This window comes from Syngnathus acus, chromosome 19 (assembly GCF_901709675.1).
Source record: "Syngnathus acus chromosome 19, fSynAcu1.2, whole genome shotgun sequence".
Lineage (NCBI taxonomy): Eukaryota > Metazoa > Chordata > Actinopteri > Syngnathiformes > Syngnathidae > Syngnathus > Syngnathus acus.
The window spans coordinates 2957675-3514230 of NC_051103.1; the positions used below are offsets into that span (position 1 = coordinate 2957675).

General features: G+C 43.0%; 54 protein-coding genes, 9 long non-coding RNA genes, 1 other non-coding gene and 1 pseudogene across 125 annotated transcripts; 31 read left to right on the forward strand and 34 right to left on the reverse strand.

Moving 5' to 3' along the window:
* Nucleotides 1-390: 390 nt before the first annotated feature.
* On the reverse strand, nt 391-2648 carry LOC119138016. The gene is made up of 2 exons (XR_005101068.1): nt 1836-2648; nt 391-795 (listed from the first exon to the last, which is right to left on the reverse strand). It is a non-coding gene; the product is annotated as an uncharacterized LOC119138016 (long non-coding RNA).
* A 109-nt stretch (nt 2649-2757) lies between these two features.
* cpped1 (calcineurin-like phosphoesterase domain containing 1) lies at nt 2758-15260 on the reverse strand. The gene is made up of 6 exons (XM_037277685.1): nt 15078-15260; nt 14113-14331; nt 10250-10422; nt 9683-9808; nt 9404-9530; nt 2758-4606 (listed from the first exon to the last, which is right to left on the reverse strand). The coding sequence occupies exons 1-6, from the start codon at nt 15139-15141 to the stop codon at nt 4380-4382; spliced, it is 936 nt and encodes a 311-aa protein (XP_037133580.1). The 5' UTR covers nt 15142-15260; the 3' UTR covers nt 2758-4379.
* A 767-nt stretch (nt 15261-16027) lies between these two features.
* Nucleotides 16028-33116, forward strand: shisa9a (shisa family member 9a). The gene is made up of 4 exons (XM_037277688.1): nt 16028-16906; nt 17572-17678; nt 28510-28743; nt 31415-33116. The coding sequence occupies exons 1-4, from the start codon at nt 16398-16400 to the stop codon at nt 32389-32391; spliced, it is 1827 nt and encodes a 608-aa protein (XP_037133583.1). The 5' UTR covers nt 16028-16397; the 3' UTR covers nt 32392-33116.
* A 7093-nt stretch (nt 33117-40209) lies between these two features.
* snx29 (sorting nexin 29) lies at nt 40210-98065 on the reverse strand. 4 transcript variants are annotated; one of them, XR_005101056.1, is made up of 22 exons: nt 97654-98064; nt 96782-96846; nt 96458-96510; nt 96223-96347; nt 95350-95530; nt 95124-95194; nt 94200-94460; nt 93295-93700; nt 93102-93214; nt 92906-93002; nt 92706-92788; nt 90929-90992; nt 90466-90594; nt 84598-84683; nt 73260-73366; nt 69675-69791; nt 68263-68318; nt 67726-67807; nt 61864-62004; nt 56594-56733; nt 51884-51981; nt 40210-40303 (listed from the first exon to the last, which is right to left on the reverse strand). XR_005101056.1 is itself a non-coding variant. In XM_037277524.1 (21 exons), the coding sequence occupies exons 1-21, from the start codon at nt 97658-97660 to the stop codon at nt 51966-51968; spliced, it is 2400 nt and encodes a 799-aa protein (XP_037133419.1). In that variant the 5' UTR covers nt 97661-98064; the 3' UTR covers nt 51849-51965. The 4 variants fall into 4 exon arrangements, 2 of the variants coding, with proteins under 2 accessions (XP_037133419.1, XP_037133418.1); XM_037277524.1 differs by lacking the exon at nt 40210-40303 and having other exon boundaries at nt 51849-51981; XM_037277523.1 differs by lacking the exons at nt 40210-40303; nt 51884-51981 and adding an exon at nt 53010-53821 and having other exon boundaries at nt 97654-98062.
* On the forward strand, nt 49612-52402 carry LOC119137953. Its single transcript, XR_005101058.1, has 2 exons — nt 49612-50667; nt 51390-52402. It is a non-coding gene; the product is annotated as an uncharacterized LOC119137953 (long non-coding RNA).
* A 588-nt stretch (nt 98066-98653) lies between the features above and the next one.
* Nucleotides 98654-99793, reverse strand: LOC119137952 (transmembrane protein 238-like). The gene has a single exon (XM_037277525.1). It carries the CDS (start codon nt 99380-99382, stop codon nt 98891-98893), a length of 492 nt encoding a protein of 163 aa, XP_037133420.1. The 5' UTR covers nt 99383-99793; the 3' UTR covers nt 98654-98890.
* A 1909-nt stretch (nt 99794-101702) lies between these two features.
* Nucleotides 101703-103780, reverse strand: rsl1d1 (ribosomal L1 domain containing 1). The gene is made up of 9 exons (XM_037277571.1): nt 103690-103780; nt 103349-103488; nt 103008-103146; nt 102786-102934; nt 102606-102707; nt 102415-102508; nt 102203-102313; nt 101991-102128; nt 101703-101897 (listed from the first exon to the last, which is right to left on the reverse strand). Exons 1-9 carry the CDS (start codon nt 103723-103725, stop codon nt 101796-101798), a joined length of 1011 nt encoding a protein of 336 aa, XP_037133466.1. The 5' UTR covers nt 103726-103780; the 3' UTR covers nt 101703-101795.
* A 420-nt stretch (nt 103781-104200) lies between these two features.
* gspt1 (G1 to S phase transition 1) lies at nt 104201-108481 on the reverse strand. Of its 2 annotated transcripts, XM_037277572.1 has the most exons (14): nt 108131-108480; nt 107879-107923; nt 107262-107531; nt 107139-107172; nt 106924-107001; nt 106614-106794; nt 106378-106532; nt 106150-106290; nt 105968-106061; nt 105761-105841; nt 105511-105684; nt 105265-105354; nt 104944-105112; nt 104201-104853 (listed from the first exon to the last, which is right to left on the reverse strand). In XM_037277572.1, the coding sequence occupies exons 1-14, from the start codon at nt 108324-108326 to the stop codon at nt 104801-104803; spliced, it is 1761 nt and encodes a 586-aa protein (XP_037133467.1). In that variant the 5' UTR covers nt 108327-108480; the 3' UTR covers nt 104201-104800. The 2 variants fall into 2 exon arrangements, with proteins under 2 accessions (XP_037133467.1, XP_037133468.1); XM_037277573.1 differs by lacking the exon at nt 107879-107923 and having other exon boundaries at nt 108131-108481.
* Nucleotides 108482-108936: 455 nt separating this feature from the next.
* dmc1 (DNA meiotic recombinase 1) lies at nt 108937-111288 on the reverse strand. The gene is made up of 13 exons (XM_037277574.1): nt 110964-111288; nt 110735-110782; nt 110487-110633; nt 110317-110399; nt 110189-110241; nt 110070-110111; nt 109927-109999; nt 109762-109853; nt 109608-109681; nt 109430-109544; nt 109282-109342; nt 109095-109211; nt 108937-109023 (listed from the first exon to the last, which is right to left on the reverse strand). Exons 1-13 carry the CDS (start codon nt 111015-111017, stop codon nt 108954-108956), a joined length of 1029 nt encoding a protein of 342 aa, XP_037133469.1. The 5' UTR covers nt 111018-111288; the 3' UTR covers nt 108937-108953.
* Nucleotides 108974-109962, forward strand: LOC119137986. The gene is made up of 2 exons (XR_005101062.1): nt 108974-109313; nt 109398-109962. It is a non-coding gene; the product is annotated as an uncharacterized LOC119137986 (long non-coding RNA).
* Nucleotides 111289-111797: 509 nt separating the features above from the next.
* On the reverse strand, nt 111798-113552 carry tomm22 (translocase of outer mitochondrial membrane 22 homolog (yeast)). The gene is made up of 4 exons (XM_037278411.1): nt 113256-113552; nt 112744-112862; nt 112527-112644; nt 111798-112456 (listed from the first exon to the last, which is right to left on the reverse strand). The coding sequence occupies exons 1-4, from the start codon at nt 113343-113345 to the stop codon at nt 112382-112384; spliced, it is 402 nt and encodes a 133-aa protein (XP_037134306.1). The 5' UTR covers nt 113346-113552; the 3' UTR covers nt 111798-112381.
* A 916-nt stretch (nt 113553-114468) lies between these two features.
* On the forward strand, nt 114469-117783 carry maff (v-maf avian musculoaponeurotic fibrosarcoma oncogene homolog F). Its single transcript, XM_037278410.1, has 3 exons — nt 114469-114605; nt 116686-116783; nt 117007-117783. The coding sequence occupies exons 2-3, from the start codon at nt 116751-116753 to the stop codon at nt 117448-117450; spliced, it is 477 nt and encodes a 158-aa protein (XP_037134305.1). The 5' UTR covers nt 114469-114605; nt 116686-116750; the 3' UTR covers nt 117451-117783.
* Nucleotides 117784-120342: 2559 nt separating this feature from the next.
* tmem184ba (transmembrane protein 184ba) lies at nt 120343-125048 on the reverse strand. Of its 2 annotated transcripts, XM_037278407.1 has the most exons (10): nt 124747-125048; nt 124621-124661; nt 123339-123572; nt 123048-123213; nt 122064-122154; nt 121811-121978; nt 121565-121734; nt 121307-121501; nt 121108-121134; nt 120343-120928 (listed from the first exon to the last, which is right to left on the reverse strand). In XM_037278407.1, the coding sequence occupies exons 3-10, from the start codon at nt 123570-123572 to the stop codon at nt 120696-120698; spliced, it is 1284 nt and encodes a 427-aa protein (XP_037134302.1). In that variant the 5' UTR covers nt 124621-124661; nt 124747-125048; the 3' UTR covers nt 120343-120695. The 2 variants fall into 2 exon arrangements, with proteins under 2 accessions (XP_037134302.1, XP_037134303.1); XM_037278408.1 differs by lacking the exon at nt 121108-121134 and having other exon boundaries at nt 124747-125047.
* Nucleotides 125049-125521: 473 nt separating this feature from the next.
* Nucleotides 125522-131061, reverse strand: csnk1e (casein kinase 1, epsilon). Its single transcript, XM_037278409.1, is given in 12 exon segments — nt 125522-126401; nt 126768-126825; nt 126905-127050; nt 127115-127228; nt 127231-127312; nt 127390-127538; nt 127643-127813; nt 127889-128117; nt 129524-129672; nt 129746-129856; nt 129937-130036; nt 130696-131061. Coding segments are annotated over 10 exon segments (1260 nt in total). The 5' UTR covers nt 130013-130036; nt 130696-131061; the 3' UTR covers nt 125522-126401; nt 126768-126792.
* LOC119138400 lies at nt 127410-130156 on the forward strand. The gene is made up of 2 exons (XR_005101145.1): nt 127410-127521; nt 129519-130156. It is a non-coding gene; the product is annotated as an uncharacterized LOC119138400 (long non-coding RNA).
* A 417-nt stretch (nt 131062-131478) lies between the features above and the next one.
* On the reverse strand, nt 131479-144062 carry tnrc6b (trinucleotide repeat containing adaptor 6B). The gene is given in 27 exon segments (XM_037278421.1): nt 131479-133789; nt 133852-133995; nt 134128-134195; nt 134305-134508; nt 134592-134681; nt 134807-134950; nt 135262-135408; nt 135483-135650; nt 135739-135934; nt 136063-136167; nt 136241-136338; nt 136341-136418; nt 136573-136693; nt 137078-137284; nt 137377-137448; nt 137539-137735; nt 137820-138006; nt 138055-138333; nt 138419-139069; nt 139115-140682; nt 140924-141052; nt 141055-141132; nt 141135-141415; nt 141658-141677; nt 141984-142076; nt 143027-143059; nt 144054-144062. Coding segments are annotated over 27 exon segments (5913 nt in total). The 3' UTR covers nt 131479-133243.
* A 5528-nt stretch (nt 144063-149590) lies between these two features.
* cdc42ep1a (CDC42 effector protein (Rho GTPase binding) 1a) lies at nt 149591-158218 on the forward strand. The gene is made up of 3 exons (XM_037278442.1): nt 149591-149738; nt 154363-155225; nt 156745-158218. The coding sequence occupies exons 2-3, from the start codon at nt 154754-154756 to the stop codon at nt 157416-157418; spliced, it is 1146 nt and encodes a 381-aa protein (XP_037134337.1). The 5' UTR covers nt 149591-149738; nt 154363-154753; the 3' UTR covers nt 157419-158218.
* Nucleotides 158032-163596, reverse strand: sh3bp1 (SH3-domain binding protein 1). Its single transcript, XM_037278454.1, is given in 23 exon segments — nt 158032-158570; nt 158573-158773; nt 159122-159414; nt 159475-159602; nt 159680-159751; nt 159753-159777; nt 159848-159961; nt 160019-160099; nt 160361-160442; nt 160505-160616; nt 160687-160821; nt 160897-160958; nt 160961-160985; nt 161126-161190; nt 161254-161345; nt 161410-161427; nt 161429-161484; nt 161575-161686; nt 161841-161917; nt 161997-162086; nt 162088-162102; nt 162181-162223; nt 162810-163596. Coding segments are annotated over 23 exon segments (2019 nt in total). The 5' UTR covers nt 162860-163596; the 3' UTR covers nt 158032-158499.
* Nucleotides 163597-163992: 396 nt separating this feature from the next.
* pdap1a (pdgfa associated protein 1a) lies at nt 163993-167039 on the reverse strand. The gene is made up of 6 exons (XM_037278452.1): nt 166858-167039; nt 166281-166363; nt 166134-166205; nt 164906-165030; nt 164347-164498; nt 163993-164224 (listed from the first exon to the last, which is right to left on the reverse strand). The coding sequence occupies exons 1-6, from the start codon at nt 166868-166870 to the stop codon at nt 164196-164198; spliced, it is 474 nt and encodes a 157-aa protein (XP_037134347.1). The 5' UTR covers nt 166871-167039; the 3' UTR covers nt 163993-164195.
* A 326-nt stretch (nt 167040-167365) lies between these two features.
* cby1 (chibby homolog 1 (Drosophila)) lies at nt 167366-168814 on the reverse strand. 4 transcript variants are annotated; one of them, XM_037278447.1, is made up of 5 exons: nt 168694-168814; nt 168354-168452; nt 168155-168260; nt 167821-167933; nt 167366-167724 (listed from the first exon to the last, which is right to left on the reverse strand). In XM_037278447.1, the coding sequence occupies exons 1-5, from the start codon at nt 168790-168792 to the stop codon at nt 167656-167658; spliced, it is 486 nt and encodes a 161-aa protein (XP_037134342.1). In that variant the 5' UTR covers nt 168793-168814; the 3' UTR covers nt 167366-167655. The 4 variants fall into 4 exon arrangements, with proteins under 4 accessions (XP_037134342.1, XP_037134343.1, XP_037134344.1 ...); XM_037278448.1 differs by having other exon boundaries at nt 168609-168736; XM_037278449.1 differs by having other exon boundaries at nt 168614-168730.
* A 7-nt stretch (nt 168815-168821) lies between these two features.
* LOC119138431 (phospholipase B-like 1) lies at nt 168822-172863 on the forward strand. Its single transcript, XM_037278441.1, has 11 exons — nt 168822-169381; nt 169674-169896; nt 170005-170088; nt 170181-170322; nt 170390-170533; nt 170689-170827; nt 171198-171398; nt 171472-171612; nt 171687-171872; nt 172065-172171; nt 172272-172863. The coding sequence occupies exons 1-11, from the start codon at nt 169315-169317 to the stop codon at nt 172446-172448; spliced, it is 1611 nt and encodes a 536-aa protein (XP_037134336.1). The 5' UTR covers nt 168822-169314; the 3' UTR covers nt 172449-172863.
* trnar-ccu lies at nt 169126-169198 on the forward strand. Its single transcript has one exon. It is a non-coding gene; the product is annotated as a tRNA-Arg (tRNA).
* Nucleotides 172864-173330: 467 nt separating the features above from the next.
* On the forward strand, nt 173331-180063 carry kctd17 (potassium channel tetramerization domain containing 17). 4 transcript variants are annotated; one of them, XM_037278444.1, is made up of 7 exons: nt 173331-173737; nt 175361-175469; nt 175675-175766; nt 176224-176367; nt 177370-177495; nt 178250-178381; nt 178746-180063. In XM_037278444.1, the coding sequence occupies exons 1-6, from the start codon at nt 173408-173410 to the stop codon at nt 178337-178339; spliced, it is 891 nt and encodes a 296-aa protein (XP_037134339.1). In that variant the 5' UTR covers nt 173331-173407; the 3' UTR covers nt 178340-178381; nt 178746-180063. The 4 variants fall into 4 exon arrangements, with proteins under 4 accessions (XP_037134339.1, XP_037134338.1, XP_037134341.1 ...); XM_037278443.1 differs by having other exon boundaries at nt 173332-173737; nt 176221-176367; XM_037278446.1 differs by having other exon boundaries at nt 173332-173737; nt 176224-176319.
* A 15-nt stretch (nt 180064-180078) lies between these two features.
* si:ch73-139e5.4 (heat-stable enterotoxin receptor) lies at nt 180079-186971 on the reverse strand. Its single transcript, XM_037278439.1, has 27 exons — nt 186499-186971; nt 186282-186394; nt 185730-185797; nt 185427-185642; nt 185129-185250; nt 184960-185062; nt 184784-184898; nt 184582-184723; nt 184381-184463; nt 184205-184313; nt 184044-184125; nt 183872-183974; nt 183762-183815; nt 183616-183687; nt 183443-183547; nt 183276-183362; nt 182976-183108; nt 182768-182905; nt 182541-182617; nt 182238-182329; nt 182001-182159; nt 181723-181915; nt 181494-181668; nt 180864-180962; nt 180611-180705; nt 180471-180547; nt 180079-180405 (listed from the first exon to the last, which is right to left on the reverse strand). Exons 1-27 carry the CDS (start codon nt 186692-186694, stop codon nt 180216-180218), a joined length of 3198 nt encoding a protein of 1065 aa, XP_037134334.1. The 5' UTR covers nt 186695-186971; the 3' UTR covers nt 180079-180215.
* A 109-nt stretch (nt 186972-187080) lies between these two features.
* On the reverse strand, nt 187081-189970 carry csdc2a (cold shock domain containing C2, RNA binding a). Its single transcript, XM_037278451.1, has 4 exons — nt 189813-189970; nt 188542-188779; nt 188278-188400; nt 187081-188188 (listed from the first exon to the last, which is right to left on the reverse strand). The coding sequence occupies exons 2-4, from the start codon at nt 188730-188732 to the stop codon at nt 188026-188028; spliced, it is 477 nt and encodes a 158-aa protein (XP_037134346.1). The 5' UTR covers nt 188733-188779; nt 189813-189970; the 3' UTR covers nt 187081-188025.
* A 103-nt stretch (nt 189971-190073) lies between these two features.
* Nucleotides 190074-195625, reverse strand: aco2 (aconitase 2, mitochondrial). The gene is made up of 17 exons (XM_037277587.1): nt 195540-195625; nt 194705-194847; nt 194288-194546; nt 194117-194209; nt 193890-194048; nt 193654-193804; nt 193425-193529; nt 193227-193318; nt 192877-192982; nt 192633-192790; nt 192491-192564; nt 192306-192417; nt 191950-192228; nt 191674-191865; nt 191477-191609; nt 191281-191402; nt 190074-191073 (listed from the first exon to the last, which is right to left on the reverse strand). The coding sequence occupies exons 1-17, from the start codon at nt 195600-195602 to the stop codon at nt 190939-190941; spliced, it is 2376 nt and encodes a 791-aa protein (XP_037133482.1). The 5' UTR covers nt 195603-195625; the 3' UTR covers nt 190074-190938.
* A 382-nt stretch (nt 195626-196007) lies between these two features.
* On the forward strand, nt 196008-197134 carry phf5a (PHD finger protein 5A). Its single transcript, XM_037277547.1, has 4 exons — nt 196008-196145; nt 196426-196449; nt 196666-196832; nt 196918-197134. Exons 1-4 carry the CDS (start codon nt 196094-196096, stop codon nt 197005-197007), a joined length of 333 nt encoding a protein of 110 aa, XP_037133442.1. The 5' UTR covers nt 196008-196093; the 3' UTR covers nt 197008-197134.
* A 132-nt stretch (nt 197135-197266) lies between these two features.
* On the reverse strand, nt 197267-202610 carry tefa (TEF transcription factor, PAR bZIP family member a). Of its 3 annotated transcripts, none has more exons than XM_037277544.1 (5): nt 202365-202610; nt 199612-199953; nt 199333-199547; nt 198561-198772; nt 197267-198348 (listed from the first exon to the last, which is right to left on the reverse strand). In XM_037277544.1, the coding sequence occupies exons 1-5, from the start codon at nt 202441-202443 to the stop codon at nt 198327-198329; spliced, it is 870 nt and encodes a 289-aa protein (XP_037133439.1). In that variant the 5' UTR covers nt 202444-202610; the 3' UTR covers nt 197267-198326. The 3 variants fall into 3 exon arrangements, with proteins under 3 accessions (XP_037133439.1, XP_037133438.1, XP_037133441.1); XM_037277543.1 differs by lacking the exon at nt 202365-202610 and adding an exon at nt 200466-200769; XM_037277546.1 differs by having other exon boundaries at nt 197267-198772.
* A 2623-nt stretch (nt 202611-205233) lies between these two features.
* Nucleotides 205234-211733, reverse strand: zc3h7bb (zinc finger CCCH-type containing 7Bb). Of its 2 annotated transcripts, none has more exons than XM_037277672.1 (21): nt 211501-211733; nt 210732-210793; nt 210483-210519; nt 210150-210350; nt 209855-210013; nt 209601-209738; nt 209478-209520; nt 209165-209388; nt 208766-209048; nt 208545-208603; nt 208326-208425; nt 208077-208238; nt 207787-207992; nt 207618-207718; nt 207355-207536; nt 207168-207247; nt 206784-207058; nt 206601-206706; nt 206394-206502; nt 206059-206192; nt 205234-205960 (listed from the first exon to the last, which is right to left on the reverse strand). In XM_037277672.1, the coding sequence occupies exons 2-21, from the start codon at nt 210788-210790 to the stop codon at nt 205925-205927; spliced, it is 2694 nt and encodes an 897-aa protein (XP_037133567.1). In that variant the 5' UTR covers nt 210791-210793; nt 211501-211733; the 3' UTR covers nt 205234-205924. The 2 variants fall into 2 exon arrangements, with proteins under 2 accessions (XP_037133567.1, XP_037133566.1); XM_037277671.1 differs by having other exon boundaries at nt 209156-209388; nt 211501-211732.
* A 401-nt stretch (nt 211734-212134) lies between these two features.
* rangap1b (Ran GTPase activating protein 1b) lies at nt 212135-216106 on the forward strand. Of its 2 annotated transcripts, none has more exons than XM_037277681.1 (16): nt 212135-212247; nt 212553-212669; nt 212734-212861; nt 212965-213024; nt 213116-213295; nt 213380-213514; nt 213623-213781; nt 213850-213963; nt 214040-214139; nt 214237-214321; nt 214385-214559; nt 214702-214785; nt 214842-214944; nt 215008-215096; nt 215173-215294; nt 215366-216106. In XM_037277681.1, exons 2-16 carry the CDS (start codon nt 212558-212560, stop codon nt 215442-215444), a joined length of 1725 nt encoding a protein of 574 aa, XP_037133576.1. In that variant the 5' UTR covers nt 212135-212247; nt 212553-212557; the 3' UTR covers nt 215445-216106. The 2 variants fall into 2 exon arrangements, with proteins under 2 accessions (XP_037133576.1, XP_037133577.1); XM_037277682.1 differs by having other exon boundaries at nt 212180-212198.
* Nucleotides 216107-216223: 117 nt separating this feature from the next.
* On the forward strand, nt 216224-222028 carry chadlb (chondroadherin-like b). Of its 2 annotated transcripts, XM_037277679.1 has the most exons (13): nt 216224-216374; nt 216436-216463; nt 216594-216709; nt 218056-218232; nt 218328-218522; nt 218761-218916; nt 218998-219143; nt 219436-219717; nt 219790-220009; nt 220163-220436; nt 220593-221005; nt 221218-221384; nt 221492-222028. In XM_037277679.1, exons 4-13 carry the CDS (start codon nt 218056-218058, stop codon nt 221784-221786), a joined length of 2325 nt encoding a protein of 774 aa, XP_037133574.1. In that variant the 5' UTR covers nt 216224-216374; nt 216436-216463; nt 216594-216709; the 3' UTR covers nt 221787-222028. The 2 variants fall into 2 exon arrangements, with proteins under 2 accessions (XP_037133574.1, XP_037133575.1); XM_037277680.1 differs by lacking the exon at nt 216436-216463.
* A 2-nt stretch (nt 222029-222030) lies between these two features.
* l3mbtl2 (L3MBTL histone methyl-lysine binding protein 2) lies at nt 222031-229871 on the reverse strand. Of its 5 annotated transcripts, XM_037277676.1 has the most exons (19): nt 229803-229865; nt 229203-229254; nt 228468-228890; nt 228271-228388; nt 228062-228195; nt 227840-227909; nt 225466-225545; nt 225099-225216; nt 224864-224998; nt 224657-224742; nt 224289-224541; nt 224143-224204; nt 223919-224023; nt 223676-223820; nt 223292-223374; nt 222968-223202; nt 222800-222859; nt 222549-222728; nt 222031-222475 (listed from the first exon to the last, which is right to left on the reverse strand). In XM_037277676.1, the coding sequence occupies exons 3-19, from the start codon at nt 228879-228881 to the stop codon at nt 222405-222407; spliced, it is 2349 nt and encodes a 782-aa protein (XP_037133571.1). In that variant the 5' UTR covers nt 228882-228890; nt 229203-229254; nt 229803-229865; the 3' UTR covers nt 222031-222404. The 5 variants fall into 5 exon arrangements, with proteins under 5 accessions (XP_037133571.1, XP_037133572.1, XP_037133570.1 ...); XM_037277677.1 differs by lacking the exon at nt 229203-229254 and having other exon boundaries at nt 229803-229871; XM_037277675.1 differs by having other exon boundaries at nt 224143-224207; nt 224292-224541; nt 229203-229827.
* A 211-nt stretch (nt 229872-230082) lies between these two features.
* On the forward strand, nt 230083-230777 carry LOC119138014. The gene is made up of 2 exons (XR_005101067.1): nt 230083-230289; nt 230494-230777. It is a non-coding gene; the product is annotated as an uncharacterized LOC119138014 (long non-coding RNA).
* An 870-nt stretch (nt 230778-231647) lies between these two features.
* ep300a (E1A binding protein p300 a) lies at nt 231648-249215 on the forward strand. Of its 15 annotated transcripts, none has more exons than XM_037277655.1 (31): nt 231648-232182; nt 233734-234422; nt 235332-235502; nt 235786-236116; nt 236394-236513; nt 236664-236903; nt 237013-237118; nt 237232-237360; nt 237473-237590; nt 237667-237823; nt 237961-238035; nt 238123-238208; nt 238391-238543; nt 238728-239204; nt 239511-239913; nt 239991-240109; nt 240222-240285; nt 240408-240583; nt 240713-240801; nt 241464-241574; nt 241864-241920; nt 242001-242078; nt 242172-242239; nt 242313-242463; nt 242580-242726; nt 242865-242978; nt 243086-243251; nt 243363-243530; nt 243606-243767; nt 243871-244170; nt 244346-249215. In XM_037277655.1, the coding sequence occupies exons 1-31, from the start codon at nt 232089-232091 to the stop codon at nt 247361-247363; spliced, it is 8337 nt and encodes a 2778-aa protein (XP_037133550.1). In that variant the 5' UTR covers nt 231648-232088; the 3' UTR covers nt 247364-249215. The 15 variants fall into 15 exon arrangements, with proteins under 15 accessions (XP_037133550.1, XP_037133552.1, XP_037133551.1 ...); XM_037277657.1 differs by having other exon boundaries at nt 237667-237808; XM_037277656.1 differs by having other exon boundaries at nt 236394-236507.
* Nucleotides 249216-256487: 7272 nt separating this feature from the next.
* On the forward strand, nt 256488-259304 carry foxl3 (forkhead box L3). Its single transcript, XM_037277411.1, has 3 exons — nt 256488-256755; nt 257328-257496; nt 257572-259304. Exons 1-3 carry the CDS (start codon nt 256649-256651, stop codon nt 258013-258015), a joined length of 720 nt encoding a protein of 239 aa, XP_037133306.1. The 5' UTR covers nt 256488-256648; the 3' UTR covers nt 258016-259304.
* Nucleotides 259305-260787: 1483 nt separating this feature from the next.
* On the reverse strand, nt 260788-267610 carry tom1l2 (target of myb1 like 2 membrane trafficking protein). 9 transcript variants are annotated; one of them, XM_037277404.1, is made up of 16 exons: nt 267474-267610; nt 266989-267073; nt 266462-266540; nt 266146-266295; nt 265638-265772; nt 265417-265566; nt 265181-265297; nt 264964-265097; nt 264846-264897; nt 264295-264463; nt 264102-264228; nt 263972-263996; nt 263855-263914; nt 263357-263416; nt 262721-262757; nt 260788-262635 (listed from the first exon to the last, which is right to left on the reverse strand). In XM_037277404.1, exons 1-16 carry the CDS (start codon nt 267523-267525, stop codon nt 262487-262489), a joined length of 1581 nt encoding a protein of 526 aa, XP_037133299.1. In that variant the 5' UTR covers nt 267526-267610; the 3' UTR covers nt 260788-262486. The 9 variants fall into 9 exon arrangements, with proteins under 9 accessions (XP_037133299.1, XP_037133297.1, XP_037133294.1 ...); XM_037277402.1 differs by having other exon boundaries at nt 263855-263917; XM_037277399.1 differs by having other exon boundaries at nt 263855-263929.
* A 115-nt stretch (nt 267611-267725) lies between these two features.
* atpaf2 (ATP synthase mitochondrial F1 complex assembly factor 2) lies at nt 267726-270159 on the reverse strand. The gene is made up of 9 exons (XM_037277410.1): nt 269978-270159; nt 269711-269865; nt 269596-269640; nt 269367-269515; nt 269179-269276; nt 268947-269027; nt 268657-268769; nt 268398-268513; nt 267726-268306 (listed from the first exon to the last, which is right to left on the reverse strand). Exons 2-9 carry the CDS (start codon nt 269829-269831, stop codon nt 268169-268171), a joined length of 861 nt encoding a protein of 286 aa, XP_037133305.1. The 5' UTR covers nt 269832-269865; nt 269978-270159; the 3' UTR covers nt 267726-268168.
* Nucleotides 270160-270261: 102 nt separating this feature from the next.
* On the forward strand, nt 270262-273030 carry LOC119137864 (glucose-induced degradation protein 4 homolog). The gene is made up of 6 exons (XM_037277412.1): nt 270262-270644; nt 270979-271038; nt 271198-271305; nt 271378-271479; nt 271553-271683; nt 271761-273030. Exons 1-6 carry the CDS (start codon nt 270453-270455, stop codon nt 271822-271824), a joined length of 657 nt encoding a protein of 218 aa, XP_037133307.1. The 5' UTR covers nt 270262-270452; the 3' UTR covers nt 271825-273030.
* LOC119137865 lies at nt 271312-278419 on the reverse strand. Its single transcript, XR_005101001.1, has 2 exons — nt 278147-278419; nt 271312-271895 (listed from the first exon to the last, which is right to left on the reverse strand). It is a non-coding gene; the product is annotated as an uncharacterized LOC119137865 (long non-coding RNA).
* On the forward strand, nt 276726-280703 carry LOC119137860 (NADPH oxidase organizer 1-like). The gene is made up of 8 exons (XM_037277409.1): nt 276726-276873; nt 276956-277036; nt 277112-277184; nt 277289-277472; nt 277537-277733; nt 278178-278276; nt 278561-278678; nt 279613-280703. The coding sequence occupies exons 1-8, from the start codon at nt 276799-276801 to the stop codon at nt 280271-280273; spliced, it is 1488 nt and encodes a 495-aa protein (XP_037133304.1). The 5' UTR covers nt 276726-276798; the 3' UTR covers nt 280274-280703.
* Nucleotides 280704-282060: 1357 nt separating this feature from the next.
* Nucleotides 282061-321916, reverse strand: tex2l (testis expressed 2, like). The gene is made up of 17 exons (XM_037277540.1): nt 321722-321916; nt 304610-304639; nt 296179-296269; nt 293192-293336; nt 289452-289841; nt 287255-288539; nt 286977-287177; nt 286363-286672; nt 285902-286149; nt 285670-285819; nt 285502-285601; nt 284994-285126; nt 284559-284696; nt 284249-284458; nt 284032-284152; nt 283764-283966; nt 282061-283698 (listed from the first exon to the last, which is right to left on the reverse strand). Exons 6-16 carry the CDS (start codon nt 288518-288520, stop codon nt 283790-283792), a joined length of 3054 nt encoding a protein of 1017 aa, XP_037133435.1. The 5' UTR covers nt 288521-288539; nt 289452-289841; nt 293192-293336; nt 296179-296269; nt 304610-304639; nt 321722-321916; the 3' UTR covers nt 282061-283698; nt 283764-283789.
* On the forward strand, nt 290343-291730 carry neurl2 (neuralized E3 ubiquitin protein ligase 2). Its single transcript, XM_037277541.1, has 2 exons — nt 290343-291303; nt 291377-291730. Exons 1-2 carry the CDS (start codon nt 290541-290543, stop codon nt 291490-291492), a joined length of 879 nt encoding a protein of 292 aa, XP_037133436.1. The 5' UTR covers nt 290343-290540; the 3' UTR covers nt 291493-291730.
* Nucleotides 291809-294164, forward strand: msrb1b (methionine sulfoxide reductase B1b). The gene is made up of 4 exons (XM_037277542.1): nt 291809-291990; nt 292283-292425; nt 292489-292606; nt 292720-294164. Exons 1-4 carry the CDS (start codon nt 291936-291938, stop codon nt 292734-292736), a joined length of 333 nt encoding a protein of 110 aa, XP_037133437.1. The 5' UTR covers nt 291809-291935; the 3' UTR covers nt 292737-294164.
* Nucleotides 299372-313816, forward strand: LOC119137963 (annotated as a pseudogene).
* A 3208-nt stretch (nt 321917-325124) lies between the features above and the next one.
* Nucleotides 325125-328207, forward strand: meiob (meiosis specific with OB-fold). Its single transcript, XM_037278422.1, has 13 exons — nt 325125-325181; nt 325297-325354; nt 325748-325879; nt 325978-326050; nt 326110-326305; nt 326376-326476; nt 326563-326615; nt 326742-326837; nt 326945-327025; nt 327161-327305; nt 327375-327558; nt 327640-327726; nt 327796-328207. Exons 1-13 carry the CDS (start codon nt 325125-325127, stop codon nt 327907-327909), a joined length of 1377 nt encoding a protein of 458 aa, XP_037134317.1. The 3' UTR covers nt 327910-328207.
* A 95-nt stretch (nt 328208-328302) lies between these two features.
* mlst8 (MTOR associated protein, LST8 homolog (S. cerevisiae)) lies at nt 328303-330676 on the forward strand. Its single transcript, XM_037278018.1, has 9 exons — nt 328303-328408; nt 328629-328776; nt 328926-328977; nt 329049-329211; nt 329280-329355; nt 329427-329579; nt 329647-329771; nt 329865-330028; nt 330402-330676. Exons 2-9 carry the CDS (start codon nt 328648-328650, stop codon nt 330518-330520), a joined length of 981 nt encoding a protein of 326 aa, XP_037133913.1. The 5' UTR covers nt 328303-328408; nt 328629-328647; the 3' UTR covers nt 330521-330676.
* Nucleotides 330677-330782: 106 nt separating this feature from the next.
* bricd5 (BRICHOS domain containing 5) lies at nt 330783-332522 on the reverse strand. Its single transcript, XM_037278019.1, has 6 exons — nt 332414-332522; nt 332221-332352; nt 331995-332153; nt 331794-331901; nt 331176-331329; nt 330783-331036 (listed from the first exon to the last, which is right to left on the reverse strand). Exons 1-6 carry the CDS (start codon nt 332468-332470, stop codon nt 330942-330944), a joined length of 705 nt encoding a protein of 234 aa, XP_037133914.1. The 5' UTR covers nt 332471-332522; the 3' UTR covers nt 330783-330941.
* A 234-nt stretch (nt 332523-332756) lies between these two features.
* LOC119138780 (phosphoglycolate phosphatase) lies at nt 332757-334881 on the reverse strand. The gene is made up of 2 exons (XM_037279089.1): nt 334018-334881; nt 332757-333698 (listed from the first exon to the last, which is right to left on the reverse strand). Exons 1-2 carry the CDS (start codon nt 334610-334612, stop codon nt 333373-333375), a joined length of 921 nt encoding a protein of 306 aa, XP_037134984.1. The 5' UTR covers nt 334613-334881; the 3' UTR covers nt 332757-333372.
* A 238-nt stretch (nt 334882-335119) lies between these two features.
* On the reverse strand, nt 335120-337513 carry zdhhc4 (zinc finger DHHC-type palmitoyltransferase 4). The gene is made up of 6 exons (XM_037279084.1): nt 337024-337513; nt 336862-336935; nt 336600-336778; nt 336398-336523; nt 335826-336070; nt 335120-335725 (listed from the first exon to the last, which is right to left on the reverse strand). Exons 1-6 carry the CDS (start codon nt 337144-337146, stop codon nt 335426-335428), a joined length of 1047 nt encoding a protein of 348 aa, XP_037134979.1. The 5' UTR covers nt 337147-337513; the 3' UTR covers nt 335120-335425.
* A 957-nt stretch (nt 337514-338470) lies between these two features.
* On the forward strand, nt 338471-351266 carry grid2ipb (glutamate receptor, ionotropic, delta 2 (Grid2) interacting protein, b). 5 transcript variants are annotated; one of them, XM_037279069.1, is made up of 26 exons: nt 338471-338850; nt 339206-339459; nt 339521-339850; nt 339926-340080; nt 342675-342956; nt 343672-343757; nt 344512-344581; nt 345115-345267; nt 345329-345484; nt 345558-345709; nt 345779-345913; nt 346135-346220; nt 346348-346498; nt 346839-347131; nt 347214-347252; nt 347559-348263; nt 348333-348482; nt 348557-348644; nt 349054-349131; nt 349591-349787; nt 349853-350008; nt 350084-350170; nt 350233-350362; nt 350430-350548; nt 350620-350784; nt 350855-351266. In XM_037279069.1, the coding sequence occupies exons 1-26, from the start codon at nt 338775-338777 to the stop codon at nt 350924-350926; spliced, it is 4365 nt and encodes a 1454-aa protein (XP_037134964.1). In that variant the 5' UTR covers nt 338471-338774; the 3' UTR covers nt 350927-351266. The 5 variants fall into 5 exon arrangements, with proteins under 5 accessions (XP_037134964.1, XP_037134963.1, XP_037134967.1 ...); XM_037279068.1 differs by having other exon boundaries at nt 338473-338850; nt 349042-349131; XM_037279072.1 differs by lacking the exon at nt 347214-347252 and having other exon boundaries at nt 338473-338850.
* Nucleotides 351267-351979: 713 nt separating this feature from the next.
* Nucleotides 351980-364044, reverse strand: arhgap17a (Rho GTPase activating protein 17a). 6 transcript variants are annotated; one of them, XM_037279077.1, is made up of 21 exons: nt 363566-364043; nt 360587-360626; nt 358610-358714; nt 358491-358523; nt 358044-358120; nt 357852-357963; nt 357713-357789; nt 357516-357633; nt 357112-357180; nt 356946-357027; nt 356575-356702; nt 356215-356326; nt 356067-356148; nt 355889-355969; nt 355702-355815; nt 355533-355624; nt 355276-355423; nt 354782-355009; nt 354527-354651; nt 353953-354447; nt 351980-353487 (listed from the first exon to the last, which is right to left on the reverse strand). In XM_037279077.1, the coding sequence occupies exons 1-21, from the start codon at nt 363616-363618 to the stop codon at nt 353354-353356; spliced, it is 2505 nt and encodes an 834-aa protein (XP_037134972.1). In that variant the 5' UTR covers nt 363619-364043; the 3' UTR covers nt 351980-353353. The 6 variants fall into 6 exon arrangements, with proteins under 6 accessions (XP_037134972.1, XP_037134969.1, XP_037134968.1 ...); XM_037279074.1 differs by having other exon boundaries at nt 354782-355045; XM_037279073.1 differs by having other exon boundaries at nt 354782-355048.
* A 23-nt stretch (nt 364045-364067) lies between these two features.
* On the forward strand, nt 364068-366478 carry lcmt1 (leucine carboxyl methyltransferase 1). Of its 3 annotated transcripts, none has more exons than XM_037279087.1 (12): nt 364068-364185; nt 364411-364471; nt 364541-364632; nt 364704-364825; nt 364912-364988; nt 365061-365122; nt 365181-365283; nt 365369-365489; nt 365557-365658; nt 365728-365819; nt 365922-366019; nt 366086-366478. In XM_037279087.1, the coding sequence occupies exons 1-12, from the start codon at nt 364176-364178 to the stop codon at nt 366106-366108; spliced, it is 963 nt and encodes a 320-aa protein (XP_037134982.1). In that variant the 5' UTR covers nt 364068-364175; the 3' UTR covers nt 366109-366478. The 3 variants fall into 3 exon arrangements, with proteins under 3 accessions (XP_037134982.1, XP_037134981.1, XP_037134980.1); XM_037279086.1 differs by having other exon boundaries at nt 364082-364185; nt 364378-364471; nt 365731-365819; XM_037279085.1 differs by having other exon boundaries at nt 364084-364185; nt 364378-364471.
* A 707-nt stretch (nt 366479-367185) lies between these two features.
* Nucleotides 367186-368993, reverse strand: LOC119138781 (RNA-binding protein with serine-rich domain 1-A-like). Its single transcript, XM_037279090.1, has 7 exons — nt 368867-368993; nt 368415-368558; nt 368178-368321; nt 367970-368078; nt 367592-367745; nt 367386-367527; nt 367186-367314 (listed from the first exon to the last, which is right to left on the reverse strand). The coding sequence occupies exons 1-7, from the start codon at nt 368884-368886 to the stop codon at nt 367212-367214; spliced, it is 816 nt and encodes a 271-aa protein (XP_037134985.1). The 5' UTR covers nt 368887-368993; the 3' UTR covers nt 367186-367211.
* A 729-nt stretch (nt 368994-369722) lies between these two features.
* Nucleotides 369723-371538, forward strand: LOC119138776 (solute carrier family 2, facilitated glucose transporter member 11-like). 2 transcript variants are annotated; one of them, XM_037279080.1, is made up of 2 exons: nt 369723-369811; nt 369921-371538. In XM_037279080.1, exon 2 carries the CDS (start codon nt 369989-369991, stop codon nt 370952-370954), a length of 966 nt encoding a protein of 321 aa, XP_037134975.1. In that variant the 5' UTR covers nt 369723-369811; nt 369921-369988; the 3' UTR covers nt 370955-371538. The 2 variants fall into 2 exon arrangements, with proteins under 2 accessions (XP_037134975.1, XP_037134976.1); XM_037279081.1 differs by lacking the exon at nt 369723-369811 and having other exon boundaries at nt 369994-370112; nt 370214-371538.
* A 212-nt stretch (nt 371539-371750) lies between these two features.
* LOC119138777 (solute carrier family 2, facilitated glucose transporter member 11-like) lies at nt 371751-373547 on the forward strand. Its single transcript, XM_037279082.1, has one exon. It carries the CDS (start codon nt 371830-371832, stop codon nt 373330-373332), a length of 1503 nt encoding a protein of 500 aa, XP_037134977.1. The 5' UTR covers nt 371751-371829; the 3' UTR covers nt 373333-373547.
* A 4767-nt stretch (nt 373548-378314) lies between these two features.
* On the reverse strand, nt 378315-380583 carry LOC119138393. The gene is made up of 2 exons (XR_005101143.1): nt 380396-380583; nt 378315-380224 (listed from the first exon to the last, which is right to left on the reverse strand). It is a non-coding gene; the product is annotated as an uncharacterized LOC119138393 (long non-coding RNA).
* Nucleotides 380584-408435: 27852 nt separating this feature from the next.
* LOC119138042 (transcription factor Sox-9-A-like) lies at nt 408436-411827 on the reverse strand. Its single transcript, XM_037277736.1, has 3 exons — nt 411110-411827; nt 410780-411030; nt 408436-410361 (listed from the first exon to the last, which is right to left on the reverse strand). The coding sequence occupies exons 1-3, from the start codon at nt 411544-411546 to the stop codon at nt 409577-409579; spliced, it is 1473 nt and encodes a 490-aa protein (XP_037133631.1). The 5' UTR covers nt 411547-411827; the 3' UTR covers nt 408436-409576.
* A 72231-nt stretch (nt 411828-484058) lies between these two features.
* Nucleotides 484059-486183, reverse strand: LOC119137976. Its single transcript, XR_005101060.1, has 2 exons — nt 486085-486183; nt 484059-484476 (listed from the first exon to the last, which is right to left on the reverse strand). It is a non-coding gene; the product is annotated as an uncharacterized LOC119137976 (long non-coding RNA).
* A 13709-nt stretch (nt 486184-499892) lies between these two features.
* LOC119138190 (bone morphogenetic protein 2-like) lies at nt 499893-501963 on the forward strand. The gene is given in 5 exon segments (XM_037278014.1): nt 499893-500290; nt 500622-500761; nt 500926-501042; nt 501123-501351; nt 501354-501963. Coding segments are annotated over 5 exon segments (1200 nt in total). The 5' UTR covers nt 499893-500001; the 3' UTR covers nt 501779-501963.
* Nucleotides 501964-502007: 44 nt separating this feature from the next.
* On the reverse strand, nt 502008-509430 carry LOC119138052. Of its 2 annotated transcripts, none has more exons than XM_037277756.1 (2): nt 509186-509430; nt 502008-508333 (listed from the first exon to the last, which is right to left on the reverse strand). In XM_037277756.1, the coding sequence occupies exon 2, from the start codon at nt 508253-508255 to the stop codon at nt 502784-502786; it is 5472 nt and encodes a 1823-aa protein (XP_037133651.1). In that variant the 5' UTR covers nt 508256-508333; nt 509186-509430; the 3' UTR covers nt 502008-502783. The 2 variants fall into 2 exon arrangements, with proteins under 2 accessions (XP_037133651.1, XP_037133652.1); XM_037277757.1 differs by lacking the exon at nt 509186-509430 and adding an exon at nt 508525-508689.
* Nucleotides 509431-509797: 367 nt separating this feature from the next.
* vstm4b (V-set and transmembrane domain containing 4b) lies at nt 509798-520064 on the forward strand. Of its 6 annotated transcripts, none has more exons than XM_037277939.1 (12): nt 509798-510095; nt 510961-511057; nt 511647-511709; nt 511779-511881; nt 512044-513188; nt 513566-513973; nt 516732-516785; nt 516861-516968; nt 517055-517088; nt 517340-517464; nt 517875-517939; nt 518226-520064. In XM_037277939.1, exons 5-12 carry the CDS (start codon nt 513140-513142, stop codon nt 518349-518351), a joined length of 969 nt encoding a protein of 322 aa, XP_037133834.1. In that variant the 5' UTR covers nt 509798-510095; nt 510961-511057; nt 511647-511709; nt 511779-511881; nt 512044-513139; the 3' UTR covers nt 518352-520064. The 6 variants fall into 6 exon arrangements, with proteins under 6 accessions (XP_037133834.1, XP_037133833.1, XP_037133832.1 ...); XM_037277938.1 differs by having other exon boundaries at nt 510968-511057; XM_037277937.1 differs by having other exon boundaries at nt 510968-511709.
* Nucleotides 513984-515016, forward strand: LOC119138208. The gene is made up of 2 exons (XR_005101103.1): nt 513984-514223; nt 514360-515016. It is a non-coding gene; the product is annotated as an uncharacterized LOC119138208 (long non-coding RNA).
* A 7550-nt stretch (nt 520065-527614) lies between the features above and the next one.
* On the reverse strand, nt 527615-536871 carry polr3a (polymerase (RNA) III (DNA directed) polypeptide A). 2 transcript variants are annotated; one of them, XM_037277760.1, is made up of 32 exons: nt 536828-536871; nt 536179-536314; nt 535954-536091; nt 535535-535706; nt 535295-535449; nt 534962-535201; nt 534689-534851; nt 534415-534551; nt 534237-534340; nt 534025-534166; nt 533814-533954; nt 533663-533732; nt 533369-533496; nt 533097-533235; nt 532632-532796; nt 532373-532545; nt 532157-532268; nt 531818-531936; nt 531601-531738; nt 531358-531528; nt 530940-531053; nt 530670-530705; nt 530214-530300; nt 530056-530138; nt 529816-529986; nt 529615-529708; nt 529452-529544; nt 528971-529135; nt 528648-528812; nt 528388-528519; nt 528110-528242; nt 527615-527763 (listed from the first exon to the last, which is right to left on the reverse strand). In XM_037277760.1, the coding sequence occupies exons 1-32, from the start codon at nt 536869-536871 to the stop codon at nt 527615-527617; spliced, it is 4209 nt and encodes a 1402-aa protein (XP_037133655.1). The 2 variants fall into 2 exon arrangements, with proteins under 2 accessions (XP_037133655.1, XP_037133656.1); XM_037277761.1 differs by lacking the exon at nt 530670-530705.
* A 5349-nt stretch (nt 536872-542220) lies between these two features.
* tekt3 (tektin 3) lies at nt 542221-546390 on the forward strand. The gene is made up of 8 exons (XM_037277869.1): nt 542221-543249; nt 543308-543852; nt 544122-544205; nt 544269-544339; nt 544421-544564; nt 544629-544851; nt 545119-545273; nt 545329-546390. The coding sequence occupies exons 2-8, from the start codon at nt 543316-543318 to the stop codon at nt 545543-545545; spliced, it is 1431 nt and encodes a 476-aa protein (XP_037133764.1). The 5' UTR covers nt 542221-543249; nt 543308-543315; the 3' UTR covers nt 545546-546390.
* A 3482-nt stretch (nt 546391-549872) lies between these two features.
* Nucleotides 549873-555414, forward strand: pmp22b (peripheral myelin protein 22b). The gene is made up of 5 exons (XM_037278000.1): nt 549873-550017; nt 550305-550399; nt 550543-550636; nt 553578-553718; nt 553913-555414. The coding sequence occupies exons 2-5, from the start codon at nt 550322-550324 to the stop codon at nt 554071-554073; spliced, it is 474 nt and encodes a 157-aa protein (XP_037133895.1). The 5' UTR covers nt 549873-550017; nt 550305-550321; the 3' UTR covers nt 554074-555414.
* The last annotated feature ends 1142 nt before the right edge of the window (nt 555415-556556 follow it).

Genomic DNA, 556556 nt, shown 5'->3' on the forward strand with positions numbered 1-556556 from the left:
ATGCATTATGGGGATGCTCGATCAGTTTGTACTACAAGTGTGTGTGTGTGTTGAACAAAAACTGCACTGGGACTCGCACGCATCGTTTTAGTTTCGGTGTCTCAAGAGCATCATTGTCAATAATGAGCATCATCATGTGAACACATAAAGCAACACACGGTAATTTCTATCAATCAAACTGACTGCTAAACACATTTAGAATCAAAAGGAGGAGAAACCAACCTCAAGATGGCTCCTAAGGAGATTTTCATCTTGAGCAGAGACTTCCCGGAGAGTCCGCTTAGCTGGTAGGAAGAGGTGCTCATATTAGATTCAAATATTCACATTTCCCTGTTTAACATGAATTTTTAGCATACAGCACAAAATATGAAAGTAAAAAAGAAACATCAGTTTTGATTCACACTCAAGTTATTTACCGTCAGATTCAAAAAAAGGCTCGAGAAGGAAACATTCGAGGAATCTCTCGCTCTTGCTTTGACCCGTATCTCGCTCGATGGCGTACGAAAAAGAAGAGTTAAGGAGTGTGACGTAAGGTCATGACAACACAGCAACGGCACGCATAAGGAAGCTTTCACCAACACGTATGAATAAACACAAGCTCTTGCACACTAAAATACCGCAATACACACGTCTCCTTCTTAAAGCCAGATAGCTGTCAAATGCTTGATGCAGGAGGTCAAAGGCAAGGCAGGATTTCAAACACTCGAATTCCTTCATAATACCGCCTAATCCAAACACTAACAGAGCAGTTGGAAGTTCAATCTAATTGAGGATGGGATGAAAGCCAAGGATGTCCTGTGTGGGAACAGATATGTGGATTAATTAGCATTGTGATGCCAGCATATGTGTGTGTGTGTGTGTGTGTGTGTCGCACCTAGTTTGTGTTTGTGTACTTGGCAGTGTGCGTAAAAAGGGTAATTGTCTCTCTGCACTCGGCGTCTGCACCATCAGCGAACGTGTCATGAGAAGCATGTTTGATTGGATTTTTCCTCTTTAAATCGCTCGGCTTTTATTTTGGTGCTGGCTGGCTAATTACAAAAACAGATTAAAATGGAATTGTCAACATGTTACAGGCATGCAATGGTGGCCAAAAACACACAGAGGGATTTTTTTGGGAGACTCCCGTCCTGATCCTTACTTGAGAAGGAATATTATAATTATGACGAGTGAATTTCACCGCCGCTTAGCATCTGACACTTTAAGGTATCATTAGCTTGCATCTCCTGTGATAATGGTACATTCAGTTTATTGCTCGGCGTAATGGCCCCATTAGCGACTGGACGGCCGTCGAGAAGATGTGCCGAGCTAATGTTGACTGACGGAATATTCGCAATCAAGTGAAATATTTGCCAATAGCTTTTTCACTTGGCAGCCGCATCAAATCCCGGGACCAGTTGACCCCACCAAATCCCCGAATCATCAAAACATGCCACTTAAGTGTTAATCCCCCCCATCCAGCTGGCTGCTAGCCCCAGAGGGCAGGGCACAGAAATGGATGTGGACCGTCACCGGTTATCTGCTGCCCAGATGGCTCACTCTGTCACCAGGCTTGGTGCCACCAGGCTGATCATTTGGATGTACAACTTGCATTCATAACACCTGCATTTTTTTTTTTTTTGGAGTATTTTGTCTGGACTCCCAGTGCATCTGTTCGTATCCGACTTTGCATCTGTCTAGAAAAGTGACAAAATAACTGACTGTCACATTTATCACCATTTACTGAAGAGAATTGACACAGTGATGCTTTTGGAGCTATTGTGCATTTTGAAAAGGCCACAGACAAAGTGTCACGTGAATTCGAAAACCAGAACTGAAAGTGACAATGTTGTACGTACCTGAATAGTAAAGTGAGACATCTTTCTAAAGGCCAATAAACAGTGACAATCCTGTTTGGAAAAAAAAATACTCAGCATGGGTTAAAACAGTTTTTTTCTGAGCTGCAAGTGTAAGGCATGTACCGATGCACTGTCAATGGATTATTTATTGAACCATGAAAACATGGTACGATTATCCAGGAAGAAACGACTTTTCCAAAAACGTGTCTCATTCACTGAATTTCAGGGACAGGGAGTCTCCACGCTTTGCTTTCTCCACACATAGATATGAAGTTATAAATCCAATTGAGTATAATTGATTTTACAGTGCATTTGCATATAAATATATAAAATGATAATTTGCAGGTGCAATCACATTTAAATCAACATTTATTATAAAAATATCACCAATCAGGTCACAGCGGTCTTTCATTACAATTAGACGTTTCAATTGTGTGACACCCACTACGACACCGGGTGAAGCTATTAATGTGCTTGGCTAATAGGAAAGCATAAAAAAAAAAAAAAGTAAGGTTCATTCTCAGGCAGAAAAAAGGAGACAGACGGTCTTCCTCCCATCATGCTTATTGGCCATTCCTCCCCTTTTTCACCCACCCATCACCTGCTGACATTTTTGGAAGAGAAGAGACAGAAACTGTCAGTGTGAAATGAGGTCAGTGATAGCGATGCTGATGGAAAATCACCTATGAAACCAAGGAGACAGTGGATGGACCCATTTTCTGGCAGTTTCACCAAGACACACAGATGTGTGGCTAAAAGGTTACCGTGACAACAATCTCAGCACGTCTGGGTGATTGTGTGAGTCTTTGTGCGTGGAATAGAACTGAAACATTCGCACATTGGTTACGGCATATTCATATAGGTGGAATGCAACGCAGCAAGATGGCTTCAAGTGTTCCGAAACCTGCATTTGAGCCCAGGCTCTTTAAATTAGACTTTTAATAACATGATCACACTTAATGTTGTTTTGCCCAAACACTTCAAATAAAAGCCAAGAGATGAGTCTTGCGAGATACATGCAGAAAATCCTATCATAGGGATACAAAAACAACAGATCTGACTCTGTTTTCATTCTCAAGCCCTAAAAATAAGAAATTGCATTGTAATCCTCAACACAGAAAAACAAATTAACTCCGGAGGGATTATTTGCTCAGTGTGAGAAAAAGACATGAAAGATTAGTACAGATCAGTGCGACACAAATAAACTATTATAAATTCCTAACAGTGATTTCATAGGAAGAAAAAGTTTTTTTTGTGTAATAGATAAAATAATAATCATAAAAAAAAAAATTAAAGCTTACCAAATCGTTCCTGCTAGTTGCAGGAGCACAGTTCATCCATTAATGATAAATTCTTAACGTTAAAATCACAAGTTATCACAATAATGGGGGAAAAAAGCAACAATGGTTCATCATCATCATCATTATCATCTCAATGCTGCTCATAAGCCCTAAGGGACAGATCCATTTCTTTGGTAGTTCAGCCCAATCACATTTGTCGACATTAACGTGCTACTTCGAACTGCTCTCAATTCTACCAGACATCAAGAGCTATGCTGCAAACGTGTGTGACTCGTAGCTGCGCTTCACATTGCCAAAAAAAATTGTACAATGCCATGACACAAAAAGCACCAGTATTTAGCGCCACTTAATGACAATCCAATTTCTTGGTCTAATGTGGCACATTTTGTAGTCAGTGACTCCTCGATGGGGAATTCACAATATAGTGGAAGCTGAAATTTCAAATATCCCACCGGTTGTACCATTTGCAAAGAAAACAGGCCTTTAGAGTTGTATAAAAATGCAAGCACTACAACTGTCTCCAAGTGAGTTGGCAACATATTCACGTTTTGCATTTCAGAGAATGTCCCCTACTATGTAAGCTCTATTAATAGTTGTTCCCACAGAGCAAAGAGAATATTTGCCTCTGAATATTACATGAGATGTTGGTATGTGTTGCTGCTGTATGTATATTAGAGTTGCAATTGTTATCAGATTTGCTCATTTCATTCAATTGGAGTGGATACGATCAAAATGTAGATATCATTTAGCGTTTTAAAGTAGAAAAAATTATTTACAAGAATATGTCATGCCCCGACTAGTCTAAAAACGCCATTTTGAATAATTTTGTGATAGTGGACTATGAGTTAAACAAAAAAATTCACGTTTTTATCCATCTCAGTGGGCGGCCATTTTGCCACTTGCTGTCAACTGAAAATGACATCACAGTGGCCAGGTCACAACCAATCACGGCTCAGCTGTAGAAAATGGCAAGCCGTGATTGGTTGCCATTCTCAGGTAACATCTTCTTTAGTGGGTGAATCGTAATGGTAAAGTTAATTTTTATAATAGTGACTGTGAAATTATTATTAAAACATTTTATTCTAAATTCAGGCAAATCTAATATTGACCTGAATTTGAAATACGTTCGACTTGTAACGGAATAAAAATATGTTGATACTGTAAGACCTCGGGGCATAAAAAATGAATGTTTGCACATTTATTTGGAAAAAATAAAATTAGAATGAAACGCCTTGGTAGACCATCATGCCTGCAGGAGCTTCTTGAGGTCCTCGTCCATCCCTCCTGTTTGCAAGCGCTCCAGACTGTGGTATCGGTGGACCACGCGGTCGGCCGTCACTACCACCACCCTGACGCCGTGCGGGTCCTCGCCCAGTTGGCAGCCGATGGCGGAACTCACGACCATGTCGAGGCCGTCGTGGCAACCGCCTGCATTCCGGTGATAGTGGCCAGAGAAGACTGCCTTCACCCCTGCAGCGAAGTGCAAATGGGTATGATAAACCTTCTCTCTTTTTTAAATCATTTTCACATCCGCAGAGAACTATGACTAAGATAGGCTTCTATGATTTTTACAGAGCTATTTGATTCACACCATGTCCGACCTTGATGTCCTTCAGCCATCCCAAATGACAATGGAAAAAAAAAATATTAACACTTGAAAGCAAAAATGACCTAAATAAGCCAACATTGGGTGACACTGTGCAGAATAGTTGATTTAAAAGTATGCTTAAAACGACACCCTGCTGTTTATTTTTTTGGGGGGGTTAGTGATGTTTTCTCAAAAGCTCACAATTAAAAAAATCTCCTAAGACAAAGTAATGGTATGGACAAAAACGTGGGAGGAAAAGAAAGTTATAATGAAAGATCTCTCAGCTTTCCATTTAAATATTCTAACAAAGCAGGAACATGCATTAGGGAGTCGGGATTTTCAATTTATTTTCAATTACAAACTACATTCTCATCAGAGCGGCGCAGGTTGACTTTGCCCTGCGGCGGTGGCGCCGTGTCACTGTGGCGTAATCATTGGCCATGCGAAAATTCTTGTTTATCTGTATAATTCCGCTCCGGTGTTTTACAAGTATAAAGTCGTACATTTTAATTGAAATCAAGGTAGTGCAGTCATTTTCATTTCAATCATTGAGTGCTCTGAAATTTGCAGGGGGAAAAAAACTACATAGGCTGCTTTAATTCCCGGCAGAATTGAAAGCTTCACAACGGGTGGCCTTGGATTCTTTGCAATAGGTTTCCGTTGTTAATGACAGCTGCCCCCCCCCCCCCTTCTGGGAAAAAAATAACCTTAATTTGACAAAGATCAAATATAAAACAAGTGATTTCACTTCTCCCCGCCATAAGAAGGCATACATCACACTCTGTGTATTGTTATCAAAGCGCCTTGCGGTGCAGTTGGTGTGGGTGGCCCTCTGGGATTTCAAACCTTTAAACGCTCCAGTCGCTGCTGTAGTCAGCCAAGCTACATCAAGGATGAAAATTTCTCTCATTTACTGACGATGAACCATAAATGCTGTGAAATACGCGCTATAAGACATTTCTTGCTATGATGCGTGCGAGTATGGAATATTTGGTCTTGCTGAGTGGCTAGCTAGCTACCCGAATGGAAAAAATGCACACGCTGGGTTGATAATTCCTGGTGTTGTCTGGCTCTCTGTGGAAATCCTGTTTACCTGTAAGCCAGAAAATAGACCCGCTTTTTTTAATTTATTTTTTTATGATAAGGACTCCCAAATGGGAGGATTGGCCTTTGCTTTAACTTGTGAGGGTGGGGGGGAGTGATGGAGCGAGAGAGAGAGCTGTTTGTTCATTCAGAAAAAAAGAAAAAAAAGTCTAGAGTAAGCAGCTACAGTAATGAAAACATACAGAACGCAAAAGGGCGAGGGGAGGCATTACATGCAGTCAAATTGAATTCTCGGATGGGTGAGAAAAGTCACAATTTACGTTTGGAAAATTAAAATGTATTCCCCCCCCGACTGTTATGTATAGGGCTGATTGCAGCCGTGTATTACACAATTGCTGAGTCTGTTGAATAGTCAGAAAGGTTCTTTGCTGTATTGTCCCCCCGCTGACAATGACGACCAAATGGAAGGCGAGATTAAAGGCGTACAAAAATCTAATTACGTTTGATACCTCCATCCCTTTCTTCAAGGCGGCCATTTTAATTCATCACCCTATCATCTGCTGGTGACTGATTCGCCGGGATTTACTAATTGTCCATTTAGTTTGTCTCAACCAATCGACCCGAAGAAGCCATTTACCTTCAACGGCTCCTCCCCTATACAAAGTGTACGCTTCAATAGAGAACATTGTCATCAAAAGCACAGCGGAATGATTACAAATCTGAAATGGTGTCGGCAATTTGCATGACAGAGGGAAGCAAAATGATGTTGAGGCATCTCCCAGCTACAATCTCTCATAAATCAGTCACCACCAAGCATCCGTTTCCTACTGTATGCCCTCCGGTTACAAACAAACACCCACACGGACACACAAAAGGGGTTTGGAAATTAAAAAAAAAAAAGTATATTTTTGTGTCAGAGCAGACTCATCACATACCATTTTAAAATGATAAAGGAACAGCCTTTCTATTTATTATTATTACGGTCTAAAGGCTCACTGCTTCATCATCGCTAATCTTGATCGATGTCCGAGAAGCATGAGGACACAATAAATCCTCTCCTTGATACTCTCCGAGATACTCTTGAGTAAAAAAAAAAAAAAAAGCCTTGTTCAAGCTCATCATCAAGACGGTGGGGTTAAAGGCTTAGCTGTGACCTCTTATCAAATCCCTGCTGGGTGATAAATGTGCCTTCCCTTTTGAAAAGTGGAAGCATCCTCGCTGATAACGAGAAGAGAATAAGCGACAGAGAATCGGCAGAACAAGAACATGCCTTATCTTGCCCGCTAATTGGCTAACGTATGCACTGCTCTATAGCCACCGGTTAAATTGGGGAACCCCGATGACTTCCTCAGCTGTGCTATTGTTTTTTTCCCCGTCAATTTCCACTCCTATGGAGTACAAGAATATACTGTCAGTCTTTTTGTAAATAAATTCTCAGAGGCAAGGTGGCATAGGAATTTAATTACAGTCCTCCATCTACTCCACTGTATGGTGAGAGGAGAGGCTGAGAGCACAAGTGGGATTCCTGCTTCTCCAATTGCCTCTTGAATAGAAACACACCGGTGGGCCAGCCACGGGGTTTCCATATTCATCAAAGAGAAGTGCATCAAACTTACTCGACAAATATGACAGTAAACCTTGTGCTGGCAGCGACCAGAAAAACGCTGGCTCAAGTGTAACGGTAAAAGCCTAAGGGAGCCTTATTTACAACGACTACAGGTATGATAGCGATGAAGCAGCATGAAAGCACCTTCGGGAAAAATGGAAAACTACCTTTGAGGTCATTAAGTCAATTTGGGACAAACAATACTAAATATAAGGCTTGATTTAAAAAGTTGAAAAAGAAAACATTGACAGGACGGGCAAGAACAGGAAAAGCAAAATTTAATATCAAACAAATGAGTGTCACATCCCCAACCCACGGTAAGTGCTTGTGCAATTAAAAAAAGGGGACTGTGATGCTTTATTAGCCCAACGGGGGGTCATAACGCTGAAACACTGTATCATTAATATGAGCTGGAATGCAGGCAACAGTCCCGTGGTGTGAACTGCTCACTCCGACGAGCCAGACGAAGACTAATTGGTGTTGTGCCTTGGTCCGATATGCAGCTGTGGCGCCGAGATAAAATATAGATACTCGCAGACAAATTTATCAGGCATAGAAAAAATGCACCGCTGCACAACCATTTACGTAGTCACAAACCCATGCGACACAAATATCTATTTTTTTTGTAGTTTGACACATTTTACTCGAGAATGAAAAACACTTATTTATCTTTCTGTTAGCATAAACTAATTGCCATACATTATTTTTCAGATTTTTTTTTCCTGCTGGCCACTACAAGTACTGGAATTTATCTGTACTCGGCTATGCCTGGGGGGGGGGGGGAATGCAGTCATGCACGATCTGATGCTAGATTGTTCCGCACTGAACTTGAATCCTCCCGAGTGGCTAAAGGTGCGCTTGCTTGCGCGTACATGTGAGGTTAATGATGTTGCCCTTTAGTGCAATGACAGTACTAATCACCAGAGTACAAGAGCACATCTGGAGGCTTCAGATCATACGGTGCAGTGGTGTGAACAGACACATGGGAGGGACATGATGCGTGGATAATGCAACACAAGGAGGGGGGGGGGGGGGGGGGATGATGGGAGGTAAATTACCATTAATAGAAGACGCATAATTTTCCATAGCTGAAGCTCAAGCAAAGCACACAGACCATAAGAAAAAAAATGTATCTGCACCCAAGGACAGACATGAGCAAGATGTTGCATTGTTTTTAAAGTCAGCACTAGAAAGAATGTCATCAATATTTATCACCACATTTATTTATTTATTTATTTATTATTTAACATCTTTTTTTTTTTTTTTTTGCAAATAAAATTGAATGTTGCCCTTCAAATCATTAACCGCTGTTTGTTTGGAGGAGGAATCTTTAATGGCCATCAGACCAAAACATGGTTAAATACATGGAGGCATAATGGACGGTTAATTTGATTAAAACTCTCCTCCAACAGTCACCTTGATAAATGATTGAGAAGAAGGTGGGCCTGTCAATCTGTTGTATTAAATTGTCCTATGTATGTGTGCGTGCCAAGTAAAGACAGTTACAGACTCTTCTAAGTCCATAATAATGGAATTTGAAGAAGATTTTTAGGAAGTCATTATTTAAATCAATTGTGGCTGTACCGTACGCGCAAAATAATCCTCTCTTCTGGTTTTAGCGGCGTATGATTCCTCTGGGTTAAGAATCTTAAGTGGCAATGAAGAGGGCTGACAGAAAGCTAAGAAGCTACAAAGTATTAAGACAATCTATTTTAAACCACTATAGAGATCATTTTACATTATTCTATTTCCTGGATGAGACAGTGGTTTGAAATAAGACTTAGCTCCTTCATTTTGGCAGGCACCTGGTAGCCAAAGAACAAAACGATAAAATTATTTAAATTTACTCATTGTGAAATGGCGGGCTGGTCAATATGACCTCAAAAATCAAATTTGCAAACACTGACTCTGCTTTTGCATAGCAAAACTGTTCTGCCGCAAAAAGGCATACAGATTCACTGTGCAAAAAGTCAAACAGGAAAGATTTATTTAAAAAAAAATAAAAAAAATAAAATTAAACTTGTCCTACCAGCTCTCTTAAATTGGTCCATCAGCTTTTGTCTGACTTCCATCTGTAGGTTAAAGTAGTTGTCTTCCTCATCAGGATTCTTTATGTACAGAGGAATGTGCTGGAACACGATGATGTGTTTGGGTGCCTGAACGAGGACAAACTTGTGATCATTCTATTGTCAATTTATCCGTGTCAAATAATACAGCAAGGCTCAGCAATATTGAATTGAAAACTGCCACCCGAACGGCGAATTTCGGGCCTTGCGGGGTATCTTAAATAACGACGGGCGCGATTTACAGAGGAGGATGCGACTTTGCTCAGAAGCTCCTCCAGCCATTTTTCCTGAGCCTCCTTGAACTGAGGGCAGGCAGAAGCATCGTAGAACAACTGGGAGTTCAGAACCAGGAAGAGGACTCCACCCACCTGAGACAACAGAAACACCAAAATGCTTCAGTCACAAAGCAAAACAGCAAATTTCCATTTCAAGAGTGTGCTATCCTTTTTTTAGTTCCTTGATAAGCACTCATCCAATCCCCTTAAAAACATTAGTTCAACTCACTGGTTAGTAATGGACAAACACATTGATAAACATTTAAATGTCACGTCGATGACGTCAGCTCATCTGCATTTTGATAGCTCGATAGTCAGTGGAAGAGGTAAAAGTGCAGACAACTCATTACGTTCCCGTGCCGGCGCAATTAACAATTTCCACTGAGTGTCAAGTCAAAATGAAATCTTCATTAACATTTAATGGAACAAAAATGGCCGATTGTCATCTGAAAACGGCAACAGGTGACAACGTTTCGGAATGACTTTATTTACATACTTATATAAATATACTGCATTACGTTACGTAGTGCTTACCCAAAAGCTGAAATAATCATCGCCCCATGTACGGCAGTACTGCTCCACTGTTGTGGGGGTCGGCGTGTTTCCAAGGTCATGATTGCCACTGACAAACACGAGCGGGATCGAAGGGTCGGTCCCCTCCAATGCCGTCTTTAGGTCTCGTTCCTGAGCCTCTCTGAAAGTGGTTTCTGCAAAAAAAAGAAAACTTTCACCAAGGGTACAAGTAAGACTGCCACGGTAACCTTGGCAACCTGAGTTTGTAGCTCAGTGCATTTATCCAATCTATACTTATAAGACAGACAAGGCAATTTGTTTTGCACCAACTTAATGCACTCAACTGAAAGTAAACCTTGGAAGGAGATCTTGACTATTTTTTGTGAGCTCCCTACATTAGCCCATAAAATCCAATCTCTATGCATTAACTTGAAGATATACAAGGTTGGGGTAGAGGTCCGTAATGGCTTAGCTGAGCTGAGCGGCATGTGCAGTTTCAATTTTTAGCTTGTGTTAAATAAGACTCGGACAAGTTTTATAGCTTGCTTAACAAGGTGGATCAGTTCTTGTTTTTATGTTGCCATTTATTTACCGGGGGAAATAAGGAAGGAGTTGTAGACGAATTACAACACGCTATAAAATAAGGCCTGTTTTAAATACAGCATTAATATGCACCATCTGAGCTGAATGTGACAAGTCTGTGATTACACCAAAGTGACCACTTGTGATTGGATCTCATTTCCGTGCTCTGTGTAAAAAAAAAAAATATGAAGAGATTGCTCAGGGCAACGAGTGTATACATCTGCTAACGTTGTTTTGCTATGGTACGGTTATATTTACGTCAGTAGAGAAATTTTGAATAGACGTTAATGACAGGGCTGAACAGGTCCAAAGTGCTCAAATGTGGGCAATTTGCAGGAAATGGAAAAAAAAATGGAAGCACTGAAGGGTTTTTCAGTTGGAGAGCTGCAAGTGTGCACGATGGAGTTAGCTTGTGTTTCGTTCCACTGTGATCTATAATCATCGCCGGGCCAGATGGCACGTGTGGGGCTAAGGACGGAAATCGACATTTTCAAGCTGAGCTGGATGTGGATAAGAAAATGTAACATCTTTACGTTTCCGTTCTTATAGTCCGAAGAATACGGCAGCGGCTTTTATCAATGAAAGTGCGTCATTAACGAGTCAAGTGCTTTCCTGATTACAGCGCAACCTCAGTAGAAGGATTTATTTTCTTCTCTAATTCTGTTTTCAAAATATCCATTTGAGATGACCTGTCATGCAATTGATCTATTTCAGTCAAAAAAAAAAAAACATGATAAATGTTTGTCAACACAACATCAAAAGTCAACTAGCTGCTTTCATAAATTCAACCTTGAGCTGTCACGATCGTATGGTGTGAAAGCAAAGACATCTTTTTTTTTTTCCAGTGTGAGTTTTTGCAAGTGGTGTCAAATTGATGCGAGAACAGAGTGAGCCCGATCAAACTTGTGTGATATCAGCAGTAATGCAAAGGCTTGACTGGACTGTAAAGGATTCAGAGATCTAAGCCTTTAGGTGAAGCGTTTGATCTAAAAGTCGATCAACATTCCCATCTTCACCCTGGGTGCTTTGGAGACTCTCGGAGAGAAAAAAAAAAAAAAAAAAAAAAAAAAAAAAAAAAAAAAAATCAAATACGAAGAAACGAGCAGTCAGAATGAGTTTGGAAGACAAAAGTTGAGTTGGGGTGTCTGAAAAACAAAATGGAGGCATCCCCTTTTACTGAATTGTATTCTATTCTGTCTCAGTACTTTTGCAAAACATGACAATATATTAAATATTATTTTCCTTTAAGCGAGCTCTACACACATGCCTGCATCAACAAACTCACTCCCACTGTACCGTGAGGAAAAATCCCTTACGCCTCTCTAGAGACATTTTTGTAGCGCTCATTAGGAGCCTGTTATGTCCAGCATGTTTCTTTACTTTAATATTCCTAACATCTCAACCACAACAAAAAAAAAAAAAAAAGTCTCCAGTGAGTGAAAATAAAAAACTGGACAATTTTTATTACCCTTTTACCTTTAAGGCCAAGTATATTATACATTGGTGAGGAAACTGCTCGATCTACATGTCACAAAGATGCAGACAATTGGCCAGCAAACTCACTCGGTAGCAAAAATAACCTATCAATGTGGGACAACCATAACAAGAGCGCATATAAAAGGTTGATGTTGTTGATGTACCTCTATATGAACTCATTTCGCTAGCTCGGATGATGGCTGTGTAAACAAGTCCCATATACCGTTGCAGTGTTTAAAAGAGCCTCTTGGGGTTAATGTAGGTTTTTTTTTTTTTTTTTTTTACACGGGACTGCAAAACTGCATACAAATTGCGTCCTTTCGGGGGCTTGGTAATAGAACAAAAGCGTTATAGGCAAAAAAATGCTGCCTGGGGAGGAAGAAGAAGAAAAAAAAAACAACCTCAAAGTGTTGTCAAATGTTTTCAGCCCTTTGGATGCACTGAAAAGATGGATGAGAAGCAGGCAAGGGTATGTCAGTGCCATTAAATAAGAGATGTCAAAACAGGGAGATGAGATAGCAAACTGGCTGTCGAGTCGAGATTGAGGAAGGACGTCAAGAGAAAAATGTCAGATATAGGTGAGAATAGAAATACAGTTGCCAATTTGCTGTCACCAACAGGCAAGCAGCATTGACAGTGGCGCTATATTAAAAATGTGAATAACTCACTGAATTTTCAGATCACAACGGGGAAAAAAAAAATAATCGAGTAGTTGCCGAGCGAGCAAGAGACAGACGGATTCGCTTCCACTCACTTTCTGTGTCCACTGCTCAGGGCCAGACGGGCACCTTGTGCTAGCTTCCTCATTATCATGCAAACTATGTCAGTGGTGGATGGATGCCTTGCGGCCTTTTTGGTTTTGTTTTGTTTGCTGAACACACAGTTCATAAACATTTTTAACCATTTCTATGACGATCTATTTGGTGTTATTGGGTGGCGAAAAGAGAGAATAACGGTTGTGAGTGGATTGAAGTAGTTTTTGGTTTTGTTAGATAGGGACTTACTATATTACATATTATATTGGGGGGGAAAAAAAATGGAGAAAATGACTTTCTCCGATTAAAAAAAATTGTAAAAATTTACCGGAACCTTTACGATAGTTACGCTTACCCAGCGAAATGAAAAATGGGATGTTCATCGCAATACATAATGGTTGTCGCCAATAATGGATTTCTCCTTTAGTCTTGAACCAGACTGGAGACATGAATTGATGACTAATGTGCTGAGCACAAGATGTCTTCACTCTTATTAAAAAAAAATAAAAAATACACTACAATTGTCTGAGACTGCGATATTGAAAAATACGGCATGGATTTTTTTTTTTTTGGATTCCCAACGGTAATCAAAGCAACAAAAGCTCAGCAAAGCTGGCCCGATCAAAAGCCGAAATCGTTTTTCAGAATAGAAACTAAAGCTTCCAGAGAATAGCCAGGAGGCCTGTGCTTTTTCATAGATAAATATCAGCTGCTGTCACGAGGGAGGATGTTGTTTACAGACTGGCTGGAAAACAGAGCGGGCTCAGGCTCAAACCTTCCTTGGCATAGAATATCTTACATCACTGAACCACATCCCATCGCCTAAACGCACATCAGTTAATTTGATCAGAACAATGAAAGCACTGGAACCTTGAAATAACAAGAGTCCGTGTACTAATATTGTACATTTCGTACATATGTACAGTGTATTTTTTTAATCAGCCCCAGGAGGCTTAAACAAGCAAAACCATCTGTCCTACTTGTTATCATCAAATGCATAAAAGACGGCTACATTTGCATCTCATATTACCCATTGACCCTTTTTGTTTGATTTATATTACAATTATTTACCTGGCATGGCATGGACCAGATCTCCACACAGCACCATAAACCTCGGCCGAGGGCGTAACTGGTTCATAGCTTCCACCGTTTGTTTGGTGAGCTCAACTTCCTCTGCCCATTCGTCTCCTCCACTTTTAGAGTCGCCTTGCCGCCATGCCTTCATTAGGCCAAGTTGCGGGTCTGCAGCCTGGATGAAGTAGAACGGCCCCGTCCACCCATCCTCAATATCTGCAAAGTAGAAAAAGAAAAGGACAGTTTAAGAGCAAAATATATATATATAAATATTAAATAACTGCGACATCTCAAAGAAAATGACTGTGCCAAAAAACTATTTTCATTTCAAAACATTTAAAGCAAACGCTCCTTTTATAGAGCTGCATAGGGGAGCACAAATGAATCCTGCAAGACTTTTGTTGTTCCAGGCGCAATTTATAGTACAATAGCTCTCACTGTAGTCAGATATACGAACTATTTTCCCGACAAAGAGGAAGATTAAAAACACACACGTACACAACACGAGAAGGAAGCTAACACAAATCGTAGAATCTCCCAAATGGCAATGTCTGGACTCGAAATAAAACGGATCTTCAGATTGGAGCACAATATGAATTACAAATTTAGCAAAACCTTATGCCTGGTAGTTATACACAACTTTAGCTTGTTCTCTTTGACGCATTTAAAAACTTAAAATCCGAAACTAGTGCTAAGTTTCAGTTCCCTTTTCGAGTAATAGCTACGATTTTCAAAGTTACCTAAAGTAGATTTAAAAAGGACTGACCATCGAAAATTCGATTATATGTACTGTGCGTAATCGCCACTTAACTTGCGTTTAAACGACAAAAGCAACTGTGAATACAACTTAAAAACACGAGTTACGTAGTTGTTTTACACAAGCGGCGACCTCAACTTATTAAAGAGGGAGCTAAATCGTTAAGCAAGTTTCGTAACCAAAAGAGCTTGCGAAGCGCGAGTACCTTCACCGAGTCCATGGAAGGTTCTATGTTTTGCCCTGAGAAAGATATTTTCCGTCCCAGCCATTAAATTCACTGGTCGTAGAGTTGTTCAAAGCCGTTGTTATTTGCCGAGCCAGCCTCTCGTCACGGTGCAGCAGCCGCTGAAGCTAACCGGGGTGACAATCGGTGATCGATTACAATGCCTGTCTGTCTTCTGTTGTGTGGCGTTCACTGACAGCAAGATTTTAATTTTGTGATTTAGAGGTATTGGGCGTTTCAGCACCACGGACAGTGATTGTTTTATATCAGTAGATCCCATCTAAAGACTCGACCAATCCATTCATACACACATTTTATATACTGCTTATTCTGTTTTGGGTCACATGGAGGGCTGGGCCGACTCCATGTTTAAGTTATCAAACTGCCTGTTGCAGATTAAAATAGATAAAGCAGCAAGTCACTGATGCTGTCATGGTTCACTAGCCTGAATTTCGTGCAGGCAGCGTGAGTGCAGTTCCCACTCACTGAGAGTGTGAATGGTTGCTGTGTCTCAATTTAGGATCTGCACCCTTTACTGGCTTCATTTGCCGAGCTCATTGAGCTAATCAAAGTCTCTCCCAGTTCGACAAAACTCAAAAATTCCCTCAGATGTAGCTAACAGGTATGATTTGGGAATAATTTTCTGTTTGGGTTTTTTTTTTTTTAGACCAGTAGTAGGTGATAAGAAGTGCTAAAAGTCATTATGCCTGTGTGATTCGTTTGATTCTGTAAAGATTCAGCTCGACTCAATATTAAATGAATTTGTTGTATTCAGTCAGCTCACATGATTCCATAATGTTGGACCTCTGTTTGTAGCCTCCCTCTCTCTCTCTCTCTCTCTCTCTCTCTCTCTCTCTCTCTCTCTCTCTCTCTCTCTCTCTCTCTCTCTCTCTCTTCCTCTCCCTTCTGCTTGTTTTCCTCCTCCTCTCTTTAGCGCACCAGGCTCTCCCACCACATTTCTCACTGCGCTCTCAGTGCTGCAAGTGTCTGGTGCGTAAGAGCGCGCCGATGAATGCGTAAAGCGCAGTTCTCTTTGAGAGGGGAAATAATAATAATAATAATAATAATAATAATAATAATAATAATAATAATAATAAAAACTGCTTACTGATCAGACGCAGAGCCACGAGTGCTTCGAATCTCGAATGCTTTCAGATGATGTTAGTTAAGATGTTCATCAGCTCGGACGAAGGCGCATTGCTGTTTGGGTGTATGTTCCTGGACTTTTCAGCGTGGCATGACCGCCTCTCTTCTTCGAGTCTCGGCGTTTCAGCGTGAAGTTGAACGGTGGAGGAAGCTACCATGAGAGGCGACTCTTTTCTCCTCGGCTTCCTGCTCCTCAAAGTTACCGCTCTGGTGTGCAAGGCTGACGGGGAGCCGGGCTTGCTCCGGGGCTTCGTGATGATCGCCACCTCCAACGGCTCCAGGGAGGAGGAGAGCGTGTCCGAGACCCCGCACACCGAGGACAAATGCAGGGGCTACTACGACGTGATGGGCCAGTGGGACGCTCCGTTTATTTGCAAAACGGGCGATTATTTATACTGCTGCGGCACCTGTGGATTCCGCTTCTGCTGCTCCTTCAAAGTCTCTCGACTGGATCAGAGCACCTGTAAGAACTACGACACCCCACCGTGGATGAAGAACCAAACCTCGGATAAGAAAACGAACAAGCTGCACGACAGCACCAAAGACAAGACGAACTTGATTGTTTACATCATATGCGGAGTTGTGGCTATCATGGCGCTTGTGGGGATTTTCACCAAATTGGGGCTTGAAAAGGCTCACCGTCCGCAGAGAGAGAATATGTACCGGTAAGTGTCGAATGTTAATCGTTTCGTGTCGTAAAAAATAAATAAATATATCTAAATATATATAAACACGCCCCCCTCTCTTTTGTGCAAACTTGCTATTTTGTTTCCTCATCAAACCGATCGTGCGCAATGCGCACCTTTGCACGCAAAATAATCCAAAAACAACACGAATCGGATTCTGCTTTAGTTGAATACTATTTTGCCTCTCTCAGCTTCACGCATCCACTTGTACTGTGGATTACGCGAGCCACGCTCCTCTCAACGGGCGGGGGCGGTTTCTTTTCACCCGAGTGGAAGGCATCGCGCTCCATTTCTGCAAATGCTCTCATAGGAGCTTAACTGCAGCATGTGTAATGATCGGGGAAAACTGCGTCAATTAATATGAACTAAGTAGTTGTTATTGTCAATCTCGCATCGGCGATGTGTCCAATTGCATAGAAAGATTCTGCGTACTCGAGGCCCAGTGCAGTCCAGCTGAATAATCAAATTACATCCATAAACGCACGTGTTACTTCACTGTGGAAAAGAACACACAGTGGACTGAATAAGTGAAATGGAAATACAAATGCTCATTAATAACAAATCTTGAGCAGAAACCCAAACTGAGGTGTGGAAAAAGGATGCGACAGGCAGGTTCCTCATTTCTTTCTTCTGATGTGTTACAGGGTGGTGGCCAATGTGCTGCAAGGCGGATGTCCAGGTGAGCAGTACCGAGGAGAGGAGGCCCTAGGCTTGCATTCCAAGCACTATGCTTCCGGGGCTGCCAACCTTCGTAAGTTTCCGGTGGCTGTCATATGAGGCTTTGTTACCCCCGAATGTTCAGGATAGTTTTTGGATGGAGCAGATTCTGCATCAGCAGATTCTGCATCATGTCCACATGATGTAATTTGAAAAGTGAGTGTGTGTGTGGGTTGGAGAGGAAGGAACGTGAGATGGTGTGTCGGCTGGGAGTTATGCAGGAATCTCGTGGGCTACTACGCCAACCGACGCCTCATTGTGTTTAAGCATCCAAGATCAAACAAAAGAAATAAGAACACGGCTGTTAGTACGCAGCCGTCCGACCACTTCAAAGTACTTCCAAGTCATTAAAACAACAACCATTTTTGTTCATGTTTGCCTGACGACTTCCGTTTAGTCATGTGATTATTGTTCATTATGTCGATGGTTATGTTTCCTCGGAGCCTTTAATGTCATATGAGCTGGCAGCGAGAGAAAATAATCGGCATCACTACATTGAAGAGTGGAAAAATAAATACATAGGTTGCTATGATTTCATATTGTTGGCATGAAAAGACCAAAAAGCAGTTTGCGAGTGGGAATCTTTTTCTGTCCTCACAGTGGGAGAGATGAGATAGTGGGGTGACCTATCACCTGAGTGGACGCTGCTGTGAAATGGCCATTACTATTTGCAGTGTGGAAACTACACCAGCTCGTGGGTAATCACGTGGACCGTTATTAACCTCCTAGATCGGGAAAAGACCGATCCGTATACGAGACGGACAGGCAAGCGTGATTGGTTCCAGGCGTCAGAGGGGAAGTTGGCTTGGATAAGAATTCGATATGGATCTGCTGGCTATAGACATGTTATTCTTGTTTGAAATGATTTATCAGATGATGCATAGACTGAATGCAAAGAAGGGAAGAGGATAATAGATGGGTGGTAATTGCAATGGAAAGACAAGTGCGAAGGTTAAATGTGCTGCACCGAGTGGATTTGCTCCCATATAGCGCCGGGAAATCTATTCTTAGCGCATGTATTGATTAGAGTTTATGACATGATTACCGTATTACTGACATCGATGGATCTGGCAACTCGTTGCTGGGAGATCATTTCTTGTTCACAATAAGAGGGAGACACACAATATTAATGAATCGGGCAATGGCTAGAGGTATTTGTAATGTTGGGGACTCTTACAATGGCTGTTTTTTTTGGGGTTTTATATCCCCAGCTGGACCGACTGGCTGGCGGACTTTGTCTCAACAGTATCGGTTTGAATCCTCAAAGGCTCAAAATCCGGCAGCGCATCCCTTTCAGCGTCAAAGAGCTGAAGAGACAAAAAAAAAAGGGGAGGCTCGGAGAAAGAGCGGAAGTAGGAACGGGGAGAGGGAATGGCATAATGTGTGGAGTAAAAAAGATCTGAGTGGCAAACACCCACACTGGTGGCAGCAGCCATTTCCCAAGCTCTGAAGGCTTTCCTTTTGTAATTGAGGACGAGATGTACAGAAAGCCCCCTTGGGCAATTCAAACTTAATTCAGGATACATTTCAAATTTTTTGTCTTTGCACTGGAAAGAACAATCAGGTCTCATCTCAAAGTGAAATGTCAAGAGAGTGGAACCTCGAAAGGCAAACTCACCCCAGCTATGTCTAACCTCAATGCGTCCCAGTCGGATTTAATTAACAGGGTAATTGTAAATTAGCACCAAGGAATGATTTCCCGCACTTTAATCAATATTGACAGTGATGTATCTGACATTTCTCGCATTAGAGCTTGAGGTGAGCTTTAATAAGACAAAAGAGATCGCCAGCCGCGTGCACGCTGCGCGCTGTCTCCGCAACGCAATTCCCCCGTTTGCAGTCTTAATCATCTTCCCCCAGCAGTTATAATCTTTTCCTAAACATTCCGAGATGGGAAAGATAACATTTTAATAGGTAATTGCTTGTGAGAGTTCACAGATATGAGGAAAGGCCTTGTCGGCAAAATACTTCATCTGCCGTACTTTTTTTTTTTTTTTTTTTTTAGAATGCATAGCGCGGACTTGTCAAAAAGAAACTTGGCGTATTTCTATATATATAAAAAAAGGAGTGTGACCTTTGTGCCCCCCGCTGTCAGTGGAGCCTTCACAGTTTCACATCAGATTGCAGAGTGTCAGAGCGGAAGCGAGAGCCTCAGTTACAGATCCGACTCACAGGGCCAGGCTGAAAATACATCGGCGAGGGGAGAGACTGTGAAAGGGAACATGACTCTGCAGGACCGAGCGATCTGTCACGCGCCTGTGTGTGCCTCATTTGGACATATATGAGAAAGAAAAAAAAAAAGTCAACTGGACTTTAGATTGAACAGTATACAAAGCAGGCAGTAAATCATCCATGCCTCTTCTTTCCCTCCAGGGCCTCTTTCCTGGAACCCTCTCCCTGCCTAATTATCTCAATGTGAGGCCCCTCGGCATCCCCAAGACCCCATTAGACGGCTGTTTATGAGAATCGAGGTGCCTAAGCACAAAGGTGAATAGGAAACTAGCAAAACAGAGAAAGGAATTGCGATTTCGGCAAATGATGAGAAGTCTACTCCAGGAGTGGATTTAGTTTTCCTCTTAAAGGGCTTTTACGTGAAGACCGAGGCTTGCAGTCAACTAGCCCCCGAGGTCTCGTTGATTTAAGTGAACACCATCGGGTCAAACGGCACTGAACGCTAACATACGAGTTGTCGGTAAAAAAAAATCGGACGTTATCGACCTATACGACGGAAGCGTTTCTCATCATAAATATTAATTATTTCATTTCCTGTGAGCGAGTCGCATGGTATTTGACAGGTAATTATGTACGGGAGTGTGTTCATGTGTCCGACTATGCGCGCTAATGCGTTTAGCATTCGTATGCAAATGTTAGCCACGTGACCCGTGGTGCACTTCAGTCAAATCTTGAGTGCGGCAGGCTAAATTGCATCCATCTCCGCTTATCCGTTTCCTCATTTACATATATAGGACTATCTACTGTCAGGGAATGGGTTGAAAGCGCTCCCATCTGTATGTTGAAACAGGTGGTTATCACCACTGCGTTGTAATTAACTGCTACACTGACTCTTTTTAAAAAAAAAAATGTAATCATCTGATATAATAAGAGACCCGCAAATATTGTGACACTTTTCTGTCACCGTAAATCAAGCGCAAACCTAATGATTAAGCAAAACACGATGGCGGAAAAGCACAGCTCGGGTTTTTTATTTTATTTTTATTTGTCATGCTCGGATGTGTTTGCTCACTTGAATGCGGCGGCCATCTTTATTATTCAAAACCGCAACGTTCCTGTGAACAATAATAACCGCTGACTGTCGAACATGCCGTGTAGGCAAAGCTCAAATTGCATTGTTAGCCCACATGGGCTCTCTCTAGCATGTTGTTGTGTTAAATCCCCGTGTAATCTGCTTCTATTACAGCCTTTTTTTATAATACTGAGCATGTTCTAGAATGACAATAAAGTAGAAATCAAGTGTGGACACATATGTGCGTATTTTAAAATAGGTTTGATTTGGAAATATCACAAACATGAAGTTTGGATTAAGTGCGCCGCGGCGGTACTATGAAAAATAGCCCAACTGTGATATGACAATTCTGAGCAGTTTGCTCAAAAAAAGAAAATAGCCCGCTCGCATATAATTGGTTGTGTAATTTCACACTTTATGAGTGTACAGGCACACCAGAGGCCTCAACTATTTGTATGCGAACAATTAAAAAGTCAATTTTACATAATATGGCCCTATTAAATGTATGAAGCAACTCCCAATGTGATGCACAACAATTAAAATGGCAACAGAATTTATTTGAGACTGAGTAGTACTTTTTATATTTTCGCCATTGTGCCCGACAAAATTAGGACAATATTTTTCCACGTGTGCATATGGACACCAAAAAGCAGCAAGTCATGCACACATTTATTTCCTGGGCCTGAAGCCTTCGGGGCAGGCAGCAGATTTGCTTGGCTAGCTCCTCCATGCCACCAGCGATGTAAAACTCGGGACAGCTCACGCTGGGGGCGCATTTGTGAACCTTCTCCTTATCCGCATGTCGCGTTCATGGCGCCCCAGTCTTTTTGGAAAGGAGGCGCCACCCACCTCAATCTTGCCCACAGGCGTCAGTATGGCCTTGCCTGGAGGAGGAAGGACCCCATCCACCCCCCCCCCCCCCCTCCCCTCAAGCTTACCCTGCTGCTCTCTTGCATACATATGGACACCACAAACCATGCTGGGTGCTGGCCCGTGACGAGGTGACATGTGGCCGTTGGAAATGCGTCACGATGGCCCAAAAAAATGTAAATGGGCAGGTGTGATATGATGAAAATCAACCCATCAATATTAATACACTGTAAAAAATTCACCCAGCTCAGTGGAAGGAGCTGAATGTGAACATTTGCCGCACATGCGAGAGTAATCATGCTCAAAGATGAATGCTTCTGCCTGTCTCCTCTCATGTTATACCAACAACAAATTGGATCTTATTTGCCCGCGCCAGCTTTCTCGTCCGGCTGCATGTTTGTATTGATTTTAATCTTCGCCGCACTAAAACAAGCAGCCATTTCTTCTCGCCAATATATTCCGCAGTCTTTGTCACCCTGTCCTCTTTTTTTTTTTTTTTTTTTTCATGTTGTGTAAATTGTTCCAGCAGCTCTGTTCTGTCCCAAGATCAACAGTTAAAAGTTATAAATGATACATAATTCATTGCGCGTAGCATTGCCGGCAGCGCAACAGATTTGATTTATGTATGACTGCCTCCTCTGACCTGTAATCTTTATCTCCTGCTGCCTAAATTCAAATGCACCTCATGCCATTTCAGGTTGTTTCCAACGGGAAAAAACAACACGATTATCTTTTTGCGGCGAGGGAAAAGCACAGCTGCTGTTTGATAGTTTTGTCTGATCTAAAACTAGACGTGGAATTTGGTGAAGCGACATCATCATCATCACTTGCCGAATGGGCCGCAATGTTAAATTAGCGTCACGTTTGTGAGATTTGGGGTTTGAATCTGGGCTCTGATCTTCGCTGTAGTTCGCCACTGAATTAAAAATAAAGAAACAAAACGAGCTTTGAGCTAAGTAATAGAGGTAGCACGAGGGAGAGTGAAAGAAGCAGCGAGTAACAAAAGAGACTAAAGGGAGTAATGTGTGCCGAGTTTGTGTTTTTTAAAGGATACTTTTCTTCCCCCGGAAGGCAGCCGTTAGCAGTTATTACCTAAAAAGGTGTGGATTAAAATGAATCTCATAATTAACTACTTTGAATGTGGTTCATTTGGGAAGAAAAGCATTGGCGTGGAATTCTTAGTAGTTTTTTTTTAACTGTATCCATTGTTGTAAACTAAATTGATATTGCAAAAAAACTTACTATCATGCCCAGTGGCAATAAATGGTTGGTTGAAGGGGTTCCCCATATGGGATTTCCGAGTGACCCACTTCTTCTTACCCCCGTTACGTTGTTGCTTAGGAGCCACTTTGCCTGTCTGCCTCGCTGCACTGCAGCATTCATCAAGCAGAGGGGGGCATCACACTCCTTGTTGCCAGGACACCACTATTCCAGGATCCACCAAACTCCACGACACCTTGGCTGAGTTTTTGCATTATTATTACTTAAAGTAAATAAAACACAAACTAGAGTCGAATAGACAGCGCCACTTCTTTTTGTTGATCCTACCATAAATAAGGCCAGACAGCCTTCCTTAACCTCATTTTTTGCCCTCTTCATTTTAGCCTCAGCTCTCCAAGGGAGTCTAGATGCCCCATCAATACGCGGCGTATTTAGTTGACATGGCTAATAATAGAACGTCACCGAGGTAATGTTTGCGGCCGAGTGTGGAATTCACTACGGGGGCTAATCTGTATGTCTGAGTGAGGAGGAGGAGTCCCTCTGGGGTTCTGAGGTTTCCGAAATAATATGCCATTCTTCTAAAGTGTACATCATTCATGAGCTGGGAGAAGCGAAAGGTATCCAGTGAGATGATGTGGTGCAGTAAAGGCTTCCTTTTTACAGATGGACAAGAAGAGTGATGCAGGATGAACCAGAAGGAGAAACTTTTCTCGCTTCCCCAAACTGTAACTTGCAGTTTCGGGTTAATTAGCTTGATGCAATGCCATTTGAATGGCGGACAACAGTCGGCGGCTAAATTCCCTAATTAGCAGTGCACAATCCACTTGCCAGTGCTGCTGTTTTTTTTTTGTTTTGTTTTTCCCGGGTAACACTTGCCCCCTCGTCTTTGTCTTCGGAGGCTGGGAAAAGCTGCTCACAGATGTGTTCCAACATACACACACCTGCCAAGCATTGAGCAGGTGCAGCAGACTAAAAGTGTACTGACAAAAAACATCACTTGGGCAGAGCCAGAGGAGCAGATTATAAAATACTGCAGTGGGATGGCTGCAGGTAATTAAATACTATCAGCACTCTGCCTTCAGTCCATCTGCTTTGTTACTTCAGAGGCAGCTGGATTAAATATGAAGCTGGGACAAATATCTCACTTCAGTTTAGAGCAGAAATAAACCACTTGGCTATGGGGACGGGTTTTTCCAGGAATATCAAATGTGTTTTAATTCAATAACTATACAAAAATGAAAATATTTCTAGTACTGGGATTCAATTTGAATAGTATGACAGTCACTGTTAAATGGCAAGCATTTTGCCTTTGCAAAATGAAACAATAGGAAAAGGCTTGGAACGGGGAAATCGGGTCTGTGCCATCCATTCAAGAATTTGTGCCGAGATGGGTGCCACTGCAATGACTATGGGGGAAAAAGTGACCTTTATGGACAGTTTCACATTGGTTAAAAACAATTTATAAGCCTAAAGTTTGCTCAGCTAGCAGACATGCTAACTGCAGCAAAGTGCTAATAACGTAAACGCCAGTCAAGTGGAAAAAGCGCGTCCGCTAGTGGTAAGTGGGTCACGACTGCTGACATCTTGTCAGAGGTGTCAAGCTCCCTGTGGGGACACATCCTTATCACGGCCATCTTGCCGTGCCTTCCTCTCTACCTGCCACTCACTGTCTGTGTCGCTTTGTCTCGGGCGGGATGTCGTCGTCGGGGTTGACGGAGCGCCAAGCGCTCCCGCTGCTGACTCATAACGGGAAACCCGAACGGCCCCATTAGGGCGAAGGTACAAGTGAATGACGGCATGCTGCTGTGTTAGCATCCCGTCAATCACAAATATTTACTTACGACAGCACTTGTAGGGAAGAAGAATGGAGCCAAGGAAGAATGATGGCTCACTGTTTTTCTTCTTTTTTTTTGGTATTTTTATAACGCAGAGCAATATTTCAAGCTAATTACGTCGTCTTTGTGTGAATGAGACAGAAGATCGTTGAGGCACACAATAGGCCCGGATGATGTTATTGTGACTTTCTCTTTCATCATGGTGATGAATAAGAGCTCCTTGTGACAGTTGCGCTTTAGCGGAGCAGGTATTTTGCTGTCTTTGTCCCTTTTGGTGACTCTTTGAATGATAAACGCTGTCAACTCAGGAGATAGAGTGCAGCCTAGCTTGACTGAATATATGTTAGAAAAAGTGCAACTATAGCTGATGTCTTGGTTTTTTTTTTCCATTTGACACTAAAATACCATGCTGACGTTATGTCAATATAAAATAACCAATAAAAAATAATATAGATTCCCCCAAAAAATATTCCATAAAAAATGATAAAATAATAAATAATTATCATACACGGCCGGTTTATCGCTCGCCTGCCCTTTACGCGCGGGCTATTTCCGATCACTCGCGCAATGATAGATGCCACGAGTTTGATTCATTTTGCATTTAACATGAGTGTGAAATGAGTTGAAATGACACATTAGAACGTCGCTACAAATGGTTGCTCCCATCTGTTGTGTCTTAGGGAGATTAGTGTCTCGCAGGACGGCAAAGGTTTCTATCACAACATTTTTCATCTCGATTAGTGATTATTTTTTTTTCTCCCCTCTCTACACAGCTTTCAGCTTTCATAAATCTCAGGGAGTTTTCTTCCTGTTGATTCTGCTGCCGGGCTTAATAATGTCCTGCGAGACCCCAAGTCAATGCGTTGGATGCTGGCGAGATAATAGAAACAATCGAGGCGGCGCAATAGTAATCAATAGTATTTCAAAATGAGAATGCTACGACATCTGGGTGGATGCGCCCGAGGCCATTGTCCTTTGGAATGCTCAGGAAGGAACAATTAGGTGTTTAAAATCTCACCGAGCCATTTCCCATGACGGACTTTTCAATATTCCTTCTCTCTCATCTCAAGCCTATGTGTTTAATGGCAGACTCGAGGGGGATGACTAAAAAACCCTTTCAAGCATATTCCAATGTATCTCTCTTTTGCCTTTCCTTAAATGGGAGCACAGTTAATGAGAGAAGCCAAAGTGACAACGTGACATATGGAGGTGATAATGAGATGAGCGGTGTTTGGGAAAGAGTCGGCCGTATAGAAGGTGCAGAATCTGCCGTGTACAGTGTTGTCCAATGAATTTAAGAAGAGCAGCAGCTCTCGGGCGAAGCTGCATATCATGTATTATTCAGGGGCCCTGTATCCTCAAGTCTCAAGGCGTTGTTTCGAGGCACAAATGAAAACTTGCGCCAGTGATGGAGGATCAGTCTGTAAATTCAAATTATGGAGTGATTTGGCGACTAGAAAGTGGAATCAAAAGTGAGGTGCACAGATGATGACTTGTGTATTTTGCAGTCGGGCAGTTTGCGCCGTTGTGGGCGTGAACACAGCTAGCTTTGCGGCTCATAGAAGCACCTTTAAATTAAGAGTGTCAAAGGCATTCAATCTTTTTTTCTTTCCTCCAATAGCCATTAGCCACGGATGAAAATGTCTCATAGTGAGGCCTCTCTTTACACTTCTGTGATCCTAAACGTCCTCATGCTGCAGAGACGAGATAGGGACAAAAAAGGATGAGGACCACTGGAGCAACAAACAGAAAGATGCGACGCGTCTCGTGTAGCAAACAGATAAACAGACGGCGGGCGAAATAAAAAGCACTTGACTCTCCCGCCTCTCGCAGACTCTCACATAACCTGCTTACCGTTTTAAGTGTGACTAAAGACGCGTATGCGGAGACACAGAAGGGACCACACACTCGGCACCAGGGCGCACCCTGCAACCCGAAGTGAATGATTTGGTCTCACGTTCGAGAATAAAATGGGAAAGAAAAAAAAAATCAGGGTCGACAACCTGTTTACTCTCAGTGCCGCCTTCAATACACGCAACTGTACAAAAGGCACCGTTTAGGCAGTCATTTGTCAACATCTATTCATCCTCAAAATATTCTGCTCAGTTAGATGACTCGTGAAATTGTTTTCTCTCAAAACAAGATCAGGATTTCATTTTTTTTGTTTTTTTTTGTGGGTGATAATGGCTGACAAAATTTGACCTGAGAGGTAAATCTGCGAGGGGGGGGGGGGGGGGGACAAACTGACAACCCAACATAGGTTGCATAACAATGACTTTTCTCAGTACTCGCCTGTTGATATGTGGGCGCGGGTGACTGCACGACAATGCAAAACTACTACACGAGGAAAAAAAAAAAACCCAAAACAAAAAAAAAATATTGTTGCCATGACAAAAGAGTGGAGCCGAGAGATGAAGAGGCTCAAGTAATGACAGAGAAGCAGTTTTGCAGATGAAGAGGGTTGACGCATTTTACCCAGTGCAGAAAAAGGGAATAATAGATGAGTCAGCTGCTTGCTATTTTTCAGTGCAGAGTAAAAAAAATAAAATAAACGAAAGGATTACACCATACGGCCGGGAGCAATGGAGCCAAATATGAGACGGGAGCCCTCCAACATTTTTTGCTAGCAGTGTGTGACAATGCAACAAACTCCACTTTTACTTGTTTCTTATCGGCACGAAGAAAATAAGCGGCCATTTTCATTTGTGCTGCTGTGCAATTTCAATTTGTCCAGAACACATTAAAGGCAAAAGGTCATGGAACCAAAATAAGCATGAGGCTATGTGATCTCATGGTTCCAAATAAAATACTCGATTATTAGGCCGCTCGCTGTGACGCGCTGATTATTCATGCTAAGTACGTACGAGGCTATCCAGACTGCTATGAACTCTCTGACCTGCTTAATGTTGGCTTGTTCTGGACCTTATGCAAATCAGCCCCACTGCCACAAGGCACACATTTTCGTTTCAAAGCCAGCTTGCTTTACAAGACCAAAAGATGAGATCCGAATGTGTCTCATTTCTTCATCATGTTGGAGATGATTAATATAGCGCCACTCTTATTTTATGCTTCTTCTTGCCATCTAATTCCTCCGCCATTCGTGCACTTTAAATGGCTTTGTCGTGTTGCTTTTTCTTGCTTCTAAAATGATCAAGTGGCAACGTTAGGATGCTTTAACACAGTGTACTCATACGTTTGCCATCAGTAACAGCACTTTGCAATTATCTGTCAGGCTTGGACAGCGGAAGAAAACTGAAGTGAAAATTTCCCACATTACTTGTGACATTTGGCTGTTCTTTACACAATTTTCCATCCGTGCCTCACTACAAGAATGGCTTTGTGCACTTAATATTCGTACCAACTTGTTTTTTGGCAACAGCCAGTAGCGTTTTTGTGTTGCACGACTAAAATGTGGAGGAAGACTGATCAATTAATAGCATGCTTTGAGTTTTGAACAAAAATTGCACAATACTTTAAGAAGCATCAGCCTGGATTTGCCACCATCATGACGATAGAGTAGTGTGAGACGATTAAAGTGTAAAAAAAACATTGTAAAAGGGACCAAATTTAATTTATACTCTGCTGTAAATATTGTTTTACCACCCACAAAATGTGAGACAAACATGCTAAGCCCATTCCGTCAATTGATCGTATCGAGCTAACGCTAAGCTAATTATTGGATCTGTTTTTCACAGAGGGTGCTCAGATTAACAACAAGGTTGGACCCGGGTCAAACATGGTCCAACAGCACCCGTATCCTAGCCTCAGCCAGTTGGCTCATGTGTATGAACATCAGCAGCAGCAACAGCAGCAACAACAACAGCAGCAGCAACAACAACAACAGCAGCAACAACAACAGCAACAGCAGCTTCAACAGTTGCCGCAGCAAAACAAGGACTTCAACAAATATGCCTCCCTGAAGGCCGTGGGTGAGGCCAATCATCGTAACACCTTTCACGCCGTTCCTTTTCAAATAAAAAGATTTATTTTTGTATCAGTCAACATCCACTGCTGTAGTGTTACACCAGCGCAAGCTGTTGTTTGCTAGGAGAGAAGGGCATCACTGTCACACTGCCTGGCAATTGTTTTGATGACGGACCACAGATGTTTTCTTTTCAATACAAATTACCCGCGTGATCTTATTGTTTCATTCGGGAATCCCGTACGCTTCGGGACCTCGACGGTTCAGGGGACAATGTGAACAAGATGTAGCACGTTTGCGCGGAGATCTGACAGATGTTATTGATTGTGGCACCCAAGCTGACATGGCGTAAAACAGAAAGAGGCTGTTTATCAAACTGGGTGACAGCGTCACCACGTGCCACCAAATACACAGAGCACGTGTCACCACCTGATTTGTCTTTGTTTGAAAGCTTGTCAGACACGGAATATCGATCATAATTCTGCTGACATCACACTCACGATTAAAAACATGTTTTATAACAACGCTCGGCTTTCAAAACAACATCTGTTTTTTTGGGGCATACCTGCATATTAAATATACTGCATGGTAATTATTTAGTGAATTCAATCGGGACTGACTAAATGGGATTCATGCTGACAGCAAAGTTTGACAGATGCAAAACACAAGTCTTTATATCCTGTCACATTCTTATTTTAATCACGATTGGAAATAACGACGTCTTTCAATGCATTACGTGACATCGCTGCAATTTCCTCGCTCACCTTTCCCGACTACTCTTTAGCAGCCACCATATTGTCGTTATCGGCCGCATCGCATCCTCTCCCTCGATTCTTCTCTTCCTTAATCTTCTTTTGTCTCTCTATCTCTCCTTTTTTTCACCCACCCTCTCCAATCCACCGCTGAGCTCCCTTCAGTCCATCATGATCTCTATCACCGCTTGAAGAATCATCAGGCTGCTAATCTCCAGCCTTATCTCGGGTTCTACTCGGTAGCACGATCCCTGCCGACCATCACCTGGGTTACAATTACGTGAGGTTTCCGCTCGAGGAGTGGAATTCAAAGAGATTTCTGAGAATTCAATTCCACTCGGCAAACTCAATCTGTGTACGCCAGACGGAACCGGCAGAGTGAAAAGGGCGTCACATTATGTTCTTGGTTGAGCTAATCTTGAGCAAAACCAATGAGTCGTCTTTACCTCTCGCTATTGTCGATACATCATTGTCTAAGATCAACATGTTCCAAACCAGCCTCTTTTTTTTTTTTTAATTGCTTCTTATTGGAGAAAGTCTCCAGCAAGTACAAATCACCAATTATGTACTGTCAAATCCGAACATGTCTGCCTTAAAGCCCACCGAGCCGCCTTCTTTCTACTACTCATCATGCAAGATCTTTTTTTTTTTTCAAACATAATCCACTGAGCAAAATGAGTGCAATAAAAAAAAAAAGTAGACACTTTTGTTTATTCCAGATGCACTCAAAGTCTGCTTGGCACTAATGCAAACAGGATTAACAGAATTTTTTTTTTTTTAATCATATGTCCACTAATGTTTCCCGTGGGGCTAATTAGTGAAGTACAAGGATCGCCGTTCCATGGCTCAAGTCAGATATTCAAAAGGTTGGAGCTTAGAGGCTTCTTGATAGGATGACAATTAACACTACTTAATTAATGAGGAAAGCAATTCCGACAGATAACAAGACAAAATATTCCGTCAGCTTCCGTCCCGGCATTTCGAGGTTACAAACGGTGCACAATGAGTTAGCATAAGACGACGTTGACACGCAGCGATGACACAGTTTTTTTTTTCCTTTGTTTTTTTTCCACCCTCAATTCATATTGTTTGAGTCTCAGCACGACGCCGGTCTTTCATGCACAGACCCACAGCGACGTTTTCTGTTTCCTGTCACGTACACCCCTGGATGTGTGCACCGTTGCGCTGACTGCCGCCCAATTGATTCAACTGTCGACTGAGCAAGTTCGATCCCACCGCGGGCAGCCATTCGAGCAGCGTCTCAGCGGGTGACCCCCCCCCCCCCATCTTCCCGATTCTCACCCGCGAACCTCTCCGCTTGTCTCTCACCTGCTCTCACTGTGATAAAGTAGATTTATAGCTGCAATAGTAGCGGAAACTCGCTGAGTGTGTTAACTTTATCTCCAAGGGTACAGAGGCAACAAGGGCATAAGAGTAATGACTGGACTGTGAACACGGATAAGACAGAAAACATTTCATGCTGATAAGACACACCGGCTCAAGCCATGGAGACTGACAGAGGCGTGGAGCATTAAACCAAAGGCTGTAAACGGAACTTTATAATGCCAAGATAGACATAATCCTCATTTGGATCCGTACCAAACTTTACGCCATCTACCTAACCCACCTCGTGTATTTTCCTGATTGTTCTCAGCAAGATTCATGCATTATAGATATAGCGAGAAAAATGAAGACTAAAATGCTCTCTGCTATTGTTAACTAAAGAGAACTTCTGCAGCTGCAGCTTTTATTTGGAGATAAACTAAATGGCTGGAACAGCTACCTCATTGCCACACGACTCACTTCACAACTTCGTTCTGTCTCTAATGCAGTAGTAAAGTCAATACGGAATTACAGACAGACAGAGATGAAGTTACTTCTGAATTAAATTTCATCCATGATTGTTTTGTCTCCCTCTTCTGCCAGCTGCCAAATACAACGGTGATGTGTTCAATAAGCGCAGGATGATGGTGGAGCTCCCAACAAAAGGCGGTCTTCCGCTCCAACCCATGGGCAACTCCCGACCCCCCATGACCAACTTGTCAGCGATGACCACCAACCCGATCGCTTCGAACACCATGGCTTCCCACTCCATGAACCACATGACCTCCAAGACCCCTATGACGTCAATGACACCCATGACCGCGATGACGCCCATGACCTCCCTTGCCCCAATGACTTCTATGACTCCGATGACCTCATTGGGACCGCTGACCCCAGAGCCGGTGGCAACATATGTTACCGAGATGTCCAGAATCCCCTCCGTGTCAACCCTCCCGACAGACCGACGCGGCGCCGGAGTAACGTCGTTAAAGCCCAACGGCCAGAAATCCAAAAGCAACCACAGCCACGTCACCCACGGCTCCCACAGTGCCCTCACTCACCTTCACAGCCACAGTAGCAAGCCCACAGGACTGGGGACGACCTCCTTGGCACACATGGGGGGTACTATGCCCGGGGGCACATCCCTAGGAATATCCAGGGTTCCCGAGACCCCCGTGGGCTCCAGCTTTGCAACAATGGGTCGACCGTTGGCATACAGTCCTAATACCACAGGACTGGGGACGACCTCCTTGGCACACATGGGGGGTACTATGCCCGGGAGCACATCCCTAGGAATATCCAGGGTTCCCGAGACCCCCGTGGGCTCCAGCTTTGCAACAATGGGTCGACCGTTGGCGTACAGTTCTAATACCATCTCGTCCGGGCATACGATGGGTTTAAGGGGCTGGGATGGGACAGAGACGGTGGGCCGGAGGAAGAACTACGGCCACAAGAGGCCTCAGTGTACGGTGCTGGAACCAAACCAGCTCCATGGCAGCGGAGGCCACAGCCACAGCCAACACTTCCTCCCCACACAGCCCTACTTTGTGACCAACAGCAAGACAGAGGTGACTGTGTGAGCCACGATATGAAGGCAAACTGTAAAGTATGCATGTGAAATGGTGACAAGTAATTTCCCAACGGAGACACCGACACCAGAGTTGGCCAAACGGCGCAGGTCTGTTTGTTTGTGCGATGAAGCTAAAGCTTGTTGGTACTGGTCAAAGATTCCTCCACATTTGTGATGTGTGTGTGGCCTGCTCGGTCACTTTTTACATATCGCCGAGACCACTGCTCAAGGTTTAAGTTGGTAACTATCTTTCAAGTTGTATCTTACAAAGGAAAAGGAAACCTGCCGATACAGATACGAAAGGGAAGCAAGCCCTCGAAGCAATACAAGGGATCCGACTTTGAAAGCATTGCCGAGTCACACCGAGTATCACGACGTCTGTTAAACGAGCGTGGTTGAACTCAACCACATTCCACCAGAATCTCTTGATGGGTTCAGAACCGACATATGACAAGGGCTCTGGGCTTTGAACTGCATTCATAAGCAGGTTTTATATCGAGGCCAGTCAGAAGCCTCTTCATAAGCTTCACTACTGAAGGTCACCCTTCTCAATCAAAGCTCCAGCACAGATAATATTGGGCTGAGGAGTCGGATTGTTCCTGCTCAGCTCTCATCTGCATGCTGACAGCTGGCCCAGAGGTGGGGCAGAGAAGCAGGATCCGGATGCTGCTGCAGCATCTTTCTTCCATAATCACACTCAAGTGCACATCCAAGTATTCACATGTAAGATTGGGGCCAACACATAGCATATTGTAGAAATGTCACTCATCTGGCTTTTACAACTCATTTACTGTTTTGTTTGCTTATGTGAGCTGTGCATATTTGTTACATATTGAATTAAATCTCAAGTGGAACGAAATATGGAGTTTGTTGTAAGGTACATATGAGATTTAGGGAACTCTCTTTACACAGTTGCAGTCAAATATGCACAGTGGTCAGAACGGGGCCGTCATTAGACTAAAACTGGACATCATTGACATTTATCATATATACACACACATATATACACAAAATAAATGAAACAACAGCAACAACAAAATTTATTCCCAGATTTTCGATTCAGGACATTGTGGAAAAATAAGGTCACTGCTTGCTTTCGATGTTTATCACAACCAAATGAGCAAAGATCAAAATGTGGAAATATAAACCCACTTGCCAACTGCTATTGCTTCACCATGAAAGCTCATCCCGTTTTGTAGAAGCAGTCACCGGAATAATTGTGAAGCGGCTATAGAGGTGGAAGCAATTGGTGGTAAAAAAAAAAAAAATACAAATACGCATCCCTTGCCATGAGATTTTATGTTATATTAGAAAAAAAAAAAAGTAGGGGCAGCTGGAAGTGGTTGCACTCACGGCTCACGGTTGATGGGGTCATGGCCACAGATGACCAGCTTCAAGAGACAGTCATGTTGGAAATTCTTCATTCAGGCAGTCAGACAGACATAAAAAATCTATAATAATTGAAACAATTCCTTCTAGGAAGCTTGTTGACGTTTTGTTGGGAAATAGAGGGAAACGAAAGACCGGAAGCTTTGTCGTAATTAGCTTGGGTTGAATAACGCAATAAGTGATTAACTTCAGCGTTACAATACTGGTTACATTACAAATCAAGAACCAAAAAGAGTCATCAATAAGTTCCGTGTAGGTGTAAGGTCATGTCCTTAGTCCTCTTTCTATATCTCAAATCACGACATCCTCAATAATACTGAAACATAAAGTTGTCCAGTAAGGACTCCCGGATGATTTTTGACATGATTTTTTTTTTCTGCTGTTTCTTTTCTACGTGCCTTCTCTCTCTTATAAATCATCCTGTCTATTATTTGGCAGCTAAAAACACCACCTTACGAGCCTTGGTCAGTCATACTGTGGCAAGGAGTTGGTCAAGGAAAAATGAATGAAACAACATTCACGTGCAAAATGGAAGGAGGGGGGGTGGGGGGGTTGAGTGGTTGAAACACCTCACAATTCTTTCTTTGCACCTAAAACACACACATCGAAGCACACGGCGAAATAAACGACCTGACGTCTGCGCGCGTTTTGTGACATTATTGTAAAACACCGTACAGTACTTCATTATATTTACATGGTGCCGAAAAAGCGAAGTGTGGAGAGTCTCCGCTGTCAAGCGTGAGGTCAATAATTGGAGCCGAGAGAATCTCTAAGATGCACACTTCTTCATCTCGTGCCCTTTTCCTTGTCTTATAGCTACAAAGGCCAGGCCTTATTCAGAGAACAAAAAAACGGATCTCGCGGTCCTATTTTGTTCTTGGTTGAAGAGCTCTATTAAAATACACAATACACAATTCCCATTAGACATGTCACGCTGAAATTGAGCTTGATTGTTGTGAGAAGCGGGAGGAAAACACTCGGCAAAACATCCACTAGGGATATTCAATAAGTCGAGACTTGTGGCCAGAAGGGATTAGGAGCTCTCATTGTGATCTTTAATCACCAAAACGTGACAAGAGGCAACTTCACCGTGGCAACACAAGACTGTCAACCCTGGATAGGGTGGAAGCATTGAATAATTGATACTGCTGGAGGTGCAAAGTGAAAAGTTGTGAATCTGATATGACTGTTGACATACATATGGTGCATCGATGCAGCATCTTAAATCGTAGACACCAGTAAAAGAACAAACAAAAAATAAAACGGGCCACCCTAACCAAAAAAGTAGCAAAAGTCTCAAAATAAATGGTTAATATCATGAAAACAGTCTTATTTTTTTCTTGATAAATTTTGAATTTATTTTTGATCATTTTTATAATATTTTCTGGGGGGAATAAATCGGATTTTGGTAGTTGATTTATTCTCTCAAAATGACATTTTTATCATAAAAACAGACTGTTTTTTTTAAATAGTCACATTTTTCGCTTTAGTCCCATAATAATTTGTTTTTATTTTCGGGACTCAATACTCCTTCACAATTGAATATATTTGCAGCCTTAATTTCCTAGTGAATAGGATTTCACTTACTCAGCCACGCATATTTGCCATTTAAAAAAATACAGCAGTTTGATGAAGGAAAGTACCGATAAAATAGAAAGTCCATGTACGGTGGTGACTATTAAGGGCTCAAACAACTTTAGTTAACAAGTTTTTTTTTTAAACCGCATCCTGCTATTTGCTCAACCCACTCCTCCAACATGAAATGGGGAGGGGGGGGGTTCTTGTCAGCAATGTTTACAAGTTTGTATAGCCTCCGTCTGTACAGTATGCGCATTGTTTTCACTTTTGGCTTTCGCACATGGCAAAAAAAAAAAAAATGAAATGTACTGTTTTTGTTTTTGCTCGTTCATATGGACTGTCAGCAAACGATAACGACTATGTATACTTTCTGTGAGCTTAGCGGGAACAGAGCGAATGGTGACGAAAAAAAAACCTCACCAGTTATTGACACCTGCAATGTCCAGCGCCAAGGGATTTCCCATAACCGCAGCAGAATCGATAAGCTATTTGTGGGACGATTATTATCCACTAGCAAGCTAATCTTTTTGTAGAACAATTAACCGATTGGCTCATTTTTTGTGTCTTTGCCCTGGACTAAACACAAAGACATTCGATTTGATATTTTTTATGTCCGGACCAGTTTGTGGTATTTATGCATACGTGTACAATAAATACTTATGGTCCTGACACTGCATTTACATGTGAAGTATATGTAAAGCATATTTTCAATGGTAGAAGCCCATCTCCCACTATTGTTTGCACAGTAGCTTATAATATGCACCGTGATGCCCCGTTGTCCTTTTACTGACTTTGAACTCTGTGAAATAAAGTTATGAGGAAAAAAAAAATTATTTTGGTACTACTCGACTATTGTTAGAAAAAGACATAGCAGGTGTTTTGTCCCAAAATATGAGCATAGTGTTGCTAAGATGAACTTCTTTTGATTTCCTTTTTACAGGTGGAGGGTTCACAGGGATATTTTTAGTTGGTTTTGTTGTTGATTTGACATCTATTAATATCTTACTATTGTTCTATATACGACTTTCTTACGTGGCAATAAAAAGATGACTTCTGCAAAAATCATCTTTAATTGCCTCTTCTTCTTTTACTCCCATAGCGGCGCAGGCCTCCCTCTCTTAGGACAAGCATAACATTGAAAACTGCATTACAATATTTGAAGCGCGAGTTCTCTCGTGTTTTCTAAGCTAATCAAAAGCTATCAAGTTGAACTCTCTTTGAACCCCAACTGAGAACATCTCCGCCACACTCAATCACACCCACTGTTTTGGTTGTAAATTGTTTTAGTCTCTTACCTTGAAGTGAACCGTGCGAGGTATGCGAGTGAAAGAAAATAATCCAAACTATCTTTGAACTGTGCTCCAAAGGTCACTTCAGGGCCAAGAAAATCTTCAGTGGTCACATGCATTTAAAACACTCGGTGGAAACAAAGCTTTCTACTCTTTGTAGTGCTGTCTCTTCTACCTTCACAAAAAAAAAAAAGTGGATTGGCTCATCGAGTTTCATCATCTACAGAAGCATAAGCACCTCTCAACAGAATGTCAAGGTGAGATGAAACCTTCCTAGGTGCAGTGGGACTTCTGAAAGTGACTGACTAAAATTGTGGAGATCAACAGACCAAAACAACATTTGGTAGCAGCCATGCAAATTCGTGGAAGACAAGTTTGTTTTGGAAGGGACTGCTGGAAATATTCAAACGACGCTAGACTGGCTGCTTAAAGCCAACATTTGGGGGTCATGCAAGCCTTGGCATCATATGTTCAATCTCTGGCGCAAAGTGAACGGCAGGATGTCACACCCTCCCCTCTCAGTTAATCATTCCACTCCCTATTTGTAAAATAGAAAAAAACACGACTGCCGAGGAGTTTTACATCGCCACACATGAATTTTAAAATGAAGACGGCACTCGGCTTTTCAGAAAGCACATGATATTTTCATGGCCCAGGGACCCCCGAATCAGAATTGGCGCAAAAAATGAACCATTTCCTCAGTAGCTTCAGACTAGGAGGAGTCGGGCTCTTCTTCTCTGTGAAGCGAAAGTGATGTACAGCCTAGAGGGAAACCCTGACAGTGACGCGGGAACTCACTTTGTCGTCTTGTACCACTGTGTGTGTGTTTGAACCGCACATTCAGAACAGTCGCAATATCATTCCTCATCCTGTTTGGATGTATTCCGTCTTTTTATTTGCAAGTTCTACTGGTTTGCTACTCAGTTCCACATCATGCTTTTATTTGCCGTAATAATTTGTCTTGTGCCTCTTTTAGGCATTTCTCAAACAAACACACTCGGCAGCTTTCTGCCTTTTACCGAGAGCAAGCCGTGGATTTCAAATGTCACATGAGTCAAATGCAAAGTTGGAGGTGCTGGAATAAAAGTTCAGCGAGTCATCCTGTCAAAAGGATTGACTGGACCACATGTTCAATGCTGACTTATTCTGCTTTTTATTCCTCATTTTGCTTTCTAGCCTAGTGTCGATAGTGCGAAACGGGTAATAGTGACAAAACCGAGCTTTACTGCTCCCCGCTGAACGAGGGAGGCAAGCGTGTTGCCTTCAGGGGTCGAGAAGCCGCCTCGGGGCAAGAGTGAAGACGAAGATAATAAGACTGGAGCCCGCCGACGGATAAACATACAAACTACGGCTGAGATCCACCTGCATGCCAGATGGTTCATCAGCAGGTCTCCCTTTGGCCTCCTCCAAAAGGAAATGGATCACTGAAGGACAAACTAATGTGCTTACTGACCGTCATGTTGTGAAAAAGCTTCAAGAAAATGTCAGGAACAAAGTGACATTGACAAATATTCGCCTCCTGACCCAAATAATGTGGCCTTCATCATCTGTGATCAGTCAGCAGTCGGTCAACTGCTGCTGAGTAACAAGGCAAATCAGTGGGAAAGGTCACACCATGAAGAGAAAAGAATTTCCTGGTATTTATTATTATTTTTTTTTTTACTCAAGCAGATCAAAATCATCCGAAAGATATGAAAAAGGAACACAGTCTCTGCGGACTTGTGACTCTGAGCTGTTTTTTATCCCCCCCCCCCCCCCCCTCAAATTGCATCAGAGACTTTCAATTGGCTTGTGCAGAGTGAAAGAGCAGAAAAAAAAAAAAAAGAAAACAAATGACAAAAGCCTCTTTGATAACCACTTGCAGCCAAGCTTGAAACAAAGCAACGAAGCTTTGGATTTTAGTTCGACAACTACGGACCAATCAGCTTGGAGTGTTGACATCCTGTCTGTACTTAAGAGTGACATCCAGCTCAGCTAATGGATGGCCTTGACTACACAGCGGTCACCACAAGCAGCCTGGAGTGGACCGAAGGGCGGCGCACTTCCCAAAAAAAAAAAAAAAAAAAAAAAAAACGCCTGGAGGAAAGCCAACCGTTGCCACGGTGACAGCGCTGTGAAGAAAATCTCTTTGTATTGTTACCAAGGCAACTACTGTAGATAGCAGTGGCGAGGGAGGGGAGGATGGACGGATGAAGGAGAGGTGACTTGGTGAGGAGTGAGAAGGAATGTGAGAAGAGGAAAGAAAGATGAAGAAAAGGAGGGGGAAAAAAACAACAACGCGAGGAGCTGCATGCGGAATTGTATGAAACACAAAAGATTTGACTTTGGGCTTTGTTATTCTGTCTGTACAGTATCTGCCTTGTTTGGATGCTGGTTGACGGCGGAGAAGCATCTCCACTCATGAAAAATAAACATTCAGAGACTCCACTGCAGCAAATTCACACCAAAAAAATACACAAAAATATTGGGACACCTGGCCGTCACATCTACCGGAGCCTCAAGCGCAATCCGTTTGGTGACGAAACACTCCAAACCAAATCTGGAGTTTCCAAACATACACTGGAGTCGTTTTGATAACTTTTGAACTGCTTTGCTGTGGGGCTCCACAAATTCCCCGCTGTGTTTGAATTGACTATATAAATCTAGCAGAGGGAAGAATAACTGTTGAAGTGTTTCTGTCTCCAAATTAGCATATGTGTGCGCGAGATGAAAAACACAAAGTGGCTCCATCGCGCTTCAATCTACACCATAATAAATGTAATGAATAATGTAATAATTTTACTTTCATGCCAGGCCGGAGAACGGTGAGTTGACAGAGTGTCTTGACAAAGAGACGATGAATGGCTTTATTGCAGCAAGCTCGTGGTTACATTGGCTTATGTATGCAGATTTATGCGAGGCTCGCTTTTCCCCACTGCTCGTTACTCAAAGCCCTCAAATTGTACTCCTTGCACGCCGCTCAACTTATTTTCACGCGCGAGCGGCGAGAAGCTGAGAGATTGAAATTGAATCAAACCAGATTACCCAAACCCGCCCGCAGAACAATAATGGATCAGTACCTCGAGTCGATTCAAACTTAGACACAATCGGGGCCCGCTGGAGTGACGAGCGCGGCGGGAGAAAGCTGCGAGCGTCGCCTCGGCCCTAATTGATATTCCGGGCGAGGAGTTGGGATATTTAAATGTCAGTAAGCTCCATTAGCTCACTTGGGAGTCGGTAGAGATTAGGGGATAGGCGGACGAGGGGGATTTCACTCAAATGTAAATACAAACAAACACAAGTTTCATGAGAAATAGAAACGCAAGCTAACGTCTTTTTTTTTTTTTTATCTCTTCACGTATCGATCATATTATTAAGAAAGGCCGGTGGGCGGTCCGGTCCGTCGGTACCGACGAAGGGTCTCCGGCTGTCTGCTTAGGCTTCACTACAAAGCGGGATCACTGAGTCTAATCAATAGTTGAGGCAGTTACACGGAAAAGAACAGCTAACACCAAATTGGCTTCCTCTCGGGGCGCTCGTTATTTCAATCAACCAAGAAATCTCAGGTAGTACAGACACTTGATCACAAAATACCTTTTGAATGTCTTGATGGAAGGAATTCAAATTTGACGTTTTCAATGTTAGCCTCATTTGGCTCATAAATGGCGAGTCTCAAGTCAGGAACTTCTGCAAGTGAGAGAACCACATGTTAAATGAGTTTTCGTTAGGACACCGGCAACAAGGAAAGAAGGAATCCGACAATGCAAAGTGTGACTTTTCATTGTTGGAGACTTGCCAGTAGCCGGGGTAAAAGTGCAGTCAGTGCCAGTGATAATGAGAGGCCTCATTCTGCTCCCGCTGCGTCCATTTGCTCGCCCTTAATATAGAATCGGATAGTCGGTGCGATTGGAATTAGACGTTAAAGATTCGCAAAACGTCGTCGTCACGACAACTGCCGCGAGTCGTACTATGTAGTTGGGTCGTTGTAGTCCCTGCGAAGCAGTGGGGGAACGTAATAGGATTTAGCTAGTTTTTTTTTTTTCAATGTTCTACAGCAGCACTCAAACTAGCTGTGAATATTGTCGAGAAACTAAGACAGGCATTTGGAATATTATCAAAAGTCTAGCGCGGCGCTTCTCAACTGTTGTCACTCGGGGACACGCGGTGCATTTTGCTATTGTAAGTCGTGACCCACTTTTATGGAACACAAAAAAAGTTGAAGAAAAAAAACAGCTTTGCCAAACCAAGTGCCTCTAAAAATGTTTTTTTTTTGCAGTTACGAGTCAGATTGCGCTAGCCTTCCTTTTTATGACTACTATTGTAACTTTTTGAGCAGTAAATACAGGATTAACTTTAGTCGGCTTTTCTTCTGTTAGACAGAGACGACTCAACAATTCTCATTTGACGCTTCGGAACGACCGACGCCAATCTTTATGCTGTCTAGACGGCATCTGCCTTGACATTATCGTCACAGACAAGAACATGAGTGACTGTAAAAAAATAAAAAAATATTGCAAATTGAGAAGAACACAGAAAAGGACGTACAGAAGCAGAGGAGACAGACAGCATAACTTTTAATGAGTATGACTTTATCAGTTTTAATGAGGGGGGATATAAAAAAAATGGCTGACCTCACACACGTGCGCACTTTTGTTGTATTGTCCAATTATGAATTATATGTGTGTGTGTGACATTGGTTATATCCAATAATAAATTACACGGCGCAGACTCACGCTCGTACAAATTTGCAGTAAATGGCGAAAAAAGTCCAAATGGAAGGGAAAATGGATTCAGCCGCTGGATAGATAATTATGATTTTTATGGAGGAGAGCGGAGAATACAGCTCATCGATCAGCAATGAGTTTGTCTCGGAATGTGAAGATGCAAACTGCAGCAATGTGTGGATCGTTTCGGCTTCGGCGCACACACACACACCTGTCACTATGGCAACGCAAATAATTTTCAGTTAGCTAAAGCCATTTTAGATTGGAATGCTGTAATATACTAATAATGCAGATGGGGCTTTCTCTCGCTCTCTCTTTCCAACACACACACACAGGCGGAACTTCCAATTACATTAGTCATTCTCAATCGGTCTACTCATTTCAAAGCCCCACCCAACCCCGACCTACGTTTATGAGAAAAGTCTAATATTAAACCTGTTGCGGTAGTGAGGCAGCAGACTGATGTGTCTGTCTGCGTTGGGATTCTTATTGATCCCCGGGTCTCTGCCGCACTTGAGAGAGATGACTATTTACTACTGGGAGAGAGCCACCATTTTCCGAGTTGAAGAGATTAGCCACTATTTTGTGTCTCGGTCTGTAGTCGCGAGTCCAGCTAAGTACTACGCTCTATAGAATTCCCATCTCGATTATATATGCTCTTTATTATATAGACATAAAAACTATAAGCAAGCTGATTTTATGCTCTTTTTTTTTTTGTGCACGACTGTAAAGCAAGAAATATTCACAACCATTATTCAACTCAAATCGTCTGAATTCACTCCGAATAATTAAAGGGAATATTACAGACATACATATATTTATGCCGTGCTGGAGAAAATGATGTTTCTACATTGAGATGATCTTTTTTATATGGCAGAGTTATGGAATACAAATTGGATGATATTGCTTTGATTAATGGCAAAAAGCAGCAAATCTCATCTGCTGGGGGAAAAGCAGCAAAATCTGTCAGTGTCATTTTGTAATTATTTGGCAGTGGGAGAAAAAAAAAAAAGGAGAAAGCATTTGTTTTTTGTTGTCATGGGTCTGCTAAACCACCTACTGACAGACTTGTAGGGGATGTTGTCAATTCCTGCCAAGTGTGCGCGTGTGCTAATGCGGACTGGCAGACACGTACGAAATCAAGGATTATCGCGTTTCTTGAGCACAGACTCCGATGTAGCCTTTAATTAAAGGATGAATACGAGAAAAAAAACTGTAATGTTACTTTGTATTGAAAAATTCGAACAAATCAGTTGATGGCATCATTAACTCTAAGCGTTGCATAAATAGGTGAGGCAAATTAAAGGATATTGCGACATCATACGCTTCATTAAACGTTTATTTAGACGGGGTGCTGTGATGACAATTACTATATCATAATAATCACATAAAACAGCATGTCATCATTGTCACTTGATTACCATTTTTTTTTTTTTTTACAGTATATCCGGATAGAAACGTAGATTGAAAGGTTCTTTTACTTTTCAGCGGAAACCAAGCGAGACCGCTCACTACATAGTCCAAAGACACGGACCAGTGAGAAAGTGACAGCAGAAATCATAGCATATAAAGTCGGCAATATTTTAAAGTGCAGGGGTAGAAATGGAAGCACTGGCTTGTGGAAATTGGAATAAAAATATTTGGACTTTTCACTTGCTTGCATTCAAACTCAACAATGGCAGCCATCTTGTTAAATGCACTACCACTGTCGGATCATCGCCGTGGCGACGAGAGCCAACCGAACCAATCGGACTTTTCGGTATGCACACAACGCTGCATTTTTTTTTAAAACATTTTTGATCAGATCTAAGGTTACCGTGGCTTTTGTTCTTCCAACGAGGGGATATTCTTCACTGTCAAAGGCTAACAGAAGTTCTCCTTATCAGTCTCGAGCACCTTTTTTGATCGGCTAGATGTGACACATGAACGTTGCTTTGCAGGTCAAACGCACGGCCGGGATGATGCGGCGGGGACTTCAAAAGCGCCGGAGGAAATCACATTAACTTTCCGCCGGCATATTTTTTTTTCCCTCGCGCTCCTCCGAGAGGCGTCCCCTTGTGTGTTTCTGTGTGCACATTCATCGGCGCTCACATAATATTCCGTGCAAACCTTCATCAGGCTCTTCCCTTCCCTTCCCTTCCAGCGCAGTATCTATGTCACAGCACTTTGCACATTCTCTCCCTCGCCTCAGCGTACAAACACACACAGCCTCAGGTGGTGTAATTGATTGTGACAGGAAGTCCAGGGAGGGTGGTTGGCGGGTTATCGGGTTAACCTGTGAAGTGAAACCCACCTGACACTCGACTGTTGACTCCAACACGTAGAGCAGGCATGTAGCAAAGTCTGGAGGCTAAAAGATGTGGACTTATTATATTCAACTATTATATTCTCACATTTTTAAAATGGAGGACACCGTTTGTTTGGGTTCTATGGAGTCGAATTCGGAGCTGCCCGTCAAGCTGGCTCCATTGACAGCTCAGGGAATCAACAACGCACCCGTGACCAATCAGTCAACAACTCCCGTCGGGCCGGCGCTAAAGATCTATCTGCGAGTCGACGGCGACTGACACCGATGAGGCGCACGCATGATGAAATGCGGCGCAATCGCCGGAGCGTGCTGCGTCGCCGCGATTTGGCCACAGATATCCGCCATCGCTCTTCGCCACTTTGATCTAAAGGAGAATTTGTGCGTAACTACGTCTTGATGACGAGATCGAGAAAGAGATAACGTGCAAGGCGGAGGTGAAGTGGATGACGGAATAGATAAAGTGCCGATAACCGTCCGTTCAAATTTGATGTATCAAACAAACACAATCTGGTTTCTACAACTTGATCTCAATCAAAGTGCCCTCCAGAAAGCCGAGAAACTCGGTCTAGCGTGCAATTCATCCAGGACGCTCACATGGGAACTTGTTCTATATGCGGCCCGCCTGGATGCCAATCTGTGCATCATCGCTTTGATGTACAGTACATGCAAGGCGGCCCTCCCGCAGGACACCCATTGGCATTACTGCCGTTATTACACACGGAATTTATTTTCCCAGTACCTCAGAGGCAAAAAAGCGGGTGTGTACAGTACTTGCCTGAGGTTTGTGAAATAAGCACTACCACGACATTACCCAGCGAGCGTTCGCGGCAGTAATTCATTCACAGACATCTGGCAAGATGTGTTGGGAGAAGAAAAGCAGGAGACACAGACACCTGAACGTAGAATGCAAATGACTGCAGGGAATATACTTTTTGTGGGATTATTGCGAAGACAAGTGTAGCTAAGGAAGATGAACATGAGACAGGCTGCCGTGATGCAACACTATCCATGAGAAGAATAAGTTCTTGGAAGATGACTTGAAGACAGGCACTGGGGAAAAGGTTCAGTGAGGTTCTGAAGTGGGTCGGACGTGTCGTCTACAAATTTATAAACAACGGCAATTTAGGAGATTTTCTAAATGCATAATGGTGGTTTATGTTTTTCTCTTTGTGGTCTTTAAAAAACATAACTTGTACCCTAGAGATGTCGTCAGAATTATTTTCGCAGACATGACAAGGCCAAAAAAAAAAAAGTTCAAAGAGGTACTCCTCATGACTAGCAAATACTTTTTTGTTTTGCATAAAACTATTACAATTCTTGGAAAAACTGGCCTTCAGCAGACAACCACCAAGGCCAAACAATTCTAATATGCAAATGATCGCTTCTAAACTGAAGTGGAAGGGGGGAAAAAAATGTTAGCCTTTCTCCGGAACACTAACAAATATATGCCGATTAAGTCGTTCATGTATAATTCCCCTCTCAGTTTTGTGTTTCGATATTCGCGGTGGTTACTTGACTGTACTTTAACATCGTTGGCTGCTATGTTACTTACAAGGTCAAAGAATCTCACTCTCATTAGCAATTTGAATAATGCATGAAAGCTTACATGGCCAAGGAATCTGTTAAAGAAAGAAAAGATTAGTGGCCCTACAGTCTAACCCTGAGGTACACCAGAGATGAGGGGAAAAAAAAGCATCAATCAGACGGAAATTTTCATATATGACAGCTCCATATAAATTATAAGAGAAGGGAATGACTAATTCTGCGCATGTATATAAAATGGAATGAAGCAAATATCTAATTTGAGAAAACCCTCTAACAAGCTATCATGATCCCACTTTCAAACAAGACGTCACCACCCTGTGGATCTAAATTCATATTCTGCCTGGGTGATCCCCCCTGAGCTGTGGTCTAAAAAGGCCAGGAGGTATTTCCATATTTATCGTACAACGCCCGATGAATAAATCAGAGGCAGAGCAAACTTTTGGACACATTCCTTCATAAAAGTGCGCTTTGACGCAGATCATTAAGTACTCACATGTGCGGATGGGCGGCTTGAAATGTCACAAGTACTTTGTTGTCATTTGCTAAACGGATGAATTGATGATATAGTGAGTCCTCCATGCTCTTGCTTGTCAATGTCTTTAACTTTGTAGTGGCGCTCTTAATCACGCTACTCTCGCTGATTGAACCAGTGGACGAAGCCAATTAGGAGAAGTCACGAGGGGGTAATTAGGCAAGTGAATGCGCTGCATGGAGTTGAAATGGGCCAATGAAAGAGACGGGTCAGGAACGTGGCAACAACTCTGCTCTCATTTGTTAAAGCTGCATTATTTCAATATATGATCTCACAAAATGCTACTAGCTTGGTTTCCCTCTTCTTTTTGCATACACAATTCCGAAATGCAATCTCTCCAATCCCGTCTCGCGTCGCTAGAAGTGGCAGCGGGTTACATCAGCATAATGCCAAGCTGTGCTGATCCAGGCTCAAAAAAAAATGGCTGGGCCAACCGTTCTGCTCTATTTGGCACACCTGACGACGGCTCTTTCCAGGAAGCCTCTAAGCAAACTTGTAATTCTAGCTGTCTCCATCCTGCTTGTCCTTCTCTGAAATTCCACAACTTTCCAAGCCACCGAGCCCATTTGCCAGTGTCATTTATCTAATTGTCCCACTGCGTGACCAAATGGTGGTCTTGTCCACCTGGGTGCCAAAAGCCGGGCTCATCCAAAAGAGTTTCGCCCCACTGCACCGAATAAAATGTCAGAAAAGTTCCAGGACTGATGTCACCACGATACATATCTAATCTGGCTTTAAAAATAAATGTGACTACTCCAGCATGGCAGCTTGAAAGACCATTTTTGAGCCATCCTTGATGGATTCAACACTTTTCAGACAAGAGTCCTTGTCATGTTTCTCGTGCTGACATCAAAATTACAATTAGACACACATTACAGCCCATTACGACATTATCCGATTAAGTGCGACTAATTTCCTCCTCGAGCGCTGAATATATCTTGAATTTAATGATTAGAATTAGCAATACTTTCAAAGTTTAGTGCAATTGTCCATTGTGACGCTCTTTCCGATTGTTGTCTTTTTCATCAAGGGCGGCAGAGGAGAGGAGAAAAGTGGGAGGATATGGTGAGAGCGCTCACTCTGACAGGTGGACAAATGACAACAATTGCGACTAGGATCTTTGTGCACTTTGATCCATGACAGGAGGACCGATTCATCGACGTGCGGACAGATGTATCGTGAGTGGGTGACAAGTGAAAAATGACAAAGTGGGTGGAAGAGCAACAGAGGATTTGGTCAAGAAAATGAAGATGTTAAATAGAAGTGGGGAGAAATTTTGGAAGGATTTTCTCAAGGACACAAAGTTAAGCAACAAGTCTGTGACCATTGCAGGTTTTTCCTTTGTATAACAGAAGGGATACCATTTTTTTTTTTTTTCCCACACTCCCAGTTCTTGTTTCTATGGAAACTGGCCCCTCAAAGGGGGTTTGAAGGATGCAAAACAGGTGCTCTGAGTGTTTCTGGAGTTGCAGTGAAAAATACAAGCTTTTTTTTTTTTCTTTCAAAGTGACATAAAAAAAATCAGGAATATATTTGATTGATCTCTGGGGAAGCATCACTTTTTATTTTTATTCAAATATTTGTTTTTCAGCTTTTCACCTACTTCATTTTAGCATACAACACATTTTGAGTGGACAAAAGATTCGAAAATAGATGTGTAATCCATGACTAATTCGAACCAAATCCCTCTTTTTTTTTTGCATCCTGCCACATAAGCAGAAATGGAAAATTTTTCAGTTAAGAGTGAGTGATACCTTTTTTTCCCTTTCTTTCAGACGCCATTGTTTTATTTTAGACAGCCTCTGCCAACGCCTGCATCACCCACCCACCCACACACACAAAAACACACACACACACTAATCATACCCCACCCACACCACCATCTAACCCACACACACCAAAATCAGAAGTAGCCAACAATGCCCAATCCAACGATTGACTTGCAGCACATTTTCTCCGCTCTGGTAAGCAAACAAATTACCAAGGGAGATTGAACCCCTTTTGTTCAAACAAAACATTTCTTGGAAAACGGCAATTAGCAACTCAATTACAGATTGACTTTGTGGAATGCGTATCAGACCAGTTGCACTACTACATCAGGTTTGTTGTCCAATGAATCATCCCCGAAATGCACCATCGAGGTTTGGGTCACGTGAGCCTGCGAGGAAATTAAATTCCATTAATTAGGCCAGCAGATTTGCCCGCCTCCTAAGCCTCCCCTCATTCAGACAAATTCCCAATTAATAGCTGTGTTGACTGTGTTTGAATGGAATCTAATGCGGCCATACTCAAGAAGTAGGACAAGCAGTGAATTTCCCTTGTGGATGAAGAAACTATCTCTCTTTTAAAAAAAAAAAAAAAAAAATTCTTGCACCAACAAAAACTTAATAATTGGTCACCTTGAGTGGTGTCATTAAAAATGAAGAATTCTCTTGGCTGCAAGCACGATTCCAAACTGCACCTGCAAACCATCGTCTGCCCTGTCTTCTAATGCTTTGCATGAGACAAGCGGATGTAATGCATATAAATTGGCGCGGCGCACACAAACACACGCTGCTTGTGCTGTCCCTCTCCGACAACTGTTGGAATCAATCTGAGCCTCTCAGCTGGTCTAAAGCAATCAGTGTGATGGGATTCTACTTGCTTCTTGCTTTACATATTCAATCTGTCTCAATCTTCTGGAGATAAACACAGCTTCCCGAGGTCCTTGGCAGCGCCGTGCACTGTGGCTTCGCCGTAATGAGCCGTGGAGGGCTGAGAGAGCCGAGCGTACGAGCTCCATCGAGGGAGGAGGAGGAGGGGGCGGGGGGTCGAATTCCAGAGAATCGAACGGAATTTTTTTTAAATCAAACAAAGGTGAACTCCAAATTTTCGGACCACTCCGCTCGTCTCTCAGAAAACTACTCGATTTCTTCTTGACTATTATCTAAAAAAAAAAAAAAAGTTACTGCTCACACTCCACAATCCAACCATTCCACTCAGTCATAACCATAAAGTACTTTTAAATGCCACTTGTTTTTATGGTGCTTCTGTTCATGATTTCCCCTCCAAGCTTGAATTCTTGAGCTGTGTCAGGCTGATTGAAAAGCAAAGCAAAAGGCGGATAAAAAGAACGATGATGCTCAAGACTAGCTCAAATGCCCACCGCGGTGTCATCTCAAACAACAATACTGATAACTCACAGAAATTGTCACAATGGGAAAAACAACATTGCTACATCCTCATAATTGACGCAAATAAAAATTTCATGTGGAAATGCCACAAGTTCTTTGTTGTAGTAAAAACTCCACACTTTCATTTGACTGAATACAGAAGTCTGTAAAAAAAAAATGTGAGTCTCAAGCTCTGTCTGGAGGCCAGCTTGTCGTGAAAATAAGAGAGCAGCACTCTCTAATTTCCCACTGTGAAAGTCACAATATCCCCTGGGTGGACCTCCAACAAAATCTGTATCAAACAACTTCAGCACAGACCTTGCTCTCCTAACGCAAGCAATCCAAAAAAACTTAACTTCAGTAAACACTCCTCAACCCACACAACTCCGACAGCCTGCTGGAAAAACCAACAGAATCGCTAAATCATCGCTGGCACGGTAGACGGGGGCCCTCTCTGGCACCATCTTGACTTCATCCCTATCCACTAGCAAACATGACTCCAAAATTGATTCCAGCGCTATTACCAAAGACCGATGAATTTAATCACGAGTTGCCGATTAATCGATTAATTTCGACAGCTCTAATCGTTAGTATTCAGTGGATTTATTTTCCAGTTGTCACATACAGCAATCCTGCCGCCATTTTTCTACTAACTAACTCGGTCCCTGTTGAGATGTCTATTACCAAATTGTCTTTGGCCGCATGTGTCGGAGTAATCCCGAGCGTCGTGTTGCAGTACAGACGTCGCCGTTCCCGATGGGGCAACGGCTATCATCCAGATCACACAAACAGGAGCTAACCCCCGGCACCTCGGCTCATTTTTAATTGCTCCCGCTACATAACGCGCGTAACTCAACAGAGGCGTGGAAGCTGCCAGCATCATTAGTAACAAAATCACTTATTCCCTGTCGCTCACCCAGTCGCACTTCATTCCATCTTTTATTTTTTTCTTCTCTTCGCTGCAAACACACAACTCGAGTTGCTACAACAACGGGGAATCACAGCGGCTTCGGGGAAACAATCATTCGCAGACATGGCCTGAAGCAACCCGAGGGCGTGGAAAAATTTTTTTTTATACGACTTGAGTGCAAGTTCAGAGCGGTGTGTGTGTTTGTGACTCCACTAAAGATTTTGCTGTGATAGCACAGGTACGAAATGAAAAATCAATCATAAACAAATTTAACACCAGCTTACTTTTGTACCTTTGCTGATTTCATGAATAGAAAACTTATGATGGTCTGTCACCTCTAAAAATGAGCAGAATGAGGTGACTAAACAAGCAATCTCAGATTCGAAGAAATATGCGAGAATATCACTCAAAACAGTCGCTTGAAAATGGATTTCAACAAGGAGACGTCCAAATTGAAAAAGTGCGGACTAGGTGAAACATGGCGGGGCAACCTGAGACGGCGTGATGTCACACCTCTCAAATAGAAAGGTAATTAGCACCAACACACCACTCACGTTCGCACGTAACATTTGTCCACATGAAGAGACAATAAAATTCACACCCCTGCCTGGAACCGAAAGAATACAATTATAAAAAAGGTGTAGACGACTGATGCATAGCGAGGAGGGAAGCCTCGTGTCGGCGAGGAGGGAAGCTACATTTGGAAAAGGGTGCGATCATCAACAGCTTAGAGTCTTCCTAATCACGAAGATTGCACCTATGACTCAGTGCTTCTGTCACCTTCTCGCACGGCACAACGGATTTCAAAGTAGCGGTGGGTGGAGGCGGCTGTGCTCAACCTTAAAGTAACAATATGCTGTTTGACCTTATCGCACAGCAGGTATCGTACGTTTTTTTATCGTAGGTCAATTTGATTGAATTTCAAATTTTTCCTTTAGTTATTTTTAATTCGTGAATTGAAAGCAGCTCTGTCCAAACCGCAGTTCACTCCGGTATTAACCTCGCCTGATATCCAATGCCGGGGACATAAATTCTGCGGCACAAATACTCTATTCTTCTTTTGAGCCGACCTTGCATTTTTTTTTTTTTTTTTAGGGTGGCAGTCCATGCGTCATTGTCTTATTTCAACACAGTAAAAAGTGTAGAAGTGGCGACTAGGATAGATTTTTGTGCCTGGCCAGGTTGAGGTCAATGGCTTTGACTGGCAGATAAGATATGAGAGGCCATATTTCCTACTGGCATTGAATGCAACAGAGCCTTGAAATATGCAAGGCCAGATAGTTTTTCTGGGATTTAAGACTTTTTGGTCCAAGAAAAACATGTCAGGACTTAACACAGCAAAGCAGGGGGAGAACTTGATGACAATTTCCGCCGTTGTCTCTTGAATGACGGCAGCGGGAATCTTATTGACTTGTAATGGCCACTTGTGCTGTCCTTTGGGTGGTCCGTGTGTCGAGGCGACGTGACAGCAACCTTGTGTTTTGACCTGCCAATTACGTTCCAATCATTCACAACACACTTGCTCTTTTTTCTCCTCCTCTCGTCACCACCTATCATTTTTCTACCCTTCTATTTCTTTTATTCCCTTCTATTCTCACTCAGTTTTATATCAATTCTAGCTCGAGTGGAACCTCGTGATTTGAAGGGAATCGACTGTTTAAGAATGGACAGCCTGTTACTTATACAACTCTATTTGGCATATTTATTTCCTGCTCATCAGCGACGAGCGAGACACAAAAGCGAACCGGCTCTCCTGCTGCGGAATCTTTGAATGCTCCGCTGGGAAATTGATTGTTTCCGAGAATTTAGCCCGGCCCTTTCATCTTTTTTTTTCCCCCCAATTGACTCCAGATTGATTGCCGGCTCCTTCCTGTTGCTTCAAGTAAAGTTCACATCGTCTGTGGTTAAAAAGAGCAAAATGATGTGCGGACCACGCAAAGAATGTCCTTGCTGCGTTTATTGATAATTTTCCTGAGACAAAATGCAAATGTAGCTCTAGTAAAAATAATTCCTAAATATTATTTAAAATACCAAGTAAGGGTGTTGCTGCTATGGATACTCATGAGAGACAAACTTAGCAAATAAATCACACTTACTTTTTTTCCACTTGAAGGAATACTGGAAGTCATTTGTGATGGTATTTTACTTGCATCTCCGCTGAACAAATTGGGAATCGGCTTACAAAGTGTTGTCTCTGAAATAGACAATAATTGTGTTGTGTTATCTGAAGTTAATTCAGAAACTAAGCTGTTGTTTCCCATTTATCAAGTTGTTCTGTCTTTCATTTGACTTTGTTTCCTTATCGCTTCCCGCAGGTCAGCGACTAAAGTGCTCCCTGCGTGCATGTCATCACAAAACTATCACGGGCGCTCAAAGTAGCCCAAGGCGCGCTTTTGATCAAACCGCAAGTGTGATGAGAACACCTGCAGGTGCGCCTTGCACCACAGCAGGGAGGATCAAGTGCAATCTGAGATACAAAAAAATGCACAGGCGACAGGGGAAAATATACTTTTCAGAAAGGAAATGGGTCCAGCCATCCGTCGATTTTTGATAGCGCTTATCCCGTTTGGCACTGCAGGGAGTAACAACTACCCGACGGCTATTGGAACACATGGGGCGGGGGGGAGAATGGAACCCCTAAACATTCAATCGGCAAATGATGACATTCCAAGCACTTTAAAATCTTAAGTCGATCATGCTTGAAAGTCACATACATAGAAAGGAAGCACAAATAGTCTTGTGTACATCTCAATGACACGCTGGGATGCTGCAGAGATGTCATTTACAGAATCGGGACATTTATGCATAGAGTTGAAATTCAAAGCACTGACGCTGATACGGCTCGGACACGCGGAGAACCTCCAAATGGGTGAATGCACAAAGTGACATGTAGTACAGAAAACATTTGTTCGCACACAGCACAACTGTACGAGTACAGAATGAACATTAATCTTGTGCTGTGTTCCGATGCTGCAAGGCTGAATAATAAAAAGCCATAATGCCCTCTATGTCTTTCTATTGACTCCACATCTGAGGTGGCCATCTTACTTTTAACTTTAGTAAGCAATGTCCACCTCGAGGTGCAGTAGCCAAACATTGACCAGTGGGGGGCGTATGAAACAAAAACAACCATACTAAATGGTCTTGAGTTCTTTTAGCTCTTGACAAATAATATGGTCAAGTGTGGGGGTAAAAAAAGAAAAAAAAATACAATCAACATTATTTCCAATATGATTTGTCTTTATTGAGCAGCTAAGGTGTCTTGACCCTAAGCTTCAAGTTGCACACTATTATATGTACACACTTGTTGGGTCACGGGCACTCTCCTTGCACTCCTAATAAACAGCTCCGCTTCACTTCAAGTGTTTATGACATTCATTTGCAAATGCACCGCTGTGTTAAATCCTGCTAGGAAACATTAGCCCTAATCTTCAAATAGGGACTTTCTCTCGTGGCATTATAGAGGCCATTGTACTTGGGGAATGATTCTTGGCTCTGATGATGTGGAAAAGGTTACTTAGGGTGTCAGTGGTGTAGAACCCTAATTGTTGAAAATTCATTAAATATGGGAGGGAAAATCAGAAAGAACACATTACCTGGCGCTCCACACGAGATACCTGGACTGGTTGCCAGCCAATTGGGCAGAATGAATGGCCGAATATTAGGCCGATGTTCCGCCCGATTGTGAATCGTGATTAGCTGAAATCTAACGGGCATCATGACGAAGCACACTGATGCAGCTATCAACACAGCTGTAATTATACACGGTAGGCACTGTGACTACACACACTTTTACTACAAAAAATGAGCATAGTAAGAAATAAAAGCCTCATAGTGGCAGTCTTGAGGTGAGGTGAGGTAAGAGTGATTTGGTCCCTTAAAGTCTTCATGGACACATCTAGAAGTGCTAGAGGTCACCACTCTGGGGTTCGGGTCTGGTTTCCTGGTGGTGGCCGCGACCTAGTCTCGGGAAGCGGGATGACGTTTTGCAGCGGGGCGTCTTGGGGCCGCTGTCGTTGGTCTGGGGCGCATCCCTAAAATGCCACAAGACAAGAAGATTCAAATGAACATCTGCTGAGGTTTGTTATTCAAACAGACAACTGCTGGCCCGAATCGTCGCCCTTCTGCCAGAGCACTTCTTTTGTTTAATCTAGACTTTAGTCAAAACCATACCGAAAAAGCTGTTCTTAAGCAAAATCCCCATAAATAATTGGTCTATTTTCCATTTGAAATCCGATTCAACAACTTTTTAATTAAAAGACAATGTTGATATGATAGATGAGATAATGACGCAACTTTAGATGCTTGGCCAGGCGTGATAATGCTTGCTGATTGCAGCTGCTTATCAGTTTTTACATCAGATTAAATGGGAGTGAGTTTTTGAACAGCTTAACAAAGGAAGTATAACTGGCCAAAGCAATACGTTTCAACACCAATCCGATAATGAGTAGAACGTGCCATCTGAATTTCGTCCTTTCACTCTAGGGACGTTCCGATACTCCGTTTTCTCAGACCGATACCAGTATGAGTAAAAGTCTCGATACCAAGAACCGCCGATACTCAAGCACTTTGGATACAAAAAAAAGACTGTAAATCCTACTGTTAAATTATTTTCCTTCAGATTGCATGGAACTACTGGCAAAACTGGTATCGGACAAAATCGTGAGAATCGATACTGTGAAATAAGGCTGGTAACTGCATCGATATCTGGTATCGATGCCGATCCATATTTCATTGCCTGTTGGCTTTTTTCGAATCAAGGAAAACACCAGTTAAATCTGCAACTAGCTTGACAGTCAACGACATAACAGATATCTTAGCACTTCCACAAACCTCGCCGCAGTGATGATACCAGCGTCACCGTCGTCGCTGCTACGAGCGAACCTTCATCCCTAACTAGTATCAGATGATGATGAGGATGAAAGATGGCAATGAAAAAGCAGCACGGTGAATTAGCGACGCGTTAACAGCTCGAGCAGTCACCCTTCACCTGCCGCGCACGATGATGATGATTTGACCAAGGGACCACTGCGGATGGAAAAATGGCAGCGACAAAAAAACAGCACGTCCAGCACTCTTCAAAAATGGAAAGTCATTTTCAGTGAATTGCGAAGAAGCCTTTTGAATACCCATTTGCACAGGGAAAATATTTTCTCTGTGTTTTTAGATAAGGGAAGGATGCGACGTCATCATTCATGGGAATTCTCTATTCTTCCGATTTCTACTTTCCAGCTTGTTGCCGTTGCATTTCGACACCGTATTGACTTGAACAGTGAGCGGGAGAGCCAGCTTTGCCAGGCCTGGCTGAAATGTTATTCATTTGACTGCAGGGAAGCATAATTAGAGCAAGCAGGTACACACAAGCCGCAATCTAATTGATTGGCTCGACAGGAAGTGGTGGGCTCGAGCAAATAGTACATGCCGGATAAACTATTCCCTTTTCCTCTTTCTTGCACGTTCAAGCACACGCGCACAGCACACACAGTCACACTTGCCTAATCTGGCACAATGAAAGGTTACATCCTTATTCTGGAGTCAAACTGCCCCAAACTGCTCTTGACAGCAAAACAAAGGTCCTAAGCACTTTGTTTTCCCGTCGACAGCAAGTCAATAAGGCAGGAAACAAGCCAGCGAGTGCGGAGTCTTGTGTTCTGAATAAAACAAACACCTCACCATGGAGCTGCATTCAAATTATTAGGGAGTCCAAAGGCCAGACAAGTTGATGGAAACGTGGGACTGCAGCGTCAACATAAGAAATACATCAATTTACATGTTTTAAGTTAAATATGTGAATTAAAGTGCATCAAGAAATAAAATTCAAAAATTAAAGATGAATGGCGAATTAATGACATGAATGGACAAAAGTATTAGGAAACCTATGTATTTATTTATTTTTTTAAATATACACATGACCCATTCATTTTAAAAAATATAGAAAAGAACGTTATTTTTTTTTGTTTCACGTTCTATGATTTGACCACAAATGCATCAGGTATGTGTGCTACAAGCAAATGTGACGGTATTTCCTTTTGCACATGCTCTGTTTGCAATCAAAAAAACATTTCCCCTTGAGCTTGGAGATGTGAAAGAGATATAATTACAGAGCCTCTCGTTGGGAGAAGCTCCTGAGACTTCTGTGCTTTCACTGTTTAGCGGGGCCTCTGGGCCCATTTCCATTCTACTGGATAATAATAGTGTCAGGCATTTGGGTTAATCGCTACCTCTCATTTTAATTTTTTTTTTTTTACAATGGTATATTGCTTTTAATTAACAACCGACTGGTCTTTTTTTCCCCCTCCCTCACCTAGCCACAAATTAATAGAGGAAATTATGCAGAATGGTTTGAAAAGTTACAAATTCCAGAACTGAATTAGTTTGGTGTTCTGTCCAAAATGTCAATGTTTTCTTTTAATAACAGTGCCTTTGGGTAATTTCAAGAGTGACAAGTCTGCATGACTGTCAATGACTGTTGCTGCTGTAGCCATTAAGTGAGATGTCAACATTCCGGTCAGACGGCAGAGACAGGTCATTTCCCGCTGACTGATTGCAGTAAGTGCAAAATGTTGTGGAAAGCTGACAGGAAATGACTAGAACGTGTCATTTGGAGATGCTGCTGGTAGGGTTAGGTAGGTGGGTCACTGAGCAATCAGACATGTTTTGAGTGTGTGTCACAGAACATGTACTCTACTTTTGGTTAAGTGTAACTTTCTGGTTTATTGATTGCTACTATTGACCTCTGTTGTCGGTTCAATTTGAAAGTTGGAATCTAATTGGTTCATAGCATCTGTGCATGTGTGTCCACTTACAGACAAAAAGGCAGCAGTGACAGCAGGGTCTCCTTAGTGGGATGGGTGGTGAAGTCTGGCAGCGTCTGGATCACTTTGTTCATGACCATACGAAGGTAACACTGCAGCTGCTTCCGCCTCTCCTCCACAAACTTGGCGTCCTTTAAACACACACGGACGAGAAGCGGATCGTATGACGCGGGAAGATGCGTTTCGATCTGACAATCAAAATAGCTATCAGTGTGAATTCCTGCAAATATTTTTACAGTGTGTGAAGTTTTGACTTTCAAAAGACAAGCTGACATGAATGACAACAATAAAGAAATCATTGATGGTTATTTTGCCATTTGCTTGCCGGTGAACAAAGAAAATGAGCTCAAGCGCATTCAGAAGTCCTTCATGGTGTGAACCACTGCAGGCAGCGGCATGCAGCCACATGGCGCGAGCTAGCATGGCTAATGGTAGTCCAGCAAAGGCTCACAACAAAGCCTGGGCAACGGTCTGTTTTACTGGGACTAACAGCCCTCGCCAGTTGAATTGAAATGGAAACTACTGCTTTTTCTTTTGATCTCAAATCCAAATCCCAAGGACACTTCATTGGGCCGACTCAAAAGACGCTCTTCAAAGAACCGTTTGTTGTGCTGGTGATGTGGAACATCTACTGCTCCAATCCGAAAGGACCGAGAGACTTAATTAAACACGCAGGTATGCATCAAATTTAAATTGATCCTTCAACAATTGCAATGTGGTTTGACGGGTGAAAATACGAGAGGAACAGATTCAAAGTAACAACAAACTTGACGAGGTAAGCGGAGCTGCATCTTAGCTTGCCAATTAGCTTGAGCTAATAGCGTCGTTTGAGTATACTGTGGGTTGACTATCAACACAAATACGAGTGGCTCGTGCCAGGAGAAGAGACGGCAAGCGAGTCGTGCAAATCTGATGTGTCAGATTAGGCTTCGCGTGCCAGTGTGAGTTTCATGCTCTACCAACACATGAAGGGACACCCTGACTGCTTTCATGGATGTCAGAGGAGTAATAACCCTAATGGACATTGTGACACATTCATGAAGACGAAACGCGGTAGCGAAAAGGTGACGCCGCTCGCTCGGAAAGACGGCGAAGCAACTGTTGCAGGTACGACTTTGCATCACCCCTTGGCTCCTCCCATCCCGAATCGGTCCATCGTCACATCAAGTGGAGGTGCCAGTGGATATTAAACATGAAGGCGGAGCAGAGCTTAAAGAAAACATCTTAGGGCCTAATTCTGTCAACGTACGCCTGCACCACTTAACACACACAACTCCTGTATGAGCGAGGACAGCTTGACATGTATGTTGCTCTCAACCTTTTCCAAATATGGTTAGACACCTCCTCAACCTATGAACGTTTGCACTGGCACCTGCCTTTTTACACAGTCTGATTAAAACATTAGTATTGTTATAATTGGTATTAAGGACTCAAAGTGTGTTACGAAGACACTTCAGATTTTGACCTCCAAGCTAAAATAAATTGCCGGCATGTAATTAGATGGTTTGATATTTGCATTTGCAAGCATGATGTTGCTAATAAAGGGTCCGGCGAGTTCGTAAAAGCGCTAATGGAGAGTGGATGTTGTCATAAAAACATGCGGCGATATACGGGGGCCTGGAAATGGCCATGTGCACACAAGCACATGATGCTGGATGTCACTTCAGAGAGAGAAACGATAAGCTCAGATAAGCACAAGAGGGGAAGCTGTCAATGGGAGAGACGCTCCAACGTAGTCACATATGCTCACTGGATTTCCTGGCAGCTTTACACCATTCAAGTCTGGCACAGGGGAAGAAAAACACTCCTGATAGCAGTTCCGAAGAAGAACTTAATGTTGCCCGGCAACAAGACGTTTTAGGAGGAAAAAAGGCATCGCTGAGGAAATGAGTGGACTGTGATCAAGTCGGAAACTTTGCAGCAACAATGCTGGTAAAGAAAAAATATATATATATATTCTTTCTTTCTGGTCACTTCTTAAATCAGCATGAACGCGAGCGACGGTGATTTGGACCCGAGAAACGAAACGAGAGTGGGCAGCAGGGCTGAACATTCTGTTCTCTCCACGCCGCATGTAAACACTCTCCAACGCGCAGGTCTCGGCTATGCATAAAACATCACAAGCGATTCAGGAATACGGAAACCTTCACAATGTCATCATTTCAAAAGCGTGAAACATGTGTATTGCATAATAAATGAAGACAACATACTAAGATTGGTTAATAATTCACTTTGTAGTTTCTGATTAATTAATCAGGGCAGCCCTGGCACTAGTGCCGATTGCGCAAGAGGCTCATTCATTTTTCGGGACTCTTATATAATGTGATCAAACGGCAAACAATGGTGATTTTTATTTATAGACACACGCGGTACTTAAGCAATCATCTCTATTATCTTGTCAATAAGCAACCGTAATTGCAATCACCACTCTGCCTCAATATCCCACCAGGCGTACAGTTATCCCGTTTCAACGAGCTTTTCTGTGAAGATTTTATAATTGAATCATCAGTGAGGAGTTTGATTGACTGATCACTCCGGCACGCTTCTCCAAATGGGATTAAACCATAACAAACAGCAGAAAAATAAGGCCCAATATTAGTTTTTTTCAAAATATCTCTTATGTCCAACACCAAAACTGCCATTGTCTTAAATTGTGCATTTGAAGGAAAATTGACTTCATTGCACCTCTGAATGGCATTTGCTACTAATATAAGTCAGCGGGCCTACTTTCACAAAAGGTCCTTTTCTATTCACCGAGCAGCTATTCCTTCAACAACGCCAACATATGTTCTCCGATTTGGCTATTAGCAGGCATAATGGTGTGCTATTTGTTCAAATTACCATTATGGCTGTCCAGACCAAAAGCGGTGTTAGGAGCAAGCGTTACTGCAAAGATGAGCCAATTCTGGAAACTATTTGCCTAGTTAAGAAGTAGTCAAAGAAGTTTGAGAAGTGTCTGTGTGTGTGTGTGTGTGTGTGTGTGTGTGTGTGTGTGTGTGTGTGTGTGTGTGTGTGTGTGTGTGTGTGTGTGTGTGTGTGTGAGATACAGTTCACTCACACAGCTGGACAGTCTGACCTCAAGCACCAGGAGATTCATGGCCAGTGCGTTATTAAGCTCATTATCAGCGATAGAAACCCGCAAATGAGGTAAAAATGGCTTGATGGCGACAAATCGCGCAGGGGCCAGAGGTCAATTTGACCACCGACGAGAAAATTATACAATCCCGCAATTATACAGAAAAGTGCGCGACTTTAAATAATGTAACTGTGGTTTAAGTGAAGGCCATTTAGAAGGTCGGACCATAAAGCAGGCGTTTGGAGAAGGCGGCCCGAGGCGTCAACGGGATGTTTTACGCGGGGAGAACTTAAGCGAATCACGCCGATCAATACGACACTGTTTACAAAATGTAACTCTCAATATCACGCAGATCAGTCTTCTGAAAGCCGTTGCATTAGTTGCTAAGCTGAAAATATGATTTGCTTTGCCATACATATCGTGGCATTTTTATTGGTTCATTTCAAATTGCAGTAACATTGATCCGATGATGGCCGGAAACCCCAGTAGAGCAAAAGGAATCATTTGACATTACGTAACTGGGCCCGCATTAATTAAACCGGGCGAAGCTCCAAGTAGCAAAAGAGGATGATGACACATTCACAGGCATCTCCTCAAAAGCAGGCTAGACCGATTTTACACATCTGAACCGTGACTTCCTTCATGGCTCCTGGAGAACTTTAGCTCGGTAGCTCCGTGCTGTCAGTCACGTTGAGGGGCGCGGCATGATGAAACCGTGAGAACGCCGGGCGTGTAATTGAGTTAGCGAGGATGTGTGATTTTTACAGCTGCTTGAAGTGTGGATATTCAAAAGTGCAGATAAAAAGACTTGGGAGATTTTCGCTGGCCTGATGTTACATTTCTGAGTTTTTAGATGGACGAGACGGTAGGTAGGGAAGATTGTAACAAGATGGAGGAGGCACAGAGGGAGCAGCGTGGCACAAAATGAAGGATATAATAAGTGACTGAAAACACGTTTGTGTTTCAGTCTCCTGGGAAATAAACGACGATGAGGAGGTGGGACAAATAGTTGCTGTGGTGGGGGAGTGTATTTGTAAAGACATCGAAGCTTTTTTTTTTCTTTTCCAAAATGAGCTCAAATGCAAACTGAGTAGGTGAGGAAAAAAGGCCGATGGGGGGGGGGGCTGGCTTGTGAAATTTCAAAATAGAAAAGAAAAATCAAAGGCAAAAAAAAAAAAAAGGGGGAGAAGCGATTTACACAGCATGAAGAAGGGCGACAGGAGGAGAAAGAAAGGAAGGTCTACTCAGGGGGGCAATCACGGGGCCATTGAGGTAACCCGTGGGAAAAATATTAGGGGTCTGAATTCAAAATCATAGCCCTGTCTCAATTCTTTGAATATTTCCACCTGCTTGTCATTTGGAGCACTTGCGAAATCTCTCCAGAAGCATGCAGGCTTTGAGACGTGGCCTAAAAGCGATAAATCCGGGTCGGGGCTTTCTCTTGCCATGCTTGCTGATTTCCAAGGGATGTTGCAAACCAATAATTCACACAAACTGCCGGTGTAATGAGCTTTAGAGGGGCTTTCAAGGACATGATAGCGGCCACTATGTGGTCAACCATACGACACACAACAGGGCAGGCATGCTTATCTCGGTCGGTTTAGATTTCCAACCATGAAACTGCAGAGTACTTTGAAGGTAGCGAGCTTGACCGGCGCTTTCGGCCATGGCGGCTTCAAACCCAACCAAGCAAAGCATCCAGGTCAGAACCAAATTAAGGTTGGAGGAACCGGCTGCTGACGGTGGGGACGATGTGGACCTCGGGCTGTCACTGCCCGTGAAGAATGTGTGCATGTACAGTAAATACAGCAGAAGCAATGCACCAGTGACATTTTGGACACAGGCTGATCAAATTTAATGATCCCAACTTAAAACTGACACATAATCACTATAAATGTTGATTTGTGGGGGATATAAAAAAAAAGTCAAGCATGACGACACAAAATGTAGATCTAAAAATGTAAATCATCAATCCACTTCTAAATCAGAGCGCTCGATAGAGTGAATTTTATGTGGGTGTACCAAAACGAAAATGAGCTGCTTTCCAAAGTATATTAAAGTCATACATCACAATTGAGAGCTTGATATGTTAGGGAGGAGCTAAGGTTAGCCTGGGTTGTCACGGAGAGTCTCTGCTTACCTTCATGAACTTCAGAAAAAAAATTCAAGACAATCTTGAGCTCACCTTGTTCCCGATGGCTTTCTTTGGCGGGAAGTTGAACGTGTCCACTTGTGGAAATTGGGACCTCAGACGGTTGTGCAGCTCCCGAAACTCGGTGTAGCGTCTATATACATTCCACTCATTGTCCAGAATGCGGATGTAGACCTGAGGAATAGACAAATAAGATATGGATGGATAACGTGAGCTTTGCATTTGATAAGCTTGTCATTAAAGTTTCATATAGCCTCACCGAAATCAGAGAAAAAAAAAAAAAAGGTTTTTCCACATCATCTCGCTAACATAATGCCACGCAGAGATAGAGTCTGTCTTTAGACGTGACAGCTCTGCTACCATTTCCATGCACCATTAGCTGCTTTATTCACACTCACAAAAGAGAGGGGGAGCGGGGAGAGGAGACAAAATGAGCCTATTACAAAGAAAACGAGAAGGAGATGGGCTTCTGTTTTCATGGGGGTGAAAACCGGGAGTGAGAGATGAAATGGTTTTTTTTTTTAATTCCATTTCAAAACAGGAGCTGATACAAAAAAACGTTGTGGGCAGTAGTGCTGAAGCACCGATGGTGACAAGTTTGGGAAGGGGGGGGTGCTGAAATAAACCATGTGACCTCACAATTGAATTGTGTGACGCAACTTCAATGCTGATGTCACAAGCGTCCCTTTTTGACCCCGTTTTCCACGTCAATGATGTGCTCCGATGAGACACCTGAGGGATGACTGACTGTTAGCGTGTCACTCCTTAGCACCCCCTGATATTACAAGAGCTTCATCAAGCATGACGGGAGCACGCTTGAGAGTTTACATGCAATCAAACATGATGTTGGTTGCTTTTATAGCACTTTGCATTTATTAGTGTCATTCCACCATTATAACCAAGAAGCAACTCGTGTTGGCGGAATATTATTTTATTTTGCGCTGGAGGAGGATAGACCTTTCCAGGCTATTTATTTGCATCTGTATGTCTATTTTGGGGAAATCTCAGCTACATTCGATATAATTTGGATGGGTAAATGATTCAAAAAATTAGGTGGAAAATAAATCAAGTCTAAATAATAAATCAATTTTATTCTTTAAAAATGTTAGTTATTTTCCAATTTCAGGGACCACTTGCAATACCGCCACGGACCGCTAAAGGGCCGCGAACCACCAGTTACAATCCCTGCCATCATTAGATTAGGCTTGTTGTGATGGAGATTACATTTGAGCCATTGAAGGAACACTTTGACAATGGAAAAATGTCCAGAGGCTAAACTTTGCTAAACTATGAGGTGAGATGTAATGAACAACTTCAATAAGTAGAGCATCTGAAATTGAAATGTCTCAAAGCCATTTCACCCAGGAGACGTGTTTCTTATCTAACAAAGTGAATGACCTTTACATGGCTCGGGAGGAAAAAGGCTTCATTTCTTGTTTTGAGGCGACTGTTACTTTTCTCACTGGTGTTTTTGTCAGCGTGCGCATGACACTACAAAGCGGGAAATGCGAACATGACAAACCTGACATTTTGGACGGTCATTAAAAGGCATCGGCTGTGTTTTGTTAGCCACGGGAAATGTCTCGTTGTTGAATCATCGACGTCGTGAATGTGTCTAGGGAATGTTAAGATATCCCAAAAAGTTTGTTGAATGATTCGACAATTATCTATCGGTACAGTGGAGAAGTGTTGAGTACATCTGCCTCACAGCTCGGCAGTTCTGGGTTCAGATCCAACTTGAATATATCCTGCTTTTTTTGCCGCTCGAGGAAAAAAACTCCATTGTATAGTTACGACAGCAAAACATCAGAGCAAGATGCCGGGACAAACAAGCTGTTTCAAATGTGCCTGCTCTGTCACGTTTCCATAAATTAGAGCATTGTTTAATGCAGAGTGACTCTTATTTATCTCGCATTTTCCAAGTGGCTTCTCCAACATTCCCTACTGGGAATAGGAACGTCTAAACAGACAGCCTGTATTTTGCTTGCATTAGTAAAATGTGAAACACGGGAAGCAGCTGTGTTGTTGTTGTCAAGCTGCTGTTTTCCAATCCCATTAAAATGCAGCACCTGAAACCAAAAGAGTGCGGCGAGAGAATTTGTTGACTCTGACTGAACATTTATTGAAGGGATGCTTGTATAAAATATTCAAAAAAATGTTTTTTTCACGGTTTGATTGGTAGCGACTGGTCATTCCCTCTAAATTACAGCAAATAAATTGTTGAGATTGACTAAAAGCCTGGAGCTACCCCTAAAATTGGGAGGATCCACATTTTCTGCAATAGTACTGTATCAGTTTGATTTGTGTACACATTCAAAGTCATTCTTAGTTATTTTTGCCTTGCCAACAAAGGGGAAAAAAAAACAGAGCGAATCCAGGAAGGACTGAAGAGCGGCAAAAGAAATTCAACTGAAAGCAACGGGAGGCTAAGTGCAATTAAATCGAACTTGGTGAAAGACCGATATCTTTTCTTTCTCCTCACACTTCTCCTTTCATAAAAGAAAAGCCATCAATACACCAGGGCGACGTTTTCAAGTAGGAAGCTACCTTGGAAAATCCTCTCACGCCCCAGCAGGGGGCTTTTATCACAATTACCGCCATGATTCCCATCGCCTCCTCTTTTCCTCGCGACTGAGAGTCTTTGTCGGATAGCATCTCTTCCTTCTTTCCCGAGGACGAGCCACTAACAACACCCGAGGATTAGCCATCTTGAGGCAAGCAGCAGGCAAATGCCGGCTGCAATGTAAAGACGAGATGAATTGGACACAAAGACAGAGAGGAGTGAAGCTGACTGATGAGAAGATTAAACACGCGAGGTAAAGGCAGACAATTAAAGGCCCCGGACAGGAGGAGGAATGAAAAATTGACAGTAACAAGGCTAAGAGAGCTGATTGACAAATTACACTTCAGCTCAAGAGCTCATCGGCTAAAATCGCCGTCACCAGCCAAATTGGGAAAGGGGAAGACAGGCCAAATTCCCATCCCACCTCTCACATGTCACATACAGCTGCCAATGACACACCGACGGAGCGCTTTTTCAATGGCTGGCTCACCCGTGACGGGCTAAAGTGGGCGTCCCTCGTGTTCTTTTGTGGAGGGGTTCAAATCCAGGTGACGTATCGACATAAGTGGGGTGGTTGCGTGGTCAAATAATTTTATTTGGATCATAAAAAAATATTAATCATGTATTTTGCAACCATATTGAAAATCCTCCTGATCAATTTGAAGAACTTTTTTTTCCCAGACAGTACTCATCCCTAATGTCTGAACTAATTGCATCTTCCCTTGTAGGTCAGTAATGAGCTTACACAATATAGTGAGTCCGTGTGGTCGTAAAATTGAGTGCCTCCCCGCTTGCAAGGGCATGCGATGTAAATGAGACGGTGGATGTGATACCTAAGCGGCAAGACGAGCGATGATGTTTCATCTAAGATTGATGAATATGACACCAAGACGAGTGTAATTATTGTCATCAGCATTGTAAAACATTCATCATTAACACAACAGTGTCACTAACCCGCCATTATCACAACTGTAATTTATTTTTCTCAAGCGCTGGAAATGAACATTTAAAGCAGACTTATCATCACCAAGACAGAACTTTCTGGTTAATCACAAGGTCTCGGAGCCAGCATGCAAACGCAAGGGCTTACTGCCTCTGAAGTTAACCCCAATTTATCCATTAGCTGAAACGGAAATTAAAGGTGCTAGGACAGAGCCCACTTTGAATTTCTCCAGGGACTTCAGGACACGAGTGTCGCCGACGTACCGATGAGGATGTCTCAATTATTCATCGAGCGGCTTATTTATGCGGCTGTATATAAAAAGCTCAGAGAAGCAGCCAAGAAGCCGAAGACCGTTTGTTCATGCGACTGCCGTTAATTGGGTGCGTTCGGTCTTCCTCACTAAGGTGGACGATGCTGGATGATGCATGAAATTATAAATTGGCGAAAAATATCTTAGCTATGTTCGTATTCGCATGGCGATGAAATCAGTATTTGCCGGCGCTTCATTTTGAGTTTTGTGTTGAAAATCAATGAAAGGAGCGTCTAATCTGGGAAGATGTTAAAGAGGTGATATTCATGATTCATTGTTGGTGGTGGGAGAGTCTCACTCGCATCGCCTCCGAATTAATCATCCGCCGCGTCGCCGTCTTCCAAACATATCTGATCAATATGAATAGAGGAGGGGGGAAATTAACAAGAGAGAATAAAGGAAAGAAAAGACGAGTGGGGAGAGTGGTTGGGGTCAAAAGTAGGAGGGGGAAAATTGCAGATGGATGATGCCACGATTTGACTGTGCTAAAAGAAGAAAAATAAGCTAACATGACATAACTTCTTCCATTTTCAACCAATTGTGCAGTTTTCCTCAAATCCCTCTAAAACACACTAGCTAACACTCCCGTACAGCACAAATGACTCGTGTCAGGTGACGTTCATACAAATGACGTTTCCTAACCCTCCTCTCATTAAAGAGTCCACTGCTGGGATTCTGGAGGAGGGAGAACACTGCGGCCGCTATAATGTGCTCATGAGTTCAGGAGGGGTGAAGGAAGGAAAAATGGTCACTGATGATGGAGCGATTCCATCCCCCAAGCTTCACTGAGCTTGGTGGAAGTCATTTCAGAAAAGGTGGAGAGAAAAGTGACTGCAGGAAAGAAAAAAAAAAAAAAAGACGGAGAGAAAATAGAGTAGGAGCTTCAGCATAATGCTGCGCAAGCTGGTGGAGGGAGGGATGGAGACAGATGGGGGGATGATGAAGAAGAGGGGACTGAGGGGGGGAGGCGAGACTTTGAGGGAGGTAAAATGTGAGAAGTGGTGTTTAGATGAGGCTTTCCTCCTCTCAGCACATGGCTGTTAGTGAGCTTATTTTAAACCACAAGGTTGCTGTGACCTAACTTACGCCCATAACCACCTCCGTTTTTAAAGCCCATGGTCATGAAAAGCTGGGGGGAAAAAAAAAAAAAAAGACTTCATACTTAGAGGGGGGGTGGCCCCTGATGATGCTCTCCTGTCTTTTAAACATTCGTCCGGGCGTTCAATCATGACAACTAGCTCACCTTAACAACAATGACTCCAGTAACCTTGGCCATCCATTAGGCTGTCCAAGAACAAAAAGCCCTCTCCAGAGGGAGCCATTAGACCAATATAGCTCTGGGAAGGAAAGTTTCCAATGCGCCAGATGGGCTGAACTTTCTATTGGGCTCAAGAGCTGGACAACCGATAGCGGTGCAACACACGCACTGTTACATTATCTATACGCACCGGAAATTGAATATTGCGATTAATTGCCTAGTCAAGTTAGCCAAGTGAGTCGATTATGTATCAGCAAATGAATATTTGTTTGTATAAAAAATTATCTGAAGTAGCGATGGTATCTCCCAATGATACATTTTGTCTTGAAGTGACGATGGATATAATTTAAGTGTCAGACCTCGTTCTGCCCGAGATGTGAATTTACATCAATTATGTATAAACTGAGCCGAGCCGAGCTCGGTAGCAAGCCGTCCCTGATGTTCAGTTAGCGCTAAGGATGTGTCACCTGTCTCTTCCTGTCCTGAATGGTTTCACCTGACTAACATTACAGCTGTACCTCCTGGCAATGCCGAGCGTGCGTGCGTGCGTGTCAGAGAGTCAGCGTTCAAATTTAATACCTTGTGAATGTGAACGACAAGGTAAAAGTTGCATGAGAACTTGACAGATCCGAGCAGGAGCAGCAATTTAGTTTGTTGGACAACACTCCAAGTTACGCTCCCTGCACACTCTCCTTGAATATGTTCTATCAAGTTATTCTGAAGTCACTGGGTCAAAAAATTGTATTTGTAAACATACTTTGACAAGCAAATCTTTTTGTGCTGCCTTGGATGACTCTGCCGTGCATTTGCAAACAATTTACCTGATAGACGTGGTAGGCGTTAGCAGCTCTGCCCTGCAGGAACACGGAAGGGATCCACACGTTGATGAGAGCACGATGCGCCCTTAAGGGACATAAACAACGAGCGCTTTCACTGCTATGGCCGATTACGTCCGTTATCGTAGTCATGATCATCGCCGCCGACGCCGTGCCAATGCGCACATTACAGCTTAGAGCGGTGAAAGAAGCGCAAAGTGTTACGCGAGCGTGTATCAAAGCACGCTGAGAGAAGGAGGCGGAGGTGGGGGGTGTCATTTGGATATGAGGAGAGAGAAGAACATCTGGTCATCTTGGTGGGTGGTCAAAACGGATCAAGCGTGCCACACCATGAGACCAGAGAACTGTAGAATTTGTCATAGATGGTAAACAGAGTGATATTATTTTGATTTCCTCCAAATGATTTCATGACTATTCCAATTATTTGTCATTGTTATGAGCCTGCTCATTAAAACCACCTCCGCCCTCTCCTCTTTCATTCAAAGTCATTCCTGAAAACGGAAATAAGCGGACAATCCTTACGTTTCAAAATCGGAGAGGCTGGGATCGTCTGACGTCTGACTCAAATCGCCTGGGACCTAAGTGTTAGAGAGAGAAGAGAAGAAAAAAAAAATCACATAAATATGGATGAAGTGTTGCGGTAACTGTTTACCCAAGTAAACATCTGGAACGTTTTTGTATGTTGTGCATTGAGATGTTGTAATCCTGATGTGACATTGCCCGATGAGATTATGTGTTAGGCACACGTGTGTGAATCTATCAAGCCTCTGGTGATCTGCATCGGTCTACCCAGCGGTCCCTTGAGACAGCACATGAGCAGATCCAGATGTTGGCAATCGGAGTCGTTGTATGTGTAAAATGTAGGACATCTCTCCATCCAAGTCATCTAAAGCTGACTTAAGTGGCGGGGGGGGGGGCTCAGCATTGCTCACACCCTCCAAGGGCCACATGCATAGATTGTAAGGTCACAGGAGATATGTTAACGTGACCGTGGTTTGAACTCTTTGAAGCTTCTCAGCATGTCACTCCAAGGACACGAGTGCTAACACGCTTACGCATGTCCAGTAGCGTGCACATATATTGAGCAGTCCAGCAAGGGAAGCTGGTGAGTTCAAAGATGAGAGGTCTCACCTTTGTTTATCCAAGACTCTCCTTAGATGGTGACAGATTGTGTGTGTGTGTCAGGGTGCTCTATGTGTAAACCGATTTTAGTGTCGTGTGTTGTTTACGAAAACTATCCTGGGGGGGAAAAAAAGATACGTTGAGGATAAAATATTGACAGCTACCTTGTCTGATCAAAAGAGCATCGTTTTAAGATGTACGACAAACAAATACTTTTGGCACAGGACTAACACAGTACATGATAAGACTTTTAATTTAATTAGGCTACATGACCAAGCAGTTCCAATTCCCTCTGGGAATTGTTGAGCTATTATTCTGACAAATTAATTGCCTTTTGGGGAGGTAAACAAATTTTGTGTAAAAGGTTTGTATTGCCTGGAGAGTTTGTGAAGAAACGTGGGAGGAAGAACGAATGGTTTGGCTAATGGTGTGCTAATTGTGATCCAAAAAGGCCTTGAGCCTGTATGGCTGCTTAGAGCGGCGTAACAATTAATTGATGAATTGACAACCAATCAAAAATCAAACGAATCAATGATTATTTTTGATCACCAATGAATGGTTTGGGCCAACTAGTGTGAGGAAAATTAGTACATATTTTGAAAAACCGGGTTCATCAATGAATCGTTAATTGGCCGATTAATCGATTCTTAAAATAATCGATAGTTGCAGTTGGTTGGTCGTTGCACTCAGCCTGGTCAGGCAAAGCGTAATGGAATCCAACCTACCGGCTCATCTAAATCCCGGCGAGGAAGAGTCAAAAGCGGGACAGGAAGTGTGGGAGCAAAGAAAATGAGTGGTTGTTATTAACTCACCGGTCCTCTCAACTCAATAAGTTCCTGTCTCATCTGCCCGATGAGGTGGTCCTTGGCCATGAGGGTGCGATATAGGCGCTCATTAAACTCGATCAACTCGCCGTGCATCTCGGCCACCTGTAACACACACACAGACAGACGCAGAGTTGCACAACATATCATTAGTACAAAACCCGCGGCTGTATTAAAAAAAAGGGGGGGGTTATAAACTATAAAAGTTACAATCCTCAGTGGCGCACACACAGAAGGAGCAGTCCAGGTGGAGTCCAATTAAAATTGACAGCAGAAGAGATTTAGGGGAGCAGTTAAACTCCACCCTGTGGTGGAGGAATGGCGCCGCAGTTGTAGTCAAGTCAAGTGGCGAATGCAGATTTGGAGCCCTGGCAGTCACAATCCTGCCAGCCAGCTAATCAATTGTCTTCAGCTCTAACGAACCTTGACAGCGCTATCCTCCATTCCGTGCGCTCATGCTAATAGTAGCGACAAATGATGTGTATGCGTCGGATGCCCAATCTCCCTAACCTGGCCGGACAGGTCTTTGTCAGGTGAGTGACAGCTGTGGCACACACAGTGCCTTTACACGAGGCCCCTGCTGCCACGAGCGCTTCGGTGGGGCGACGTCACATGACTGGCGGGTGAGACAATGCTGTTATTGCGACATCCTCGGGCAGCACATTTGCTTTTTCACATACTATTTAAAAGAGCATGCTGTGAATTCTTTAGCGCACTGTTTCCTTTGTTGTGGCAAATATTTTGATGATTCAATAGAGCAAATGATCACAAATAATAAATACAATCCTAAGCAGCCGTAATTGAGGTTGGATTCGGCTGTTATCAACTCTGCCTCTGCTCAACCCAAATATAGATTTGACTCTTGAGTCAACCCTAACCAAGAAGACACTTAGAATCACTTTTTGACATCAAGTAATGAAATATGGAGGGGTGGCTATTAAAATCTATTTTAGGGGCAGCGCTATTTTTCTTCATATTCAATATGCAAATTGTAAAATGCTAATACTGAACCGGTCTGCTTTGGTGTCACCAAACTCATTGTTGTCGTACCAACCCAATTTCCAAAGAACAATAAGCTTGGTTTCAGTTCTCTTCTTAACTGCCTCCAGGCAAATATTTTTTTTTCTTTATACAGCATGAGGTGCACCTGCACAAATAAATAAGAACTTATTATTATTATCATATAGCTGTAGAAATGCAGGGTGATGGATCGGTAGAGGAAAGCCTTTTAATTAATACTCAAAATGTCTTTCATCATCACAACCACGATGAAAAAGACTTTTTTTCCCAAGGAGACTGCGTTTTGATTCGTGCATTCTTCTTTGTTTGTCGTAGTATGGCTGTTAACTGCAGCTCAGAAGTAATAAAGAGAATATCAATGCGTGCCGTGTCCTCGGGCTGCCGCTTAAATCTCTCCTCTGTCAAACACTACTCCAGCTCCTCGGGCAGTCTTATAAAATAAAAAATAAAAAATAGGTAGACGCTCTCTTCCATGCAGCTGGATTCGGAAATACTCCTTTTGAGTCAAAGAAACACTTGACAAACGCTGAAATAATGAAATATTGTCGGTCTGGTTTCACGATAAAGTCTTATAAATCAATTCTGTATGTAGAAGAAACACAAAAAAAAAAAAAAACAGTATTCTATACAGAAGAATATTTAAATATCCGGCGGCTGCAAATGACATTCAAAATTCTCAAGAGCAAAAAAAGAACATCAATCAAATCATCCTACATTCCTGTAATGTGGTTTTATGTAAAGAATAAGAATCCAGTTCACTTCAACTCATTACATCTTGGAGATGTCGCTTCCGACGGAACAGAGAAAGTGGCACAAGGACATGTACAAAGCCTAAAAAGTCAAACTTAAGTGAGAGTAAGAGGGCTGAGATTGGATTTGAAATTGGATGGCGAGAGGAGAAATAACCTCACTACATCATCAGCGGGTGAAATTAGTCATGACAAATGTACTTTGCGCTGCTGCTAACGTTGCCATCTTTACTTTTTATTGGTTGTGTAAGCAGAGGCACAATGGTATCGTCGATTATTTTGAAATGTGGGAGGAAGCTGGAGAACCGAGAGGAGGGAGAAAAAAAGAAACGAGACAACCTGAATATGACTATTGCCCAACGCATGTTGGATTCCATGCGTGACTCACTTGAGCACATCTGCTCCTCAACAGGAGGAAACATGGCTGAAGATGACGGAAGAAAGGGGGGGGGGGGGGAGGTGAGTAAGGACCGATATAAAACCGACAAGCTGTTCTGTCCACCATTCACTGGGAGTCAAAAACAAAAAGCCATTCCAATGCTGCCTTCTAATGGTGTCTGCAAATGTCACATAGGGAAGGCATAAGCTGATTTTTGCGGTCATTTGTCCATTGACGACAATGTTGGGAGCAAACATTTTCTAACTCTTGCTTGGCCTTTAAGTGCTCCACTCACTTGCATTACTGTACGTCATGTTCTCGCCACGTTTCCTCTGAAACGCAACATTCTGAGCCGGTGGCTCGTAATTGTTGTTCTTGTTCCAAATCTTTTTGGGATGGTTAATTAATGAGCTCGTGGATCAAAAGGGAGAATCCCTCCTCCCACTGACCTATATCACGCTTGCTCCTTTTTATTTACTACGAGGAGGCATGAGGCAGACGTAGATGTGACACGAAATTATATGGGCTGAAAATATGAATGCAGAGTCACAAAATGTGTCAAGTCAGATTGTTTTAAAGGAATATCAGGCAGACTTCTGCATATGCACACGTTGAACTACAACAGAATCCCATCACCAAACTTTACGTCATCAATTTATGGGCTGCTTGACCAAGGAAGCCGTAGAAGAGTTACAAAAAAAAAAAGTTTTCAAAGTCCTTTATTAGCTTGGTGATTGTTTTAACTGCGAATTTGCATCAGTTCATCCTATAATCCTTTCATTTATTTTCGTACGACTCGGAAAGTTCAAAAGAAAATCAATTCCAAAACACTGTGGATAACCCACTGGCTTTCCCCCCATCAGGGGAAAACGAGTTGCTTACAGAAATTTTAAATTGTATTATCGCCTTCAAAAGGGCTCTAAAAATATATGTAATAAAGCCAGAACAGCTCGAGCGGAAAATTAGATTTTTAAATTCATCAGGCACAATTAGGTGTTCAATTTCTCACTTAGACACTCTCGAGGGGTGAACCGGTGCCGTTCCAATTACAAGACGGCATTCCAATGTTCTATTTTTTCCCCCCACCACATAAAATCAAATAATAAATAAAATAAAAACAATTCTTTGCTTTCTGCACCACACGCCGCAATTTTTTCAGCATTGCATATCCAGAGAATTGGCTCAAAATGTACAAAGTCAACCTCAGTGTCACACAAATAGAGCAGAGGTCGGTCATAAACACAGCTGTGTTTCCCTAGTAAATGCAGGTAAACACAGTTGAATATTTATCTTGCTCTGGCAGCCCTCATTAGGAAACCAACAAACCCTCTCAATGTGACATTTTCTCAAAAATCAATAGTGTGGTCGCTCACAAATGGGACTCCAGTAAGTAGCCAGGGTTGTGCAACAAGATCAAACACTCACCTCTATGAGTTTACGTTCGTAGCTGGCTGCCAACTCTTCAATGTCGCCCATGCATTTACTCGGAGGGGCAGGGGCGAGCGCTTCGCTCGACGGCAATACCGACAGCGCTGCGAGAGACAGAAAAAGAATGACGCTGAAAATGTTTCCGCCGAGTGCTCCTCTCGGTTACTTTGTGACACTTGCAGCTGCTTTTTGATCAAGATTCAAGAGAAAAGTAGTCTGGATAATACACACGCTGGCAGGCTCTCAAGTGCCTTCCACTAAATTAATGTCATACCGGAGTAAAAGTCACACACAAAGGGTTCGACAAGGAAAACACACAAAGATGCTTAAGCACACAAATCCTCTTTTTCTTTGTTCGCACACGGTGCTGCAATGTAAGTCGGCAAGTCAAACACCGTTTTTTTTTTTTTTCCCCTTGCTGTCATTTCTATTAAGATGATAAATGTCCCCTTGATTCCATTGCGGCTGCTTTTCAGACTTTCCTCTCAGCTCATTGTTTCTTTGTAATACTGAAGCTCGCTCACAGGCTTAAGTCATCATGGCAGCGCCTAAAGCGTTGTTTCTAAGCTCATAAACATCAACTAATAGGGTTCCCTCTGTGGAAAGGGGGAGGAGAAAAAAAAAAAACAGCGCGACTTGGCAGAAATGGAGGCGCTGTGTCTTTGCAGCGGAGGACGCAGGCAACGGTTTGATTGGATTTTCAGCACCGCCGAAGAAAATTAACTTTGGAATTTCGACGTCAACACGCCCCGCTGACACAGACAGACACGGCGGAGCTTGAAGGGAGAGATGGGAAGACATGCTCTGAGAGCAGAAGAAAATTAGGGAACTTAAAACACAGTGATGGGAATTTAACATGTGGAAAGGCTTCAGAATGCGCATAGAAAGTTTTGCTGACATGTGAGGGGTCAAATATTAACCTCCTCGCCAGCATTTTGTTCACAAAAAGAGTGGCACAAAATCTAGAATTCAGAACATTTCATGAAATACTCCAAAAAAAAAACGGTGCGCTGCAGATGATGCCACTTAGGAGCTGTCACAATGTAACTAATGTGGACAAACAAGCAGGAAACGAGTGTTGTGTGAGGCGGAATAAAAAAACGGTGTGGATGCGCGTCGGGGTGGGTGAGGAGCAAAATCGGGGATGACACCACAGATGTTTCTGGCTGAAGAAAATTGGGCTGACAGCTGGTGTGTAATAACAAAACTAACTGAGCGTCATTCCCCGACAGCTGTGTTGTGCGCTAGGAAACGTTGGGCTGCCCATGAGCAATGTGTTGAATCGGGAGCACCAAGTGTGTGTGTGTGTGTGTGTGTGTGTGTGTGTGTGTGCGAGGGTGTTTCCCATTCGCAGACTTGCATCCTTGGACTGCTCACCTGAGCATTTCCATCCCATTGGTCCAACTTGAGTGTGATAATGAGCTATCCCAAATTGCTAACAATAAAAGCACGGAAAATAACTATCAATATAAACACTAACATCTGAATTCACTACTGCCCAATTCAGATAAGATAAAAAAAAACGATGAGGTTGAAAACTATTATTCCAATGGGCTTATTTTTAGACCGGCTGCAGGACAAAAGACTTGTGGAAGGAGCAAAGTAAATAAACAACATTAATCCTACCTTCGGGTCGTGTCTAAATCGGTTCAGGCAGATACATTTATTTGGGCTCTATTTTATTTACCTTTTCACATTTCAAGCAACTCTTGACTGATTATTGTTGACAAATATTGCAGTGCTGAGTAGAGGGAAGGCATCATGGCAAGTTTTTTTTTTTTTTTTACTGAGCAGACTTGTAGGTCAAGACATCGAGATTGCGTCAACTGTGACCAATACCGATGAGCTCTGACATTTCCCGTCTGCTGTGATCTGCTTTTTAATACGAGCCGGATGGAAAGCTTGTACTCAAATTCCTTGAAACTGACTGTAAATCTGATTCATCTTTATTCTTCCCTACGATTTTATGTGGCCAATCTCCTTTGTTTGTTTCTCATCTTATTTCCACCTTATCAATCATTCACTCCTGTTCTACTTAACTTGGCAGCACACTGCGCCGTAGTGCATCAGTGGTCCCTTGTTGCTAATCAAATATATGGGGAAGGCCAGCCACTCTCAGCTATACACAATTTTTTTTTTCGCACTGAAAGGTACATGCAAGACATGCTAAATTAATTTGGTTTTCATTATAAAATGACAGGACTGAATACAGGAAGAAAGGAACAAAACTATTTTTGACAAAGGAACGCTAGGATTGAAAAACACACACATGCAAGGGGCCCGTAGACAGCGTCGGGTTAATCACGCAGACGGGCCGTGCATTGTTGAAGGGCTGGCTAGGGAGCAGGCAGGCATCTGGCTGAGTTAATTAACTAGTGCTAATCAAAAGCAATCTTCTTTCATTTTCTAATCGCGTATCGTTTATTTCTCGCGTTCCCTTTCCTCAGATAACGGCGTTTTTTGTGGGTGTGTTGTGGAAGTTACATTCAGGTTGCCAAGAACACGTAAATGTTAAATTACTGTTAGCCGTGTTAACATATGGTGGTTCCCATTAAGGGATAAAATGCGGTAATTTTTGTGTAAACAAGATTAAATTTAGTCCTGTCGTCAAGCAGAAGCAGAGCTGCACTGTGTTGGGTTTGTTTGTGTCAGATAATTGCGATCAAAAGGAGGAAAAACCGGAAGCAATTGTGGTCCAAAATGTTGTGGAAAGTGGGGAAATCATTACTAAGTCATTACCCGGAGCCTAAATTTAATTTGCGGCACTCATATCGTTTTCCCGCTGGTACAAATTGGCAAATTATTGTGACATGAAAGCCGGGCTTTTCAAAATCGATACTCATTGTGACTTGGGAGAAGTTAAAATACGTGGAGTGTGGCGGTTCGGCAAAATTAATTCCTCCATAGGGGGATGACAAACAAATCTGAATTTGTTTTTCTCGGTTTTAAGAATATATTGTCTCCTCCTCTGAAATTATTATTATCGCAGAATATTAATAATATTGTATGTATGAATCCTAATCTGACTGGAGACCATAAAAGCTAGTCATATCTTGCTTTTTTTTTTTCTCACGACAATACAGTATATGCTTTGATTGTAATTACTCGCATTACCTTCAGGACCCCGTTTTCTCTGTTCTTTTCTTCTGTTCCCACACTCCAGCAGTGACCCACTTTCCTCACGGGGATGATTAAAGTTTCATTTTATCATCTGCTCTAATCTGAAGCTTTGCGCCTTTTATTTAAGCTTCACGCCTCCGAGCGTGACGGTGTCACACGGTTGCTTTTGATGGAAAAAGATAAGATGGGGAGGCTGCTCGCAGACCGGGCGGGGTGCGAGATCAATATTGGGATTATGCAGAGTGACGCGAGTTGCGAAATATTAGGTAGTGGCAAATGTGAAGGCGTGTGGGGAGCTTTACCAAATATTCACGTCATCTGAGAGAGAACAAAACTGATTAGAGCGTGTGTGTGTGTGTCAGAGGAGGGCTCCGATTACGAGTGGTCAGGTCGCACAGTTGCAGTGTGATGTCATTTCCTGTCGACAGGAAGTAGCAATACACTACAAGACAAAATGGCGACCAATGTGTGCAAGCAGGTGTTCATGTGCGAGCGATGGAAGCAAAAGCAAATAATTATTCCTTTGATCGAAATAAATTATTAGAGAGGGTGGGGGGGGGGGACTGTGACCCAAAAATGTCTCGGCCAGAAAACATGGCAGCTCAATCTGCTGCATCCTATTAAAAGAGTTATTAAGCATTCAGAGAAGGTGCACACACATGCCGACGGAATTTACATTTGGCGAATGTATGGCATGCAAAATGCATGTCTGCTTACTTAGTACAATACTTGCGTTCGTCGAAATAAGCACACGACGCTACAAGCGGGCCGAGCGGGCCTGCTAAGAAATTCAACCGTTCTTACATGAAGGTGACATGTTCGTGGTCAAGAGCTTGGCTTGGCTTAACCTAGCACTTAGCTTCTACTCGAGCCACAACAACCGATAGAAAGCATAAAAAAAATGGGCCGTGTCTCTCATTTGTTCGTAGCACTTATCCTTCAGCTCGGAATTAATGTGTTAATTATCCGCTGATCTGTTGGCGCAGCGTGGTGTATTTTTTAATGAGGAGTTGGAGTCCCTGGAGTATTTATTAACAACGAGTAGACAACATTTCTGTGAAGGTGTTTAAGTGAGAGTATGTTCACTTTAGTGTCCAGTGGTGGTTGTACGCATGCCTGAAGGGGGAGAAAAAAACTGGTAGTAGTGCGTTTAAAATAAGCATTAAGAATTGATGTTCCCATCTGGAGGACAAGGAACAGCAGGGGAGAAGAATTTTTCTTCTTCTTTCAAAAGTCCAGAAGAACAATTTCATTTAGTGCCAAATGAAATATTCTTTGTACCTAACGGTGAATTAAAAAAGAGAGAGGACAGAGCGATGAGGTGAGGGAGGAAATGGTGCTGCCGTGACCTATTAGCAAGTGTAATTTAGACATTTCCGATTTTAGATCAGAGGAGTGATGGATGGAATGAGATGAGATGGAGGACAGGGGGGAAAAAAAAATTGGACTGGCTGCCATGTCAATCGGTAAATAATTGATTATTTATTATTTAATTTTTTTTAGTCAGAAAAATGTTCTTTTTGATGACTTCATGAGAACTTCAAGTAGCCTCATCAAGTAACAATGAGACGAATTTGTCCACTTTTCATTCAAATGCACTCAATACACAGCAAGCGGCGCCCGCCCTGCAAATTCAACTTCCCGAGTTCCCAAACAAACATGACCAAGTGCATATGTTAGCTAATCAATAGGCAAAGTCATTATGCTCCACTCTGACATTAAGACAGCTAATCACATCCGCTTTCAATCAACACCACCTGCTCCTCGCCTGACGCACTTATAACAACAACAACAACGACTTGGAGGATGTTGTTTTTGCAAACGTTTCAACATCGCTGTGACTCGCACGCCAGACCCACTGAGTGCATCGGCGCTAATAAGTTCCGACATCAAAACTTGTCCAAGTTGATTAGGTGGCCTTTAATCATGCAAACTTATCTGCAAACATCCAAGTGTTTTTTTTTTTTTTAATATATTTCAAACGCCTAATCAACAGCTCGGCTCCCCTGCACTAAACATGAGGAGGATGCCTGCGAACTGTTGCGACATGACCCCCCCTGCAGTTGTTTTGACACACTGGAGTGCGTTAAGCAGATGCTCTCCATAAAACAAGAAGGGAATCAAATTAGCTGTCTTGTCACTAGCCAAAAAAAAAATAAAAAATGAACGGTTAGAGAAGCTTGAAGGGTTGTGAAAGAATACTCTAGAATGTAATCGACAATATTTTTTCTTTGTGTGGTCAAAGGTCTAATTAGCACATACAAGCTTCCTTATTTATAACCTCACGTCCGCTTTGCATTAGTGCGCTTTATTAATGCAAACACAGAGAAAGCGCGAGTGGAGATGCGAGACGAAAGGGACGACAAAGGTGGAACTAAGAGGAAGAGAATGTAAAGGGAATGGACTCCGTTCTAGTTTTAAATATTTCAGCCACGGATTGCTGTGTGGAAAAAGAAGAAAAAAAAAATACTTTTGATCCAAACTCCAAAAGGACTTTTATAAAACAAGCACTTTGTTGAGTTGGCCCGTGCACAGTAGGATTCACTTGGGGGGGGGGGGGGGGGGGTTACTCGCTAAGTGAATTCCCTTCAAGTGAGTGTTCATTATGCTGGGTGAAATGCATCTATCTGGAGCCAGAAAAAAAAAAAAATAAGATGCTGTGGGTGTTGCATGTGCAATAGAGTGAGCATGTGATAGATGCTCATTTGTAGGATTTGCTTTAATTAGTGTAAGAGCTTCTGGCTGGGAAACACAACAGTGAAGGTATTTGTTGAGGGTTCAGTCGATAATTGCTATTAATAAAGCAATCTTAATTAAAAGTATGCAGAGTTAAACTAGAATGGCACTCAAATCACAAATATATTTTTTTTTTAATCGACATTTAACATTTGATTTATGGGGGGGAGGAGTGCCCCCACAGCCTCCCCTCTAGCTCCGCCAGTGTCCGGTGTAAGACAATCTAATCCATTGCAGCGATTCAGAACTTTTAATGTGGCTGCAAAGGTGGTTTTACAGACAAGTCTCGCCTTTGTCCCAAAGCCAGAGGCATAAAAGGAATGAGCCGAGGTGCCGCAAAGACCTTATGAGAGCCCCCCCCCCCCCCCACTCTCTCTCCCTCGTTTCCGCAGCGCAGGTATTTGACCAGAACTAAAGAGCCCTCTGGAGTCAAGATGAGAAGCTTGTTAGAATAAGAAACTCTCGCAGCACGGCTCATTATCAGCTCCTTTTTGCGGCTCACTCGCTGTAAATCCCTTGCTGCTTTACTCTCGGCCTGTCAGGAGGTGACGTGTCAATACAACTCAAAGGTTTGACTCTAGAGAATGAATATCGGAGCCTATTTTACATGGTTTTTTTTTTTTTATTCCTGGGCTGCTCTAAGGAAACTATCACTTGGGATCTGAGATTCTAATTTGATCATAAAAAAATGACATCTTAAACAAAAAATATTCCCCCTTGTGAATTGATTCACCGAATTATTTACAAAGGACTGTTCGTTTTTTCAGCCGCTCTATAAAAAAAAAAATAATTGTATTTGCCCTACTAATCTAACTGCTGTGTCTAATAAAGGTCCAACCAGCGGTTCTATATGCAAATGAGTAATTAAGGAATCGTTAACGTCCACTCCCGGCTTAAAATAGGGGTGGAAATGAGGCATGTGCGCACGGGTACAATGTCACGATGACGCACAGATTCTTGCACAGGCTCAGCTGTGCACTCGTGAAAATCACTCGCTTTCATAAGAATATGATGCAACAGTAGATTCATCTTGGCTTTTTGCACTTTATATCAAAGCCGCAGTAGTGCATTGAAAAGAAGCATGAAGAAAAGACAGCGAGAAGAGCAGACGAAATATCTGCACTTTGCCACCAACTTAAAGCGCCAGCGCTGTAACCAAACACGTGTCCGAGCACGACAAAGGCCGGTCTGACAAACTCGGCCCGTGTCCCCGACATCCTCTACCTGGCAAACACGGGGAATGTTTAATGCTCCCTTCGCCGCCCCGCATGCTAAGAGGAGCGTTATCATCAGCGTGGGCACTCATGCAGGAAATGAACAGCATGCCTGGACCCTGACAAAGCACCGGCGGCACGTCCGACGCCGACTGGAAGGCCGGCGGGATGGCGAGCTGGGAGCAGATGCAATCACTCAGGAGATAAGGATGCAAGACAGACTAGGTGGAGAGATTGTAAAGGCATACTGTGGATGACGACTTATCCGGATTTGATAGCATCGTGTTCATCCACTTGAGTGTGCATGTAAAACTTGCATGGCAGCAATGTGGTGAGTTTAAGCCTGCGGTTACTTTGAGCGCCAGGTACAGTCATGGCCCGAAGGTGTGTGTACTTGTGCGAGTGTGTATTATTGGAAAAATCAAAAACAGCCAGAGGCAACGCAGAAGGTGAATCTCTCGCTATATACACACACACACAACAGGGCTTCCCTCAGCTTCACATCAAATTTCAAGCTCCCTTAACTGAATTTGTAATTCTAACCAATCCATTTCTCCGCATCAAAACAGAAGTGGAATGCCTCAGATATTAAGTGGAATATCTTCACCAAGGCCTAAACGTGACTGTCTCGAGTACACGACACACTCTCGCGGCAGTAAGGAGACCAAATGATCTCTCAGCCAGAAATTAATGAGAAGAGATGACAATTTAAGTTGCAGACTCGCCACTTGTGGACATCAAGAGACCTCTAGCAGAGAAGGATGATTAAAGCGTTCATTAAGAAGCCTCCGCCGAGGTGATGAGATGTGTCGCCCACCCCTGCGGTGCGACACGGAAAATACACACACGTAATAAACCTGGACACAAAATTGTTGACAACACAAAGTCACGTTATTAATAGCCGGCGGGGCTGCTTGGTTGATTGTCTTGGATGGAAATGAACATCCCTCACACCTTTGAGCTGGTAAACAAGACCAATCTGCTAGTGGACACAATTAAGCTCAAGTCACATGGAGGATGACTCATCATTTGCTCTTTTACACTCAGCCTACTGAGACTTAAAATAATTTTTCTTTTTAAAACGTAAAGCACTCGCACGTTAACAGTTTCACGCCGGCCAACTGTCTTCGGGGGGCCTCCGCTTGGTCTCAGCCTAGTCTGCAGAATCCAAATGAATCAACTAAGAACAATAGCCGATGCACTTTTGCCCTGAAAAGATGCATGCCTTGGCACATTGTTGGATAATGACTCCCTTCTCGCCACCGTGACCTGTTTTCCGACCGCCGAGCCCCTCCCGGAAGGCGTGCCGCCACCCCTGTTAAAAGTAATGAATAAACGCTTGCCCACACTGACAGTCTGGGAGAAAAAAAAAGGCCATTTCAAGGAATTAAGTTTTAATGAACATGCACACACACCTTCCCTGATCAATTTATATTCACAGATCCCCCTTGTGTAAAAATAACAACAGAATTTACACAAATACACAAGTGGCACGTTAAAACAGCAAGCCTGACCTCGCCCGGGACCGACAAGGGCAAAGCTAAACACGGTGAGGGACAATAAATGCAGAGCTGTGCGTGTAATGAATAAGTTACGCACGCCTATTAGGACAGGCAGCGGTGATAAATGCCTCTCATTCACTCATTAGGCCGTCAGCGGGCGCAAGAGAGACTAAAGGCCACGGAGTAACCTTATTTGCTTTTTAACAGCCATGTAATGCATTTCCTGATTGGAGATGAATAAGCCCCTGCCCGCCGCCCCTTTATTTACGCTCAAATTAAACACGGACGCGGCAAACAGGCAAAATAAAGAGTGGCCTCTGCGCGAAATTAAGAGTCAGCCGGACAAAGTATATTTAATTAAGTACGATTAAAAGAGTGAACTTTGGTTTCTTCAGGAACATAAAATAACGGGCCACGTGATAGACATAGGATTAAATAAACATCAATTGGGTCTCAACCTGAAAACGGAAAGGAGGGAATTAGCGGCCCTTGACCCCCTCATTGATCGCCTGCCGTTTCTCCCGAGAGCCGCGTCAGCACTGAACAAGTTAATATCGCTCGAACCCTGGCCTGGAGTTGGCACTCTAATCTTTTTAATCTACACCACAGCAGGCCAATTTAAACTAGGCTGCATGGCGCAATGGGCCATCTTCGACGGCAAAGGGCCACTTTCCCTCTGATGCAAAGACTATCTCCGCGGAGAATCGATCTCTTGGGTAAATCATTCATTCAAACAGCAAACGGTCAACCAGGAGGCCATTACAGCTCCTCTGGGAGAGAGCCAAAGCATTATTATCTGGAAGACAGCAGCGAGACGCTCGACATTCTCTGGGAAGAAAAAAATAGATTTGTTTTTCTTAACCAATCACAGCTCTCGAGTCTAATCTTGACTATGGAACATTGCGCCAATTGACTTCAGCGTTGAATTTCAAGGCAAAGCATCTTCACAATTTCGTACATTCTGTAACTTCAACCGTTCAACTTGCACGTCCACTCGGCTTTGACTAATGAGGCGTTCTAGGAATAGTTCACGACAGAAATACACACATCTTTTTGCATTACGCTACACGTGATGATCGTTGTGCTAATGCGGCATGTAAGGTACACAAATGTGTGCCCGGTGCATTCACGCGTGATCTCCGCTCCAATCTCGTACGACGTATTAATATAAGCATACGCTCAAAGACACTGTTCCCTTTTACAGAAGAAAATTAAAAAAAATGGGGAAAATCCTGCAACGGCATCCTGCAGGAAACAATTAATTATCAGTCCATCACAGCAGAGGTAAAAAGGAAGCCTCTTTAGCGGGATGCCAGCGGTGCTGAAGGCGCCTACCGAGCATTTGAGAGAACACGTCCGCGGCGCTATCATTAGAGAGAGGCTCTGATCACAGGGAAGCATGCCGACAGCACGTTAAAAAAAAAAAACAGCCATTTGTCTGTCAATTCACACCCCTCCCTCAATTTCTACCCCCCCCCCAACCTTATACTTGCTACTCTTAGAACCCTGCAGAACAGTGGTAGTCAACATCAAAAGCAGGCAAGAATAAGGCACATCATTAGCGGGCGAAGACAGAGGAAAGGGAGGATGAAATCATTTAGACGCCGCCGTGGAGAGGAAATTGCTACGCCTGTCGACGGCAAAGACGAAGAGAGAAAGGCCTGAGTCAAAATAAGAGGAAAGTACAAATGAAGCGCCGGATCACAAATGGCAACTCTGATTGGATGATAATCAGCCGCTCGGAGCTCCGATCAACACCTCTGTGATTTTTTTTTTCCCCCCCACAAGTGTGCACGGGCGACCAAGCCTTGTTTGAGACGGCAATTGACAGGAAGCAAAGATGAAACGCACAGGCCCTTGTTATGTTTTAAACATGACGCCAATAAGTGCAGACACAGCACGGAAGGTCCCGGACGGCTTAACAAGCAATGTTCGTCGCCGAAGCCCACCGCCCGTGTTTGACCTCCTGACTAAGACGTGAGAACGACGAGCGCAGACTATAATTGGTGGGCGGTGGTTTATTACAAAACAGAGGCAGACTTACCTTTAGGGTTACTGAAAATTAATTACAGGCCACCACAACCATTTAAAAAAAAAAAAAAGAAAAAAAGGCTAAAATTTACTTTGATCTAAAGCTATTATTGTTTCAGTCCGATGGAAATTCAGCGTGTTTTTCTAATTTTGTTATTTTTGCTGTGTTTTGCTTGTGATGTAATCACAGTTGTCCTTTTGTACAAAGTTATCTCAGTCGCAAATTCCGCCCAAAAATAATTACGCTCTGATGTGCTTGTTGTTTTAGTCCTCGTGAAATGTGTCCTTACCTTTCACTTTCTGCAGGACAAACAAAGCCCTCAGGCTGACACAGATAACAGCTCCCCTTTTTACCCCCCCAAAAATGCAATTATCCATTATTATGTCCCTGTCTAATCTGCCTAGTTCATTTTATTTGCTCTCAAACAGCGGCGGCTTATCTCACTCGTATTTACACAGAGCCCCGCTTCCGTCCCCAACGCATCTGCACCTGACCTGCCGTAGGCAAAGTTATTGGCCCCGCCCCCTTCGCAAAACATACACAAATAAATCTAGCGGCTCGCCGTGGTGGTATTTGCCAAAGCCTCACATCACTAAAAGTGAAATTAGACACTTGAGCCACTTGAGAAAAGGCACCGGAATTGATATGGCCTCGCCGATGGATTCATGACACTCCTGTTTGAGAGCAAAATATGGACGAGCAACCTCTGTGTGTGTACGTGTGTGTTTTACCGTCATTGCCCTGGCTCCCCTCTCGCTTCAGCATCTGCACCGCCCCCACATACTTCTTCAACTGGACCTTCAGGACCTCATTTTCCCTGCACAAATAGACACACACAGATATCACATAACCAATAACGGCTAATAATAAAAGAGGTTGTGGGCGCGGTATAGAGGTGATTTATACGTTTTACCCGGCTAATATTCTTACTGGGAATCCATTAGAGACTAGATCAGATTGGTTTCAGACTATATTTGTAACAGTGTGTGAAATGATGTGTAAGCTGGGGGGGAAATAGAAATAAACTCTTGGAATTAGAGAGACATGAATAGGAATCAAATATTCCAAATTAGGGCAAGAGATGTGATATCAAATGTTTTTGGGGAGGCACAAAATGAGCGAGGGACTCTCCTTAAGAGGTGTTGATATCGATCAAGGTTGGAGTGAGGCTTTCTGCTCTTGCCAGTTCAATTTAATTTAATTATATTCACAGGCAAATCGTCGGTCATTTAGAGAGATATCGGAAAATTTCATTTTACTGACAATGAATCTCTGATCTGATTTGAACATATATAAATGATTCAAATTAGTATTGAAATGTAAAGTAGCATTAGTATGTAGGAAAAAAAATAAATAAATCTTCAGAATTTGGATCCAATTGGTTGGTCCAAAGTTTTACAGCCTACTGAGATCATCGGCATAACCTTTGACTGATGATTTCATTAACAGAATTTATTATCCGCTGATTTGAGAATAATAACTGCAGGAGGAGATATCATGGAGGTAGCGGTGAGATCTGTCTAGAAGGATTTCCTATTAAAACCTGACATTTACTTTTATAACATGACAGCCTGTGTCAAAAATTTAATGGCACCCCACAATTTGAGATACTGCAAATTTATTCCTATCCATATTTTTTGTTGTTGTCTTGTTTGATCCAATAATCTTTTATTTACAGCAAATGTCTCCTTCCGTGAATAAATGATTATCTGAAGTAACAATACTAAAGCGTTTCTGTCTTGCCACGGTTGTATTTTTTGTTGGTTTGCGTGGCCCGATAATGAACTCGTTTTGTTGAATTATTGATCCTTCAAAGCGTGAAATGTTTTCTGCTGATGTAACACTGGCTTGTTGTGTGATTCAAGACGCAGCGTGAGCTGAAGTATGCACGTACATTGCAAATGTAGCTCCTAATAGAAAAGTGGCATTATTGGTGCTTAACTTTAAGGATCGGGTCTAATTATGATGATCATCTTTTAATTGGTAACATTTGGTGAACGGAAGCAAGCTAATAAAACAAGATGCTTTTTTTCCTTTCTTTGAAACGGTGATTAAAAAATGGATTTATAGAACTTAATATTTCTCTTTAAACTATGATACCTACAGTAATTGCCAAAGTTGAGTCAAACCCCTCGAGTACCGTAATTTTCGGACTATAAGTCGCGGTTTTTTTCATAGTTTGGGTGGGGGGGCGACTTATACTCAGGAGCGACTTATATATGTTTTTTTCCGCAAATTTTTACTTGATCATTAACACATCACTTACAAGTATAGTTGACCACTTCACATGTTATTTTTAGTATAGTTGATCACTTCACATGCTTTGATATCTTTATCTTGAACATATTCAAAACATGAAAAATAGAGAGAAAAAATCAAATAAAGTAATTAACACTTTAAAGCGCCATATCCTCTGGACATGTCCTCTGTCACCAGGATGACAAAGGACGCGAAATTTGATCGATGGATTTAATGATTTGGAGTGACACAAATGGTTTGATAATATTGTTGTTTATGTGATAGTTATTTAAAATATAGTTTATATATCGTTGTATGGGCCTGTGGAATAATTTGAACTGCGGCGCGGCACACGGCATTGTTGACAAAGGACGATCGATGGATTTAATGAATTGGAATGACACAGATGGTTTTATAAACGTGTTATTTATGTAATAGTTTTTTTTAAATAACTGAATGTTACATCAGGCCCGTTCTCAGCTCCTCGTTTGTGTTTGTCACGTTAGCATACCGTATTTTAGCCTGTTGTTGCTCGTTCATGTCTGTTCTTGGTGTTGGATTTTGTCGAATAAATTGCCCCCCAAAATGCGACTTATACTCCGGAGCGACTTATATATGTTTTCTTTCACATTTTTGGGCATTTTATGGCTGGTGCGACTTATACTCCGGAGCGACTTATAGTCCGAAAATTACGGTATTTTTTTTGCATCTCCCTCACTTTTTTTTTTTTTTTATTATTTCCATGCTTCTGAGTCACACCTTAATCCACAATAACACAGCGAATTGGCTGTTCTATGCTCTGCTTTTATTTGGAAGTAATAAAAGGGAGCTACCAAGACACTTTCCCTGAGATGCGTGTCACTGAAAAATGCCCCTGAGTGCAATTTACGCTCATTTCTCATTTCAAGAATGAACTAGCCAACGCCGTGTGCACAATTATTAGGCAGGTGACCATCTCATTATCTTTATCATAACCATCATAATGATTATCGGGGGGGGGGGGGGGGTTATCTGTGTTTAATTTAATTTTGGTCGCCTGCGTATTGCGTTTCAGGCTGCATGTGTGAGCGTGCCTGTTCAACCACCCCCTTCTCCCAATGACGAAGTACCTCTTCCCAAACCCACTCATCTGGCCACCTTCCCATCTTCTCGCTGCCTAAAGGCTACTTTTTTTTGTTTTTGGCCAACTGATGGTGTAAAAAAAAAAAAAGGGGAGGGGTATTTTGGTTTGGAGCACATTTAGCCCAATCAATGATTCTACCAAGAATTTTGAAAATTTGACTCGCTGTACTTGAAACTGGCAATGTTTTCAAATGTAATAACCCAAAATGAAAAATCATGCTTAAATCAATAACACCGTTTCAAATATCTCAGGAGCAGGTGATTTGTCCAAAAAAATGACTCACTACCCTTCTTGATGTTGTTTTAACACCAGCTCAATGTTTTCACAATGTTATCCTTGCTGACTACGCCAAAAAGTAAACACATCTTCCTTCTTAGTCATCAAAGCTGGTTATTGTGTGTAAAATGTCATCAAGCTCACTCACTTTGTTTCACAACATTGACAAGTGAGATGTCCAGGAGATAATTCATTTTGCCTATATTGAAAGAGTTCTATACTGACTGAGCAGATGTGTTGTAGTCATATAAACAAAGACGGGGTTTCTGAGTGTGGGTTGATATGTGTGAGCAAAGATCTTATATTTTTCTGTTCTATTTGGGTGCGTGACTGAGTAATACCTCACCTATATATCTAATCTCTTGGCTGTGAGTAACTTACAAAGTGAACAGCAGGAGAGGCTACAGTAAATCTGCTCAATTCTATTTATGGTAACTCACTTGCCTTCTGTCATCCGTAATACAGTGGAAGAGTCGTAAAGCTTTTAAATAATATTCTTTCAAGTCGACGTTATATAGAATTGGGGTCCCAGTGACAAATGTCGTTTGGTTGCTTTGCCTGGTTTGGATCCTACTAGAGGTTCACCACCATGGTAAGGTGACATGCATTTTAGATGTTTACAGGAGTGAAGGAATGGCTGCTAGTAGTTTATATTGCGATTGATTGACAGCCAAGCTTGATTTGTTATTCCCACCCACCGTTGGGTGATTTCTAGCTGCCCATTTTGTAATTAAGACTACCTACAGTCCTGGAGGAAAACGGCATCATCTGGCAACTCGTTATTTTTCATTGACTAAAGCCCAACAGACACATTTTAAGATTGGTTTGGTGGGCTCTTAAGGTGTGTTTTACGACAGTGCTGTAAAATAGCTCCAATTAGTAGTTCTTGAATAACTCCTACTTTGTCCTCCATTTTACTTGCTGTTCACAGAAGCAAAATGAAATGTAATTATTTAGTCTTGCAATTTTTAATGGAATGACTAAAATAAAGATTTTGGTCGCAAGCGCTACCAGTATAGCCTCATTCCCCGAGTGAAACTGACAGCTTCCAGCTTCCATTCAATGGCTAGCTGCTCCTTTGCTGGTATTTATAGCCGCTATTGATCGAGACGGATTTTAGCCGAGGAGGAAAGGCGGCACTTGAGATTTAGCCGCTGACGACAGAATCGGATTTGTGAGTCTGTGCCAGTTTTGAGATGCACATTGCATGTCAGAGTCACCTGCAGCGAGAGCGAGACGAGCCTGAGGCCATCTCTACCTCGCCTGCTATTTCCGCTCCATTAAGATGTTCCGTGCCGATGCGAAAATCATCGCATATTAAAAAGCTGACGCACTGCCCTCTCAAGATTGCTGAGCTAGGTTTTGCAGCGGGCTCAAACCTGGAAAGGATTTATTCCTTGAGGGGAGTGCCAAGTATATCTCAGGGGTCTGCAAAACATTTTTTCAATAAACCCCCCAAATTTTTTTTTTTTTCCACAAACTGCTGATGATGATTCTATACACACTCGGGGGGGGGGGTAGAAAATCTGGAGAATGAAATCTAGTATCTACTTTCACGTCTCAAATGTCTTTCATACAAAATCTGAGTAGCAGGCAAGTTCGACATCTGAGCTCCCCCATGTGGCAACGAATCAATGACCTCGCAATATAAGACAAAAAAAGACCAGCTTTTAAAATCAAAGACAACAGCGGGGAGCAGACGTGGATTGAAATCTACAAGTGTATAGGGAACAACACAGAGCTCCAAGCATCACAATGAAAAAGGAAACATTGGCGCCCCCGAGTCGCTTAACTGGAGTCACTCTGACACCGATCAATTGGCATTGACTTATAGGAGTCCACCGTGTGAAAACAGACATGCCGAGACTTTCTCTTTAGACAGCGCTAGGCCGACTAATGGGAAGCCTGAAGACTTGCAGCCTGGATGCAATTAATCGAACTAAATAGCCTTTTGTGCTTGCTTCTAAAAAATGTGTGTGTGACTTTAGATAAACTTTTTTTGCATGGAGAGTAATTGTGATTATGTGAACATCAATGATGCAGCTAAAGTATGAGCCCCAATGTGGCACAACAACAAGACCGATTAATCAATTCCGTAAAGTTCCAGTGGGCTATTACAGCGCACAGTGCTTGTTTATTGGAAAAACTACACATCACAAGCATCTGTAATGACTCGGTCTTTGGAGCTGGAGGCTCATGGCTTTTCGTCCCGCTGTGGACAAATGTCATGTTGTTGCGGACGGAGGTGCTCGTTTGCTTCCTGGCCGTTTAACTCATCCCTATTTTTTGTTACTCTGTTCATTTTTTAGAGAGCAAAGCAGTTGGGTCTGAATTATTTGCGCCCTTCGGTGGTTACGGCCGAGCAGTATTTATCAATAATGGTTCCGGCGCGACTACAGCAAAACCTCCAATCTAGGCTTGAGTTCTGTTTAAAAAAAAAAAAAAAATCGCGATGTAATGAGGCGTTAATCTTAAAAGCGTGGAAGAGGAAAAGGTCCATCGCTAGGTAGCTATGATCTTTGGCTCCTTTGGCTGATGTAACACTCAGCGTGTGATTCACTCGTTTTAAATCACAGGCCCAGTGTTTGAAATGCGTAGGAAAGGCCTTAAGGTGGTTCAAGTGGGTAGAGATTCGTGGAAGTAATGACATTAAAGCTTATTTGACTTCGACGAGGCAAATTCTTTACAATGAGGTAAGAATTTTAATATGACAGTTAGAAAACTTGCTTCAAGGTTCGTGCTGGGGTATTTCACATTTTAAAAAAGGATTTTATTGGAATGAGCATTAAATCAAATTTGCATTCATTTTAGACTAAATTGCTATTTCAAGACTAAGAAGCATCAAATATGTTTTTTTGGTTATAATAGAACGATATAGATTTTTTTTTTTTTTCTTTTAGGCGTTATTGTCACCCCCATTGGGTGATTTGTTGTCTTATTTAAGAACGCTCGTGTATGTTACCTGGCCAGAGCCTGGACCTTAGCCGCGTGTCTCTCTTCCAGCTCAGCCAGCCTTTTCTTCAACAGCTCAATCTCCTGCCTCAGACCCGCTGAATGCTCCATTTCCCCATCCAGCAGACTACGAAGAGACCTGCCAAATGCACCAAGTGGACCATCCATGTACAATTCGCACCGACTCATATGGTCCAACTGAACCTTTTCAAGTACACAATAATGAAAGAGAAATCTGCATCATTCATCACATCTGCAGTGAAAACACCAAAACTATAAACTGTTGGCACTTAGTGTAAATCTAATCAGTCTGTGGCAAAGTCAGCACGAAAATGCCTCAAGTCTGTGAAAAGAGCGGCGTATTAAATGGAAAGGTTATCCAACAGCTCTCACTATGCATGTGTACGTGAGCATCTACATCCCCGTTTGGCTTTGCAAGTGGCAGATAAGGAGGCCGTATATCCCCAACGTACCCATTTTGTTCCTCCAGCTCATCCTTCCTGTTCATCATGGCCACAATGGCCTGCCGCAGCTCCGCTGGAAAGACACCACACACACAAAATTCTGGACTCTGGCTCGCCTATGCACTCGCTTAATGCAGCAAGATGTCCGGAAATAACCATGAGACAAGAAATTAACTACCCGGTACTTTTTTTTTTTTTTCTTTGTATGCTACAAATTATATAGTTTGGTCTCATAACTAATGTAGGGTGTCCGCGTCGCCCCAGATACAAGTAGGTCTCCTTGCAGCCCTGGGCCTAAGTGCCGGGTTTGGCTCGGGGAGGCTGACGATGAGGAGGAGGTGTGTGGTGGTGAAGAGAAGAAGAAAAGGAAAAAAAATGGACGTGGGGAGCGTCTATACAGCTCGACATCAGTGAGCCAGAAATAAAAGTAACCTTTAGTACGACCACGTATTCACAGTGGGTGCCACAGACGAGCCATTGGGGACTTGTGTCGAGCCAGACTACCCTCGGTCTTCACAGAGGGGACTTAACACACGACATTGCCAGTTTCTAAGACGGCGAGGGATAGGAAATGAATGCTTCCGCTTGTCCATATAGGTAAACGCAGTTCTTTAAAACAAGGTGTGGATCAAACGGCACACTAATGCAATTAAATTTGATGCGAGACAAAAAAAAAGTGATTCAACTGAGATATTGTGTACACAGTCTTGTTCCTTTTTTTACGGACAACAAGTGGTCACATCGAAATGGGAGCAATCGCTAGTTTTTTTGGGGGGTTTTTTGTCCTGTGACAGTGTAATAAATTAAATTGGAGTGCAATTGCAGTTTACTTGGCAGTCTACCCCAGTGGTGGTTGGTGCCGCACCATTTTTAAACACATCACAAAAGTAAATGAACTCAGAATAGTTCTACTTCAATTAAACACTTTGACTTGGTCTCTTCAGCATTTACTAAGAGTAAAATTCCACCAAACAAGTGTGATGTGAATAATTTTTTTTCCTCCCAAACTTTCATTTCACTCCATTCATTGACATTGCTCTCAAGGATGTGTTGAAAGCCATTGGGCTCTGTCAATGGCCTATTCACTGGACCAGCAGTGCCACCAGGTGGACAAAACATCTTGGAAATATGAGAATCTTTTTCCTTTTTTTTTTGTAATGTATTTTTTAACATAAATGAATTGCAGTGAAGGGTAAATTTTAGAGAGATTGCATTTTCTGACCACATGTTTCTTTCTAATGTTTTATAACATTTGTTGTCGCATGATAACTAATGTAAGGGGAAACAAATGGAGATGTTTAAATTTGTTCCAGAAATCTCTTCTATGATAATGTTGCACAATGTTAATTCAAGAAAATAATCCAGACAACATATGGGAAACTATTGGAACTGTTCTATTGTTTCTGAATAATGTTTTTCTATTAAACTGAAAAGTTGGCATCAAAATCTGGAATATTCATTAAAATGACCGAAAAGAAACTTAAAGGTCATGAAAATCTATTTAGACTTACCATTTCAACAACGATGCCTCCACTTTATTAAAAAAATGTATCAGTGTCTTCAATACTGTCCAATTTTCTTGCTATTGGATCGATGCCAAATCTCAGTGTCGCAAAACAATACTGCTAACTAATAAATGGGCAAAATAACAAATCCAATACACTTGATATTTTTTGTAACACAAATCTTTGGCTTGAGAGCCTTGGAACAAACACGATCGGGAGGCTTGCTCACACGGCAGACGGGATGAGCGAGCGCTGACCGACAGAATGATAGAAATACTCACCAACTGTCATGGACTCTGGCAGAGCAGATGTTGGCAGTGTAGCACTGAGCGGAACCGACAGCGCCAGTGGACTGGACTCCGTACTGAAATACATCAATGCGTCAATATTGCGAATGCAGATGGCTAAAGTGGCTTATAATAAGTGTCGAGACTCCATCTTCGCACTAACACGTCGTACATACAGCAGAGCAGATGCTTACTTCAGTGGCGGCTGCGATTCGCGGCTATCGCAGTCTTCCACTGGACCCGATGACGCGCACTGAGCGGGAAAGGCCGCCGAGTCCTCCACGGAGTTGACTGAAATTAAAACAAGATGTCATTTTGTGCGGCCTGTGGAGTTGTGGCACAAATGTTCAATTTCATAACTAGCCATAAATAAGCACTTAGGTACAATACCTGGCTGTGGGGTGGTGGGACTGAGGGGGATGAGGATGTCCGAGCTGCTGCGGTCCATCAGTACCTGCACTGGGCTCCACGGGGACACGCTGGACAGACTTCCAACCACCATCCTAAAGAAACATTTGGAACTCAAGTCAAGCTGGGGGTGAGCTTTCTTGGCGTCCTATTCATCTCAAGTAATACAACTCACTGGTCATTGCTTCTCTGATCCTCCTGGATTTGAGCTCTGCCCTTGTATTTTTCCTCCTCATCCTCCTCGTCTTCATCTTCCTCCTCATTATCTATGCTCTTTCGGTCTGGCAAAGGAGGCGTAGGCAAGGGTGGCGTACGAGAGTGATGGGGCGAGCCCACCCAGGTCAGCGCAGCGATGTCATCCAGCCCGTTGTGAGAAGGTGACTCTTGGAACGACGGCTCCAGGAGATCGATGCCTTCCTCCACGCTGCTTTGAACGGGATCGGCCTGAACTTTGCTAATTCCGCCAATCTTGGGGAAATCGTTGTCGCCCTCCTCCTCATCCCCTGCCTCCAGATCGTCGTCAAAGGAAATGATGTTGGTGATTTTCTTTTTCCTCCGCCGCTCCTTCCTTAGCCCAGAATCTAGGTGGAAAAAGACAAAAGGGCCTCATTGAAGACATTTTTACAAACATTTGGGTCATTCCCAAACTTCTGGAACTTCTCAGTTTAAAAAAAAAACTGGACAAAAACACTTGCCGTTCCGAGCCTAAAATCTCTCCTGTGTATTCGCAAGAATTACGAACCGCCATTTTTCAACCACAGTTTAAATTTTAAACGCCGCTCATGCTGTTAAGTAGAACACATTAAGGGAAACGGTGTCAGCCAGGCCCAGTGGAATGGAATCGGGCAGACAGCTAAAAGAGGTCAAACACGAAGGTCTGGACGGTTGGACGCTTTATTGCGGACACCGCTACCCGCTGCAGCATTAGGATGGAGACGAGTGCAAATGAATATTTCCTGTCAGAAGACAAGTCACATGCCGCTAACCACATGTGGGCTAAATCCGTAATGACTAGGATTTAGTCAAGCAATATATCTTCCGGTTTTCTATTGGATAATGTAAACAGATTTGCAAACTTACCGGCAGAGGTGCTGCGCGGCAGGACAGGGAGAGGGTCCGAGGTTCCGTCCACTCTGGGGCTGAAGCCTGGCACCACAGAGGTGGCGGTGCTGATCTCTCGGAGGAGGCTGCTGACCCCCTGCGTGGACTCCTTCCACAGGCTGCCGATGCCCTGCGTGGACTCTTTGAGGAGGTGCGTCATGGTGGAGCCGCCGCCTTTTGTCGGCCCACCGTTCAGGTCGTTGTTGTCTATGTTGATGGCGAAGAGGATGGAGTTCAAACCTGCAGAAGGGAGGGGAGGAAAAAGCAAGTCATTACCGAATGTTCTTGCTAAAACGGCTGCGACTTTTCAACTTGCTCAAAAGCGCTTGCTCGGCACTTGGGAGTAAGCTAAAACAAAAGCCAGCATAAGATCAGTCCAACACATGAATATTTTAAAGTTTGTCCTCACTTGCATGCGATTTACTTATCAATAGTTCAAAGGGGAAGCACAAAATGAGCATTCATCTTCAGTACCCATAAAACAGTACAAACGGTTTGAACTAGTTCCGTTTTTAGTCACAGAACTTTAATACCACAATGCTGCAGTAATGTGATGGATCACAAAAAAAATCAATTTCACTAATCCTTAAAAATAAAAATACAAAGATTTTATTAGCACACTGTCATTTAATAGCAGTTACTTGTGCTGCAAAATGAACAACAGTCTAGCCGCCCATTATTTTTGAAAAGATGGGTTGGCTATCTGAAAAACTATATATTTTCCTCTAAAGATCTCATTCGATTTTGCAGAAGTACCTATTGTTGTGGTTTACAAGAGTAAAAGTCCCTACTCATGTCTGCTCTCGTTTCATTGACTTCCTGAATTCCACTTGCCAGAAAGTGTACTTAAGTGCCCCGAAGGCGGGAAACGTTAAATATGAAATATGACATTCCCAAACTCACCTGCAGCCATCGTAGGCAACATACTGGCTCTCTCTTCATCAAGTATGAAGGCCCAGTCTTCATAGTAAGTGCTAGAAAAAAAAGGTGGCAAATGGCTCAAATCAAAAGAGTGCATTAAAAAGGACGCACATAAATCTCCTATTTATTCCTGCACACTCGGAGAAACAAGTTTATGGAGTTTTCATCCCAAAAAAGAAATGCTCCCATAAAGCAACGGTGCACCAACCCGAGGCGCGGTCGGTCAGCGAGTAGTGTGTGCAGGTAGCGTTCCAATGAATGCTCATTAAGAGCACAGCGCATCCAGGCCCGACCCCGGCCCAGCTCGGTCGAGATTTGACGGAGGCTATAGAAGCGTTGTAGCTCGTGCCGGTTGAGATGCTCCTTCACGTAAAACCAGAAGGTGAACTCTGGAATGGAGGGGAAAAGACATTAGGACCCCACGAAGAGTCAAATTAATCAACAAATTGATTAAGTCAGAAAAATATATAATTTCCATTAACATACACTTCACTTAAGATGCGCCTTATGACATGTTTAAACATTCAGACAAGTGATTCCTAATGGCACAATGCAACTCATTTGCATATCATTAGCATACAACTCCAGAACACCGTGGAATTTACGTCTGTGATGGGTTTGGCTTCATTAGACAGCTGCAAAGCCTCAAGTTCAAACACAGGCGAACATTAGAAATGCTAATCATCACCAATGAGCTGGCAGCCATTACAGTGGAATTAACAGTAAGTGCATTCGTAAATATTCTGCAGTTTTACGCGGCCCTAATGGTGCCTTAAATGGCGAGCTTGGTTGACGACAAGCAAAAGAGGATTATTCATACTTCCTCATGAGAAAGCCACAAGGCTGAGCAGTGGAAAGTGGAAACAAAAGTACTCTACATAAATATAACCCACATGAAACTTCTGCCAAGGTGCCCAGACAGCTGCTTTCTTTAAAAAAAAAAATAAAATAAATAAAATAAAAATAAAAAAGAACATACTGAATGCAAATGATATTAACACGAAAGCAAATACCCCAAATTCGATATAGTTTTCATTTGTCTGCTCATCTTTTTAGTGTCGTTACACTTGCCCAACTCTACCTGCTTCAGCCTTGCTGCTGAAGCCTGCAGCCTGCTTGAGGGCGGCGGCGGTGAGGGCGAGACCTCGGCTCTTTCTCAAGCCGTGCTGCAGCACCGCCTCAAACTGGGCGCAAAGACAGATGACCCTGCAGCGGCAAGGAGAGGATGGTTTAGCGCGAATAAATACACTGGTGCCTTCAAACGCAATTTGATGGAAAGCTGTAAATAGTCATTTGGGGGGATGGCAAATACACACCTGCTGTCAGAGTCCGTTGCAATCTCTTTTCTGCCTCCAAAGCGGATTTGGCACTGGGACGAAAAGAGATGAATGATAAATGTAGCCCACATAATATTAGCCAACAGAGGATATACAAATGCAAAATGACTTTTTTTAATGGCTTGTGATTATTATGTCTCTACCCACTTAACCAAGTGTGAAATAAAACAATCTTTTGCTAGTGCCTATAACCATGTCTAAAACTTTTTTACAGATTTTGATTAGTTAGGTCATTTCTCTAAAAACAACAGCGCTGAACACAAATAAAATAAAACAGACTTTGGAAATGTGATGCGTACTAACCTGTTTGACAGCATCAAGTAACCTTTCCAAGAGGTTCTGTCGCTTGGCGTCACTTTGCACAGTGCCTACAAAAGGTGAACAAAGGCAAAATTGGATTTTGTGGCATTTGATTTTTTAATTTCTTAAAGGTCAAAATGAAATCAATTAATTGAGAAGTCAACCTCATTTATACAGCACTTTAAAACACCCACCACTGTATTCAAAGCAGCGTACATGGAGTAAAAATTTGTCATACAATGGTTAAAAGTTAAAGCAATACATTCATGACATAAAACCACTAAGACATTAATTAATACTAGTTACAATATTTGGTGGACAAAAAGTAATTGCAAAAATGCTGATACATGTCAGTGAAAAATTTATTAATTTTATCAGAATTTCATTAGACTTGTCAATCAACCAATGGAATAATCAATTGATAGGTACAGCCTCATTGAAAATACAGTCTTGGGCAGGCTGGTATTAAGCACATACTTTTTTTTTTTTTTCATCATTGGGGAGAAAATATGTATCATGTAATGCACCAAAACAATGTTTCATAAATACAAGAATAAAAAGGCTATCTTTTAAACTGTGTTATACTTTTAAAAAAGAAAACTGCAGTGTCATCTATGGGCCCATCATACATTGTTTAGAATTAATGAAGCAAGAAATAGCTCAGACATCATTTAATGATAATATATTTTCATTTCAGCAAGTTCATCTTCAAATTCCGTAGCGTTGGAATGCAGACATATTTCAAAATTTGACAAATTAAACGGTGTTTTGTAGTAGAAACTAGAATCATTTATACTAATTAGTAGTGCTGAAACACCCGTGTAAAATGACCAAACACGTTAAACACTGTTTTTAAAAACACGAGCTAAACTTACCGTTCATTATGACGACAAGACTTCAGGCGTAGTAACATCCAAGCTTGACGCTTCTCCGTCGGTATTATTCATTCCTTTTTGTGCCGTTTATCACCCACCGGCTTAGTTAGGGAGGGACCGGGCTCATGCTGTCTCCGTAGCCTAGCTTGACCCGCCCCACGGCGGATAGAAAAGCGATGCTCTGTCGGTAAGTGGAGAGGCCTTACCGGTGGTGAGTCGCCGGGCTTAAGTGACCTCCGCGGAATTGACATGCAAGCGTTGAGCGTGCCAAAGTTTGCTTGTCGAAAGCCCCAGTGAAATGTCGAAGTCACGAAGTAAAATTTTATTACATGATAATAACAGTAGCGAAAACCGGAAGCGGCTCTGTTAATGAGAGCCAATTCGTGTGTGGGTCACGTGATAAAACGCAGCTGTCATGTGGTCTCGCTTAAGTGATCATGGGAAATGTAGTTTTTCGCAGTCCTTGTGACGTAACAATTTTAACGGGGCGTTTGGATTAAATCAAAAATATTTCCTGAAAATTTTGATTTATTAGATTCTAAACTGCTTTTAGATGTTGATGTGTGTACGGCTGTTTGTGTCTATGTGCCCAGAAGATTTTAATACCACCAGAAAAGTTACATAAATATATTATACTTGAACATGATAAAAACCCATTATCTTTTTTTTTACATTTAAAATGGTTCATAATATCTCTGCCTGGTCTTTGCCTTGTTATCTTCTGGAGCACTTTGTTAAAGGGTCCAAGATGGGTATCTTATCAGCGAGATAAGACCATGTGAACTTATCTGGACCGTGTTGTATAATCATTACCCGCTTTTAACTGTAAATAAGTAATTCCTGGCCAGTCTCCTATGGTGCCATGAGGGAAATTATCTACAAATGCATCTTTGTTCATCTTTCTATGTCACAGACATGGCAAAACAACAAAATACTCTTCCAATGACTTTCAATAAATTGCACCGCTGGGTTAAAATATTGAACAGGCGAGACGTTTTCAGACGAGTGCATGACTTTGTTTGCAAATTGGTACAATCAGAAATCAAAGTAAATACAAATGAAAATTCAAGATCAAGACAAAATAACAGTGAAGCATAGTCTAAATAACAAGAAACCTCATTCAGCTTGACAAGGGTGCAAATCCAAAATTTGTAAGCTTTGTTTCTTCTTTCTATACATAACAGAGATAGCTCGAAATGGCTCAATGAAGGTTTGGATGCCAATGTCAAGGATTAGTTCATATTGACAGTGTCTCTCTCACAAGTTGTTTTGACGACGAGGCCATGTTGCTGTCATAGATCGTGAAAAGTGATGACTCTTCTGTGATCGGGGCTCTCTTTCCCGCCGGGGGTTGTCTGGTCGAACCGCCATTCTTTCTCAGAGAGTTCCGAATCCCGCTGGAAAGCTGGTTGGACACGCGCCTCACCACTCGGCTGAGTCCTTTATTCCTCGGTTTGATGAGCCCCACGTCGTCCTCCAGTTCCTCAGGCGGCACGTCGATGTTGCCCGAGTACCAGAAGACCCACCAGATGAGGCTGAGGAAGATGACGATGCCACCGGCGTAGATGAAAAGGTCGTGGATGGCCAGGCCCCCGAAGACCCCCACCATCATGATGAGCACGCCGAGGATGTCGTGAGCCACGGCGAACCAGAAGGAGCACTTACAACGGCCCACTCCTGTGTACCTTCTCTCCACCGCCGCTTCCATCTGCACGGAGGTCATCGACATGATCCTTGAGAAGATCAGAATCAATCCAGATGTGGATCCCCCGAGCAGCAATGTGTGCTGCGAGTCGCGTTGTAGCTCTCACAAATTCTGCAGTAACAACGGTCGAAGTTCAGTGTGCACATGTGGTTATCAACAAATCGCACCGGCCAGCTGACTTGAAGAAAAAAAAAATTGTTGAATCATCATAGTCGCGTCATGGTTCACTCGTCTGACTTCCAAGCAAGTGTGGGGCCGACACTCAAAAGAGGAAAGTCAAAACAAAGGTGTGTATACATTTCATGAAATGCATTGAGTTCAATCCTTGTGTTAATTTTACGAGGCAGATGTGCAAACCACTCATCCACCATGCCGCTTAAGATCTTGGAAAAGACATTATGAATCATTTCTATTGGTTGAATCTAACGGATGAGTTTTTTTTTTTTTTTTTTTTATCAATACATGCCATTATAGTCAAGCCACTTGGTAGTAACACCGACGCCTCTGCTTCTCTTTCAATATCGGCATCCAAACCAAGCCCACCACCACAAATATCAGTCCCACGGACACACAGCCAGAAGCAACAGGTCCCGCCTGGACCACCTTACAGAACTGCAACAAGAACAGAACCACTCCCGCGGCTGACATCAGAGACCCCATCACAATGGAGATGATAGACTTATGAAGGTAGGCCCAATCCGAGGAAGCCGGCGAGTCCAAATTCGGACACAATCTACCGGAGTCATCAAAAAACAGCATCTCATCATATCCTTCCATTGAGTCCACTACACAAATAAAAAAAGCTTCAAATTGAATCATAATCGGTCACTATCAGAATCATCCAGCCGCCTCCCGATAGAGAGCGATATCATCTGTCATGTGTTGCCCAGAAAGCTGTTGACACATTGTAATTCCAGATGGCCCCACACCACACCCACACCAAACAGCTCACCATGGATGAATGAACAAGACACACCCACTCCATGACAGATGATTGGTCACCTCGCTCCATCTTCATCATGTTTCGTTTTCTTTTTAATATTAATACCTGCAAGGTGTTAAAAGATGCAAAGCCATGACAAGCAGCAACTGCTCAAGCTTGAGACGAAGCCCACTGACAATAGAGGAGTCGCCCGCCACACACAACAGCTGCTATGTGTACACAGGTCAAATGACATCATTGGCTTGAAAGAGGTTCAGTCAGGCACTTGGGGGAGAACGTAAGAAAGGTGTCAAAAAGCATTATGAGCAATGTTGACATTAGTGCAGGGGTGTCCAAACTTTTTGCAAGGAGGGCCAGATTTAATAAAGTGAAGGGGCCCGGGGGGCAATAGTTTTTCCAGACATTTTTTAACTACAAAAATTTCATGCAAATACACTGTTATAAAACAAATTTCATTGTCACAATTGTCTTTATTTTTCAAATGACAAAATAACCAAATATAAGCCATTCAGGCAGATGTGAACAACTCTAAAAACACAAATTCTGCCTTTCATTCATATCTGAAGAGTCAGATAACATTGAACAAACTGTTTGAAATACCTTACATTTACATGAGTTTAAAATTATTTTTGCCTCATGAACATTTTAAACAGGAGTTATAAGTCATGCAAATTTGTCTGTTATTATTAAAATTTAAAACAAGTGAGTTTTGCTCTTGTCATTCACAATATCCTTCAAAAAGTAATAGTTTGTGTCATGTCTACAGGTTTATAACATCAACAGTATTAACATGGCCACTTCGTAATATTTAATATTAAGTAATATTTAATTTTTATTTAATTTTGTCTCACAGCCCCGCGTAAAGAATCGCTGTTGTGATGCCATTTCAGCTTGGAGCTGCTTCACTTTATCAGCGCGGTTACTCCCTGTTAGCTTGTCGTATGTGTCAGCATGTTTAGTCTACTAGTGTCTCTTTAGGTTGAAATCCTTAAACAAGGCAACCGTCTCTTTAGAAATTAGACAAACACAATTGCCTTGATTTTCAGCGATTTTCAGTATTGCAATTCCCATTTCTCTTGAAAGCGACGTTCCTCAATGTCAACTGTCCTCGTTTTCTTTGCAGTCGCCATGGCAGAAATGAGCGGCGAGTGGTGGTGCTGCCACCCTTTGGTAATAGGAGGAATTACAGGTTCAAGTTTCTTTTCTTTTTTTTATATTCAGTTTGACAGTGCAGGCGGTCCATAAATAATAATACATTATAAGACCGAAGCTGCGGGCCATATGAAATCTGATCGGGGGCCGGATTTGGCCCGCGGGCCGGACTTTGGACATACATGCCTGCATTAGTGCAAGATGGGCAAAAACAAGCAGTCAAGGGCCACGATTGATTTTTAGCACACATTTAGTAAGATCAAAAGTGTTTTATTCTGAGATGGGAAATCTTCAACATATTGACAATGTTAAAACATATTGCGCAGTCTAGAAAAAAAAAAATCATCTCATTTTAGATTTTCTTTTTGGTTTCATAGCCCTGCCAGTTTTCATTTTGAGCTGTTTGCTTGCATGTTTTTTATCAGCAGGTCTGATTTTCTTTTGCTGTAAAAAGACAAAATAAGAAAAAAAAAAAAAAATCAATGTGAGAAATCATTTTAGGACAATTGAAATTTTGTGGTTGTGTGAAACACTGACCTTCCGTTTAGGTTTTTTGTTCTCTGCCTCGATGGGGACCAGCTGGGGAATTTCTTCATCACCTTCCTCAACCTTCCTTTTCTTTGCCTCCTTTCCAGGGGTTTGTTTTGTGTCCTGAAGATTTCCTTCAGCAGCAGACTGATGAAACACAACATGCACACACCAGTTATTACACAACGTTCTGAAGTATTTGACCTTCAATCTATCCTCACCTCTGCCTCGGTAGCGTCGAGCTTCGGAAGCTGGCTCGGATTTGAATTGTAGATGGGCAGGGCCACGGATTTTTCACTCTTTAAGTGAATTATCTTCAGCACTGGTCCCTTCTACAACAGGCATTTAGACAAAATGAGTGCTGTGGTGGAAATCTCTCAACATAAAATAAAGATTTGTGAAACTATAAGGTGGTCACTGTTGCTATACTTACCATGCGTATTTTTTCCGCCATCGTTTGGACAGCCGCCTCGATGTTTTCCGTCAACTCATCGGCAGTCATGGCGGAGTGGCCAACACGTGCCATGCTGAAAAACACATTACAGACAATGTAGTGCAATTTTCCTTTCTGTTAATGAAATGCATGGTTATAGATTTTAAATTGGGTGAGCATTTTAAACCAACCAGCAGGGTCCGTTGTTGTTGACCTTGACAGTGGTGCCCATGAACATTTTCTGGATGTCTCTGGCCAGCTGTTTGCTCAGCAGGTTCACCGCAAGTGGCTCCCTGGATACAAGGAAAGATTGTCAGCTTAAAACTTTTGAAGATTGGGAAAATAATTCCTCAAATATTTTTAAAGCTGACCTTTTCTTCTCATAGAAGTGCTTCCCGAGATGGGACGGCAGACGGCGGCGAATGCGGCTGTCAGCGAAAAACATGTTGAAATTCCCCAGCAGGCGTAGTTTAGCCTCGAAAGGTTTGTACTCCGTCTTCAGGACTTTGTAGGGGATTATCTGATAAAGAATACTCATTAAATGTCAATCCAGATTTATCCATAAGGACTTTACGAAGTGAATATGATTATACCTCGGAGACATTTTTAACTCCCCTTTCTTCCAACAATTTCTTATAAAACCTCACGGTTTGATCTGTGGTCATTTTCGGCTCATCTCTGGTGAAGAGGCAGATATTCTCGGAGTCTGTGCGTGTGCTATGAGGCAATGGACTGATGAGAGGACAAAAGAGCGCTGTTAAATCTTCAAATAACATAAAATTAAGATTTCTTTTGCAATGCTAGCATTTTAGTAAGTAAATTACACTCACTGGACATTACAATAGGTACACCAAATAATGATGCAGTGCAGATCGAGAGCGTTTTTGCATCTTTGCACATTGTGTGGATAAAACACGCTGATGGGTCTACTTACATCCGAATGGTCTGCGCCTCCCCGGGGACCTTCCATAGGGTGAAGAGTACGTTGATTTTATGAAAGTCATCCGTGAAAAGCTTTTTTTTTGATGACTTGGTTTTGAGGAACGCCTGTAGAGCTTGCACGGCCTTTTTCACCTTTGGATAATAATCACTTGGTTAAATAACAACCACTCATATTCGAGGCCTGCATTGGTCAAGATTTCATTCGTCGGTTAGCTTCGCAGCTAACAAATACACGAAAGCCCAATATTATCACAAATCTGTACATACTTGTAAACGGAGCATCCAACCTAACAACCTAGTAATGGTAAAAAACGATTAGTTTCAAAGTTTTACCTGCGACCGGTCCAGTTCAACTACTTTGTCGCCCATGTTGCCTTCACGTGTGCCCACACACGCGCATGCGTACTGCGTAGTAGTTGACGTCAGAAAACTTTCAAAATGCTATTGAAAACTTTATTCGTACGACAAATATTGACAGATGTTCCTCGGTTTACGACAAAATTCCGACGACAAAGACGTAACGTGCATTTGTACGTAACGCGAATTATCATAAAACTAACTATGCTAACTATAATTTTAGCAAATATGTCCTTTACTTTCATCCTTTTCAATTAATTTTAATGTTTTATCTTCAAAAGTTTGGTTCACATGTCAGTATTATTGCCCAAGAAGGTTGAAATGTTTGAGAAATAAACCCTTTGTAAATGGCAAAATCACTCAAAAAAAAAAGTATAAAAATAATTAAATTACAATAGAAAATGATCATTGGTAAAATGTATGGTAACTATTAAAAGATAAAAGTTTGGAGTTTAAAATATATTTAAAAAAAAAAACACATTTCAACTCAAGCGTCATGATTATTTTATTTCTTTCATGTGGCTTTGTTATGCAACAGTTGCATGTTTGTTTATGTGAGCGTTTGTTCGTCCTTGGTTTATGATAGTGTGAGAAACTAAACAAACTGTTGGCATGGCAACACCTAGCAAATAAAATATCCAAAGGACTTACACACTCGTTCTTAAAAATTGGAAATTCATTCCTCAAATTAGAATTGATCGGTGTTGTTTTTCTTTGTAGGAAACAAAATCATTTTGTAGTTTTTTTTTTCCTCCTCAGACTCATTATCACTGCATCCATCCCGATAGTAAAAGCCAGCCGACAGCGCTTTCAGCTATGTACTGTAGCTACATTAGTGGCATAGCAGAGCTCTCAATATGAGAGCACTGGACACTGTCTCTCACTTTCAAATGTTCATCATAAAAACTGATCCAGTCTTGTTATTTTCTTTTGACGCAATTAATTCCCCTCTTTGCTCCTTTGTTGGACATTCTTCTCTTTAGCATAGTTTAGTGTGAAGAGAGGAGTCGCTGTTGTGGTTGTCCCTGGCAGCATTCCTCCTCTGGTGGCAAGCAGAACAATCACACAACTTGGGCCACTGTTGCATTTAGTCTTTTTCCGGCACCAACTTCAGCACTTTTCCGATGGCGATGGTTTTGCCTGGTTGGAGGGGGGAAAAAAAGGTCTCATAAATAATACTTTAAACATTTTTTTAAAAAAAGGCAAACTCATCAAGTGGAGTGTCCTTACCTTCATCACGGAGCGTGAATCGCCCCATTTGAGGAAAGTCCTTGAAAGTCTCCATGCAGATGATTCCCGCCGCCCGGAACCTGGCGATACAAACCTGGTCCTGCTTAACAAAGCGTGGCCGTGTTTTACTTTTCTCCCCACTCTTCTTGTCCACCATACAAATTAAGGCCTGTGATAGGGATGGAAGTAAAACCAAAATATTAAAAAAGTACCAATATTCTGCTGTTAGCTCAATAGAACAAATCTTACGGTGCTGGATAAAACCAAATTGCCAGAATATAAAACACGGGCTTCATTGAGGCAGCCTGTGCGGCAACTTACTGAGATTTGCACCTCTTCAATGCAAGTATGGAGGTGAAGGACTGCATTGTAACCAGGACAAATGATCGATTTGTGCTCAATGATGACGATCTGAAATGAAAGAGGACTCAAAACTTGCAAAAGGTTTGCCGGACCAACTCCTTCAAGATATATTCAAGGAGTTTAGTTACTAGTTTGTTCGTAACCTCAAAAGGTTGCGACCGTCGCAAATGGAGGACTCCTCGTCATTGTAATCAAATGAGTCACCTGAGCGTCAAAAGTGCGGCCGGTGTGGCAAAGGTTGTCGGGGCTGCACAAGATGAAACCGGGCAGGATCTCTTCTTCCTCGATGCCCTTGAGCCTCATCTTCAGGTTCTCCCCGGGACATGCGTCGTCAGTCTCTACTTCATCGCTGAGGAGGCTCAGTACTTCCACTATGTGCTGGAAATGGGGTTAGAATTAGACATAATGGACATAATATTCCTGAAGACTTGACAAGAACATGAATACATCTCACTCTGTTTGGCATCATGACCAACTGCTGGGCTTTGCAGATGGTTCCAGACTCCAGCTTCCCAAGAATCACAGTACCCATGTCCTAAAACACACACCATACTCTTACTTTCTTGCTGTTCCTTTGTGCTGATTGTTAATTTCCTACAGTAAGGTTGTCATCTTATTTGTAATATCTGAATCTTATCAAGTAAATTATTCATCTGCTCACCTTGTACTTATCTACAATGGGAAGTCTGACTGGACCGTTGATGGATCTGGTGAAGTTTGGCAAATTATCCAAATGGGGGATAAATGGCAAACCCCTGGTGGAGAGCAAACATCAAAGTGGTCTTTAAAACAAATTTCAGTGAGTCAAATGTCTGTAGCTATCATGCAAACAGTTCCACTTACGTGTACCAGGGACATTCGGTGACGGGTTCCTTGAGGTTGGCACCTGTGAGTCCGGAGCAAGGCATAAAGTAGATGTCCTTTTTGGGGTTGAAGCCAACCTTCTTTAAAAATGGCACCAGCTTTTCCTTACACTCTTCATACCTGCCAGCAGATAGGAATCATCTCAAGAGCCAGGCAGGCTAGCCGCTAGCCCACCTTCTGCATCAATCACAGCCACGCCGTGTTTACCTGTCTAGGCTCCAGTTGACAGTGGGGTCGTCCATCTTGTTGACCAGGACGATGAGATGCTTGACACCTGCCGTTTTAGCCAGCATGGCGTGCTCCCGGGTTTGTCCACCTTTTTCAAAGCCTGTCTCAAACTCGCCCTTTCTTGCCGAGATCACCTAACACAGCCCAGGGAGAAAGCAAAGTCCACATTTGCATCATGCAAATATAACTTCAATTAACATTTCAGTGTATCTCACCAGGACAGCCAGATCGGCTTGCGACGCCCCTCCGATCATGTTGGGGACGAAGCTTTTGTGTCCAGGAGCATCCAGGATGGTGAAATGTTTTTTCTCTGTCTCAAAATATGCCCTGCCCACCTCCACCGTCTTGCCTTTGTCTCGCTCCTCCTGATTTGTGTCCAGAGCCCACGACAAGTACCTGCAGCCACCATGAATAGTCAATGAAGACACATTCATGATGGTAATCTATTTGATAATTTTTTAGCTTTTTTTTAATCAAATTAGTAACTAAACATGATTATGCATTAGGAAAAAAATGCACCCTCACCATGTCTCTCTGTTTTTTTCTTTCGCTTCCCTTTCATATTTTTCCAAAGTTCGTTTTTCCACCATTCCAGTTAAATACCTGAGAAGAACAAGCACAAGATGCAATAAAAATGATGTAGGTAGTTTCACGTCCCTCAGACAGAATGCATCCTATGCGCATCAAGTGCAGATTTTCTGCACAATATGCAAGTTGACAACTTCACAATGTTTCCTCACATGATCTGTCCACCAATAGTTGATTTTCCAGCATCTAACAGCCAAATAAAAAAAAAAAAATTTATAGTTATAATATTAAACTGTCAATTTGAATCCAACTAACAGCAAGCTAACGTTACGCACCCACATGACCGATAAAGACAACATTCACATGTTCTTTCTTGGGGGCGTCCGGCGTGGAAGGCGCCACTTTCGGCACAGGCATCTCTTCCTCTTCCTCCTCCATGATCATCTCCTCATCCTCCTGGCTGTCACCATAGGGCTGACAGTCGCCCGTCGCCCCCGGACGTTCCTGTCCGCCGCCTCCCCCGCCTCCTCCCGGCTCATCGTTCTGCTCCCATGTCTCTTCGTCGGCTGCCATGTCTGCTTCTGAGCCGCCGTTCTCCACAGGAGCTGCGAACAAACAAAACCCACATTTGTGCGAACTTTTCGTTTTGATTTGAAATAAAACAAAATCCTCGGGTGTGCAATGGGAAGTCTATTTCTAACGTTGCATCATAACATTCACACAAGGCAGTGCTTGTGGTTCCCCAATACGAGCAATCCAAATAAGGCTCACTATATGAAACTTGAACAGAGCCCCATGGCATTCCGGAATAGTTTGATGTTTCCAACATTGCTGGGAGGAAGCAGCGCACCCTGGTGCTTGACTACACACCGCCCGTGTAAACGTCATGCGTTTTTGTAACCTGACGACAAGCACATTCCGTCTTTAGAGTTCATTCATTGTGGATGCATACCGACTGTCTGTGCCACCTCCATGCTGCCAACTTGATCAGGCGTGTCTTAAAGGAGAGAAAAATAAAACCATTTTCAATAATCATTTGTCGTCATCACATTATGTTGGCCACGTTAACTGTCATGAATGCTGACGACACGAAGTCGACGTGTTGCAAGCGTGCGACTGAAAGGCTAACTTTAGCTACGTTAGCAAGATAGTTAGCAAGTTAGGCTAAGTTCCAAAATGCTTTCTAGCTTTCGCGTAACCTTACCGTCGGATGGAGGAATTCCCGCGGGCGTGCTTTGAAGGAAGCTCGGCACGAACACCGGGGCGTTGAAGTTGGGAACAAACGGCTTGGCGTTGACGTTGAGTGCGGCGAAGGCGCACGGGAGAGCCGCCGAGGCGGCAGGGGCCTCGGCGTCTTCTTCCAGCTCCCACGAATCCGGTGCCGTGTCTCTCGGGTCCATCGCTCCTTTTACTAGAGCTGAGAAGCTAACCTGAACCGGTAGACCTGATGAATGTTTGTTGTTCTGCTAAAAAGTCGGTTCGTTGCGAGTAAATTTAAACACTTGACAGCGCTGTTGGTGAACTTCCCATTGCTATGTTGCTTTGACAAGCATATGAAGCGCGCAGCTGACCGGAGTAGCGTTTAGTCCTTGTAATTCGGGTAGACCACCGCTAGAGGTGACCACCGATCCCCTGCTGGCTGTGAACCTCGGCTTACGACGGGACTCGGCGTAGGTCGAGTCATATGAGATCACGTTGAACATCATCTCTAATTTATTTTGTCCAACCATTAACAAGGTGCCAAACTACTAACAATACAAATGGAATAAATACATTGGAACAAGACATAGAATTTTTAAATATTCCTAAAAAATACATTTAAATGACTAGAGTTGAACAGCTAACTGTGCTAATAAATATATCACTAGCGTTGAATAGCTAAGTGTGCTAATAAATATATCATTTTTCAAAGCAAAAACATTAAACTCCTTGGAATTCATGAAAATTGAATAAATAGAGTAGTAAAAAACTATAATGTGACTAAAAGGAAACAGCTAACTGTGCTAATAATGTATTATTTGTCTCTTTTACTCTTTAGCATCAGTGATACCTCCAGCTGTGATGGCGAAAGATGCCTCTTTCTCAGGCATATTTGGGCTGCAAAAACAATTCCAGAAAATTGAAAATGATTCATATGGAATAAGAACTGATTATAAAACAATGCATACCTGTCAAATATTTTGACAATTCTCATCTCAGCACGTCCCTTCCTCAAGCTCAACCTTGTGGTGGAAGCGTGGGCCAGGATGTGGCCGCCGATCGGCTTCTTCGGATCAGCTTGGAATCTAAATGGGGGGAATATAGGCAAATCTGCTTCGTCAAAGTTTCACGAAATGAGAATGTGTCTTTCCTTACGTCATCCCTGCGCCAGGATCAGCAGTCATTTGGTTGGTCACAAACACAGCAACATTGTACTCTAAGGAGGAAAATAGAAAATACCTTCATAATATGCATTATTTTATATTGTGTAGTTTTCTGGAAGCGACACTGTGTTGGTTCAGACCTTCAGAAATCTTCTGCAGCCTGGAGAGCATCAGGGCCAGTTTCTGCTGCCTCTCTGCCAACTCACCTCGACCCGAGAAGTCAACTCTGAACAGGGCCATGATGGAGTCAATAATCTAATGAAGACACATGTTATTAGAATATAAAAACAATCAACTATTGATCAAAGTTTTCATTACCAAAAGCTTGAAGATTCCTGCTTCCTCATGAAATTTAGCTGCCACAAAGTCCAATAGCTTCATCTGATGCTCACCTGAAGGAACAACCGAAAGTGACCTGGATGAGATGAAACACCTATGCCTCATGTAAAGCATTTGTGATGCATATTCTTACTGGTATAAGCCCGAGCATATAGAACATTGTCAAGGACTTCATTGTGGTCCAAATTAAACCTATCGGCAATGTCTCTCAGTCGATCTGGGCGACTGCAAAAGACATTAAGGGCAATAGAAACAAAAAAAGAAAGAAGAAAATTCTTATTCATTCCAGCGAGGATACAAAGTGTGCTCTGTGTCAATAAAGATGACTTTCCCACCCGAGTAGCCATTTTCTCCTGGCAGCTGAGCGGTGACTAGGACAAAAACAACACAGTATTAGTTATTGTTATAGCATTTGCGTTTTTTTGTTGTTGTTTTACGCACCGCAAAGTGTGTGGGAAAGCTGTGTTTTTCCTGTACGAAACTCTGCAAGATTTTAATAAAGTAGATATTAAAAAAAATGGACAAAATTATAAACATGAGCCTAAAAAATAATACCTCACCTCCAAAGGCTTCTGTGATAGCCATACTCTCCATTCCTCCACCCAACAATTTACTAGTAGAAAGCAAGATTGTGACCCATTTATAAACATATTTTCTTAGTAAAATGATGACTGAATATAATACAAACTCAAACTCCTGACTCCCGGTTGTGATGTGGAAAACGATCTTCCTCTTGACACTGTATTCAAAGGCAGTCTGGAAACCGTGATTCTACGAGGACAAGAATGATCTCAAAATTGATAACTGCTCGATCAAAATCACGCCCACAGTTTGCAAAACTCGCTTAGTGATTTTTACCAGCATTTTCCCAGCAGCTTCCTTAATTTTTTCCACTTTTGCTTCAGACAATCCCTTAATGTTGCACAAAGCCTTGCGTGTCATCATTTGAATTCCCTTGACGGTGCAGATGCCCACGGTTTTCAGTTTTTGGATATCTGCCATATTCTGTGGTGACAAATGGGAACAGGTTTGAGGGCATTGTTTCATATCTAAACTTTGGTTTGGTGAAGGAAATTAGAATTGTAGTTACTATTATATTTACTTACTATCCCATGTTGTTGTAGAAGGTCAATGTCTTGGAAAATGAGATCCTGCTTGAGGGAAGACAAAGTTTTCATTAGTTATGAGAAATTAATTAATGACATGACTTTTTTATATATACATATATATACAGTTGAACTCATATAGAGCGGGACAACGGTTCTGCTTAGCTTCACACATCCATCCATTTTCAGAACCGCTTGTAAAGGTTCGAAAAGTAAAATTGCATTTTACCTCATCCTGAAATGAAACACCGTCCTCGACATTTTGGTCCTCGGAGACTTTCATTGTGAATGCTGTGTTGTCAAAACCAAATCGAAATGGTCAGAAATGAATTTAGCCACTGTAGCACAATTAGCTTTAGCCGAGATAATATTACGAAATTAGCAAAAGACTCTACACAGTATTCCAAAGTTTAACAACGAACTAAGTCTAATGAGTAAATACTAAAATATTATTGATGTAAGCAGTATTTGTGACTTTTTTTCATCCTGTTATTGTAGGATTTGTTAGAAATGACTAAATATCGAAAGTTTAATAAGCACACCTCGCGGAGAGAAGTGATGATGTATTCAAGTGAAATGGGATTTTCACATACTAATAACTAGTTTTGCCACCAGACAGAATAAATGGTGAGTTCAAGTGCAGGTGCCGATTGATAGTTTCAATTAGGGAATAGGTGTAGTTTTTCATAATGTTAAATACACCACTGTATACAATTTTGGACAGCACAATTTCGATTATAATTTTGGTTTGGTATCTTTTTTCAGTATATTTTAGCTACCACTTGCATTCTTGACCAATTATTTTTAATTTGTTGCTTCTAATTGTAAATAAATACCTGTAGCCATTTTTTGCATTGTCGTGCTCTCAGCTACACAAGACTGCTTAGTAAAGCTATTTAGCATTAAAGCTGACATTTTTAACAACACATTGAAGTAAATCATTAGTAGTTTCAAAGGACTAAACATTCTTTTTTTCCTATATAAGGACCTTTCAATAATTTTCAAAATACAGTGCAATGTTGAACTGGGACAGAAAGGCAACACACAGAAAAGCTTCATTTATCTCACAGATGCTTCAGACATGTTTATTTCCTACAAACAAATATTGAATGTAATTATGGCATTTTTTGTGACGAGTGAATGTCAATAATGTCACACACACCAGTGTTTAAACTTAAAACATATCCTACAGGTGCAGAAACGTTTCAGAAAATGTTCAACATTTTAGAACACAAACAGCTGACTCACTACCTGTAACCTTTTCCTGTGTTATTTCTTCTTTTCATTCAGTGAAACCTCCTTTTCCTGCTTTCCCTCAAATGGCCAGGATGATATATTTATTCATACAACTATATAGATAAAAAAAAAAGATGGAAACCGGTAATCCTGAAAATCAGTCTCTGTGATTAAGGGGAGACAGTGAGACAGATGCCTTAAAACACATCACCTTACCACTGGATCAGACAAGGCATGAGTGGTGGAGTGACCTAAAAGTTGCATGACTGGTGTGAAGCTTAGGCCTCCTTTTGTTTGTCGTTACAGCAGTTCTTTGCATTTCTTCACAGTCTCTCTGTCTCCCCTTGCGGCCACCAGATTCCACCGTGTTTGTGGAAGAAGACTCCAGGTTATAATTGGTCCACACGTTCCTCAAATCTTTCCCGGGGCCGATGGCATCATGCCTGGCATCCCACCGGACATACCGGTGTTGGGTCCCAATAGGATCTGAGAGGAAATATGAAAATAATCCCATTTCTTGTCATGTTTAGATGTTATGTTGTTATAAGCAAATCACCTGTCTCTGCTGCTGTAGCTGCTGCTGTTCCAGCTGTAGCCGCTCTGTCTCAAACACGACAGGCAACACCAGGATCATAAAGGAAGTCGTTCCCACCCAGAGGGCCGAGCGAGAGAAACTTGAATAAGAAAATGGAAACCATCAGAAGGGTGGATATTGAACAACAATGCAAAAAAATGGGTCCGTTGTCGCTTGGTTTAACTAAACACAAGTGTACCTGTAAAACTTTTTGGCCAGTGAGACCGAACACTGTGCTGAGAACTCAGCAGCTGTACGAACTGTGTCTGGAAACATCTCTGTCAGGCCCCACAACCTCTCCACCAAGGTCTCATCAATCTAACAGAAGAGAAAAGCACATTTTAGCTCACCTAAATCTTATTTACAAGCAGTAAATAAGTATCTAATATAATATTAATAAAAAATAATGTCTAATGCACTTAGTCGTTAATTCGTAATACTTCAGTCATTGGTAAGAACATAAATGTGCCATTAAAGATTAGATATCCACTTTTATGGGGGGGTTTCCCGGTAGTGCTACGTGGTATTTTTGTAACGTAGAAATATTATGTATGTAATGACTGAATACATGTTGGAGATGGTAACTTAATCTGATATTCCTCAAGCATGGAGCTGATCATCTTTACAACAGTTCTAGCAAGAACAATTAAGCAAATGAATGAAACTTTATGTTTAGTAGATCAATTAAATAGATTTAAATTGAGAACTAACATCATCATCGTCGTCGTCGTCAATTTCATCCTCGGGGGGCCGGGTAGCCACCGGGCCCGCAGCCGGGGAAAGCTCTTCGATTCCGGGCATGGCTCCTCTTCAGTCCCGCTCGGAGAATGTCTCGTCAGTCAAGCAGCGGGCAGGACAACTCAGCTCGCCAGACGATATAACAATGTCGATTGCTAGATTGCCGTAGTTTTAACAACTGCCAAGTTGCTCAAAAGAAAACCTGCTAATGCTAAGAAGCGTGCATCTATGCAAGTCTGAGGTCACCGGCGGAACGCATGCGCGTGTGCACTTCCGTGTCGGGTGACGTCAGGTGACAAAGGTCATTTGATACTTCGCATAAATTGCACAGCGCCGTCTAGCGTCTGGTGTCTTACTGCAAACACTGACGTCTTGAATAAAATACACACGTCTCTTTTGTTTCCTTCAGTCAGGAACAAAACATCCATACACCAAACCATAAATGTTGAGTTCAATTATTTCAAAATGCTTGAAATAATTGCGCAATATCGTTATTGCTATAACTAAAGATGCTTTTTGACCAGCAGGGGGGGTGGTCGCTCCATTGTCCAATAGGTCCGTGCTTATGAACCTGGAACACACATACACCGAGAAATTCTTTTCATAAACATTTATTTTATTTTATTATTTCATAAACAGGGATACCGACAGTTTTCTCCACGTGTGTAGTTAGCAGTTGTGGAATTTTTATTTAAATTGGTTGGTTAGAAATATTTACAAATAATACAATTTAATGACATTTGAACTTGTTTTTCTTTTATAACCATATCTACGAATGACCTCTTAGCCTATCTGTCTGTTTGGAAAATCACAAACGTTTGCACAACCCTGCTTTAAAGCAGCACAACCAACACGTGACCTGACTAAAACGATAACCTGTAATATATTAACTTTACAAAGTTACTCAACATTTACTTAGACTCACAAACGTGCACAATGTTGAAAGCATGTTTGACTTTTTACATAAATCGCCAGTATTTTATGCCTGTTGTTTTTGAGGGACTCAGGGATTCCTTGTTTACATCCTCTCGGAGTACGCGGCGGGGGCGGGTGTAACTCCGCCTTCATTCTTTGCCCCTGACGTCATTGTCGCTTGTTTTTTTTTTTTTTTTTTTTATGAATGAAAGAATCCCACCTCAGAGAGCAGCGAAGTCATTCCGGGAAAAGGCGGACTGACATTTTGTCGCTTCGAGCCAGCGGTAAAATTGTCACAGATCGGAAACTACCAAGCTACCGAAGAGGTATTTGCGAATCGATAGGAACAACGACGCGACATCGGAAGAACCGTAACCATTTGGAATTTGCCTAATAAGCCAAGGACAAGTGAGTGGGCAGCTGTTTACTTTAATCCCTCGTAGCCGACACCGTTGATGCTAAAGATGCTAACAGCTCGAATTACTAGCATTTTCAAAACGGTGTGGCTGATGTATATTCCACGTTAATAACCATAGTAATATTGTTAATACATCGCGCTGTTTGAATAACACATTTTTGTCTTGGGTGTAACTACTCGTTTAAACATATTTAACAGCAGCACATTTTTACAGTCATGCTAAAATGGATGTCGAATGCAGCCGCTACGGCTGTTTACTACAGCGTTTATTTTACCCTAATCTGACCGTTTTATCTGCCATTTTGTGACAATCAAAACTATTATTTAGTCCTTTGCCATGATCCATAATAGACATTTTTGGCTTTTTTACAAGATTGTTGCTGTTGCGTGGCGACGTTGCGTTCACTTGTTGCTCTCGGGTTCGGTAAGCTTCCACGCAAAATCCAGCAGACCTTAGGTATTTTTAGCCGAGCATTTACGCGGATATCCTGGAGTCTTGTGACAAATATAGCAACGGGCTAGTTTTGCCTGGATTTTTGACTGGCGGTAGCCGGTTTAGCTTTTAGCGGTGCGATTGGTGTATTGCTGAATCATCATGACTTTACGAACGACGGTTTACAGCCTCCACCGGCTATTGGGACGCCAGTGCGGTTGCGGGCACTTCACGCCCCACGCTTTTCGGGAAATTCCACTAACTGTAGTCAAAATTACAGAGTGTTGTAATTTTCCTATTATAAACAGTAGTTGTTCCTCATGTTGTAAATCAACACGTGCTTTTGAGTTAGTTCACTAAGGAAGAAAATTGACTTAATCGTAATTGACTTATTTCTATCCCTAATTAGATTTTGCTTCCTGGAATGTGGTTTTAAATGGCACAGAACACCTAACATGTACTTCGGTTAAACACCCGATGAGCTCAGAGGTATTTATCGTAAAAAGAAAGTGAAAGTGTAATAACCCTTAAACAATTGTTTCGTGAGTTATGACTATCCATGTCTTCTAAATTTCAGAAGCATTTTGAGCAGTCCCAGGACTTTTCCGACACACCTTGGAGAACAAATGTGGTTGACGTACCTCGTCAAATGTTATGTTTTTCTGCCGCGTTGTAAACAAAGTATGTCAGCAGAAAGTGTGTCCTTATATAACAATTCAACAACATATTTATCTGATCCAAATCTTCACTTAGCGCTATCAAGGGGATCAAATAGCTATCTTACGCTAAAAAACAGAAGGGCAATATCAACCAGGAAGTGTGCGCTGACAGTTCTTTCACACGCAGCACACTTCCTTCTCAGCTAAACATGAGAACAAAAAAAAATCAACATTTTTACACGATGAAAGGAAGTATTGTTGCCATGCCGCCACGATGAGCTTGCAGGCTTTTTCTAGCCTAGCATAAAACCTCTCGTTAAAGTCATCGTGACAGTGACCTGACATACACAGCATGCCACCCACCCCAACTCATGCTAACAAGTGACCTTAAGAGGAATGTAGGAAGTCACACACACCGCCTCCATGGACTTAATGTTAGATATGACGATAACGTTTCTAAATAGAGCTGCTCAAAGACACCGCACGGTTAAACAAACACTTCTGCTAATGTAAGCATGAGAGTCATGTTACGCAAATGTCCGTATTTAGTTCAACTTATTTTATTTAAGTTAAAGTTAAATTGCCATTTTCTGCTGTAGTAAGCACCAAACAAAAACTGCGGGCGGTTGACAGGAGGAAGTGTTGCTTAGGACACCTGCTTTGAGCAAGAGCAAGGCCAAAAAGTCTTGGTAACTTCCCCTTAGCACACCAGCCAACAAACAAAGACGTCTGTCACTTTCACACACACAAAAAAAAAAAACTTCCTCTGATATTAAACCGCGGGATTAGACGAGAGCGCGTGTGTAGAGAGGGAGAGATGTGCGGCTTCTCCTTTTCTCTGCCTTGCATGACAGGCGGTCTTGTGAGCGGACGCAAATGTCAGGCTATAAATGAACTAAAATGGCGTGATGTCCTGACTCGCATGTGACCACTTACCTTTAAAAAAATAAAATTGCAATCCTCTTTGTCTCTTCTCAGAGTGTCTGAATCTGTGCTGACTGGTTCACGGGGCGGGGGGGGAAACTGAGGAGAGTGGTGGCATCATGACGACGGAGAGAAACAGCAAAGCCCTGAAGGTAACATGCACAAGCATAGATATGAATGAAAGGAAAAAAAAACATTTGACTCTTAAAATATTTTGTAATGTTCTGAAAATTTGCAATATAGTGACCATACAAAAATGTTTTTACGAATTTTACCGCTTGTAATTGCCTATAGGTGCCACATGAGGGCGCCAGAGCACTTGTTTTCTATCAGACAAGTTATTGATCATCTAATCCTCTTCCGTTATTCATTCAGGTGAAGCAGGAATGCGGCGAGAACGTTCCCTTCTTGTCCGACAGCGAGCTCATGTCGCTGTCTGTGCGGGAGCTCAACCTGCACCTGCGCGGGATGTCCCGCGAGGAGATCCAGAAACTGAAGCAGCGCCGACGCACCTTGAAGAACCGGGGCTACGCCGCCAGCTGCCGGGTCAAGCGAGTGTCACAGCGCGAAGCCCTTGAACAGCAGAAAATGGAGCTCCAGAGGGAGGTGGACCGACTGGGGGCCGAGAACGCCGGCATGAGGAAAGAGCTGGAAGGCCTGGGCGCTCGCCTGGCCGCGCTGCAGAGGTTCGCTAGAGGCCTCGAGGCCGGAGGGGGCAACCTGCTGGCCACTGCGCCGCGCCTTAACACTGCCTCCGTCATCACCATCGTCAAGAGTCCAGCGCAAGCTCCGCCTCAGAGGGGCCACGAGTCTTCCTAGGCTCTGTAAACTGACTGAGGGGGTGTGGCACACACGTATACACATATTGGAACACGAGAACTATATCGGTAGGATAATACTAAACATCAGTGCTACGCCCACACACGAGTCATTCATGTATGACGTCATCCAGGACCAGACGAGCCACTTCTCCGTCGAAGTGCTCGCTATTTAATAATGGCCAATGTTCATTTATATTAGGCGAGGTTGGATTGTACAGTACTGTGGAAAACTCTTATCAGGTCCCCACTAAAAACTCACCGATTTGCTGTCTTTGTTGCCATTTTGCTGCTGAAGTGAATTGAGGATCTTAATTTAGACAAAACTAGTCCTTTGCTGGAGCGGCTCGGTGGCGCACTGGGTAGCACGTCCGCCTCACAGTTAGGAGGGTGCGGGTTCAATTCCACCTCCGGCCCTCCCTGTGCGGAGTTTGCATGTTCTCCCCGGGCCCGCGTGGGTTTTCTCCGGGCACTCCGGTTTCCTCCCACATCCCAAAAACATGCTTGGTAGGCCGATTGAAGACTCCAGATTGTCCCCAGGTGTGAGTGCGAGTGCAAATGGTTGTTTGTCTCTGTGTGCCCTGCGATTGGCTGGCAACCGGTTCAGGGTGTCCCCCGCCTACTGCCCGATGACAGCTGGGATAGGCTCCAGCACGCCCGCGACCCCCGTGGGGACTAAGCGGTTCGGAAAATGGATGGATGGATAGTCCTTTGCTGCTATTTTGAAGTATATATAGGCAATTACAGTAAAACACAGGTAGTGTCAATTACTTGTGGATTTTTGCCATTTTAGCACTGTAAGGTCTGCATGTCTTCAAGTCAATCAGCAGCTAAAATATAATGTCATTGAATTTAAGTTGTCTAAGAAAAAAAATCCCCAAATTCCAATTTTGAAAATCCTTAGAATGTAGCTGTTGAAACAAGACTTTTCCACCGTACTGTACATTGGCAATCCAGCCTTGCTTACTGTTTTGTTTGATGCGGCCGAAAAAGCGAAGCTTCCTCTGCTTCTGCTTTTTGGAAACGCAAGCAAAAAAAAAGAAAACTTTACCGTTGAGCTTCCCCCGCAGGTTCTACAAACTTCTGCATTCCAGGTTCTGTTACCGTATATTTGTTTTTTTGGTTATCACTACCCTTCAATGGCACAACAGGGTCGTGGAAGGCCGTGATCTGTATTCAAAGCAGATTCGAATTATTGCGGGGGTGATATTCGGAACTCCTGGGAGCTAGAGGATGACTGATGTTCAGGGTTTGTACACCAACACAGTGCCTTCAGTACTTGTGGGAGGTATCAAACCAAACCTGCTGACCGTCCATCACACTTTTGTTTGTTTTTTTTGTCTCGGCTCAAATAGCACACAGCTTACCTGTCCTACAGTTCCTACTGTGCAGTAACGATTCCGGGACAAGTCCGCTCGACTCCCCAACGTCACGCGTTGGACATTTAGCTGAAAAACGCGCACATTCCTCTTTACGTGTTTCTTATTTGTAATGTTTGTACGTGCCGTCAAGACGCAAATGTTGAGTGACATTTATCAGAGATATATTCTATATTTTATTTGTATTTAAAAGTAGATATTTTGACAAGACAAGCTAACTGAGTGCTGTGATGTTATGTATGGGTTCAGTACTTCCATAGTTGAGGGAGGGGGGGGAGGTCGGGCGTATTTTCATGTCTAATTGTATTGTGTGACAACGATTCCTACTTCACAAAAATGTTTAATTATTAGCTACGTAGAAATATGCTCAAAGCCGACGGCCATATTGCTGTGTGATGATTCGTGCACGTGTTTTTTTTTTGTTGCCATATTTGTACTGGCTTGCCATAGTGGATTCTTGGAGGGATTTTTTTTTTTCTTTTATGTTATTCGTGTGGAGAAAGACTGAGAAGAAAGATAGAGGAAGAGAAGATGAGGGAAGAGGTCGAGAGATGGATGAATGACGGAAAAAGCAAGTGGTAAAGAAAAGACAAGGAAACGAAGGTGTGAAGCGTATTCACTTGAAAAACCATAATGTTAGTTCAAAACGTCGTGACACAAATTACACTTGTGTTGGAAAAATAATTCAGATATACAAAGCTTCTATTTAGCTATATGAATATGTGTGGTTTAAAGAAAAAAAGCATTTATCTATATTTCCAATGTCTCACCTCTTGTCAAATTGTGCTGGATGTTTTGTGATACTTGCAAAACAAAAATGGTCTTTGTATTTATTGTACTTTTTCTATTGTGAAAATTCAAGTACATCATCTATTTTATATATATTATAATAAATGTTGTACATATTGTACATAAAATGGTGTGCTTCTGTGGTTGCTGACTCAGTAGGAAAGGAAGAGGTTTTACGTGCAGGATGTGTTGAACGTATCAGATAAGCTTTGGGTTAGATCGAGGTTAGTTAAAGCCAGCTAAATATGAAAATATATTCTGGATTGTTCAATAAAAATATATTTATCTCAAGCCATGAATGGGAAATAGGCCATTTGGACAAAATGTTTTCTATTTTTAAATTTTGGTTATTTCTGGAACCATTACGTTTTGATTGCTGCTTCTGAAACTTGACCTTAAAAAAGAGAAAGAAAACCAATAGATTAAATCTTAGTCTTCTTGTATCTTCTTCAGTATCCATGTCAAAAGTGCTCAAACTTATTTACCCAGTCAGCGTTTAAAAATAGGTCAGCATGGCTTCTCGTAACGACAGGTAAGCAGAGAAGAAAAAATATCACATGATTCATGTGTGTGTGAAGGCCTGCTGGTTTGCATTTCCTGATGATAAAACGCTTGAGGAATGTCTCGACAGGTGTTTCGATGAATCGATACTTAAGAATGCGCATTCGAGCTGTCATAGGGCTCCCTCTAGTGTACACATGCGGAATTGGAGCTGGCAGGGGAAATTTGTAGTAACTTGTCAATTTATTGCAAACCGAATAAAACATTTTTTTAAGTCCTTCTCAGGTTGTCATGAAACGTATCAAATTTCACAAAAATCACAACATTATCAGAATAAACTTGAAGTTGCGCTATAAAAAAAATGAACAGTCTATCAAAGTCAGCAAATCTTTTGAGTAAAACTTGAAAACGACTTACTAATCAAGCAGGTGTTTTACACCAGACTAGCTTATAGCGTCCAGCACAAACGTGCCGTGTTTATACTTACATTCATGCTCTCATGAAATGGCAAACAAACATTCTCACATATGAGAGGCGGCCGACTGCTGCCGGGAGGATGAATCACATTTCCGCCTGTCTAGAATTCATCGTCCGAGCTCAGCAGGAAGGTTTTCTCGGTGTCCCCGTGGTTGCTAACGGCGCTGAGCGTGCGCGACACAGGCGGCGGCGGCACGCCCTGCTCCAGCGTGGACTGCTGGGTGTAATGCTGGTAAGCCGGCGAGAAGTTATGAATAGCGTCCTGGACCATGTCGCCCGGGTTCATCGTCTCCTTCAGGCTGCTGGAGATGCTCTTCATCGGGGCGCAGCTGCCTAGACGGCAGTGAGTTGCAAAACGGTTTAGCTAACAATCGGTTAGCTACAATCAAGGAAGGACGCTATACTACAATGTGGAAAAAATGACTCATGGAGGATTTGATAAGTGACTGTGGTGAGCAACAGACATCAATGGACAATGCAAGAAGAGTCGAAACGGTCAGCGTGGAACCTACCAAACTCTCCGTATGTAGGGAGGGGTCCTTCAAAAGGCAGCAAAGAAAAGGGAAGATGAAGGTTTGTGTAAGCACAGGACAGAATAGCAAGACTCTTGTCTTACAAATATGTAGGAAAAAGCCAGAAAGTCATAAAAGTGTCAAATAAAATCAAAGTGGATTTTAAAATGAATGCTCGCCATTGACGTGATCTTCTCACCTTGCGCGCTGATACTTTTGTCCTTGTAGACTTTGGAGGTGAAAGCGAAACGTAGGATCAGCGCGGCAAAAAACATCTCGATGCAAATGATGAAGTTCTGGTAACCGGCGGCGACGGTCCCTTTGCCGACGGACACCTCCACGGAGTCAATCTGGGGGATGGCGCCGCACCTCTCCATAATGGCCAGAAACACACCTGAGTAGAAATCAAAGCAACCTTCTATCAAATGTTTCATGAATTTGGTTCGAGGTGGCGCACCTTGCCAGAAGGAGAGGAAGATGACCGACTTGACGATGACGAACTTGAGCACGGGCCCGTATGGGCTGAGCAGGTTGCGGGTGGCGAAGTAAAAGAGGAAGAGGGCGTACAGAGACAAGCTGACCGAGACGTTGCAGATGATGGTGACGTAGAGGTACCCGCTGGCGGCGCTGTGGAGCGACAAAACACACACAAACGTCAAGGCCATTTTGAATTGACACCTGGGGGCGGTTTTTGTTGACTCACTTGAAGTCTCCATCTTTGTATTTGCCGTACGCCTGCAGGATGACGGTAATGGTGGCCATGAGCGGCTTGACGACGCAGAACTGCAGCGTGGCCTGCTTGCAGAAGCGCAGGAACCCGATGGAGTAGGCCCTTCCCTTCAGGCAGCACGTGCCGAACATGCAGCTGGACCTTGGTGGCGCCGGAACACATTGTAAATCGATTATCGCAATGATAAATCAATGCTTGTAAATAAAAAAAAAAGGGCGAGACGTACTCGATGAGTTTCCCTCGGATCTCGGCCATGATGGCGCTCTCTCCCCCGAGGTATTCGTAACACAGACTCAGGAAGTTGTATATCACAAACGCTTTAGGTGGGGGGGGGGCAAACAAACAGAGATATTTGTTATTTCTATTTCCTAGAAGAAGAAAAAAAAACATTGTTTGATGGTCACCAAATGTCTCCTGTGGGAAGTGGATTAAATCTCCTGTGTGCTTTCTCAGCATGTGGATGACGACAAGCAAAGCGGCTCATAAACACCAGCGTGCTAATCCTGTTTTGCCCCCCCCCTTCCCCCTAGGATCTTCCTTCTTTGTGCACCGTATAATCACGGCTGATGATTGTGTAATCAATGCAAAAGTGTGAAACTGTGACGTGCACTGGGTGTGTGGCGCATTTTATGGCTGAGCTGCACTCCCCGCCCGCCAGCATTTGGTGTTACATCATGCGTTAGCCGCTTCTCCCTCCATCGGTTTGCCTTTGAATGAGCCCTCCCCTGATCTGCTTTTGTGTCGCTCTGGCTTATTTACCACGCGTTCCCATCTCCCCGCGGATGCCCTCGTCAGCCCGGGGCCGGTTGCCACGGTGATACAGTAGGCGTGCATACAATGAGAACTTTGCAAGTTGGGTTGAGCGGGTAACTCATTATCTTGTGGCAGCTTGTCCAGTAGCAGAACCGTTTCGGAGTCTTGTTGCCATGCGACAGGCCAGTCGACCTTACTCGGGGAAAGCATTGGGTCAGGGCTCACTTGCTTGGTATTTTGAATAGAATGACACAAATATTGGACAAGGAGATAAAATATGAGGCTAGATAGGTTAGATCATAGATCTTTGTGAGCAAAGTAATCAATTAGCAATGGATGGGCAGATTGTAGCTCTCCAGTTTTGCAGCATGCTTTTCAACTCAACCGGAAAAGTCACATCATCGGCGACGCCTTTTGAAGTGTGTATTGTGGAAGTGAGCGTCAAGTTTGTTCTTACCCTCGTAGCAGTCCCTGATGGTGTCAAAGTAGACGTAGTACTGGTCGTTGGTGAAGAAGAGGAGGCTGAGCCAAGAGTCGATGCCGTAGATGGGGACGATGAAGAGGATCCGTACGATGTGCCGCTGCTCCCGGGGTGAGCTATAGAAACGCAGGTGCATGTAGATCTGGAAGAAAAAAAAAAGATAATACAGCTTTGAGATTAAATTCACAGACTTCAAAACATGTAGGCCTTAACGAGATTAATTATATTATTTATTTATTTATTTACAACATGCGGCTGCTTACTTACCTGGTGGCAGGTAAGGATGAGGGAAGTCCAGACGAAGATGCCGGACACGGCCTGGGCCATAGGGGTCATGAGGAATGTGGGCTGGTCCTGGCTTAGCAAGGGGGCTTCGGGGAGCCAGGAGATGTTGGGCCCTCCCGGCGGTGGCGTCGCCGGCGTCCCTGCCGCTTCAGCCAAAAGAGAGTCCACCCCCAACCTCTCTGATAAGGGCACATCTCGCCTCCACAGCCTCTGCATCTGAAAAAAAAAAAAAAGCTCAGGTTTTCAATTTGGACATAAAAGGGGACACACCTTTTCCACACTTAATCTTCAACCTGGTTTAAATATTACCGATTTATCATTGTGTAACGAGTTATCGTGTACAAAAAAAACCCCACAGGAACTCAAACAGAAGCATCAATGAGTGTCATGTGGACAAGAATGCGTGACTCATACAAACAATGGAACCCGTGTTTCAATATATACAGCGGAAATCATTTTCAGGAACCATCCAATCCTTACCTAACAACATACCTCAATTCTTGGTTGCTTGAGCTGTTGGTCAGAAGAACACGCAACCCCAATGCACTCTCCAAAACTGTTAAGCCTTTCATTCATGACACCATAAAGCATGATATGATTTGACTGGTTGAAATGACATCATTGTCTTAAAAGGAAGCCATATTTTCTCGTCTTATTTAACTGGCATGGTCCAAAGTTGCTTTTTTATAGGTTTCTACTCTGTATGATGAGTCTAAAAAGAGATCATGTAATCCTTTTTGCCCTCTGGCTTTTTATACAAAGAGCTTGCTGCTAATATAGTCAAACAAGATTATGAAATTCAATCAGATGGAATCTGGCAACCGACCACACATCATTAACACACAACGTGGACCTAACCAATTGAATTCGGCATTTTATTAAAATAGATGTTACGCTCACGTCTCTATGGAGGATTGAGCGATTTCTCTCTTGTTTGTGCACCGCGAGGTCATTTGTATTGGTTTGCAAGGGATCAGCAGATGTACACATAAAAGAGGTGAAGTGAAGGCATCAGCAACATTGAGGCGAGGAACAGCTGCGTGTTTCAATTAAAAAAAAGGCAAATAAATCACGCTGGAATAATAATTTATGTGTGTCATAAGGTCAGGAGTTTGCAACAGATGGAATGGGGGCACACGGGGGTGGGGAGGGGGATACAAAGGGGGGTTGTGTTTATCTCCAAATTAAACGTGTGGGACGACAGCTAATTCCCGAACAGGTTATTAAAATGTGAATGCTTTCAAACAATAAAACAAAGTCTCACCTTTGCTAATATTTACTCGTGACAACGTGGAGCTTTAAATCCTGCAATGCAAAAACAAATCAAATGTTTGATTATTAGTGACATGCGTAATCCGGGTGCACATATGCTTTTAAAGGCTACGCTTACCAAAACAAAATCATCCAATGCTTTGTGCCGACCAGAAATAGCACGTAAACGGCCTTAATTCCAGCTCAGAGCTGCACCGTCGCCCCCGAGGACATCCATGTTGTTGCGCCAACACCGACCGGTTAACCTCCACGTTTTTCTCACCTACTCTTTCTTCTTCATGTTTAACAACTTGAGCAATATCGTACGCGATCGTCCCCACTTTTGCACCAGTTAAAGTCCGTAGATTGCTCCGTAAGGGGAGACGTCAAACTTGTCGTTCCCCGTCGCCCTGTCTGTCTGAAAGACTTTGGATCGACTGTGGAAATCAGGCGGGCCCCGCCCATTGAGTGGGAGCGAAGCACGCAGCCAATCACGGCCCGGGTAATTTAATAACACGGAAGTAGGTGAGCTAGGCGTGGAAAAGTTTTTATTTAATATTTTTATTTATTTTTAACAATACATTATATATTGCAGAATACATACTTTGTACATACTAATAAACTAAAATAAGAACTAATAAATAATAAGATTTTTTTTTTACAGTGAGTTATTTTCTTGTATATTTACACCAAAGTTTCAATAAAACGTTTCGAGGAAAAAAAGCTAAATTCGGACAAAAACGCTGCATTTGCTAATAGAAAAAAAATACAATACTGAATAAGTGCATATATACTGTATTTGTATGTTTAAAATGCAGTGAGTAAATGTCATGCGAATATAAACTAAATAAATACTCAAATAATATTCAAATTTGTGAGACAGCGAGTGAAGAACGTGGAATATTGACTACAGGTCAGCCTGTATATATTTCTTTTATTGATTCTACAATTATATACAATTATCAGAGAAACAAATTTGAAGCACAATAAAGAAACACACATGACATCACCAGATCTAGACATCAGCCTTGATAATGAATTTAATTTTTGTTTGACATTATAGGGATAGCCATTTTCATCTTGTACATTTTGGCAATTGTCATTTACATTCTGCCCAAATAAAACATACTGTACACATTGTACAAGTTGCATTAAAAAAAACAGACATGTACATCAGCAAGATTGTTTTACTTACACATTGGAACAAGGAATCAGAATAACATTCATTCAATGAGGCTCCCCCCCCCCCTTCGTATTTTTAGTACCTCATAAGAGAGAAAACACATTCTCCTGTTATATATTTTGGACTCAGAGGCAAAGCCGTGTGATGAAACACAATGATAACATTTTCGACTATTTCGAAGAAAGGCCAAAATACACCGATGACATGTTTGACGGTCACGCCGGTTGTTCTATCTTCAGATGAAAGACATCAATATGCAGCTTATTTAACTCCTTAACATTAGCATTCAATTGTAGTTTATTCAACCACAGAAACCTGAAAGTTTGTGCAACTGGATATACCATGTGAGTTGAGCCTCTGAGTCTGACACGTGATAATTGGTTTTAACGTCACTTCCCAATTCAGACTGCACCCTATAAACAGTAAAAGTCTGATTGAAGTTTTTTTTTTTTTTTTTCTCCTGGCCGACTGGTTTCCATCATTGAAGCGTTACTTCCGCTCCTTCTGGTCACCAGAGTTGGCAGGCTGACCTTCCCGTTTGGACGCCAGTAACGCATCCTCTTTCCTGCTCCTCCAACTCAAAGCGAGGGGAAGTTGATTCCCACCACTTGCTGGATGATGATAGAGAAAACATGTTAAATGAGTGTACCGTATTTTCCGCACTATAAGGCGCACCTAAAAAGCTCCAATTTTCTCAAAAGCCGACAGTGCGCCTTATAATCAGGTGCGCCTTATATATGGACCGATATTGAGCCACTAGAGCAGGCGTGTCCAAAGTCCGGCCCGCGGGCCAAATGTATATATCTTATATATGGACAAAGTTTTAAAATGGGCCATTCATTGAAGGTGCGCCTTATAATCCGGTAACGCCTTATATATGGACAAAGTTTTAAAATGGGCCATTCATTGAAGGTGCGCCTTATAATCCGGTGCGCCTTATAGTGCGGTACATTTGATTTTATGATTTGTTTTCTTACCTGCTTCTGACCAGCAGGGAAGAATTCACTTTGCCAAATGTTCAAATGGCACACTGACCTGTACATGGAAGGGGGAATAAATCAAATAAGATAAAGAATATTTTTGGGGGGAATCTGACTTCCATGACTCGTCCTACCTGCGACGCAGTGATGCGTGATTGGTCGAGGCGTGTGGAGAGGTCACCGGCGGACACGTTGGCAGGTGCACCGCGATGCAGCCTCATGGCCACTTTGCGCTCTCGCTCCACCCGTTCCGCCCGGCCCACCTGAGGAGAGCGGTTACCTGTATGCAAACACCTACGATTAATTACAACAAAAAAGGACAACTTAGTGACGCTCGTCCTAACCCGACTGCTGGACGCCGCGTGTGACCGCTTTGGATTGGATGACGTCTTGTTCGTTTTTGGCTCGGTTGGCCGCCGTAGGTTTGGGTCCGGATGGCAAAGCTCGACCTCCGCTGACCTTTGGCCTTCTCCTGCATGGTCCTCTTCATCTTTTTCCTCCTTACGTTCTTTGTCTCCATCTTCCGCCGTCCTGCTGGCCCCCTGAAAAAAAAAACCGTCCAATTATCGTCCAACTAACTTTTCAACGTTAATATTCATCAGCACACTGTCCCACTCACAAACTTGAGCATGCTCCAGTCAAAGACGTAGTCATAAGAGAAGCCCTGTCTGTGGAAAAGGTTCCTGAAGAGCTGCCTCAGGTACGAATAGTCCGGCTTGTCGTCGAAGCACAGGGAGCGGCAAAGGTTCAAGTAGGTGGAAAACACAGCTGGAAGACAACGAAGCATTTTAATTTCAATTTTTCCAATGCATTTATAGTATTTAGCCTGCCACAGTGTTATTAGTATCAGTAGTGGTTTCTGCTATACTCACACGGGTAGCCCTTGCAGAGCACTTCGATAGGAGTGGACATTTTCTTCTCGCTGATGCGTTCATACTTCTGCCTCTTAGTAGCGGCCTTAAGCCCCTGCCAAGGCAGCGAGCCCAAGTTGAAGTACATGAGGACATAGCCCAGCGACTCCAGGTCGTCCCGCCTCGATTGCTCTGCGGAAGGCGGAAAAATAAAGTGTGTAACTTTGTGTGTATATTGCCGTCGTCCAGAAGTTCATGTTGTCTTACCAATGCCCACGTGGGTGTTGATGGAGGCGTAGCGGGCGGTGCCGGTGAGGTTTTTGTTCTCTCGGTAGGGAATGTGCTGGTGCGTTCGGGGGTCACGGTATTTCTTGGCCAGGCCAAAGTCGATGATGTAGACGAGGTTGCCCTTCTTGCCGAGCCCCATCAGGAAGTTGTCGGGCTTCACGTCTCTGTGGATGAAGTTCTTCAAGTGGATGTATTCGATCCTGCTGATCTAGTGGAGACATATGTGGCATGAGATTTTTCCACTTTGGTTTTATTTAGTTTTGTATTTTGAATTCAGTTAGTTGTAATTAGTTTTTAGAGCCTGTTAGGTTTTTTTTCACCCCAAATCCTATAATATATAATGACTATATACTAATAAATACTATATGATAAATATATTTGAAATAAAAGTATAATGTTAAATATATTATGTTATCATATTTTAGTCTAGTCTATTTAATTTATGTATCATTGTTATTGTTTCAGCATGTGCTATATAATAATATAATATAATATAATATAATATAATATAATATAATATAATATAATATAATATAATATAATATATATTGGCCATGCTGCAGGGCAAAAATACACATCCACGTAAAGCACTGCACTGGACTTTGGAACCATGTGAATTAACGATGAATTGACGTTTGCAATTGTACTGTCGCCCTCTCGCGGATTTGGTATGAAGTACATGCTTAAACCATTATAATAAATACACTTTGGAACCATGTGAATTAACGATGAATTGACGTTTGCAATTGTACTGTCGCCCTCTCGCGGATTTGGTATGAAGTACATGCTTAAACCATTATAATAAATACACTTTGGAACCATGTGAATTGACGTTTGCAATTGTACTGTCGCCCTCTCGCGGATTTGGTATGAAGTACATGCTTAAACCATTATAATAAATACACTTTGGAACCATGTGAATTAACGATGAATTGACGTTTGCAATTGTACTGTCGCCCTCTCGCGGATTTGGTATGAAGTACATGCTTAAACCATTATAAAAAATACAGACACGATATTATATTATATTATATTTTATTTTGATAAAATGTTAATTATATTAAATGTTATGTTATCATATTTTAGTCTAGTTTATTTTATTTATGTATCATTAGACAGTTTTATAATATTATTGTTTAAGCATGTGCTATAAAATAATACAATACAATATAATATAATATAATATAATATCGTGTCTGTGTATTTATTATAATGGTCTAGCATGTACTTCATACCAAATCCGCGAAAGGGCGACAGTACAATTGCAAACGTCAATTCATCGTTAATTCACATGGCTCCAAAGTGTATTTAGTATTATAATGGTTTAAGCATGTACTTCATACCAAATCCGCGAGAGGGCGACAGTACAATTGCAAACGTCAATTCATCGTTAATTCACATGGTTCCAAAGTCCAGGGCAGTGCTTTACGTGGATGTGTATTTTTGCCCTGCTGCATGGCCAATAAATATATTATATTATATTATATTATATTATATTATAGCACATGCTTAAACAATAATATTATAAAACATAGGAAATTATATATAATTGCTTTGGCACTCTCTCATATTTGTATTTATACAAAATTAATATTTAATATTTTTCAAGCTCACCATTTGATCAGCCAGCAGCAGGACGGTTTTCAAGCTGAACTTGCGGGAGCAGAAGTTGAACAGGTCCTCCAAACTGGGGCCCAGCAGCTCCATGACCATCACGTTGTAATCGCCCTCAGCTCCACACCACTTGATGGACGGGATACCCACTGTGGGGAATATTTAAGGATTATAATTTCAATATTACATAGTCAAAGCTTGACTGGCCTCTGTGAGCCTCACCTCCTCCCTGCATCATCTTGTAGAATTTACTCTCAATGTGAAGCTGCGGATGTTTGGTCTTTACGCATTCCAGCTTGATGGCCACTTCCTCTCCCGTGGTGAGGTTGGAACCTAAAGAGGAGCAACATGATCAAACTGAAATTCTAATATTGCATGTTTATTAGGAGGATGAGAAGAACAGGGAAACTCACCGAGGTAAATGTCTCCAAAGGAACCGCTCCCTATCTTCCTCCCGAGGCGGTACTTGTTTCCCACTCGCAACTCCATGGCTTTCTTAACTGCTCCAACTGACTGGAACACACAGTCGCTGTGATTCGTCACCAGTGATTAGACCTTAAAAGTCCAACCCTGAGGTTCAAGGCTCAAACATCACCTGTGCATTTCAAAATCTTTTATATTAGGTTCATGAAAGACAAGACATACTGGAGATGAGAATTTTTGATTGTTTTTTGCAGAAGCTTTCTCAAGTTATTTTGCTGGCTTCTAGGCATGAGGGACACACAGGTGGATACCCCTAATTATCAAAACGAGATTTCTTTCACACTCTGATAATCAATAACACATTTTTTTGTTCAGTCCAGTACCGAATGACCCGGTACTGGTCCATGGCCTGGTTGTGGGGGACCTATGCTATATTCAAAATGGATGGATGGATGCTAGATGCATGCATGGATGCAATATCACATGACCCAACATTGAAGCAATGTAAATCTATTTTTTTTAAGGTGAGGTTTAGATAATCGTTGCATTGGATCTTAATCCGCTATAAACACACACACACACACACACTGCTGCTGCACATTGGCTCAGCCTCCTCTTAACAAGGTGTTGCAGTAAAAACGCCGCAACATCAGCAAGACATGCAATTCCTGCAAAATTGGAACTAGTCCATAAAGGCTTATTTAGGACATGACACCTTGACATACAGAGTAGCACGTCGATGAGCTCACCGGTCGTCTGGGCCGATACTTCGGTCTCACTCGGGGGCCCTGGGTAGCGACATACACTCACGGCTCATCGTCCACGCAAGATTGCAAGATTCACCCGCTGTCACGATCTTGACGTGTGGGGAGGAAGAGAACGGAGAAGACACGAGTAACCCCCTTACTTTCCTCTTCCTCCGACTCGTCTTCCTCATACACACACCCTCCCACTTTACGCCAACAGCCTATGACGTCATCCGTTCGAGTATGAATGAAGGAGAAAGTGCACGTCAAATGTTTTATTTCGCTCTTAATGCACTTTGAAGATGTAGTGGACTGTAAACTACGAATGGGGACGTGTGTTTTATCATTTTTGTTTGTCCTCGGAGGTTGTGAAGGAGAACGTCACAAGTTAATAAAAAAATAAATAAATAAAGGTAAAACAGCACCACCGTGTGGACAGTATGGGAGGTGCTGCGAGGCCACTGAGTATGGGAAACAAAATAAAAAAAATAAAACAAAAACAGCAAAACTGGGGGGGGGGGGGACTGGTGTGTGTGGAGGGGGTGTCTTTGCAACTTCTAACATCAATCCTATTTTGTGAAAAGAAATTAGAATTTGTAAAAGAAAACCTAATACATTAAAAGCACTGGAATGTAGGCAGAGTGTACATGGCCAAAAATGTCAGCAATGATAGGATCAAATCAAAAAAGGTCTGAAGGGAAATTTTAGTTTCTTCATTCAGGCAAAACAATTATAATAAAAAAAAATATGTTAGCAAGAAAACTGCTTAATAAGGACAAAATCAACTACCTCATTTGAACCTTTATTATCTTGTTCTTTTCCACTTTAAATTAATTTCATCTCCTTTTTGTAACATCTGAATAAATGAAAACATCCTGAACAGGAGTGATAAAGACCGACTTAATTTAAATTGTCACATAACATCAAAACAAGAAAACAGTCAAACATAACAGCTACTATCTTTAACGTGTCTGTAAAACACTGTTTCCAGCTGAGCTTGGTATGGTAGGATTTGGGCATTTGAATAGAAATGCCTTCAGTTAGTTGCTTCGTCTTAAAAACAAATGCTCCTCAAATTGCAATAACCAAAAAAAAAAAAAAAAAAAAAAACACAAACATGAACAAAATGCTGCTAAAAAAAAAAAAAATTAAGAGACATATGCAATAGTGCCAATATTTTTGAACTTTTTAGCTATCACAATGTCTGGTGGTCACGCACGCACATACAAACACTCCGAAAAGCCAAGCTGTCAGATAAACATCTATTCACTTCCCTGACCGAAGCAGGTAAGCGTTCAAAAGCAAGTGCCTGCGTACACGCTTGGATGAATCTCTCCCGCACAAAAATAACATTCAACATTGTAGCAATAACACGCACGCACGCACGCTCACATAAACACTCCTGATACTTTCTTCATCCTCCATTCGGTCATACCGTCAACTCTCCTGTCATGCACACACACAAGGCAGGCAAGGAGGGCACCTTGAACAGCAAGTCAATAAGTGACCCAAGTCAGCATTAACATCAGGACAATATATAATAACAACCAACTTGATTTCTTTTGAGTAAGAAAGAAAAAAAAAAAAAATACAATAGCGAGGTCAGTGTTTCAATGGGGAACAAAGAGATCTCTACAAAGTTTCACGTTTCTCTTCAAACCGAGACGACTGATGTACATCCACGAGGAGATAAGAGTTTTGCTTGTCAAACCTAAGAGCAGTGTGTAACTGGTGTGTATGTGTGAGGGCAGGTGGGCCAAGGCCACTGCTGATGTAACATTACAAGTCATCCTGTAAGGTCAATGTCGAGTTGTGGAAGGATTTGTATTGGACGAGTCAACAACAAACCCCAGAGGCATATAGTGCAAGTTTGGCTAATTTTTAGGTTTTTTTTTTTCTTTTTTTTTCTTTTTTCTTCTTCTCAACCCTGGGCCCCATGTTGATGGCATTTCCACCAAGGTAGAGGTGTTGGTACAGAGTAAAAATGCTCCTCTACTTCTCTAAAAAGGTTGCCACTGGTCCAGTTGAAAGCGGTAGCGAAGCGAGGTCATCCCGCATTTGCCACAACACACTCCGGATTCCTTTTGTCACTTTCAAACTTCTGAACATGAGAACTTAAGAGAAGTACACCGGGTCTAAGAGGGCTCAGTCTGCAAGTCGTCGACATTAAATACAAAAAGACGAGGAGGGGGGTGGGGCTCGAGAAGGGGAGGCGGCGGGGAAGACGAGTGTGGCACACAAAGAACAGCGAGAGCTAAACGCGTTGACATGTGGGACTCGGCTGAGCCCGTCTACAGTACATGCCTGAGTGATCTGGTCGTGGAGTAAAAAGACAGAAATACCCAGCTCGGTCCGAGAGTCCCTCCGCTTCAAGTTTCACTGTGGTCTTCATTTAATATTGATGATTTCATGAGTGAAATAGCGAATGTATTGCATGTAGCCTGTGTGACGGGAGACCAGTGTAGCTTCAATTCACATCATGTGTGTGTGGAAATAAATAGAGCGGGAGGTTGTGACAATGACTTTTTTTCAATGTGTCAAGCAGGGCCCTTCAGATCGAGTCGGCGCCCCCGCCCAGAAGGTCCCCGGGCAGCAGCGAGGCCGGGCTGCCCATCTGATGACGATCTTCAAGTGCTGGCGAACCCCAGAGGCTACTACCGGGGTACCCGGCCCCGCTCATGCCACCCATACCCCCCCACAGACCTTGCCTTCCAGCCTCCACCCCCCCCGCCGCTGTTGCCGCTCCACTGGGAGAAGATGCCCAAGCCGGGCGCGGATGGGGCCGACTGGTCCGATGAGCTGCCGCTGCCTTCCAGGCTCTGCCACGTGGATTCGGAATGCCCAGCTGCCCCGGGTACGACCGTCCCTGCTGGAGACCCTCCTTGCTGCTTCCGCCTGTGCCATTTCCTCCTCCTCCTGCAGCGAGATCGCAGGTGGTCCCGCTACCGTTTGTCCCCACCGCCGAAGATGCCGCCGGGGCGGTGGCAGAGACGGCGCCTCCGCTCCCCGAGCCTCCAGCCTGGGAATGTGCAATGTATCGGGCCACGTCCTCCTCACTCATAAACTCTGCCAAGATGGTGGTGTGCCCAGAACGCACCTGTTGAAATCATAAACAGTCACGCACATGCAAGGCCGCAACCCACAAAACAATCTCCGGACATACATGTGGAGGGCACTCTGGGCTTTGGCTGCTTCCTGTTTGGAGCCATAGCGGATAAGTGCGCTACCCTGGGTCAGGCCGAGGTGAAAGGTCAGTAGGGGGCCGTGCTGCATGCAGATGGTTCGAAGCGTGGAGCCATCAATCTGCAGAAATAGAGATGCGCAGTTGGCAAAGGTCGAAATATGAATCCAAACTATCTGACAGCTTTTCTGAGCACTGATGGCAAACGAGCAACTCCAATGGCTTTCAACAGCTGCACATGCTTGTGAGCATACCTGCGGCGTGAGATTGCTGAGCACCAGCCAGCAACTTTCACGAGAGCTGCCGTCGCTCCAAGCTGAGCCTTGAGAGAGCAAAACACATTTGAATTAGCTTAACTAAACTGGGCCGCTTGGAACCGTTTCTTCATCAGAGATTTACAACACGACAAAAAAAAAAACTTTGGATCTTACCAGCGGTGCCTGAGCCACTGCTCCATGCCCTGCCAGCCAGTCGAGGAGCACCGCCTGACCATGGGGTAGGCGATATCTGCTTTTGACTGGCCAAGCCTGGAGGTGGGCGGGACAGCTGCGCCTGGCTGCTGCCGCGACTGGCTTTCCAGGACTTGTGCCCAATGGGCTCGGGGGGCCATCCAGTCTTATAGTCTGTGTACTTTGCTATTCAAAGGGAGGACAGAGAGGTGGCTGAAAGGATTGAAAGACCCTCTTGTCTGAGGCCGCGGGTGTGTATTTGTGCTTACCTGAGTTGTGTGCGTTGTTAAGGGCATCTGAGGCACTGTAGGGCCAGGCACCGGGTGAAGGCAGTAAGGTGTTGAGGGGAGGGATGGAATCTGCAGCAGAGAATAGCTGATGTTGGACTTGTGTTGAATTCCCTCATTTTGGCTCATTAAACATACAAATTAAACATACAAATTGGAATAGCAAAATAAAAAAACAGCAGATGTCCGGTACAAACCAGTATTGTCTTGTAACAACTGGTGCTCAGAGTCATTGAGGCCGGGAGAGACGGTGTTCCCCATCATGCTCCCCGGAGTCATGTCGGGGTCCGATTCGGGGTCGACCCGATCTATTCCTTTCCAGGGCACACCAGGTTGAAACTCTGAGAAAGAGGTAGACGGAAATACAGGTTCGTCACATATGAAATTACAAAACGAACGAATAAGCAACCCGATTTGGAAGGGGCGGTATTTGCGTTGTGTGAGCACTGACAGTCGAGAGAAAGAGAAAAAAAAAAGAGAGACCTTTAAAACCGCCTGATTGTGTCATGTAGTTGTCCTTGGGGTATTATGACCATGAAAACTAATTAATACACCTGGGAACTGTCATTCGTCATTTAAAAATTCATATAGCGTCAACTCCACATGTCAAGCAATTAGTGGCAAAAGGATTGCATAAAGCGTCAAAACTTACCGGGGGGCCAGCTGGCCGTAGTGGTGGGCTTGGCACTCATCTTGCCAGGGGTGCGATGCCAATTGGTGCTGCCTTGCGCGTCTCCAACAAGCATGTCGTACTGCGAGTAGGGCGAGCCCCCCGGCATCTTCATGGGGTTGACAGGACCTGCATGACAATTCATGTCAATACACAACAGAAGGCACACAAAAAAAAAGGTCCAAATAAAACTGGAGTCTTACCATTTTTGTGGAATGCATTTTCAGGTGAGGGTGTGTCTGGCGAGGAGTGCCCCTCCATCATCCATTTGAAACGAGATTGTTGAGCTCCCATGTCCTTCATGCCTCCGGGCCCCCCCACCACAGAGCCACCCAGGTCCATACCAGTGAGGTTCATACCAGAACTAAAGCCTGTAGGTAGAGACAATAAAGTGGCAAATATTTATGATATGCTGTAATAAAAAGTGGATAGAAGGCCCGAATAGCAAATTTGACTCACTCGAGTAGGGTCCAAGCGTTTTCTGATGGAGGTCAGCCACAGAACCTGCCAGGCCCTGGTGGGGCAAAGTGTCAGCCCCGTGTAATTTGGCACCACTTCCGCCATGGTGGGAGGGTGAGAGCTTGATGCTGCCACCTAAACTCCCGACTTGCTGCTGCTGCCGTTGCTGCTGGAGTACTGCCATGATCCTGGCCAACTGCCAAGGTGTACAAAACAAAAGAGAATAAGTCTGCAACCGCCTTGTCGGTCAAGTCAAGAAGAAAGCCAGAAAGCAGTTTTTTGTCAATAGCGTGCTAATCGTAGCTATAGAACGTTTGTGCGTACCTGTTGAGGGTCAGGTTGCTGCCGCACATTCGGCGGAAACTTTCTCTGGTTTTGCAGCAGCTGCTGTTGTGGCTGCTGTTGTTGCTGGAGGAGGAGCTGACAAGCCTAACGCAAATCATTACGGCCGATGAAAATACAGGGAGACCGTTGCGACGGCGGGCGCGGTGCTCGTTCTCACCAATTGAAACTGGATGTGCGGTGGGTAGATGCTGCTGAGCATGGCTATATGTTGGGGGGACAGCTGAGGAGGGAACACGCCGCCGCCGCCGACTCCTGCCACTCCTCCCACACCGCCAACACCCCCCACGCTCCCGCTGGGAGGGGGCATCGCTTCAGCATGGAGCCTGGCACCTGAGGAGGGGTTAGCGTTGTTTGAACGAGTGATTATGTAATACTATCTATTAGAAAAATAAAACTGCATATTTTGCGCAGACAAATGGCACAAACATCTGCTGCATGAAACCCTCATAAAATTAAAAATAAACGGCTACTTCAAGTAAGCGTACTGAGGTGACAGGAACTGATGAGGCACTTGTGCTCGTATCCCTGGGGACTGGTTCATGGGTGGAATATTGGGCTGGTGTCTGGGCTGAGACATCCCTCCACTACTGCCGAGGAGGCTATGACCACCCTGTGATCCGATATGGGGGAGAAAAAAAAAACATTAACGGAAAGGCCTTAAAATAAAATAAAACTTTTGAGGGTGTGTTGAAGTGAACACAGAAAGAGACTGGAGGACAGATACAAGAGGAGCAGGTTTCTTACTTGTCTAAAGGGGATAGTGTGATTGAAGAGGGAATGGGGCTTGTAGGCAGTGGGTGGTGAGAAGAAGAGAGCAAGGACCATCCTCCCCAAGGTACCCATCCTGATTGTTTCAAAAGCAAGGTCTGCCCAAGTGACAGCCCAGGGGAAACAAATTCGAGTGGCACAGGGGGGGGGGGGGGGAAAGAGTGAGACAAGGAGGGAATAAAGGCAAAGGAGGAGGAAAACAGATTCTTGTATCGTGAGGACGTACCTTGTCGTAAAAAGAAGCGGCATCCCCAGGTGCTGACTCTTTGGAATGGGCGAGCGATAAGCCTGCCGCCCCCTCCCTCCTCCCTCTTCCTTTCCTCATGTCTCCGTTGTAGTCCATCATTCCCATGGCTCTTTTGTCCATTTCCATCTTCTTCTCCTGGAGAGCGCCTGGAGCCAGGTCAATGTTCAGACCGCTCGGATCGTCATTCTGTCCGACGCATGAGGACATTACATTATCACCAAGGGCGGCCATCTCATAAATGGTCATCAAGGTACCACGGCGTGTTTGAAGTGCCTCACCAGAAGCCCCATATTAGAGAACTGTCTGTTGATTGGGCTCATCCAGGAATCCCCGCCAACCTTGAGCGGACCCTGAATAAGATTGCGTTACACTTTGTAAGCAGGAATCAAATGTGATGATGCAATACTGATGAGTGCAACAATTCCATGGAGGTAACCCACCTTGTTGCTAGGCTTCTTGACATTGTGGCTTCTGTCCCCAGCCGCCATTGCTACCCTGTCCCCAAGACGACCACTACCCTGGGAGCCGGTGCTGTTCCACATGCTCCCGCCCTCCTCCTCTTCCTCCCAGCTCGAATGACGCGAAGCTGTGACGGAGCCTTCTTTGTCCCCCCAGCTGTCTTGCATAGACTTGGAACCCTGTCGGAGCAGATCATCGGACGTCAATATTGTTGTCACGTTGCAGCAGGATCATGCAAGTTCAAGGCAACATATATGCGAACCAGATTTGATGGGATTGGGGGGAGGGTTTCCCCAGCCGTTTTGGCACCAGGTCATCAGGTTCCCCCCAGCCAGAAGGGGCATCTGTAGTTTTTTCCCCAAGCAGCCGTTGCCGTTGTCTACTGTGGGACTAGCTGGAGGTGTACCACCCCAACCTGAGGAACCTGCAGACACACATATACGGTTAGACTTGTGCAAACATAGCACAGTTTTTTTATTTAGTAGCTGGTGTCTTACCCATGGGAGAACCTTTCCTTGTCCATGACTAGTGTTGAAGTCCATGCTGCCTCCTCCGGGTCCCGTACCAGGTCTATTTAGCTGCTGTGTTGGAGGGTTGTTGAGCATGTGGCTGCTGGTGCTGACCAGCAGGGGTGCTGTTCTTATCCCCAGATTAACCGGTTTGTAGTTGTAATGGGTGGGGTCTCCCCATGCTGACGTTCCGTCATCGATCTCATTCTTCCTGCTTAAAGACTGCGGGGAAGGTTCCTCCCACCACTTGGTCAGATCCACTTCCACCTAATCCATGACTGGCAGGGATGGGCCCTGAGGTCCAGCCTGAGCTTTGGTTCTGGGCTTGAGTGATTGGTTTTCTCCCACCGGCCCCTTGCATAGCCCCTTGGTCCAATGCTTGCTGCAGCTGTGGCGTCTGATTGCGGGCTTGTGATTGTTGCTGCTGCAGTTGTGCCTGTAGGCCTGTGATAGAGCCTGACTGGCTGTTTGGCATCTGTTGCATTTTATTTCCTCCGCTCCAACTCTGATGGGGTTTGGACCCAGCGACGCCAACTGCGCCACTCCCTCCGCCCCTGTGCCCCCTGGACCCCAGGATCTCCGCGGAGCATCCTCGTCCCAGCTTCCCCACCACCCGCGCCTGAATCCCCCCCACCTGAGTTCCTTCCGCCATTCTTCGGCTCATTTTCCCATCCTGCGCGCCGCCGCTATTGATTGGACTCCTGTTCGCCCCAGTCCCGACCTGCCCCAACCTTGTGCCCTGAGCCCCAACCACCCCCTCGTCCTTCCCCACCCATTTCTTTCCACCCGACTGCTCCCCTCTCATCATTTCCTCCCCAGCCTGTACTCGCAAGGTTACCTTGTTGCCCCATAGCACTCCAAGCGCCACCATTTCCTCGATTGGTTCTCCATTCTTCGTTACCCCACCCTTTGGTCTCCTGATTATCCGCCGTCCCTCCTGCACCCCAGCCAGTAGGCTTCCCTTGCTGGTTTTGTCCCAGCGATCCTGACCCACCACCAGTACCTGCTGTGATGACTGGACCAGATTGCGAGACGCCAAGATTACTCATGTTTGGGCCAAAGGAGGTGGGCTCTCCCGGAATAAAGAGGCCCCACCGCTGCTACTGCTGCTGCTGCTGGTCTCCCAGGCCTCCCCGGAAGAGCCAGCAGAAGAAAGCAAGGGAGGGTGGACCCCTGGTCCATTTGAATCACCCATCGGGATTCTGGGTCCAGAAGAATACTGAGAAGAATTGCCGAGAGAAGCTGGGTGTTTGGAAGAGGTTGATGAGAGTGCGCTCTTATTGTATTCGGCTTGACCACCAAGATCCCAAGCTGTGTTTTGTCTGATCTGCGTTTGGCCCCAGCCTGTGTTTGACAGTACCCTTGGATCGAGATCAGGACGGCTGAGCAGGTTTTGTAAGGCAGCTTCAGTATCGGGTGGCGGACGCCGGGAACGACTGCCGTTGGGCTCCCTTTCACATCTGGAATTCCCACCGCTGGATAAAGACCCTCCCCGTGCTCCGTGTCCTCCCTCGCTCCATTCCCCCGTTTCCCCCTCTCCCTTCTGATTGTCCCAAGCTCTGTTCATTGCCGTTGAGGTGACGGGAGGATTGCCGGCTGTGCTGCATCCGCTACTGCTGCTGTTACTGCTGCAGGCTCCTCCCATCACTTCTCCAGGATTAACTCCAGCAGTGCTGGAGGAACTCCCACCCCAGTCCACACTAGACACCCCTTTTTCTACTCCAGATGTCCCCCACCCTCCCTGAGATACCCCAGTTTGACTATCATTTCCAGCGCTCCCCCAAGTATTAACCCCACGAGAGGGCCCCGGATAACCCCAACCCGAAGACCCGTTATCACCCTCAGCAGCTCTGTATGCCCCCGTGGCACCCTCTCTGCCCTCCCATCCATCAGTCCTTGAGGCACCCGTTTTGGAGTTGGATGCAGGGTAAGAGGGTTGGCCCCTCCACGAGGAAGAAGGATTGTGGTCTCCGTCGCCTCCGTTCCTCCCGCGGCTCCTTCGTCTCCTGCAATTTTTTGGTCCCGCTGATTCACTATCCCACTTGCCCTCTGCCATTTCTCGGTCTCTAGATTGCATTTGGTGAAGTTGGTGCTGATGAGTGCTTGATTGATTCACAGACAAAGCTTGGTGACCGCCTAGCACCCCGACTGCCCCCGCCTTTAGCCCTACGGAAGCAGAATGGTTGGCAGATAAGTCCCCTCCGGGGCCCTGGTGATGGAAGGACGCCGAAGGTCCTTCCCCGACAACGCCGGGCCCCTCCTGTTGCACCAGGGCAGGCCAGGCCGAAGGGTTGGCGTTTGGATTAAAGTTGGCACCCGGAATACCACTGCTCCCATCAGCGAGGCCACTGGCATCATGGCTTCCTGGCACAGCGGCGGCTTTGGAAACTGAGGAGGACTGCTGTAATAGAGGCCCAGCTGAAGCTACTGCATTCCCTCCTCCAAGATGGCCCTGGGCGGCAGCCGCCCCCCATGCCACACTACCGGACGACTGCATACATTCATTGGGCAAAGAGAACAAGGAAGTGGATGAGGATTGGTTGCCAGAGGCACTCGTGCTGTTCACAGGCATTCCGTTGTTGCTGCTGCTGCCGCCGCCGCCGCTCCCTCCTCCAGCTCAGCCACAGTGAAAGAAGCTCCTCCTCCATCACTTCCAGCGATGCTGGGCCACTCATCCAGGTCGTTCCATCTACAATCACCTTCTCCCTGCCCTGAGAGGAGGCCTGGCTGCCTAAGCTTGTGCCCCACATGGAATTTGCATAATTAGAAAGTAGTGGTAGAAGCAGCAACTGATGATGAGGGTTGAGGGCCAATGAGGTGGTAGCTGCACTAGAATCTGAAAGGATGAGAGACTTACTTGTAAATGGCAATTTCAGGCAGGCAGTCAACCAAACCGTGAGTAACTCATACCTGATGTTAGCAGCTATGTTTGCATTGGGGGGCTCCCCTCCTCCTCCCCCTCCCAGCAGCATGGAGGACAGTGGGCGGCTGACCCCTTTTCCAGTAGCACTTTATGGTCCTGCTGGCAGCGGAATCTCGGCGGCACTTCTTCTCGGCATATAGCGAGGGTTGCTGCTGAGGCGCCTGGGCCGCACCTCCGCTACTGATTCCGTTCCCTGGAACACTTGTGCTGCCCGTGGCAGAGGAAGAACTGGCGCTGGAGGCGGGCTGTCCGTTGGCCACAGCAAGGCGCTTGGCATTGTTACCACCCTGTGACTGGGCGGCAGCACTGCCAGGGCCTGAAGTGGCTGGGGATGGGGATGCAGAGGGGGTGGGTCCAGGGCTGGGAGAGGCAGAGCTGCTCTGAGTTGCAGGTGGATGGGCAGACGCCTGCTTGGTCAATCTAGCACTGAATGAACAGACAGACAGAGACGTGTGAGAGAAAATTCAACAGTTAATAATCAACAAGGTAAATCTTTAAATCAAGACAAGTTGATGATTAATTTGTATAAAAAGAAACATGCATATTTTCAAATGTAAAATAAAATACAAGATCAGAGTAAAAAATAATCTGATGACATGAGAGCATATGAGGTTTTAATTTCAAAGCAATTAAACGTTTCTGTTTTCTGACATTATTGTCCAGCTTACCTTTGTTCTTTTGCTCTGCACCTAAAATAAAAGGACAACAACAGATATATTAAATCTCTCCATGAAGTTGGAACTGGCGTCATAATTTAAAACCAAATTCATTCATTCACATTATGATGATGCACTTGTCAGCTTCAGTAACATAGACGACAATTTATAAAGTCAGTCACAGCATACAATGATTTATTTTTTTTTTTTTTATCTGGTTTTAAACTGTCTTATATTTAACAAGTATGCTAGACCGTATTGATTAGTTTAGCTCGCCCATAAGAAATGCGGGTGATTGTCATAAACATGATGAAAACTAAATAAAACACATTGAACATACCTTCTGAGAGGCTTCCCTTTCCTTTTTTCTTCTTTTTTTCCTTTTCTTGTCTTCCATGAACTACCGCTCCAGTCGTTGATACTCCTTTCTTCTGGGAAAATAAGCAGGTTATTTCAAAATACAGTCATCATTTGGTTAAACGGAATTGTGCGTGCATGCACACAAACAGATGCCAAAGAACGAACTGAATCTTCCGATGTGATTTGGTCTTCTTCGACGGGCATTAATATTCAGGAGCAGCTGACAACACCAAATAACGCCGTGGATGACAACGATAAAGAGGACACAATGTAGGGATTACAAAGCACAAACGACTGTCTGCAAAACCCCAATGGCCATTTCTAGCACAATGCTTGTGATTCATTCTATGTCCTGAATAGGCAGGAATACTATATGAATAGACACTGCACATATACCATACATACTACACAAGCCCAAATTGATTCTTGAAACGAATTGTACCAATCACTAGTATATACATAAAATATGCTGCTGCATTATGTGTTAACCTTCCAGTCATTGTGCCATGAGCAGTTTGCTAATAGCTACGTTTTCGTACGACCGGTTAAGAATAAGCTGGAGGAAAAATATTCAAGTGAAAGACTGATCCTCACAAACCACAATTTAAAGTGGATGAGTGATGTCTAAATGTGTTTACAGGTACAAGCAAGCCATAATATATGCTCTTCCGCTGGTGGCTAACAGGAGTGGGTGGAATTTAGATAGGTGCTCAAAACCGCAAGAAAACACATTTATCAGTTTTCACCCATCTAAGTAAACTAGCTGGTCTTTGTTGTGTAAATAAAGCAGCTATTTATTAAAATGCACTGTGCTATGAAGCAAATGTTGACCTCTGAATATGAAAACATAGAGCTAATGCTACACATTGACAGCTACAAGTAGCCCAGGCTAATAGCGTTAGCTTGAGCACAAAATGAGAGCTTACCAGACACAAAATCAAGACAACACAACGTTTAGTGAATTTGCATTTGCATGCAATAAAGAAAAGGAGAAACGATGAAGAAACATCGCAACACTCACCTCAGCAATCACATATGAAAAAAAGCTAGCGTGCTAACTAGCTAAAGTGCTTCAGTGCGTTTTTTCTTTTTAGCTTTCTGAGGCATTCGTCGAAGCTACAAGAACAGCGACGCCTGAGCGGATACGTCAAGTAATTGTACAATAATGAAAATATACTCGCAACGCGTCACAGGCTGGTAAAGAAGTACTGTGGTTGTTGCCGACTAAAGCAAAATATGCAGAAATGTTTCAATTTCAAAGCGCTGTGGAGTCAGTCGGTAGACGGGCGGCCATTTTGCTGCTCAGCATGAAGAGTCTCCAATGGCCAGCAGCCAGTAGCAGCTGCGTGGAAGCGCTCTGACTGGCTGCCTGTGATAGGGAGGGATGCATCAAAAAACTTTTTTGACCTTCATAAACTTCCAGACACTTGCTCAAACAAAGATCACATTTTTCCAAGTTGTAGGAGCCTGGAGAAGGAAAACTCGCAAGGTTCTTTCTGCAGGAGTGGTTGAGTATTGAGGGTGCAGATGCAGATGATGCACTCAGTAAAAGTACTCCAAATACTGAAAATGTGAATTAATTAAAAATGTTCATTATTTTTGTTATATATAAAGCGATTTGTTATAACTACAGCTGTTCTGAAATGCGCCTCTAAATACAGTTGTATTTAAAGTAAATTTGATCTGAGCAGTACAATTATGAAAATTAAATTCACCAGAAATAAGTGCGTAATTATTTTGAAATGTAACTTACATGGACTTTCTCCAGTAAATCTTCTGCTTTACGTCAAAAAATAAAATAAAGTTAATCAATTTGACATCAGTCGTATTGATCACACTTACCCACTAGAGGGAGACATTTTACAAAAATACGTACACTTGCAAATTCCATCGCCCACATTGAAATTTTAATAAATTAGCTGTTTACCATGTATAATTGCATCTCTTTATTCATTAAAGCCTCCCCACCATTTAAGGTAATGGTGAAATTGTGACTTGCTCCATGTTAAAGGTAATAAACATTTCTGAAATGGAAATTAGTTACTCACGTTCTGCATAGTTTGATAATGATTAGCAAATCTGCCTCACAGTTATGAGATTCTGGGTTCGAATCTCGGCTTCAACCTTCCCTTTTGGAGATCCTTACTCCCGCATTCCAAAATCCTCAACATGGACAATGATTCCTTTTACTAGTGGAGGGCGCTTGACTGATTGCTTGAGGTCTTGCATCAATAGTAAAACCCACTGACAGGTCCAGCTGTCGAATATTAACACCGGTGCAGCTGCCGACCCCTGGGAGGACTGTAATTGATTGTCGCACCTCCTCAGACTCACCGCCGTGTGCATAAATATGCATTTCCACACTGGGGAACACATCCCTTGACAGTGAAGCATTGCGAGCATGCAGATTGAGTTGTGAACACAGCAGGAAAATGACATTCAATGAAAAATATAGGCTAAAAGAAAAGTGTGATTCAGGGGCACGAGTCAGTAGAATGCATTACCGGTGCTCCCCTGTGACTCATAATGTTACACACCAGACATGCTCAGCCGTATCTCCTGCCGAGTTGAAACTTTTCCCACGGTTGTGTGGATTTTAAGTTAAACAATTATTCACCAGAAAATATGAGGAAATCCTGCAGTGATTTTTATCTCGAAAGGCCAGAAGACACCCGAGGAGTCGGTCGGGCATTTGGGTTTTCCTGATTTGCAATATTATTTATTATATTTTGTGTTTATTGACTCAGGTACAGTTGGCATCTTTCAAATCTACAATAAAACATTGAATTAAAAATGTTATCGTTCAGTATCACGAAAGTAAAATGGTGGCCTTGTTCAGTTAAGTCCACACTGTACGGCTTTCGGTGGGCTGTTAGCAGAGACAGGAAGTGAAGGTGACTGGCCCAAGAATGTGTCTGCTCCCCGGCTCCGCCCACAGGAAATGCCAATCCGGGCCCTTTCGGAGTCTGCAGCGATCAAAATACTCTTAGAGAAGACTGAATTTGGTTTATGACGGAGGACAGGATGGAAAGAGGGAGGAGGCTGCTCTCCTGTGCTCCGTTTAGATAAGGTGACATCTGATGGTCTTTAGAGGTGGTCTGGTGGTCCGTTAGGGTCATAGGCCGACGACTCCGGGCCACTGAAGACTAAACAGTGAGCCCGCATTCCTCAAGCTCAAATGAATCATTTTGCAGAGAAGGTATGCACAACAAAATGCAGTTGGGGAAATAAAAAATGAGCTTGCCCCGCTACCGTCTGAGGCTTTTTCTTCTCTTTGCCGGCATTATTACGCTACAAATATTTCCACCGTACCCTGAAACCACCGATGTGATTATATAACGCCGTAAGTATTTCCAGATAGCTTTTGGTTAGACCATGTAGGTTTATTTCCGAACTATGATGTAAACGACTTGTGAAAGCTAAGTTATGGCCTCTCACTGTTACGACAAGATTTATACCCACTGAGGGAATTGCAACTAAAAAAAAAAAATAGTGACGAAATCTTACTGTTGAATTAAGACAAGATGATGACTTGCACTAACTGACGTGCCAGATAACGTCGAAATCGGTGATGAATCGACTCCCCCGTTATTACATAACAGCGAGCAGAGTTGAGAAACCAAACAAGAAAATGCTGAGCCCAATTTTAACATTGTCTTCTACTTTTATTTCTCATGTGTGACAAAGCAGGTTAGTTTCGTGTTTGCATGGCCAGTCTGCTTTGGTCAGCGTGGCTCGAGACGAAATTATCCGTCCGGCCGCTCCATGGCCACAGTCTGACTCCCGCATCTGCCAGCAGCTTTCCGAGTGGATGCCACACACACTCCACCACACGATATGTACTCACGTGTTCTTACAAGCCTCAGCACTGACACACACACACACACACACAGCTGAAATACAGGGTGGAGTCCACTCTGCTTCCTCAGCAAATCCTTTTATTTCTACTCCTAAGCAACACGGCAGCATTTATATTTAAGAGATGACATTTTTATAATCCCACGGAAAGAAAATAGTGGGGTTATATATGTTATGCTAGAATGAGCATTTTTTTGGAGCACTCACAAAAAGCTGGGAAGCTACAAAGAGTCGGGGAAATAAATCAGTTCAGGGAGAGTCCGAAAAAAACAGATAAAAGATAAAAATAGTTCAAGCTGAGAAGATACTCAAGAGTTTTACAAAGCACAAACATTATAGATGAAGTCACCTGATATGAACCCTTTTTGGTTAACTATGAGGAAAATTATTTAAATAATTAAAAATTTGTTCACATCCCAAGATACAAATAGAAAAGGACCAAGGAAATCAAGGTTTTTATTTTCCACACCCCAACGTATCTCTTCAACATCTCCCGCTACCTCACGTCGTCGTTTTTCAACGTTCACATGCCTTACACACATTTCCAACTGGGATGCGATGGTGATTAGCTTCCTGGCAGGAATGCCCGCCCCGCTAAAACCGCGGCAATGGGTTCCTCTCGGAGGGCCCACCGGTGGGTAGGTGGGTGGAGGAGCCTAGGCCGCCTCTGTTTGTTTTGCACCGTGTCCTTATTTCCGTGAATTATGACCTGACAGGAAGAGTGGAGGCTGGATGGGACAATGGACTATTGTAAAGCCGCACTTTATGTGCTCGCAAGGCTTAAACAGGAAAGGGCGCCAAGACGGACACACGCACACACGCTACCATCCAGTTACTGTTGCTATGTCTGCACACTCATCAGGGACTCACACGCAATTCTAAACATTACAAAAGAATCTAAAATGTTCCCATTCACTTTCCTCATGTGCTTCATTTTGAGAACTATTCTGCAAATTCTGCGGCTCGCTGACCCGTTGACCAATAAGGCAAACTAAGGCATGCTGTTCCTGTGCCAGGAAAACAAGAATGTCTTCATCCATTATAAAAAAAAAATCAGCATTGAAAAATAGCCATAAAAGGGGTGGCAAGCACAAGTGAAATAACTGCGGGAATATGTTGTAGGTTGATTTATTACTCTTAAATCAACATATTAAAATGATGTCTGGAGACATTTGGTCTTTATTAAAATGATATTTGGCATGTAATCATAACGGAATGGAAAATGTGCTAACACTAGAAGATAGGATGTAGCAAACATCAATTTCTTTAAGAACCAAAAAAAAAATCTTCCACTATTTTAACTATGACGTCCACATCCAAAGCGTGTGACCTGGACCACGTTCAATTTAGGATCAAGGCCAAATGATTGATGATCCAAAGGAAAGATGGAAGCTATTTACAGACACAGAGCTATGTGGCAGAGCTGTGCTGTCAATTCCATTTTCTTTTCTCTCAGTGCGTTCAAAAATATTTTTCTATCAGCGTCAATAGTGCTACAAAAACATGCAATCAGGAGTTTTGAGTGAATGAAAACAAGGCAACCACTAAAATAGCACACTCAATAAAACATTGACTTGTGAATGTATGATTGAACACAAAAAAATCCTTGATTGAGGACAGAGGGCAAACAAGTACCTGTGTCCATTGCGGATTCCCTCGACGGACATTTGGTGCCAGACTCATGAAAAAAAGAAAAAAAAACCACAGTAGCCACTGTTATTCTTAGGGGTTCAAATTAGCACACTAAAAAGATATAGAGTTCTAATTTAAAGCCGTCTGGTTTGCGGGGAGCAAGCGTCAGGCGGCCATAATTCCATCTGGAATTTCAATAAAATAAAAAAATAATAAAATAAAACAGTATTAGTCCATTAAAACTTTTGCCGTTCAGCCTCACCATTTTATTTTCTTGCCTTAACCAAGTTTTAGTAAAATATTTGTTGCATGTAATCAACTTCTAAACTTCAAAAGGAACCCTGTGGAGAGACTTGCGGGTTTGACCTTTCGGGTTAAAAAAAGAAAATGTTTTTTTAATTCCAAATCCAGAAGTGTAGTTTCCAGTTTTCTGCCCAACATTACTCATTTGAGCCCATGTTAAAAACTTCAATTAGCCTGTCGTAGTTCCATTTCTTTTCGAAAATGCCAAAACCACAAAAAACACATCATTATGTTTTTCGTTTTTTTTTTGTAAGTGCACTAATTACGCCGGTTTATAACGCTATATAATGCTGCTGCACAATAGACTTTTTCCAAACCATTGGATATAATTTCAGAGCAGTGTTGTTTCTTCCCTAAAAACGATTCCACGGTCTCAACATCTTTGAAAATGGATTGAATCGCGTTTCATGCCGCTGGAACTCCTCTCAGTGTATTTGGCAGCAAGACAGAAATGTGTAAAAGTAACTTCCAGGAGAACTCTTCCATATGTTTTTCTGCTCAAGCATACATTCTTTTAAATCAGATCTTTTCAAACTAAAAATTTAAAAAATATTTTTTTTTCCCTTCAGTCTGTCTTTAAAACTTAGTGTGTGTGTGTGGGGCAGCTCAAAACGAATGTGTTGTGCTTTTAAATGATTTACAGGGGTCGTTCCTGCGGTCAAGCAATGCGCCATTGTGTTGAAACCCGCAGACGAGGATGTGTGTGAACCAGACATCTTATCACCATATTTGGACTTTCAAAACAAGCACGCAACACTTTTTACATGTGACAGCGACATTAGTGGAATGTCTTCAGATCATCATCCTGGAAAACAAAATGTCACCGATAAGCAAAAATGCTGATCTGGAACGAGTCAAAGTGTGACTTGTGTTGCTTTTGACAAGCTGCCGAGAGGCTCAAATAACTGCTGTTCCGTTCACCCCAATTATTTCCATCAGAGGGTGACGATTTTGATACGTCCCATATAAAGATTGGAGGGACAGACATACTGACATGTCCTCTACCAGCACTCGACAGATTAGACGTATCAAACATTATCTGTCTTTAGAGGTCAAGCAGTTCTTTTATTAAACGCTATCACAGTGACCTCAGTTAGGTGAGGCCATTATGAAGAGTCGCGTGGCCAAAGTGTCACTGGTCCTAGGTTGCGATTTAACGACTGAAGAGGACGGGGCGGGGATGCTTGGGTTCCTGTTGATAAGGCCCGATTTCCTGTTGGTCAGCGTTTCATTGCCCTTTTGAGACCTGTTGATTCCTACGAGCGATTTTATGTATGGCAAAAGAATAAGAAATCAAGGAAAATTATTTTTTCCAGCTATTCCCCTTTTCCTTACAGTCAGCAGATACTCGAGTGATTTATACTTGTAAGCATGGCTACAAGCTTTAATTTGATTGGTTGTATTTTTTGAGTAATTCTTTTAGCTACCACTAGAGGGAGCTAGTTTAATAATCACAGGTTTATAGTAAACAAAACGGAATGGCAGTTTTTTTTTTTAAATGTTTACAATTTACTGCTCGTAACGTTCGCTGCCACATTCAACTATTAAATTTCAGATTTGTATTATTTCTGTCTTTACTTGCATGATGTCTGCCCACTGCTGTCACTAGTTATTTATTTCTGTGCAATATGGTCATTAAATCAGAATTGGGAATTTGAACATGCAGTGTTAAGTCCCGCTTGAATGCTTTTAAATAGTGTTGACAAGTCAATTTGGCAACTTGTAGGCGCACATCAATGGAAGGAGAGTGGTGGGGACTCCTGTGGTGATCGGACCCACGGCCCGCCCCTTTCCTTGTATTCCGTGCTGCGCTTCTGCACACACGCGCACACTAGTGGGGCCGTCCTGTCGTGCAAACAGCGCACTCGGATCAACTTCAACTCTATCCTTTCAGGAAAGATCTCTAAAGTCACCTTTTTAAGAGTTTATCCAGCTTTTAGGTGAGTTGCTATTCTTTGTTAATTAGCCAGGCATACATGTAGAACTTTTTAGGATTAAATAGTTATTTCTGTCATAAACAGAAACTGTGGTCTTTTTTTTCATGGCTTGTAGGGACATTCTAAAGCTTCATATCTAAAATTGTATGGGGTTTGGATTTTTATTTTATTTTTTGGCTTAAGGTTAACATTTTTCGAAAGAGGCAGCACGGTGCATTAGTGGTTTGCATGTCTGCCTCATAATAGAGAGGTCCTGGGTTTGAATCAAGGCTCAAGGCCTCGCTTTAGGTGTCCTCAGGTTTCCTCCCACTTACCAAAACATGCATGGTCGACTTTAAATTGCCATATGTGTTGCTTGTCTATGTGCCCTGTAATTGAGTGGCGATCAGTTTACTTAGCATCTTGCCCAAATTCAGCAGCTGGATAGAAATAATATTTTAGTGTTCTAGAATAATAATGCGATAGAAAGCATTATGTAAAAGCAAGTCACGCTAAAACATTTGTCACGTGGTCTTTTGCATCCGAAAATAACTGATAATTTAATATACAAGGTCAATCAGCACAGCTAATCATGGCACTGGACCATATGATATATATATATATATATATATTATTATTCTGTCAAGGGGGAAAAGGTGGACAAGTGCAAGGAAGCAGGAAGGTAAGGGAATGCAGGATGTTAGGCCTATTCAAGGAAAAAAAAATCATAGAATAATAGAAACAGGCGCCAACCCACATTTAGCGTAAAGCCTATTTCTAGCTAACTCGGCGTATCTTAGTAAACACACCAGATTGAATTTCTTGGTAAGGCAAAAATGATTTCAATGTGGTGTTAATGTCCGCTATGTTTGCAGTGGGCCTTTTCTGCGGTGTCAAAACTAGTCTCCTCGGAGTTCTTCGGTGAAACTCAACCCTACTCGTTGATATATTTATACACCGCCATTGCCAGCAGTAACAATACTGTAGATCATTATTATGATACTTGGTTGTGAATGACCTGCTTTGCTTTTTAATCATCCTATCGTGTAATTACAAGCTCCACCACATAACCTAAAATCAATTAGGACGCATTGGGATTTAGTGTTGACGTTTGGTGGCCTTTAGGTCTTTTAATTAGGGAGCATGCTTGCACTATGTTGGGAGCGGTAGCCTTATGAGCTCCACACCCTGAGGGAAACCACGGTGTGAAATGCCACACACATGCACATGCCAGCTGGAAAGCTAACAGACAAACACAATCGATGAAAATAAAATTGCAGTTTGCCCGGAAGCTGAATGTGGCGCCAGACTTGATACGTGCTAGTATTGCGTCACAATGCGATTGTTTCAAGTTGCAGAAGACATTTCCTGCTCCTGTATGGATGCAGGCGCAGGCGCTTTTTCCCCTATTAGTTAGTCACACAGCCTGTTTTTTATTTATTTATTTATTTTAACTATGAAAATTTGACATTCCGGCTGCTTTGTTTGTCTTTACACCGCTGGATTCCCAACCGTTTTTTTTTTTTTTTTTTTAAAACCACACATGGTGGTGTTGGTGAGAAAAGAAAAAAAAAATCAGTCTGTCATCACCAAATGGTTGCAAGTCCCTCCCGAGGCAAGATAATTCAACAGCATGGAAAGTGAATATGTTGTGTTTCAAGTTACAAGTCAAGGCCATTCCCACGCAATCACTGCTACTATAATTTTTTTTTTTTTTTTTAATGTCTTGAACTCTGCCAGTGCACATAACTCCATTTCACCAATCAGACAGAGCCAAGTAATCACATGATTCACTTCAGAAGAAGTCTTTCGGTAATTATTGAGCAGTAAACTGGTACCTTAAGATAGTTTGATTGAAAAATGACACCGGTCTAAAAAGAGGTTGTTTGGACACCTGGACATTAAAACAACAACTCCGACACCAACTGGTTCTCCTTTTGTGGCAGCTTGCACTCAGAATGGAGAGGAACCATTTGGGACAACAAAGCCCGGCTCACAATTTTTGCGGCAGTTAATCTCAAAGGTGTTTGGAGGGTTTTTCGTCCTCATCCAAGAATGTCTTCATGGACAGAAAAGGAAAAAAAACCATCAGCATTCCTCTACAGAATACTGTCATTATGCGATTTGGACACTTGCACGACTGTAAGCATGGTTATTGGCAATCTAATATGATTTCCAAGAAGATACAACAAACAGCGGAGCGCTAAAGTCAGTGTGGATATTTATCAAAGGGTCCAACATGTTTTCTCGAGCGAAGAGGAAGTGCTGTGTTTAGAATTAAGGTTGAGTGTGTTGGGCGAAAATAGAAACAGAGTAGAAAGCCAAAGCGTGAGTTTGGAAAATGCTGCTTTATCTTGCATGTTTGTTCACCTGGTTAGAGTCTGAAGGACATGAGCATAGAGACGCTTAAAGTCCACTCGTGTGGACCTACAGCAGAGTCGAGGAACTCCAAATGTGCTTAAATAGATGTTTTCATTCAGTGTGGTGGGGGGGAGCAACTACAACACTGTTATTAATAAATAATAAACCGACATCGTATCAGTTAGATTAATCGAATAATTGACTTACAAAATTGTGAGTGAAATATAAATACCGTATTTTCCGCACTATAAGGTGCACCTAAAAACCTCCAATTTTCTCAAAAGCCGACAGAGCGCTTTATAATCCGGTGCGCCTTATATATGGACCAATATGGATTCGTGGATGAGGACTAATTTATTTAACGAAGCTGTTTATTTTGTGTGTTGTGATATTAACGTTTGAGCAACGTTGACTTATTTATTCTATGCGCCTTATAATCCGGTGCGCCTTATATATGAACAAAGTTTTAAAATGGGCCATTCATTGAAGGTGCGCCTTATAATCCGGTGCGCCTTATAGTGCGGAAAATACGGTAAATAAATTGGAAGTAAAGTATTCTATGACTCAACTGGTAACTCGGTTTACTGGAATATCGACTAAATTTCACAGCTGTGTTTTAAAATGAAAATGCCCCTTCCATTTCCTTTCCAAGTCTCTTTTCGTGTCTTTCCGATTTAGTTTCCCAGACCTATGCCAGCGAGACATGCATATATAGGGGTACCAGGGATGAAGATTTAAAGGATTATCTAGCCCCCCCATCCCTCAGGCAGACCGCCAGAAAGATTATAGCATTAAAGCTATTACCGTATGTTTTTTACAGCCTGTGGTGCTTAACAGGGTTTTATCTGACACCCAAAAAGTGTGTTTATGTAACCCCGCAAACACATAAACAAGTACAAATGTGAACGGCAGTATTTTGGCCTGGGGGAGTCCGAAACTGTGAAGCAAGCGCCTGCGTGCTACGGTCAAAGGTTTCCCAATGGATTACAGGCAAAGATGATACATCACAAGCTTTCCGTAAAATCACAGTCGGGGTAATTCACGACCCCATGTGTGTTCCTGTAATCCGTTGGGTTATCTCGACTTGTTAAATCTTGATAGGGACATTTTTTCCCTGCCTTTTGAGTCTACAAAAGTCCCTTTTAGTTCATGGGAATGTACAGCAGTTCCCTGTAGGCCTATGCCATCGCCATCTTTTTTTTATTTTTGGCAAGGCTTGATATGGCTCCGCTCAACACTGGTATGTGGCTTGTTTCCTCCCTCTCGGGCTTCCAGATGCCCCTCTTAAAACGCCGGCCCAGGGGGAAGTGGAACGGAGGGCTTGGTGACTGCGGTCAGCAGCAAATTAGAACCTTGGACATGACGCTATCGCCATCGTAGCGAGTCATTAAGGAAGCCAGACGGAGTCCTGATTGAGTTTTAAAGAGAACCAGAGGAGCTTGTCAGGGGTCTTTTTCGGTATCAAAATATTTAGGAACTAGCTATCTATTACTGCTGCTGGCAAAGAACAGCAACAACAATTTCCTACACACGTACGATATAAAACTGTCCGAACGTGACGAATGGGCCAAAAAGCGAACTCCTCCGGGTGATATTTACGAGAGTTAAAACAGGACAATAGAAGAAGAATTACACTGCAAGTTTTTTATTGTGTTCCAGAAGCAGACTTGCAGACCTTTATGTAAAATGACTTGGGACTAAATTTAGCTTCCTCCAGACGAGTTGACATTTTAAGCAAAAATAATTATAATTGAGAAGTTCAAATTCAGAGCAGTTGGAGGATTATGAATTATAAAAGTTATCTAAACTATTCATAAATATAATTATCAAAAAAGTATTGTCACATATTGCTTCTATAATCGCAGTCATCAATGATAACCGTTAGCATGTCAATGGCGTTTTGCATTATTTGTTAGCATTTAGCTAAGCTGACTTTCCTAAAGCAAAGCTAAGTGACTGTTTTAAATAAACATGTAATCATCAGATTTTTTTTCGCCCTCTGGTCTCGTATACACAATAACCGCCAGTTCTCATTCTATCCAACTGCAAAAGTTACAAAAATATATATCTTATTACTTTTGTATGTTTCAGAGTCTGCATCGTAAGCAGTTTGAGTACTTTTGCCTCTTTTGTCAAATACAGTTCTGACTTGTGTGTATAAGGAAGTGTCGTGGTCTCTCCCCAAATCTTCTCAACTACCACAACAGGAACTCCTACTGCCATCCATGACTTTCTCCTGCCTCCATTTTAAAGATAGACCTTCTCTCCCTCTTTTTACCCTCTGTAGACGCTGCGACCACAGAAGCATTTGCAGCTGGACCCGGACCTATTTCGGAGCCGATGTCGACAAAGCCAAAGCGAGGGAAACCAGGGACTTGACTGCAGTCCAACTGGCCTTATTTGTGCCAGGGACACAACTGCACAGTGTTCTCTGCAATTTATGTTGGTTTGTTTCTGCCAGCGCCGCATAACGATGAGCGGCAAAGAGTGGGATAGACTTTGGCTAGCGCATGATAAACATAGATAATATTCCACTGAAGTATCTTGTGCTGCAGCCCTCAGATTGGTAGATTACATGTTTTCAGAACTTGAGGTAACTGTAAGAGTCGGGGTGAACTGAAGTCTTACTTTCCAAATAGTTTCACGTTTAACGCAACATTTTTTTGAGCTTTGTAAACATGAATCTCCAAGAAAAGCTCTCTGGCCTTAAAGGTCTGGTGACACACTCTCACAGCAAGCGGCGTTGTAAAGCTGATCTGACGGTGGACATGATCAGCCCCCCGCTAGGCGACTTTCGCCACACGATGCACGTGGGCCGTGGCGGAGAGGTGTTCGGGGACACCTCCTTCCTCAGCAACCACGGCGGATCGGCTAAAGGGGGCCACGGGGAAACTGACTCGGTGTCTACCCCCGACAACAAACTCGGGGCCTTTTTCTCCAGGACAATCCGACAAATCAGGAGGGGCTCTGACAACAGAATCAGAGAAGGAACCAAGGATGTGTCACCGCCTCCTCCGGCCATTTCTCCCATTATCAAGAACGCAGTCTCCCTTCCAAGGCTGGACGTGGACATGTATAATGGGAGCCCCACCACAAAGGTGCTCTTCCCCAGTTCACAAAGCACACCAGGGGAGAGGAAGAGTTCTTACGGTAAGCACAGTGATACAATTTAAAACGCTTCTAAGCTTAATGCTAACATATAATGTGAAACACAATAGACAGGCGAACGGAAATTAGCATTGATATTACGCGTTTTTATTACAAGTGATTTTAGAAGCACACCCAAATTTTGGTTAAAATTCCAAACTGTGTGACCTCAGGGGCAAGTCGCCTGAAAGACGTTCTATCGAGTCAATTTTCAACATTTACTGTGGTTCAGGTTCCGGGAAAGACAACAAAAACTATTGGACAATTTTCCAAATTTCCTTCTGCTCTGTTGAACATTTTAACATCTGCTGACTATTTGGATTTTGCGGTTGATTCTCTGGGCTCTCATCAGCATTGATGACTCACGCAGCAGGCGTCTGTTAGCAGCAATTTAGCTTCGGATCATGTCACTGAATTAATCTCCCCAGATCATGATATACCACATTAAGTGATCATTTGTTAAAATGACATGTCGGCATAACAATAACAACGCCAGACTGTCAAGTTACTGGAAAGATAACTAATAATTCCCTCTTTTAAAACAAATGTTTTACAATGTGTGATTACGGTTATGGTCTGGTGAGGTTAAGGCACAAAAATGGTGAAAAGTGATCTCCTGCTGCCGGGTCGTGTGCGCATTGCACCAACCACTGCGACCTGCTTTCCAGCAGCAGACGCTCGTACATTGAAATAACATCAGCATCACCCGCTGTTCAAGCAGACCGTTTGAATCCACCGCAATAAAATGACCCCAATTGAATTTCCATTGACTGTGTTTTTGTAGTGTCAGCACATCATTCCAATCCATTAAGATGCACATTTGGAATGGTGAACTGCTGAAAGGCCAAGTGTTTTCCTACAGGGGTTGCTGAGTATATAAGCCAGTGTAACATTATGTACAATTTGAATTTGCAATATATTTGTTTTCTCTTGAGTGGTCACATTTGAAAAATCTATGATATCCTCACAGGAAATTCCAAGAGTCATATGCACATAACCGAATCCTTGAGCTCTATGATTACGACTGGGCGAAACGATAAATCACGGTTGCTAAACACAGTAAAACATCAAGCGGGGGTCAAACAAGTTAACTCCCCCACCCCCCCCTTGTAAACTCTGCGAAGTCTTGGCGACCTTGCGCGGGCCTGCAGTACGAATCATCCATCAGGTCTACTCAATGATTTCGACATTTTGGCGCATTATCAGCTGCTCCTGCGCTGATAAAAGACAGACATATTGACACAGCAGGCAATATGATGATGGGAGTTGAAATGACTTGCACTAGAAATATGCCAAATTTAAAAAAATAAAAATGTAATGTAAACATACTACGTGTTCTGTTTAGAGTAGTTTTAGTACATTTGCAGTTACATGACGGTGATCTGGAGGAAACTCCTAAAGTTGAAGCTTAGTAGTTGTTAGACATGATGGTCTGTACTGCCCCCTGTTGGATGTATTAGGTAAATCGTGATAGTCCTACTCAACCGTGAATAATATTTAATGTTCATTTTTCTCTCCCCAGGTTTGGAGTCGGGCTTCGTCACACTCCCTCGCCTGTCCCGCTCCGAACGTCAACAGCCCTCTGGTTCCAACCCGGCTAACGTGCACCGTGGCTCTCTGACCGACCCCGCCGACGACATCTTGACCGCCCGCTCTGCCGCCGTTGTGACCTATGACCCCAAGCCTACCGCCTTCTCCAGCTCCTTTGCTTCCCTCACATCCCTGGACACCTTCAACTTTGACCTGGGCCCCTCCCTTATGAGCGAAGTGTTTGGCTTACTGGACGGAGACAATCACAACTGGGAGAGAGATGACACAGGATCGCCGTGTGGGCTTACCAATGAAGGATCCGAAATGGACTCGGCTACTATCTCTTACGTGGACTCCCTGCTGAGAGAGGACTGCACGGGGGGGAAGAGTCCACAAGGGGCAGAATGGGACGACGAGGGGAGCGCCATTGAGGTCAACGGAGTCGCAGTGTGTGGGAAATTTCCTGATGTGCCAAGGGGAGCCTCACCCGAGCGAGTGAGGTTAGCTATGAGGATGGACAGCGAGCGCTTCCAGAGTGCTGTGAATATGCTTGCACGCCATTACGGCGGTCAAAACAGAATGGAGGTGGTGGATTCGGAGAGGATAAACAAGATATCTTACAGCTACACCGATGATGATGACGATGAAGAAGAAATCAAAGTCTGAGTTGTTTTAACATGAAACTAAAACTCATTATCGGATATACTCTTTGATTCCATTATAATCCTACTCCAATAATCAAATCAACGACATTCAAACTGCACATGGGGGATTTTTTTTTTTTTAAGGTGACATATTTTTTCCACTAAAAGTGCAATGATTTTTTTTGCCACAAATTGATTAAAAAGAAGGACTGAAGTATTTTCAATGTACAAAAAGTTCAGGATATTTAGCATTCAGATTAACAATTACTGCGCCATCTTGTGGTAGCTTTGTGGCAGGAACTATGTTGAAATTAATTGAGGAACCGAAGACTAAGCAAAAGCTGAAACACTAATATTTCTCAGTAAAGAGGTCCTGCCATTCACTTTATACTCAGTCATTAATAGCAAACATAGACAAAAAAAAAATGTTTAGTCAACTTACCTGTGCTGATGCATTTAAGTCTTACCTTCAGTTAAGAACATTTCAAGTCAAGACTTAAACTCTAATGAATGACATTTATCGCATCAAATTGAGTAATATGACCAATGACGCCAGTATTTGGTGTTATGAACTCCAGTAATTGCTCCTTGAATGCTGCAGACCTCTTAAATAAACTCTGTGCACCTTGAACGAAAATAGACAAATTGTAATGTCTATGTTATCGCCTCCAAATGTACACAAACGTATCAGCTGACGACACTATAAACGCATAAGCACCTTAATAACATAGTGCAGCCCAACTTTATACTTTATTAATTGGGAATAACGATGCTATATTTTGTAAGCTCACAACTAATAAAACAAACAAATTAAATATTCAACCGTAAGACTTGGAAGTGATGTTATATCTTAGATGCATATTTTTATTTGTGGACAAATGTTGGATTTTGTAATCATTACAGCTTCCTACAGGAAATAGAATGGAAAGAATATCAAACTTGTTTTGTTTAAAAAATCGGAAAGAGCGGCTTTTAATCCACCATGGCCTCGATAGACCTTCCAGAAAAGTGTTTCGGCAAAGCATACAATTGTCTTGATATGAAGACATATTCAAATTAAATATTATCTACGTGTCAAAGTTAAAGTCCGTATAGAGCTCATCTTACTGGGCTATTGAGGGAGCCTCTTTGGACTGTAACGCCGGGGGACGAGGTGGAGGACAACTAGGAGCTTAAGACCAGGTTTTTTAATCGGCGGCTTTTTATGACCAACCGGCTGAGCTGGAGGCGGCGGACGCGTCACCTGGGTCCCGTCTGTTGTTGTGGGAGCCGGACGGTGCCGAGGCTTTGGCGGCGCTGACGTTTTGAGCGTGCTGGAGTGAGCCGTCACCGGCTCGTGAGGTTCGTTGGCTTTTCTCACACTGATGCTCCTCTTTGCTGCAAAGGAGAGACAATGTACAGACTGGAAGATCAATGGCAAATTTACATCTTTCGAAAGAACACAGACCAGGACAACGTAAAAGGCAGTACTTGGGGACGTGCTGTGAGCCATGGGGGCCCGGGTTAGAACAACATGCAAGATGATCTGAAGGTGTGATATATTAGTGGGTAGTGCCAAACATCCTGTTTGTATCTGTATTTATCTTCCCTCTGTAGACTTGCACTAACTTACTTGTGGGAGGAAAAGATTAGATGTCAAGAATGTGTCAACAAAATGGGTTGAATGCAATGTCTGCGCACAACAAAAACAACAGCAAGTTAAGTATTAAGTGCGTTTTGACTCACGTTTGACGACTGTTTTAAGTGAGACGGGCCGTGCCTCTGAAACAGGTTCTAACAGATCCGAGCGCTGCGTCTGGACGGGGTCCTTGCTCTGTCCTGAGGTGAACCCTGCGGTTTTGGGATGTGGTGCTGGGTTTTGATTTGGCAATGAGCTTGGTTTTGCGGGGGCTGAGCTGCTCAGTATCGTCATGTGTTTTTGGTTGGTGGTTGCGGCGTCGTGTGCAGAAGCAGCCCACGCTTGGCGTCTCACGGAAGTTACAGAGGAGACGCTTCTCCCGTCCTGAGATGACGTGCTGCAAACAGAAACAATCTACATTAGTAATAGTCAATGTCGAAATATGAATTAATTGCTATACCCGCTGGTCTTGTCGCAGTTGAAGAACAAGAGGCTGTGGGAATCTTTTCTGCACAGTTGTGTTTGTTCTGAGATCATGGACTGGTCTTCTTGGCCCTTGGGAAGCTCCGGAAATCTCAAAGGAGACCTCTGAATAAATTTCGGTGTCAGTATGAATCGAAATCATCGTCGAGGAAGACTGAAGTGATCTGTAAGTATTTTTAAACCTTCAGGGAAGAGCTCTGACTGTATTGAATCAGAGGCTCAATAACCGTCACCACCTGCACTGAAGATGCGGCCCGCCATGTCAACCAGGGTGATCTCCCTTAAAGGGAAAGCAGATAGGATGAGATTGACCGAGGGTATAAAGCGTGAGGGTGGACACGTGTAGTTACCCCTCAGCTTGTGGCCAGAGGAGATTGGGCCCTAGCACGATGGCAATGTTACCGGGCGACATCTTGTTTGTAGCCTGATGCTCGGACAGAAGCGACAAGAACTGCACCAGGTACCTGAAAATATATGAGATGTTAATTTCCACATGATTAGAAAAGCCAATCATTCCAAACCTGAGGTTGTTGTAATTTTCAGGCGGCAGTTTCTTCAATAGTATTCGGAATTGCTCCAGCTTCTTTGTGCAGTCTTTTTCACTGTGAATACAAACAAATGAGCTTTTAATCAGTTTTCGAGTGTCTTCATATAAACACAAACTAATTACACAAAGAGTCAAGAACCACAATCCCACTAAATCAGAAGCTAATTATTAGCTACGAACAAAACAACGCAGCTCTGGCATGTAAATTTGTCTAAATATAAAAGAAGTGGGGAAAAAAAATCTGTCACTTTTCTATAAAGTCATAGATTTGAAACTGATATGAAAACATCATGTGTGGAGTGGATTTCATACACACCTGGCAGCTTTAAACCAGTCATTGTAGAGTTCAAAGGTCATTAGTGGTTCAGGAAGCTCTCGCAGGTAACACTTCAGAGCTCCTATTGGAGTAATTTAACATAAATTTACACTGATGCATGTGAGATAAAAATAGATATCTTACCAGCCACAGCGTGAGGATCTATCCTGAACTCGCTGTGGTCGACAGTTCCTTGATCCATGCAAATCTTGAGCCTCTTCACCACCGAGGCCGCCGCCGCCAGACGAAATAGACCCTGGAGATGAAGTGTAGTCGAAGGCCCTTCAGCTATCACGCAAATGATAAACTTCAACTAAAAGTCTTACCTCCTCCCTCATCCCTGTTCTGAGCAGCATATGAACACATTCTTGAATGGGTGCTGCGATTTCTCGCTTGTTCTGAAGCAGGTGAGAGGAAAGAGGCTCCCCGAAAACTTTGGGTCCGAGGGGGTTCGCTGGTGGCTGCCCTGTTGCTCATCACATATGTAGGTCAAGTCGAGGGCAAATCCGTGTGGCAAATAAATGCGTGCACTACACTTGCTGCCAGTGATCTCCTTGAGTTCTGTTGAATATTCTATCCAGGAACTCATGTGAATGTTGTGATATTCTGCTTGCAGCTCCAAAAGCTTCAAGAAAGGAATAAGAAGAGTGCAGCTATACACAATTATTGCTATTTTTTAACAATATTTTTTTCTCATAGGATAATGTAATAAATGAAGGTTTACTGTATTCCTTTTTTTTTTTTAAGTAGTTTAAAGCAACCTACGCGAATGAAGTAGCTCGCATAGTCGTCTTCTTTCGTTGCCAAGTGATACAAGTCAGCCGAATATTATTCTGTGGCGACAAGAAACAACATTTTGTTAAAAGTTCTATTGTTTGAGAGGAACTAATATGGTACCATGATGGTCTCCAACTTCCTCAGAGCTTCTTCCTCCTCTTCCTTGAGACCGTCTTGTTTGGCTTGTGGACCGGTGCTGGCCTGGCTCCTGGAATCAGACTTGTCATGTATCAACTTGAACAGAAAGTCATTTCAAGGAAATAACAACACACCTGAGTCGTGCATTGTTCAGTCGGCATTAGCTTTGCAAATTGCTTCTTATTTTTGAGAATTTCGGGTAAATCATCCTTAAAAACAAGAAGAGGAAGGAAGTAAGTAAATTTGATGTATGCAGACATTAAAAGGAGACATAATAATTAAAAAGTCCCTGACGTCACCTCGCTGAGTTTATTCAGTGGCTCCAAAACTTCCTTTTCCACTTTTATTTCAAAGTCTGCCAAGAGGCTGGCCAACATCTTCTCCATGAAGCAACACATCTCCAACACCCTCCTGCCACAAAGAGCTTTGGTTATTGTTCTTTCAAATGCATTCCGACGCATGTTTCACCACAAGCTTGTGTGGTTTGTCTCTCTTCCTAGTTGGTACAGAACTGAAAACCCCAATCAGGAACTTCTCACATGACTCTTAGCTCAGAGAGGCTCACCTGATGGACGAGGTTGGCGCAAAGTCTTTGAAACTTTCCGCCATGCTGATTGACAGCAGCATTAGAGGCAGCTTCTTCTGTGGAGAAGCCGTAAAAAGGCGGCGGGTGAGCGGTCAAGGCCAGGAAAGTTTTTTTTTTTTTTTTGGGTTTTCGTACTATCCGTTTTCAGCATCTAGCCCCGCCTGACTCTGCAATGCAACCTTGAAGCTTCTTGTGGAGCATCTGTGCTGCTCTTTTGGCTGGCTCCCACCCGCTGCTCCACCTTCGATTCAATCAAAATGAAATGTTGTCAACTACGCTGAAGTCAAATGATGCCATCTTAACATTTGATTTTTCTCACCACAACCAGGTCTGATTGGAGAAGCTCGCTGACATCTTGTGACCTATAAATCAGACGTACAATATTGTGAGTTTCCTTTCACAATTTACTCACGTGTGCATTATTCAAGAACTGTTCTTATTTTTTTGAACTGATCGCCACACATCGTCTGATAAATCAAAATGATCAAGCGTCGACATCGTAATGCAAATTTAAAACATCCCGAAGGCCTGACTGATGAGTAACAAAAAGCAAATGGCCTTCATGTTGTTCCCTTTTATAAAAGTCACTTTTGGAAATTAACTCTCAATCAGGAAACTGATATGAAAGAAAAGGGGAAATACAGCCAGACATTCAAATTACTAGCTTGTGGAGGGAAAACAAAAGTGTATTTTTTGTATTGTTTGTGACTGTGCGTGCTCGTGCGGTTTCTCTTTTGCAGATGCACATTGCTGTTCTCACTCAGGATGTGCCAGAGTGAGAACCCAAGTGACACAATAACACAAATTGTGACATGCTGCATGTTTGTGACAACACAACATGCTAACACAACATTGCAAAAGTTGTGATTTCACCTAAGCAGAATGATTCACTTCCAAATTCAAACAAGCGTTATATTGAAAGTGGCTTAAGTAACAAAAGGAACTTACTTTGCGGAAGAGCCAAGCTGCTTGAGAATGCTCAGAGATTGTCGGAGCATTGCCGCTTGTTGGTCTTCTCTAAAGTGTCTCCGGATGCTTGAAGGGCTGCGACCTACTTGACGGTGAGCTTTTTGTGTGCGTCTTTTAGTTCTCGTTTCAAATGCGCTCTTTCAAGCTCTGAAGCGGTTAATGAGGAAGTCGCACAGATGCAATATGAGTTAGAAGAGATGTGGGGTTTTTTTTTTTTCCTTCTCTCTTCAGTTGACTGCAAACACTTACCAAGTCCCAGTACTTGCAACTACTTCGTATTATATAATAAAATGTATTATTGCTGATGTAGCTTTTGGTGACTAAAAAGGAAAAAAATAATATATAAGAAAAAATCTGATTGAATCAACACATGGGGCATTGATACAAAACAAATTTCAATTTATGAATCAATTTCTTTATTAAATGACTTCAACTACAAGAAGGAAAAGTTGAGGGATTCGTTCTATGCTGCAATTTGTTTTCCTTTTTCCTAAAAAGTTGGCGGTTTGGTTCTTTTATACGAACGTGTGACTATTATTATTGAAGCTTATACCTGCTCAGGGACAGGCTGGATTTTAAATCAGCATCCAATTTGTGTTCTGTAAACAATATTAGATTTTTTTGCTGGTCGAATTTAGAAGATACAAAAGACGGAAGTTCTGTTTTGAAATGGAATGCTGTAAAAAAATAACTATAATCACAGGTGAGGTGGTCTTTTGTAAACAATGAGGGTGTCGAGTCGAGGTACAACAAAAGAAACGAGAGGATCCCAGTATAACTGCACCAAGGCCACTTTGACGCAAGGCTTCCAAAGACGGTGTTTATCTATTACAACAAAAAGGTAGTTCCAGTAATAGTCCTTCAGCTTTGAGGCATTACAAGAAATGTCCACTTCATTAACTTGTCATGTGTTGAGGAAATGAAAATTGTTATTCCAAATTTGCGTGCAATTCTCTAACTATCCAACAATAACGAATCAGGCGGAAAGAAAAGTTAAAGCACCTAAGGCCTCCCGGTGTCGACTCCTTGCTGTTGTGAGTCCCGACAAAATTTTGTAAAAATGGCAAAAGGAATGCAAATGATTAGCAACATTAAGATGGCGGAAGAAGAGTAAAGAGTGAGACTGAGAAAACCCACGCAGGGGGGATCCCAAATATTGCATTTGTCTTCATCCCTTGATGTTTTCACCTCGGGGTTTTTTTTGGGCTCTGTGGAGCACGTCGGCCTCTTTGCTGTTGTTACGCCAAGAACTTGGGTGGAGCTCGGGGGCAGCCATATCATGTTCTGACGTTACTCAAATGTGTTCCCTTGCCTCTGTCTGTCCCTCTGAGACCGATGTGCATGTTGAAGTTGTTGAGGAGGTGCCTAACGCTTTGCTTTGGTGTCCTCTGCATCTTTAACGAGCAAACAAGAGATAGGACATTTTAAAATGGGAAATCCAGTAAGTTTAAGAATCCAGCATTTACAATGTTGGATTCATCAGTTCCTGCCAGGAGGTTGTGCAAAGTGGTCTCACCTTTCCTGAGTTCATCTCTCTTCCTAGCAGCTTCCTCTCTCTGTTTCTTAATAATCGCAAGTCTGGCCAGGTCAGCTTTTGCCTGGTCAGTCTTCCCCTCAAGATGAAGCTTCATGTATCGTTCCTTCGACTTCTGCTTCTCGATCTCCTCCCTGGTGGACGCCACAACATCAAAAAGTCATTTTGAGGTTACGAACCAGGAATATGGCAACGTGTAGTTTTTAAAAGAGTGAGCTTATTGCCATCAGCGCAGTCCAGTTACCATTTAATACTCATTTATGTGATATTTCTTGAATGCCATTAAGTGCCACAAGATGGCGCTAGAGTTCTTTTAAAAAGGAGGGCTTCGGCATCAACTTATGGAACCTTGCTAAAGAGCTATGCGGAAGTGAAGGGAGGAGCTTCTACTCAACTGCACAAATTGGTCAACTCAGTGACTGAGGAAAAAAGTGGTGCTACATTAGACATTTTTAAAAGGTGTGTCAATTATTTGCATTTTTGTTCATTGTTACGATGACATTACTGTGACAGGCAAGGTCATCTTTCATGAAAGACCCACCTCTCTCTGCGAGACAGCTCTCGAGGAGCCTCGACATCTACTTCGGTCACTTTCTTGCTTTTCTGAGAAATGCGGTTGGGATTCTCAATTTCTATAAGTCCCTCCACGCCACTCCTCTTCTTATGCTGTATGCACAAACAAACATGTTCGCATTACTCTGATGCAGAGATGGGACCAAGTCACACATGTGCAAGTCTCGAGTCTCAAGTCTTAACCTTCAAGTCTCAAGTAAGTCCCAAGTCATTTTTTTCTTGGGCAAGTCAAGTCCTTAAATAGGTCAAGTCAAGTCCAAGTCAAGTCACCTTATTATTGCAATTTTACCCGCAGAATCTGATCTTAGTAGTGTGAAAAGACAAGATATAAGTAACTTTAAGTAACCATCATTGTCCAATGTGTCTAACCTGTTTAAAAAATATGACAATTTGGATTTGCACTGTAATTACTGATATTCAGTAAAATACACCATGCAATCAAACAAAAAAGAAATTACCTCATACAATGATTGACAGCTCAATCTAAACAAATGAACGTCTGCCGACAGTGTCTGACACATTTGAGTTGCAAATATGAAAAAATAATCTGAAAAAAATCTGAAAGAAGAAACACATTAAAGAGCATTAGAAACATTTTATGTTTCATCTGTAACATCTGGAGACACCAGAGCTCTATAAACTTCAAACGGACAAAGTTTGAAGTTGTCGTCTGGCTGTCTGAATTGTTTCTGTTGCATATCTTGCACTGTGCTGTCCGTCTTTTGCCGTCATAAAGGTAATTACGATAGCCGAAGGTGATGACTCGCGGTCCCGTCCCGCTGACATGTTTGTGCATGTCTGATATAAAGGGGCGTGATTCTCCAATAAACACGTTAGGTAGGTAGAGAGGGCACAACTGATTGATTGACAGGGTAGCGATCCAATCATGACAACGCCATTCTCAGCCTGCGCTCCTACCGTGTTATCGATATTACTTTTTTTAAATGTATTATTAATTTTATATTCAAACTGAAAACATAAACTAAATAACACTGAAGTCATTCAAGTCATCGTGTCCCAAGTCAAGTCAAGTCCCGAGTCTTTACCTTCCAAGTCGAGTCTCAAGTTTTTTTTTATTTTTGTCAAGTCACAAGTCATCAAAACAGCGACTCGAGTCCAAGTCACAGTGACTCGAGTCCCCATCTCTGCTCTGATGAAAGCTGGCAGTCAACTAAAATAACAGCAATGATGTTGACCTCAGACTCTTCCTCGCTGCTACTCTCCTCGGATTCTGAACCGCTCTCTTTCGCGACACCATCATTTGCTTCCTGTTAGAGGGAGGGGACACATTAGTGCATCAGACTGAGACAATTGATGATTGAAAAATGAATTGATTTATTTACCAGCTCTCTCTGGGCTTTCATTTGTCGGTCAATCTCCTCTGGATTGCTGAATTGCTTCCCTCTGCCCTTATGGCCCTTTTTTCCTGCATGCCAATAACAATAAATACAAGAATATTATTGTGCTTTAAATAATATACATTTTACGGTTATAAAACACACTATAATTACGGGAAAAAAAGCCTTTTATTTCCGGTTGTCAATTAATTGCATATATGTGACTTCTGGATTTATTTAAATTAATTAATTTCCAAAATATCATCTTAAAATCCACAAATATTACAGTCTTGCGTCACATACAGTAGGTTAAAACTGAGTACACATATTAGAAAACATTGATTAAAGTACTTGACTATAGCAGTCTTTAAAAATAAAAGTTTAACTATCAACCACGATAAACATGGTAACGTTAATAGTACTAAAATATGCAGATTAGTGATGTTGCCTGGGTCGCAAAACCCAATATTACAGCCTACGTAGAATTCGATTAGCATGCTACAAGCTAAGCATGCGTAAAAGCTACCTCTCGACACTACTGTTAGCTTAAACTTGTTTACGACGCTTCAGCGGTGACACTTACCGCCTCTGGGCATGATGGAATATAACGTCACCAACAACAATGTAACTAAATACCACTGGTAAACGTAAGGTTTTCTACGACACGCCGTTAAAACACAGCTAAAACAGTTCGAACTTGACGTCCGTCAGCTAAAGCGCTAAGCAAAAAAAGCGCTCACAGCAATCTGTGCATGCGCAGTCACTGGCTGATGACGTCTAGCTACGACCGCCAATCAGCTTCACGTACTGACTCTCTTGGGCGGGGTTAGAAGCTACAAATTTGAACAAATAATATATAAAAGTACAAATACATATTTACGAATTAAATATTGAAATAATTAAATAGTCACAGAATGAAATGAACATTAAAATAAATATTTCATGACACAATTATTTAATTACAGCACCTCTAGTCCTCCGTAATATCTGGTGACCAAAGCTTACTATGATTACCTTTTTTTAACATGTGAACCTGCTAATATATTGGCAAATTATTAAATTACCCCAATAAAATAAATCCAGTGACTTTGATTGTTACAGTTTTCACTTTAATGTAAGGATGAATTAAAAAAACATTTGCCCAAAAGATCAATATTGAATATACAATAGGAAATTAAAAAAATCTGCAAAATATGACTGCAGGCCTATCATTGTTGCAAATAGACTAGATAGAGTTATGCCCAAATTTATTCATACCACTGGGATACGAATAATCTTAGGCTTGACTTTTATACACACTTTGTCTATAATGTAGTGAAGAAAATACACCATTTTACGTAAAAACTTCCTATGAGGAAGGCATTACATCGTTTTCATTTCTTTAATGTTGAGACTTTATGTCCTCCACTTCTTTCTCCATCAGGTGGTACTCAACCGTCGATTCTGTCAGCTACACAGAAATGAATACAGAGGATTAGAAGAAATTGAGAAGAATAACACTCATGAAGACAGAGTAACTGTTTGTTACCAAAACCTCTGCTCTCACCATGTCAATAAGAATCTCTATCTTCAATTTCAGGGTATTGTTCTCCTCCTCCAGCTGCAAGTTTTTCTTCTTAATTCGCTCGACTTCTCGAACTGATACATTTCCCCCTGATTCTGATCAGACAAATAATATATGGAGGGGGTTAACATTTTTAATTGCAGCAGCACACTGGTGTTTGACAAGATCTGATAATATCTGTATTAGCCTTCGTAAGTGGAGTTTGCATGATGCATGAGAAAGATGATGGCTTTTAAATCAAGAACATGTACAGAAGAAGCTACATTGTGATATTCTCTGCATTGGTTTGTTATGTAACAACACTGTTAGTAATCACCTGATATCCATTGTCCATCCTCAAACTTCAACGTCTGTCCTCCAATGGTCATTGAAGGAGGTCCATATTCAAGACCCAACTCTAATTCCCGTGTGGAACGGTCCAACTTAAAGAAAGGACATTAGCTTCTTAGATCAGTTTACTCTCCACAAATCCATGAAATCCACATTTTTATTATTTTGAAGGCGAATAAACTTACTGTGTGAAGGTTCGATAACGATGCTGATTTCCGCGGAGGAATCTTCTTCGGACTGAATGATTTCCCAAATCGAGGGAGCTTCAGGGACATTTTTAGATCCTAAATAAGATCGAGATGAACATTACCGTGAATGTAAATGCCAAGAACGCTTTTCACGCCAGCGCGTGTTTATGGTTACCAAGTAGTTAGTACGCTATGCGGCTAGCTAATGCTAGGTTGCTAACCGTTACACGCTTACTAGGATACTTCTCATACCTGACCTTTAATTGATACTGTTGACTTGTTGTTAGATGGGTTAGTGGTGGCAGATAACTGACTGAGTTTATATATGTATAATTACCTCCATACAGACTTTAGCGAAATCCCTAATGCTGTCGACTTCTGTGTTTAACAGCGCAGCAGTACCGCGCAAGTGCGAATGTTCCATTCGAAAACACATCAATCTGGTCACAAAAACATTGAACGCCTAACAGTACACTGCCCTTAGTCTATTATTAGAACGGCAAGAAATTTAGAATGCATGCATCACTCTTTGTATGTTATTCTGTGACGTTTAGGGTTGATAGCCAAAGTGAAGGGCCCCTGTAAAGACGAGAAAATGGAACGTTCGACTTTGCATCACCATAGTGATGGGATTCGCTTTTATTGTGTATAATAAAAATGTTCTCCGATTTTATTGGTATATGAACATTTATGTACTTTACCATTAACACGGCAGGAATGACGTTTAACAAAGCGAATAAAAGAAACGTTACAACCAGCAAATGTTCAAGCCCCAGTGGCCTAATGGATAAGGCACTGGCCTCCTAAGCCAGGGATTGTGGGTTCGAGTCCCATCTGGGGTGGTTACTTTTTTTTTTCCTTCCATTTAACTCATCCTCGTTACTCTCCAACGGCCACCCCGCGAGGAAGATTTACTTTGGGAAATACGGGACAACAGCAGGAATTTATCAGCAAAAAAATGGGGCAGCATGGCATCAAATTGTGCATCCTGTTGAACACTTTGGCTGCATCAGTGCACACTTGGCGTGAGTATTAGAATTTGTTGGTAGAACAAGTCAAATCTAAATTATTCTCCTAACTATACTCCTGGAAAAACGATAGTTTACACAAAAAAATGCTGTCAAATATTACAATGTATACATCTGACTGCATATTTTTTATAGCCTTCATTTTCGCCAATACAAATTGAAGCATGCAAGACAGCTCAAGCAAGAGGAACACAGAAACATGTTCTTTAAATAATTATTACATGTGTTCCATAATGTCTGTTATTCAACCTCAACCACGTGACCCTGAACCATCCTCTTATAATGACAGACCTCAATGAGGCCACCGTGTATTGGGATGCAGCCCGGAAAAGGGTGATCCTGAAAGAGGGGGTGAAGGACACAGAGGGTGGTGCTTATGGTTACTTCAATGACAGCCTGCAACTCACTGGATGGGGCATCTTGGAGATCTGCGCTGGCTATGGAGACGTCCAAGAGGAAGATGAGACGACATTTTTCCTGGCTGGCTACCTGGAAGGCTACCTCACTGCTGGGTGAGAAGATGGGACTAACCCTTAAGAAACTTTCAACAAATGAAATTGCAAAATTATCATGTACATGTACTGATACAAGTATACTGTCCTTTTTTTTTTTCATTGCAGACAAATATTTAACCATTACTCCAACATGTACCCCCAGCTAATAAAGGATGAGAGGGTTTTGAATCCCTTGAAAAGATTCTTAAGGTAAATATTTAAAATCTCCTGAAATGTTTTCTCCCTTAGTATTTAAAATAAACTAAATTTCTCACGAAGCAATCCTACGGGCTTCTACACAGCAAACAGGACCAGTGGGCCAGAGAGCAAGTAAACCTGAGGAAGACTAGTGACCCTTTGTGGAAACATTTGGGACTGATCCTAGCCCAACTGGACGGCTTAATCGCTGGAGCTGGACAATGGGCGAAAGTCAAACACATTGAAGTGTGTTTTGTAAATATTCTCATCATCACCATGTCATTGTACTCACCTCGCTGTCCTCCCTTCCCAGCCTATGTCTGCATTTGCCGTGCAGTTTTTAAATAGTGTCGGTGACCTCTTGGATCTCGTCCCTGCGCTGACGCCTCGCCCCGAGTCTACTGGGCCCACCGCTTTCAGGATGCCGGGAATGGGCCACTGCACGGCTCTCATAAAGGTCAGGCTTGACTCACTTGGCCCAAGCTGTGAGCGAGCACTGATGAATCATGAAGCAATTTTGAAGCTTCATTTCCCCCCTCACACTGAAAATTATTTTTTGAGTCAGGGGGGGGAATTGGACCAAAATGTAAACATCTCTTCTCTGTGTGCCAGGTGACATCTGGCTTTGAGAATCTGCTGTTTGGCCATTCCAGTTGGTATAATTATGCAACCACCATGCGCATCTATAAACATTGGGACCTCAGGGCGTCACATTCAGCCACTGGAAAAATGTCATTCAGCAGCTACCCTGGTAGAGAAAAATACAGTACATATAAGAATCAAATGTGAGCCATAATATCTCGTGTTTTGACCTCACAGTCAGGTCAAATCAGGCTAAGTCATTTCATCAGCAAAGATTTGTCAAAGCTCAGGGCGGACAAAAATCCTCTTACAGGCTCTGTTGCTATTTGAATACAACTTGTGCTATTTTTAGAACGGGAAGGATGTGACTTCACTGTGTTACAATGAAGAGATTTCTTCTTTTTTTTTTATGACAACTTCAACTAAAATGCATGAAAAGTCTGGAGCAGCAGATTTTTATTAAATGTTTCAAAGAAATTGGTTGTTAACAATTGCATGTAACCTCAGAACACCTCATTATTTTCATCCTCATTCCGCAGGTTTCCTCTCATCTCTGGATGATTTCTACCTGCTCGGTAGCGGCCTGCTGCTGACTCAAACCTCTATCGGTATCTTCAACGCCTCGCTGTTTTCTCAGATCAGCCCTCACAGCCTTCTGGCTTGGCAGAGAGTGCGATTAGCCAACAGCCTGGCGCACAGTGGCCATGAGTGGGCGCAGATCTTCTCCAAATACAACTCAGGTTAGAAGCAAAGTGTGATCAGGCTCAGAATGTTTATGCTGGAAACAAAGTGACATTTCTTCTCGTAATACAGGTACATATAACAGCCAGTACATGGTGGTGGACTTGAGTAAGGTTTCGCTGAGGCAGAGTATCAGGACTGGAGCTCTGACTGTCGTGGAGCAGATCCCCGGGAAAATTATGCACACTGACCAGACTCAAGCTTTACGAGGAGGTTACGAGTACTTTTTGAATTATAGGACTCAAGTCAAAGTCATCTTCGTAATAATATTTGCTTCACTCTTTAAGGCTACTGGCCATCCTACAACATTCCATTTCATGTTGACATCTACAACCTGAGTGGGTACGATGTGATGTGGAGGCGATACGGAGAAGACTTTTCCTACGATCTTTGTCCCAGAGCCAAAATTCTCCGCAGGGACCAGGCTAAGGTGTATGACCTCAGGTCCCTCAAGCACATCATGCGATACAATAGTAGGTGTTAAAATATAATATCAATACAAAATGGGTTCTATTACCATTAGCGGTGCGAAGACATGTTAGCCTTTTTTTTTGAAAGGGCAGTTTGCGTTGTTGTGGGCGTGGACATAGCTGACTCCATTTGTCCGCACACATAGTGGATTTACAGCTTCATTATTTTATATACGTATATTGACTATATTTCAGACTACAAAAGGGATCCTTATGCCAAGGGCCATCCGTGTAAAACCATTTGTTGCCGGAACGACCTGCGCCTAAGGAGACCACGCCCCGGAGGTTGTTATGACACGAAGGTGAATGTGTTCTTGTAACTATCCGTTGTGCAATTTCACTCAAAATGACGTTTGAGGGAGTGCAGTAAAAACAAATTCTCACTCCTGTCACATGACACAGGTGACTGACTACCAGATGGCTCTCCAGCTCGTTGCAGAGGCAATAAACGGCCCTACAACCCAGGGGGGTCTTCGACCATTCTCGTGGGACTCCTTTAACATCACCGCCCACCAGGGTCTTCCTCCCATGTATAACTTTTCTTTTGTCACAATGAAACACGTTCTCCAGCGGCCCTAAACGCACCTACCATCACCTCTGTAATATTTAGTTTGGAATAGTTTTGTCTTTTTTTTTATGCTAACATTTGCTAATTGTCATTCGACACAAAGAGACATGGCACAGGCTGTTTGCAGATTGCAGGTCTTTGGATAGGATGCAAAGTGTTATTCCCCGGAGGAGGGGGGGGGGGGGGGGGGTGGCTGACCTTTTCCTCCAGCATCACCCGCAAATGTTAATGTTTAACCACTGGAGGGCTATTTTGACATGTAGCGCTGATGCTAAAGGACGCAACTACGTGGATTCTATGCAGATTAGTACATGTAGTAATAAAAGTGATAAATGAATCATTAACATATAATGTATATTGTTTAGTTTTTAATGTTAAGGCAATGCATGTGGATGAAACAAATAATACAGACAAATCTGAAATGAAGTAACACACTGACCCACACATGAAATGAATTTTTGCCTTTGTCTGCATAGGGCCATTGTTTTGTCTGCAGGTTTCATTTTCACTTCCTGCTTACATTGAGCAAGATATTAAACAGTGAACACCCAGTTGAGCAACATAGTAAAGAAGCATCATAGAACAGCCATGTACTAACACAGTTTATATTCAAAAAGTCTGTACATGTGTCAAAGTACAATACAGTGTATGCATATTTTTATATTTTAAAGAGTTTTAGATTAGCTAAATATTGATTCTGAGCTGCAGATGACGTAAGTGGGTTGATATAGCTAGTTGCTACATAGTGGTCCTAGTAAAAGGGCGAATTAAATCCCTATTGAAGGGTCTTAAATGCACAGACCACCATTGCATTTGGAAGCAAATGTCAGAAGAAAAACTACCAAGACCACAATGCACCGGGGCCATTCCAGGCCACGCCCAGAACCGCTGCGGGTTGGCAACCCATAGAAAACGCGGAGGAACCAACTCGCTGGGTTCCACTCTGCAAGGAGAAGCGGTCCCTTCCCAAATGGCAACCACGGCGGACGACGAGTGGGATCCCGCACTCCACGGATGCCACCACAACATCAACAACAATAACAACAACAATAACAAAGACAACGAAGCGGGGGAGACCGCGACCTCCTCTCCGACCAGCTCCACTGAATCCGGTGGGAAGACGTCGCATAGCGTCGGTAACGGTTCGGCGGTCATCAACCCCGGGGGAGGAAATAATGGGAAGTGGGTTCGGCTGAACGTCGGTGGCACCGTGTTCCTGACGACGAGGCAGACGCTACTCAAAGAACAAACTTCGTTCCTGTACCGATTGTGCCAACAGCAAGACCTGCACTCGGACACGGTGAGCCCAACCAAGACACCCTGGTCCACAATCGAGCATTCTTTTTATGACGAAAGTAAATATAAAAACCTGCATTATGCGTGTTTAGTACGGCGTAATAGAATCCGATCCTCCCGTCATACTCCCGGGACACTTCATTAGGCACACCTACACAATGCAATGAGAGGTGTTTCTAATATATTGTCCCTTTAATGTGGGTAAGTAACCCATTATAACGAGTATACTCAAATTAAATCTTCCTCCTGAAAGTCCTCATTTGTCCTATTTAAATATGCGGTCATTGGTTTTTATTTATGAGCATTTATTTACTAGTCCAGTTTATATCCTCACTAGTAAGACAATTCAGTGCACTAGTAGAATATCAAATAAATGCTTCATTTCCTTGCTATTGTGAGTGAGCTGAAAAAGAAGTACAATGTAAAAGGTTTTCCAGTTTATCACATACGCTCCTTTTTATATTCGGCATGAATAGTGAAGTGTGTGCGTGTCTCAGCATCCTTCCATGGTGTGAGTGTAGCTGGAGTCAGATGGAAGAACACGTGCCAATTTCCTTCTGCAAGGGGCTGCGAAATCCCACTTGCATCCTATGTGGAGCGAAATGGGATGAAAATTTGATATGTTGATAAGTATAGGAAGAGAGGACGCTTGAAGTGGTCGTCTAATGGTGCTGCTCATTGCCTCGTCTTCAAAATTGCCACTGAACATCAGGAGGAGGATTCAATGCGACAATCATTTGCTGTCTCATATTATTGAAGGTCAAAATATGAATCGATTCATTTTGCTTGTGCCACACATTTTTTTTAACGGCAAATCTAACTCCCTAATCTGGATTATATCTATCCGAGCTAATTACACAAAGTTAATGTTGGATGATGTGACATGATCAACGTGTAGCAGGATTGCAGATTATAATCCTTTTTATGAAACTCGGATTCTGTTTAGTATTTGATACTGATTAAATATTTCATCAGGTTACACAGGTTGTTTGGAATCAAGGCGTGTCTGTGCACGTTTCTGCCCTATTTCCCGCCCCTGTTTGAAATGTGGAAGTGTTTTCACGGTGCCAATGTGGATTCCGCTACAAGTCCAAACTCGCTTCATCTGTGTTATGTGACGATATAACAAATAGGACAAATGTTTAATGAGGGGGGAAAAAAAAGGCTGATATTATCGTTTGACAAGTAGAATTCACGCTGTGTGTACTTAACCTCTGCGGGGAGTCGTAATCTACTTAACAATACAGTCGAGGTGAAAAACATTTATGGACACACGACTATTACATCATAACTAAAGGACTTGGGATGACTCGTTAAATGTTTTCCTTCCCCAAAATGACACCCTAGCTCGTTTTATTTCAAGACACTGACGCACCAAGGAAGCTTCTGCCCACACCACACTCCCAAAATACACTAATGTGATTATTCTCTAGCCATCTTCATCCTCCGTCCCCTTCAAAGTTCTTTTGAGGGTGTTATTAATAGCTTCATGTCCTTCTCAAACTGCTTATTTTCCATGTGACTTCTAATTTCTATGCCCGAAGAGCAATAAATTACGTTTGTTTGGAGAAGGCATTGAATCAAATGTTGACGGCAATGCTAATTTTGTGTTTTTTTTATGGAACAGGATGAGACAGGAGCCTACGTGATTGACAGAGACCCCACCTACTTCGGACCCATCCTCAACTACCTGCGACACGGCAAATTGGTCTACAACAAGGAACTAGCTGAAGAAGGTGCCAACGCTATCGCTAATACAATCGATTAGTGACTCATCTAATAATTGTTTTATTTGTATTAAAATGTATTTGTTTAAAATATTTTTTACGTAATGACTGTTTATTAACAAATTATTGAACTTTTTTTTTTTTAAGGGAAAAATTTAACACATTACCGCGGCACACACTTAGCTAACTTGTGTGTTCCTTTTTTGGTTTCTAGGAGTCCTGGAGGAGGCTGAGTTCTATAACATCACTCCTCTTATAAAACTCATCAAAGATCGCATCATAGAGAGGGACACCAAGTCCACGCAGGTAAAACACAAATTGATGTTTTTTGTCAGAGCTTTTTTTTAATCTACAACGCTTCTATTTGTGATGGATATCACATCACTTTGTATCTCCTCCAAGATCTTTTGTTCCTGCCTCGAGCTTTTTGTGTAAAGAGTTTGCTGCTGCCACTGTTTCTCTTTTTTTTTTTTTTTTTCAGGGTGATTGCACTCACACTTATATAATCAGAGCACCATCCCTAAGCATACTCCCACTCTCTCCCTGTGTTGTGTTGTGTTGTGTTGTACTGCACTTAACTGCACATGCCTGGGGGTCACATGCGGCACACTCTTCTGAAAATAGTAAAGGCCTACTACTGACAATTCAATTAGTTTCTCTTTTAAAGATGATCTTATCACTTTGCGTTCATTTTTGGTTTCATGCGACTATTCAAATTAATTTGTCATGTCCTTTATCCCCCCCCCCTGCACTATATCAGCAGGTTCCCCCTAAGCATGTGTATCGAGTGTTACAGTGCCAGGAGGAGGAGCTGACCCAGATGGTCTCCACAATGTCCGACGGCTGGAAGTTTGAGCAGGTCAGCGTGCGCGCCTGCAGAAAGCCCCGCACTGGACTACTCTGGACTGTGGGTTGGACTCACGCTGCTGCTGACCCTTCAACTTTGACCCCCTCCCGCTCCCACCCCCCCAAGACCCCTGACCCAAGCCCTACTCGCTGCACTTCCATTAGGTTCTGCTTTGTGAAGCGCCAGAGAATGCAGATAGCAACCACATTCCCAAGCCACAAGTGCCTCTGTTAAGAAGCCTTACAATTGTGGTTTCATTTATTTATTTTATTTCTTCAGATGCAATGCAATTTACTGGCGAGTAGGCTGCAACTAATGATTGTATTAATAATCGATGAATCAGTCGGTTATTATTTTGCCAATCGATGAATCGGATTTTTCATTTCCATTCGTTTATTCAAGAACGGCAACATATTTCAAAGTGACCGTGCAAAAAATGCAAAACAAATGATTGTGTTTCAGTTACTGGTTTGATACGTAAACATTTCTAAATATAAATCTTCCCAAAGTAAAAAGTAATATTTGCAAATGTTTTATGAGAGGCTGAAATTCTGAGGATGGACAATATTTAGTTAAACGCCGTCTCAAAACGATTAATCAGTTATCAATATGATTATCGATTAATTCAATCATCGACTAGTCGTCGATTAATCGATTAGTCATTGCGGCTTCACTGGAGAAGTTTGTGGAATAAGGCAAGACTGGTTTAAATTTGTCCGCTAGTAAGTTACAGTATACCAAAGATGGAAACACAACAGTTCCTATTTCAATTTTTCCACACAGGCTTCTCTCCAACCAATCAGGGTAGCTATCACATTTAGCCCCTCCCCTCCCTGCTTTGCCACCTTGCTCAAATACGCACAATACAGCTTTGCTTAGCACACATTGTCTGTAATTTTAACATAAATGTCCACCGCTAAGTGTGCAACAACCGGCTGTCCGCTCCCCGACCTGACCCAGCATGCATGAAAACCAGAGTCTCTCCTCACTCACGTGTTTTTCTTCCTCGATGAGCTTTACTTCCTGCTGATAAATCTTCTCTTCCTGCGCGTGTGTGTCTAGATGGTGAACATCGGCTCGTCGTACAGCTACGGAACAGAAGATCAGGCCGAGTTTCTGTGCGTCGTTTCCAAGGAGCTTCACACGCCTGGGTCTGGACTGGGTACAGAGCAAAGCCACAAAACAAAGGTGAAATTCTCCTTGGCACACATGTGCACAAATTGAAATTTAGAATTTTTGATTCCCAAAAAAACAAAAACATGTTTATCTTCATGTGAGGGTTTTAAATAGAACGAAGAATTTATGCGCAGGGTGGACCACAATTTGTCCCACTGAAGCTCTTTGGGATTTTACCATGCATTCCAAATAAACAACTAAATAGAAAGCGAATACGCTAAAAATAATATTATTTAAAACAAATAAGCATTCAATGTGTATACAATTAAATTGCCATATTTTTTTAATTCATATTAATTCTATTTTTTTTTAAATAAATATATTTTCTACAAAATATCTCATTTAAATTCCGACTAGCTAAATATGTCTTTTTTTTTTTTAACTCATTCACTGCCATTGACAGCTATATCCATTTTAACTGGGCTGGCAGTGAATGTGTTTACCGAAGTGCGGTTATAAACATGACCATAATAGAACGAGAAATATTTTGAGTTAGTGTGTCATAGTTGGGTTGTAAATTTTTGAGTGTTTATGCTTGTGTGTGTGTATTCATGCTTTGAAAAAGCTTCAAATGTCACTCGCCTACAAATGTCATCCACTTCATCCACATCAAGTGACCTTTCAACTCTTCTCGTTCATAAAAGATATATAGTGTAAATATATATCTGCCTACTCACTGACACTCATCAGCATTCATTTTTTTTTCCCATTTTCTATCCATTTTATTATTTTTTTTCCCACCCTTCGTCCTTCTTGCTGACCGCAGCCGACGGAGCCGCAGGAGGAGGAAGCAGCGAAGGAGGAGGAAGAAGAGGGAGGGAGAGAAACCACACCGAATGAGTGGCTTAGAGAATGAGGGAGTCATGTTCCTTTGTTCTAAAGCCAGTCTGGGGAAAGGGTGAGGAACTGGTGTGTGTGACCTTGGGGTTTCATGCCACTGCATCGGGTTTAGTTCAAAATAGATCAAGATGTCTTCTGTCTTCATCATTGGAGATAACAACGCAGCCAATCGGCGGCTTCTAATTTCCGATGCTGTGACATGAAATATCCTTGACCTTTGAGTGCGGCAGTTCTGACGTTACGTTGTCCTTCCCAGACATTCATACACAAGAGCACACACATTTTGTTTTTTGCTTTCTTAGCCATCACGTATGTCCCCATTTTCAACATCATCGCTGTCATGGCAACCAGACGATAACTGCAATGATGCACTGCCATCGAATGCGGATCGAGTCGCTAACTGTTTTGTTTTTCTTCCGCAGCTTTTCCAGATCCACGGCTCCCGGATGTAGACGTAACGAGAGCCCTAAATTATTTATTTAGGCTCATAACAACATCCTGTATATGGAATGTGTGGTTGCTGGAAATAGATTTGTAGCATTTTTATTGACCAACTTAAGAAGATGAAGTGAAACAAGACATTTTTAGTTCAGTACAGCAATATTCTCAAAAGTATATTCCAAGGACCTTGCAAATAGGTTTTGTGGTGCAAACAAGGTTAGCGAAGCTTAGTACATGTATGACCAAAGATTTTGGCAAACCTGAATTACAATACGATATATTGAATTCCCATCGAAGCAGTTATAGTTACGAACAAAATGATCGTTATTATTGCATCATGTAGGATGGAATGCAAAACAGTAAATGAGAAGTATTACAAAATTTGTTTAGAAACGTTTCATGGAGTCGCACCTTATGTTACGTTTTTTTGTAATGCATGTTCTGAAAACGATAAGATCCTTATAATGACACTTGTAGCGGGATTAGCGGGATTAATGTTAGCATAAAATGTTTAGCCGACGATAATCACGTCGGTGGTATAGACGACGATTTTTGTTCGGTGACTTTACCTATTTTTTTAACATTCAGTGCCTTGTTCAAACGGCAAAAAACTGACATGTCAAAATGGTCATGGATGTTTTTATATGCATTTTAGAATTCACTTCACGCGTACATTACAATCTCTTGTCGAGTTTTGTTTTGATTGCAAGAGAGTCGTTTTTTTTTTTTTATATTCTTTTGTATATTTGACTTATTTATTATCAAGCTTTCTTTGGAATGTCTCTCCCCTTAAAAAAAAAAAAAAAAATCAGGGTTTTGTTTGACTTTTTTTTTCTATACTCAATAGTTGTCATGTTGGACTGATTCAATAATCTTGACCCGCACAAAAATATGACACAAAATATGCTGGTGTGTTTGGAACAACACAGCCACGTGTTAAATTTTAGTTCCTTTCAACCTTTTCTGTTTGCATGGCGAGAGTGCTTTGCGACAACCTCACAATTTATACACCATACATTAAATGCTTCCTGCTGTATTTGATGTGTATAACCTATAAAGGGCAAATTATTATTTCTGTACATTAACAAAAGTGGAATTTAAGAAATGTGGATTTAGTTGAGTATGCTGCCTCAATGTACTTAAAGGGGAATTTTTTTTTTTAGGCTACCACTTGTCAAAATATGAATAAGATTGCGAATGTCTTTAACATAAAGAATAAAGTGGCACGCTAACTTTTCGGGACTTTGGAAGCATTCTGAAAAAAAAGAAATGTATTTTATGTACATGAATGACTCTACTCTAAAAAAATAATAAAATAAAACTTCCTTTTGTTATTTTTAAAGTGTTGTTTTATTTTACTATATTGTATGATGGATGGGTACCTAACAATATGGAAATATTAAAGATCAATTTTGTACGTACATATTGAAAAGTCTTCTCCAGTGTTGGTCCTAGAGGAAGGTGCTCAGGGTGTTATCCACAGTGGCCAGATGCAAATATTCTGGAGGTTCCACCTCAGAACCTCGCCCCTTGTCCGCGTCCTCGCCACGACCCCTTCGGCGCACGGAGCCTCTGGAACGCCGCTCCAGACATGCCAGGATCATGTGGGCGAGGTCCTGCTGAAGCCGCTGGAAGTTCTCCCTAAGAAAGTCAAGGTTAATATCGAATTGCCTTTTTTTTTTGCAGGTTTAACATTTAACCCATACGTTGTGGGTGGAGTCGGGAGGTCGTAGTCTGCACCCGTCTCACCCGTCAACCAGTATGTTGTCTCTGTTCCTTTACCCTGAGAAAACAAAAATTGTTGCCCTACTCCAGAAGTTAACTTTTTCCGAGTCTCCTCCATTACCTTGAGATATGTTTCACCTCTGTACTCATACTCAAACTTGCAGTCTGTCCTGGTTAGGATATTAATAGTCGGCTGACTGACGTGAATCCGCAGGGCTGCGGTGCAAAATGTCACAATCATTTCATTAGTGTGACCATGACGATGCTCTAATTGCACATAAATAATTACAAACGTCACAGGGCAGGAGCCGACTGGCACGCTGGGTTAATGGCGAAATAAATCAATTTGCTCATTAAAGAACGTGCTCACTCACGGTGGCCTGTAGACTCCATTCGAGACGCCGTGTTGACCGTGTCTCCGAATAAACAATATCTGGGCATCTTTACGCCGACCACACCTGCTGCACACAGACCTGAAACACAAATAAATGAACAGATTAAAAATAATACATAAATAATTAAATAAATTAATCAATAATACAGTAATCCCTCGTTTATCGCGGATAATTAGTTCCAAAAACCACCCGCGATAAGTGAAATCCGCCAAGTACGGTCACCAACAAGAAGTACTGGGAAGGCTAATGAGTTAGCGGAAAGATGCTAATTCGCGATCGTGCTAACACGCGAAAACGGACTTCTAAAGGAATGTAAACGCACATTTGGAGCAATACTACATTGTTACATAGTTTTATTTTGACTTTTAAATGTTTTTTTTAATTTGGAAAAAAAAATCCGCGATGTAGTGAAGGTGCGATAAACGAAACGCGAAGTAGCGAGGGATCACTGTAATAATAAAATAAAATAAAATTAAATTAAATTAAATTAAATTAAATTAAATTAAATTAAATTAAATTAAATTAAATTAAATTAAATTAAATTAAATTAAATTATTAATTTTCTGCCAACTGTGGAATTTAGATCTAAAAATGTCAGATTTGGTCTACCTGAGTGCACACCGATGCGTATCCACACGGGGATGCCGGGCAGATGTCTGAGCTGGAAGTTACCCATAAAGGTCAAAATGTCCAAGGCCATGCGGCAGATATCCACCGCATGTCTATTGCCATTCCGGTTTGGAAGTCCGGAAGCCACCATGTAGGCATCACCGATTGTTTCCACCTGAGAATCAGAGCTATCAACTCCAGGTCCAGAAAATATGAGGCAGAATTGTACCTTGTAGACATCGTGGTGGTCCAAGATGCTGTCAAAGCCCTTGTAGATGTCGTTGAGCATGTCTACCACCTCCATGGGCGTGCTGTACTGGCATAGCGTGGTGAAGCCCACAATGTCGCTGAAATAAATAGTCACCTCGTCGTACAGCTCCGGCTCCACGATCCCGCTCTCCTTCAAGCTCTTCACCACAGTACTGCAGACACAAAACATGGGAAGAAGTTCTTGTTAGCCGCCATTTTGAGGTCAATGCTTCAAATGTAACTTTGATTTGAACAAACCGTGGAAGAAGCATAAAGTTGAGGCAATCCGCCCGGTCCCTCTCCATTTTATAAAGAGCCGTTCTCTCTCCAACCAGGTGCTCCAGGTTCTTGGAATACATCTGCAACCGACGTATCATGTTGTCCATGTAGCTCTCGTTGTCTTTGTTGTGTATTTTACTAGCGGGGGATAAAAAAAAGAGAAATAACATCAAAGCATTGATCGTCATATAATAATGCAACAAACGTGACAATTACCTGATAATTTTTCCCAAGCAGCTTTCAATCTTTTTGAAATCTGGCCTTTTTTCAGCATCCTCGTCCCAACAACTTTTTATTAATATGTATACCTAGAGGGGTATATTGAGGACAAAAAAAAAAGTGTCGATAGCCGGTAAAGGCAATAAATAGTTTTAATATAACTTTTAAAATGTACACTACCGTTCAAAAGTTTGGGGTCACCCAAACAATTTTGTGACCCCAAACTTTTGAACGGTAGTGTATGTTGCAATAATTATGTAATTTTTGTGTAAGGTGCAATTTGCAATCGCGGCCTCATACCTCAAGTTCTTTCTCTGTAGCTGTGTCAAAGTCCAGATCAGGTCTGAAGTAGGACATGATGACCCTGGATAACTTTTCTGAGCACACACACACACACACACACACACATACAATGCATTGTTTGTGTAATATAAAAGAAAATATATTAAAAATAATAATAATAATAATAAAAAAATAATAAAATAAATGATAATTGGATAAAATAAAATAACATGTTTGTGATTCACCTGCACGGTTAGAGCAGCATTCCGTGTAGAAGGTTGATTTCCTCAGAACGATCTCCTGAGCGATGATGGCGAAACTGTATACGTCTCCTTTCTGCGAGGTGCCCTGTTTCCTCAAGTGCTCAGGCGCCGTCCACAAGTCTGAGTGGAGACACAAAAGAGATCATCGAAATGGCCTGACAATCAATTCAATGATGCATTGCATTTTTACCTCTGCCGGGCTTGAGGAAAGAGTTGCAGCCAAAATCTGTGATCTTCACCACCATGCGATTGTCCACCACGCAGTTGGTGGACTTGAGGCGCCCATGGACTTGGATGTCACTGGCATGGAGGTAGGACATACCCTGTACAGACACACATTGGAAAATTGGAAAAGCCTAATCACGCTTTGGCGCCCTCTACTGGGAGAAAATGGAATTGCAATAACATTTTGCCTCTTGAAATGACCCTTTTAATTTGGACTAAAGTCGTGCTGTTTTTTTATGAGGCTCAATCGTCATTAGTGTGTCACCTTAACGATGTCATACATGACGGAGATCTTGAACTCCCAGTCCATGAACGTCTCCTCTGGATAAGACACCTTGTCATTCAGCACATACTGGATGCAGTGAAGAATAGAAGCTCGTTCTTATTTAATTAAATACACTCAGCTTTAAGGTTTGATATTTTCATACACACCCTGAGCGACCCTCGTTCACCATACTCAAAGACCCCAAACACGCCCTGATCAAACTTCACCGTGCCGTAGAACTTGGTAAGGTTATAATAGTCGATTTGCAGGAGCTGCAGATCAAAATGGGTCGATTTTATTCAAAATAGAAAATTTGCACACCCACTTGTGCGTGCCTCACCGCGTGAAGTTCCACTTTTTGTGTCTCGTTGAAGTTCCCATCCGAGTGATTGAGCTCCTTCAGGATGACAACCTGAAAAATGAGCAGTGGCACCTCCGATCAATAATATATCATAAACACAAGAAGTAGTTCGCTTGTTCGTCTACCTTCTTATCATAGAGCGCACGGCGGATCTTAAAATCCTTTTTTTTCTCTTCGATCTGAAAAGAGATGATTGTGAAGGACAATTTTATTTTTTATTTTTTTTATTTCATACCTTCAGATAGACTTCATTGAGCGTGTTGTCCTGCAGCAGCGTGACAAGATCAGAGGGGATGTGGGAGACGGACAACCGCAGGAGACGATCTCTCCTGTTCTGTCTGCAATCAAATATCTCCAGGTCAATACCAATAAATGATCAAATCATTTTAAAATAATTCAAAATAAACCTGTAGAAGATGAAAGCAATGGCCACCACCACCACCACAATCACACCCAAAACAATCACGACGGTATCAAGCGACGGTGGCTCTGGAGGAAGAACGAGTTCCTATTTTAAATAATATGCTCAATTTTTAAAGTGTGCAAATATAAAAGCCACTGACCCTACCTTCATCTGGCTTGAAATTTGGAAGTCTTTTCCCCCAGACAAAGGAGGGATGGTCATCAAGCAGCATGGTCATGCTGTGCTCCGTGTCAAACTCGAATAAAGTACGATACTGTAGGGAGGGGGTTGTGTTTCAAGTATAGATTTCGACATCTTTAGATTAAAAAAAAAAACAATACCTTGTAATCATTAGTGGTGTAAATGACAGAGAGATTAACATCTCTGTCTCCCTGCTCGTCCAGCCGATAATTCCCAGCGATGCCTGCACAAGAGGACAGAGTATGTTGCCACGGTAACCAATTGTCATGTCAGTGAAAATGATTGACAGGCTTCTTTTCCTGTCCATCATAAGAATGACTCGATTAAATTGGGTCGCTTACCGTCAAACGAGGTGTTCCGAAGGTATTGCACAGTAACGTAAGGCATCTGATGAGCTCCCGAGTGAGGTTTTGCGATTATTTCCCGAATCACCCGACTGACCAATATCACCGCATCGTGGTATGCAGCCATGTAGTCGTTCATCTGTTTCAAAATGACAAATGATTGTGATTTGATTGATTTCCAAATAATAAATCGAATTACCTTGTTGTTGCTTTTCAGGTCCGAGTTGATCGTATAATTCCTGGTGTTGGGCATGGTGAGTACCAGAACATTTTTCATAGCTGGATGAGACGTAGTGTTGATGTAGTATTGATCACTGTGGAAATTATTTTTCATTTTAAATTCAGCCTGTGCACGCACATTGACCAAGTACTGACTTGTAGAGATCGATTAGGATGAAGAGAATCTCATTGCTGTCTGCTTCTGCTGAGAGATTCTTCATCTCCACGACATCCTTCACAGAGCCGCACATGATGAATACTGCAAATGGAAATGATCAGTCTCTTTAAAGTCAGCGTGACTCTGTTTGTCCCAGTGAAGACTCACAGTTGCTTGTCCGGTTCCTGTGCGAAGAAAGGACTGTTTTGAGGTCATCTGGTTTGCGCAACATCGTTCTTTTCACCTTCTGAGCAAACATGTGAGGGGCTGATTCCAGTGCATTTATATACCTGGGGAAAATGACATAACTCCAATCATGCATATTACAGGACATCAGTTTTGTAAAACTGATTGAGGACTTAAAAAAAAAATCCTGATTCCTTTTTAAAGAGGATCGAGTACAGAGCCCTGAGGTACACCGTAAATATTCCGAAGCACAGATCCCAAATACTTTGTGGTCTCTCACCAAAAGCAATCCTCTGTGTGTGTAGGTAATTTATACACATAAGCTGTCTCCCACACAGGTTTGATTGCGTTATTGTCTTTCCAGAAGTGGACGAAAAAATCGGTGATTTTGCGAGCAGGCGGCAGGAGGCGCTGCAGGTTGAGCGTGTTGTCACAGGCGGGTCCAAAGCTGCCAGCCGAGATGATGGGCGTGCTTAATTTGAGACCTTTCTCAGCACTGACAAAGAGAGTGAAAGAGGGTATCAATCAAAATTAGGACACAGATGAGGAACATCCTTGGTGAGATGTTCGGAGATGCACTTACTCAACCAAAGGGTAAGTGGCATATGTGCAAGTGGGGCCGAGCACAGCACAGCCCAGGCTATGTGAATGCTGCGGAGAAATTACACCATCACCTCATATGCTTCAAATATTTCCATTGAATTTATGTCAAAAGTCTACACACCCCTGTTCAAAATAAAGTAACCTAAATAATTTTAAAACATTTCCCAACATTATTAATCCGTTCAAAACTCAATTGAAAAATGAGAGTATAAGTTAAAACAACGTGTGGTAGCAAAAGTGTGCACACCCTCTTCAAAATTTTTGACATTTTTATGCTTCCATATCTGACTTGTTGACTATATTGACTGATTAGAATGTTCCGACTGGGGTATAGTTCCTGTTTGCTTACGTCAGAGATTGACAAAGTCGGACAAGACTATCTAACCGGGGTATGATAAAACTATCAGAGATAGTTATACTCATAAATGAATCAAATCTGAGGTGCCCTACAAATATATAAAAGAGAATGACTCTTGGAATTACTCTTATTTGTTAAATAGAAAATATTAATATGATTTACAGATGTACTCACCATAAGGTTTTTTAATTTGGCCACTCCTTCACACGCGCTACTGTGGCAGCCTCTTTGTCGATAGTAGGTTGTGTTGAAACCACCAAAAGTCACCGTGAGATTGAATGTAGTGTCTTTAATATGTTGGGTGGGAACAGAGAAAACATGAGGAAATTGAATTTGTGCTCCTCAGTCTTATTGTTGAATATAGAAATATATATTTCAAATGGGTTCTTACTGTTTTCTTGCACCGACTCGAACGCCAAGGCCTTCAGTATTTGTCCCCCGACAAACTTTAAGCTCCAGGGAGACTCGTCATCATCCAGAAGGATCACACTCATGGAGACGCCTCTTAAACACTGTCTGATTCCTTGATGTGATCCCATGAGAGTCAGAAAAATGAACAAGCACAAGGACCATCTCCAAGAAGCCATTTCCGCTGGATTTAGCCTCTTAGATTGGAAGAAAATAATCCATGAAGGAGTTGGGTCTTCACTTTTGGTATGTTCTACAAACTGTAAAAAAGAAAAGGCATAGAAAATCCAGCAACTGACCTCTTCATCTGCTTTTGTGTGTCTCGAGGAAAAGAAAACACACTTCTCTGTCTCTCACCTCCACTTTACACGCAGCAACTAGTTAATATACAACCGGCAGAAGGCCATATAACTTGGTTTATTGTCATGCCAAGGTCTGCGTAAATTATGAGCACAAACAGGGGCACATCGGAGATAAGCGTGGAAGCACTGTGGTTAAAGAATAAAGAAGATTGACAAAAGAAATCCCATGGAAAAAAAAGGAGTGATGAAAATAGTCACCGCAATTTAATCTCTCCATTTATTTCCAACATGTTATCACACACATGTTATCCAAGTGTCAAAAGACACAATCACAGTGATAAGACACAAATGGAAAAAAAAAGTGCTTTTGATTTCTATAACACAGACAAGTGAGAATCGACACATTATGCTAGAAATTCCGACCGACTGCATCGTGGAACATTTTCTACTCAACATTTAGTGAAGAGCTGCTAAAACAGCAAAGCTGGAAAATTTCATAACGATAGATTAGGTAGTAATTAGTCTTAATGCCGATTAGTTCAGTGCAATAATCCAAAAGGCTTAACGTTGCTCAAAGACGTAAAAAGGCAGCCTTTAAATAGTAACAAAATAAATAAGTTAATAAATAATAAATAGTCATTGACTATCCTGTCATCATTTCTCATGTCACCCTTTTCCTTTCCCTTACACGGTCAGGTAATGCCGTCCTTTCCCATTCGATATGTTTCTATTTATAGTGTTTGTCATTCAAATATTTACTTAAATGATTACATTTTGAGCCCAATAAAATAGATTGCATCATAGCATAAGAATATGTTGTCAAGTGGCTCATATTTTTTGTTTTCATTGAATTGTTTCAGAATGGCACCTCGACTTTAAGCAGACCTACAATTGAAATGAATGTATCGTACTGCCCCCTGGTGGCCAAAGTACAATATCATTGGGCATTGATGCTTGAAATGATACTGTATTTTATTTATTTTGTTATTAATGCGTTTTGATGACTATAATAATGCAGTGTGCTTCCTCATTCAAAAACCAAAATATTTTTTTTGTGGGACTTAAACTGAATTAATTGTGTTTCCATTCAGTTCAATTGTGATTTTCTTTCTACCTGCTGCGACTCCACCGTCTCGACCTTCACCTCTACCTGTCATGCTCCTCTCACCGATCCTCGAATTTTTCCAGTCCAACCCTTCTCCAAAGATCTAGGAGCTGATGAGCTGACCTGACCAAGTCTCGTGCTTGCTTCCCGGCTTCAGGTGGGTTATCACTACCTCCACCGCCTGGATCTTCTGCATCTTGGGCGGGATGGGGCACACCTTGTACGTCACCTCATCCCCTTCCATCGGCACATACTCACCTTCAATGCTGTCAGAGAGGGCACGATTTGATTAAAATGCGAGTGGATGGATATAGCAAAATAAAAGTACTTTGGATGAACGGATGTCTTCACTCACTCTGAGACGTGGACAAAGATGTCTTCTCCTCCATGAACGGGCCGAATGAATCCGTGGCCTTGCGAGCGAGAGAAGTTTTTGCACACGCCCTTAAACACGGGACCTGATTTAGCTCGTACTGTCCTGCACACATCCAGGATGGAGACAAGTGAGGAAATTTGTGGACTACAGCACTAATTAAGTCAACTTACTGTATGATCACCTTACTGGACCTTCTCAAACTTTTTGCATAACTTACTTTTCTCCAGAGGAAAAAAAACTTACGCCGAATACGTGCGAGTGCGTTTGGTGGGCAGTGGGCTGGGCAGTTCTCCTCCAGGTTGTGGGGGCTTCCTCTCTCGCTCCCAAACCCTGCTTCCCTCCCGCAGGAAGGGGAAGGAGATCCGAAACGGGGTGGGAGGAGAGGCCAGAGGCGGCGAGGGGCCCGTCGGTGACGAGGCGTCTTTGTCGGACATGTTGTGTGAGGCGCAGGTTAAGGCCCATGCATGGTAGGCAGGAATGACTGAAGTAGGACAAAGAAAGACAAGCGGTTAATAAAAAAGGCACCCCAATAATCGGCCCTAACAAATTACATAATGATTATATTATTTGGCAATTGATAACTAGTTTGGAACAAGAGATGAAAAAAAACATGGCAATCAAATTTTATTCATTCTTAAATTTGACACGTGCAGTAAATGTCGAACAATTGATTATCTTCAAAGCAGATGGCACGCACACTCACTGTTAGCTGCCCCAGTTTGATAAGTAATGTAAATAATTGAACAACTTGACCCTCAACTCTTTTTATTAGCAAGCTTATTAAGGCCGTGGAGAAGTGAGTCGACGTTTTCTTCTGTTGCTTGTCATGGCCCTGACGATGGAGGAGCAAAACTGGCAAAATTAAACATAAATCAAATTGAAAATAAAAACAAACATAAAAATGTCTTTTTTTTAAAATATATATCCAAATAAAAATAACAAAAAATATACATGTAGTAAAAATAAAAATAAAACAAATGTAAAAAAAACTCCCAAAGATTTTTTTTTAATGACGGGTTCCTCATATTCCATCATCATCATGCCAGATAACAGAAGCTGAAAAGCAAGTAAGTGTCTGGCTGGGTGGAGGAAACACAGACGAGGCCAAAAAAAAAAAAATCTCTGCAGCTTCCTCCCTTGAGAAAGAAAGCATGTCATTGTAGTTGTCTGTTCATTGGTATGGAAGACACGTCAACACTCACATACACGCACTTGAAACTTCCAACTAGGAGCCCTCATACCATAGCGCCATATGTCTTACACGGTTTAAATAATTTACACCATTATACCCCTTCAGGCCTTTTATTTCTAGAACATTCTCTGTGCCACTTTCCCCATCACACAAATAGATAATTATATTGAACAGAACAGAAGCAAAAACCGCATATTAAAATTGTGCAGGTTGTTTTAAGAGTAGTGACGTAACAAAAGCGACAATTCCGAGAAATCCGGGATGTCTTCCGCCCATTATTATTATCTTGCAGAAACCGGGTTGATGCAATTGTCGCACTTACCATCATAAGCGATCTGATGTCAATCAAAGGCGCTGCACAGACGTCATTTAGAAAGTCCGACCACAGTGGACAGACGCGCCGCGGCGGTCAAAGTCCGTGCTTTTGTGTTTTGGAGTGTGTGTGGATGCGACTCACGCAGCTGGAGCAGACCAAAATGGGAGAAGGGAGGGGAGGATTGATAAAAGGGGGTGGGGGTTAAAAAAAAAAAAATGTTCACCATTACACTCGCACAAAACTCTGCAATGTGCAATATTTTTTTAATTTAATGTTTATTGTTGTATTTGCATGTAATGCTGCATACTGACGTTCAAAATTGGCCTGAGTTCCCTCTTGGACACTTCACATTCCAAAACATGCACACACATTTTCCAATTTCCCTCTTCTTCATGAATAAGGCGGGCAAAATATTGGAACCCCTTTTCATTCTGCACACAAATAGAATCACACAAATACAAACAATGAAGTGAGATCTGTCACAATTTATTCTACAACCCATTCTGAGCTTCCAAACGCAAATCATATAGACAGAGAGCAGATAGCCATATGTTCAAACATGACTACTAATGATTTAGTTATTTGCCATTATGGACATATAATAATAAAATCAGCTTAATTTGATGATTTTATTTTTACATACATACATAATTTAGTGGTAACAGTGGTAACGTGAGTTCCTAAGCCCTCAGGAACCTTTCCATGTTGAATAAGTCTGGAAAATAAATATCAGAATTGTTGTGTTGGCATAAACCGTTCTGCACACACACACACACATGAAATAACACGGCGTGTGCAACCCCACAGCAAACTGGTTGAACCTAATCGAGCTGGAGAAGGTCCCGTGTTCACGTTCTGACCCATTAATAGAATATGGGAAACATTAGGGAGCGGTCACATGTGAGTTCAAAGCTTAACGGGGCAGAGTGTCCATTGTACATAATGTGCGTCACACACATAACAATGTTATGTTGAAAAACAAGAATCAGGACTACTATGCATCATTTGATTGGACACGTGTGTGACATGTCAGGATGTCTGCGTAGTATACCGACGCTTCAGTTCGATGCAGATCATGAAACCATCTTTACATATTCCTTCACGACCACCGCCCCTTTCCATGTTTCATCCCTTAGTGCTGTAGCTCCTTCATCCTGTTGAGAGCCGACCCGGACTTGAACCATTCGATTTGCGTTTCGTTGAAGCTGTGGTTGAGTTCCAGAACGTCTTCACTGCCATCGCTGTGCTTCACCGCGGCTTTCAAAGGCTGAAAAGGAAGACAAAAGTCTTGGTCGTAATGCTGCATTCAAAGTGGTCTTTTAGGAATTAATGCAAAGTTTAGGTATTCTTATTAAAACTGCGCCCTCCTGTGGTAAAAGAAGGAATCACTGACTTAAATAAAGATAACATTGAATGAAGCTTTTTAAGTATTTTTTAGATGGCACTCTATGTAAATGCAAATGTAGCCACTAACCTTTCCGGGAGCAAAGGTTTCGAGTCCTTTTATGGAGATCTTGTCGTCGGGGCAGATTTTATCATAATCTGACGGGTTGCTGAAGGTCAGAGGCAGCAGGCCCTGCTTCTTGAGATTTGTTTCTACAAAGGATGGAAATTGTCAGCCAAGTGGAGGGGTGTGTGAAAAAGCTGTGCATCAAATTGCGGTGCTGTACCGTGGATTCTAGCGAAGCTCTTTACAATAATGGCTCTTCCTCCAAGATGTCTGGGCTCCAGTGCGGCGTGCTCTCTGCTGGAGCCCTCGCCGTAGTTGTCATCTCCCACCACCACCCACGACACATTGTTGGCCTGCGCAAAACGCCAACACATCGTCCTTGTCCTTCAAGAAAAAGAAAATGCTGGAAGTCCTCACCTTGTAGTGACGGGCCACATCGGGCACACCTCCGTACTCCCCCGTCAGGTAGTTCTTCACCGAGTTGATGGCGTCGTTCTCGCTGTTGACGGCACCGATCAGCATGTTGTTGGAGATGTTGTCCAAGTGGCCTCGGAACTTCAGCCAAGGGCCGGCGGCGCTGATGTGATCTGTGGTGCACTTTCCCTTCACCTGCAACACAACATCTTCCTTTAATGGTATCATTAAAAAAAAAAAAAAAGGTGTCAGCAGCTTGCTCAAGCATGACAATCTGACCTTGATGAGAACCCTGAGGTCCTGCAGGTCTTTGCCACTCCACTGGTCAAAGGGCTCCAGCAACTGCAGTCGGTTGCTCTGAGGGCTGACGTCCACCCTGAGGCTGGTGCCGTCAGCGGGTGGGTGCTGGTAGGTGTCCTGACCCGGGTCAAAGTCTCTGGCGGGGAGTTCGTCTCCGGTCGGGGGCACTAACTTGAATTTCTCACCGTTGGGGGCTGTCAGGTAGTCGGTCTCAGGGTTGAAGTTGAGAGTCCCGGCGATTGCCAACGCTGTGACAATCTAAAAGGAAATGAAAAAGTGAATTTTTTTTAAAATCTAGCAATCAAATAACACACTCGAGCTTTGAGTGAGCTTACCTCAGGGGATGTAACAAAGGCGTGTGTTGCAGGGTTTGCATCATTCCTAGCTGTGAAGTTCCTGTTGAATGAGGTGACGATGGTGTTCTTCTCGCCTTTTTTCACATCCCGTCTTCATACAAACAAAGAGTGTTAGCGCCAAAAGGACCCAGTGTTAAGGATTTCCCAGCAGGGTTTCATCCCACCTGTCCCACTGTCCGATGCAGGGTCCGCAAGCGTTGGCCAAGACTACACCTCCAACGTCACCAAGGATCTTGGACTGTATAAAAAGAATCATTTTAGATTACAATCTTAAAGAGCAATTGTTTTTCCTGTAGCACCACTCACGTAACCATCTCGTTCAATAGTAGCCCGGATCTGCTCTGATCCGGGTGTAACTGTGAATTGAGCTTTGCATTTCAGGCCTTTGTCCAAAGCCTGCTTTGCTACAGAGGCGGCGCGGCCCATGTCCTCGTAGCTGGAGTTGGTGCAGCTGCCGATCAGACCTAATAGGAACAGAAAAGCAGTTTTTTTTTTTTTTTTTTTGCCAAATCTTATAAACATGCGAGGAAACAAATGAATGATTTCTTACCGACTTTAACCTCAAGTGGCCAGCCGTTCTTCTCAGCCACGGAACCCACGTCAGACACTGGGTGAGCCAGGTCGGGGGTGAATGGACCGTTGATGTGGGGCTTTAGCTGCCAAAATAAAAAAAATAGATAGGCACATTTACAACGGAGCTGAAAGGAATGTGTGTTTTATTTGATTTGCATGATTTTTTCATACTTTATTCAGCGTTCTATATCAAATATTTGTATGAATAAATTCAGAAATTAATTTTCAGCGTATGATTTTGTCACTTTATAAAGAACATTTATCTAGCGAAATTCTTAGTCATTTGAGGGATACAAATGTATCATGATCTTCAAAATGGAGACTGACCTCATCGAGATTGATCTCGATGTCCTGGTCGTACTCGCAGCCTTGATCCGGCACCAGCAGATCGGCGTACTCATTAGCCAGGGAAGCAATCTCTAAGGAGGATTTATATCTCATCATTATAATTATTTTTGGTCTTACTTTCTGAACTCAAAATTTCAATTCTGTGTTTTTTTTTTTTTTTTTTTTTAAATAACATACGTCCACGGCCAGTCTTTTCCAGATAGGTCCTCATGCGGTGGTTGTAGGGAAACACGGAAGTTGTTGCGCCGATTTCCGCTCCCATGTTGCAAATGGTGGCCATTCCTATGCACAAACATGAACGACTTTACACAGGATAATTATGTTTCAAAGATCATAAAGTCATCCGAAAAAAAGGCCAACTGTGGTGGGATAAAGAAGCCTGTTTTCTTTTTTTTAAAAGACACACCAGTGCAAGAAATCGAGTCAACACCAGGCCCGTGGTACTCTACGATAGCTCCGGTGCCGCCCTTCACCGTCAAGATGCCAGCCACCTTCAAAATGACATCTTTTGGGGATGTCCAACCAGAGAGGGAACCAGTCAGCCTCACCCCGATCACCTTCAAAAATGAGTGAGAATGCTATGAAGAGCAGCATTTTGTTTCTTGGACTTCTTTGAATGTGCAGTATAAATGCTTCTCTGACCTTGGGACATTTAAGCTCCCAGGGGATCCCCGCCATGACATCCACAGCATCGGCGCCTCCCACTCCGATGCAGATGGAACCGAGTCCGCCACCATTTGGTGTGTGGGAATCAGTGCCGATGAGCATCACACCTGGATAGGCGTAATTCTCCAATATGATCTGAACAGATAAAAATGTCTTAGCGAAAATTGCAGATGTACTTTTATGTTTACATTCTAATTTATTACCTGATGGATGATTCCAGAACCTGGTTTCCAGAAACCGACTCCATATTTTGCACCAGCACTTGCAAGGAAGTTGTAGACCTCTTCATTCACTTCCTGGTTTGAGATGAACACCCAGAATGCTTTTCTTTAATCCACTCATTCGAACACCATATGTGCCGAGCCCAAACTCACCTTGGCCCTGGCCAGATCTTGAGCGCCACCGATCTGGGCTTCGATCAGATGATCACAGTGGATGGTGGAGGGAACCGCCACCTGCGGCAGGCCGCTGCTGATGAACTGGAGCATGGCCATCTGCGCTGTGGCATCCTGCATGGCCACGCGGTCAGGACGCAGGCGAAGGTAGGTGCGCCCGCGATCGATTTCCTGGTTATGGGGGTCATCGAGGTGGCCGTATACGATCTTCTCTGACAGCGTGAGAGGTCGGTTGAGTCTGAGCGAGAATATGAGAGCAGGCGTTACCACTTACCCATGTGTTTAAATCGGCTTGACAAAAATTGCATATGCTGCTGCGGAATAACTGTGCCAAAGGGCAAACAAACATGAAGTTGGCAGGGCAGCGATGCATGTGAGAAAAATACAGGTAGACACCTCTTTCGCACGACGTCAACATTGGACTGGAGGTTGTCGTAGCTGACGAAGGAGGTAGGCTCAAAGCGACTCATGGACACTTGGGCCTTGGCTCTGTAAGCGGCTGCCACATGCAGGCGCCGTGCGCCATGGCCCAGAGCAAGCTGGGAAAGATGGCAAAGACATTAACATATTGAAAATAAAAGCATATCAATTATAGCATACAAGTTAACGTCACCAGAAATATAACTACATGAGAGGGTAACATTGCAGATTGACTATGAGAGGAAAAAATGCACCAATATTGCAAATTATATATGTATGTGTACTGTCGTTCCATCGACATAGTGTGATTTCTTCCTTGGAAAAAACAAAAACAAAACAAAAAGTCATTTACCTAACCTGCTGCATTTACGTTTTTCTGATTTGGTACATGCTATGCCATATTAAGTTCATACAGAGAGTATAAAAAAATGCAATGTACTATAAAATGCAGCATGCTATACAGCTATGTCTAACCTTGTGGTTAACCTTGTCAAATCAACTTGATATCTTCGCACGACATAAAACCAATACAATACCTTGTTATATACAATAGTAATAAGTAATAACGTCTTAAATAAGTGCAAGGTATGATATAGGGAAAATGTCAGCGCGATGCAAGTTGTTGCCCTCTGATGTGCGTAAAGAGGGACACGATGACCCGGCTAGCTAGCAGCGACCGGCTACCAGCCACAGAATGCGACCCTGAAGTCTCTTACACACACACACGATAGACGATGATAAGGCAAAATATCAAAATGACAGTCACCACATCCTCAGTGACAGGACGAAAACAAGCAAATGCGTCTCATACCTGAAGTCGCGCGACGGTGAGACAGTAAGTTGCCATTTTGTTCACTGACAAAGATGTGGCCATTCTTAATGACGTCACATGTTTTATACGGCAAGGGCTGCTAGTCCTTGAAGAACAGAAATACACTGCTATAGGTTCATTCATGCTTGCTTGAAAGTATATCGTTATCATAACATAATTTGCAACTTGTTTATGCATTAATTTTAGTAGAGCAGTTTACATGCTTTTAGATAAATTACTGGCAGAAATAAAACGTGGTGATGGTTTTTATGTAGCTGAAAGGATAAACACGTTTATACTTGTGGTTTTCTGTGGCTACATTTTATTTTTAAAACGACATAAAAATATCCTTTTATTTTTAGTGACAGGAATAAATACACAAAAATGTGGGTAAAAAGTGCAAGCTTCAAATGTCGCTCAAGTAGCTGCGATTCTTATTTTTTTCTGCAATTCTTATTTTAGACATATGGTGGCGGTAATGTAAAATCTGGGTAATGTGTTTTATGGGTTCAAAGGTGAAAATTGACTCTACGACCGGAGTACGTTAGCCAACAATGGCAAAGCATCATCCAGATTTGATCTTCTGCAGAAAACAAGCTGGTGTTGGTATGTTTTATATATTGCTACGACTTATACAGCATCTTTTTTTTTCATTTTTCCCCTTACCTGGCCGTTCTTGGCCAAATTTTAAGACAGCTAATGCTATTTGCTAACAGTTGCAGCATGGACTTCATTGAAACTTAGCGCCTGGTTTAGCGTGATGAAGTCAATGTCTGTAAAATGAACATTATAATATTATTGAATGCACTTTTGCGTATAAAGCATATATACGACTAAATAAAATAAAATGTACAGTTGACTAAATGTTTTTATTGTTATTTTGCAGCAATCGGGAGGCTTTGCGAAAAATGTGAGTATTTCCCCTTTATTCTTTGTATCTAACTATCAGTTAAATATATTTGTGTCTAACATGCTGTTGCACACATTAATTATTCGACATAATTACATTACTAATTACAATTGCTTTCTCAAATAGTAATACAGTACCTATATTTTTTTTATACTCCTCTTAAACGACAGATAATTATGCCTAACCAATGCATATCTGTACCTTTTCACTCTCAAGGTGATGGCAAGTGTGTCATTTGTGATTCGTATGTGAGGCCGTGCACCCTGGTCCGAATCTGCGACGAGTGCAACTACGGCTCCTACCAGGGACGATGCGTCATCTGTGGAGGGCCGGGAGTGTCGGACGCCTACTACTGTAAAGAGTGTACCATCCAGGAGAAAGATGTTAGTTGTCATACATTTCATTTAATCTCTAAGCAACTGGAAAGCGCCACATCCACTGATACTCTGTTGTTCTCTTCTTTCACAGCGAGATGGCTGCCCTAAGATTGTGAATTTAGGAAGCTCAAAAACAGATCTGTTCTATGAGAGGAAGAAGTATGGCTTCAAGAAGAGGTGAAGACACCAGTCTTCATTTTTAGTCGGTCAAATAGTAGTTCTGCCAAATTCTCTTTTATGTTTTTGGCACACGCAAAAAAAATGTGACCTTAATTTGTTACATAATTTCAATAAAAGATTTTTTTTTTTTTTTTCCTGCCTTTATTTGGGTTTGAATGTTTTAACACTTTGCAAATTGCACACCCTAACAAGTACGTTAAAATCTTGTAGGTTATTGGTGGCTCTCTTGCAGAATATCACGGAAGGACAATAAATCAAAATTCTCTCAACAAGGCTTTATTTATACACAATGTATATACATAAATGTAACTACACCACTGAAAATGTCAAGATAGTACTTTACAAAGACGTAACTGTAAAAGCAATGCAACCTGAACCGTAGCAGAAAGCATGAAAACTACAAACAGGTCAGGAAGCCCTGTTGTTGGTGTCAACCTGATATTTCACTTATAGGTGATGCTTGAGATCTTGTGAAACTGCACTTGATTATGAATAAGGCTGGAAGTGTTTTGATATATTGAGGTATGTTTTAAGTCCACAAAATTATTATATACATTAACATGTTCCTTGCTAACAAATAATGCCGATGTGGAAGCGGCAGAGAAATTGAACATGAATTAAGAACACTGGAAATACTTACATAACATTTTTTGACAACTAATAGTTTCAACTTTAACATTTGTGTAGTTTTGAAATGATGAAAAAAAAGGTCAAATAACAAACTTGCAAACTATGCAAGTTCCGTTTCCTCCAAGATGATCTCCAAGTATCGTTATTTGAAAGCTAATTTTTTTTTCTACACATGGAAAACAGGATGCAAAAATGTTGAGCATGGCGTACAAGTACTATTTTATGGCAAAAACTATTTACATGACGTGAAATGATGGAGTGTCACACATCCAATCCAGACACACCACACACACACTTAAAACCAGGACAATGTATTTCCCTGAATAAATCTCAATATTTTCTAACGGTTTACATTTCTATCCAAAGAAAAAAAATATACATTTTGTTTAACATGAAAAGAAATGGAAGCAACCTGGAATAATTACCATGCTACAAAACGACCAATAAATTGAGGTTAAACTATTGCTAAACTAAGCCTTATAATTGATCTAAAAATAAGAGATGTGATAAAGATAAAAAAAACATTTCTCTTATATGATAAAAGTACAGAACATGAGAAGCACATGCCTCAAAAATGTTGAATCTTCTGTTCCTCTTCTTCCTCATCAGATTTAATCTCTTTTTGTCAGTACTAAAACCTCACCATTCGATTTATTTATTCAAACTTGAGTCAAATAATTCAAGCGTAGTCTAAACATCTTCTGGCAGCGCACTTGAAAGAGAAGAGAAGAAAGGAGTAAGATGCATCATTTTGTGTTTATGTCATGACTTGGAACAGTTTACTAGGCAACAAATGCCACCCACGCTTTTTTACTTCCCTTCCTGGGCATTTTTTTCCTTTTTGATAAACATGGCCAACAAAGATTCCAAGCCGTTGCAGCCTTGTGTCATTCACAATAGTGTAGTGTTTTCCCAGTTCCTTACAATTTTCCAAATTTGACCTTGTACTTCCCCACGATGTTCTTGTAGCTGCCACACTCCTTGCGCAGGTCGGCCACTTCAGTCCTCAGCGCAGAGTTCTCGCGCTCCAGGAACGCCGCTCGCACAGTGATCTGGTTCTCTTTTAGCCTGCGGGCGTCACGTGAGCGTTTGGCAGCCACGTTGTTCTTCTTTCGCCTGTGCCAGTACTTCTCGTCCTGGAAGAACATGCTGTATTCAGTAATTTGGCTACACGTGGCGGTGTGACCTCATGTAGTTGAAGACTTAAAATTTACCTGACAAAATCATGATAATGTGTCGTGTGATCATGTGTCAGCAATAAAATGCAATTCTGTCTTTTATTTTTTTATTTTCAACCCAGTTCTCTAAACTGTCATCTCAAAAAATAGCACAAATAGACAATATTTAACATTAATGACTTGTTTATGCTTTCAAATTCCAATTGGGCAGACTCATTCTTTCCAGCTATTAACAATTTCCTTTTCAGCAGCATTCTTGGGGAAAATATTTCATTCCTGTCAACATAGTGGCTAAATTTATGTCAACAAAGAGTCACTCACTGACTGGAAAGAACTGTCGAGTCACTGTGACACATGAAAATGGATTATCTAGGTATCGAACGACCACCTTCTCTGCAATTCACATCAATGTGGCAATAGGCATTGCAAATAATAATAATCGATCAATAAACAGTAATTGAGGGGAAAAAAATACACTTTGAAAGGGAACATTTGTTGTGCTTTTGTACATTACATACCTTTTGCTCGTCAGGGACTAACACTTTCTTGGCTTTCTTAATCATGGGCTGAGGCTTGAGATCTTCATCGGTGAACTTGTGCTTGCGAGGGTCGAACAGTTCGCCCCCCGGTACGCTCGATAGGACCAGGTCGGTGGGGTCCGGCTCGTAGTTGACGTCAACCTGGATGTCGTCGGGATCTATGGGGTCTGGGGTGGCAGGATCTGTTGTTACTTCTGTGGAGAGAAGATCAGGAAGATGTAACGACAGCTTTTATGTTTACAACTGTTTCTCACTCACCTGCTGTAACGTCACATGTGATGTCAGTCTCGCTGTTTGTGATGATCACTATCTCTTCATCACCCTTGACCAGCTCGTTGACAGGTGTCAGGGACGCAGGGTCGGTCGGCTTCGACTTGACCTGCTCCGTCTTGACTGTGACCTCTTCTTCGGGTGAGGCGGCGATGCCGTTCTCCATGAGGAAGTCCTCCAGGTCCATGTACTCCAAGTGGAAGTTCTCACCGTTGTAGGGAATGGTCTTGTCCCAGATGGCTGGGGTGAGGGCGGCTGATGGCTCCATCCCGCTGCCTCCTCCGCTAAGGTCGGCATCATTGTCCAATCCTAACTTCTCCTTGTCTGTTTCTAATACAATGAAAATTAAGACAGTAAGACTCCATATTAGATATTGTAAATATTTATCGAAAGCATATTTGTGGTTAAAATGTGCTCTTGGAGAATCTGTCAGATATATTAAATCTGAATATTAGCAATATTCATGTAGTGTTACTTTGTCCGACAAAATTATGTGTTTAAATGACTAACATTTTTTTTTGTCTGTGCAAGAGGACAAAAAAAGGCATTTTCGTTTTGAATACGTGAAAACTGGAAACAACCTAAAGGACATAAAGGTCAGCAAGTGCGATGTCAAAACGCCTTTCAACAAATTTGGACATGGCAGCCTGTTGTCAGAGTGAAAAAAAAAAAGTAAAAAGATATTTTAAAGACATTTTTAAAACCAAGAGAATGAAATGTACATTGTGTCCTATATTAAGCGTCATAATAAAAAAACAACAACAGGACGTGCAATACGTGCATTAATGTTCATTTATTTAACCCGCCCTATGATTCTAGTCATATTTTACAAGACACCTTACCGTCGTCACCAGCTAAAATATTGGGTGGAGGCATTTCCATAATTTTCTTCAAAACAACCGGGAACGAAGTGGCCGTTTCCAACGTGACGACAATCGGTTCCACCGACATTTTCCCCTCGCCGTTTGCGTACTTTACTCGCGTTGAGAAAAAGGCTCTATCTACTCACTGTCGACTCGAGATAAACTGTTTTCTTATTCGGTTATCCGTAAAAATAGAAAACCACCTACAATCCACCCAACCGCGTTTCTACAAGATAAGGCGAGCCGGAGGTTCTGGTAAGCAGAATAAGCCACATCCTATCTTTGCGCTGATTGGTTGGAAATCATAAATATTAATGAGCAACTCCGATTGGGCGGGTTTATGTGAGGAGCCAATGTGAGACGTGGTATCAATTAGCAGATTTGTCATTGGTTGACGGAGTTATATAGTGCAGAAAAACGTTTTCAAGAGGAAAACAACTCATTAAATTCTAATTTAAATGTTTTTTTAGCGATCTGCTACTCATTCATTCTTTAAGAAACTTTAAGAAACTTAGAATTGCATAGCATATGTTGTTTATTGTGGGTAGGCCAGGAGCAGCGATCACATGGGAGAACATGTGCAGCAGTCTGCGTTACATGTCAACATACCAATGGTGTCATGCATGTATGAAAGGAGGGGCTGTAGCGCACAGTGAAGGAGCTCTCAAGGTCAACTAGTGCAACATTTCACCAGCTTACAAATACAGTTGCCAGGAAGCACAGTTTAATGGCCAGAGATAACAAAATGTCTCCTATACCTTCCAATCTGCAAACTAAATTAAAATCATCCATAATTTATAGCACTTTTGTCCTCATTAGCGTCATAGGTGCAGGTATGTAGACAAACAACCATCGGAAACTCATATTCACATCTATGAACAATAGAAACTCTATACAGGAAGGCCAAAGCTGAGACTTGAAGCCCAGAACCTAAATTGTGATAACATCCTTTGTGCTGCATTTGTCAGGATAAACAAATATTGGAACTGGGAAGGGAGGGACGTGTTTCTCAAATTTTACTTGAGTCACTGTGACTCTCATTTTGCTGCAAGACAATAACAAGACCAAAGGAGTCAAAAGGTCAAATACAAAAACCGTGTCATGTACACCACACTAAACTAGCCTTACAAAGATAAATATGTTAAATAGATCCTGCTATGATGGCGTAGATTAAAACGTAACATTATTAGCTTGGTAAAGGCAGAACATCTGACCTGATCATAATGTTACTGCAAGTCTTTGCATTATTGTAATTGGGGTCACAATAGAACACAGGCAAGCTGACGATATTATCCAATTTTATCAATCAACTTACTAATGAAAATGAGCATGAAAATAATCAAAAAGTTAAAAAGTATATAACATTATTATATTCAACGCATCACATATACTTTACACACCTTGTTCAACTGAATATGTGTTTATGTTAAAAAATATTCCATCCATCCATTATCTGTACCGCTTGAGGTCGCGGGCATCCTGGAGCCTATCCCAGCAGTCATCGGGCAGTAGGCGGGGGACACCCTGTACTGGTTGCCAGCCAATCACAGGGCAGACAGAGACGAACAACCTTTCACACGCACACTGACACCTATGGGCAATTTGGAGTGCTCAATCAGCCTACCAAACAGGTTTTTGGGATGTGGGAGGAAACCGGAGTTATGTTCAGAAGTAATCGATCAAATGAATGTTAAATGTGTGCGCACGTGCAAATGCATTGAGTTTATTCGTCTTGCGTATTTCTCTAAAAATATTTTCTTTTTTTTCTGTTATAAATCAATTTAATGGTATATGCAAGCATATACATAGGCCGACACCATATGTAGCATAAATAATAAATGGAATGCCATATTACAGTGCTAAATGGGTTTTACTTACCATTTATGTCAAAGCTTGGTAAAGTAAATGGTGTTTCCAGAAAAGCCCTGAATATCTCTGGTATGTCTGCTGTAGACATGATTTTATCCTTTACTTTTGCACAACTAAAGAAACAAAACGATACTTGGCTAGAAAATATGAAAATAAAGTGAGCAGAGAAACGTCAGAATCGCTGAGAAGTCAGTCACTCAACACTGACAGCTCTTCTCTTTAGAAAAATAAAACAGGGGCTGAAAACTCAAATTACACGCGTTACCTAACAGCGGCCGCCCAAAACGTTCACTCACGGCCAATCTGTTGCTTGTGTTTTATCACGTGATAGTCGGAAAGACCGCTGATTGGCTCTTACATATGTCAATCAAACTACAGTGGGCCAATCGCGAATGTGTGTCGATTACTTAAGGAAGAAAAAAAAAACACATGCTGGTTGCATAAATTGCGTGTACTTCTTAAACGTAGAGTTGCACAATACAGTCGACTTAACACTTTAATGCAATAGCTTTAACCAGTGCAATGTGTCAAAATGCATAAAGACCTTCGTGATGGAATCCTTGAACTGTTGAACATCAACCACTTAATTGTCCCACCCTGCACAATAACGTAAATGTATCTAAACTATGTTTATTTACCAGTATTGGTTTATTTTTGTTGCACAGCTGCACACTTTATTTACATTTATAATAAAGGGTTGAAGTACTTGAATTAAAATAAAAACTGAAAATACTTGTTTTTCTAAAAGTGTTTATTAAATGCTTTCAAGAGATTTGGTCCACTTGAGTATTTATTAACGTCCAACCAGGGAGGAGAGAAAACAAAGTCAAAACATAAAAACAAGAAAATCAATGTAATGGGAAAAAAAAAGTACAGTACAAAATGAGAGGCCTTGTTTGTCCAAGTCTTTACAACCCTGGTTTCCATTTTCTGATTGTTGAAATTAATCCATTCAAATAACCAATACTTTCTTCGACCGGTAACATGATTCAATTTGGGCTCTTTACGTGTTTCTGTAGCAGGGATCAAATGGAATGGGGAGGTGGCGGTTGTTTACAGGAATAGCAGTGACGTTTGTACTGTGTGGCTTGGCGAGACGTATCATTAAAGAGATAAACACACAACCTTCTTTTGTCCAAAAAAAAAAAAAAAAAAGGCAAAAATAGGCAGATGGATCATTTTACCAACAAAGTGCTGTCAACTTGAACAAATCACAGAGAGTTGGTTGGGAGAAAAGGCATATCAGTAAAACAACATTATCCATACCTCCATAGGATGATTGCAAATCAGTGCACAGGAGTTTCAATTGAAATACGATGAACTAAAATAAGTAGGTGTGGTTCAATCTACCCAGCCCAGTTAAACTCTGCCAAGCCACTAAAAAAAAAAAAAAAAAAAAAAAAAACACAGCTCCACCATCACGTATCTAAATTACCTTACCGGGGTGCTAAAGTATTATCATAGGTTATCAGGTATCATATACTGTACTGTATATAGTAAGCGGGGTTATACAATAAGGGTATGTATTATTTTTATACGTGTGCTATATCAAATAAGGCGCTATGCAGGAGTATATAAGCATCTGTGTACGATTCCCAGATCACATCTTATCTGGCGTGTTTACAGCCACATAGCTATCCCAAGGCCTCAAGACAGATTGTGGCGTCCATTTTGTTGCCCACTTACAACCTCCCCCAACAGGCTGCATACACAGACGCGTATTTACCGTTATTATATTCATACATGGATATAGGTATACATCGCAATAAACGTACATATAATCAATAGCGTATACGAGAGAAATAGTCCATAGCAATCATTATCATATTCATAATACTAAGGGTAGTAGTAGTAATAATACGATCCCTCAAAGAAGCTAAACGGTGGGCTGTTCCAGATGAGGGCGCATTGGCACAGCTAACGATGCTAAGATGACACACAAACACACGTTAAGAGTGTGCAGCACTTCAACTCTGGCTCCATCCATTTAAAGCTGCAACCCACTCGTTTGTCTGGAACAACCCACACAAAAAAGAACAAATGACAACGTAAAAAGTAGAAGAGTTTTTTTTCTTTTCTCTTTTTCTTAAATCACTATCTAGTTCAGCGATACATGTCATATAGCAATACCTCAATAACAGAAAAGTTCTATGTAATCAATACAGTTTTCTGGTTATATATTTATTAAGCTTGATTGCTAAGTTATCAATAATTAGTAGTAGTATAGCATTTATATGTAAATATGTCGTGTGTGTGTGATTTGTGTTTGTGTTTTGCATTAAAGGCTTGCATGAGATGGCAGGCGGGTATCCTACTTGTGTGTGTGTGTGTACTGCATATGCATATGTTTTTGCTCAGAGGCACCAAAGAAATGTGCGAATCTTCATTTAGGACCACTGGATTTAAAAAAAAAAAAAAAAAAACCTCAGTGGGACTGAAGAGGTATCACTTTGCCTTTACTTTCAAATTAGCTTCACTATTCTAACGCAATAAATTCTTAATTGGATGAAATCAATTCAAATGTATGAAATCTTTGTCCAGATTTTTAGATGCAAATGATTTTCCTTTCTTCTTAATTAAATACAACACAAGTCTTCAGCTATGGCAGCACTGACACTCATTCAGTCCAATTGAGGTCTTTTTTTTTTTTTTTTATACCAGGACAGTCTTCTTTCTATGCCATTATAGCCGTGTGTGTGTGTGTGTGTGTGTGTGTGTGTGTGTGTGTGTGTGTGTGTGTGTGTGTGTGTGTGTGTGTGTGTGTGTGTGTTTGAAATGCAGCCACCTCTCAAAAAAACAATGTGTGGAAGAAGAGGGGAAAACATTGTTGTGCTTATGATTTTAGAATGGTAAGCAGAATTGCATATTTCCACAACGCTTTTTTTTTTCCTCGCTGATTGATCGATTTTCCCCATTTTAAAGGCCCGTTCAGGCGTTACATTCAAAGTGCCCTACCAATATGGCAGACAATATAACGAGGAAGTACAACTCCCGATGAAAAAAAAAAACCAAAAACAAAAAACCCCAGAATTTGATCACACTGCAGCACACTAACCATCAGACCCTTTGTTTTAATTACGCTTACTTGGGTCTCAAAAAGTGTTTTTTTTTGGCACTATTGAGTTGAAAAGGTCAACTTTTAGCATGACAGCTCCATTCTTCAAGAGAATTTTCCATTATTGCCAAGCAAAACGTTAAGAACTGCGGCCAGCGCGCTCATTGGAGAATTGCTTAGGTGCTGCGAGGATTTAAAAACAAGAAGAAAAAAAAAAAAGTTCTTACGTTATTGCGATTATTACTTCAGTCAACGAGAAATGCACCCTGCAGGGAAATCCGACAGAGGGGAACCTACAGGTATTGCGGAAACAAAGCTTCTTCAAAGTTTTGATTGATGGCTGAGATTTGTGGCTTTGTGTTATGTAAATGTGTGTGTTTGTGAGCGCGTGTGTAGAAATTGTGTTTACATGAGCTCCCGCAAGGCAAGAGGTCGGACTAGTGAGATGACGGGCTGCTCAGTTGTTGCCGGTACGGCTGGCTCATCTCCTGTCTCGGCGGCGATTGGGCGATTCTCAGAGGTCGTCTCCGTTGGACAACCGCCGGCCTCCCTGGAACAATACGCACAATTATATTACAAACATGAAATATGACCTTCTAGCCTTTTTACTTGTCTTTAATCATCTTACGTGAGGAAACAATCACTCACCATGCTCTCGCTGTAGTCGGCCGTTATGGTGACCTGCTTGTCATCCGGGGGCGGGGTCATGGCGGTACTGTCTGCGCGTCTACTCTGATTGGTTAGCTGTAGCCACAGCTCGTACATCTGCTGCATGTCCCTCACTAGAAATAGAGAAAGTGGAGGTTATTTATTTATTGAAGAAAAAAAAAAGTGACGGGGCAATTCTGATCTTACTGAGTAATAATAATCAGTGCCGTGTAATTAGTTGCTGTGTAGGATTTAATTGTCACCTGAGCAGCAATTATCAATTCAAAAAACGGCAAAAAAAAAAAAAAGTCTTGGCTTGTGAACGTGCAGCTTACAACTGTTGTTCTTCATGTACGTCCAGACGTCTCTTTCTTCCAAGCTGTGGGCGAACGAGCAGTTGCCAATATAGTGGCACTTTTTCTGCTTCATCACGTGCACACACATCTAGATCAAAAGGCAGCAGAGGGAAAAACATTTCGAGAATCAAACACCTCCTCTATTAATTGTCCAATGAGAGGCGGGGAGGGGGGGGGGCCACTCACATCATATTGCTGTGGATAGGTGCGGGAGAAAGGGAGAGGCCGAACGACAACCCACTTCTTCTTCTCAAAGGATTTCACCAGCAACACTCGACGCTCCTTCGTCCAGCTGGAAAACAAACAGATTGTCACATGGCTTATCACTTAAGGGGGGGGTAGCACGTGCTTGGAAAGTGCAACCCGCACCTATGCCGTGCTTTGGCGGTGCAGTACTTGAGGTTCTTGTCAGGCTCGTTCACCTGCCCCTCCCGCCAGCATTGGCCGCACACGAACTTCATTTTCAGGTTGAGGGGGCGGCCCCGCCCGGCCCCGCCTCCTAGCGCTCCTACCCCCATCCCTACCACAGAAGGGATGCCACCAACGCCGAGGCCGTCGCCACCACCCGCGCCGCCCGCTCCGATACCCATCGCCCCGAGTCCGCCAACAGGCATGCTGCTGCTCGGGTGGGGAATATGGATTGGCTGGAAGAGAACACAACAAGTTCGTTGCACAGGGTAAATTACAGTAGGAAATAAATCCCGCAGGACACAGAAGACCCCCTATAACCTCTCACTGATATTTCCAGCCTACCCTCTGCTGCTTCTGTGCATTCTGCTCTAATCTCTGCCAGTGTCTTTTGGACTCCTGCACCATTTCTTCATGGGTAATGCCTGAAGAAAATAATGGGCGACATAGCAAAATGTCCATAAAAAACAAAATTTCATCATAACAAAATCTGTGGTTCTGCACAAAAATCACATGTGCTCTGTCCACTTACCGCTGTCTTGTTGAAGCACCCAACATTTGAGTTCTATGACCGAGTGTGCAAAGGAGCAGCTGTCCTCACGCTGGCAGCCGTAGCGAACCTCGTGACGACACACATCAAACTGGCAGAGGGGGTGGAGAGGGCGCACCTTGCTGTAGCGCACATTGGCTGACCGCACCACATGCACCAGGCACCTGCAGTCACATTATGGGATGTCATCGCCGCTGTGGTCAACAACCCCCCCCCCCTTTAAAAAAAAAAAATCATCCACTCACTTATTGTCATCAAAAGGGTGTCGAGCTGTGAGGTTGGAACACACCGCCAAGTTTTCTTTGCTGCGCTTGCTTATGATGCGGGGCTTACTATCAAAACATTCCTATTGAAAGAACAAATTCATACAAATCACTCTTCCTCTTTTCGGAACGCCTCAACAACTGATCTCACCTCACAGAGGAACATGAACATGCCCATGTGGAGCTGCAGCAGTCTAGTGACACTGAGAGCACGTCTCTCCGTGCTCCCCAGGGGGTCGAACAGCAGCTCTCGGCTCAGCGCGCCCTTCCTCTCCTGTGTCCATACGTCGATTTCCTCCTGGCAGTATGCAAAGGTACAGTTCTCACCGTACTGGCACTCTTGGCGTTCCTGGACCTCTGCAACACCCAAATGAAGAAGGGGGATGATGTTGGGCAAACGCACACACACACAACTCTGCCCTCTTAAAATAGAACACAGACCTTTACACAGTACAAAGGCCCCTAAGAAGTTGTTGCGTGCAGGACGGGGCCGAATCCTCTTCCAGGTGTGGTCGTCATTATTTTTAAGGCGACACAGCAGGACGTCCCGCTTACATCGATGTGCTGCTTCTGGCTGGTATTTGTAGTCCATCACTCGCGGACCTGTAAGCAAGAGAACAAAGTTTGTTGAATGTATCTAAATATAGAAAAAGAACACGACCCAAAAAAAAAAACATTTTAATAATTAACCTATTCGACTGTAACAGGCGTGGCAGGCCTGACGAAACTCGTGTGTGCCAGCCAAAGGATTTCTGGACAGCATGGAGAGGTTTGTTCCCGCTGGGCCATTCTGGAGAGAAAATGCCAAAAATAGATGTAACGATGCCAAGTGGATCCATTTAAGATTTACGGTTGGCTTTACAAAATGCTTTGACAGACGCAAGAGAAATTCGCAAAGAGTGGACTCACTGCTTGCGCAGAGCCGTGGTTGCGCATCCCGGGGATGAAGCTGTGACACACTCGTCCCCCTTAAAGACCACAAACAGTGATGAGCACTTTATAAAAGATGTATTAGCTGAAAAACTAGCAGTGTAGCACAGATGTAATATGATGTTAAAAAAGATTGAAAATTCCTTTGTCAATAAACAACTGGGAATTTATTCAACTGTTGGGCCAAAACTTCCACTCACCGGGCAAAGTGTACTCGGATAAAGAGTCGAGCCCGCCAGAAACAAGCCCAGCTTTGCCATCTCCATCCGTGGCTCCACTTGAGAAGCCTCCCAAAGCGTCCTGCGCTTGGGTGGAGCCTTGGTCTGGCTGCGAGAAAGGCTCCAGTTCGGGTAGGTCACTGATGGAGGAGCTGAAGAAGGTGGGGGCGAGCTGGGTTGACGGAGCGGGGAGGTTGGGGGAGTATGGAGGCCGCAGACCCACCGCTGTGTTTGGAAGGTTGGTGGGAATGGCGCCTGCGGGACTCTAAAACGGGAACACAAGTGGAGTGTTTTTGTTTTTCGCAATACAGGATTCTGCACTATTGGTCTCAAACGTGTCGGAGGTTGACTTCTGTGATGAAATGTCCTCACCTCACTCACTTTCTTGGGAATGGACTCCAGGAGACTGTGGTGCTCGTCCTTAATTACGCTGCCGCATTCGTCCATATGTTCAGACACGGGGACGGAGAACGGCATCGGTGGCTGGGATTGGCTGCCGGGGCTCTCGGACAAGTCTGCGCACGGGGTCAGGACCGAGGGATCGTCGCTGACTGGGATGGGCGTGGCCAGAGGTGCTGGGATGCACTGAGCGTTGGACAGGTCTTCTGAGGGTGTGCAAAAAAAAAAAAAAAAAAAGAATTGATACAAGAAATAGGTATGAGGATCAGCGGTTAGATCAAATTTTTTGCCACACCTGCTCCCATCTCACCCAGCGATTCCATTCCATTGGAAGACAACTAAATGAAGAAAACCAATTAATTCTGCATATTAATTGAAGAAACAATTCCCAAATCAATATTGATGTGATTACACACACCTCTCCAGTGGGTGCAGATGTCTCGCCAAGACTCTCCCCCTCCGCGGCCGTGGACTCCGACTGGCTGATGTAAGCTTTTCGGCCCTTAAGGCCCAGCTTATTGGCCAGATCCTGAGCCAGATCACATACCTGTCTGTCCTAGAAAGCAGTAAACACAAAAGAAACAATATGTAATAAGATAAAACAATTTGAACGTTACCTGATACAGAGAAAAAAATATATTGTGCTATATTGGGAATAATGCATTATCATACATGTGGCTCAGTGAGTAGACATTTGGTGCCGCACTCGTACGCCTCTCTGAGTCGTCCCATTTCCCTCAGACATAGTGCTTTGCGGTAGAGAGCCTTTCGACTGCCTTCGGATACATACAACGCGCTATCACAGTCCTGAACGCCGCGCTCGAATTCCCTCTGAGGAGAAAAAACAAGCATTTAGCTGTGGCTGCAAAAACAGAACAATCAATAAACTGTAACCAAGCCAGTGCAGGAAAAAAAATTCGAATCAATAATAATTTGTGAGCAGACAATAAGAAGTGATTCCGCTCACAATTTGATAAAAGGCAGCCGCCCTGTTAACATAGAGGCTCTCCATCAGCTTGTGGGGGATGACGAGGGCTTCGGCTTGGGCGTAACGGGCTACGCTGATGCCTTCTCCGTATTGCTGAGCTGCCTGACGGCAGTCGCTGTCTCGCCGGAAGCACGAGTTGCCCTCATCCAGGAGGTTACACACCAACTGGGTCAGAAAAGCCTAAAAGGAACAGTACAAAATAAAAATGCCATGTGTCAGAGCGACCCAGTGTAGGTCAAGCACATTACAAAATGAATTTGGGGATGTCAGGAACAATTAAGAAATGAAGGGGAAATATGGACATAACCAAACCTGATAATTCTCTGGCTCTGGGAAAGGTAATGAAGACCTGTAAAAGGATATCACAAGTCAACACTTTGCTCAATTAAGAATTTGAGTCTTAATTCCACCTAGGATTTTTTTTTGGGGTTGTAGTTGGAGAGCTGGAGTACAAAAACCACCCACACGGTCAGGCATGGGAAGAACATGCAAATTCCTCACAGACTCAAACCCAGAACCTCAGATCTGTGAGGCACTGCTGTCCACTATTGTTTTACTTACTGAATAAAACTCATTGCTTTCTGGATTTCCTCTCTTCGCTTCAGTCTATCTGAGTCCATTGCCTGCAGATAAAAGCAAATGGAAAATGTACTTATTTTCAGATTTGCCATGATCTGAATATTCCCACATAAAGTGCCACCTTAAATTCCTCTACATTACATGGTGGCTATATTTAAAAGTGTCAAAATTGCTAGCTGGCTTCATGCATCGGCAGGGCCTAGCGTAAACAAACTAACAAAATAAAAACGCCGATTCAATTACAAGTAGTATGACGCAAAATCTGAACCGGGACGAGAATATTACTCATTTTTAAAATAAAATTGAACACACGCGACATGTTGAATGATGCCTAAACTGCTACGTTTTGTCAGTGAGCACGGTAGATTAGCATTGTTGATATGCTAACTCGCGTCAATCGAAAATAATACCCGCTGCAATTGAACGCTGCACCGACAAAACTGATTTAAATGGACATTAAGCTTTGGGTTAACCGATTTTAATGTTAATCAAGCTATCAAGAGGTAATCGCTGTCCGACCTGCTAACATGCTAAAAGCTAACAGTCTGACTTGAGTGAAAATAAATTGAGTGAAAATAAATTGAGCTTTCGATGTTATATGCCATAACGAGGCTGTTTGGATCGTGTCGTTAAATATCTACTTTATACTCAACATGGCTGTAGTTGTGTATAATTAACAGCAAATTAGTTGACGATACCGAGTAGCAAGCTAGTGTGAATAGTCAAGCCCCTCTTTTTTAGCACAACTTACCCCACAGTTTAAGTTTCAAGCGTTTCGGATCACTCGTAACTTCACGAAGCGTCAAAGGTAATAAGTTGGGTTGAAATAAACAACAATCAGTTATGATCCAGGCAGCATATTTATAAATTTGATGTTCTTGTCATTGATTTGTAGATGGAGCACGAGTTTTTTTTTTTTTTTTTTTTTTACAAGCTTCAGCTGCTACCTAACAGCTTGCTTGCTAAATGTTAGCCTCCTCTCTATAGCTGTTTTGGCTAGTGCAGTATCGCAACAAGTTTCAATCCAAAGCGGCCACTAGAGGGCAGCAAAGCCACGTCTTTTCATACGTTTAGGGTTCATTGGATAATTGAGTAATTCCCTATTCTGTTCTCATTCAGGCACTGAGGAGTAATTAACTAGTTAGTAGTAATGAACTACATATTTCAGTCATCATTTATCGTTAAAAAAACCTATTCATAAAAGCACAATTTTTGCCACCCGAAACGGTGTGACGTCATGCTTAAACGTCATATGTAGCACACATAACAACAAGCTTTATACATTAAATACAATGTTATATGTTATGTTACTTGCCAACGTGGTGAAATTAAACGTTTAAAATAACTTAATTGTGTTTTCCCACAAGTGTGACGTAGAACGACCAAAAAGAAAACCCGGAAGTCGTGGCGTCACATTGAGCAACCGGCGGGCTTCGTTCGCATTCACCGGTCGGCGTGCCTTCTTTCGCCATCATTTCCGAGGAATTCGCTGTCGGCTGTAAGCGCCTTCTATTTTCCGATTGTGATGTGTGGCTGTTCATAACACCTAAAAATTATTCGGCGAAGACTGAACGAAATACTTTTGAGAGTTTGTCGGGTTGTTCATAAGTCCAGAGTAGCACCTGCTAGCTTCTCTTGAGCTAACCATCCGAGCATCTTTGTTACTATTTTTGTATTGAACGTCACTTAAACGTTCGAGAACGTTAGTTATTCAATTGAACGTCAAATTGGCGGATTTGTATGTTCAGGTTTTTCAATACTTACCAACAATGACCACACGCTTGTTTATGGATTTCTCCCTAGACATCATGGCTGCAGATGATATTGCCCAGCTGGTTAATGTTCTTTCCAAGACCCATTTAGGAGATGGAGAGCTAAGTTATAAAGGCCAGGGACTTAAACTGGACAATGCACAATCAGGTTTGGTTGATATCAATTGAATGGTGCCTGTTGTATTATTTCTTGACACTATTTGTGCCTACAGTGGAAGAGCTGGTTCAGGAGATCGAACAGAGCCAGGATTTGAAAGTTTTGCGCTTGGAGGGAAACACTTTGGGTGTAGATGCAGCCAGAGCCATTTCCAAGGCACTGGAGAGAAAAGATCAGCTCCAGGTACATATTATCCAGACACTATGTATTCCAGGAACATGTCAACACATTATAATATTGTTGAAAAGATCACTAATTCAGTAATGTATTTTTTTTTTTTCTAAAGCGATGTTACTGGAGTGACATTTTTACTGGAAGACTACGCTCTGAAATCCCATTGGCCCTGGTGAGAATCCACCTAATTCATGACATTATCTGGAATATTCCCGACACTATCATCAAGTACTTTTCCAAAATTCCTTTGTATGTTTTCACAGAAATCACTGAGCAGCGGATTAATGATCGCCGGAACCCGTTTGACGGTGTTGGACTTGAGTGACAATGCTTTTGGACCAGATGGCGTGAAGGGGATCGATCAGTTGCTCAGAAGCGCTGCCTGTCACACCTTGAGGGAGCTGAGGCTCAACAATTGCGGAATGGGAATCGGAGGAGGAAAGGTGAGCTCAGAGAAAATGAGAATTCACGACAAGGAAGTTTTACACTGCGGAAGTGAGAATGTAAATGCTCTGTGGTCTCTGCAGATCCTGGCTGAAGCACTGATGGAGTGCCACAGGCAGTCAACACTCGCGGGAACTCCACTCAGACTCAGAGTCTTTGTCGCTGGGAGGAACCGCTTGGAAAATGAAGGAGCGAGCGCTTTGGCCAAGGCCTTTCAAGTAAAAATATCTTCATGAAAAACAATTTTGATTCATTTTTGGATATCATCATCATGTACACTCATTCACTTATCATTTTTATTCATTCTTTTCTATGTGACACTTCAGATGATGGGCAGCCTAGAGGAGGTCCACATGCCACAGAACGGCATCAACCACGCGGGCGTGACAGCTTTAGCTGCAGCCATGCGACTTAACCCAGATCTGCGTGTGCTCAATCTTAACGACAATACCTTCACAAAGAGGGGAACGCTGGCTATGGCTCAGGTAAGGGCTCAACACATTCAAAATGCAAAAACATGCTGCTTTTTTTTTACTCCTGTTGGCCCCCACAGGCTTTGGGGCACCTGAGAAACATCCAAGTGATCAACTTTGGTGACTGCTTGGTCCGTTGTGAAGGCGCCATCGCCCTGGCGGCGGTCCTCAAAGAAGGGTTGCCAGTTCTCAAGGTCAGTCCAGCAAACTCAGGGGCTCTTGTCTTTTTTTTCTCTGCAGTATTTTGTCTTTAATGTTTCCTGCCTACAGGAGCTGAATCTGTCATTTGGCGAAATCTCAGAGGGGGCGGCCCTCGTGGTGGCTCAGGCTCTCATGGACAAGACGCACATGGAGAAAGTGGATCTGAACGGTAGACGCACGAACCCGCTTAAACAAGACAGAGGAGGTTGTTTTCTGTTTTACTGTCTATGGCAAGTACTTCCTGTCTATGTTCTTCCACATGCCAGGCAACTGCTTGGGGGAGGAGGGCTGTGAGGCTCTAAGAGAAACCATGGAGAGCCAGGATAAAGGAGACATGCTGGCTTCACTCAGGTAAAACTGTGGAGGAATTGCAGTTTGCTCAGACTGAGAGATTCTGATTGTTGCTCTTTGTAGCGATGATGAGGGAGAACCTGGTGAAGAGGATGATGATGATGAAGGACATGATGATGATGAGGAGGAGGAGGACGGCGATGGAAGCAATGGATGTAATGGTTGTGACGAAGAGGACTTTGTTGAAGAAAATGGCACAGAAACAAATGAAGAGAGTCCTTCTAAATCTCAGTGTCCTGTAAGATGCTATTTTTGTCGAACAATTTAGAAACCTTAGTTGTTCACTTGAGTGGGTCATGCATTGCAGTTCACTATGATGTACCTAATATTGTGGCAGGTCTGTGCATATCATAAAGAGCAGCTATTTTTTGATGTCTTAGGAAGAGGTCGTCTCTTTTCTCGACTGCCCGTCTGCTGAGAAGCTTCTCGAGCTGGGAGAAATGAGGACACATCTGCTACTGGAGGTAAGAAAGGTGGGGGCATAATTTTGTGTGCACTTGACAATGTTCCTTCTCATCAGGTGAATATTTTGGATCCACGCAAGCCCGTTGAAGTCCTTCTCAAAGTGGCTTCTTTGTACAGTGAGGAAGGAATGGTGAAGACTACAGTGCTGGAAACATTTGGTAAGATTTTGGCACCGCTTGTCCTTCTAAAAGATGTGTTAAAAATGTGTTTTCATCTCACAGACATGCTGTTGAGGAAGCTTCTCTGCGGTTCAGCTCTACAGGCGTATACCGCCCTCTCCACCCTGCTGGTCTTTATAGGAGTCCTCAAGGTACCATTGCAGTGTCAGAGTGCTATGTCGAAGAGAGAGGAAGGAATACATTTTTGTTTCTCTTCGTCTGTTTCAGGGAGAAGAGAAGAGGAAAAAGGTGCCTCTAGCCCCAGGCTTGTTGTTGTGTTTGGAGCATGCGGTCCAGCAGGACTACTTGACCAAGCACCACATCTCCCTGCTTCACACCATCCTGTCTAAGTAGGAACGACACATTCACAATGTCGCCACGACGGAGCGGTTGTTTATACACTGTGCTTATTCCTCGACAGGAACCCCGAGGCTCTCAAGTCATGCAACGGAAGCATGGACAGGTTTAGGTCCGCGCTTGAGAAGAGGTGTCTTGACTAAACCTGATTAACCAACAGCAGGTTACGCACGAATACACTGGGATGTACCGGGATAGATTTTCTCTAAAATAGAGGCTTTTTCAACCACTGATTTCCAACCATATTATATTTTTTTAAATGGCTGTCTGGCATCTTCTAACTTTGATATTTTTGTTCATGATAGGAATTTATATTTTTATAGGAAATACACAGTTTACAGTAAGTTTAAGAATGTTTACAGTAAACCAGCAGCTTTTTTTGTTTTGAAAGCATGCACTTTCTTTTTTCAAACACTGTTTCAAAAAGGGATTCATTCATTCAGGAACTCTCGCTACTCTTAATATGGCCAAACCTTGCTTATTATCTGACCATTTGAGTCATATGTGTTGCAACAAGAATTGTCCACTCCAAAACAAATGTTCCTCACTACGGTTGGTCGTTACTGTTTTTATAAACAAACAATAACTTTACAATACAATTATATACAATTGTTTAATGTTAAAGGAAAGGGCTGTGATGCCATGATCCTTTTTATTATCCATCAGTCTTAATTAAAAAATGTGTTACTCTATTGGGGTCACATGCATGTACAATTCCGTAATTGCCTCAAGTTCTTAAAAATATAAGTGAGCATTTAAAGGAAAAGGGAGTGTTCTGTAATTGTCTCGACTTGTACTAAAACCTCAAAAATAAAGTTAATCGTACAGGCCTGACTTTTTGTTTTAAACAAATGTTTTGCTATGACAATGGCTGTGTCTTAATTCGTATTTGGACACACGGTGAGTCGCGCCACAGATGACGTCATGCGTCCGAAAATCACAGGTTGTGAATTTGGACGCAGCCAGCGACTCGTCTACGCGTCAATCAACCTCAAGACTGAATGCTTATAGAATCAAAATGTGTTTAATTAACAGCAGAGATGAAAATGCCAACATTAATACACAAGGTTTCGGTGAGTGAAAATTACTTTATGGTACCAAACTCATTTGTTCGAATGTAATTGTCCTTTTCAGTAATGAGGAAAAAGGCGCGGAAGTGCAGGTGCGAAGCATAATTACATCATCGAACTGTGTAAACACTGTTACTACTAATTAACACTGAAAATGTTAAAATTTCACTTCAGGAGTTAAAATAAACTAACTAATAGTGTTGGTTGTGTGTATTATGTCAGTGTAAGTGACTGTATTTGCGAATGGAGGGGATAAACCTTTTTTTCTGAGGAGGGGAGGGGGCAGCAGCCCATGTTAGACAGCCGGCAGAACTCACCAGCAACTGGACGGAACCAAGGTGAGCTCACTTTACTATACTATTGGAAATATATATTAAATACCGAACTAGTTAAAGTTAAGAGCCATTGCATGTGGGATATCTACGTCAATTAAAGTGGGTTGTACCGACATAAGGCGTTTCGAGGTTCCGAACGGTGCGCAGTAAACTACACAGCGGCGACACATGACCGCACAATCAGTACTTTGTTTTTGATAATTATAGCCTAAACGTGTTTTAAATACTATTTTACTGTATTAGTACTACGTTAAATTAGTGCAGGTGCGTCATCTTGCTTTCATCGCCATATTATTGATTTGATGATATGACGACACTAAACTGTTTGACGGACTTCTGTGACACTTTCTAGAAAAATTGGGGCAGTAGTAAAGTTGGAATTAATTCAATTTCAGGACGAATAAAGGAGCCCAATGATAAACCTACAAATAGTATAAATAATAGTACTCAATTACGAATGATCGGTGGCCATTAAAAAGTCATGCACTGTAAATGTGTTTAACTCAGTGTATTTCTTTAGTTGGCTATAACCTCTGAGTTATGTTTACGGGAGTGTGTATGTCACTTAGGACTCTGCGTAGTTGGTAGCCTAGAGTTGATGAACATCTTGCTCACACACACACCTTCAGTGGAAAAGACATTTTGGCACCGGCCACTCAGGAGAGACACAGGGCGTCTTTGTGTACATCAGGCAATCCTGCATGCGTGCTCCTCTGCGGTCAGCACTGTTGATCTCAAGGGGGGATGCATACACGTCGTCCTGGTGGAGGAAATTTCTCCCGTCTCTAATTTCTTGGGCCTCTCTCTTACATGCTTCTGAAATGATGTGAGGATATTGAAAAGTCAAATTTGCTGTAACAGCATTGAATAGAACCATTCAGTTCCAACAAGCATATTAGCTTCAATCATTTATGGACACTGTAATAAAAGCTTCCTCAAGTGGGACCATCTAGAGATCTCGTATGTGGTTATACATAGAGACCGACAACCTATCACTGAGTGAGAATCCAACACACACCTTACACCAAAGTCAGACAAATAAACGTTACGCCATCAGCGACCCCGTCGGAGACTCCAAATTTCATAACATGGAGCTTTCCAAGTCCATTGTTGCGGATCTAGACGGTTGATCCAACATGGGAATGTGGTTTTAAGGCATTCCAGTGAGCACTGGGGCTGGCTCATTTTGCCAAAGTGGAACTAAGCCCCCCCTGAGAAGCCCCCACCCCTTTCATATTAAAGCTAATGGAATGGCAGCAACACCGATTATACTCGATCATCCAACCAATATTGTTGTACAAAGAATTATGTATTTCCTACTAATGCATTTTGTGTGCTTGACGTTTCAGATGTACTCCCCGCTCTCTCCTGACAAAGTGTGGGTCCCACTGCTCAGCTTCACGCTCCTCTTCCTCTTCGTGGCGCAAGCTGCAAAATGCCCAGAGCAGTGCGTATGCGACCAGATCCAGCTCGCCGTCACCTGTGTCAACAAGAACTTGACTGAGATTCCGCCCACTGTGGACGAGGTACTAATAGTGACCAGGAACTGCTGAATTGAGTTGAAGAGCTTCATTTAGACATCTTGACTCATGTCAGTCTTCTTGATTTCCTCTCTGTGCAGATTACAGTGAAATTTGACCTTCGAGGGAACGACATCCAAGAACTCCCCACCGGAGCGTTCCGAAAAACCCCGTATCTCACTCACCTGTCTTTGCAACGCTGCAACATCCGTAGGGTGAAGGAGGGCGCGTTCAGAGGCCTCGGCCGCCTAGTCTTCCTCAACCTGGCAAGCAACCACATTGACATCTTGTACCAGGTGGTTTTACACAATGATTTATGACATGTTGGCTTTGTATGCAAAATGATCACTTTGCAGCAGGGGTTTCCATTTTTTTTTTTTTTTGTTAGAGGACTGTCACGATTCAACCACAGTTTCTTAAACCCGCTAAAACCAATCCATGCAGTCTTTCCTTCTTTTCTAAGAAGAAACTATACAAAGTCCAATTTGAATAATATTTTTTTTTATTAATTTTTATTTGCCGTGTGACGTACAGGAGTCTTTCGACGGTCTGTCCTCATTGAAGCAGCTCATGATAGACCGGAACCGCGTTGAGGAGATCCAGCCCGGAGCCTTCTCCCAGCTCGGCTTCCTCAACCTGCTCTCGCTTACGCACAACCATCTTGTCTACATCCCTAACATGGCCTTCCAGGTAAACATAAGGCAGCCTCACACTCTGCCATGGGTGAATTCTGCAAAAAGAGATTTTATATGTAGTACCTTCTCCCAACAGGGCTTACTGAACATCAAGTGGCTTCGCCTCAGTCACAACTCCCTGAACTACTTGGACATTGAAGCCTTCGCCGGCTTGTTCACTCTCAACCGGCTCAGCCTGGACCATAACGAGCTGCAGTTTTTCCCAACAGAGACCATGACCAGGTGGGTTGACAACATTAGCGCTGACATCAGTCGTTAATTAAAATAGAAAGATAAATGAAAAAATAATGTTCTTCCAATATATTGGGGCCCTGTGTAACACAATTATGTATTATTATTATTTTTTAAAAATTGGGACTTTCCTGTTAGGCTTCGGCGTCATTTTACGACATCACAGAAAGCCCCCCAATATATGCTGAGATTCCATAAATACCTGCGGATAGGTTTCTCAACAACAATAATAAAAAAAAACACAAACTTGAATTTATAAATCAACAGAAGCCTTTTTGTACAGATTGCCAGAAGTGACCCGCCTGGATTTGAGCTACAATCCCATGACGTACCTGGGTGAAGAGTCTGTGTCAATGGCCAAGCTGAGCCACCTCTTCCTGGATCACATGTCCCTGCAGGATCTGGCCAACACGGCCATATCCAAGTCTCCCAATCTCATCCACTTGGATCTCAGCCATAACCAGCTGCGTGTCATGCAACCCTTCTCGGACGGCACCCCTAAGCTGGCCCGACTCCACTTGGCCGGAAACCCCATTTACTGTAACTGCTACATGCGTCCGCTCAGGTACCAGCAAGCCTCGCTCAGCACACAAATCTCAGTGGACTCCATTCGACTTGTCTTTTCACTGTGTTACAGGGAGTGGGCCATCCGTAGTAAGGTGAAGCTGATAGGAACATGTGCAGGACCGTTACACCTCTCCGGAGAAATCCTCGAAGCGGTCCATCCTCCGGAGCTGCGCTGTCAAAGCCAGGAGGCCATGCTGAAGGCCGAGTTTGAGGAAGCTAGTAGAAGAGCGCCGCCACCCACTGAGGCGCCGGAGAACAAAGCCAAGTGTCCCACTAACTGCGCCTGTGAGGTGAGTGTAGATGGCAGTTGTTTTAAAAGTGGTGGACTTTGCTGCTTAGTTCATTTTCCACAATAATATATTGTAAAGATTTTTTTTTTTAGTTGACTTCCCTTTCGAGGTTAGCGAATGAGTTCAACTTCCCCATCTCCTCCATAATATCAGGCTGAGGCATACCATTCCTCCTGCGAGAACCGCGGTCACTCCAAAATTCCTCGGGGTTTCTCTCCGGACACACGCCTCCTCGACCTGCGCGGCAACAACTTCCACTACGTCCGGAGCAACAGCTTCCCCGCCGTCTCTCAGGTGGTGTCGCTGCACCTGCAGCGCTGCAAAATTGTAGAGGTGGAGGACGGAGCTTTCAATGGCATGAAGGGCCTCATCTACTTGTACCTCTCAGAGAATCTCATCTCATCCCTCAGGCCTGAAGCATTTAAAGGTATTGAAACTATGCAAATATAAAAAAGGGAAAATGTTGACTACTTTGTGCTCCTGCCACGTTACATGGTGCTTGTCTGCATTGTTCATTTCCTTATGAGAAGACACATGTTGCACTTTCCCCCTGTTTCTTCATTGGGTGTACTGTAATCCACAGGACTCCCTCAGCTGACTTACCTTCACCTAGAGAAGAACAACTTCACCATTTTCCCAAAAGCGGCCTTTAAACTGCTTCCGGGACTGCTTGCGCTTCATTTGGAGAACAACTCTATTTCCAAACTTGAGGCGAATGCCCTGGATGGCGCTAAGAACCTCAGAGCCCTCTACCTCACCGGAAACGCTGTTGACCACGTATCACCCAAGGCTTTGGAGCACGTGGCCGACCTTGATACGCTACACCTGGCAGGGAACAAGCTGAAAGAAGTGCCCACTGAAGCCTTGAGCAAGCTGGGGAACATGAAGGACCTGAGGTTGTCAGGGAACGCCATTCGGTGGGTTGGCCCAAATGCTTTTCAGCCTTTGGGAAAATCACTGAAGGAGCTTTATTTGGATAATATGGCATTGGAGAAGGTAGGTGGACCTTGCTGGTTGCTACAGTTATGTCCAGAATAATTGTGTTAAAAAACAACAATAAAAAAAATGCTGCAGTTCTCAAAAATAATATCAAACTCAACAGTTCTGCAATTCATAGTAATGGAAAATGCTCATTTTCATCAATTATTTACTCCACTATGACTTCATGTGTGGCTATGAACATGACTAGCCTTGTTTATTTATTGCAGATGTCTCAAAGCTCACTGGCAGGCTTGGGTCCAGGTTTGAGGAGTCTCTTCCTGGAGGGGAACCATCTGGAAGAGGTGCCGGACCTCCGTCAGTTCACCTCCTTGGAGGTCATCAACCTGGCGGACAACCCTTTGATGTGTGACTGCCCTCTGCTGCCACTACGCCTGTATGTCAATGAATAACTTATTCATTGTTTGGGGCTAGCAAAGTTTATTATTAATTACTCATAAATGTGTGGTTAATGTGTGGTTATCTTTGACACCCTTTGTCTAGCTGGATTGAGAAAGTCAACCTAAAGGTGCGAGCCACCTGTGCCAACCCGCCTGAGCTGAGGGGCCGCAGAGTCAAAGACGTCCATGTTTTCAAGGCATGTCCAGGAGGCGATTCACTCCCTTCTGTTCCCAGTGTTGCCACAAAGCGTAGCAAGACGCCCAAGGCCACCAAACCGAAGCCGATGCACCTCAGCAGCAGAGTTAAGCAGGGTAAGATGCACAAAAGCAAATCCAATCTTCGCAAGACTCCAAAGACAAAAGGGACCAAGAAAACAAAGAGACTGAGCATGGCGTAAACCTTAACCAAAGCTACTTTAGTTTCATGTTTGCAGTATGATGTGCTCGGATGAAAATAGGTGTTCAATCTTCATAGCGCCATTAGATGGACATTCTCAGTGAAGGTAATGCTTTTTTAAAATTTTGACCATTTGAAGTCATCTAAACACAACTGACAATTGCACTGTTGCTGGCAAGCACTTCAATTGATTTGCAAGTAGAAATAGTCAAGTGTGAAATAAAAGAAAAGAAAACAAGTAAATCTTTTATCTGCTTATTTTGGAAAATGAGTCTCAGAGGGAACGGATATTTACTCTCACTTTGCTGAAAGCAGCGATGAATCAAGCTTGAATTGCACCCTGTGCAAGACAATCAGACACAGACAATACAATTGATCTCAAGATTTTTTAAGACATTGAATTATAAACAAATTATACAGTGATGGAAAAACAACAACAGGAAAAACAGGAAAACCTCATTTCAATTTTTTCTTCAAGTCTCTGATTCTATCCCAGTCTCCCGTGTCCACTTCTAGACCTCTGCTGAAAAACAAGGTTTCTTCTGGACACAAAAGAAATAAATAGTCACCACGCATCACTTGATGTTCTGCAGTCTCTTTGCCGAGGTTTCCTGAAGTGTTATGTTTGAGCTGGACTGGCGATTAGAGTCTCCATTTCCACCTCCTCCACCTTCACCTCCACTGCAGCAACTAAAGATTTGTAACAAAGTCAGATGGTGGCCATAAATATGATAGAAAAAAAATCCAGTTTCTAATCACTTACTTTCTTGCTCCTCTGGTTCTCTTTTGGGTTGAACAAGGAGCATGTTTGGAGGAGAAGTCATTTTCTTCTTGAATGGAGGTTGAGCAGAAGCGTTGCTTAAAGGTGATTGTTGATAGTCATCACCGTCGTCCTCCTTAATTTTATGAAGAAGGTGGGAGCGCTTCTTTGCATTCTTCCTCTCTAAAGTAACAGAAGAATTGGTATGACAACATGTATGAACAAAGCGTGTGATGGCAAGAGGGAGAACTTACTTTTTCCCCTAAAGAAGGGTACCTTTGTCTTCTTGACCTGTACCACGTGGTTTTCAACTGCTGGGGACACAGAAAGCACCATGTACGTACAATTTAATTCTCTTTGTATGCACCTAAAAGAAAAACCCTCACCACTATGAAATTTTTTTTTTTAATATAAGCATTTACCGAGTCCAGGGGGTGGCTGAAGCTGGTAGCCGGTGAGCTCACACCAGCCAATGGGATAGATGTCGGGGGACTCGTGGTCGACCCACTGGTCAAAGTCATCATCCCAGCCGTCAAAGTGGATGAGGAGCAAGCGTCCCACGCAACGCTTCACAGTGGCCACGCACACCAGTCGTGGTTCCATCAGGTCCACCGCTTCCAGTTTCACATTAGGGGAGAAGCCGTGACCTGGATAGTCCTACCCAGGTGCGCAAGTACATTCCGTTGTCATGAATTCAAATTGAAAGAAATGACGCATTCATCTATTAAAAGTTGATCTTTCTTTACAGTGTTGAACAGATGTGGAGGTGCAGCTTTTGAATTGGTTTGCTCCAGGTAATCTTCCCAGTTGAAGGTCTTGGGATCGAAACCTGTCAGATTAACACTCCAGATTAGTATATTGAAATGACCATTAAAAGACTTTCTAAATTCAAGCACTTCATTTTTACACTTTATCTCAAAACTTAAAAATCACTATATTTAATATTTTTTAATGTATGGATTTGGTAGAAACAAATATTCGATTAATGCATCACTGCTTGAATGACATGACATGAAATGTTCTTCCATATTAAAATCATAGATAGATCTGCTATTATAGAAAGATTCTGAAACAAGATCCTGGATTTTTCCAGTGATGAGCAAACATACCACACACAATATTCCAATTACCTCGTGGCACAGTGAGTGGGATGTTATTCTTTTTGCAGAAGCCTTTGGGAAGGATTGCGTGAGAGGAAGCGTGGTAACAGAACCGGTCGGAAAGGAGCAATGACCCACTGTCAAAGCCGACCATCAGATAACCGTCTGACAGCACCTGTGAAAAGAAAGGTGTGTACATCGAGGATAGAATACACATCTGCCGTATTGTTTGAGCGTAATTTTCATTTTTTAAGTAGGTAGGACATTTTCCACCTTGTGTATAGTTGCCACGCAGATGCTGCCCAGGTTTAGAGGGTCAATAGCTTCTAGCTTCATTTCCTCCTCAAAGAAACATCCGTCCATGTAGACATATCTGGGCTGGTGATGACATATGAATGACTTAAGCGGTCCATCAATTCCATTTCCAAAAATCAGCAACAACATGAATGATTTTTATTGCATAACACATTGCAGTCCATGTAGCTTTATCACTTTACCTTTTTAAAGAAGTTGTATGTACTGTCACAGTTACCCTTCAAACCAGCACCAGGTGATTTCACGCCTGTGACAAAAAAAGAAGGATTAAGTACCCCTCCCTAAAATTCAGAACAGAAAACAGAACAACTGATTAAAACAGGTGACTTACCGGGTGCTTTGATGTCGTGACCCACTTGTTTGGACCAACCAATCGGATGCAGGAGAGGACTAGCCAGATGGCACCAGAAATCCGTCACAATGTTGTCAGGGGAGTCGCTCTGGTCCGTGTATAACAGCCGTAGGCGCCCACCAGTAATGGATGCGATGACGGCCTTGCGGGTCCGGCTGATGTATTTGGGGTCAACCACCTCCACGCGCATGCCCACTTTGAAAGCTTGCTGCTTTAGGCTCTCGTTCAGCTAAAAGTAAGGTGACGCACATTGCGCAATCGAGTCCCACATCATACTTTGTTTACATGCTAAATTATGGATGCTTAATTCTAATTATACTAAAGTGTTTTTTTACTAGTTTTACCTTGAGGTAGAACTCAACAGGCAAAGTGTGGGACCCCACCAACTTTTTCATCAGATATTCTTTCCAGTCAAGGATGTTGGTGACATCTACAACACACACATCATCAAAGATGCTGCCTTTTCAAGAAATCTATTTACTTGTTATTTTTAAGTTTGAGGTTCTACTATATATTTGGAAGTTTCACACTTCCCAATTGTGCCTGCTCACCTTGTGGCGGCACCAGGAGCTTGCCAGTCATGGCGCACCACCCGATGGGGTGCAGCTCGCCCGAAACGAGGCTGCCCCAGAAATCACGGCTGCTGTCATGCTCAAAGCCCTCGTATCGCAACAAGGCTTTGTATCCTAGCAGGAGCAGACCGTTTTTTTAGACAGTTTTAGTGTACTATTATGCAATCTTAAGGAAGATTAGAAATTTACAGCACTGATGGGAACATATACGCACCTGCAATTTGTATGACAGTAGCGATCCAGTAAACTTTAGTCGACAGCACTGCGTTGCTGTTCAAGACTTCTACTTTCATCCCCACATTGATGTCGTCCCATTGGGCACACATGGGAGCCTGTGGAAGCCAGAAATCTTTAATTAAGTACTAATCCAATTCAAAAGCTGAAACCTTTTTCTCGATATTTGCACCTAATGTAAACTTCAAGCTTAAAATACAGACCCTTCCGCAATAGGTGCAAATCCATAATAGTGAGACTTTAAACACATTTCAACTTATTAAATGCCACATTTACAATTTGTTTAAAAAGAATTAGAAAACCCAAAAATTGCAAGCACTGTAGCACAAAGTATTTGACACACTCACATGTCTGAAGGAAGAGAGAGATGCCCCCAAGGACGTTTCCTTCTCCAAGTAGTCACCCCAATTAAAAACTGTAACAGGTGCTAGAGAATAGAAGGTAAATTAAACTTGTACGGGAACAAAAGTAAAATTTTTCAGGCTATAAATCGACCCCCCTGGCCCCAATAAAAAGGTCTAAGAAAACAAGGCTCAAAACAATATTTTTGTGAATTGCTCAAGACATGGCAGCGTTGCTTTGTTTGACTCTGTTGCATGTGTGAAGTTATTGGGCACACGTTATCCGGCAGTCAGCTGAAACAAGTGCCTGGCATCGAACACAGTTGCAATTTGAAGTTGCAGATGCCCAACAGTTTCGGACCTGTTATGTATCCAGCCGTATTTGTTTGAGACCTATCTGAAGTACGTGGCTTGTGCATATCCTGGGCCGGGTTTGTCTTCAGACTCTGAAGATGGCTGTAACCAGCCTCAACCTGCACAAGTTGAGCATGAGCACAACATATTTGAATAATAAATGTTAAATTGCACTCATAGCAAACAGACCTACAAAATTCAGGCCCGTCGACAGGTGCCTTCTGTACATGATCGATTTGCAAAAAAGGTGGAGGGCAAATTATGATTCACAAATTGGCTCAATTCATCATTTACTCACATTTTGCATGCCCACACCAGTTTCATCACCTAAGTCATCTTCAACACGTGTCATCTGTGTATCACCTTTGATCTGCTCATATTCAATAAGCACCAGCTGAAAGAAAGTTTGAACTTTGTTGACTCGTGCATGGAATCTTCGAAATATACTGACAATCAAAATTTCACAGTTCAGCGTAGCAAACTGGGATTAGGTTAACAACTTTGTTCATCAGCTGTGATTTATTAAATTTATGTATACTTCCCCCTTTTTGTTAGAAAGCAGGATTGTCAAACTCATTTTTGTCACGGGCTACATACTAGTTATATTTTCCATCGGTGGGCCGCTATCATATTAAATAAACACTCAAAATTGATCAATAAGTTACGTTTGGAATTAGTTTCAAATATTACATTTATTTTAGCAAGAAACAAAGTCGATATAAGATTTCACCGGCCACCAAAATTTATTTACCGGGCCTCATCTGGCCCCTGAGCCTTTAGTTTGATAGAGGTGTGATAAAGACCAATGTACAATAAAAATGATACGAACGATTTATCAGGAAAGCACAGTACGATTGCACGTGTGTGTTACCAGATTAGAATTTTTACCGGCTTTCTTTGTGCTTTCTCCATGGTCCTCGACGCACTCTTCTTTACACCACGTGTTTTTCTATATCGGCGACTAAGGATTCCCCGTGGAAACAATGTCGGTATAGCAGTTTTCAAAAGTACCCTTGGGTGTTGCACGTAATACCCAGGCGCATTCTTCCGTGCCGGGAGCGGATCAAAACAATCGTCTTCGAAATGTGCGCTGCACAATATCGACGTGGATGAGGGTCTCCATCGAGGCCTTCTCTGGCGGACTTGCTGTGTCCAAATCTTGCGTAAAGCGGCATCTTTGGGGAACCGATATAGGCACACGCCATCCTTCCGTTCGTTCGAGCAAAAGCCGGCAACGCAACGTGACGGCATAATCCAAATACGTAATTCAGGAGAAAAAACTTTTCAGCCAGCAAGTCTACAACCATGTGGCCCGATGACGTACGCCTCCCCCTATATTGATCGTGACATGGGTACGAAAACAAAAACTACAATAATTTCAATGTACAAGAGTTGCAGATATCAGTTGTTGCCGACATTTAAGGACATGTGGAATCAGGATTTATTGGAGCTGTGCACGAATCAGTTAAGAAATTGATGTCATGGCAACTAATGTGTGACATATGTCGTCAGTTTGCCACTATTTTGCCAGAATGTTCTTTTGCATAAATTTATCATAGCACAGATAATTAAAACATTCACTTAGAAGCGACAACACACACTGAGTAAACGTACACATGGTCACAAACACACCTTTTTTCAATAAAAGCATCTGTCACCAGACTTTTCTGGAAGCTTGAGCCTTTTCACAGAGTCTGAAGATGATGATCATTTCCAGCTCTGTAATATCTTCAGCTTGGGACTGTTGGTTGTCTGCAACTTCAAATTCCAACTCTACACTTAATGCTGAGTTAGAAAACATGTTGCACGCCGCCATTCCAGTGCTTGCTTCGATAACGTTTGGGATTAAATGTGGCCCACACATTGAGTCAAACAATACAATGAGTTGCGCAATTCACAAAAATATCGAGTCATCTGCAACTTTTTTTTCTGAACACGGTATTGTATATTCGTGGAGAAAGCATGAAAATAATTAACGGTTTGACCAATCAACAGATGATTATGTGTTTGTGTGTGTAGTCCTCACCATCCAGTACTGCCGAGCGAGCTTTGGTAAATTTGCAAAATATTTTGGCCTTTTTTGCAAGAGGATTTTCCTGCAGAGAAGGACGTAAAGTCCATCAAATGTGATTAAACACCGTACAGTACAGGCTGCATTTTAAGATACCCGACTGAAGGTGGGCATTTAAAAACTTATGAGTGCCGATTGTATAACATTGTTGTTTAGAGAAACACAATAATTTCTTACCTGCAGGCGTGTCCGCATGGCGGACTTCTTGAAGCGAGATGCAAAAGAGCGTGAGCAGGTTAGACTACAGAAACGTTTGCTTTTTGAGTAAAAGCTGCTACTGCACCCACGTATACCACACGTCTCACACGCCACTGTTAAAAAAAAAAAAAAAAGAAGCAAATCTAAATACTTTTTTTTCTTTTTCCATCATTTTATTGTGCACTGACCTGTTTGTGTTACTTTAGACTGCTCGTTTTGTTGTCCTTGTTTTTGCTCATCACTTGGTCCATCTGGATCTTTTGACTGTGATGGTACTATTTCAACAATTCTTGCCGGCGAAGGACTCTGTGAAAAAGATGCTGATTAAGTGACTGAAAATGTTGATGCACTTGTACATTGCTATAGAAAAACAATAACTACTCACTGTAATATTACGCTCTTTTGGTTCTGCATCAGTGCTCCAGTGCTTGACGGTAGCAAGGCATTTATCGCAGCCAGTGCCATAACAGGAAGTGCAGTGCGGACGGACAAACACAGTGGGAACTGCACCGGGTCGCAGTTTCGGAACCCCTAAGGGTGATATGGACTCAAAGTAGTCTTTGCCAAAATGCTCGCTGCAGAGGTGACAGTTGGGCGAGGCCAACCAGTCGCTGCGAGTACGTTGAACTTGCTTCTCCCATTTACGAAATTCCTCGGGGTCTTTGGGGAATGGAAATAGTGTGACATTGTTTTCCGCAGTTTTGCCGCATCCGTACGCCACACAGTGGTAAGGCATTTTCAGTGATGCATCAGGGGTGTCTACGGTTCTTTGGGTTGGCACTTTCCTTTTGCGTGCCATCCGCTCTATCTATTAGCAAAACATTGGAAGACAATGATACATTGTCAAATAAAAGTAAAAGAAAATAACACTGTAAGATGAAGCTACTTGAGATGTACAATTTCTTCAAAAAGATAACAGAAAAATGTTTAATTTGATTCCTTTAAGACATCCAAGCATATTGTATATATCTCAGAATTTGTCTCCATATTTAATGTATATTAATTTTCAAGTTCATACAAGCAGCAGTGGCTTCCATGGGTAAACTCGTGGAGTCAATGTCCCACGTGTTATGGCTAGCAATAGCGTGTTTTCGACTCAGAAAGCAGACCATAAACTTACCTCCTCAGACGTTGCTGGTATTGGATCGGGATTTTCAGACGTTGGCCCATTTCTACCGACAAAGTGCAGAGAGCATATATATGTGTGTTTGGTGACATTTTCTACTGTAAATCCCTGCCGTTTACAAGCTTCTACCCAGCGAATGCATTTCTCTTTGTTCCTCCTCGGCTTTGGAAAAGATATGAAGAAAACTCCCCTCATATGATCCCGGTGAGCATATCGCGAGTCGCTCCGGCAGAAACCAAAGCAGCAGTGTTTTGTTGTTACCATGATAGGTCCGTTAGTTATTTTTGATCAAAAATAGCGAGTTGGTCCTTTTGCGCTCCTATTGTTTACTACCTGTTTGAGTAAATGTCCGACCACGCTGCGGCCGCGGCGCAGTTCGCTGTTCTAAAAATGGAAACTTTGTGGTAATTGTGACAAGCCCGATTGCGCTCATCTAACACGGTTTGCAGCAGACCTACTTCGTCCTCCAAGTTCTGTGAATGAAACGTTACGGTGTTTTACGTCGTTGTAAATTCAATAAAACGATTGTATCAGAACGAAAAATTTCCGAATATTGCAATAATTCGCTGAATGGATATTTTAAGTTGCACTCACAGATCACGTTTTCACACTGACGATACAAGTTGTTTACAGAGGAAACGACGGTCGCTTACATTCTACGTCATCATTAACTCTCGACCGTGTTCTCGCGAGTTCACCTGTATTGTGGGACCAGAGGGGCGTGAGATTTTACGTTAAATTGAGAAATATATGGAATAAAAGCATAAGTTATAAAATTCCTTCGAGTATGTGGCTCAGGTGATTTATGCCAGAATTTGTGAAATTTTAAAATAGCCCCTGCCAATGATAAAAATCGAAAATACCTCAACGTGCTGATGGTTTGAATAATCAATCAAAAATAGTTTCACTGTCAACACGTGTAATTGTTTTATTCTCAACGAGAAACGTGACAAGATTTGCCTATAGATAATCGAGTTGCTGTTCCACCAAAATTGCACACAGTGGCGCTCATCAATTACAGTGGGATTGAAGCTGCCCATTGAGGAAACTATTGGACTTAGACCTCATCTAGTCACCATCAGTAAGTCTTGTGCACCTTTTCAAAACTCATGATATGCGTTCCTCCGTGCAATAGTATATTTGTGCATTATTTATGCAACAGTACGTGTGCATTATTTTTCTAACAATTTATCCTCATAAAATACATGGCATAGAATTGAATGATAAAAATATATTCGAGGTATGGTTATAATGATTCATATGCGGAGACTACTTTTTTTTTCAGTCTGCAGAAAGGACTTAGTTGGACAGAAGGAGCCTGTTGGTTCGCCATTGGACCCTAAGATCAAAGGTAAGTATATTGCCTTTTGTCTTATGGTTTGTTGTAAGGGAGATTATATTAAAATTTCTAGATAACATGAAATAACAGAATTGCCGTTGTGTTGATATTTGTCTGTTTTGTGCTGGCATGTCAATCTTGTCGAGTGTGTCTCATTTTTGTAGCATTACTTTTTGTCTACAATCTATCTAGCTATACAATCTATCAAATACAATTTCTTTCAAAACCAATTTTTGATCTTTTTGTTCTTGTGCCACCTCGTCCAACATGCTCATTCTTTTGTGTTTTGGGTCAGGTTATGGTATTTTGTAATTAAATTTAAACAAATAATTGTAAGATATAATTAATTTTGTTAAATAATGTCTTAACTGGGGTGACACAGGTTTCTGATGGGGCCATAGCACCCCCTCGATTTGGTGTTACGCCATTCTCACTCCAGCCAGGAACTGGCTCAGGTTGTTGAGAACGCCTATCTTTCCTTGCGCATTGAACTAAGCAAATTCATCCGATTCTCTTTGTTGGTTGATAATCTGGCCAACATAGAAGCAAAAACTGTTGGATGCAATTTGGGTTTGAAGGATACCTTTGTGACATCATACTTGGAAATTTTCTGACAGACCTCGCATACTGTATGATCATACATTTGAGGTGCTGGAAACAGCGATTGTCTTAAAAGCAAACAGTAAATTACAATTTAAATAACGTTATCAACATAATATTAATGCTCGTGCAAAACAAATAACAAAACTTACTTTGAGAGAGTTGCGCACATTATCTCCAAAGTGGATTCTATTTGGTGTAAAGTCGAGCTGCTTTGTTTCACTAAAATGTAAATGTTACTTTAATGTATATATTCTATGCACCTATAAGGAATTTGTTTATTACAAAAATCAAAAGCAGAGGTTTTGAAGGGGCAAAGGATTTATTTATAATCAACTTTGAATGCAAAAGGGGGAAAACTTTTTTTTACCCCACCGCCGGATTGAGACGAGTCAATTTATTTTGTTGTATGCTCACTTTTATATCTATTTTTTTCCAATTGACATCGCTTCATCCTCTCCCGCTCCCACCAGCGGAACCACCATCACTTGGCAGGCAAACGAGCCGTCTCTACCCGACATTATCTCCAGTCAGACTCCGCTGGAAAGGAGGCTGAAATGACGGATGCAGCCATGGACGTGAGACCCAGGAACAGTTTATTTACATCCGAGGAAGCTGTCCAAGTTTAGGGGGGAAGCCGCTACGTGCGTTTTCCCCTCTTTACTTTCACCGACCCCCTCCTCCTACTCCGCTGGCAGAAATTTATAAAGAACAAAAAATCCGACGAGGGAGGGAGGAGGGGGGCTGATTATACGCCGAGGCTGAAATCGAGAGGCGAACCCAGGGAAAGAGGAGTAATTTGTACACGGGACTTTCCCCCTCTTCATCCCCCTAAAGGAGGGGGAAAAGTCGCAATATTGGAAACGGAAAGGAATGAGCTTCTGACGGTGTGAAATCGTCTGCAATTGTGGATACTTTATATATTTTTATTTCGAAAAAATATGGCCGAGAACGTTCTGGACTCTGGCCCGCCTTCAGCCAAGAGGCCTAAACTCTCCTCTCCGGCACTTTCAGCCTCTGCCAGCGATGGAAACGGTACGTATGGCTTCAATATATCACCCGGGACTGTTTAATTTGTCAACATGGTCATTTCGCCTGTTTTTGTGCGCCTGAAAGCAGGCGAAGACGAGGGATTCCGCTTGTGTTTTTGTCGTAGCTGGCTAACGTTAGCCTTGCGGAGGAGCCATGGACGAGCCCTCTCAGCTAGCTCGCATGCTTCCAACCATTACAGCCGGAGCTAGCCACTGTTAGCCGTTTGCTAAGCTACATAACCGAAGACTCCCGTGTTTAATTGCCTTTATAACCGGGCTTCGGTACAAATTAAAACCAAGCTCAAGTGGTCACGATCGGACACTACATTACACTGACAACAAACCAATAGCTTCCGGCCTTGTCTTACTGAAGTCATATTTTGCAAGCGTTTGAAACAAATCAAAAACCCGAGTTTCCCTTGATAGTTAGCAACAGTTAAAGGTGTTCGTTAAAGCAGGGTCGAACTCGAGCTATTCTTTTAAACTGGTGCTTAAGCTTTAATTGCCATAGCTGGTAGTGGCCTCATCGTCAAACTGTGTAGCATGGAGTATGGACAGCGCCATGTCCAAAGCATCAGAATCAAGTTTGGCACGGAGACACTTCAACGTGCAGGAAAGTCAGTCTTATGTAAACCTTGTCGTTTTCCTTTCACTTTATTTTCTGAATATGTTTTCTTATGTGAAACACCTGCAATCAGTTTTCAGTGTCAACCTTTTGCCATTATACACAATTAATATACTTTGTGTTGTACATTCAAAGTACTAAAATGACTTGTCTTATGTTAGGGCAGTCTTTCAAAGTGTTGTGCATTTTTTCCCCTATGTGTTAAGTTGCTTTGATATAGTTCTGGCACCATCAAAATGACTTCAAAGTTTGTTTTTTGGAAAATGAAATGGAAGCGTAACCATTGGATATGTCAATTGGTGTGACTCTTTAACAGAATATAATTTTTATCGTCATTGAAATAGCAGAAACAGCCTCAAGTTGGTTTTTGAAGAAGAAAATATAAAAAAAACATAAAGCAAAAGCAACACCAAAGAACACAAAGTTATGCAATGCAAATGGCAGTAAGGTAGTTATGGTCCATATAGACAAGCAGCAAAGTAAGGAATGTTGAATGTAGGAAGTCAACTATACGAAATATGCAGTGCAAAAAATACCTCTGATTGATTTATGTTAATATCTACAAAGCTGAAAAAGTAAAGTAGATCAGCTGTAGTAAGAAAATCCGAAAGCGTGCTCACGTTGTGGTATTAACTATTATTAAGAAGCAATTCAGTCATGTATTTTGGTCAACATAAATGTCTTTTTTTCTTTTTGCCTGTTCATTTTGCTGTAAAACGCAAAACAATAATTACTGACTTTGTTTCTATTAGCTATGATGCCGTTTTGCGCACATTTACAAGAGGGGTGTGTGTTTGCACATACAAACTAGCCTCACCTGAGGCGTTGAGCTAAGTGTGTTCATTGTATGTTCAATGTCACGCATAAAAAAATGAAGTGTTATTATGCTTACGATGCTATGACTTATCCAAACTTTGTCATCCGTTTCAGATTTTGGCTCACTATTTGACTTGGAGCACGACCTTCCAGACGAGCTCATCAGCACTAATGATCCGGGCCTTGTCAATGGGGGTGATCTCAACCAGTTGCACACCACCCAGGGGGGAGGCCCCGGAGGTCTCGGTCCCGGAGGAGGCAGTGGGGGCCCAGGAGGAGGGATGGGATTCGGGCTCGGTCCGGGAGGAGGCGCCGGGGGCATCGGCGGAGGTCAGGATGCGGTGGCCAAGCATAAACAGCTGTCGGAGCTGTTGCGTTCAGGGGCGCCCACGTCCGCCCCGCAGGGGCACCAAGGGGCCTTGGGGAGCCCGGGAGGCCCTAGCGCCATTGGACAACACATGGCAAACATGAAGGCATGCCCTGGCCAGGTACCTCAGCAGATAATGGGGCCAGGACAGCAACACCTCTCCCCCCAGCAGCAGGCAAACATGATGCAGCAGAATGCCGTGGCTGGAATGATGGGTGGCATGAACAGGGCCATGATTGCGGCACAGCAGAAGGGAAATAACGGACAGACGCAAGCGGGCATGATGGGCAACCACATGATGAATGGTTCTCCCAGGATGGGCTTTGGGAATCAAGGGATGGGCAGCAACAGCAACCTGTTGGCTGAAACGTTACAGCAACAGGGAGGCGGTGGCCAGCCAGGCATCAGAGGACAACAACCTGGCGCTTTGAACAAGGTGAGAACTCTTCTGAACAATCATAATGGTATGAATTTTAAAAGTGCATCTGTTGTGTGTGTGTGTGTGTGTGTGTCCTGTTTGAAATGACAAGAATTTCTTCTGCTCATGTGTTTGACAAATAACTGGTACAGTCGCATGCATCGGATGTTATGAATACGTGGTAGAGGTTGCGAGGTTTGCTTGGTTGGCATTTCATCGACAGCAATATCTTGTCCCAGACCATCTATAAATGTCATTTGTTTTTTTCCCCCCCTCTACAATCCCAGGTTATTTTGTATATGTGAAAACATAATAGCAAAATAGCCCAAGTAAAATCAGGAGCGTTTGCGTACCCATGTTCTTGTTTTGGATCGGATTCAAATTTGAGAAGAGTCATAAATATAAATTGCAAAAGGAGCTTCTGAAGCTGGTGACGGATGGAACTAGGGCAAAATCATAGAAACGGGAGCTGCTGATAAATAGATCTATCTCTGCCTTCGGTCTAGTGAGAGAATCTGAATCGCTGTTAACCGCAAAAGATCCAGTCATTTAATTCCAGGTAGGCTGTTGACACTTGTGGCATGTCCGAATCGTTATGGTCGTTAGAAATTACATAGTGAGCCTGAGGGCATATATCCATTCGTTTTTCAACTATGTTGGTCACACTTTTATTCCCCCTTCTCATCAGGTAGATGTTATATAGAAGTCAGTTAACAGAACCATTTGCGATGATTGGTTGGTAGATGCCCAGTGGGAGACATTGTAATTAATTTCTTGCATTTGTGGTTTTATGAGTTGATCATTTAACACTCTTTTGACTTTTGGCCAAGATTGCAATCTCAGGCTTAGTTTTTAACAGTGCACAACGGCTGGCAGGAGGTTTGTCATCGTCCATGCGCTTGAATGTTTTGCCATGTGTCGGTCTAGATGGCGATGATGAGCAACCAAGGGGTCTCCTTTGGTGGTCCTTATGCCGGGCAGGGGAATCAAGGCCTCGGTGGAGCGGGAATGGGCCCTCAACATCCCAATAAAGGCCCAATGGCTAACAGCCTGGCTCAGTTCAACATGGACAAGAAGAGTCAAGGAATGGCCACTATGGTAAGAAATACTGCCAACAAACTGCTTTGTACTGTAGTTCAAATGTTTCGCTTCCATGTAACCTTGACTTTTTATTATTCAGCTATCTGGCTGTTGTATTCTAAATGTGACTCAATGGTGACCGTTGACTTTAATCTTGTATCTGGCCTTGTCTTTCTCATTCTCCGCCTCCTCCTTCTTCTTTTTTTTTTTATCTCTTCATTGAACTGAATTCATCACCTTTTATGTCTTTGTGTACTTATCCTGTGCACCTTGCTCACGCCCTTTTATTTCTCTCTTGCAGGGCTCACAGCAGTCCCAGTCAGGTGTTAGCGGGCCCTCGGTTGCATCTGTGGGAGGGGCACCTGGCATGGTTCCCGGTGCTCAGGGAGGCCTGGTGGGTCCCGGCACCCAGGTTTCGGCGGCCTCCGCCGCGGCCGGAGCACCGCCCACCGCTGATCCCGAGAAGCGTAAACTGATCCAGCAGCAGCTCGTTCTCCTGCTCCACGCCCACAAATGTCAGCGGCGCGAGCAGGCCAACGGCGAGGTCCGACAGTGCAACCTGCCCCATTGCCGCACCATGAAGAACGTCCTCAATCACATGACTCATTGCCAAGCCGGCAAGAATTGTCAGGGTCAGTTGACGAAGCACCACTCATTAATTCAACATGAATTACTTTTCCTAGTCATCCGCTATCAATTTTTTACCGCCATGTATTTTAATGAACTCTTCAAACAACTATTGAAAAGGATTATTTCTGTCGTTTGTTGAACACTCTTCAGTGTACAATTTAATGTGCAATTGAAAATAATGTGTCTGTTTCTGTACAATTTGATTTCTTTTTCATGGCTGGGAAGACAAACAGCAAAGCCACAGCAACAAAGTTTATTTTCATCCCTTTTCTTCCTCAGTCGCTCACTGTGCATCGTCAAGGCAAATCATCTCCCACTGGAAGAACTGCACTCGACAGGACTGTCCTGTCTGCCTCCCACTGAAGAATGCTGGGGACAAGAGGAACCCGCAGTGTGAGTGTCTGTATCTGACCAAACCTTTTTTTTTTCCAACATTTGTCCCATCATTGGAAGATATGGGCTCCTTCGTATTTCTATTTATCAATTTGTCATTGCGAATTTTATGCTCAAGTGTATCTAATAGTCCTCAATTTTCATATGCCCTCACAGCTCTTCTGGGCGCAGCTGCCGCAGGTCTGAGCAGTTCTCTCGGGTCAGTCCCCGGTAGCCAACCAAGTGCTCCAAACCTCAATCCGCCGAGCCAGATTGACCCTAGTTCGATAGAAAGAGCCTACGCAGCACTGGGTCTTACCTACCAGGGAAACCAGATCCAGGGTCAGCATTCTCAGTCTAACATGGTCAACCAGGCCCTCCAAGGCCAGCCTGGTATGAGGCCCATGAACCCGATGGGTAAGTTGGCTGTATGAAGACTTTTCAATTTACAGCAGTGAAGTTAAATGCAGTTTTAGTGTTAATGAGTGATGCAGATGTATAAAGTGATTGTGTTCTCCATGTCTAGGAGCGAATCCTATGGGAGTTAATGGAGGCGTGGGTGGTCCTTCTCAGAATCAGCAAGCCAACTTACTGCAAGACACTATGATGCATCTCAATGTGAATAGCCAGGGGTACGCAGGAAGAATCCTCCTGAATCACTTCAAACTAAACTAGTCCTTATTTCTCAACATAGTTTTGAACGTTAGCTAAGATTTGAAAGACGCCCTCCCTTTTTGTTCTTCAGTTTGATGAATGATGCCAGTGGGGTCATCGGCTCCATGCCTGCAGCAGGCCCTCCTTCTACGACAGGAATGAGAAAGAGTTGGCACGAGGACATCACGCAGGACCTGCGAAACCACTTGGTACACAAGCTGTAAGTACCGACACCCCCCCCTCCCACTCATTCTCATTTTGTCTATAGGATACTGACGAATGATCTGACCCTTTGTTAATCGTATTTTTTTATTTATTTTTTTCACCCGCAGTGTTCAGGCCATCTTTCCAACTCCGGACCCCGCAGCTTTAAAAGACCGCCGGATGGAGAACTTGGTGGCTTACGCCAGAAAGGTTGAAGGGGACATGTACGAGTCGGCAAACAATAGAGTAAGTTACCACAGCAGTTGATGATGCGTATTGGTATTTATTTGAATTTTGCTTTCTTTGACTTCTTTTGCGGCAGGCTGAGTACTATCACTTGCTAGCTGAGAAGATCTACAAAATCCAGAAAGAGCTGGAGGAGAAGAGGAGGACTCGTCTCCAAAAGCAGGGTCTGGGTCTTGGCCCTGCTGGTATGGGTCAGTCTCCTACTGGACTGCCTCCAAGTGAGTTTGGGGATGGTATGCCACATTTGTTACCTGAGAATCTTACTAAAGGAAAAAAACAACTTAAGAATAGTTTCTTAAGAAATAGCTTGTAAGAGGGTGTTGCTGGACCCTCTTCGGCACGTACATAAGCATACCTCTGTTTTTCCCAGATGGTCCCCTCCCTGACCCATCTATGGTACGACCCACCGGACCCAATCAGATGGTCAACAGGATGCAAAGCCCAGGTATAAAATCACTGGGGACCAGCCCACATTATTTCCAAAGCGATTGAAGCGGTAAGTGTTGTGCTAACAGTTGACGTGTTTTGCCAGGCATGAATCAATTCAATCAGATGGGGATGCAGTCTATGGGCCAGAGGTCCACTCCTCCTCTCCCCTTGGGAACATCTGGCAATCAGGTCAGTGCAAAGTGAAGTTGACTTGTGTCTACAGATTTATTACTGGATGATTCTCTTCCGATTGTTGTTTTGATTAGGACCACAGTGGCAGACGACTGCTGTTTAATCATCTATTAGATGGACACATTCAAATATATATTTTGTAATTCAAAATCCTCCATGATTTCTATGTTTACACCTAGATGGGAATGGTGGGACCGAGGATGGGTCAGCCTAATGTCAACCAGCTCCAGAACCAGTATCTGTCCCAGGGGCAGTTTCCTGGCGCAGGACCTGTGGTCGGAACGGCTCCTCCTGGGATGGGACAGTCTGGACTCCAGGGAGGCATGGCACAGGTAAGGTCATAAAAGCTGGGTTCAGAACACAATACTTGCTTGCTTCTCATATTCATTATGGCTCTGCGCTGAATGTTTTTTTTTTTTTTTTGCTTAATTTGAATTTAAGGAGAAATATTTTTGCCATATCAACAAATGGTTGTGATGTTTTCATGACCCTTTATTGTATGTGTCCTCTTCTCAGACGCAGATGGGCACTCCTCCCTCTCTCCCAGTTGCTAGTCCATTAGCGCAACCAGGTTCTGTAAGTGGAATCTCTGCGGTGGGACCCATGGGTCCTCAGAGTGTTGGTGGCGGAGGCCCCAACTCCACCGTTGGAGCCCCTACCTCCTCCATGACTCCGAATGCAAACCAGCAAGTCAACTCCATCCCCCATTTAGGAGCCATGCGCGGCAGCTCGCCCTCTCCGGCTCACAGTCGCTCGCCCACGCCTCACCAAACGCCCCCCAGACTCGCCGGCTCCCAAACCCCTCAGCCTCACACCCCTAACGCGCCGCAGTTGGCATCACTGCAAGCCCCCCAGCAGAACCAGCTGGGCCAGGGTCCTGGCTCCAACAAGCCCCTCCAGCAGCCGCACATTGGGGCTGGCTCCACTACACCATCCCACCCCGGACTTGGCTCGGGCTCAACACCACATGGGGCTCAGCTGCCACGCACTCCGGTCAGTGTTGTTTAACTATTTGCACTAAAGCCCTAAAATAAACACATTTGATAGATACAGTCTTTCCATGTTTCGCTGCACCGTTCTAATCTTCTAGTCGTTGCCTTTTTGTGTTATGTAACAAAAACTGGAATTTTGTATTGTCCTCAAAATATGTCTCTGAGAATTGCTACTTGTAAAAGAGCAACTGTCCTTGACTGTGTTCTTTTTATCAGTAGAACATTAAATTATTGCATTTATTTCCCCTCCCTTTAACTGAAGTTATTTCCTTTTTTTTTTTTCCTCTCTCTCTCTCTTCTCCTGCAGTTGTCCCAAAAAGGTTCGTTTCAAGCAGACAGCCAGGCTTTGACTCCAGCCTCGGTCAACAGCCTGGATAATTCCTCTCAGCACGTACAGTCGGACTCCACGGCCGCCACCCTCGACCATAAGTCCGAAGTCAAGCTACAAGATGATGCGGAAGAGAGCGACTCTGGCGCCGGCAAGGGGGGGAAGCTCGGCAACGTCACAATGGAGGAAAGTCCTGTGAAAATTGAGGTGAAGAAGGAGTGTTCTGGAGAAGGAGGCAAGGTAGTACCAATGGATACATCAGCCGCCCCTCCAACGTCGCTGGTCAAAAGTGAGGACAAGAAACCCGAGGTGAAAAAGGAGTTAAAAGACGAAGAACAATCATCCGACTCAGCTGTATCACAAGCACCAGCAAAAAAGAAGAGTATGAACAAGTTGATCTTAAATCTACTCTGATGACTTGTTTTGTATCATAACCAAAATATGTTTCCATTGTTCAAGTTTTCAAGCCAGAAGAGCTTCGCCAGGCCCTAATGCCAACACTGGAGTCCCTCTACAGGCAGGAACCGGAGTCGCTGCCCTTCAGGATGCCTGTTGATCCACAACTGCTGTGCATACCTGTACGTAAGCAAATTATAGACACTTCTTCTGTGGCTTTCCATTTTGGTCAACAATGTTTTGATTTGATCCACTTTAATCGGATATGATACATAATCAGGATGTTTTTTACAGGACTACTTTGACATTGTGAAGAACCCTATGGATTTGTCCACTATCAAGCGGAAGCTCGATACAGGTCAGTATTTGTTCTTAAAGATTTTTTCTTTCTTTTCTTATCTTGCAGAAACATCTACTGGTTGGGATCATTTGCATGTTACTGTAGGTCTTCTCTTATGACGCCAAGTGTTTTGCTTCTAGGTCAATATCAAGATCCCTGGCAGTATGTGGATGACATCTGGTTGATGTTCAACAACGCTTGGCTGTACAATCGCAAGACATCTCGAGTCTACAAGTGCTGCTCCAAACTGGCGGAAGTCTTCGAACAGGAGATTGACCCAGTCATGCAGAGACTTGGCTACTGTTGTGGAAGAAAGGTGAGATCTGCCAAGAAATGAATAAGCAGTCGCAAGTCATTTTTAATCATACATTCCAAAATGATGTTTTTTTTTTTTGTTTAATAATAAAATATTGTCACAACCAATTTCTGTGCTTGTGCCCATCAGCTGGAGTTCTCCCCTCAGACACTGTGCTGCTATGGAAAGCAGCTGTGCACTATTCCCCGAGACGCTGCTTACTTCAGCTATCAGAACAGGTACAGAGGAAGGAATTTCCGATCGAGGGAGCTTATACATTGGCCTTCTATAAATCAATCTTCTAGTATCGTTTTGATAAGTGACAATATTGTAGAAATGACAAGTTCATTTACTTCTTCTCAAACTCAACATTTTTTGCCTAGTTTCCATACTTTCATCACACCAACATTAAAATTAAGGATTTTCAATGACTGCAATTAAGCAATCATTTGTGTTTATTTGTTCATGTGTGTGCATAATATCTTGTGCTGCAGTTCGCTTCCCCTGTTAAGGCACTCATTGTTTGTGCTCCCCCCCCCCTGCACTTAGCTGTTGGTGATTTATTTTTTATGCTCATCCTATTTTGTGTCCAAATAGCTAATCTTTGCTTTGCCTCGGCTCTCTGCTCTTGTGTTGTCATCCATGTTTGTCTTGTCATGTTCCTGGCCCCATGTGACTTGTCTCTCCTCCCCTTCCAATGGTTGTGATTTTTTTTTTTTTGTCCTGCTCAATCATGAACCCCCAACCCCAATGTACCAAACATATGACTGGCTTTTGCGCTGACGACTTCCTCCTGTCCTGTGCTGCCACTTCTGCTTGCTGCCTTGCCCATGTTCCACCTGGGGACTGCCCTCCCATGCGCTGTCGGTCATTGACTGTGCTGTTGGGGAAAATGGTGTAGTTCACCAAAATTTGGGCTTATCGCTGACAGGTACCACTTCTGTGAGAAGTGTTTCAACGAGATCCAGGGAGAGACCGTGTCCCTGGGCGATGACCCCACTCAGCCGCAGACGTAAGTATTGTATTCATTAACAAATATGAGTAGGATACATTTATTTTCAAAGTGCTGCTAACCTCAGTGTAAATGACCTTCAAATGAACAAGCCAAACTGTTCAACTGTATTTCATCTGCTACAAATTACACCATGAGTTCAAGTTTTTTGGGTTAACGGATGTTACTTTTATTTATTAATTTTGTTTTATGTTGTGAGTAAAAAAATCCAACCTCGCAGGGCACTTTGTTTGGTTTTCATTTTGCGACTGAAGTGTTCTCATGCTCACCTTCCTTCAATTTCTTTCAGCTCTATTAACAAAGATCAGTTTGAGAAGAAGAAGAATGACACACTGGACCCTGAATTGTAAGTCAAACCGCTCACTCATAGGCATCAAATTGACCAAGTCGCATGTAATGTGTGTCTTACGCCTTCTTGATTTTAAGGCTTGTTGAATGTTTGGACTGTGGACGCAAGATGCACCAGATTTGTGTCTTGCACAATGAAACAATCTGGCCATCGGGGTAAGGGGACTGTGTTTTTTTTTTTTCTTCTTGTCATCACAAGGAAAATGATGTCGTTGGCTTAAACTCCATTTTGTTTTTGTTATGCCTCAGTTTTGTATGCGATGGCTGCCTCAAGAAGTCTAATAAGACAAGGAGGGAGAACAAGTATTCCGCTAAACGTAAGTCGCTGTTTTTCTTGAGTTATTCTGTGGAATTATGAAAATGACTTACCTGTTTTTTTTCCCCCCTCAGGGTTGCCTCAGACAAAGTTAGGCTGCTTCCTAGAGACGAGGGTGAACGACTTTCTGAAGCGTCAGAACCACCCAGAAGCTGGGGAGGTCTTCATCCGCATGGTGCATGTCTCGGACAAAATTGTGGAAGTTAAACCTGGCATGAAGTCCAGGTATGTCAACAACAACAAGGAGGCATTGCGTTCAAATTGTTACCAAAAGTCACTTCCTTTTTTTTTTTTTGCGGCTGCGGTTTTAAATTGTAGGCTTTTCTTGATTGTCTTTGCAGATTTGTGGATAGTGGAGAGATGTCGGAGTCTTTCCCATACAGGACAAAAGCCCTTTTTGCATTTGAAGACATTGACGGCGCAGATGTCTGCTTTTTTGGAATGCACGTTCAAGAGTATGGATCAGACTGCCCGCAGCCTAATCAGAGGTATGTACATTTTGCAAGTAAGATTGGGAGCAACTGTGAATGATTTCTGTTTTTTAAAGTAGACAAGTCTTCATAAATCAAATACTGCTGCCGCTAAGTTAATCAAATGAAATTCTTCAAACCTTTTTTCCCCCCCAGACGAGTTTACATCTCCTACCTGGACAGTGTGCATTTTTTTCGACCGCGAAGTCTACGAACGGCTGTTTACCATGAAATTCTCATTGGCTACTTGGAGTATGCCAAGAAGTTGGGGTAAGTCTTTATTGTTCAGAAGTTTGCAGAAATCACGTCGCTCCAACAATCAAGCATAGGTTCTCTTCAAATTCCGTCTGCTCACATTTTTTTCCTTTACTCCCCAGCTACACAACGGGCCACATCTGGGCATGTCCGCCCAGTGAAGGGGATGACTACATCTTTCACTGCCACCCAGCTGATCAGAAGATTCCCAAGCCAAAACGCCTCCAAGAGTGGTACAAGAAGATGTTGGACAAAGCTGTGGCTGAGCGAATAGTGCACGACTACAAGGTAGAGAGGCACAAATGTCGTTTTTCTTTGGCTTGCTAAAGCTCGCTACATTGCACACTCCCAAACCTCCATTATTCACTGAAAACTCACAAGACTTTTCTTCTCTTGTAGGACATCTTCAAGCAGGCGACAGAGGATCGTTTGACCAGCGCCAACGAGTTGCCATACTTTGAAGGTGACTTTTGGCCCAATGTGCTGGAAGAGAGCATTAAAGAGCTGGAGCAGGAAGAGGAAGAGCGGAAGAGGGAGGAGAACAGCACTTCTAATGAGAGTATTGATGTAAGTAAAGGAGTGTTGTAAACACATCAAGTTGTGCTCAGTGACACTGACACCCCGCACTTCTTTTGTGCGCAGGACAGTAAAGGTGACAGTAAAAATGCCAAGAAGAAGAACAATAAGAAGACGAGTAAGAATAAGAGCAGCCTGAGTCGAGCCAATAAAAAGAAGCCAGGGATGCCCAACGTGTCCAATGACCTTTCACAGAAGCTCTATGCCACTATGGAAAAACACAAAGAGGTACGAGCAAATAGCTCACTGCACATAAGGGCTGGGTTAGCATATTATTTTATTGATACTGTTCAATGGGCTTTTTTAATATTACACGTTTGTTTCACCGTAGGTCTTCTTTGTGATCCGGCTGATCGCGGGCCCGATGGCCAACGCGCTGCCTCCCATTGTCGACCCCGATCCTCTGATGGCCTGCGACCTCATGGACGGCCGAGACGCTTTCCTAACGCTAGCCCGGGACAAACACCTGGAGTTCAGCTCGCTGAGGCGCTCTATGTGGAGCTCCATGTGCATGTTGGTGGAGTTGCATAACCAAAGCCAAGACCGCTTTGTCTACACTTGCAACATGTGCAAACACCACGTGGAGACTCGTTTTCACTGTACCGTGTGCGAGGTGAGCTATGGAAAGGAGGCAAGTGTTGCGGGACTTTTTTCTTTCTTTAAAACATCTTTTCGCTTGGAAAAAGCAAATTATTTTTATTTACGTCTCATGATTCAATGGGGTTGTAGTGCCAATATTCCTAACTTTTATTGAGGTCGATTAATACAATGATGAAAATAATTTCTCGTCATGTCATTTCTCGCAGGATTATGACCTTTGCATCACGTGCTACAACACTAAGGGCCACGAGCACAAGATGGAGAAGTTAGGCCTTGGTTTGGACGACGAGAGCAGCAACCAGACGGGCGCCGCCACTCAGAGCCCGGGAGACTCACGTCGCCTCAGCATCCAGCGCTGCATCCAATCGCTGGTCCACGCCTGCCAGTGCAGAAATGCCAACTGCTCTCTGCCTTCCTGCCAGAAGATGAAGCGCGTCGTACAACACACTAAAGGCTGCAAGAGAAAAACCAACGGCGGCTGCCCCATCTGCAAGCAGCTTATCGCGTTGTGTTGCTACCACGCCAAGCACTGTCAGGAGAACAAGTGCCCGGTGCCCTTCTGCCTGAACATCAAGCAAAAGCTCTGTCAGCAGCAGCTGCAACACAGGCTCCAGCAGGCCCAAATGCTGAGGAGGAGGATGGCCAGCATGCAGAGAGTGGGCAAACCGGCTCCGGGGGGCAACGGCCTGCCCTCTCCGGGAGCCAACAACGGAGCGACCGGTCCCGGTACGCCAACGTCTGTCGGAACGCAGCCGACCACGCCGCAGACACCCACCCCAGGAAATATGCTGGCGCTTCCTCAACAGCAGGGAGTCGGGGTGAGCCCGATGGGTGTCACTGCTGCACAGCAACAGCAGGTTCCCCAGCAAAGCGGCGCCATACCTCCTCAGCATCATCTACACCATCAATTTCAGTCAATGGGCGCAGGTGGCGGAGGGGGGGTGATGAACTCCCCCCAGCAGCAGATGGGGATGCCTCAGCTCCAGCAACAGCAGCCCCCCAGTCTCCAGCAATTGCAGCAGCATGCTGGCGCTTTGCCGCCGTACAATCCCAGACCACCGGGAGCTTCTCCTCTCCACCAGTCGCTGGGCAAACCTGGACTGGGCCCCACCACCCCACCTCAGCAGCAACAAACAGCCAGCCAGGTTCAAGGGTCCATGCCCGTTCAAGGCCAGCAGCACGGACCCCCTTTGGCGGCCGTCGAGACGGCTCTAAAAATCCAACGGCTAGCAGAGACCCAGAGGCAGATGGCTCAGGCCCAGGCTCAGATCCGAGGTTTAGGACAGGGAGGGATGATGGCCCAACATCCTCACCACCAAAACAACCCGGCCCAGATGGGCATGCCTCACATGGGAGCTCAGGGAATTCCCCCACAGGCTCAAGGGATGGTAGGCAGGACTATGTTAGACCCTCAGCAGCAGGGGATGCTGGCTGGGATGCAGCAAGGCGGGCCCCAGTCGCAGTTGCCCCCTCAAGTCCAGCAGCACCTACAGCAAGCCAACCAGCAGTGGGGGCCAGGGGGACCGGGGATGAACCCGCAGCAAAGGTCTGCCATGATGGGTCACATGGCGGCGCAGCAGCAGTCAGCGGTTGCCCAGCAGCAACAGCAGCAGCAACTCAACCAGCAACAAGCCCAGCCAGGAAACCGTGGGCTGATGCAGGTGATGTCAGGAGGGGCGACGAGTGCAGGGGGGCCTGGGAACCTGCCACAAGGGGCGCTGCAGGATCTCCTGAGAACTCTGCGCTCCCCAAGTTCGCCCCTCCAGCAGCAGCAAGTCCTCAACATCCTTCGTTCCAACCCCACGCTCATGGCGGCATTCATCAGGCAGAGAGCGGCCAGATATCAGGGGGTGCAAGGTGGACCCGGGGTACAAGGGGTGCCTCCGCAAGGTCCTGGAGGCGTGAGGTTCCAAGGGTCTGCCGGTGGGCTACCTGGCGTAGGAGCACCCGGGCCCAACCAGTTGGCCAGCATGGACAGCCAGCAGATGAACGTGAATCAATCGGGCCAGCCGGGAATGAACATGGCCCAGGGGGGCAGCGCTGGGGGGAGTGTGCCCACCATGGCTCAACTTCAGCAACTGCAACAGCAACAGCGCCCAATGTTGCCCGGCAACCTGCAGCAACAGCAAATGGCAGTCCTGCAACAGCAGCAAGGGCCCATGCAAACGGGCCAACAAAACAATATGTCCAGCATGACTCCTCATTTCAGAGAACTGTTGTTGAGAAGACAGCAGCAGATGGCGAACCACGGACAGTTCCAACAAGGACAGCAAAGCTTCATGCAGCCCGGCCAAGGGCAGCCAGGAATGCCCCCTTCTTCCCAACCCCAACCAGGGGGTGGCGTAAGAGGTCCGGGGCAGCAGCAGCAAGGAGGCCCACAGGGCGCTCTGGGGCAGCAAGGTTACCCAAGCAATGCTTCCCAAGTGGCTGCCGCTCTCCAACAAAGGCTGCACCAAATGCAAATGCACCAACAACAGTCGCAAAATTCCATGGGAGGTTCTCAAGTGCAAGACGGAGGGCCGGGCGGCGGCGCGCCAGGGAGCGGTCAGCTTCCAACGGGACAAACCGTACCCGGGCAGCAACAGCAAGGTGGCCCCGTGCTACCCCAGACCTCTCAAGCTCTAATTCACCAGAACATCCACCAGAGGCTCCTCCAGCAGCAGCACCTGGGCGGCGGATCCCCGGCCCAGCACAGCAGCCCCATGAGCCCTCAGCAGCAACTGGCCCAGTCCCCGCACCCCCACCTCCAAGGCCAAGCCGGCTTGGGCCCGGCGGGGGCGCTGGGCAATCAGGTGAGATCGCCGCAGCCGTCACCACGGCCGCAGTCGCAGCCCCCTCACTCGAGCCCGTCCCCGCGCATGCAGTCGTCGTCATCATCGTCCCAGCCGCAGCCGTCGCCCCACCGCATTTCCCCGCAGACCCAGAGCGGCTCGCCCCACCCCGCCCATATTGGCCAGCATCACCCCAATATGGCGCCGCCCCAACCGCCACAGCAGCAACAACCACAACAGCAGCCGACGCCAGGCGGTACCGTAGATCCCGGACAGTTCAGCTCGGACCAGAACTCCATCATTTCTCAGCTAAGTGGCATGGCAGCCATGCATGCCAACCAAGGGGGGCAGCCAGACATGTTGGCACCAACTAATAACAACAACAATAACAACAACAACAACAACCAGGAACTGGCACCAAACATAAACCACAACAGTTTGGACCACATGTAGCACACATTTGTGTGTCTTCATGATAAACTGCCACCAGAGAGGGGAGTCCAACTAAGGATTTTACTAGTTTTCCGTTTTTTATTTAAATATTTTTGTGATGTATAAAATCGAACTCAAGCTTCCTATGGGAGATAGGCAGCAGAAAATCCAAGAAGTCAATAAATGAATAAATTAAAAACAATGGTAAGTTATTGCTGTTAATATATAGCTATCTATTTTTGCCAACTGTGTACAAATAGTGGAAGGGCAACATTTCAGGTTTAAGATATTTCTTCCATAGTCTATTACACAATATTTTTGGGGATGGATAATTTTTTGCCTTTTTATGAATATTTTTAAGATTTTAAATGTGGCAAAAAATTAGAGTTAACAAGCTGTACCTTTCCCCTACCCGCCCCCCTTTTCTAAAGGTTTTCCTCCTCCAATGTCCAGTCATGATTGTATCCATTTTGCAGAGGGATGAGAAGTATATTTTGTTTCTGAACTTTGTTTTTTCAGTCAGCGGATCATAAAACAAGCCTCAACAGATTTTGCATTTCAGCTCTTTTTCATCAGTACGTTCCACTTAAAATAAGATGTTTGGGGGTGGTTTTATAGATTTACTATTACACCCTCCCCCCTCCAAAGAACTGGCAAGGCCAATTTAGGTTTAGAGTTTGGGTTGTGATTAATTTAAATTTGTGTACTGTACATATATTTTCCATCCTGGCTTCTGAGCTGTGAGAAGAGATTATATTTTTTTGTGTGTATTTTTATTTGAATGTTGCAGAGTTTTGCAAAAATGTCTGTCGGGCTTATCCAACTCCCTCTTTCATCCTCACAACTTGCTCTCAGCCACAAAATTTAATTCATTGTAGTATTGTACAAAGTTGCAAAGTGGTGGATTTGATACTGTATTTTATAATGCAAATGAAATGACAAAAACATTGTGTATATAGTCGAAACAATTACAATTCTCCTCTTTAGATTGGATAATTATGTATATCAAAAGAACACACAAGGACACCCAAGCTGTACAGTGTTGAGGTTTTGGCTGACCTTCAAGGTTCGATATAGATGTTTGGAGGCAACCTGCACCGATGCGCCTTCCCCCCCCCCTCCCCTTGTATAATGCTTGGAGTGAAGCATACGTTTAGTCACACATGAACAATCCCACAAGCTGGATGTGAAAAGCGCCAAGTCTATGCGACGCCGCGGGGTTTGATTTCTAGTCATGTGACCATAAGGATTTCAAAAGTGGTTATTTAGCTTTTTACAAAGACAACAGTAACATGATCACTATTTTTCATTCAAAGGTTGCTGGGCGGGTGGGGGGGGACCAGGTGGCAATATATCTTGAGACTTATTTTATAAGAAAAAGAGAAAAAAAACAAGGAAAAACTGTCTTTTATATATAGATATATTATTTAATTTTATTTTTTGGGAAGTAAAACTTGAAGCTACAAGAATTATTAGATAAAATTGTTTTGTATTAAATATATGGTGATGCAAAACGACACTGCAGACAGTCATTCATTTTGCCCTGGGAGAATATTATCCCATCCTCTTTGAAGAAATGTTTCATGTACATGATTATAGATGTAAACGGTCACTGTACAAACCCACAGCAACTGAACAAAAATGTTTTGTTGATTATTTCCGCTCCAATAAAGAAGAGACTGGAAGTAATACTATTTAAATATTTGTTAAGTATTGAAATGGAATCTTTGACCACTTGTTTTGTTCTTGTTAGAAAAAAATTGGTGCTTGCTGAGAGAAAGCAAAAATAACTGTTGCTCCATTTTCATCTTTTTTTTTTTTTAAGTTATTTTGGTGGTCTGACTGTTTTTGCCAATAAATTAATTGTACTGTTGTACTGTTTGGTATTCTTTTGTCAAACTTACACATTTAATGGATTTTACTTGATGTAATTAATAAAGTAATACCTTGAGGACCACATTCATAATAAACACTCAACTCCCATGCCCCCCTTTTTAAACGAATTTCTTCCAATTTCCCAAATTAAACTCAACAAAATTGTCACTGATGGCATTTCATTACTGACCAGGAGATGGCGCTGTTCGGAAACGAAAGCAGATTTGGTTTTGCGGTCAGCGAAGTAACCCTTTTACAGTAGTCACCATGACTGGTCACCTGTTGGCGCTAGTGTGCAAAGCGCCGTTGGACGAGCAGGAGAAGATTTGAATTGCCGGATGTGACGTCATGTCTTCAGGTGAATTGGAGACAGGTGTGCTCAAGAAGAGTTATCAAATGCAGGTGCCACCGACCGCGTGGCGCTTTTTCAGGTAAGCGAGCAAATGTTTGTCGTTTATTGCCGTTTTTTACGACGGACCCCTTGTTTGTTGCAGGATTTTCACACTCAGCAGCGTCACGGCCACCGCGACTGTAGGCGTTGAAGTTAATTGGAGGCCGCAAGGAGAGTTTTCGAATACGGCCAACAAATGTGTAGGGACTCAAGAGTGTTTGCGTCGCGTCGTTGAGCGCGCATTGTCGTTTTGTCGCTACAGTATTTCAAATCTCTTTCGTGTTTTTCTTTTTAATTTTGCCCAGCATTTTTTCATTCGTTTTTGTTGTTGTTGAAGGTTCGTAAATGACGCCGCCGATAAGCTAGTGTTTGTCTGACTATAGGAAATGTTTGTTTGACTATAGTCAAATAAATATATATGATCGTTGGTTCTGTTGAAATGTGTGTGCCATATCCGTGTTGTGCAAACTTATGAATATGACGAATTTTGTTACGTCGTGTCAAAATCAGACCCTTATGACCCAAATATATTCAAATACGGCGCCCGCCCGCGTTGTGTTACGCAATAAACATTTGCGAGCGTTATTTTCTCCCGTTTTGGACGACACTGCTCGATTCGTGCGACGCCGCAAACCTGGATCATCTGTCTGAGGTGAGGTGAGTTGATGATGATAAAATTACAATATAATGCTGATAATTATAGTAATTGTTCTAACTTTTTAAATATAAAACTGTACTTAGTATGTATAATTGTTGCAAAAATATCATGCCATTGCCACTCTACTCGATGTCCATTATTGTTGCAATAATATGTCTTTTGTAGCGCTAAAAAGCTGCCCAGCCAGCATCCTTCTATACAAAGCAAGCAGGAGGCTCTTGAGCCATCTCAGTGATGTTGAGGACACTGAGGAAGAGTAGTCCTAAATCAGGTGAAAAACCCGTTTGTGTAAAGTTTCAGCTTCCCAGCACACAATTAATGGTGTATGTGTGTTTTTGCAGGCTGCAAGCATAGCCGAATGGGATGAGGAAAAGGAGCAATGCCAAATCAAAAGGAGCATAGCCGAATGGGATGAGGAAAAGGAGCAATGCCAAATCGAAAGGAGCAATGCCATATCAAAAGGAGCAATACCATATCAAAAGGAGCAATTTCATTCCAAAAAGAGCAATGCCATACGTATCAAGTCAAGCACCAACATGTGTGCGGATCATGTTACCAGGAGGGGGCAGTGTTGCGCTCTGGTTGCCTTTGACGGAAAGGGTGCAGGTGTTTGGGGGTCTGATGGTTGGACTTGCTTAAGAGGTGCGCTGTGGTTGGGTTGTGGCTTGTCTGGATCCAGAGCAGCGTTGTCTTGTGCTAGGATTGCCATTGATGGCGCATTTGAGGGAGGACGTGGTCATGTGGATGGACACAAACAAAACTTTGACGTGGAGCCAAATGTCCAGTTTTGCGATATGACTTGTAACATTTTGTCTTTTTCTAACCTACCACTGTCATACTTGGGTTCTTTGTTCTCCTTCAGTGTAGGGCGGCGTTGGAGCGAGCCGGTCCAGAATGTCCAATTTTGCAATATGACTTGGTGTAACATTTTGTCTTTTTCTAATCTACCACTGTCATACTTGCGTTCTTTGTTCTCCCCTCGGTGTAGGGCGGCGTTGGAGCGAGCCGGTCCCAAATGTCCAATTTTGCAATATGCCGGTCCACGAGGTACCACCGGTCGAGGGTGCTCAAGACATTGTCGCGAGCAGCGCACAACTCATTGCATGTTCTCCCTTTTGCAGGCTGGACGTAAAAGGGGGACGCACGGCCCGGCACGGCCCGGCCCTACCCGGCGACGGTAACCAAGAGAGTAGCTAGCCGCTGTGATCAAGTAAGCAAGTGACCTCCAACTTGGGGTGCTCTGAGTTTCTGACATTGTTTCTGTTTCTGCAGATGGCGATCGGGACACTACACGATCTGATCAGAAGTGGACGGACCTCTGTGGCATCACTCTGAAGTATCCTGCAGCCGGCCGGGTTCTGAGGGAGACCCGCTTCCCTGGAGGCGTCGACCTGCGCGGTGTCAATGCGTGAATTGGATTTTTTATTCTTAATTCACACTAGTGGTGTCCAAACGTCTTTGAGGGCCTCATACTGAAACAAATTCAGAATTCTTTGACACAAATTCATTAAAGACTCTAATCAATCACGACATTTTGCTATTAAGTGTTACTATTTTGTGCTACTGCTACAAAACGGTGTTAATTTTGAAGGTCAATACGTCAAACGTCGAATACCGGCCCGGAGCGGACCCGAACCTTCGGCGGACCTTCGCCCGTGACGAGCGGCACACACGAGGCGGGTGCAGATGCGGCGAGGCCGGGAGGGCAAAGTGCCCAGCCAGCATTTAGGGAGAGTATAACTTTGCTTTTCCTTTCGCGCTTGCTTTCCCTCCCTCCCTCCACTTTTTCACTGGGTCTGCACACGGTCTGCATGATGCCTCTTTCTTCTCGGCGCTGTCATTGCACGATATTGTTTTTTTTGTTAGTGTGCTGTAAAATGGCCACTGACGTCAGAATCTTGCGCCAACTCGGTGCATTTTTTTGTACGAGTAAAAGCCTTTATTTTATTCAAGTCTGAGCCTTTTTTTTTTTTTTTGTGGTTGAATCGTCATGTGGGTGTTTGTGAATAAAGTAGACTTTGGTGCGTTTTGTTCCTGTGGGTGGTCTTTGTCAACTTTGGTGTCAGTCATTCACGATGAGCCTCAGTTGATGCGGCATCTCTTGAATATGAAACTTCTTGCATGTTTTGTTACAGGTCTTGATGTCTTCATTTGCTGTCCGACTGCGAAGGCCTGTTGCTGTACAAGCGAGAGCGATGTTAAAGTAGTTTGAAGTTCCAAACATTACATGTAACTTCCAGAATATCGGCCTTCAATTCAAAGCACTTGTTAGTCGCATGTTGCTTAACACCGCCAACCTTGGTACCAGTACTGTGATACCACCCAGTTCAGAGTTAAGCCTGCAAAAAAACATGTAAGGCCTGTTAGGCTACGGATTTTAGTTATTGATCTGACTCCAAATTGCGATCAACACTTAACACAAGAATTATGTCCAAAGCCACACAGTCGCACCTAACAATTTTGGGAGTTCGTTCTGTCAAAGAGAAGACCAGTAGATCAATGAGGCCGAATTTACCAATTGTTTAATCCTGACAAAGCAAGATAATACAGGTGCCTGGGTCCTCCGGGTCCCTCACACTAAGATTCGTGTGTTCTTGTGACCAAGAGACAACACATTCTTCCGGGTTGCCCAGTTTTAAAGAAACACAATATGAATATTCAAGCATGCAAAATATTGTGTGGTGATTGGTTGATGGTCATCCACTGCTCAGCGCAGGTGTCTGGTCTCAGTTGTGGGCGGTTGGGTCTGGATCACCATGACGAGTTGTTATTCGCGATCCTCACCGGCCTTGAGATGTCCTCCCTGTCTGGATATCCTGTTCCACAATACTTTGTAGAAAACAAGTTCATGTAGCCTGCACATTCCTTTCCACTTATGCGACCACACGAGTACACTACTACTGAAAATTATATTGATATGATTATATATATGTTTAACGCAGCTTTAATAAAATATGTTTGCAAATTGCCGAAAGCACATTTCCCTTTAGGCCACACAGCAACCTGCTTAGGTGGCTCAAAAGTGAGCCAGAGAGGTACTCCTTACCGGCTTCTTTATTAAATTGGCCTTTTCAGACAGGTTAGATGAATTCCAAGTGCTGCCATCTAGTGACGGCAAATTCCCTAACCTGTCTGACGCTCCATTTAACTATGTGCGAAAATACTTCACTTTAAACTACACTATTAAAAATGCTAGGTGCCCTAATTTGACGGCTGGGTCAATGCGACACATCTTTCGTGGTTTGTATTGCCCAACCTGAAACCTAACAAACATACAACATAAATACTGCCGCTGTCTCTCCAGTGCGCATGTGTGTAAAAAGTACAAAGCAATAACATTAACTTGCCTTACTTCCACTAAACCACATGCTAAAAATGTGATACTTTTGCAGATTATCTTTTTTCCTACAGCTTGATAAAGTTCTTCAAGTTGAGCATTGCTGTACTTTTATTTTTAATAAACATTTATGTTAAAACTTGTCTGGTGTTTTATTCCTTGTTTTTATAATCGCCAATTAAAACATAAAAATCAGACATTTGGTTAACTGCTTTATATGACAATATGTGTATGTATATCTACTGCAATTTCACATTAGATTGCTGGTCTGAAATTTACTTTTATTATTATTATTTTAATAAACTTTAAAAACCTGTTAAAACTTGTCTGGTGTTTTATTCCTTGTTTTTATTTTTTTGGGCATGAAAACAAAAATTTGACATTTGGTTAACTGCTTTATATGACAATATGTTGTTTTACGTTGTGTAATATGTGTTGGTGTCCCCCCAAATAAAGAGCAAGTAGTCAAATACACATTCTTGACACGTACAAAAAATGCATAAAGTTATTAGGTACACCTGAAAATGGTGGTGTACCTAATGTAGTCTGTGTGACGTCACAGATCAACCAGCCAATCAGGAGGTGGGGGTGAGGGCGGGTGTGGCACTTTTCACTTTCAGTTAAGCTTTGGCCATGATCTTTCCCTAATGAACTGGCCTGTTATTAGGTACTTTTCACTTAAACCAGGGGTGCCGACCTCCAGTCCTCGAAGGGCTGCGTTCCAACATGTTTTCCAAGTGACCCTCGTTAAGCGCACCTGCGTGAAAAGTTTTAGCTCCTTTCACGTTCTGCAGGAGCTAAAACTTTTCACGCAGGTGCACTTAACGAGGGAATTACACAGACACTCCATTAGGTACACCGCCATTTTCAAGTGTACCTAACAACAGGCCACTTTATTAGGGAAATATCATGGTCAAAGGTCACAGGTGTCAAGCTCTAGTCCTCGGGGCCGCGTTCCAATATGTTTTCCAAGTTACCCTCGTTAAACACACCTGCGTGAAAAGATTTTGGTCATTTTCACGTTCTGCAGGAGCTAAAACTTTTCACGCAGGTGCGCTTAACGAGGGAATCACACGGACACTCCATTAGGTACACCGCCATTTTCAAGTGTACCTAATAACAGGCCACTTTATTAGGGAAATATCATGGTCAAAGGTCACAGGTGTCAAGCTCTAGTCCTCGGGGCCGCGTTCCAATATGTTTTCCAAGTTACCCTCGTTAAACACACAACCGATTCTAGATTGCTAAGAACTGGAATGCACATGAGTAGTACAAAACAGTGCAAGTGCTTGCCTGCCAGTCGAAATAGCTGACTGGTTAGTGACTCGGGCTCTTGCTCGGTAAGAAATTGGTTCGATCCCAGGTGTGAAAATATACCTAGATGTGCTTTTGTTGGGCAATTAACCCTTTATTTATTTATTTATTCTTTTTTTTAGTTGGGATAGGCTCCAGCACGCCCGCGACCCCCGTGGGATCAAACGGTACAGATAATGCATGGATAGGTGGAAATTCAGATGGCAACAAAAACAGAGTTCCAATGCGCGCGGTTCGCCCGAAAGTTCAAGATGGAAGCAACTTATTTTTTTTGGGTCAGGCTGAGATTCTTGTATGGAGTAATGAGAGTCTCTCAAAGAACCAATTATTCAGTTTGCCTCGATCATTACCGCAGCATTGCGAATACTGCCCTCTAGAGGTCATGTTTGCATTTTGCAGCGGATTTGATGGATGTTTTATTGTAATCCTGTTTGTATGACAAACATATGGCATTGAAAACTTGAAAAAAAAAAAAAAAAAAAAGATTGTAGATTTAAACACATCTCTGGCAAGGTCTTGGATTGGATTTAAAAATTGGATTAGATTTTAAAGGTCTACCTAATGTTAGTGCCAACAAGCAAGAGTGTACAAAGATTTGCATCCTTGTAAAGTCACACTAGTACTGTCCAAGATTAGCCACGCGTCGTCATCTCCTGCACCAACGGGCCCACACACAGAGGCCCTCGCAGACCTCGGGGTGTTTTCCCCGCCTCGGCCGCCTCACGGGACCCTTCCAATTGCTCCGTTAAGAGTCCCACAAAAATACACATCCCCTCTATTTTATAGACACGGAAACAATTTATGGTCATTACAGATCATTACAGATAGCATCTCCAAAACTTCCCGTTGTTGACTAAATGTCTGCCGGAGTGGACGCGCATACACACACACACACACACACACACACACACACACACACACACACACACACACACACACACACACACACACACACACACACACACACACACACACACACACACACACACACACACACACACACACACACACACACACACACACACACACACACACACACACACAATACAGTCAAAAGAGTTAAATGGGAGGAAAGAAAAAAACAAAGATGCAAAGCGTTTGTTTGTTGGTTTGGGCTTAGCAGTTTCAACTACAGCAGCAGAGATTAGACTATAAAAAGAAGCAAAATAAAACATAAAAGCAGCTAGCAAGAGATGTGGACCACCCAGAACCTTCTTGGATGCGGCTCACGGGAGTGTTTTTCTTTCCCTTTGGATAAGCAGGCAGCTACTGTGAGATGGTCTGGACTGACTAGCGCCATGATCAATGTCCTCCACTAGAAAAATTAAAAAATGATGGATGATTTATGGTGTGTATTTTTTTTTTCCCATCCTAAATCTGCATTAAGTGGTTGAGGTCAGGGCTCGGTCAAGTTCTTCCACACCAAACTTGTCGAAGCTTCCACAAACAAAAATGCACTTGCGCAACATATTCTAATTTAGAATAACACTAACTTGTTGTTAGGAGTGGTGACAGCCATTCCCGGAGAGCATCTGGGGCAAGACGAAGGGGTGGAGGGGCTGTTGGGGATGTTGAAGGTGGGAGGGGCCGGTGGAGGAGGCCGTCAACGGTAGAGCTCCCAGTGGATGACAACCAGCTTAGCAGAGCAGCAGGAGAGCAAGGAGAAGCTGCTGGAGACACACAGTTATTTTCCCGAGGGGGGGGGAAGATCACACAAGTGTAAGCGTAGACATGTTTGACGCTTCTCACTATCCATTCAACTGTTTCAACTATGACGGAGACGCATACGCTTCCTGTAGCAGCGAACAGGAGAAGAAGATGTGTCGGCCCGCCTACAGGTAGGAAAACTTCCTCGTTCTATTTTATAGCACTGTTGCAAGAAAAAGTTATGTCAAGACATTTTTTGTGCAATAAAAGATATTGTGTAGGTTAATTTTTTTTTATTAAAAACTAAGTTTATGGCACATTTATAATTTGGTTTTACATACTAAATACATTTAGTGACTTTATTTTGGTGCCTTTGAAATATTTTAAAGAAAAACATTTGAAAAATTTGATTTCCTTTTAAGAAATATACAAAAACTAATTTCAAGTTATTTGATTTTTCTTTTTTTTTTAACCCCTTTTTATTTTTTCAATGTAGATTATCAACACAGGCCAAGTCTAGATTGTTAAATAGTTTAAACAGATTCAGTATATTTTAGGGTCACTCTAATTAAAATATAAATGTTAAGTTCACAAAATGTTGACTCAAATTCATGTTGATATAATAACAATAATAATATCGACAAAAAGATACATTTTAATGCGCAATTTTTTTTTAAATACTCTAATGAACTTTGATAAATACAGAAAGTTGGAACCGTTGCCTAATTTAAATTTACATATGTGTGTGCATGCGCGTTGTCAGCTACATCGCCCTGATCGCCATGGCGATCCAGCAGAGCCCCGAGCAGAGGGTCACGCTGTCGGGCATTTATGAATTCATCATGAGGAGGTTCCCGTACTACCGCTCCAACCAGAGAGCCTGGCAGAACTCCATCAGACATAACTTGTCGCTCAACAGCTGCTTCATCAAGGTGGACACGCAAGTCATTTAAGCAGCATTTATGCGGAACTGTGGCCATTTAAAGCGTCTTCCTAATGCCTCATAGGTTCCCAGGACGGAGGGCAACGAGAAAGGAAAAGGAAACTTTTGGACTTTTGCCACAGGATGCGAATCCATGCTTGACCTCTTTGAAAACGGCAACTTTCGACGTCGCAGGCGTAGGCGGAACGTGAAAGTTGGCCTCCGCGACCCAGGAGAGGCCTCGCTCCGGCCCGCCGAGAGCCCCGGCAAGCAGCGCGCGCTTGCGGTCCACCACCCCGAGGCAGACTCCGACCTTCGCCCTCTGAACGCTTACAGACCTCGACCGTGCCCCACGCCAAACCCCGCCGTCCCAAAACCCGAGTCGGAGATCAAGTTCAGCATTGACTACATCCTGTCGACCCCGGACCCGCCCGTGCCTGGGATCAGATCCTCACACGTAGGCCCGCCAGGACCGCCCTTACATGTTCTGGAGCCCCAGCACCTGAACCTGCACTTCTGGACCCTGTGAGGGTGGCGGGCCTGGTTGATTCTGGGGCAAACTGTGAGGATTTTTTTTTTTTCCCAAAGACAATAATAATTCCATTGACTTTAAATTGCAATTAGATGACAAACTAATATGTTGGCTTGGAACACAGAAATATATTAAAAAAACAACAACTATCGTGTCATATATACTAATACACGAATTGAAATAAGGTAATGTTTTTGTCTGTTTTTTTACATTGCTGAATCCAAAATCTTTTCTTTAACCAAAATATAGCTTTAAGGAATAATTAGCATATTTTGTCAGATGTTGATGTACCCGTCAGATTCAAACAGATGATTTAAAAAAAAAAAACATTAAATATTTAGAAAACATTACTGAGATTCCAAAGTATTTCATACAAAATAAATTTGAAATCACGCAACAAACTTAGCCTCATTACAAAAACACTAAGACTTAATTGTCACAATGGTTGCTTATTCTCATGTGGCTGTCGTTCTTTGCAGAGGATAAAGAATATATGACTGAGTACTGTTTCAATTGAACAGTAATGCTCATTGTTTTATGTTTAGTTTGACAGTAAACCTCCACCAAGAGTGGCAATCAACAGCTTCAAGCCTGTTTCTTTGAATAACGTAAACGCGGAATGCCGTAAATATTGCACAAAGGCGGCTCAGAATTAGCATGTAGCGTGAAAGCGGACATGACGGCTGGAGACGTGTTCCAAGCGCCTGCCTAAATTCTTTCTTTGTCGTTGACCTTTGGAAATCCTGATTGACTGACACTTAAATCCTAATCCACCCGCTCCTTATTAGAATACATGATATGCACCTTTTTGTTAATGGAAAAAAACAAAACACATATTTCCTGCGCGAGGCAGATCAATCATACTTGTGTGCCGCTGAAGGGACATTTTTCAATTTAACCTTTATATAATGTGTTGACTACATCAGAGAACACACTTAACATGAGTGGCATTTAATATAGCATAACACTTGCAAGGTGAGGCCCAGATGTGACCTTATTTAAATAGGTGTGGGGGGGCTTGCGGCTGAGCTTTAACAACGCCGTCCCCCCACTTCCACCACTTCTAATTAAACACTTTATACCTCCTTTGCAAATGCCCCTCATCGATCTGTGAGATTTTTATTTTTTTTTTTTTGCATGAGGTGCCCCCCAGCAAACGTCTGCAGCGGCGCCAGTGTTTATGGATCAGCAAGTTTCCATTAAGAAAGTTGTTGATGTCGAATAGCGGGGGCCACGCCGTGGCTATATTTGGGTAAATTAACTTAGCATAAAGTGCTCCGAGGCTACTGGGGAGGGGGGCTCGTAGCAGCAACAAAGAAAAGTCGCTGTGCTGGGAGAGATTGCGAGAAGCTACTGGGCTATTAAATAACAACACTCGCTCAAAATCCTCAACTTGAGCCAGTGGTTCATAATTGCTGACGCCGACCATCTTTCCCCATTTAAATAGATTTTGATAAGTTCATTAAGTGCGTAAAATGAGCAGCTTTGGGCGAAGTAGTGTTGCAGGTCGGATTACATTGAGAAAGCCATTGATGTGAGACGCTTATAAAATCATAAACACAAATGGGTCATTTAGTTTCAAGTGATTATAATGAGGCTCGTGAAAGCACTGGGAAGGATAAATATTTGACAATTATTTATATTATCGATTTATTATGAAGAGGATGTTTCCTTTGTAGAGTGCTGCAGGGGAACGAAAGAATTATCTAAATAAAGCCATTTATATTCTTGATATCAGCATAAAGTGCTTTCTATTGCGATTGAGTGAAATCATTATGCGCCGCCAGGTAATGAGCTTTGTTGAAATACCCTTAAGTCTTTCTCACACACGCAGACACATGTACGCGTGACCTTTACCATTAAATGGCAACCCAAAAAAGTCGTCTTTACATTGACCTGGCACGTGGTGTTAGTCCCGTAATGAGAAAATCTACTTGTCAATCAATGGCCGCTAGGCGACGTGTTTAAATGTTTTTTTTTACTTTGATTTGTGATGGAGATCCTGCGGTGGTTGGTTGGCAACAGCACAAATGTGATTTGGAGTGACTGGAAGGGTTTTTGTATTAGTTTAAAAAAAATGGGTGACATTTAAATCAAAATACAGCTTGAATATTGGCCTTTTTGTTTGCCAGGTAGGTAAACAGACCGCTCTAGTGTTGATTTCGGCGTCTACTGAAACATGAACAGCATCACACTTGGAGTGGAATAAACATGCAATATAACTACAATGTACCTCAGCGCTGGCCATAATTGATTTTCTTCCACTTGCGATGACGTCACTTCATCTTACCACCAGAGGTCGCTGGCAAACTGTGCTCTCCATTGTGCCTCCACAGATGAATGGAAATCTGCAATAATCCATAGGTGGTTATTCACTGAGTAAGCACTGTTAACCACAACAATAAAAATGTTTTTGGGTATACTTTTACAAAATGATTTTAAATAACAACACAGCAAAGCATTAGTCAATGGTCTCCTTCAGCAAGCTTCTGTTTTAAATCTCCATTGTGAAAAACATACCAAACAACCACCAAACTGCAGCCACAGACTTTACTTTTCATTTTGACTAGGATAAAAAAAAAAAGCTCCCTCCAGAGACGAAGGCATATTGCAGGATATGGCGATTGACCAATTGGGAGGCCCTTGGTGTGGGGCCCACAGTCTTCCTGTGTGTAAGGGTGGGACGTAAGGGGGGGTTAATCACCAGAGTTTACCACCGGTCAGCTTTGTTCATTTAACTCTTCAATAAAACCCACACTAAGGAGAATATCACACTTCCAAGGTTTTATTTAGTTCATGCAGATGTCAAAACACAAAGCGGAAAATCATACCTCCACACACAAACATTAGCGTCTCTCTTCTTAAAGTGTCCAGTGATGCACACAGAAACACAATGGTTCCTCTGAGGGAGAAGTGCTGGGACCCATTTACACATCAAAGATGACACACTGGCATGGACGGACGGATTCACGAGGCTTACGGGACAGCAGCAATGTACGAGGTATGTCAGTAAAGTTCCAAGACTGATGGACCCCCCAAAAAAAATAAATAAATCTTGATAGCTACCTATTGGCAATGATGTTCTCAGCCAGGAACTGCTTGCTTGAAATTTTGTGACATCAGTCCTGGAACTTTTCTGCCACACTTCTTGTCTGACAGTCTACAAAGATGTTAAGTTGTGGGAGGAGAGGATGCGCCAGTCAACCTAAAAAATAAAATAAAAGATGGATCCTTCATGACACGTGATGCTTCTTTCCATGTTTACATTCAACCCACAAGAACACCAACGGAATTATTAACATAACACACATCAGCAATGTATAAAACATAAAGACTCCATAAAAAGCCACAAAAATAAACAATCCTTCCATAGATCATTTCCCCATATATTTTCCTTGAGCGCAAAAATAAAATACTCATCTGAAAGGGGGAGGGGGTGATTACAAATAAATAATTTCTACACTTCCTGAATCTTTAATTACATCCAAGTGCTTGCTTGTCACACAGCTGATTTACAAAACGTACAGGTTCAAATGCCACGCCACAGTCAAAAGCGCACTCTTGCTCTGAGCTCATGGAACACGTTCACGCCCGTCAAGAGCGTAAAAGGTCTGGTTTGTTGCGCCCGAGCTCATTTCTGACGAACAAATAGTGGCGCTGGAAAGGTCAGCTCCTTTTCTGAAAACATCAGCGGAGAGGAAATGCACACAAATATTGCGCAAGCAGCACAAAAGCGCATGAGACTGATATCGAGCTGTGTTTTGAACTTGTGAAAAACACATTTGGTAATTTCAACTAAAAAAAATGAGAATAAAATACAACTGCCATTCAACTTTCTTTTCAGCATTACGGTGACCGCACAAAACTTAACCTCAGCAAATACTAAGCCAAACACACACAAAAAAGGCAGATTGGACCCCAAATAAAACACATTTTGTACAGCTATATCAACTTTTTTTTTTTTTTAATGTCAACAGGTTCCCTTTCCCTGTGCAGCATTGTGGGGCGCATCCATAGCAGACAGCAGCCAGGAAATTTGAGCTCATTGGCCCTTCCCTTCCTCCCCCCCATACAATCCCACCGCATAATAAATTCCTCTGGTACATACGAAGCTTGAAATATACACACGGGATCATTTGTCATTTACACATTTACAACAGAACTCATGCCGGCTTACTGAAGGGGCACTAGCGGAAACGCAAAATTCTCATGGTTTAAGAACAAAAGCTAAAAAAAAAAGCATGCGTGGAGGTTTTATGTCCACATGCTAGCATGAAGACACGCATACAGGGACTGAAATCCCTTTTTTTTTTTTTTAAACCTATGAAAATAGACTGTTTTGTTAGGTTTTTCCCTTTTAGACAGACAGATTCTCTTTGAATAAGGATACATCACTGCCGCTGATCGAAATAGTGTTAGTGGACGCGTTTTGGTCCGGGCCATCCTGTCAGGTAAGCGGCCGACAAGTCTACATGGCAAACAAAGCGTCCTCCGGTCTGTCAGACTTCTTGCGGCTGGGGCTTCCCTGCGCTGCGCCGGGGTCGCTACTCGGGGGGGACGGCAGGGTGGGGACCATCTCTGCAGCTTTGGCTCGCTCCTCGAGGAACTTGTCAAACTCTGAAAGCAAACGAGTCGATGAAAATCCCACACGTGCAAAATAGGTGTCCCTGGGCTAAATGCGAGTTCACGTTTTTGTACTAACCTTCACTTGTCACACCCTCCTCACCTTCATCTCCTTTCTGTAGATGGGAGACGGGCTTTTTACTTGTGATACTGACCAAACAGGAAAAATAATCCCATTCACAGTAGAGGCACTCTCAGAGGCAGCATGCAAGCATTCACTATTTATAAACACTCATTTGTTAGATCATACAAGGAACCCCGCCCCCCCCTGCCATTCAATTACCACTCACTTAAAAATAAAAAATACACCAATATGAATTATATAGCCACAAACTTACAGATGGTTATAATAAAGACATGACAGGATTGCATATTTGGGTAAAATGAGCATGAGCAGAAAGCGTGCACAAGCAGATGCTGGCAATTGTGTTTTATAATATTAGTATATGGCCCTCAAAATGTATCTAAAAAAAAAAGCATAAGACTAAAAAGTAATTTGTGCATTGAAAATGGGGGTAGTCACAGCTTCATTGATGCTCATTTTTACAATATGCTGCCACTGGTTCCCAACAAGTGTTAGAAATACATTCTAAGATGTTAAAATTGAATGATCAGAGGGAATAAAATGTTATGTAGCATGACAAAAGGATGAAGCGGAATGAACAAAGTAAAGAGGAGGCATAAATAATACAAAACAAAATCATGATGGGCTCACCACATCAGTACTTAGCCACTCCTCTATGTCATCCATGACAGAGGACTGACCTCCGACACACTAGAGGGCGACATCAAAAGGGGGTGGCCATGGGGAGGGGGGCAGCAAAGCCACAGAAGAAAACAAAACCCAGGCCCAAAACACAAAAATAATTATGACTAATTTGGAATGAAATAATACAACTTAAAATAAGTGATGAAAAAAGTTGATGAAGGCGTTCCACAGAGACTCCGTTTCAACCACTTTTGGCAAATTTTGTTTTACCCCTTGAGAGTTTTGCTTTATTTCTCTGAGCCCAGCCCTGCTTGTTTAGTGATGCGTTCATTTCAAAACAATCATTTAACACTGCTATTCTAATGATTCGTGTAAAAATGAGTGAATTAACAAGGTGCTACCTTGATTTGCAATTTGGCTTCGTGGCATCTGGCAACATTTGCTCCAGGGTGCATACTTCTACGTCTCTTTCAAACATACACAACTGAAAGAGTGGAGACTCACCGTTGCTGCACGTGGTTGTTGGACATCCAGAGTTGGAGGAGCAGCAGCAGCAGCAGCAGCAGCAGCAGCAGCAGCAGCAGCAGCAGCAGCAGCAGCAGCAGCAGCAGCAGCAGCAGCTGCCTGACTGTCCTTTGCCGGAGTCCTAAGAAAGGAAGAAATATATATTTATGTGTCATTTAAACCATTTTCGCAGTATGGGCCGGTTTGACACAAATTATTTTTTTGACAGATTGCCGATTTGCCTTACATCTTATTAGGTTCAGGGAGAGATCCGGTCCTGGTTTGGGCGAACACGTCAAAGTCATCCTGGGGAGGTGGAGGCTTGCTGCTGGATAAAGAGCTCAGAGTGCTGCTCACAGTGTCTGCGCCAACATCTGTAAGTAAGACACCTCACAACTTACTACATGCTCAACTTGAGGGGGTTACTGCGGTAGACGTACCCATTCCAGCGAGGCGAGACGCCAGGGAGGCCGGAGAGGATGGTCTCCCGGCGCTGGCGGTGACGCTCGGGGGCAAGCTTGTCGTGGCCGCATTGGGCATGTTGCTGACCACTGCTGGCGAGGCGGGGCCCAGATCGATCAGGTTATCCTCTGTCGCTTCGCTCAAGACCTGACGGGAAAGGGAGAATATTACATATTGTGAGTCAATGCAAGAATAAATCACACTTGAGCTTATCTTTTCTTTCCCCCCGGAATTTTGTGTATGCTGCACAAGACAATGTGTGGAAATGAAATCGAGCTGATGCAGTTTCAGGGCAGTATGAAAATTCAAAAGACTACTTAACGGGCTACTGAGCTAAGGGAGGCCGACACTGGTTTCATACTTGCCTGTCTCAGCTAGCCACAGAAACAGAGAACAGAAAAGAAACGGGAAAAAAGATAGTGAATAAAGTGACATGACCGAAGGGTGAGAGTGACCCCAAAAAAAAGTGAAATGTATACAGTGCCTTACTCTAAGGAAACCCAACAAAGAGAAAAATAAGCTGACTCACCCCATTGTTGACAGTCTGAACCGTAGACCTTCCAGATCTGAACCTCTCGTATCTGCAACGGCACCCAAGGCACGTTAACAACGTGTGTAGCCCGTGACAACCGTCTGCGTCTTCTCACCTTTCGTAGCGCAAGAAGATGTTATTGAGGTCATCGTTTACGTGCAGCAGCTCCTCGGTCACTGCCTCGTTGGAGACGCAAGAGATGAGCTCCACTACCCTCTGCTGCATGGCTCTGCAGGTCCTGTTCAGCTCCTAAAACACACACCGTGTGAATATATGCGAATGGGACGAGTGCAGAAGCATTACGACGCACACAAACACGAGGGCTTCCTTGCCTGTAGCAACTCGTAGTCGGAAGCGTCCTCCTGTCCCGGGACCATCTCAGTCAACATCTCAGACATGACTTTAGTGTTTCCGCGAACGACATCCAACTCGCTGCGCAGTCTGCAAATCTGACAAGGAAAAGAAAAAAAAACCCACAGAATGTAAAAAATACGTAGATGGCTCCCTCCTCAACACAAAGCACAGTCATTTGACATTTCCAGTAGTTTGTACGTCTGTCTTATTGCACCTGTTCAGACGTTGGGTTGATGGCTCCGGACGGTTGAACGTTTGGAACTTGAGGGGTGGTGTAGGCTGCCGGAACAACATGCGGTGCAGGTGCAGGCTGAGGGGGGCTGCTGTACTGCAGAGTCGAGTCTCCCTCTGGTGCCGATGCAGTCTGGGTACAAAACAAATAAGGACATGAGAGGAGCATCGAGCCGCGCTTGCCACCGTGTGATGTCCTCCTACCCGCTGAGGTGTATGTATGGGCGAGAGGGTCTCCAGGTCCGACAGGGGGAACTCGATGCCTTTTCTCTTGAGCTCCTCGTAGATTTGGACAACGCCTGTGAGATCCGGACTGCTCCTGAACGCATCGGCCCATGCCTGCGATTGCAGTCACGAGACGACAAACAAAACAAAACCACTGGATTGATTCCCAATATGCATTAGTATAATATGTACATCTGTTAACATGGTAACAATTCTTGCATGATGCTAGTGGAAGAAAACTGGTTAGCCTAATGGCTCGACAAACACTGCTATGTTCCACGCTGTAGTCGGAAATAAGAGCATTGCAAGGTTACCTAAGCCGAGCCCGGTAACATGAGCCGCACTGGGTGAAGCCCGAGAGATACTCGCTTTTATCTGACTGCTGCACAGCCTCATAAACGTGTCATAAAACCCCTCTTCCAATACCTCCTTTAAAAAAACATTTGTCGAGTGCCGCCCATGAAAAGCAAGTTAGTTGTGATCTTACCTGAATGAGCGCCAATACTTTGTCCTGAACGATGGTGGGAGGGTTATTTTTAGGAGAGATGATTTTAACAAGCACACCGTCCACAAAGTCCCTGCTAGTGACCAGCGCATGAAACCTGTGGCCGCAGTTCTTTACGCAAGTCTCCAGCACCTGATGGAAGCAGGGGTGTCAAAACGATTGTCAATTGAACAGATATCTTCCTCTCGTCATTGTAACTGTAAAATGAGGAAAAGCTTTCATATGAACTATCCCGAACAAGCAGGACGCCAAACTTTGAGGTACAATGCAATTTCATCCACCTCAGCTTTGCACTCACCGTTAAAGCCAGCATCACCTCCCTGTAGTTTCTATTGCCATTCAGTCTTTTCTTCATTGCTTTTATTGCGTCTTTTGGCCTGCGCACAACCACACACTAAAAATTAACAATGACCGAATATAAAAATATGCCTGGAGTATTTTCAAACAGGGAAAACAACCTAAACATGGAGCGATCCATTTAACAAGTCAATGATTTCCTCAAAGCTGGAGTGCACAGACCGTAATAATTAACTCATGGACTGTGACTAAATACGATAAGAATATCATACAATGAATACAAAAAGGAAGAAAAGCAAATCCAAGCAGACTCTTTATAAAGTGACATGCACAAGCTTAACCCATCGGACAGGAATTACAACCCACTAATCAAACACGCTATGGACTTCACACAAGAGCTTAACTACAGCTAAGCAAGCAGTGGAGCTCGGTATAAATCGTATTTGCAAAAGAGGAGATCATTTTCAAATGCAAAATACAATTGAAGCAGCAGAGAAGAGATCAATGTGTTGACTTTCCCTGACTCACCCGTCTTCTGTTTCATTGATAATGTCACAAATTTCCATGTTAAGCGTCCAGTCTTCACTTGGTAGGGATCCGTCAGTAGCTCTTTCTAGAATATAAATACATTGAGGGAGGGAAAGACGTTAAGTCACCGTTTATCAACGAATGCACTTAGGTGATGACTAATGCTTAGCTAACAAATGGCTAACTTAGCTCTAGCTCTGATTAGTCAATGCTCCAAAGAACGAGCGAATGTTTTCGCAGATAACATACACGGCACATTATGGGATTATGAATTACAAACAGTTTGGTGTTGTCACCAATAATACAAGCAACGACAACATAGGATAACATGCTAGCTAGGCGGCTAACGGATATGGTTTAAAACGCCCTGACATTAGCTTGGTGCTAGCTTGTACATAAACAACTTGAGCACAGATTCGATGCATATTCGAAACCTAAGCGCATATTTGAACACAATACAGTTAATGTGATGTCTTTTTACATACCAATGCAATGCCCCACTGGGGTACTGTACGGATTTCCCATTAGGAACTCCATCTTTGCTCGTCAACAAACAAGTCAGGTCAGGGAATAGTGTTGTTCCTACATCGGGAAACTTCCTCTATGCCCCGCCCCTAGATGTATCTCATTGGCCGAAAGATTCTGACCTTTATTGTGATTGGCAGGTCGTGATTTCACTCACTGAGGTTAGACAATTATAAACAAAGGCTCCAAAGGTTAAGACAATAAAACGCAAATTGTTTTATGGTTGTGTTTCTTTTTCTGATTTTGTAGCAAGAAAGTATTACTGTTTTTTTTAATTGTCTGCTTTGCAACTTTAAATAACCATTACGATTTGACTGTATTGATGTGCATTTTATATGCATATTGTGGTAGCTCCTGCAAATCTATTGGTCAGAAATATTTAATGCATTCTCCACACATTTAGCATGTTTCAATGTAGTAGACAGCTGGCTGGAAACCCAAAGGTTAGCTGGGATGGGCTCCTCTAACTCACACACACACATTTGGTGTCTGTCAGACAAAGAATGTATTTTGAAGGGTGGAGATGAGCACAATGGGTGAGAGACTGAGCAGCTGTCAATACAGAATAAAGTTAACAGGATATATACTATTTGAGTCATACATTGTGTTGAGTCACTTGATCTGGAAGCTTGCATTTTGTTCTTTTAGCTTCCTCTCAATCCTGCAAAAGTTTGCGTTTGACAGTCGAACTCTCAGACGAGAGGTGAACAAACAGAGCGCCGGCAGCAGTGCGAGCCCTTAGCTCGTACATGTCATAGTCGTGAGCCCACTCCACGTTTCCCCAGCACTGAATCTGCGAGGGAGGAAGACCAATGCGTTATTAGTTGAGTCAACGGAACAATTTTGTCTTTGTCGCTGAGCAAAAATGCAAACACAATTGTCACCTGGTATTCTTCCTCCAGCCTAGAGAGCAGCACAGCCTGCTCCACACTCAAATGTCTGTCAATCATCCCAAGTGATAACACGACAGACTTCAGCTGGGTGATGACGTACTCAAGTCCTACACGGATATAATCACATTATTATGTACCTCTACTCTAGTAAAATAACAACGTGAAAGTTGAGTCAAGCTGCTGGACCTTATATTAGTGATTTGACAAAAAGCAGCTTTTGTTATTAAGTAAACAATTGCACATGCATTACCTGTGAGAGACCAGAAGTTGTATGATTTGAGATGTTGGCAGAATGTCTCTTTGGTAGCCTGAGGGATGTCTGGGCCCATAATATTGGACGAGGACCCGATAATTACGTTATATCTGAAATGCACATCATACTAATGAACATCTGGAAAGGCCTTTACAAGTCAAGCACTGTAACCTTATTCATCTCTATCAATCACAAATTACACCTGCAATGACAAACTCAAAAATTCCATTCCGACTGATGTACCTAATGTTGTGGCCGATGAGTTCATGCACTTCAACCATGATTACCTGTTCTCAATCCATTGCAATACAGGGTCCCATTCATTCTTCTGTAGATCAACCAAACCGTAGGGCTCTTCAACTCTGTAACTACACCAGATAAATATAGATTTGACGTAAAAAGAATTCCTCTTTTATGTCTTTCCATAACTTTTTATTACCACTAGCAGCATGGCGATAGCTAGTTTCAATCTAAGGTACAAATGTTTAAAGGTTGAAGTGATAAGTGTAAGTAACATACCAAACAGTGTCTGTCTCCAGAAACTTCAATGCCGCACTGATCATTTGGTCCTTGTCGCGTTGTGTGGGATTGTCCAAAGCAGTGTTGCAAAGTGTTGTCTGCAAAAATAATACCAGGAAAAATCGATTTATATATATATATCATATATCTGAATGACACTCTCTTGAATGTCAGGTGACAAACTTTACCATGTGCATGGTGTAAAACTTGAGCGTATCCCTTTGAGCATCCCATTCAGTTGCCACGGCGATGGCGAGGGCTTCATTTGGCACCGTGAACAGCTTTCCTCCAGGAGTTTTCAGCTTCCTTCGGTCTAGGTTTATCTCAAATAAACCTCCTAAAGGAGACGATTGGGCAACATACATTATTATATTTTACTGTAACATTTGTGATAAAAAAAAAAGGAAGTTCACATACCTTCACCTTGAGATATACTGACGTCCTGATAAAATCGTTTTCTCTCTGTAGGCAAATAATGTTTTGTTGAGTGTTCACAGTACAGATCAAAAACATTATAAGGTAATTATCTTACCTGTCGCGGCCGATGAGGAGTATTTTAACGAGCATTCGAAGTTTTGAGGCTTCGTGCGTGTTTTACACTGCGACAGTGCTTTTCCGAACTGATGGTGGAGTCTTGCAAGGCTTCTAAACATTGCAGCGATGATGTGAAATCTTAAGCTAGGTTAGCTAAGGAGCATAAACAACGGGTTGTTGTTGTTATTAGTAAACGAGACGCCACGTTTTTACTTGCATATTTGGGAGCATTTACATCGCTTTTTTTTAACAATGCAATGGTTACCCGTGTAATAAGTCGACTGACAGAGTTTTTTTTTAATTTTTTATCTCAGTTGCAGCCTCTGAGTTCTCAAGCACGCGTGTGACCTTCTACGTAGTCTGACAGCACTGGCGTAGTGAGTTTTTAAGAGTAGGGAATTGTAGTTTTCCAAGTTACTATTTGCACTCTTATACAACACGAAAAAACTACATTGTAAACCTGTGAAGCGGTCCTCCAAACGAACCAATGAGAATGTAGGATGTAAGCACGTTGATTAGGGTTAGCCAATGAGTGGTGCGGATGCTTTTGCCTTCGTCGCTGCGACGAAGTCCACTACTTTCCTGGGAGCTCGGTCCCTGGCAAAGTACAGCTTTCAGGTTCCAAGGGGATTTTATAGGCTGGAGGACAGCTTCAGTCCCTGCAACGCTTCTTCGCGGACGCCGGGATCACGAAGACAGCGATTGACTAGTGTGGATAACCAGCCAGCGAAGCAGGAACCATGCCTGTACCCGCTGGATTCATCAGCGACTCCCAGTGCGCGGCCTTCGCATCCTCGGCTTCGCTTATTCCACCGCCCCCGATCAACACCCGGCAGCCCGGTGTTGTCACCTCGCTGTTGTATAGCGGCTCCAAATTTAGGGGACACCAAAAGAGTAAAGGGAACTCGTACGACGTGGAAGTTGTTTTACAGGTGGGCAATCGGTGTGGTATTTTTCACGTGAAAGGTGAACTACGAGGGGCAATGGTGATCGAGCTGTCAAACGGGGGCGTGATGATTGACAGTTGGAGAATCAATGAGCATGGGCCTAGCTCGCTAAGCTAGCAATCGCATAGCAATTAAAACATTACGACACATTTCATTCATAACCCTGATTTTGCATTTGCAGATATAAATGTATTTAAGTCCTCCTTTGCACAACTGCATGATTTTTGTGCGTTATATTCGGAATGGCGGCATATTCATTTGGCAATTCTGCTTTGAGGCTGATGTCAACATGATCACGTTTGTTTTGTTTTCCCTCAAGCACGTCACGATGGAGGACTCCTACCTATGTGGTTACCTGAAAATAAAAGGACTAACGGAGGTGAGCCGGGTTATTATCACTATCTGAATTGACATGTGAAATAAATGACATTCATCAACAGTATGCTCCATTTAATCCAGAAGCAATTTCATCGAAAATTTTTCACACACGATCCCCCTGGAAATTTTAAAACAAAAACCTAATTGTCTGTTGTGGCAGGAATACCCGACTCTAACCACGTTCTTCGCTGGAGAGATTATCAGCAGAAAACGACCATTTCTCACCCGGAAGTGGGATGCAGATGAGGATGTGGATCGTAAACATTGGGTAATCATTTACAACTAGATGTTTAATTTCAGCTTTCTTTTAAAATGACCAGCATTTCATTTTTGTCATCAGGGCAAGTTTCAGGCTTTCTACCAGTATGCAAAGACGTTCAACTCAGATGATTTTGACTACGAGGATCTTAAAAATTCCGACTATATTTTTATGAGGTGGAAGGTAAGGTATCAGTTCATTGCCTAAGCTTGATGCTGTACTGGTAATAATGTCGGGCATATCGGCTTTTCATTAGGAGCAGTTCCTGGTTCCGGATCACACAATCAAAGACATTAGTGGCGCTTCCTTTGCTGGATTTTACTACATTTGCTTCCAGAAATCCACAGCAACGATCGAGGGCTACTACTACCACCGAAGCTCTGAATGGTAATCATCGCCATTTTTTTTTCTTTGCTGCCGTAGCGGCTCACATTTCAAAACGTACGCTGTGTCACCTCATTCAGGTACCAGTCTCTAAACCTCACCCACGTCCCCGAGCACAGTGCCGCCATCTATGAGTTCCGGTGACCCCGGCTGGCATCGTGGATCCTGTTGGGATGGACTTGAGGCGAAGCAGAGGTCTGCAGATGCTACTGAGACTAGGAAAAGGAAAAAAAAAAAAAAAAGCCAACGTGGGTTAACAGTTGGGCGGATAGAGTGCGGACCAGTGGATGCGAAAGGACTTCTGAATGTATGTGTATGAAATGAGGTTTTTTAAAAAAAGAAAAGGAAATGCCGTTGTGTTCCCTGGCTGGGGCGGGTAAAGTCCGATCCAGCCTCAAAGCCCGGATGTGGTTCTTACCCGTCTTATGTTTAAATGTCTGGTTTTTGTTGTGTAAAATTTGGCACACTTTCTCAAGACACTTTATAAGCTAAGTCGGGACCGCAGCTTTCCAGACATTTGACAGGGGTTGGAACAGGATTCCTTCCAAGGGGGGGTCTGCTTGGAGAAGCAACTGGGGCTCTTCAGGTTTTAGAGATGGAGCTTTAATCAGCCCAAAGGTTTTGACATGGCAGTATGTACATTCATTTGGTTGAAGCCGCTTCTTTGTTTGCCTGCCAAGAGAATATTTTTTCGTGATTCGATCACAAAAGATGGGACACTTTGCGGCACTTTTATGACCCCTAGCGGGAGACACGCTAAACATTTCCCATCCTTGATGTTTTGTCAGATATGCTTTTTAATCACAAGTGATTGCCGTGGATGTTGTTTTATTGTACCATTTGCACAAAGATGAATATGATATTAATGCTAATGCTCACATGCCCCTGGTTCACAAGCTCAAAGCTGTACGGAGGAGGCTTGCTCATTACTTTTTGTGTGTTGGAGTGTTGAGAGACAAATCACATTATAACAGAGTATTTTTTTACCCGGCTCTGCCACTATGTGTTAAACAGAGCTTTTTGAGTGTTCCGCTTAAGTTATAAATCCCATCCTGTTCCTTCCATCGACGTCCCTTTTGACTATGCAACGTGTTCAACATAGCACTCTCCAAACACCAAGCCTCCATTGTCAAGAGATTTTATTCTATCCTATCCTTAAAGTATATGAAACCAACAACAAAAAATCTTCGTTAAAAGTAAATATTTTTGTTAAAATTCTCTACAAAGTCCCTAATCATGTGACTGTGCCATGTTTTTAAAGTTTATCAGAGTTGTATTATAACAGATCATGCTTCCGATTGAGCCTGAGTTGGATTGACTGATTGTAAAGAAAGAGAAATATCAAAACGACCTGCTGGCTGTGTGCTTCTGTATTTTCTTTTTTTATGCATTTGCTTCCCCCTAGTGGTTGAAAATGGTACATGCTAACCCATAAGTAGCCAAGTTTGTAGGTCACCTAGATTAATGAAATAAAAGTAGGTTCTTTGGAAAGTAACTCATCACTTATTTTTTATTAATAGCCATGTTGCAATAGAGAATATGTAGCCCGGGTATTTTGATTCAAAAATTAATTATTTAAAAAATGCATAAATAACAGTAACTAAGAATGCCATCCATTTTATTTCTTGATAATATTTAATCCTGGTCCGTGCACGTACTACTTTCCAGCATGAGAACAAATAGGTTTGATGATGCATGTCCATGATAGGGGAATGCCTTGTGAAACTAGTTTGAGCTATGAACATCCACATCAGTGCACTTTTAATCCTAATTGTGCAACAGACAGTGTACAAGGCATGGAATTGATAACGAGTGGTGTCATCTTTTCTCGTCCGAGCAGGCTCCATCAGTTCATGCATCAATAAGCCTTGACGCATGATTGGACGAGACACAAAATATCCAACCAGAAGAAAAAGTTGTGAAAAACTCAATACATTGCGAATCAAATGCCCTGGATGAATGACAAGCATGTTCCTCTTATGTGAAGGCATCAACTCAGGCGTTTAAGTCAAAGAGACTTAGCCTAATTGTTTTGTTTGTATTTTTGAGTCACTGGTACACGCTTATGTAAAATTCTTATGTCATATGGTGCCGGCTGGTGCAATACTGTTTAATGCACTCAACTGAGTTGACAATGAATCGGCAAACTCCAATCATCTGATACCAAACAGACGTTCTTGCAGTGGAATGAAAATTTCATTCATTCATTCATTCATTCATTCATTCATTCATTCATTCATTCATTCATTCATTCATTCATTCATTCATTCTCACGGGTGTGCTAGAGATTTTCCCATCTGACTTTGACTGAGAGTCAGGGTAGACACGTATTAGATAAACACACTCATTCAGAAATAATTTAGTGTTTATTTTGCACAACTAGTTTCCACTCACTAAAAGATTTACTTTAAAACCAACAATGCAGTTAAAGTGGATTCAATTGCGAACATGCCAAATCAATGAAATTTTTTTTTTATACATTTGAATAATAATAAGAATCAGTGCTTTCCCATATGGTGCAGATTAGATTTTTTTTTTTTTTTTTTATGCCAAGATTATGTTTTACCGACAGAGGCAAGACTTAGTGATAAATTCTCTATGACTCATTATCATCTTACATTCCTTTCTAGTGACCCTGCCTCTTTTATTGGCATGGAATTTCCAATCAGGACCATTTCATGTAAAAAGAGCAATTAAAAATGGCAATTTAGCTAAATATATAGCTATATAAAATAATAGCTTTAATGAAATGGGTTTTGCTGTTCAGTGAATTCATTTCATTTTATAAAAGAATTACATTAGTATCAGCTCAGATTTCCTTCCTTATGACAAGAAGCAGAATAAAGACAATTCAGCTTCCTTCTCCGTCAGCTTCCTTGTTTGGTTTCTGTGGTGTGTCATCACCAAATGGCAGTGTAAAAAAAAAAAAAAAAGAGATTAGGACTTTGGCAATCACTTCTGCGACATCTTCCTATTTTTAAGGCATTCAAAGATCAACAGCTCCCATATTTATTAGTTATTAATAATGTAGCGGGATATTTGCAGTCGTACACGTGCGGGTTTGTTGGGATTTGACATATTACGTTGCACATGTTGAGCAGATGGATTTCAATGAAATAAATGCTGTGCACCTGCACAGCTCGTGCGAGCCGGGGGGGGGGGGGGGGGGGGGGGGCTGACAAAGGGATGATTGTGAAAGCAGGAAAAAAAATCAAGCAAATATTGTGTCAGGGGGGGGGATTCCCTAGTGGGAAATTTACGCCATAAAAACTTATCTTAATGTCGTAATATTTACAAGAAATATTTAAAATATTAAATAAAATATTTCACTTTCCTTAGCACTAGTGGCATCCTCACAGCGTGCCATCAATTTCATAAACTTCCTCATCGAATTTCATACACTTCCTCGTCGCTGCAATTAGTAAAATTGTAGTCAGAATAATTGTCATGATCCTGCAACAACACAGCGGAACCCTGACAAAGATATTTTACAAAATTACATCGACATGCATATTTTAATAATCTGCATCACTTTTATCTTTCATGCTTTAGCCGATATTATATATAATATTTAAATCCTCTTTATAGGCCCAGGTGATTTAGTGTGTTATGCTGTCTTGTGCTTCAAAAAAAAAAACGTGCCCATGCTTAATTTGGGAAAACTCACGTGGCTCCTCAACTCAGGTGTTGACATCTTCACTGACCTTTTCACTGATGCTGTTTGAATAATGGATGCTATGTGTGTGTGTGTTGTTTATATTCGTGTCAAACAGAAGAAATCCTGGCATTGCTTCAGACAGGAACTACACACTCACATCATATAAGGGCTTGAGATAAGCCACTCAAGAGTTTTTCACAGAGCGTCTTTGAAGAGACACCTGTGACTCTCTCACACACACACACACACACACACACACACACACACACACACACACACACACACACACACACACACACACACACACACACACACACACACACACACACACACACACACACACACACACACACACACACAATCGTATACAGGCAAAGTTCTCTTGAGTTGCTGATAAGGAATATTGCTGCCACATGACAAGTCTGGGACAACTGCACGTGCCGCTAGGGAATCCAGGAATCCTTCACTTAATTGCAGAAATAAAAACAAAAAGCCTCAGTCTAAATACACACACACACACACGGCTTCATACCTCCCTGGAGCATTTTTTTAGTCTGTACAGCAATGTAGACACAAGAACTTTATGATGGGTAAAAAAAAAAAAAAAAATCATTACTCAACCCTGCGTTAAATGACTACGTCAAATTTGGAATTTACATTCCACAATGCAAACATGCATGCTCATAATAAAACACCATTCCCTTGCGCGTCATGGTTTTTTCTAGCACAGGAGTGTCTCTTGTCACGCAAATTTCAAATGAAAAGAGACAACTTGTCATGTTGAATCGTCTGAAATTACAGAGTCTGCTGCATGTTGTACACCAGCAATCACAAACACAAAGTTCAAGTCATGTGACTTGGCTTAAACTGCAAAGTAAGCTTTATCACCTCGACTCCATTTAAGTTTCTTGAGTCACAATTCAACTATAAAGTGTGTCGGAAAAGATCCAGGATTGCTCACAGCTAGGAACTGTCAGATGCACTACTGTCGCCTCTTCTCGCACCCTGAGCCAAACGCAAACCACAAAATCAACTGACATGGCAGATAACTTTGTGACATACTTTTCCCTTCATCTTGCCATAAACAACAAAAGCTTGTGATTTTTCTTTCTTTCTGAATTAAAGGCAGGAGAATTGCTATTGATATTACACAGCAAATCATTTCTTTATGATTCTCTCCATCCATAATCACACGCTCTATCCATCTATCACATAAATCTTCTGAAACAACATCTAATTGGTTGTAAGCACATACTGTACATGTTACGTCATTCTCGTATACGTGCAGTCTGCGTGCCAAGTCAGATTCGCAAGGCATTGTTTTGCCAGGAGTTTGTGACTCCGCCCACTAGGCGCATGGTTACTATTTAAACAAGGCAGGCAGGCAGCCAGCCAGCACTGCAACACTCCCCAAGCATCACTGTTGGCAGCTTTTATTCCCACCAAAGTGACCAGTCAAGATGCCGGGAGAAAAGCGTTTTGTGTTCTCCGTTCGTATTATAGGAGCCATGCGCAGGGAGACACCAAAACTCAAGGTGAGTGTGAAGCTCCAAAAGTGAACTGCGTTTGGATTGATAAATGTATTTATTTATTTATTTTGGGGTGGTGCTTTTACAGATGTTTGTGCTATCAGTGCTGTGGTCGGATGAGAATGAAGTGATTATCTACAGGTCTTATGATGATTTCAAGAACTTTCATGTAAGTTGGAATCATCATTGGGAAAGAACAGCTCTTCAATTTCTCAAGTTTTTAAAAAATATATTCTTCAAACAGAGGCAGCTGAAGAAGAACTTTCCTTACTTCAACCCTTCGCAGAATAACAACAGAATGATCCCCAAATTTAGCGGTAAGATTACATGCATCAAAGTTTCCAAAAGAAAATCCATAGATCACAATAAGAAAAGGTCATAGATGGCAGGAATTAAAAATCAAGCCATGTCTTCTCCTCAGGGGACTCTCAGAAGAACGGCCTCCAGCAGAGAGGATCGAAGCGAGCTATTCAACGCATAAAGAACTTGCAGAGTTACTGCAACAAGCTGGTGACGTGCGAACAAATGGTGACCCATTGTTCAGAGTTTGTCCAATTTTTCACGCCGCTCGACCGCGACTTGGATGGAGACTTTACCAAGAACAGGTAAATTACTCCTCAATCATTGGTCACGTGAAGGCAAACTAACCCGCTGACCTCTGCTATTCAGCCTCATGATGCTGCTGTCAGATGACAACTCAGATGGAGGAGGGGTAGGAGGAGGTGACGAAAGTGCCTCGGTCACTCGACCGTTTGTCACCGAGACGTATCGCTGCGTTGCTGCCTACGAGACCAAAGACATCAAAAACTGCCCCTTCAAAGTAGCCACGGATGAAACCCTCCAAGTCCTGATCAAGGACCCTGCCGGTCAGTCAACGACTATAAATCTAGCTGTATTTTTTATTTTTTAATCAACCTTTCAGTACTAATATATATATATATATATATATATATATATATAAAAAGTCTGCACACCCAGGTTATAAATTATAAATAAGTGTCCATACCACACTGACAGTTACACACATACCGTACATTTCTACATACCACCAACACGTGAAGATATTTTAATTACCGCTACACACTGTTCTTCTATTACCACCTCGCCCTTTCCCATGCACTTAGCATATTCTCGAGTGAATTAGAGGCACGTCGGAAAATTTTGGTCCGTACTTTTTTCCGAATTTGCACTGTAGTTTTAATCCATTCCATAAAGTTGAACTAGTTTTTGGTAGTTCCGCCTAAATAAGCATTGTTGGAAAGGAGGGATTTAATCCTACCTGTTTAATTGTCTGTCAACTTTTTCATCAGGTTGGTGGTTGGTGGAGAATGAAGACAAGGACATTGCCTGGTTTCCGGCTCCTTACCTGGAAAAGGAGGAAGATGATGAGAGAGGACAGCAGAGGGAAGGTATGACATTTGTGTTACTTCTAAGAGTATTATTGGATATTTTAGACTAGGTGCGCCATCCACTCTTAAATATAACCTAGATTTGAAAAAGCAACAAAGATGTTTGTTAGGAATGAGTCATAATCAACAAGTGCAACCTGTACGGAGAAACAAAGCAATTCTTAAAATGGCTTGTTTTGGAATGGCCTATTGCGTCAACGTATTGCACAGTTTGACCAAAATCAACAGACAATTTATTCATGAAAAATTTGCTAAGCTGGTCGTCTCTGTGTTGTCACATAAAGGTGCTTTCTACTGTGCCGTGAGAAATTTCGTCACCAAGAAAGCTGATGAGCTGTCTGTGCCCATTGGTTCTGTTGTGGAGGTGCTTAAGATGTCTGATGATGGCTGGTGGCTTGCCAGGTAACCTAGTTAAGAATAATAACCTTGAATTTACACGATTAGAGTTGATGCTGCTGTTTTATTTTGCGGACAAATGTGTCAAATTTAAATGGAAGCAATGGCAGCTGTTAGGGTGGTGTTCACTCTAACTTATTTTGCAAGAACCACACTGGAGACAAGTTAGTCGTTTTAGACACCTGCAGGTGGAGAGTTCATTCGTCGCTGTGCATACAGCAATGTTCGAATGAGATCCGACTCTGGCCTCATGCAGGAGCATATTTATTGAGAGAAACAGAGTGGGGGTGTGGGAAGACAGGATGGGGTTGAAGCCCCTTGCCTGCTGATAAAAGCATAGCAGGGGGTCTTTTACGACGTGTAAACAAAGCAACTTTGATTGCTTCCTCTGCAGCTAGTCAATCAGTTCAAAAGATCTTCGCACTTTGGTCTACTACTTTTGTTAAGACAGGACAAGCTAGGTAAATTATTACAGGTTACATTCCAACATAATCATACGATGAAGATATTCTGTAAACCCTAACAGCAGCTCTCTCAGTACCAGTTCTTGATCTGTCGGAAGACATATAGGTATTAATTAATTATGGAATGGCATTTTTTTTCTGTATCCAACTCAAATTAATGGGAGAGTTGCTACCATTATGTCAGACACCAGTCTGTGCTTTGCATTAAAAAAAAGGGCTCGGTGACTTGCAGTGAAAATTGATGACATTTAAATTAGTTCGGCATTGTTCCAAGACTATACCTGCCACACCGGCCTGCCACACCGGCCTGCCCGGCTTGGCTGTGGCTGGTCTGCCACATTGGCAAACACTTGCAGTATATGGTTATAAAAAAAACAAAAAAAAAGGTTTAAAATTCCAGATATTTTTTTTTTTTACTCTATTAAAAGGTTTGTAAAGGTTAACAAAAGTTCTGAAACTTTTCTGTTTGATTTTAGATTCAATGGCAAGGTGGGCCACGTGCCCTCCATGTACCTGCAGCCCTACAGCAACCCTCGTTCGGGTCTTTTCACTTTACAGAAGAAGATGAGTAAATCCACCCACAACCTGACCATCAGCGGGGTTCCTCTGGATGCTTCTTCTTCAGCCCGCATCGTCAGGGAACCCCACACAGGGCAAAGGTCTGCGATCCAGCCCAGTTCTCGGTCTAGCGGCCCTGGCTATCTGTCCAGAGCCAGATCGATAGAACTGTTAGAGACCCAAAACCTGTCAGCTGTGCCCTCCCCGGTGGAGGTCAATAACGCCCGCTTAGAAAACCGCACTCGCAGCATTAGCACAAGCACAGAGTCCAGCATTTCCTCCGTCTATAGCTCGTCTTCACGTTCCAGAGCGGACGTGTCGAGCGTCAGCCCGAACGAGTGCGGTGACCGGGGACGTCGCAATTCCAGCACCAGTTATATGAGTTATGGAAGTTCTTGGAGTTCTGGGAGCTTCAGTTCCAGAGACAGCGACACAAGCCCGATTACCCCAACAGTGCCGCCCAGACCCAAGAAAGAGGAGATTCTGAACCGGTGCTCCACCATGACCCGCAAAGCCGCTCTGGAGACCAAATCTCGGCTCCAGACGTGGGCCGATCCAACCATTGAAAGTTACTTGTAGGGACACCTCCCAAGTGACACACAAAGGAGTTCTTCATGATTTACTCACACTAGCTCTCATTCACTCTTTCTTTTAAGCAAGTAAGCCACACGTACGTATTTTGCTCCAAAGTCATCGATCCAGTGATTCCAGAATTACTTGACTGGAGAAGAGAAGGAATACAAGTGTCATGTAGCTTCAATGAAGCACGAGAACGAACCAGTAGAAACAACACATTGTTGGTAAAAAAAATAAAATAATAATTGAGATGTTAAAGTGGATCGTTGGATCTCAATATTTTGGCTTAACTGAACGCTTTCCTGATTCCTTCAAATAATGAAGCTGCTTCGAGAGACGCTGTTAGCAAATGTTGTACATTTTACTAGCATGAAGAATAATTACTATTGTAAGTTGTATTATATGTGATATAAAGATTATTTGATAAACTCCACACACTTTACTGTCTGTCTTCTGTGATATATCTGGAATGAATTTAGAAATAAATTAAATAAATGACTTCTGCTGTCATTTTAGGAAGGTGACTATATTGAATATTTATTCATTGTAAATTTCAATATACGACGATGTTTGTCACAGACATTTATTTAGCCACGTTTTTCACTCCACTGCACTCAGACTGAACCGCAAAAACAAGCAACTCTTCCGTGACACCCCCCCCACACACACACACACAATCCATCGGAAGTTAACAATCATGACTCCTGTTTTGGCTTGATGACAACTTTCAATTCTTTCCACAACAAAGGTTGCTAATCCTTCAAAGGCCCCAATGAATGAACTGATTGGAATGTTGGCTTTGTTTGTGTGTTTAACAAGTACAGTGGTTCCATTGTAGTCCAAATGAAAGTGAGAATTGGCTTTTAATTTAAGGTGTGGACTATTGGTAGGTTTGACCTTTTCACAATACATTGCCAATACGTATTGAAAGCCATTGTACGCCTTGTACGTGCGTACGTGTTCTAATTTACTATAACATTAATTTTGTTTAAAGAACAAAAACATTTGAGTAAATTATTAAAGATAAAGATTAAACAAACCCTTGTTTGCATGTGAAGCAACACTTGGCAAGTGTGATCATCAACCATGAATCACGTTTTGGCTTTGTAACGACTTTCAAAATATGAAAGGCTGCTTATTGCACTTCAATAGTCTGTAAAGAATGATTTGAATGGACTGCGGTGCACGAGAGCCAACCCAGCTCGGCTAATTACGGGCGAGAACACGTACATGGTCTTGGACTGTGGGAAGAAGCCTGTAGAATGTGAATATTTGAAGGGGGACTGGAACGGATTGATGGCGTTTCCATTGTTTTCCATGGGAAAAGACGATTTGAGATGCACGTTTTTTTGTGGCAACATTGTATTATATTTTTGGACAAATTATTTTGGAATTGGAGCACGCAGAAATAGTAGTTTTCGGGGTCGGGGTCTGAAACTTGGCTGTGGTCTAAATGTGCAGTTTGCATATTTGCCCCACACATTCCAAAAACATGCAGGCTATCTTAATTGATGACAAAAAAAATGCCCATTGAAAGGATGCAGCTCCGAGAGATGATGTGTTGCTCAAAAGTTTTGAATCTGATGCAATAATCAGCTTTATGACCTTGGATTCCAATTCCCAGCACAGAACAATTTCCCTCAGTGAGGAGCAACTTTTAATTATCTTCTCAAGGTGATGCATTTATGACTAACTGAAATAAAACACTCTTTTTAAAAGCTACCATAAAGGTTTTAGTAGTTGCTCAAACGGCAGCTTTAGTTTCAGAAAAATAATGGTGACAAATTGAATAAAAGAAACGCAATGCTTTAATTCATGTTTTGCGCACACAATAGGTCATTAGTCACATTTCTGTTTGCATTGGGAGGGAGCTATCGTCAGCCGGGAAAGCACGGATTGAATTTGCTGACAAAAGACAAGGAAATAACCAAAGAATGGTTGACCAAAAACATGAGACTGACTGGAAAAAGGTTCTTTTTTTTTTTTTAAACATTAGTCCTTGAGAATGCGTGCACGGTAATGTAAACAGACTACCCAACACTCTTGACGGATGACTTCAGAGATAAGGTTTCATGTGTTTAGATGGAGAAATAAAAACTAAAGTAATAAAGATAACAACCGAACAAGCTATCAATAACTTGGTGACACGGTCATACGTAGTTTTATTGAAGCGACTTAAGGTGCCGTGGCTCAACCACTCGGCAATTTGTTTTTCCCGTACGAGCATTTCATTTTGTGTGCTTAATGAGTGCACTAATTATTAGTTGTTCAGTTGACTTGAATTAATTGCCACTATTCACAGTGAAAGTTTCGCAACAGCAAGGTAAACACTTACTGATCTCAAGGTCATTTTTGTTGTTGTTTTGTGGAACTAATTTACAGCCAAATGTTAAAAATTAATGTAATTCAAGTTGTTTGGTTAGCGCCCAGCTACAACATTGGCAGCGACCGTTGGGCTTCCAAAAAAAGTTGATATTATATTATTTATATTTTAAAGTTCAAACTTAAATTACTGTTTTAGCCACACAATAATATATATATATATTTTTTTTTTTTGCAGCATAGTAGAGTTATGTTTGATCATCATCATCATTCATAGAGCATGTCAGATGACTGACTCAAAAGTGACTCAAACTAATTACATGCTGTTCAATGAAAAGCAAGCGTCTGAAACGAATTAAAAATAAAACAAAAAGAAAAATAAAATTCTAGGGATGCTTGCTTTTCATTGGCCAGCGACAGTATGTAATTATGATTAGTGTTCAAGTCATTGAATGAACCCTGTGGTAACAGGAACAGGGTGAGCCTGCTACTCCTGGTCTGGTTGTTGGCCAAAGCCAAGCGAGACTCAGAACAAGAGTGAAAGAGAAAATGGATACTCACCGAGGCTTTTTAGCAAAATTAATAAATCAAATTCAATAAAAGAATGAAGTCAAGTTTGTGTCTTTTCTTTCTTTTTCTTGTCATTTTTTTTCTTTTTTTCTTTTTTTTCTTTCTTTGTTTTTTGTTTAATAATCACCACCGGCCAATATCAAAGCGGAAAATAATCTCATAGGAATGTAAACATTTGTCCAAAGCATCATTCACCATTTTTTTTTTTACTGTCCAAAAGATCAACACTCACCAACTTTTCCCAAACTGTTACTTGATGGGCCCTGATTATTAATAGTCAGACATTCCTCAAATGTATCTGTAAACACACTGATATGAATGATTAGCAACATTGACTTGCGACAAGAAGACGAAAAATCTCAACCGCAACAATTCTACATCCATGAAGCGTGTTGGTGACCCAATTCAAATTGTCCCTCATAATATTAATAACTCAAATAATAATAACAAATCTGACTTGCCATGTGAACACTAACAGTACAGTGCGTCCATCTTCGAAGAACCTCCTGGTTCTGACGGAGGGATTGAAGTCTCTGCTTTGGAACAATAAGAGTCAAAACAGCCTCATGGCTCCATATGTGTATTTAATTTTTTATCTCACCTTCAATTTGGAGAATAGCAAATGTTTTACACCGGAGCCGCCCTCAGGTCCGACTCGTTTAAAGTCGCCTCTGGTGGATTAGGCTCTAAGGACTCAGTGGAGCTTTGGGACTGGCAGAAATGAGAAGATGCGCCGGGTTTGTCCACGCCGGTGTGCGTCATGGGTAAGTAGATGTCATCCATATTTGGCAGGACAAACACTTTCTAGAAAGAGAAAGCAAACACGACTAAGAGGAATTCATTCACTGAGGCAGGTTGTACTTCATTACCTGGAATTCATCCTGCAGTTTCTTTTCAATCCATTCGGTCACATGAAATAACGTCACCTCTCTTTCGCCGAGTTTGGGTCGGACCCGTAAATCCAGCTTGGGTGGAATGCAGAAGCTATACCTGCATGGGGCAAAGGAATATTTAGCACAGAATGCAAGTATCAAGCTACTACTTTTCATTTTTCATAAACATTTATGACAGTTTCCCGGCTCCCACCATATCCTGTCAGTAGGGGGCGGTGGAATGTTGACAACCAGGGACCCTGACAGCTCTTGAACCTCCACTGTGAGCAGCAGAGGCGTGTTTGACATCTCTTCAAACTTCTTCTTGATGAACTCATTCTCTGCTGCCTTCTGGAAATATTTGGATTTGGCGATTTTGTCCACAAATCTCAAAATCTTCTTTCCCGTCCTTCCGCCTCCTGTCCTGTAAGACATGATTAGAGAGAGGGGTGGGAAAGTATTAGCGTGGGCACACATTGAATTGAAGAGAAGGAAAAATGCATTCTAAGAATATTTGCAATTACCCATCGGTTACAGACGAAGGGACCTTTTCCCCAGCGGGGCCTTGCGGCTCAGCCAGGAGAAACTCTTCATCATCAGATGAGCCAGCGCTGGAGGACTCCTCATCACTGTCTGCCAGCACGCTTAGAATTGGTTTGCAGCTACAAAGGCAATTTGAAAAAACAAAATTAGCAAAGCACTAAAATGCTAAATGAAGTTGATGCTTGTTTGACAGGAGATCTTACAAGCGCGAATGTCTAATTTGCAGGGAGAGACTTAAAAGGGCTTGCGGAGGATGTCGAACTGTGGCTGGACTTTTAATCCACAAGTGAGTTTGTGCGACAGTCTGTGTGTATCTGTGTGTGATGTTTTACGTAAGCCAATGTATCGTTTTTTTTTTTTTCTCTTTCAATTTTAATTTCCCATGCCGACACAGTCCATAAAATATAATTAGTCACCGTGCATTTCCAGTTTCAGTCAACCAGTCTGTGTCCTGGCCGCCCTCTTTACCCAATTTGGACAAGTTGAATTTGGTCTGTAGGGTCATCTGCAGGGTGCCGTTGTAGGCCAGCTGCAGCTCCAGCCACAAGCCTGCAAAGCGGGGAAAACCGCAGAGGGGTCAGAATCAGTGCAGCACGGGTAAGACAAATCTCCCTCAAACCTAATCTGGGTCGCCGAAGCAGCTTGCGATTACGCGGCCTTGCATATTCACGATGGACTCCAAGGAAGCCGTGTAACACATGATCATTTCATAACAAATTTGGAGGCTGTGCTAAATTTGGAGGCCAGGTGCTTGATTTAAAACTCACCTTACAACGTAAGATGAACAGGATAATGATACTCGAGTATGTTGTTATGCAGCCATTTCGCCGTAATGGCAGGGCGCGTCTGCAGGTGTATGCATGCGTGGCCAACTCAATAAAAACTGCCAAAACATCCAATGACAAAAGAAATGTCAGTGCTCACCTCTGTGATTTATCTCTGGTCGGGAGGTAGATATGATTTTGGGGATAGAAGAGCCCATATCCAGCTCAGTCAGCTTCAGTTCATTCATAAAATAAGGCAACTGTCAAATGAGACGACATTGTTTAGGAAGTATTATTAATAGTGAGGGAAGGTGGAAAGATGAATTACTCTGATTTTGCTGAGCTTCTTCTGGATTTTGTGTGAAACCACATCAGCCCAGTGCTTCTCCCTCAGGAAGTCCCAAAAGATTCGACCAATCAGAGCGTTCACCCAAAGGGCCGAATTCATCCCAGAGCGATCCACGAGATCGCAGGTACACTGCGGGAATGAGATTTGAGTTGATCGAGGGCAGAAAATCTGAAGTCACCCTTGAAGATGCTTCAGCTTCAGCACGACTTACGTTTCCTTTGGGGCTGGTCTCTGCGCTGCCGACTCCGGGGCTGCCGAGCGGGGGGGAGTCTTCTACCGACAGAACCCCAGACATGTAGCCGGGGTAGTCAAGCAGTGAAAGGCCCCTGGTGGTTCTGCTGCCGGAGGAAATCTGACTGGGAGGAACTGCGGGCATGGAGGAGGTGTCGTCCTCACTGCTGCCCACTTTGCTGGAGCTGCTCGGGATATGGCTGATAGCTTGCGACAGTACTGGGTCACCTGCTGGGAAATGGAATTTTTTTGTAGTTAGCTAAAAAGAAGGCTTGTGGAGGTATTCAATTTGGACAAGTTTCTTAGACAAAGCAAGACAAACACTCCAGTTGAGATCTGTATGTTCTCATAAATAGGATTGGCTTTGACATGTCAAGAATTGGAGCATGTAATTCATAATCCACACATCGCCTTATCTAGAGGCCTTTGTGATTCTCCTACCCGATCGAGGCACACGTCCGGCGGACCTCAACCCGCCCCCTTCCTTGTCGGTGGATGCGAGCAGGAAATGACGAAACCACTCTTCCTTTTCTCTCCCGGTGCGGCCAAAGAGGTAAAGAGTTTTGCGTGGCTCCGAAAAATGTTGGTATGAACTCGTGGGCGTAGTTCTCGGCTGTTCTACTTCCTGACTGTCCTCCGACCTTCGTCCAGATTCCTCTTGGGAGTTTCCTCCACTGGCCAGCTGGATGCAGATTGGATATTTGGGGTTCCATAGTCGCTTACGAGCCAACACAGATGGCAGCAAGAATACCTTTGGGGGAGAAGATAAAGACTATTTGTGTAATATGTCCAAGTCAACGGATGTGACATAAACGTGAAGGTCATGAGTGTCAGTAATGCTAGCAAGTCTTTCTCACTTTGGCTCAAGATGAATTGACATGTGTTGGATTGGACATTCCCAGATGTATCATTTAGCATTCCATCTGTGGTTTTGAGTCAAATGTCTGCCAGATGAATTCATATTAAAATTGCAATAGGCATTTGTGTCCCTCTCAGGAAGACATAAAAGCGAAACCAATAAACCGTCACTTTTTATGTTTGAATAGTACTCGTACTTTGCTCCGTTCCAGCCGGTAGCTGCGTGACTTTACGAAAGTGGGCTCGTTGAGTTTCTCGTCGTACGTGGCCCTGCGGCTGATGTTTGACTGGGGGGTGTCGAGTCGTAGACGGGATCCCTCCAGCGTGGCAAACACGGAGTGGGTCAGCGCCGAATGATACGTCTCCGGGTCGTAATCTTGAATCTCATTCATCCAACCCTTGAAAACACCAAACAAAGGAACAACTTATTCCATTTTTTCCTGGGATCTTACAAAATGTGTCGTTTTGTTATTACCTTCATGATGTCTGGCTCAGTGGAGCAAGCGTTTGGAAGCGGTCTGCTCGGGGTAGCTGAACAGAAGGACCCGGAAGAGCCCATTCGAATCAGCACGAGTCCCAGCAAGAAACCCATTGCCAGACCAAGAGCCAGACCGGAGAAATATGGATTTAGAGGAAGGGTAAAATAACCGTAGGATAGTATTGCCACACAGAATAAACTCATGCAGGGTGGAGGATTGCTTGCGTGGAGTGGAGATGCAAGCTGTGCTGGTTTTGGGGCTCGCTGGGGAGGAACGATGGGAGGAACCCACATTGGGTCTCCATCGGAATAAAATCCTTGCTCATCGTCGCTAAGATGGTGATGGACGGGACAGGCGCTGCGTGGGCTTCTCCCGGGATGTCGAACGGAAGACCAGTCGAAAACATCCCCATCTGTCCTGCCGCCACTTTTCACTGGAGATTCCAAGACGCCTGTGTCTGCGCTAGCTTCCCGGCCCAACCCTCTGGAAATGACCTGGGTGGTCTTACACGTGTGCTTGGGGCTGCCGGTGCTATCTTCTCTCCTGATCTTGTTGAACATATTGCTCAGCGGTTCCTGTACCGCCTCTGAGAGTTTCCTCTTGGTGTCCTCCAGTTCCATTTTGAAGAAACCGCCTTTAAGACCTTCTCCGCTGGGAGATGGCGGGGCTGTCCGAGAGTCGCCGCCGCCGCTTCGGTTCTTGGGTTGCGTGAGCTGCTTCAAGAGGTGGAGATTGAGACGCGAGTCCGATTTGGACTGCGACACCTCCGACTCCGAACGGGAGAGCTCGGTGGAGATGGACTTCACCAGGCTGAGGAGAGGTTTGGGCCTGAGGGTGGCGCCTTCTCGCAGCTCCAGCTCCGTGGAAAGTGACTTCACCAGACTGGCCAAGGGCCGATGCGTTGGTGAGGACGGGCCCGGGGAGAGGAAAGCGGCGGGGCAGTTACCCAAAGAACCGGGAGACGAGGGTGAAAGTGGAACGTGGAACGCTTGCGATCTTCTGTCCTCATCGCTGGAGATCTGCTTCGGACTCGAATGAGGATAGTCCTCGTGGTGATCTAGCGAGAAGATAAGCTCGCTCTCGTCCAGGCTGCTCCACTCTCCCTCCGTTCCAGTCAGCTGGATAACAATCCCTCGAGGGAGATGGCGTTTTGTCCCGAGCGGGTTTGGGACATCTGGGTTGTGGGCGTCCGGGGGGGTTCTGCCACCTCCTCTCGCATCCTTCTCGCATCCCCGCGCCAAATTGTTTCCACTCGCTGCCATTTTCCGTGACTACATCACACTGAAAGAGAAGAATGGCAGAATTATTAATAAAAGCAGACTTTTCTTTTCATAGCCTCGTTCTTTCAAATGGTCTTGGAGCAATCAGATTGATGTGACAATATTACAGGTTTGCATGGCATGATGTCAACCAATTCCACAGCAGATGGTGGGTTGTGACTAATCTGCTCGCACCCAAAATGCACCAGATAAAACCTCGGAGAGTCACACATGCAGACGTTAGACCTTCGTCATAGATTTTCACACGGGGTGGGGGTGGTTAGGTGGGGGCCGGAACATTTCCACGCTATGAATGCGATTTGATTTACCTTTCATGGATTCCAGTGAAATTTTATTGGGGAATCTTTTTTTTTTTAAGCATATTTATTTTCGGATATTGTCTCAACCATAACGTCCATTTCAGTCAATAAGGCAAAAGTTGAAATTCATCTCATCAGACATAAACAGTTCCAATCTCCGATTAACATTAATTCAGGGTTTAACTTGTGAAATCTGACAAGTCACGTTGGGATGGCTTATAGATAAGCCATCATTTGGCAGTGTGGTTTTCCAAGCTAGCTCATCTCTGTGACCTAAAGTCACATTCTAAGGTCACTAAATAATTTGGTGATAGATCTGAGTTGGGACGTTGCTTATTCTCACTGCTAATAAAACACGATGAATAAAACCTCAAAATGGACAACCGTGAAAAATAAATACACATTCATAATCCTTCCAAATTTGAACTATTCTGCGCTGAATAGTTTGGTGCAGTACCTCGACTCCAAACTCTCATGAGTTCCCGCCAATGATAATAATATAGAAGAAAAAAAAAGATTAAACCTTAATACCTCTGGATTATATTGCACTTGTTTGCTCTGCTGAGAGATGATCTGCAAAAACAAAGACAGCAACATGCGATGGGTTCACTCACCCGTCTGTTTGTGTTAAGCACGGGATAAAACGAGATGGTCTTCCATCGTCCATCTCCCATTGGCGTGCGCAAAGATCTGCCGAGTCTGCGTGAGCGCTCTCTCCTCCACCACCATCTCTCTCTCTCTGTCTCTTTCTCGTGGGCTCACACACACCTCCTCTTAAGCCAAACTGCCCGTATCCAGATGTGTCATGCGCTGCAGAGAGTCACCAACTGATTATGGAAAGCGTGGCCGCTCAGCATGATAATCCAGATTTAGAGTAGGGCAGCCCCAACAGACGCACTCAAACTAACTCGCCCATCCGACGTGCTCGTACGGGATGCTCCATCAGTCTTCATTAGTCGGGTTGGTCGTCGCGGCTTTTTTCTAGTTGTGCACTTCATCTTGGCCTACATAAAGGAAAGATTCATGACAGTGTGAGGGGGCCGCTTGAGACTCCAAGGAACATGCAGTTTTTAGGCCGGATTAGAATAAAGTGTAATTGCACATCCACTACAGTAGGTGGCAGTGGCGCGCTGATTTTTTTTAAATTTCAGGCACATAAATAATATTTTCTGTCCCCCTCCCCCCCAAAAAAAAAAAATTCTCTGACTGGAGTCACTGATGTGATGGCTGAAGAATCTGAAGAATCACTCGTAAATAAGATTTGCTTGTGGCGTGTGACTGCTATTCTAATTACTGTAATTTCTCTGTAACGTCTAACCCAGATCTATATTTAGAGCACACCTTGAAAGAACAATTCAAATAGATCTCAATGTGCTAAATATAGCTTTTCAGGTCGGTGACATCACGATGAAAGTATTCCAAAGTCAATGTGCATGAATTATCCAAGGGGCTCTGTATCGCTCAAGCGGGGGACTGCATGTTGGCCAGCCCCTCTTTACACCAACACACACACATGCAGAGACACACATACCTTGCCATCTGTTCTCATGTGTTCAAAAATAGCCCAACCAGAAGCTTCCCAAGTGAGTGATAGCTTGACCAACTGCTGGTGTTGCTATCCCGATTGCGGAACTTGAGTGTTTACTTGCACTTTTCAATCATGCTCTTCCATTCCTAGCACTGAAGTGACGCCTTCATAAAAGATGGAAGCTTTTTCCGACCACTTTATGGAATTCCACCCGGTCCACGGGACCAACGTGCAACTGGACTACTCGGCGACCCAGGCCACACGTGTGGAGAGCTTCGCCAATGGAGTGTGCTTCAGCAAACAACCGTTAAAACCCGGGGAGATTTTTCTCATCGAGATTGAGGACAAGGAGCCCGGCTGGTGCGGCCACCTCCGGATGGGCCTGACCGCCAGGGACCCCAGGGACTTGGAGGTGGTTCCCGAATACTCCATCCCCGACCTGACTGACCTCGGCGACAGCTGGGTGTTTGCCATCACTCGCAACCACAATAAGGTCACGGAGGAGGTCGATGCGGGTGAAGGTGGTCAAGACCGCGGAGGAGAACTAGCCGGGGGTCAGAGACTCGGACGAGGGGAGGCCGATAATCGGGGTGACGCCAACAGCAAACCAAAGACGTTTTTCACAGACTCTCATTTGCACATTGACGATGTTCGAATCCCCAGAGACAAGCTGGTCGGCCGTAGCCGGCCTGGACGCTTCAGCCACATTCTGGATGACTTGTACAAAACTAACGCTTTGCCGCCTACCGCTAGACGCAGCCGGATAGGAGTTTTGTATGTGGCGAAAGGCCGCGATCGAGGTGACATGCACATCGTCATCAACGGGGAGGACATGGGCGCTTCCGCAAAAGGCATCCCTACCGTAAAGCCTCTTTACGCTGTCGTGGACGTATTTGCTGCTACTAAGTGTGTCAGGATTGTGCAGGTGGAGTACGGATGTGAGTGCCAACCCTCATTTTTGGTTGTTTTTATCTGTTTGATTTCTTTCCTAAATGATCTGCTTTTTTTTAGTCTCTTCTTTGCAGACACTGTGCAGGAAGTCAATCCAGAAGCACATTGTCCATAGAATGGCCATTGATTGGCTGGAGCTACCAGAGGCACTCAAGCACTTCTGCAAGTACGAGTGAAAACTGAAAATCCATAACGGGCAAAGCAATGGAGGAATTTCCTTTTGATTCACAACGACAAAGTGAACTGGGATTGTTTACTATCAACACGCATGATAATGAAGATTTTTTTTGAGTAGTCAACTGGGATAAATAAGATTGTGGCTAAAATTTCCTGTGGTGTAAAATTAACCAGAAAACCAGTTGGTGCAGTTGTACACTACTACAAGAAGAATTAAAACGGAATGCTATATTTGGATATTTTCATTTCAATTCAAAAGTCAAGCTCAGGTTGTCAAACGCTGCCATCTAGCGACCATAAAGCCAAATGCAATGGGAGGAGTTCCCGTTTAATCCCACGATAAAACAAAACACGGGATGCTGCAGTTTAGATCTGTTCTACATAGTCACTCACATCCCCTTTATTAATTTGAATCAATATTGATCTGCTGCACACCAACAACATGTCTTTCTGTCGATTCTTTGGCGGGGAGACCTACAAGGATCATTTTAAACCAGGTAAGCCTGCATTGTTACATAATGTGTGACTAAACCTGTCTTTCGTGTGGATTACAATAGATGCAGGCCAGCGTTGACTATTGTAGGCTTATATTGTCAATTACTGAATATTTTTGGAGAATTATGTAACCATACGAGGTGTGATTGTGTTGATGTGATTGTAGTTGGTTGCCCGTGGCGACCAATTTTACTCATTGCCAATTGGGAAAGGCTCCAGTTCACAGTTCCAATGAATGATCTATTTATAATGAATTAATATTTATTATTGAATTACTTTGATCTATTTCTACAGGTATGTACGTGTGCTCTAATTGTAACCATCCACTGTTCTCGAGTCGCTCCAAGTTTGCTCACTCATCACCGTGGCCCGCTTTCACCGAGACCATCAGAGAGGACAGCGTGACCAAACTGATGGAGAGCCTCACAGCTTTCAAGGTCCGTGTGGATTTAACTGCCAGTGTGAGGTGGGAATTCATCATCACGTGTGTGTGTTTCTAGGTTCTATGCGGCAAATGCGGCAACGGGCTGGGTCACGAGTTTGTAAACGACGGGCCGGAAGAGGGGGTGTCCCGATTTTGAATATTCAGCCACTCTCTCAAGTTTGTCCCCAATAAAGGTGAGAAAACTACTCGAGATAATTACTGAGTGGGCTGAGAACTAATCCAGGGTGTACACCACCTTTTGTCTAAAATGCATTCTGTGAATTTCTCTTTTTTTTTTTCTTTCCAGGCAAGGACAAATATTAAAGAGCGAGTTTTCTCTGTCGTACCTGGCCAGTATGAGCATGTGACGCAGCCAGGAGAAAGTCCCGAGAAGGACATCCTGTCTGCTGAAGTATCTCAGACCAACCACTTACACACAACATGGATGCTGGACCACATCAAAATACTGCTTTAGCAAAACACTGTACCTCATATTTAATCATAGTTATACACCACTTAAGGTTGAAGGTCAACAAATGTTTCACATGATCTATGCACTCTATTTGGTTTTAAGTCCTATGCACAGTTTTTTTTTTTTTTTAGATACATTTTTTGCCATTGTCATGTGAAGTACAGAACACTTCATAACCAACTTTTGCAATTGCATCTGTAATTTGAGTGCCGTTTGCCCGGTTGTCCTCTAGAGGAAGCTATCCCTCCTTCATTAGCTTGAGGCTAACCTGATTCAAAAGTGTCCTTGTACGAAACACGCTACTTACGCACTTCATCTGCCGCCCATGTCTATGTGATTGAATGTGAACGTTGGGTTGCATGAGTGGCGCTTTCTGGCTCAGCTGCAGGCCGCATTCCTTGCGGTGGTGGCTTGGCAAAAGTCGCGGCGGTTTTGAGGAGTAGCCGGGCCGCCTGGTTTGAGAGGAAAGGCTGTCATTAGACAAGCAACACACACACGGTCATAGAAGAGTGTTTGGCAGACAACACATGGCTGTATTCTTGGATATGGCACACGAGAGCTACTACTTTGAACTTTTGTTGATATATTCACTGGTGTCACGCTTTCTCTTGCCTTGTTCGAGCTCTTGTTCCCTCGTCGACTCCAAACGGGCACAAATAAGAACTTCAATGAGTGTGTACAGTAAAGTCAGCAGGCCAAGGTATTCCAATGAATTACAGCCTCGGTGTGGCTCAGTGAGTCCACTCGTGGGTTATTATAGTTTCACATGGTTGCTTTGTGGCAGTGCAGTATTTATAATACATTCACTGAAAATAAATTTGCAACCATTTAATATGTCTTCAAGGGTTCTCATTACCATAACGTGTTTTCAAAAAAACAGTTTGATTTGGACGTAAAAGAAAAAAAAAGATGATTTTTTTTGGGCCTTCAGCATTTGTAATACACAATGTAAGATCCAGATCAGATTAAAGATTACTTAAAATGATCTCGCTCAGCCTCCAAGGCAAAAGCAGGTGTTGTGTATGACATCATTGTTTTTAGATTGCGGTGCCAACACACACATACCATTTTTGTTTTGTGACTGCGCTTGCAATTGTTGAACTGGAACGACATTTTTTTGTGTGGTTTACCGTCTGACAGAACACCCCGGAAAAAAAAAAAAAAACATCCGAAAAGTCTGAGACAAAATGTGGTTTGGTTGCGATATTTGCGTGAGTGTATGTCCCTTATCCTCACAGCACACACAAAAGAAAGAAAATCATTTGATGATGTAAGTTTAATCGTGCAGCTGTGGTTTAATTTAATTTGATCCGCCTTTTGTAACTACTAAGTGTGACTTCCTGCTAGCATGTCCCAGAATGCACAAGTTACCAGGCCCGGACTTGTTTCCAGACAGAGAGGGCTTATGTAATTTAGAGAGAGAATTTTCAAATTGGTTTAAGGAGATCAACAAAAAAATGTGGTCACATTGATGTGCTTAAACGCAAATGATCATCAAATAGGGTAGTTTCGGTAATCCATGAGACATATTTTTATTGAGACTACGAAAGCTCAATTGGCAGTGAAACAATCAAACTCGTAAAGTTTGCTTCAAGAACAATGGAGAAGTTGTCTGAAAAGTGCTTTGGTTACATCATTCATCCTTCCCTGTGGGTGACAAATTGGTGGTCCAAAAAGTTCAAACCTAAGTGTTCACAACCCGCAGGCAAGCTACGCAGCCAGCATGACGAACGTCACTTAGCATCTGGGCTAAATTAGGGCTAAATCCTCTGGACACGCAGCAAATCTCAACCATCCATCTTGCACTTCTGGCATGTGGGACCTTGCAGGCTGCAGCACCCCGGCGCGTTACACACTGGACCCAGGGGTCACCATACATCACGTACACACACGTAGTTGCTGAGCAGTGAGCTGCCGCTCAATACGTCTGGCAACAGAGTATCGACACCTTTCAGCCTTTACGGGGTTTGAAGCAACAAGGAGCTAGTGACGTTTTGCTCGCGGGCGTCTCACAATGCCTGACAAGAAAAAGGCTTCATCATCTACCATTGGTTATTGTCCATATATAAACTGTGGAGCTTCATTTAGACAAAAGTAGTGCTCCACCACCATTTAGTGGCATTTGTAAAAAAATATATATTTTTGTTGTCTGGGCGGGATGGCGCATAAGAAGAAATATGACTTGACATACAATTGACTTGGGCCAACATGGCTGCCTCACGGTGTCTGTTGGTAAACACCATCCCGGAGCGCTGTCTAACCGCGTTATCTTCAGTCACGACACACGATAAGAGTCAACTTCGGCGACTGGCTTCAAAGCTGCTGAGCTCATTGAGGCGCTGCGACACACTCGGCAAAACTATTTAATCAGGAGCTTTTCCACGGCGACACACGTGCAACTGTGATACGCCATGACAGCCTGCGTGTGTGTTGCGGGAGGTTAGATGAGGTTCGTCCTGTTTGTTTAGGCTACCTGTCGTTCCTTCGGAGACGCATTCCTGATTTTTTTTTTTTTTGAAGTCTCAACGCAGCTTAAATAGTTCAGTAACGAAGAACGGCGTCACCTAGCCTACTTTGTGTCTAACTTTGAGAAAATTATACCGCTAGCATCAGTCTTTATCTTGGCCTTGGGCTCCGTCTACCCGCTCTTTATATTTACAGCTTTTGCCGAGCTTCTGATATATCGTGCTCCTCTGCAGGATTTGGTAGCAGCGAGAATGGACTGGAGCGATTATAGAGCGGTCTTTATTGCATGAATGACATCACGACTGTAGATCATGGAATCGAAGGGTTATACTGGGCTCGGTAAATCGCATAGTAGCTGTAGCATGTCGTCCAAGATTCTTGTTGAAAGGTTCGCGTTTGGCAGAGAGGAAAATGGAAGGCCAGAGGAGGAGAGCCAACGTGCAAGAACACACAGGATCGAGAAGTCATATAATGTAATGGCTGAGTGTCTCCATACATGACAGGACAGGGTGGTCTTATTAATTCAATGTAGACATGTTTGATAATTTGCCAAAAAATGCAGGAGATCATCTACAGTACCTTCTAAATGTTTTCTTAACTTTAAAATGATGGTGTCAAACGCAAGGTTACGGGGCCAGATTTGGTCCGGCAGATTTATTATATGGCCTTATTAAGCGTCAGGTTCTTCCCGGAAAGCCAACTGCATATTTTGGGGACATCAATGAGCAAAAAAAAAAAAAAAAAAAAGGCATCACTTAAGGCCTATCGCGACAAACATGTCAGATGTAAAGAGATCAAATGTGTTTTTGTTGTGTCTACGGGGCCCACCTGACATGAAGTCACTTTGCTCTCTGTGTTGCTCCTCCGTGAAGATACTCTGGCTCCTTTCACAGTGAAAGCGTGTGATTGGTCAGCATTCCTTCGACACAAATCAACAGCTCATTAGAATTTTTTTTTTTTCGAAAAGCAGCTGAGTTAAAGCAGTACCATTGTTTTTTTTATTGCTATTGACTCTCGGGGCCCCCTTTAGGTCTGATCCCTAAGGGTTTGCCTACCCTGTTGCGGTGGCCCATCTGAACTTAATTTGTTCCACTTCTTCCTTTTTCTCCCAAACAACCAGGCAACGCACATAAATAAATTAAAATAAAACGTATGATCCCCTTTTATCTCAGATCACCGCAGTTCATGTTTCCATTTCAGCAAATGCTCCTGATTCCCTAAAATGGCCTCGTGGTGGTCAGGGCTTGCACGCCACCTGTCGCTTTGGCATGCACTTTCCAGTTTGCAAACATGTTTTTGTCAACTTTTTTTTTTTTAATGAAATTGGAGATTTGACGGGACCCCATCATTAAACTACAAATGCAAAAAAAAAGATGGGTAGATGATTTTGGTTTTGCCACGGAATAGTTTGACAGTCCTGTGCAGGCATGCTTGTCACGCTTTCTTTTGCTAAAACGTTGCGAGCTCTTAGGCCACACCCACGCGGTAATGCACGCTGTTGACGTGCCCTATACTTACCCGGCTCACCACAGAACTCTGCCCTGCAGTTACGGCGGGAGAGTGTGTGGCCTTGCAGCTGGCCTTCACACAGCTTCTCTTTACAGAATACCTTCTCCCGTCCGTCCCTCCGTCCGTCTTTTGTGTATATTGTTCCCAAATTACCACCTTAAGAGGTTTGTTTTTTCCGACGATACGCCGAGTGTGAAATGCGGCCGTCGCGGTTAAATACCACAGAAACGTGTTGTTGTTTCGTCCTCAAGGCCAATTCTGCCGACAGCAAAAGAAATTTGATGTTACAAAAGAAAATATGACGTATGTACATACCACCTGTATTTATTTTGCTAAATTAACAGAAAATGTGAATCTATTTTTTTTTTGTTAAATCCTGCTCACTACCAAACAGAATGGTGGATCTATCCCTCCACCTGAACTTTGATGAAGTAATAATAATAAAAAAGCTAGCATTCATCCTCTAATCCATGCTGACCTTTCATAATAATGGTAGGGGGATTGCGGTGACAAGCGTGCAGGACAAGTGAATGTGCATGTGTGTGTGTGTGTGTGTGCATTCCATGCAGGTGAGCTAACAGGCCATTTGAAGTGCAGCTCTTCAGTAGGACATCTGCTTTATTGTATCCTCAGTGACTGCCTCAACTTTTTTTTTTTTAACCCCGTTTCTACCACACAGTTTGCTTTGTTTCCATTATTAAAATATTAAAATAAGCAACTGACTCTACCCGTTTGGGCACTCTGCTATTACAAATAACAGGAACAAATGAAACCACTCAACATAGTTCCTTGACAAGATGTTACAATATGGCAGAAAATCACTACTTTATTTTTTTGCTAATTAAGGTTCTTAACACACCTCAACATAGTTCCTCAATTCTACTCCTTGATGGATTTAATGTGAAAGTCTGCGTGGACAAAAAGACAAAAAGTACACAACTCCACGCACGAAACATGCACTCCACATTTAATCTGATAACACGCCGCAAGTTAATCTCATGACATATTTTTTTTGTGACGTTCAAAGGCCCGATAATGACGGGCGACGTGTTTGAAGCAGCCGGCGCTGGCCGTCAAAGGGAATTTCGGGAGGATTACAGAGCACAAGTGTGCGTGCTGAGCTTTGGACAGCTGTCGACGTTCCCACAGCCGCATGCATACCTGACAGGTGGACAGGTATTCAACACAGAGGAAGTTTGTTTATGCTTGTTTACAGTATGTTTGCATGTGGGTGGTAGCAGTTGACATTTTATGCCACTAAGCATAAAAATTTACCTGTGTGGATCATATTTTGACATGTTACTTACAAAGCATTTTTTTTATACAATAGGGAAAAGCTAAACTTATTTAAGTGGCCAAACATTTGAGAGTACTACACTAGCGACAAGCTATCCCAATGCTTCTAAGAAAGTTACATAACCAAATGTATTCAGTTGCATGCGTGTTCTAACAAGCCACAATCAGGGCTATCCACTTTTTTTTTTAAATAAACTTTTTTTTAATATGGCAATAGGTGCATAAAAGATTCTTTGCATTGCATTGTGCAAGTGAGGCCTTGCTTTTCAATGGACAGCTGACAAAACATCAACCCAAGTTCTTTTTTACTCGACTAAGTGGAGACAGAAGTTGTGCATTAGCAGTCATTAGCTAATGCTAGCTGCCAAAGTCAGATCAAATAAAGAGCTTAAGTGAATTTTGTCAAGCGGGTTCGGGCTTGGATAACCAAGCAAATTTCAATCGAAAGTATACTTCTGTTTCAAAACGCACGAAATGTATAACGCTGTGCTTAAAATGCAAATGAGATATTTGTTCAAATTTGTATCCTAGTTCTACAAACAGCCGCGTCCGACGAAAAAATAAAGTCAAGAAAGTTCATTATAGAACAAAAAAGTGACAGTTGTTTTTCCGACATTGCATCTGATCAATGCGTGGTGACTACAGACGGATAAATGATGTCGCCTCCGTTTAGGGACTCCTGGAAATTGACATACTGCCAGGTTGGAGGAGGCTGGGGTCGATTGAGACTGCCTACGCCCCCTCCGGGTGTGTCATCCGTATGGATGTACTGTCGTGTTGCGCCTCACGTGTTCTTGAAGGTGCCAATAATATCGGATCTATCCTGAAACACAAATAGTGTGTTTTGCTACAGTGCCAATTAGCAGCAGAAATGCCACTGATGGATCTGTCTCGGGTTGGTAAAAACTTTTTAGTAGATTTCTAATTTTAGGAAAGCTTCAATTTGATCTTAATCAAAAAAAAAAAAATTGGGTGGTGGTTATTCTAATTTCAAAATCAAAAAACATGACAATTCATTTTCCAAATAATCTTCCACTGAAAGCTGATGGGTGGTTGGGATCACTGCAGGTTGCACGCTCGCACAGAAATAGTGAGAAATGAGCTAGAAGTGACGGCACCTGTCTGTCCCAGAATGGCAAGAGTGCAAAGGTTAACTGAGTCACGGGTGTTTCCATGGGAGCGTGTGGTCAGAGGGGGGCTCAAACAGAGCAGGTGGCCACTAAGAAGTCACATAAATCGGACTAAAATGTCCATGTGACAAGAAGATCAACATTATTTTCTTTTATATTGCTAACTACATTTTTGTTGAAATGCTTGCAAAACACGGCAAAGGAGGCGTCAGCTAATTATTTTGGCGACTGACGATAGAGGGGCGTGCGTTTTGATGGCGAGGGCGTGGAAATGGCAGCTACTCGGGATGAGCAGATGAGCGCTTCCCCTCAGAGACACTAAACCAGCACAAGAGGATTCGTGTTGGACACTCAAGACTTTCAAAATCCTCCCAGTGGGGGACTCGGGTCGTCTTGGGGGGGTGATCGTTCCTGAGAGGAAGCGCAGACAGAACATGGGGCGCGTTTTGACGCACGGCGCGCAACTTTGGCACCACTTGTTCCAGCTCCGAGGAGATCTTTTCTTCTTTCGTCTTTCAAAACGTGCCTTTTAAAAACAAAAACATAACTATGAAGACTCATGGGATGTAGTAAATGGAGAGCTGCGTTCAATTTGGGACACCTCAAGGTGCAGTCCAAGCTGTCAGTCTTCTTGACCATGATCATCCTTTTTGTTTATCTCTTTTATTGCCTTAACGGATTCTGCGAGTCCTTGCCCAGACCCGTTTATGACCAACAGACTCACCACCTCAAGGACAAAAATGTCCACAACCACGCACAAGTGGCATCGCCGAAGCAAGCGTCATTTGCACGGGACCAACTATCGGACGTTCCATACGGCGCAATTAACAACACGATCTCCATCGCGAATAACTTTGGGAGCAAAACGTTTCCTCAGGCTATCATCATCGGGGTGAAGAAGGGAGGAACGAGGGCTCTTCTGGAGTGCTTGCGCATCCATCCGGACGTGAGGGCAGTCGGAGCCGAGCCTCACTTCTTTGACCGCTTCTATGATAAAGGGCTGGACTGGTACAGGTAAGATCCGGATTTAGATCATATAGCAACCGGCAGAAATGAAATCGGAATGGAGTAGAAACGACGCAAACTGAATTTGAATCAAATAAAGTAGGATGCGACTGAACAAAGTAGAAATTTTATACTCATATGTTGCATAAAGAATCTAGAGATCATTTTACAAAATTCAAAATTACATATTGCATTTGGGGAAAAACACATTACACGTTTTTGACCAATTGAATATCGATATCAATTTACAATCATTTCGATTTTTTTTTGCTTTAGACAAGAGTCAACACTTCCTGAGTGCTACTCTTTGTATTTGTTTTTCCTTTGTTAGTTCAGATCTGTTTGAATACATCTGCTGCTGTCTTCATTTATTTGATCTTTCCCTCACGGCATAATAAAGCGCTCGAGCTATCTCTCTTTCTCTCCCTCACTCTTCTACATGCATTTGAACCGCCTATGCCAATGTTTGCTCTCCAAATACCACTATCATCAACATTATAATACAGTAGTGTAGAAGGCCCATGTGTTCATCAAAAATCAATTTATGCATGAAATGCTTATTTAATGTATACACAGTCTGAATATTAAAGCTACACTTAAATATGGGCGGTTATACTTCATGATTTAATTCAAATATATTGCAGACAGAAGGTAAATTAAAAAAATGCATCTAAATACTTTTAAACAGTTCTTAATGCAAATTTACATAATACAAAAGTTAAATACAACTGAACTGTAGTTAGGTAGCGATCCTTTTACATACCACTAGAGGGAGCCTATGTAACACTAGTGGTTCTTGTATCACACTAAGAATCTTTGTTTTTAAAGGTCTTCTGACTCATTTGTTTCTGACTCACTTAAATGCAGACATGACTCGTATTGTGGCCCGACAATAACGCTTTGACGTGCGTTTGAATCTGTGACCAACTAAAAGCACACCAGTGAAGTTTAACTTCACTGCACAGGACACATTGCGAAACCTAGTGGTCGTGTATTTCTTGACCGTTAGCCAAAAAATAGCTGACTTGTGTAGATCAGTGTACCTTTAGTGATGCAATGTCTTGTCACTAGTCCATAAAAAGCAATGCTGTAAAAAAAAAAAAACACGACTACTGCACTATTATAAAATACTTACATATTTGGGACATGTGAAAATGTGCATACAGTTACCCTGGAGACCGATAATTAAATCCTCGTGTAGATGTTACCTCGAGGGAGCCATAGGACAGCCTAATTTGATTTTAATTTCATATCAGAATTTAATAGTTACATAAAACATATGGGGGTCATACTATTATGCAAAAAAATAACATTAGAATGTGGATGAGGAGATTTTCTTTATCTTGAGTGAGAAATGAGGGAGGATTTTTACAGGGATTTAGTTTCTATTTGAGTACAGTGAAATACAGTTTAGCCAAGGGTTGGTCTGATAGGTCCATAAAGCACACATGCAGTAAAAAATAAAAAGTATCATCTGGCATGGAGAACACTATTTTATCATTAGTCTGTTTGGTTGATTCCGAGGCATCTTCTCAAATTCAGCTTTCCATGAATAGAGCAAATAGGTCTGCATGATTACTGAACACAATGATGTTTTTTGCACGGCATCACGCGTGACACTCTCGGCAATATGACACGGCTAAGAGCTCGGCGGTGTATTCAGTCCCTTGCCAATAAATTGCTGTTTATTGAGCTGACACGCTGCTTCCCAAAGTGTCTGTGTTGGTCCCCCTGGGGGGGCGGCCTCCATCACCAAGGCGAGAGGGAGGATGGGCTTAGTGATGCTCTTCAGTCAACTGGTGTGAACGCTATAATAGTCATTATTTTAGTTTGGAAAATTTTTTGAATCGGAAGCGATTTTATACAGAAATGGACAAAGGGGCTTGGATTTTTTTTTTAAAAGGACGAACAAGCCTAACGTACAAAACACTAAGACGGATCAATACGGCCGTGTAATGATCAGGTCAGGGTGAGGCTCAGATGGAGCAGTCGACGAAAGCGTGTGTGTGTGCACAAGGCTCGGTTTGTTTTGGTTCGTAGCGCGTTTCCCAACAGTGATGCAATAAAAAGCCAGGAGGTGCTCATCTAATGCATTTCTGATGAGAGCATTGAATAGTGCGCCTAGTTCATTTGTGGACTCGTAAATGGACTCTCATGGCTATTATTTGTCAAGGTGGGTGATTTCATAATACAGAATGCGTCAATACAAAATAAAAGGAGTTGTTGAGATATGCTTCTATAATCCATCAATAGAATTCACAAATAGCTCAATTTATTATTGAACCTGACATTAATAAATGTACGTCATACAAAAGATGTATGCACATACAGGATGCCATGGGGAATGTGGTCGCCATGGCGACTTCCCGCCATGCATGTCTCATCTTATTACTTTGCCGCAATGGTCCGTTTGGCTCAAGTGATTTATTTTTATGATCAATGGTGAGTGTATCAGAGGTCTAATTATATTATTTGAATAAAACAACACCCTCGGATCGAAACACAGACTATTAATTTGAAGTCACCATCTCAAATTAAAATGATTCATTCTACGGTTAACAAAAAAACACTTTTTACTTTAGTCATGATAATTTCAGCTAATGGACTGGAATATGCCGCCGGTCTATAACTCTCATGTAATGTTATAAATTTTCCTCTTAGATTTTCGTGCCAGACGCACAGCTAAGAAAATTTTCGAGAAGCACCAAAGTCAGATTTATACCAAAGCCGTCGACGTCGTAAATTGTCCGCCTTCGCCGCGCCAGATTGACGTCGACTTGGAGGTCAGAGGAAGTTTCGGCTCAACAAAATTGCCATTGTGATCATCAAACCGCTGTCTATCACAAATATTGATTTGAAACTCTAATTTGTCATTTTTATACGTATGTCAACTGTTTTATAAGCACTTAAGATGAGACGCTGGCAATTACGGATAAGGTTTTATTAGGGTGACTAAGCTCTTGAAAGCACCACAACGGGTTGCATGTCAGAAGACCTTTCAAATGTTCCCTTTATGGCTCTCTAACTGGCCGCCCCGTCCCTTGTACTCGTTTATACAGCTCATTATTTGTCGCCATCGCTCTCGTGACGAAAGGGCCGCTTTAGCTCGCTCTCTAATGCGCTGACAGCACACGTCAACACTGTGCGAATTGGACCCGTGTAATGACAGGTCAGGCATTAACACGGACAGCTCAGGGACACGCAGGGGGAGGGGGGGGTTGCTTGGATGACAAGGATTAGGCCCCCCGGCCGCAGTCAAACGAGATCTTTTGGAGCATTAGTCGCTCCCCCTCCCCCCGAAACTTCACCTTGTACCGCACAATGATGGGATTTGTATTAGAACGATGCCGTTTTGACATTTGGAGTCTTATTAATTAAGCAAGTTTTGGTTTCTTGTTAGGAAAGTGGAAAATGGGATTATGTTTTACTTATATTGTTAAATTGGGGGATAATTAAATCTGCAAATTCTTATTTGCCAGAAAAACGGGAAAGCTAATTGTGGCTAACTTGTGTCCAGTTTGAGTAGATTGACTACTTGATAGTCCCTAAGTGTGAAAGTTTTTTTTTTTTATGCAGTGCCAAAGTCACCCCAGCTCACCTTCAATCTTAATGAGACAAGCGCCATAGAAAACAGATTGATGGATGTCTACTTTTCTCGTCCCTTCTTTTACTCCCTCATCTTCTTTTCCTTCCTCCTTCCTGCCCATTCATGGTGATTTGTTGCCTATCTTTGACTTCCATTGCCATCCTTTCTTTCCATTTCCCCTTCCCCTTTTTTTTGAACGAAATGAAAAGGAAATGAAAACAGAGCCGCGAAATGAAAGGAAATGAAGGGAAGGGTATTAAAAAAAGACCTTTGACACTTTATTGCCGGTTCAAAGTCTTTCTCATCCTTTCACTCAAACTCATTGCTCTCTTTTGTTTCAACACACATGACGTCCATGTGTTATGATTCCTTTAGCATAATCTCACGCTAAGTACGACTCCCATATCAATTTGAAGAGTTGTGGCGTGCCAGGCCAATCGAAAATCATGAAAGCGAACTGGAAAGTATCACTTTTAAACTCTCCGCTTTCAAAGCGCTGTCTGCTTCTTTGAGCTCCGACGAGAGAGCCTTGGCCCCTCGTGCTCAGCTGCGAACCAACTAAAACACATGGACATCCTTAAAGGAAGCATTTGGCAAATTGTTTTAGAACAAACGCTTATATGTGGAAAAGCCTCGGATTTGCCATCGACTGGAAGTGATTCTGCGGTTTCCTGATGGAGAGTGAACGTTTTGTGTGGACGTGTGTGTGCGGGCCCGTTCACACGATTCTTACCTGAAGTTCCATCAACTCTTCTTCTCGCCACTGTAAACAGATAAATATTTGTCATTTGGCCGTATCGATCAAATCGTATCGATCCTTCTCCTCTTTGCTTTTATCACGTCGTTACAGAGGAAATGCATGAAATATTCAATCATGTTGACAAGGGGTTGTTACTCCTCTCCGTCGTTGACATTTACACCTCAAGGTCGGGGTGTCACCCGAGTGGATTTATCGGCTTATTGAGGCCACTCAAACTGTGCAATTCAAAGCCATTGGCCGAGTTCTTTTTTTTTTCTCGTTAGGTCAGCGTCTCTAAATCTGTCTGCTTATCGACTCATCTTCTGCCCCCGTATTTCTTGCCTCGTGGCTTTAAGGGAAGCGACGTTGCGTAATTCAGAAGGGAGCGGGATGCGCTACTTAGCCAAGAATGCCCAGGTTTTATTTCCTGTCAGTGAGTTTTCGAGCGATCGCGAGGGAATCTTTGGGTGAATTCCTCCTTGTGCACATTTTTTTTTTTTCACAAGTGGAAAAAAAGAGCAATGTATATGCTGCAATAAAGAAGGCTTTGTGCAGCAGATGGAATGGGGGGTTGGGGGGGGAATGCTTTTTAAGCTGCATCAATGCTTAAAGGAAATATTTTTAGCAGGATGCATGTCACAAGCAATCAGCGCTACACGCGTGGAAAGAAATGCACTCGCCGGACACAAAAATTAGGAACACCTGCACAATGTAGAGAAACCGCATCAAGCATTCAACTGTTATAACGCTCAATTTTGATGGACGCTGTTATAGCGGTATTAATCAAACAATATGGTTATTGTTACTGGGGCGTGCGGTGGTTTAGTACTGCGTATTGAGAACTTGCGCTCGTCAAGACGGATAGCGTGAAATAATAGCCGCCGTCACCACAAAATAAACATGTCGTTAAACAAATACCGCAATGGCGCTTGTATTGTACTGTATTGCTAATGTTGGCAGCTGGTGATTTACGATCAAGAACCGCACACTAAAATAAATTACCTCTTTTTTTTTTTTTATAAAAGGATGAAATGTGTACTTGTTATTTTTAAAGGACGATCGTAATTCTTGAGCTAATTCTTTTTCTTTAACTTAACTTTAACTTAATCTTGCTCTGACTGTGCCATTCAAAATGGAGTCAGAATTTAAATTCCATGCATGGCCTTTGCATCTTTGCAAGAAAAACATCATCTTGACATGAAACCTAAACAAAAACAAATATCATTCCTGCTTCCCTGAAAGGTGACACTTTTATGCAAAATATTGTTTAAACTCCTCACCAGCTTTGAATCACATTTCGCAATCTGCAACATTGCAGGATTCATATACAATAAAAGTGTGACGACTTAATTATGGCTGCTTGTGGTTTTAATCTGACGTTAGTTTGCAAACAAAAAATATGACAATGAGCCAGAAAACTTTAATTATAAGTTCACAGCTATAATTCATTTTAAGTACATGGTGAAGGAAGGCAATCCTCCCAATTTTAATTACTATGCGGTAACAGGATCAAGCCTGAGCAACAACATTGTTTTTGAAAGGTTATTTTTTCACACTCCACTTCCATTATAATTACCATTGTAGGTAAAAGACTCAAAACACTTGAAAAATGCACACAAAAATGCTTCCAAATTGCCTCCACCCGGTTTAGTGTGTCTGGAAGGGCAGGTAATTATTGATTGTGTGTAGCTGTCAGTGGTGTCCACCTCTGTTTAATGTCTGACGACCATAGAAAGAAAAGTTGAGAAGAAGGAGCGGGTTGATTTTGCTCAGCATGAAAACCAGTCCTCATCCTGAAAGCAATAAAAAAACACCACCGCTGTATCTGTCGGTGGTAGAACTCTTCCTGAGTACGTCCTGTCTCCTCTGACGTAAACACACAGTGAAGAATCAGCTAACTGTCAGCGATGCTGGCCCTCGTTATGCGGGGAAATGAGATTAATTATTCCGGGAAGACAGCCTGAGCTCAACAGTCGGTCGGGACAAGCAGGACAAGACATAGAGGGTGGAAACAACCAGAACCACTTACTGCCTCACTTCAGTCCAAATAGACAATTTCATGGGAAAATTCCCATTAATATTCAATTTCGGTAAAGATGTGTAAACAGAAACACAAAATAGAAAAATGATATTAATTGCATGCAATTTTAAGGAAAATGCGACATTAGTATGTATATGTATTTTTTTATTGATCTATCATTTTTGTTTCTCTATCAAAAGTAGTAGTGGTATCGGTACCTGGTATCGGTACAAGCGACTATTTAGAAGTTGAGCACTAGTGTGGAAAAAAAGCGGTGTCAAATATCTTGGACCCTAATTTGCTCTGGTAACCACGAAACAAGACACACTTCAAATCCAGCAGAACGTAACAAGAAATATTTACAGTAGCCCAAAAAGGGAACATAGTGTAAAAAGACTGCTCGACGGTATACGAATAGCAATTGAGTGAAACGCTATTTCCAGTCTGACAATCTGGCTTTTATTTTCCTTTCAAAGAAGCTGTGAACAATGAACCTGAAAAACCGCAGGGAGCAACAGGCGGAAACTGCTCGGAAGTGACTTTGTCAGGATCAGACAGTATCGAGCGCTCTTATTGGCCGGCTCCTGGGGAGTTGCCAGCCAATTTCACGTTGAGTCGATTAAACTTTGTCTGAGGCTGTGTACCGGTCTCCTGTGCGTATGCACATTTACAGGACATGTTTTATTGGAGTTTTTTTATTTTTATGATTCTGTTGTTGCCTGGGATAGCCTTAAGCTCACCCGCTACTCTAATGAGGACAAACTGTATGTAAACAAACATGCTACTAAATCCAAAGTCTCATCGCTATTAAGTACACGATGGCACTTTTAAAATGCTCAAGGGGTGCAAATAGTCCGCACAAGATCCTTATAAGGCTGCGCCGTTGCGAGTTTGAGCCTCTCCCGGAAAACACGCACTAATTATGTTTACTGGAAGAGACGAACATGCCTTGGTGACACAAAAGCTGTAGTATGAAATAAAGGCTAAAAACCACACCCGTTGGGAAAAAAAAGAAACAACTTTTCTTAATGGATGAAATATGTCATTTGTGTATGTTCCACAGTGCTCATCCACAGGGATATCGCAGCCGCATATTTCCATTTTAACAGCCCAATTATGGTACTGTGGTAAGGACACTATGACATCACTGGGGTCGGGAAGTAACGCCAATCTGTAATTTGCTCATCTCTCCGCCCCATCTTCAGCGGGTCCATCCTGTGTTTAGGAGAGCGGACTGAAGGCTGGGTGGAGTAGCGTCGAGATAAAGTGGTCCACATGTGGGCCCGGCGAGAACACGGCTGCAGATTTTCCCATTCGATAAAGCGAGCAATCAGCGGCGACACGTATGCACGCTGATTGCCGAAGTACATAAACTATAATGTAATTAAACGCTCGCCACATGTTCAATAAGCGACAAAAAGCGTAATCTAAATGGACAATCCAGACAGACAATGTTGCCCTAACAAAGCTAGAAATGTTCAACGCGGCAAGCAATTACGCAAGCAAGAACAGGAAACGGACAAAGTCAGCAGGAATGCACCAAAGAGGAACAAGCGAGCTGGCACAGAGACGAGCCATCATAGCGGCCTAAATACATCGGGAGAGGTAATATGAAACAGGTGAAAGGGGGGGTGGGGGGTGGGGGGGGGGGGGTGAAGAGCGAAAACAATTCTGACGGTGCAAAATACTTTTTCTTTCCTGAACAATGTCGTCAACTACCGGCCTGTGTACGCTCCAAGTTTTGCGGTATTTTTTGTTTTGACACCGCTGTCATCATTTCATTCCCTTGTTAGCATACCGACAAAAATCACGTTATCTGCTTGACTTATGTGACTATTTACAGCTCAATCAAACATTCAAGTACAAAGGGCAGCTTCCTGCCTTTTTCAGGTCACTGTGGTTTCTAAGGACCCTGAGTGACCAGTGCTCACTAACTTGTGGCTTTCAGTCCTTGTACTGGTCTGGTTTTCCCCTCAGCTACACACATTTTTCCACGCTTTTCCAACCGACCTACCCCAGAGATGCAAAACCTCTATGGCGAGAAAAAAAAAAGACTTTTCACTACACAGAAGCGTCTGCCAATAGTAACCTTAGGTGTGCGGAATTGTGTACCGCACACGTGCACAGTTTTTTAAGTTCCCCCTGCAAGATGAGTGATCTTAAGAACCATAATGACGCAGTCAGAAAAAAACACCAAATCAAATTGTGGTCTACTGAAAGGAGATATTAAAGTTCTTTGGTTGAAAACGCAACAAAATGCCCTCATTTTCCATGGAGTTGATTACAGTTTTTGCCGGCTTCCAATCGACCCACAGAGGCTTTTATTTGCTCTCAGTAATGACAAACGTCTCCCTCCGTCCACATCTTTGAAGCGCGCTTAAGTGGTTGAGGATGTTAATATTTTTTTGCGTTAATCCAGTAGATTCCATTGGAACAAAACAGAACGGGTTGTGTAGAAGAGGAAAGAGGGCAAGCGTGTATGAGCGTGTAGGGAAGAAAAGTGCACATGATGACAACTTGCATTAAATGATCCTCAGTGATTATACCCTGTGGCTTGGCCTCGTGAATCACTACCATCTGACTCTGAAATTTAGGCTGGAGGAGTCCATTTTCTCATTGGGTGAAGGGTGGGGGGGGATAAAGAGGGTCCGGAGATCTGTCTGTGTCGCCGCGGATCACGGCTTTCGGGGTACTGAACGTCAGGAGCGGAGAAAAACTTCCTAAGTCAGAAACACTTCCTTCATCTCCCCTAAATAGCTCGCACAAACACTCTCATCTGGTGCGGGGCTGGACTTTCATTGCTCCCAGATGTGGATCCGCATGTGAGGATAGTTGTGTGTGGTTATGTGCCAGTGTGTTGCGTACAAACATAATGAAAACGTGTGTGCCCTGAAGATGGAAACAAAGCAAAGGCGGGCAAGAAAACCAGTGTCTTTATATACATGCAAAGCGGAACCACGCATTTTGACCACAATCTGTTCTAGGATGTCTGTTATTTTCCAAATAGGAAATAATGAAAAGAAAAAAAAAAAAGCCTCATCCGTTAGATCCGATGCAATTAAGAAACAGACAATTTTTCTCCTGGAAGTATCTTTTTCGAATGAATTTGAGGTTAGCGCTAGCTATAGCATACCTCGCTCACATGTGTTCATATTCAAGTCGTAAACAGCAACCTGCAAACCGGCTGCCTTGTAAATGGGCCCTAATAAAGCTCAAGACCACACAAGACTTGTACACATGTGTACGGCCAGATAATCTGCCATATGTTAACACAAAAGGAAATGTCGCTTCCTGGATCCCTAAATTTAAGGGAAATTGGTTAATTAGTCTTTGCTTAGTTGTCCTACCATAAAAAACATCACAACCTAACCTCCCTTGTTGACAGAAAAAAAAAAAGTCTTTCCAAGATAAAGTGTCGTTCCAGTCTAGTGAGTGACTTGTGTTTTCTTTGCTGCCACTGTCTCTTTGCTCGGCCTCTATCGTGGATTTGTTGCTAACCGCCACCCGACATTCTTCAAAAGCTCCATCGCTGTGTGGGCTTCTTTCGTGATTGCGGGCCCAGTGGTTGCTTTCAGATCTACTTGAGGTCAGTCAACTGTGGAAGGTTTTCTTTCCAGAAAGGCAACATGGATGTTTGCTGGGAGACACAAGCTTGCGGTGATCAATTTCAGGATTTTCTACTCTTGGCTAAACTGTGAAATACAATACAAGCAATTTTTTTGAGATTATCCATGTTTTTTTTCAGAACTTTATCAGTCCTATTTACTAACTAAAGTGGGAGTTCATATTATTAATATTTATCCACATCCATATTAGTTAGCAAGATACTTCCTGGTTCATTTAACATTGCGTAAAATGAAATGGCCATTTAATTTAAAAAAAAAAAAAAATTGAAAATATTTGTTTCTTTGTATCACACATACAGGCTTGAAGAGGTCCAATGGAAAAAGTGTCAACGTTACCCGAGGATGAGGCAGCATAATTAAATGAGTGAATTTACTACAACAGCGGAAAAATAAATAAATAAAAAAATAAAAAATAAAAGAAGAAAGAGGTTCCTCAGTTGGAGTTTCCTCCCTAAAAGTGTTGCTAACTGTTCCTTGGCTCCAGATTCTACACACCACTCACGTCACACGGTGCCTGAAATAAATCTGTGAACCACAGTTTCACTTAAGCGGCCTCAGAGCGAGAGGCTGCTTCTGCTGCTACTCACACTTTGGCCTCCATTGCTCTTTGAAATACACCCTCATCCATTTTCATACAAGCTACTTTATTGTTTTGAACTTTTCTCCCCCGTCTGACTTTGTTTCGCTTCAGCCCATGTAATACAACTCTTACGAAAAGTTTGGTGTCGCCCCGATATAACAGAGTCGTCTCCATCAAAGCTCTAGACGCCTTTCACTTAGAAACCAACCGCAAAGCCCAAACTAAATCTGCTCACTCCAGAGAAAGGGAGGAACTTTGCTGAAATAATCCGAGAGAGCTTTCTCACGTGTAACTCTGGCGCTGCTCCCCCACCGCGATGTCTCTCGCTTGTCAGATGTCTCGGAGATGTACCGAAAATCCCCCCTTTTGTCTCCCTTTGCGTGAGGGAAGTTGGCAGGATGCTGCTCACAATGGGGGTTACGACATTCCATTTTTTTACCGCTGCGCTAGAATCTGCATGAAATATATGAGCCCAGTCACTTTTCTTTTTTTTTTTTTACCATTCCATTCCCAATCTGCTTTGGCACGGCGGCCCCATCTTTTTTTAAAAGTAATACGTCCTCTGAACTCCAGTCGTCATCTTATACGAGCGATGAATCAAGAAATATGTCAACACACCGAAACCTTGAAAACTCAAGAACGGACAAGAACAATAATAAGCGGAGGGCCAAAAGCAATAGCCGAGATTTAACGAGAACACGTGGCGCTTGGTGAGATTATCCTTGGATAACCTCGGGTACCATTGGCACCACAAATCTTGACAAGCGTGTTTTTTTTTTCTATTCCTGAGCAACACCTGCACAAATTCATGAGCTTGATCAAAAAAAATGCTTTTACAAAGATAATACCATTTCCAGAAAGCTAGCATATAATGTGCCACATGGGGCTAATTATTCCACTCCTCTTCCAGAAGCAAAAAGGTGGAGGTATGTTCCCAAGCTATAAAAGTCAAGGCTACCTCTTTACATCTAAGTCTATTGCAGTGATGTACAACTGCGCTGTTTTTTTAATATCGAGTCCCTCTCATGTCATTAAATAAAGCAAAAAGAAATTTGCAGGATTTTTGCTCAGCACCGTAAACTACAAGCAAAAATAAACACCAATGTTAAATGACTGGCGGTGTTTAATAAAATCGAGGAGACTTTCTTGATTGCATCTGTGGGGTCCTGGAATTATTCTAAAAAGAAAAAAAAAAGAAAATTGACGAGTGACTCATAAGAAAGCGGACAACAGCTTTTGTGGAATACTCCAGGGAATTCAAATGAGGCTACAAAATCAGCGGTTTGACAGCCATTCTAGTTGAGTGTGTTTAAGAGCAGGATGCGAGGAAGTGAGTCATCTTGTGGTTTCCTACAGTAGCCGTTCGTAGTCGGCGCTGATATGGCCACTCCATCATTGTCGCAGGCATAATCGCACATTAAGTCCACTAATAGCCAAGCACAACAATCAAGAAGCCCACAAGGCATCTGAAGTTTGGGTTTTAAGATTTTCTTCCCCCGCTTTCTTCTCAGGGATCTGATGCCCCGAACACTAGATGGTCAGATCACCATGGAGAAGACCCCCAGTTACTTCATAACAAAGGAAGCCCCTCGCCGTGTCTACGCCATGAGTCGCCACACCAAGCTGATCGTGGTGGTGCGGGACCCGGTGACCCGCGCCGTTTCCGACTACACGCAGACCGTGTCCAAGTCGCCGGGCCTCCCTTCCTTCAAGAACTTGGCGTTCCGTAATGCCACCACGGGTTTGATTGACACCTCTTGGAGCGCGGTGCGGATTGGCATCTACGCCAAGCACTTGGAGAACTGGCTGCGCTACTTCCCGCTTTCCAGCTTCCTGTTTGTCAGCGGCGAGCGTCTGGTGACGGACCCCGCCGGGGAGATGGGTCGCGTTCAGGATTTCCTGGGACTGAAGCGTGTGGTGACAGATAAGCATTTCTACTTCAACCAGACCAAAGGATTTCCCTGCCTGAAGAAACCGGAGGGGAGCAGCAGGCCACGCTGCTTGGGGAAGTCAAAGGGCAGACCCCATCCGCAGATCCCCTCCCAAGTCCTGCTCAGACTCAGAGACTTTTACAGACCTTTTAACCTCAAATTCTATCAAATGACGGGTCAGAACTTTGGCTGGGACAACACAGCTTGACACCAAAGCTTTTGAAAGTTGACAGCGGCGAGAGACAATGTGCATTACCAAAGTTTTTTACTGTGTTAAACAGTCCTTGCAATCATTTCACTAGCTTTAAAAAAATGCAACAATCAAGCTAAATAAATGTTCGGTTTTATGTGGTGAGAATTTTATAGATTAGCTCGAGTGCTATGATCAGATTACGACATAGCGCGAGGTGTGTCAGAAAAATTCCAGAACTTGGGTCACAAAAGCAAAGCAATATCGCCCCCCTGTGGGTGCTTCACTACCATGCCCTGAGCATCTGACAGTTCCTGGCCAGACAGAACTTCCCATGCTGGAGAAACCTTCTTTGTCACCCGACCAAAGGGGCAACGTGTTCATGATAAAAGCTAGCGATGGGAAAATGAAGCTTCAATTTTGCTTCATGAACCAGTTGTATTTTTGGCTCCTCAAAACGGCACTGTTGGTTTTAAGAAAGGGTTAAAAAAAAAAATGGACAAGCCCTGGAAATTTTCTGACACACCTTGTATATGCAGTAAGAGGCATTTATATTTCCTTCCCATGGAACTCCATATCCTGTACTGTCTTTACAATTTTACAAGATGAAAGCACGGAAAGATGCAGCGGAAAGAGGAGCAAACAAGCACTTTGCAAAGTGTTATTTATGTTGCAGAACTCTCTAATTAGAATTTTTTCTTGCGGAACATCCACAACCCGTACTCTCATTTAGCTGTACAGTTTATTTCAGAGATCCTAATTTATAAGATGACAAGATATTATTGAAATGTTTTTCCTGAGACTTTTGTATAGGGAATTCTGCTGAAATTCTGACTAAAGTTTTTATTCTGAAATGTGTTTTGTATTATTTAGCTTAGTGACTTTCTAAACTTGCCTGCTTGGACTCCCCTGATCTGCCAATGAAAATATTGCACAAGTTTGCAGGGAAAGGGTCAATTATAAATTTGAGGTTAGCCTTTCTGATGTCTCAGCAATCAATTCAGCCGGCTGATTGGAGACCTGGCGATCTTTGACATCTTCAACCCTCCCCCCCTTCTCTTGACCTTTTGACCTGTGAGTCTGCTCATCATATAGTGCAGAGCAAAACCCCCAACTCAGTTAATGGAGTCGCGTTTCGTGAGCCACACACAATGTGATCTAGATCCTCAACAAAAAATAGGAAAGCCTCCATATTAAGATTGCATCATCAGGACTTCCTCTGCACGGGAGACAACGTGGATCAATAAGTGTCCGCTTTGTTTATAGGCAGCGAGGTTGTGCTTATATGTGCTATGTCTCACTGTCACTTTGATTTAGCTCAAGGGTCAAGCGTAGGTCGCCATTAAAAAATTGTAGAATATTATTTAACGCTTAATTTATGTGCGATCGATACGGAGTCTAAACCACACCCGGGGATTTATGTTTTTGTTTGATTGGAATATTATCGGCCTACCTTCATAATTTACATCAGCGGCTCTCAAAGTGTGGCAGCAAATCCCTCATTCATCATCGGACTGATGTTAGTGAGGCCTAACTATATCGATATGTAAACAAGACGCTTGAGCTGCAAGCCCTTTCTACCATAAAGACCTGGCTTGGGTCCTAATAGCTTTGTTGATGCTACGCTGAAATTCCGCTGGTCCGTGTGTGTCTCCATGCAACAGTGAGGATGCACGGTATCCATCACACTTGAGGTTGAATAAATCCTAACTATACACAGACAGCGGATTATGGTTATTCATCATTATCATTGGGACAGAAAAAATATACTTTAGTACTGCCCTATCTGGAAAAACATAAGCCGGGTCACTTGGATCTCAAGGTGCTACACCTTTAGTAATATTTAAAAATATTCCGTGAATTAATTCTAATTTATTGTTATTTATTTATTTAAATTGAATTACTTGAATTTATTTTATTTATACACTAAATTATTTAAAAAATAAAAAAAAATTCTAAACCTCAGTTACCCGTTATGAAAGACCTGGCCTATAAAAATGAAACGTTGCCCTTGAGCACACAAGTTTGCCCACCCCTTCACTTAAGCCATAATCTTGCTGGCTTTCCATTTTCTAAATTGCGTTGCTTCTGCTAGCATTCCGGCTCACACACAAAAATCATCTCATTGAAGGATAAACCACTGGAAGCCGAATATTTGGGATAAGATACAGCTTGAAACAATTCTCTCATCATTATGGGACTGTTGGCAAACACGCATGACAACATGTATCTGACAGTAATGGAAGGGCGTGAGTCACTGGCTCGACGTTTTATACGAAGGCGACGGCATAGCTTCCAACTTAGCTCACAAGTGGAAGCAAACTTCAAAAACCTTTAATCCTTCAATCCTGCCGCCGTCTATTCATTAGAACTTCCTGACCGGCTAGCAAATTACACGGCATGAGATTGGTTTAATTATCCGTCCGAGTCCACTTTAACGGGCAGCGTTTTAATTAGTTTCAAAGTCAAACCGGTTTACATTGTGCGATTGGTCGCGGCTTCTCCGGCAAAATCCCGCCTGCGAAGGGTCGACCGTTTGCACCCGCGTTTCCTCTCAACCTGGCAGATCAAGGCAGCGCTGGAGACTCATATGATACGATAATTACTGGGAATACATCCAAATCCCCGTTGCTGCATGCTTGTATGTTCTATTTTCCGTTTGAGCGCTCTCCTGCTGACAGCTTGTTAAATGAACGGGCCCTCTCGTTGATTGCGGCGCGAGCGAACGCCAGGTCAAGTGAGGATTCGCGTTGCTTCGGCTCCAACGCGTTTGGTGGTTTGCTTGATTTACATTTCAGGGAAAGGAGGGAAAAGCAGCCAGGCGTTGACTAAATAAAAAAAATAAATGATTTGGAGAATCGGCTCAATATGTTATTGATGTTTGGAATCGGGTTGGCATTGAATGTGTAAGTCGGCAAAGGAGTAAACTTGCCCTCGGGGAGGATCATTAACACCTAATGAAACTGACCTCTCTGGTGGATATCTAGGGATGAACTTTGACCTCTTCCTAAAGTGCATGGCAAGTGCATAGCAAGTTCTTGGACAGAGGAGGACTTCGATACGGAACACCATGAAGTGCTTTAATATCGACCCGTGGTAATTAGTTCACAAAAACTATAAACGGAAGGTTTCAGTCAGCGCTTTAGTTTGAGTTAAATATGGGAAAAAGAACAACTGCAACTCCAAAATATATATATCTGGTTCCATCAAAAACACTTACATAGAAATGTTATCCTGTGTAATAGCGAGAAAATATTTTCTTGGTTTGTCATTATAGTAGTATGACATGGAATAAAATGAACGAAACTATGATGTTGAGTCAACATGAACTTTTTTTATGTTTGCTTAACTCGGTGATTATTAAAGTGTGGTACGAGTTCCACTAGTGGTAAGTGGGGCTCTCCCATTGTGGTATGTGGGGGGGAAAAAATGGAATGATATACAAATGGGGGGGAAAATGCAAACATTTAAAGGGAATGTCAACTCAGAAATGTCATACATTTGTTTTTCAGTTTTACCTAACATCCTAATATTATGTTTGAAAGAAATAAAGACCCTTGCTTCTAATTGTATGTTTCCCTTTTACCTCCCAACCTTTGTTTTTTTTTCTCCCCCATCCGAGCAGAGGGTAAATTAGATGCCACTCCACATAACAGATGTCGGGGGAGTCGTGTCTCCTCTCCTATGCCGCCTGTCCCTCTCCGAGGACTCACTTAGGTGGGATGAAGTTTCCACCTAAGCACCCATTGAGGAGAAACTCTTTGAGGATGTGATCGCCTTTCAAGAAGTTAAGAGAAGGATGCAAATATTTCAACTCGAAACTTGCCATATTTTTATATATTTTTTTATTATTATATACATTATGTATTATATCACATCTTGTTTTTATTTCATATTATTGTGAGACGCAAATATTTCAACTCGAAACTTGCCATACTTTTATTTTTATATATTTTTTTATTATTATATACATTATATGTTATATCACATTTTATTTTTATTTCATATTATTGTGAGTCACATTTTTATTTGCAGATTTGTGAATTGACCCCAAGGGCTGCACACAATAAAAAAAAACATTTAAATATTTTTTTATTATTATATACATCATATATTATATCACATCTTATTTTTATTTCATATTATTGTGAGACGCAAATATTTCAACTTGAAACTTGCCATACTTTTATTTTTATATATTGTTTTATTATTATATACATTATATATTATATCACATTTTATTTTTATTTCATATTATTGTGAGTCACATTTTTATTTGCAGATTTGTGAATTGACCCCAAGGGCTGCACACAATAAAAAAATAAGAAACTAGTAGTGACTGAGTGTCCTCGCTGACTTTCAGTAGTTCAGTCTGAGCACATATTAGCTGTCAGCATGAGAAAATATCATTAAGCTTTATTGTCTCCGGCAATGCCCCCAGTAGATTGGACCATGTCCTCTTCCTGTGTGCTGCTGGAAGCCGAGCTACACTTAATTCCCTCATAGGAGCCAGAGATAGGAACAATATCCCATCTCATCCCTTCTAGAACCTGACAGGACCAGATTTCGCCTCCCCAACTTTCATTATTTAGCAATAGAGGACGTTTTATTGAGAGGTTGCAAACAGGTTTGAGATTTACAGTTTTTCATCACGGGCGCAGAGCATATCGAGATTTACAGTGTCGAACGGAGGAGAGCGCGTATAAGCGAACGACTGGTGGAGGGAAAAAAAAGACTCAAGTGTGACAAATAAGAGTAAAAACATGGGATTGACAGCAATTAGACTGAATTTAGGGGCAGAGAAGATGGAGGTGGTCCAGTGTCCAGGTCAGAGACAAGAGACAAGACATTCCCAAGAAAAATAGAATTTGCTGGCCACACGCATTTTCCAGCTTTCTTTTCCTTTCGCTCCATGACAGGAAACACATGGGCTGAAATAGAAGATCCTCATACTAACTACAAACAGATGTGGTCATCATGCACGTCTCAAAAAAAAAAAAAGAATCACGCTTTATATGAATTCACTGACAATGTAGTCATAATTACTGCTGATCTTCCCCAAATTATGAGATTGTTTTTCCAGCCATAATGAGCCTATACGTTGCTGACGCTTAGTTGAGCTCAAACACGAACCCTAATGAAGAAAAGCTGTAAATTGCCATAAGTAAATATTATGTCATTATTTTTCATTCCTTATGACAATGACTTGTCATTTACCTGGCTAATATCCTAAAGCACAAGAGCCAAGAATTAGCCATTTTTGCCATAATTGAGCAGGCCGAATTACTAAGGAATGACAAATTTATACAATTGAGGTCAGCTTGGCCTTCGACAACCATTCCAGTTTTTTTTTTTTTTACATGATCCCATCGGAAATGTAATTTACCCACCCCTCAACGAAATGATACCCCCACTTACATCCCTTGATTGTAACGCTCCCATCCAACAAAACTCCATCCCAATATAATGGGCGCAAGGTCGTGGAGAAGTGGAGCTAAACAATTTGTGCAACTTCAAATGAGGAAATCAGATGGAGGAGAGTCCATTGCTTATTTATTCTTTCCAGACGTGAATTTTTTTTTCCCTTGAATTGCTATTTGATCACGAGTTAAATATTTAGAATGCAGCAACCACAAATTGCTAAAATGTGTACAAATATTTCAAACTGTTATCTACCTACTATAACCGCCGGTGCCGATAGATGTAATAAACTGAAATTTACAACTCACCGTATCGTATTGAACGTGTATTATAACTGAAATTCTTATTGATATCTGAATGGGTAATTTAAACGCCAAAACATCCCTTTTAGTGCCGGCGCCTTGAGAAAATCCATCCTGATCCAACCTTAATCTATGAAGCTAACCAAAACATAGCTTTCATGCCATAAGGCGTCCATCTGCACCGGGAAGGCTTTGCGGGTTTTTTTGGATCAATGTGCAGGCTGCATCATAATCAGTCAAACACACACCAATGTGCACGTTTGCCAAAAAACATCCCTGATCTGAGCTCAGGTAATAGAACACATCGTAACCAGCGCATGACCGGCAGCTGTGGGGCTTGATCAATAGGCAGCGAAAGGAACGAGTAATATGATATTGATGGAAGCACAATTACAGGGATGGTAAGCAGATGTATGTGATTTTACTTGTCTGTCTCCCCGCAAGCAGCCATGCGTGCACCTGGATGCGAGTTAATGCATGTAATTTTTTTTTCTTCTTTTTTTTTTACAACATAAATGTACCAAGCCTGATTTGGCGTTTTCTAACAAGCACTTCGCAGGCTCGACATCGATCGGCCCGAGGCCTGCGGGAAATCAATTACACGGTGACTATGTTGTTAATATCAACATTACACAGGCTCTCCATTTACACATTTATCAAGTGCTACTGAGAAATAACCATAGAGGGAAAAAAAAAAAAAAGTAGTAGCAGTTTCCCTTTTTGAGTCATTGGACATAGAAAGGTAGCCAGAGTGAAGGAACAGAAGGCCAACTCTGGTGGTCCAGAACATGACGTCACAGAAGAGGAAAACGACTTCGGGGTCAAAATAAATGACCGATGGAAAGAGAAGGAGGAGGTAAATCCTCTAATCCAAATATAGCAGATGTCGGCAGGTTTTCGTGGCAGACAGACAGATGAAGACTGCGAACTTCTGGTGTGGTCACTATCAAGTCACTGAAGGCGGGGGAAAAAAAAAAAAAAAAAAAAGTCAAAGCACGTGTTTAGACAGCCAACAGGCCAAGTATAAGTCTGCCGCCACCCCAGACGTAAGTCATCACGAGCAAGAACTGAAATGCTGACACACAGGTCATGAAATTCCACTTTAATAGACATTGCACTTGTTTTGATGTATTTCCATTCCCTCCATGGCTTGATATTGATAGACAAAGTTTTGGACCGCTACATGCCCACCCAGTAACAACTTTCCCGGCCATCTGCTGTTTGTGTCTTCATCCGCTCCCAAAGTTCACTTAATTAAACTCGATTGGCTTTTCGTAGCTTGACGGTCGTTAAGCGTGCCGACGGCAGGAAGTATACACCCAGGTGGTCTCCGGTACAAGAGACCTCCAAGACGTCAACGACAGATATGCGACATGAGGAAAAAGTCCGACATTTGAATCGAGCTCGCAAGTCACGAGTAACTTTTTTTTTTTCTGTAATCAAATCTATTTTCTTGGATCCGCAGACACCACAAAAGGTACTGGCAGCATCCCACACACACTCAGTTGGATCTTGTTAATTCACCCCAGGCAGTCTCTCAATAATAATAAAAACCACATATAAATCTTCCTTCCATTTTAATCAAGAATCAAATCAACAATCATTGTCGAAGTGCTGTTGATGTTCCCTTTATCCCTCTGTCTCTGCGGCGCCCACAGGCTTCCTCTCGTGACAAGAAGCCACGTGCACGACTGGGACAAGGCCATAATTGGTTCCATTCCTTTTTATTAAACTTATAGCCTGCATTGTTATTAGCTTGCCTGATGCCTTCCATATGGGATGTTACTAGCAAAGGCAAAAGGAAGGCAGCTTTTTTTTTTTTTTTTGCTTCCGATGTCAACGTTTGCTTTGAGGAACGGCCCAAATGTTATCCGATATGAATTCAGAACATTATCCCATCAGAGTAAATAATAGACTCATTTCTGCTGTGAAATTGCTTTTTTGTCTGCCTCTCATATTTTGATTCAGCTGTCTTAATACAGTCCCATTTTGGAGATCACGCAGATGACAAATGAGGACAAAGATGAGGAATTGGTGTTTTGGATTTACTTCTTAAGAAATGACTTCATTGCAGGATGATCAATGACGCACATGCATCAAACTTCTGTCGGTGAAATTTCCGAGCGTCGCCGTCGTTGTGATTCATCGAGTCGCAAAGCAACAAAGAACGTCACCCCTCTGAATCTTTTGAGAAGAACCGTGCAAAGTGATTCAGTTAGCATCCAAAACAATATTCTATTTTACATCAACATAATTGCTAACTTTTCGCGACTTATATGACAGGGAAAAAAAAAAAAACTTCCAGGCACTTCCATCTGCGACTTTAATTACAGCCATTCATCATTCAAGTTAAGAATGCTTTTTATTTTTTTTCACACGACACATAAGCGTATTAAGATGCGACTTCAAGGGGATATTATAAATAATTGACCTTTTTGATCTTACGAGTCCGCTGAAAATGTGTGGGAATGAATCAACTGCAAATTTGTGCTTCTTTTATTTTTCCGTCTAACATTTAATTGAAAATAGCAAAGCTGTGCCCATCCTTTCGAGACAATGCGTCATTGTTCCTGCTTAACGTATCACTCGGCTGTCATTAAAGAAATGTCTTGGCTCCCTTTTACATCCTTAGAACTCTTTTAAATTGTTAAAAAGAATGACACTCGGGGTCAAATGTGGCGTTCGATATTTCTGTCGGTGGGGGGGGGGGGGAGCAAGGAAGGATGTAAAGATTTGAGTCTGTGAAGACAGTTTGATGGACTGGCTTTCCTTAAGTATGCAATACGGGGGGATTCTAGCGGGGTAAAGATGATGAATGGATTAAGTTTTCTCTTGGCATCAATACATTTTCACTGGCAGTATATCGAGCTCCAAGAGGAGGAAAATTGCGAGCGTGAGTCACTCACATATGATTCTACGTTAGCCGTGGTGTAATTCAACTTAAGTACATTTACTCAACGACGGGGCTTCTGCTAAATTTTGGGCTCCTTTACAGTTCATTCTACTCAAAGCAAACACTTTAACAATTTCACTTACTTGAAATGACGAAGTGTTGTGGATGGCAGGAATCTGTTCATTTGCAAGGACCAGGACCCAGAGGAAATCAATCCAGGCAAACAAAAGCTTTCATTCAGCCCAGAGGTTGGAGACCAGGAAGTAGGAAGACCAACACCACTGTAGAGAGAGAGAAAAAAATTAATATAGACTGATCAAATATTGTAGCATGTACACAAATGGTCCGCTAGGACAATAAAAAGGGCAAATGGATATTGCACAACTAGCAAATCTATGAAAACTGTAAATAATAGCCTACACTTGCAATCGAGTGGTACTTCAAAAGTGAGTCATGAACTTGTAAAAAAATATAATAACAGACGTCTCATTTTCTGTTGATCCTTCTTAGATTTAGATTCATGTGACTACAACCATAATAGCGATGCAGTGTGATGAGTCATGGGATTATTTCCAGATATTGTTCAGAGGATGAGACCTTCCAATGATCTGATCTCCATTAGAAACTATTCACAGTTGCTAAAGATTAGCACTGATGTTAATGTTTACATCTAAGCGGCTATGTTCTTCATTAGAGTTCTAACACAAAGTCGCTTGGATTATGTGAAACAGAATTTAGAAAATGCATCACGATGGCACCAGTGATGGTTAAAAGAGGTTGTCGCTCCGGGGCATGCCACATGAAGAAGAGGCCATAATTGTGGAAGGTAGACATGCCGGGAGACAGAAAACATGCCTGAGCGACATGGTACAAAGAATCCTTGCATATTTGTGGTTTTGTTTTTATTTTATTTTATTTTATTTTTTTAAGTACAATATTGTAGTGTTTTTTTTTTTTAATAAGTGTGGCTGGAACGGATTAATGGCATTTCCATTCATTTTAATGGGCAAAGATGATTTATGTGGCCACGGAACCGAGCTAAATATAAATTTTTTATAATTAGCGTTTTTGCTAGACATAACTACACATTTTCAGAATGTGCACCCTAGTCAAATGTTTCCTTGTTTAAATTTCCCCCCCCTCACACACACCTGCAAAACATGCCAGCTGTAAATTTCTACTGCTTTTTTTCCATCCCATCTCAGTAAAATGATGGATGGCAATAGGCGCCTCTGTTTTCCTTATTCATTCTGCTTTTCAACAGCTCATTATTAGCATCATTTAACATTTCCTGCACGGCGCTGTCTCCCTGGGTGAGGACCCGAGCGGGCACGTTGTATGATTCCACCATGCAGACCAGGAAGTGTGCATTCCCTGCCTTGCCAACAACTGCAAAACCTAAACCTGGATAGGGGAAGGTTCTGGAACAAATTTGACCAGCCTATATGTTTAATGAGCTGAAGCAATACAATAATGGGACAATACAGCTCTTTGAGGAGCTGCTACAATTAATTTTTTTTCTTGTGTGCGTGTGAACTAAAATCACCGGTTAAATACGTCAACCTGTCTTTGGTTCCAGCACTGGAAAACCTGCTTCGCATTAAACCGCATCGCATGTGGACTTAGTGTAAACAAAAGACTAAGACTTCCTGGTTGCAGAGGCTCTCCTAGATGAAGACCTGCACTTAGAAAAAAGACAACGCAGCGTAAGGACTAACAAATGTGCTGCAGGCCTGAAAAGACTTGAGCTTGGCGAGGAACTGTCATTCTGCTGCCATGCCTCTAAGTAGTCACTGGCGTCTGTATTTCATCCTCTCTGCTTTCGTGTTTTACACAGGGTTACGCTGCTGGACCACAAATCTCCCGTCTGGTGCCGTTGGGGACAGCCAGTTGCTAAATAAAAACCGTGGTGGCGTAAGGATTCAGATCAGACAAATCTGCTTTGCTAATCGAGGGAGAGACGAAAAAGTCCTGTACTTATAAATTGACACAGCCGCGATGGCTCCTGTGTTATATAAGATTAAATTATGTATTGTCTTTTTGCATTTTTACTTAGGACTGACAAGATAATTACACTTAGATGCTGGCGGGTGGATCATCATCATCAAGAAACACACATTTTAACTAGTATTCTTGCCTGATTATGTCAGTCAACTCATTAAATGTAATTTCTTTTTTTTTTATGTGATCTATTTATGGTCTACTGCAAAAGATTGCACCACAAACCAAAGTTATACCTTCTTCAATACCCAATAGCGGATCAAAGGATGATTGATGTCACGTTAACACAGGCTGCGAATCAATGTCAATAAATCATTTCATCAAATTGCACAGTTTTACTTGATTTAAAATGTGCTGTTGTGATTAATAGCACATAGATGACAAAACCAAATGACTGTAGAATTGCATCTCATTTGAATAATGTGCAAAAATAGATCAATTCCAGCACACCAGTAAATAATCACTGTTAAAATTCTGCTGTTTTCACGACAAAACCTATTGCGTGATGGACTATTCTGATATTATCCATGCTGTGTCAAATTTTCTCCACACATCGTGGCCTAAAATTAGAAACAGCCGAGCGTAAAAATCAAACATTAGTCGAAAGGGATGAGATATTCTATCCAATCAGCCAACTGTGAGGATTATTCAAACATGGAGATGAGGGGGGGGAAAAAGCTGCGTTTGTGGGTTTACCGTCACAGCTCTTCATTCATGCTTAGCTATAGAAGACACTATCATGAGTCAGATTTAGCTTTGTGCAATCAAACGGACAGGAAATTGTCACATTCATCTTTGCCAAACTGTCTCTTGTTGAATCCCGTGCTGTGAATTATGATTGGAATAGATTAGCATGGCAATATCCACCATGTAGGCCCATGTTGCAACATTTAGAAGAAATGAAAACCATCTTGGCAAAAGTATTGGGACATCTCTTGCCATTTCACCTATGTATGGAATTAATTCTCGTGTCAATTAATTCATGTGTTGCAAGAGATGAAGGGTGTCATTTTTTTTTTTTTTTTAAATCAGCATATTTTTCACAATTTTGTCCATGTGTTTAAACAGTATTTTGTGACAATTTTGCATGGGAGTGGGAATTTAAAATAACATAAAACACGTTTTACTCCCTTGGGTCAATAAAGGTTGATTTACAGAAAGTGAAATAACGAGACTATGGAGTTGCGTTTTAAAATTGAGTTTTGGATTAACTTGGCTAACACTTAAAAGAAGACTTAAAATACCAGTTTTAAGTATAACTGCCACCATTAATTTAACACAATATTAAATTACTAATTGCAAAATTAGCGATGTGAAGCAATATTCAGACATTTTTTTTTACGATATGATTGATATTTCCATTCCTACAATATTTCCCACTGCACCCGAAAGCATCAAGTTAACAAGAAGCCATTTTGCCACGACCACGTTGAACAAAGTTGAAGAGATACTGACACGACATTTTAAAACGTAGTTGTTAACATTTTAGTGTTGGTTGTCTTTGGAGTTGTTAGGAAAAATAGTAATCTAGCAAAAGTGCTAAAAATGGCCGCCATGAACTACAAGTGCATCTCTGAGCTTGATCCGAAATTGTCTAACCCTGTAAGTAAAAAAAAAAAAAAAGTTCTTTTTAATCATGGTGCATGCTGCAAGTTTGTGGCTGATTTAGTTGTTTGAATGCCGAATTCACGATAGAACTACTGCATATTCTTTCCAGATGTTGGTCGGCATAATAATAGGAAAAACTGATATTAAGCACTCCCCCGCCAGAAAAGGTATGTATCAAATGTATTATAATTTTAATAGCAGTACACTCAAAATATGATATCTATACCTTCGTGTCTTGTCTTTGGAGTTGTTAGGAAAAATAGTAATCTAGCAAAAGTGCTAAAAATGGCCGCCATGAACTACAATTGCATCTCTGAGCTTGATCCCAAATTGTCTAACGCTGAAAAAAAAAAAGTTCTTTCGCCGCAAGTTTTAATTATTTTAGTAACATTACATTTTTAATCATGGTGCATGCTGAAAGTTTGAGGTTGATTTAGTTGTTTGAATGCCGGGTTGCTTGATTCACGATAGAACAATATCTTCGTGTCTTGTCCGCTAGCGCCCTCTTCTGGTGAATAGTTATAACGTGGTTTGATGATTCTTTCTCATTTCTTGTTTAGATGCTAGAGTGGACAGACTCCTTTTTAGCTTCACAATTAAGGACTCTCCTGACTTCTTCATCAATGTGTTGGCCCTGGGAAGTGACCGTTACATTAACACAATGTTCAACAGTTACAATATCGGTGATGTTGGTGAGGCATCTTTCTCACTATCCATCAAAAATGGTCTAAAAAAAAAAAAAAAAAAAACTGGTGCAATATTGCTGCATGCTTATTTATTATGTCTCCAGTCACTATAGAAAATCCATTGGTGGCTATCAAAGATTTAGAGAAGGAGGAAAGATTCTGTCCGACTACACCAAGGTAAGTAATACTAATAATAGTTTGGAATGTCCCATTTCTCCTCTCTCTCTTTTTGTCAGTCCCTACAGGCTGATACTGTCAGAGTTTTATTCTCAAGTGCATCTTTGTGTGGACATGGTCACCAAAGACCGCTTGCTGCCACTGATTCACATCCCAGTTAAGGACTCCAAGGACTTCTACAATCTGGGAGATATCCAGGCCTGCGGGAATAATCTGGACGGATCGTTCATAAACATACTCGCTGCTGTGAAAGGAGTAAGTTCGCCATCTTTTTCTGCATCCCAATTCACCATCATTCGCTTACCAGCCGCAATATTATGTGTAGATCGGCGAGATGAAACTATTTCAGAAATCAGATGGATGCCCGGGACAGAGGATGGAAGTGAAGCTTTTTGATGAATTGGTCTCATCCTTCTCACTGGTTTGGTGTGCCTCTCGCTTCAGTGTTGTGTATTTGTGCTAGACTCGGAGACCTCTCCAGACTAACTTCCCGACCTCCGATTAATTCGCAGTTGGGACAGAGAAGCCATTAAGCAAGTTCAGACTTCTGTGTGCAAAGGGGCCGGTATGTTATTACTACCTGTCACGTCCTATTAACATTCCCATACTAGAGGCAAGCATAACTGTGGAGACTTGAGATGTTATTTTGGAGATAACTTACGCGTGTTTTGACTCGATTCCTCATTCCAAGTGATCTTCATAGCGGATGCAAAGATTACCTTTGACAGCTTCCGCAACGGAATGACCGCAACAGTCAACTCCAAAACCATTATCACTGTCAATCCTGGTAAGCGTGTCACTGCGTCGTTCCACCTAAGTATCAACGACAATAAAACAAGAGTAGTCATTGCAAACTTGCACGCTCTGTCACATCAATCATCATTTGTCGTCAAGACACGCAAGAGGCCGGCCTGCTCTACAGATATGCTGCGGAGATGTTGAAATCCGGAGCTCTGGAACAAGATGACATGCCACGTAACTTACATAACCCATTGACTGCCAGCCCAGTTAAAATGTTTTTTTGTAATTACTAGCAGTGCCTACGATCTCAGAATACACCAAAATCTTTGCATATCTATGTTGCCTAAATAATTGTGTACGATTTTGCAGTGGAGTCAATCACTGCCGTGTACACTGTTGCTCAACTGAAGGAAAAAAGCCAGGAGTCTCCAGAGCCAGTCTATGGCATCACAATCAGTTTCATCACCGGGTTCAATCTGGATTCTTCCTTTTCTAAAGTCATCAAGACTCGCTGGTACGCTCACCCGGCCACAGTGGATTGAGTTATTTGTCGGAATAATTTTTTTCTTGTCATACGTCTCAGCACCAATTGCAAGTTCCAGGTGACTGAGGGCATGCAGTATTGCAGCAACCAGTTGTGTCCGGGAAAGGGTCAAGTCTTCTCGTCCACAACTGGCTTTGACCTACTAATGGACCTCAGCGACCGCACTGGGACTCTGCAGTGCAACCTAAGAAGCCCGGTGGCTGACGCCATGTTGGGATGCACTGTTCGTAGTACAAACAGCACAATTATTTATTTACAATCAGAGGAAAAAAAACACATACTGTATATTTTCCTTTCGCTGCAGACTGAGCAGTTCACCCGTTTGACCGAGACCGATCGGTCTGCGTTGAAGTGGAAGTTTCTCCTGGAGACGAGCAAAACATATGTGAAGGTGAGGTAGCTATTCGCATTCCATCTCAAGGTAAATACGTAAATATTTCTGGAAAACCTTCTGTTTTAGATGTTCCGCTCCACTCGCACAAAGAGTGGGTTCCGGGCAGTGGTCCTGTCATGTTCACTGGTTGACACAGATGAAGCGACGCAGCACACTTCAGCCCAGCTGAATGAGGACTGAGGAACTCACCGAAGATCCAAAGAGGACGTTCTAATGTTCTTCTCCTCAAAGCATGACACAGAAATATTGACAGTTTGTGTTTGGATTGTTCTGTATGTTCTTAAACTCTGTTTTATACTAGTTACAAGTTTAAAATGCTCAAAGCATTACACAGAAACATTGATAGTTTGTGTTTGGAATGTTCTGTATGTTCTTCAACACTGTACTAGTTACAGGTTGAAATGCTCTAAGCATTACACAGTGTTATAATTCAAATAAAGTCAAATAAGCAAGTTTTCAAGACATATAGCTTCTCTAAGAAATATAAGGTATATTACTCACGGTGTTCATACTTACGTGGCAGTTTTGGTCAATTCATGTTGAAATTATAGTAGTAATAAAACGAGTCAGCAGATGGCAGCTCTGGACGCTAACATAACGGAACTTTATGTTCGAAGTATTTGTTGCTTGGGACTTATTTAAAAAGACGCACAGGTTTATTGTAGCACCAAAACCAAAGGTAAACTTAATTTTCCAAGCTTATACGTCAAGGTTTTTTCCCCTACGTTTGCTATATAGGCTCGTAAGTCTGATAAATTGTTCATACTTAGCTAACGTTAGCTGCTAGCTTGTCGTGTTTTGCTAACGGAGTGTCGATATCCTCCATTAACTTCGTGTTTTGTTGTATAGTAAAAAAAAAAACATTGACAAGTGCTGGTGTGCTGTACTCACTTTGACAGTGGCAGCCAGAAAAGAAACATGAACGTGAATCAGGGAACTGTGGGCAGCGACCCGGTCATTTTGGCCACGGCTGGGTACGACCACACAGTCCGCTTTTGGCAAGCCCATAGCGGGATTTGCACCCGGACAGTCCAGCACCAAGACTCTGTATCCTTCAGCTGAGTATCACACCTAAGGTTGAAGAAAACATAATGTTACTTTTTTTTTTTTTTTTTGCTCTTAATTTAATAATTTACAAATTCTCTTCAAGGACTGTAAATCTGAGAAATGATTTCTTTAACAATTGTTTTTATCAGCAAGTGAATTCACTTGAAGTAACACCAGACAGGAGTATGATTGCTGCTGCAGGTTAGTTATTTTTTAAAAATGGACTTGGAAATATCTTGGATTAAACTTTACCCCCTCCTCCTTTTTTTAAGGTTATCAGCATATCCGCATGTACGATCTGAACTCCAACAATCCCAACCCAGTGATTAACTATGACGGCGTTAGCAAGAACATCACCTCAGTTGGTTTCCATGAAGATGGACGCTGGATGTACACGGGTGGAGAAGATTGCATGGCTCGTATCTGGGACCTGAGGTACTCCATTGCCAGACTGAATTAAGCTTCACTCATTTAAATGTCACATACGACTCAATCCCGCACAGGTCACGGAATTTACAATGTCAGAGGATCTTCCAGGTCAATGCACCCATCAACTGTGTGTGCCTGCATCCAAATCAGGCGAGATGTTTATTACAGTGGCGAATGTGTATTTAAAGTCATTTTGGTGAACTTCAAATGCATATTTTCAGGCAGAACTAATAGTCGGAGACCAGAGTGGAGTGATTCATATTTGGGATCTGAAAACGGACCACAATGAACAACTCATTCCCGAGCCGGAGGTGTCCATCAACGCAGTTCACATCGATCCCGATGCCAGTTACATGGCAGCAGTCAACAGCTCGGTCAGTTTCTCAACGTTACATTGAAGGCATTTCTGAATATGTTTAATTGAACCCTAACCCATTCCAGGGTAACTGTTACGTTTGGAACCTGGCTGGAGGTATGGGAGATGAGGTTACGCAACTTATTCCCAAAACTAAGATCCCCGCACACAAACGCTATTCACTTCGCTGCAAGTTCAGCCCTGATTCCACGTGAGTCTTTGATTTTGCATCCTCACGCATAATTTGCACCCTACCGAATGACGCATTCAATGATAACGCTGATGACGTCGTTGTCATCTCCAGTTTGTTGGCCACCTGCTCAGCGGATCAGACCTGCAAAATTTGGAGGACATCCAATTTCTCTCTGATGACTGAGCTGAGCATCAAGAGCAACAATCCTGGAGAGACATCTAGGGGCTGGATGTGGGACTGCGCCTTCTCCGGGGACTCGCAGTACATCGTCACTGGTACGCCGTACTTTTAAGATTAAAGATTAAAAAGATTAAAGTCCCAATGATCGTCACACACACACCTGGGTGTGGTGAAATTTGTCCTCTGCATTTAACCCATCCCCGTGTGATTTTAATCCATCCCCTGGGGGAGAGGGGAGCAGTGAGCAGCAGCGGTGCCGCGCTCGGGAATCAGTTGGTGATCTAACCCCCCAATTCCAACCCTTAATGCTGAGTGCCAAGCAGGGAGGCAATGGGTCCCATTTTTATAGTCTTTGGTATGACCCGGCCGGGGTTTGAACCCACAACCTTCCAGTCTCAGGGCGGACACTCTACCACTAGGCCACTGAGCAAATAAAAGGTTCATTTAAATGGCATTATTTCTCCACAGCTTCATCTGACAACTTGGCACGTCTGTGGTGTGTGGAGACCGGTGAGATTAAAAGAGAGTACAGTGGCCATCAGAAAGCCGTGGTGTGTCTGGCCTTTAATGACAGCGTGCTCACCTGAGGAGGACTATGGAACATTGAAAGCATGACAGCATAAAAATTAATCCAGTTAAAGATGGTATACTGGCCATCACCTTTTATTTTTTTCCCTAAACATATTGATTCTATCTGTTTATCTTATTTAAATAAATATGTGGTTTGTCTCATGTTGAATTCATTTGCTGTATTTTATTTTTTTCTTGTTTTGTGGGAATATAAAATAATTCAAAGTCACATTCCAAAGTTGTGGTCCTTCATTGAGCTGCAAACAAAGTGGCAAGAGCCTCGGTTTTTCTTTTTTTTTTAATTGAGCAACACCGACATGAATTTTGCCAATCTCATTTCCCTCAAATGCACTAACAGCATCAGCGTTGGTTTTCCAATCTTGTTGACAGAGCTCAAAAAAGTTCCTAATTTTTTTCAAACATGATCAGCAGAGATAGTTACTCTGGTAAGTAGTAAAAGCAAACAGACACACAGATGCTGTTGGGAAAGCATATGTCGATGCAGAAATAGACCAGCCTCTGTTTGCCCGGCCCTGAAAAAAATATAAAGCATGCGTAACTTTTAAAGCAACTACCGTATTTCTCTGACTTTACATTTTTTAATTTTCTCAAAAATCCACAGTGCCCCTTACACTTAATTAGATGTCGGATGGTCTGCTCTCCATTTCTTACCTTCTGTCCTCTTGGTCCAGTAGATTGTCCTATTCTGACACAGAAGCTTCAGAGGTTCCTCCAAGGTCAGGACATCTGTCTGACTGGCCGACAGGACCCCCAAGAACTCTGTCTGCCTCCGGGTCTCGTTCACAGACAGCTGGAACTGACTCTGCTGTAGACAAAACAAGATGTTAAGATGACTTATATGAACATAACCATTTAAGCTGTTTGTAAATGAAATGCGGCATAATATGGCTGCCAAATGACAACTAAGTTGGCCGGGCAGTATTTCACTCCAAAAAAAGAAGTCTTAAAAGCTAAAAAAGCTCCCCCCCACACACAGTGAGGCCATTGTATCTGCTGTAAGAAGAGCCCAGGTTGCGGGATCACATGTTCTGAGGAATCCAGCGGGAGAGAGACTTTAAAAGGATCTTCTTCATCCTTCTGCAGCGAGGTTAGTCATGCAGAACCACATTTTAAACGCTGAAGGATGAAACCTCTTGAATTAGTTAGGGGTTGAGTTAGAGGTGTTGATTTCCTGCTGAATATTAGTTCTTCATCTCTAAGGAGAGCAGGTGCCTGTTCCAATACTTTTGCTGCTGAGTCACATTTAGATATAAATACACCCCTTCCAACCTTGTGTACAGACGCTTGAAGAAGGGAGCGCACGTTCTCGTAGTCCGACGTCTCCATGGTCCGCAGGAAGCAGATCTCCTGGTGGACCGGCTGGTAACATATCAAGCCCTAGAAAAAAAGAAAAAAAAAAAAAAAAAAAGGGGAATTTAATGAGCCGCTTTTCTTCCATTGGATCCAATTCATCACTCTTGAGGAACGTACATGTTTAATGTCAAAGAGCACCGTGGATGTTTGATTGGCCCCTGAGGTCACAGAAAAGGTCACCAGGCCGTTCTGCTGGTCTACGACTGCAGACTGGTTAAGGAGCAGGACCCCGGTCGGGTCTGGGGCGGTGAATCGGACTGTCTGATGCTGTTCATTCTCGGGGGGCAAATAAAGTTTTTGGATTGATGTTGAAAAACAGGTTGAGAAATAAAATGAGCCAAACCTGCAAGTGTCGCTGAGGAAATCCAAGATGTCCGGTCAAACCCAAGGCCAGGAGGATCAGGATGAGGGAAGCAAAGAGGCTTATACAAATGGCTTTTTGGGGGATACGATTGAAAGACGAGGAGTCCGATTCCTAAAGACAGGCAGGTTGATTTACACAACAACATGAAGAACCAGGAAAATACATTTCTTACCATGCAGCATCTTCCTTCTGGAAGATTCCAACACCTCATCATCCTGTGTCCCGTCATGACTCCGTCGGTACGAAGCTGTGTAAATACTTGCCCGAGATCCGGTCCACCTGGCTGCCTTTTTTCCTTCATCCCCCCCGAGACCTCCCATTCCCCCTCCCCTGGTCCCTTCAATCCTCAAATCACCTGAACTTTTACTGAGGAGATTGTTTTCATGCCTTTGACCTATCTTTTTGGCAGCCCATCTCAGTCCGGACAATAGACAAAGGCATAAAAGCAGCCTCAATACGGAAGGTATCTCTCAGCACTCTGGAGTAAAAGATGAAAGTGAAAGAAACAAAACTAATATGATGGAAGTTGATATTTAATCATTATCAGCAGTGCATGTTAGGTGCTAAAGCAAAAATATTTCATCATAGATTTCATCAAGATGCAACAAAATTATATATATTTATCTTTGATGAATATACTGTGTGGTTCCTGATAGTATTCTTGACATTGTTACACTGAGAATATATATGAAATAGAATTTGTAACTTTCGAAAACAAGCTAGGTCGGGTTTGGCATCGCGTAGTTTTTTTTTGTTCAACTTTCAACAATACTCCTTCAAATATTTAAACATTTTAAAAGTACAATATTCTGGATATACATTTGGGTAAAAGAATGTTAAGAAAAATTATTGTAATTATGTAAGAGAACATATTTGATATACATGAGAGAACACATTTTAATATCTTTTAAAAGTTAGCATTAGCATCTGATTGTTTTGCTTGCTTTTCAATGGTTCAAATAGCACCTTTAAATGGACACTATAGCTATAGCTATATAGTCTAGAGTAGTTGTGTCTTTTGTTAGACCACAGCAGATACTGCTTAGTTGTTACCTTATCATAAAGATGATAAATTATTAATATAAGCTAGACAAGTGGAAGACGATGGTGACCGCAAAAGTCTTTAGAGTCTCAGCCCTGCAGGGCGGGGAGCAGGTCGGCAATGCTCTCCACGTAATAATCCGGCACCATCTTATGCTTCTCCGAGCAGCCGCTCTTCTGGTTGGCCTCGGCTTCGGCCACCGTGCTGACCCCGGTGAGGGTGAGGAGCGTCTTGAGGCCGCAGTTGGAACCCAGCATGATGTCTGTGTCGAGGCGGTCGCCCACCATCAGGCAACGGCCGGGGTCCAAGCCGAACTTGGAGGCCACGCAATCGAACATGAAGTGGCTGGGTTTGCCCACCGTTGCGGCCTGGCGCTGGGCTGCCAACTCCACCGCCTGCAGTAGGCAGCCCGTACCTGAGAAGAGCAATTTTATGTCTTATTTACTCCATTTTTATGAAAGTTTTCTTTATCATTGTTGTTAATGCAACTACAGTAATCTAAAAATCACTGACACACCCAGATAACGCAAGATAGTAGCAAAGCACTCCTTTTGTCCAAATGAAATTCAACTAACTTCAAAACCGTTCCTTGCCACCAGATGGCGCCAAATACATTTACTATGTTGGTCCAAATAGTGGTACTTGGAGAGTATTTTGGGGGAAGTACTTGAAGTAAAAAGTTGTGAGTAGGAGAAATTAAATGAAATCAATATCAAAAACAGATTTCTTCCTACCTGGGACAGCCGTGCCCCCCTCCAGAGGCAGCCTGGTGTCTCTGTTGGTCCCCACAAACAAACAGTCCGTCCGGGTGAGGTACTGCATGGCTCTGTTCACCTTCATGTAGCTGAAATCCTCATCAAACCCAACCAGCACTGCCTTGACGTCAGGCTCCAGAGGCACATTGGCCCAGTCGGTCTGCTTGCCAAAGATGTGGTCCGGTCCCAGTCCGGTCTGCTGGATGCCGACAGCCTCCAGCTCCTGCTTCATGGCGTTGCTGCCGATCAGGTACACTTTGCCCTGCAGCTTGCACACAGTCTTCAGGTACATGGCGGAACAGTAAGCGGTTCCAAACACCTCTTCCTCATTTGCGTTGAAGCCCAGCGTGGACATTTTATCTACGTACAACTTCCTCGTCTTGGTGCTGTTGTTAGTCACGAAGAAGACTTTCTTCCCGTGTTCCTTGAGCAGGTTGATAACTTGAGGCGCACCGGGGATCGCCTGGTCCCCCCTCCAGATGACCCCGTCGCAATCAAACAAGATGCTGTCCACGGATTCCAGCAGTTTGTTCGCCAGCTCGACATTGAGTCGAACGCATTTAGACCCGGCCATGATGGAACAAGCTGAACTCGCCAAGTGTTAAAAATAAACAAGCTATTTGGAGTTGCGCAAGTGGTTCCCTTTTTACACCAGGAAATTCTCAAGCGCGCAACACACCCAAGGTTACAACTCAAATGCAAGTTCAAACATGCCCGTAATACAGACTTACTGTAATAAACAGAGTACTTAACTGTATAAAATAATAATTGCGTAAAACCTGACCTTCCGGTGAGCACTATGCTGACTCCGTTGTTACTTCCGCACCGGCTTTAAGATATAGGACCCTCAGAAGAAGCCACGCCCACTTAAGCGTCCGCTTCCGTGCCTGCCTACAATTACATTTTTAGAAATTCTTGCACACCCCCAAATTACTCAAATTTGCTCAAAGAAAATGTGCACATAAGTCACGAACTATAATTCATAGTACTAATAAAATATATTATACTATATAATACTACAGTACTCCATTTTGTGTGTTGTGGCAACATGATTGGTCATAACAAAATAAAAGAATTCTAATTAAAAATGCAACTCATTTAATAGAGGAAAAAAAATACAAAAAATTAAGGCATTCTCATCCAAGTAAGGCAATATATTAGAAAAATGTACCACATCGAAATCTCCTAAAACGTTACAGAAAATTCCCCCCAAAATTAAATAAGAGTAAAAAAATCAGTTCAATGATATAACAGCATGGAAGGAATACAGCAGTTTTTGTTTCTCTAGTTGGGGCACTTTTCCAGTCCATGCCTGATAGGGGATCACTTTTTCTTCAAAACGAGTAATTGATTGTTGGATGTCAACAAACAGCACAGTGGCAATGTCCTAAGTGCTTTTTTTCCCACCCATTTTTCGAGGAAAGAATACCTCTCTCAAATTCCGGAATATCCCTCGGCTATAGTAGTTTCTTTTAGAAGTGTGAGATGGCGTGTTACAGGAATGGTCAGCTGTGGCATTTGGCTGGCAGTGTTGACAAGCGTAGCCGCGATTTCTGTACCACTCATTGGAGGTTTGGTTGATGATCATGAGGAAGAGATGGAACAATACGTAACCGGCTAGCAGCAAGAAGACGAAGACGACAAAACCCAGCATGAAGACGATTCGGGGGAAGGCCAGGAACAGTTGCTACAAAGGAAAAAAAATTTCAATCCAAGATTCAGGAATTGATGATACAGAAGATACTTGTTCAGCAATTTACATTTCAATGCAAAAAAAGTCGTCTAACCTGGATGACAAATAGAGGCCCAGCCGTCTGTTGCTGGTCGTGCTCGTCAAGGTAGATGGCCCACACGAGCCCCGAACGCAGCGCTGCTTCGAGCAGCATGTGGCTGCTCAGGATGGCGATGTCCGCCGCCATGGCGCACACGCTGAACAGGTAGAGCAGGAAGTAACGGATGTTGGAGGCGCCGATGCAGTTGTTCACCCAGATGCAGTGGTGGTCGAAACGCTGGACGCACCTGTCGCATACACCTGAAATAAAAACGTGAATTTATTCCATTATTAATATAGGAGTCTTTGGTTTACAATTGTCCCAATATACAAGGTTTTGAGATTATGAATGGCACCCAACTTTGTAAGAATATGTTGTCATGAATGGAGGCCACCTTTTGAGAAAATATGCAATGCAAGTCGTTGCAAAACAAATGCTTTCACTCAATGCCAGAGGCAATGAACAAAAAGCACGGAGGCAAACAAGAACCGATAAGATCCAAATAGTCTTTGTGAAAGAACACAAAGTACAATGATAAACTCACAAGGAGGGAAGAATAACCAGAACAACGCAGACAAAGAACTCACTGCAGTGCTTGGAGCGGGCAGGTTTGATAAGATGACATGTTGGGCAAAAGATGCCCGGGTGAAACAGCCTCTTGTCATACGGATACATGCTCAACTGGCTGGAGAGTTTCTTCTTTGTCACAGTGCCTGTAAAATAGCAAAAAAAGTTGAGAGTGGAATGGACAAGTCACAAAATTAGTCAAAGAGCCAACAAAAAAGATACCTGGGTCGCTCTTAATGCAAATGTAGAAGAACAAAGTCTTGACCGCAAGTAGAATGTAAGGCACGGACAGGCTGATGAGAGAGGTGCCCATCTCCACGCAGAAACCAAAAACTTCATAGGTGAACTCTGCGTATACAGCCGCCTCCAACAGGATGTGGAGATAGATGAACATGTTGCTCCTGCAGTGACAAGGAGATAAGTGACTAAGAGTAAGAGTGACTACGGCATGAAAAGTAATAGTATAGTTAATTTGTGCACACACCTTTGATGAAAGAACCTGTGCGAGGTCCACTGAAAACACTGCTTGAGCCATTGTGGAGTAAGTGGCGCAAGTAGCTGTGTAAGAGAAATCAAAAATACATCACTTGGTCCAACAGCGCCCCCCAGTGTTCGTTTACGGGAATATCAATAAAGTATGTCTTACCTTTGATGTGGCGTCAAAAATGTAATTAAATGGACTTTGTTGCTGCCCGGAATATTTGCAGACTAATATAATGGCCGTAAGAACTACCACAACGTAAATAGCAAACAAAGTGAGGAAGTCCATGGCTCACTGAACCACTTAAAGGTGTTCACGGTTTAAACTCACCGCAACGCCGGTGGTATGACCTGAATTAAATGTTCGCAGTTGTTTTGGTTACACTTGAAGGATAAATGTTTACGGAAGTAAAATGTCCGTCACATCTAAACTACTAAAGTGGACAACGTCAGTAGGCACGCGTAGTTAAGTTATCAAACACGTTTCTTACTTTTTTCATTTCTCCTCAAACGCAAACACAATCATTTGAAAATCGATGTCACTTTAACATCTTTGGTTAAGTTGTTGTAGTTTGCGACGTGTTTATACGTTTCACGTTTGGTTTACGCCACTACTTCCTGTAAACATTGCTACTTTCTTAGCATACGTGGCTAGCTAACGGCAATGGGTGGGGCTAAAATGTACGGAAAGTCTGAGGTGCCGAATTTAATTTGTTTAAACAATAATAACAATTATTAGTATTATTTTGTTGTTGTTGTTGTATTACCGTAATTCGTAAGAAAGCAAATTAACATACAGTACACCATTTATGGGCCATACACTCAGAAAAGTAAATTTGTTCGTGTTTTATCCAATTTATTTTATCCAAAATCCTACCTACATGTTTTGTGTTTATTTTATAAACGTCATCATTGCACGGTTATGAATTATTGGCCAAATTCTAGGCTGTAATTCATTAAACATAAAATATTTGTTCATGTATATTTAGGTCTGAAAGTTTTTATAATATTAATAATATAATAAAAAATATTAATATATCAGATTATTGAACATTTTGAGTTTTCAGAATAAACTGGCATAATCTATTGTTTTCTCATGTGTCTGTCATTATAAAAAAAACCACACAAAAAATCAACAATTCATCACAAGACACCCGCTGGATCTGGTTGCGGACTGGCTCTCATATTACAGCTCATGTTTCAAATGGGGGGTAAAAAAACAAAAGTAATGTCCAGGAGCTACTGACGCTGACGACAAAGGTATGAGCTGCATGTTTCTAAATAATACTTTGCATTTTCTCTTTTGCTTGTAAAACCGACTAACTGACATACTGATATTGTTGATTTCAGATGTGCTTATTGCCGACTTTTTTGTCAATATTAAAGAAATATAATCATTATTCATAATGCATGTGTTTCAACTAGAGGGAGGTGGAGGTAGGGCAACAGATTCAACACATAATCCATCTAATCCTGCAGTTTTAAATCTTAAATGGCCCCTGCTGCTTCTTAATGGGCAGACTGCAGAGCATTCAAGTGAGCTGACATTCCGATTAGTGCTTATCATCAGGCTTCCTTGCGTAATTCTGGGCCAGGAGCGGTCCCTCGGAGAGCCACCTACCCAAAAGAAGAGGAGGCGGAAAAAGGCACATGGGTGTATTTATAGAAAAATTAGGCCCTTTTTGGAGAGTGAATTATTAAGTGAAGTGCGCGGGTGCAAGCGTCCCAGTTTTCTGATTAACACGGCGAGCATCTTGGGCCCAGGATGAGACGGACGACTAACTCCTTCACAAACACACGGAGAAGCTGGACTCGCTTTTCATGGACGTTGTCATTCTATTTATGGGGCTTTGGGTCAAGGGGTGATCAGGTTGATTATTTGGGAAGACAAACTGGATTTACAATTAGACTGTGAAGATGAAGAAATTTTTGCAAAACAAAAAAGGCAGATCGTCATTGCGTCAGCCCAAACGGAGTCAATCCAAAGATTTCTGTGAGTGTTTTTGCTGTGTTCTATTGTGAATCCCAATTTTGTGCATTTATGTTCTGATTTCATGACTTCATGTACGTTGTGTGCTAGTGATAGTGGGAATTTGTCTGCAGGGGTTATGAAGGTCTCTATCTCTGCAAAGACTCGATTTAATTGGCTGTCATGCAGTCTGTGAACCAGGTCAGGGACCTCTGGTGGTCCAAGGTGGAGAAATCCACTCTGCAGTATAATTAGAGGTGATAGTAGGAGGGAGTAGTGATTGCAGTTGTGTCTGTTCATTTGAACGTTACAGTTTGAGGAGCTTTTAAGCGGTTTTCCCTTTCAACTGATATTAGCTAACAACACCGTCCATCTTCAGTCCTCAGCATGCCGACATCCAACCAGGGCTGGCCTGAGGAATTTGGATTCCAGGTTGGCGGTAATGGACCAAGCTACATCTTGTCCGTAGAGGAAGGAAGCAGTGCCCAGTTGGCCGGCCTTCAAGCCGGAGATCAAGTGTTGGAAATTGAAGGCCACGATGTGTCGACGCTGGGGCCGCAAGCTGTCATTGCCATCGCTCAAACTCAGAAGAACATCCCTCCCAGCATTGGAGTCGTGTCTCGCATACAGCAGGTTTGACATCAATTAATTCATCTATCGTTTTTGTTTTTTTTACGGTATTTTTTATTTACAGATGGACATCACACCAGGCGCTGATGGTCGTTACGGTTTCACCATAGTAGGAGATCGCCCCCTGCTGGTGGAGGACTGCTCCCCCTTCTCCCCGGCCGGCCGTGTGGGTTTGAGGGCAGGCGATTGCGTCATGGAGGTCAACGGCATCCCCGTCAGGCAGCACGAGATGGCTGCGGCGCTCATCAAGTCCACCCAGGGGAGGACGTTACGCTTGGGTGTGCTAGGTCTCGGTGCGAAGCAAAAAGCCAGCATCGGCGTCGAAGAAAATCAGATAGGAGGGGAAAACCCAAAAGCGGACCGTAAACACAAGGCTCTGGAGTTCAACAGGATGGTAAGCAGACATGTTGGAATATTTCCACTCACTCTAGAATGGCACTCAATTGGATGGTGATTTCATCACCGGTAGGTTGAGCGGCTTTTAAGCGACGACCCAAATGTGAAGGAGAAACTTTTCAGCGTGTTGAAGCAATACGCAGCGGAGAAGAATGTCGACTGGTTGGCCTCCGTCTTGCCCGAAATCCTCATCACTGATGACCAACGTCAGCTGATCTCCAGTATCAGGTGAGAAGTTTCCACTCATGGTTGTGTCTAACAAAGTCCAGACAAATTACTTGAGGCACTTAGGATTGGATTAGCCACACTTTGGATTTAGGTAGGTTCCATCTGTTAAATCCAGAGTGACCCCCTCTTTGTTTCATCCCTATCATACTTGCAATCTGATTGGCTCATAATGGATATGATTGACGGGCCGTCCAACCAATCAGCTAATCAGTCCATCTTGTTTTTTTTTTTAATATCTTTGATTGTCAGTACCATCTGGTGTTTTAGGATATTCATAAAACTGGAATCACTCCAAAAAAATCCATTCCAGGCAGCCAGAATTACCTGTTTTGTCTGCTGGCCAAGAGAGACTTATTATTTTTTTTCCCACAGCTTGCACTTCCTAGCCAATAAAAGCGGCCAATTATTCTCGTACTACTCTGGCCGGTTACCCACAACTACTACAGTGCACTGTAAGAAGGCTTTCCAACATGATTTTTTTTTTCTTTCCAATTACGTCACAATGGTGACATTTGAAGTCTACCTTTGCTCACTCATGAATAATTCAGCGGCACAGCCACTTATAATGCTTTATTTGTGCTAATGAAGGGCACTAACATAAATTTGCCTTATCACAACTCTCTCACCAAGGGGGTATTTGTCTTCTCCTCTGTTGTATTTTCCTCTCGCTCCAAGCCCCCCCCCCGCCTCCTCTCTGCGGTCCATCCCCACCTGACACTCGGTGGTGGAGGACTCCTGCATGATCCTACCCAATATCTTTTATCGCGTTGATTCCAGTCTGAGGTGTGCCCGATACTGTGTTGACTAGTCGACGGTTCTGCTTGCGTTTTGGTATTTGTTTGGAACCATGGATGAGCGTTGAAACGATGAATTGCCTTGGGTGAGTACTATTTTTTTATTTTATTTTAATCTTTCTAGTGCCTATATTTATGTTTTGGATGAACTGTATTACATCTGAGTTTTTATTGATATTCAGCAATGAGTGCTGTATAATTACCATTCATCATTATTACAGTTATTATCTGTGGCTTCTATTCTTTTTTTAATCTTAACTCATTTGAGTGGTTTAAGACTCCAATAAAATGTAATCTTGAAATTAGATATACCGATGTAGACAAAGGCTAAATATAGATTGGCCAAAACAAGGAAGAAAAGGCGCAGTTACCGTTTGCTGGAACTTCAGCACCATGGATAGCGCCAGTGCAAACTGTGACGAAAAACAAACAAATACAATCAATAATTAAAATGTAGTTGTTTTTAATGATGTAGAGCTGATATAATAGCTATTTTTAGCAACACGGAGACAAAACAATAATAATAATAATAATATTGCGTGTTTTCATTTCCCTAAGTGTGAGTTTTGCAGATTTATGATCAAACAATTATTTCCTTAATTTTGTCATCCAAGAAACACTTATTATAATGGGTTTTTTCTTCTGGCTTTTTTGTTTGCACCATGTATCACATTTACAGTTTAGCTTCATTTGCCTTCCTCTGAGTCAGATCTGTGGGTCTCCACTTAAAAAGAAACGAGGTCTGCTCTTTGTAGTTTTCTACTCGTCATTCTTCCCTTTGGAGAAATACACCCCTGCTTCCCTACTTGCTTCCTCCCCTCCAAGCTTCTATCAGACAATTATAAATTGTTCCCGCCTTATAATCGAGGTCAAATCGGGACACTCATTTAGTTTCCATGACTAGAAGCTGGAAACTTTTTTTTTTTTTTTGACGAGATGGCTGTTTTAACATGTCAGTGTGGGAAAAACAGCTTGGATTAGAAAAAAAATCAAAATACACACTAGAGACATAGCTTCGTGGTACAAATAGATGACACAAGCGACAGATACAAAACAGCAAGGGGCTGCGTGGGTGTCGACACCTACATGGCTGCTGCAGAACATTTATTTAAATCCCATGGTTTTGTTTTTGTAGCTGCTGGTCTTAGCGTCAACACACATTAGCAGTGTTTTGGAAAAAAAATGGCAATAAATGGACGGATGGACAACGGCTAGAATCTTAATTGCCTATTGTCGCTATTATTTGCGTAAAATGAACAAAGCACAATTTAAATGGTCTTTTACAGCACGGCAAAAAAAAAAAAACATAGGTGGGCAATTTTGCTCAATTAGTAAAAGCGGCGAGGTCTTCGGGTCAACAAGATGATGACAGCTTGCCGCTTTGGATTTACGCTACGGTGACGAATGGGCGGAAGTGTGGGAGATGCTGTAGATGGAGAGAGAGAGTGAAAAAGAGGCAGAGGAATCCCATGCTCATACACTCCCACACCTTTTTCTCTTGCTCTATTCAGGCTGCTGCAGTCACACTAGCCAGACTCAATCTCTTTGACTTCTCCTTCAACTCACATCAATTTTTGCTTCCTCTGAGAGCTTTCAAACAAGGAAAGATTGCCAGCGTGTCTGTTCAAAGCTCTTCCCTTTAAATTGGAGGCCTCGAAAGATTACATCGGATGTAAACATCGAGGGGCAACGTGGTGGACGTTTATCAATTCATTTGTTTGCCTAAGTGGATAAAGTTAGATCGAGATCTTCAACTCTGCTCGCCTTCGTGTTTTCTTCACATGTTGCCATGTTGGCCAGAATCTTCATTCCCAAGAAGCACCGGCAGCGCTTCGACGAGTCCGTCTCTCAGAACGTAATCAACAGGCTGTGCCGCAGTAAGAGCATCAGCGAACCGCAAGGAAGAATCCGTCGCAGCCGGAGCGAGGATCACTCGGACCGTCACCGCGGAACCAAACGGGCCAGTTCGGTGCCCCGGGATGGAGGGGAGCCCGGTGGGAGGGGCGAGGGGGAACGAGATAGAAGCCACAGGAAGTCGGTCTCCGGGGTACAGACACACCCCCCTATTGGACCTAATCAAAGGTAAGCTCAAGCTCACACAACGGAAATAAAATGAAGATGGATGTTTAGTATTGGTGTACTTCTTCTTTCACTTGTTTCAATTTCTATCATTTGAATAGCGCCCCCCCTAGGATGAATTAATATTGCTGTAGCCTATCAATGACACGACGTGTGACTGTGGCATGTTTTTATTTTTTTAGCCATCATCCTAAATATAGATGGGATAAAAATGACTAAATACTTATGTGGAATGGAATCTTGGCATTGAGTAATGCCAGATGTACTTTTAAAGGGTTTCAAAAAGTCCCCTAGAGTTATGTTACGTAATAGTCGAGGGAGGAAGGGGAGAGGGGGGGGGTTCATGATATGAGTGCGACGAGCTGCTTTCTATAAGATCACTTGGGGAATCAAAATGGCTTCGAGCAATCTTTTGGTGCACTTTTACATCGTGGACCCCCCCCCCCCCCCACCCATCTGCATGTACTTATGTAAGAGCTGCCAATCTATAAAGAACATTTTTTTTTTAGCCTCTCGCCCCTGTTTACTTCTCAAAGAAGCTTGCCTTGATTCATCACCATGGCAACCTCCCTGTTCCTGCTAGACCGTATATCCTACATGTATATATTTATTCCCTTGTGTTGGTCTCCACTGGAGTAAACAACAATAGATGTTAAAAAAATTTGCAAAACTGCACTTATCCTATATTCTCAATTTCACAATGCGCTTTTTTCTACAGGCTCATTCGTGTCTACAGAGGCAAAAAGACTTTCGGCTTCACGCTGCGAGGTCACGCTCCAGTCTGCATCGATTCAGTCATTGCAGGTGTGATTCTATCTTTGAATCCAATTTTCAGCCCAGTGTGTGTGAGTGTATGTGTGTGTGTGGCGGTTGTCAGTTCCTAGGCTTGAAGACCATCTTTTGTTAATAATAAATGCAGCAGGAAGCTGATTTGACTCAGAGTTGAAATAAGAAAAGATAAAAGCACCATCGCAACAACATTTTTGCTGAACTCAAACTTAAGAAGTGGTTTTGTATTCACCATGGAATTGAGATAATTAAGATAAAAAATCACTAGAGGGGGGCTGTAGGGGCACTGATCCCCCCTCAAGGAAAAAGATCCTAGTTGTGCCAGTGAACAAACAAAAATTCCTCTGTCTGGACATGTGAGCGTAGGTTTATTTGCCTGCGTTTGTTCCTGCGCGTGTTTCATGATGACGGCACAGCTCCCACCCACCACTATCTCCCACCATCATGTGCTGGTGAACACGTTGACTCAGTGGGCCTTATGGACGTCGGTATGGAGATGGTGGAGGTGGCAGGCGTGACTCTCATCGTGATCGCAGATCCTCCGCCGAGGACCAGACGCTCATCTTCCACACTTTGACACCCGATGGACACTCATATTTAGTTTCCCGTGACAACGTTGTTACGTAACAAAATGTCACATGGACATCAGATTGTTTGCCGCGTGTCAGACGGACTGACGGATTCTAATGAGTCACCATGAATCTTGTTGACAGCTTAGAAAGTCAAAATATTTATACCGTTAATGGATTACAAGTCGAATTTTTTTCAGATAGTCCTGCTGAAGAATGTGGACTAAAACCAGGTGACCGCATCCTCTTTCTCAACGGACTGGACATGAGGTCAGCTCATGTTTTCTATTCTTAATATTAATAACAGCAGCAATATTCTAATGCAAGTTTCCCTTACTCTAAATTTTTTGTATTGCCCACTGCTGCTGCTGTTAGATAATCCATCACAGAGCCTTTTTTTTTTTTTTTTGGGTTACTGTCATCGTCTCGAACTCATTATATCACCGTAGCTGCATTGAGACCGAATATGCTGCCAGTGTCAGCTATAAATCAAAACTTCACAATGCAGCGAGATGAGCACATCTATCTTTTTTTTTTTTTTTGCTGCTGCTGCAACTGTTTATATAAGCATAACTTTCCTTGTGGGAGGCGTCGTAGTTCTTCTGCGTACTTTACAACTTCTTGACCTATGACACGGGTGGGAGTGAGAATAAAGAATAGTAATATTAGGAACACCTATTTAATGACACGAGGTTCACTATTTGGATGAACATAGTGTACGAAATAATCAGTATGAGTCATCTTTGCTATGACTCAAAGAACATTTGTTTGGGCCGCCTTTCATTTATTTATTCCCTGCGTAGGAACTGTTCCCATGAAAAAGTGGTGTCAATGCTGCAGGGCAGCGGTGCCATGCCCACCCTGGTTATAGAAGACGGTCCGTCTGATTACTCCTCAGACCCGACAGACCCGGAGGAAACTCCGACTCTGTCTTCCAACACTTTGCCGCGCTCGAGGTGAGTTACAGATTTTTGATCACGTGACGTATGAGTGTGTAAAAAAAAAAATGTCGCTCAGATCTCCTATCCTGAGCTCCCTCCAATGGGTGGCGGAGATCCTTCCACCCAGCATTAAAGTCCACGGGAGGACATTTAGTCAGCAGTTGGAGCACTTGCTGACAATCCAGGAGCGCTACACAGTCTGTAAGGCCTTGGAGACTTTTTTCCAGCACAGGTCAGTTTAAATTCTTAAGCAAAGAAAAGTCGCTGTTGCCTTGGTAACTGTATGATTTTTTTATTTGGGCCAGGAATTTGGATACGCTTATCGTCGATGTGTTTCCAGTATTGGACACGCCGGCGAAGCAGCTGATTTGGCAATTTATTTATCAATTGCTGACTTATGATGAGCAGGAACGTTGTCAAAGCAAGCTGTCGCGTTTTCTGGGTTTTAAAAGCAGTGGTGAGTTGAAGCGTTTGAATTGATTTGAATGGATTATTTTTGACATTAAGGTTATATTTTGTTTTGCAGCTGTTTTAGATCCTGACGCCAGTTCGGAGCACCATCGGAGGAGCAGCTCCGTGCGAATATCCGGCACGTCGTTTCGTGGCGGAGTGCGAGAAAGAAGTTCGGATGACTGTATCATCGGAACGCACTTGGGAATGGGTAAAAGCTTCACACTTAAAATGTTGTCAACATTTTCTGGCCTTGGAACTTTCATTTTTTGTCACACCACTTAGCCTTGCCAGTTGCTATTAAAAAAAAAAAAAAAAAAAAACAGCCTTGCATGGCTTTTCGCTCTTCCACGCTATGCTTCATCCTCTCCCCCGTCTCAGCTGGGGAAGGATGCGAGAGGATGCCACTCCTCATGCTTTATTGTGCTTCAGGAATTCATGTGGATGAATGTGGCAGTCAAGAGGAGAGGCAGTCAGGAGATGGAACCTCCTTCCCTGAGTCTCCTGACCTCAGTCACGTAGGTATCATGCCTGCCCGCATTGGCATTAGCCAAGCTTGCTCCTCTCATATTTGAAAGTCTGCTATGACCTTCAAAGTGGAGTCTCCGCCCCCTTTTTGTGTGCTAATCATGCTTCCATTCATAGATGTCAGGCGTGTACACAGAGCTGGAGAATGTGTACGCAGGGAAGAGCGTGTCCCCATTGCACGGGGGCACCCCGGCGGAGTCCGAGGGGCCGGGACAGACCGAGGCTTACGGCCGCTCTCTCTCCCCCCTCACTCTCCCCCCTCTCGCAGGTACTCCAAACACCCACACGCTCCAAAAGTGCTTCACTTGCCATCTAGACGGCGGTTGCTTCTAATTCAGTCGGGCCGGGATGGCAATGATGTCACGGTTACATAATCAAAACACTTATGTGACCATCGTGGCCCAATGTTTTAGTCATTTGTTTTTGGAGTTGTTGCAGGGGTGTCAAACTATGGCCCGAGGGCCAAATTTGGCCCGTGAAGACAAATTGTGCATTGACTTTGTGTCAATATTAAAATTGCAAATTGTCTTCACTTTTAAGAAATAGAGATTTTTATTACCTTGATTCAGTAGTCTTTGATTTCATTACTAGTTATTGTTACCTTCCAGGTAACCGTAAATCGGGCTTGTCCCTCACCTGGAAGGAGCCCCTCCCAACCAGCGTCTATGGGATGCAGCATCAAAGCAGCGTGGAATCCAACCCCTACGTCAGCTTAGAGAGCCCCCCGACTTCACCCCAACACAGCCCCGGCACGTTGGGCCGCCGCAAAAAGCTCTTCACCTTTTCCCGCCCGCCCCGAAGCCGCGACACCGACAAGTTCCTCGATTCCCTCAGCGAGCAACTTGGCCACCAGGTCAATTTGGTGAACGACTACGTGCCGGGCGAGAACGACTATGAGGAGGTGGGAAATGATGATGATTATTTTTTTACTTAAACTATGCATGACTATTATTATTCAAACTACACTTGTGTCACATGAACAGATATATCAAGGTGCTTGTTTCAGAAGAAGAAGTGTACCTGTAAGTAAAATATGATTCAAGTATTGGTAGAGTTTAATTAAAGTAGATCTGCCTTATAAGGACTGGAAACTCATTGACGTTGTATTCCATTTCACACAGAAAAATATTTGCTTCCCCTGCACGGTATATTAAAAATCAAGAATGGCGTAAATATGTTGTATTTATTTAGTGCATGTGTTTTACCTGCTGAATAGAAGACTGATGGAAGAGCAATTGCGGTGCAAGCCTGGAAAGAAACACAAAAGAAAAATGTCAAAAGTTTGGTCATGTTCATTTTTTTTTTCTAATTGTGGTTTCCTTCCTCAGATGAGCTTCCCAGAAGATCAGGACATGGGCTTCATGCATCGGCAGCTCAGTAGTGGCAGCAGTGAGGAGCACAGTAGCAGCGATGACGTTTCTTCCCCCTGCTACTCTTCTGGCTCCGAGCACATCCCCCCTCCCCCTGAGCAGAGCCCCCCGCCTCCTCCACCCTTCCAGGTCTTGTTCCCGCCTCCAGTCCAGTTCACAGATCCCGTCCCACCCGCCCGTTTCTCCCCGGAACACGTCCCGCGCAGTCGGATGCCTTTCCATCCTCATCACCCCATCATCCCCCCTCCTCCGCCCCCTTTGAGGACCCTCCTGTCCAATCGCTCTCCCCTCCACAAGGTTCCGCCCGCCAGGGAGGACGCCACCGGACGGCGTTTCCAAACACTATCCCACGGCCGCACCACCTTCACCACCACCACAATCCTGCGATCATCCCGCCCCGGCTACCTCCCCCGCCAGCTCAGCCAACCCCAACCCATTTGCCAGCCGTCCCCCAAGCCGTCCCCTCAGACGTTGCGGCCCAGCCAGCTAGTCCTGCACAGGCACCATCAGCTCCACCACCAACACAGCTACCAAGGGCCGATGCCCCCGTCCCTCGAAGATCATAACCCAACGCAGGGTCACAAACAAGACCCTGCCTCATTTCACAAATCCCACGTCACCCTCTCCAGCCACACCCTCAGACAAGACCCGGACTCCCAGCAGGTAACCACACCACTAAATAAGCCTTCAAAACAACACCAGTGGACCACGTTTCCTATATTCTCATTTCAGGCTGCTCCACCTCCTCCACCACCTTTGCCCCCACCCTGCGCGCCACCCCCTCTGCCTAAACCAGGTCAAGCCTCGGACACCAACCACATGAGCGTGAAGAGGCTGCGCTGGGAGCAGGTGGAGAACTCGGAAGGCACCATCTGGGGTCAGGTGGGCTGTCATGCTGTCAAATAACGAGAAAACTATTCCCCGCGTGGAGATTACAACATATCGTATTTGTTCAGCTCGGAGAAGATTCCGACTATGACAAGCTGACAGACATGGTGAAGTATTTGGACCTTGATCAACACTTTGGAACTCAACGCCGATCCAGTAAGTTGGATGTCTTCTCATCTTTGAGTATCGTCATCGACATTTCACTGCACTAGTGCTCCAAATTGCGCCACTATTTTATTTTTTTTTTCTAGTTGGACGTCACTATCTGTGTTTATTGACCTTGTTTTGCTTGTATTTTTACAGTCCCATCAATCACATAGATGAGGCTTGCTCCATTCTCCATAAGGCACCAATTTTAGTGATAACACAGTTCTGGCGTGGAAAAAGACAAATTGTAGTCATCAATCAGTGACCTTTGACCTCAAGAGAGTCACAAGACAGAACTGTGTTATGAGCTTATCATCCTGGAATGTGTGTGTCTGCGAGTGTGTGTGTGTTTTATTGATCCCCGGTGCCTGGAGAGCACATCCTCACACCGTTGTTTAATTACCAGTGTCTCCATCAGAGCCGACCTTCCTGCCTGAGAACTTTAAAAAGAAAGATGTTGTGGAAATTCTGTCTCACAAGAAAGCCTACAATGCATGTAAGTACAAATAAAAAAATATATATATATATTTTTTTAAATAAATGTTCATTCAAATAAATTTTCATTTAAATAAAAAAAAATAGAAAAATGAAATACATTTTTTAAATGAATAAATCTGGATTTCATAATAGGTTATCTTGCGAAACGGTTTCCAACGAAAGCCCTGTGTTGCCATGGCGACAGTTGCCTTCTGTGCTCATTGTTTTTTTAAACAGAAGATGGTTTGTTAAAGTGCTTTTTTTATTAGCATTAGCGCTAGCGGTGCTTTGGCTGACTATTTTAGTATTTTTAACACTCCATAATGTGAGTAATCATTAGGACTGTTGCCATGGCGATGGAGGAAATCTTGTTACCATTCGCCTCAAGGCTTGAAGAACATCCCCGAGGCTTCCGCCATAGCAAGCCAGCATTCTTCCAACCCTCAATTTTCCTGTCAACCTCCTTCCTTTCTCACAGCCATCCTCATCGCCCATCTGAAGCTCTCCCCCGACGAGCTCCGCCAGGTCCTGATGGACATGACCACCGACAGGCTGGAGCCCGCCCACATCAAACAGCTGCTCCTCTACGCCCCCGACGAGGACGAAGTCAAAAAGTACGAACAGTTCGACCAGGACCCGGCCAAACTCAGCGAACCCGACCAATTTATTTTCCAGGTAACCACTACGCAATGCTGACAAGAACCAAAATTTGAAATACGATAAGTGGGGCTTTATTCCAGATGCTGATGGTGCCCGAGTATAAAACCCGTCTGAGGAGTCTCCACTTCAAGACCACCCTGCAGGAGAGGATGGAAGAAATGAAGGTGGCCTATGATTACATCTACAAGGCTTCAGTGGAACTGAAGACCAGCAAAAAATTGGCCAAAATACTCGAGGTGACAGCACTCGACACATTCGTCGCTTCTTCTTCAGTTTTTCCATCCTTTAACACTGCTAAGCTCCGCCCACAGTTTGTACTTGCAATGGGGAACTACCTCAACAACGGTCAACCCAAGAGTCACAGGACAACCAGTTTCAAGATCAACTTCCTCACCGAGGTAGCATCTTTCGTCTCTGATTACCGATCGATCGTGTCTAATGGTTTCATTGCGTCTGCTAGCTCAGCACGACCAAAACGGTGGATGGGAAATCGACTTTCCTCCACATTCTGGCCAAGTCTCTGTGCCAGCATTTCCCAGAGCTTCTTAACTTTTCCAGAGACCTCACCACGGTGCTTCTGGCAGCCAAGGGTACGATATATAAATTTTTTTTTTTTTACCTCTTAAGTCGCTTTTTAAGTGTCTCTTGCTTCTCCAGTGAACCAGAGGGTGGTGACCACAGAGCTGAGCGACCTTCACGCCACCATCCAGGACATCAGAGCGGCTTGTTTGAAAATCCCTCTCACCTCTGAGGACCACTTTGCTTCTGTCATGAGTGTACGTTATCTAAAATACAGAAAAATATTTCAGTCTAGATTAAAATAATAATACTGTGTGATGTCTGGCAGAGCTTTCTGGAGAACAGTCACCCTGCAATCCAGTCTCTGGAGTCACTGCAGAGCAGAGCTATGGAGGAGTTCTCCAAAGTGGCTTCTTTCTTTGGAGAAGACGGCAAGAGCACCAGCACAGATACATTTTTTGCCATTTTTGCAGACTTCATTTCGAAATTTGAGGTGAGTGATTCAATTGAAACAATTTTGTTGGGATATCAAAATACAGGAAATGATTGATTTGTCATTCCAGAGGGCCCTCAATGAGACCCAGACACCGGAGAACCCAAAAAGTCCCAGATTATCATCCCCTCTGGCTTGGTAGATACAACGCAGTCCGATTCCCACAACCAAAGTGCCAAAAATCACACATGAGACTGGTGACGCCACAAACAAACCAAGAGTCACTTCTTCTGCAGAAAGAATGTCCAACATCCATGTGGGAGATCAAGGGTTGCCCTCTTGTGGAAGAGAGTTGTTATTGCAGGTGCTCAGTACAACTGTCCTAAAAATCAGCCTTTGTAATTTATACTACAACAGATGATAGCCTAGATAGCAACAGATATTTATTGTAAGAATATAAAAAATATATTTTGTGATGTAAGAAATTAGCAGGTAATTCATGACAGTTTGAAAATAGGAAAGTTTAGGTTTAGGGTGTCAAGAAAATAAAAATCAATTATTGCAGAAATAATATAGCTCCTGAATTTTCCAAATAGAAAGGTTCTGCTTGTGTTAACCAAACAAAGGACCTGTAAATGATCCATTGTAAGTGCTATTCTGGTTACCATGGCGACCTCATGACTCATTCACAGTGTACCAGTAGCTGCGGTGTACTCTGTGTTGTATTATTGAAATTGTAAATTCCCATGTTTTGGCTATGCACTGCTCATTGTTTTCAACGTGACCGCCCGGGTGGGGCTCTGAGCTCTGGTTTTGATTTTGTTGACAAAGAGTCACTAAACTGCATTTTTTTTTTTTTTTAAGCATTGCAAAGTGGCTTGTTAGCTCTTGTAAAACTCAACCAGAGCTGCTGCTAAGTATCGTAACCGTGTTTGTGGTCTAAATCGGTTGCATGTTGGTGCGGGTTATAGCAAACAACCTCCATTTTAAAAATGAACATATTGTAATTCTATGGAGCAAGTTGGCCCCCTCTCCCCTTTTGTCTGTTTTGTGTTTTTAGTAGAAGTTGTGTGATAGCTTGACCGCCTACATTTGAGTCTTTGCTTTTTTTTTTCTTGTTTTTGATTGATAAAACTTCACTCATAAGCAACGCCTCCTCATTTGCACCACCATGATTGATAAAAAAAAAATTGTCTTTGGGAATGTCCGTCTTATTTATTATATATATAAACAAAAGATAGAACTTTTACATACCTGAGTTCTTCATATACTTTATTTTCTTTGGAAAGGGTGTATAACCAAGCATTCATATAACAGATTTTATTCCACATTTCAGCTGACCGGACGAGAAACATACAAAACTATGGAGCTTAAAAACGCAGCATCAGCACTTCTAGTTTAATGGCATTTGTTGGTCTTGATGTGCAGTGTGGGTAGGGGAGGGGGGGGATATAAGGCATTGAGTCACACGAGCCGAGAGAAGAAATAAGGACATGTGATTGTCTCAGGGGAGTTGGGTGGGTGGGGGGTTATCACATATTTTCAGGGCAACTGCAGCATCCAAGACTTTTTCCATTGGTACCATTTTGTGTGTCAATCCCTAAAAACTGAACCTCTGCATTGCACACAAGAAAGCGAGCTAAAGAGAACAATCCTATCCATTCGATAAAATATTTCCCCCGCACGTCACTACCGAGGTGACACAACATCTCAGCTCAGTGGGGAGTTTTTAAGAAAAGAAAAAAAATAAAATAATAATAATTGGTGGCCTGTGCTCATGTGCAACATCAGCTTCAGACAAAGAGGCATTTTTACAGAAAGAATCCTTCCGCTTACATTCATCACACTTGAAGAAAGGCAAAAAAAAAATAAAAAATACTGACTGCTTGAGGCTCGGCGAGGGCGACACCCCGCTACTTACAGTCTCGAAAGAATCGCGACAGGTTTTAGGGAGTAGCTACACCTTCCTATGACATCCCTGAAACACCAAGACAGCTTCTCGGAAATACTGCATTAATACAAACAAAAAAAAAAAGCTGTTGGAGCATTTATTTAATGTACTCTTGTGTTGTTTTGCTCTAGTATGACAAATCTGTGCACGTCACTGAATTGTCTTATTAGTGAGAACAAAGAAAACACGAGGCCTTAAAATGGCAGTCGAATAAATGCTCAGTAAATCTACAATGCTTTCCATCCTATTAAGGCTTTATTTACATGTAGTGACTGCAGCAAGTGTGCTGAGACACAGGGAATGTATACGTTTAAACTTTGGAGGTAAATAAATACAAGAGAGCGAAAGAAAAAAAAATGAAAAGGGGGAGAAAAAAAAAAAAAGTTTGAGACGACTGGAAACCTGCAGTCACCGCTAAGTTTTTGGTTCCACCCTTTGTCATTTCATGTTTCGAAGGCCATTTTTTTTTTTCAACATTAAAAAATAAACACATCAAAAATCCCAAAGTAGCATATCATTGTCTTTTGTTTGCCAACTAACTCTCACGTTAGTTGGAGCTAAGATGGAGGATTTTTTTTTTTCTTTCCATGGATGTTTTGGTAAAATATTTGGAAAAGCCAAGCACACAAATCCCCGCAAAAGAAATCGGCAGAACAGTGTGTGAGTGTGTGTCCTCCCTTATAGGACGGTGCTCTCGCTGTCCAGCTCACAGTCTCTGGAAGGAGGCGGCGAGGAGACCGGCGCCGGCTGCGGGTCGGCGTTGAACTCCGGAACCAGAGTCCGACTCAGCCCTTTGAAGGTCATAGCCGGGTCTGAAAACCAAAAGAATAAAAGTTAACACAGATGATTCATGGGACAAGCGTGTCAGTCCACCCAGATGTGTGCTCCTCATCCAGAATTCATGCACGTGACGTAAAGTGCTGCAAGTGAACCTAAAAGAGTTCCACCAGTAGGTGGCGCTGTTGGCTTTGGGGTGACAACAAGCAAATGGACGGTGAGATGAAGAAGTGTGATGGGAGTGACTCCACATGAAGTGAATGTTGTGTTGCAAAAGAGGGTCATGAGTCATGTGCACGCACGGATGTTGCGTGTCAGCTTTCGATACGTGATACGCCGAGAAAAGACGGTGTCGGATGGCCGCAGTGACACAAAGTACATGTCGGTGAACTACTGAACTACAAACCTCTCACACGAGCTTCTTTAACCTGTTAGAAATGCACATGTGACCGTTAGCGATCGAGCTGGAGGAGGAAAATGATGCGAGAGAAGCGGCTCACCCATCATCTTGTAAGCGGCGGCGCAGATACCGTTGGTGTCGCTGGCCATGGGGTTGGGCTGCGGAGGCGGGGGCATGCTGGGCCGGTTTCGGGGTTTAGGGACGGGCCGCGGTCGGGGGAGCGAGCCCGTCTGGTAGGGCGACAGGGAAGCCGGGGTGACGTCTGAGCTGGGGGTGACAGGGGGCGGAGGGGAATCCGGAGGGGTGGGGGAGTCCGGCGGCGAGGGGTCCGCGCTCAGAGGATCCCCAGCGAGTTGAGTGGGGGAACTGGCTTGCGTCGGCGGCTCCGGGGGAGGATGGCTGGGGGCTTGGATGGGCGGCTGGTTACTGGAGTGGCGCCGGGGCGTGCTGTACACCTGAGAGTTGGGGGACGTGGAGGTCGGGGAGTGGCTGGACAGGGGTCTCGGAGGGGGGCTTAAGGGCTGGGATGAAGTGGACGGCTGGCCTGGCGGAGGGTTTGGCGGCTTGGGGGGAGCGGGGGCCTGTTTCTTGAAAACTGAGGATTGTGGGAGGAGGTGAAAATCATTTTTTTTGTTGATGGACTGACTCATGACTGCTTTTGTGAGTGCTCTCACCTCGACGCGTCATATACGGACTGGTCGTGGTGCCCGTCTGGCCGGCGGATTGGCTCCCTGCTCCAGAACCGTTCCGCTGAAGCAGGGGGGTCGGTGCGGTTGTGGAGTCTCGCGGCTTTGAGTTGCTTGATGGAGGCAAAAGAAGACAAAACTTAAAGTACAGATTCCCACACATGCAGGAGTTTGATGGAGTAATAAAAGTCCGTTGTCCCTCAGCCTCTTAGAGAGCAGCAGAAGCAATCAAGCAGCTCTTACCTCAGCTCCTCCGTGTTCTGCGCCAGAAGCTGCTGAGCGGCAGCGAGCGCGGCGAGACCCTGTGCCAAGCTATGATGGCTGTCGGGCCCCGCCGCCCCCGGCTGGGGCTCGGCCGAGGGCTGCGAGACCTGCCCGGTGCCTTGTCCCTGCCCCAGAGCCTCCACAGGGGGTAAAGGTGGCTGGAAGGCGGGTGAGGTGTGCTGCTTTCTACCTAAGGTGGTACTGCCTCTACGGAGGGTGTGGTCCGAGTACTTGTTAGAGGTGCTACTTCGAGGACGGCGGCGAGAAAGTGAAGGAGACAAACAGAGAACACCACAGCAGTGATTACACCAGAAGAAGAATCATCATAAACCCGGAATGAACCCAACTGTGTGTGAGTAGGGGTTAGCATCTAAAAAGCAGAAAGGTTAGTTTGTGGGACCCCCAACAAGCAAGCAAAATCAAAGTGCTTAAAGGCCAGCTAAACAAACAACGGAAAGTAAAAAGCTGTTTACTTGTCTTTGCGGCTTGAGTCTGTCTCCGGGCCCACCGAACTGCCCGGTCTCTTCCTCTCAATTGTGCCACTGTCATAATCCAGATGGTTGTTGTGGTTGGATGAGGGTACGGGCATGGAGAACATGCCAGACACGTTGAAGTCCACATCTGGGGAAAAAAACAACAACATCTTGCTCTATTCATCGGACGACAGGCCCTAAAATTGTTCAGAACCGGCTCCAAACTTCTTTGGGACGTAATGAAGACCTGTACCTACCCTCGGGAAAGAACCAATCAGCATGCTGGATGATGGGTTCGATTATGGACACCACATGCACAGATGTAGCCGCAGCCATTTCTGCCAAACTCCTGAAAGCAAGAACATTTTTATGATGCAACCAAAATGTTAACTAATTTTTTTTTTTTTCCATCATCAACAAACTCACCCTTCTGTCTTAGCCCAGAGCAGATTAGGTCCAAGGACAATGGCGATGTTACTGGGAGTCATTTTGTTGACTTCACTCTCCTGAGCCAGTTTAGCGAGAAACTTCACCAGATACCTACACGCCGACGACAACGTCAGATAAAAGTTTACAATCGGTGAAGCATTGTGGGAATTGAGGGCTGGCTTACCTCAGGTTGGTTTTGTTGTTTTTAGGTAGCTTATCGCATACAAGCCACAGAGCCTGAAGCCTCTTGTCCGAATCTGATAAACTATAACAGAAGAAGCAAAGATGCACACTGATGATCATTTTTGTTTTCCTTATCATTTGGAGGAAAATAAAAAGTGAAGGTCACGTGTTTGTCTTGCCTGCATGCTTGTGTCCATTCGTCATAAAGTTGGTGGGTCAATAAAGGTTCAGGGAGTTCTCTTAAGTAGGACTTCAGCGCTCCTAAAATTGCACAAATATTTCAGAACTTCCGTCGTCGATAAAGACGAGTTCCGCTTTGGCTCGTACCGGCGACGGCATGGGGGTCGGAGTAGAACTCCTCCAGTTGTGAAGTGGAACAGTCCAGCGCTGCCTTGAGCTTTTTTAGCTTGGATGCCCCAGCTGCAATTCTGAACAGACCCTGACCACATAGAAGACAAAATGAAGCAAAACCAAATCGGAATTAGGAGTCAATTTTCATTCATCATCATGCTAGCTGAGCGGGCGGCGTTTCCGCATATGTAAACAAGCTATTTTAAGCTCGCTTTCCGTTAGCGGAACGGTTAATCACGTCCACGGCACCGTGTGAGTTTTAATGAGCTGCGTCGGCACTTATTTCACTTCAGGCAGCAAAACAAACTTTTTTTTTTTTTGGGGGGGCTGCTTTACCTCTTCCTTCATGCCAGTCTCTAATAGCATCATGACACAGGCTTCTATAGGCAGGGCGATTTCCCTCCCGCTCCTTTTCAGGTGTTCATCCAGCGCAGTGCCAAAGGCGGGCTTCTCAATCCATGAATCTGAACGCAAACAGAGAAATTCCTCATGAGCACATCATCACCATCTTTTTTTTTTTGATTCAAAAACATTTGACTGTCACTCTGCTGTGGCCTGGAATTGGTCGAGGCAGCGTTTTTGTGGGGTCAACAGTTTAGGTGAAGTCAGCAGGATTTATTGTGCGGCTGTTTTGTGTGGCAGGTGTTGCGCAACTCAACACTACACATTGAGCTGTGTGTAAAAAAAAAAAAAGATGTTCGCTCTACCTTGTTGAGCCTGAATGGTTGGTAACACACTCTCCAGTAAAGTGAGAGATTTTCGATGATATTCCGCCTGCGCTTCGAGAAGCTACGGGAAGAGGAAAGAAGAAAATGATGTCATACCAAACGACATTCCCACGGAAGCCAACGTGGCTTGACTTCCGGAACTCACCGTTAAGAAATAACAGGCGTAGTCTCCTTCCTTTGAGAAGAAACTATACATGTCTGCAGCAAGTTGGTCCTATTCAGGATAAAAAAAAAAAAAGTGAGCACATGCTCGTGAGTCATAAATCCTCCTGTAAGGAAACACAACTCTACCCGAGCAGAAAATATGACATAGTTCTTACAGCAGAGCGACACTAAAACGCACCAATGACCAATTTCAATAGCCGACACACGCGGGCGGAAGCTGACGGGGCATTTTGGGACATCCGCGTGCGTCAGCAAACTGGCGGGGAAGGCCCGAAAGGTCTTGGAATGTTCACTCGCTGCTGTACTGTTTCGCCGGGGGCCTACGCAGACTATAAAAGGACAGCCGGTATTCCTTTTAAAAGTCACCTGATTGCTTTTGTTTACCTTGCAAACTTCCATTTTGTTCATGGCCTCGTCCACCTCCTCCTTGAGAAGGTCCGCCTTAGCTGTCAGTGCTTGAGTGTTTGTTCCTGAGATTATCGATTTGGTCGCCTGCAACCATCTGCGTTTGGAGACGCCGCGATGTCAACGAGTGAGTCGGAGCGGGAAGAAAAATAATAAAATATGGCGACGAGACAGACCTCGCTCTGGCGGAATCGTAGTCCAGCACTAACTTGGCCAACTGTTTCCTCTGTTTCAGAATATTGGGGATGTCCACCTAGAAGAACATTTTTATTTGAAAAATCTGATTCATGACCCGCTTCTTCTTTGGTTTCTGACCTCGGCAAGCTGGCTGAGAGGATCCAGCACGTCTTTCTCTATCTGCAGCTCGTGCTGCATCAATTCGGACGCCAGACGACTCTCGGCGTCCCCGCACACCTCCATCATCTTCCTGTCGGTGCAGATTGGGACAACCTTGTGACTTTTTGGAAGCGAGGGGGAAAAGATTTATCAAGCGATGAGCCAACTCACCCTATTAAAGAGTCTTCACCCAACTGATTTCCACCTTCCACCATAGCTTGGGACAACGCCGTCAGGGGAAGCTTTTTCTGCAGCGGATGGAAGAAAAACAAAATGAGATTCATCTCAATCCGAAGCACTTGAAAATCAACCACAGTTTGTGTTCCTATTCCAAAAGCGTGAGGTCGAGGCCGATGGAAATGTCAGAGACTTTCCATCGAGAGGTGCATTCGCAAAGTCAGGAAGAGGAAGTGAGCTTTCTGAGAAGAGAGCGGGAAGTTTAATGGGACACAAGAGGTGACTAGATGAAGTGAAGTTTTCTTTCCAAGCACCTTGAAAACAGGCAAAATGTATGCGTCCACCCAAAAAGTCATGCAAAGTGAATGGAAAGAGCTAAAGAAAGTTTTGATTTTTTAAAACAGGCTAAGGTGATGGGACATTTTTTTTATTTTTATTTACCTGACCATTTCCTGTATAGAGGCGTGGTACGGACTGTAGTGAGTGAAAAAAAACAAAAAAAACACCGTAACGGATCAAGTTGCTATCTGGTGTTGGATCAGAACCAAAAGTCCACTCACGTGTCTTTTCTCGGCATCTGCGCCGATGTGTCCCTGTAGACATGAGACCATTTTTTTGTGTGTGTTGTGGGACACCACACGCACCAACTCCATCCGCCGCTCAATCTGTTCGATAAGACAAAAAAAACAAATATTTTGCTTGATGGCTTTGAGTGGATTTGCCTCGAAGGGAGTTCAAAGTTCAGCCGTGATTGATAAGGCCGGTCCCGCAGAGCAACGTTGGAATGTTATCTTGAAAGGCTCATCGGAAGCGTTTCCCATGGCAACGGTGGCTGTGTTAAAAAAAAAAAGGGCGTCGGGGTTACACAGGCTTTCTCCTGTCTGCGGCCCGGCGACACAGATCCGCTGTGTTTGCGATATAATACTCTCATTGATTAGCCGGTCAATGATGGGAGTCACAGTTATTTTGGTCGGAAGCCAAGTGAAGGTCCTTGTGATGCCAGGTGCTCGAGCGGGTCGGTTAGCGTCAACAATGTAGCGCGGCATTTCCCTCGAGGAAATAAGGAAAAGGCTGCTTTATCTCTGAAAAAGCTGGCACCAGGAAAGGAAGAAAGCCGGGCTGAGTTTTAAAACAATGTTCCATGAGAACACCGGGGTCTGGAGGGGACCAAAAAAAAAAAAAAAAAGGGAGGATCAAGCAAATTCCAGACAATTGTGTTCCAAAAACAGAACCGAGTCAGAATTCCACCGCCCCGTCTCCTTTTGGCCTCCCGTCGCTCTTACGTCACTCGTGACCCGTGGCGGCCCCCGGCATTCCCCAAACAGCTGGGTCGAGTACAAACTCGCCAGACGCACGAGATCTCTATATCGCTACTCGGGGCTGAGCACGGTTCGTACTTGGCGCAAAAAAACAAAAAGGGGGATTCCCTTTATGGAGGAAATATTGGTTATGCATCACTAGGAAATGGCTTCCTTTCAAAACAGGAAAAAGAATTTTCCAAAGGGTACCCACAGGGTGTGTCTCACCGGTTCTAACCAATTAGGGACAATCCCATGACGTACTACAGGCCAGGGAATCCCAGAAACAAAGAAGGTGCCTGTCTTGTTACCTCTATTTGTTTTTTGGTTTCTAAGAGAAAGGTGAAAAAAAAAAAAAAAATGACTCACTCAGGGTGAGGTTAAATGTCAAGACTAATTTGCTGGCAATGGAAAAGTGTAGCAGAGGTTGCTTGCTCAAATTTCAAGGGAGCTCAACAGAAAAATGATTTTGAAGACATTAAATCCAAAAATGTGCCGTTTGCTTATGTGTCGCTTATATAACAATCGCTGCAATCTTGTTTTCTCAAAGCGACATATTTGTGTTTGACCTGTATGGATGACAACACCCAGTTGCACACAAAGAAGCTTCATGGCTGGAATGCCTTTGGTGAGCTGCCACTATTTGGCGACAACTCCACCTGTTTCCTCAAGCAGAGGTGTTAACAGGCACAAGGAGATGTTACACATCACGCTGACCTCTGACGCATGGCTCGGGGCTTCTTTGTTATTGTGGCAGTGTTTGGGCGAGTGTCCGTCAACAGTTCTTTGTTCAATGGGGAAAAAGTGAAATCTTAAGAGATCGTTTGTTAAATTTAACCTATTTTTTATATATTTATTTTTGCTGTGTTAAGTTGTTTTTACTTGAAATTAAATTGTCACATTTGCTTATTTTAAAATTTAAATTATATTATATCATTTTATTCTGTTGGCAGATAATTTTGCTTATTTTAAGTATTATTTTTCTCAATTAAAATTTTTTTTGTCTTAAAATTTCCAGTGGAATTTTTGCAGTATAGATCAAGTGAACGTCATCACTAAAAGAATGTAGCACAAAATTAAATGATTTTTTTTTGTGAACAGGACGCTGTCACAGATTTTTGTCAAATGCTAGGAAAAAAAAAAAAAAAAAACATGGAGCATGAGCAACACGTAACAGATGCAGCCTTTCCCTGGATGAGGTAACAAGTGGTCACAGCCAAAGTCAGATTAATGGTTTACCTGTAAAAGGTCATCGCTGAGAACTTCTGTTTTCTCCGCTCTGCCAATGAGAAAGAAAAACAAAAAAGGAATCCATCAATACCGAGAAAGCAAAAGTAGCCATGTTGGATGAAAATGAATGAAAACGATTTGGGAACCTTATCTGGTACAACCAATTCCACAAAGCTACAAAAACAAAACGTATTAAATAAAATACTAATTGCAAAAAACATGGCACAGTTTCAAACAGGGAGTTGTTTCAGCTCCAATTTATATGTGATGACTCACACGTGGAGAGCAACAACACAGCGGTGCCCGACCCGATCCTATAATTAGTCAGCTAATAGTTGGGCCCGGTGAGGTCAGACAGATTAAATTCAATTAAAGGGAGAGGGCGCAGTGAGAAAGAACTAATGCTAACACCTTCAACCATTGCTACTGTGACTCAGCAGACTGCAGCAATGCATAAATGATCAAATATGGGTGGTTCTCAGAAAGCGTGGTCCTTTAGAATAGTCAGCCATAGAATTTAGTCAGCCATCTTGAATCCGCCACTCACTTTCCTTGTCGCTAAACGAGATGGTTTGACTGAAGTCAACCTGTAGACACTCTTGAGTCTGCAATTTAGGTAACGGGAGCTTTGAATGAGGCTGTGGTCTTGATGAACTGTAGTAACCCCATCAGAGCTGGAGAACAGCTGCTTTCCATTACAAACATGGAGGAAGAGAGCAGGCAGTAACAGCGAGACCGACACAGACGGGGAGGATAGTTTGGGGGTTCCATGGAAAGAAACACAAATACTGAGGTTCGGGGATGGTGGGGGGGTTACGAGCGCTGAAGTAATCGAAAGCCAATGCATGGAAAAAAAAAAAAAAAATCATGACGTGCAGAGAATGAAGCTGCGGAATAATGTATATGAACTGAACAGAACTTTCTGCTCAATTGGGGGGGGGGGAAGCAAAAAATATTATAAAGTGGGATTGTGAAGCCACGGTGTGGGATTACTTGTTCCGCTGTACGCGTTCAGAGATATTTATGTGGTTTGGGTGAAATGCTAATTGATGTAGTCATCAAACATGCCGAGCCTGTAACCCTGCATTCTCAACCAAGCTAACGTGGACTGTCTTGGCCGCATGGGAATAAACTTTGGGCGAAAATGCGTGTTCCATCCCCAGTCGGGAATGGTAACCATGGTGATTTACTATCAAAGTGGAAGTGGAGTAACAGAAGCCTGCCACCGGAAGCACAATAGAGCTTCTGTTAACAGACAATCAGCGAGCTGACGAGCAGGGAGGGTCTTTCTCTTTGCAACAGTTGGCAGCTTGAGGCAGACAGTAATGGATACTGGACCTGGATGAAAGGAACCGAGAGAATCATTGACTGACTCGGCCCGTGTTATTTCCTCTAATGCAACTGACCATGTGAGCAATCCATCTAGCACTGGACTAACGCTAATTGTTGTTGCGCAACAATTTTTTTTTTTTTAAACTCGTTCACTCCCATTGACGGCTATAGACGTCAAAGATCTATTTGAACTGTGACTTAGTTAACCATTAAAGAACCAAATATTTTGAATGGAAAATATTCGAATTAGCGCCAATTTTTCAACTTTTTCGGTCTTACCCATTTCAACTGGATGAAAAGCAAACTTTTACGGTTGAACAAAAAGCCATCTCGTCTCGCTTGCCACTAAACCAAATAAACATCCGACACACCTTACAGTCCCTAGGGCAGATTCTCTTGACACTCAAGAAAACACCCATTTTCCCTTTATTCAATTGTGACATTGAGTCAGGAGGAAGTCGCCCTTCCGACGCCGACTGAATTAGTTCGGATTGCATAACGCTTAGCTAGCTGAGGCATCAGAAAGGATTATACAATGGTTTAGAATGTGAGATCAATATCGTGCTGATTAATCAAACCAGATCAACCAAGTCAACAATTACGGATGTTTTTCTTTCACCGGACTTTAATGCCAATCTGAAATAATCACGTGTAGCTTGGCCATGCATCAATCTTGCCAGCTCGGCGTCTCTCGCTAGAATGTAGCGGTTTGTCTCTGGGAGGCGGTTTCCTGTTTGCAAAAGCAGCAGAAGGAGAGATTTCCTCTCAGAGGCCGCATGCTGGACATAGCATACTGCCTTTTGCACAATCGCAGGAACCCAAGGGGGGCAGCCGAGACGCAGACACGAATACATGCGCCACCTTCGGTTTTTGCTGTAATCCAAAACAGCAAATCACCTGGAGGAGAGGAAGGAGACTTGCTCGTGCGTGAAAGTAATGCATTCTCTCATGCGTCTGCTTTCTGCATTAAGTTCCTCTCAGCTTTAATTTACAACTGGTTTAGCCTATGAAAGCATATTATGAGGATACCAGCCGCAGTGGCTCTTAAAGCTACTTAGTGAACATTATAGGCGTGCTCTTGTTTAGGTGCTACACACGCTGTTCATAAAAAGTACAAGAGGTTTTTATAATCAAAAATATCTGCAGACATTATGAATAAATTCACTCAATTAAACACCATCTATGAATTACTTCCATTTAATTTGCATGTCATTCATAGAGGCACAACTATGTCAATAATCATGAAAAGTATGCTTAGAATGTGCTACGTCTTATCTTCAAGCATATTAAAGTCATTATCTTATGATAAGGTATGATAAGGAGCATTGTAATTGCATCTCAAATTATTATATTGCTTCATACAATGTTAACAGGCTGGATTCGAACCTTGAACCTCATCTTACTGTTGCTTCTACATGCTGTAATGCAATTGATTTTTCTTTTTAAAGAATCCCTAATTTGGGAACTACTGCAAAAATATATATAAAAAAAACAACAACACATCGTCTCCATTCATGTGACATTCCTTTCACAGCCCCATAGCAAGACTTCACTGTATGAAGGAAAAGTTATGAAAGATAACACAATGCGCACACCTTATAAAATTATATTACGGAAAATACACAAGAATAAATAACGCACAGTTGCAATACTTGCCTGCCAACTGTTTGATTGGCGAGCTGCTTCATGCGATTAAACTGCTTCTTCATTTTCTGTTCCGTTCCACTCGAGTCCTCCGAAAGTTCACACTTGGAAAAAAATGTTGACTTGAGATTGTCATGAAGTTTGCACTGCCTCTCCCCGTTTTCAACTTTGCCAGCTGTCGCTATGACAGGCAAAACATGCGCGAGCCATTTGAGCCTAAAGCCAATTAACAAGAGTTGGTAGCTTGCTAGCTTCTACGTTCGCCTTTCCCAAGTGGAAATGTCTTCTGGATGGTGCAACGGCATGGTCCAAGAACTTGCTCTTCACCGGTTGCGGCGACCTTTTGCAGGGGCCCGGACGGTGCCCGGTTGTTGTTTGCTTGGTGACACCCGCTAGCCGACGAGCTAATCCGTCAAAACGCTTTTTCCCCTGTGCAAGAGGAGAGAGTGAACTGCAGGAGAGGGAGAGCGAGCGAGAGAGATAGAAAGACGCCCGTCCACTAGAGGGCGATAATGCAACACATAGCTGGTTGCCAAGCGCCAATAAACACCGAAGTAAACCCTCCTGCGCATTATTGTATTTATGTTCCAAACTTCACCGTTATAACTAGCCGTCCGAAAGTATGATACAAGGTTTGCTTTAAATTGTAAAGAAATCTGTTTTAATCACTGTCATAGTGATCTTATTCTGTTAGTAAGCTGACATATGTATGTGTCCCCTTCTTGTCTAATACGCACAATCTGCTAGCATTGTTAGCCTGACAGCTAGCCTCCTGCAAGAGTGCAATGGTAAAGTTGTTTCAATTGGTGAGATTTTGCATTTAGGATCGTTCATGGCAACTCGGCACCCCTTCACAGACACGGACACTTCCGATGAAGCAGTGAGGGCGACGTGTGATGATGCCACGGCGTGCAAAAGGTGAACTTTGGTGAACCTGCACTGCCTGCTGTAACTTTGCTATTATTTTTCATGATGTCTGCTTTTTAGGTTCGCCATTAGTAAAGGCTACTGGAAAGATCCTTACATCCAATATTTTGTGAGATCTATTGGTGAGCGGAAGGCACCCGAAATCAATCGAGGTAAACAATGCTTCCCATGATGATCCAGCGACTGTCACGTGATCACTGTTTGCCATTGTCTTATCTAACAGGTTATTATGGCCGCGTTAAAGGTGTCAATCATCTCCTTGATGCATTTATAAGGAAAACAGAATGTGATTGTCAAATCATCAATCTTGGTGCGGGGCTGGACACCACCTTCTGGAGACTTAAGGTCAGTTTGCTAGCCAACTGTGTGTGACATGATCATCATAATCATCTTCTGCAAGCTTTGAAGTGATCATGGTGTGTTTGGAACAGGATGAAGACCTTCTGCCCAATAAGTATTTTGAAATTGACTTTCCTACTGTTGTGGCCAGGAAAATCCACTATATAAAGTAAGCTAACCAGCTTATATTTTCATTTGTATTGTACAGGTTAATACATTTGTATGTTTTTAATTTACCTAGGTCCAAACCACACTTGTCCAAGCCCATCATCGAAACCCATTCAACAGATTCCTTGCTACTAGGTAAAGTTTATGATGATGTCACTGTTAGTTTACACCTAATGTGCATTTGTTTCCTCAGACGCCCACAGCCTTGACTCCGATCGGTATTGTATCATCGGCGTGGATCTTCGAGACGTAGCTACCTTGGATGAGAAGTTGAAAAAGTTCCATCTTAACCCAGAGTATGTGAGCATGAAATGTGGGTTTCATCTTGATACTGAAGATGAAAATGTACGATTCTAAACCGTGCCTTCTTCTGTTTTCTAGGTTGCCTACATTGCTGCTTTCAGAATGTGTGCTGGTTTACATGACGCCCACTCAGTCCTCCAATTTAGTTCGCTGGGCTGCCGACACCTTTCACACTGCCATGTTCATCAACTACGAACAGGTAACATTCATGCCGAGATAGTTTGATTTACAAGTGCCCCGATAATCCAAAGGTTTTACGTGTTCAGGTGAACATGAGCGACCGGTTTGGCCAGGTGATGATTGAGAATTTGCAGCGGCGGCAGTGCACGCTGGCTGGTGTAGATGTATGCCGATCTCTGGACTCTCAGGTAATTTTATGAAATGTAACTTCTGTATAGACACAATTAAAAAGCTTTACACATAAAAATTGTTTGCAGAAGGATCGATTTCTCAGGTCCGGCTGGGATCACGCCGATGCTCTAGATATGGTGACGGTCTACAGTTTGCTTCCACAGGATGATGTGGCAAGGTAGTTTTTATCTTTATCTCATCAGACCACAGGATTTTCTTTTTTTTTTTAACTGTAATTAGAAATATATATTTTTTTCAATATTGCTCTTATTTACTGCAGAATCGAGCGATTAGAGTTCCTCGATGAGAGGGAACTTTTGCAGCAACTCCTTCAGCACTACAGCATCTGCTGGGCCACCAAGGACAGGCACAGTCTGGGTAAAAATATTTTTTTGTCTTTAGCTCATGTTGTAACCCGACCAACGCCGTATTCTGTTTCATCAGGTTTGTCAACTCTGGCGTTTTGACTGGAATTTCTCCACGTCATTGGATGAGTAGTTATATGGAAAAGGAGACATTTATCATCTGTGCATCATTGGATTTGTTCTGCCGGCTTTTCATCAAGCCATTTGTGGGCCAGTGCAGACAAAAACAATCAAACCTCTTTGCATGTCATTTGTAAGCCAACTCATCAAGGTGGAATAGTTATAGAATGTCTTTTAAAAAAACAAAAAAAGTGCCATTTCCTTTATTTATTGATGAATTGCTCACCCCTACTCCTTTCCATAAATGCTCAAAGCAGAACGGAAAATACGCACTGTACTTCTGGATTTGCTCGTGTTATTTTAATACCATGAAATTGAATCTATATTAAATATCTGAATGTTGTCAATTGAATAATTCGTTTTCTGTATTTTCCCCACATTTACTCTGAAAAAAACATAGCTGCCCAGTGTCAAACAAGGCATTGTGTTATTGTAAAGTTAAAAAAAAAAAAAAAAAAAGCACTTATACAAACTAGAAAGGACAAACTTAGGTTACACAAATTGTACCTGTCTGCTAATACAGAAAACATTCACTCCCAATGTACTTAAATCCTTAAATCTGGTAAGCATGCATAGACCTGTGTCAATTCTCAACAATTGATTGATTTACATTTCAGTAGTTAGTCTTAGAATACAAACAAATATCAAAATAAAAAAGTCAAGATAGATACTTAGCCACATGACATTTGTGACCATTTCCATGCAAAAGGACAATAGAAAAACACTACAATGTAGGATAAATTAAGATTAGTAGCACAAAATGTCAAATTAAATGAGTGCAACTGTCCACTAGAGGGCGACAAATGACAATTCCATAAAGAACAAATGAAGTGGGAGCCAACAAAATAGGATTTCTTTCTTGATACGGTCCACAAGTGTGTCTCAATCAGATTGTACATTTTATAAGTGCTTTAACTCGATGATATGCAGTTAATGATTTTTCCGTTGATCTTTTTAACAATTGAAAAAATGAAAAGGAAAACTTGACAAGCAATTTTCTTATTGCTGCTCGCCTCTCAGCATTCACACAACAAAATGTCTCTTGCAATTCCTTACTTGGTTTTTTTTTTGGAGAAGGGGGGTATTTAGCGGGAGGAGTTGGAACTGGACCGGGACTGGTGGCGACGGCGGACAGGTGATCGAGACCTACGCTGCACTGGAGAGCGTCGCCTTGGCGACCGGGGAGACCTGAAAGAAGAGTGACATTTATTTGAAATGCCGCTGTGGGTTGGCGTGCGCACGACCCTGCTGCCGTTCACCTCCTCCTCATTCGAGGCGGAGATCGTCGCCACATCGGGGGTGGAGGTGGCATTCTGCGGGGAAGCGAAATCCTCCGAGGTGGGGGCCGCACTGTCGGAGTCAGGACGGCTATGACTGTAATCTCCTGACCGTCAATCTGCCCTGGAAGAAAATACCAAAAATGAAATCAGCTCAACATTCAAATCCCACCACGGCCATCTTGTACCTCCATCCATGTGTTTGAGTGCCTTCTCCGCTTCCTCGGGGGTCTCAAACTCGATGTAGGCGTAGCCCTTAGACAGATGAGGGTGAATCCGGTTCATGGGCATGTCAATCATCTTGATCTTGCCGTAGGTGGAGAAAATCTCCTGGACATGTTCCTTCACAAAGCAAACAGACACTTTGATAATGATTAACTCTTTTATCCTTTACTTAACTGCCAAGTCATTACGAATAAACCTTATGACATCATTTGTTGGTCACACATTGACAAAACAACCACTTTGATTCAATATAGTCTTCAATTACTAATGTATTTGTAAAAATGAAATAAAAAAATAAACATCCTGACTCCTAATGTACATGCATATCTGGTTTGAGTAACCTTGATGACATTTCTTGTCAGCCGGCCCAGGTAGACCTTGGTAGGTTTTGAAGCGGGACTTCTCCGTCGCCGGTCCCGATCCCGATCGTCTTTCTTGACCACTTTGGACCTGTCGTCAGTGAATAGTCATCTCTGTTAGTTTGTCCTATATACACGAAATCTGATCTTTCTGTAGTTTGAATACAAAATACAACAGGGCATTTTGTACTTTGAGGGGGAGCGCCGTCTGTTTTGTCGTTGTCGGTTGGGGCTTGGCGAGGACGACGACGATGAGGATGAGCGGGAGCTCGAGGAACCGGAGGAGCTTGTGGATGAGCTGGAACTTGAACCCGAGCCGCTACTGGAACTTGAACTGCACCAACAAGTGGGAGGAAAATAATTTTGCTCACAGGTACACAGGATGTTTTAGTTGATATAGTTAAGAACTTCATGAAGCATGTCTGACCTGCTGCTCCCACTTGAACCACCGCGGCGTGTTTGGCTTTTCACTTTGCCCTGATCTTTTTCAGCCCCATCTTTTGAGGCTGCTGATTTCCGTTTACCTCTTTGCTTACCCTTGTCATCCCCCTTTTTGATTGGCGAAGGCACACTGTTGGATTACAACTCTGATTAAATTTCAATACTGAAATGGACCACTGCATGTCTCAAATTAGTTCCAAACATTTACTGCATGCAGACAAAACTGCTCGAGAGAAAACTACCGTTAATGTCAGTTATTATATAAAATCAAAGACAAGGCATAAAACTCAATCGACAGAAATGTTTTGATACATTTGACTTAAAGTTAAAACATGATGACAAACTGACTACCAATTGCTTTCATCCAACGTTTGTATCTTATGCTCGCAATAACTAAGTACTTCACATAAACTTAATAAACACTTCAGATGCACTCACATTTGTAAATCAAGACCCATTCCTTAATGTGATGCGATTAGTCTATATATTTCTCTACGAGGAACAAAATAAAGATATTAGCTTTTTTGTTTATATCCTCCTACGTGCGACAATAGTCGCATTTTGATGACGTAACAACTACAAACCCAATCAGAATTATAACGTAAAATTATCCCTCAGTGTGTTTTTTCAGGAAGAATATATTCGCTAAAACAATGTATTACTTAATTTATGGTAATGAAGACGTAAACCACCATTACTTAATTTAATACTCTTGTGTTAATGATGTTTTAATACTAATTATAAGAGGGTGCAATGAGTATTTTTCTCCTTACAGTAAACGATGAGGTAATACATTTGGAACCTAACAATACAAAGTCACTTTGGTTTATTAACACCCGTTATTATGCCTGACAACCTTGGCAGGTTCATTTGTAAAATCCAAAGATCCGATCAGCATCTCATCTGCGATATTAAGACATTGCTTTTTGTTGTGGGACTACCATGTCTCACACGAAGCCGGCAGGAAATGCTCAAGAAGAAGCAACCAGCAAATCATCAGGTTCCAAAACACTTGCTCTGACAGTCTGCTGTGCTGCAATCGGAGGCACCTTCGAGTATGGATACAATATATCGATCATCAATTCTCCCACCATCTACATCCAGACGTTCATCAATGATACCTACACAGAACGCAGTGGGTCAAGCTTGGCGACCACTCACGTGACTCTGGTTTGGACTCTTATAGTATCAGCTTTCCCACTGGGAGGTCTCGTCGGGGCCCTTCTTGCTGGACCAATGGCAGTGCGCTTCGGAAGGAAAAAGTCTCTTCTCTTCAATAACTCATTTTTGCTCCTAGCGTCTGTTTTTGTTCTGCTGTGCAGAGTTGCAAGATCATTCGAGATGATCATCTTGGCTCGGTTCCTGGTGGGGATTAATTCAGGGGTCAGTATGAATGTCCAGCCAATGTACTTTGGGGAAAGCGCCCCGAAACATCTCCGGGGCGCTGTGGCGTTTTCATCTGCTGTTTTCACGGCCTTTGGGATTTTCTTAGGTCAAGTTGTGGGACTGACGGAGGTGTTGGGAACAGAACCTCTCTGGCACTACTTACTCGCCAGCAACATGCTTCCAGGGTTAATCCAGATGCTGACGCTACCCTGGTTCCCGGAAAGCCCTAGATATCTTCTCATCGACAGGGGGGACAGAGAAGCGTGCTTTCGGGCACTTGAACGACTCCGTGATGGCGGTAATCCAGATCTGGAGATACAGGAAATACTAGAAGAACAGCAAAAGTATTCCGATCTTGGCTCTGCAGTTTCTGCAAAAACACCCTGGTCACTTTTTAAGGATCCTGACCTACGAGCTCAACTCCGGACTGTCATGGTGGCGAGCAGCGCCATGATGCTCTGCGGCAATGACTCCATCTACTTCTACGCGTCCTACATCTTCCTTCAGGCGGACGTCCCTGCTGATAAAATCCAATACGCCACTATCGGCACAGGCGCGTCTGAACTGACGGCTTCCATCTTGAGCAACCTCTTGATCGAACGAGTCGGCCGCAGGTGTCTCCTGGTTGGCGGCTACACTCTTATGTCGTGTTGGTCCATCGTCTTCACCATCGCCCTCACGCTCCAAAAACAAGGAGTCGAAGGAATGCCTTACCTCAGCATGGCGTGTGTGTTCGCCTACATCCTTAGCTTCGGCTTGGGCCCGGCTGGGGTGACCGGGATCCTGCCTGCGGAGATTTTCGACCAATCAGCTCGTCCGGCGGCTTACATGGTCGCCGGATCGCTAATGTGGCTCAGTCTGTTCTTAGTAGGAATGATTTTTCCCTTCATCGTCAAGAGCTTGGGTAGCCTTTGCCTGCTGCCATTCTTAGCTGTATGTTTACTGTCGGCCGTGTTTTTGGGGCTCACGGTCCCGGAGACCAAAGGCAAGAGCCTGGCTGAGATCACAGAAGAATTCGATAAAAAGAATAAACGGAAAATACGGGCAAAAGGATTGGACGAGCCAACGGAGGAGTTCAACATGCAAGAGGAAGTCACCAGCTTCTCTTCCTTACCAGAAGGTCTTGACCTTGAAGACTGAACTCAGGGAATGTGTCTTAAAGTCTTGCTGCATCACAATCATTTTCAATTTATGACCTTATAAGGGACGTGTAGCAAAATCAATGTTTTTAATTTAATCGTATGCTGCATATTCGCAAAATTAGGGAAAGATGCCCTTGAGCATGTTTACAGAAACTCAGCCTCATTTATGATTCGCACTTTACTAAAATGATCACGCTCCACTTTTTTTCGTGCCATTTGTTATTTAAGAACACCGCGTACTTGGTTTTGCGTAATCATTTACAGCACCAAAGATTTTACGAGTTTTCACTTGAACGAGCAGCGACGCTCAAGTTAACAGAGTTCGAAATACATCCGTGCAAAATAGACGCTCCTTTTTGTATGTTTTTCTTCTCAGGCTGTTAAATTATTTCTGAGCGGAACGTCAACTCTGAACAAAAACAAACAACCCAAGTTTTTGTTTATGCATGATGCACATCTCTCTACTTTTTGTCAATATTGTTCCTGCCAAAGATATTTATCCCCCCACCACTTCCTATTTCCTGTGCATATATAATTAGTCATTTAATTTCTACCTTGTGCAAATAAAACTGATATCCCGAAGCACTTTTTGCTTGATTTACTTTGTGACTTTTCTTGTTCAAGTCAAATTGGGTTACCTGGACCTTGAAGGTCATCACACAAGCCATTTAAGTTCTTCTTAAGCTAAGTTAAGCAACACTGTTTATATGTAACCACCCAGCATTACAATGAACTTAAATCTTGGCCCGCAGCGATAAAATATTAAACTTGACCTGAATACTTAAGCGATTCCACCGCCGACACAAAAGACTTTGCTCCTCATGTGGGTCGTCATTTTTTTTGTCGTTTGACTAGAACGTTCAAAGTCCTAGCATGCCGGCGGGAGCTGCAGAACAAGACAACGGCAAAGCGTCGAGTTCCAAAACGCTTGCGCTGACCGTGTGCTCGGCCGCCATTGGTGGCACCTTCCAATATGGATACAATCTTTCCATCATTAATTCTCCCACCAGTTACATCCAGATGTTCATCAATGATACCTACACAGAACGCAGTGGGTCAAGCTTGGCGACCACTCACGTGACTCTGGTTTGGACTCTTATAGTGTCAGCGTTTTCACTTGGAGGTCTCCTCGGGGCTTTGCTAGCCGGTCCAATGGCGGTCCGCCTCGGAAGGAAGAATTCGCTACTTTTTAACAATTTATTTTTGTTTCTTGGGGGGTTATTTTTTCTTCTGTGTAGGGTCGCCAGATCATTCGAGATGATCATCTTGGCTCGGTTCCTGGTGGGGATTAATTCAGGGGTCAGTATGAATATCCAGCCGATGTATTTCGGGGAAAGCGCCCCTAAACATCTCCGGGGCGCTGTGGCGTTTTCTTCTGCTGGCTTCACCGCATTAGGGATCTTCTCAGGTCAAGTTGTGGGACTGACGGAAGTGTTGGGAACAGAACCTCTCTGGCACTACTTACTAGCCAGCAACATGCTTCCAGGGTTGATCCAGGTGCTGACGCTACCCTGGTTCCCGGAAAGCCCTAGATATCTTCTCATCGACAAGGGGGACAAGGAAGCTTGCGTCCGGGCACTTGAACGTCTCCGTGGCGGCGTAGCTCCCACTTCAGAAATGAAGGAGATGCTCGAAGAACAGCAGATGTACACTAATTCCAAATCGACAGGAGCTGCCAAGACACCCTGGTCGCTTTTTAAGGATCCTGACCTACGATTTCAACTCCGGACTGTCATGATGGCGAGCAGTTCCATGATGCTCTGCGGGAATGACTCCATCTACTCCTACGCGTCCTACATCTTCCTTCAGGCGAACATCCCCGCTGATAAAATCCAATACGCCACCATCGGCACAGGGGCATCTGAATTGACTGCTTCCATCCTGAGCAACCTCCTGATTGAACGAGTTGGTCGCAAGTGTCTCCTGGTTGGCGGCTACGCTCTTATGTCGTGCTGGTCCATCGTCTTCACTGTCGCCCTCACGCTCCAAAAACAAGGATTCGAAGGAATGCCTTACCTCAGCATGGCGTGTGTGTTCGCCTACATCCTCAGCTTCGGCTTAGGCCCGGCAGGCGTGACCGGCGTGCTGCCCGCGGAGATTTTTGACCAATCAGCTCGGCCGGCAGCTTATATGGTCGCCGGATCGCTCATGTGGCTCAGTCTGCTCCTGGTGGGGATGATTTTTCCATTCATGGTCAAGGGTCTGGGTAATTTTTGCTTGCTGCCGTTCTTTGCTGTGTGTTTACTGTCGGCCGTGCTTTTGGGGATCACGTTCCCTGAGACCAAAGGCAAGAGCCTGGCTGAGATCACGGCAAAGTTTGATAAAAAAAATGGACGGATAAGAGAGCCTGGTGAGGAAAGAGGAGGAGGTGGATAAGTTATGATGAATCTGGTTATTGTGATACAAATTGTCAAAAATTAATTAAATTAAACTAATCTTTTGAACAATAAACTCCAAGACAGAATGAATGAAATTATTGTACACTTAAATGAAAAACAATAAATACAAAATGTCAACTTGGCACCGTGCTACCAGCTGGGAATAATTTTTATATTATTTGATGGCAATAAACTGTCTAACTAAGCAATTTATTGAACTGTGTTCATTTTATTGGACGTAGCTTGGAAACATTGCCACAATGCCAAACATTTCATTTTCCTTTTCTAAACTTTTTCCTGTCGCTCACAAAACAAACAAAATTGAACTCAGTCAAGCCTAATACAATTTTGTATGCTATAATGAGTTTTAAAGAAGAGAATGAATCAAGTGTTGCAAGAACGCACCTGCAGAATTGTCTGCTCGTGAAGTGCTCATTGCTGCAAGAACATTTTGTCAGTCACAAGTGCTTCTCTATGATAGGACACTATAATGAGTTTTCCTTGGCAACCACAAGTGGAGTTCAAAATACAGGTAAGAGCCATGAACTATAAATGCACAGCCTGTGTTAAAGAGTACTTAGTTGCTATAGACACCCATGAGCTAATGGACTCTATCAGAGAAGTCTTAATTTAGAAATGTTAATTTGGAAATGAGACCAAAAGGATTGGTGTGGGATTATCACAATAGACAAATAAATACACTTTAAAACATACAACTATTTTAAAAGAATGATCATGAGTAAATGCAGTCTGAATGAATAAAGATATAGAAACATAATTTTATATTTTATTTTAGTGTTTAAATATCGCTCACTTTTCTAAGAGGAAGGCTGCAGGGCAAAAATACACGTACACGTACTGCACTGGACTGGTAACCTTGTAATTGATGGTTGGCACCTGTTTTGAATTGCACTGTCGCCACCTTGTGGTAAAAGTTTGAAATAACATGTTCATGTGTCTGTTTTAGCATGGCTGTTAAAAAAAGTGAGTTTATATTTATTATTATTTTATCATATTTATATTCATATATTGTTATCATTGTATTATATTACTATTATTATTACATTTGTATTTACATGTCCTATTTCATATTTTAGAGTTATATTTTATATCTTGTATTTTTATTTTATATTTTATGTTTTATATTTTATATTTTATATTTTATATTTTATAGTTTTAGCGTGTCCTTTAGACTTATACCGCAAGAGGGCGACAGTGCAATTCAAAACAGTGCCAACCATCAATTTACAAGGCTTCCAGTTCAGTGTGCGTATTTTCGCCCCGCAACCTTCCACAAAAGAAAAGAAAAGAAAAGAAAAGAAAAGAAAAGAAAAGAAAAGAAAAGAAAAGAAAACAAAACAAAACAAAACAAAACAAAACAAAACAAAAGAAAACAAAACACACTTTCTTAAGAGCCATGCAGCAGGGCAAAAATACACATTTATGTTTATATTTGTTTTGCAAGCTGTTGCAAATCAACCATGAAAAATAAAAATCTCTTCTGAAGATAAAATCACGTTGGTGTGCAAATTGAATTGATTGATGAGTGTTTATGGCAGCATTCGAGCACCCTCCAATCATAGTTACTCATAACGTGGACGTAATCTCATTTCCCAATCTACCTAGTGTGCTTCAACAAAAATAAATATAAATTGCAAATTCTGATTTCTCTTCTGGATGCCAAATAGCATATAAGGTTTGCACTATAATAATATGCATACAACACACACACACATACACACAACACAACACAACACAACACAACACAACACATAAGCAACACATAAGCAACCACAATAGGAGATATTATTAAAACCCAGTTTTCTATGTTCCTTAAGTCACCACGGCAACCCTACTAACAGACGAAGGTAGCTATGCAACCTCCATTTACGATACCATTTTGATCTCATTAGTTGTGTCTACATTCGATTTATTTCAGCTAGACGTTTATTTTTATTTGTTTTATAGCTCTTCCAGGACACAAGAATGTATTCATTAACACCATCTTGTTTCATCTAACACAAAAGCCTACTTCAAGAGTCATTTGGCAACCCGTGGGGCTTTTCATTCTCACTTATTTCCCGAAGGCTGAGCCAATGAATAGGCAAAAAGATACTATGGACCATGTAAGGGAGGTACAGCAATTTCTCACCGCAGACAATTTCATTTTTTTCCTTTAATTCTCTTTTTATATTCTTGTTACATGAGTCAAACCACACCTTCCTACACATTTACATGAGATTGGGCCGACACAAGCTGACTTGTGAGCGGTGATACATTTTTATTTTGGTCAATATATCGTCATGATGACGTTTTGTTCATCTGCACTTTTTTTTCTTTCTAAAGAAGCTTTATTTCCCCCGAGTGTCTTTTTTGTTGGAACTTCAATCCCTATGCCTTGCAGGTGTTTGGCATGGCTGCAAGTGACGACAATAAGAGACAACCAAATAATAAGGTGAGGTTGAGGTTGCCAGTGGGAGGGCAAAACATTCACTTTTTGTGACTATTGAACCCACAAGGTGGAAAATACAAAGTCAAAGCTTGGTTCTGATATATTTGTGGAAATATATTGTGAATCAAGCCCATATGGTAAGTACACCTGGCACGGACTCTGAGAAATGAAACATGAGAGTGTAAGCGTGTCAGATGCCAGCGAGCAGGTCACGACCTCCTGATACGGTTGTCACCTGTAGAGTTGACGGGAAAGGACAGCTTAAATAGGAGAGCAGCGGGAGGGAATCCAGGCCGATCGTTAAACATAATACAGGTTTAAGGTTCTCCAGTAGCGGACTTCCTCTCGGCGCTATATTTGTTTCATTGATTTTTTTTCTTGAGTCACTCAGTCTTTTGGAAGCACACTAAAAAAAAAAAACTTTCCCAATAATAGAAAGTCACAGGAACCGCAACAAGCAATTTTGCAAATGAAATATGCTACCTATTATGACCATTATTAATATTGCATTTAGATATATTGTCTTTCTCTCATAAAATATTCAATAGTTAGTCTTCATTCTGTACTCCACAATCAGCGGACTGATATTCATTAAGAACAAAATGATTTTCAAAAGTAACCTTATTTTCTTCTTGGTGATTATTAATCAGAAAAAAAACGGCATCATCCTCAAAATATGAATAGTTTTAATCAGCTGCCTTCTCTCCAGGATATAAGACAGTTGCAATTTATAGTCTGATTTAAAGTATCATCACATTCTTAACTAGAGCGTTTTTACATCTCCTCCTTTCCTGGAGATTATCTGCATTTATATCCATATCATTGTAGTCCCGGTAAATGGGCTAATTTCAACAACACAATAAATAGGATGCATAAAGTGTTCTATTTTTTTTTTTTGAGTCCTGGAGTATTTTGACAAAAGCATTTGAACTATCAGTAACTGTGGAGCATTCTTATGATTAGAATCTTGAGTCATTTGCTGGTTAGATATTAAAGCTGTCTTAATAAAAAAATAAATTAAAATTGCTGATGGGCAAAACGGGATGATCCGGATTGCAATTTTCCACAGTAATGTCCGTCGGATGATGCACATCAGCAATTGCGATTCTGTTGATGCATGTACATAACTTAATAATTGATATCATCATCTCATAATGCTGACATAGGAAATGAGTGAGCCATGCAGAAGAACCACAACAAACCAAAAACAACCCTAACATGCTTCTTGCCTCGTCTCGTCTACTTTTCTTGGAAAATGAGTTTTAACCTTTTTAAAAAGCGAGGTGCTGTTTTTCTTGAATTGCTCTGAATCATGTGAAGCAGACATGAAGAGAAGCAAGAGGAGAACTGACAACGACGCTGGCAGATAAAACATGACAGCGACTTTTTCCCCTGCGGTAATGAACCACCTTCAATACTGGACCTTTAAGCTTCAAGCGAGCAAAAGAAATTCTATGCAAGCTTATTTAAAATAATTGCTGAAGCTACTAATGGACAAATAAGAACATTTTACTTTACTTGAATGCACAAGGGTAAAAATTAGAAGTAGATTTATAGCTAGCTACCCATTTCCTCTTTCTTTTTTGCTTCCTAGTCAGCCTCAGTTTATTTTTAGAGCGTTCCGGGAGGGAAATCAAAAAGGGAGCAAGGATGACACAATCCCTTATAGATGGGTGGATGTGAAGAGGAGGAAAAGGACGAGTGGGAAGCGTGGGCACATTCGGGTTCGGGTTGTTGCTCACTGGAATACTGACAGCTGTGCTCACAAAAGACGGACACGGCTGGTAGAATCAATAGCTCACTAAGTAGGAGACTTGATTACTTAATTGGACCACTCATGACTTTATTCAATTTTCTTATGAAACTTTGTTTTTGCTTGGCCTTACTGTGCTCCTTGAGAGACATTTTGCTCTCTCTGGGGTAAAACGTTCCGTTTTGTTCTCGCCTGTCAAGCGTTTGGTGCTAAGCAGATTTGGTGTTTGCCTGATGAAGATGAAATGGAGTCGGTCTATGCAGAGGATAAAGAATGTATGGCTGTTATTACTATTCTAAGTCTTGATGAAAACTGCAAATCAAATGTTTCTGCCTGATGATTTATTCAAATAATCCAATTGACGTCACCAGCAAACTCATTTGCGATCCTGCTGGTTGTTAATTGTCTCGCATCATTCCAAAAATGTCCCTGAAGCAAAACTATGTTGAATTAGACATAAGGCCATCAGAAAGATGATACTATTGCAAATGGCCATTTTGTGTGAGTTGCCAATAGCAACAGCTTTTGTCATAGCCGTTTTCCATCTGAGCCACACAAAATTGGTTATCAGCATCATCAGCAGTGTCAAGCGAACACCTGGAGCCTCAAATATAAAGTAAAACCGAGAATAGTGACACTTGAACCCGAGCTGCTACAACATTTTGAAATGACAGAAAGTGGCTTTTTGACAACACTACCCTTTTAGTTTCTTTATTCCAGCGCTTGAAGGAGAAATAAGTGACAGACAGAAGAAAGCACTCGGGAACATGCTGGGTCAGGTCAATAAATTCAATGAGAATTTTTATTTCAGGTGTTTGACAATTGCCTCAAAAACACATCACTGAAAAGAATACAAATAAATAAAAGCAGACTGATCGCGATATACAAACACACAATGTTTTTTTCTCCACTATTCAAAATAGAAGATACATCTTTACAACCTGTACAAATAAGACACTTATTGTTCATTGTACATTCAAATGTGTGTTTTTTTATTTGTTTTTACATCACGTATTTGAACAAACACTCATTTTGTTGCCTTTTTGGGCTTATCTCGAATTTTAACGGCACAAAGAAACAAAAATTCATTTTAAACAGCCAGTTAACATTTAATCGAAGCAATTGACGATCAAATACGATGCTACAGCTAAGTAGGTGCCGCTAGGTCTTCTAAGCACATCACTTGCTGCTGCTAGAAGCCATTATTATCATCACATCATCACGACATTGTGCTTTACTGTACACTGGCTGACCTACATGCTACATGTCGGCTCCACTATTACGTCTTCTCGGCCTTCGACGTTGGGTGCTAGCATTAGCTATAGCGTTTTTTTTTGCTACCGTTAGCTAAACTATGGATTCATTTGTCATGTCATCTAGAAAAAAAACACGTGTTAGGAGAATGTATGTCAGCGGGAGTCGCGTCCGTTTGATTTAGCGAGGATCAAGGGAACAGTCCGTGCTGTTTTTTTTTGTTTTTTTTTTGCTTTGTGTTCACTGAGGTATGCCTGGAATGGGATTTGCTCACCATACAATGAAAGGGGCACCACCAAGAGAGCATACAGCAGGAAAAGCAATTTCAAATACTATTTCCCCCCCACAAGGCTTCATCGTTCACATAGTGGCGATTTTTATGGATCCCAAACAATTGTGGATGGTTGTTATCCCAAACAGCAGGGGGGGGGGGGAGTGTTGACTTTTGATGCTTTTAGAAGTTGTCCACACAGGCATCATTTCTTCGCAATTTGAACAATTTTTCACAGAAGCTTTTGTCCCATCAATTTTCTATCACCTTGTCATGCCTTCATATTTTATTTAGCTTGCTACACAATTGTAAACATTGCTGTGTCAAGTTTCAGGTTGAGGATCTGCATTTATTTAGAACTCTTGCATATCTCTACGTCAGTTCCCCTGACGTGAGGAGGCAACTTTGGGGTTAGGGTATCAATAAATTTGATGGCATATTGGTGATGTCATGTAATCCTTCTGCTAAACTACACTCGGTCCAAATCGGTTGTTATTCATCTGTCCTTGTCACCGACAGTCTCGCTCAAAGTGTTCCGTCAGGGATACGGCGGACATCGTCCATCACAAAGTACCCAGATCAGTGGTGAAGAACCCCCCCTCCTTCTTTTTCCTCCTTCTCAATCTGTGGGCTCGCCAACAAACGGCAGCCACCAGCAGCATCACGACACCGATGCAAAGCAACGCCACTGACACCACTTTGGTCTGGAGCAGATTGTTGAAAGTGAACGTCACACCCGTGCCCGCCATCCCGATAACCAGCGAGATCACCCCGAAAGGGAACACGCAGCGATACCAGGACTTTTCAGTGCCGCCCGTCGCTTGAGCCAGCCGCTCCAATGTCGGGTGAGACTCCGGAGGTTTGACGTCTGCTCCATCCACACTTGCGGAGCTGTTGAAATTCTGGTTTTCAGAGTCCTGGGGTAAGGTGTTTGCCTCGCTGCCGTGGCTGCAGTCCAGGTCTGGGTGAAGGACCGAGGCAGGGGGTTGGCGTCCGGAGGAGCAGCCCATCTTGGAGCCAGCGTCCTTGGGGAACGATGCAGGAACGGGGGGATCCTCTCAGCGTGCGTTAGTGACTGATCGCTGCCGGAGCTCACAGCGCTACGACTGTCTGTGTCACTCTTGTTCCTGTTGTTGCCCTCGATACTTGCCGGCATGTGCCTGCAATTTGAATGAGCGGAGATTAAAATAAAAACACAAGGCTGAAAGATTTTTTTTCATGCTGGAAAGCATATTTGCATTAAAGTGGACTGAGCAGAAAACAGTGAGGCGACGGAGTTATTTTTAGCTCCAAACACACATGCACAAAAGCCCCAAAGAGAATCCACTCACCCGATTTCGTCACCATCCCTCAGTCCGTCACGTCTTCATTGCAGCCTCGTAGCACGAGCTGCAGCGTGCGTGTGTGCGCATCAGTGTTGCCATTGTCCAGGAGTCTATATAATCACAGATGAGAAAGGGGAGGGGCTTATCGGAAACGGTAGACATTTTGCAGCCACCCGATAGGCTCGGAAAGCCGAGAGGTCTCGGGAAGGACGGCTTTGGGTGAAGTTAACAGCCGAGTGCTCTCATTCAGTGGTGCTGGTGCATTATTCAATTTGAACATGAGTGCTATGAGAAAGGGTAGCACACGCAGATGAAATAAAATAAAAAATAGACATTTATTGCATTCAGACTGGAAAAAAAAGATAAAATAATGGGACAACCACAGAGACGGTGAAAAATAAATGTGGCAGTTAATTTGATCAACATTTCATTTGTGATCATGTAAACAATATAAGCACTGGAAATGAATCTAAAATCAAACTTTTTTATTTTTTATTTTGGCAGTTTTGGTCCTCCCATCTTAATACCTCTTAAATAAGGCAAAGATGTTATTTCCGATTGATGTCGCTTTGATTAGCTGGGAAAAACCCTGCTGTGCTACTGCATCATTTTAACACCCATTCGATTGATCTCATTTGCAATATACTTACCCAACATAAGAACACACTCTGCTATTGCATTCCACCCCCCTCCTAATCTCCATTGTGTGCGTCATTCCCTGCATGACACCACTACCAACCGCCATGTGTGACATTCCCAAATGCAATATGTGCCCATGTTTATCACGCCTCTCTCCTTGACGGTGAGACACATTAGGCAGCCTCCAGGCCTCCCCTGGGAGACAGTGGATGTGTGTTTTATTCCTCAGCGTGGGTGTAGATTCAACCTGACTTTCCTCTTATTGTGAAGCACAGGAAAAATATTCCCATGCCTAGGTTCTGTTTTATTTCCCGAGGTTTCGTTTTAACAGAGGCCTCAGAGGAGCATCTGCTTAGGATGAAGTGATTTTCTATAATGGCTTGATCGTCAAATATCTACTACAAATAGTACATATAGGGCCTGATTTACCAACATCCTACACAGTGGGCATTTAATTATGTGTTTGCGCTAACAGCACCGTTGGTGCTTGTTGCGCATAACTGACTAAGAATCGAAATAGCAGCTGCTAAATTCTCAACAGATGTTAACGATGATGGAGACGAAAGTGATGCAAACAACAGTTCATTTGACTGTACTCAATTACTAGAATTATTTGTTCTTTATAAAGATTTGTTGGAAAGATTCTTTCACCAAATCTAGGAATTTTTCCTTCAGTGATTATTTACTGAAGGATGGTGTATTCTTTCTTTGTTTATATCACATAGGCAACCACAACAATGAATGCCAATGGAAGATCTGCAAGGAGTTATGAGACGCGCCTCGCGTCAGCCAATCAGCTTCGTGAGCGTCTTACGTGACGTATAGCGTCAAGTAATGGCCGATGTCACGTAATACAAAGTCACCTAATGGCCGCCCAAATACCGGAAGTGTTAAAGATCGCGGCAAAATATGATAAATACAAGAAAAATACAGTTAGGAAAAATAGTAAGAAAAATAAAGTTATGAGATGCGCTTCGTGTCAGCCAATCAGCTTCATGAGCGTCTTACGTAACGCACAGAGTCACGTAATGGCCGATGTCACGTGATACAGTCACCTAATGGCCGACCAAATACCGAAAGTGTTAGAAATTGCGGCAAAATATGATAAATACAAGAAAAATACAACACGTACGCGGGAGCAGGCTTGGAAAACTATCTTGGTATGTTCCCCCTTTTGTTTGTTTGTTTGTTGTTGTTGTTGTTGTTTACCGCCATTTTCTACATTGTCGTATTAGCATAGTGCTAGCCACTTAATGTTTAAACATTTGTTTTTGTCATCAGTTTTGCTGTAAAAATGTAAAAAAGTCTGCAGGAAACTTACTTGAAAGAAGGAACAGTGGAAGTGGAAGATGTCATTCCACTCCTGTCATTCCACTCACCTAAACTTGTGAAAGAATCTAATCAACCGGCTGTATTTATGTAGCTTTAAATATTTTCATTATGAAACATACAGGGAGCACCACAGGAGCAAGATGAAGTTTGAAAAGAAGGAATTGGAAGTGTTAGTGGAAGAGGCTGACAATGATAGAAAACCCTGAGGTAAACCAGCTGCCACATAAAAGCCCAGATTTGTTTCATTTAACTCGGCCCAAGAGCATGAAAATTTTGGAAAGCATACCCAAAAAACAGTTGTGAAAAAGGCCAGCACCAGCTGTCACTGTAGGTAAAATGTCCCAGATGCATGCAAATGGAAGGCTGGAAGGAGAGTTTTTTTTTTTCATAAAAAATTTGGAATGACTCCTTCAGAAGCTCCAGAATTGCAGCAGAATTTTTTTGTTCCGTTTTTTCTTCTCTGAATGAGAAAAATAAATAGCCTAGTGGTGTCACTACCAGTTGTTTTTGGTTAATTACGCAATTGCATGCATTCACTATAATCCATGACAGCCACAAATTGGTCGGAAATGCCACCCATTGTGTTGAGACGAGGCTATTCATCACCGCAGTCATTCACCGCCGGTAATCGCGGTAACTGGGTGTAAACGGGAGTGTTGTTTATTGTCCTTCATAAAAGGTCGTGTTTTTAAGCCTCCCAAACTGTTTGCATCACAAGTGTTTGCCAGAGCCGGTGAATTATTAGAACCAATGAAGTTCATGTGACATTTTGCAGTACAAGTGGTCCAGTTATTAAAGATGATACATTCTGGATTTTTTTATAGATACTTGAGATTGCATTGTATGTTTCAGGTTTGGTGGCTGTGAGAAGAAAGAAGATCTAAAGTGATTGAGAATGGAGAAGGCGTTTTGTCAAGTGGCTTACATTGAAGATCCACATTGTCATGGCCACCTGGCAGCAACATCACATGGCCACTGGTTGCTGTGGAGACCGAATGTTTTTATTTGGGGGGGTGAGTAAATGACAGCGTACAATTGAGATTTCGACAAAGGCTGATTCCGTTTTAGTTTCGTTGTTAAATATTTGTTTTCATTCATTTTTAAATCGTGCAGTGTTAATGCATTGTCCACTTTTAGCTCTCCCAGAGAATTTTTTTGGTTCCCATGGCAGCTGGAATGACTCCATCCATTAAGTAAAACAAAGCATTTGGCTCATTAACCAAACGTAATGAGCTGAGAGACGTTCACTTTTCCAGAAGCGGGTTGCAAACTCAATGCTATAATACCACTAAAGTTGAAGCCACAGAAAATTAAACTATGATTGTTTTAATTAAAAACCCTTCAGAAGGTGCCAGCCCTTGAAACCTAGCAGCAAGCCGGCGAAGAATCACAGCACCAACCCACACTGCAAGTGAAGAGCACTAAAATCGGAGTTACTTTATCGCATTAGCTCTTTCGTTCTCTTGTAACCCACACACCCACCTGACGGAACAATGGTTCTTCTCACCGTTTTGTAAGGTTGAGTCCCTCCACCTCCACAATCCAAATCGGTCTAACACTTCTAAGGCGTAGGAAATGAAAAGGCAATTGTATGCACGACAAGGACAAGGAAGCCAATTAAGGATGAGAAGAATCACAAAATGGTGGCACTAAGAGAAAAAGCAAAGCTCTGTGACAAAATAAATGGTGAAAATAATGCCATCAGTCTTTGTCTGGAAGGTCAATTTTCTCTCTGACTATCACGATCTTTGACATTTACGTCATTAGTATTCTGCGCCAGAGCGGTAATCAAGTTATAGATTGGTTCTCCCGGCCATCTTTTGATTAAACTTATTGTTCCGTTACGCTTTATCTGCGGTTGAAGATTTAGATGAGACGCTAACAAATTCAAGCGTGCATTGCTTGCGCGGTTTTATAAACATCGTTTGTCATCTTTCCGTGGATTTATTTTGACTCCAAATAAATAATGTGGTCTTCAAATAAATTGTTATCACTTAAAAAAAGGCAGAGAGTGAACGTCCGAGGGTTAGGGACACGAAAGATGCTGTTAGCCGACCTCCGCCACGCATGCATGCACACACACTGACACAAACACACACTGACACACACACATTGGGGTTGTTGCCCGGACGCTGTTGCTCGCAAATGCTCTGAAAATAATTGGCTGCATTTTCTTTCCACAATTGTCTCTTTTTTTCTATTTTGGGCTTTTCGGGAAATACCACAGTAGGTTAGTTATGTAAATGAGCAGCTAATCGAGGCTTTGCTGTCACGATCGGATAGTATGAATGAGGCTCTTCTGAATTATAAATCATGGCCAAATCCATTCATGTTTATTTATTTTCTTCCACAGCCACCAGGAAGATGTGCCGGCAGGTCCATTTGTATTAATGAGGCCCATTACCAACACGGTGACAGCATGCAAGCCTATCTTGGAATCATTCAATGGAGGAAGAGGCAGGTCAGATGATGAGTCATACTCGCGGCGAGCTGTTTATTATAGACACATTGGATAACGGCGTGTGCTCGGATTTTTTTTGTTGCCAATTTGAACAGAAATAAACTCCTCGCAATGATGTCATGAAAATATGAACAGATGGCAGCAGCTATATTGTGAAACATTTTTGTCTCAAAATGATACTTTGTAAACAAATGAGCATTTTTAACAACTGACTTTTATACGCAAGCAAATTGACTTTAATGAGCTTTACAAATCAGGCCAATGCAGAAAAAGGCTTGAAGAACATTCCATAGTCCAAGCACAGGATGGCAGCAAAGCTCTGTCAAAATGAATAAGTAGCTCACGGTGCAACCATTTTACACAACATCGAGGACATAAAAACAAACCTGCCATCCTTGAGATGCTTTCCTTACCATCAGCGGGGAATTCGTTTTATTTGCAATGATGACAATTGGAGGCCACGCTATAAGATTTGTGATGTACAATATGTTCCTTCATTACTAAGAAAGGCTCTTTTCATGGTCGATAATATCAGACACAGGAAGCACATATATCAACTTGACTCCCTTCCCTAACCTTGTTTGCTTTCTACCGTTTGATATCTCCTGGTCTTCTTTCTCTTTTAAGATTGCCCAGGAGTTCCATCCAGCTGGTCATGCGGGGGGAGTGGAAAGATGGTTCCAATTGAAGAATGTAAGTAGTTAACCCCTCTTCCTCTCAAAACAACAACACCACATGTGCGTGGAGGGGCATCTGAGAAAGTTGTATCGATAGGTGGAAAAAAAAAAATGCAATTGACCAAATGTAGTCTTTGGACTACCCGAAAGTGACGCTATGTCTCCAGCTTTATGGTGCTGTATATGTACTGTAAAAGTTATTCAACCAAACAATCAGGTGGAATACATTCACATTTTCCAAATTAACAGACTTTTAAGGTGGGGGGGAAAAAAATGTACATTTTCACTTGGCATGTTGTGCATAATGTGACACAAGAGGGGGGCATCGGAAAACTACCGACCAGGTCCAAGTATTTCTGGTACACTTGTGGTTGGCACGTGTCGCAGGGAATTTTCTCTGGGAATAGTATCAGAAACTGACAAACCAGTCAGAATATTGTCTTTAAAAGGAAGTCGATTGGGCATCTGGTATCAAGGTAGTGACGTGAAGTGCACCCCAGTGGAGATTACGTGTTGGGGTTCCTCGCCAGGTCCTGAGGCAGAGCCCTCGGGCAGTGGAGCATGGAGGAAGGGGAGAGTCATCTACAGATGTGGCAGAGAGAGCTTCCAGATGACTTGTTGCTAAGGAGTGGACAGCAATACCATCAAAGTAGCAAAAGCATCTGGATGCAAGCTTGGGTCTTTTGGACTAGTATCTTCTGTCTCTGCACTTCCAGGCCAGCTGCGAGGACGAGTCTCTTCTGCTCTGAGGCCTTCCCGCTGCGACACACATCCGGAACACGGCACCTGAGGAAGTGTCCAGGAAGGTAATAGAGCAATCCAAATATCTCCTGAGGGGAGCTCATCCATGGGGTTAGCCCAGACACTTGTCAAAGGGACCTGCTTTAATCTCCAATCTGATCCTTTTGGGCAGATGTTGTGACCAAGTCAAACCAAAAACTTGTAAATTACCAAGTCAATTTACGAATAATACTGAAAAATCAATACTGAGTATTCAATGCAATAGAGCATTGGTATCAAACCCAAGGATCGGGGGCCAGATATGGCTCACCTAATCACTTTATGTGGCCCACAAAGACAAATTGTGCATCTTCATGGGGTCAATACTAAAATTGTCTCCACTTTAAAAAAAAAAGAGAGAGTTTGCTAGCTATTTTTATTACATTCATATTTTTTAAATATTGGAACCATTTTTACTCTCTCTATAGAAGGTAAGTTTGACACTCCTGCAATAGAACAAGACCAAGTAGGCTTGAATATATTGCTTATTATGTCCGTCTAATTTGAATGAAGCCCATCTGTTAAGCGTGACATTTTAATTTCAATCGAGGTAACATGAGTCAGGGAGGTGTTTGAGGTCATATCTCACCATGGAGGTTCCTCTTTTCGACTGAGCGCAGACTCATCTTTCTCTGATCTCTGTATACTTTGGCAAGACCAACAAAGCCCCCCCTGCCGGTACAGAGCAGATATTGTCTCTATTCTTGGGGATGAAAAGGGAGAACGCTATCACCCAGTGAGCATCCTGGAAACTTCAGCAAATGGTTTCGTCTTCCTCTTATTTCTCCACCTTTGAAGTATTCACTTCCTCCGGACAGCAAGTTGGATGCAAATTCGTTTGTCAATGGATCCTTTCATTTATTATACAGAAAGTGTAGGGAGCAAATTTTAAATTTGGTTCAGATAAAAACACACTTTAGTACCTCGTTCTTATTGTTTCCTAGTCGAGCTTGCTGAATTAGCCAGGGGGGGGTTGCAGATGGGGTGAATGTACATTGTGTACACAAAGTGGTACCTGTGAGCGGAGGCAAAATGAAAATAAAGGTTTTATTGTGTAATCGAGTGACTGCTGCCAATACGGGGCAAAAATAGAAACATAATGTGATCCACCGGGGTTGCACAACTGCTTGTGGTTACGCCACTCGACATATGTTATTAAGTTCGGCAGGGGTGTCGCAGCCAGACGGTGTCGATTGGTTTGACGTCAGAGTGCACCGAAATAAAAAAAAAAAAGCAAACAATTGACTTTTTCTCAAAGTCTGCAGGTTTGCTATCACGCGTCGAGTCTATCTTAGTGTTGGTCCTCGTTTGTGTGCGTGCATGTTTTGAGTACAATGTGGTTCCATTTAACCCTTTTTCTTCTGAGTGTGGCACCTTTTTTTTTTTTTTTTTACCGGAGAACTGCTGTAGTGAAATTCCACTTAACGCCACATTTCCTGTTCGCTCAGCTGCATCTGAGCAGCTGGAGGCAACTGGAATGACATACACACATATGTGCTCACAAACAGGCCTTACTGCTAGCATAATATCGTAAGCATTAAAAAAAAAAAAAGGCTAGTATGACAGATCTTTCAAATTGGTGCCATGACCCGGACTTATTTTTGAAGGAATGACGACTCCTGTCGTTTAACATTTGTTCTATTGTGTGCTGTAAATAAAACACAGAAATAGACTCAGCAGGATGATGCGTTTACTATAACAGCCTCCACGAAAAAAATGGTGTCGCCACCTCAGACACCTCATCCTGCCCTCAGCTTATTTTAGTGCCTGTTTTACACTTAAAATATCCTTCGCGGCTTACTCAAGCCTGGTACGACCTGGCGAGTATTGTTATGGTAGTTTTTTTTGTTGAAAATGATTAAACAACCGCATATTATTTTATCTGCTTATTTTTGAAAGTCTGTCAACTTCCTCTGTTACATAACAATGGGGCTAATTTATATAATACGCCTCCACGGCGAATTTCTCCTCCCATGACCAGGCAAATCTCCAAAACAAATCGGTTGTGTTAAGTATCCTATTATCCTTGGGATATATTTCAATAAAAAGCATGTTATGAGACACTCGATACTATTTTTGCATTGTTAGCCACTTAATACATTTTTCAAAATATTGCCTATTATGTCCCATCTAATGGATAACGGCGCCCGCCTTTTTATAGGCGAATTAAACAGTGAAGCTGTCACATGCGTTTGTGAACTCATCCTTTAATAAATAATAATAAAAAAAAAAATGCCACTGGAGCAGGTGAGCATATTAAAAAGACACTACAATGACTAATGGACGTAATATTGCATTTGACTTCCTCCGATTTTAATTACTAACGCATTGAACCCGAATGAGTGTGTAGATTTCACTGACAGATTAATAGCGGAGGAGGAAACCAGCGTGACTCATAGCCACCACCACCAGCCTGCATCTCACACACTAATAACTCCACTCTGGAGGACCTCACGAGTCACTGGCTCACCCCACGCACGCCACTGCGATGCCCGCGGGGACTTCTTGTTATATTATTTCAATACAGAACTTCTTTATTCCGTGACCTCTTCAAATGTAGCGACAATGAAAAAGTCTGTGCAGCAGTAATAGACGTGGATGTTCCCTGAGAACTCCAATATTCCCACGGGAACTTAAAAAAAAAAAAAAATTCACAGTTGAAATTAATGATTTACTATGGCTCCATATTAGTAATCTGAAAACTCAATTCTGTGTGAGTCATTTTGTATATTAGTGCATTTGGATTTAAAAAAAAAATATAATGTTTGTGTGCTGGTAAAAGTCACGCCATGCCGGGGTCACTTGTCACTTGTGTATTTGCTGGATGTGGGAAGGTGCCAGTGGAAAAAGCCCTCACTCTTTTAAGGCAACTGCTTATTTCCCAGCACCTCACACTGGTCTTTTCCTCTCCCTACTTTGGCATAAGGCTGAGGAAAACCCTTAGAGTGTGTGTACGCATGTGCGTGTGCGTGTGTGTACGCCCTCGCACCTCGTCACTTCTGATGCTGCAGTGGGAAGCCGAAGCTGCCAGGAGAACCCCAGACTGGCAGGCGTACCGAACGCCTACGCACACACTCACACATGCTTTTAACACACACGTGAGCCTCACACACACACATATATTTAAATACATAACACACAAGTCGTCCCCCTACACACCATGTACCAGCTTTTCCATAACTTTACTGCGTTTTCTCTAACAAGTCAAACTTGTTCTCTGCAATTATACTAGAGGTCAACTCAGAGGTGACGCTATTCTACACATGCAAACAAATTTATAATTGTGCATATGATAGCAAGGGAAAAGCTATCATATAGGAAAGGGAAAGTTCTCGTGGTTAGCTTGGAGGAGATTTGAGCAGAAGCTTCCTTTTTTTTTTTTTTTTTCCAGAGTTGTATGTTGTGGACAGTTTACATAGAGGTGCTTGTGTATGTGGACTGTAACAGGAAGTGGGCTTTAGGTTGCTCTGCAGAAATGTCAGCTGACTAATGTTACCACCAGCGGATCAGAAAGCAGTCGGGCATCAGTGGCCCGTTTCCGGATGGAATTCTGCGTGCGGATAAATAAATGCAGGAAAATCAAATGGAATGCGGTTAAGTTGATGAATAATTTGGAATTCGTGGATATAAATGAACCTTGACCTGCCGCAGGATTAGACGAAATCAGTTTCTTCTTATGCCATGTTATGGACTAGTGGGCACAAATGAAGTCAGCTGTGTTTTCACGCATCTGCGAAAATACGGAATTCAGGTCTATCATGCAAATTTAGACCGTACTGCTGAACTGCTAATGTCACATTTTGCAGTTAGATATGAAATATTTTCTTAATCAGGTTTATCGGGATTATAACTTGACAATATTTATTTGGTATCCACTGTGGAATTTCTGTTTCTTTGTTCCCATTTGGAATCCTAGTCAACTTTTTTGTTGTTGGTTAAATTCCCAGTGACAAACGTCCTTGATTAAATCCAGATGCACGTAAACATTGGGCCCGACTTCGACCCCATTTCTCCCTGGGGTTTGGATCATCTTGAGGTTTGGCACAAGAGCTGGAAGTAAGACCTGGATTAAGGCTGAAACCTTGGAAAAGGGATACGGATGTGACTCCAGTTTACAATAAGCACTGAATAGGACAAAAATTGAGATGAGTTGAGAACAGATTATGACAGCGAGTTATGATATCACATGAAGACAAACAGTGATTTACTGGAATCGGATCTGCTAGGAAGTTGGAATCATATGGATGAAATCGAAAATAAGATATAAACATGGAAATCATACGTCCATAAACAACAGTAACAAATTGAGTATACATTTGCAATTGAATTTAAAATGAATCATCAATCCCAAATGTGTAATATTAAATTATGACTTTGTGTCCAATCCCAAAGAACAAAAAGTATAGATTGTGTATTCCCTTGCCAAAACATTGTTTTTAGCGTCAACATTCACAAATGAGGTTACGCCAGAGTCTGTTTTGTCGCATATTTGTGCACTATACTGTTTATGTGTGTGGACTGAGACGCTACCGCCGACCATTGACACGATCCTGGCAGAATAATGTGACGGGCGCTCCAAGAAATGCGGCTGGTGGGGCTCAGTGCTGCAATTCGATCCTCGCCTTCTAACAAAACCCTCAGCAAGAGACACAGCTCTATTTTCTCCTACCTGATCTTTTTCTTCCTGCTGTGTATCAACCAATCGAGCTCAATCTTTTCTACTGCCAGCCTCTGTTGCCAATGGACCAGCGGACTTGGCTCAGAACTACTCCCTTCCTCCGCGGCACTTAGTGCAATGGTACACAGCCAGTCCAGTCTGATCTCTTGCAGAAATGGCCTGGAAAAAAAAAAAAAAAAACACTGCCTGAGGCTGCAGGCCGTGTTCTAATCCTCAGCAGTATGCCCAATAGTCTTGGCTTAGGCTGAGCTGCTCTCAAATACCCTCTAATTCGACTAATGCAAGGCTTTGGCTCCTTGGCGCTCTGCACTGAGAAAATCTTCTTCAGAGTTTTGATATTTCTATTTGTTCTTTATCAGCGGCACTAGAGTGATAGTGATGTGCCGTGGAAACTGCGGTTTGTCTAGTGTGTACGTTTTGCTAATTCTACCTCTGCCTAGGTCAGCAAACGATAGACAAACATCCCTTCAATTGTTTGACACTCATTACAGTAGGGCAACAAAGAGAGGGAACTTTTTAAACATACGGTAAGGAAGTAGTGTGGTTTTGGAGCAGCTGCTTATTGGCTCCTTGTTTCCTGGTTTAGAGTATAAGCCCAAGTGTATAATGAGAGCACTGTAAACCTTTGGTGCTGCGGTCAGAGCGGGCTGCGACGTAGCGAACGTAATTAGGACCAACGTGAATCGAGTACCACCAATGTGGAAGAGTTTAGCATCACTGGGACTGCCATGGAGAAGAAGTGGATGACCTCAATTCTCAAAGTTTTGATTCATTTTAGAAATAGTTCAAATAGGCACACTCGAAAGAATTAGATAAAAGGTTCATATATTATTTTGCCTCCAAATATTCAGCTATAATAGTTTCCTAAACATTAAGGGTTGTTAGGAAAACTTCTGTCGGTAGGAGTAGCAATGTGGAATTTAGGCTGGAATTACCGGCTAGGTGCTGACAAGCTCCAGGTCCGACAGAAGTGATCAGATGGTTCTGCCAAGTTATGAAAATCCCTACGGTTTTGTGCTTGCAGTCAAGTTTGTTGTGTGGTTTTTATTTGTCTTTGTTGCTGTGGATTTTCTTTGGAAGCTCCCAAAAGAGGCCACACATGCATAGATGTTTGGCCCGAGTGTGGAAAGTAAAGTTTGGGATCGGCAAGGTGGGGTCCTTTTTAATAGCGCTGTTATCTAACTTACAGATGGGTTTTGGAACCGTGTTTTACCCATGGGAGGGAATAAATGAGCATATTTTGGAGGGAATATCCTAACATGCAACATGTTGCTAGCCCAATTCGAGGTTTGTTTTTGAATTGTTGTGGTTGGGGGTTTTGGCCCACACTAGGGATTTCTTGCAGATGCTAGACTTGTGGCAGGCTTCCTTGTGACAACAAACTTGCTCAGAATGCCCTGAGCATCTGACAGTTCCTGCCTGAGAACATTCCACTCCAAAGGACTGATATGGAAGGGAAAATAAATGTGTAGTTTGCATTAGGAATGTAGCACAAAGTACATACCGTATTTTCCGCACTATAAGGCGCACCTAAAAACCTCCAATTTTCTCAAAAGCCGACAGTGCGCTTTATAATCCGGTGCGCCTTATATATGGACCAATATGGATTCGTGGATGAGGACTAATTTATTAAAGTAAGCTTTACGTGTTTATTTTGTGTGTTGAGTGATATTAACGTTTGAGCAACGTTGAGTTATTGATATATTGTTTGCACTATTTCGAGTGTTACTATATTGTGATTGCATTAACGTTTGAGCGACGTCGAGTTATTTATTCTATGGGCCTTATAATCCGGTGCGCCTTATATACGGACAAAGTTTTAAAATGGGCCATTCATTGAAGGTGCGCCTTATAATCCGGTGCGCCTTATAGTGCGGAAAATACGGTACTAGTCCTGGAACCTTTATGACACATTTACTTTTTGACGCATTTCCTCATCGGAAGAGCTCCCATGACCCAACTTAGCCTTCAACTTTCATTTTGGTGATAGTAAAATGTCAACATGCTTTCACCCACACAACACGAACTAAACATTGTTGAGTGGAACACTCAAAACCACTAATGGGCTTAAATGGTGAATGACATCACAGCTGTTATGCCTCTTGTCATTTTTCATTTTTAATGCATCCCGTGCAAGCAGCGGCTGCAGACATTGCAGTCTCGGGTTGCACGTATTATTCTGTGCTTGGGTGTGCAATATATCAGATGAGTCTTGAAAGGGAAAATTTTGCTATATTGCTAAAAGGTCCAATATCATTAAAATGGAGTCAAATATCACTCCCCAGTGTTTACGTTGGATTGGTGAAATAGTCATGTGACTAAAGTATCTCTGACCAGAACAAATAGACCACACAAGTAATTATAAAGAGAAACATAGAAGTAGCAAAAAATAGATCCGAGTAAAATACTCAGTGGAAATTATATGTGCTCTAAAAGTAGGCCGCCATTTTGCTTGAATCCTGATTTGTACGTTAAGGCTAATCGACCATGTAGCAGTTGAAGAAATTCTCCACTCTGAAAGAATTTGCGCAATGTCATGTACCCCAGACATCCAATACCAGAACCTAACCACCACCCAGAACTATTCCACGTATGCAGGAATGAACATATTTTCACAATATTGATTGCCTCCAATTACATGACTTTGAGTCAACCACCAATCACTTTTGAGTCTAATGGACTTTCCATTGGCATTGATTCCCTGGAACTGGTGCAAATATAAAACAAATATGTGGACCCCCCCCTTTTTACGGAACACAGCGATCATTTGAAGCAATTTTACAAGATTTAAAATTATGTGAGGTTTGACAATAGAGTAAAACAATAGGCAAGGGAAAGCAAGAATGCAGTTCCAGTTGTAGCACCTAATATCAGCTTCTCTCTCGTGCCAGGTAGTAGTTAAGTGATATTACCCAAAGCGTAAACACGTAGGTATGTGGCTTTTACAGAATGAAACCATAAACACTTAGCACAAGATCCAGGGAGAATCATTTCTAAGAAATGGAGATTTTAATACAGGACCACCAATTATAATAATACATTTGGTTTGCTTATATTGACATATTGAAAAAAAAATGCATGGCTCAGCTATGTACGATATCGAATCCACTGTGGCATAACATTTTTAAAAACAAACTAAGGAGTTAAAGAACACTCCTCAGAAGTTAGGTAACATGTCTGCAGTTTTTATTCCAAAGCATTTACTGTAATACACTGGCAACATTTTCACTCCCCCCCAATCCAAAATCTTTCTCGAGCCATATTTATTTTTGATTAGTATCACCTCTTAAACCTATAATAAACTTCAAATGTATAATTTGAATTGGCCACTTATTTTCAATGCTACGATGCGAATAATGTGTTTTGAATTAGTTGCGTTGTCCAAAAATGTGACATTATTGTAGCGTCCGTCCAATCGGCTTCATCCTGACATCATATCCTGTCATTTTCAGAACTCGGGGTTACCATGGCAACACTACCAGAGTTCATTCTTTGTTGTAATTTGACAAGTATTCATATTGTTGTGCTTTTTTTTATGCTAAACAAGTAATTTAGTGAGTGAGGTGATGCGGCCTCGTCTTGAGTTTTTTTTTTTTTTTTAAGTTCATATACGTATGAGTCATGACAGTACTCCGGGGAGTAAGCGAGCATGCTCAAAGAAACACAGACACCCTTTCCGGCCCTCATCTATAGTTTGCTCCTTTGCTTGAGCGATATTCCAGCCAAGGTGCTTCTCCCTGAACTCCCACATCATCATCAAAGTGGAATGAGTAGTGTAAGGAGTGGCAGGAAGAAGAAGAAAAAAAATTATACTAATCACATCCCCGTGGGGTTTCAGCAGCGGAGGAAAGGGCGAAGTAAACAATTTTCTTTATCGTGTTTTTTTTGGTAGTTTTTTTTAAGATTCTCATGCTTTGTTGTTTTTTTTGCTGAGAAATAGCGAGGTGATTAATGCAGATCCCCTCCCCCTATTATTTACCCCCCTTTCTTCTGTTTTGGAAAAATTCCACCCTCTCCGCTAATTAATTCACAGCAGAATTAATGAGTGTGAGAAGAGATTGCAGAGGAGAGTGGAATTGGGGTGAGTCATCTTGGGATGAATATGTGCACAATATTTAGACAGGAGAGTATTTCAACGCTAACTTTGAGGGGCTGACTAGAATTAAAAGTCTAAATTAAGTTTGCCTTCAGGCGAGTGGCACATTGAGTACAGAATGCTGAAGGGGCAAGAAGGATGAGGATAAGGAATCAAGATATCCTGATATGCGACTTAAAGGTCTGACTAATGGAAGGTGACGTATAAACAAATGGATGATGAGAGAAAGATGAGAGGTTCGGAGGAATAAGTGGCGTGGATCGTCTTTCCTCATCGGGCGGCATCGGCGTCCAAATGTACTTGCACCGACATGAGGACAAAAGTCTTCCTCAAGAATAATTCCCGTCTAAACTCAATCAAGCACTTTTTCCATTTGATTCCGGGTTGAATAAATTGGTGGAAAGGCGTAACGAATCTTTGGATTGGCACTGCTTGCTTCTCGGCTAATTGTATTAAGGAACTGCAATGTGCTTATTCGTTCTCAAGTATCATCACTTGGACACTCTTTTGCTGTCCTCCTCCGTTCATTCTGTCCTCATTCCCCCTTGGCCACAATCTCACCTCAAGGTTTTCCTCCCACTCACCCATCCACATACGTACTTTTTTCCGCCCACCTACACTCTGTTTCACCTGCTTTCCACAACCGGGATCATTATTCAAGCTCCCCTCGCAGAATTATCCAAAGCAAATAGTGTGTTTTCTAAAAAATTCTACAGCCTGCTATTATCAAGAGGAAATGTAGCTTCCTTTCCTCTTTTAGTTTAAAAACCCTGGAAAAGGAATAAAAGTCGGGACATGGTTTGTTTCATTCAACCCGTAATAATTCAGCAAACCTATTCTGCTTGTTTCTCCACAACGTGAAGCCAATTCTAATGGACCTACAACATGTTCTCTACTAGCCGTGCACGTCTGGTAATGTCTAAAACCTAATTTAATTGTATTCCAATCGAGAGAGGTTTGCTAGAACGATTAAATCAAGATGGTCTCTGCTTGCTGATGTTCCTTTACTGTTTTTGGACCTCTCGGCTATATTTCCAGTTTCGGTGTAATCCCGGCCGTGTTTCCCACCTCTGCATTGTGTCCGGCGTGTAAACACGCCGATAATCGGTATCAGTGTGTTTGTGTGGCTTTAAGATAGCGTGGGTGAAAAAAGCGATAAGGCTAAGTGAATGATTCCCTTCTCTAAACAGAGCTGTGCAGAGGGCAAGGCGGCTGCCATGGGAAGTGATTTGCCTTTTTTTTTTTTTATAGGCACGTACAACTTTTGACCAGAATTTGCTGCGAAGTCAGGATGTAAATTTCGTTTTACGTTCCGCTACAATTTTAGGCCAGATTATGGTCATTTCTGGGAAAACGCGTGGAGAGTCCTGAAAAGGAACTTTCCAAATAAGTCCACACATATCAAAATTGGGAGTGCCGCATAAACAATGTTCGAAATGTGGAAAAAGTCATGAGCTCAATCCTGACTAACCCTAACCTTAACCCCGCCTCCTCACATCACACACCACGATTTGGCCTTTGAGGTCAGCGGCCTTTTTTTGTTTTACTATCCAGTCTGTGCAACTGCTTCCCATATTGAAATGCGTAAACATTTAAGACGACGACACACACCCCTTCTCTCGCAAACACACCTCGAAGCCAGACTGTTGGATAAGCCTCATTTAGCTGCATCTGCGCAACACACTTCAACAGTCACACAACATTTACAAGCCCCCTGTTACACTAAACAGACACACACATGGAATATGACTATGCACTTACGGATCAACGCAAAGCCCACATGCCCCTGCTACCAGCGTCATACATCACCTCCACGTCTATGTTATGTGGACCCGGTCTGGCGGTCTAATCCTTGAGCCATGTGGACCCGTTTGGGCCACTGCGTGCCACACCTTCCCTTTCTTTGGGTGGAGCACCCGGCTGCCGTCGACACTTTCTCATTCTGTCCGTGGCTACTGACAGCTGTGGAATTCTGACGAATGACCCTTTTTTTTTTCAACATATCTTTTTGTAAATAAAGAAAAGATGAGAAAATAGTGGAAAAGTTAAATTTTTGATGACACGTGTACAGTGCGGATAGTTTCTTAAGAGTATGCTAAAGAAAAAAAAAATCCCTTTAGGTCATAGATAATAGGTTATCTAGCGCAACGATTTAGCTCAACGATTTCGAAAAAAAAAAAGTATTGATCACTGCCTAACTGGCCTGACAAATATTGACCCATTGTGACTTCCCAACTGATACATGATTTGAGATTTGTTTGCTTCACCTGTAGGAATGCAAAAGCGTGTTTGCAAAAGTAGATTGCAAATAAAACACGAGTTTTTTTAAACATCGGAAAGACCTCGACTCGCGTAGTTTCACACCTCGAGCGTACCAATGTTCGGATCGTTAGGCCGGTCCATCCAAAACATTTTTTAATAAAGTATGTTTTTGTTTTTTTTCTCCCAAAAACCTAATCCCCCACTGGTGAGTCTGACGACATCTCCGGTGGGTAGCACATGTGCGGGATTATTAGACTCTTCCAAGAAAGGAGATAGTATTTCTTTCACTAATTTTCCAACTTTTTTACCATCTCAGATTTTTCTATGCAATCTGTTCCAGCTCATAGTCAGAAATACGGGGTCTTGTTACCCAGCGATGAGGCCCTGCGGGAAGAAACAAACATCCTAGTCCAAACTTTCAGAGGAAGACTTGCTCACAATCCACTCATTTAAATCCATATACGAACATTTTACCTTCTTACCGCTGAGACTGTCAAAAAAAAAAGGCTGCATAGTTACAAAGTCTAGTAAATAATCACAGATATGCTATTGCATGACGTTTCTTCTGATGACATCACTGAAACTGGTTCAGTCAACCATCTCACTGCTCTAATAGTTTCTGGTGATGAGGATGTGCTCAGCAATGGAGGCGACAGGGGACATGTGAGTCACCGCATATTCATGATATCAGAATTCGGGAAGAAAACCATACGCTTGATCTGTCGCGAGTGCCAAGAATGAGAAAAGCATTTTCGCTCATCCTCCATTGTTTTTATGTACGCTGTAGGTTTTATTAATACTCCTTGATGCGATTATAAAAATGTCTCTACCGTTCCCCATAATTGATTTTCATTGGCTGTTGTAATTCTTCATTTTCTTTAATCACAGCAAACCTTTAGGATGTGTAATCTGTTCCCTCGCATGGCGTCATTTTTTATTTTGGCTGGCTGATGTGTGGATCCTTGTCCACACTTAAGTGACAAATTGAAAATAATCCACAAGTGGAAGGTAAATGGAAATAAAACGCTGTTGCTCGTGCAGCGTGACCAAACGGACCGTTAATGTGTTTATTCCTTTTTTGCTTCTCTGTAACTCTCAAGTATCACCCTGAGATTCGCTCATGCTGCACATACCTGATTACTTGGCATGACAACACAATCTACGTTGCGGAATCTAAAAACGAGATTTGTTTGCTTTTCCAGTAGTTTCCAATCCATAAGCACCGTTTACAGCGGAAAAAAACACTTGAAGCATCAAGCCAATACCACAAACTACTCTAATAGTAATGATAGAGTATCAGATATTACGGCAAACAGAAATAAATGATTTGGTTCTCTGCAAATGCAAATGTTAAGATAATACTTCAATCAATACGCGTGCGCTAACATCCACGAGTGGCCATCGACAACCTTTTTAAAAAAATCGCCAAAAGAAAATATTAGCCTCCACTTTGCAGCATGGAGAAATAATCATCGGAAAAAAAAACGAGGAGGAGGATAGACTGGCAGAGGACGAGAGAAGTAATAAAACAGAAATTCAGTATTTGATAAAGCAACACAGCATGGGGCGGTTCTGTTAGCTATTAGCTTACTTTGTTATTAGCTTACTTTGCTATTTGCATACTTTGCTATTACCTTACAATCTCATGGCAATAAAAGCCAATTATCTCAGCTACTGCATGCAGCTGGAGGGCAATGGCGATAAAAATATACAAGGAGGGGAAACAACAGATAAAGTTGAGAGCAAAAGACAAATGTGTAGAAAGGACAGGAAACGCAAGTGGAGTCAAGGACAGACGGACTGGAGGAGGGGAGGAAGCACTCGGCCCTTAGTCGGGAGCAAGGTGTTGTGTAACCTTGGCAGCAAGTTATCTAGGAATCAGCTGTTTTGCTTTCAAGCAAAAAAATTCGACACAGTTATTGTGTTGTTGAATTTTTGGTTTTGCTATGCAGCCTTTGTTGAGATTTGGGATTACGTCGTCATTGTCATGAGAAACTTCGTGCCATTCCCAGCGAAGGCTTGCGAGGTTGACGAAAGAGTGGCGAAACCCTGCGGGACTCCGGGTTAACCACTAACAAGCGGAGAGGCCGTGCGATGCCAACCGTGCTGTGCTCTAAATGGCCACTTCAACCAGCACAATGACAGATTTCTGGTGCCAGAAAAGAGGCCAGCTCATGCGGAATTACCGCCGATATTCACACAAGCGACAGGAAACGTAATAGAGTTGTAAAACGGAAAACACAAGAGGGGAGGGGGGGAGCACTTTCATGTTCTTTTATGTAATCTTTGTCTCTACCACAAAAGCGGAGAGGCAAAGAGATAATCGCTTAAGATTTCCAGGAACACCCCAAAGTCTCGTAAAAAAATAACATGTTATTTGATTAAAAGCAAGTATTAGTGTTTTGGGCTTAATTCAAAACGCTTAAAATGAAGTGAGGATGAAAATTGTATAATGTAGACTTCAGGCTATGGAAATAAAGTTTGATAAAATGGCTGTCAACTTTGTTTTCAGCCAAATTCAGTTGATACTAAATGGCAAGCTGTGTGGGTGAATTTGAGCCAGCGTAACAATAAAAATGATTGTTGTGTTTATTTGGACAAGCCGTCCAAATCTGACACTCCCCCTACGGCGCAAACGCCCGGCTTTGTCAGCCCAATAATGGCACCTAATTTGCTTGAAGTCAAAAGGGCTCAGCGTTGAAGCAAAACAAGGTTGAACCAAAAAAAAAAAAAAAAGTGCTCTTGCCAGCCACCTTATTTTCCTACGTAAGCATCCTGTCAAATATTTCAGGCTTTTCCGTCCATTAACCCGAGGACTTGCGGTGATTTCTCAGAGACAGAGTGACATTCAGGAACTGCAGGGAAATGTCTCAGCTGCTTTGACAGTTTTTTTTTTTTATGTCTACGAAATAGACGGTGATTTGCTGCAGGTAGGAGTGATGACAAAGAGCCTCATGCATATCCGATTCCAATTCGATTCCTCCTCAAATCCGATTTTCAATCCAACTTTTCTAATCAGCTCATTGGCTCCTCTCCCTTTGTGTGTGTCGTCTTTCCACATGTCCATGTCAGCTGTGAGGACGTGGCAAGGCAGCAAGTGGAGCGGGACTTTCCCAGAAACATTAGCCTCTCTGAGGACAAGGTGAGCTTGGTCGCCTGTCTGTCTGTCTGGCCGTCCGTCTGTTTCAACCTCATTGTCTGTCCTCGGCTGTTTGTATTCGAACGTCTCGTGCGCCTCCGCACTACAAAAGTCATTTTCATCATCAAGATACATGAGAGGCCTCTCTCGAGTGCCATGAAAGAAGGCAATTAGCATGAGGATGAAGATGATTGCCTCCGGACAGAAATGTTCCGTTTGTTTTCCCTTCTCTTCCCACAAGTCAAACAATGGCCCTAAGTCATTGCCAAAGTACAAGCCAACTCTGCCAGTCACAAACATGCCAACCGAGACGATTTCCAATTTTTGCGTGAATTTTTCCTTTCGATACCTGAGAGAATGTACCAAAAAAAAAAAAAAAAATGAAAGCTCCATCCTTTCCAGAATTTCTTCCATTGGAACTAAATAAAATCTAGACGTGCCCAAGTGATATTTATGCCCGGAGATTTCTCACTTTCCAAAATCCAATGAGTCACCGCAACCTGTCATGACCCATCTAAACCAAGGCTTGACATTTTGTTTTTTTAATGTTCACTTAAGAATAACCAATCATCTCAACCATTATAAAGAAATCATCTCGTCATTGCAATTCTCCGTCGACTTGTTTGAAATTCTTCTTGAGTTGTCTGGTTGGATGTTTGGAAACTCTCCGGTTTCTTCATCCGTCTTGCTTTTTTTTTTTTTTTTTTTTGTCAACCCTGTTCCACCAATATGCCCGCAAATTACTCCGTCACTCTCAAGTCTCATATTGCAGAACCGAGTCATATTTTTGATGAGCATAAATATTTTGACGACAAAACGCTTTGTGTTATGATTAGTGACATCCATCCATCAATCAATCTGTAATTTTCCTTTGGGCGTTTTTTTTTTTTTTTTTTTAAATCCTGCAATGCAAACTAATGCTGTTATTATCTTTCACCTCAAAAACACAAAACTCACACTAGATCTCCCAAATTTTTTCTCACTCTCTCTATGCCAGGAACAATCTTTAACTTTGACAGGCCACAGGCAAAGAACCAAGTATTGCACCACTGGGTGGCAGTATTTCCCTTTCCATTATTTATTTTATATTTAATACAGAGCAGTGAGTCCTTTAGTCCTTTAGTTTTCTACTAGGATTTTTTTTCGCCCCAGCAACAATCAAACAAAAGTTTACTGTACCTTTAAATTAGCATTGGCAACAACATTTCAGCACAACATCTAATGAGATGATCCACAAAGTACGTCAGTGCCAATACACACACCCATAAACCCACACTGACGAAAAAGGTACACTCTGCTCCTGAGGCCACCTCACTAATAGACTTATTTTCTTCACCTTGGAAAATACGAGAGGAAGCCAAACTTCTCTCGCCTCCCCTTTGCACCACACCCATTTGCCCGCTCAATAAATTTGATGTTTATGGGAGAAGATAGTCAATTCTGTCAGGTTGGGGTTGGGGAGATTTATATTCAGGGTGTTTTCGGCTTAAAACTGTAAACTTCTAATAATTCCTAACCACAATGAGCAGCTCTTTATAAGGTTACTTTTTTTTTCTTAACCTTCCAGATGACACGATATATCCTCTGCTTTTCCTTACTTACCTTTTTTCCCCCCAAAAACTTTCATCCTCTGGTATTTTCCTATATTCCCCTCTTCTCCCCGTAATCTATTTTCCTGTCTTCTCTTCTTCTTTCCCCTCTCCCGTGGGGTCTCATCTTCTCGACTGTATCAACCTTTCATTATACCTTGTGCTTCATCTCGGATGCTCAATGCTAATAAGAGACATTTACAGAGTTGCGTGACTGTAAAGTGTGTGTGTGTTGTAACTGCAACCCCGCAACCCGAAACAAATACAACCGAAGAGGATTGCTTGGGATTTGTATTCATTTCCAGTCATTTCATACTTGAAAAAGCATTTAAGTGGAAGTTTGCGAGACTTTTGCAGGGTGCCGGATCGGTTTGGTTTATTTATTTTTTTGGCATTGTGGCGCACATGCTTCCATGATGTTGCAACTCAGGCTTAAAAATGACCATGACTGTGGTCTGCAAATCATCTTTGCACAAATGGAAAAAAATAATGATAAGTAATGTTTTCTTGAGAGGCAGAACAGTGTGAGTTATTGAATACCCCCCTCAACACATGAGACACTATAATTACAAGCAACTATGGTGAGCCCAGTGTGTCTTCACGGTAAGATATCGTTACCCAAAAAGCTAACCGCAACATTGAACGTTTGCTCTTGAACCGCTGGCCATGAGCGCTGCGGCTTTTTCTTAATCGCACATATAAATGTGCTTTACGGCTTTATTGGGGTTTTCGACGAAAAAATGTTGGCCAGCTTTTATAGAAACTTGAATGTCAGTCAGCAACAACAACAAAAAGAAGTTACTGCCATATTTGTGTGTCATCAGTCTTATTGGTTCAATACAGATGACATAAGATGTTTCCATAGTGAAAAAATAAAAAATAAATGCCCAAATCTGCACCTTTTAACCTGATCCACATTAAAAAAATTTATAGCTTCGAGCAATGCCATGCCAATGGCGCAGTGGGTGGGAGAACAGAGAGAAGAAAACAAACACAGTAGAAGTAGCGGTTGTCATAATTTAAAGCATAAACATTATAATTCCACAAACCCCTGCCGTTCTCCTTTCTCGAGGCGGCGGGAAATGTCGTTTTAAGGGTCATTGTTAAGGTCGGCAGGTTTAGCCAGCAGGTAATCAGCTTTGAATGCAAAGGCATCCCCGCCCGCAGCTGACGGAGCTTCAGTGCCACCACACACACAATTAGCGCACAATTACCCGAGTGAGCGCTTCCCACAATCAGCATCACACGACAATCCCTCCCCAATCACTATCAATGACCTCGTAATCACCGCACACGCTCAGCCAGACAGTCAAATGACGGATGGCTAGTGATGTCATCAGGATGTTATCATCTGGGCCGCTTAATGACAGGAAGTTTCCCTCGACAGAGGTCAAGGCTGTTTTTTTTTTTTTTTAAATCTACTGAGCTTTACAATTTGTGGCTATTTCTGTACATTTGATTTATAAGTAAGGCAACTATAAAATCCCATTCTCCTGATTTAACTCAGTCAAACATCTACAAATATTATCATTGGGTGTAAAGTAATCAGGAGACCTAAATTGCACGCCGACTACATTTGGGCTATTTAACGTTCATGCACTAGTGGTTGTGTTTTGATTGTGGTGTGAAATAGAGCATGGAGCTTGTGCATCATTAAGGGTTTGCCTGTACTTGCCGTTTGATTTCTGGCATGCGCGTTTACAACTTGAAAATAATTTGCAAGGCCTGTAAAGTTCATTTGGCTGCACCGTTTGTTTGTTCCAGAGTTTTTCATTGTTGTGTCTTTCTTGAGGGGCAATTGAAATGTAAAACTTTTGATGATTTATTTAAAGGCTTGTCATAGCAAAGCAAAAACATCTTGGAGATGTCTCTCTCTCTTTCTCGGACTCTCATTAATCAATGCCAGACCTCCCCACTTCCCCTGTCCATCCTTTGCAACCTTCATCCATCTTTTCCTGCCTTTCTTCTGTCCATTGCTGTCAAGTGCTTAGTTCTTCATGTTCGACATGATTATCACCGTGTCAAATCTGAAGAGCCGTCTTCAATAAAGGGCGCGGATGTGACAGATTAGCGGTAGCGGTGCTAAAATGACCATTTAACAAGTTGACAAGAACATACACGTTTCCATGAACATCCATTTTTCTGTAACCATTCTCAACGTCATTATTTTTCGGGCTTTATCTTTATTACTCCATTAAAAAACATGCAGCGGTTTGACGGGTGAAGGTCACGAGAATAAAGAATGGCATCTATAATGGCTCCCACATTGTTCTTGGCAGCCTCGGTGAGACAGTAGCACGACAGATTTGATAAATGAGCCCTGTTAGATTTGGCAAGCCGAAGCCTCTCGTTAGCGCCGCGTGTAATATTTTTATCAGCGGTAAAACGAAATGACAGCATGTAACCAAACAAGATCTTGTTGAAGTGGGATTTTAGCCTTAAAAATAATTTTTTCTCGAAATGTTTACCACCCATAAGGAACCTTTCAAACCGAGAACAGAAGAATCCAAAAAACCCAGAATGAACGAGTCGTTTGTGTAATTAGCTTCCGAGCCATTTATGATGTCACAAGTGCGCCTTAGGGAACATTCTGTTAGGAAGCTGTTTCCTTTCACTGTCTTAATATATGAAGGACAAGCCTGTCTCTCGACACACACAATCTGCAAGTGAAGGACTCACTGGAAAATGAGCCCCGCCCCCCCTCCTGTCATGCCAACTGTCAATCAAAATGACTAATGAGCATTTGATTACATCACTGGACCTCTAACGTTGAACTTGGGACCTTTTAGCCAGGCAAAAAGAGAGACGCAAAGAGGATGCAAAGATGGAGAGAGATAAAGACGTGGGAGATAGTATGAATGAGGGAGGGGAGGCGGGGTTTAACGAGTGAGATAATAATGAGGCCACGACATCCCCGCACATGAAGACTTGAGATGAGAGATCTGGTTTCCATTCAACTCTGTTGGGGGCTTCCTGACTGAGGAAAAAGGGGAGTGAGTGGGGTGGGGGACGAGGGCAAGATCTAAATTCCCCTCAGCTCTTCCTCCCTGCATATCTGCTCTATCTGCATCTTCTCCCTGGCGGAAAAAGGAACACCGCGAAGTCTATTGTGTATATCTGTGACGGCCTCCTCCATCCCTCAAAGCGAGCGATAATCCGAGACAACGTCCCATCAAACCATGAGTCATAACCTCTCAATCTTGGGACCTCTTGAACCTTTTCTGGCATCTTGACAGTCTTCTTAGCCAAAAGATCATGTTTTGTCATGTGTATAAATTTGGATATGCAGAAGAACCTGAACGAATCATTTTTGAATGGTATTTATAATTTATAATTTCCTATGTGAAGCAAATTAATTTAATGTTGGAAAACGTAAAACAATACGAATCCTTATTTCCGTCGACAACATCGCATTTTTTTGTTGTTGTTGTTTCACGTACTATGCCCATAATCTTTGAAAAGATCACCATCTGTAAAAGATTATTGAAGTTAATACTTCATAGCCTTTTTTCTAGGGAATTTAGAGCTACATAATACAAGACATAATCCCACCTAAAAACACAGGTAATGCAAGACCAACTCAAATCAACAATGGAAAGAGCAGAATAAGCAGCGGGGAGAGGATTAGTAATACACGATGGGAACGACAAGCATTCTGGAAACCTTAATTATTGGGGGGAGGTTTTACATGCAAGGAAGGAAGGAAACCAGTAAGCAAGGAAAGAAGGAAGGAAGGAAGCAATGAATCGCAGCAATAAGGGAGACCTGCACAGAAGAATCCGGGTGTTCCTAATATTCTGGCCAAAATGGCCGCCCCATTGGTGGGCTTGCTCATAGGAAACCTTTTCTAAAATCTCTCTGCTGTTCTTATCTGTTTTTGACGCTCATTTTTATCGGAATCATCTGAAACAAGTTTTATTGTCCATGTTTTGCGATTGAATGTGACTATCAGTAGCATCACAACCTACGTCAAAGTATAACCTTCTAAAAGCTATTTTGTTTCCAGAGCCAAACATGACTCCCCCATGGCCAGACAGACTGTTGTTGCTATTACTTTAACGGCACAGCCACACGTTAGCAAAAATTGCTAATGTTATGAGAAGATGTGATATGATGACAGAGCGTCGCAGAGTGTTCTTTCAATCAGGTCTGTCTGAAGCATTTGTTAGTCTGTGTGTGTGTGTGTGTGTGTGTGTGTGTGCTCTCTCCCACTCCACTCCTTAAATTTCATTGCTCTAGGACTCGATTCCTCGGCACAAAACACAGACTATTGCTTCCTCCCGTTCTTGCCTCTGTTCTCTTTCACCCTCCGTTATCCGTCATCATTCAAATCTTCCCGTCACTTTGAAATTTCGTAGACTCTTCAAACTCGTCGTTTTCTCAACACCGACATCCATTGTGTGACGTCAGACTACAAGAATGCTTCCGTTGTCCCAGACAGCCTATCGATTACTTCAATCATGGAAAGTTATGATAATATGCTCTTTTAAATCTGGTTTGGTCGAAAAAGATAATTTAGAAAGCAGTGCAGGTGTTATGCAGAGGAGCAACATCTGCCCATGTTGTGTCCAACCTCTCAACTCACTCGACAGATAAGCTCCAGTGATGGATCCGAGATGTCACCAGGCTAAACTCGGCCTATCTATCACGGCTTTTTGCATATGTGTGAACGGCTTACGCTCGTGTGAGCCACAAGACGGATGGTTCGCACATTTCAGGGTCCAAAGGTTCTTGAGGGAGCGTATCAGTGGGAGGAGAACAGCAAAGAGATACGTAGGAATAGATATCAATAGTGAATGTTTATTTACAAAATTAAAAAGTATTTATGACCGAATCGTTTTGAGTCTAGTGGTTGCAGTGAGTTCCGAGCCAAATCTTTCAATAGATATTTTGGCAACGTCAGCAAAAAACAAAACAATGCAGCCCTCCTCTGTGTGGTTTTCATTTACTCTCCCAAAGCTTTTCAAGTCACTTTCATTAGTGCATCGTGCTTCTTAGCAGGCATTAAAACAGCACCTTTTGAATACAAACAGTGTTTTTCGAAGAACTCAAATCCCCCCCCCACCCCACACAATCAGCGCTCAATCACATTTTCCCTTCGCTCTCGTCAACAAATATACCTCGTTACAGTTTTATGCTTATGATGCTTGCATTGCGAGTTTGGCTTGTGCTTGATTTTCCAGAGGTTATTAACTCAAACATTGCCAGCTCAGTTAAAATGGACGTCTATTATTGTCATTGGCAGTGAATGAGTTGATTATCCTCTCTGCTTAATTTTCAGGGACCTATCAAATAAAAAGCTGTACAATTGTTATGTGAAGCCAAAATGCACGTTAATATCAAAAAGCCTCCATAGAAATTCTTTGCCATCCTGCTCTCGTTGGAGAGTATTTAGCATTTGAAAAGACCACCCGTGAGTTCAGGAGGGCTTTTCAGCGAGGCGTTGCTTTAGAATATTAATTGTCTTTCTCCTCTTTTTTTTTTTTTTTTTTTCCCTGGGAAAAGCTGCGGCTCCTTTCATTGAGTCCCCAGTTCTGCATAAAGGATGCTGAAGAAATGTGAAGGAGATAAAAAAAAAACTGCATACACTCATCAATAAAAAAAATAAAAATAGTCCAGCTTGCTTATTTAGGTCTTAATAGTTCAAATTTTCTATTAAATTTATAATGAGTGGTTAAATTTGCTTGCAAAATGTAATGTTGAGTAATTATGGAGATTTTGGCCTGTCATCAATTTTATTATAAAAGTGGTTTTCAAATTAAGCTCCACATTTTGATTGGGATTTGGAAAGAGATTTTACTCCTTGGATCCAAGCCAGCTGACTCTCACTTCTTCTGCTTCTGAGAGTTTTCATTCCATTTTTTTTTTACAAATTTGCACTCGCTCCCGAAACAAACAATACAAGTGCATGCTGGAAAATCCTTTTTATTCCAAATCACGAGTTGCACTATTTATCAGGAGGAACTTGGACTGTGCTCCAGATGAATTTGAAACTCAATCTGCATGTCGGCAGATTGAAATAATCAATGAAGTTACGCTGCAGTGCCTCTTGCATAAATGTCTCTCATCATGGGAAGAAGCGTTTTTTTTCCAAGCCTCATTGCAGGAAGGTACAGATAAATGCACCCCGCTATAAAAATCAAAATATTGTCAGCATTTTTTATTTTTTTTCCTTACTGCAATAAACACATCACAATAGCCGCCCCTCCCAAAAAGCCTCTTACGGGCCCCACGGAGCCTCACCAGCTGACACGAGAGAGAGAGGAAGAAAATAAAGTGGGAGGCAAAAAGAAAACAAGGCTGCTGGGAAAACAAACACAGGCCGATTACTTGGCACTTGTCCGTTAACTCTTTCCTGGTGTATTAAAACGGTGTACCAAATCACGACATCAATTTGTGTTTAATAGCATTTTCCTTTTTATTGCAAATACAGATACAAAAGATTCTTTAAAGACAGTACAAATATTTCGCAAAAGTTGAGGGTGGGGTAAGTTGATACTGAGAGGTGAAAAGAAGCAAAACATATACACTGTAGAAACCTTCCAAATGATATAATATTTTCCAGTTCTTTCAGCCTTAATTAAAGACAATTCACAAATAACACATTTTGTAAGAGCGACCACCTCAACCTCACAAAGAAAGGCAAATACATACTTCATTTAAGTAAGATAAATAAAAAACAAAGACGATTACAGCATGTACCATTTTGTATTAGTACCTCCTGGGTTTTAAAATCCAAATGAGAATGATGAGATACGCTGTGTACATTATAAAAAAAAAAAAATAGTAAGACTAGAATGCAAAATCTTTCACAATAAAATTAAAGGAAATAAATAAATAGTATGTTTTTTTTTTTTAACAGGGGACGGCTGAGGAATTGGGTTATATCAGCAGGGGACAGCCCAGAGGTCAAAGGTGACTTCCTGTAGCTGTCAAACACGAGCTGCTGGACGGTAAATGTAATCTCAGCTGTTGGCACACACGCACACACACGCGGACGCAAACACACACTCGCACACACAAAAGAAGGAGAAAATGAACTGAATTGAAGGCACGGCTTGACTCTCCTCAATGTTGCTTTTCTAATGTTGCTCATACATGACATAAAAAAAACATCATTAAATGTAAATTGGAACGGCACATTAAGAAATCTAAAAAAAATGAAATACAACAGAAAGCAGACGGATTTAAAATACAAGCCTTTTCATTTTTCTCCGACAAATAACCTTCATAAACAACCTCGTGGGTTACAAACTACCAGCGTATGAAGACAAAAACCAAAAACAGTACCTACAGAAATATTAACAATCAAATCCTCACAGAGGACTTTCTCAAGTCTTTTCATCTCTTCTAAAAAATATATATCTATAAAGATTCTATCACGGTACAATAGCAAGGCACGGCGTGAGCCAATCACGAGTCCGACTCTCCTCCTCGTTGACTTCAAGTGTCTGATTCAGGCGGGACGTCTCGTTGAAATAAAGTGTTTTGGGATGCATGTATTTGGCTGTACATGGGTATCGGGGTGGGGGGTTCAGGGTCTGGTGAGCTGGGTGTAAACCGGCGCCTGCTCCCAGTGCTGGGGGCTGCTCTGGGGGATGGAGGGCACCCCCGTGTTGTCGGTGATGGGCGTGTACATGGGCCTCTGGCTGGGGCTGCTCATGTAGCTGAAAGTCGAGTAGAGGCCCGAGCCTTGGCCGGCCCCCGCGTGGGTGTAGAAGGAGGCGGCGCCCCCCTGGTGGTCGCTGAAGTCGTACTGCTGCGCCCTGGAGATGGCCGGGTACGAGCCGGGGCTGTAGTGCTGCAGATTGAAGGGGCTGTAGGCCACATGCTGCGGGGAGCCCTGCTTCTCGCTGACGTGGCTCGGGCTAAGCTGCTCCGTCTTGATCTGGGTCCTGTGCTGAGCCTGACCCGCCTCGGAACCGGCGTTGCCCCCCAATGTGGTGAGGGTGTGCTGCTGTCCCTGCTGGTTCTGGCTTTTAGGCATCCAGGCCGCTCCCGCCGACGGGCTGACCGGAGCGCCGCCGCTGATGCTGTAGCTGCCGGTGTAGGCGACGGGCGTCCCCGGACCGCTGACGGAACCCGGGTAGCCGTTCGGCGGGAGGTACTGGTCGAACTCGTTGACGTCAAAGGTCTCGATGTGAGAGATGACGTCGCTGCTCAACTCGCCGATGTCCACGTCGCGGAAGTCGATGTTGAGTTGCCGCTGGCTGGTGCCGTCAGGGAGGGATCGGAGACCCCCTTCGCGCTTAAGGTCCATCTTGCCTGAGTTGACATCAGTTTTGGGGGTAGTGGGGGGAGTCGGGGGTCCCTGTGAACCTGGAGGGTTAAGGCACATGGTTTATATGCAGTACTTGTCAAGCAAGAAAAAAAACGCACCCACTCACAAGACTAACGCTGGACTAATTACGTTGTAAAGAAAATCGGATTGATTGCATTTTATGACATCACTAATTAGGCCCCGCCTTCTTACCATACACGCAAATGTACTGCAGTCTCTGCTTTAATTAAATTTTATGAAATTATTTTATTTCTTTACATTTGATTTTACTATATTTTATCATGTTTTAATTTTAAATTAAAAAAAACATGTAACAAAGTGCGGTGACACAATGGTATTTTATATTTTTTTAAATTGAATTAATATAACCTATAAATTAACTAAGTCACCAATTTCACTGTGCATAGATCATCTAAAAAAAACTTCTCAACCCCGAAATTTTGAAACCAAGCTCACCTGAGTGCTCCCCAGGAGAATGCACCTCTCCCAAACTGGAAGCTGGAGAGTCTGCTTGCTGCAGCGCTTTAAAGATGGCATTAGGAGAAATATGAGTTTGCTCGCTGCCGTCCTCCCCCTCGTTTTGTCCGTTCTTCACCGACTTCCTCCGCCTTGGCTGGTACTTGTAATCTGGATGATCCTTCTTGTGCTGCACGCGGAGGCGCTCAGCCTCCTCCACGAACGGCCGCTTCTCACCCTCATTGAGAAGTCTGTGCGTCAAAAAAGCAAGTCAATAAGTCACGAGCCTCTTTTGAAACGTGCCGTAAAAATAGAGGATATCAAACTTACCTCCAAAGTTTGCCCAGCGTTTTGCTGAGTTCTGCGTTGTGCAGGTGCGGGTACTGGTCAGCCAGCTTCCTCCGCGCCGCCTGAGCCCAAACCATGAAGGCGTTCATCGGTCTCTTCACGTGAGGCTTGTTTTTTGTAGATCCGTTTACGCGCACCGGCATGGGCACAAGGGTCCAGTCGTAGCCCTTGAGCACTTGAGATACGGCGTCGCGTATGCAAGCGGGGAATTTATCGTCCTCGTCCTTCTTGAATTCACCCAGCGCTGCTTCCACTCGGAGGAGCGCGTTCTCTGACGGCCGCGTATTTTCGGTGTCGGAACCGGAGCCGGATGGGCACGGGGAGCCCGCGGAGTCCTCGGACATACTCGGGCTGGGCGCATCGGAGAGACACTTGTCTTGTTCCTCCGACATCTTCAGGTAGGGGTCGAGAAGATTCATACGAAAAACGGTTTGCTGCCAAGCTTACGCGTAAAACAGGAACCGCTGGCGACTCTTGTGAAGAAACTTCTTCTTTAAAAACCACCAGAAGAAATCTGGTCTGCAAAAAAAATGTCCCTTTTTTTTTTGCGTAAAATGGATTTGGAAATAAACGTCTTTACGCACAGTCATCCAAAGATCAGTGCGTCAATCCGCAGAAAAACCAAAACTTGTGTGGATCAAATATATGGAAAAGTTCTCCTTGCTCGTCTCCAAATAGAATCCCAGAACGCGTGAGTGCTCTGAACGGCAAAGTTGTGCGCACACTCACTTTATAAGAGCGTTACCATGGCGCGCAGGAAAGCCTGAATGTGATTGGTGGGCAGCGTGTGACGGAAACGTGAAGGAATTTGATACCATCACTTTCTCCTCTTGTGCACCAGCAAACACACACACACACATGCGCGCGCGCGCGCACGCGCAAATGCACCACACGTCGCACACCAGCTGCTAACAAATATCCAAAAAGAAGCCCACAGAAGAAAATTGCAATTTTCCTAAATTCACTTTATTATGCATGTTTATAATTAATGTGCCTAATATAATTAGTATATTTATAAAAAGTCAAATAATAAGAAATCAATTGTACTGTTGAAGCAACTTTTAATTCTAGTACCTCATATTTGCCAATAGGGGGCGACAATAGTCAGCCAGACCCCACTAAGGAGGCTCTCTCCTTGGAGGGAGGATGGAGCTCCCCAGACTGCTGCAGTGCAACAGTTGCAGTTCACAAACACTTTTTTTTTTCCCTGCTGATAGATGAAATCAGATTTTTAACCAAATCTTCCAATTTGCTCTTCTTCATCCAAACGCTTTTTAAGATGCATTGTATCTTCTAACTTTATTGAACCTGCCTTGCACACGCCCCCATTTGATTGTTTATTATGCTTAGTGGAGATGTGGAAATGTAAATCGGGCTTGGAGCTAATGTGGACAACATGTGCTACCTGAAGTTGCTTTTAATAGTTTGCAGATGTCGGGTCATTTCGGCGTGGCTGCTTGGAGATTACGCACACCCTCGAGCTTTTACTTTAACACGCGCAACGAGCGTTTTTAAGATCTTTGCGTTTAACACAAATAGGCTAGCTCGTCGCGCGCGTGCGTCGGAATGTGACGCCCGTTTGCTCGCCAGGCGTCAGAGCTGCTTGGAAAAGGCGCTGTTTACTCTCCAAAAAGTAAATACGGCTAATGGAGGTGTGCAAAGAAGAAAAGCAGAAGGAGGGAAGGGATGAAAAGAATCAGACAGGGTGGGAGTGAAGGTAAAATGTAGTTAAATAGAAGAAAACAAATCAACAAGGAATCGCGAGAACACTTTCGCGTATGATGCCTCAACTGTCAAAATTTACAAGGCTTATAAAACCCGGCGTCAGCTTAAATGACCTTCCCTCCCACAGAACGTCCGTTTAAATGCAGCAACATATGGCTGAACATACTTCCTCTCATCCTCCTCCACATGCCACACAGACACCAGATCAGCTTTGATAAAAAAAAATAAAAAAAAAGTTGCTTCCAAAGTAACTTTTTGCAGATGCGTGACTGATTAGATTTGTTTGACAACGCTTTCAAAAAAATCCGTCTGCATTTCTGCGGCGGCTATCGGAGTCAATTTATATCCCCTAATGTACCCCTTGAGGCTAATTATTGGACATCAAGGTTGCCGGATGACAATCCCCCAAGGCCAAAATGGTGGATGCTACCAAAGCTGAGAATACCAGGCGGCAAGACGGAATGACGTCTTGGGAAACTTCTCATCTTGACTTCAAGCTACAGCGTCAAAATTTGAGCAAACACTGAGAGTCAACTGCTAAACTCTCTCTGCTTTTCTTTCAGGGCCGCTTTGCATTTTACACTCATGCAGCTCAGGTTTCTATTTTATATCTTTTTTTGCTCCATTGTCCAAACTGTCAATTTTTTCATCTCGTTGCTTCTAGAAAAGCCAGAAAGGTTTTCTGTCGAAAAAGCCGAGTGGCTCTTTATATGACGTGTATTGAAATACTTAGGAAATGGAGAGAATTTGAGGAAAACATCTCAAGTCTGGGTGTGTGCAGCCTTCAGATAGGTGCGATATGCCATTCTTAGAAAGTCTGACGTGATGAATGGCCGCCTCGAGCTTGCGCGCAGCTGTTCCGCCCTGATCTGAGCGTCTGAGCACCGGGTGTTTGTTGACACAACGTCATTCAGCATCTCATGTTGTTTGAACAACACTTAGAGAAGACCCGGGCAACTCCCCGTGCGGCAGGATGACACTGTTGACCATCCATCATTTCACCAAATCGTTTCTGTCTGCCTCTCACTTTGCCTCCACAGCAATCCAAGTATTATTTTAGCGCTACCTTGTTGGAATGAATGAGGAGTTTCATTTCAAGTGGCTTTGCTGCCATCTTGTGGTTGAAATGAGTTGAGCGCTTTCATTTGGACAAAAGTAGTGCTTATTCCCCCCTATGAGCAATTATAAACCAGCAATAATTTTGGGTACCACTGACTAAAACCAAGTGTCCCTAATTAAGTCAGCAGCATGAGTCAAACTATGAAATCCAAATGATCACTTTATGCCTGCTCACTTTTTCCCCGGCAGCTTGACGCGCCGCTGATTAAAATAGGCGCATTAGTCGATCAAACCGCACCGTACGAGCGGTAGGGAAACCCGATCCGCTTCGGCCGAGTCCATAAAGCCACAAAGGAGTAGCGTTTCCCCTCCGAAGATATGACTTGTGCAAACAGGCCTCGCTTTAACAATAACAATGGTCTCAAGCAGCCGGGCCAAGCTAACTAATGACAGATCCACACCTTAATGTTGAGCGCTTGTTTGGGTTTAAGTGAGGGACGGCGTGCGTATGCGAGAGGGTGGTTTTGGAGGGGAAGAATGGCAGTTGTCAGCAGGTGGCTCGTGCCGCTGGAAAAGCAGCCCACGTGCGATGGAAGCGGAGATTGAAGGAGGAAAAACTCTGACGCAGCGTAACGCTACTCGAGGCCCGGCGGCGGACGATGTCCAACCATAACGGGGCGGCGCGTTGAGGCAGCTTACCGACGCTCTAATGAGGGCAACGCGGATTTTTTTGCCTCACGGCCAGAAGGGTTTGATTTCCTTTTCTTTCCTCGCTGTCTACAGATCAAGCCGATGGTAACCGGAGCCCTAAAATGTTTTAATCGAGATAAGACTTGCGGGAGAAGAAGTCGCTAAAGCATCCACTACTATTTTCAGCTTTACATGATGAGAGAAGCTGTCATTGACCTCCAAATAAATATATTTGATATGTTAGGGCTCTCTTTTCGTCTACCAGTGAAAATGAGTAGTTTTTGTTTTTTTGTAGACGGGTGCGGCAATAGAATTTTTTTTTCTTCTTTTTTTTACAGCAAGGATGCTAAAGCAGCAATGAGATATCAAAACCTGTCAAATATGGCAAATCCAGGTCCAGAAAGTAAAAATCATGCCATATTTTGTTTTTAGCCACAGTTGCTTGGACGAGCTTCCTGAGTCGAAGCACCTGCGGCTAAAGCTAAACTCTTGTGTTTACCGTATTTTCCGCACTATAAGGCGCACCTGAAAACTTCCAATTTTCTCAAAAGTCGACAGTACGCCTTATAATCAGGTGCGCCTTATATATGGACCAATATTGAGCCACTACAGCAGGCGTGTCCAAAGTCCGGCCCGCGGGCCAAATGTATATATCTTATATATGGACAAAGTTTTAAAATGAGCCATTCATTGAAGGTGCGCCTTATATATGAACAAAGTTTTAAAATGGGCCATTAATTGAAGGTGCGCCTTATAATCCGGTGCGGAAAATACGGTACTTGGGTTTGCTACTTCTTGTAGCTAAAATTGCCAATAATGAATTCACCATTTTCAATGAATGGTACTGTATTATATTTTTTAGGGTTTTCGAAACACCAAATAACACATGACACTGTTGTGGGCTTTCTTTTTAGCTCTACAGTTTCCTGATTTTCATGCCACTCGGGGCAGTGTGGTACCCGAATGTAGAGATTACACCGAGGTGAGTGTTTGTTTTCTTTTCTTTTATTTTTGTTGTTGTTGTTACTGTTAAATGACCCCTCAGCTGCCAATGCAGAATAAATCAACAAGCTACACACAAGAAAGAAGGAGAATAAAAATATTTGCTATGAGGCAACTTGGACAAAAAGAAAGATGGATGGAACAAAAATGGAAGGCAATGGACACTGAAAAAAAAACCAAGTGAAGCGACAAAGGTAAGCACAGCTATGCTGTGGATTTTTCATATTGGGGAAATTTGAAAATATTTTGTGACATTTATTAATGTATTTAAACTAAATGGGGTCATGGAAGTTGCAACACTTTGACAAGTTGACATATTTTGACATATATGTTCTATTTCAAATGAAATCCAATTCACTTGAATTAACTTTAAATATAAAAATCTACCCCGAAAACACAAACATCCACCACAACACAAACATCTGTCCTTTTGTATTGCATGTCGCAGAAAATGAATAAGGTAGGTTCTACAAACTTGAATCAAAACGTCACTCTGAAACTTTGTTTGCTACATTTAGACTCAGGAACAAATGTAAAACTTCATTTACTTTTATTGCATAGTTTTTTAAATCCACCCCAAAAACACAAACATCTGTCATTTTGCATTATATGTCGCAGAAAATGAGTAAGGTAAGTTCTGCAAATGACTCAGGTAGGTTCTACAAATGAGTAAGGTAAGTTCTACAAACTTGAGTCAAAAAGTCCACTCCGAGACATTTAGGCTCGGGAATAATGTAAAACTTGATTTTCTTTTATTGCATATTTTTTTTAAATTTAATTCCGCCTTACTGATAGCGTGAGCCAGCATGATCCACGGTAGGAACTTGGCATTGGAAAGTGGATGAAGTTCTGGGCGTCGTTGGGAAGTAATGAGGGATGTTGACTCTTAGGTGACGAGGGTGGGCGGATGTGACCACTAAACGAGACGCTTGCCAGGTAAACACGGCGCCATCGCCATGCCAGTGTGGTCTTGTTTGTGACGCAGTTTGGAGGCGGGACTTTTTATCGGAAGACACTGCAGACGATGACGTGGATGCGTGAGGCGATCGGATTTAATTAACTAGCAATTGTTTTGTCATTGATACCGTGCCAATGACGGCCGTCCCTCGTGGTCCCCTACAGCCCAGGGCCCTAAATTCCCGGGTTGCCTGCTCTGTCGCGCTGTCTCTGATTACAGCAGTAATTGATTGTTTTGACAAAAAAAAAAAAAAATAACTGAGTTGTTGTTATGAAAATGCGCCCCCACACCACCCCTTCTCTGAAAGCCGCAAGCGAGTGGCGGAGTAGCTCAGGACCGCATGCAACAGTCAGCGCTCTGTCTATCTCATAGGCTCATTGAGTCGTGCGGTTTGGCAGGTCCGACGACGACGTAGGTGGTTCCCGGTGAAGATATGGAGGCCTGTGTGTGCCCCGGCTTAAGTATTCACTTTCGCTTAGCCATTAGGACACGCTACACATTGAAATAGTGTGAGTCGCCACGGAAAGTGGCCAGTCTGAGTCTTTTTGGCGTTTGTCCTGCAAACTCAAATTTAATATTCTAATAAGAGAACTCTTTTGGCTGAGCTAATACAAATAGGCCGGATAAGTGCTCGCTATAGCCCGTTCACGAACAGGCCTCGGTTATTGGGTACGTCCAGCTAAACATATACAGTAATGAGCGCGGCTCGATATCAAAGGCCCACGTGGATTTTAAATGTTGGCAATACGTGATGTTTGCTTGGATTGACCGCTTTTTAATCAACTCATTTGGGTTCTGTACATAGTGTTAATGCAGAGGCAAAACATAAGCTAAAACCTTTTGACGTCGGTCTGGGTAATACGGATTATGGGGGAGCTTAGACAACTTCCCAGAAGACACACGGCGCCCTGAAGGTGTTTTATCGCACAGGCGCCCCTTGTGCGACACCCTTGCCGTCTTTCGGGTTGATCTGAGGAAAGAGGTCAAGTTGTCGATGTGGTTCTGCTTCCTTCTATTCGACTCGAAGCCTTTTTTTGAAAGTATCCATTGAATTTTCATTTTTTTGTCATTTTGGTATACTTTTGAAATATGATGGCGCCAAAGACCGAATGTTATCCGCTGATAATATCTTATAGTTGCATAATATAAAGAGCTTCATTCACGGGAGTCTTCAGCAGTTGGGTTTTCCCTTTGCAAAGATATTTTTCAGTTTATTTCCAATGTTTACCTTCTCCCCTCCTGATGGTAAAGTATGCAGCCTATTAACAGTGTGGTTAAGTAGCTGGAGAGTTGGTATTAATTCAGAGTACTCCGACGCGCCGCCAGCCTCGTCCTGTGACGTGATGCGATGCGCCGTTGAAAATCCCGCACTTCAATGGCGCCCCCTCGCTAGGTGCCAAGTGATTTTTATCTCTGGCTAAACAGTCACCCTTCCAATCGGAGCTCTCTTAGGAGCATATGAATACACTTTACACTCACGCGAAGGAAAACAGGTAACTTGAGAGCAGGCTTGGAGCGAGAGCAGAGCCTGCAGGTAAAAAAGGGCTGCAGTGTGTCAGCGTACGTGCGTGTGTGCAGGGTGTCACTGTAGACTTGTTCACACTCACCGTGTGTCTGCGTTCCAGTAGAACTTTCAAGTTGGACGCCCTGAATGTTGGCGAGCAGATTTAATGGAACTATAGTGCTCGTTGCAAATTTTGGAGAGTAGTGCTAGTTGGGAAAATATGTAATTTATTTTTTTATTCAACGTAAAGAATCGTAATTGCCTATAGGTGCCACAAGATGGCGGCAAAGCGGACATTGTTTTTCAGAATAATACTCCTGCACTCACTTCAACATAGTTATTTGTTAAATGCCAAAGCACTGGTTTTGTCGAAATAAATCTTCAACTCACTTATGCATAGTCACAAGATGCTAGAAAAAAAATCGGAAAAACAACAAAGACCGCTACGTTAGCGTCTCGCCATCAGTCAGTTGGCTAATTTCCATCTCTAGTTTATACATGTGCCAAAAATTACATACACATTTTACAATATTAGAAACCAAAAATCTCATTGGAAATTATGGGTCGAAAGTTAAACCCAGTGTGCTAGTTTGTCAATCTTCTGGCGCCACATCAGATGAAAACATAGTTAGGAACTGCCTCTATATACTTTATTTTAACCTTTATGCACTAAGATTGTTAATGGGGCCAATCTGACCTTTTTCATTGACACGTGGGAGCTGCTCAGGGCGACAGGAGTTTTCTTTTCTCCGTAGCGCCGTAACAGAGGAACGTTAAACGCCTTGTTCTAAGATAACAAAGGCAGAGACGGTGTTTCTGTTCGGAGCGCTAATGCGAGGTCGGCTTTCACCATATTTGTCAGATATACGTACATAAATCACAGCGCATTGCAAAGTTGTATAAAATCATTTTTTCAACGCGTTGAGTATTTTGCTTTGCGCGACATGGAAAGTGGAAAGTTTATGGCGGCTTAAAAAACGTTATTGAGGCCCAAAGGAGAATTTATTGCAAAGCTTCTACTAAATCATTTCAGACAGACAAATATACAAATACAGCCCGAGAATTGTTGTAGTATGTGTCATTTTCTTGATTTTCGATACCAGTGCCGATTAATCATAGCCTTAATTAATCGTGGCTATTTTTCAACTTCAGCACTTTTGTTTAATTGCGCGTGTGGAAAAAAGAGAGCAATGGAAGGCTGCCTAGCATGGAAATTTTGTGTCTGGAGTGAAAACCACCAATGTTTCAATTGCGGACAAGGTGAGACGAAGCGTGTCAAAAACCTCTCCTCATCAACTTCCATTTATTTTATTTCAGATTTATATTTTTACATGCACGCGCGCAGAAATCCGTAGTCATATATCTCTGTCTTTCATTCGCTCCCCTTCTTTCAACACTCCTGTTTATTTAATTTTATTTTTTTGGGGGGTGGGGGGGAGGGCAAGCCTTCCAGGTAGCGTCACACTCATAATATTTGGAGTGGAGGGCAATTTATTTTCTTTTTATTAAACGCTGATTAATATGCAGCGTCGGGAGCGACTAATGCTGCGGGGTTTCGTTCCCTCGAGCCCGCCTCGTTCTCTGAGGTGGGACCTGCCCGCAAATGGGCTGGACATTTACATAAGTCTGGTTTGGATGAATCGAAAAGAACTCATTTTCCATGTTCCTTCTTCCACTCTCTTCTACTGTCAAGTTCTTTCTTGGCTCCGAGATCTTGGAATTGTCAAGGCGGGAATGTACTAATTGCTCCGCTTTTGGGATTTGGCATAAAGTCCCCGTGTGGTTTCTATTAATTAGCCAGCATTAAATACGTGATGGACGACAAGGGAGGAAGTTGAGCACGACGTTAACAATGCCGGCGATCTCTTGATTATTTCAACCCGCTTCCTTCTTTCCAAGCTAAGAACATTTCTTAGATGAGGACCCGGTAGGCAGAAATGACTCAGGTCGTCACCGTCACGTGAAAGCTGTCCTGGAACAACTTTGTAAGCGTAGAACATGCTGTTTAAAAAGGCCTCAGAGAGATGCCCTGTCATTTCCTGCTGGAAAAGCTGATCAATCATAGCTCAAGGAGAAAAGATGGCGGCTTTGGCAGGTCCGAGCAGAATGTTGAGATAAATGCAAATTTGGAATTGTATTTAATGTAAAGTTTGAATACACGAAAAGATAACAAATACATATAAATAAGCGAGATGACATTCATGATTGTGTACAGAGTAGGAACCCATTTTTTTTTCTTCTACATTTAAAACAACACCTCGCGCCAGCGGCTCTCCATTTCCACCCGCTTGTCATTTATCAAGCGAGCACCATCATAAGCGTTTAGGCTGAACACAGAGCAGGCCACAGTAGCACCGAGAAGGACTGGCAATCCAAATGAGCCTCTAACGAAGATCAGTTTATTTCCATAAGGAGGAATTATTTGATTTGTTTTGAGTTAGAAGCATGGTCACGTGTCAAATGAAACTCTTACCTCAAGGCACCATTGTATAGTATTTTGGAGCAGATTGTGACACATTGACACTTTGGGGGCCTTCATGGTTCCTGTCAAGAGTCATACATAAAAAATTATTATGGAACTACTATAGAATTTTTCTTTTTTAAGAAAAGGAAAATGCATTCCCGTCTTTTGCTTTATGGGCTTTTAAGAAGTTTCCCATGGGTGGCATTCATTTCTGTGCTTTATTTGTGGAAAATCTATTCTTACTTCACAAATCAAGATGGACCTTTTTAGTCCTGCTTTGCCTTCAGTCAATCTTGGTCCACTTTCACAGTCTTTCTTCAGGGTACTTTACTGTGGCTAGTCGGTTGATAGAGCCAACATCAATCCCCAAATTTCCACGTGATGGACATTCAACAAGTGGAATAATAAGCAGTGGAAGCATGCTCGGAGGGCAGTGTTTCACCAAAGCCAAGCCAATGTGTCATGTTCTGGCAACAAAAGCCAATCTGCTTCTGGCTCGCGCTCTGTCTGTCATTCCTCAAAACCTGGAGTGGTGGGAGGTGTAAAACATGATTTTCACACTCAGCCGCAGCACTTAGGACGTTTAAAGAGTGGCGATAAATCAGGACACACTTGTGCCATCCCCCCAAACTGTCATGTTGTCGTATTTAATTTTGAGAAAGATAGTTATTGAATCTGCTGAAAGGTTCTTAGGGTCAATTTAGGGACAAGTCCTTGACTTCCTTCTGAAGGAATATGTGGTTACTTTGTTGACATCTGCTTCAGTTTTGAAATTGTGTCTTTAGGAACATAAATCATATCCACAAGGAAGTGTTCACATGATTTAAGAGGTATTTGGTGGTGGGGGGGGAGATTCTTTAAACAGTGGCCTTCCTTCTATTGCCTTAAATTGTGTTCCCTTCAGAGGAGTATGACTCAGCATTCTCCTTGGAAGTCCAAATGTTCTCCCTCCATGTGAACATACATCCATGTTGACCAGCCAAGACGTTTCCTTGAAAGAATTCAATTCCTGCTGTGCTTTCCTTCAGCTGATGGCTCTATCAGAAGTTTTGGGGACACCGCGGTTTGTGGCTCGGCATGCGTGCTTCTGGATGAATATCTGTTCTCAGAGTTGCCTCCCGCGGAGAACTCTGGCGCTCGGCCGTTACCTCGCTGCCAATCACGATGCTCTCATCCGGAGCCAGACGGGGACCGAAGCCAATCAGAATCCCGATTCATTTCCTGAGGGGAAATAGTTGTGGTGATGGTGGAGTTGTGGGCATGTATACTGACAACACAGACTGTATGAATGAACTGGACAGGCTTTCTGTGTTTTGTTGAGGGAATGCATTAAACTTGTCCTCTTGAATAGAGGACGATGGTGAAATTAAGGTTGGAGGATGCCTTCTTCAGGGTATGGCCTCTGTCTATCCTTTACAAATAATAATAATAATAATTGAGGGAAGATTTTATTAAATTTCCCCCAGGAAGTGATTGATTAGAAAAATGAAGATTAGACGCAAAGTGGTCTTTTAATTTGCCATCTCATGTTCATCAGTCACGGCTCCGAATGAAACTAAGTGTGGCGCCACGGTGAATCCACGCCAGTGATGTGTCGTGCTGATTGTTCGCTTCGTATTAATCACATCCACATCTTGTAATGAAATAGAATTTGGACTGGCAAGCCGATGGACCACCAGGGACCTCATTATGTCTCCCCTACTTTTTCTTTATTGGGTTCTGGATTTCCCCAGTCACCTGTTTTTCTTTTTGACTTCCTGTAAAAGTCTTATACGACTAGATAGTGCATAGATGTTTGAGGACAGGGAAAGAAAACTGCAAAATCCAGCTGAAGCTACCTAGCCAAGAGATAATTGTTTCCATATTATTTAATGAATTACAGCCATTTCTCTCTGTCTGTCCATTGGCTTGTCCATTTCTTTTTCACTTCCATGTCTTGACATGATTAATTTCACCCCACTTTGACATTAATGTGGGTGAACATTATCCACAACATGAATAACAAGTGTGATATCTGTGATTTGTAACCAATAACTCTCAGGCAGCTCTTTTCATTTTCTACACACACATTTGATGTAGTCAAGCTCACCACACAGTATGAGCTGTTCTATAATAATAATTTTTTATGGTACATGAGGGCACACTTCAGAGTCGTTCAGGCATTCTACATGCGTGTACCGAATGGGCAATTTTAGCTGGAGTGCCGCTCTATTAGTCCAGATTTTTTAGGGTTTGGCATGCATTTATTTTCCCCTCCTGTGGTGAGAACAGAATGGGACAGCTCCCCTCGGCCAATTTGTGTGGTTCTGTTCCTGTCCCATGAATTAAGGTTGAAAATAGAGGTCCTAATGGGCTCGGCTCGGGGACCAGATGTCTGGGTCTGTTGGTTTTTGTGGTGGTAGAAGTAGGAGTGGGGGGCACAAAATAACAGGTGAAGGCAAAAATGCTTTTTCCATTTACTTTTCTGCTTTGTGGTGGAATAATGATTGAAAAGATTCACCATTGATGTTTTGCTTGCCAAAGCAGGTGTTTAAGCTTTGGTTCCATGTGTTCTCATCACATTTTTTGGATTGGTTGAGCTCACTTCTGGATTGAATTCTTGGCCCCAGGGGTCGCGGTTTCGGGTTGAGCCGGAGGAAAAGACTCTGCCAGAATTTGCATTACTCCATCTGTCAGACCTCAGACACTGTGTTTGCAATTCCACACATTCAGTGGAGATAGGTGAGGGAGAGATGGCAGGCAGGGCTAAGAATGGAACAAGATCAGCACTTTTGGACCAGGAACCTTGAACGGGGGTATGATTCATGATTCAGCAAGAGAACCAGAGCTGGATGGATGATGGCTAAAATGATTATGATGAGGAGGAAATGAATCAGCAGCTAGCAAAGGAAAAGGTTAGACAACTGTAGAAGAAGCCCAGAAAGGGGTGCACATGTTGGGCAACGAAAGAGAGCCCCCCACAACCAAAACGTATTCAGTTCCTTTTCCATTGGTGAATTCCCGTTGTTGCATTTTGTGCAGACAACACGGGTTCGATTCCCAGCCGTCGGCCCACCAAGCCAGGATAAATGGCTGGGTTTCATCAGGAAGGGCACCTGGCTTCAAAATGGTGCCAAACAAATCATGTGGTGGCAACTCCTGATTGGGAGGAGCTGAGATTGAACTACTACATCAAATTAAGAACCATAGCTTTGATTGTTCTACCAGTTCTGACTTTTATTGGTCTATGTCAACACACAGAGTTGCTCCAAGCCACCTAGACCAGACTAGCATTTTTTTACCTGCAGACTGCATAGGACCATAGGCCAAGTTCTTCCAGATATGGCCACCATGAGGGAATGTGTGTGTGATACGTACACACATCAGTTGGAGCACATGTCCACTTCAATAATTGTCTCTCCCAGCACTTAGTCATATCCATGGTTGCCCGGAGACGGCTAAGTTTAGTAACCTCAAAATTGGTTGAAAACAAAATAATCTGGGTGCAGTGCTGTTTTTGGATGTGCAAGTTTCTTTATTTCTGACACTGCACATTCCAGCTGGATAACAGGTTTTAACCGGTTATTATTATGCAGTATTGCGTTTCAGTCTCTTCGCCCTGTGTTCTGGTCCTCCGGCTCTGTGCAGCCTGGAGGATTTCATTCCAAAACATAGCAGAGCCATTCCAAAACATCACCTGATCATCGTTGCTGGCGATTTCAAATATACTGACATTTACGTCATCCAGATTATGCTTCATCATTTTGATAGAACCTTTGGGCCATATAGCCTTTGCAATCAATCGGATTCTCAAACCTTGACTGAAGTGGATACGACAGCCTGAGGCCAAATTCTTAACTGGTGTCCTGTTGCTTTGTGCAGTGGGCAATAAAGTAGCAGTAAGCAGCAGAGGGTCTTTACTTGTTCACCCCGTCTGTTTGATCTGTCACGTGTGCAACACATTGTCCTCCTGCCCACCCCACACGGCACGGAACCCCCCTAACCACTGTATCGCCTTAGGTGAAAAGTCACGATTGCAGTACAAAAGGTAGCCACATAGCGAGAAGAGCAAGGGGTGGTTGTGATTAGTCAGTTCATTTCTGCAATGATGGACGGCAGACGACTTTGTGGTGGGCCCAAACATGGTATGTTTGAATCCACTGATTAACAATATTGAGTAAAATGGACTCGGACAAGATTTAATTAAGACAGAACACCTCTGGTATCTATAGAAAGGCATCATCGGTTTTTGCTGCATACATGACCATTTCGCTCGTTGGAATTGGAGCAATGGTAGACACTGTGTGTCATTTTGTCCTAATCTCCTCTTGGGCAATTCAGCCCAAAACAGCCCCATAGACCCCGCTTGACCCTACGGCTTGGCTGCAATTACAAAGCCGTGCGACGCACACACATACACACACATCACCAAACCTGTCCAAATTCATCCTGTGGTGGACAGATACCAGGACCTCCGTGGGCGTATGTTTCCAGAGGAGATGTGACCTTAATTGCTTAAGTCTTAAATTATCTTTAATTGTGCACACTGTGTTGCTTTATGGTAATGGGAGGGGGGGGGGGGACTGGTGTGTGTGTGTGGGGAGGGTCACATTGAGCTATAGTTACAGCAGGAAGCAGGGCAGCGAAAGGCCATGTAGTCACCTCCAGCTGAGTCCACACACTCAAACCAGCTTGAGTAGCACGCAAATTTGTCATTTACGTGTTCTCAAGTCATTTTTTTTCATTGAGCTCAGAACTTCTTGGGGACCTTCTCTGCCTCTTCTTCTTGGTGTTAATTCTCAAGTCTCTTTCAGTCGACCTCAGTGCTGCTATGTTTTATCAGCATGTAGTTTAATAGGCGGTCCGTCGATACCACTTTGTCATCCCTCCTGGATTTGACACAGGTGGGCGTAATACAACTGCAGCTGTCAGCCTGACAGAACCTCAGTGTCAACACATCAGCATAACACCCCGAGTCCCCCCATCCTATCCTTCATCGTGTCTTTTTATGTCCAAAGCCGTCCGGGGCCGGGCGACGACAGCGAGAGGTCGCAGCTTGACCATCATTAAACTGTCAGAGGTCAAAGTGGAAGCAAGAACCTGACGTGTTCATCGATGTAAACCTGCTTTCATCATTGAGTGGAAGGAGGGGGGGGGGGAATATAATTTTGAATAAATTAGTTTCCTATAGATTATATAGAATATCCGAAACTCTGAGCTAAACAGTGCGGCTTTATGTATTCTGTATGTTTTTAAAGAAGTGTTTATTTTGTATGAATTATTTCATTTGAAGCGGCGAGTGGAAGCTTTCCAGGCGCACCTGTGAGGAATGCAACATACCATGAAACTCAAAAGCTATCACAGGCAAACCCACGTCAGGGAATATTTACTGAAATGGTTTCTATTGACAAATTTAACCTGGATGGATGGGAGAGGCACTTCATGTAAAATATAGCATGTTGCCAGCTACATTTCTGTGGCTTCTACATGCGTGTGTGTGGGTTGATGCACTTGCAGCTGGATTTTTTTTGCAGCCCGGCCACTCGTCTTATGTGTGGTCCTTCTGTAAACATGTCAACAGTGCTACATGCGTGCAATATAAGCTCGTGCACATCAGCAACATGCGACCAAGCGTGCAAATATAGTTTATGATTTGGGTGTTGCACATACGTTTGGTTCGTAAAGGACATGAATCAGTTTGACGTGGATCAACATTTAGCGAAATGTGCGGACGAGAGGAAGTGCAGACGAAAATTGAATTGAAATCATTTCTTAGTCGCGCAACATTTGCGTGCATTTTTAAGACGGTTCATAAATTTAGCATGTCTGTTTCCAGTCAACCATCAAGTTGCGCTAGTTACCAAATGTAAAAATAACTCCTATAGCTCAATGTTTAATTCTGTGCCAATGGATTATTGGAATACAGCGGGCTAATTATTACTATTTGCAAAAGTTTTTTTAAACGAAACAGCATTATTATTATTTCACCCGTTTTATTCTTAATCCTTCAACGTAATATTAATCCCACGACCATCTTTTGACTAGTTCTGGCACTTAAAATATATTCTTGCAAAATGTTGTGTTTCATTGCCACTACAGCAGTGGACTATTTTTTTTGCAAGTTTGATTGAAAGCGATAGATAGCTTACATTTTGAAATGCGATTATATAAAGGTATAATTGCTCCACAGTGTTGACTGATTTGTATGTTATGCTTGACTCTGATTGCAGCACTAAATCAATCAAAATAATCAAGCAATCTGTCATTATTTGTCCTTAACAAAGCACAGACACACATCGTGTGTTTTTCTTTGGGGAGTAAACCATTTATTTAAGTTCATTTAAATTTATAAGAATCGACTGAATGGAAATCTTTTTCTTCGACCCCTCCCCCTACCTTCCCCCTTTTTGGCGGGGGGGAGTTTTATGGCTAGAAAAACAGCATTTGTGGTTTTGACGGTCGAGGTTTGATGCAAACGGCTTTGGAACCTTTTATGCGACCTGGCGTCCAGGAGACTAAAGAAAATATTTTGCTTTCCACCCTTTTTGAGCCATTTAGCCTCTGCTAGGGGAAAAGGAGAGAGGGTCTGAAGAAAAAGAAAAAAAACTTGTGGATAGAAAGAGAGAGGGGGGAGAAAAACTCTCCAAGGTCAAATGTCCTGAGTCGGATGGCTGCCAGATCTCCTCCACGACCACTTTACTTGCACGCAGGTATACATAAAACATATCGTTCGCAAATGATTATATTTGTCTTCATTTCACTGTTGCTATGCAGAAATACCCAAATGAAGTGTGCGGTGCAAGCATTTCCAATCTTGCTTTGCTTCCATTGGCTTTACGCTCATTAAGGACTTTAATCTGTGATTTAGCATGATGTCATACATGCAGTTCTCGTCCTCCTGTGGGCAATTAGGATGCATTGTGGGGTAGCTTAATGTAAAGTCCATTTCTTGAGATCGAGGCTTGATTACATTCAGGTCGCGCTCGGCCACACAGAGGACACGCTTCCACGGCCGGCGCGGCGAGGTGACCGGCGAGCCTGACTGGTTCACTGTACGCCGGTGGTCCCGTGTCACTCAGACCGCCTACCCAAAACGTTACACATAGCTGGAGGGGTTATTTTACCAAATAACAGATGTTGAGGATAAAATGGTGAAAAATGTACCCCTGAAAATGTATCCTCTTATTACATTTACAACATTTTTGGTTCATGCTTAAAAAAGTCAGGCACACGCTTTTCAAGCTGATGTTGCTTAAAGTGGACACTTCAAATAAACATCGCAAAAATTCAATGCGTCCTGCTAAAGTGCTGAGACGCAAACAGACAGGTTCAATATTTTGCAGTACAGTCACTTGAACTCAAATGCTAATGCTAACATTAAAACTGGACTTAGAAAATGCTATTTTTATTGCCTTTTCAATCTTCTCTTTGACTGAACAGTCGGCGTCAGTCCATCAGGTCGACACTGCGCTTTGTTTGCTTGCATTTGACGTGCAAAGTGGTCTGCGGTTAATTCGCATCGTTCGCGTACATATTGGTACGTTGTCTTCGACTGTTTACACCGGGACATCTTTTACACTGCGGAGACGTTAGCCATGCACGCCGTTTCTCTTTGGCGCCAACGGTCCTGCTTGTCTGTAAACAAACGGATGTATGGGCTTGACACCCATCCCTCGAGTTTGTAAAGCTTTTAGTCACTCAGTCTTCGTGTATATGTGGCTAGCCGGCACATCATACTTAATACAAAAACATAGCAGGAGACTCTTTCTAACCGCAGCTACTTCTGATTGCCAATGGAGAGTGTTACAACACACTTCCAAGTCAGTGTGCATGTACGTGTTCGCTGATGCATATGTGTGTGTCCATGACATCATAATTACCTGCAGCTCCCTCAGGAGCAACATTGCCATGTGGGTGACCTACGCAGTGACCTCATCTGTGACATCACAGCCAAAGGACACGGTGGCCAAACAGAAAGCAATGATTGAGCATGTGCTGAAGAAAGCGTACGTGCGGGTTTTTGTTTCGACTTTGTGCTTTTGCGGTGCTTCTGGTAGTCTTGAGGCCAGCAGAGAAGGTTTCGCTGTTCGATCACCAATCCTACAATCAGGAATTGAGGTTGCATCCCTGATAGGGACCTGCCCCCCCCGCCCCCTCTTAGGTCTTCACGATGCTTCTAATGACCCACCGGCAGTCTCTTCAGCCAGTAGTGAAACTGCTGGAGGGCTGGGTCGTGTGGTTGAAGGTCAAAGGTGAAAAAGTCAGCACTCCAACAGCGAGGTACTCATTTAAAAGCTGCTTTCATCTCTCTCTGATCCTGACCTCTCTGCCGGACATCAAGAGAAGAAGAGTGAAAGATTAGATGTATGGGCTTGACACCAACACATGCTCAAAGTCACTTTAGCATGTGACACGTCTCATCCAAATCCAGACACGCTTTAAAATAGTCACTTAAGGTTCATGTCATCTACCAAATAAATGAGAGAGGTAATCCATTTTCGGTATGAATGAAAAATATATTCCATTCTAGCCTACCTGAAGTAGTGTGTGAGCAATTCTGCTTCAAACCTTGGTTTCTTATACACACTGTGATTTTTAGACATTTCATCACCTAGTGTAATTATGGACTCCCTAAAGACGCATTTATACAAGCTTTGAATCGCAAGTAACAGCGGTTGTATTTGGCAATGGGACTTTGGCAATTATTGGCGTTTCCCGACGAAAAATTGCAATAATTTTGCTCCCGCCTTTGGCAAACTGGAGCAGAGGTTTGGGACAACAAATCTACTGACCGCTTCTCCTCCAACCACAGGCCACCTTGAAGTAAACCCCCATCCTCATCTCCTCCTCCTCCTCCTCCCATGACAAACCGGCTTAAAACACAACTAGTCTGCTTGTTTGCACCTCCCGCCCGCCTACCGAATTTGTGTCAAAACTTTAAAAAATCACAGCTCGGAAAAGTATCCACCGTTTGCCGTCGCCGTTTCCGATTAAAATAGCTTTCTCAATCGAATGCTATCTCCAGTAGCGGCGGCGGCACCACCCACGCTACGCATACACGCCAACCTCCTTCGGTAAACAGACGAGGCTTTTAGCCAGGGCCCGCGGTGGTCTCCACTGTGGTCCCACCTCGCAAAAGGATCCGCGCCGGCATCCGTTTGAAATCCAAAGCTGTCCGAGAAGAGAGATGCTACAACCTTTCCAGTCCTGCCTGCTAACCAGAAACCGTAAATTGGGAGCCCAACGTGCGATGGATGAGAGGTCAGGGGGCGGCGGGAAGGGCGACTGCATACAGCTGACTTGTTTGCTTAAGAAGAGTCATACATCTTGCGTTCGCAAATCGTAAGGATGCATCAGAGAGGAGTCAAACGCAACTGAAAAGCCTCACTGGTCAACTCACTCGGACTATGAAAGAAGCCATTCAAGGCCGCGGGTGGCAGCGGGTCTGGAACGTGGCTCGAAAAAATGAAAACGATTCTCGATCCGACGACCGCAAAAGATGTTTTTTCGGTAAACATTTTTAGCTTCCTCCCCTACACCCAAGAACCCCCTACTGATTTGGTGGTTGGTGGTGGGGAGATGTGGGATCCAAATGACTAACTAAGCAATATTTTTCCACAAATTCAATCAGGTATTTTTTTTTATTACCAACTAATGTAACTAAAAAGCAGCTCAACCGTGAATCCGATCTCAATGAAGAGCTCCAATATGGGTTTTGTGGTGCCTGCAGATATAAATCATTTATCACCACTTTCACATATGCGCTTGAGCATGACCATGCATGTTGAACGGGTGGACACCTGGGGTGAACAAAGATGGCCTTATATCCCCACTATTGGATGCCGCTGTCATTCAACAGCATCCCAGCTGCACCGCATTCAACATTCAGCTCGCCGTGTATTCACACTCGTCGCCATAACAACATTTGAAAAGTAATGTCCCTGAAAGAGAGTGACAAAACTTTGAATACGAGCAACACCGACAATGAAATCGGGTGTTTGCAAGTGATAAAATCGCTTTCAGTACGGAAAGTTACCCCTGGCAGCAACTTCATCCCAATCATCAAGTTCTAATGTCATCACTTTATGACGCCACGGTATAATGAATATAGTGTTTAGGTGTACAGATCCAGTTCTGGCTCGTGGTTCTCAAGAGGGAAGTGTACATTTCTGCGGCATCCTGTATTTATTTGAAATACCCTCTGTCTGGTCTTGTAAGAGAGACACGGCAAGCGGGCATAGGAGAGCTTTTCTATTCTGGCATGCAGTGCCGCTTTCATGACACTCCCTTATAGTATGTATTGAAGAAATAAAGTCGTAAAAACCTCTCTCTTCTTTGCGCCAACCCAATTTGTCTTGAGTTTTATAAGGGGGGAAAAATATTCCATTTTTAGTTTATAGTATACAATTTGTCTTCATTTCACCAATGAGGCTTTTTAAGTTTCAACGGCTTTGAGTCTTGGCTGGCTGGTCGGGATAGTTGGTGTTTTACCAAGCGCAGCTTTTGCACATGCTGGAATATAGACGCAACCTGTTTTCTGTCCTGGTCGTAGTGTTCAGAAACTGACGTGCGACACTGAACCTGCACAGACGAGCGTTGCTCGAGACTACTGATGTTATTACTTGCGATGAATGCCAAGCTCAATACTTGCGAGTTAGCTTAGCAATGTCTAGTTACTCTTTGCAAATTTAACATGCTTGATCTGGCATTAAACAAAAATCTTACTTGATGAATAATACATTTGAATAACATGGATCTGCAAGTAATCATCTATGATGGTACAGATTTAAATCAATCTCTTGCATGTGTTTGTTATAATGACCAACCTAACAATAATTAAGTTCTAGAAAATGAAGCTAGTTAATCCGAAAAACAAACTGACACATCCAACTAGCGGACCAGATCCTTTCCCTGCATAAAGTCTCCCTTCCCTCCTTACCTTGATGACGTGTCCAGTCACTTTCACGCAACGGGTTCAGGAGCCCGGCCGGTTATGTGAAACCCATCGAGCGGCGCGCTAACCTCGATTGGTTGTGACGCTTGGCAAACTCTACAGCGTTTTCACGCACGAGGAAAACATTGACATGCGACTTCCTCCTGAAGTTTCGGCCGCTCTTCAGACGTCTTTCCAGTGGCTTCCAGTGTCGCACACATGGTTTGGTCCATTTTGCTTTGACTCGTGAAGGATTGGGTTCAGTGGCCTTGTTGTGGTGCTGACTGCTGCTTGTTTGGCTGGACTAGCAATGGATTCACTGCAGTGTTTATTTGAGATCAGATTGCAATCTGTCTGGCGCTACGGTGCCTTTTGGAAGGCCATGTAGACATTGCGAATCTGGATGGAGGTCATGCTGATTTATGGGGACTATTTGGGTTTTCAAATTTCCTTATCCGCAATTCTGAGGAAAACTGTACGTGGAGACAAGTGAACTCTGTAAGACTGGAATTGAATTGAGAGAAAGAAAAGTGGCAGATAAGACCCCCAAGTGTTTTTTTAATAAGTTAGTTTCTGTTCTTGTCATTGATTGCGGTCTGGCTTAGTCTAGTCCGGTGAGATTGCACCAACAAGTGTTTAGTCTTGGTAAACTGCTGCCAGACAGCCAGACTCAGACTCCACATTCCCCTCTTTCACATGCCTTACACTTATATTACATCATCATCTGAGCCATTGATAGGCCAAACCTCAAAGTATTTAGATTGAATTATTCCTGTGGCTAGAAGGGTAAATTGGCATCATTACTCAGTTAGCAAGATAAAGTTTGCCAGCTAAATTTAACTTGCGTCCTTGGACAAGATGCCAATATCCAGTATTTATTTTTATTTTTATTCCTACTCTGCTCTTTGTTGGCATTTCTCAAGGGCTTTCTTGTATGTATTCCACCCGTCTCCATCTGTGTTGCATTCAAGCAATCCGGAGCGTTGTACCCTTCTGAAGGAGATCAGCGATTTAGTTACTGCATAAGCAGTACCACTCCCTTCATCTGGGATCGGCTTGCTGCTGCGAGGCCTCGTACTGCACTCTTATTTGCCGGAATTCAGATAACACCTTGAAAAAGTCATCTGATCTACAATGGGGAAGTATGTTTTTGTTCAAAACACTGCAGCCAAAAGTATGAGAAGCAAAAACGGCCCGAGAGTACCAAAAACAATCCCGAGAAATAAGATCTACTTTCACCACTTATCTATATATCATGTAGTGTCAGTTTTTTTTTTCCTTTCTTTCCTCAAGTCATGCACGGCGTTCCCTAAATTTGCCATTTGTTTCTTCTTCTTCCCTGCTGTGCCCTTTGCCACGGAGGGAAAGGAGGTAATAGCTTTCACTAATTTGGCCCTGGGCTGTGCAGTCAAAGCCATATGCCAGAGTGAATCTGCAAAGCTAACATTAGGCAGCATATATCTAAGGCTAGTGGCTGTGGGCTTTGACATCCTGTATTACACCTAATTGCCACCAGACATGACATCCAAGTCTCGCTCGAAATCCCCCATAACCACCTGCTCCTCGCTCTGTTTACCTTTCAAGCGGGAATAATGCCGGCGAGAGCGCGCTGCGAGTTCCTCGCTGTTATTTTCTGACACCTGAGCCGAGGATTGGGGAACTGGAATGTCAGTCGAAATTTAAATGGGAGACGTGTAAGGATAGTTAAGGGGTATCCCCCCGTGCATTTTGTTGCGGGGCTACGGTGTATACTTTTCTGATTTATGTGTTTTTCTAAGTGTAATGAGAGAGAGGGTAATATGGAGGCATAACCGTAATTAGGTGAATAATAAGTTTCGCAGTCATTTTCGTAACAAGGGGGGAAACTTTTAATGAATGCTATAGAGCGTGTCAAATAAATGTACGCTACGTGCGAACATATGGTCGCAGCCACAATGCGGTGAGCCGACGTTTTTCGGCACGTTCGTACATTTCACCTAAATAGCGGTGTCTCTTGTGGCCTGGGTGGATGACTATTCCCCACTGTCAATGGAACATTTCACTGAAAGACATGGGAATCTTTCAAACCCTGCACAGTGTAATGTGGCCTCAAAAACCACAAAAGTAGTCCTGAATTGACCGGAGCTCGGTTGCGTTATTTCACTGGACTTCCAGTACCAAAAAAAAAAACCCAGTCTTCAGTTCAATGCAGTTTTTTTCACACCCATACCTGTTCGAGTTCTCCGTTTTTGAGTCATCACGATACCAAGTACCGACACTTTCGATATACAAACCCCCCCAAAAAATACAAGACATTTTTCAGACTATAGCTGTAAGCAGCACAATCCTTAAAACGTAAGTCGACGGCCATCGATCTTTGTGTCACGTTGTGTTTTGTGAGCAATAGTTACACTGAAAAGAGATTTAGAGCCCTAATCAAAAACTGGCTCACAGATGGAAATGTAGCGTGACTTATGTCATGAAACTGTCCCCATTTGGATGCTGTGATTTATCATGCTATGGGAACCGTAAATGAACTGCTGTCAAGGAATAAAATAAAAACTAACAGGACAAAGTTTCACAAGCTTGTCCTGTGTAGTGCAAGTCTGTGCCCCGTTTAAGGCACACAAATAAATCTATTTTCTTTTCGCATCAGTTGTTGCGCAAATCTCTGTGCCGCGGCATTATGAAAAACCTCTACAAATTCGGACCAGTTGTGCTGTAAATATTTCTTGCCTGTGATTTTGTTTGTTATTCGCGTTAGCAGTACCGCAGACTCTTCAGGCTCGCCTGAGATGAACCCGAGAAAGTCCCTGTGTCACTCTCCATCTGTGCTGACAGGAAGCATGCGCTTCAGCCCCCATTGAACTCACCAATGAATAGCCTCAAACCATGGCCACTTGATGAGACTCCCTGGGAACGAGAGGCACTTGTGCAATACAGGCGTAATCCCTTTTGGACACTAGGTTAGCATTACTTGTAGCAGTATGGATCCTATTAGACTGGCAGGACTTTTTGTGTTAGCCTAAGTCGCTCTGGCGTTCCACAAGGCTCTATGTTGGGGCCTTTGCTGTTTTCATTGTATTTGCTGCCCTATTATATCTATATCTAGCGATATAAATAAAGTTTTATTGTGTTGTATTTTGGAGTAAATCAGAATTTGAACAAAGTATGACAGGGATAGAGTCTCTTACCCACTAGGTAGGCAGAGAGCAAGTGAGAGCAAGTCGCTGTGTCGCCAAAAATAGAACAGGGAATCCTGTTGCTTGTATTTAAAGGGCTGGGAAACACCTCCTCCTATGCGTAAGAGTGTGTCACGCTGCGGCACACGCACACACAAACAAGGCTCCCACTATAAATGAACTGTCACAGTGCTATTTTAGGTTGGGTCACTGGAATAATACAGGGCTTGGATGTTGCTTGTTCCACTGCATGAGGCGCGGAACACACAAACACACGCAGTGTAAATTAATTCTCGAATTCCTGTAAATTTGTCAACTCTGTATAAATTATTTCACTCTTTGTGTGTTTAAGGTTCTTTCATCCTGTTCCTGCGGTGCAGTGTTCTGTGCTGAGTAGCATCTCTAATATAAATTATGATGCGGACCTGAATATCTAACACTCACCTCACCACCTCAATTGTGCAGTGACAAAAATGGAAAAGGACAAATGAGATAATTTAAATGACCGATTAAGCAAATCCCAAAGCAGTCTTGGTTTTCCAAAGACAGGAAGGTCTATGTTGCCTAAAGAAAAAGCGCTGTAAAGTTTGGCCGTATAAATAAGAGGAAATTAATTAAATGCAGGGCGGGCGGTTTGGCGCCATGGAAAGAATACACAATTTAGAGTCTCGCGCCAAGCAGCCAAATGGACAAAATGAAGGTGATCAGTCATATTTTGCTGCTTTTTGACATTAAGCATATGCTTTCTTTTTTTTCTCAGAGGTCAGCTAAGCAATTTAGACAAATTGGACAAAATTGCTAAGGTAAACATAGGGAGAGGTCCCCTAATGTTTCTTTCACTCTCTTTTTCTTTCCTTCAGTCTCTTTAAGACAATATTTTGTTTAGTAAATCCCTTACCTGAATTTTCTGTGACGGTACAGTGAGACAAAATGGCTGCCAGGGCTATCAGGGGCAGGACTGTGTCACCATCCGTTAAGCCAACACAAACCAAGTCCTTTGCCATAGTAAATACTCAAACACGCCATGGACATCACATTTAAATATATTTTAATACCGTATTTTTCGCACTATAAGGCGCACCTACATTTTCTGAAAAGCCGACAGTGCGCCTTATAATCAGGTGCGCCTTATATATGGACCAATATTGAGCCACTACAGCAGGCGTGTCCAAAGTCCGGCCCGCGGGCCAAATGTATATATCTTATAAATGGACAAAGTTTTAAAATGGGCCATTCATTGAAAGTGCGCCTTATAATCCGGTGCGCCTTATAGTGCGGAAAATACGGTAGGATAATCAAAAATCTGTGTTACCTCGCTCTACTGGCGCTCACACTGCAGTTCATTATCTGAGTCGAGGTCAAACTGGCCAAAAAGGTCCAATTGGACTCGCTTACCATTGGTGTCCACCAACATTGAGACGTCCTCATGTTGAGTGTGGCAGTGTTTGACAAGTTTTCTGCCACTTTATTGGATTTATGTAGAATTAAAATGACGATTGTGACCACACCTGCGAGAGTGAAGGACTAAAACATGAACTTTCCCTTTTAAGTGAGGAGTCTTTCGTTTTGTTGTCATCTATTTATCTAATGACTCCTTCACAGTTTAGACAGTGAGCTAGATTCTGTCCACTACTATATGCCTAAAAAAGCACGGCGCTGCCATAAGACTAATCACCTAATTGCCCTGCCCTGCCTCATTAGAAAACAAGCCCAACTGGAAAATCGCCTTAAGTGGCTTAAATTAATGAGACTTTCATATTGGATGCTGAGTCATCAGAAGTGTGAGTCAGAGTGACGTCACCACAAGGGAAACGGCCGCTCCATAAACTGTCATTGGGGATTTGAGCAATAGGGAAGATGTTGACCTTCTGACCATCATTAGACATTTCAAACATTTTACATTATTTGGGACTCTTTTTCGACTGCAGCCATCAGACAAAAACAATTCAGGCATTTGATTTGGGTCAAGGCCTCCTGAATGTAATGCCTGTAAGACCCATAATATGGTAATTTGTAGCGGCTGGGTTAAGGTACGTGGATTTACCAATAGTAGGTCCAGCCTGGCTCAGATTGAGCTTACATTTGGGTTTGGATGGAGATGAGGGGCTCGCTAAAGGGGGTGAAACTGAGGTTATTTAATAAGGCCGCTTGTTATTCCTAAAGGGAACCAGGGGGAACTTATAGGCTGTCACTGAGCAGGCACTGACAGCCTTGTAGACTGACACTCCATGTCTCTCCCATGGGGAGGGGGGGAGTAGACAACAAGTACATGCAAGTACATGTATGTACATATGAAAATACAGATATTCAATGACGCACATTGGGGGGGTCATAAAATCTATCTGAAGCTAATTTATCATGTGTCCATATAGCTATTTTCAGAATATATTTTTTTAAATTTTGTGTGGGTCTTACCTTTGGCACAAAAAGGAAATGGATTTTTTAATTTGTCTATTTACTGAGGCAGAAAGCAAAGTGCTTGATTGTGTTAATTAACATCTGAAAAGTACTTCATGATGTAGCAGCACATTGAGGTTAGGTCCAAAACTTTGACACAACCTGTGACCACGGCCGCCGACGACTGCCACTCGGGCCCTTGCTTATTTAAATGGTGCTTTTTAATGGAAGTCAGATGTGATGGTGTTTACAATATACGCCATCCAATTACCCGTGGATAACCAAACGGCAGAGGCAGTCGTTATACTCTGAGTACTCACTCGTGGCTTATAACCTTTTATGCCCTTTTTGTATCTGTGACCTTTTTCTATTTAAGAGACCCAACAAACTTTGGAAAATAATTGTGAGTTGTAGATAGAGGAAAGTACCAATAACAGTGATAGAATAATATTTGGATTAATGGAGATACTAAATGGATCACGGGGAATAAAAGCATGAAATAATTTCCATATGAATAAATTTGTCAGTGAGTGAGGTTCTCGCCATCCCACACAAAGCAGCCGTTTAATTGAGGAGCCACACATCTGAAGGCCACCTGGGACTTAGTTCATGAATGGAAGCAAAGGAGGAGAAGCTCCATCTTGGTACTCTGCTTTAATTCATCTTGCAAACAAGACAAGGTTCCTTTCATCATACTTCCATGTTTGGGTGTTTTATGACTCTGTTTTTCCGCACGTGCACAAAAGCAGTGGGCGATGATGGCCCCAGTGATTCAACTCGCTAGTCAGAAAGGTCAGAGTTCACGGGTTGTACAATGATAATGGTGAATGGAGGAGGAGAGCGACAGGAAGTGTTTGAGTCAAGTACGGAAGGGACAATGGGACAAAAGGCTTACAAAGTTGTAGTCTAATACTAATCCCACTACCAATAAATAATCGAGTACAATTGCATCCATTTTGATCCTTCCTGCTTCAGCAAGCAAAAAAATAGCAACAGTGATTATCATGTTCAACATAATTTTACCTTGATGCCAGAAAACTTTACATTACAGTGAATTATGGGATTAGGGACAGTTTCCATTCAAATGACACTTTCCCACACACTCCCTTTTTCCTTCAAGTTTCCGGATTTCCCTTGCCAAGCCACGATGGTGGTGGAAAGCCATCACTTCCCATCACAACTAAAAGTGTAGCCCATCTATTTCCATAGGTCTTGGCTGGCTCCCATACGGTCGAGTATATATCTATAGTTTTGTGGACTGATTGCAACCTTGGTATTTACGTAGTATATGTCATACGTGGTATTTTTCGCCAACGATCATCAGCTGACATCGCCGTGCGGTCGGCGACGGCTTAAAGAGAAGCGTCGCAAACAGCAGAAAGCCAAAACACACCCACACATTTGTTAAAGGGTGGCCCGCTTGACGCAAGACGCAACAATTGAAACTGAAAGGAAGAATAACACAACACAATGCTTTATTATCCATTTTCCCTGGCTGTTAGCTTTTTTTTTTTCCATTTTTGTTTTCCTTATTCGGTTTTGCTCCAATGTGACAATCCTGGGTGATTACCGTGGCTGCCCTTAGCGTGGGTTCTGATGTGAGCAACTCATGCTGGACGGGGAGGAGCAGAGCACATCCGTAAATTTGCTTCCATGCTGTGCCCAGTGGAAGTGCAGAGGATGGAGCAGACTCGGGTGCACTGTTGAAAGAAGGACTGATCTCACACACACACACACGCACGCACATGGTTTTATGTGGCCTGTCGTGGTCTGTAAAGGAATTCTGAACAGAACCACAAATGGACCAAGACACAGCCAGACAACATAAAACTCAACCAACTGGTTCCTGCTCTTTGGCTTTTTCTTCTTCATCCACAGCGACTTTCTCATCGTCAGCTGATTATTCATTTTCATTTATATGAAGTTATATTTTTATCAATATTTTTTTATTGACATATTTTTAGTTTTTTTTTGGTCAGATAATCTTCTCTACACACGCCTGCCTATTGACATTAAATTCAATGTCAGGTTATTTATTTTACTCTTTCACACTTGGCTTTGCATAAGGAAGAAAAAAAAAACTCAAATTTAAACTTGTTTGCGCTTGGAAAGAATTTATTCCCCCCCTGACAAATGAGCTGCAAGTAACTGGCCAAGTAAACACTTTTATAGTTGACAACCTCTAAATAAATACTGGACATTGACTAAAACCAACATGTAAGTACACACAACTCATAACGGTGCACTTTAGATGATGACTCTTGGCTCAATCGTCAGGATCCACTTTTGTATCCTCAATTTCTTCCGCATCTTTAATTAATCGCGTCGCCTCCATCATCTCCTCAGGTGGTTGTCATTTTGCAAAAAAAAAAAAAAGCTCATCAGCACGTGTGAGGTGGCAACATCTCCTCCTGACACAGGAGCCAGGACAAACTCAGAGTGTGAAAGGTCTCATTTATCACCGGGCACCACAGGGCTGCGAGCCCAGCCAAGCTGTAGCCGTGGGCAGTCGGGGCAAGGCAAAGGCTTGGGTAGAGTGCTGGGAAAAAAAAAGGAAGGAACAAGATCTTAAGATGCAAAGCAGGCTGCCAAATAGGAGGTTTATGTCGGGTGGGGTGATTTGGTTCTACCAAGCAGAATCTATTAAAATGTGCTTTTGATGGCAAACTCATGTCTTTATACAAATATCAGCAATGGGACATTTTTTGCATTTGGCTATTTACACATGATTTAGTAAATCGTAGTATTTAGTCCCGTGTGTATGTGCGTGCAAATCATTTTGGTCATCTTTTTTGTTGAATTTGATTTTATTTTTATCTCTTTGCTACCATGGAATCATATAGGCTGGTAATATATCAAATCGTAAATAAAATATAAAAATAAATGATGTATTTAAAACAGTAAGCGCAAACCATTTGTAAACAAAATTGAACACATAACGTTTCAACTTTGGCCCATGATGGATGAATTAATGAATCATAAGATATATTACAAAAACGTTCTTGGATTTTCACATTATTAACATTTTTATTCAAGCCTTTAACTAAAGGGAAAAAAAATTCAGTGGTCCTGCCAGTTGAACATTATCTATTTTCAAGTCACCGCAAACAACAGTATACAAGTTTATACTTGTCAAAAGAAAGACATTTAAGATGGTCTCATTTAGAAATAGAAAAGCCCCAAAAGCCAAACTGTCTCTGTTTAGATTTGACATGGATATTGCTTGACACACACTGTACGTAAATTATGGGATATAGTTTTTTTTTTTTTTTTCTGTCCTCGGTACAAACCAGCCCTCATTAAAGAGCATCGTATTATGTGGTTAGGTTTGTTTGCGCTGCAGTTTACACACCAAACACAGTTGCCAGGCAGTGGAGATGCAGATCAATACCAAGCGGTGGAATACGTTAATTCCCATGTGAATTATGGTCGAGGGTGTGACGTCGAGCTTCGCTTTGAAAAAATGTGGGACTGATTATGCATTGACTTGATCTTCTTGCCAAGTAACTGCGGGTCAGAGAAGAAAATGCAAATCTGTTCAAAGTCAGGCGGATCAGTTTGTCACTACGCTGGTTTTCGAGTCATTCGCGTTGTTTGTTGTTGCTCCCAAACATCAACATTTTCCTTTCTCATTTTGAAAAAATTGAAGATGATTGAGCAGAATTTTCCAACTTCACATTCCCACGCTGAATAGTTTTGCATAATAAATGAAAGCCTTTTACATTCAATCTTTTGTTACGTGCAAAGTGAGTGGAACAGCCTGCTGGGAAACCAACTTTCCAAATTCCATAGAATACATTTAGTGTACAGCCCAAAATTATAGAGCAGAACGAGAAAACATAAAAACACAAGACGGCTAATTTTATGTTGACTGAAAGTCATTTGAATGTTACAATGGAAAATTCCCGTTGATCTTTACCGCACATTTAAAAGTTGTTGTGGTGGCTCCTGTCAATGACTTCTAAAATGCTTCATTTGTCTCAATAAATAATTTAATTATGTCGTATGAATTTATGTGGACTAGATCAACTCAAATATTGACAATAAAATAAATTTTTTTTACGAATCCCTCGGTTGATCGTGGCCGCACGTATCTTGGCTGTCTGATCTTAGCAACAGCTTTCGATTCCTTTTTTTCATAATAGCCCAAATTCCGACCACACTTGGGTCAACTTTAAGGGAAATGTGAAGAAACGGTCCATTGCACTCGAATCGGAACGGGAAATGTGAGACATATGAAGAGCTCAACTCCAGTCATCTCGAAATGATCTCTGCGGCGGAGGCTGGGGAAGGGGAGAGGGAGGGGGGGCGTTCCTTCCTCTTTGCCTGCATACTCATTGCCCGGGCGTCTTTTTAAAGTTCGACTCCAATGTTTTAGGAGGCAAAAGTCCTACCGCAGTACCAAATTTTATGTGCCGACTTGTTATTGTTGATTTAGTCTGATTCCAAGACTCATTAATGGACTTTGGACAGGTAGAGGCTACTCCTTTGGTAAATCGAATTAATTCAGCTGCATTCTTTGAGACATGTTCTAGAAAGAAAAAAAAAAATCTCACATGTTACAAAGACCTGACTGAATCCACGACTCAACCCACACACTTTTTCCAGTGGTTTTTAGCCTTGGCAGACCTTTACCAACTACAGCAGTGCTCCAGCCTGTGCCCAATAGGAGAAGGTGATGTGCATAATTTGTTATAGATGTATTGCTCAAAATCTGAAATATAAACACAGCAGGAACGACAAGCTCGCTGCCCTCAAAACCACTTAGAATAACATCTCAGTTTAAGCGTTCTGGACGCTTGCATCTGATTAGGACAAACTCAACATTTGGATTTTTTTTTTTTGAAAGTTTTCTCCATCTCTTATTTTTGCATGTCAAAATGGATGAAGGCTTTCCATAAACACCTCGGAGGAACACAGGGAAAATTGCGTTGCGGGTATAGGAGACGCACGGAAAGCACAGATTTGGGATAATGAGCGTGTTGGGAAAATCGGACGTTGATCACGAGTAGTCAAATGCCCCCACTATACCACAACTTGACTTTTTTTCTCTAACCGCATTATTGGATTTATTTTGTTTTCTCAGCTCCGGCTTTCTTTCAAAATCCCATATTACGTGCGACGGCGAATTGATAGAAAGTCAGCCTTCCCCTCGATAAAGAATGACTTCATAGTACTTTGACATTAAGAGGAAAAGGTCATAGACTGGAGTCCATATCCTCCCCGCCACCCCATCCAACCCTAACTCTCAATCCGACGCTCGATTAGCATTCGATTTGGTGGGATTTCCAGTCGCGCTGCACATCATACCAAAAGAATAACCCAAATACCTCAATGTCTGCTTCTGGTCCCTGTAAAAACATAGTTAGAGAGGGGAGATGTACGATGTGGTCGCTGCACCGCTCACACACACACACACGCAATGTAATTGGACGGATCAGTGGAAAGGGGAATACGATACAAGCCAAAGCAATTTGGGGCTGGATGACAAGATATTGTGAGCAGCTGAGGAGGCCATAGAGGCAGGTGAGAATGATTTGTCAGAGGTTATTGTGTGGGTGGGGGTGCGTGTTCCATTTGTAAATGCGTTCAAACGTTGACACAGAAAGTTTGCCTTGGCCTCCATAATAGATCGACTGTATGTGCCATGAGAAGATCTTAGGCACCTTTTCATTGGCAGTTTATTTCTGTGACATTAAAATGTTCATAGGCAATAAAATTGTAAACACACATCATGTGTAAAGGCCCAACTGGTTAATGAACTTGTGAACCGGGAGGTCTCAGACAAACAAAGTGGCGTTTGAGCGGAACTGACGCTGATGTGCTTCACCTTCACTTAGCCTCATGTGGGCACTTGACTGAGTCCCGGCGGGGTCACGCCGAAGGCAGGGGGTCGATGTTTACTGGTATTTTCCCATCACTCTGCAGTCTGCACAGCTCCTGCAGGTAGAGAGCTCACAAAAGCAAATAGATGACGGGGTTGTTGATGTTTACTCTGCTCTGATCGTATCCATAGCAACGCAAGATAACATTTGGGAGATTGGGAGAAGAAATATTATCCCAAGCAAGCTGACTTGGAGCAAAATAAACAATTTGGGTTGGGGGTACACACGATATTAAAAGAATCGCACCTCAGTGAAGGAGATGAGTGAAGGGTGTTTGTGAGTTGGCTTTAAGTATCAAGCCGTCACAGCTCAAAAGGGATTTTCATGCATTTCCGGAATTAAAAAAAAATACAGTGGTAAATTTGAAAAGAGATTTACACTGATGACCTCATGATGGATTTTTATTTATCTTAATAAAATAAAATATGGATGACAAAAGTGATGACGAGTATTTCCGACTATTTTATTGTTGTTGTTTCAAGCTCGTCCCTTTAGACAAACAACGTTGGAAATTATTTCAGTACAATGATAAAAGCAAGGAGGAGGTCATGACGCAAACACTTTTGGGGTGCAGGTCGCAGGTTCACACGCATTAATCACGCCTGTCCAGCTAATGGCGACAGCAACGCTCGGGACTCGGTTTGATCAGCTGAATTGCATGTGACTGTTGTCCCGGGGAAGTTGTCTCCCGGAATAACAAGCTCTTAATTGACTCTGGGATGAGCCTTCTCCATCCCAAGTGTAACTATAAGTATGCAGGGTTGCTTATTTGAACATTTGTTTTGGATAATATGATAATAGTGAGTGCAGATGTTGGAAAAGTACGTTGTGATCATCCAATTCTGCGTTTTCAAATTATTTTTCAGAATTCTCGTAGGTGACCTTGGCACGCTATAAAGATTGTTACCGGCTCAAAATTAAAAAGTGGGCAATCTGGATAGCACAAGAGGGGAGCTTGGCACCAGGTAACCGTGTAACTTGATCATCTGTGAGGGCACCGCTAATGCTAAAAGCTGCGTATTGGTTATGGAGCAACATGTGCTGCTGTCCAGACATCTGTAGCCAGACGTTTCCCTGCCAATGACAATGCCAAGAGTTACCACAGCATAGTTTTAATATACCCAAGTGCAGGTACCTGCAGTCCTGACAACTTTCCGATTTGTGTGTTGAAATTCAAAAAAAGACCTGCTGGCCCTCTTAGCAGTAGAAAAACATCAAATAAAACAAGTGGAAAAAGTTGATTAACTTTGGGTTTGGAATATGGTAGTTAACATGTAAGCATGTATGAGTTGATTATTTCTTTATCGATTTGTTGCCGATTAATGTAACCAGGAACTGGAAATGCAATGAAAAGCGCACCCCAACGGCTGAACCAAAAAAAAAAAATTCTAATTCTAATCATAGCTTCTTCTTCTTACGTTGGCATCTCTCAGTTAAACAATAATTGGCTGCTTTGACAAAAAGGAAGGAAAACCAAAGTAAATAATTAGAATGATGATTTTACGGTGAAGATCTGCAGCGTTGATAATGGCATGTATTAATCATGTCATGCTCGTTCGTGTCAGTACGCCGTTTCATATTCTCGTCTCTTTGGATCAGGCTTGATGAAAGACCACTTTGGTCCTGATTGGAGGTGAATAAACTGTGTTGGCGTTCATTTCATCACGCGAAACCACGTTATCATACACAAAATGGGAAGCTCCAACTCCGCGGTGGGTGCGGATAAATGACAGAGACAAATGTTTGAAAAACAAAAGCGGTCGACGGTTGACACGATGAGTAAGACTACCGGAGAACGCTTTCCATCATGGAGTGATGTGCTTTCCAACTTTTTGTAGGTCACGCTCTGTTTTCCAACTCCTTTACATTTTGATGACATCATTTTTAATCGTAGCTAGCACATCATCAATTTCTAACATCCTCAAAAATATAACAAATCACAACATGCATTCGCTTTGATTTATGGTGTTGTAGTTTGGCCCGGGATGAGTCGAGAACTTGCACGTTGCAACCCGCTGACCCGTTGCACTTGCGTGATGCAGTTGTGAGCCTTTTTGACCCTTTAGGGCCACTGTACTCAAACTCTAACGGAACTAATCTATCTATTTAATATATTAATCTTAATAATCTATTTTAATATACTCTTCCCCAAGAGGCCTAGACAAGTTGAGATAAATCAAATATTTGCCTTTTTGACCCTTCAGGGCCACTGTATTCCAATTTTAATTGAACTCTATAAACTATATAAATAATATTTGTATCTATTTCATCTATTTATCTATTATTTAATCTAAATAATGTATTTTAATACATCAATATATTAATCTAAATAATCTATTTTAATATACTCTTCCCCAAGAGGCCTAGACAAGTTGAGATAAATCAAATATTTGCCTTTTTGACCCTTCAGGGCCACTGTATTCCAATTTTAATTGAACTCTATAAACTATATAAATAATATTTGTATCTATTTCATCTATTTATCTATTATTTAATCTAAATAATGTATTTTAATACATCAATATATTAATCTAAATAATCTATTTTGATATACTCTTCCCCAAGAGGCCTAGACAAGTTGAGATGAATCAAATATTTGCTTTACTCTTCCCCAACAGCCCTTATGTGCAAACTAATTCAAGGTGCAATGAATCCAATTTTTGCCTGGCTATTGTTACCCACACACGACTATCACGTTTGACAAATGTATTTCATTTTATTACTTCAGGCCAACAAGCCAAAAAGCGTTCAGCGAACCGTTTTGGAACTTGGCTCATGATTAATGACCGTTGCGGCATGTTGGAGTGAACCAACTGGAGTGCGCGTGTAAACACTCCCCTGCCAAAGTCTTCACCCTCAAAGAAAAATTAGGGGGGGGGCGGACTCTAATGGGTTAATTGCGCCACCAATCTGCAAGGGTAGAAAATGCAGGCCTTTTTAATGATCTCCTTCCATCATTCGACACATTTTTATTATTTTCTTTCTCTCCACGCTTCGCTTTCTGCTGCGCTTTAGTGTCATGAAAGAAAATAAAGGAATAAGTGGGTTCATCTATCTCTCTCTTTTTTTTTTTTTTTGCTACAACGCTGTCCATAATGTTGGAAGTTAATGAAAGTATTCACAAGTTTATTGGCACGCTTCCCGGGATGGCTCCCTTGAGAAAGTTTGGAAGTTGGCAGCCAACGGTTTTGGTTATCATCTCCGTAAGCGTGTGTAGGTGTGAGATTGGAGACGGAGCCTCGGCGAGAAACAGGAAGCCGCTCCTGTGCCCACCTCAGCACAAGAAACACAATGAAAACATTCAGCAGTGCTCTTCGACATTGCTCTTGGCTACAGAAGTTCTGTAGGAGGAAACGTAAGCCCTTCATACTATTTTGTGTCTACTCAAACGTATGGATTTTTTTTTTCTTTCAACCTGTCTGCGGCTGAGGCTTTGCCAAAAATTCTAAAATTAAAATTCCACTTAAAGGTCCTCCATTTTGTGTGCCCTGATCTTGACAAGGAAATGTAACTAATTGCCAACTTTTTACTATTGATACAGTATTTAATGTTCTGGGAGGCTTTTTTGGCCCCGCGCAAGTGATGGCGATGACGGTGGAAAACCGAGCGGCTGCTTTTCAGTCTGCCAGGCCTTGTACTGGGCAGCATTGTGGTCAGACCTCACTCCATTCAACGTGGTGATTAGTTTGTCTTAGCCGACCGCTGACCAGATGAATCCACGGGAGTTCCAGTAAGTGGAGCTCGAGACACTGAGGAGAAGATTAGTGTTTTACTTCCCTGAGAACCACCGCGTTTTTTTTTTCTCTCACTTTAAGGCTGCACGGGATCCCCCCCCCACTCTTAGCCTGTTCAGCCTCTTTTGGTTTGAAATATTCAACAAGCATGTCTAATGCTAATTGGATCCCAACAGGGGATACGTTGGATTCAAGTTCACCAACGCTGCAGAGATTTCATTTAAGTATCTCGTTTATTTATGTACTAGGTATAGTTTTTGGCTCATTTCAAAATATCGTTTGTATTGGAACCTAATTGTATTGCTTGATCCTCTTTGATGCTAAATATAGCGCGGTAAATTCTCGACCTCTCGTTTTTACTTTGAATAACAATGAGCTCTTTATTATAACAAGTCATCAATTCATCACATTGTCTTCACATATTTATTTAAACCTCTGACAGTCGAAGCGTATCAAACCAGAAGACCGCTAAGTACATTGCAAACTTGTTAGCATGCTTCACAGTTCTCAGTTTCTGGGTTACGTTCAAAAACATGCATATTGAGTTATGAAGACATTACTGTCATTGTGAGTTTAGGCTGGATTGTTTGTTGGCCATTACGCTTAGCGTATTTTTTCGGGACTCTTGAAATCCTTTAGGCCAGTTCGCCCTAAATACGGACATTTTCAAAAATAGAGTACGTCTACCACCTGAATGCTCGACGGTATACTGTAGCGACATTTCAGACTGATTCCATTAGTCTTGCTTTTCTATCAGAACACAGACTGGCTCTTTAGGCTGCTTTACTTTGGCCCGACACCTTATTATTGTCTAGTCATGTATTTGACTGGCCAATGTAATGAATGCCTCCATAGTAAGTCATATTTTTGCTGTTATATAAAAATGTAAGGCGAACGTTGCCTGGTGGTCATCACTGCCAGTCCAACCAATGGCGAGTTAGTCCAATTATACATTCCCACTTTTCCCAGTTGTGATTCAGCCTTGGGCCCCTATTAGCCGAACCTGCCCGCCTTGTAGGTAGCTTTGTCCGTCTGTTTGACAGTGTGGCCTCTACTGCCGACTTTGGGATTAATGAGAGCCAATGAAAGCATCTCCCCTCCCCTGCCCTCCTCGCCTTCCTCCTCCTGCCCGAGCGAAGCTGAAGCCAAGGCCGGCCATAGGCCTCATTATTAAGAGCAATGGCCAGGACTTAGACCCTGTCTGTGCAAACATTCAGCAACGGAATTGAGAGGGGAAGGGGGGGAAAAGGGAAACGGGCCCGCGGGGGGATGAGGTTTCAATGAACGTCAGCCAGCGTCTGCTCTGTTTGGACTGCAAATTATTGCTGGCTGATGCTCTATTATTTTACAACCAAAGATTGCTGTCGCGAGGAAGGGGGAGAAGAAAGAGGGCGAGTAAAAATGAAAAAGGAGGGAGAATAAGAAACTGTGGAAACTCTATGGATACGTAAAAAAAGAAAAAGTTAGCGAATACTATAATAATCTTTCAAAATATTACCGGAGCGCCCACAGCTGAAGCTAAGAATAGTTTGAAGAGAGTAAAGTGGCTGATGATAGTTCCCGAGAAGATATGAAGGGGAGGAAGGGCAGGAGGAGGAGAAATTGGGAAAAAGTCACATGATACCGTATTTAATTGTATCACAACAATTTTTGTGAGCATTTTTTGTCGTTTCTTTAAGGAGCTCCCACACTGCTTTTATTTGGTACCGTAAAGTCACCCCTGCAGATTTGACAGCTTTCAAACTTGATTCTCAATCATAATAAATCATCAAGACTCCTTTCAACCGCCGCTGTCTCCAGTGTGCATGTGTGTGCGGTTTCCGTTAACGCGTACATGCGTGCGTCTTCTGTCGCCACATTGGAAAACGCCCCCCCACCCCTTGTAAAAGTCATGTGGCTGACGGGGAAAGCAATTCTTACCCTAATAAAATGATCTTGGATTTTAATGTTTTCCTAACACATTTGTACTAATATTGTAGCTCACACTTAAGTGTGGCGTATAATAGGCTGGCCCTCGCTGGCAGAGAAATAAAAATGCAACATTATACAGCCTGACCAAAAGTTACACTGTTATGGGCACTTTTTGCGCCTCTCAATTGAGGTAATAAATTGAGTCTGATGGCTAATTTTAGGTGAAACCTAATACTTTGGGCTAACCTATGAGCCAGAAGGGACCATTTAATCCAAATACGTCTGGCGGTGACGCTAGAAGAGAAAAAGTCTGCCCCCCCCCCCCCCTCTCCAAACTAAGATTGTATAAAATTGATTTGCAAGACTTACAATACGCGAGAAATGCACAGCGGACGTCTCTAATTGTCTCCTGGAGGAAACGGTGAACTCGCCGTGTCGGCTTCGGCCTTTGAGCTTTTGGTGACTTGACCCCTTGAGGGATAGCGTTGCATAGCGTGCCAGTGCAATTAATGTATTATCTTACTGTACGAGATGGAAATCTTGGAATGATTAGCGTAGACACTCGCTGGGAGGATTACTTACCACTGTGGGAAGGAGTTCACTTCCAACTTCTGTACGACTATGCAAACACTGATATCATTATCAGGTTAAATGTGTTAATGTGAGAGGAATGTATTACAACAATAACCCGGAATACTATTTAGTCCATTTTGGAAAATGGATCTTCGAATTATTCGATTGACGTTGGCGAAAATGTAATTTATAACGAGTGAAAGATTTTATCCCGCATTCCTTTGTGCTATAAATCTCGACACCATTCCATTTTAAGCCCTGACTTTTTTTTTTTTCCTCTTCGCCATATGCTTAACTGCGGCGTCATAAGTGGCTCATAAATTGTGGCCGCCTAGTGCTGATATTTTAAGCTGCGCACGTTTGACAATGCAGCCGGCTAAAAGCTGTTAAACTGTTCTACATTCAAAATGAACACATAAAAAAAACGTGATACACTTGGCAACCCGGGCTGGTGAAAAAAAACGTATCCGACACGGCGGCGTTGCGTCACACGACACGGAAATACAATATGACAGTAATTATATTTTGCATACCTCGGTGGAGTAATCAAATGATCGCCAATCTCCTTTAGGTAAATACAAGCGTGGCAAAGCAAACAAGGAAAGCTTGCGTGAGTCTTTGAGTAAATATTGCCCTGGTATAAGAAATTAGCCACAATCGAGTGTTGATAATTGTTTTTTATTTTCTCCCTAAACATTTGTAATTGCATCCAGAGTGTGAATGTGTGAGGAGGCAGCTGCGTCAGTGTCACGCTGCTATTGTTGCAAGTGTGGGGTCAAGTGGTTCCTCACTCGCACCCACATCACTTAATCAGACAGGCGCACACACTCAACAGCACACGTGCGGTGTTTTTTTTTATGTCGGGTTAAGCAGGAAAGGAATATTTTGGTGTTATTTTTAATGTATTTTATATTTAACAAGAAGCATTTTGTGCTGTTTGTATTTAAATGTGTCTGGCTGACTGGCACACAGCAAAACCTATTGCAGCCAGTTGCACATTTTAGTAGAGAAGCTCCATAATAATGATTTATGATTGCGAAGAATGATTTATGTGCTCCATTCTTAGGTGGGAAAAGCTGGATTGCTTCTTGTGCATTGAAGTTGCTCCAGACAAGTCTTACAATGTCTTTAGGGACATGCAGCAAAAGAAAAAAAAATATGTGGGTGTTCTTATTGCTTGACGTGGAGCCTCCCTTTTATGATATTTATATGTCATCTTGATTTGTTATTTTTTATGGCAAACACAAGGAGATTATTGGCGGCAGACTAATCAGAGTGACAGTGGTGACACACGCTGGAGAGCACCCAATGTATACTTGGGGAACCACAAAATGGAGGCCCCGCCGCCGCTGCGGTGAGCCTTTTGACTTGACGGAACCTAGAAAAGCCAACAATCCTTCCGCAATTCTTTCTTCCTGCTCGTCTTTGACACACTCGTATCATTGAAAAAGTGAGCTCGTCGTTTCTCACTTCTTCCAGTTTGGTTTCTTTGGTTTCAACGGGGACGATCGAGTTTCCTCACAAGGGGAAAAAATTACTTTGAAAGAGCAAAATGGCGCCAAGGACAAAGCGACTGTTCCGGGTGGGGTTTGATACTTAAAAAAAAAATCTGTATGTTTATTCATATTTCTGCATCCTGTCCATCCGCTACGTGCGTGTAGACCACAAGGGCTCGGCAGTCTTGCTGTCTACTGCCCGGTGTTTACTTAAAATGTGAGTCTGTGAAGTGAGCGTGATGCGGAGCACCTGCCCGGCCAGTCATGCTGCCGTGTGACGGCTACCGAGCTGGAAGCCTCCGGATGATATCATCAAACGCTGACAAGGCAGACAGGTCAAGGCGCCTGCGGTTGTTGCTGGAAAAAAGGCGGCTCCCCCCAAAATGCTTGTGTGTGACCGTGTTTCAGTTGCACGACTCATACTTCAACATTTTGGTGCAAGTTTTTTTTTTTCTTCATCACATCGGAATGTAGTTTTTCAACCGACCTCTGATATCCTCCGATCAAGCTTTTTTTTAACTTACCTTCACCTGTCTTAATAATACTCAGGCGTCGATTAGCACGTACATCTTTTGGATATGTTTTCATCGTGACTACTTGTAATAATAATAAGCAACTTTGTGTTTGGCAACATACTCGAAGAACAAAAACAGGAAGAAGCCTCATCCCTCCCTTCCGAAAATATTGTACCTGCTGCCGCTGCGGTATTTTTTTTCATTTCACCCTCAAGTTTGCTTCACCCTCAAGTTTGCTTGTGTCGGTCTGTCTCGACCACAGAGGACAGGTTAGCAAGGGTATGTTCTTTTTCCGTTCCCTCGTTATTATGGCCTATTTCCACCTGCAAACCTCCAGCGTTCCTCCGTTGACAGAATTTGTGTAATTACCGACGTCTACCCTTCACTTGCCACCTCATATCCTGAAACACAACATTTGCCGTGGCTCAAGGAAATGGAAAAAAAAAACTCCAATTTCACTCTAGGTACAAGTTGAATAGACAAAATATCTCCTGTCCTCCGTATCCCGCGTGCCACGTTGTAATCAAATCAGCATTTGGTTCGACTGACTGACTGCACGCTGTCCGCCCAAACATAATAACCCAGAATGCATTGCCGGATCGAGCCGCTATCCACATTTCAGCAGGTCGAAGTGTTTTGATTCACTAACATTCCTATTTGAGGAACTTCAAATGTTAGGTAAAGAAACATTAGCAGCTGAATGGAAAGCAGTGTGCGCACCTATGCCGTGCACGCATGTCGATTGCACCGGCTTCCATCTATGTGTAATTTGGACATACACCTCTAAGCACACCTAAGTGTATCTAGCCAAATGTTTTTATACGGCTCCGTGACGGGCCGGAGCCTCGGTCTAACAAAGGCGACTATTCCGATGGCGCTGGTCAAGTGAAGGAGCGCTGGACGCATAATGACATCAAAAACAAACAGTGGTGAATGGGCACATGGTCCCTCTGTAACCACAAGGCTCTTAACGGGAAGAGTCTGTCCAGCGCCGCCGCTGCACAGCTCCGCCGCTCCAGGAAGACCCCGGCGCCAAGGAGTTAAAGTACACCTACTGTGTGCAATGTGTGTGTGTACTCTGTGCAGTGTGTGACATGAAATCTGCGCCGCCACTCCCAAATCTATATGAAACGGACACCCAGAAAAAAAAAAGAATACAAGTCCATTTGTGCAGACATTTGCGCGCGTATATACAAATACAAACATTCTCGTATAGTCGCGAGGGGCACGTCCCAATCACGCACCAGCAACAATATTATCCTGCCATTCACTGTCACGCCGTGATTGATGATGCCAAGGGCAGGCCAGGCTACGGCGGCTCACTGCTTGGGATCCCCGCGATTAGCGCTCATGTAGCATAACTACGTGTCTAAAAATCAGCATATTAAAATACGAGTTGGTGGCCAAAGAACACGCAACAGACCCCATATGGAGCGCTTTGTTGCCCCCATGTGAAATGGTTGTATTTACGCAAAGCAAAAAGTAGATGTGATTCTACGTTTTTTTTGGAATGCGCCTGCCACTCGTGGGAGTGTTGAGAAATGAGAATCTGATGAGATTTGACGTGTGGAGAAACATACACACATGACACACAACATTAAGTGCACTAAGCACAATTAATGTTGCTTAGTTTTGTTGGATAAGTGTCAGATTGGTTCCAAATTGAAAGGATCTTGAAGCTTTTTAAAGGTAGCCTACCTATTTCATGAAAAAAAATCCGATTTTTTTTTGGTGTCACAATAAAACTTTTAAGATTTACACTCCATAATGAGCCCAGCTGTATATGTTTATGGAAGACAAGTGACATTACAGCAAACCTCCTGAGTTGCTAAGTGTAGGCGGAATTGTCCAAAACAACAGATGTACATGGAAATGTGGACAGGCTCACTTCCCGGCCTGTCGTCTTCTTCGTCTGCCCACACGATTGTTTGAATAGAAATTAGATTTAGTCATGTTGTGTTTATTTTTCATCCCCACTTGCTGATTTTAAATTTGCACTCTCTACACATATCATAATACATAAAATAATGTTTGACTGACATTCTCAGAGAGGTATTCATTTCAAAATATTTTAAGTCGCAACTATTGTTGGTAAAAACAACACCACCAACAAAAAATGTCTCGATTTTCTGGCAAAAATAAAATTAACAAAACACAATAAATGCTTAGAAACTGATGACGCGGGCCAAATCTGGCCCCATGGCCTTGAGTTTGACACCTCTAGTAAAATCCAAACTGTCAAATGGTGGTGATAAAGCTCTCTCCATTTTCTCTGTTTGTTCAATACTTATCATAACCGAAGCGGCCCGCAGTTACTTTGCCCTACATCAAAATAACCACAATATCCCACTCGCCGCTTTAAAACATCCTAATAAAACAGAAATTCGTTGCACGCCTCAGTAAAGCCCCCCCCCCCGGACATCCCATTTGGGACATTTTATTGCTTTATTGGCATTGATCACGCTTGAATTAATATCACGGTATGACATGTAAAGCGTCCTCAGAGAAGTTGAAAAATGTACGAGGGGGAGTAGATCGCTCGTACGCTCTGCCAATCATCGGCAAATTCTCCACGCGTTAACTTCATCAGGACGGGTGAAGCAGAAATGCTGAAAGACGTTTTTCAACCCCCGGCACCTCTCTGGGGTGTCTGGACGTGCAAATGCCGCCGACCACAGCTGCTTCCCCACGTCGTTTTATTACACAAGGTCGTAACGTTTATCCGTACGCTGTTCTACAGCGTTTTTTTTCCCTGTGTATTTAGTCATATCGAACGAAAGAAATACAAATTAACAACATATGACTTTTATGTTGCCATTACGTTTCCCCGTTGCATTTTCTGGCACGTCGAAGGCATTTGGGATGAATGGTAACCCCCGCTGCTTTTAGCATCCTGTTCTTCTTTGATTCGGTTCTGGCTCTGTTATCAGCGAGCTTGATTTGGACCAAGAGAACTGAGGCCATCTCGTGAACTTGAACTAAATCCACTGATGTTGTTTGGATAGGTGCACGCAAGGCCTTGCGAGACGCACGAAAATGGCCGTGGACGTTTTTTAATGCTGTTCCTTGAGGAGAGGTCCCGGGTTAAAAGAATTTGTCCGGCCAAGTAGGCTGTGCGAGCTGGAATTAGTTGAAAGAGAAATTTCTGGAGTGAATTTGGCCACTTTAAAGTGAGTTTAGGATGAGAACATTTGTGACAATGATTTAAAAGTAGAAGGTAACATCAATCATATTTTGCTCTTTGAGGCAGCCTACCAAGAACATCACAGTAGTGTTCCCATGTAAAACTCGAAGGAAATTGCAAAAACATATTCGGCAACATTTGCTTCACTGAGACCTTTGCACAGCAACACCGAAACAAAATACTAAACAGCGGAGCCGTGATATCGCATCTAAAAGTGTATTTTGCGCCGTTGTGGGTGTGAACACAGCAAATCAAAGCGGGCTGATGTGGCTTAAGAATGCAAACATTTTAGAAAAAACTGATTTGCTCCAATGTGGACTCAAACTAGCAACTCCTTAGCCACAATCCTGTCAGGCTGCCTAATAGGCCACGGGATGTTCCTTCTTTTGGGGCTGCTTGTTGGACCCCTCAGCCAAGACTGTAAGCCACTGTGACAGTTCCTGGCAGCAGGCAGCAGCTCCACTGCTTAAGTTGTAACAGATCACCACATGGGATCCCACAGGGCGTGAGTTATGCTCCCGGCGCTTTGTCTTTGCCTTTTAATGGCTAGTTTATCGCTCATTTTTTGTCGGCGGTTGAACAGAGGTCAGCGAGGAAATATTTGAATGCGTTATGTTGCGATTCATTTGACTGCTCAGAACACAGGAACTGAATATTGTCTTTAAAAATAATTAGTCATTCGAAGTTATTTTGTATTGATTTTATATGCGTAAATCAGCAAGCTCGACATTTCATAGCGGCTTCCTTTGGCCGCGGCTTCTCCAGATGTTCAACCAGGGGAAAACTAAACAGCAAGGCTAACTCTGATGAGTCACCAGCGGCGCTATGAAATCCAATCCAGGCAGTGTCTGCCTTGAGAGAGAGCGTTTTAGTGAAAACAGTGTCATTACTACAACCTGAGGTCTTGCAGGCCGGGGACCTTTTTGCAGTGAACCAAGAATCGAACAAGATGAGAGGGGAGTGGCTTTAACTCGATACAATCGGGGAGCGGATGGAGCCCGCGGGATGGACAGTGGCGATGCCAAAGTCTTTGTTTGAACTGGAGCGAATTTGAATACTTGCATCATAGCGGGCCTCCAAGAATAATGTCAAAAGCTGATGACTCAAATAGAAAATAGAGAGTTAAGCTCGGCCTGTCTTGCTCAGTTAGCGCTGAGCCCCCGGGTGCATCAAAGGAGCTTTCAAACCATTGCATAATGGATCGACGCTTTCTATCAAATTAGCTTGGCTCGGCTTAAAATGTCAAGGCAACACACTTTGAAAAATAATGAACTTGGGCGATCCATCCAAATATTGGAGATGTGTCACACTCTCTCCATCTCCCTAGCTGTTCTCCGTCAAAGCAAACGGAGCTGCTTATGAAACGAGCGCTCGGAGAACTGTATCTGAGGTGACGAATCGAAAGTCATGTTCTCACCTGTGATGTCATAGACCTGGGTGAAGTGACGGGTGAAAAAGCAAAGCGCTTTTTCCCCTGCTCTGGCATTTTAAGGACACCCAAGGGAGCAAGACGTCAGTGTCACCGCTGCCATCATCATCCTTCTAATCATCATCATCATCATCCACAGGAGCAAAACTCCATTTCGCTTCCATCCATTATTTTTACCCACTTGAGTAATTTGCTGCTCTTACCTTTGTTTATATTTTCACCTCCGCGTCGTGTAACTTGCAAACATTTACGTGTTATTTCACTTGCAGTTCTCTAATGTATGCACAGGCTTGTAATTCCATGTGCTAAATTATGTGCAAATAATCAGGAGAGAAAAAAAAAAGGCCAGATCCAAAAACAATCTATTTCTCACTTCCAAAATACACTCTCTACTTAGGCACGTGTTTCTTTCTATTTATATAAAAAGGCAATGTCTGCTCATATTTTTTTCTTTCTTTCCTGTGTTGGGGTTTTTACTTCCCTCTTGTTTTCCTTTGCCCCAACACACACACACACACACACACACTTTATCCTTCCTCCCGCACCAGCCTAGTTCTATTTGGGTTATATGGCTTGCATTACACAATCCACAATTTACATATTCAGAGGAAGATAAGGGGAGACATTTTTAGAGCTTTTGCTACTATTTCAGATGTGCGTATGAGAATCGCTAAGCAGTTGCGAGCCGGCAGACATAGCTGGAAAATAGGTGTAAGAAATTGGGTTGTTAATATTTTAGGGCCTTACTGCTTTCCAGAGGAATAAAAAACCTTGCCACGCTCAAAATATAGCATATTAATAATGTCGCAATTAGCATGGTTGTCTGGAACCATCATCAAAAGTTATTTTACTCACATAATATTAATCGAGGTGTTCTTAGCGCTCGTGACGTCAGATTCGGGCCGAGACTTGTTTGCGAGAAGAATGAGCGCTTTCAAATTGCATTTGGTGCTGTTGAACAGATAACATTGATTCTTTTCAGTTGCAAAAAAAAAATCCTGAAATAATTGTCGGCCTAACAACCCAAAATACTGTTTGCTTTTAAATTACGAGTTAGAAAAATCCAATATTTAGAGTAGAAAGTGAATGCTGGCATAGGATACCTTCTAATTTGCTGGGGAGGAGAACAGCTCAGCTTTGTGCAGCCAAAACGTTTCAAATTGTCCGATACACAATCTGAGGTCTAAAACAAACTGGATCCTATGAGTTGGCACCGAGTGATGGGGCTGGAGTTCCAGCGCGCTGCGGCGTGCATGGTGGTGACCCGCTGTCCTGTATGCTAATACGAGCGGGACACAGAGTCCACTGTGAGCGGCAGCACAGTGGCCTGTTGTGACGGCGACTCGTGGAACAGAGGCCCTATATGTCCCTCTGTGAGTGGCACGTGTGTCCTCACCCTCTGCGGCTAAATATAGAAACAATAACAAAGGGGAGAGGGAAATGCCTGATTAAGGAAAAAAAAAACTCAGATAATATCGGTTCACAACCAATGAATAAAGCATAGAGAAATCATCGCTAAACATTTGTGTGGATTCATTATATCATAAATATTGTGTCGAAAATGAAATACATTACATGAATTTAAAATGAAATTATAGTCATTATGATGTGGGTTATATTTTTTCCCCACCTAAGCCAAATCTTGCAGTGTGAAAATGTCCAACATATTTTCTTTAACTGCTGCCCAATATTTCCAAATACGAGCAGTGCATGAGATTTTTCAAGCTGTTTATGTTGAACCAGCAGCATTTATTTACTTTCCAGCGCGGTGGCTGACTCCCAACCCTCCTGGTCCTTTAAGTGTCTTGTTATCTCTGTAAGATGTATTTGGCCAAGCGTGTTAGCGCCGCACGCTCTATGGGCGTCTTGTTCCCCGTATTTGCTTTTCGTCACAGAAGCGGCGAGAAGATGGATGAGTCTTTCAGAGCCGATAACCCTGTTTTCTGCCGTCATTAGCTCGTAAGCAGGCCAACCACCCGTGTGATCCCTCTTCATCTCAAATAGACTGGAAAATGTAAGATTGCAGAGCTGTCCAGAGTGACCGCTTCTATAATCAGCCTGACCCTGATGGACAGCTTCGGTTAATACCCGGGAGCGCTCAGTGTTGGTCTTTCCTCGGACTCTATTTGCTCAAACGTACAAGAGAGATTCCTACAGGAAGATAGCGTCGGTACTTACTCAAAGCGCAATTGATCCGAATAAACCGGCTTCCTACTGGGCTCAACGACATCGGGATTTGAATAAAGATGGAAATAAGGTTGACGTAAATACGCCACAATCCGCAACATCCCAAATTAATCAGTTTAATTGAAGCAGAGGAAAATATCATCGCAGTGGTCGAGAGAGTCGTCGTTACGGGGTTTATGTTGCGGACTGTATACGGTGGCGTCATCGTTCCCGGTTTGCTGCAGAAACGTCACAGTAGAGCTGGAACATTTTTTTTCTCCGCAGTCATGGGAATTGTAATATTCTCTTCGCTGGTTCTTCCCAGGCTGCTAAGTCAAATTATAAAATTAGAGCCCTTGGATCTCATTTTATATTCTTCGGAAGCAAATCGGTTTCAACGGGCTTCTATTTGAGACGGCTTGACACGTAAATGCAAAAAGCTTTTCGACCTCCTGTGCTCTCGTATCAATCACTACATATTTTAAGAGCTTAGCGGTGGGTGAAGCCCAATGAACAAATATTTGGCGTGTCCAGGCAAACATTTCCCTCATGTTTAATCAAAAGGCAGAACAGCAGAGCAGTGTAGGTGTCCTTCAGTGAATCTCAGTGCCAGATAAACACTTGCGGTGGACAGCGTGTACACAAATCTCCAGCAGACACGGGCATCGAGCGTCCACGGAAAAACCTTAACGTGTTGGTGGCATGGTCAATTTGACCTTGTTGAGAACGTGTGGTTAGATGTGTGCATTTGTCACATATCTTTTGCTAACTTGGCGTGAGATGAAATAAGTCAAACGAGGCAAATCTGAAAGAATGGATGGGTTTTCTATTCTCGACTGCTTAACCGTTGGTATTGCAAAAATGACTCACAAATCAACTTGGATGCCAACGTGAAGCGCCCGCGTTCATCCGCTTCCACCGTAACAGAGATGGCTGGTGCCTAGTCAGCACTTTCTCCACTTGCATGCTGAGTCCGTCATTTTCAACACCCCTAACAGCCGTGTCAGGCCAGTGCCTGGTTTGACATACCGTGTTTGACAGTGGAAAAGCTGTTTTAATTCAAAATATTTGCCCAATTATTCAGAGACAGATGTGCTCATTTTCTCATGTATTTGATTTCACGCAACTCGGAATAAAAGCTCGTCCCCGTTTGCGAAAGCCATCGGTGAGCAAAGTCCGCTTCGGGCGCGTTAGCTCGCGCCTTGGAGAAAGGATACATTTCAAATTGTTATCAAGGATTGTCCAAAGACTACACATGCCTTCACTGCTATACCGGGGTCTTGGCTCGAGGCTGTATTTGCACAGTTCCTCGTCCACTCCGGTAGACTTAGAGTTTAGTCGCACTATTACATTTGGGCTGCTTGAATGCCAACGAAAATGTTGTAGTCATGAATTCTTGCGTGCTGATTTGGCACTTGCCACGTTGTACAGCTCCGATCATATTTGGGGCATATACCCAAGGACTTGTCAGGATGTTATAGCAAAACAAGCTGGACTCGATGGAAAAAAAGCAATTTATTCCCCGTGAGCCATCAAAGTTAAAGTCCAGACAAGCTGATGGATGAACCTGTCATGTCTGTTCCCCCGCCCCTTATTTGTCCTAGTTTGTTCGTAGCACTAGAAAGGGCAAAACTTCAGGAAGAAAGACTGGAAACCATGAAATTGATAGCACGTTATATACCGAAACCTGACATGTGGTCAAACCCAGGCACACCCGCGAGCACAACCACCCGTGACATCTTCATAGCTTGGGTCCAAAGACTTATTGGATTAACACTTGGGTATGCACTTTCACGTGCGGCCGTTGGACGTTTTCTGTCAAAGAAAGTCCAAATCATTCAAAGTAATCTATAAAAGAGGTTTATTTTGACAAACTGCTCAACATGATATCCTCAGGCCTCCCAGACAATCCGATCATTTGATACTGCGAAATGCGCTTTTCCAGAGAGGCATTTGGCAAACGGACTGCATATTATTCGGGCAAAGACACTGGATTCGACTTGTTTGATGGTAACTGTCTGGCAGTTTTATTTAGTGCAATGTTATAAGATACCCAAAGTGTTTTTGGATCTGGTGTGGCTCGTGTCAGAGCTCTGTTCTGATTCAATAAAATATGAGGGAATACAAAATCTGGATCGGATCAAAATAGCTTTGCGCGATGACATTTCTCCTACAGATCCAAGATCTTAGTTGCGCAATAGTAATACATTATTTTATCGAGAATTTAGTATTCTTTTACGATGCTCATGTGACAGATATTGTCAAGCATCTGCCGAAGTGATCTTACCAAAGAAATAAAATGCAATCTGAGAGGTTGTCAATATTTTCCCAATCTTTGACCTGATTCTGCCTCGCTGAGGTCGACTTCAACTGAAGTTGAAGTAAAGAGAATCCCACAAATGGAAGCCGAGAGACCGAAAGACACGGACAGCGTGGCCTTCTTAATGGACCGTGACGGCTAACTTGAAAGTATCTGTTTTGCATCAAAGGAAAAATATGAATATTATTCTTGACAACGCTATATAAAGTGCAAATTATCTAATCCCTCTGGTGTTTTTTTCCAGAAACTCTTAAAGCCGTGTTTGGCAGAAATATCCAGCAGATCCCAAAAGAGCCATTTTGCCTTAATATCTCTCAATATGCAAAACTTTCCAAATTCTCCAGCAGTTTTAGTTGGCAGGTGTTACTAACTATATTTTGGTGGAATATTTTTATGCTTAGCAACGGCCTACCTGTTCTCGTAAGCGTGTATCTCATTTGGTTCATGATCCCGTTGAATCGTTTGAACAAATAATGCATCGTAGCATTAGCATTTTAGCCACGACTAACTAGCCACCGAACCCAAAAAAGGTTAGGGACCACTGCGATGAATAGTAACCAGCTTCAGTTCATTATAATAGTAAACCACTAATAAGAAACATCACATTTGCGCAACCGTGTCTTTTGTGTCCTTTGTCAGTTTGACAAACTGAACGTTTCGCTCAGTGTGCTTAGTTTTCCCCAGACTGCACTTAACACCAGTCATCGCTGACAGCCAGATATAATGATCCACCGCCTCTTATGGCCCATGCATCGGGGTCCCCTTCGCTTCACCTTCAAAGCGAGTGATTCATGGGAGGAGAAAGTGTGGATAGACGGATGAGCAAGGTGACGCTAAAGATCCATTTTGACCCAAGTAAGCTGAGAGCAGACAGTTTGATTGGATGTAAACTTAAGCATGTCGGTGTTGTAGAAGGGGGGGTTCTCCATTTGAGGGTACCCCAGGGGTGACGTTGCGAAGTAGCCCCAGAAGCGTCAACAAACCTCAATGCTTCCAGCAGCTGTTCTTCATGTCTGGCTTCTGGGAAACTCATTTTGCCTACCACCGTTCTTGCTCCTGGATCAGATAGTAGGCCTTCTACAAGAAGTGATTTTTTTTTTGACACCACCCAACCTTGTCCTAATCTTGAGACTTGCACACACTTTGTCCTCCAAAGATAACATCAGTGTTGACCTTATGCCTTGTTAAAGAAGTGTTAATAGATGAGCAGTTGTCACATTACAAAACTGCGATCTTAGAATCCAAACAATTATGAAACACATTTGGAAACATTGTTGCAAAAATGTGTAGACGAATATGAAGAATGCTGATAATGCAAATAGTTTGGCTATGTGCAAAGAACAATGAATGTTAATGTTCCAGAGGAAATTCAAACCTTTAACCAAACAGAGCTGCGAAAACAGCGCTACCAGTAAGCCTCGCCTCGAGAGGGGGAAAAAAGCAAAAACATACAAAAAGTCAGTCGGAAAAGAACAATCATTAATCAGTCTACAAGTTCTATCCTGAGTGGTGTCAATCCACATTGTCAACAAACTCCATTGTGCTTTACAAAACCAAGCAGGCCCCTCCCCTCCAGAACTTGCACAGCTGCAATGCCGAACATGTCCCAATATTTACATGGACCCAAATCTCTCCGAAAAAGCAAAACAAATAGATCACAAACATTGATGATGAACAGAAGTGCAGCATTACGGCTAACACCGATCCGTAAAACATGAGCGTCTTTTCTCCAGTGCATCGTTAGCAACAACTTGTCATCCGACTGCTTCCTCTGAGATTATTGCTCTTTCCGTGGTAGCCATGTTCTTCGTCTGCAGCAGATATGACTCATCGGCGAGGCTAATAAGGGCATGTCATGGCATAATGCAACAGATACATTGAATTAAACTTTCCCAGACGCATACACTCATAGCTCAACGTTGAGAGCAATTAAGCGTTTGGATTACATGTGACTTTGCGAGGCTCGTGTCCGCCGCTGCTGCCGGTCGACCCGACGGTAGCGCCGGTTAAGCCTCCTCATGGTTTCCCTGTCAGTAAGGTGAGTCAGGCCGTGACTAAACAGCGAAACTAAACCGCTAGCGTACATGGACGGGCACAAATGTGGAGAGTGCACCCGCCTACTCTCTGTGCTCTATACACAACAATCAACTATTTAGACGGAGAGATGGAGGGTGGGGCCGTTTTGTTCCTTTTCTAAGTCTTGACGTGAACCTGGAAGCGTTTGGAGCCTTGGAGGCCAAATGTCTGGTGGGGGCTGGCTGGTCCTCAGCATTGGAAATGGGCCAATGCCAAAAGGCCTGCAAGTCTGGCCTGGGTGGCTTCTATTCAACAGGAGCCCATGTAGTGATTTCATATGAATTAGGTTCCACTGGCAGATATGTTTAGACATACTTTGAATGTTGAGCAAAGTCAGAATTAAATGCTAATGCTAACTTGATGTCGAATCGTAGCCTTCACTTCGTTTGAAAACTGTACTTGTGTGTTTGTTGTTTCCAATGGCCACATTGCCAGCGACATGACAAGACAGAGCAAGAAAAAGCCAGGCCAAGCCACTCAGACATGATGTGGAATTAAGCAGTCGAACCGCACTAAGCTAGCCAATCAGAAGGAGACTAATGGGAGTACACGGACGTGGTATTTAGCTGTCACGAGGGCGGGCGGCCGCCGATGAAGATGCAACCACGATGCGGTGCGGCGCTCTGTGATTATGTTGTGCCGCCAGAGGAAAATCAAAGCGCTGATTATACTCTGCAGCTCGTTGTGGACGAGCGCTCCGAGACTCGGCGGTCGGATTTGACCGACACTGCAATGACATCGGAGAGAGTTTCATTTTTATGTCGCGATCATCACAGCGCCCATTCGGCTCTGGCAATCCCTCAAAATGTTGACGCTAATATTGGCATTAAACAAAAGACAATCAAGGAGTTTAGTGTTGAAAGTTGTGACTGGAAAAATCCATTTCTCCGTTTTATTGCTTCATCCAATTACAAGCTAACGGGGGGAAGGTCATCAAAAATAAATGTTTTACATCATTATGTCATGAGCATTGCTCATGTAAACATTGGGATTGTCATAGCAGTAACGTGAATCGAGCCTTAAGTCAATACAGTCGCCTTATCCAAATATTTAACACGGATGATAGTTTGTTTATCCCCAATGTAAAACCTAATTAGTTTATTTCGCTGAACATTGTCTCGGTTCAAGGTGCGCGTGTGAGTCATTTCTATTCTGAATAGGAAAAAGAATCAAGCAATGTAAAAACATATTTACAAAATGTTCCCCTTCAAAATCAGCTCCGCTCCAATGCATCCTTTGTGCAAGTATATGATATCCATTTCATTTTATGAGATTAAATTAAATCTGCGCATTCCCCGACACCTCCTCGCAGTTACTTTAGCTGACCATCCTTCAAACGTAATCTCCGGTGACCCATCCACAGCTGGCAAACAGCCTGTCACCGCCGACCTTTAACCCCTCAGCCGACATGGCAGCCATCTCTCCCAATTATCCGCAATTGGTCAGTTATTTTCTTAGGCCACCGAAATTACCATGCCGTCAAAAGTAAGCAGGCGATAAAATGTAAACGCTTCCATTTGCACATCAGAGAGGTGCGCGCCCTCACACATATGGGGCAAAACTTCAATTAATTAAACTGAAGCAGCTGTATTTGAAATCAGATGCATTTAATAAATCATTCATCGTAACTTCCCTTTGTGCAAAGAATCGGCCGTCCAATCCAATACATAGATTCCAGATTTGTGACCCCTTTTTCCAAACAATACCTAGCATACGCGAGATTTAGCGTTGCTATGAAACCCCCAGTCTTGCGAGCGAGGGAAAAACTGAGATGGAGCGAATGGAAGAAGCGCGAATGGAGACGTTAATAGTTGGGGTTTGGGTGACTTAGCTTTGACAGCCGTGATTACTGTAGTGGTAAAACAACAGTGCTTACAGGAAACTGCTGACTCTCATCCAGGACGGATCAAGTGAGATTGACATCGGGCATCGGCCGTGAGAGCGAGCACTGCCATGACACTGCCACTTCCAAAATAAATACGCTTCTCAATTGATCCGGAGAGTGATTTACTGTTCGGGGACGTTCCGAACATGATGAAGTAAGACCCGTGGCCACTCTTGTGGAAACTCAAGCGATACAATGCCCATGTTTTTATTTATGCTAACTCGGCATTTTATTTCTTTGCGTGCACGCGTTACCTGTGTGACACAGTTTGGCTCGTGTGTGTTTACGTTGGGACGCAACTTCTCGCTGCTGTGTTTTTTTTCTGCTCTTTTCACAACAACCCTACATTCCGCCTTGTTTGTGTTTTTGCTGATGAGCCGCAGCCTCTGACGCACATGTAAATTGGGTCTACGTGTCTCCATTTAGGCCCAAATGGAGGGCAAAGCAAATCGGGTTGACCTCACGGTTGTTTTTCCATTTGGAACCAACGAAGTGATGTCATCAGCCTTGCAACTAAATTCTCAGCCTCTGCAAACACAGCAATTTGCCGGCTGATTGACAAGGCCATGATGTAATGCGCACCTCTAATATTTTTATTGACTCGAATATTATCTGCCAAAATGTCATTTATTTACCAATACGCCATTGCTTGGGCTCATTTTTCCGTCAAACCTCTCTCGTGATATTTGAGTGACAAATTAGTGCTTTATTTACTTATTTTCTTCCTCTAAGAAAAAAACGCTCAACCAATCTTATTTGACTGAGGAAACTAGACAAAAACGAGGAGGGGGGGAAAAAAAGGAACCTTTATTGCCACGCTTTGTCGGGTCGCTGACTCAGGCCGGGGCGCCGCGCCGGGTGCCAGGCGCCAATCACACTCGTGTACCACTTGGAGCTGCGAGTCTATGCCACCCTGGCTTTTCTCTCAAGCCTTACCGCGAGACAGGAATAAAAACAAGGGATAAAGAGGAGGACGTAAAGAAATGAATACCCTCCCCGGCATGTGACGGGCTTCAGACATTTGGCAGGGTAGAAAAAAAAAGGAAAAAAAAAGGCCTGTTCTTGTCAATAAATCAAGGCTCTAAAAAGTTTTGTCATGCTTTCCTCTCTGCCTCAAACAAATGAGGCGTATCGGAGAGAAAAATGATTCAGTCCAAACAAGGTCTGAGGACATCGGCTCACAAATCAAACCTTATGAAATCATACCTGCGCTGCAAACTTACAGTATGACGCATACAAATGCGCGTTTAGCTAGATGCTCTCAAATAACACATAATCCAATCTTAAATACAAAATCTTTATTGAGGTGTATTTTTTTTTAACTATAAGGAAATAGCAGACCTACCTCGATTATTAAAAACCCCAAACCTCACACAATTAATGCACAATTAATTCCTAGTCGACAGACACGGCAACTTCGTGCAACACAGCGCCCGGATGTTTATAAAACATTTATTTTGAACAATATACAAAATTCTCACCGCTCTAACCAATACTGTATACATCATTAATAAAGACATAGTTTGCATGACAGCTTCTTTAACTAGGTGGCCCGAGTAATTCATTGGCATCATTAGGATCCTGACAGTGAAATGAGCGTAATTAAAAAGAATTACATGAAACACACACACCAATCATTGCGCGAGAAGACAAGGCAGAGAGATAAATACATCCAACTGTATGTAATCATGTTCATGCCTGTGGGCATATGAGAATAGATCATTTTTTTCATCGGAAAGGAATAAACTAAAAGGCATTTCCATCCTTGTCATGATGTGACTCCCACTTGGGGGGTTTTGCCCCCTCTTGTGGAGATGAGTTCAAGTGCCTCCAGGTGCTTGTTCGGGAGGCTATCCAGTGTAAATAATCAGCACGGCCTTGGGCAGAATTGAGATTTTATAACAATAATATAGTGAGTTTGTTCTCCTATATTTAAAAACCTCAAAGCTGCATGTTATGCAATAAATCCGTTTTTCTGTACAGAAATAGATTTGGTTCGACCACATAAGCAAATCGGGTCAAGTGTCATTTTGCTTTCTGATCAAATTGCCTTTTGTGTATTCCACTTATGGAAATATAAAAGCTTTACAGCCACTTCATAGTTTTGCTTGAAAGCGGAATGTACCCCCCCCCCCCCCCCCACAGCTGTTGCAAGAAAACCAAAACCCGTTAATGCTTTGTATGATTGTGGGTTGACGCTGAACCAAACTTTCCTTCCAATCCACCGTAGCATCTGCTGTTTTGGTTTACACGGAGCCGCCAGAGGCCAAAAGCCACATTTTCCTCATGTCAAATGGTTCCGTCAACCCTTTTCTTCAATTTGACCCCTCCTCCCCCCCTTTATTACTTCTAATGAATCAAGTCAGAATGAAGGATCACAATCATTCTTCATCATCCTGCCATTTTTACAAGTAATTAAGCCTGAGTAAAAGTGGAACACACCATGTCAAACATACAGACGCTTGTTGTAATTATTCAAAGGGAGGGGGCGTAACCCCGTCTGATAATTGGTGGCTGTTTTAAGAAAATCTGCCCGGCTATCAGTCACCTAAATGGGGCGTTGGAGGGGCCCGAGCTCACACGCTCACGTCTTGAGCAGAGGAAACAGAGAGCCGGCCGGCTGTTTTTCAGGTTCACGGGAGTGTTGTTAGGGTCTCTCGCCGTAAACTAGCTCAGCTTCCCTGGTGGTCGGCCAAGAGAAATGGCGCGGCCCCTCGGGGAAGCGGATGACTCACAATGTGTGTTTCTGGGAGCCAACCACCATCATTTTGCTCCAAACACACTTGAACCTTAAATTCAGTCGGAGCTCCACTTTGAGAGCTACTTAATTTCCCAGTGCATTTGTGGAAGTGGTAAATCACGGCTGCTATTACGACTCCCGGCGAGCATTAATTGATAGTCATTTGTAATGGCGGAGCACGTGTCATTTTTTTTCGCTATTATTCAACCCGGCTGTCATGTTTTCAAACGGTGAGTAATGCTCAACGTTGGCTCTGTTCCTCACAAGTGATATAATCATCAAAAAATAGCATCAGTAGCAAAGCGGCGGAGTAAATACATTCAAATAATAACGATTATGAGTCGATTATGTAACTTCCTCCATAATCCCCAAAACGATCCGTGCTAATAAATTGCAATCTCACTTTGCAGAAGCTAAAAGCTACATTTGAAGTTGTCATTGTGGTTGTCATCGCTCTCCCGGTTGCTTGTCTTGGCTGTGACTGCGTTTCCTGTACGTGCTGTCAGTGCAGCTTAAGCGGCGGTGGCGACTGGGCAGCGGAGTGGAACATGGTAGTCACCGTACGGTAGTCAACCGTGGAGCCGGAGAGTCGCTGTCCTCGAATCTGGAGCGGAGAACTGGGATCTCACTGTCCGCCCTCGCTATTCCTTTTCTCTCCTTCGCTATACGGCCGCAGGTGTCACTCTTCCCTACATCCTCTCTCACTTCCATTTTCCCCTGCGCTCTCCTTGTGTGGAACAGGTGACACATCGCAAGTAACCCAGCGGCCTGCTTCCAAAGTGACGGCATTAGTCACCTGAAAGCAAACAAACTGCAACTAATCTTGGGACTGTTTACCAGTAAATGTCACCGCAGCGGAGACGTAAATTGGTGTGGGTCGTCGCCATGGTGAACGCTCGCACCTATCCGACCTCTTCCACTCTGTATGGTTAATGGGAATTAATGACCCCCCGAAATAATACGGGAGGAGGCTGAAACGGCGTCTGCTTTCCTCGCCAGCATCTCCGCCCTAACGTGGCTTGCCCTTCGGTGACGTCCAGCCAGGAATATGTATATGGCAGAAAGCTGCATTATGGTTTTCATTTTGGCTTTTATTATGACTAAAAACACAGCGACAGTGATGAGTGTGACGCGAGCAATGGCCGAGCGTCTCTCCAGCTTCGTGCCAGGTCACTAACGTGGAGTGGCTAGCCAGCTCTGAGGCTAATTTCATCTCATTACACGCGAGGCGAGGCAGGTAGACGCTCAAACTCTTTCCAGCGTGCAGCTAAGGAAAATAAAACAACATGTGGCCGCAGCAACAGTCGCTCGCAAACCCGGAGTCCGCCTCGCTCAGGTAGATTCAAAAAATCTTCCACCTGCTTCTTGCGACATCATTCAAGAATATGATCCACCACGTCTAAGCTCACCTCATCTCCCACGCCATTTTTATTTGTGTCTTCTCCAAAGATTTATATAGTGGTAGATTCAGTTTAGTATGTGAGCAGTGAGTTGTGCAAACCACATCATGACAACTCACGCTCTGCCACACACTATAGCAGACTTCCGGCTATCTCCACACACACGTATAAGTTGCTGACTAATCATAATTCAGATGGGGGGGGTCGTGCAATCGTGGGTGGGATGTATGTAAGGTTACCTGATGTCAACACCTAAGCTGACACGCGTGACATCAATCTCTGTGTGGTCTTGGTTTCTTGTGTGTTAAGTATGTGACTGAGGTTATTAGAAAAAAAAATTGGAAACCACAGTGATGGATCTTCTGTCATGTCTATGCCCGACCACTGACTTGAGCAGGAGAGGGCATAAAACTGTTGAAGAGTGGCTAACATGGTCACGACTTCACATCTCACAGTATTACATTGATAAATTCCAACAGGCGGGAAACACTCAAGTTTGCTAATCATGTTTCATGCGCTTGTAGCTTCTCTCAAATCTTCCATGTTTAGGTTTCAACGTCAAAGCAAGTTCTTGCTAGATGAAATCGAATCTGCTTATGGTATCCAACATTTATTTACAGAAAGCATTCATTTTCTGGGTGGATATGGCTCATTGTACGCCTGACATGTTTGGGCGAAGCTGGAGATATTAATGTGTGGCTTTGTCAGTCAAGCGAGTAGTTTGACCATCAAACTGTAACCTCAGTGGAGCGAGGGGTGTGGGTTACATAGACCCATCGGTGTCAGTATAGGCAGGCTCCTGACCCGGTAATGGGCCTCTGCTTTTGCTGCATGCAAGGTGCTGCGGGGTTGAAACACTGTCGCACATGTGTGGCCCCTCACTCACATCTTGTTAAAGTTCATGGCTAATTCTAGATGGAAAGATGCACTGATTAGCGTTAAGACTTACTGGTTTGATACCCAAGTTCGACCCAAGCCCGCCCGGCAGTAAATGGGTTGTCCATTTGCTTACCTGCTAGAGCCTTTCAATCAGGCTAATTTCAACAAGTCAAAGAATAGTGTGTAAAGTGTACTGTATGTATATTTGTTTCATTTTTGGAAAATTTAGATAGAAGCATGTCCTTGGAGAATACGTTTTGACTGATGTCAGTGAGTTGTTATTGTTTTACCTGGATTCTCGATAATCACCTTTATATTCTTGAAAAATGACTCTTTGGGGTTCTTGTTGCAAAAATGTGTTGAAATGTAAATTGGGTGTTATGATGGTAGAATTTTCATGATTAGTGCTAGTTTGGCATCAACTTTAGGAATAACCTGATGGAAGTTACTCAAAGCACATGCTGAGCTGTTTTCTCTTGTTCTGTATGCCAAACGGATTTTATAATAATATCAATCATTAAATGTTGTCTTTGCTAGTTAAGTAATTTCTTCTCAAAATCCATATGGTATGTGTGTGGTAAGGTCCAATGCTAACAGTCTAATCTGCAATGGCAATGTGACTAATGACTGTTTGGGAACTAAGGTCCTGGTTAAGGGAGGAACTCATTAATCAGCATCCCAAACACTTTTGTTCTTGTGCCGAGGTCCTCTAATCAGCCTTGAGGGTCGAATGTAAAACCTGTATTTGAATCGTCCACTCCTTTCGACTTCCTTGGGGGTCCGCAAACCGGATGAAAATAGTCAATTATCTGGTCGGGCACCTGGTGGGTCCAAGTATATTTCAGGGGGGGGGGGGGGGGCAGTGCCCCTGTGCTCCCCCTTCTAGCTCCGCCAGTGCTCCTTTCATTCGGGTATCTTCTTATTGCGGAGTGTAAGTCAGTGAAAATGTAGCAGTTGGGTGATGGTGTGTCAGTCCCCTGACTCAATAAATATACGAGGACAAATGATCAGAGACGTAAGACTAGAAGACAGACGGAGATGGGTGGTCGGAAAGCAGCGAGGCTTCATCAGTCCAGTGGAAGATTTCAATTAGTCATGGAAACAGAGGAGTGGTCCTCTGTGCTTCAGCAGCGACAGACTTCACTTGTCCTCCTGACACACATTTGCGCTACTCCTCCTCTCGGCCGTCTACTGCTGTCCATCCTCATTTCCTCCCATCTCGGCATCTCCACTCCCTTTTCCTCAGTAGTTCTAACGTCTTCCCTAACCTCCAATTTGAACGCAGCTTTTCCTTCCCCGTTTTCCCGTAGCGCCTCTTTTCGAGCAGTTTCTCGCTTGGTGACAGCTGAGCTTTGACAGCCTTTTACGTTCTATTTTTCTCCACCACAGCGAGAGAACACTCGGGCATCGGGGGGCCTTGTTCAAACAAACACGAGGCCATGTGGTTCGCCGAGGGTGGCGACACGCCATAACAAACCGCCGGCTCCTGGCCGTCGCAGGCGCACGGTGATTAGGGCCCCCGCTACGGCGGACGGGGGGTGAAGCCGGACCTTCCATGCTGGTCTCCATGACAACCAGACAACAACACAGCAGCCGGGAGGTGCGGCGTGTTGGCAGATGAGAGCGTTAATGTATCGAACCACCTGGCCCAACGTGTATGAGATGGAATCATAACAATGGAAATGAGAAAGGGAATTACTCAGAGCAAAGATTGAAGAAACAAAAAAATATCTATTTTATATAGCCAGGCTCCAGGGTGAGGTGTGCGGAGTCTGAAAAGGCCAAAAGTAAGGATATGAGTCAGGCTTAGTCATGTCAATTTACATCCACTGGATGAGAGACTTTAGCTTGTTCCAGAGTCCATTACTAGAATAAGACACACATTTCATGTTCTCTGATACAGCAGTCAATTAGAGAAATGTTTTGATGGACACACCCATCTGGATCTTGTTTCGACAGAGGAACCCGACTTGTTCGGATTTCGGAGCAGTTTCCACTCTTGACATCTCGTTCACAAATTGTACCTTGCAACATCTACGTACATAAATATCATTTTTATCAATTTACAGTACATTTCCGATAAAAGTCCCATTCAATAAATTGAATGTCCACGTCTAAGTTATCCTCACCTCTGGACATGAATTTTCTACTCCACTATATCCGAGTTGGTGCTTAGTAACCCGGACCTACCTGAGCAGCAAACAAACAAGACTACTTAATGTCAACCATGTTCTTTTTTTTTTTTCAGCATAAGCTAATTAAAGCTAATTTTAATGGCTAAACTGCTCTACTGCCAACATGCAGCGTTTTTGACAACAGCCAATTTGGCCATCATGCCACCATCTCGCTTGCCAGTGTGACCGCTCATATGTTGTTATAGTCTCATTCCAGCCAAAACCGAGTCGGAGACAGAATACAAGACATGGAAATATAGAAACTAATTTATGAGCACGGAAAACCAATGTGAATTCCAAATGAGGTCTATACTAAAAAACTATGACACGGTAAGAAAAATACAAAATTGCAGGTAAAGGGAAAATAGTCCAAACAGTTTACGCCACGCATCTCGATAAGATCTCCCGGCCACAAATAAAAAACACATTAGTAGTTTGTTTCCACAAGCCTCCCTTAAAAGTTGGACTCCCGGCTTGCACTTAGCACAAACTCATGGAATAAGTGGCCAGATCTGCAGTGAGATTACACAAATGACCCTCACCATTCTCTTCATCTCTTTGACCAGCTTTCCTCCACATTACTCCATCTCGAGCTGTCTCATGACCCCATATGCTGATTGTAATTCACTTGTAGTCCATCCTAATATAGCTGCATATAATTCAAATGCTTTCCTCGTTCAATAGCCCCAGCATTAACCTTCACCTGTATTATCTAACCCCATTATCGACTTGAGCGATTGTTGGGACGAGAACTCACTGAAAATCAGGTGAGGTCTAGATGGAGAAGAATGATAAAGCACATTTCTTGGGCAGATTACGCAAATCAAATCACAGCAGTCGCTGGAGACCAGAATGGAAACAGGCTGTTTTTTGTTAAGTCTTCATCAATAAGCAACTTGTGTTTGTTTATGTATTTACGCTGGTGACAAGCATTAGGCAGATTCTTGGATGACTACAAAAGGGGGCCAAACTAACGTAAATAAAATACGTTTCTTGCTAGCTTAATTTGTTATTTTCGTTTTAGCGGAAAAGCCGTACTAAAATTCCATTTTTTTTCTTCTAATATTGAAAGCGTTTTTTTTTTTTTTACAGTACATCTATAAATCAAATAGTGGTATACTCAAATATCTACCTCTGCATCTTTGAAGATTTTTTTTTTTTTTTTTCGGGGGTCGGGTTAAGATCAACTTGTATTTGGTGAAACACAGCAAGAGATCATGCAGTAGCATATGCTTTTTTTTTTCTTCTTCCCAACCCTTGGAGGGAGCAGTGCTTAGTTTGACGCCACTGATTGCACCCCAAGGCCCCGGGAACATTGGAGGCGTTGTATGGTGAGGGAGCCTCCAAGTCTGATAGATTAACATTAATATGGACTGAGGGAGAAGGCGAGCCATATTAAAGGTCATTTCCCTCTTCACGGCTGCTGAGGGAACTCGTAACGGGCCATTGGCCGCTGCGGGGCCACACGTACATTAACAATGCAAAGAGATACAATCAGATGGAGATAGAAAGGACCCAGATGTATGATCATATCAAGATCATGCAAAATCTAGTATGTGGAGAAGGGATATGGGCATGCGCTGCTGCTGACAGGCTATTAAAAAAAAAAAAACGGGAATTTATAACTCCCAATATGGTGATTAAGGATTCAAGCTTCAGCTTGGTGTCACACTGGGCTTGTTTTCTGTCCGTAAATCTAACAGCCAGGCTTCCCCACCTACCCGTTTTATGGAGGTGATTACATCAGCCAAAGTAGGATTAAGGCCTTTTCATGTCGGTTTCTCACTGTGCAATAAAGGATGAGCGAGTACCCCGATACCAGGTATCGATATCGGTACTCATACCAATATTGGCCGCCCTCTTGTGGCCATTTTATGTTCACCACCACAATATAAAAAAAAATAACGTCCTGGCTATGTTGTCTTTGGTTGTCTTCCCATTTCAGTCTATTTAAAAACGGGCACAGCCTCATGCATTACCTGTCCTTACATTATGTCACGAAGGGATCGCGGTTTTTTTGCTCCAGCACTTAAAAGCCCCCCGTTGACGGACAAAGACGTAATCAAACAAACTGTGACCAAAAGACGCCTGCCTTTCCTCTGCACAATGAAAGCCACCCACCAACACGCTCAATCTATGTTAAGTGATTTTGCACTTAAGTGGCAGCGAGACGAAACCGCATTATCTACAACTTTAGTGGTCGGGGGTTCTCTCTTGAAACATTATATCAATCTCAAAGGAAGGGTAATAGTCGTTTCCCCCGCTCCATTTTCCGAGCCGCTAATATGTTAGGATGTTCGTCCACTCCCACGTGAAGCAACTAAATCATCACCGTTCCCGTATTACCCTGACTGTAACCATATGTGCGTTAGAAGACATTCCACTGGAGGACTCCCCGAGCACAAAACTCATAATCATAAACTTGCTTAGTGAGCAAAGACTATTTGACAGCACCGACCACCACAATTGTCTGACCGGTCACATGAGTCACATGACAGGTTTTCCCTCGGCAGTCAAATACAAGTCCGAGCAGAAATAATGATCTCATTTTTACCTTTTTTTTTTTTTTTTTTAATGACCATGCAAATGCCCCTTTTTTTTTTTTAACTGTACAAGAGTGGACTTAGAAATGAGTTGGCGTGATGGTTTGTAGCTCCACAAGGAAAGCATTGCGTCTGGTTGCCCAGCCGGGGCCAACTGGGTGGTCTTGCAAAAATGGGTTTCTGGGAAAATGCGTTGTCTGTCACTTTGTGAAGAAAGGTGATGTAGGCATACCATAAGACATTTTTTTTTTTTTTTTGGCATTCAATAGAATTTTATTTGAAAAATCTGCCATAACTTGTCCTATCCCATGTTATGTTTCTCTTTTTTTTTTGTACATTGCAATTTTTTACGTTCTCATACTTTAAGTCAACACCGCCTGTGAGTAAGTTGCATGCCACAACTGTAGGGGGAGCCACGGAGCGACACTAAAAAAACATAAGTATTCCTTCGATAGCTTTCCCCTTCATTCCTCATCACACATGCCGCCACTGCCGCCGCCGCCGCCGTGAGCCTCAGTGCTGCAATAAGAGCCTCCGGCTGTCAGCGCAGCTCTGTGCAAACAAATGGGCCCAATGATTGATGGAGAGGAAGTTGAGCGAGCAGATCATCCTGCTGTGAAGATAGGACACCCAGTGGAAAACAGCATGTGGCATGCAGTCAGACAAACCTGCATGCAAACACTCCCTTTTTGTTTTTTTGTTTAATGTACACACGCCAATTCCATCAGTGTTGAGGCCTCAAGGGGGCGCCAAAAAGAATGGTTACGATTAATTCTACAACTTGAAACGCTGACATAAATTCAAAAGTAATGATACTAGATATGCACTTCAGGAAAAATACTTTGTATATCATACATGGTAAGAGGACAACATGTATCCATTTCTTAATTTACTTCATTTTTAAATAGATTTTTTCTAGATTTTTCAATTAAGTGAGATACAAACCTTGCAAAAATTTTAAAAAATATTTGTTTGCTTGCAAACTGAATCATGTTGCAAAATGTTTTATATTTAAAGATTTTTTTAATACACATTTTTAATGTAAACAGACAAGGAAACCCAGAGGCGATATTAAAACCTCAAAACTGTCAGGCAGACACGCTAACCACTAGCACACCGCGCTGTCTATATTTGAACATTGGCACCAAAACGGAGCAATCCCACGTCAGCATATTCTCGAGTCCTCTGACTGAACCGAGGAGCAAAGATTGACAGGTGAGGGAGCTGCAGACATGTCATCTGTCAGAAGGCGGGCGATGATAGATGGAAGTTGGGACGGGTGAGTGGAGAAAAAGACAAACGTGTGTTTAGGCAGGAGGGCACGTGGATGAGAGGCGAGAGGCCCGAGTCCCTCTACAGTGTATGTAACCTAACCAGCAAGAAGAGTTAATGGTATTTGATATAACTTTTATACTGAATATAGAAAGTCTTTTTATTGCATCAGTGCATTTAGAACCTCAACCATTGGAGGTGGAGCAAGGGGGGGGTTAAAAAAATAATAACAATAAAAATCATTCAAAGGTCTCAGCCAAAATCTACATTTTGATTTACAAAACAGTCAATCTTGTGCACGATCCGCTACGCACCTTGGGTTTCATATGTGACCGGGGTTCATCCACAGTGGCTTGGGCTGCCCGCTAACAGGCGCGGCGCACTCTGCGGCTGATGGCCGACCGCCGTTCTCGCTCCCGCTCCCCCCCGCGGGCTCCCAGCGGAGCTGACCCGGAGCAAAGACGGGCTCGAGTACTCGTGCTGATGGAACCAAGCTGAGGGAGAGTTGTGGAAATTTGCTAGGCTCCGTCGAGCGCTCGAGGAAATTTCTAACCTCTTGCTCTGAAATTCAGAACTATGCCAAAGCAGATTGTGCGCACTTTTTTCTTTTTTACTAAATGTACACGGAAAATTAGATTTGCTTTAAATTATACAAATGTTTTAATCAGATGAACTCCCAGGATTTGATATTTTATGTGGAGGAAATTAGTAGCTGTATTCATCACTCTCTTATTAGCATCATGTTTTATACTAGCATTTTTATTAGCATAATTTTCAACAGCCATCTGTGGGTGACTGTTTAAGGCCACACAGCAGCGTTTAAATAATTAGCAATATTTTTGAAAGCAGTACATGCTGTACCTGGCGAGAAGCGCCACCATTCATCCTGTCAGGGGAGTCCGAAAAGACTGATGGCACCGAGGGAAGGAAGGAAAGCAAGACAGACGGCTGGCACACGGAGAGGGACGCACTGTTGAGCGGGAAGGTGTGCAAATTGGCAGTGGACGGACAGATGGAAAGTGCAAGCCACGGCGTTTGTGCAAGGTGGGTTAGTTGAGGAGAGGATAATAGAGTGAAGCTTGATGGCGATGGACCTCCACAAGCTTCCCTTGCTCCAATGATAACTTGCGGCTTTTAAAGTGTTCCTCCGAGCCACAAAGAGACCTTAAGAAATGACCGGCCGGCACTTGGGCATAGGCGTTGCGTTCCATCACAAACAGAGACCTGAGACTGTTACTCTTCGAGTGGGAAATGTCTCTTAAGCCAAATAGCGCCCGGTTTACTCTGGCACTACGCTGGAAACCAAGACTTTTATATGCATAGCTTTAGCATCGAGCAGATGATGGACGAGGTGCTGGTCTGAGGAACACCCGAGTGTGACTTGTTTCGCTAATTTGTTGATGGTTGTACGTATACTGGCATGTAAAGCAAGCAAGTAAAATTTGCAACAACTCCTGCTCCTTCGCGCTCTTCTCCCTCCCTCCCTCCCTCCCTCCCTCCCTCCCTCCCTCCCTCCCTCCCTCCCTCCCTCCCTCCCTCACCTGCCTTCACCCCTCTGCCCCGCCAGACCTAATCCATCCTAAGTGTTTACAGACCACTCTGCTACTCAAAGAGGTCCAGCTAGTGTTCCTCAAACAAACCCCATCGAAAACAGATGAGGGAAGAGCCAGAAACTTGGGATAACGTCATATGTAGAAAAGACGGCACAATAGTCAAGAAAGTCGTGCTTACTGAATTGGTGATACCGAGTCAGGTCACTTCCTGTTTTTATTTGGACTTTTTCTTTTTTCAAAAACAAGATTGATGGGGAATAAATTACGGAATAACTCTTTCTCAGGTTTTCTGTGAAAGCTTCTCAATGAGTTGGAACGTGAGATCCTCCCATGGGGGGTAGGTGGAGATGAAGATCCCAGACCGGGAGGCCTCCATGGCAGCAACCAATTGAGAGCTCTAGAAAGAGGATGGCACTACAATTCTCAAAAGCTCAAAACTGAAAGGCATCCTCAAAGACTTAACATCTGTGCATATGATAAAAAAAAAAGATATGCTACAAATGTACGCAGGCACGTCTCCCCCTTATTTGGCTGACTACCTGTCATGACCCGAAGCAACAGTTGTTTTGTTCGCACGGATCATCGCGGCGGTAACATTGTTTTTCTTTCTGTCTGTGGTGGGACGACACACTGGGAAGGGGAGGGGGAGGGAGGTGAGAGCTTCATCACTGTTGACTTTCTTCATTCCATGCTCGGATTGTACTAAAGCTGTGTGTGGGCCTGGGGACCCCCACAGAGACCGGTGCTGGAACAACTGTCAGCGGCGAGGACAACAGCGAGTTCGCCTCCCGTGCCGCCGACAAGTTCCGCACCATTATCTGTTGTCTTGCTAAGCGCCATACCTCATGTGTAAAACAGTCCGATACAAAAAAAAGCACTTGGTATAGATATGATTGTTGCAGATGTTCCTGCTGGACTGAGTTGATTTTGAAATCTTGGTTGCCATTTTTGAACACATCTGAGATAACATTCGGATGCTCTTCCTTCCATTTTATAAAGCTGCAATCGTTGTAGGGAGGAGTGCCAATCATGCTTTCCCGTTTGTACATAATGTGGTCAAGGAGATGTTCCATAACATGAGCTTGTTGTTAACTAATGCCGCATTCCAGACTGCTGGGGAATAGGAAAGATCCCACATGGAGCTTAGGAGTTTAAAGTCTTCCAGTGGAGAGTAAACAAAAGAAAATGGTGTAGAATGGAGCTACGTTCAAATTGATATGCTGAAAACTAGTGGGGAAAAGGCACCTGGCTACTATGTGCTTGGTTGCTTAGCAACCATTACCAATTATGGATACACAAAGGGCACCCTTACAGCAAGTGCAGCATCAAAGTATTTTTAGATTCCTCTTCAAAATGTACGATTTAGATTGAACTCTAATAGAGTGTTTCTTAAGCTAAATTTATCATCAGCAAATCATTTGTAGAGCCAAGTAGCACAGATGGTGGTCTTATGCTAACCATTCTGGATGGTCATCATAAACAGATAAATGTTTACCGTTGAGCGATGACATCACAAGAGTGAAAGTCTGTGCAAATATACAGGTGCTCCATCATCCTCGGCACCCTTCACTTCCTCCAGTCCATATTCTTGTACTAAAACAACCTTTAAGTCCAGCCTCCCATGCTCTTTTATTTATTTTGACGGGCGCTGAAAATATAAACTTTTACTTAGCTCTCTGTTGCTATAGTGTAACTTTTTTTCCATTGACATGCTCATGGAAGTGTGTGTTTTTGACGTGTGGCGGCAAGTCGGGACACTTGCTGATTCTATTTCTTGTACTTTTTCTATTTTTCTGCCATTTTTGTCTTCATCATGTGTGGGTTCTCTAAAAAAAAATGGTTGCGTCCCACTTGAAGACATGGGGTCCAAATGTGGCCCGCATTCCAAGTTTGAGAAACTTTTTTTCAATTCTCCGGCATTGAAAAGTGTCTAATTTCCTGCCATAACGACAGACGCAAGTCCAAAGGGGGGCTCAGAGCAGGAAATTCGGCTGCATTTTTTTTTTTTTTTTTATTCAAACTGTGTACATAATCTTTTCTGCTGAAGTTTCACTTTCCTCTGAATCTCATTGCTGTCACACCCGCTTCTCGCCCAAGACTGACATCTTCCCTCGTTAGACATTCAGCAGCCGCGGAGTAACCCGAGCCCTGCGCGCACACACTTGCGTGCACGCCGCACACACGCAGACATTTAATCAGAGCGAGCCACTTGCCATCACACTGCTATCACAACCTGTCTACATCTCCTGCGCTGTGTGTCTATGTACACACATGCACCTCAGCTGCAGCTGACACTCAAGACCGGACCAGAAACTAATACCATTGGAAACACATGTGGAGGTCTGACAAAAGCAGGCATGTTCCCTGTGCCATGTATGCCAGCAGTCACTTTGTCTCCATGCTGTCTCACTTTTAGGTCATGTCTCGTTCCTCCCATTCTTAGCTGCATTCTGATTTATATTTATGTCTACCATCAGGAACTAGAAATTGGAGAAATTTCAAATTGACAGTAACCGCATTTATATTTAAGGATTTTTTTTTTTTTTAAATATTGGGATATTATATATAGCTTCAAAATGATCTTGATTTTTTTAGGGGCGATTTTAAATTAAAATTTCTAAATTAAATTTCAAATTTAAATAAAATAAAAGTACTAATGATATCGGTACTTGGTATCGGTATTAGCGTCGTAATGGTATTGGTCTGAAAATAAGTGATATCGGACATCCCTGCTGTAAACATTCGCCTTAGTTATCAATATTAATTATGTTTTTTTATTGTGGTGATAAATTGGAATTGACTGTATTGCCGATACTTTCTAGTAATGACCACAAAAAAAACCCTGTTGAAAATGTTAAACAGATGAAAATACTTGAAAATTTGATTACTACCTCAAACTGAGCCAACACTGATCATTTTAAGTGCCATTGAAATCATTTATTCAAGCCTGAATTATTGTGCTGAGTGTACAGTGATGACAAAAAGTTCCTGCAAGAAAAGCCGAGCTAAGCGGCTGGGAAGACCGCAAAACATCGCACCTTCTTAAAGAGCAAAAAATACCGCCGTGGTCGCTGCTGGCTCCCGCTTTTACTTTTTGGCCTTGGACAGATTGTGGCTGAGCTTCACTCAGCTGCACGGACAGCTTGTTGCAGCCGCAGATGTTTTAAGTACACCTAACGGAACTCGACTCCATTCTTTGCGGCCGCCGACTTTTCATTTCTCGCCCATTTGAATGACTAAATAACTCGTAGAGCGTTGCTGACGTTCACTTCTCTCGAGTGGCGATTAATCAGCGCTCCTTCAAGTCGGAGGAAGCAATCAAGTCCGTTTTGAAACGCGCCGTGTTATGACAATCTGTTTGGGTGCTTTGTCAAAAGCCTTCTTTTGTCACCACCGTGACTTGGAGAACTAATAGGTGGTGAAAAGGCCGCTCGGAGACACAGATGAGGCAGATTATTACACGAAGCAACGCGAGGGATTCCGAGCATTAGCATGCGCGCTAGCCAGAGCCCGCCCCAAGAGAGAAACCAGAGAAGGCCTCTGGCGTCTCAATGGACATCCTCCGCTGAGCTTGGCATATCCTCGTTTCGGCTGAGCTGCTGAAAGTTGTCTGTGTATTTGTGTGTGTGTGTCGGGGTAAGGGTTGGACCGTGCGTGTGTGTGTGTGTGTGGCCGTTGAAAGATTTGTTATTTGGGACGGGTCGTTTTAACGGCATTTGTCAACTTTAATATGCGGAACTGCCCAGCGATGGACACGACTGAAGTGTTCTCAGCTCACTTGGAGTTTATTTAAGACAAGTGCGGGTTAGCAGTGCAACTGTTTCTTCTGGAATAAACACAGACGGGTTTTTAGAGAGCCAAATACGAAAGCGTAAATACGTATAGCACACATCGAGTAAGTAGTTGCAAAAGTTAGTTAGTATTTATAACTTTTGTTCAATTCAGTTGGTTTTAATGAGCTGTTAGTTAATTAGAGCACCGTAAAAAGTAGGTCACAAAGTAAAATGAAATAAAAATACATTTATGATTATTTTAAAATTTAACATAAAAGCTCATGTATGAATTGAAAACAAGACTTTTGATACAATTATAGTTGGTTTTTAGTTAGTCGGAGTTATTTTTGACCAGTTTTAAGATGTAGTTTCAGTTTGTTTTTTTCCACACTTGCTCCTCTTTCCACTTTTTGTCTTTTATTACTGTTAAGCATTTTTTTTACACTCGACAAATAGAGATTATTCTTTTTCTCTGTTCTATTAGTTAATAGCATTAAGACCTAATCTACCCAAATCTCGTAATGCTGTCTGGAAAACAGGTTGGATAAGCGTAATGAGGCAAAACATTGATGTTGTCACAGCTCCTGTGAATATGTTACTTTTTACAAAGGTTAGCGTTGAATTGCTCTGGACCGACTCCCAAACGGTTCTCAGTGCGAATATTGAGGAAAATGTGAAGCAAGGAAGGCAGAACATATGCCTGATGAGTTTACAAGCTTCAGTGGCAGACCAAACAGCAATTTGTACCGCCGTAATTGCGCTGAGCCTGTGTGTGGATATGAAATACATTGTGCTCCATATTTATGTCCAAACAAGTCATCAGACTTAAGTGGATCTACAAATGGAAATGTAAAGCTTTGTGGTGATATTTTATGATTCTTGGGAAGATATATTGTTTGGTAAATTATTATGTTCTGGATTAACTCAAGTTAGTCATTCCAAGAAAAAGCTCATTGGGTTGTTATTTTTATTTTTAGCATTCTGTATTTTGATATTCGCTACTATTCCTAGAATCAAATCTCGGAACGAAGTGCTAGCATCTCATTTAAATAGCAACCAGGCAGTGTTAGTGCTAGCAAAATGACACATAGAAAGAAACATAATCTATTTTCTTTTTATTTCTCTTTTTCGGGGGAGTAAATATTAGCGTAACTTCATATATCCTACATAACATAACACGGTGAAGGTTAACCGTATATCAACACGAGGCCAGGGTACAATGTTGACTGTTATATTATATATTTTGCCTCGTAGTAGGTGACATATTCTCCAAACCAGACGATTATAAGAACGGATGTCTCTTTCTATTTTTCTTGGAGGGTGCCCACAAACTAAACACACGCAGAGAGAGACACATAGACACCATCCCTCGCCGTTGCAGCTCAGCATGCTTGGCTATATTATCCTAGGGTTGCTGTTTTTAAGCTATAGACAACATTCCGAGCTCCAGTGGGACAAGCGTATGATAGACAGGCACTTTACTGTACCTGAGCCAGTCTAGAAAGGAAGGGGGAGGGGGGGGGGGGGGGGGGGGAGGAATCAATACTTGGACTTTCTAAGTAAACACATGCACACTCTGTGGACATTGTTGGCAGTGGGAACCGGCAACCTGTCCCTATTGATGGAATCGAACACCGGAGCGCTTGCCATCGAGGTGCCGGCTACTGGTAAAATGGGATGTGAATAGTTGTGTTTACTTAAGGTAAGAGAAGAACGGCCTTTACGTTTGGCAGTGACGCCGCTGTTCAAGCCTTTTCATGGCTTGTTGATGATGTTAAATCTGCCTTAACGTCCACGAGGGTGATGCCTGCTTGCAAGGGATCGTATTAAATTGTCGTAACTTGAAAGCCCACGACGTCCGTGATGATATCGTTCCAAATTCTGATCTGATTCCGTTTTGGTGCTGCCATTGTTGACAAACGTTGTAGTCAACTGCTACTGTATGGCGACCGACTGAAGCTGAGTTGGCCCAGGTGGTGCTGTCCAATGCGGAGAAGATCTCGCACACAGCTGGACACACACACACACACACACAGCTGGTCCCTACATTGCAGCTGCCACTTCGACTGCTAGCCGAACCACCTGCAGCCACGCGCCCTGTCAAGGTGATAAGACCCACTCTGGAATAAAATAACAGATCCAGATCCCAGTTCAAATAGGCCAGCTGCTAAATGTGCACTTTGATTATATTCCCCATTTCGAGAAGAACCAGGAAGAGGATGTAAAATTTCTACACATCATTTAGTACACAGGTGTCAAACTCAAGGCCCGGGGGCCAGATACGGCCCGCCACATCATTTTATGTGGCCCGCGAAGACAAATTGTGCATCAAATTCGTGTGTCGTCACTAGAATTGCAAATTGTCTTCACTTTTAAATATTTGAGCAGTTTTTACTAGTCTGGTTTGAAAACGAGTTATTTGTCCGTTTGTTTTGTAGCTTATACTGTATATAATATGAGGTGCTCATACATTTATTTAGGTCGACAGTCATAATGGCCCTCCGAAAGAAACTATGACTACAATGCGGCCCGCGAAAAAAATTTGTTTGACACCCCTGATTTAGTATATAAAAATCATTGGATTATTTCTCCACCTTTCATCAACAAGTCGACTCAAAAAGCTTTACACACAATCATGGCTGCTGAACAGCGGGAGAGGTCGCGTGGCTGGCAGTCTGCACAGACCGCAGCCGCCCAGCCCGCCGCTTATGAACGCCTCCTTTCACCTCGGTTCGCACAATATTCATGCGAGCGGGCGGGCGACTCCCCCAGCCAAAACAAGGCCCGTTTTAAGAGAAAACAATCAGCCCTCCCCGAGAAATTCCTGCTAATTTGCCAGCGCCAGAGAGGAGCAGAATGAGTGATGGATGCCTGCCCGTCTAGCTGCATTTCCTGCTCGACACTATATTTCCTTAAGTGCGTCAATTTAGTGTCGCGTACGTAGCGGGTGCCAGCCGTTCCATCTAGCGAACACCTAAGAACCATCCAAGTTCTGTTTCCCCCGTCGGTGCATCACATCTGTTCATAATTCCTGGTTCATATAATGTTGCCATTTCATTTCAATGAAATACATTCAAATTCCGCATCACAGTGTTGATTGTTCCAATATGTGTGTATGTGTGTGTAAGTCCACACACCCCCTCCGGTTACAGTAGCCAAACTGTCTCAGCTATTAGCAGGTGGGACTCGTCTTTAACACTTTGAATGTTTGTTTGCATGTGAGGCGTTATGTGATGTGAGGCAGGGAAATGGCGGCTTGGTGCCGCTTATGCTAATAGGCGTGGGATGCTGACGTCAGCAATTTGTAATCTTTCATTACCACCATTTGACTGGAGCCGATCCGGGCCACCTTCGTGCACAATCAAAATAACCATCTTCCAGATTCTGTGTTTTATCTTGGCGTGATTGCAATATTGCATCATGATAGCTTCCATGTTCTGCTTTTGCACAATTTGACAGTTTGGAAAAATGACTGGACCTTTCTGTTCCTGGACCAGGCCCAAACGGAGTCCAATGATTAGTCCTAAGGGCTACATTAGTTTCGATTTGCATCAGAGTGGACAAAACTGGACTTTTACTGTACTCAGAGACCGACTGAAATGAACGACATCATGCTGAGTCAGCAAACAAGTAATAGAGGGGTCGGGAAATGTTGACCTAAAAGTCAGGCAAGCGGTGTGATCAAAAATTCCTCTTCCTAAGTTAACGTCTTTAATTACTCCACTGCCGGTTAACTCCTCGCTTTATTCCTCTTCTGCCGTCAGCTGGCATGGAGAAGAAGGCCTCTTTGAGTCATGTCAAGGGAGGAAGGGTGAGGGTTTTGGGGGTGGGGGGTTGTTGGAGTCTGATAGTCTGGCTGCTTCATGCAGGTTTTTCCTCCGGGGTTTAAATCAGTCACAGAGGCGAAGGTGAGAGAGGAGGTTTTTGACGGCACATCTCCACCATGTGGACTCCGAAACAGGGAGACCACTGAAAGCACACAGACAGGTACACATTTAATAGAATCACTTATTGTTGATTTGAGGATCAAATTTCAATCATTTGAATGATCAGAATCAGATGATCCAAAGAGGGCATCAATCCAATCTACACATGCATTCATTCTGTCCATTCATCAGTATTGTTGAGCCACACACACACACACCTCCCCCCCTCCCAGTAGCTGTGGACCCCCATCCTGACACCTAATCCAGAGCCTCGCTACCATAACATTTTCACAAGGGTCGCCTGCCGCTTAATAACAGCACCACATGCATCCGTGAACTGCTCCTTTTATAAGAGGAACGACACACGCAATTAATGTTCATTGGTGATCGCCTGCCGCCGCTTTTTTTTTTTTTTTTTTTTCCCCCTGTGTGTTTTGATAACAGCTTAACATGATCCTCTGATCGAGTGTATTCCAGGATGTGTGTGTGTAGGTACATTCAGTCCCAATGTAAATGATTTTTTTTTTTTTGTCTCTTTTGGACAATTTGTCATTTTGAACGGAGCAGTACACACACGATTCCCGCAAGAGGCCATTTTGCCTTCAGGTATTCAACATTAAGACGTGACTGACAGATTTCTGGCACTATTGTAACCGAGATCATATCCAATTGAAAAATTCGAAGCTTTAGCTTTTTATTGGACTGTTAAAATGGATTAGGTATTGCGTAGAATGTGCACAACATGAGTAGCTGTGGTAGAAAGTAATTGCAATTACACATTTACAGGTAGAAGTCATGTCGCAGTCGTCTAGACTTGATTTCCGATCATTGTGACACTAAGGCTATAAAATGAATGATGGACATTCCATATGGTTTTCTTACCGTGGCTATAAATTGATTTTAAAGAGCTATTTATAATTAGGAATGTGTGCCCCCTAATGCCTCTGTGGTTTTGCTCAAATGTGGAACTACAAACATGCATATGAGTCAGCCTTTTTTTTTTTTTTTTTTTTAAACTAGCGACTTTACTGTTTTCCTGCTGGGCTACATGTTAATTTAAACTAATATATCCCATAAAAGCCACCGGCAGTAGCATGTTTGAGTTTACACAAATAATTAGCTGTGAGCAGACACAAGCAAACCCCAAAGAGAAATATGAGCTGCCCGGAGTGCACGACAGAGTCGAAAGGTAATGACCTTCTATTGCGTAATTTCTCGCCGACATTCAGCAGTAAACAAGTAACAGAAACCTCTTTGGGTTGAACAAACTCAACTGGCCATATTTACCAGCAATGCGTCTCTTGTCCACCCTTTCCTTTTATTTCCCCTCAATTTACTTTTACCACATGTTCAATTTGTAGCCGAAGCCTTGGAAAAATGACAAGAAAATGTGAGTTGAAAGCAATTTCAACCTCCATGCCCATATATGGTCTTGCTTTTTAATCATGGTAGCCAATATACACACAGGTACAGACAAATGGAGAATCGTATAAATGACCATGACATCACCATCACATTACCGGCCATTGACATGTTCTTATTTATGTACAGGCGTCCACAACGTGCCACCAAGACCATAAACACAAATTCTGACATACCACACCCTCACACACACACACACACACACACACACACTCCACCTTATACACACCCATGTCGCCACCTAACACCGCAGACATGGTCACCGTGTATTTTCTGCGCCCCTCCTTTTGCAGGACACGTACACCTCGACCTGTACGGCAAACATGGAGCAACCCAAACATCGGCTCTGTGTGTGTGTGTGTAATGGAAATTTTCATTGGTCTAAAGGTGTCGCCTTCCAGCCTGACGTCACGCATTCGACATTTACCAGAGGTTTCCTACTTGATGCTGCCCCGCCTCCTCCTGAACTTCACTTTGTCAGACACTTTGTCTAGGAGTCTCTTTTTCGTTCAGCTCCTTATATATTTTTTTGCACGCCTCAACCCGAAGAAAAAATTCTGGATGTATTGTTAGAGTAGTTGTAACATATATACAGGGTGGCTAAAGCTAATATGCTAGTTTCTCCAACATTCCCTCCACCTGAGCCACATTTTATTGGCATCCTGCTTATGGCCCCACTGCTGTGCCTTTTTTTTTTTAAGTCAGCAAAGTTCACAATAAAGTAGTAACATGTGGACGGACAAACGAAAGCTGCAAACTCACACCATCTAATTAAAGTCAAAATGTCACGTTTGATAAATGTCAGAAAGGTTTACTGTGCGACAGGCCGGGATGTTTCACTTTCCAGATCTGTTTTCATTGACAACAAAATAACGTGTTGAAGGAAACCCCGGTGCGTGTCTTTATTGCTTTAACATTTCTGTCTTCCTACTTCTCTGCAACCTGTCTCGGTCAGGCCGTGTTCTGTTTATTTTCCATATTGTTGTTATTCCTGAATCGGCTTCTGATTACCATTGTTTCATTTGTGACTCATTCCCTGACGTTCATATTATTGGTTATTATTATCATCATTATTTCCCATCAATATATTTGTGGTAGTTTTGTTCCAAATTTGGCCGAATTTCTTTTACATTTTTTTATATATAGGAAAACAAAGGTTCGAGATGCTTCATGAACCAGTTGTTGTATTTTTGTCTCCTCTAGATGGCACCATTAGTTTAAAGAAAGACATTTTAGAAATGTCAAATGTTGAACAGAGAGTGCCTTCCAGAGGAGTAAAAAAATACAAATGGTTCGTGAAGCATCTTTGAAGCTTCATTCTGGTGGCAAGGGTGGTATTTGTACCGAGCTCATCTGCCATAGAAGCAAAGGTTCCACTAAACAATCTAAAGGCTTGTTATCCTTCTGTTTAGGCGTGGTCGTGATGGTATTAGTGTTTGTGTGTGGTTTGGACACGCGTGAAAACTCCACTGAGCTCTAATAAGCTTGCTGCAAGAGAGTCTAAAGTATTTGGTCCAAAGTTGGGCTCTGGTTTCAGAGCGTAGAATCTGCTGTAAGCCTCCACAGACGCAGACTAAACACGAGAGCCGACCCCTATTGTTGTTTTGCACTGTTCCAGCCCTCTCTTGGGATTCAGCAGGAACCATAACCCTTTGCTGCCGCGATAGGCAGCCAATGGCCACGCAGCTTACTAATGACCCAGCCAGTCAGGTTGCACCGCAGCTTAATACCGAGCCTTTATACGGTGCCTAACTGGAAAATGATGGAAATTGAACTTTTTGACAGCTCTCGGGTATGCTCGGGTGAAAAATCCTAACTAGCTTTGATTGGTTTCCCCGTGCAAAGAGAAAGCGGAGGCACGGGTAATGCATGCGCTACCACAGTTGTAATCAATTCAGCATGTTCACCATGTCCAACCATTGTATTTTAAGACGTTTCACATCATTTACTTTCCAGTTAATACATGACTAGTCACTCCATCATCATTTTTTTTTTCTTTTTCTACCAGTTTGCGTCACGAGCCGCTCTGCGGTTGGAAGCATACACAAGTCGGTCGTAACGGGAAGAAAGGCGTGAGTTTACTGGAAGGGGAGGCCCATTACTGAAAGCATAAAGGTGGATCCACGGATAGGTTGAAGGTCAACTCAACCCGCAGCATATGTTCCGTCGTATTCAACGCTTGTGCGTGCATTTAAGCTTGTACGAATTTGGATATATTTGGTTTTGACTCTGGGTTTCCTCGCCATCTTCCAATGGCGTCCACCATGTTTAATTCAATGATTACCTATCATTACCTAGCGCCCCCCTCCCTTTTTTTTTGCACGAGAATAATTCCCTCATTCAATCCAATCAATATTTTAGTCTTGGTATCAATGATATCTGTTGGCGGAGTTTCAATTTCCAAGACATGGATCAATCAAAATTTAAAGTGTAACAACTCCGGCGTCACTCTGAACACAGATGTTATTTATCATGCTAACAGTAAATTCCAGGCGAGATCTCGTGCAGGCTGCTCGGGTTTCCGTCTACGCCGCGTGTGGTCGCTTGTCTCGATCCTCTCTAATACAGTACGCTATCCCGCGGGATCGGGTAGCATACGTGTTTGCGCAAGCCAATGAACAAGCTTCAATATGAAACACACGTGCATTCTTGATCCCCTGCTTTAAGTCGCATTACGGCTCATTTATGTCAAGAAAATGTCTGCTACGAAATGTAGTGGGCGGAGCATCAAAATGGAATGGTTAGCATGTGTTTTAAATTTCATTTCAAGTATTAAATTGTCCATTACAGTAAAGTATCGGATTACGAGATCAAAAAAATACTAGACACGCCCACTTTTTCCCCAGCTCCAAAATACGCTGTTTAATAAACCATTGCAGTGCTTCATATCTTTTAACTACACGCTCATGGCGTCTGTAAAAGAATATTATAGCTACTGAAAGTAATGAGGAAAAGCGAGACGAGGCCCGCCGCTAAAACACCCGGCCCGGCGTTGTGAGAGGTTCCATGCCGTGACGTGACCTCCCCCTAAAAACGGCGGGGAGGTTTCACTGAACGGCTGACCATTAAAATTCACGACGGCGAGCTCGAGCGTATTGCTGCGGTGGAGAAGCTTTGACACTGTCTGTAATCTATCAACACATATTTGCCAGAATTTCCACAAATTTCAGACCTTCCATTTTACAGTTAATTTGTTTCAAACACTCGAGAAGAAGTAGTCAAAGTTGACGTGACCGCACGCCATCATTTCCTCCGAAAGGGAGCTCGGTAGGAACATATTGTGTGACCTTTGGCTCGATGCGTGATGATTTATTTGTCTGAATATGAAAGTAGTCATGTTATTTTACTTGAGTGGCTTGTTTCTTCAAAATCAAGGTGAAGTCACCACTTTTCAAGTGATGTTTTTTACCCGCCGCTTTTATTTGACTGGTGTTTTTTTGCGCCTGATTTATGTAAAGGAGCAATGTTTTTATGCGTTTTCCATGACTGCGTGTTATGATTATTACTATTGCAATCTAAACCTCCATCAACATCTCCTCCTTGACTCTAACCAGAGCTCGCAGCAAAGGACGCGTGACTAAACAGACGAGAGAACCAAAGCTCGCCCGCTAATGCGTGGACGTTATTTACATGAGATGGCCATTAAAGATCAGACTGTGTGTCAGCCTTTTCTCATGCTGCCCTCAAAAAAAGCTACTTTGTTACATCCTGGCTCCGATCTTTCAATGCTACTACTTTGTCGGATTTAGCGCCACGCTGGCGGCGGACTACTTTTGTCCGAGTGTCAATGCCACTGAGTCTTTCATATTGCGATGCTTTGACGTGACATAAGTGATGTCACCGGTGTCCTTGTGTGTGTGTGTGTGTGTGTGTGTGTGTGTGTCTGAGAAAGCGTAGCAAGGCCCATTACCGCGCAGTAATGGGAGGGGATATTGGTGGTGTATAGACGTAATTACCTCGAGCTAACATAGAGCTCAGGCGGCGTGGCGCCTCCAACACAAATATGAACAGCAGAGCATAGATACCACTTTGTCCTCCTTTAGCGCTCGACCAACCAGAGAAAGTTCAACAAGGCTCGCGTGTGTGATTGTGCGCGGTGGCGGGCACTGGCTGTTTGGTTGGATGTGAAGCGTGTTGCTATAAATTTTCAAATTTTTATGTATGCTCCCGATCTGTGTCATCCGCAGGTCACATGAGGACATTTCGGCCCTTCGGGTTGAATGACCTCGCAAGCTTGTATCTCGCAGGGCCACAAACGCATGACTGTGCATATGAAGCAATTTTCACTCCCTCGTTGAAACAAGGCTTCTCATTTCAGAGGGGAAAGGTTAGCAAAACCAACTGACCTTGCGTTTCCTTGAAGACCTGTGTTTACATAAGCGTATTCATACTGCGTTCATGTATGGAGCAAAAGACCGCAAAGCTACCCAGCAGGCATTATCAAGCATATGATTTGGGCATGTGTGCCTTTTTAAATAGCCAATTATTTCCCTCAAGCTTTTGGATTTAAATTTCGATGGTTATGAGCAATAAATATTTATTTAGGGAAAATCCTCGCATCTCTATTGCGTATTTAGATAGCACCACACGCGCTGTGTTCTAATCACACTCTATTCAGAGGCATGTTTTCCTTTTTCCTTATGTTGCTGCTGTGTTCCTCTCTGTTGTCATAGAGAGAGAGCAGGAGCTTGGTGGACAAATGGTTCCCACATGTTTGAATATTACTGTTCATTAGCTGTGTCTGCATGTGTGTGTGCGCGCAAATGTGTGTGTCAGAGAGTCGTGATTAATTATTTCTATCCGCTAAGTTCTGGAAACAGCAAAGTTCAGAGCAGGTCTCTAATTGTCATAAAGCGACTTTGTTTGTTTGCACTGCTCAAGTGGACCTCACCAGGCGTGCGCGCAGATGTGTTTGTGCACGTGCGCTTGTTTGTGTGGCACTTGTTCCTTTATTGCCTCTTTTGTCATAGTGTTGCCTCTGTTCCCTTATGACCCTGGGTAAATAAGTCAAATAATAAAAATTGATAGGAAGTCATCTGCCTGTACAGTGATCCCTCGCTACTTCGCGTTTCGTTTATCGCAGCTTCACTACATCGCGGATTTTTCCCCCCCAAATTAAACAAACATTTAAAAGTCAAAATAAACCTTCTAAATTGAGGAAACGTGTGTCTAACCTCTAGGACGATGTAGTATTGCTCTAAATGTTCGTACCTTTAGAAGTCCGTTTTCGCGTGTTAGCACGATAGCGAATTCGCATCTTTCCGCTAACTCGTTAGCCTACCCAATACTTCTTGTTGGTGACCGTACTTCGCGGATTTCATTTATCGCGGGCGGTTTTTGGAACCAATTATCCGCGATAAAGGAGGGATTACTGTATTTTGGCCTTGAAAAATAAATCAATGACACAATTAGTATTCAAATGTCACCACTACAACTTAAATGAGCAGTTTTAGCTATATAGTGGTATATAGTATACATTAGAGTTTCTAATCTGTAGTATGTACAGTGTAGCTAACAAAACTTTGATCCGACTGAAATTTGTTCTTAAAACATATTTTGCTTCGAATCGTTTCCTGGCCACAATTGTGGTCAACCGCCCCCCCCCTTCATTGCCTCTGGCTGACCGCTAGCTTTGACCCCGAGCACCAGCAACGGGTCTGCTTCCCTTCTCCCCGGCACATCGTAAACATTGACAACAGCTCCTAACTAGCGACTAATCGCCGGCCCTGTACTGGTGAGGAACGGGAAGCCTTAATGAAAACTTTCCCATGAACGGCCGACCGGATGAGGCACCTGTTAATGAAGACGTGATGTCACTCTGTTGCCACTGCTACTGGTCCAATTAGTAAACAGAAGTGTTTACCTTCCCTGTTTTTTTTTTTTTTTGAGGGCCACCAATAAGACTTACTTGTGTGTTAACAGTTGATGAGGGGCTACAAAAGCCAACAAATAACCAACAAGCTCCTCACACACATTGTTCCAGGTTCACTAGTAGTTCACGGCTCGCTGTTCGGAGAGCTAAATCAACCAATATAATCTCAGTAAAGCAGTAAAACACGCCTCCATTCGCCACCCCAATCAGCCGATTTAATCAGTCCGCCTATAGCGTCATCTAATCCCTAAAAAAGCCCGTGAGAGAAAGGCGGCCCTCATTCTTAATTTGACCCAAGTGGTTTTCGTCGGGCGCCTGGTCCAATTTCAACTTTATGTGGCCCCAACACGTCTGAGAACAATGTGGATGTCCTTGGGGAGCAACTATGGTGACAAATAAGGGCCAAATAGGTTTGCTGTCGCTGGATTTAAAGTGGCTAATCCCTCAAAGTTTTATTAGCTCTGCAAAGTTCGTAAACCAGAAATCAGAGAGGACCCCTGTTAGTTTGTTCTTTAGGCAGGTCACACACAAATTAAGTAGTTTTTATTCTTTTTTCATTTTTTATTTTAGAGATGATAAATGAAGACCCCTGAAAGACTTTTTGCCCTGACACACGTTGGTTTTGCGTCATTGCATTTGATTTCTTTTATTTTTATCAGATTGGAGATTAGTCAGCGCACATAACATGACCTCAGTGTTTGTTTTTGTTTATTTAATTGTTTTTTTTAGAATGTCCCAGCCAAGTTTTGTTCTGTTGGGATATCGTGGGAGTCCTGTCATAGTTCCATTCCAATACTACAAATAAGCGCAGATTATTTACATCAGATCTGGAGCTTCCCTATTTTTTTTTTTGTCACAACCCCGCCTCCACCTCTCCTTTCCTATCATGGCCATTTTACAAGAGGAGCTGTATTTCATTGTCTGTTATTTCAGCTTGGTGCTAAAAGGATTTCACAGGAAGTGAGAGTCAAACTGAGACAGTTGCTGACACACTTAAATCCCACAAACCTCCCACCATTAGTTTTTTAGCCGATTTTCTTCTCTCACTACCATTAGTCAGTCCCGCCGCTGTGTAGAATTAGACTCGCACGTGTCATAAATTGCAAAACGTAATTGAAGGGTCCACTGTGTTGATATTTGATCTTAAATCCATTTTATTTTGTGATGTCATTTCTGGACTACTTCTGCAAATACGAGCTCATTGTTTTTATTCTGCATAGCAACGCCAAGATGTTCTGAATTAGACAAAGGTCTTCTTTTCCCTTCAGCAACTGGACTCGGCTTTGGCTCACGCTTGGACTTCTTGTAACCCCGAAAGAGATCAGAGCGGAGCCGCCGGGGCAGTTTTCTGAGAACGGATTGTGTTCGCAATAGCTGTCAAGTATCTCCTTATAGCTACAAATCATATTTTCGGCTTCTGCTTCCTGTTTCTTTTACAGTATTAAATATGATCCCATATTTATTGAATTCGGTAATGTAATGGATCAAAATTGCACAGAGTTTCAGTGTTGCTCAATTGTTTTTTTTCTTATGCGTAATTTTCATTAGTTTATCCCCAAAATAATTTTCTAGCCAGAAAATCTGATTGTGCAACGGTTCTTTCTGGACGTAATTATCATAACAAAGCATGATTGATCCGAAATGCAGTTGTTTGCCAATTCATTTGCAGCATAAATAAGGATCAAGCTTTTGTTTTTCTATCGATTGGATTGAAATTTCCAGCAAGCACGAATCTGACGGACTTTCTCTCTGCTCCCTGTAAACCACGGCGGCCTAGTAGAGGCCTGGGCAGCACATGTTTGCGATAGTATCAGTTAAGTCACGGATCAAGACCTGGCCTGGCCCGCTTATGTCACACCATAACAAGGCCAATTTAGACAAACAAAATGAGGTCAATTCAACACGGCCATTTTCTATTTATGCATGATTAGACTAATTGGTGGCCAAGCCAGATTTTTAGGGTGTGTGGGTTCAGATCTAAATGTGCTCCATTTGCCACAGCGGCACAGTAATGTAATCGCTGGAGCGTGTACAACATTTCTCAGAGCCACCAGGTTCTCCAATGTCCGTAATCTTGAAGTCATTTTGGCCGGAGGAGCGACCGTTGCCACCGATCACACTGCTCCCTGTGTGTTGTCCAATCGCTAGCAGCTGGAAGCAGCAGCATCCTGCCAGTTGAGTCCTGCGCTGACAATACCCAGGCATGATGGGGCGAGTGGTTAGCACATCTGCCTCAGAGGTTCTGGGTTAATAATTGCCAACAAAGCAGTTTTTTTTCCCCCCTTAAATTGGACTCTTTAACTCACTTCAACCTAGTTCCTTGAGGCAAATCCACCACAAGACTGCGGCAAAGCACTATTTGTGCTGTGTGTCTGTAGCAGCTGCTTGGATGATAACAGTAGCAAGTGATGACAGGGCACTCTGGTTTAATTAAAGAGGTTGTGCAAAAAAAACACAAAAAAAACTCCATGGCTGATGTCAGTGACACTGCAGCTGCAAGGTTCACCTGCACATAAACACCTTTGGAGAACGATCATAGATAAGTTGCTGACTCAGCTCAGAAGTTGCATTAACTGGGACTTCCCCATATTTTGGAACTGCATACAAAATAAATTACAGCCAAGTCTTCAATGATTGACTTCCTCCCAAAACACGCTCATCTATTCCCGAATGCCAGTAAAGTAGGCTAACACTATGCGAATATTTCTCCAAAAAGTCTTTCTTAGTTGACCTCTGATGACCCTTATCTAATAGTCGAGAGCATTGGTGTGAGCTCGCTAGTACGCAATAAAAACCTGCAGCTACCTCAGATGACACATGCGTATTGAGTGGGAGGTCAACAAATAATATCTTTTATTACAAGTGGCTGAGAATAGAAAGAAAACACAATTCCTTTATTTCTGTATCGAGGTCAATCTTGTTGCATATTTGCTTGTCAATCAAGACCTTGTAAAAAAGTGTGCTGAGGGGCTTGTTTAACTTATATGTGGTACTTTACTGCCCCCTATCTGGACTGATTGATGCCTGCAGGAGGCCATTGTTGGTCAAGGAGCGCAATGGTAGCTTGAGTATGCTTTTTTTTCAATATTATTATTTTACATTTATTATTATTATTATTATCGGACAGTTAAAAATGGTGTTAATGTTACTGCACAGTAAATATAGAGGTCTTGAAACGACAAATAATGCGCAGTGACCAAATTTGACGCAAGCATGCAGTTGCCGATACTGTTTTTTGATAGTTTTATATCTATGGGCTGGCAGTGATGAATAAAGTTCTATCATCATCATATTTTATTCCTATTATTTCCTACGAAATGAGTATTTTTAAATCAGATGTCAAGCGGTGTCCTGGATCGGATTTACTCCGAGTTTAGAGGTTCCACTGTTTAGAACTTTATGACCACACATTAGAGAGCATCCTGGGGGGGCTGCAGCTATGGGGGAATTGGAAATCTCACAAGTTGAGTCCAATTCCTTAAGCACAAATGAAACAATGCTGGCTGTAATTTGTTGCATCTGCTACTTGTTGGCCCTTAACACCTCTCGCTCGCTCTCGCTCTCTCACTCACTCAAGTGCATCACTGAAGCAAATAGAAAGCAGAAAGAATCGCCTCCATGACCTTATTTGATATTTTGAAAGGTGTTGCATTGGAGGTGATAAAGTCTACGCCGCAATCTGAGTGCTCATAAACATTCCGCCATCATAATGGCCCATTAAAAAAAAAAAAAAAGAAAAAGCATTAGCTGCTCCAAACCCAAGCGTGTATAAAAAGTAGAGGTTGGCTTTTATTTTTCACTCAATAATGAAACTTAATTACATGTTGGCCAAGCGGTTATCAGCTTCTTCTCAAAAGCATTTTAGCACTTATTATAAAACAATCCTTCTAGATATGAGCGTGGACACATATGTGATCTTTGACCTCCGTGCAAGCAATTGAGATTCTTATGCATAAATGAGGCTTGTCTTGGATTATTCTTGGGAGGCTTTGCAAGAAATATATGAAACCTTGACTTTGCGCGTGTACTTATAGTCTCCGAAACCACAATGATCCAAAGGGCCCTTGGAGCTTTGTGATATTTGAAGTACACTTTAGAAGATGTTTCTGAAGCCAGACAGTGGGAGAAGGTGATGAGGATGAAAGAGCGTGGAGTGTATCTGGCGTGTATAAACGGCCCACCATTAGACACTACAATAGAGTAAGGGGAGTAGGGTGACGATGAAAAATGGATGCGTGCGGTGGATGAATTCCATATGCTGCTCTCTCGTCTCAGACGGGAGCCTCGGATCGGATTACTTTGCGTAAATCCTTGTCTGAAAGCGGCCATTCCTCATGCTTCTGCTGCAAAGTACTATAAGAAAAATAGAAAAAAAAGTATAACATTTTTTATTTGTGAGCAGGTGTAATTAAAGCTCAAATCAAAGCAATGCATTTTCAACCAAAATAGAAAAAAAAGAAAATTGAAGCAGATAGGCCCGGCTCCAGTTTCTCTTCGCATCGTTTAGCATCAACATTTTTCTTCGCGGTGACCAGTTTATGCAAATAAAGACCACAAAAAGGGGTAGCAGGAGATGTGCGATGCAGATAAGAAACCTCAGCAATAATGGGGTTGCAAGCGTGACTTCAAATCATCTAGAAGCATTCATAAACACGCGATATGATTTGATGTTTAATTGCGCATTTGCAGAACACCTGAAGTCACAGAAGCGTTTAGTTTTCGGGGAAAAACGAGGCTACGGTGCAACATGTAACCTTTTTGTGCCTCAAAAATGATTTAAAACGAAAATATGTACAGTAATCCCTCGTTTATTGCGGATAATTGGTTCCAAAAACCACCCGCGATAAGTGAAATCCTCGAAGTACGGTCATCAACAAGAAGTACTGGACAGGCTAACGAGTTAGCGGAAAGATGCTAATTCGCGATCGCGCGAAAACAGACTTCTAAAGGAATGTAAACGAACATTTGGAGCAATACTACATTGTCCTAAAGGTTAGACACATGTTTCCTCAATTAAGAAGTTTTATTTTGACTTTTAAATGTTTTTTTTAATTTGGAAAAAAAAATCCGCGATGTAGTGAAGGTGCGATAAACGAAACGCGAAGTAGCGAGGGATCACTGTATATTAAAAAAAAAAAACTTCTCTTTGAAACATGACATTTGACGTAAATAAACACTAGAGGGCGGCAAATAATGCAACTACTTTGCAAATTCAATGGAAAGTCATAAGCGTCTCATTTTGGGCTTATTGTCATTAATCAACAGAGAATATTGCAGTTGGGAAGAGTCCTAAATTAAATTCTAATTACACTTGAGTGAAGGGAGTCAAATTAGACAAACGTGCATTTATACGTGAATGGATTTCTATAGACGAAACCACACACAAACACGCACAACCATTAAGGAGACCATGCAGGTGGCCCTTAGCATAACAAACAAGCTAATTACAAGCAGGCCAACGTCATATGTCACTTTGTGCCGCAAAATATTGGATAATAATGAGCCCAGAGTCAGAAGGGAAACAAGTATGTTTCGCCGATTATGAATATCACCGAAAGCCGCAGCAAGTTGCCAGATGAAGTAGCGTCTGGCAGACTTAATAACGCAAAGGTGAGGTGTACTCGTGCAGCGCGCTGTGCGTACATGTGCTGGAGGAAGAAAAAGAAAGTCAGCGCTGGGTCGTGAGCACATATAATTTAGCTGACTCTGGAGCTTGAACCAAAACTAAATAGTCTTTTGATGGCTTTCCAAAATAAAGCTTGACCGACATGAAATCTTGCACAGATATATTGGCTAAGCAACATCAACACGGTATTTCAAATTAGAACTATTTAATTGTATTTAAATTGCGCACGACTATACTAAATAAGCAAATATATTTCACATGGGCACTTTTAGAATTATTTTTAGGAAATATACACACTTTACAACTGCTATTTTTTTGGCATCCATTTGAATGCATAGTGCTGGTGTGCCTAATTTTGTGGCCATATTTTTGATAGCTAAACAAGTAATAACACTTTAAAAAAATATATAGTAATTATAATAATAAAAAATAAAAATGATAATTTAATAGAATATTTAAGGGAGAGAAAAATAGTAATTATAATAATAAAAAATAAAAATAATAATTTAATAGAATATTTAAGGGAGAAATAATCTCCAAACTCCCAAACTGAACATGTTTGCAGTCAGTGGCAGTAGGGGGGGAAAGGTGGGTGAGGGGGGGGTCACCATTTTAAATGTCACATTGAAAGTCATGTCATGTGGTTCCACTTTGACTGTGATTGTATTCCTCTTCATTATTCATTCAGAGATCGCAGTGGCAACAGCAGCGGCAGCGGCCTCCAGCACTTGTGGCAAAATGCCTTCCATGTGTGTCTAATTGCCTCAGTACAGGTATTTAACACAAGGTGAGGTCATTAACACATGCACACGCTTGTCAGATGTGAATCCAGGTGGCCCTTGGCTGATAGTGCCCAACCAAAATGAATGTGACAACCGTTTCCCCCCCCACCCTCCTCCAAAATATTGATCACGAATGGTTGTGAGGTTCAAGATTTGAATCTCAGCAATCAAGTATTGAACCGATCCAAAATAGATACTGTAGGATGGTCAAATTGTTTAGTACTGCTGATTGGACTAAAATATGTAATGATGGACTTCATGAGAAATAATTAGGTCCCATGAAAGCATCAGGCAGATGGACATTCATTTTTACACACTGTGGTTTGTGAAAGGCCATATCCTGGTCAACGGCGCCACCTGGTGTTCAATTGTGAAACCTACAATATAGTTTGTGATGGGAACTGTCGAAAAAAAATGCTGAGAGATTTTTTCAGTATCAGTGTCCGTGTGTGTCCAATACGACTGCATTGAAAGACGTGCAGTCCCTGCGGGCATGACTTCTGCGTGTATACAGCGTGACATTGACGTCACGGGTCTTCTGTTGTCATGTATCTGTGTTTTGCACACGGTTCATGGTAAACATGCCTGCACCACAGGAATGACAAGACTCAAATCTGGCCCTATTTCAGGATTTGTGTATCTCCTTGACGCACTTTGTCACGTGTCCTTGACTTGTCCACATCAAATTCAATCAATATGGACCTTATGTTATCTTAAATTATAACCATAGAATGGATCCTATCTTATCTGACATTCAATATGATGGGCCTAAAAATGAGTAACGGGTCCCCCAAATACAAGTCATCAAATGAACAATAGGGGGAAAAGAGCTTTTGATCAACCTGATTGTCTTGAGAATTTGATCCCCTTTATTCCATGCGATTGATTGATTGATAGGAGATCATATCGGATTTATGCTCATGCCGGGGGGTCACGAGCGTCATGCTCTGTCACTGTCCAAACAAACCCAGGGGGCGAGGGGGACGTCGGTGGCGAGGTGACCAATGTGTGCGCGTTTGGGGGGGCGCATGTGCACGCTAACAATGCGCATCACGTGCGTCATGGCTCTCGCTCTTCGTTTGCTTTCTTGCGACTGGCTTCATACTGATAACAGACAGATGGCTAGAAAAATAAACGTGATGATGGAGAAACTTTACTTGGGTTGAACCCTCCTCACCCTGATGATAAATACACATGAGGTGCTGTAGCAATGCAAGGTTTTTTTGTCGTACAGTATTAGTAATTATGGAAATTTTCAATTTTCAAATATTAGCTTATAAATTGGCTGCCTGAATTTCTTTTATTTTATATTTATTTTCTTTTGAAATGTCCCATTTTCAAATTTCAATTAAGGCTTTCCCGATGCATGCATTAACTGCAGATATCAGATATACATGTTATTTAAATAACTGAGGGATCAAACAGCAGCGCATTGGCTCCCTCTAGTGGTATATGAAGGAATCACTACTTGAATGCAGCTCAGTTGTGTTTAACTTTGTACTAGTTATTGTTCCCTAAACTACTGTGTGAGTTACTTGCAATAGCATACAGTAGTAATACAGCATTGCCTAAAAAAATTCTAATCAAATAAATATTTTATCTTTGTCCTAAAAACTATTAATATTAATAAGCATTAGCTTGGATTTATGGATAAGGGAGCACATTGTTTGTTATATATTCTTTTGTCTCTCACTTTTGACCATTTTCACCTTCCCTTTGTGTTTGCGGGGTGTTTTTGCCCCCACCATCCATCATCATCAATCAAGGTCCGATCATCCTCTGATGTTAGCTGAATAGTGTCATCAATCGGCACATTAGTGTCCTTATCACACACAGTGGCGCACGCTCAGTCCGCCCTTTGCCAATATGTCAAGAGGAGCGATGCGCGTCTGGCTCGTCCTCGCGCTCCATTTGCGCTGCGTCACACACGGTAGGGACCCGGTGGGGACCCGGACGGACTTGGACCGTGACAACAAGTTGACGGAAAAGCTCGGCGCTTTGTTCCATTTGAAGGATCTACTCCGCGGCGCCCCACACAGGAAGGCGCCTCAGTTCATGTTGGATCTCTTTAACGCCGTCTCCGCGTCGGACGGGACGAGAAAAAGTCAGAAAGAAATACTGGAGGGGAATGTCGTGAGGAGCTTCGAAGATAAAGGTTGGTAATACTTTGAAGAAGATTTTTTAATCATTTCTGCCACGATGTGGCTCACTCGTGCGCTCTCTAATGGGCGGTGATCAATTTAATCTACTGAAATGCATTTTCAGGTATCTGACTTTTTACTTTTAATCCCTACATTTCAGCTAGCTGTACATTTTTGATTGTTTGATTCAGATCGTGCACAGGGACGCGGGATAATTTCATGCACTGTTTGAGTATTTCTCCAATATTTGCTAAACATGGTAGAGTTTCCCCAAATGCATGAAAAATGTACCCATTAAAACAATTTTGTTTTACAGTTTGACCAAAGTTGTATTTGATGTTTCAGATCATGATGGCGAGAGGTTTCACTTTTTCAACCTGTCTTCTTTTGGACGAGAAGAGAGGATGGTTAAGGCTGAATTCCGTTGGTTTCGAAAGAAACAGAAACATTTCCTGGAAAAGTCATACAGGCCCTATTTTTATAAGGTAGATGATCTCCATTATGTATGACAGCAGATTGTTGCTTTTCAAAATTCACAGCAGGATACAGATTAATTTTTTCACGTAAAACCTAAAAATGGGCTCAAAATTGCCATCTGTCAACTTGGTAATTATATATCACAAATTCACACATTCTCGTTCCCATCCAGCTGGATTTGTATGAAGTGCTGGATAGTCAAGTGAAACCTTGGCGAGGAAACCTCATCACCTCCAGACTCGTTCCTCTTTACACTCAGGGATGGGAAGTCTTCAATGTCACCCAAACAGTTGGTGGTGTTCGTTTTCCACCATTGCTAAAAAAAAATATGAATAAAAGCCAAACCAGCTGACTTTTTTCTTTTTCAAGGTGTCCAAGTGGATCTGCAACAGCCAAGATAACAATGGCATCCTGGTGGTGACCACGCTGCCATCTGGGACTTGGATGGACTCTGTGGTTACGTCATCCAAGCTGCGTGGAGAGCCAGTAGGCACTCACGCTTACTTGGTTATCTTCTCCGATGATGGCAGGCCAGGAGCAACCGATCAATCATACTTTGGTAAGATAATAGTGAAAAAGCTCAAACAGTACTGTCATCATGTTCTCTCCATCCAGGACTCGCTCAGTCTTCAGCTGTGGAACTCCATGACCACCCCACTAGGAGACGACGTGGAGCCTCAGGGCTCTTACCCCGCGGCAATTCCCGATCCTGCCAGAGGGTCTCCCTCTTTGTAGACTTTGAGGAGATAGGCTGGTCGGGCTGGATCATCTCGCCACGGGGTTACAACGCTTACCACTGTAAGGGCTCGTGTCCCTTCCCGCTCGGAGGAAGTCTCCGAGCCACCAATCACGCCACCGTGCGCTCCATTATGCACGCACTCAAGTTGTCCGCGGATGAAGTCGAGGCACCCTGTTGTGTGCCCGACAAACTTCAGTCCATGAGTTTGTTATATTTTGACGACGAAGAGAATGTGGTTTTGAAACAGTATGATGACATGGTGGCTATGAGCTGCGGCTGCCACTGATGCTCCACAACAAGTGAGATGTTTAAAAATTATTTTACCAATGGTGAATGAGTGATACATTAATTGGCACTGAGAACAGTCATGGGATGTAAATACTGTACATCACCGTATATTGTAAATTCCATGCAAATACGCCCCCTAGCGGCTGATGACATCAAAACATGGTCTCACCCTTGAACGTTACAATCCCACAAGTACAATAGAAATGGCAACAAAAAAAATCCCAGCATGAGGTTTAAAACATGACTGTTTAATTACAGCAGATTTTAAATGTGATTTAAATATTATATTGCTCTCTTTGCACTTTATTTCCAATTAGCTGTGCAGTTCCTCTGTCTTTACATAATCTTACCAGAAGAGGGCAGCGTAGACAACACACATTGACATGAGAGGAAAACCACTGCTTGCCATATTAAATGAGAAATTCCTCATCAGCATGCAAAATGTTTTGATACAAACTCCCGTCACTGCCGTACTTTAATAACACACTGCATTTATAATAAATATTCCACATTTACATTCAAACAATTGTCTTTTTACACATTAAAGCATTGTCAAAATCTCCTTTAAAAAAGAAAGACCTCTCTACTAAATCCTTCAACTCATATTCAGCAGGCCATTCATTTTTTTTGTGTGTACATTCAAGTCTTAAGGCATAAAGGTAAGTCAATAACAATAAACAGGAGGATTAGCGAGTTAATCTGTGATGATGGAATAGTGGTTGGCACATGAGTTTCAGTTCCGAGTATTTTGGTTCACATCTTAGCTCCAACCTACTCTGGCTGCCTTCCACATTTTAAAAACAGGCATTGTTTCTAAATTGACTAACTTCTTGAAGTGGACAAAGATCTGGCATCTGTTAGAATGAACCTTTAGAGAGCAGGTCACATGACAGTTTATTTTGTGCCTGTGAAATCCATCAATTATATGTTGTTATAAAAAACAGTACTTGTAACCAGAAGAATAAAACAAATAGTTATGTGCAAAATTCTAATTCTTATCCCATCAACTGGGACAGTCCACTTCCTCAGTAGCAAGGAACTCGCCCATTGTGTGTTCATGCTGCCCATAGACAGGCTCCAAATAAGGACGCCCATCCTTGCAATGGATTTGCCTTGACATGTCCAAGTTCTGTAGTTCTTCTTGCTCCATATGAGGTACTTGGACGGTAGTGTTCTGGGCCAGAGGCACTGGGACAAAGCCGTGGTAAACCACCAACGGCGTGGATAAAACCTCCATGGGGGACGCCTGAAGAACTGCAGCGTCTGGGGGCTGGACTGGCAGCTGGACGTAGCTTCCCGTCTCAGGATCGAAGAAGGTTTTTGTTTTGACTTGGACGGGCATGTCTACAAAATAATACTGTCCCGAGTCCGGATCCTGAAGGAGCTTTCGTTGGGTCATGGGGATGGACTGCGTGACGATGGCGTGTTCGATGCTGGACTGGCGAGAGAGTTGTCCGGTGCGGCTGGACTGACGGGAGAAGGTCGGCGGCTGGGGGGCCTGCAAACAGTGCGTGTCGATGCTCTGACTCCTTCTCAGCGGTTTCTCTCGGCTCATTTTTTCTCTGGCTCGGCCTCGCTGCTGAAACTCGTCCATGATGGATCTCTCGATGCGTGTGCTTCTCGGGTCGAGCCTCTCGCTGAGAGACGTCTCGGTGCTATACCTGCGCCCCACTCGGTCTCCTAAGCATCTGTCAATGCTTTGCGAGCGAGAGTTGGGTACTGGTCTCTCACCAGGTTTGTAGACAGGAACGTTCCTGATGAGACCATCACCACTGGTGTGTTTCTGTTCTGGTTTCTCTCGAGGTTGTCTGCCACGACTTCGGCCTCGGTCAGTCGCGAGTCCGTCTTTGAGGTGATGGCCTTCTAGCGACTCGTGGCTCAATCTTCTTGTCCTCTGGCTCATCTCTGCTTTGTTCTGAGGACGTTGGTCGTCGTTGACAACAACGACATCATTACTCTTGCCGTCATGTTTCTGACCTTCTCTGTGATGCTTTTTCTCGCTACTCCTCGGCACAGATTTGTCACTCTTGTGTTTGCTCGGAGTCGACTTCTGAGCTTCTTCCTTCTTTATCCGTCGGTTCGTCAGCTTAATGGCTTTGAGAACGGCCCGCTCGGATTTGGGCAAGACAGCTGGAGGTTTGGCAAACCCTGAGTGACTGTCGTTAAAACTGCAGGTGGAACCAGAACGCTCGCTAGGAACCTTTGGTACGTCCCGCTCTGTTGTTGGCATTGTCAAAGTCTCCATGGCGAGACTGTCAGGAGGTCCTCCTTCAGGGTGTCTCCTTGACTTCTCCTTTGGCAGAACCAATGGAGGGGACAGTGGTGCTGGTGAGACATTTGGCAAAGTCTCTTTAGACTTGAAGACCTCACTTGTTACTGGAGGACATGTTTCATTTGTCAATGGTGGATTAGAGGTTTCATTGAGAAGATGCAAATCCTCCTCTTCCTTCTCTGAGTTATTCATTAGACCCCGGGGTGTCCAGGGTTGTATGATCTTCTTTATCTTATTACTCAAAGTGTTGTCTTTGATTTTAAATAAAGCAGGAATATCCAATGCAGGAGAAAGGATGCTAGATGCGGACATTGGTGTTTGGATATCTTCATCTCGGGATGGGCTCGGACATTCAGCGGCACTTTGCTTATGAATCTCTTTCTCTTCTTCCGACTTTACGAGTACTTTGACAATCTCCGAATCACCTTCCAGATCACTGAATGAATAATAATCCATATCTGGCTTGTCTGAATCTTTTTTCATGGCTCCAAGAACATGGTCAGGATCTCTCCTGTTGTCCAGCCCAACCTTATCGAGGTTCTCCCAAGAATGATTAAAGTTCCACTCCCTTTGTGGTGGACTCTCCACGGAAAAGTAGGAAGATTTGGAGGACATGCTGGTGTGGTCGTCAATAGCCACACCATTTACAAGAAGTTCAGGGGATTTGATAGTCTCTACATCCGTATCAACCTTGTCTTTAGTGGATTTGTCAAGATCTTCTGGCAGGACATGAATTGCTGCAGTGTCTGGTTTTAAAGAGGTCTCAATGTTTTCGCTTGTGGCCATCTCCATATCTGCTTCTATGTCTGATAACAGAGAATAGCGTTTTTCGCTGTGGCTGTGCTTGGAAGGCAAATGTGGGTCATGAATGGTTTCTTCATTGGAGCTTTTTGCCAAAGCATCTTTTGTGCTTGTTCCATCGTGTGCCATATTTACATCCTCCTGTGCGTTATTTTTATCATCTTTGTTATAAAGATCTTCTTTATCATTTTCACTGTTCTCATTTCTTCTGTTTTTACTTCGGGGTGGTATAAAGGGGGTATCTAACAATGTGTTCTTTTCAGGCCAATGAGTGGAACTCATTTCGTGGGCATGGTTGAAATCCAATCTCGAGGTTGAATTTAAATCACTGTCAACATTGCTCATAGTAGACAGGGTAGCACTTCTGCCATCTGGTTTCTGGATCCCACCAGGTCTGGGTTCAGTCTGGGAGAGAATCTGTCTCATGTGCTTATGGTCTCTCAAATCCCCCAATCTTTCTCTGAGATCTTTCTCTTTTTCTGCGCCGTCATTTTGGTCTTCTTTAATTGATTCTTTCTCTACATTTTCACTTGCCTGTACCCTTGATCCATAACTTGCATCAGTCACATTTCCTGCAAATTTGAAATTTGCATCCTGATCCGTGGCCTTATTCCTCGTCGTCTGCCGACTCAAGATAACCTCCTCCAGTGCCAATTTGGCCTTGTCGTAATTCTCATTCACAATTGCTTTGTGTATCATGACATTGCCGCCCATCCTTGTTGGGACCTCCTGCTTACTCAGCTCCTTCTCTTTCTTGTCAAATATTTCCTTCTTCGCCAAAGTGTTCCCTCTCATGGATAACATTCCCTTCTTAATGTTCTTTAACTCCCTGGAGATCAAATCATTTTTGGCTCTGGCCTCCTCGTCTATGTTGGGACGTCCCTCGCATAGTCGGGCCCTCTCGAGCTCTTTGAGAGCATGCAGGTCATGTATGATGTGCTCGCTGTCTCTCGTAGTATCCGTTTCCGTTCTCAAGTTCACCTTCACATCACCTTCATCATCTCCGTGTTCCTCGTCCGTTCCAGAATACCTCTGACATTTGATATAATTGTTTAGTCTATCTGGGAAAATGTGCTTTAACTTGTCTTCACAATCTGGGGTCGTTTCCCCTAAGTCACAGTTAGAATGTTCATGACTGCGTCGCGTTTTCTTTTTGTCCATTGAGAGTTGAATATCACGTTTGGTATGTTTTTTCTTTGGAACCGGCGGCGGCTCTTTCTTCACAGTGTTTTCTGATTCACTTTTGACTGGATCATTTTCCACCACGATTGTCTTCTCAGTCGTGTCTTTGGAACACACAAGCATCTCGTCTTTGTCCTTAAATTCTCCTTTGTGTGACGTGGCTTTGTCGCTGCTCTCGGACGGAGTTGCGTGTAGCGCTTTAGTTTTAGTCACGTTAATGGCATTCTTTGCAGCTCTGATGACATCCATTGTGCTCATGGCTTGGCTCCTGCTTTCTTTTGTTTTTAAACTAACACTCTCTTCTCCAGAGTATTTGTCTCTTAAGGGTATTTTAGGTTTGTTTTCCTGATCATCTTCTGGGGCTTCGAATAATGGCGAATGACCACGATTGATGTTAGGTGAAAACCTCAATGGTTCTTTGTTCGGATTTTGAAGCTCGTTTGAGTAATCTGTGGACGCAGGAGAGCTGGCTTTCTTGTAAAGGTTAAGTGAAGGATAACTTTGCTTTTTAGCCGTGTGGTTTTTGTTTCTTTTTGCATGCATGATTTGCAAGGTTGGGTTCCCTTCACCTAGATTGTCATTACTGACGGCGTCTTTTTTGTTTTGTTGCAGATTGGATAACAAGTAATCGTCAGACGGCGGCCTATCGGCTACGTGCTCGCTAAGACCGTCAGTTTGCGGGTTGGCAGACTCTAAAACTGGACTGCAGAACGTGTGAGCTTCCTTTGAAATCGCAGGTGTGCTTAAACCAGATGCGTTGCCCTGTGAATGATTTTGTTGTTTCGGATTCTCGAACAATTCCGATTGGTTGTCATTCCCAGGTGCTTCTAAAGTTTTGAATTTCGGTGGACTGTAGCGACTTTTAACCCTCTTTCTGTTGTCTTTGAGGTTGAAGAGGATGCTCGAGGCGAGTGATTTGTAGCCGTCCCTCTTCATGAAAGGTTCAGGTGTCCCTTTGGCCTCCGAGTGTGGTCTGTGGGGAAAGTCCAGCAGAGAAGGTGAAAGGACAGCTGAGAGGATTTCCGATGTATCTGTTGGTTGTCTGGAGGGAATGAGCGGCGTCATCAGCTGGCAGATGCTGAACGGAGTTGACGCCAAAGGTTTGACTTCTTCAACCGCTTTTACCTCCATCGACCTTGCGTTTGGGATCGATGAAACGTTTTTCTCTGCTGTTGTGCTCTTGTCCTGAGGCTCTTGCTTAAGTGGAATTGTGTTTTTCACACTCCTCCAGGGGACAACACTTCCATCAGTGATATCTGAGGAGCACCTTTTCTGAGACAGTGCAGCTGAGGGCTTTGGTGGGACCTTGGGTGGTGTCGTGGAAGGTTTAGAGGCAACAGGAGGAGGAGGGGGAGGAGGTGTAGGAGAAGGAGGAGGGGGAGGAAGGGAAGGGGGAGCAGGTGGAGGAGGAGGTTCACCTGCTTCTTTCACTACCTTTTGTGTGTGCAGAGTTTCTTTGCTATGAGCCTCTGTTAAGTCTTTGTAAAATGGTAGGTCATACCATTTTGGAGTCATCTCTGCAGAAGCATTCTCATGGCTAAAGCAGAATTGATTTAGACCTCCCCATGTCTGGAAAGGGCTGAACTCACTGTGAAGGAAAAAGTTTTTGATGTTAAGCTTCTTAAGCTTGACTGTTGCCTTCCCATTTTTCATCTTGGATGAGTTTCCAGAAAATAAACCTTTGCTCTGCTTGCTTGATGAATCATGTCCACCCACGAGATTGGCGTGATAATCGGAGGAGAATTCCGACAGTTCTCTTTGGATGCTGCGAAGCGCAGATTTATCCCACGATTCCCCATTGGAGTCTGCCACGTCGCCATTTTTGATCAGCATTCCGTCACAGCTCTCTCCTGTGGTTCTCAGCGCCTTGAGAAACGATGACATGTTCGAGATGTTCTTCTCTTTGTCATTTTTCCTCTGCTTTTTGGATTCCTTCTGGTGAATTTTTTGGAGCGGCTCTCCTGCCAATGGTTTATGACAGCTGAACGGCGAGTATCCGTACAGGAAGTCGTCGTTGTAAACAGCGTCGTCTCCGACGCAGAGACTCCGGAAGGCTCGGTCGGTGAGCGTGCTGACCTCACGGTCGGTCTCGTCCATGAGCAGGTCGGTGAAGCCATTCGGAAAGCGATGGTGGAGCATGTTGCCCACCCGGTGGCCCATGTGACGCTTTTCCACCGAGCCCTTCACGTCAACAGGCTTCTTCTTCCTGTTTTGCGCCATCGCCCGTCTGGCCAGCTCAGACACGAGCAGATTCCCTCGTCCTCAGGTTGAAATCAGGCATGCTGTAGAATGAACCTCCTAGGAAAGAGAATAAATCAGATCACAGATTGTCATCAACCTCCACGTTTGTGGCCCAGTATTGTACATGACACGTGCGGGTTTCTGTCAAACCATGTCTATTTAAGGCACTCTATTGAGCATCATAGTCATGTGACCACTTTATAAGAAATATACTGTCACCAATTTTCCAAACAAATGAAATCACTTACTGGATATGTCAGAGGTCAACAGGGAGACACCACACATTGCATTTAGTCTTGTGCGCTCCTTCGCCCGCAGCTGCTCTACTGTATCTGACTTTAGCTATCTGGGTGAGCTCTTAGAATAGCTCATTAACCCATTTATATGTCCTGACCCAGGAGCACTGGTCACTCCGTGGCATATGAATACGCTTACAACTAGCCGTGTAACCATAGCCTGATATTCGCTCAGATTGTCTTCAGTATCAATATAACCATTTTGTCATTTAAATACAATTTCCCTCTGTTTGGTTAAGCATGCAGTCACATTTATAATATGAATCAAACCTCATGATTCAACTCAAGACAACCCATATTTACTTCTCTTTGACTCTCGTTAAATGAAATGTTTAGCTTTTTATCGAAATGTTTACTAGCCAATGAGCGCTTCCATAACCTGAGACTGTAAGCAGCCGCGGTACTTTCCCAGCATCTGTTTGAGTATTTATATCCGAGGAATGAGACACTGTCTCTCTAATTGCACTGTACACATTGGAGGATGATTTCATAGTCTTTGACTTGGTTCTCCATATCTGCAGTTTTAGTTTTGGCACATCCAAAGTAGACCAACCTTCAAATCAACCGCTATCCAACTTTAAAATACAAACAGGCCATCCCGGTGCTCTCTCACCTCGTTTTTCTTTTTCATGTTGCATCAAAGAGTCCGATCTGGGAAAATAGCGGTACAAATCCTCAGTGCAAAATCCAGTTCAAAAACGGAGAGCCCTCACAGAGTTATTAGGCCTTCTGTTCCATGTTCAAATACTCTCGGCGTGGCCAGGCTCCTGATAGCGAGCTGAGAATCGACCAAAATAGAAGCGCAAGTCAGTGTGGCCAAAGCGAGCAGGGACGCATCCAGCCCGTTCTTATTGAAATAACCGAGAGGTGTCGAGTAGCAGGGCCTAAGACAGGCCGAACGGGATGAAATGGACACTGTCATTGGTTATTTTTGAAAGCGAGCAGCACGGCGGGGTTGACGACCGCATGGACTTCCTCTTTACTGTTAGTCACCTTTAAGAAGATAATGTAATTTGGATTGAGGCCTATGATACAATTGGCGACAATATTATCAATATTACCAGGCAATTTTTTTTTCCTGTGAAATGACAACTTTTTTTTTTTTTTTAACTGCTGATTAGCCAATGTGTGTCGACATGATGCTCTCTTTACATAGCCGTGTTTACACCGTGAAGTTGTTGTCTAGTTTTGGGATACACACAGCTGTTGGGGGGGGGCTTGTTACCCTTCGTGAGTCACACTGAGGCAATAGATGAGGTCACACTCGCCGGGGCCTTACATGGCTTTTATGTAGTCTGGACATGTCCTCCATCATCATTAAGTGTTGCCTTTTTCTCTTCACAGCTATTCTGTGTTCATCTGAGGGTGATCAAATGGAGACCTGAAGAAGAAAAACGATTAGTCTGCTGGTGCCCTTCGTGACCCGACAGCTCTCTGGTTCATAGCTGTGCTCCCTCAAGGTGCCATTTTTAAGCCATTCCATACATGAGCTCATCTATTTTTGTCGTGTTGGATTTCATGAGGTAAGAGCATGCCACTCTGTCAATTGCACCTTCGGCACATTTGATAGATGCTCGCGTGACTTGCAGAGCCGTCTCAATAAATCAGAGTGCTGTAAAAACAATATATTTCAGTTGCTCAAATAAAAAAAATATTAGATTATATTTTAGATTATTTTTTTAGATGAATTTTGACTCACGTTTGTGTTGAGAATGCAGTAGCAAGTAGTCAGTTCATGATAAGGAGTGTGATAATTTATTGGATCAGGCTAGGGATCACAGTACCTATTAAATCTGCATTAACACACATTGTCACCACCTCCCATGTGAACGAATGGAAATCAAATGTAGTGGCCAATGATGGCCGAGTTGAGCCGAGCCCGGGGAAGGAAAGTAGGTGAGGAATGCAACAAGAGGCAGCCTTTTGTTTATGCCGCCGTGACTGACACCCACATGTGTCAGCCTGCGGGCAGCCAGCTGGCGATAAAGTAGCCAGTAGGAAACTTGGACCCGGAGACAGATGGGTAAAGTGGCCTTCGGGACTTGACATGCATGGTGGAAGATATGAAAGTCGACTGGCGCGAGTCACGAAGGGAGGTCGTGCGGTTCACCGCGGTCGACTGTTGCATGAATTGGACTCCCAATGAAAAATGTTATCAATGTGATGGAAAAAAAGTTGATTGGATTTAGGTATTGATAGAATTTAATCATAACAATGAATTTTCTTGCGTGATTAACCTCAGTAAGATTCATTGAAGGACTTTTTTTTACATTTATCAGTTGTTCTTTGTCTGATTTTATTTGTTTATTGATTTGTTCATTTATTTATTTGTTTGTTTATTGCCTCACCGCTGCGACGACTACGCACTTGCAATATTATCTACTCGAGTAATCAGCAACACTCGAAGTAGAACTTGAGGAAATCAGGGCAGTCACAGAAGATTTTTTCGGCATGCAGTTTTTGATCAGCGCCATCGTCGTCTTTGGTGAGTTTAATTTCATCCCAATTTGATTGTTTTTTCAGGGAATATTAATATTCATAAGATATGATCGAAAGCAAATTTCAGCATATGTATTTTTTCCAGTAAAATTATTTCTGAGTAGAAAAATTTAAACTTTTGATTGTGAAATTTGTGAACTTTTGTAATATATTCTGATTCTCTTAAAATTGTCCAAATATTTCACATTTCTTCTTGTATGTTAAGCGTTACATTTCCTAATATTTTGACTCATTCGTTTGTTGCATCTTACTCCACTTATCAATCCATTGATTCAACAATATGAAATCAATTATGATAAGAAGGTGTCAGGTCAGGCAGGGGAATTCATGGGGTCCTGACACTTGCTTGGCTGTTTACAACAACAGCCACATGGCATGCAAAGTCTAAAATAAGCACGTGAACTTTTGTTGACCTGTGTTGTCCTTTGAGCGTTCATTCCACCGCACCCCGACAAACGCAGTAATGATCATTTTGCATTCATAATTAAACAAAGTGCTAAATTTTGGAAGCAGCACAGTGCATGACCTTAATGTCCTTCCTGCCACTTTTGTGACCCGATTACTATTTGTTGCAGAGACACTGCTGACGAGGGTGATGGGAAGTGGCGGAGGCGCTACGGAAGCCAAAGAGAAACTGGGTCAGTCACGTTAGCGGGTTTTTTTTCTATGTATGCATGCGTGTGTTTACTGGTTGTTTCTCCTTTCAGAAATGGAATACATTTTCATTGGATTGGGCCTTGGCCTTTTTTTGACTCTTTTTATTGTCATTTGCAAGTACTGCGTCATCAGGAAACACATACAAGACAAAAGGTAAGCTACGATTTAAAAACTGTAACCCGAAAAGTGTTTTCTGACAAAAATGTAGGACTTATCAAGGTGACCCGTGACCTTTAACATGATCTGACCCCGACATGAGTGGCATCTAAAGCAAAGATAAATAACGTGAATATTTCTCCAATTTTTTCTCCATAGGTCTGAAGACCACATTGCTTTCATTCGGATGGGAGGTGCTACGTCATTTGAAAAGAGATTAAAAATAAGACAGCAACTCAACAGCGTATAGTTCCGTGTGCCTTGCCGTCTTCTTGCTCTACTGACACTCATATTGCAGCCTCATTATTTGGCAGGAACTTGCACAAGGAAAATAGTTGTCTGCCACAAGGGGACAGCATTACACATGGAAAACTTTCAGAAGATTGCTACGTACGTATTGATGACTGTGTTACTTTTGTTCAAAATTAAACACTGATGAAAACTTTGATAAGCCATTTTCAATATGCACGTTGAAAAGCTTCATTTTGAAAACAAAAGTTTGTCATTATGTGGCCTATGTGTTCAAGTGAGTTGAGTCTCATTTAGACTAAAGTAGTGCTTTGTTGCCATCTTGTGGCCTCTAGAGGCAATTATGAACCTTTATGGGAGCGCATCCGTCATTTGCATAAGTTGTAACCTGCAAATCGTCCGTCATCATCATTTTGTCTTTTTTTTAGAAAAAAATATATTGATCATTATTAGCAATAACTTCTATTTTAACATTTTCAAATAATCACTTCTACACCATTCCCAGGAAATCACAATGTCCCATCACTTGTGTGCTATTTTTGATCTTTCCACAGACTACTCATGTGGTCCTTTGGGGTCACAGATGTAGCCCAACTTATTTCTCAGCCTAACCAAGGGCCACACACAATCTCAAACTAATTCACCCATTGCCACCCCCTCCCTTATCCAAAATACAAGCCCTGAATGAGAGCCACGCCGACCGCTCTGCACAGCTGGAAGTGTGATTTTCTCGGCCGCACACGCCCTCCATCCTACGCAGGAACTCACGTTTCCCTCGCGTTTGCCAGATGCAAAGAACGCAAGCGTGCTCACCTCTCAATAGTGTGTGTGTCGGCATGTGTGTGTGTGAGGCAGCACGGGGGGAGGTTCTGAGTGTTTCATATTACACTTCTCTGTTGGATGGGAAAAGGGGGGGAGACGAAGAAAAGAAGGCGGAGGAAACTTTGGGCTCCTTTTCCTCAGAACCATTCAACTTTAAAGTTAATGGAGGCTGCAGTCGTGGAAAATGGTCTGCTCTGTGGTCTTTGCTCTCCTGATTCAAGCTCTGTTTGGAGGTAAGAATGATGCACAAATGTTTGCCTTTGCAGAAAAGATGCCAGAAAAGCGACGGCAGTTTAATTTAAACAGTTGCGAAAAGTAATTGAAGTTGTTTTGATGGTGCACTGGTCGGAACAGTTCCAATGTTTCTGTCTGTAGATAGGAAAGTGGATGCCTGTCAAACGAAACATGCACTTTGACCTCAAAAACATTTTACGTCAAAACTTGCAATGAATGTCATAGTTTAGATGAAAGAATGAAAATTTCAAGTGAGTTGAGGAGCTTCATTTAGACTTTGCTGCCATCTTGTGGCCATTCCAAACAAATTTGCCACCATTGCACTTAAAAATCATCTGGCCAAATGTTTGTCATAAAATTATTTTTCTTTTGATAGATTTGTGTTCCGCTATCAACGTTACCATCACGCCGTCCCCCTTCACGGTGGTCCAGGAGGGCCAAAACGTCACACTCTCGTGCGTCGTGTCCCAGCGACGTCGCAATTCCGCCTTGCCCGTTGTGAAATGGACCTTTCTGCCGGCGGGCTACGACAGTCCGGAAGACGAACTCCTCATCGCCCGGGTCAACATGAGAAAAGCCCGCTTCTATGGAAACTACACCAAGAGCTTCTCGTGGCCCAAGATGAAGCTGACGGTGGTGAAGCAGGGCAAGATCTTTGACTTGCTGATCTTGAACGTGTCCGAGAGGGACAGAGGTCTCTACATATGTCGGGTTCAGGAATTCAAAAAGCAGCAGGATCGCTGGAAGGCCTCGTGCAACTCCACGGCGACAACTGAACTCAGAGGTGAGAACCTTGAAGAAGCTTTCCGTCACCCAACTTTCATTTTCTTAAGAAGCTGTGGTCGTTTGTTGCTGGATGAGCTCATTGCATTCATCATGTCGGGGGCGGCGACTTCGACAGCTATTTCAGTCACCGCAACAGAAGCATTGTCAAATGTTGTTTTGCTACAACTTCAACCACATTTTTTTACTCCACAGCCATTTTCTATGGAGCTGCAGATGTTGCTAAAGAGCTCCCAGATGCGCCGTTTGAGGTTTTTACGATGAAGCTTTTCTGCTCAGTGTTAAATCCGACTCCATTAGTAAAAAAGCGATAAAGATGACATTGCCCACATTGCCATGCGAAGCATCTGGGAATCATTCAAACGTGATAAATATATTTCCCCGCAGGTAAAATGCATTTCAGATGCCGCTGGTTACAATCCAGGCTGAATATAGAAGGATGATCCACCGCCGCAGTGAGTTGACAGGAGATCAACTTGAAGTACGACCCGAAGGCAGTGTGAGGTTTTAGTGGTGCTTTTGACTGACTCACAGAGCGGAACAGATGACACATGTAGCACAGAAGCCTTTTCACTATTATTCAAATGAAAAAATTCAAACAAGGACGACAAGATTATTTTCAACTTTCGTATTTCTTGCCTGCAAAAACACAAAATGTTTCTCCGTCACCACATTTTTCCATGGACGTGCGATCCTATGGGCCGTGACTTTCGGAACCGAGTGACCGTGTCTCAGGCCAAGTCTGGGTCGGGCCTACACGCAGACCTGAACGCGAGCTGTTGACATTGGCCACGTCCGAGGGTTTCCTCCCAATGTAGGACACGAGAGTGCAGACAGAAATGGGAGAAAAATGTCACAGGAAGGGGAAGCCTTCGGAATTATCATATGGTACTGTTATTTATTTTTTTTCTTTGTCATGTCGTATATAATTCCCGGAGTCCCTGTGGCCCGATGACATCAGGTGCCCAGGTGTTTCCTCATTTGGTGTCTCACAAAAAAAATTAAAAATGGTCGCACTCACAATAATAAAGACAGTTGATTGTTTGATAGCTGTGTTCAGTGGATGATGAATGCATAGACTCATCAATTCATCAGTGTACAAATGTTAGCTTTGTTGTTGCCCTCCTCAAAAGAGCCTTGACTGTCTTAAATGAAACTCTGTTCCTCGAATGGTCGACTCATTCATTCTGGTTTAATGTCGTCTTTAAAATAGAGGGCACGTTCTAAAATGGCCATTGAAGCAGTTTAGTCCTAAAGCCAAGTCCCTAAGAACCGAACAAGTGTTGTCTCCAATGTGGTTTTTGCTGTTTTATTCCACGGAAGTGTCAGTGTCAGTGTTTTCATTGTCACTCACAAAGCCGTCTGTGCACGTTCCGTGGAATTCGACGAAAATGTTCTGTGCGATATTCCCATGTGGAAACGGCATGATGCCCATTGAAATGTTGAATTCTGGATTTTCATTGGTGCGGTCTTCACTTTGTAGGCTGCTTGCATCGCTGCCACTGTCTTCCGTTGATGCCTCGCTGTCGTCGTTATTGGGTTGGTTGTCAACGTTGATATCGTTGGCCTCGTTGTTATTGTCCTCCAGGTTGGCGTTGTGGTGTTCGACGCTGGCGTCGCTGTCATTGTGTTCAGTATTGCCATCGTTGTCTTCAACATTGTCATCGTTATCTTCGTTATTGTCGTCAATATTGGCATCACTGCCGTTGTTTTCAATATCAATCGTGGGGTTATGGTCGCTGTCCTCACTTTCTTCAATATTAGCATCATTGTTTTCAAGATTGCCATCATTGTCTTCACTACTAGGATTAGCGTCAATCTCTTCACTATTCCTGTCACTTGCATCTGCTTCGGCATCGTTGACGTTGTTTTCGTGGTCTCCGCCTGGTCTTGGAGCCACCCGAAAGGAAATGGTGATCTCCTCGTTAGAGACGCAAACATTGACTCTGAGGGCTCCCATGTTTGGTGCTCCTCGTCCTAATCTTCGTCGGAAACGGCGGCCTATAAGATTGTTGAAACACGATATGCTAATGTAATTTCCTTAAAAGTTGTTGCTAAGCAGATAAATACTTACGAATTGGACCGTTGTGTTGTCCGTCGCCTTGTACTTCCATTTTGTCGGAAAACAACCAACAAATTAGCTGTAGTGACAGTAGTGGGCAAACGAAGCTTCAGATTTGCTTCATGAACCAGTTGTAGTTTCTTTCATTTTTTACTCCACCAGCTAACACTGTTGTACTCAAAACATATTGAATAGGCTGCACAACTGGACCCCACACCAAAGCCACCGGTCTATAAAATGCCTGTTTATAAAGCAGTCGTTGGTCAAATGTGTATTTGTCCTGCAGCTCCTGCGCTACTTGAGGCCTTATCATGATGGTTCCACAGAAATGTGGCCAGTTTTAAGATCAAAGATGTGGCATTGTGACTTGCTCCACAACAGTTGTGCACCATCAGCTTAACTGTAACTCTATGGCATCACGCGCTATTTGTTTGTAACACTTTCATGAGATCATCTCGTATGATCATAGCATTGTGATGAAAGTGATGTCATCATATACAACCGTCATGGTGGCCTGGACACACTCACAATTTGCAACACCTAACGGGCACCTTTCTTTGTCATATTAATATGAACCCACAAGTTCTACTACTTGCTAAATGTAGCAGTAAATTTAGTCTGGCAGCAAGGAAGCCACAATGATGACTATAGGCTTTCTTTTCTCACTGTGTGTTTTTTTTTCTCCCCTTCCATGTAGTACATGTGTTTCCGGCCACCGAGGCCAAAGACAGCTTGTGGACTTTGTTTGAAGGTAAGTTATTGTAAAGTATGAGTGTGTGCGTCAAAAATAGTCCAACCAAAAGGAAATACTTCTTTTTTTTTTCAGATGTTTACCTTTGTGCTGTGCTCATTTGCTGCGTGGGCCTGCTGTGCATGTGCATGTTCACCGTGACGGTAACTTGCCAGTGTATACAGAGGAAACGACGGTTAAAAGGTCAGCAGACAGAGACATCACTATGACCTCAAAATCTGCATTAGTTTGCAATTCACGTTTATTTTTTACTTGCTATTTCCTTGTAGATAATTACCACTTGGTCCGAAGCTCTAGGAATAGGTAAGAATTGCCCAAAATGTGGTCTTGTGAAATGACGAGCCAAATAATGGCGACCGTATTTTCCAGACTATGAGGTGCACCTAAAAAGCTAAAATTTTCTCAAAAGCCGAGCGAAAAAAAGCAACATTTTCTCAGTGCGCCTTATAGTCCGGAAACTATGGTACTATGGTGCATCTTTAGGTCAATTTTAAACAAAAAAAAAGTGTTCATCTATTTTCTAATGATGCCCTGGATTTGTTCTTTAACTACAGCTCAGGAGAAACCGTTACCGGTGTGGTCAATGTGTCTCCTGCCTTGACCAAGAAGGAGAGAAGATACAGAAAGAAAAGGAGCAAAGATTATCAAAAGGAAATACCACCAGAGATTCCAGCAAAAGGTATCAAATTTCAAAATGTTTTGGTCGTCAAGCTAATATGAGTGTAAAAAAAGTTTATATTTAGTGCTTTAGTTAGCAAGTTTGAGTAATGGCGCTTTAAGCTAACATTTTTAATTCAAGCAAACCACATTTCGGTTGCACTTGGTAATTAGCCGCCGGAATGCAATCCATCAGATCTATCTCTGTGTTGCTCTTTTCCTACATTGAGAACATTGAAAGACAACTCAAATATGAAAGATGATGGCACGTGACTTTAAGGTTTGCGGCTCTGTTTTTCAGAGCCGAAAATGCTGATTGTTGCTTTTTTTCCGGAACCGCAGCTTATTGTCTGTTTGACGCTGTTGCTCGTTTAAACACATATTTGTCCAAGGGAAGAAAACAAAACCCCAACCTTTATTTCACCCCTCCAGTTCCCATTGCAGACAAAGCAAGGAAACCTAAACTTTTAAAACCACAACCAAGGAAATTAGTTTTGGTGAGTACAAATCACATTTTCAACAATGTTCTGCTGATCTGCATCTTTTTTTTTTTATTGATGCCAAATAATGGGAAAACCACCCAGTAATCACTTCCATTTGTTTTTTTTAGTCGCTATTGTGCTGAATGGAAACCTTTTGATTTTATGACTGATACCAAATAGGCCAAAAATAACTATGATTATTTTATTGACATTGCTTTCTTCCATTGCAATCACTTATGAATAGTGCAGTTATGTCATTTTGGTGTGCCATTGATTTTGGCATGCTTCCTTCCTTCCTCAGCCAAAGATAGTGGAGGAGAATCTAACCTACGCAGAGTTGGATCTGGTCAAGCCAATCCCGGAAGCAAAGGCGTCTCGGACTGGCACGGTATACGCTCAGATACTTTTTGGGGAGCAGCAGCTATGAAAGGAGACAACAGTTCTCGACTCATTTTCCCTTTTTGTAAATATTTCCTTTTTTATTTATAGTCTGTGTTTTGATAGAAAATGCTGTCTTTGATTCCACTTTTCAATGAGGGGCAGTTTAGCAGACAGTGGAACTCCCGAAATGCATTATTTGTGATGATTGCATCTTCATCAAAGTATTGCGCCACACTCTTACATCTAGTGGGTTCTCATTGACAAAAAAAAAACTGTGGAGACAGACACAATAAACACAAACATGAACGTGACCTAATGTAATTCATGTGATTTGCTTCCAGTGTGCCCAGCCTTATCTCGCCACGCAACATCTGTGCAGCGTCTGTTTCTCGGTGTCACGCTGCAATTTACGCTCGCCACAACTCAAGACACTTGATATGAAACTAGCGATTAGCCCTTAGACTGCAAACCTCACACTGTCAACTTTGTCAGCTGCTTTCATCTTGTGTTTTAACAGCCAATTTAGCTGCGACATGCACAAACGCAGCAAAACAAGCCTGCAGCTACGCGGCGGTGGCGACGACTCGACATTTTCCTCATTTTGCCTTGTAAAAACATTCTGACGCGTCGAAAGGACACAACTGATCAGACTATAACTTCAATTAATCGTATTCCCTACCCCTATTGCCAATACTTTTAGCTACTTCTTCTTAAGCTATGATTTAATAGCAGCCCCCCCCAACCCACCCCTGACAGGAAAATGAGTCCCATGTGTGGCAAATCTCAAATAACCGACTGCAAGTGGGTTAAAAAAACGGTGCTGTGTTTCAATGCAATCCAACTTGGCTGTGGCCAGGAAATGCATAAAAAGACACATTTGAAAATTCTGAGTGTCCAACGCAATTATATGGAACACATGATACCAAACATTAATGTAAGTTTATTTGAAAAACTGAAAAAGTTCAGCATGATGCAAAGCCAAGTCCGACATTTATTTGAAACGGTGAGGAACTGATTGTCTGACAAAGCGATTCTCCACATGTGATGACAAAATAACGGACTTCCCTTTGCTAGTGATGTCACTGGTTCAAAAGAGGAAAACAAAACCTATTGTTAGACAAAACCGCTGCATGTCTCAACAACCATTATGCCTCATGTCCTCATCTGCTCAAACAGCATATCCTGTGCGGTGGCACAAATGCACAGCTTGAGCAGACAGAAAGCAGCAGAATGAAAGCGTAGAGCGAAATCACAAGATGGAGGAATGAGATATAATGCTTGCTTGATTTGTCTGCTTTTCTGTGGATCTCAAGGCCAAGTAGTCTAAAGGGAAACAGATTGACTCACATCAAGTCTGTAATATCAATGACATCATATATGCACAATTACTTTTCGAGCCAAATGATTTTATGAATACTGGCCCAGTTTTTGTTTTTTTGGCCGAGGCATATAGTTTGAAGCCGGGAAAGCCACAACTATTTGAAAGCTTAGACGAATACATGAAGGGCTGTGTCCATGGTGCCGGTTTTCCTAAATATGTTTGGCAGGCTATAATTCTTCTTGCCCACTTGAGTTGTTTATTTGGACTCAAAAGGCATAAACAATAGTGTGCTGAGTTACAAAGGCCTTGTGACCATTTCTGGAGACGTTTGTATGTTGATCCCGAGTGCCTCATTTTGTTTTCTCTGTGTGTGCAAATGCGGAAGCTGCGACTAATTGCTGTGATATATATGATGTGAATAAATACATTTAAAGTGTATACATTTAATCAATTTATTTCAATTGAAATAAGGAAGGTACGGACAAAATAATGCTGTAATGCTGATAAAAATACTGTACAGTAAAAATGAAAGAATAAATTGGTTGATTGGTCAATAAAACAAGTCATTAACTTAAAAATATACTTACATTAAAAAGAATACAAGAAAATCATTGTCAAATTTTAGGCAGACTACCATTTTTACAAATCTACCCTTAAATCTAATGTTTAAATTTTCAATCATGGCTGTATGGAATTCATTGAAATAAATCCTGGGGGAAGAAGGTTTTTTTTTTTTCTTTTGTATGAAGGCATCTTCAGAATTTTTGGTTGAACTTCCTGCCTTCAGCATGTATTAAATTGTAACCTTTATCCGCCAAGAGCGCACTTCAAGCAAGTTAGTGGAAAAAGATTGCCACCTAGTGGTAAGATGGTGTCACTGTCTGTCACTGTCTGTGACAACCTCCGGGAATCCCAAGGTTGCCCATTACTTGAATTTCCAGGGTTAACCGAAGCAGCTACCATAACAGGTCACCTGGTAGCGCTAGCGTGCAAAGCGCCGTTGGACAAGCAGGAGAAGAAGGTTTTGATTGGCGGACGTGACGTCAGGCTCTCAGGTGAATTGAAGACCGGTGTGCACGGAAGGAGTCATTTGATACAGGTGACGCAAAATGGCGTCCTCCCGCGTGGCCACTTCGCAGGTAGGTCTACACACGAGCGAATGTGTGTCGTTTGCTGCCGTTTCTCACGATGCCTTTTTGCAGGATTTTCACACTTGAGGACTTTTTTAATGCTGGCCAGCTCTTTTTTTTCCTTTTCTTTCCCACGTGGTGGTTTTTACTGCAGATGTTTGTTTGACAAACCGTCCGCGTTTCTTGGTTCTGTTGAATATAGTGGTGTTTTATTGATGTTTTCATGCAAACTTTTGAATGCGCTTTTTGCCTAACAGATTGTTGCGAGTGCTTATCAAAACCAAATATTCGTCCACTTTCGGTATTTGTCTACTCCAGGTTATGTGACAAACTCATGCCTAAAAAACGTTTGCAAACATTTTTACTTCCGGTTTCCGCCCGTACTTTTGACAGCTGAGCGCCACTCCGCCGATTTTGGACCGCAAACTTGGACCGTTTTTGGACTTGAGGTAGGTTGCGTTTGGATAAGAAAATGTCGCGACTTTTGCACTTGCGTCACTAATCTAAACTGCCGATGAGTAATTTTGAGGCGATTTCTTAGATCTTAATTGGCTTTATTCTGTCAGAATGGCGCAGCTCCTGCTGCAGATACGATGCTGCAAGTATACGGCGGATAAGAAAATCTCCCGGCTTGTGCACTTGCATTGCCGGGAGTAATTTTGAACACATTTTATCTGGCCATAATGGCGTTGTGTTGTAAATACAATACTGCAGCTACATGCAACGCTCGCCCCCCGAAACTGCCAATTTAATTCGTGTCTGTTTTACACCAATATGTACGCAATTACTGTTGACATTGGCTTTTTTGTTTTTGTAGCCATAAAATTACTACTGCAGCTTATATAAAAAGCGAGAAGCAAGATTTGAGGTTTCAGTGAGGACAGATAATGCACTTCAAAATGAGGTGAGTTCATGTATGGTTGTCACATTCTCATGGCAATTGAAGTTACCAACACACAATTAATGGTGATGCGTGATTTGCAGGCTGGAAGAGGAGCCGAATGGCATGCGGAAAGGATCAATTCCACACCCAGTCACGAATCTAGCAGCACGCAAAAGTTGACGTGTGGGGATCATGTGACCAGGAGGGGGCAGCGTGGAGCTCTAGGACGCGCTTTGGTTATGGGTGCAGCACGCTAAAGTTGACGTGTGTGGGGATCATGTGACCAGGAGGGGGCAATGTGGAGCTCTGGGACGCGCTTTGGTTATGGTTGCAGGAGTGGACAGTCTTTGGGTGTCTGATGGTTGGACTTGCTTAAGAGGTGCGCTGTGGTTGAGGTTGTGGCTTGTCTGGATCCAGAGCAGCGTAGTCTTGTGCGAGGATAGCGGTTGAAAGCCGGCCGGCGCTTTGGGGGAGGACTTCAATTTTTGCACATGCGAAGCCCTTTGAGACTTGACTGTGGGCAATAGAAATGAGCTTGACTTGACTCGGTCAGTCACGCCGATCGACACAACCAATTCCTTGTCGTGTTTCACCCTTTTTATGTTTCAGGTTTTGTGGAGGAACCAGCTTGGGTACCAATAGCAGAAGCCCAATGCCCAAGTTTGCTATAAGAGCAGCGTTGTCTTGTGCTAGGATTGCTATTGACGGCGCGTTGTAACCTTTGTGATGACGTCGATGGACACAAACAAAACTTTGACGTGGAGCTGAATGTCCAATTTTGCAATATGACTTGTTGACTATTGTAACATTTTGTCATTTTATAACCTACCACTGTCGTACTTGCGTTCTTTGTTCTCCCCTCAGTGTAGGGCGACGTTGGAGCGAGCCGGTCCTGAATGTTCAATTTTGCAATATGACTTGTAACATTTTCTTTTTCTAGCCTACCACTGTCATACTTGCGTTCTTTGTTCCCCCCTCGGTGTAGGGCGGCGTTGGAGCGAACTGGTCAACGAGGTGCCGGAAACAGAAACAAAACTTTGCCGTGGCGCCGAATGTCCAATTTTGCGATTTGACTTTGACTATTGTAACATTGTCTTTTTCTAAACGATCACCGTCATACTTTAGTTCTTTGTTCCCCCCTCGGTGTAGGACGACATTGGAGCGAGCCGGTCCCGAATGTCCAATTTTGCAATATGACTTGTAACATTTTGTCTTTTTCCTAACCTACCACTGTCGTACTTGCGTTCTTTGTTCTCCCCTCGGTGTAGGGCGGCGTTGGAGCGAGCCGGTCCACGAGGAACCACCGGTCGAGGGTGCTCAAGACATGACTCGAGCAGCGCACAACTGTTCTGCCTTTTGCAGACTGAACGCAAAAGGGGGGGGGGGGACGCCCGACCCGGCAATGGTAACCAAGAGTAGCTAGCTGCTGTGATCAAGTAAGCAAGTGTGACCTCCAACTTGGGGTGCTCTTTGAGTCTCATTGTTTCTGCAGATGGCGACCGGGACGCGATATGATCCGATCAGAAGTGGACTGACCGCTGTGGCATCACTCTGAAGTATCCTGCAGCCAGCAGGGTTCTGAGGGAGACCCGCTTCCCTGGAGGCGTTGACCTGCGCAGCTTCAGTGCGTGAAATTGAGTTTCTTCTTTTTTTAATTCACACCAGTGGTGTCCAAACGTCTGAGTGCCGCATACTGAAACAATTTCCTAATTTTTTGACACAAATTCATTAAACACTCGAATCAATCATAACATATTGTGCTACTGCTACAAAACGGTGTTTATTTTGAAGGTCATTCATGTGGTGTCTTGATAAACCTGACCTAGACATAGCAAAAATGAGGATAAACCACTACTGTCTGAGTGAAATTTTGAACAGATGATTTGACTTGTAAACAGCATCTCTTAATATTTGATGCCGTTGATCAGTAGTATTTTGGCGCTCCCCTAGTGGCCCGTGTCCAATGGCCTTATGTGGCAAATAGCCCCTAGGCTGCCGTTTGGACACTAATGGTGACGTGTGTAGGGCTGCACGTGTATTGGAAAACTGCCATATGGTGGTATGTTATTGACATGCACTTTAAGAAAGAAAATTTGTTTTTTAATGTGGCCTAATGAAACGAGCTGTTTTCTTGCCTTAGTACTTGTAATTATTTTAGAAGATGACAAGTCATTGACGCAAGTTAATGTTAACATCTAACTGATCTCCTTCAGATCAAATAGTTCATTTCCATCCCAAGTTTTGGCATGACTTTGCTCAATGCAATGGTCCGGCCCAATACTGCCATAGCACTCATTTTCCAATATGTTGTGCAGCCTTGATTGAGTGCAAACGCGCAGCGACGGCAAGCGACCGCGCAAGCGAGACTTTTGTGCTTGTGTCTTGCAAGGTGGAAGCGAAGCTGCACAAAACGAAGAGCAGGCAGACTGAGGCCATGAGCCCCGGGATTGGCGAGCGGGGCGAGCGCAAAGGAAGAAATCACCCCAAGAAAAGCAGTCGCCATGTGATGAAGAGAAAGTAGCCTGATGCATGGCTGGCCAGAGGTGACATGGCAATCAAATATGCAAGGAGAGCGTACACACATTTTTTAATCTCATTTCCTTATTTGTCTTGCAGGGCTCGCTCACGTGGCGTCAGAGGGACGGGAGCCGTTCCTCAAATGAAGATGAGTACCATCTGAGTCACTGAGTACGTCGACAGAAGTGAACCGCATGCAACGGAGTGCCGTCTTTCTTTTTGCAGTTGTGCGAGGCAGAGGAAGAGTCCAAACGATGAACACCGGCCCGGAGCGGACCTGGACCCGAACCTTCAGCAGACCTTCGCCTGTGACGAGCGGCCAACATGAGGCGAGGCAGGGTGGGCAAAGCAGCCAACATTTAGGGGGAGAGTATGACTTTGTTTTTCCTTTTGTGCTTTCTTTCCCGCCCTCCCTCCCTCCAATTTTTCACTGGGTGTGCACACTGTCTGCATGACGCCTCTTTCTTCTCAGCGCTGTCATTGTGCAATATTGTTTTAAAGTGTTTTTTTTAATACATGGAGTGAACTGTAAAGTTTGTACTGTAATTGTGTGCCTCTGTACCTGAATTACATTGAACTGAATTCAAGTGCTCCATTTTCAACATTGGCATGTGTAGTCTAGCTGTACATATTGAGTTAAATGTCAACATACAAACTGAAATCATTTGAAACATTCTCTATGATAAGGCAATTGTGAAATTAGTCTCAAACAAATGAGTAGAAATATGTCATGTTAAATATGCAGTGTCAGGCATTTCTTTTTACGGTGCAAAGAAAAGCTGAATGTATTCTAAATTGTTGACAAAAGCCAAGTAGCCTGACACACATAGATGCAAATGACAAGCGTGTCGAGTAAGCGTAAAAAGTCTGCGTTGCGACCAATGAAATTTGTCTTTGGCAAACTTTTTTGCAACCCTGCTGTAAAATGGCCACTGAATTCAGAATCTTGCTCCATGTTGGTGCATATTTTTTGTACGAGCCTTTTTTTTTTTTTTTTTTTTTTTGGCGGTTGAATCGTCATGCGGGTGTTTTTGTGAATAAAGTCGACTTTGGTGTGTTTTGTTCCTGTGGGTGGTCTTTGTAAATAGTCAACTTTGGTGTCAGTCATTCACGATGAGCCTCAGTTGATGCTGCATCTCTTGAATATGAAACTTCTTGCATGTTTTGTTACAGGTCTTGAAGTCTTCATTTACCCTATTCAATTATACCAGGGCGGGGGGCGGGGCCTGCGGCTCCTCCCGGGGGGCGGGGCCTGCGGCTCCTCCCGGGGGGCGGGGCCTGCGGCTCCTTGGAGGGCGGGGCAGCCTTATGTATTTACACATAAATACTTGCATATATGCGTACACTTACACCAAGCGAGGTTCCAATTGCAAAAGCACCGGCAGGTATATGCTCAGCCCTGGGATCGAACCAGGTTCTTTCGGGGCAAGAGGCCGTGTCATTAACCAGTCGAACATTTCAACCTGGCAGCCCTCGGCCGTCTGCACTGTTTTGTACTTACCCAACGCGCGCGGAACGAAATACTGAACGGATGAGAATGACTCGAAGTGAAAGCGGGGTGAAAGCGGGATGACCGCCGAGCTCGCCACGTTTGGCGAGTGGCTCCGTCGCTGCGCTAGCACACCTGAGACCCCGGGTTCGACTCTCCACCACTGCGAAATGTACTGCTATGTATGTATGTATGTATGTATGTATGTATGTATGTATGTATGTATGTATGTATGTATGTATGTATGTATGTATGTATGTATGTATGTATGTATGTATGTATGTATGTATGTATGTATGTATGTATGTATGTATGTATGTATGTATGTATGTATGTATGTATGTATGTATGTATGTATGTATGTATGTATGTATGTATGTATGTATGTATGTATGTATGTATGTATGTATGTATGTATGTATGTATGTATGTATGTATGTATGTATGTATGTATGTATGTATGTATGTATGTATGTATGTATGTATGTATGTATGTATGTATGTATGTATGTATGTATGTATGTATGTATGTATGTATGTATGTATGTATGTATGTATGTATGTATGTATGTATGTATGTATGTATGTATGTATGTATGTATGTATGTATGTATGTATGTATGTATGTATGTATGTATGTATGTATGTATGTATGTATGTATGTATGTATGTATGTATGTATGTATGTATGTATGTATGTATGTATGTATGTATGTATGTATGTATGTATGTATGTATGTATGTATGTATGTATGTATGTATGTATGTATGTATGTATGTATGTATGTATGTATGTATGTATGTATGTATGTATGTATGTATGTATGTATGTATGTATGTATGTATGTATGTATGTATGTATGTATGTATGTATGTATGTATGTATGTATGTATGTATGTATGTATGTATGTATGTATGTATGTATGTATGTATGTATGTATGTATGTATGTGCTAACCAAACCATGAATGTATGTATGTGCTAACCAAACCATGAATGTATGTATGTACTAACCACGAATGTATGTACTAACCATGAATGTATGTACTAACCAAAACTGTGACGTTACTGTGCTTTGCGCAAACGCTGTAGCGGTCCTCAAGTGTGAAAATCCTGCAACAAGCAAAAAGGCATCGTGAGAAACGGCAGCAAACGACAAACATTCGCTCGTGTGCAGACCTACCTGCGAAGTGGCCACGCGGGAGGACGCCATTTTGCTTCACTCGTATTTAATGACTCCTTCCGTGCACACCGGTCTTCAATTCACCTGAGCCTGACGTCACGTCCGCCAATCAAAACCTTCTTCTCCTGCTTGTCCAACGGCGCTTTGCACGCTTGCGCATCCTGGTGACTGCTTTGGCAACCTTGCAATCATTGCAGAACACATCGACTTCAGGTGCCCGCTGTCGCCATCTCCTGGTCACCTTCCTATAAATTTACAGCCTGCTCGCTTTCTGGTCATGGTCATTGATTTTACTGTAAATAGAGTTAGACTCAACTTTATAAATAGGACTATTACAGTCCATGCTTTTTTTTGTTTAACATTTTTTTAAATATATATATTTATTTATCTATGTGTATATATAAACACATGTATGCATGTATGTATGCCAAATCCAACCAGGAGAATAATACACATTACAATGCTTCTGTGCCAGACTCCGGAGGCGTCGTGAGCTCCAAAAGTGGGTGGGCTGTTTTGTCATAACTATCATCCCCAAAAAGCCCTTAAAATCACTACAGATCCTTTTAGTCACCAACAAACTTCCTTCTCTCACTGTGAATAAACAAAATACATAATGCATTTTTTTACTGCACCAGCATTGAGGGAATCATCAAATAAAAAAGCAAACAGTACACATGATCACTGTTCATGATGTAATATCTTCTAAATAATCAAATTACAAAAACAAGTCTGAAGACATGTGAAATAAGCAGGAACTTAAAGACTGTCCTCATTGGCTTCCTGTTACGAGAAGAGAGGTAGGTGATAGTCGGGGTTGTCAAACAGCAGGGGCCTTTTCGGCGGGGAGGGGTCCCTGTCCGCCTTGAGCAGTAGTTTAAATAGGCCCGTGCCGATGTTCATGGGACTGCCCGTGATGATGCATTCGGACACGCCTGCATACAGGATGAACACCATTTGGTCGGTCAGTGACAAGTTGACAAAGGCCACATTTTGAAGCTACTTGGCTGACAGTGAAGGAGGCATTGTTGATTTTGACGCAACAACTTGTCAGGTGCATAAATATTGGGACACGGACACAGATCTCATCTTTACGCCAGTCACACCACCACAACGGATTGGATATCAAAGTAATACTGAAACTGCAACCTTTCATCTTCAAATTGAGGCAATTTACATCCAAATGAGAATGGTGGAGGAAGTGAAAGGTTGTAGTTGCAAAATTCTCTCAGCTTTTTCACACAACATGAGAAAGAAGAAATCCCAGAAGCGTGGGCCTACCGCAGACGGAGTCCTTCTGGCCAAAGTAGGCGGCGTCAAAAAGATGGTCGGCCGTTTTCTCAAAGGATGCCAGCATGAGAACGCTCTCCTTCATTTTGGCCAAGCCGAACCTGGTGATTCCAAGTATCTCCCCCTATTTTTTTAAAGTCACAAAGTATGCTTATGTTACTCAATCTAACATTGGACTACACCCCCCCCAAAAAAAAAAAATCCCAATCCAATTTCTAATTTTGATGGTCTAAATTTGTCTGGCCTGATACACAAACAAGAGACGACACCTTGTAGGACATGAGGTCGGCAAGAAGCATGACGTGGCGCCGGTCGATACTCATCCCGTGGTTGACCATTGTGTACTGGATCTCGTTGATGATTGTTGCCCTGGACGCCTCAATTCCCAGCGTCTTCTCCACCTGTGTCAAATCAAAGCACCACAGTGACATCGGGGTCAGGAGTGCCACGTGCCTGTCGTCGGACACCCGGGTCACATAGAAAGCAGACAAAAAGCACAAGTAAAAGGTTGTTTTTTTTTCCATTGCACCTCATAGATGTTGTTGGAAGTGGTCCTGCTTCCATTCACGCCGTGGGTTGCCATGACAGCTCGTAGATTATCACCCTCCACCAGCAACTTGTACTTGTGCTTGCCGCTCTGCTCGTCGATGTGAATGACAGCACGGGCCACCTCGGGTATACCTTGAACCACCACCTTTTAGGCCAAGAAATGAGATTGTGATTTGGAAGAGAAGGCAGCTTTTCATGATTGTTGATAAGAATGGTCCACGAGCACCCGGTCTGCTGCACTGCGTAATACAATGAGATTTGGGGGGGGGAACTTTCACATTTACAACTCGCGTGCATTCTCACCTTGGGAAGCTCGGCCTTAAGCGACTGCATGACGTAGTACATGGAACTTTTGTTGTTTTCCCGTGGCGACACGCACACCACAGCCTCGCCGTGCACGGCAACGTCTCCCGGCTTCACGCGCAGCTTCGACGTGCAGATGGAGTAACGCACAGTCTCGGCGTTCACCTAGGAAGGCCGACCAGACCGTCATGACCGTGACTGTGCGTGAAAACAACGGACCTTTTCAGAATGTTCGAACACAAGAGGCGCCAAACTAAGTCCGGGTGGCAGAAAGGTGAGTGGCTATCTCATTACAGATATAAATATTCCCAAAAAGTCTTTGTTTCGTTATCTTTCATGAAGTTACAGAGAGGAACTTGAATGTTGTTAAAAGTCAATCATAATTGAAGCCAAATGTGGCGCTTTCCTCATTCGCTCAATGACAGGCAGGTTTGTTTACAATTTGAAAGATAAGTCGGAAGTACAGTGCGATGTGTTGTACCTCCAATCGAAGCAGCCTTATTCGCTCTAGGGACAATTTGACCAAGATGAAACAGTCATCTGGTAGGAAAACCTCTTCGATGTATTCGGAAATCTGCAAAAGAAAAACAAGTGCCATCCCATTTCTTCTCTTCACTCCAGGATCAGAGTAAGTTGCGGAATACCTCGCCCAGGAGCGTTTTCTCAATCCTCCCTTTCACCAGCCGGGCAAAGTCGGCATCGTTCTCAATGTCCAAATGCGCGGTGATGATCGGCGTGCTGAGCGGGGAGCATCGAAATCACAAATAAGAAATACTTGAGATGAGAGTTGTATTCAAAATCCAGCCACTTTTCACTCGTCTTAACAAAGCCTTTCAATGTCTGACCTGATGTTCTTCGAGGCGTTGATGATCTCCTTGATGCGAGGGACGCCAAGAGTGATGTTCATGGACGCCACACCGGCAAAGTGGAAGGTCTTCAGGGTCATCTGCGTTCCGGGCTCTCCGATGCTTTGGGCACACAGGGCCCCCACAGCCGAGCCCGGTTCCATCTGCGCTCTGCGGGACAGCGGTCATGATTGGAAGGCAGCCTTGAGGCAACCAAAATGTGTCAGCCAGCAATCCAACCTCATGTATTTGTTCCTGCAGGTTTCCAAAAATTTCTTTAGCTGCGTAGGTGTAATGCGGTCCAGTTGATAGAGGACCCCCGGCTGCAGGCAAGTCAAGAAGGTGAAAAAGATTTGAGCACATGGAGATCTCAATGTTCATATTCGGCATCCACCTACCTCGCTGGTGCCGTTGTCGTTGATGCCGTACTTGTCTCGTGTCTTCTTGATCCGCTCTGAGACGCCCTTGATGAATTTCTTGACTGCCTGCAGACGGCCAAGAACAAGCGGTGAGAGAGGAGTCAGCTGCAAAGCCATGCGCATCGCATGCTGTGCTTAGGACACAGCACAACCAAGCAGCTGGGCAGGCCATGCGTTGCGCATTTCAGGCTAGCAACAAAGAGTACGCGCTACTGTTAGCCGCAAATGTTACGTACAAAAAAAGTCACATTGTATCGGAAGGAATGTTTCAAATACACAGTTCTAGGTTCAAAGCAAATGTATTGAACTCCAAAAGAGACATCCATGCCAGGTGTACTTTACATGGCAGACTGAGAATCACTACTTCAACAAATGAAGCTTTTGGGTTTCAAAAATTAGAACAATGACACTCCATTCAGGTCTCGGCCACGATACCTGCAGGTACTTCTCTGAGCCTGTCTCAGTTAGCGCCTATACAAAAAGTTCAACAGCAATTACCATACACACACTCATTCACGTCGTGAATCCAGAGTAGGACGCCTTCTCCAACACAAAAGAAATTCATAGTCGCATTTCTTTAAAGTTGATCAGAACACTATGGATTCACTAGGCTTCACCTTTTGGGACTTTTAAGGAATAATAATAATAAAAAAAACATGACAATTGGACCGATCTCAGAACACAGATGGGCTTCGACGTGTATACCTCCAAGAAGCTGTCTCTGCAGCACATAAAGTCGGCTTTCTTGATGATAGCATCTGCTGCCAGAACCAGCTCGCCCTGGCTGAGGGTGGGCTCGTCTGGACACGTGTGGACAGCCTGTGGGGACGCAAAAGGGAAGGGTAGCGGAGAGACAGTTATCTTCATTGGACGACATGGGTGAAAAAAGGCAGCCGTTGACTACTTGGTAGAAGGTGAACAGTTACCAGCCTGGCGTTAGAGTGGTGCAGCTTGGTGGAGCTATGAATTCATTTAAGTCCGCAATACGTTACATATTCTTTCTTTATTACTGATGTGTTTAGCCAAATGTCTTTGGCACAGACACAGGCGGTTGTGGTGCAACAGCTCACATCAGAAACCAGACAAAGTGAGGTGTAAAGAGTGTGTGTACATCCATATTTACCCGGATGTTGTCTAGGTCCCTCTTGAACTCCAGCGGTTCATCCTTGCCCTCCATGTAGGTGGGGTCCAGCCCGTCACCGCCGTAGATGAATTGGATGATATCGCCAGTGGAGCTTCGCACCGTATGGTCGTACTGGGAGCACAAATCTTCCAGGGACTTCACCAAACGGCGCTGTCAAAAAAAAAAAAAGAGGTCATTCTTGTGAGGTTTTTCTTTTTTTTTTGGGACTCCCTTCTAACTTACCTGCATGTAGCCAGTCTCTGCGGTTTTCACAGCCGTGTCCACCAGGCCCTCACGGCCGGCCATTGTGTGGAAGAAGAACTCGGTGGGTGTCAGACCAGAGTAGAAGCTGTTGGCCACAAAGCCTTTTGCAGCGGGCAACTGTGGAAATTAAAAAGCTTTTTTTCCAGAAGAGAGAAAAAGGACACGCACTAAGCAGTTTGGATATCCGGGCCCCTACTTTCGAGTGCTTTTCAAAGTGAGGCAGGGAGCGATTTTCAAAACCATCAGGTACTCGAGATCCACTTATGGCCTGCTGGCCCACGCAGGCAATCATTTGAGAGATGTTAATAAAAGATCCTGTATGCACAACAAGGAAAGAGGAATAGTCTCAAGTGTGCATGGACACAAGTCAAGGTAATTTCATTTGTTCATTGCACAACTGCGCACAAAAAAAGAAAAACAATGGCACTTTGATTGTGAGGTAACCATGTGGACTGATGGAGGCCGGATGTAGACTGCCTCCCAAGTGGGGCACTTGTAAGTCAAGATAGAGCTGTTAAGATGAACAAAGACTTGCCTTTGGAGCCACAAAGAGCCATGGTCAGAGGACTGTTGCTCTTGTCCAGCTCCCTGAGGCAGGCACTGCCAGCACGGTCTCTGATGACTGACAGCTCTCTCAAGATAAGCGCCTGTCGACCAAAAGAAGAAAAATAAATGAATCACACCATGTGCAACCAATCTCCAAGCAGACAATTGAAATCATATGGCGCAAGTCCAAATGCCAAATGCAAACCTCCAACGTCTCCTCAGCTGTGCAGCCAGGCTGTTGCTGCAGCTTGCCCGTCTTCAGGGCTTCGATGTACTCATCACATTTGTGATAGCCGTCATCCAGCAGGTCCTGCTTGGCCTTCAGTAAACCCTGGCCGGGCGTCACGTCCCCGATACCGATGGAAAAGCCTCGGTTAGCTGCGAGTAGTTTAAAAAAACAACAACGGCACCCTGAATATCAAGCAAAAATCTCTTGAAGCCCTGGGAAAGAGGTGATGACGTACAAAGATAGGCAGGGGCGAGTCGTGCCAGGCGAGACATGGCGTTTGCCGCCTCCAGCTCTCCCCAGTCTCTCAGCAGGATGTAGAAGATATTGTTCTTGGAGCCCGAACCCAAGGTGCTCTTGTCCAGGCTGCCACACATCAGTTCGCTGTTGTGGATGACCACGACTGGAAACAATTGGAAGGGGAAGGTTCAGATCCAAAACAGAAAATGCAAACCGTAAATCGCTGCTTATTACAACTCAGGATCATATCTTGTGGCGTCTTTGCGCAAAGGAGCTTTAAAGTGAGTAGAGGAGCTTCATTTTCATCAACCCATAGCTGGCAAAAAGTGCTTTGCCGCCATCTTGTGGCAATTGCAAATATTTTTGAGTTGGTGTTTATTACTCGCGGGAGGTTTCAGTCCCGACCTGTGACAAAACAGCAGGGTTCACTATACGCTGTGTCGGCAAACTTTTGGTTGCTTACAGGAGTCGTTGTGGCACAGGTCCTCGCCTTTGCCGCAGTACTGCTTGCCCTTGGTGCGCAGGTTGGCCTTGACGGGACAGTCTTTGTTTGGCCTCAGGATGAGGCTGAATATCTGCTTGCCCGTCCACAGGGCCATGGGCTGGAGGACACAAAAATTACACACATATGAACAAAGCAGCAAAAAAATGCACAGCGTTGTCGCACCAAATATTTTCTTGTCACTTCATAAATACCAAGTGAGATAGAGAAGTGCTTCGGAGTGCAATCCATACCTTCATTATGGACGGGCGAGGCAACGTGATCTTGAGTTTTTCGTCCTGGCCGACGAGGATGGACGCCGCGATCTGACACGTTTTGGATCGGTCAAAGAAGGTGTCCTTCAGTGTCAGAAGATAGCCCGCTAGGAGGGACAAACAAGCATGTTACTTAACCCTTCTCTCACAACGTCAAAAAGACCTGACTCGATTTTAAAGCACATTATGTACGTAGTTGTACTTCAAATCATGTGAAGTAACACAAACAATATGCGAGGGTTTAAACGGTCATTAGCCAAAGCCCGTCGTTACCTGTCAGGAAGTCCTGAATAGCAGCAATCAGCGGCTCGCCATTTCTTGGTGTGACAAGATTAGCTTTTGTCTGGGGGGGGAGAAAAAAAAAAAAGTCGGAATAGAAGACAACGGGGCAAAGAAGTCCGCCAGCGGGATCGCCGCCATGTACCCCCATGAGGATGAGAGCCTCAGCTTTGGCCTCCTCGGTCTGAGGCAGGTGCAGGTTCATTTCGTCGCCGTCAAAATCAGCATTGTACGGTGTGCAGACGCATTCGTTGAAGCGAAACGTCCTGTGCGGCTTGACTCGGGCCTGCCAGATTGAAAAAATGGTGAGGGCCACACATGGGAAACGTCTGGGTGGAAGGATGAAGCAAGCTTACAATGTGAGCCATGATGCTGAGCTTGTGCAGCGAGGGCTGCCGATTGAAAAGGACGATGTCTCCGTCGATCATGTGCCTCTCCACCACATCGCCGAAGCGCAGCTCCTGCGCAATCTTCTCCCGGTTGCCGTATTTTAAGAACCTACCCGGAAGTAAAGCGTTTCAGTGGAGAAAAATCCACGCGACAACTGAGTGCTGACCCGTCACGTCACCTTTTCATTTTGTTGCGTCGATCTTGGATAAAGTTGGCCCCGGGGTGAACATCTGGGCCGTTGCGGACCAGTTTCCTCATGAGCTCCAAGTTGGCTTTGTTCACCTTCCGGAACACCATCATACGGTCAACAAACAAGATGAGCCAAAGGCATCGTCAGGGGATGCGGCGGCGCTTACCTTCTCCGGATAGGTCAGGATTTTGGCCACATGCACGGGTACGCCCACTTCATCGATTCTCAGGTTGGGGTCGGGGGAAATGACGGTACGGGCGGAAAAGTCCACCCTTTTGCCCGAAAGGTTGCCTCGGAAACGACCTGCGGCATCAGAGCACTTTCTTGAAGAACATTTCGCAAAACAAGTATTTTCATTTCTGTCTGTCTACAAAATGCAGCCTGTAATGGACGCCCACCAACCTAAAAAAAATAAGCTTCCCGAGAAGGCGGCCGCATACCTTGCTTGCCCTTGAGTCTCTGCACCAGGCCTCTGGTCCACTTCCTGGGCGCCATGTTAAGCGGGATGCCCGATAACTCGCTGTTTATGTAGAGCGCGCACTGCAGCTGCAGGAAGTCCCAGTCCTCCATAATCATCTGCGTCTTGGCGCCCGTCATGCGATGCTGGACCACAAGAGTCAAAATTCACAGTAAGTGGAAGATTTTTCATTTTTGCAGCAGGGCTCAGACCCTATTTATGAAGCAAAACAGTGAAGGTAAAAAAAAATTGAAACCTTTCTGATGACGTCATTGAGAAAGATGATCTCGGTGAGCTTCATGGTGAGGTCGTCCTCGTTGGTGCCTGACTTGAGGTCGCTGACCACAGAAGGCCGGATGCAGAGCGGGGGCACCAGCAGGCGAGTGAGGATGAGGTCGGCCGGCGTGCCTGCCTCGGGATTCATCAGCAGCAGCGGCACGTCCTCGATGGGAATGCGCTTGAAGATGTTCAGCACCACCACAGGGTTGAGGTTTTCCTAAACACCAGACGGCCGTACACACGTCACTCTCTTTTTCTTTTGCCAATTAAAAATGCCAAGAACAAATCGATGCATGTTTTTTTGGGTCACCTGCGCCCGTGCCAAAAGAGGCTCCATGAGTTTGTTGTGCTCGATGGCCTCGTCAAAGGACTGCAGGAACTCAGACACGAAAGGCTCCACGACCTTCTTGGTGGTTTTGTACTTCTCGTGGATGATCTTCAGCAGGCCGCACTTCTTCACCATGCCTGAGCAAACGAGACAGATGGAAAGACCGTATAAGAGCGAGACAGCTCCAAGTCTGATGGATAATTTTGCGGCAGGATTTGTCACCATTGAACGCCGAACAATTGGGACACACGCTTTTTTTGCGGCATTTGTCGGAGATCTTCTTCTTCAGCCCTCGCTTCTGTAAGTAGGCCAAATTGGGCCTTTTCACCATGTCCATGAACTGCAGCTTGTCCTCTTTGCTCAGCAGGATGTTCGAGCACGTTTTGCAAACCATCTGGAGGAAAATAAACACAGTTTGCATTTTTATGTTTTTTTTTTAATTCATCATTCTTTTATATTTTTACATTTTGTTCTTACTTTTGCCACTATTTTTGTAACTGGATTTTGATTGAAAAACAGAGGTTGGAGGTGGAGATTTAAGAATTTGCTTTTATTTAACTCTGCTGCCAGGTCACCATTGCAAGAGAGTCTGTTCTCCAAGATATATCATAAATCGTCACTATTAGCAATTCCACACTTGCCTGTAAGATTCCTATGGTGGCTTTGAAGTATCCAACGTGAAAACACGGAAGCTCCAGATCCAGGTAGCCGTAGTGTCCCACGCAATCGGCCAGATTTTTCCCACATGTTAAACAGGGCCGGTCTTTCTCGCTGGTCCCCTGTGTGACAAGAAATATGAAAACAAATCAACACACAACCAATGATGTGTTTCGAATGACTCGCTTAAATACAGCATTTCTATATACCATGCGGTGATCCAAAACTCCATAAGGCAGCGGCGAATGTTTTGTGTCCTGGCTGTACAGATTCTTGCTGACCACCTGAATGTGGGCCTGCTGACGCATTTGATCAGCTGATTTCACTCCAAAGCAAATGTGGCTTCTGTTGAATTGAGAAAAACAAAAGAAATTGGTAAACTTGAGGGACAACAACGCACTAATTTTTTTCTGCTTCTGAGATTTACTCTCTTTGTTGTCATTGGAAAAAAAAACAGAACAACCTGGAGAAAATAACTACAACTGTCTCCTGGGGGGTAGAAAAGTTTGAAACTTTATATAAATAAAACAAGTTGTTGGCGAGAGATGGGTGCATTTCCACGGGTTTTGATAATATCATTTAATATTTGTCTCAAGAAAATGATAGTTGGAATATAGAATAGATCTTTATTGTCATTGTCACACATGTACAACGTCAGTCTTTTGGTGAATGTAAATATACTTTCGACCCAATCAGTGTCATGTCCGCTATCGCGACGCCAATGTGAAAGATTATGCACCACTTGCACGTGGTTGAATGACACAAGAGAAAACAGAAACAACATAAAAAGTAATACAAGTTCGTAAACTGTCATGACGTTAGATTAAGCCAGCTAACTCAAGCTAGCGAGCGACTCACATTTTCTTGGCCACGTCCGTCTCTCTGAACTGCTCCTTCGGCATCTTGGCAGTGCTTCGCTTCCTACACCAATGTAGAGAAATGTTTTATCTTCTCATTCTAGCCAGCAAAAATAGCGGAAATATAACTTCACAACCGCATGCTGTGGACTAGCCTAGCAAACAAACACACGCTGACATTGTACGGTGGCCGGTAAGGCTGACAAGTCGATCCAAGCATCGATAACATAGATACTAATGTGTGGATCGATATCAACTCGATGCCAAACCGCTAGTATCGATTCTTACTCTTTATATGATTTAAGTTATTTTCATATAATTAATGTGTATAGTGTGTGGATCTAGGAATTTAAGAAATGGGGAGACCAAGAATATGAAAATGACTACTTTGTAGATTGTAACATAAAACAACAATATAGTATTGATAGTATGGCATGGTTAAGAACTCCACAAAAAATGTTTAATTTGCACAAAACATGTAATTTAATAGGACAAACATCTAAAATAGCTTTTTTTTTTTAACCTAAAAGTATTAGTAAAACACAGACAGGACACAAGGGGGCATCCCAGGACCATGAAGTAAAACCTACCTCCAGTACCAGTACCTATTAATCAGGCAAGCTGAGTATACTGCTTACCATAGGCGGTTTTACAGGGTGGCAGGGGGTGGCAGATGCTTACCAAATGTTTTGCCACCCCAATTGGTAAGTGATCGATCAAAAACAAATTCAAAATTTTCATAGAAATGTTCCTTATATGTATAATAACGAATAATGCAAATCAGTCAAAGCCATTAGCCCTCAGTGTTCATTCATTGGCCTTTCACAGGAAGGAAGAGGGTACTCGTCCGCTGACGGCAGGAAGCGCCGCCTGACTGGATGTGTCGTGTCAGGACTCTATGACCTCACGTTGGGTGGAAACGGTCACGACATGGTCACTCGGAACCTCGCCCATCAGCAAATACTATTCAACATTGTTCCAAAAAGACACACCGAACAGGAATGCCTTTTCGCTTTTTGTCCAACATAAATTGTACATACAACTCATATTCATATGTGCCTAACATGCGTATTAGGCTGATTGAATGCTCTAAATTGTCTGTAAGTGACAATATGAATGATCAGTTGTCAATATGTGACTTGCAGTAGGCTGGAGACATGTCCTGGGTCTACCCCTGTCTCTTGCCCAAAGACAGCTGGCATAGGTTCTAGGGTTTTAGGTTTAAGAGCTAGCAATCAGGATGAGAGAGTTTAGGGTTTGGCATTTGTAAAGTTAACATTAACCATTAAGGGTGAAATGGGTTATGGCTAAGTTTGAGTTAAGGTTAGTTGGGTCTAACACAGCCATGCACGTTCGCATATAAACACACACAGACATGCGCATGCACGCAATGAATGTCAGACATGTTTAAAGGGAGGTTGAGGGTGGTATTTATAAAGTGCGAGCCGATCCGACCCGACGTGCTTGGGATACTTCGGGTGTTGGCGAGAGTGAGCGAGCGAAAAGAGCAATGGCATTTGCGTAATGCTAATGCTAACACCACTTTCACACAATCCTCCCAATGGGAGGTCTTGAACTTTGACCTGCAGGCCCATACTTGGTGTGGCCATCATGTTGACCCAAGAAGTGTCCCAAACTTAAAATGAATCGCTTGTGACTGAAATGGACTGTCGCAAAAAAAAAAAAAAAACTTTTAGTGACACACCGAGCAACTGAACTTGACTCTTTGCTTTCCGTCTTTGTATGACTTCCTCGGTGGATATTCTCCCAACGCCCTCTGAGCGGCCCCTCCCGACTGGCGTCCCTTCCGCAGCGCTGACGTCACGCAAACGATCCATTCCACCCCCGCCTACGTGCCGCGGGTGGGAGAATGCGAGGCGGACGATCGCACAGAGGCGGGTTTTGTGGCACTGGCGGGACAATAAACGCAAAGATGGCGGCAAGTCGCCTGAAGCGACGCAATAAATGAGGTCGTAAAAAATGTGTCTGACATGATGGATTAGCTATAAAATGACTGGTAATTACAAGCGTTTCCTCTCTTGGTGACACCGACTGGAGGGTGTCCAGTATGTGAAACTCTGCTGTTTCTTATTTTTATCCTTGAGGTGTGACCATGCTAGTTTGCAGGGATGCATGAAGAAAATCAAACATTTTGAATGGTTTATACAGTGACACGCTGTGGCTTGGTTGTTCTTGCAAGACTAGCTAATGTTTTGGCTGTTGAGTTGACATGCTCTTGGGGCAGCCGAGGCACGCCCGTGGTGGGCAGCTTGATGCCAAAGAGGCAGGGCGCTTCCAAGTCGGACTAGGATCGGCCACGTGACCCGCGGGTCTTTGGGTGGTCGCCCACCAAACCAAGCGCAGCTGGACAGATGACGGACAAATTCTTTTCCCAGAGCGATGGCGGCTACGATATGTCACGTTTCCTGACATTTTACCGCAGGGCTTTCCCGGAAGTTGATGACATCACGCTCGGGTCACGGCAGGGATTTCAGTCGTTTTGGCGGCGGCCGCTAGGATCGCGCCGTTTTCGAGTTTTAAATTTCCTCGCCGACCTTGGCAGAGTCGCTTTGAGGTCGACGGGCATTCCCAGCTGCTGCCGACCGTCTCTCACACACATACACAAGGACCTCTCACGTGGCTCGTGCACCTGACACAATGAATGCATGGCGGAGAGAAAACACTCCTTCATTTACAATGGTGCTTGTCCTCATAGTCAGTCTCAAGGCACATAACCATTCCCACTTCCATTCACAACTATAGACAATTTATCATCACGCTTGTTTTTGTAGAGAACGTGCAAACTCCACAGAATATAGTCAACCATAGTGCTTCAAAATTGCAAGGCAGATGTGCTAACAGAGCTGTAGATTGAAGAGATGAGGTTAGGGTGGGGTGATGCACTGCACTAATGAAGAGCGCGCTTCATCCGGCGAACAGACCACAGACACAGCCAGGTCACACTTTGACAAAAGCCTCGTTCTACTCGGGGTCCCAAATTTGGGAAGCAAGAGGACAATTTGAGCACTTGTGCGGGGCGGCCGGCATGCTCGGTGGGGGAGGTTTGGGTGCAGGGGTTGGAAAATGCCTGGAGAAACAAAAAGGCCTTGGTTTTAAATGCCTCTCCTCCGCCTCGCGCAGAAGTGGCGCATCTGAATCTCCCGCCCCTCTCGCTTTTGTTTGGGATGAAGGAATTTCGCCGACACGGCGCTCAAACGTGTCTATTTGGGTGTGCGATCAGAAGCGGCTAAATGGCAGCGGGGCGTGTCTCGCGTGCCTGCCGGCGCATCCGACACCTTCCAGCGCGCACTTTGGCCTTTGGCGGCGCGCGCACACAGATTGAGCGCAAGGCGAGCGGGAATGCGTCGAGAGCAGCTGTTTGTGTCAGGTTTACGTGTCGCACGTAGCTCGCAGAGCTCCGGTTGCAGCCTTTTAGAAAGCATCCCGCTGGACAGTGAGCGGGATTAAGGGTTAGACATTTAAATACATTCCCTCGATCGACAAATCTTTTCTGAACGATTAATCGAAGACGTCAGAGGATACTTGGCGACCGTGGCTAGCTGGATTAATTTTCACCGAGCTAAGCGTATTGTCGCAGAATAAGATTACATGGAAACACAGTAATCATCACCCTTTAGTTAAAAGAATATAACCATGTCTTATTTGCCTCCAAGTATTTCCCTCCTCGGAAGAAACGGGAGGGGTGAGCAGTTACGCACAGAGAAGGAGGCTTTTTTTTTTTTTTTACAAATGTATCCTTTTTTTTTAACCAGTCCAGTGTGACTGTAACTCTGAGAATTGACGTTCTCATAGAGACCGCTACTGCAGTTTGCGCTTGTTGAGTTAGCGCCAGCGGTTGCGCGGCGACTGGCTGCACTTGGATGAGAATTTTCGCCTTCCTAAATCTTACACGACTTTTTTGTTCCTCACCGCTTTCAATCACCTGCTGCGGCGTTCCACTGGCTGCCGTTGTCGCCTCAGTGCACCTTTCATAGTAGCTGGAGGCCAATGTCCTCTCCGCACAAAGAAAATGTTGTCGGTGTGTGCGCGGCAAAGTCTGCACAGCTGGACTTGTGATACGGCACTCGGTTCAGAATTGAATCTTTTATTTTGTATCTTTAACATTGCCCCAATTTCATATCAACTCTGCAAAACGTCCTGTTTTACTATTTAATAAGAAATTAGGTAGGCAAACCCAGCATGACAGGACGTCCAAAGAAGTCCGACAAATACTCTATCGTGACACTTTGCGATAAAAAAAAAAAAAAAAGCTTGAATACCAAATTTTGCCTATTTTAACTATCATTAACATAAAATGTTATGATGTGACTTTTGCAAGTTCACAACAGGTTTGGGTATATTTTCCATGTTTCCTATGAAACATCCTCACTGTTTTGTACAGTCCACTCTCGGCATGTTAATAACCCAACAAGAGTGTAGATGCCACTTGCATGTTTATAGCCAGTCGGACGGCAACAGCAAAGACTCTATTGTGTTTCCGCACTGGATAGTCTTGACAGGAAGTAGACGGACATGTTTAAAAAGACCTTCCAATCGCCTTAAACTATTTCAGCCATGTATTTGATCCTACAGAATGAGTTACACTGGGGCGGACACAAGCCTCCCCTGTCCCCCCCCCCACCCTCCCTGTCCCCTCATGCACCCCCTCCCATCTGTAAAATCAAGGCTCCCAGTTGCAGGCGTCCAGTGTGGGCCGAGGGGCCGTGAATGGTGGGCTTTGTCCGCTCCGTGGTCATCACATTCCATCGGAGGCACTGTGTCGAGCACAGCAGAGCGGAGGAGAGGCCGCAACCATGCGGGTTGATGGGAGGGAGGGGAGAATTAATGGGGAGTGGGGGGGAGGGCACTGTCCAGACCCTAACATATGACTCTGTGACAGTTATTTATTTATTTACTCACTTGGTGCCACAGAGGGCTAGCATTCATGCGCCACAAGCCCCACTGGATCAGCGCGGTAGTGCTAATAGCTAGCGGATCTTTTCTCACTTTTTAGGGTGACACATTAAACATATAAATGAGAAGAAAAAATGTACCATTTCCTCTTTACTATGGTAAGCCAGAGTAGCTACAGAACTTTATGAAAATCACCACACACAAAGTGCCCGCACCACACACATGCAACATAGTATGTCGTAATCTGCAATGGTTGCAGAATACACACAAATTTTTCTTATGCTCGCCAACTTTCTTTCCACTCACAGGAGGAATTTCATGGCGGGTTGGCTTATTCCTACTTTCTTTGAAAGGGGGTATTATTTATAGCCAGTGAGGTCACGGTGGGAGAGTGTGTGGGGGGCTTCTTTAACCTTGCCATGTTAAGCGATGCTGAGACGCTTCATTCCATTCTAACTACAAGCCACTATGTTTACAATAATGTCGGCTTGATCGAAAGCGCAGAATGACTGGCTTGAAACAAAATGGCCGACATCCGATTTGTTTTACGTCAGGCCTACGAAAAAACATGTGGCTCAAGTCTAAATAAGCAAGCATGTGCAAAAAAACCAATTGTTTGGCAGGTTTAATGGACATTACGGTTCCATTTTTTCTTTCTTGTGTTACGAAATATCTCAAGAAGACTTTGGTGTAAATGACCCGCATTTTCAACATTGTGTAACTCAACACAGACTATGATTGCATGTCCTCTTCCTGCCGCATGAATTATTCAACAGGTGAGTGTAATCCAAACTGACAGCTTGGCGCTTTGCTTGCCAGCTCAGATTGCTTGTCGTCGTCCCATTCGACACAAAAATATTAGCGGAAAAATAAAGTACTTTTCTACAAAGTAAACTACACCAGTCTTGCTATGCAACTAGCCTAGCTTGTGGTAGCTATTTTTACATTTAAGGTAACTTCAACTCTAAAATTAAAAGGCAGGACCAGCATTTCCTCAAAAAGTGCGCCTAGTCTAACTTGTGGTAGTTAAACGTTGAAATAGAGTATATGCATTTATTCAATCCAATTTAACAGACACTAGCAAACTTCACCCTCGACTGGTCACCAGTCAGTCTTTGGGCACAGACGATCATTCACACTCACATTCTTTTCTCCGTTACCTCAATGTAGTGTAAGTCAACAATTGTACTTGGCACCTGATGTCCCGAGTTGTGGGAATTTGATTCTATATTGTATTGTAGATTTTTAAGTGAAACGTGTCATTTTACACTCAGAGGCTCTTTAGCTTCTTTTATTGACAAAGTAAAAGCACCTGCTCAGCATGAAAGCTGCCCACAGGGGAGGGCAGCGGTAACCCACGGCAACCAGCATTGTGTCAACAGAAATCTTGGACAGACCGCTTGACGCTGCCATTGGTTGGCCTGACCAATGAATGACTTGCACGCTTAGAATACAGCAATGAATTATGCAAGTGGCATCACCTTGTGGAGGACTTGAGCTCATTTGCAGGTGAGTGGCACAAAGAAGCACAAGCTTGAAGTTTTGACGCTAAAGGAAGACAGTCCAGTTTTAGGCATGGAGATGCCAGCCTCATATGGTCGACCCAAGACGGGCCACTTCCTACCCGCTATCTCCGCCATGGGGTTGAGCTACCGAAACACTCAACCTGCCAGCCACAGCGCCAACCAGTGGAGAACCAACAGCTACTACAAGAACGAAGGCACCGTCCCTACTTTACAGCGAAGCATCCCAGATCTGATCCGCACAGATACCATGTTCTACCCATCCAACCGGAGCACGATGAGCACTCGTTACACACCGGATGACTGGTTCAAGTCCAACCAGGGCAACTACCGCCAGTCGGAGGCATCTCGCAACAGTGCAGAGCGGCTCCGGCGTGACACAATGCGTCTGATCCAGGACAAGGAGCAGCTGACGCGCCGCATGCAAGAGAACACCAGCAAGGACATCGGCGAGCGCCTCAACGACATTGCCTTCTGGCGCTCGGAACTGAACCACGAGGTGGACAATGTGGCGGGAGAGACAGCGGCACTGGCCGAGGTCAAGCGACGGCTGGAGAGGGCCTTGGCTGAGACCGAACGACCCCTTCAGGTAAGCCTTGACCACCGATGATGTCAAAGGTCAAATAACGGTTAATATATAATATTGCTGTATTAGTACTGCACAGGATTTTAGCCATTTGCATTAAGACACAATAAATTGTGTTGAGTTCACCTGAACCTGAACTAAGACAATTGACAGTTTTTGTTTCTTTGTCTGTCTTTAAAGTCAGCATCACTATTTGAATAGTTTTTGTCTACAATTATCGCAGAGAACTAAACGGTAGCCGTTAGCATCAAGGTGTGTTAAATTTCCACCAGGTGTCCCAGGAATGTCTGTACCACCGCGAGAAGCGCATGGCTATCGACCTGGTCCACGACGACGTTGAGAAAGACCTCATCAAGGTGAAAAATGGAAATAATAATAATAATAATAAAATGTACTGATTAACGTACGGATTCAAACAGGAAGTTGAGGTAATAAAGTCCTGTCAGACTAGGATGAGGCAACATCTGGAGAGAGCCACAGCCCAGCTAGCGTGAGTCTCATTACGGCGGTGGTTGCGCGATCACATTGATTGATAATTGTCGATTTTTTGGGGCGGTGAGGCACTAAACAGGTTAAACCGTGAGGCGCAGCACGAACTGGAACGAGACCTGAGCAACAAAGTGATGGCGCAAAGGATAGACGACCGCTGCCATAATCTGAGGAACACTTCGGATGGCATCGGCTTCTTCCGCGGAATCGAACGCCTTGACCCCTCGTGAGCGGCGACCGATCAAAACCGATGTTTTTCAATATTGTCAACGCAATGCTTGTCCCGCCAGGGTCTCACTGCCGGAGTCGTGGTCCAAGTTCACCGACAACAACGTTCTGCGCTCGCAGAGCCAGCGTGCCGCCTCGCGCAAACTTCGCGACGAGATCGAAGTGCTGCTCAGCGCCACCTCCAGCGAAATGTGGAGTCAGTTCAACAATGTCAACGTGTCCTTCACCGGTCGCGTGGCACAGACGGCCGACGCTCGCAACAGCCTTCAGGCCCATCTCGCCAAGGTCCATCATCACATGATCACACTTGTTTGTTTGCTGATCATTAGTCAGTGAGAAACCACCTGAAACATTCCTACACTTCAAGACAGTATTGTAAAGACCTACACATGTCTTTATATTTGGAAAGCAGCCAAAAGCAGGGTCCATCATTAAGCACATTTTGCACAATTAGGAAATTAGAACCAAAACCTCATCTGAATACACTCAAGTGCGTTTTTTTTTAACCATGCACACTAGAGCGCTTTGTTTTGAGCTGCTTATCTCATTTAGACCATGCAGGAGATCTACCAGACGGAGATGGTGATAGAGTCCCTGAAAAAGGCTCTGCGGGACAAAGAGAGTCCATTGAAGGTGGCTCAGACCAGGCTGGAAGAGCGCACCCGCCGGCCCAACGTGGAGCTCTGCAGGGACAACCCGTACCACAGGTATCAGAGTGTGCCAGATTTGATTTCAAATAGTCCAGCATTCTACGATGCCCAGGTTGGTGGAGGAGGTTCGAGAGATTGAGGACACCATCCGCAAGCTGCAGGAGAGGCTGCTCGAAGCCGAGGGCAGCCTCCAGTCTCTGCTGAGGACCAAAGTCACGTTGGAGCATGACCTCTCTATCAAGGCCAACTCACTCTTCCTGGACCAGGAGAAGTGCATGAGCATACGCAAGACCTTCCCCAGCGTACCGCGACTCACGGGATACACTTGAGCAATATTAGTTTACAGTCAATTACAAGGTGTGGGAGGTCATTGCATGATAATAAATAACATGTGAGTGTTATTACTTTTGTGTGAGTTCCTGGACTGGAATGCAAGACCCCAAAAAAGCCTAATAGTATGTTATGCGTGAAACACCAGTAGATGAAATAAAAACAGGAAAACAAAGTTGGAGTTGTCGCCACCACCATTGTGAGCATTGACGGACTTAACGTCACACCTTATCCATGTATTTTGGCTACTGCTAATGGACTATAAAAATTGCATGTTTATCACTCGTGTAGGAACATACTCTTTCACATTTGTGATCTTAATCTGACCAGAGTGTCACCTCATGGTCAAGGCCAACATGTATACACGTAAACACTCACACGCATCTATCAGCAGCTTTACGATGACTCGGCACTTCGCTTCGAATGGCGACGCCGCAATCGGCCCCGCCCGCACACCGGTTCACGCCGACCTATCGGGGCCTATCCACGCCGTGATTGAGTCGCCGCCACCGCCCTGAGCGTGGGGCAGGGTTTGCGGACAGTTGCAGCATACTAATGCTTTTAAAATCAATAGATGAGCAGGCACAAATCTAAATGCGCAGGCGTGGTTCGCCATTTGTGACACTGGAGGGAGCGACTGTACTGATAAAACTGAGAACTGTGTGTGTGTGTGTTTTGCCATTGTATTTCTGCGTGTTTGTGTGCCGCTTGCACTTTGCTTTGGGTGTAATTTTTTACAGCCTCTCTGTTACCGTGCTGTGCAAACAACACCGGGAGCTACATGGCGTCCTCAGCGCGTGTGTGTTTAATAGAGGTGTGTCTACATGCACACGCAGAAACATTCAAAAGCCCAGCAGATAAAATTGGCTTTTTTAGTCCTGATGCTATTAAACCATTGCGACTCAGTAATAATTTAAATTTCCATCAGAATATGCAGAGAAATCTTAGTATGTGGAGTGAGTAAGGCTAGCTTCATAGCCTATCACTGCAATCCAAAGCTATCGGGCAAATATTTGCCTCTCGTGCCAGAAGGGATATAAACAGTATGCTAACTCGCTGGGTCAAAAAGGGACCGAAAGTGAAGTCAACAAAGATTGAACTCTTTCCGACCTCACAAAATGTACAGGAATTCCCTGCGGATTCTTAGAGAAAGTCTTCTCTAAAGGCCGGCAATGAAAACTTGCATCGCTATGTCTCCTTTTAGGTGGGACGTAAATAGACACTCCTCTTTGACACCCCCACCAACAGGGCCTCCCTTCCCCAGTACATGCGGAATGTACGCTGGAATCCTTGCGACGCTCCAAACATATTGGCGGGTTATTTTGCATCCTTACATTCCGACAGCAGAGACTCGAGAGGGAGAGAGGGAAAGAGAGCCTGCAATTACAAACGGAGCCCGAGTTTAAAAAAAAAAAACAAACATTGATTCATGTCAGATTCTCTTATTGTGAAGGATTACTCAAGTTGATTGTTCCTAGGGAAGCAGAACGGCGAATAAGTCTGATATACAGTCGCACACAAAATCACGTGAACCCATCGGAGAGCTGTCTTTTCCCCCAACCTCGGTAGAACCAAAGCACTCATTTTATATTAACTAGTCAATAGAATAGAACCTATAAAACTTGTGGGATGAGGTATCTGAAATACAAGATAAGTAAAGTACATGTCCTGTAGATCAGTATTGTATTAATCAGTCTCTGTAACCTGGAAGGCCGTATTGTCATTTGCCATCAAGTTATTACACTAGCATTAGCCGTTAGCATGTGACAAGGACCTCCCTTGCGGTCTCTGTGGTGGTTCACGTGAGACTCCGGGCAGGCGTTGGGAACGTTCATGGGAACTTCCTGTGGCTGTTGGAGCGCGGCCACAGCGTGGAAGAAGCCTCTCAAGAGGCTGCTGAGCAATACTGACAAAAAAAATATACGAGGCGAGGAAGCCTTAAGACGAAAAGATAAGCACCCTACGGTTTCCTGTCCCAACGGGCTCACACTTGGAAGAAGAAGCATGTTTCTAATCTGTAAAAAGCAATCATTGTGCTTTGGCCATTTGAGGTTACTTTTAGCAGGTTGCTATGAAACGTACTTGATAGCTATGATAAAGTTTGTAAATAAAAATGAAAAGTTAAGGTTGGCATGGTGGTTCTGTGCAGTAGCACGTGCATCTGTACTCGTCGGTCAAAACAAACAAGTCCATCTGTTGTCCCCTCCCCATCTCTATTTTTTTGTTTAAAGGCAAGGTTGCACCAGGTAGAGAAGGCTACTGAGTTCTAAGGATATACCGATCAATAACCCAACTCATTTTGAATGTGCTACCGATTGGCAGGCTCAGAGCAAAGACCTCAATTGATTCTCTATTAAGGACTGTCAAAATGGCTCGCAAAGTACGTGTTAATATCTAGGTGCCATCTTATGAATTATTAACTCACTGTATGGTATGAACGTGATATTTGTTCACTTAGACGGATGCTAAAGCTAGCTACAGCTTGCTTACATTCTAGCTGCATTTCTTGATTTTGTGGACTTAGCAGTTAATTATTTAACACGAATGGCCATGGGCTATCAGAAAGCAACAATAGAATGGATCACACTCTTGTTGTGCTTCTTACATACAGTACAGCATGCTAGTGGCCACCTTTGACTTTGGTCCTTTAAGCTAAGGAGATGAGATTCTTGGATGCCGCCCCAGCACCCATCCCCACTCACCGCCTGACCCTTGGGGCTTCCTTCTAATCACATTGGCTAGCCCTTAATGAAAAATCGGAGGATGTCTTCATACATCGTTCCAACATTTGCAGCTCTCAAGCAACAAGGTGCGTCCACTATGTCGCGTCTGCGCAAACATGGACATATAAGGCATGGAAAACATTTAACAAGAGGCAGCAGTGGCGCGTGTTTTACTGCAGAGAGGAAGCTCGCTCCCTCGCCACCGTCCCGTCGGCTCATTGGGCTATCAGAGAGGTTGCTAAGCACCCCGTCGGCGGCCACTTTAAGACTCGTGCTAGCCTCCATCTTGACACAAGTGCTGTGAAGAGAGAAGACGTCGACACATCTTAGCGGCTGGAGATGAGCGCAGTGTGCGTTTATAGCGATAGGAAACGCACGCCCTGACGCACACGCGCCACTTCCTGTCTTTATGAGGATCCTCGACAGCAAATATTTGGGAATATTTACAGCTTTGACCGCTCCTTGTACATTTCCTGGAATTCCGCTCGTTGCATCGCTATGAGCAACACGGGTGGATATTTTTACACGGACTCACACACACAGAGTGGCCACAGAAGAATGAGTCATATCAAACAGAGGGGAGAGCCCTACACTGATGCTAGCTAGCGCAGCACGTATGTTCACACGGGCCATGAGTCACGGGGCTCATGACACAAGCCTTGATGTTTATTTTTCCCATTGCCATGGAAACCACAGGCAATGTCCACTGGATGGAGCCCCCTGGCTGGCCGCCATCATCAAGACATCATAGTGCTATACAGTTGACCTCGACATACTTGTTGGTTCGACACTTGTGGATTCGTATATTCACATTTTATTTCAATATTCATTAATATAAATGGTTTTAGGGTTTCTTTCTTTATTCCCCCCAATGCATTTGAGTGGGAGTCAATTAAATGTAGATTTGATGTGCGTTGTAGGTACAGTGCACTGTCAACAAGCTAGCCAGGGCTGCTACAACATTGGCAGCATGAATTATTTCCAATGGAGTGTTCACACAACGTTAAAGTTTTGAGGATGTCTTTTTTTTTTAAATGTACATCCAATCGAGAATGAAAAAAGGTGATCAACTTACCTATCAAGCAGAAATGTCAATTACACTTCAGTTCAGAATCATCAGCTGCTTGTGGCCCCTCAATCTCAAAAAGATTTCATCCTTATTGTGTCTCAAGAGCCATGGACTTTTTCTGCTCACCAGAGGTGGATTTTCCTGATCTCCTGAAACCCAAGAAGTAAAAGTCAGTGCGCAGAAAATCAGTCAAACCTTCCGTTGCTGACAGTTTTAATAAATGTGACAAAAGCGATTTTACTAAAACCTTGTCCTTTTATTGTAATCTTATTTTTTTTGGACGGGTGACAACAACAATAGAGTCATTATTATTCCAACTACAATCAATTCAGATTATTTATTTTATTTTAGGTTCAGAGTATTTTGGTAAGCGTATGTCTACTACGACTACTACGAAAGCAAAACAGTGATTACACACACATACACACAGGGTTGGTAACCAGGGAAACAGCGCGCCATTACGCAGCGTGCGTCTAAATGCGGAGGGGGGCCGGGCCGCCTGGGCGGGTCTTGTCTCTTCCATAATGAGACACTTTATAAGAGGCGGCCGGCTCCCAGCGCGCCGTCACACACAGCCGCTTGTGGACAACACTCGCTCCTTCTCCTCAGCCGCCTGTTTGGACAAAAACTTATTACCGCTTTTTTTCACCGTGCTGTGAATACACGCTCGCGTCTCCAAGTAAGTACAACTTGCTCTATTTATTTTAAAAGTGCAATGGAAGTGGACTTTGTGCTTTGAATCTGACTATGGCTGACATGATTAAGATCATAAAAATGGTTGCATGGGACGTTTCGGCTCGGTAAAGGTGACACTTGATGCGGCGTCATTGCTTTCGGTGCGTAAAAAGTGGCAGCGCTTGTCCTGAGCGTGCTGCAGTGACACACCCATGTTCCGCTTGTGTGCGCTCACATGAATGCACGCACACACATACACTCTAATTCCTCTTCCTCCTCCTCCTGATCCAGACTCTTCTCTTGCAAAGATGCTGCTGCTTCTTCTGGGCATCGTCCTCCTGCACATCGCCGCTCTGGTGCTCCTCTTCATCTCCACCATAGTCAGCGTGAGTCCCGTTTTTGCCCTATGGGAGAAGAGTGGAGGGTGGGTGTGGTTAATGGGTGGTCATGATGGTGGAGGGTCTTAATGTAAACAATAAATGCTGTGTCACGTGAGTTTGACTGATTGATTGATTTTGGGGCTCCACAGGTGTGGACCTCCAGTGACTTCGGCACCTCGGACCTGTGGACCAACTGCTCCATCATCAATGGAGCTTACAGTTGCGGCGGCGCCTCCACTGGAGGTCAGAATCCACGATTATTATTATTATTAAGAATCATGAATTGCAGTCGATCGTGATAGTAAAGCAGCCTCAGTGCAATGGTGGCGTCCAAATGTCATTGATATGATTGCTTGCATTATTAATAATTATTGGCATTATGAGTATTGACAATTAACGGTAAATGATTATTAATATGATCGTCATTATCGCTGATGAATTGTGGTAGCAGTAGGAGTACAGTCATTATAAGTGTAGTTACTGACATGTCATCATGATTATTGACATTAATAATGATTGGTAAAGCAGTGGGAATGCAATGGGAGACCCAAAATGACAGTTAATGATTCATTATTATTATTACTATTATTATTACTGCCATTATTACTATATATAAATATTTCCACGAATGTCATGACAAAATCAACAATGGCATTATTAAAAGCATAAAATATGACAGTACTATGGAATACGTACGATGATCAGCAGTAATAAAGGAGTGGCAGTGCTTGAGATGACTTCTTGATGTCCTGCAGTGACATTAGTGTCACTATAGAGCTGATCAGTATCATTACCAATAGTAAAGCAGTGAATGACTTGTTTTGATATTTGGGATTATTATTTGTGACAATATGGAGGACTCCTCCAAAACCTACAGTGGCATTATTTGGATTTTTCATACCATGACTATCAGTCGTACGGCAGTGTCTGTGCTATGGACGACATTGCAGAGCCACCATGGCAACATTAATTCTATTCTGCTGTCGAGTACACCAATGCAGTGCAGGATGACTTGCCGATTGTGAGGGCGTGTCGGGGTTGCCCCTCTGGCGCCATCTAAGGGAGGGAATGTGCCGGTGGCCTTTGGAAAGGCCGCTGCTTGTATAAATAGTCAGTGGCGTGATGTCCATATTGAGGTCCCGTGTGCAGAAACAGTATAGTGACCAACCATTTGGGATGCGTGTGCGTGTGGGTGGGGTTGCGGAGGAGTATTTAAAGCATGCCTGTGTGTGTGCGTGTCTGTGTGTGTGTGTGTGTGTGTGTATGTGCTGCACATATGCCGATGGAGGGTCACGCCCAGTGCCAGAGCACAGTGTCCCATCTTAGCTTGCAGCGTCCAGCAAGACGATTTAGGGCGGCAGCAGCTGCACTCTTTGAGATTTATATAGCATATGTGTATCTATGTGTGACAATATTTGAATGGAGGTTATTTTGTGCCAACTTTAGAACGTGCAGCTCATGTTTTTTTTTTGTAGGGTTTTAATGCCAATGATGTCAGAGGCTCAGAATGGGCCGAGCTTGGCCCGGCCCAGAGCCGGCCATGTGTTTTGTCAGGTAGTTTGTTTGACTTGCTTTCACGAGGCCTCATGACGCACTGTTTATTTAAGCAAGCAGTGTGTGTGTGTGTGTGTGTGTGTGTGTAGGCAGATGACATGAAGATAGAGGGCTAGCCAGGGCAGGGGGTGTCAGTAGTGCAGGGCGTCACCAGGCGGGATTGTCTGCTGAGTAATCAACTTAGTTTTTGTTCCGCTTTTTTTTTTTTTACACTCCAAACTTAAATTGAGCCAATTTTTACAATTTCGGTCACCACAGAGAAAAGCATGTTGAAGGGGCAAGCAGTGAGGGGGCGGCGGTCACACATTAATGCTAATTTAAACAATGCGCTCGTTCATCCAAGAAAAATTATTTCATGGAATTTAGTCTGGAGGGTAAAGGTCACAGAGACAAATGTTAGCATTGGTAACGCCTGGATTTTTTGTGAAAATATCTGATGTTAGTAATGTTGATATGCACCCTTAGCGTTTAGATTAGTCTGTAATTTGACAAGGCAACTTTAGTAAAATTTTAAAGATTGCTATTTTATCTACCTAGGCAAGACACAAAGTATGAGACGCGAGTAAAGTTTTTATTATTTTATGCGTCCTTAGTAACGCAAACACATAGCTACCTCGTGGCAAAAAACAGGAATGAAACACCAAGGACCTCCAAGACCATTGCTTATCAACTGTTATTTTCCTGTTTGGCATCAAAGTGATGCTCAGCGGCATGATTGATTTGTGTGTTTTCATGACACCAGGAGGGGGGGAAACGTCCCGTGTTGACAGTCGAGGAAGGAAAAAGGCTCGCCGGTGTAGCATCCGTATTTAAAGGCCAACGGACGGAACATTCCGCCGACCTATCAATTTATCAGCCTGCGGGATTATGTAACAGTCGCAAAAACTAAATCCCGCCATGGGGTGGTGGCCGCGTTTTGGCGAGATGGCCGATGCGCCGCTAATAGTCTGAGCGTGTTGGGTTTCCTCGCTTATGTTATCCATCTTGTGTGACAGTAAGCGGTCCACATACAGATAAACACTGTATGCTTTGTTTTGAAAGTAAAAGCACAACATTGGCATTGTGTAGCCTAATTTGATTTAAATTTCCAGCGTATGCGTCGAGAATCAAAGCACATTTACAGGACACTACAACAATCGCTACAGCATACAACATAATATTTTAAATTTTTTGACTTGTACAAATTAATATATTAAGCACAACCAATGATGCCCCACATGGTTTTGAAGAATTGGGTATTAGATCTGGATAGAATGTGTACTGTACCTCGTGTTGTGGCCTATCTGGCAAATTCCCAGCATGCTAGGCGGTTAATGGGTTAATGGACTCCACTCTTTCGGACTTGGAGGTCTTGCTGTGTCTGGATCGATGATTAGTCGCCGGTCCTGATGCAAGGGATGGATGGAGGGGAGAGGCTGGGGGTGGGGTTCAAGAACAAGATACCCAGGCTAGTAGCATCATTATGGATCCATTACAAGCTCCCTGAAGTAAACATGCTCCCGACAGCCTTTGCAACGTTGGTTGCTCGCTGTGCTCGTTACAGGCTTTAATGACGGAGGTTTATTCCGCTGCCGTCTCCGGTGACCGGCCTGTTATTGATTATGTCTCCCCTTGCTTTTTTTATGTCCAGAGTGGATCCAGGCGGTCCAGGCCCTCATGATCCTGTCCATCATCTTCAGCTGCCTGGCGCTCTTCCTTTTCTTCTGCCAGCTCTTTACTCTGCAGAAGGGTGGACGCTTCTTTATCACCGGAACCTTCCAGATCCTTGCTAGTGAGTACACTAACTGTACACAAGCAGTAATCAAATACAAAGAACATCTAAGCTGGTTATTCTTTGCTTCTACAAAATGAGGACATCTCACAAAGGCGAGACAACCCAATTTAACGAAACAGCTTTTGCTGGATATTAGATGCCAACACACTGAGCAAAGATTTTTTTTTAAACGTTCTCCCGACTTTCTTTAGGTTTGTTTGTGATGAGCGGCGCTATCATCTACACGGTGATGAGTCCGGAGTGGGTGCCTAAGACGGAGGACTTTGGTTACTCTTACATCCTGGCATGGGTGGCCTTCCCCTTGGCGCTGATTAGCGGCCTCATCTATGTTATCTTGAGGAAGCGAGAATGAGCGGCGGCATCCCCATCACCGCGCTGACGTCATCTCCAACCCCCCACCCCCAGCATCGCCGCCACATGCCGACGCCCCCGAGCAAACCGACCGTGTCTCCGTTTCAAGATGTATATAGTATCTATGGTTTAAAACCTATTTATAATGTAACACTTTTACATACATGTACATAGTTTTTGTGTTGCTCTGTCACGTTAGCTTGTTTAGCTTGTTTAAGTGCCTCCGCGTTTGTTTGTTTTTTTGTTTGTTCATTTGCCAAAGGATTAACAGATGAGTACATTAACCAAAGTGCATGTTTAAAACAAACTAGAAGGATTAGCAAGTTGTTTTGTGTGTGTGCGTGTGTGTTTAGTTTAAAAAGAGTGGTAAGCAAGCCAGGATACAACAATAAGCGATAGATCTGGTCCTTTTTTTTTTTTATGTGTGAGCTTTTTATATTTCTTTGACAAAAACAAAATATGGTGCTATTACTCTATTATAAATATTTATCATTCCTCTTCCATCACGCCACTCGTGGGTCGCTCGGTGGACGTCGGATTTCAATCCATGCAGTCATTTGGACTATCAGTATTAGCTAGAATAGTACAATACCATAACATGATATACTCTGCGGCTTTTGCTTCGCAGCTTTTTTCTCATTATTTGACTGTTTTGCTTCTGTTCTTTTTCCATAGCGGCTATACCACTTTGTATTTATGATTGTTAACCACATATGCAAACTAGATGCAAACAAGGCCAAGATGGCAAAGAAGAGCGCGATGCGGCTGCACGCATACTTGAACTCCACCGCACAGCAACTTTGCGTATTAAAGTTGTGCGTAAGAAAATCATGCACACGCCTTAACTCCATTGAAAATGAAAACTCATGATTAGCTAGCGAGCGCTGATGTATTCTGCCAAGAAAAGGGACTGAAGTCGCACTAATTACTTGATGCATGTGGGGATAAACAGATGTCACACACATAATACACCACACACACATACACACACGCACGCAAACACTACCAGGGCTGCAAACGTGAAAATAAAAGCTAATTTCGAACCATTTGCATTGTATTAATCTGTGAGCTGATCATATACTGTAAAACAAAGCTGCCAGCACTATCAAGCACTAAGCGGCAGCCATCTTGCATATATACATCTATTGTATAATGTCCAGTGTGGCTTGCAGTTAGAAGAGACGTTGCGCTCTGATGACGACTGCCCGGCCATTTTGCCGCCTGTGCTTTGTGTGTGCGTGTATTTTTTCATGTTTACACGCGTGTGTAGCGTTCGCCGTGTTACCAAAGCTAACCGTGACTTATAGCGTAACCAATAAAGAGGACCTCTCTGACCACCAAACACCCCTTTGGTTTCATTTTTAGAATAGATACATAATATTTTTACAATAGTTATAATAGTTTTTCAAGCAGCGTCCAAATATCTGACATGAATAGAATGTTTTAACTTTGATGTTGATGATTTAATGACATTTTTCACACCAAAAATGTCAACATATCTTTTTCTGTGAAGATGTTTAGTTATAGCCGACATAGACCGTGCAATTAAAAGTTTTTATGATGCTTTTCAATCAACATATTGTTTTCTGTTATAATGGCAGGCCATCGCTGGGGAAAAAAATTCAAACTCTCTGCAACATTGCTATCTGGTGGTTATAGTTGCTTAGTGCAACAAGACGCGCACAACACGATATGCCTACAGCACACTGCCCTCGTGTGGAGGAATACCGGCATTGCAGCTCAATTCTCATGACTTGGAAGGATGAGGAGTCTCCCCTGGGTCTTGCAAGCATTTTTTGGCTCACTCCATTGTCTCCGAAACATTAACTCGACATATGATTGATTAGTCTGGTCTGGATGTGCGACTGGTCCGCCTTAGCCGCCATTAGTTACTCATGTGTCATTTGGCACCAGTGTCATGGTCATGGCTGGTCATTAATAATGATAGTGATTAAAGGCCAGAAAATGGGATTTGGTAATTAGAAACAAAGTGAGATTCCAAGTAAAATAGCTGGGATGAAGGATTGATATACTTTTCAATTTTTTTTTTAAAAACCATCTTTAAAATTTACAGATTATTATTATTTATTACAATATTTTGTTATGAGCAAGTTGTAAAGAAATGTAAAGAAATATAAAATATTACAATGGTGCAAATGTGTCTACTTTTACGCAATTTCTGGATTTTTGTCAAATATTCAATTAGCATTCTCCAACCAGAAGGTGCACCATCATCTATCAATCCTTGGTAGGGGGTACACCGTGATGCAAAATTAGCTCCGCCTGTGCGTGGGGGTCTTTGAGAGGTAGGGGGTGCGGTCAGCAGACTCAATTAAGGCTCATGAAATGCAAATGGCACACGATATTAAAGGGTCGGGGGTCTCACCGCCATCTGCTTGCCATCGCCGGCGCTGTAAGAGCCTCCAGGCGCAGCTCATTTGTGTAATGCGAGCTCATTTTTGCCTTTAGCACGTTAGCATTAGC

Bases quoted from the DNA above. Each gene is read 5' to 3' on its own strand.
- cpped1 (XM_037277685.1), bottom strand. From the start codon at position 15,141: ATGGCTGGGACGGAAAATATCTTTCTCAGGGCAAAACATAGAACCTTC. The intron at 14,332-15,077 runs GTACTCGCGCTT...TCTACTTTGCAG, and splicing joins CTTCCATGGACTCGGTGAAG to ATATTGAGGATGGGTGGACG. The intron at 4,607-9,403 runs GTAGGACAAGTT...ACTTCGCTGCAG, and splicing joins GGACCAATTTAAGAGAGCTG to GGGTGAAGGCAGTCTTCTCT.
- shisa9a (XM_037277688.1), top strand. From the start codon at position 16,398: ATGAGAGGCGACTCTTTTCTCCTCGGCTTCCTGCTCCTCAAAGTTACC. The intron at 16,907-17,571 runs GTAAGTGTCGAA...GATGTGTTACAG, and splicing joins CAGAGAGAGAATATGTACCG to GGTGGTGGCCAATGTGCTGC. The intron at 17,679-28,509 runs GTAAGTTTCCGG...TGTTTTTCACAG, and splicing joins TTCCGGGGCTGCCAACCTTC to AGGGTGCTCAGATTAACAAC.
- snx29 (XM_037277523.1), bottom strand. The intron at 93,215-93,294 runs GTGAGTTGTATT...ATGTTTCTTTAG, and splicing joins GATCAGAGAAGCAATGACCA to GATGGTGGTTGGAAGTCTGT. The intron at 93,003-93,101 runs GTATTGTACCTA...TTTTAATTTCAG, and splicing joins TCCCACCACCCCACAGCCAG to TCAACTCCGTGGAGGACTCG.
- LOC119137952 (XM_037277525.1), bottom strand. From the start codon at position 99,382: ATGTCGATGACCTCCGTGCAGATGGAAGCGGCGGTGGAGAGAAGGTAC.
- rsl1d1 (XM_037277571.1), bottom strand. From the start codon at position 103,725: ATGGGCGACAAAGTAGTTGAACTGGACCGGTCGCAG. The intron at 102,708-102,785 runs GTCAGCTTTAAA...CCTTGTATCCAG, and splicing joins CACTTCTATGAGAAGAAAAG to GGAGCCACTTGCGGTGAACC. The intron at 101,898-101,990 runs GTCAGTGTTTCA...GTCTTTTTACAG, and splicing joins ACAAAAAACCTAAACGGAAG to CAAAAGAAAATCAGACCTGC.
- gspt1 (XM_037277572.1), bottom strand. From the start codon at position 108,326: ATGGACCCGAGAGACACGGCACCGGATTCGTGGGAGCTGGAAGAAGAC. The intron at 106,291-106,377 runs GTAAACACGGCG...ATCTGCTGGCAG, and splicing joins GTCAACTGGAGCCTAGACAG to GTATGAAGAGTGTAAGGAAA. The intron at 105,355-105,510 runs GTGACTCATTTG...CTTTCATTTCAG, and splicing joins GCCGCACTTTTGACGCTCAG to ATCGTCATCATTGAGCACAA.
- dmc1 (XM_037277574.1), bottom strand. From the start codon at position 111,017: ATGAAAGTCTCCGAGGACCAAAATGTCGAGGACGGTGTTTCATTTCAG. The intron at 110,400-110,486 runs GTAAAAATCACT...TTGTCCTCGTAG, and splicing joins AAGCTGCTGGGAAAATGCTG to AATCACGGTTTCCAGACTGC. The intron at 109,682-109,761 runs GTAAGAATATGC...TTGTTCCTTCAG, and splicing joins ATATGCTCGGGCTTATACCA to GTGAGCATCAGATGAAGCTA.
- tomm22 (XM_037278411.1), bottom strand. From the start codon at position 113,345: ATGCCCGGAATCGAAGAGCTTTCCCCGGCTGCGGGCCCGGTGGCTACC. The intron at 112,863-113,255 runs GTTAGTTCTCAA...CTCTTCTGTTAG, and splicing joins ACGACGACGACGATGATGAT to ATTGATGAGACCTTGGTGGA. The intron at 112,645-112,743 runs GTACACTTGTGT...TTCTTATTCAAG, and splicing joins CTGGCCAAAAAGTTTTACAG to TTTCTCTCGCTCGGCCCTCT.
- maff (XM_037278410.1), top strand. From the start codon at position 116,751: ATGACGACGGAGAGAAACAGCAAAGCCCTGAAG. The intron at 116,784-117,006 runs GTAACATGCACA...TTATTCATTCAG, and splicing joins GAAACAGCAAAGCCCTGAAG to GTGAAGCAGGAATGCGGCGA.
- tmem184ba (XM_037278407.1), bottom strand. From the start codon at position 123,572: ATGCAGAGGCTGTGGAGGCGAGATGTGCCCTTATCAGAGAGGTTGGGG. The intron at 122,155-123,047 runs GTAAGAACAAAC...CCCCACCTAAAG, and splicing joins CATCAGGGACTGCTACGAGG to CGTTTGTGATATACAACTTC. The intron at 121,735-121,810 runs GTGAGTCAACAA...GTCGCTCCACAG, and splicing joins TACAAAGATGGAGACTTCAA to CGCCGCCAGCGGGTACCTCT.
- cdc42ep1a (XM_037278442.1), top strand. From the start codon at position 154,754: ATGAATCTCCAAGAAAAGCTCTCTGGCCTTAAAGGTCTGGTGACACAC. The intron at 155,226-156,744 runs GTAAGCACAGTG...TTCTCTCCCCAG, and splicing joins GGAGAGGAAGAGTTCTTACG to GTTTGGAGTCGGGCTTCGTC.
- pdap1a (XM_037278452.1), bottom strand. The intron at 164,499-164,905 runs GTGGGTCTTTCA...GGCGTCCACCAG, and splicing joins GAGCTGTCTCGCAGAGAGAG to GGAGGAGATCGAGAAGCAGA. The intron at 164,225-164,346 runs GTGAGACCACTT...TGCTCGTTAAAG, and splicing joins GAGAGATGAACTCAGGAAAG to ATGCAGAGGACACCAAAGCA.
- cby1 (XM_037278447.1), bottom strand. From the start codon at position 168,792: ATGTGTTTTCGAATGGAACATTCGCACTTGCGCGGTACTGCTGCGCTG. The intron at 168,453-168,693 runs GTAATTATACAT...GATCTTATTTAG, and splicing joins TCGCTAAAGTCTGTATGGAG to GATCTAAAAATGTCCCTGAA. The intron at 167,725-167,820 runs GTGAGAGCAGAG...ATTTCTGTGTAG, and splicing joins TAGAGATTCTTATTGACATG to CTGACAGAATCGACGGTTGA.
- LOC119138431 (XM_037278441.1), top strand. From the start codon at position 169,315: ATGGGGCAGCATGGCATCAAATTGTGCATCCTGTTGAACACTTTGGCT. The intron at 171,399-171,471 runs GTTAGAAGCAAA...CTCGTAATACAG, and splicing joins CTTCTCCAAATACAACTCAG to GTACATATAACAGCCAGTAC. The intron at 171,613-171,686 runs GTTACGAGTACT...TCACTCTTTAAG, and splicing joins GACTCAAGCTTTACGAGGAG to GCTACTGGCCATCCTACAAC.
- kctd17 (XM_037278443.1), top strand. From the start codon at position 173,408: ATGGCAACCACGGCGGACGACGAGTGGGATCCCGCACTCCACGGATGC. The intron at 173,738-175,360 runs GTGAGCCCAACC...TTTATGGAACAG, and splicing joins AAGACCTGCACTCGGACACG to GATGAGACAGGAGCCTACGT. The intron at 175,767-176,220 runs GTAAAACACAAA...GCACTATATCAG, and splicing joins GGGACACCAAGTCCACGCAG to CAGGTTCCCCCTAAGCATGT.
- si:ch73-139e5.4 (XM_037278439.1), bottom strand. From the start codon at position 186,694: ATGGCTTCTTGGAGATGGTCCTTGTGCTTGTTCATTTTTCTGACTCTC. The intron at 185,643-185,729 runs GTAAGTGCATCT...TCTCTTTGTCAG, and splicing joins GCCACTTACCCTTTGGTTGA to TGCTGAGAAAGGTCTCAAAT. The intron at 183,975-184,043 runs GTTTATTTTGAA...ATTTGATTGCAG, and splicing joins ATTGCTTTCATCTTCTACAG to ACAGAACAGGAGAGATCGTC.
- csdc2a (XM_037278451.1), bottom strand. From the start codon at position 188,732: ATGTCCGACAAAGACGCCTCGTCACCGACGGGCCCCTCGCCGCCTCTG. The intron at 188,401-188,541 runs GTAAGTTTTTTT...GGATGTGTGCAG, and splicing joins CGCACTCGCACGTATTCGGC to GACAGTACGAGCTAAATCAG. The intron at 188,189-188,277 runs GTGAGTGAAGAC...CCTCTCTGACAG, and splicing joins ATCTTTGTCCACGTCTCAGA to CATTGAAGGTGAGTATGTGC.
- aco2 (XM_037277587.1), bottom strand. From the start codon at position 195,602: ATGGCCACATCTTTGTCAGTGAACAAAATGGCAACTTACTGTCTCACC. The intron at 193,805-193,889 runs GTCAGAGAAGCA...TCATTTTTGAAG, and splicing joins GGGAGCTTAAATGTCCCAAG to GTGATCGGGGTGAGGCTGAC. The intron at 193,530-193,653 runs GTGTGTCTTTTA...GTTTGTGCATAG, and splicing joins TGACTCGATTTCTTGCACTG to GAATGGCCACCATTTGCAAC.
- phf5a (XM_037277547.1), top strand. From the start codon at position 196,094: ATGGCAAAGCATCATCCAGATTTGATCTTCTGCAGAAAACAAGCTGGT. The intron at 196,146-196,425 runs GTATGTTTTATA...GTTATTTTGCAG, and splicing joins CAGAAAACAAGCTGGTGTTG to CAATCGGGAGGCTTTGCGAA. The intron at 196,833-196,917 runs GTTAGTTGTCAT...CTTCTTTCACAG, and splicing joins GTACCATCCAGGAGAAAGAT to CGAGATGGCTGCCCTAAGAT.
- tefa (XM_037277543.1), bottom strand. From the start codon at position 200,574: ATGTCGGTGGAACCGATTGTCGTCACGTTGGAAACGGCCACTTCGTTC. The intron at 199,548-199,611 runs GTGAGTGAGAAA...TTCTCTCCACAG, and splicing joins CACATGTGACGTTACAGCAG to AAGTAACAACAGATCCTGCC. The intron at 198,773-199,332 runs GTATGTAATGTA...ATGTTCTTCCAG, and splicing joins TAGTCCCTGACGAGCAAAAG to GACGAGAAGTACTGGCACAG.
- zc3h7bb (XM_037277671.1), bottom strand. From the start codon at position 210,790: ATGGACTCAGATAGACTGAAGCGAAGAGAGGAAATCCAGAAAGCAATG. The intron at 209,049-209,155 runs GTGAGGACATTT...TTCCCGTTTTAG, and splicing joins TTCCCAAGAAAGTGAGTGAG to AGTCCCGCAGGCGCCATTCC. The intron at 207,248-207,354 runs GTAAGTGGACAG...TATTTTCTTCAG, and splicing joins GGTGCTTCAACAAGACAGCG to GCATTACCCATGAAGAAATG.
- rangap1b (XM_037277681.1), top strand. From the start codon at position 212,558: ATGGCTGCAGATGATATTGCCCAGCTGGTTAATGTTCTTTCCAAGACC. The intron at 213,296-213,379 runs GTGAGCTCAGAG...TGGTCTCTGCAG, and splicing joins TGGGAATCGGAGGAGGAAAG to ATCCTGGCTGAAGCACTGAT. The intron at 214,786-214,841 runs GTAAGAAAGGTG...CCTTCTCATCAG, and splicing joins GGACACATCTGCTACTGGAG to GTGAATATTTTGGATCCACG.
- chadlb (XM_037277679.1), top strand. From the start codon at position 218,056: ATGTACTCCCCGCTCTCTCCTGACAAAGTGTGGGTCCCACTGCTCAGC. The intron at 218,523-218,760 runs GTGGTTTTACAC...TGTGACGTACAG, and splicing joins ACATTGACATCTTGTACCAG to GAGTCTTTCGACGGTCTGTC. The intron at 221,385-221,491 runs GTATGTCAATGA...CCCTTTGTCTAG, and splicing joins CCTCTGCTGCCACTACGCCT to CTGGATTGAGAAAGTCAACC.
- l3mbtl2 (XM_037277675.1), bottom strand. From the start codon at position 229,472: ATGGTAACAACAAAACACTGCTGCTTTGGTTTCTGCCGGAGCGACTCG. The intron at 224,024-224,142 runs GTAAAGTGATAA...TGTCATCACCAG, and splicing joins CATACAACTTCTTTAAAAAG to CCCAGATATGTCTACATGGA. The intron at 223,821-223,918 runs GTGGAAAATGTC...TTCTTTTCACAG, and splicing joins GCGTGGCAACTATACACAAG to GTGCTGTCAGACGGTTATCT.
- ep300a (XM_037277655.1), top strand. From the start codon at position 232,089: ATGGCCGAGAACGTTCTGGACTCTGGCCCGCCTTCAGCCAAGAGGCCT. The intron at 236,904-237,012 runs GTAAGTTGGCTG...CTCCATGTCTAG, and splicing joins GAGGCCCATGAACCCGATGG to GAGCGAATCCTATGGGAGTT. The intron at 243,252-243,362 runs GTAGAGAGGCAC...CTTCTCTTGTAG, and splicing joins GAATAGTGCACGACTACAAG to GACATCTTCAAGCAGGCGAC.
- foxl3 (XM_037277411.1), top strand. From the start codon at position 256,649: ATGTTTGACGCTTCTCACTATCCATTCAACTGTTTCAACTATGACGGA. The intron at 256,756-257,327 runs GTAGGAAAACTT...GCGCGTTGTCAG, and splicing joins ATGTGTCGGCCCGCCTACAG to CTACATCGCCCTGATCGCCA. The intron at 257,497-257,571 runs GTGGACACGCAA...AATGCCTCATAG, and splicing joins TCAACAGCTGCTTCATCAAG to GTTCCCAGGACGGAGGGCAA.
- tom1l2 (XM_037277399.1), bottom strand. From the start codon at position 267,525: ATGGAGTTCCTAATGGGAAATCCGTACAGTACCCCAGTGGGGCATTGC. The intron at 266,296-266,461 runs GTGAGTGCAAAG...TGCTTCCATCAG, and splicing joins AGGTGATGCTGGCTTTAACG to GTGCTGGAGACTTGCGTAAA. The intron at 262,636-262,720 runs GTTAGTACAAAA...GTTTGCTTTCAG, and splicing joins GGAGGGTGTGACAAGTGAAG to AGTTTGACAAGTTCCTCGAG.
- atpaf2 (XM_037277410.1), bottom strand. From the start codon at position 269,831: ATGTTTAGAAGCCTTGCAAGACTCCACCATCAGTTCGGAAAAGCACTG. The intron at 268,514-268,656 runs GTAATGCATGTG...ATATCCGTGTAG, and splicing joins CAACTTCTGGTCTCTCACAG to GACTTGAGTACGTCATCACC. The intron at 268,307-268,397 runs GTGACAATTGTG...CCTCCCTCGCAG, and splicing joins GGCTGGAGGAAGAATACCAG to ATTCAGTGCTGGGGAAACGT.
- LOC119137864 (XM_037277412.1), top strand. From the start codon at position 270,453: ATGCCTGTACCCGCTGGATTCATCAGCGACTCCCAGTGCGCGGCCTTC. The intron at 270,645-270,978 runs GTGGGCAATCGG...TTTTCCCTCAAG, and splicing joins ACGTGGAAGTTGTTTTACAG to CACGTCACGATGGAGGACTC. The intron at 271,306-271,377 runs GTAATCATTTAC...TTTTGTCATCAG, and splicing joins ATGTGGATCGTAAACATTGG to GGCAAGTTTCAGGCTTTCTA.
- LOC119137860 (XM_037277409.1), top strand. From the start codon at position 276,799: ATGCCGGGAGAAAAGCGTTTTGTGTTCTCCGTTCGTATTATAGGAGCC. The intron at 277,734-278,177 runs GTCAGTCAACGA...CTTTTTCATCAG, and splicing joins CCTGATCAAGGACCCTGCCG to GTTGGTGGTTGGTGGAGAAT. The intron at 278,679-279,612 runs GTAACCTAGTTA...GTTTGATTTTAG, and splicing joins GATGGCTGGTGGCTTGCCAG to ATTCAATGGCAAGGTGGGCC.
- tex2l (XM_037277540.1), bottom strand. From the start codon at position 288,520: ATGGCAGCGAGTGGAAACAATTTGGCGCGGGGATGCGAGAAGGATGCG. The intron at 285,820-285,901 runs GTAAGTCGTGCT...TCATTCCCGCAG, and splicing joins AGACCAGCCCCAAAGGAAAC to TGTACCTGCGATCTCGTGGA. The intron at 284,153-284,248 runs GTGGGAGCCGGG...TGCCCCATGCAG, and splicing joins CCCCCTACTGACAGGATATG to GTATAGCTTCTGCATTCCAC.
- neurl2 (XM_037277541.1), top strand. From the start codon at position 290,541: ATGGAAGCTTTTTCCGACCACTTTATGGAATTCCACCCGGTCCACGGG. The intron at 291,304-291,376 runs GTGAGTGCCAAC...GCTTTTTTTTAG, and splicing joins TGTGCAGGTGGAGTACGGAT to TCTCTTCTTTGCAGACACTG.
- meiob (XM_037278422.1), top strand. From the start codon at position 325,125: ATGGCCGCCATGAACTACAAGTGCATCTCTGAGCTTGATCCGAAATTG. The intron at 325,182-325,296 runs GTAAGTAAAAAA...TATTCTTTCCAG, and splicing joins ATCCGAAATTGTCTAACCCT to ATGTTGGTCGGCATAATAAT. The intron at 326,051-326,109 runs GTAAGTAATACT...TCTTTTTGTCAG, and splicing joins TTCTGTCCGACTACACCAAG to TCCCTACAGGCTGATACTGT.
- mlst8 (XM_037278018.1), top strand. From the start codon at position 328,648: ATGAACGTGAATCAGGGAACTGTGGGCAGCGACCCGGTCATTTTGGCC. The intron at 328,978-329,048 runs GTTAGTTATTTT...CCTTTTTTTAAG, and splicing joins GAGTATGATTGCTGCTGCAG to GTTATCAGCATATCCGCATG. The intron at 329,356-329,426 runs GCGAGATGTTTA...GCATATTTTCAG, and splicing joins TGTGCCTGCATCCAAATCAG to GCAGAACTAATAGTCGGAGA.
- bricd5 (XM_037278019.1), bottom strand. From the start codon at position 332,470: ATGACGGGACACAGGATGATGAGGTGTTGGAATCTTCCAGAAGGAAGA. The intron at 331,902-331,994 runs GTACGTTCCTCA...CTTTTTTTCTAG, and splicing joins TGCTCTTTGACATTAAACAT to GGCTTGATATGTTACCAGCC. The intron at 331,330-331,793 runs GTTGGAAGGGGT...TTTTGTCTACAG, and splicing joins TTCAAGCGTCTGTACACAAG to CAGAGTCAGTTCCAGCTGTC.
- LOC119138780 (XM_037279089.1), bottom strand. From the start codon at position 334,612: ATGGCCGGGTCTAAATGCGTTCGACTCAATGTCGAGCTGGCGAACAAA. The intron at 333,699-334,017 runs GTAGGAAGAAAT...TGCTCTTCTCAG, and splicing joins GGGGGGCACGGCTGTCCCAG to GTACGGGCTGCCTACTGCAG.
- zdhhc4 (XM_037279084.1), bottom strand. From the start codon at position 337,146: ATGGACTTCCTCACTTTGTTTGCTATTTACGTTGTGGTAGTTCTTACG. The intron at 336,779-336,861 runs GTGTGTGCACAA...TTGTCACTGCAG, and splicing joins CACAGGTTCTTTCATCAAAG to GAGCAACATGTTCATCTATC. The intron at 336,071-336,397 runs GTGAGTTCTTTG...TTTTTATTTCAG, and splicing joins TGCCCGCTCCAAGCACTGCA to GTGTATGCGACAGGTGCGTC.
- grid2ipb (XM_037279068.1), top strand. From the start codon at position 338,775: ATGAAGAAATTTTTGCAAAACAAAAAAGGCAGATCGTCATTGCGTCAG. The intron at 342,957-343,671 runs GTAAGCTCAAGC...TTTTTTCTACAG, and splicing joins CCTATTGGACCTAATCAAAG to GCTCATTCGTGTCTACAGAG. The intron at 345,710-345,778 runs GTGAGTTGAAGC...TTTGTTTTGCAG, and splicing joins TCTGGGTTTTAAAAGCAGTG to CTGTTTTAGATCCTGACGCC.
- arhgap17a (XM_037279073.1), bottom strand. From the start codon at position 363,618: ATGAAGAAGCAGTTTAATCGCATGAAGCAGCTCGCCAATCAAACAGTT. The intron at 356,149-356,214 runs GTACGAGCCAAA...GTGCAATTTTAG, and splicing joins CGACCCCCATGCCGTCGCCG to GAGCGCTGAAGTCCTACTTA. The intron at 355,424-355,532 runs GTAGGTACAGGT...TTTTTTCCCCAG, and splicing joins TGATTGGTTCTTTCCCGAGG to ATGTGGACTTCAACGTGTCT.
- lcmt1 (XM_037279085.1), top strand. The intron at 364,472-364,540 runs GTGAACTTTGGT...TCTGCTTTTTAG, and splicing joins GATGCCACGGCGTGCAAAAG to GTTCGCCATTAGTAAAGGCT. The intron at 365,284-365,368 runs GTATGTGAGCAT...TCTGTTTTCTAG, and splicing joins AAGTTCCATCTTAACCCAGA to GTTGCCTACATTGCTGCTTT.
- LOC119138781 (XM_037279090.1), bottom strand. From the start codon at position 368,886: ATGGGTCTTGATTTACAAAT. The intron at 368,322-368,414 runs GTCAGACATGCT...TTGTTGGTGCAG, and splicing joins GGTTCAAGTGGGAGCAGCAG to TTCAAGTTCCAGTAGCGGCT. The intron at 367,528-367,591 runs GTACAAGATGGC...ATTTTCTTCCAG, and splicing joins ACTCAAACACATGGATGGAG to GGCAGATTGACGGTCAGGAG.
- LOC119138776 (XM_037279080.1), top strand. From the start codon at position 369,989: ATGCTTCCAGGGTTAATCCAGATGCTGACGCTACCCTGGTTCCCGGAA.
- LOC119138777 (XM_037279082.1), top strand. From the start codon at position 371,830: ATGCCGGCGGGAGCTGCAGAACAAGACAACGGCAAAGCGTCGAGTTCC.
- LOC119138042 (XM_037277736.1), bottom strand. From the start codon at position 411,546: ATGAATCTTCTCGACCCCTACCTGAAGATGTCGGAGGAACAAGACAAG. The intron at 411,031-411,109 runs GTAAGTTTGATA...TTTGACGCACAG, and splicing joins ACGCTGGGCAAACTTTGGAG to ACTTCTCAATGAGGGTGAGA. The intron at 410,362-410,779 runs GTGAGCTTGGTT...TTAACCCTCCAG, and splicing joins TTCTCCTGGGGAGCACTCAG to GTTCACAGGGACCCCCGACT.
- LOC119138052 (XM_037277756.1), bottom strand. From the start codon at position 508,255: ATGGCGCAAAACAGGAAGAAGAAGCCTGTTGACGTGAAGGGCTCGGTG.
- vstm4b (XM_037277939.1), top strand. From the start codon at position 513,140: ATGGTCTGCTCTGTGGTCTTTGCTCTCCTGATTCAAGCTCTGTTTGGA. The intron at 513,189-513,565 runs GTAAGAATGATG...TTCTTTTGATAG, and splicing joins GATTCAAGCTCTGTTTGGAG to ATTTGTGTTCCGCTATCAAC. The intron at 517,940-518,225 runs GTGAGTACAAAT...TTCCTTCCTCAG, and splicing joins AACCAAGGAAATTAGTTTTG to CCAAAGATAGTGGAGGAGAA.
- polr3a (XM_037277760.1), bottom strand. From the start codon at position 536,871: ATGCCGAAGGAGCAGTTCAGAGAGACGGACGTGGCCAAGAAAAT. The intron at 533,497-533,662 runs GTAACGACGGGC...TGTCCCTCCTAG, and splicing joins TATTCAGGACTTCCTGACAG to CGGGCTATCTTCTGACACTG. The intron at 531,739-531,817 runs GTAGGGGCCCGG...TAATTTCCACAG, and splicing joins ACTTTGAAAAGCACTCGAAA to TTGCCCGCTGCAAAAGGCTT.
- tekt3 (XM_037277869.1), top strand. From the start codon at position 543,316: ATGGAGATGCCAGCCTCATATGGTCGACCCAAGACGGGCCACTTCCTA. The intron at 544,565-544,628 runs GTGAGCGGCGAC...TTGTCCCGCCAG, and splicing joins ATCGAACGCCTTGACCCCTC to GGTCTCACTGCCGGAGTCGT. The intron at 545,274-545,328 runs GTATCAGAGTGT...TACGATGCCCAG, and splicing joins AGGGACAACCCGTACCACAG to GTTGGTGGAGGAGGTTCGAG.
- pmp22b (XM_037278000.1), top strand. From the start codon at position 550,322: ATGCTGCTGCTTCTTCTGGGCATCGTCCTCCTGCACATCGCCGCTCTG. The intron at 550,637-553,577 runs GTCAGAATCCAC...TTTTATGTCCAG, and splicing joins CGGCGGCGCCTCCACTGGAG to AGTGGATCCAGGCGGTCCAG. The intron at 553,719-553,912 runs GTGAGTACACTA...GACTTTCTTTAG, and splicing joins AACCTTCCAGATCCTTGCTA to GTTTGTTTGTGATGAGCGGC.